Here is a 576,716-nt window from a genome sequence, read left to right on the forward strand (position 1 = left end):
AGCTATTCAGCATGACCATGCTGAGGGTCGTGGGTTCGAATCCCGCTGGTCGAGGATCTTTTCGTGAAGGAACTTTTCTCGATTCCCAGGGCATAGAGTATCTTCGTACCTGCCACACGATATACACATGCAAAAATGGTCAATCGGCAAATAAAGCTCTCAGTTAATAACTGTGGAAGTGCTCATAAGAACACTAATCTGAGAAGCAGGCTTTGTTCCAGTTGGGACGTAATGCCAGAAAAAAAAAATTCTGTGCTTTTTTAACTTTAGTGACTATCAATAGTTACCGACCTGACTTTTCGCTGCAGGTCTTTTTTATGCTGCTATTAAATTCAGTCCAGTTTACAAATTTTCGATGAATTTCTGGTTATTCTTGTACTATCTGGTTCAATTTTTTAAAATGCGTTTGAAATAGACGTAAAAAATAACTTTTGAATCTACTCTCGAAAAATTTAACTAAGAGTCGAGCTACCATCATATGAATTAAAATATCATCAACTGAATATGTGTTCAATGATTTCAAAATTGAGAAATCGAAGCAAAAACAAGCTTTTGTATTGCAAAACAACCTAATTGATTGTAAGATCGATCCATTTTTCGTGAATGACTGAACATGTTTACAACTCATTCCCGATACAATTGATATACAGGAAAATTGAGATATCTGATTGCAATTCAATAGTTTATCCCACAACCCCATCTGTTCCCGTAATGGTTCATTCAGTCCCCCTAGAGACTAACCTCAAATATCCCATTTTCACTTCTCAGTGTGTGCTCCACCATGGAGTCAAATCAATATTTCACCGAGATTTTACTTCCCATTCATGGCTGTGAGAATTGGTTCTACTGATTACTATCCTCACCTCCGTGTTCCACCCTTGACGATATCGGTCTGAATAGAAAAGCAATTATTTTTGACTATTATCGCTTTTCTTCCTCGTTCAGAAGGAGTACCCTGCACATGAACACCATGAACCATTGGTTGGAAGTCAGTATCTAGATTGGGTTTAATTTTCGCAAGTTCGTTCCACTAGAAAACATCGTTCTTCAGGTGCAGGCTGGGTTCAAAGCTGTTCTATTCCCGCGATTCGGAAACTATACCTATGCACTGTATGAGACCAATGCTAGGTTCAGATCTTCTATGTGCAATGGAATAATAGACTGCCTCTGGTTTAAGTGTTGTCCTTTTTGTCTATAAAAAATTTAGAATGTACTAAAATATTGACAATGATGACATTGACTCTACTGAAGATAACATTCATGTTGAATTAAAAACAAAATATAAGACAACAAAAAAACGGTTATATTCCAGTTCTTTAAACTTTGAAAATAAATTTACTAATCTCAAATGAAGAATTCAGCATGAGCATAGATAACCGTACAATTCGTAGTGGCTACTCCGTGATTGCACAAGGAGCCGAACCAGACGAAGCTTGAGAATACCTTACCGTCTTCAGTCTACATTTTGAGAATTACAAACATTATTGAGTCAATAACTGCTCCGGCCACGCCCTTACGGTCATCGGGGGAAGGAAAGGAATGTTAGTATGGTATCCTTCTTCTTCTTCTTTCTTTTCTGGCGTTACGTCCCCACTGGGACAGAGCCTGCTTCTCAGCTTAGTGTTCTTATGAGCACTTCCACAGTTATTAACTGAGAGCTTACTATGCCAATGACCATTTTTGCATGCGTATATCGTGTGGCAGGTACGAAGATACTCTATGCCCTGGGAAGTCGAGAAAATTTCCAACCCGAAAAGATCCTCGATCGGTGGGATTCGAACCCACCACCCTCAGCTTGGTCTTGCTGAATAGCTGCGCGTTTACCGCTACGGCTATCTGGGCCCCAGTATGGTATCCATTGCAACCAAATACCGAGTATATTTCTGCATCTTCATGATTGTCCCGGGAAGGAGCTTTTGTTAGTGGGAAGTTTTATAACCTACACAATCTGGATTCAACTTGGTAGTGATGCGATTCATGTAACCATAATTCAAAATATGATATAGATGAAGGCAGAACATAAAATATACACTATACTTCCGGTGACGTGAAATGGAAATTAAAACACGTTTGTTGCGTCTCTATGTAAGAGCATATAGCACGGTTCATTAGAAACGTAAAGAATGTTAGTGTGATAATCATTATAACTAGATATCGAGTAAACCTCTGCACATCCATTTTAATCACAAGGAAAGCTTTTGTTTGTACTGGGTACATCCCAAAGATTCAATATGAAAAGTAATACATGGAACATTATTCAAAATAGTCGTCTATTAGCCTATGAACAAAGTCAAATAATCCAAATCTTTTTTGAAGATGTGTTAAAAACCATTTGCGTAGCTAGTATTTTTTAAGAGAGAGGGCTTAGAGGGTGCCTAGCAAATTCTAGTTTTACAGAAGTAATGCCGACCGTACTTATCACAATTTTAACAAATTTCGTAGTTTGCATAGATTTTTATTTGTTAGTGACTTTGTCTCATATCGTTGCACATCAGTGATATTTATAAAATGCAATATTCCTTCATGAATGCTTCAAAAGAACTGACGAGGAATTTATTTTGTGATTCTTCCACGAACTTTTCTGGTATTAAGCCAGGTGCTTTATAGAGATTGCTGTGAGAATTCCCACGGGGATTTCTTGATGATTTATTTTCGTATTTTTTTCAGTACTTACTCCAAGAACTTCTCGACCAGTTTTTACTGAGTTGCTCCTGGGATTTATACATAAATTAGTAGCTATTATTCAACAATTTTTTTCCTGAAGTGCATCAAGACTGAAATTATTGTAATCATTTCTCCAGGAAAGTCCTCTACATACTTATTCCATAGAAATCCCTATTGTTAATTGTCATTTTTTTAAATTACTAAGGATTTCCCCTAGAAATATTACAATAAATTCTAGGAATCTCACAGAAATTCAAGATGATCAAGCAAGGTTTCTTTATACAACATTTTTAGCAACCTTGTCTCTGAAGTTCCTCCTAAAACTTCTCTCAGCTTTCTTCAAAAAATCTTTCAGAAAACTTTTCGGAAGTTTTTCAAACATTGCTTAAAAAATCGCAGCAAGAACCATCCAAGATTTCCTGCAAAAATACTTTCTATGATTCTTCTAGGTATTACCCTAGGGATTGCAATTATCCTAATATTCCACAAGATTTTCATGAGCAATTAAACAGGATTTCTCAGAGAAGTGCTCCGCAGATCCGTTTGCCTTTTCTGACAGAAAATTCTCCAAGTGTTTCTTTAGATTTCTCAAACTTAATTTAATTCAAAAAAAAAAAAAAAAAAAATACAAGATTCAAGCACTTACCGTAGAGCATTGAAATGTTTTGCCAATTTTTTTTTGAATATGCACATCATAGAAGAGCTTTAGTAGTTTTTGTAAGATTTACTACAAAAATTCTTGTTCATTTTTCTTAGTGTTTTTTGACGGACAATGAATGGCGATGAATTTTTTGACTGAATGAATTTGTACTGAAGTTATTTGTGTTTAACATCTTAGAAAATGCTGAACCTAGAAGTTTCATAATACTATGGCAAACAGATTGGTGTAGAAACCAATTTTTCCCTACTTGCAGAAATCCCACACATATCTTATTTGGAGGGACTTATGTAGGGAATTACTGTTGTAGAACTGTAGAAGTTGAACGTGAAAATATTGGCGGTATTTTTAAGAACATTGCCAAAGATATCTTAATTCAAAATAAGTAACGTAAGTTGTTACTGAATTCAAACCTTGGGGGAATTTTTTGAACTATTTAAAATATTAGTTGATGAATTACTGATGAATGTTCATAAACCAGCAGCCATACGTATAGGAATTATGCATATTTACAAACCTCCTACATTTAACCTTTCTTCCTTCAGTTTCTGTTGTAGTTGCTTTTTGGAGTATGAATCAATTTTTGTACGAAGCTCCTCTAGAAAGCGTCATGCTAAGGAAGGAGAAATAACAAAATGTTGAAGCAGGTAGAAACAACAGATGAACAACGATAGCTAAATGATTATTAATAACACTGCGGAACACGTTTTGTCTCAAGCACCAAAATACCGCAATTCACCTTATTAAGGATTGCTGAATCCATTGCACTTTTCAAAAATATCATAGCACGTTTAGTTTTTGAGATATTTGTTGCTGAAAAAGCTATAATTTACTATAACAGCCAACTTGCATGCAAGTTTGCCATGGTTCCTGGAGTCATAATCATGCTTCCTCATAAGCGTAACATCCAGAGTGATAACACTGAACGGGGTGCATTGCATCATTTCATTCGTTTTGATCACCCATATTTCAACAAGATCAAGAAGTGGTAGTGTTGTATGACACGGGACTCTCAATCAGAAGGTTCTTGGTTCGAATCTCGCTCTATTTTTTTTTTTATTTATTTTTTCATGTCGATCATAAGCGAATTCACGACTCATAATTTTAGGCATGTGGTTCACGATTTCAAGCAATGCGTTACGGCAATCTGACTCATGATATCATGAGTCAAAATTATTATGTATTTTCATAAGCTGACAACACTCTGAAATCATGATATCATGTGTAAACTTGAAATTATTTCTTTCAATTGTCGCCATGTAAACTTAATAAAAAGACTGCACAGTTCGGTCGTTGGAACCAGAATCATTCTTTATTGTCGGTCTTGACTTAACCTAAGCTATATGTACTGAAGGTACCTGAAGTCATTATGTAAAGACGGACCAATCAGTGATCAATGCACTGATTGAGAGAGAGAGCAAAAGAGAGACCACACAGTCGGCACTGCCGCGCGACGTGTAGCTTAGAAACAGTCGGGTACAGTCATAAATTATTGACCCGGTAAAACGACACTTTCATGAGAAAGTGCTTATGCAAATGCAACGGCCATCGGCTCAATGGGTTGCTGACTTATTGGGTCTCAGCATGACGCAAGAGTTGCGATCTGCTGGAAATGAAGAGGGTTTGCTAACATGTGCGATACACATGTTACACCACCGCCGTTTGGGAAAAAATGATTGAAGATCATTTTTCTTCTGACTTCAAATACCTTTCACAAAATTCTTGAATTACGGATTTATGGTTTGTATTTTAAATTTTGTTTTTCTTAGTTTCTAGCTCATCCTCCCCTTTCGAGAAGAATGGTTTTACATGGTATAATCATTCCTAAATTTTTAATATAATATTGTGTTTGAGCTGAAAAATGTAAATTTATAGTTAAGTATGAATTATATTTTATTTTGAATTATTCGATTTTTATGAACTATTTGTTCATCTTGGTTGATTATATTCCTAATTTTAACGTTTGGATGTATAATTTGTACAATTTCGAATGGACCAGAATAGACTGGGTCCAGTTTTCTCCTATTCTCCTTTTTTAACCAAACTTGATCTCCTATCTCTACTACTATTGGATTTTCTTTTGGTTTGTGGCTTTGATTTCTTATTGATTTTGATTTTTCTAACAATGTTTTTGCTTTGATTGAAGCCTGTTGCATTTTGTATTTAAGTTCGAATAGGTAAGATTCGTGATTATACACTGGATCTATTATTGTTGCATTAGAAAACTCGCTCGGTATGTTTGCTTGTTTTCCGAAAACTAGTTCGAAAGGGCTATAAGAATGGTCTGTGTGTGGTGTAGTATTGTAGCAGAAAGTATAATAGTTAAGCCATGAATCCCAATCATCTTGGTTTTCATTAATGAAGCTTCTAAGGTACTCGTTGAGACAACGATGGTTCCTTTCGAGGCTACCTATTGTCTCGGGGTGATAAGCTGTAGAGAATTTTTGTTGTATTGCTAACAGTTTGCATACGTTTTCGAAAATCTCGTTCTTATACTCGGTACCCAAATCTGATTTGATTGTATTCGGACAACCGTATTTAAGAATGCAATTTTCTACTAGAGCTTTTGCTAACGTGTTTGCTTGTTTATCTGGTAGTGGGGCTGCAATTATGTATTTGGATAGATCACACTGAATTGTTAATGCGTATCTATTTCCATTCCTAGATTTAGTAAAAGGTCCAATCGTATCAACTGATATGAGATCGAAACATTTGGTTGGTGTCGTTGTTTCTACAAACGATTCGTTTGTTTTTGTTTTATGTTTATTTTGGCTACATTTCACACATCGTTTGACAAAGTTTGCTATGGTGTGTTTCATGTTGTGCCAATAATATTTAGATCGTAATCGGTTGAATAATCTGGTTGTACCAATGTGACCTCCCGTAGGTGTGTCATGGTTTTCAGAGATTATTTTGTGTATAATTTCCTCATCATTTATGATTTGAGCTGGGTGGTAGATGATAATTGTCAAATTTTTAAGTACTTCGTTGCATGCTTTTTTAAATATTTGGCGAGGAATCATTGTAAAAATTTTATCATCGTTTTTCATTGCTAGCGTTTTCAAATTCATTTTGGCGGCCATTTTATCAAGTGTCTGCAGACATTCTTGTAAATTAACATTTCCACTTTTGTAGGATAATTGCTCGCGTGCAAGGATCCTTTTCAGGGTTTTAGTCAAAATTCGTAAATTTAGACTATTGTCGTTTACTTCAAATATTACTTTCGGCATGTTAAATGCGTCAAGGTTGTTTACTGATTCATAAGCTTTGAGGTGATCAATCTCAGTAGCAGATGAATTAGTTTGTGTGTCATTATCATTTTGGTTGTTTTTCTGTCTAGTCATGGACCTAGTTTGAATTGGCAGTACGGAGAGATTTTTGAGTTCTTCAGAGTCAATCATTACGCGGGATAGAGCGTCGGCGCCAACGTTCTGTTTTCCGCTGGTATGTTCGACATCAAAGGTAAACTCCTCTAAATCTACTCTCATTCTGGTCAGTTTTGAATTCGGATTTTTCATCGAAAATAGGTAAACAAGTGGGCGGTGATCTGTTTTCACCGTAAAACGTCTGCCATACAAGTATGGTCGGAAATAGTTGATTGCCCAATGAATTGCAGTCAACTCTTGTTCAATGGTGGATTTGTTACTCTCACCTTTTGTAAAAGTTTTGCTAGCATAAGCTACTGGTAATTCTATGTCACCATGAAGTTGAGCTAAAACAGCACCACATGCAATTTTGGAGGCATCTGTGCTAAGAATAAATTTTTCGTTGTAATTTGGAAATTTCAAAATTGTAGGTGACAAAAGCTTTTGTTTTAAATAGTCAAATGCCTTTTTGCAGTTTTCATTCCACTCAAATTTTACATCTTTTCGTAAAAGTTTGTTCAAGGGAGCAGTTATTTCGGAAAAATATGGAATAAACCTTCTGTAATAATTACAGAAAGCAGTAAATCGTCTTACATCATCTGCATTTTTCGGTTCGGGGTAATTAAGGATTGCTGAAAATTTCGCTTTATCGGGTTGAATTCCCTCACTAGATATGTGATGTCCAAGGTAAGTAACATCACTACGAAAAAACATACACTTCGATGGGTTCAACTTAAGATTGAATTCTCGAAGTTTTAGAAAAACTTTTTCAAGGTTTGAGAGATGATGTTTTAGAGTACATCCAACGATAATAATATCGTCTATACCCGAGAAGAAGCGAAGTTCTGACCATCAAATCGAGATATTGATTTGATTGACATAAGAGATAAAAGATCTGAAGATAATATCTAAATTTTATTCCTGGAACTTCTAAGCCATATCAAAATTTGATGTTTGCAGATCAAATGAATAGCTCGCTGATATTGGTTAGATCTTACAAAAGCTAAATATGATATGCTAATGATATTCTAGGAGTAAATTTTAGATATCATTTTCAGATCTTTTATCTCTTATATCTATCAAGTTAATATCACTTTTAGATGTCCATATCAAAATTAGCTATTGCTGAGCTTTTTTCACCTGCTCGGGTATAAAGGAAAGCACATTCCGGAGGAAGACCACTCAACGCGATGGTCATCATCCGTTGAAAACTATTAGGCGAAATATTTAGTCCAAAGGGTAGCCTATTAAATTCATAGTGACCGTTTGAAGTGGAGAAGGCTGTGTAATGTTTTGAAGAATCCTTCAATTCTATCTGGTGAAAACCAGACATTAGGTCTAATGTTGTGAAATACCTTGCTCTTCCCAGTTGATCGAGAATATCGTCGATTCTGGGGAGGGGGAATTTGTCGGCAATAATATTTTTATTCAGTCGCCTGAAATCAACTACAAGTCTCCAATTTTTATTTGTACCTTCGTTTGATTTCTTAAGCACAAGCAATATTGGTGAGTTGTAGGGTGGTATTGAAGGACGAATAATGTTTTCTTTTAATAATTTGTTCACTTGCTCGTCTATTTCTTTACGGTGAACTTCTGGGAGTCGATAATTTTTGGTATATACTGGCGTTTGATCATTTAACAAAATGTCTTGTTGGTAAAAATTATTGCATGTTAATTTATCATCTTGGAGTGCAAAAATGTCACTAAACTTCGCGCATAAACTAGTTAGGCTTTGTTTAGCTTCATTTGGGACTCCATCAAGTTTTAGTTCTGACAAGAGACGTTCTTGTCTATGTTGCGTATTAATTTTGTCAAAAGTAAAAATATCAAAATTTTCCAGCGGTTCGTATGTTCTATGGAAATTTTTGCTAATTGTGATTATTTCTGGATTTGTATTTATAATTTTTATGAGGTGATTTCTGGTGTTTACAATAGCTTTCGCACAAAAAACACCTGGATGGATTTCTGTTGAGTCCAAAAAGAAATTTCCGTGAAGTAAGCCAGAGTCAATAATTCTCAGGACTTCGCATCTGGGTGGTATAACAAAATTTTCACTAAGACTATCCTGAATAGTGAATTCAATTTCGGTATTTTCATGTATTGCTGTGAGTATCCATGTATCGTAATTAATACTGCAGTGGAATTTAGTAAGGAAATCCCTTCCTAAAATTCCGTCAGTTGGTATTGGGAACTCTTCTGAGATTAATTGAAATTTATGAGTAATGAGAACGTTATCGGGACAAATAATGTCTGTTGATATCGTTCCGATAGTTTGTAATTTTTGTTGGGTAATACCTGTAATTGAGCATGTTTCATCAATGTTTACTAGTTCGCTTTGGTTAATTATGTTTGACTTTAATATGGAAATATCTGCTCCAGTGTCCACTAGAAGAGTGCACACTCTGTCGGAGGCAGTTAGTTGGATACTTATGAAATTTGCGTAAGACGTGTTGATGTTAAAACATTTTAACGTCTCACGATATTCGCCAGTGCAACTTGTTGGTTTTGTAAAGGAGCTTGGTTCGGCTGTTGCGCTAATTGTCCCGGATTGCCCATCATGCTTGCCATGCCCCCAACGTTCACTTGTTGGGGGACATGCATGTTTTCCGCTTGCGCATAAAAAACACGGTTTTGTTGGTGGAAATTTCTTCCTCTGAAATTATTTCCACCTCTGTTACCGAACCCATTACGATAACCATATCCACCTCGACCGCGAGATGGATAATAATTTCCCTGATTCGTATTGTGTCTTCCAGGATTTGCATAGCCACCGCGAGGTGTGAGACCTCGAGCATTTCGTCCACGTTGACCACCTCTAGCGTGGCTGTGCGAGTTGCTGTTGCAGAATAAGACAGAGTTCGACGTGGTGTTTTTTTCATTTTCGTTTGCCTTGCCTATCGCTTCGGCAAGGGTGTCAAATTTACCGGCCTTTATTATCAGCTGCGATTCTTTATTACGTAACCCGTTTGCAAGTGCATTCGTGCCCGCTCGAACGGCTAGCCTCGATGCGGTTGCAATGGGTACGTTTTCTGCAATGTAGGCGCTTTCTAATTGCACAGTTAATTTTTCGACTTGCTCCGTGAACTTTAATAATTCAGAAGTTTGTCGCTCGTTGGCCAATTTTGCGAGGATTACCTCAGGTTGGCATGTCACCGCACATCTTGTCTTTAGCCCATCAATGATGGTGTCTAATTCTGGTGGGTTATCGCCCACAGCTGACCTCGCTTTACCGGACAGCTTTGAGAGTACGACCTGGATCGCGGCCGCTTTATTATTGGCATCAGTTAATGTTTTTAGTGCTGTAATGGCAGACACCACTCTGTTTAGGTTTTCGCTGTTTCCATCGTACTCGGGTACGAGCATGGAAGCGGTTTTAATGATTTCCAGAATGGACGTCATTTTAAGTTTTTGTTTCAATCTATTAGTTATTATTATAGCTGTGACAGCACCTTTGAATGATACACGTTCAGAAAGTCGCTTATGTTCGACTAGTTTTTGGATAACTTTGAAAACATTCGAGGCTTTTTCAAGTATGGTTTTGTTTTCGATACTAGGGTCAATTTCTGCTAATTTAATTATATTGTTATATAATGTTTTTGCCGAATTGGCTTGTTTTGTTAAAATTCTATTTGACGATCTTAGGTCTACTTTTGACTTTAAATCGTTATAAATTTGTTTTAGTTTTTCGTATTTTGACTTCATTTAGAGATTATGCACGATATGGTTTAATATTGTATTTTTTTCCGAAATTAATTTTTATATTAAGGTTAAATTTAAAAAAAAAATAATTGAATTAACACGTATCATGAATAAATGCACCATTCTTACTCTAATTTCCACTTACTTCGGTTATTATGAATTTTGCTGCTTTGATACCTCTCGATCCTTGGCCAGGTTGTCTAAAAATCCCGCTTGCCGGTCCTCCGACAAGGGTCTCTCCTGCAGTTGTTGTATTTTATTGTATTATATATTTATTTTTTTTTTTTTTTGCACTAAATGTTGGGGTGGAGGCGGTCTCCTCAACACCCGTCAGCTGCTGCTTACGTATTATTTTTATCGCGTTGCATTCAGAATTTGTTATATTTTTGCTAAGTCCGCCACTGATTTTGCTGCTTTCAGGGCTTGTCTTCTTGTATGTTCTTTATAGAGCCTGAATAGCGTAATTAACAGTTGAATGGTCACTAGCACTAGGATAAGGTTCAACTTGAAGTCATGTTGCGTGTGGAGCTCTTCGTGTATCTCCAGTTGATTCAACACTGCAACCTGGGGGTCTCCAGATATTTGCGCTTTCTTGGATTGAGTTTTCCCCATTTTTATTTGTTTACACCAGTTAATAATTAGTGCATCGGAATTAACACTGAACGATTATCGGTTTACGTTTGGAAAGCCAACAGGGCTTTTCTCGCGCTGGTTTGCCATTCAATTAAGAGCTGATAGTAAAAATATATCACCAGTCCAAGCGCCAGCAGCGTAATTGCACTTTGCATTAGTAGGACTCTCATCGTTTTCACTAGTAATTATTTTTCACTAAATTCACTAAGTTCACTAAGTTCAATTTGGATTAGAACTTAGACTGTCTACGGTTCGCCATGTAAACTTGAAATTATTTCTTTCAATTGTCGCCATGTAAACTTAATAAAAAGACTGCACAGTTCGGTCGTTGGAACCAGAATCATTCTTTATTGTCGGTCTTGACTTAACCTAAGCTATATGTACTGAAGGTACCTGAAGTCATTATGTAAAGACGGACCAATCAGTGATCAATGCACTGATTGAGAGAGAGAGCAAAAGAGAGACCACACAGTCGGCACTGCCGCGCGACGTGTAGCTTAGAAACAGTCGGGTACAGTCATAAATTATTGACCCGGTAAAACGACACTTTCATGAGAAAGTGCTTATGCAAATGCAACGGCCATCGGCTCAATGGGTTGCTGACTTATTGGGTCTCAGCATGACGCAAGAGTTGCGATCTGCTGGAAATGAAGAGGGTTTGCTAACATGTGCGATACACATGTTACACATGACTAATAATGTTGTCAAAATTGAAGGGAATTTATTAAAAATTTATTGCTGTAATAAAAAAATATGGTTTATTCTGTTGAATTTCACTAGGTTTTATTTTTGCAACGTATCGAAATAAACCTTAGTCATGGGGATTTTTTTTTATTTCCGTACGGGTTTGGGCCGAAAGGTTTAAGATTTTCATGAAACTTTTTCCACAGGCAGGGCTCATCAATATATGAATAAAAAAAATTGAGAGAAATTCAGGGTCGCCTATTTTCCCGGAAAACTCAGTTGGAAATTTTTTGTTTTCCCCTGACACTACCTACTTTGAAAAATCATAACGAAGCATCGTAGAAACAAAGTTTTTTATGAAAATGAAAGCAAATTTTCTAAGGAATAGAAAAAAATGTTAACTGGAAAAAGTTTTCCACCGTTGAGAAAATTCGTAAAGAAAAGTACTTTTTTTACGTTTTTGAGTTCTGGCCAATTTTGTAAAAAATGTGCAAATGTGCCATTTTGAGCCTTTTCTTTGAAAAATCATAACTCAAGAAAGAAGCATCCTAGAAACAAAGTTTTTTTTATGAAAATTAAAACAAATTTTCTCAGGAATAAAAAAAAAATTAACTGTTAACAGTTTTCCACAAAATCTAACTGAGTTTTCCGGGAAAATAAGCGACCCAGAATTTTTCTCAATTTTTTTTTATTCATATATTGATGAGCCCTGCCTGTAGAAAAAGTTTCATGAAAATCTGAGACCCTTCGGCCCACTTTGTACGGAAATAAAAAAAATCCCCATGTCTCGAGGAAAATATTCAAGAATTCTAGTGCTTTATCCAAAGATTTCAACTGGAATACTTTCAGGAACTCATACAGGGATCTCTCTAGAAATTTATCTACCTATTCTCCCAGAAATACTTCCATTAATTTTTCAAAGGATGCTCAGAAGATTTTCTCCAGAAAATCCTTGAGCACTCCAACGCAATTACCTCTAGTATGAAATGTCCTCAGGGATTACCTCGATTTTATTTTCGAAGGATATACTAGGAGTTTCTTCAGATATTTTTTTCTAATCTGTCAACCTAATTCTACAGTTGATACTCTAGGACAGTGGTTCTCAACCAGTGGTCCGCGGACCCCTAGGGGTCCGTGACGACATCTCAGGGGGTCCGCGGAAGCATCACAAACATGTTTATTTTTTCTTGATTGATTATCAGATTTCAGTGCTATCTAATTCTATCACGCTTCTACTCTGATAGAATGTTTGAGGAACTTCTGGCTGATTTCTTAGTAAACTCGTGATGAGAATCTTGGTCGATTTTTCGCAATTAAATAATTGCATGAGAGATTTTAAATGTGAAATAAGATTGTTTTCATTGTTCAGCAAGAAGATTTTAACTTGCATATACATAAATGCGATTCACGTAATCCGTAAAACGTATTTGGTTAAAATACTCTATACGCAGAAAATACAAATATATGCACCAAGTACACAAATTCTTAGTAACATATAAAAAAAAACAAATAAAAAAATACTAATCAAATCCAATGAAAATTCATAATGTTGAAGATCGCCACCTAGTTTTTATTATTTTGGTTTTGGTTTGCTGGTAAAATAGTGGCCCAAAGTCACCCAATGGTCTAACGTTACCCCTCACGACGGTACTTGCTGAATTCTCAATGAGATCCTTGGAAAATTCCTGTCAATTTCCTTGTCTCATTCCAGTCTTTTTCCATTAGTGGATTACTTTCAAGATTTCCGAATCATTTTTTATCTCATCTAAATTGTATGGAACATCCTGGAAAAATACTTGCACTAATCCCCGAGAAATTTCTTTGGGGATTCCGAAAAAAATCTTGTGATTTTCTACTTGAATTCATGATCTCTGTAAATTCCAGTAGGTATCATACAAGTCGACCTCATGGTAAGATCTTTGAAGAATTCCTGACAATACCTTGAAAAATTTCTAAGCGGAGATATCATTGATCATAAAGAGTGATAACATTGATTCTTGGAGGGATGTTTAAATATTCCCATGGTCCTCAGCGGACATTTTGCCAATGTGTCTATTCACTATTTTGGCTAATTTTTGGGAAGTGTTTTGACAATATTTTGATGCCATGTCCATTTATTTTGATCTGTATTTTGGGTTTATTAGCCTTGAAAATTGTATTTTAGACATGTCCTACCGTAAGGACGCCATCCACCGCTCATTTAACAGCATTTCTACACATATAATTCTGTCAAAAATCAGTTAAGTATAACAATCATACATGTGTAAGGTGCCATTCACCGCTCATCTTAAGTATGAGGTCCTATATATAGATAACATAGGAATTAATTTACTTCCATTGGCTGATTGAATATTTTGTTCTACTATAAGATAGTATAGGGTGCGGGTGCCAATGGTTGTAATGTACCAGTAGATTGGACTACGGAACAAAACGTACATTTTTCGATAAAAACGACATGTGCTATTTTTGGTGGATAGATCGCCTCTAGTTTAGTTGATTTGCCAAATTTCAGCTTTTAATTTCATCAAAAAGTCATATAAATAATTAAGTTTACGCAAAAAATTTGCTCCCTTGCACCAATAGTTGCCGTCGTGTTCCAGTAGTGGATCAATGGATGGAAGCAGTTTTTAAAAGTGATGTATAAAAATGGAGAAAAGTCCCAGAGATGATCTTTATGCTTCATTCGAAAGATATTAATTGCTGTTCCGAGGGAAAAATGTTAAACCTTTGTAAAAAAATTGCCATTTTGTTTCAAATTCCTTGTATAATTCCCGCAACTACTAGAACACGTGTACCAATAGTGGCTCAAGCGATTTTATGTTAAAAATTTAGTTTTATCACTCTTTTTATATTTTTCCCATATAGTAAAGGTTAAAATCTTTCTGTTGACGCCAAAAGATTTCTGCTAAGGCTTTTCGTTATTTTGTTATGATTTTTTATAGCTTAGGTAGTCCACTAATGGCACCGGCACCCTACTAAGCTATTCTGAGCAAGAAGCATTTTTCGCTTCGCCGTAATAAAACCAATGTTAAACTTAAGTTTACCACGTTAAACAGCGTGAAATTATTTTTACCAGGCAATTAGAAAATGAAATTGAATGAATTCTATTCTAACATAATCCTTGTTGATAGTAGTATACATTTTGGTAACTTTTGTTGCAGAAATTTATTCAGTTTACAAGAAATAATGTCATGAGCGGTGATCCCAAGAAACCACTAGCCCGTTAATTCGCCTTTTTGGGCTTATAGAGCTGTTATACGGCTAATATAGAGCTTTTCAGCCCTATGATAGCCCCATAGCAACACGGAGGGTGAATTAAAGTGCTATCTGGTTACTGGTTACTTGGGAATGGCATCCTTACGGTATATTACGAAAATTATTTTTAACATTATTGAACGGGTCGCGAGACGTTTGAGTAAAGTCAAAGGGGGTCGCGACTCGGAAAAGATTGAGAACCACTGCTCTAGGAGATCTCAAAAAAAATTTTTTTTGAAGGTGTTCTAAACGTAGAGCTATGAATATATATGAAATCGATGGATAATCGGATAAAATACGTGAGGACATGGGACCCTCATGAAAAAACATCTAAAAGAATCTTTATAGAAATTCCTGATGCACTCTCTTGAATAATTTTTTTAGTTTTATTTGGAAAAAATACAGGTTATATTATTGGGATACCAGGAGGAATTTCACGGGAAATAAATCACTTAATGAACTGCAGAAATCTTATAAATAATCTCTGAGTCTTTGGAAAAATATTTGAATTTTGACGAAATTCCTAGAGAAAATCACGAGGAATACATATGAATTGTGTACATCCTAACAAAGATTTTGATATAATTCTGATATTTTAGTAAATAAATCAGTCATATATAATTCCAAGCTCCCATTTGAGGTAAAATTTGCTGCTGTCAGATTAGTTTGCTAACCAACTACTTGTCGACAGATATGCCTTAGAGCTTTCAAGGATCCCAGTACAGAATCCACAAAATCGTTTAAAAGCAAGTTAGAATAAAATAACTGATGAAAATATTCAAAGCTACAATGTCAATAACTGTTATAACATTATAATTCGAAAGAACAGCATAAAATGAAAAAAGAAAAATCATGTGATTGTTTAAGCAGCTATCACTTCTTCTAACGCCAATAATAATCTCAACCGAATAACTATGAAGAACAGCCTTTAATATAAGAAGGGAAAATCTCTGATAAAAACAATAGTACCTAGTTATATGTATACTACACAATACAAAAAGTGAACAGCACATCATGCACAGTACATTTTTCTTCTTCTTTATGTTCTTGGCATTACATTCCATTTGGGACAGATCCTTCTTTCCAGAATGCGTATCCACAGTTGAATGAAAGCTGCTTGCTTTACCAAAGTTTTGCATTCGTATATCGTGTGGAACACACTATTTCAAATACGACAAGATCCTGGACTAGACAAGAGTCAAGCCCAAATACCTTGCTTTTTAGATGCGATAACATCCGCTAAGAGGCTAAGAAAGGCTCTATACATTATTTGAATGAGTTTAATCGTTTTGTCCTCTCGAATGTGATTTTCAGTGGATCCACAACTGTCCCGTATACAAGCATAATGTACGACAGATCAACCCGCAGCAGCTGTCAAATCTACTGTGTTTACTGTGTTGTAAATATTGGTAATATAAAATATGCATGTGAATCGCCTCCATTTGTGTACGTATAAGGCCGTTCCACGACATCTTAACCTTCGGGCTGTCGCGCTGTTGTACTTTGTACAACAGTTGTGATTTATATGCTATCGTTTTGTAACAAAGATATCTATCGACATCAAACCAAAATGTATTCCTCAAGAATCTCCTTAAGAATAATACTTGAAGTTTTTATTCACAGTATGGCCCTTTATAATTCGGTAAAATCAACAAATGTATTTAGAAGTCGCATAATAATGAACGCACTACATGCGGTTCGAGTGAACCACAGTTTGAAATCGGTATATCTCAAAATCCAGATAATATAGAAACTTGGGGTCTTTAGTAAAGTTGTTCTGCAGGTGAAGCGCTAGCTGATGGTAATTCGGAATTTGACTGCTAGGTGGAACTAGTGGGCATGGAAGTTTGACTTTTGTTTTGCAGATATTTTAGGATCCTGACCATTTAGCAGGTTGACGTTCTTGGAAAAGTTGTTTAGTAAGTTAAGGACTATCATTGTTCGAGCCAGTTGATTCGAAATGTTGCCACTAGGTAGCACTAGTGAGCATGAAACTTTTGTTTGTAGAGGAGGACCTCTTAGAAAGATAGTATCTTCGGCGAAGTATTTCAGTAGCTGAATGGCCATCATTTTTTGAACCAAGAAATAGGATATTTTGCCACCAAGCGGCGCTAGTGAGCGTGAAATTTTTGTTTTGCGGATACTGCAAGATCTTGACTTTTTAGGCAGGCACCTTTGGCAAAGTTATTCAGAAGCTCAGGGACTATCATCATTTTACAAAATCTCGAACTTTATGGATTAAACAAAAAAAGAATTTAAGCTACTGAACAACTCTGCCGAAGAAGTCAAGTTTCTAAGTAATCAGGCTCCTGATATATTTGCGAAATAAGTGTTTTATGTTCACTAGCGCCGCCTGGTGGCAAAATTTTGAAACAACTAGCTCAAACAATGATAGTTCTTGAGTTACCGAACCTGCGAGACAAAAATTTCATGCTCACTAGCGCCGCCTAGTGGCAAAATCCCGATTTTTTTTGGCAAAAATAATGATAGCCCTTGAATTACCGAACAAATTTGCCGAAGACGTCATCTTTCTAAGTGGTCGGACCCCTGAGATATTCGCGATACCAAGGGTGTTGTACAAAGTACAACGCGCGACTACTCGTGTTACAAAAATTTGCGCGACGATCGAAAGGTTAAGCATGAAACTTTGCACATCTAAGCATCGCATAACGTAAACGGTGATTCTCTCGTAGGTACGTTCATTCTGGTTTTCCGGGCAGATTTCATATAAAATATGAATATTTGGAATAATTTCAATTGTTACTCATAGAGATAACTGATGAATTTCTCAGCAATGTGATATGTAGTTTTGAAATTAACACCACCAAAACTCCCCCATTTTCATGTAATTTTCCATGCGGAATGGTCTATTGCAAAGTGAAAGCGATTTTCGTATGCAGCGAATGCGCTGCAATGCACAGTGACCCTAATCTGGTCCATTCCCTTCGGTATAGTCATGCCATTGTTGCGAGTTCAATAGAACAAGTGCAGATTTTATTGCCGTTCATTTTGTTTTGTTCCACTTGTTAATACCTCAACGTTTTTCGTTCGTTTGTATTACTCAGAACGAGAGCATCGAGGAGGTTTATGGCGATCCGGATGCTGTTGCTATCGTATATGGTTCTTCAGTGCACTGTAGCCATATGTTTTTAAAGGGAACAAAAGAAAGGAGCGGAAACTTTTGCGGAAAGAGGACAAGCGGAAGGCCACAAAGTTAGAAAGTCTTTGTTCCGTTGCACGGGTAGAAATCAGAATCCAAAAACAAGATTATGACTCATGAAATCATGATTCCAGCGTGTTTTCGTCTTATGAAAATACACCATGATTTGGACTCATGATATCATGAGTCAGATTGCCGTAACGCAACACACGCGTTAGGTTTTTGTAGCTGATTGCTCGGAATCATGATTCAAATTCCAAAAATGCTGAGTCGCGCATCCGTTTATGATCGACAAAATAAAAAAAAAGTTATAAATAGCATACGTTGAGATTCGAGCCAAGAATCTTCCGAATGTGAGGCACGTACTCTACCACTCAACTGCTTCGTCATCTTGAATTAGGAGTGATCGATACGAATGACATGTAGCAAAGTGCGCCGCTTAGTGTTTTCACACTGGATGTTACGCTTATGAGGAATCATGATTATGACTCCAGGAACCATGATTTGTGATCCTGATACTATGACCTAACCAATTTATGAATTTCATGATTTGTAAATCATGGTGTGCGGATCAGATTTTTATCCGTGTGGAAACAGTTTTACTCCGGGGTTGACCTTATATCTGTAGCTTACGGGTAATATACTATCCTACCATCTGTTGAACTTTTAGATGGTGTGCATGGGGATACTTGGATACAATTAATCCAATCCATTTGAGATTACTTGTGGGGGTATTGAAACTCACGATAGCTTTCATTAGTGCACTCTCGATAACAGTGATCAATAATGAACAATCACACGATTTTAAAATTTAAGATACATTTTGTACAGACCTGCATTTGAAAAAAAGGATTAGAAGAAGTTTATGTATTCTGTATAATACCCGCAAAGACATTGGCATAGGCAGCTCGTTTCAAATTGACAAATTTTGAACGCTAACCCGCCCCAGTGCGGATAGGAACAAAATTATCTTGTATTTAAGAATGATTTAAACGATCAAGAGATCTTGAATTAAATAATGTTAACTTTTTTTTTAAACCCGCTACCCTAGGCATGGCCTTGCTGAATAGTTGCACTTCCACCGCTACATCTGATTGAGCTTACGAGGGATAACGGCTTCGAATGAAAGTGATTCAAGCCAATGTCTTTTGATTTGAGATACTCCTAGAAGAGGCAAATATGGTATTGAAAACCCTGAAAGCTCCTCCTTTTCCTCTCCTACGTACCTTACCCGTATGTCGAATGAATCACATATATCTCACAGAATGCACCAAGACTCGCAGTTGACATTGTGATTTATGTGTACAATTTTTCAATTTATGCACGCGCCATCGAGTCGATGCCCTTGCATGCATTTGGACACCGAGAGTCAGCAACAACAATGACGTGGACGGAGCTGAAGCTGCAAGTGGCATCATCATCACTTTTCGCTGTCACTCCGCCACCGGTGTCGATGCTTCGGGATGCAATTGCTCGTATGTACCACTACCAGACGAGGGTGCAATACAGTGTTGCCAGTGTCGTCATCCCGCATTCGGTACATTTATCATGAAGCCCCTGCCGGTGACAAGCAGCCAGCCGTGGAATGTGGCGTCGCTTATATTGTAGGCCTTCGATGAAGCTCTCCTCTGGCTTGAAAGCAGGGAGAGGAGCTTCCCGTTGCTAGAAGTCTCGTTCGCTTTGCGAAACGTCATCTCTCCGGTTGAACGATTCGCCGAAGAGGCGACAAGGTTTGAAAAATTTATCTTCCCTGTCAACTGTCATTGCGATTATATTCTGGTGCTGTGCACCAGAAGCAGCGCTAAAATCATCGACAAACCGTCGCACTGTGGGCCCGTTTTAGAAAAAGACGGTCAAAACCAGTGGGTCGTGCGGTTTGTGTCGTCAAGCGCATCGTTCTATGGAATGAGGGTATGATTCCCGCTTCAGCCGATGAAACTCCTAGGTCAGGTCCGTCCCCCTCGGGTTCAGATTTGATACCACTTCTAGCACTGCATTTGGTCCCTTGGTACTGCAATAGGGGTTCTATCCCGTTACGCCGAATGCCGTTAGGCCGAAAGGGTCATTAGGCTGAAAATGACCGATAGTTCTAATTAACCGTAAGGACAAATGGATAACTAACAGATTAGGATAATTCGCATTACCTAGAAGCCGTCGAATGAAATTTCTGGATTTATTCTACGAGTGGCGTGAGGTGAGAATATTCGGTCTCGTATAGCGAGGTGACAATTGTTGACTCGAGTGGAGTGACTCTCCATTTGGTTTACACAGCGAGTCACCAGCCTAATGGCATTCGGCCCAACGATCTGCACCCCTGCAAAAGGTACCCAAGGTTAATAGATCGCACTTTTTCAATTTTGTCTGAATAGTTGAAATTTTAAGCTTTCATTCCATACAAAAAGATTGGAAATCGGTTAAGCTGATCAAAAGTTATATTTTTTTTTTTGAACATTACAAATCTAATGCGCTGAGACCTACAGTGTGTGCCGATAAAAAATGACTGATTTTTTATTTTCAAAAAAAATATCTCAAAAACTAAAAAACATACATCGCTGAAAATTTGACAGTTTACGTAAAATTTTCTGAACTTTTAAGAAAAAATGAGAACAGCAATAGTACCTTTGGTTCCGAGGCCTTCAAAACACGAAAAAACGGAAACTATTGAGTTTTTTCATGTAAATAACACAACTTTTGTGAAATTTTATATTTTTCCCGAAAAGTCAAAATCTTTAGCCTTCATTTCGTCCAAAAAGATTGAAAATCGGTCAAACGGTTCAAAAGTTATAATTTGTTTTTTAAATAAAAATATTGCAAAATCGCGATTTTTCTGGTTACCCTATTTCGGAAATGGTCACCCTAATCAAAAAATCCAAAAATACGTGTATCCTTATTTCGGATAAGGAACAAAATAGCAAATTTGCACGGAATTCGGAGACCCACTAGATCGGTTTTTCAAGGAATGGCTGTACATACAAATGTAATAAAAGCCTTCCTAAGAAAAAAAAACATGAAGGAAAAGCTGTCGCCTTTTTGCTTTGGGGACGAAACGAAAACTGCCCTCTACTGCCAGTGATCCTCTTCAAATACATAAGAAGTTTTTTCATGAAAAATCATGAAGAAAAAGCTGTCACATGACATGTTTTGATGTGCAAACGAAGAAGTTCACTGTACAGGGTGATTACTATTTCTTGTCAGTAAAATAAGTAATCATAGAAAAAAGATGGTTGTATGAATTTTTATTACCAGTGCATATCCAGTTCGGGACATCTATAACATTTGCCTTCACTATACACAGATAACATATTTATTTTTTTACCCTAATTTCCAGCCACATGCGTTGTTTCAGAAGCATTACAGTTAACACGCACGTTGTTCAGTAGCATATATTTTAATCAAAAAAGATATATTTTTTTCGCTAAAATTTTCAATAATCACTCTTATGCTATTCCCTAGTAAGTCTAAAAGATTGTTGTAACATGCTGTTTCAATCAGGCAAACTTTTCAGCGGAGTTTAGTCAAAAAAACATATATGTGAAAAACATGCATGCCAGGTGCAATGCCTTTAAAACAACATATATGACTAAAAACCAAGGTAAATGCAAAAAGATTTGATCTTTACATTGTCAAAACAAACTTTATAGATGTACAAAACAGGATGTACACTGGAAATCAAAATTCATACATACATCTTTTATCAACGATAAATTACTTTACTGACAGGAATTAGTAATCACCCTGTAATAAGTTCCCTAAGGGCACCCTAATGGTGCCAGGAACGGACAATGTCACCAATGATCGTATTCAAATGCATTGATAGCACACTGTGTAGTTTCTAGTTTAGAATAGAACTACGGATGACCTGTTCCGGTGGTAAGAGTCCACCAAACGGGGGTAACATCAATTCAAGGTGTCAAGCGACTCGTGCCAAGGAATGAGTGGTCGAGGGGGTGAAAAAGATGCTCGATCATTTACGGAGCCTGTGGGGTACCAGGGCACCCCTCACAGTAATTTGTCCCTTACCGCGTTAATGCAGGGCTCTGGCGTGGTAGAACTCTTTTCCCGTGCAACTTGTGGGATTCTAAATGAGTACAAACATAAATCAAAACACAGTAGTATCGTAGGTAGTGGTTGTAGAGAAGTGAACCCCTTCGCAAGAAGTGGGTTAGCTAGGTCTCCGTTGAGGAGAGCGGAAGCAGGAGGAGGCAGTTGCACACGTAGTGCCAGTGTTGGACACCATATTACATCCCCGGCTAACTTATCGGGTGAGGTTATGGATGGGGCGTGGTTGATGAGGGCCATCAATAAATGTAGAGATGGGCTCTCTGCAATGGACGTGGCTGCACAGCAGCTTGACTCCATAATTGACTTTGCGTCCTCGAAGTCTAACATCAGCAAGGACCTCAAGCAGGCCCTGTTCAGACTTCGTAAGTCGATGTTGGCATCCAAGCAGAACCATGCTGAACCCATGGTGACTGTGGCTGTGGCAGAGCCCGTGGAAATGAAGGTGCCGAAGTCTACCCAGGCGGAGGGCTTCGTTTTTGCGGGTAGCCCCAAAAGTGCAGAAGTGAATGCTTACAACAAGCAATCGCAGAAACATGTGAGGCAGCCGTCAGGGGAAGCTACCAGGCGGCGCTCGCAAGGCTAGGCGGATACTAACCCCGAAAGTCGGTAGCAGTGCCGGAAAGTCGGACCCCAGCCAGGCATCCCGGAAAGCTGAGAAGGGTGGGCCCGAAAAGGCTGGCCCCTCATGGATTGATGGGAACAGGGGGTTGCGACCATTGAGAGGTCCTCAAACACCACAGGTTAGGGCGGATCAGGGGAAGGACGCCCCCTGGACAACTGTAGAGCGAAAAAAGAGAAACAAGAAGCACGAAGTGCAGGAGCGTAGGGATACTAGGCCAAAGAAAGGTAGGAGGGTAGGTGCCAAGCGCGAAAAGGGTGATGCGATCATCATCAAGACGGAAGAGTCCAAGTACTCGGAAGTCCTGAAGGCGATGCGCAGTGACGCGAAGCTTGCAGATCTAGGAGCCGACGTACGCAGTGTCAGACGCACTCGTACAGGTGAAATGATCCTCGAGCAAGCGTGACAAGGAGGGCAAGGGCGCCGCCTACAAAAGATTGGCGGAAGAGGTCCTTGGCAAGGGTGTCGAGGTGAGGACTCTAATACAGGCAGTGACTGTGAAGGTGATGAATCTAGACGAGATCACTGACGCAGAAGAGCTCGTCACGGTACTGCGACAACAGTGCGAGGTACAGGTGCCTAACGCAGCCGTTCGGCTACGGAAAGGTCCAGCAGGAACTCAGGTGGCCTTAGTACAGCTACCTGTGGCGGATACTAATAAGTCCGCTAAGGTAGGGAAGATCAAGGTGGGTTGGTCAGTATGCTCATTGACCATACACGAGCAACCGGTGATCTGCTTCAAGTGTAGGGAACCGGGACACAAGTCCTGAGGCTGTAAAGACCCTTATAGGACCAAGTTGTGTAGGCGATGTGGTGAGGAAGGTCATACGGCACTAGGCTGCAAAAATCCTCCCAAGTGTATGATTTGTTCCGCGAAGCCTGTGAACAACAAACATTCAACTTGCCCGACCTTCAAAAGAGCCATAATTGAAAAGTCACAGTGCAAGTAACGCAGCTGAACCTGAACCACTGTGACGCAGCTCAGCAATTACTGTATCAGGCAGTTGCCGACGGGTGGTATTCACTGCTGCCAAAGTCGCGCTGAAGTCCGAGATAAGGGCAAGCAAAAAGGCCTGCTTTGAGGGACTCTGTCAGAGTGCCAATGCGAATCCGTGGGGCGATGCCTACTGGATCGTTATGGTGAAGACAAGAGGTGCAATGGCTCCTACAGAACAATCTCCAGAGATGCTGGAGGAGATCATCGAGGGGCTTTTTCCGCGCCATAACCCTAGTCCTTAGCCTCTTTTCGTAGGACAGCTGGGGACTGGGGCTGTCGATGAGGAGAGGGTAACCGATGAGGAACTTGCAGGGATTGCAAAATCCCTTAGAATAAGGCATCAGGTCCGGACGGAGTTCCAAACTCCCGGGATGTTCAGATCTGCCATGCAGATATGCCTGGACGAGGGAGTTTTTCTAGAGGTGTGGAAGCGGCAGAGCCTGGTACTATTGCCAAAGGCGGGAAAACCACCCGGTGACCCGTCGGCAAATAGACCAACATACCTGATAGACCAACATGCCTGATAGACACGGTGGGAAAGGTGCTTGAGAAGATCATCCTCAACAGACTGTTGAGGTACACCGAGGGTGTAAATGGTCCCTCAAGCAACCAGTTCGGCTTCCGGAAAGGGAGGTCGACCAGATGCTATTCTGACGGTTAACAAACCGCTGAGATAGCACTCCAGCGTAAGAGGACGGGGATTCGCTACTGCGCAGTAGTGACTCTGGATGTAAGGAACGCATTCAATAGTGCTAGTTGGGCGGCTATTGCTGATGCGCTCCTGCGTCTGGGGATACCCGAGTACCTGTACAAGATTCTCGGGAGTTACTTCCAGAATCGGGTATTAGTCTATGACACAGAGGTGGGTCGGAAGTGCTTTCACATAAGCTCAGGAGTCCCGCAAGGTTCCATCCTGGGTCTGGTGTTATGGAATGTCATGTACGGCACGGTGTGTTTCGTAGAACAAGTTTATTACAAAAAAATAGGTAAGTCTGAAACTTCTCCACAATAAAGTCTAGGTTTCTCGCGTTAATTTGCTGCTAAAACCAAAATAATCGGTCGGGGGGTCCAGAGTATTTTTTTTTGTTTGACTTCGAGATATTTGCACATGTGTTTGAATTTGCCTATCTATGTGTTTATGTACATTAGGGCGGTTCAAAATTAAAAAGTGTTTGAAAATTCAATCTCACATATGTTCCTTACTATCCTTACTATAAAAATAGTGTTCTGTGAAATTCGCAGCTTTCTAGGTGGTGATTTAAGGTAGCCCAAAGACAATGTAGGTTTATATGGAAATTACTATGAAGAAATTTTGAGGTATGTTCCAAACACGCTTGTACTGTAATGTAAGTACAAACTTATTATCCCATTGTAAAAGCTCTTTCTTAAAACCATAATAAAGAAATTTGCTGAAGAGAGAAATTCAATTCGACACATAGCAGAATATTCATGAGTTTGTTTGCTATTATTTAGCTTAACCCTTTAGCTTCATTTTTTCAGCACAAAAATATATTTGAATCGCGATAACTTTTTTGTTTCTCTATATTTTTCCACCATTTTTTCACAACTTCTCAAAAAACTCTTCTACTTTTGGAATCTATGTCGGTATTGACCATTGGTCAACTGGGTTTAAACATATTTCGGTGTTCCTTGGGGGACCGACACTTCCCATATGAAATTTCAATATGATGTTTTAAGAAATATTCAAGATATAGTTACGGCTAGAGTGGTACCAAAAATATAAAAGCTCATTGCTCAAAAACAGTTACACAGATTTGTTTAATTTCTTCATAATAGACTTTCATCAAAGTTCAGTTTTGAAAAGTGAATAACCGAATATGAGAAAAAATCTGTAGCCAAAGATAATTACGAGAGTTATGGCTATGCGTCGGTCCCCCAAGGAATTTTGGAAGATCTCCGAATATAGATGACCTATGCTCAAAACTGATACAGATTCTGAAAATAAGAGAGTTTTTTGAAAAGTTGTGGAAATTTTTTTCAAAAATATTGAGAAACAAAAAAGTTATCGCGATTTGAATATTTTGAAAATATGAAGCTGCCGGTAGATGGGTTAATATGGGGTTATAGTACTGCAAATAAGTACGAAAATCCCAAACCCATTTTAGCCTCATGATGTTAGTATCTGATCTTTTCATAAGCACTGTGCCATTAAGAAAATAACATAAAAAATATAAGATTTGAAACTTCTCAAATACTATCCAAATTAGCGTATTTTTCAGCACCATGGGGCAAGTATATTACATGCCTTATAACAAGGTTTATCACATGCGAAGCCCTCTACTAGTTAATTCGAATAACTGAAATTGTGTTGTTTGAAAGGCGAATAAGTCACTTTTGTATCTAGGGGTCATGCACAAATTACGTCACGCTCCAAGGGGGGGGGGGGGGGGGTTAAGCCATGCGTGACAAGCCTTACAAAATTATCGGAGGACTCGAGAAGCAGACAACCGGTAACTCACTGATCACTCGCTGATCGCGACTAATCAATAAAATGTTCAACGCAAAAGATTGTCAGGTTCTCAAGATACAAATCTACAAACAAGCTCTTGAAAATTCGAGGTTTGATATCGATGCATCTTCACCTATTAAAAATATTTCCTAATAACTTCTTACATCATTATGACCAATTTAAGTACGATTTTCAAGGTTTTTCGTGGACAATAACTAAAATGACGTTTGAGACAGTTTTGCAATTATGCGTTTATCATATGTCATATATGCTTATTACAGCTCTTTTGAGCAAGAACAACTTTACGTTCCAAGCCAAGGTGTTCAAATTGTTTGATCTTGCAGTTTGTCCCGTATCTATGTTCCACGCAATGTGTGTCGGTACAAAAACACATATCCATGAATACTTCACACAAAATAAAAAAAAATGTTCTGGACCCCCCGACCGATTATTTTGATTTTGGTCGCAAATGAAAGAGCAAAGTCTAATTGTTTTTAGTTCGAAATTTCAGACTTACCTATTTTTTTGTAATAAAGTTCATCCACACAGACACCGTGACGGGTGTGGTCATCGTTGGCTTTGCCGACGATATTACGCTGGAGGTCTACGGCGAATTGATCGAAGAAGTGGAATTGACTGCCGCTCACTCGATCGCAATTGTGGAGTAGTGGATGAGCTCCAGGAAACTGGAATTGGCTCACCACAAAACTGAGGTGGTTGTTGTTAACAACCGAAAATCGGTGCAGCAAGCGGTGATCAGTGTAGGCGACTGCACGATCACTTCGAAGCGCTCCGTCAAACACTTGGGGTGATGATCGACGATAAGCTTACCATCGGTAGCCATGAGTTGTATAGATGCAATCAGCAAAAGCACGTATTTTGAAAATACCTACAAGTTTAAGAGCAGACTGTTTGGATAGTGATTGAAGCATGGAAGAGTACAAAAAATGATATGGAGATTATGTTTCAAACTGATTTTACCCCATTACCCCGAATTAAATCACCCCAAATGCTATTTCCCCGAATATACAATCTTGACATGATGATATTGATGACATTTTCTTATGCTATTGTATTTCGGGGTAATGTCATTCTGAGTGATGGGTCGTTCGGGGATTTATTTAGAATTCGGGGTAATGACGTTAGCAGGGTGTCTACTCATTTACAGAAATGAAATTCCCTGAGATTTCCAGGTTTTGCAGGTCAAAAAAATGAAGGTTGTATAAATTCTTCAAAGTGCATAAATGATTAACGAATAGTTCAAAATTAACAATATTTTTATTTTCGGTTTATTCTAAACGTGTAAACGGCATCAGAAAAACAAAATTAAAATTCGGTGATTTTTTTTTATTGCCACAAAAAAACAATTATTTTTATCAAATGATCTAAAAATACCTTTAATGATCAAAATCAGACATGAAGAAAATAGTCTATCCGAACTTGAGGGAAAAACCTTTCCCTTGAAATGGGATTTTCAATTATAGACATCAGCGATACACCCACAAAATTTCTCTAGAGGGCGTTTTGTTTTTTTTAAGATTTTGTCTTGAACAATGCAGAACCGACATTGTTGGATTTCTTTCGATGACCTCTTCAGAGAAAACGCACGGGATTTAGTAGCGCTGATTACTTGAAGCTGGAATTCAAATTTATTAATAAATGACCTGATTGAAGCTGACAAACTACTTACAAATTGGTCTTCCTTAAACTGTCGAACAGATTGAAATCCAACTACTGTTTCGGATCTACTCAGGATCCGTTTAACTAACGAATCGAGTTCGTGTTAACCTAATATAATTAACAATTGGTTGAAATACTGTATAAGTTGAAAAGTTCATTGTACAACTTACTGATAGTTAATAACAAATTCAGCTGGAACTAATTCACCGACTCTTCAGTTTTGCATTCGTTATAATAACTCTTAATTGTAAATTAATCTAAATAAATCTTTTACGTTCTTTAGTGACATGTAAACATTGATTCCGATCTTCTTTTGATATTTTGTAACTATCGCCTGACACCTGACTGCTGACAGTTAGTTGATTTGACTGTAGCGCCTGCGGAAATGTTTGCTTGTCACTCACGTACAAATGGGCAGACACGCAACCAGAGGCGTTGTTAGGAAACTTAGAGCAGCGCTGCCAGTATCGGCAACAGACATGAACCAAAAAGAATACAAAACAGACATGAATCATGAATATGAAAAGAAACCCAACATGAAACCACGTCATGAGATTTAAGTTCCTAATTTGAACGGACAGTTCTCTAAGAATGATTTGAAGACTTTTTTTGGAGTCCCTTGAGGTTACGACAAGTTATCCTGCTTGTTTTACTGTGGATTTCTTTTACATCTCACTCCAACAATCTCACGAGTTTTTTTTGTGGTTTTTCAAGAATTTTTAAGAAACTCTTCCAAGAATTTAGTTTTGGATAACGTCAAAAACTCAATCTGCAGCTTTTCTGAGGATAATCATAGAAACTACTTCGGAGAGTCCATCAGGAATCCCTACAAAGACCGAGGAGAAATTTTCAAAGGAAGTCTCAGGTTCTCAAGAAATATATCCATTGATTTCCCTAGGACTTTCTTTAACATTCCCGTTTAGAGCATCTTCAAAATTCAAAATTCATTAAGTAATTCCTGTTATTTTTTTTTTACTTCCCAAAGAAAAAAAAATCTAGTCTGTCTTGCAGAAATTTTACTAGGGAAATGTCAAGGGTTTGATTCAGATTTATTTGGCAGAAATTTTGAGAAAAATCCGCGTGGAATTTCTAAAGAAATTTTTTGTTTGTGTTCTACGTATGCCTTGATGAATTCTTACGAGGATCTCTGAAAATACTACTGTATTCTTAAAAAAATTATTCTTAGGATTATTTGATGCGAAATCTTGAATGATGTTAGGATTAGATTAGGAATATTATTTGAAAAATTGTTAGACAAATGTTTGAACCACAGCAATAATAGTTTGTTGAAATGCTGAGAAAAAGTTCTGGAGGAGCTTAATGAGGAATTCCAGGTCAAATTTTTCAAGGGATTCTTGGAAAAATTCATAAAATATTTCATCGAATAATGTCTGAAATAAGCAATTCTGTGCAATTTCTGAAAGTAATGGTGGCTGAATGTTTTGTAGAATACATATGAAAAATGAAAAAATCGGCGCTACCGAGACTATGGAAAAAAACCTTTGTGGAAGAACTTTATTAGGATATGTGATAAATCTCATAGAAGTAACAACTGAGAAAATCGCTAAATGAATCAGTGGAAAAACATTTGTAAGAAATCCTGGTATAATCACTGTAATTTGTTTTCAGAGTTACTGGAGGTAATAATGTTGCAAATCTCTACAATTTTCTTGACAAAATTTTTGAAAGAATTCATTTGAGCATCCCTTGAAAAATTGCTGATAGCATCCCCTCGAGAAGTTTATAAAGATATTCCAGAAATAATCACTAGAATACCTGAAGCATTCCTGGAAATTTCCTTCAGAACTTGTGGAATAGTCGAAAAACATTTTTGTGAACAAATTAAGATTGTTTTCAAATAAGTTTCATATGCTCATGAACGACACCCAACTGTAAATGGGAACTGTGCTTGCCTTTCCTAACTTTCTAATCTTAAGTTAGGATTAGAGTTAGGTAAGAAGTTAAGATAAGGACTCTATTATCTACGTATGTTTTTTGTCGGATAAATAAAAATCGTTAAAAAAAATATTACCCATTATTGGTCCCATTGTGCAACGGCATCCCACGTGTTTCGCTTCATAAGTGGGAGCTTTCCGGTCCTGGGGGGCTTGAAGGATAAACGCCACATATGCCAAACCATACCATTATTCACTAGTGCAGCATAAATTGGTCGTTTGTTGTTGGGTGCTGTTTTTGCTGTTTGCTGCTACTGACAGAACCATAACGATGCGTATGAGCCTACAAAACGCTGACCTGACAGATTTGGGTCAACGCAAGTGGACCTTGAATATTTATAACTCGACTTGCTTTCCGTCCGACAGGAGATCGATATCAGACGAAATTGAGATTTTTACTCTTGTTTTGTTTCTTGGAACAAAGGTTATTTCAAGGAACAGAGCCTCGTTACCGAAAGCCTTCTTCGAAGAAAAATCAGAAACGGCGTAATGGAAGTGTTTCACTTTTCCAGTTAAGCTCCAAATTGATATCGAATCAGCTGGAAGCAAACAAAAAAGTCAGGCACAAAATCCAGCTAGCTTAGGTACGGAATGAATTGAATCCTTAACGTTATTCGATCCCTCTGGAGCACTTCCACCGACTCATCCTCCCGACAAGATAAACAGATACCTTTGACGATGTCTGTTCCGTTCGTCTATTTCACCCACTCAAGAGAGTTGCAAACGGATCGTCATTTCCATGTTTTTTTTGTTGAATCGATTTAATTCAATATTCAAATCTATCCTTTCTGTCACGCTTCTCTGGGGATCAGATTTACCTTTGAAGACAGACATCACAGCAAAATGAAATCAGATTACTTACGTTGCTTTGCGGAAAATCGGAAAACGGAAGATGGCCAGAAAAGGGGACCATGGGATTGAAGGAATAGTATTTATTTGATACTATAGAGAATTTGAATCGTTTTTGAATGACTGAAAAGACGACTGTAGCGCCCATTGCTCTATCTTGCCGAAATTTGGCGATTTAAATTAAAGAAATAGTTTAAGACTATAGATTTTTTGTATGATATTTAGAAGGGTTCTCGAGTCATGCTCATGTTTCAGGAACAAGATAGAAGAGTATCTTAGCTACTTTTATTTAAATTTCTTTATTGGTATCATTCTAAACATAACATTCATAGCTGTCCAGAATTTGTCAATGTGAGTTGATAGTTGAGCTCAAGATACCTAACTTCATCTGACAAATTTATTGGAACACATCTTATCATGACAACAGGTCTACTTGAGGGTTTCTAATAAAGAGATTTGGGTTAAGTTGGGAATATTATCAGTTGAGTTTTTGGAAGAAATCTTCCATTTTTTCATGTATGAAGAGAAATCTTCCAAACTTTTATGCGCGCAGGCCTGTGTCATCCACAAACAAAGATTTTTAACATCCCTGAGGTAACTCAGATAAGACAGATGTAAAAATATTGTATAATATTGGTCTCAAAAAGCTCCCTTGAGGAACACCAGCTGTTTCAGGACGTCTGCCATGCTTGGAGTTCTGATAATTAATCTAAAGTGTATGATTTGACAGACAACTTTAGATTATTCTAACCATGTATTTTGGAAAATAAACCTCCATGCCAAATTCTGTCGAATGCTTTTTCTATGTCTAGAAGAGCATGACCAATAGAATAGCCTTCAGATTTTTTGGAATCACATTTTTTACACGTTGAGTAGTCGAATGTCCATGGCGGAATCTGAACTGTTCATTGGCAAAATTTGTTTTTTTTTATGTGGAGCATCATTCTGTTCGAAATGACCTTTTCAAAAAGTTTACTGATGGAGGAAAGCAAACTTATTGGACGACAGCTAGAAGCTTCTGCAGGAGTTTTGTCCGGTTTTAAAATTGGTAGAACCTTGGAGTTTTTCAATTTTTCAGGAAAATATACTGAATCCTTCAGCTGATATCATTTAATATTCGAGCTTACAAGCTTGCTACCTATACAAAACGTCAATCCACTTGAATGAGCCTAACTTTAAGCTTCCACAAGTTCAGACACAATTGCAAACCACGAAAACCAACATACAACCAGCCGGCCACTGCCAGACAAAACCACAACTCACGACGATATTGCAGTTTTTTTGCCCATGATTGGAACAACCGCAATGCTGGTTTGAGTATTTATACAACTCAAAATCATTTCGCCAAACCGATCAAACTGACTCACCAACAATCAGCTGTTGTGTATGGAAATACATTATATTTCTGCTGTCGGAAAAACACAATAGTAAAAGACAGAGAACCGCAGGTATCAACCTCACACTTTCGCTTCTACCATATCAAAGTTTGATAGGTTGTATGCAAAAGAGCGCAAAAAATCCTTATCCAAATAACAGTTTTTTTTTATAAACTCGCGTCCTGGTGGACAGACAGTTGGACAGGTTTCCATCACGCTTCCGAAAACTACGGATGGCCCGAGGTTGGGGTAGTAAATCGAAAACGGTGGCTACGTGCTCCATTAGCAAACCGAACGGGATGTAGTTGGCAGGGCTGGTAGCAGGTCTCTTTTCAGACTTAATTACGATTTGAACGCAAGTCTCTATTTTTATTCAGAAGTCTCGAACGTCTCCATTTTATTCGAAATGGTTTCTAAAGTTACATTATTGCTCAATTTCTTCTGTTATACTTTTAGGGATCCAGCAAAAATTCCTCTAGTGATTCCTTCATCAATTCTCCCAGAAATTGTTCCTTAAAAGAATTTCTCCAGAATTTGCTCCAAAAAACCTTCGAGCACTGCAACGCTACTACCAGCAGTAATTTCGATATGGATTAGTTTAAATATTTTCCAAGAGGCTATTCTGGGAATTCCTCCAGATATGTTTACTCTAATTCATCCACTGACTCCTCCAGCAGACTCTAGAAGTTCTTACTGGAAAACCCACAAGGAATTCCAGAGTTTTTGAAGTTATTATTCTAGGGATTTTCCTGGAATCCCTACAAGAGTCAATACGTCAATTTGTACAGTTATTCTTCCAGGCATTTTCATAAGGACGGGGTTGGTGGTCCAATGGCTGACTACCGCTTCATAAGCAGAGGGTCATGGGTTCAATCCCAGGCCTGTCCCTTGTTGCAAGTTCTCCGGTAGCAGGTAGAGCGAATACTACCGAAAAGCGAATCACACATAGACTGGAGGGCCACTGCACCAACTAATCCAAAAAACAGTTCCAAAACTCAATTTAATACATATATTTTGGGTTCACTCACCCATTTCCTCTCTTCTACTTCCTATTTTCCTTCTACTACTACCTTTTCTTTAACCCTTTAGGGCCGGCACGGTCATATATGAACGCAGTACAAAAAAGGCTGTAAAAAAAGAACCAATGAACAAATGTATATACTGTCTTCGGCAAAGTTGTCCCAAATATACTCTTTTATCAGAGAAAAATATGAAGTATATGCCTTTATGACCTAATTGACAACCTAGAACATCCTGAACATCCTGAAGTTTGGAAAATTGAACTATAAGTACATACGAAGCGTGAAATGCTGTTTGTGAACATAAATGATGTTCAGGCTAGATAATACAGAATCAATCTTTTAACGAAAACACTATTTCTCTTACTTTGCTATGTCCTGGGATGTTCTAGGACGTCCAAACTGTCCTGAAGCACACTCTTTGGAATCTACAAACGTAACAGTAATTGTTTGGGTTAAAAACAATAACATTACAAATTCAAATAGAATCTACCGACCTCTGAGAATCTCAAGAGCTATTTCAAGGAACGTTTAGGATATTCCAGGCCCTCCAAATTACCCTGGAGTTCAGAACTTCAGATCTACACTTGTTCCAGTAGTTATTCTCGCTAAACTGAGTGAAGTTATATAATCTACAATGTTTACTGAACCTTGTCACGGATCAAAAGGCTACTTCAAGAAACGTTTGAGGTATTCCAGGCCCTCCAAATTACCCTGGAAATCTGAATTTCATGTCTACATTTATTCCAGTAGTATTTCTTGCTAAACTGGATGAAGTTATATAATCTACCATGTTCACTGAACTTTCGCACGTATCAATAGGATGTTTTAAAGAACGTTTGGAGTATTCCAGGCCCTCCAAATTACCCTGGAGTTCAGAACTTCAGGGCTACACTTATTTCAGAAATTTATCTCGCTATACTGAGTGAATTTATAAAATCTTTCCTGTTCACTAAACCTTCTCATGCATCAATAGGCTGTTTCAAGGAACGTTTGGGATATTATAGGTGCTCCAAATTACCCTGGAGCTCAGAACTTCAGGTCTACACTTATTCCAGTATTTTTTCTTGCTAAACTGAGTAAAGATATATAACTTACCAAGTTTACTGAACCTTGTCACGGCCTAATAGGATAATTCAAGGAACGTTTGGGGTATTCTAGGCCCTCCAAATTACCCTAGTGTTCGTAACTTCAGGTTTACATTTGTTTCAGTAATTTATCTCACTAAACTGAGTGAAGTTATATAATCTAACATGCTCACTAAACCATCTCATGGATCAATAAGCTCTTTCAAGGAACGTTTGGGATATTCCAGGCCCTCCAAATTACACTGGAGTTCAGAACTTCAGGTCTGCACTTGTTCAAGTAATTAATCTCGCTAAACAGAGTGAAGTTATAAAATCTAACATGTTCACTGAATTTTCTCACGGGTCAGTTAGCTATTTCAAGGAACGTTTGGGGTATTCCGAGCCACCCAGATTACCCCGGAGTTCAGAAATTCAGATCTACAATTGTTCTAGTATTTTTTCTTACTAAACGATGAAGTTATTTGATGTTCACTGAGCTTTCTCACGAATCAAAAAGATATTTCAAGGAACGTTTGGAGTATTCCAGGCCCTCCAAATTACCCTAGAGTTCAGAACTACAGGTCTTCCCTTGTTCCAGTAATTTTTCTTTCTAAACTGAGTGAAGTTATATAATCTACTATGTTGACTGAACCTTCTCATGGATCAATATGCTGTTTCAAGGAACGATTGAGGTGTTGCAGATCCTTCAAAATTTCCCCAGGACTTCAGAACTTCAGGTCTACTATTTTTCCAGTAATATTTCCTTCTAAGCTGAGTGAAGTTATATAATCTACCATGTTCAGTGAACCTTCTCACAGACCAATTGGCTATTTCAAGGAACGTTGGTGATATTCCAGGCCCTCCAATTTACCCTGGAGTTCAGAACTTCAGGTCTACCCTTGTTCCAGTAGCTTTTCTCGCTCATTTATGACCGCATTCGGAAAATGGCTGTATAAAAAGAACCAATGAATAAAATTTACTGTCTTCGGAAAAGTCCTTGCAAATATACTTCCCTGTCAGGGAAAAATTTTAGGTGTATGCCTTAATGTCCTACTTGGCAACCTAGAACATCCTGAACATGGAGAAGTCTGACAAATAGAATAATTAGTATAAAAGTAGCTTAAAATGCCTTTTGTAAATACAATTGATGTTCGTACTTGGTAATACATACCTATTATGTCAAGAAAAACGCTGCTTCACATGCCTTTTCATGTCCTGGGATATTCTATGACGTTCAGACTATCCCGAAGCTCAATTCTTGAAATTTACAGCAGTAGTTGCTTGCGCTACACAGCTAAAAATATGTTGCAAATTTAAGTTTATTTTCATGCACATATTTGGAGCATCAAAATAAACCTAAATTTCAACGACCGATCCATTATTTTTCAATCGAATTCACTTTAACTTTACACGATCATGTAATATTCAACCATTTCTAATTGAAAATTGAATGTATATTCATTTAAATTTACATGATGCTGTAACAACACACGAATTTGATTTATTTTTACACTAGACTTCAGTTTACATCACATTGAAAATTAAATATTTTTTTCTGTGTAGAAATAATCAGCGATGCCAGATTTCTTTGGAAATCATTCCGTAGACGAAAAGTGGTAAGTGGGGGGAGAGATCCCCGGCATTGCCATTCCGTAGATTTCCGTTGGAAAAATCCATAAATTACCGTAGAATAATGAGAATTTCCGTAGCTTTCTGTAGAAAATATACATTTTCCGTAGAATCATCTTACGGATCCGTAGAAAGTGCTCAATTCCGTAGATCTACGAAAATTTCCGTAGATCTGGCAACGCTGCAAATAATGATATTTTCAACTCAAACGGAATCTATTGACCTCTGAGAATCTCAAAAGCTTTTCCAAACTATCCTGGAGCTCAGAACTTCAAATCTGCCCTTGTGGCAGTGTTTTTTTCGCTAAATAGAGTTCAGTTATATAATCTACCAGGTTATATAGGGCCCCCATTGCCGAAGCTGTAAAGACGCGGGTATTCATCATGACCATGCTGAGGGTTCCGGGTTCGATTCCCGGTCGGTCCCGGATCTCTTCGTAACGAAAATATTCTTGACTGCCTTGGGCACGTCATCCACGATGAAATTACCACACACAAAATTTATTCGCAAAATTCGAGTTTTCATCCGATTGCCATCAAAACTTCAGGGATAGAGAAATGACTATTAAACTTCATTTTACCATTTTACTCGTATTTTATTTACAGTCCATACGTAAATGCCCGCACCTTGGCCTCAACTCCGGCTATGAGATTCTGCACAACCTGTGAATCAACCGTTTTTTGCAAGTGAACCCATACTTTCTTCAGTTCCTTGACTGTCTTCAAAAAGACATGAAAACATAAGAAACAAAAACATGTTTATCTACTCGTATTTACGGATGCTTTGCAGTTACAGAAAATTTACTGCACAGCCATACAAATCCCAACTGTTTACTTCTTTCTTTCTGACTGGCTTTTTCCAGGCGTGTAAACATTAGTGCATTAGTGACATACCATACGGCCTCATTTGATTCGGCTGGGAAACGGTTTGAAACGAAAAACGCACTACGATGCATTTTCCAGCCGAATAAAATGGAGCCGTTTAGCACCTAAACAAAGCCACCAAGTGCCCTATGGAAGACTCTCAACTAGATTTGGGTGAGAGTGTCGTGAAACTTCTAAAGCCTCTCGGCTATACGGAGCGACGCCGAATGAGAGAAAGAAGTGGAGATAAATAATGTCGTCACTGCGCAAGCTTCCATTGAAGTGTTAGCTTATGCGTGCGGAAAAATTTGCACCCTTGGCAAAGAGTGTACCAAGTGCTTAACTGACAATAAGGCTATCCATGAGACAGCTGTGATCTGCTAAATTTTTTTGTTTACCATGAATTTTTGACAATCATCGCTTGGGGAACAAAGGAGATTGGTAAGCACTGATGACGCTTAACGAAATTTCGGTAAGTTTAGTGTTCACTGTGCTTGCACTTTGAGCTGTCAACCCAATCGCGAAGTGTCCTCATGGGTAGTCTTATAGTCCACACTGCCATCTGTTGCATCTGCGCGAAGCACTGTCTGCCATGATGGATTTTTAGTTGACGTTTGCCTAACACGCACACTACTACACGAATTGCCTGTAAGTTTTGTTCGCATCATTCAGCAACGTGTACACTATTAAAAGTCAAAGCGGTCGAACACTAGCGCCTCTGGTGGAACGATCGCGTCGGTCAAATGAAATTCAAATTCATCGTTAAACGCATGTACCATGAGCTTCTCAAGAGTGTTACGTCTGTTTGTCTGTGACAGTACAGTAGTGACGCCTCTACACGGATAGTCGTGTTGCACGATTGCAAAAAAAGAAGTAGAGCTCGAGATTTGTATGACGATTACCGGATCTTTTCGTAAAGGAAAGAGTCTTGACTTCCTTGGGCACAGAGTATGGGCGCATGCCTGCCACACGATATATCCATGCAAAAAGGTCATTAGCTGAGAAAGATCTCAGGTAATAAATGTGGAAGTGCTAAACTAACACTAAGCTGAGAAGCCAGCTTCCTCCCAGTGGGAACGATATGCCAAAAAAAAAGAAGAAGATTCGTCGACAAACACAAATATTCAAAACGTGTTTCTACTCGTTTACGCATTTAGACTCTACTGACGTTTTCACAAATTGTTCTCAAACAAAAGGTGAAAAGCAGAGGGGTTGTAAATAGTATATTTTTACGTGACATAATTTATGGATGCTTCTCAATAGATGTCGCTAATTATGACTGGAAATTTTGTCGAATACACCATGTTTCGGAAGTGCTTCGTTTCGTGGTTATTAATTTATTACCACTAAATCCTGACTCTCATCGCGTTGTAGATCTTATGTACTGAACATCCCGACAAGTTAGATAATCTAGAACATTCGAAATGATCTGATAATATTTGATGAACACTCAGAAGGTTCAGAATATACGGTAGATTACAGTTCATCACCTTGTATGATGAACAAGGTTATTATTACAAGCATAGACTTCAAGTTATGAACTCAAGAGCAGTTTGGAAGACCTAGCACCTCCCAAAAAAATATTTGTCATCATTTCTTGTTATGTTTAGCATTTTGAGCACCAATACTATTTATTTATTTATTTATTTATTTACCAATACTATCCATCTGACTTCAAGGTCTTAATGAATGAACTAATAACAAAGAAATTACAAAATGGACGAGCGAGTAATCTTGTTTTTAAAACACACAGTTGTTTCAGCGAACTCAAAGAAATCTTCAACCATAGTGAATGAGCGAATCATCGACGACACTGGTTCATTATATCCAAACGTAGTTCGGTGAAATCTGCCTTGTAGCAATGATCGCTGCCGGAGAGGTCGTTGAGCAGCCCGAATATCTAGCTTGGAAAGCAGTCGTGGACAATCAATTTCATTGTTCAGAAGTTTAGCTACATACATCGCTTGTTGAATTTTACGCCTTTTCTCAAGGGTGTCCATGTTGAGTAGCTTGCACCGAGCAGGATATGCAGGAAGATTCAGTGGATCACGCCAGGGTAGATGACGCAGGGCCATCCGAATGAACCGTCGTTGGACACGTTCGATCCTCAATGTCCAGGAAACATCATTTGGCGTCCAAACAATCGAAGCAGTTTCGAGAATTGGCCGTACCAGCGCGCAGTATAGTGATTTCAAACAGTACGGGTCTGTGAAATCTTTGACTATTTTCGATATGAAGCCCAGCTGTCGATTTGCCTTGGCTATTATTGACGCATAGTGATTGTTGAAGGTCAATTTCGAGTCCAACGTCACTCCTAAATCAATCACTTCATCAACCCTACGAAGTCTGGATCCATTCATCCTATAGTCGAACAAAATTGGTCGTTTCGAGCGGTGAAATGTCATTACAGAGCACTTTGGAATGCTGACAATTAACTTGTTCAGTTGGCACCAGTCAATAAATTTGTCTATCAGATTTTGCAGACGATGGCAGTCTTCCACTGATCGAATCACCAGATAAATTTTCATGTCGTCAGCGTAGATGATTTTGCAGTCCACACCTAATGTAGAAGCGACGTCGTTGAAAAACAGTGTAAACAATAGGGGACCCAAATTGCTTCCTTGGGGTACACCCGACGAATTACAGAATGGGGTCGAAACGCAGGAATCGATTTTAACACGTAGCTGCCTTCCGATCAAATAGGAGGCGAGCCATGATGCGAGTTTATTAGTCGCACCAAGGCGAATAAGCTTCGACAATAGAATATTATGATCGATTCGGTCAAAGGCCGCTTTCAAATCGGTGTAGATCACATCAACCTGTGCTTTCTCCTCCATAGCAGTTATACATGTATTAGTAAAGCAAAGCAGATTCGTAGTGACAGATCTTCCAGGCATAAAACCATGCTGATCGAGTGAGACGTAGTGCTTCGACTGACTAAGAATGACTTCACTGACGATAATTTCGAACAGCTTCGATACTGCTGACAAGCTTGTAATTCCTCTGTAATTTCTAACATTTTCCCTATCTCCAACCTTGAAGACCGGAAACATGTACGATTGTTTCCAAATGGCCGGAAATATACCATCATTGAGAGACCGAGTGAAAATTTTCGAAAGCGGATCAGCCAGAACAGCTGCACAGCGACTGAGCAATACTGATGGAACGCCATCGGGTCCGGGGGACAATGAACTCTTCAACTTTCTGGCAGCAGTGATAACCATTGCAGGAGTTACTTCAAAAGTTGTCAGACTAAGGAAATCCAGCGGGACCTCCGAGGAAGCACTCTCAGCTTCCACCGTGGAACTAGCAGTATGATTGAAAACAGAAGCAAAAAAGTTCGCAAATAGCTCACAACACTCAGCAGAGGAGCTTGCCTTCACATGATCATATACCATATTTCTGGGGATGGCCGGATCTTTTCTTTTGCTGTTGACGAATTTCCAAAAACTTTTCGGATTCAAACGAAGATTAGCTTGCACTCTCAGCACATGGGATTTGTACAGCGATGCATTCAAACTACGGTACGCATTACTGGCTCGTTGGAACTTCAACTTACTGTACGCAGTTTGCTCTTTCCGATATTTACGTTGACACGCATTCTTCTCACGTTTCAATTTTCGAAGCAGTGACGTACTCCAGGCAGGCGAGAACGGACGTTTTCGGTGAGGAACGTTATTTTTTAGCCATTGTTGAATGACGAAACAGAAGTTTGAAGCCATATCATCGACACCTCGGCAAGCATTTAGGCATCTCCAATCAAAAGTAGAAAAATAATCCAGAAGTGCGTCGTAGTCAATCCTACTAAAATCAAGAGCCGGTTCGTCAGCAGCAGGTAACCGTTTATCAATCTGCCGTTCACATTGAATGGAAATCTGCATTTCCAGCGGAGGATGATGCAAATCTACTGGCAACAATGCAATCGCAGCTTCACTGATGATTGGAGTACAGTCGTTCGAGCGAAATACAAGGTCCAGTGTTCGATCATGTTGATTGCGATGGGAATTTGCTTGGATCATATTCAAAAAGTCCATACCATCGATCAAAGCAGCACTCGCAGGAGCTAAAGATGAATTTCCAGCAAGTTGTACCTCACCATCAGCGTTCAGTAACCACTGGAGACGAGGCTGATTATAATCTCCGCATATCAAAATCTGGTCATCAAAGGATGCGTGGTCACAAAGTTCTCGAACGGAAGCTATATGTTCTTCAATCAAGTCAACGTCTCGACTACGGTCTGGTGGGATGTAAACTACTCCAATCATGAGATGATTACGGTCAACAGCAACCTCAACAAATACTTGTTCCAGCGTTAAACCGCGACGTATGCGAATTTGTGTACTAGCCAACCGACGGTTAACTGCTATCAGCACACCACCAAAGGTCGTTTTATTGCTATTCATGCAGCTGCGGTCACATCGAAAATTGCAATCCATAGCAGCCAGAAGCAAATCGTCGATTTTTGTTCTAACACCTCGAACATTCTGATAGTAAAGGGTTACATCGGCGGTGTTCGTCTGCAACATAAAACGGTTGAGTGTACGTGGGGGAGATATTGAATACGGATACTCGCCTGTGATGGGAACCCTTGGGTTCCCACCGTCCGAAATAGAGCGCATTATACAGGAGTCTGATTGAAGTCCACAGGTTTGATCGATGGACGATGGGAGTTTTTTGATTGGTCCACGAACTCCCGAAACACCAATCCATCCAGCCATGTTGATGCCAATAACGCTTGATCGCGCGCCGACGGATCGAGACCAACTTTAAATGAAACGAACGACATGTTCGAGACATCTTTGCCTTTCGGAACCAAACGGATTACATCACACGGTGCTGATAGATCCAGACAGCGAGCCACTATTTTCTGCACATCATCGCAAGATATGAGTGGCTGGAATCCGGATAAATACAACCAGAATTTTGGCGGCGTTGGAGTAGGCATAATCGAACCAATCGAAAGATCACTGAGGTCGATGTCTCTTGTACCACGATCGATAGTCAAGGCAGCGGAGTCATATTGTTCCACACGAGGACGTTTGGCTCCTGGTTTGGGCCACGCACGGAAGGAAGGTGTTAGCAATTGCTTAGTTTTACCTCCAGCAACTGTAGTCGAAGCGAGAACATCAACTTTCTTGCTCAGTTTGTCCACCACTCCAGCAAGCAATTGTACTTGGGATGATAAATTATCAGACGCAGTCACACCAGTAGGAGAAATCATTTGTGATTGCATCTTATCCTCCAGGTAGCGTTTCATATGAAAGGCGTTCAAAAAACTGTATAATAGTTCTTGGAAAAAATCAGGCCCCAAAGGATTAAGATATAATTTGGCTGAAATTACACGATAAAATTTAGATAACATCGATTTTTTCAGCATACTCTTAGTCTCAATACAAAATTTTTCGTTTATCTTATATGACAAACTACGAAACTTTTCTAAACCATCAAAAAATAACTTTTGAGCGTAGAAAGTATAATGAGCTTTGTTGAAATGTATTGTTATACACATTAAGTTTGAATACAGTGGCAAATTAAGCAATTAAATTGTCATACAAGCTGTCAAACTTGCATACAAGTTGACTGAATTAGTCGAATTAGTTGACTGAATTAGTCGAATTGGTCGAAGAGCAAAAACGGAGGGACAAAAAAAGGTCGAAAATGTATTTTAAAAGAAGGATTAATTTCCCACCAAGCAAATATTTTTCGACCTTTTGTCCTTTCGACTTTTTGTCTTTCGACCTTTTGTCCTTTCGACCTTTTGTCCTTTCGACCTTTTATCTTTCGATCTTTTGTCCATAAACCGAATTAGTCAAAATTTACATTTATTTTTAACATCTAACATCTCGAAAACCAGACGTGCTATGATATTTATAAAAACGGAAATGGATTCAGCAACCCTAAATTAAGTTAATAGCGGTATTTTGGTGCTTGAGACAAAAACGTGTTTCGCAGTGTTATTAGTTGAGACCAAATTAAAAAAAACCACTTCAATAACTTTTGAAAAAGTAATTGGACTAATATGTTTGGGCTGTATTTTGATAGGGTAAATTAATTTTGAGGAAAGTTTACATGTTCCATTATGTTGTGGGAATTTTTTTTATATCGTCGAAGTGGTGTTTTGCCCACTCACTAAATCACAGTGAGCTGTTGGTTGTGCGACGGATCAATATTATTGCGATCGAAATGACAATGGATACGACGGATAGGGACAACGGAAAGTGATATTTTCATACGAATTAAAATTTATCAAAATCTTATTTCATAATGCGAAAGGCGAATAAAAACGTTCGGCATCGGTATGTAACAGCATCATTCACTGCAAAACGAGGAAAATTGCAGGTTTTTACTGATCAAATACGATGAAAATTTGGGCATCGCCCTATGTATTTTAATAAATTCAATTGAACTGAACAAAACACAATTTGTCTCGACCAGGTGAATAAAGATTTCGAATTTTATTTTACAAAAATTCTCATACACTAGAACAATAACTATTTTCAAGTTCTTAACAGTTGAAGAATCTATTTACTCTTAATGTTGGGGTGCTGAAAAATCTACCTACAATTCACCATACGTAAGCTCTATTGCAGTCGTTCTGGTGATAGGCGGAAGTGTGCCGTCTCTGTCTGAAGAAGCGCTACCTCGTAGACATCAACGAAAACCAGTATTTGCGGATGCAGCTGTTGGAGTGTTTTCCTCACTGTGCCCCGGATGACAGCGAATTGCCGCAATTTGTATGCGGAGAGTGTTATCAACTGATCGACATCACGTACCAATTTTCCGTGAGGACTCGTCGAACGGAGGTCCTACTGCGAACCTACGTCCATATGGGAGGAGATTTCCCCGTACCGGAAACGCTTGAAGCCGAATATCGCCGCAACTCCAAACGATCGGCTTCACCGGATAAGCAGGAGGGCAAACAACAGCCACAAAAGAAGAGACGATCATCGGAAGAATCATCGACGAGCATGGAAAACAAGGAAAGGAAGTCATCGAAGCATAAGGACAGGAAAGAGTCTTCTAAGGATAACGACAAGAAGGATTCTTCGAAGGATAAGAACAGAAAAGAGACTTCGAAGGATAACGACAAGAAGGAGTCTTCGAAGGATAAGAACAGGAAGGAACGAAAGTCTTCGCACCGGAAGGAGAAGGATGAGAGTACCGACAAAAGCAGCAAGCGATCCAGTAAGACAACGACAGATCGTCAAAAGGAGCAGCACTACAGATCGGACGAATACCTATTTGGCGAAGTGGTGGAGTTAGACCCGGTCGAGAAGCGAAACGACTCAATTGAAGAAGCCAACAAGAATGTGCCTGACCGAGTGGAAAGCATTGCGAGTAATTTACCGGGAATGTCTTTGAATATGTCATACAATGAAATGTTGAATGTGTTGAAAACTATTGAAAACATGAAAAATAACCAGTCAGTCAGTGTTTGCATATTAAATAAATAAAATTATGAAATAACAACAAATATCTTTTCTTCAAATTAAATTTAAGCTTAAGGTTTGTAACTATCGCGTCGGGTGTGTATCTTGAGTCGGTTCAGGGTTTGGTTTTTAGGAAAACAATTGCAGTTAAAACAAAACAAATACCATAAATTGAACCTTCAACATATTGACTATAATTTCGCTATTTGTGTCAAAATATTTACCCATTTTTAGTTATAACAGTTTCAAAATTGATTGTCTTATTCGAACTTTCGCCCCTCCGTTGGGGCAAGAGTTCGAATCTAGTGTGGGGCAAAAGTTCGCTGGCTAAAACACAAAATATCGATCCTTTTATGACAGGCATATTTTAAACCAGCCGTGCATTTAAGTTTGACGAAAAATACACACTAAATTTTCATCAAAAAATTGCCCAAAGCCGTGTTAATTGTAATATACTCAAAAATAGCAGGTTTTCGCAAAACTAAGTGAAAATGTAAACATTTGGTGACAGTTTTCAATTGATCAGACAAATTTAACTAAATTTGAAGATAATATGTGGATTTTAGGCAATTTGCAAATTTTTCCGTGATTTTATACATGGGTCGAACTTGGCCCCGTGAGCCAAAAATTGTTTTCAGGCATTTATGCAAAAATTAATACACCTCAAAGCAACCTTATGATAGGCCTAGAAACTCCCTTACATAAAATATTGAAAAAGATTTAATCTTCAATTGGTTCCGTGCAACGAAATTTTGACCAGAAATTACAATATTCACGTCGAAAAACATCAAATAGCCATAAATTTTCCAAATCTCAATCGATTTTTATGATATTTGGATTGAAAGTCTCTTACTCGAATAGCATTCGAACCACCATGACATTTATAAGATTTGTTTTGAATTGAGCTAGAAATCTTAAAAAGAAACTCTTACCCCACTCGAACTTTTGCCCCACTTTACTCTACGGGTTGAATTCGGGTTTGTGAAATGTTAAATCACGTTATAGACTTGCATTACTTACATTTTCCGAGGGTCAACTAAACTTTATCTTGAGTTCAAGCACTTCACAACGCGCAGATGCCTGAAAATTTGTTTGAAGATCAAAAGCTTATTCTTCAGACAAAGTTTAGATATTCAATTAATAAGTGGATTAAGACATTTTATATATATTTATTTATTTTTTATATGTTATATTTTTTTTTTTGCTGGAATAATTTGCTGCAGAAATTTTCCAAAGTATAGGGCAAGAAATGTTCATAGGGCTTAATATTCTAATTATGATTCATTCAGGAATATTTGAATGAATTCTCTCTGATATCCTTGATGAAATTCACGAAGAACCTGGAAAAGCTCTAGCAAAGATATATAAAGAAATTTCCTTAACAATTATCATTTAAAATATTATTGAAGGTAATCTTCTTCCTTAAAGAAATTTGTGGTAGCTTAACAGGATTTCTAAGGAACTCTTTGAGAAAAAACATAGAACATTATCTGAATGAATTCCTGGAGTAATCCCTTAAGAAATGGAAAAAAAATCATGGAATGAATTACTTGAGAAATCTCTGCAGAGATTTTTACATTGATCTTTGGAGTTGAAGACAGAAATGAAGTCCGAATTCCATAATAAAAAAAACCATTGAAGGAATACTTGAAAAAATTTCAAAGACATTGATTCTATATATTTTTTTTCTATTTCATATTTGGTAGTATTGCTAATACATGGAAAGAAAAATCCAAGTAAATTTCAGCGTAAAATCATGCACACGGAAAGGAATGCCAGATATGAGTAATTTTACACGTAACATCGTGTAAAATTACAATAGCACCATGTAAGATTCCGCTATACATTGTGAAATGCAGCATGGGCTCTAGCTGATTACGTGACAGTTCGGATAATTTTCCATGAAGTTGATGTAATTTTAGTCGATGTGTCCAGTGAATTTGTCACAAATCTGGCATTCCCTTTACGCTGGAATTTACATTTATTTTTCTTTTGAGTATGTTTCCAAAATATTTGAGAGGTAAATGAATCTATAAAGAAATTGCTAAGAGAAACCTTTACAAGAGTACAAAGTAAAATTTTTGAAGAAATTCTCGAGAAAATTCTTGGAATAATTTCTAAAGAAAATCTCAGGAATATTTACACGAATGCACTCAGGTGTTGTGGGGTTAGGGTGCACCAACTCTCGACAGCAAACACAGGATTAAGTGGGTTTAGCTTCAAACTACAATGAATTCATTTTATTAGGTTTCTTGCATGTTAGGTTTTCTAAATATGGTGAATTTACTTACAAATTTGGTTACCGCTATCAGTTTCAAGAATGGGTCGTGTTTGAATTATGTGGTAGGTACAGTATCAACCGAACAATCCTGATTTAGACATATCGTTCATTAAACATATTTTTTCGATTTGCAGCAAAGGTATATAGTGTTACTTACAGTTTATCATTAGATATAATTCACGCTAATTTTCTCGAAATAGTGTTTTACTATTAATAAAGATTCTAGTTCACTATAATTCACTTGGATGATAGTCTCCTAGTCACAGGCACAAGATGACGAAGGGTTTTTTCTTCTTCTATCCTCTAATCGCCTGTCATTTCTCTCCCGATATCACTCATCATCTACGCTGTCATCGATCAACGTAGCGTTGTGATTGTTAAGGTTGTCGAAACGAGAGGTCTTTTCGGCACATATCCCCGCCCGTAAACCTTGGTGAGGATCCGGAACTCCCGGAATTCCATTGAGAGGTTTACATTCGTCCAAGACATCTAGAACAGCTAGTTTGACAGCTGCTCTTCGATTGACCCCTGTCAATGTTTGCACCGAAGCCTGCCGTACTCCACCATCCTTCCCAGGATAAACCTCTTCAATACGGCCTCGAATCCACTGGTTCTTGGAATGGCCGTCCACTACTAAGACCAGGTCTCCTACTGCAATGTCCTTGACGTCCTGAAACCATTTACTTCTACGTGTAATGACCGGCAGATATTCTTTCAGCCATCGGTTCCAGAATTCGTTGGTGATGTATCTCGCTAACTTCCAGCTGCTGCGAAGGGTTGAACGGGTGTCCATGGTCTCCGTAGGCATGAATTTGAAACCAGCCGAATTGCCCAACAAAAAATGGTTGGGCGTTAAAGCTTTTTGATCCGCAGACTCTAGCGGAACGTAGGTCAGAGGTCTAGCGTTGATCATTGCCTCCGCCTCGAGTAGAATCGTTTCTAACGTTTCGTCATCTGGTCTACGTGGTGCATCCATTATTGCTCCGATAGCCACCTTGACTGAGCGCACAAGTCTCTCCCACGCTCCACCCATGTGCGATGTAGAAGGTGGGATAAACTTCCAGGCTGTGCGCGGTGAGGTGAACTTTTCAGCCATGGCCATCTGGTTCCTTGGAAACATGTGGCGTTGTCCATCCAGAATTCCCTCGGCAAACCGCGGCGAGAGACGAAGCGTTGAACGGCCATGATACACGACTCCGTGCTCAAAGTATGCACTAGTTCTAGGTGGATAGCTCTGGTGGACAGGCAGGTAAAGAGAGCCACCCACCGCTTGACGTTACTTCGTCCTACCTTAACGAGCACTGGGCCAAAATAGTCCAACCCAGTGAAAGTGAATGGTTGATTAAATGCTGCCAGACGCATTTCAGGTAGCGGAGCCATCGCTGGTGGTTTCGGGGCAGCCTTTGCGATGCGACAAACTACGCAGTTTTTTGCGACTTTATCCACCAATCTCCTTAGTGCCGGAATATCGAAACGTTGGCGGATTTCGTTAACGACGGTCTCGCGGTTTGCATGCCGGAAACGGCGGTGATACCAGTCTACAATCAGAATGGTGATCGCATGTTGCTTTGGAAGAATAACAGGATACCTCGCTTCCACTGCTACGTAGGGTGCAGCTCCAATCCGACCACGACTCCGCAGAGTTCCTCTCTCGTCAATAAAAGGCCATTTAGTGTAGATACCGCTGGAGTTCTCCACCACTAGGTGACGACGATCCGGAGGGCCTTGGGATTTTGTTAGAACGGTGATTTCATCCGGGTAAGTGTCAGCCTGAGCTAGCTTCCACAGCATTTCTTCAGCTCGCCGTGATTCGTTGCTGTCGAGAACGCCAAGCTGCAGAGTGATTCCTTGCTTCTGTCAGCGAATATTGTCGAGGAAACGTAGCACGTATGCTGATGAACGGAGGAGCTTCATCCAACTGCTGAACCGATCGAAGTCCACAATGGGACCAGAATGAACGAAATTGAAGTATGCAGGTCGTAACTCTTCGTTCGTTGAAATAGTCGATCGTTGTTGCGGCCAAGTCTCTTCCGGGTCATGGATGAAGCTCGGCCCTTGGTACCAAGGGTTCTCCATGGTTAACTGTGGACTTGTCCCCCACTTGGTAGCCAAATCGGCGACGTTGAACTTCGTCGGCACCCACCTCCACCCCTGTTGCTCTGTGGAAGTAAGAATTTCGCCGGGAACTCGTGCTGACTTTGAATAGTGTCTAGCAAACGAACGCCGAGTACGGCCGCTTTCAACTCAAGTCTTGGGATCGAGAGTGTTTTTAACGGAGCAACTTTGGTCTTGGCACCGACGAGCGGCACCTGCGTGTCACCGTCTGTCTCCAAGCGAAAGTATACTGTGCAAGCGTATGCTGACTCGCTGGCGTCGACAAAAAGATGAAGTTGGAGATCATCCAGCCTTGTGGGAAAAGGTGAACGGAAATAGCACCGCGGAATACGAAGTTGACTCAACTGATTGAAAAGTTTTGACCACTGCTTCCACCGCTCATTGATATCCTCCGGTATCTGTTCATCCCACTCCGTACCTTTAGCCCAAATGTCTTGTAACAGGATCTTTCCATGTACGAGGAAGAAAGCGATAAACCCGAGAGGGTCGAACAAACTCATCACAATCCTGTCCTCGCTTAGTGGGGATGTGATCTTCGACGAGTATGGACTGCAAATCATCTCTCATTCCGAATGTGTACACGAAGACGTCTTCGGATGGAATCCACTGCATGCCTAGCACTGATTCCAGTTTTCCCCCCGCTCTAGGTCCAGGTTTTTCGGTGCTACTTCACATGCGGCACCGATTCCCTTAAGAACAGGTGCTTCGTTAGACAAGAAATGACGCAGTGTGAATCCAGCCTTGGAGTGGACCAACTTTACCTCGTTGACGACCTCGATCGCTTCCTGGACTGTCATAAAGCTGTCAAGGTAATCGTCCACATAGTGCTTGTTTTGGATAGCTGCTGCTGCTCGGGGGTATTCGTTGGAGAACTCCTCCGCGTTCAGGTTCTTGATGTACTGCGCTGAGGCTGGGGAACAGGTCGAACCAAATGTGGCGACGTCCATCACATACACTCGGGGTGGATCGCACGGGTTGTTGCGGAACAGAAACCGTTGAGATTGGCTGTCCGGTGCGCGGATCTTTATCTGATGGAACATCTCCATAATATCTCCGCACACCGCGACAGGAAACTGCCGAAACTGACGAAGTACTTGAGGAAGAGGGGAAAGCAAGTCCGGCCCCTTGAGCATCTTGGAATTGAAAGAAACTTTGTTCACTTTGGCCGCTGCATCCCAGATTAGTCGCAACTTCCCGGGTTTTCTGGGATTCGTAACAACACCCAGCGGGAGGTACCACACTTGATTAGCTGGTACTGAGGTTAGTTCCACCAGGCTTGCTTTGTGGGCGTAAAGGGGGTAAAGTAGTCACGAAGCTGCTCGTTCAATTCCCGATCCGGATCCGATACAGCTCCGACGTGAAAGCTAACAATTGCAGTTTGAGGCGACTGACCGGGTACGCAACCGTAGATGCTCCACCCTGGTCTACATTTCGCCCGATTGGATCTTTCGGTCCCCCTTCTCGCAGCTTTACTGGAACGCACAATCTAAGATTGTCCAGCCCTATCAATAACTTAGGTTGGACTAATTCGTAGTACTCCAGGGGGAGGCCACGAAGATGAGGAATCCGATTGGCCAGTTCTCCATATTTGAGAGATTGAGAAGGTAGGACAAGTCGGCTTACGGTACGAGCATCGACTAATCTGTGCCGGTTGCCGTTGCCCTTGCCAGCAATTTCAATTTGGACACGGTGGGATTTTGTCTCCTTCTGTTTCACATTTCCAGTCCATTGGAGAGTTAGTGGCTCTAGCTGACCTCTGGCTCCGAGCTGCTTAGCGACTGATTCCTCCAACAGAGTGTAAGAGGAGCCTTCATCGATGAAGGCGAATATTGGTTGAGATGAACTGCCACTGAAGAGAACGACGGGGACAATGCGAAAGAGCTGCCATTTCAGGTCCTCCGATAGCTCGTGACTTGCTGACATCCCTACGTTTACAGGGGAGGAAGAGGAGATGTGTAGGAGAGTGTTATGCTTTTGTCTACATCCTTCGACACCACATCCATTCCAGGAACAGCATGGCCATTTGTCGTGACTGTTCAGGCACGTTCGGCACAAACCCTCCAGCTGGACCAGTTTCCAGCGTTCGTCTAGAGTCGCACCTTTGAACTGATGGCAATCCGCCACTCGATGTCCACTCCGACCGCACGCTGCACACGGCTTGCCCATTTTGACGGGAGCAAAAGAATTCGGCCCACCGTTTGCAACAGATGCTGGCTCTTCGGAAGACGAAAAAGGCATTCGCTCACCAGAATGTGCGTAAATGTTACCGGTTTCTCTGGATTTCTGCTTTTCATCATTCGCTGTTGTCCTTTCACCTGGAAGCTCGAAAGACACCTCACTTGCGGCCGTTACCAGCCCGGCCATGAAGTCCCCGAAGGTTTCGAGGGTCGCCGGAAGGTTTTTGTTTTTGTAGATTGCCCAGTCAATCCGCATGGAACCAGGGAGTTTCTCTACAAGTTCCTGCATCAATGCCGGATTCGAAAGATTATTTAGCTGGCTCGCTGCTTTTAGATGGCCGACCAGATTTTGTACCGAAAGACCGAATTGTATCAGCGTTTCCAAACGATCGTGTCGAGGGGCGGGAACCTGGCGTATCTTCGTCATCCGTGACCGAATGATGAGTTCTGGTCTACCATATAGTGTACGCAGGGTCTTAATAACGTGCGGTACACTAGCAGGCAACAGCAGTCGACTGCGAACCGACTCCAGCGCGTTTCCCTTCAAACATCGTTGAAGCCGGACCAGATTTTCAGCATCTGAGTATCCACAAGTGGCAGTGGACTGCTCGAAATTACTAATAAGGACTGTTCATTTTATAAAGTGGACACCTTGTGCATGCTTTATCTTTCTTATTAATCAATGAAATTTCAATCGGTTTTTTGCACATCGTTCGACTAGTATTGTACAATGTTGTGATAATAAAAATTCTCCAAAATAATTAAATTTCACACGAATATGGAACAATGATTAGATCGGTCGATTTTTTGAGGTTATCAAAATCAATGATTGTAAGAAATTGGCTGGAAAATTCGATTATTTATATTTTCTATTTTCAAAAAAGGCTTGTTCTTCGAAAGCATCATCAATCAGAAGCCTTATGGAAAAAATCAAGTTATTTTTGGAGCAACAATATTACAGATATAATAAAATCAATTTTCCCGTATATTTTTAAAGAATTTTTTTTTAAATTTGATGGAAATTGATATGAGTAGAATTTTTTGTGTGAAAGTACGTCCTGACGGGAGTCCTAATATAGTATTAATATGAAAAATAACTTACGCCTTCATAGAATTACTTAGTAAGTCCCCACGTCACATTCAAAGCACAACAGAAACACAATTGTTTTATTCTTAGAAGACCTATCAAAGTACATTGACAATCATCAAAATTGGCAACACTGCTGTAATAAAATCGATTTTATTTTTCACATATTATTTTCATAATATGTTATTCTGAGATTACCAATTGAAAAATTCGGAGAAAACTGTTTACAATTTGCTGTAGATCGATAAATATGCGTACATGATTTTAAAAGTATGAGACTTTTTAGTAAAACTACCATAAACAGTAAAATTTATACTTAAGACTGTAGTTTAATCTCACGAATTAGCTTTCGTTTATACTAATATAGTTTCTTTAGTAATCCAAACTAGTTTTGAACACGCTTTTTACTTTTCTCTTTTGCTGGGAGTGAAAGGATGGTGTATCAGCAAATTTGGCCATAAATGGGTAAATCACTAAAGTTACCTAGTGTCATAGAATGGTGGAATATAATTGATATTTTTAAAGCTTTACCTTTAGTAGAATAGTAAAGGATACAAACATACAATTTGTTCATAAAAATAAGGATTTTTGTTTTGCGAAAAATAATGTTAAACTTTGACGGACAGCTTTTTTTAAGAGTTTTTGGAAACACTATTTAGCTCTTCAACCAAAAGCATTTTCAAAGATTTCATATTTTCATAGCATTTTAGAATAAAAGGTCAACGATACACAGAAAACCGATTACGATTTTATCGATAAATAAAAAAGATATAGCATAAACAAAGTGTCCACTTTATAAAATGAACAGTCCTTAAAGATCGGCCAGTCTTCTGGGTTCCCGCCGATAGTGGGAAGGTCCTTTCCCAGAACCTGTCGTGCGGCGATTTGCACTTGAGTTAGCGTGTGAACCGGTGGATGAGTGGGAAACGAGTGCGTCAGGGCATTTTGCGTCACATGAGCTAGCGGGTTCGAAGGACGGGGAAGGTCTGACACGACCGTAAGCGCTCTAATATCAGGGTACTCGATTGCTGGGTGTGCGAGATCTTCTAGTGGATCGTGATCGGCAAGTTGTTGATCTCCATTGTCGTCGTCCCCCAGAGATCCCCTTGATCCTTCAGCATTGTTTTGAAAATTCAGCCACTTATTCACTCTTTCGTTCGAATCCTGAATTGAATTACTTCTGCTACTCGTCGACGCCGCCTCCCGGATGAGGGCCTGGCGTTTTTCAAGCGACTCCTTTCTGATCTGCATCTTTTTTCGCTTCAGATCCAGCTCTTCTTATAATTTTCGTTCGCGCATCTTGTTTTCCTCTTCCGCTAGTCGCCGCTTTTCCTCTAGCTGACGTTCCTCTTCGGCTAGCTGCCGCCTTCTTATGTCCTCCTGCTCCTGTAGGGCATCTTCTTGCAGCCGCTGCTCTTCGCGACGAGTTTCAACTCTTCCTCTAACAGCTTGGCGCGGACACTGGAAGTCACACTCTTCGGTGGATCGGGAAGTGTTCTGTCCTTTTTCGAAGCCGTCTTAGAACCTCCCTTCCAAGTTTTCTTCTTATACTTATCGTCGCCGGGCACTTGCAGCGCACCTCCGGCAGAAGGCCCCTGTCTGGCCACGCACTTCTTGCAAACATACCTGACGTCGAGATGTTTAACGTTACCATCTACTCCAGCACAACCGAAGGGCTCTCACAGTTTGCAGACACTGCACTGGACCATCTCGCTCTCCGCCGTATCAGGACGGTCGCATGACTGGCAGTTCCGTGAGGCGTCGGGGTTTTGGGGATCCTGATACTCCATTCTTACTACCACAAATTTCTTGAAGTTTGTGGGGTTAGGGTGCACCAACTCTCGACAGCAAACATAGGATTAAGTGGGTTTAGCTTCAAGCTACAATGAATTCATTTTATTAGGTTTCTGCATGTTAGGTTTTCTAAATAAGGTGAATTTACTTACAAATTTGGTTACCGGTATCAATTTCAAGAATGGGTCGTGTTTGAATTATGTGGTAAGTACAGTATCAACCGAACAATCCTGATTTAGACATATCGTTCATTAAACATATTTTTTCGATTTGCAGCAAAGGTATATAGTGTTACTTACAGTTTATCATTAGATATAATTCACGCTAATTTTCTCGAAATAATGTTTTACTATTAATTAAGATTCTAGTTCACTATAATTCACTTGGATGATAGTCTCCTAGTCACAGGCACAAGATGACGAAGGGTTTTTTCTTCTTCTATCCTCTAATCGCCTGTCATTTATCTCCCGATATCACTCATCATCTACGCTGTCATCGATCAACGTAGCGTTGTGATTGTTAAGGTTGTCGAAACGAGGGGTCTTGTCGGCACAGGTGTGAAGTGTCGTAAATTCAAAATCGATGAATCCAGAAAAACGTTTAGTTTAATCCAGGAAGCAATGTTTGTTCATTGAAAAGTTAATGGAGAAATTTGTAGCAAATTTTTCTGGAGTCTCTTGAGTTTTTTTTAGAACTTGAAAGATTTTTGGAGTCATCCTGGTGCTCTAAAAAAAATTCGTAAAAATTCCTCCAAATAATAAAAAAAAACTTAAATGCTCTCCCAAAAAATCGAGGTTTGGAATCATTGAATAATCTTCGAAGGAATCAGGAATCTAAAGAGGATTTTCTCAAAGGATTAATAGTTTGTTCTTTTTAAAATTCCAGGGAACTCTTGAAGAAAAGCTCTTTGCTATATTTTTAAAGCATTTAACAAGTGCATATATGCATATAAGCATTGATGACCGTACAATTCGTAGTTGCTACTCCGTGATTGACCAGAATAATCGAAATTGCATATAGAACCAACAGATGTGGCTTAGGAGTAGCTCTCCATCTTTAATGTACACTTTCGAAAACTCCAAACATTATAAAGTCAAAACGGCGCCGGCCACGTCCTTACAAGTGACACAGTGACGAACTGTTCATATTTTCCTAAATCAATTCATATTAGTGACATTCCTCCGGCTGTCATGATAAAAATACGTTTCATAATATATTGTACACTTAAAATACAAGCATAAAATGAGCTCACCAATTTGATCGTCAATTTCTAACTGAGAATGCTCATTACACATTAAAAAAAATTACTCCGGCGAGGCGAAAACCCGAGCTTGACTGCTTGGGCCATCAAGAAGCACTCAGAATGCGTGCAAAATAGAACTAAAAAAACTTTTGCGACAACGAAGAATAATGAAACTTTCAAGGCACAGCCCAGTAGAACACGTGCAGAATAAACCGAAAAAAAACTTAGACTCCGACGCAAAAAAAACGAATTTTCTGCTTGGACTTCAACGAAGCATTCCTTCGATATATTTTTAAAGCAATTCATGAAAAATTCATTCTGAAACCAGGAAGCCATTGAAAAACCTTTGGAGGAAACCATTGATAAAATTCCCCATCGAATCTCTTCCGTACCAGATTTACTAGGGAAATATCCATATGAGCTTTTGGAAGAATCTCAGAAGTTATTTCAAGAAGAAATTATTAAGAAATCTTAGGAAAAATCCTGATTGAACCCCAAAATAAATTGACGAAATTCTTTCTAGTATTAATTCATTTTAATTTGCAGAGCTTCTGTCTGAAGACTGCTAAAAACCTGGATGCTTTCCCCACCGAATCCTCGATGGTATGTATGGACGAATTCCTGGAGAAATTATCGAATGGATCGCTGGGGAATTTCCAGGAAGCGTTCCGGAAAATTCTCGGAAAGTTGTCTCTATGAAAACCGTAGAAGAAAACCTGGAGATATTTTCAGAGAATTTCTATAAGATTTCCTATAGAAACTTCGAAATTAATGTTTAAGTACTTTTAGTGCATTTTGCCGGAAAAATATAATCATTTTTCTTCTTGGTAAATAATTATTCGGCATGAAAATCCAAAATCGGCGGCGTGATGCGCAGCGGCACACAGGTCTACTCCAGGGATTAATCAAGGAAATCTTCTCTGTAAAGATTTATCAATATATTGGACCTGTGATATCCTTCAGAAATTTCTCTTGGAACTTCTCCAGCAATAAGTTAAAGCCACTAAAGTTTTTCCAAACATTTTTTGAATATCTCCAGTTATATCTAAATTGACTCTTGTAAAGTTCATTTGAGGTGAAGATGCATTGAAGCCAATTCTCAAGTTTTCATATATTTATTTTATAATAGATCTCGAAAGTTCCTATTTGCTAGCCAGTCGCTACCATCCCTGAGGTGGGAGGTGGTGGTGATGACGTCGGATTGGGGAAAGTTTTTCTTTCACCATTTTCTGTTGTTCTCTTCCCCCGAACTATTGTTTCCGTTCCGTTTCACTTGTGCGGACGAGTTGGACAGTTTGTTATGCACGCGACGTCGAATGAATGAATGGTAGCCGGAACTTTTATTGCAAAATATTTGCGTGGCGTCCGGTGGTTTGTGTGTGTGTGCGCTTGTTTGTTGATACTTTCCGGGGCCTGAAATAGCTCTCAGAAATGAAGTAAATTGAGCTGGGAAGGAGTGATAGTGTCAGCGGTTTTGTTGCATTCGTAATAACTTTACGATATTTTGGTCCGTGTCAATCCCGTGCGTGAAGTCATGATAGATCTTCTATTTCTTTCACATTTAGTCTTCACTGGAATAGGTTCTGCTTCTTAGCTTAGTGTTTCTAATGCACTTTGATAGTTATTAACTGTGAGATTTCTTCAACAGAGTTGACATTATCTTCACATTCAGTAGGGATTTACTTAGGGTAATGGACATTACCACAAGGCCAAGAGACTTTTAAACAGGTGCATCGATATTCGCCACAGTACAGAAAAATGTATGAATTGTAACCTTAAACACTTTTTTTTTACATTTGTTCCAATGTTTCAACATTGGATATTACATAGAATTCATTGGTACTACAGTCAAACCTCCATGAGTCGATATTGAAGGGACCATCGACTCATGGAAATATCGAGTCATGGAACATAATATTGGCATCACTGTTGATGGTTATATCGAAGCTTAACGACAGCTCTTCTGTTTTTTGATATTTTACCTATGAAATCGGTTTTTATTATTGTGACCAATAGTTCTATGTTTTAATGAATATTGTGCTCAAGTTTTTATGTTGTTGATATGAACTATAGTGTGCTATTTGTAGTGATTTTGCGCTGTGATAGTGATTGAAGCATTATTGTTGTTACTGTTTACACCGTCCCCGCATCGTCACCAGAAGTTGTAACTGACAGCAAATAGCTGATTCCATCGCTTTCTTGCAAGTTTGCTTTCAACACATCCATACGGTCTGTGACATAATCGTGCCTACATCTCGGCGTTTCCTGCTCATTGTAATTATGGCTTGTCCTCGTTGCCAAAAACTTACTTCGGATAACGATTACATCATTTGTCGTGGTTATTGCGGAGCTTCTTTCCATACCTTCTGCGCAAAGGTGGATCAACCAGCGCTTGAAACGTTGAAGCAATATGATCAGAATATTTTTTGGATGTGTGACGACTGCGCTAGCTTATTCTCTAACGGACACTTTCGTAATCTGGCTTCGCGTTGTGGTGTTGACCATGCATCTCCCAATACCGATGCAATCAATTCATTGAAAGATGATCTGGAAAAACTTAATCAAGCTGTGAAATCTCTTACGGCCAAAGTCGATTCTCAGCCTAAGACTCCAGCTGGTTCTTTGAAATTCCAGTACAATGACGTCCTTAAAACACCGTTTTCGTCAAAACGCCGACGTATCTCTGAGATTAGTACGCCCCAGGTAGTCACTAGACCTGTTAATAATCGTGGCACCAGCAAAACGTTATGCGAATCAGTTAAAACTGTTCAATTAAAAGACGACTTATTTTGGATCTACCTTTCGGCATTTGACCCGAGTACCACTGATGACGAAATTGTGGAGTTTGTTCGGAAATGTCTCAACATCAGCATTGAACAACCAATTCCAAAGGTGGTGAAGCTGGTGTCTAAAGTCAGGGACGTATCCACTATGCGTTTCGTCTCTTTTAAAGTGGGAGTTGCTAAATCCCTAAGTGAAATCGCACTTTGTGCCGATTCGTGGCCTGAGAATATTTACTTCAGGGAATTCGAAAATCGTCCAAAAAACTATAAGGGTACATCCCTATGGGGTTTTACGAACTGGTGACGTAGGACCACGATGGTTAATTTAACTGAATTTTATGTCGTTCTTGTTGCTCGTTTTGACTTCATACTGTTTTCAGTGCTCGAAACTTTCGTGAATATTTATGTATATAACGATTTGCAGCCAAGTGTACGTTTGATCATGTCCCAAATACACATTATCTTTATCCGATGAGTTCGTCATATTTATCTATGAAAATGTGAAATTTCACTTCAGGTTGTATGATTATTTTGAAATTATATTAGTAACCTGTGTCAAGTAAGTCAAGGAGTGTGGGTTCGATTCCCGCCTCAGCCAGAAAACTTCTCGTCAGAAAACGTATTTCGACTGTGCCACTGGGCGTTGCATGCTAGTCCGTTGTCTAGTGTGGTGCTTCCTTCAAAGGGCAAATCGTCCACTGGAAGCATTACGTGTCGGTGTCTTAAAAAAAAAAAAAAAAAAAAAAAAAAAAAAAAAAAAAAAAAAAAAAAAAAAAAAAAAAAAAAAAAATCTCCTATGAAATATATGTTAGCATTGGAAAGAATAGTAGTGATTGAGGCTTGTTCAGCATGCTGAAGCAAAATCTAAGTAATTCTAATTAAAGAATATTTAATAGCAATGTATCTATAGGAATTTATTCGAGGATTATAATGAAAACTTCAGTCATCGCTTTGTTGATCTTATGGTTTGAGAGAAATATTATTCATTGCTTGGCAATGTGATAAATTAAGTCGGAAATATTACTCTGTTAACTCTCTTACACACATTTGATGGCCCTGAAAAGAGCCAAAGGCTTTGTTAGCTCGGATGCTGTCTTAGATGAATCGCACTACAGGATTTTATCAGTTGATTGCCATGGTTAAACGAAGAATCCCCAACGCAAGTGTAGAAATTTGTATAAGTTCTCTGCTTACAAGACGAACCAGTTGAATGTTTCGTGGTGTGGATGGCACACATCAGCAACAGGTATTAGATCACACGGCTGAAGTCGAAATCTGAAAACGTAGCTTAAGTTTGAAATCTTGAGCGATACCACAAGCTGGACGCTCGATTTGTCTAATAATAGTAGTAATGATGCCTACACACTAAGCTCTTACGGTGATTTTCACCGTAATCTTAACAGCTGAACAGTTCGGTGAAATAAAACACCGTAATTCCGTCGAAATTTTACGGATTCCGGTGATTTTTCACCGAATACTGTAAAAATTGTACGGTAAATTTATTTATTTCACCGAACTGTTCAGCTGTTGAGATTTTTACAGGAATCCGTAAAATAATTTGAGTGTGTAACGGGCTTGATTCTTGACTGCACCACAGATGAGTTTATCACGAGCCGAAATCTCATAAACCAGATGCTGATCAACAGCTCAGCAGGCTACGAGGTGCTCCTCGCTAAGCAGTTTCGGAGGAGCTCTTACCAGCTCGAAAGCGAAAATGGAATGAAACTGAATCCGGCGAAGGAAGCATGCTTTAAACCCTTAGATTAGCAGTTATGCTCCTCCCATTCGTGCTCTTCTCTTCTAGTCGACCAATCTGGAAAATGGGTTTGTGCCAATAATGTGTTGGGCTTAAAATTACTTGAAAATTGCGAAAAATGGTAATGCGTGAGAAATTGATCAAACATGAATAGTTTGAATGCTTGACATTTACAAAATATTATCTAATTAGCTATTGATAATAACTAGTTTTCTTTAGTATGAAGGTGAATTTCTGATTAATGGGTGCCCCCATTAATAGCCATTCTAAATATGTCGCAAATTTGTTAATTTTCATAATCGAAATGCTCCCATGAAATATGGCAAATCAAAGACACTGTTGGAAATGCCACTCTAGTTTACAATCGTTGTGAAATGTTGAGCACTCACCCCGACGGCACAGCAGCAGCGTCCAAGAATAGTATCAAATTGTCGTGCCATCAATTATTCATGACAAATTATATTTTGTACGAAACTGTGAGATTGATTGAGGAATATAAGATGTAATAAGGTCGGAAATATTATTCTTTCAACTCTTTTCCACAAATTTGATGGCCCTGATAAGGGCCGATGGCTTTCTTAGCCTCGATGCGGTCACAGATAAATAGCACTGCGGGATTGATCAGTTGATTGCCATGGTCCGTGGATGGCGCACAACAGCAACGGGTAGTGAATCACCGGGCACAAGGCGAAATCTGGAAACGATTCTCACTCTTGAAATCTTGAGCGATTTCATAAGTCCGACGCTTGATTCGCTGCTCTTTTCGCTTCGGATCAGCTTCTTCCTAACGGGCTTGCTTCTTGACCACCGATCACCAGACGCTGGATCGCTAGCTTGAAGGACGTCGCTGCACAGGATCGGAGGAGCTCTTGCCAGCTCGGAAGTCGAAACGGAATGAAACCGAATCCAAAGAAGGAAGCATGCTATATACCCTTAGATTAGCAGATTATGCTCCTCCCATTCGTGCTCTTCTCTTTCTAGTCGACCAATCTGGAAAATGGGTATGTGCCAATAATGTGTTGGGCTAAGAATTACTTGAAAATTGCGGAAAATGATAACGCGTGAGAAATTGATCGAACATGAATGAAAGGGTTGACAATTACTAAATATTCAATAGTTCGCTATTGATAATCAATAGTTTTCTTCAATATGAAGGTAAATTTCTGATCCATGGTGCCAAAATTATGAAAATTGTTCAATGAGAATTTCTTTTCAAAAGCATTCTAAACATGTCGCAATTTTGTTACATGTGATCATTTTCGTAATCGAAGTGTTCTCATAAAATATGCCAAATCAAAGACACTGTCTGAAATTCCACTCTAGTTTACATTCGTTGTGAAATGTTAAGCACTCACCCCGACGGCACAGCAGCAGCGTCCAAGAATAGTCTCAAATTGTCGTGCCATCAATTATTCATGACAATTTAAATTTTGTAAGAAACTTGAGATTGATTGAGGAATATAAGATGTAATAAGGTAGGAAATATTATTCTTTCAACTCTTTTCCACAAATTTGATGGCCCTGACAAGGGCCGATGGCTTTCTTAGCCTCGATGCGGTCACAGATAAATAGCACTGCGGGATTGATCAGTTGATTGCCATGGTCCGTGAATGGCGCACAACAGCAACGGGTTGTGGATTCCCTGGCACAAGTCGAAATCCGGAAACGATGCTCACTCTTGAAATCTTGAGCGATTTCACCAGTCCGACGCTCGATTAGCAGCATCCTCGGATCAGTAACTCTGAGGGCTTCTGGTTCCTAACGGGCTTGCTCCTTGACCATCGATCACGAGTCGAAATCTGGGAGCGCGGATAAATTTGCGGCGGCGATGACGATGGCTTGGACGCTTCTCCGAGCAGCAGTAGTTTGCCGCTCGGAGAAGCGCCCAAGCCATCGTCATCGCCGCCGCAAATCAATCTTGCGTCTTCCTCTTCCGACGACACAAATTGGACTGTGACGCGGGTGCAAAAGCAAAGCGAGAATGACTCGCCCGACCGTGTTCACAGTCCGACCGCAAAAAGAAGACTGAGGGAAGAAGCAGGGACCCGTTTGCTTTTATAGTGGGAAGCGACACCGTCGAAAAGTGCTCGAACGTGATTGGTTAGATAAGAAAGGGGTCAACATTTATCAAATTTTCAATAGTTTAACAACAAAATTCACTTATCGGATATATTACAAACGATGCGTAGATACATTTCTGATCGAATGATACTAAAATCGTAATAATTGGTTCATAAACAACTGAGTTATTAACGTTCAAAATCTCCCCTAATTTCGTTACATGTCTCATTTTCCGTACTTTTAAAGTGCACCCCAATATAGAAAACAAAGACGTAGTCCTACGTCAAAACGTTCCACCAATAGTAAAGATCAACATGAATCCCAATCCGCCTGCGAAAGATGTCGAAACCACTTCGGCTGTTCCGTTGGATCAGCAAAGTCAACAATGACAACTTTTTATGCATCCTCTGCCGCCGTTACACCATCTACCCCAGGACGCATTGCCTGCAGTACTGAGGGAGATCCTTATCCGCCAAACCCAGTCGTGCCTGTAGCTGATTGTTCCTGTCATCATAGTCGTCCTGGTCCTGTGGTCTTGGTTTGTGATGGGATCTCCCGACAACATCCCTCAGGCAAGTATACGTGCAATAGAACAGTGGCCCTGCCTAATTATACCTCATGTTCCAGCGAACAGCAATATTTTGCTTCACTTCTCTCGAGCGAATCGCAATCTAGCAGCCATACGTCATCACCAGGACGCACAGTGTACAGTACTTTGGAAGCCCCGGAGTCCCTCGACCCAGTCGTGAATGCAGCCGTTCCATGCCATCATAGACGTCCTGGCCCTGTGGTCGGGGATGACGAAGGGGTCTTCCAACCGGTGACAACGGGCAAGTATTGGTCTTCCTGCAAGTTTCTTTCGCCTGATATATCTTCGAGTTGCAGTTCACGTGAACCCGCTTTGGACAGACGATTGGCGCCGGCTTCAGCTTCAAGGGACTTGTCAGCTAAACTACGTATTTATTATCAGAATGTTCGGGGCCTAAGGACAAAAATTGATGACGTTTTCCTTTCTACATCTGATCTGGATTATGACGCTTACGTTTTCACCGAGACATGGTTGGACGATCGTATTCAATCTCGTCAATTGTTTAACAACAACTACATGGTATTCCGTGTTGATCGCTCTTCTACGAGTAGCTCCCGTCGTCGTGGTGGCGGCGTTCTTATCGGCGTACACAAAAAGTTTGGATCATCGCAGGTTGAAATTGCTACAGAAGTTAGGGTTGAACAATTGTGGGTTAAAGTTTCCATTCGAGCAACTGATATCTTTATTGGCGTTTTGTACATCCCTCCTGATAAAAGCCAAGACAGGACGTTTGTACAGTATCATCTTGATTCTGTGTCCAATATTTGCACATTACAAAATGGTTCCAGTTCTATGATCCTGTTCGGCGATTTCAATCAACCTCGCCTATTCTGGAAAACTAACAACCGCTATGCTTTTGTCGATCCACTTCAATCACACATATCTTCGTCGAGCCAAATCCTTCTTGACGGTATGGCTTTTCATGGATTACGACAACGGAATTTGAATCGCAACTGCAGTGAGCGTATTTTGGATCTAGTATTCAGCACTGACTCGATTATGACCAATGGATTTGCCTCGTTGGCAATCGAAAAGGTTGTTCCACTTGATCGCTATCACCCTGCCCTCGAGTTCGCTGTAGCTGCGCTGCCACCAGTATCATTTTATGAAGATATCGATCTATCTGAACGCGATTTTCGTCGAGGTGATTTTAATGTATTGGATCAAATGCTTTTGCAGGCGGATTGGTCCGGAGTGTATCAAAGTAATGATGTGGATGGTGCTGTTGCTTCGTTCAATGCTATCCTTCATAATTGCATCATGCAAACTGTTCCGCTGAAGAGACCACCAAGGAAGCCGGTTTGGTCAAATACATACCTAAGCTTTCTGAAACGCCGTCGCATTAAACTGCTACAACAGTACTGTCGCCGTAGATGTATGAACACAAAGCGTCTATTTCTCGAAGCTAGTCGCATTTACCGTGGGTATAACCGTTTCCTGTATAAACTTTATGTTAAAAGACAGCAAGAAGATCTACGACAGAAACCGAAAAACTTTTGGAATTTTGTCAACACGAAACGAAAAGAAAACGGACTACCTGTAACTATGCATTTAGGTGATATCGAAGCCAGCACTGCTGAAGAAAAGTGTACGCTGTTTGCCCAACAATTTTCCAGTGTTTTTGCCAATCGAGTTGCAACGGCAGCGGAAATCAATGAAGCAGTACGAGCCGTACCACGAGATATGGTTGATCTTGACGTGTTTCATATCAATGAAGGTATGGTTGATATTGCATTTAAGAAACTCAAGATGTCTTATCGTGCTGGACCAGATGGTATCCCATCATGTATATTCAAAAAATGTAGTACATCGTTAATCGCACCGCTGGTTGCCATCTTTAACAAATCGATGCATCTTCAGCAGTTCCCAACCGCTTGGAAAACGTCGCACATGTTGCCAGTGTTCAAAAAGGGTGATAAAACGGATATAGTTAACTACCGCGGGATAACTTCCCTTTCAGCTGGTTCTAAATGCTTAGAAATCGTCGTGAACAATGTCATGTTTAGTTCATGTTGTTCCTACCTCAGTGAAAAACAGCACGGCTTCTACCCAAAGCGTTCAGTTGAAAGTAATCTATGCGATTTCACGTCGACATGCATTTGTGCTATGGACAACGGTGTGCAAGTTGACGCTGTATACACAGACATCAAGGCTGCTTTTGACACCGTTAACCACGATATCCTTCTGGCAAAACTACTTCGGCTTGGTGTATCAGCAAGAATGTGTCAATGGCTCAAATCGTATCTCAGCTATAGAAATCTTTGCGTGAAAATTGGACCAGTTGTATCAAATCCCTTTCATCCAGCATGCGGTGTACCACAGGGGAGTAATTTAGGGCCCCTATTATTTTCGTTATTTTTCAACGATGTGACAATTTTGCTCGCTAATGGAGGATTGTTGATTTACGCAGACGACCTGAAGCTATTTTTAGTAGTGAGAACTGAAGCTGACTGCAGAGAACTTCAAGACCTTTTGGATACCTTCGCACGTTGGTGTTGCCTAAACTTCCTCATAATAAGCGTTCCTAAATGTTGCGTCATCTCGTTCCGTCGAAGCAAATCTCCAATTCTGTACGATTACAGTATAAATGGACAGAAACTGGAACGCGTTGATAAAGTCAAGGATCTTGGGGTGTTGTTAGACTGCCAATTGACGTTTAAATTGCATTATTGCGCCATCGTGGATAAAGCAAACCGACAGTTGGGTTTTGTCTTCAAAATGGCCAAAGATTTTGACGATCCTCTTTGCTTGCGCGCTTTATATTGCTATCTTGTTAGATCTATCTTGGAATTTGCATCTACTGTGTGGTCGCCATATGAAGCCGTGTGGATTGCAAGAATAGAAGCTGTTCAAAGAAAATTCGTGAGGCGTGCTTTGTTAAATCTACCATGGCGACATCCTGAAATGCTACCACCTTATGAGGATCGTTGTGCCTTGCTGGGAATTGAACCGTTACGTGTACGTCGCAGAATCGATAGAGCTGTATATGGAGCGAAAATAATTCGTAGCGAAGAAGATTGTGCAGCTTTGTTGGAGCGTATTCGACTCTATGCCCCTGAGCGTGTTTTACGGTCCAGACAAGTTATTCAGGTTGAATCCAGGAATACTAATTACGGAGCAAATGATCCGGTGAATTCTATTAGTAGATGTTTTGTAGAAGGTCACGAGCTGTTCGATTTTAACTCTTCTGTAGAGTCATTCAGACAGCGATTGTACAGATCTCGTTTATTTAATTAATTATTTTAAGATTTCTTCATTAAGACCCCGATGTCAGATGGAAATAACAACAATAAAGAAACAATAAAGAAACAACAGCTATTCTTTGGAAAGCTGTTTGAAGGGATCATCATAGTAACCATGATTTTATGTTTTTAGTATGGTTCCATGAGTCGATATCGAGTAATGGAACATCGACTCATGGAGGGATGACTGTATACTAGGGATGAAGCTTCAGAATCATTTTCAAAATTTTACTTTGAACCCTCTGTAGAGCTTTCTTCTTGGTATTACAACAGCTAGTCCATATTTGTACAGCATACAACATGGCAGGCCTGAAAATTTGTTTGAATATCAAAAGCTTGTTCTTAAGACAAAGTTTTGATTTTCTATTAATAAGAGGATTAAAACATTTTACATATTTCATACATTTGGCTTGAATGCCAAGTGTTTATGAGGAAGTAGAAAATTTCATCAACGCCTGGGGCTTTCATATTTTCAAATTTAGTTTATTAAATAGTGCTCTTCTTTACTCAGTTTCTTTTTAACTCCTTTATTTTATAGAAATTCCCTAAAATGACTAACCTACATCAATCACCCATCTTCCGAGGAGGAAATTCAAGCTCTCAATCAAACCGTTTGTGGCACTTAGACGCTCAGTAGAATAACATTTTCCTTGCAAATTAATTGCAAACAAAAGACAATTTAAATACCCTCTTCAACTCTTGGTCTTTCACAGTCTACCGGCACCGCAGCAAGGATTTGATGTTGTTTCACTCTCACAAAACATAAATTAGCATTCCCATTTTGCGCCCCACTTGAACCGGCTTGCGGTGAAAAAGAACTCACCTTGCAGAATCCAACCGTTGGGAAATGGAACCTTTCTCATTATTTATAATTGATGTCCAATATGACTTACTAGAACACAAACTTTACAGTAAAAACAAAATCAAAATGCGATTCCCAAACAGGCAGTTATAATCGGATACTCTTCGGCTGATTAGCTCATCAATACCACAAAAGCAAAGCAAAGTTACAAAACATTTCCCGTACTCCTAATGTGTGCACTCAATGCTTCTTTTCATTTCCGGTTTGTGCTTGTGAGTACACACTACTGCAGTGGTTCCCAACCTTTTTGATGCAACGGCCCCCTTTCAAGTTGAAGCAAAAGTTATTGAACTCAACTTTAAGAAAATATAGGATTTGTCCGATTTTTTTACAATCAAAATAAAGATCAAATTAAATTTACTTTAATTACAGAGATAATCCTTAAAGCTTTCTCCAGTAATTCATAAAAGTTCTTATCCGAAGGCATTGAAAAAAAAATATCAAGAAACCTGTATATAATTTTAAATGCACTAAGATTATCTGTATCATTCTACCGAAAATCCAGCTAGGAGTCTACAAAGTAACTTTCTTAGGAGCATCCCAAAATTACACAGAAGTCCCGCCAACGAATCATAAAACAGATTCCCAGGAATTTATGTTGAAGATTTTCAATCCAATCGTTTTAAAAGGTTCTTCAAAATTTAAACAATTTACGAGACAATTTAATGAGACAATGAGAAATTCGAAAAATCGTATTGTCACGAAATTTTAAGATGCTGCCATATCAATCTGTTGATAGTTCACTATGGGGTATTTATTTATTTTTGACTGGGAACTTTTGTCCTACATTACTCGCTAATTTTTGGAGATTTTTTTTAGATTAATTATAAAGATTCTTGGCTTAAGCGCCATTGCTCGAATGTCTGAAATGAAAAGAAAACATTCACATTCCCATTTTGCAACATTGGATGGAAAACACAGGAGCAAAAATAGCCATTTTACTTGGGCAAAAAAAAACAAAATTGAGACTGAGAAAGGAGAATAATGATGCTGTCTTAGATATCTGCAAATATTACCGGTGGAGCTCCGAAGAAATTCCTGAAGCATTTCAATCAATATTTTTTTTTTAAGAGGCACTGACTCGTTAATGCATCCAGTAGATGATTTGTTTTTTCAAGGAAGCACTTCACTAGACAACGGAATAGCAATTTCTAAAGGAAGAAGGAAGGATTTTGGTGAAGAACTCCGGAGAAAATTACGAAGACACTTAGAAAAAATTCGCAAAGGAACTATGGAGGAATTCCCGGTTGAGCCCCGGAGGAACTTGCGAGGAATTGTTGGAGAAACACCGGAAAAATTCCTGGAGGAATTCTTGGATGAGCTACTTGAGACACTCTGATGGATTTCCGGGAGGAAGTTTAGGAAGTCTGAGGAACTTCGGAAAGGATTGCCTGGGAAAACTTCTGAGGAATTGCTTGAGGAATTCCAAAGAAAAGTGTAGAGGAATTCCAAAAATAAATCCTGGACGAACTCGGGAGGAATTCTTGGAGGAACTCTTGAAGATTTCCTGGAAGAAGTCCTTGTGGAATTCTCGGAGGTGCTCCAAAAGAAATTCTGGAGGCATTCTGAAGAAATTCTTATAGGAATTCCCTGAAGAACTCTGGAAGAATAACCGAAAGAGGTGTAGACCATTTCCCGGAGGAAGTCTGAGGGAATTTCCGAAAAAAAAAACTCTGAAAAAAAATTACCGGAGGAGCTTTGAACAAATGCCGCAGCTCTGGAGGAATTTCTAAAGGAATTCAAATTTAATCCAAGAGGAATATCGGTTTCATTGCTGAAGGAACTTCGGATTAATTGCTGGAGCAACTCCTGAAAAATTCCTAGTGGAACTATGGAAATCCCTAGGAATTTCCGGTGTAGCTCAGAAAGAATTTTATGAGAAAATCTGTAAGAATTCTCCAATATATTTTATAGGAGTTCATCTGGAACTCTGAAAAAAAAATCCTGTAGGAACTTCAAAGAATTTCATAGAATAACTTCGGAGTTGCTCCAGGAATTCTTCTGGATTGCTCCAGAAATTGTTTTTTTAAGAAGTCATTCCGACTTGAGGGGCCCAGATAGCCGTAGCGGTAAACGCGCAGCTATTCAGCAAGACCAAGCTGAGGGTCGTGGGTTCGAATCCCACCGGTCGAGGATCTTTTCGGGTTGGAAATTTTCTCGACTTCCCAGGGCATAGAGTATATTCGTACCTGCCACACGATATACGCATGCAAAAATGGTCATTGGCATAGTAAGCTCTCAGTTAATAACTGTGGAAGTGCTCATAAGAACACTAAGCTGAGAAGCAGGCTCTGTCCCAGTAGGGACGTAACGCCAGAAAGAAGAAGAAGAAGTCATTCCGAGTTCCTCCACGAATTCCATCAAGTTTCTCATACAATTCATCCGAAGATGCTCCAGCAATTTCGACGGAGTTCCGCCAGAGACTGCTCGAGAATCCTTTCGTGTATTCCTCCGGAGATTCTTAACAAATTCTTCTGAAAATCATCCGGAAATTCCATTAAAATTCTTCCAGGGATTACTCCGGAGTTCTTCCAGGAATTCCGTTTGAAGTACTTCACGAATTCATCCAGAGTTCCTCAAGAAATTCATTCCCATTTCACTTAGAAATACCGCCGGAGTTCCACCTAGGGTTTAACTGGAGTCTCCAAGAAATCTTATTCATATTCTTTCATAAATTATTACTGAGATCCTCTGGGAGTTCTTCGGAAGCTTCTCCTAGAATTCCTCTAAAATACCCCCGTGAATTACTCCAGAGATATTGAAGAAATTATTCTGGCTTTGCGCCAGGAATTCCTACATATTTCATTCGTGAATTCCACTCTTGGGAGATCCCCCTTGGGTTATTCTGGAATTAACAAAGGAATTTGTTGAAGATCCCCCGGGAATGCGTTCGAAGTTCCTCCTAGTATTCCTACGGATCTCCTCCAAAAATTTCTGCGATTTTCCTTCAGGAACTCCTGCGGATTTTCTCCAGGAATTCTTAAAAATTTCTTCCGGTGTCCTTATAGAGATTTTTTTTTGAGTTTATTCAAGAGTTTTTTTTTTCAAAGATCTTTGGTAATTCTTCTAAATTTCCTGCATGGATTCTCCAGAAATTTGTTCAAAGTCCCTGTTTGACCTCAGGAGTTCCTCCGGAACTGTAGCTGCTCCAGGAATTCATGGGAGTTTTCTTGAGGAAATCCTTTTCTCAGGACTTTTGTTCAAGTGTTTACAGGAACTCTTATGAAGTTTGTCTAGGAATTCCTCCAGAAATTATCCGGGAACTTCTCTGGAACTCCTTCATGATTAACTCCGCAGATCCTCTGGAGGGAATCGCCGAAATAATTCTTGGGTGAAATTCCTGTAGGAAATCCTCGGATTAATTCCTGGTATAAATCTACGGAGGAAATCTGGGGGAAGCTCTGGGATGAATTCCTGTAGGAAATCACCGGCGGAATTCCTGGAGCAAATTTTCGGAGGATTCCTGGGACTAATTTCCAGAGGAAAGCCCCGGAGGAATTCTTGTTGTAAATCCCTGGAGGAAATCCTCTAAATAATTTCAGGAGTAAATCCCCGAAGGGATTCCTGGAGAAAATCTCCGAAGCGATCCCTGGAGGAAATCCATGGAAGAATTTCTAGAGGAAATTTCCAAAGAAATTCTTGCAGGAAATTCATGGAAAAATATCTGCAAAGAAGAAATCTACTGAGGTGTTCCTGGACAATATACTCGGAGGAAATCCTGGAAGAAATCCCCGGCGGAATTCCTTGATGGAGTAATTCCTGAAAGAAAATCTGGAGGACTTCCTAAAGGAAATCTCTTGAGCGATTCTGAGGATACTCGAAGCAATTCCTGGATGGCACCTCGGATGGAATTTTTGTACGAAATCCTCCTCCGAGTGAAGTGAAGTTAGCATAAGAATTTATTAAGGAATTTTTGGAGAAAATTTCTTCTACAATTTCTAGAGGAATTTGTTGAAGAATACCTAAAGGATGTCTTGGATGATTTTCTGAAGAATGTTTAAATTACTTTCTGGAGGCGTTCCAGGGAAAACTACTGGAGAAATAACTAAAGAAACGAGAAATCACTGAAATAAACGTTGGAAAAAATATCTTAAGGAATCCCTGTAGATTCTTGTAGAGTTTTTGAGCGATGGAGTTTCTAAGGTCCTAACAGCAAACACAGTTTTGCGTTTGATTTGCGTGAGCTAAAAGCTATATAATTTTTATTATTATTTTAGTTTTATTTCATGAGGATTGTCCTACGTACATCAGTCTCTTGCTAATCTCCTTATAGCCCAACAATCGAAAACGTTTTATAGTTCTTCAAATAAATCTACTAATTTCTAAAAGAATCTTTGTAGAAATTTTATGAAACTATTCTTGAGCGATTCCCAAAGCAAACTCCAGAGCATTTTATGGAGAAATACCTGGAGTAGTTTCTGGAAAAAGTGGAAATTTTAAAACATCTCTGGAGGATTTTCTGGGGAAATTTCTAAAGGAATCTTTGTAAAAATTCCGTTTTAATCACTGGAAGTAATCCTGCAGGAATTTATGGAGTTCTGTCTGATCTTTCGACCTTGACGCTTGCTCCTACGTGGGCCAGCGACGAGGGCAGGATCAAACATGTCGTACGTCGGTCTAGTAAGTGAAAAAGTGGCGTGATCGGTTAGTTCTTTTTGATCCTTTGACCTTGACGCTTGCTGCTGGGCAGTGCGTCAAGAAAGCCAAGTTTTTTTTTCCTTTTCGGGTCGCGCGCCTTTTTTTTCTGAGTGCTTTTATATAGTCGAGCAAACGAGTGAGGCTGAGAGTGGATTGTGGCTGCACAGTGAAGGATAAAGGATCAATTGGTGAGCTCGTTTCATGCTACTATTTCTAATCTATAAAATATGTATGACTGCACATTTAATCGTTACAATTGTGGGACGTAAATATGAATTTTCAACAAACTATGAATTGTTCGTCACTGTGAGTGTCGACACAAACTCTGATTCATGAATTATTTATGTTTCACTTTTTTTTTTATTTTCAGAACACCCTTTTTTACCTTTATTTTTGTAATTGAAAAAAAAAACTTTGAATGGTTCGACACTACAAGTGTAGACTTGCGAAAAGTTCACTTCATTCCACAAACTTTGGATGGTTCGCCACTGTAAGTGTCGGCATAAGAATAAGAGTGTTCTATGATGTTCCAACCAATCAAGTTTTTTGTTTCTTTTCAAATAAGTAAAATATAATAACACATGCTTTCGTCCTGACAGCTGTAGGAATGTTACATTTAGGTATTTGTTCAACAAACTTTGAATGGTTCGTCACCTCAAGTGTCGGCATAATTTTCCACTACATAGAAATTGTTCATATCAAATGAAAATTTTATATTTACAAATAAGCATGTATATATCTCACAAATCATTATTTATCATGGTCTAATCGCTTATCAAAGTGAATCCTGTGACCCAACGATCCTTCCCATTAACAAACATCCTTCCCAGTAACCTTTGTGGAGATGCAGAGGCAAACACGGTCTCCAAATAGCAAAGGTTACACACTAACATTCCTTCCCCCAATCCCACCTGACTGCAAGGACGTGGCCGGCGCCGTTATTGACCCTGTATAAATAGAGGCACTGAATTATGCACACTGAAGAAGATTATTGCCAATCCCAGCCAAACTTCTAGTTGATTCTTTGTGCATTTTCACTGACTTCGGTCAATCACGGAATAGCAACCATTGATATGTGTAGTCAGTCTAAGCTAAGCTAAGCTAAGGAAGTAATCCTGCAGGAATTTATGGAAGAACCCCTGGAAACACGTTTGGAAATTTCGTGGAATGATTGCTGAATAAATTTCTTATGGAATTTCTAAAAAATTCTTGATTGTTTTTTTGACGAAATTCCATAAGAAATTACTGGAGGAAACTCTTGAGGAAACCTTACAGACACGTTTGGAGGAATCCATGGAAGAATAATTGGGAGAAATTCTTCAATAATAAGAATGAATCCTTGGAAAGATGTCTAAAGGCACTTGGAGAAACTTAAAGAATAATTTCTTAAAAAACCACTGGAGGATTACACGGAGTAATCTCTGCAAATTCTCCTGAAAAAATATCTGGAAGAAAGCCTTAAAAATTTTCCTGAAGTTGTCTCTCAAAGAATCTATGATATATTTTTTTTTAATTCCTTGGAAAATCTATCGTGGAATTTCTGGTTTTTCCAGACGAATGCCTGAACATCTCTGACGGATTTCCTGAAGAAATCCCTTATGGTTTGTTTTTCAATAGAGATTCCTGGATGTTTTTCTGAAATAATATTTTCAGGATTTCTGGAGAAATGTTCAAAGGTAAATTTGGAAGAATTTCACCAACCTGGGGCGAAGTCCATGTTGGTCAAACCGTTTGAGCGTCTGTGGGCTGCAATATCCACACACAATTCCAACGTGTTTTACAATGGCGATATCCATCACTATTAGAACTAGTTTGCCTATCATCACAAGGATTTATTAGAACACGTACGCGTGATATGTTTATATACATATTATTTTTGTCGAGCCAGGTGCCTGAAAGGGTACTTGGTGATACCTAATAAGAATATCGCCATCGAAACCTTCCAATCAAATTTTAGACTTATGGCAAATGAACGTGTTTTACAAATGAAATTAAATTGACGTCAGTCACTGCCCTAACACGTTTGATCAACGCAATTGGTGAAAATCAGCGTTTGAAACACATTAATCGAACATGTGGATTATTTTCAGTGTACGCAATCACTAATGAATCCTTTAGCAAAGTTTTCGATATTTTGTAAAAAAAACGTGTTTTACATTTGGTTTTGAATTGTTGATAAAGACTGGTTTTACACGTCCGATTGACATGTAAAACACGTTGATCAAGCTTCTAGCTTATTTTCAGTGCACTTCGTCACTGGCCGGCGCACTACACGGAGAAAATGGAAAACCCGACTAAGGCTTCATAATAAAATTATATCAGCATATGTTATTATGTTATAAGTTTTTTTTCGAACATAGGTTGTTACAAACTTGATGCAGGATGTTGTTAAAATAACTTAAATTATAACAAAAAGTGTATGAATAGTAACATAAACATAACAAAATGTAGAAAATGTAGTGGATACGAGTAACTGACACTGAAGAAGACTGCAAGTGGTAGTCGAAATAAGCGTATCTGTCAAAGATAAGCATTTAGGAGCGGAATGAAAAGGTACACGGTACTCCATCTACTTTTAAGTTTCTCTATTTGAGATTCTGCTCAGAGGATTCAAACATTCATTAAAGAATAACAAAATGTGTTTTAATTCTATCAAAAACATATCAAACCAAGTTATAATGTTTGATACAAAGTATCAAAATTATAATATTGTATATTATTGAAATGCATATCTATTTATTTTGTTAAAAAGTTGTTAAAAATGAATAAAAAAATATCTTGAAGGAAAATAAAACACATTATGCTTGATTTCTGTTTTATTATGTTCTATGGATAATGGAGCCATAATATGATATGCATATCATATTCTTATAAAATTTTATTATATTTTTATTACAAGCCTCTAGTCGGGAACCCATATTTGAGTTTTTTAACTTACTTTTGAGTTATTTTTCTCTCCCTATTTCATCCGCTCTTTTAATTGTTGTCAGAGAGCGAAGAGAAAAACAACCCAAAAACCGAACCTTAGTGCGTTACCTCAAATTTGAGTATATGGCATAGTACTGGAAGTTGAGTTATTTGAGCTGCCGGTTGAGTGAAAAGAACTTAGCCAGTAGGTATTTTTTCGCAAGGCTGCAAATGAAAACAACTTCTACCCCATCAACTCAATATTAGGTTAACGCAGGAACCCCCGGAATTGAGTGTAATGAACTCACTTTTGAGTAGTTCATTTTCTCCGTGTAGGGTATTCCGATAGGGTGGCCAGTACCCCACAGATTCTATCCAACGAGTTTCAATAAAGGCGGGGGTAGATTGATGATTGCGTCCCTGCGTCAAAATACTGTCGTAAGGCGGTAAAAGGTTGGAAAGGTTGGTCTGAACATTAAACTAAACTGCATACTGAGATCAAAGAAACATTAACCATTTCTTGTAAGAAATTTTCTACACATCGAGATAGGCTTCTGACTTTCTTTTTAGAAGCATAATTTTCAATACGATCCTTCGTTAAATTGGAATGTTTCCCTTAATGCTGAATCTATTAAATGATTTTCGATCCTGCATCAAGCTGGTAAAAACGGTCCCAACAAAACTGAATGTTTAACAATCTTCTCGAAGAATGAAATTTAGTACGTTTATCAGAAAATGAAATTAGGTTTTGTTATTTATCACCTTTTAAGGTTAGGCTAAGAATTTAAAAAGAATACAGATTATAAGAACTTAATTGTAAATCTCACTGAAACTCACAGTGTTAATACGACCTTATAAAATACTGATCCGTAGTTGATCGATAAGTAGTGATGAAATCCAAGAACATACTTGATAAGCCTTAAATTTTGCCGGATCTGGGAGGCTTTTGCCTACCAAACCACCTGATTTGGTCTCATTTCAAACTTCATATATTTAAACAAAAATTCAATTCGATTGATACAAAAACATCGATGCAAAGGATTCGATAAAATCGGTGAATCGGGTCAGCAACATTGATGTTATGGACAAATTTAACTAATTTAATAAAACTAATTAAACTTCCATAAAACATGTGATTGAAATGGCTTAGCGCCCCTCTCCCCCCTGAAAATTGGCTACGGCCCGGGCCTAGAGTCCCACGTACCACCGGTCGGGAAACACTGCACTCCTGCCAGTGTGGCACGATTCATTGTTCCGCTTCGACCCGGAGCCATTCGTAACCCATTCGTAACCCATTCGCCGCGGCAAATGGCTTCCGTTCCGGCTTCGCAACCGGAAAAGCGAAAGAGGCTTTGTTTAAAGCATTTAAATGCATCCATCATTCAATGTGGCGCTGGCGGCCGACGGCGAACAGCTCGACACGACAAGCAATGCAGCCCAGGGTTGCAGTTGGAAATTACCGGAGGCGCGGCATGGCGTCAATTTGTTAACGCGCTGTTGCGCTTTTCAACCTTCTGCCCCGCCACAACCGCCTTCTCTGAAGCGACGGTTTGATGGGACAGAGAAATTTTCCCACAGAGACGAGGTAAAGAGGTGGGATTGCTAAAAGAAACACCAGTTGAGGGACAAGGGAAGCAGTTTTTGTGTGTTTTTGCGACAATTGCATTATTTTTGTTCTTGAGAATGGGCGATTTAAGTTCAAATATAAGCTCATTACCAAACACAGATCCAGTTTCTCAAAAAGATGACAATAACCCAATATTCAAAAATAGTTTTAAATTAAAAAAAAAAACAAAGTCAAACATTTAGCTTCAATATTAGATAGTAGCAAGGATCAATGGTGTGAGGATAGAGAGGTAGGACATGTAGGAAATGTCAGCCATGCTGAAGGTGTCTGCATTCAATTCCCGGTCGGTCCAGGATCTTTTCCTAATGGAATTTTTTTGACTTCCCTGGGCATAGAGTATCGTCGTACTTGCCACACGAGAAACGAAAGCGAAAATGGCAACTTTGACAAAGAAATTCTCAGTTAATAACTGTGTAAGTGCTCATAAGCGCACTAAGCCGTGAAGCAGGGTCTGTCCCAGTGAGGACGTAATACCAAGAAGAAGACAGTCGTTTTAACTTTGTTATTCAACAAAATGAACTAAACATGGAAATTTGTGTTTAACTTTAATATTAAGTATAAAATTGGTTATTCGTCCTTGTTAAAATGTTATAAAGGTAACATCTTACATCATAAAAGCGATTTCTGTTAATGGTTCTTCACTCACGAATTCAACCGTATTCAACAATGCTTAAGTGCGTTCGTTGCGTCCCAAATTCCCTCACCTCTACGAACAAATATTTCCACGCAAGCACTTAGGAAGCAAAGAGCTTTCTCCTGTCAAGAGACTTCCCGAGATCTCACCTCTCCCCCCGGATAGGAATGCATTCGCACTGCAGCGCACTCACACACACTCTGAATGGCAGCAAACACCCAAATTCCTGGAGGGCTCCTCTTGAACCCCACAACCGGCGGCAGCGTCGACAAAAACACCATTTTATCGCCATCGGTTCGCCTCGTTGTCGCCATCATCTGCTTACCGAGTGGGCGAAAGACATGGCAAAGGAGTGATATGCACCACACGCAAGCCCAGGGCTGGTAGCAAGGCTCGTTTTAGAATAATAGGTTCTATTTTATGACAAGTCTCCATCAAGTTTCTGTTTTTAATGTGAGACCTCTAAAATCTCGTTTTTGGGCAACATATTTTTAAAGAAACATTGTTTTTTTATTTTACGATATAATTTTCCTCTGTGTATAAAATTTTGTATGTTATTTTCCACTGAAAATAAAATAATCTCAAATGCATTTTTTAAATTCTGAGCCAAGCATCACAATCAACAAACATGTCAAAACTTCTAGGCAGGACAATTGGTCGGCGTTATGTCATAGAGGTATCGAGTGTCAGAAGGCCGGCTCCAGAGGCACGATCAGCCAAGCGGGAGGTAGAAAATGATAGCTGGCGAGTCGGCTGCCAGGCGATGTTCATGGCACAATTATTGTTTTATTATGTTTTGGAAAACAGATTGGAAATGGGTGCTGTAGAAAAGACAAATTCGGATTACATAGGGCAACTTACGTATTGTCGGCAGCCTAAGCAGCTGAACTTTGAAGAAGGCAATTATACAGAACAATGAAGCACAACAATTAGCAGGAGACACCTGAAATACTTGAGCACTCTTTATTTATTAATTATTATGCACAAAACACTATTTTGTTCTCTAAATCATATATTTTTCCTCACCAAAGTCACGGGGCACTTGTTCTTCTGTCGGCAATGCAATTACTATTGTCGGCAGTTAGATTGTTCTCTTCGGCAATCCAAAACTGTACAAAAACTAGGTTATGTATTGGTAACTTTTCGTATTTGTTGACAATGCCTGAATTTTAACGTCACTCATTATGATCAACTCGATGAAAGGGCCAATGCAGAAAAATACAGACTACACTGAGAACAGCATTGCAGTTATAAATAGAATAGCTGAGAGTCAAATTGGTCTAGGGGGAGGGGGAGTAGGCTTAAACGTTGCGGCTCAAACACATTTTTTTTTTCATACAAAGACCGTTGCGGAGGGTCGAACGCGATTCTCTTCATTTGTTCTTATTGCGTATCAATTCTACACGCGGCGATCTCGACAATATAAGTTCATACATTTTGCCTTAAGAAAGATGGAACGATTATTGCAATATGAAAGCTTTATGTATCATTTTAGCATCACCCCACATCAAAGCGTCGATAGACGAGGGGAGTGCGCACGAGCCTGTAGATCGCAAGGTTCTAGGTTCGATTACAGGTAACCTGGAATCAAAATTATCAGATAGACGATGATACTATCATCTATCTGATAGACAACTGATACTATCAGTTCAGCCAGATGATACTATGACTTCTTGTCTATCGTGATAGTATCACTAAGAGAATGGTTTCTATCAGAGATAGAGAATAGAGTGATAGTATTCCTATCCCAAAACAATCTCTTGATGATACAGTACAACATCTCTCAAATAACAATGATAGAGTTTTTTTTCTTTATCAATTGATAATATTATAGAATAAAAATTGTTGGACCTTGAGTATAGAAAACTAACTAAATTCCATACACCCGATTCTGTTTTTTGCATGGGGGATGCGTACCGTGCAAAAAAAAGTTTTCATTTCAAAAGTCGTGCAAAACAAGTAAGACCAATTCTTGATGTTTAATGCAAAAATAAGGTTTTGACGAAAAAAAATGTATTGAAACTTTTTTTGCACGGCCGTGTAAAAAAATCCGGGCAAAAACAGAATTGGCCGCCATCTTGGATTTCAAAATGGCGTCGGACATCGATTTCCGCCATTCCCTCGTCGTGCCCGTTCCGAAAATATCCATGAGGACATACCTTGAGTTATTTCTATTAGCTTTTCCCCATTATCCACAAGATTTTGGTTTCGGTTTTTGTATCAATGATAGGATAGATAGGGATAGCTATAGAATTTTGCAGATAGTATATTTCTATCTATCTATAATATAGTCTATCTTCTATCCATCATTTCTCAAGAAGTGATAGTTTCCCTATCACTATCCATAGTGATAGTATCAAAAGATAGACGTGATAATGGTCAATGAGAGGGATAAATTTGAAGCCTGTCAGAATACCGTGAAATATATTTTTGTTTTAAAATTTGGTTTTAGAACGTAAATTTATGAATTTCCATCCTTTTTCTTGTGGCGAATTTTCGCAAGGGTTTCCTTTGTTTATCGAAATTTCCTGAGTGTAGTTTATTTTGCCCAATGTCACCTCCTCGAAGGAGTGAATTTGGGCCAATTTTACGTCTCCAATTTAAAAGAAAATAATCAAATTTCAATTATTTGTTCAGAATTTGCAATGTATTCTCATATTCAGCCGAACACATCAAGTCAATTTGCGAAATTTGTTCAAAAATAAATGAGGACTTACGCATTTTTGGCCAAATCTCACTCCCAACGACGGTACTTGCGCAGTAGTTTTCAAATTTCTTTAAATTCGAAAAGTAATTAATTTCACCGTATATACGGTGAAATTACGGTGAGATTTGGCCAAAAATGCGTAAGTCCTCATTTATTTTTGAACAAATTTCGCAAATTGACTTGATGTGTTCGGCTGAATATGAGAATACATTGCAAATTCTGAACAAATAATTGAAATTTGATTATTTTCTTTTAAATTGGAGACGTAAAACTATTCGCTGACACGCTGAATGGCTCGATATGGTTGTGGTCTGTAGGTTGCTGCTCTTCAACGCATCATGAAGTTATTACCGAGAGAATGAATGGTAACACTAAAAAAATCCGATTGCGATGTTCCACGATTTTTTTTTGGTTAATGAATATTGTTCGATCGGCTCATTCGGATCAAAATCCAAACTTTGCCAGTAAAATTTATTTGCGTTTCTATAACTCTCAGTGTAAGAGAAAATCAGAATAGGCCCTTTGCAAATCAATTCACTTATGACTTGACACAAAAACATCATCCTCTGATTGCCTGTAGAACAACAGGAGTGTTGCTAAAATAGTCCAACTATAAAAAGACGTATATTTTATGAGTTTTTCAGTATATTGAAGATTATGTACTACAATCTTCATATAAGAAAGTATTAAAAGGCTCAATTGTTACCAATGCATGCTTTGTTGCCTAATTCCAATAAATTAATTAGTCATGTTAGCTTTTTTTCTGTGAATTTAAATCGAGAATAATGAATACATCGCAATTTCATATGCTTTTGCTTCTGCAAACCTTGAGCGTCTGTACTTCATGTTAGGAGCGGCTCACAACAGCGTCTGTTTTCCATGTCAGGGGCGGCTGATCATCGTCCGAGTGCCAGAGAAGGACTCTAAGCTAAACTGCGCACTATGGTCCTCCGAACATTTAGGGGGAATTGTCCTCCGGAAATCTAAGGGGTTGGTGTCAGGCCCTGCAAGCCAGCCGTAAAAAATTCAAGCAACGAATAATCAACGAGAGAATACGAACCGAGACAATCGGCGAAGACCACAGCGACGTAAAGGGACTAGCGATTGGAAGCTCGGTACGTGGAACTGTGAATCTGTCAACTTCATCGGGAGCACACGCATACTCGCCGACGTGCTGAAGGACCGTGGATTCGGCATCGTAGCGTTGCAGGAAGTGTGTTGGAAGGGATCAATGGTACGAATGTTTAGAGGTAACCATACCATCTACCAGAGCTGCTACTGTACGGCAAATGATATGGACATCGTCGGCCGAACATTTGAAAAGGTGGCAGACCTGTACACCCGACTGAAACGCGAGGCAGCAAAAGTTGGACTGGTGGTGAATGCAGCCAAGACAAAGTACATGCTAGCTGGTGGGGCCGAGCGTGACAGGGCTCGCCTAGGTAGCAGTGTTACGATAGACGGGGATACGTTCGAGGTGGTCGACGAGTTCGTCTACCTTGGATCCTTGCTGACGGCTGACAATAACGTTAGTCGTGAAATACGGAGGCGCATCATCAGTGGAAGTCGGGCCTACTATGGCCTCCAGAAGAAGCTTCGGTCAAAACAGATTCACGCCCGCACCAAATGTACCATGTACAAAACGCTCATAAGGTCGGTAGTCCTCTACGGGCATGAAACGTGGACGATGCTCGAGGAGGACCTGCAAGCACTTGGAGTCTGCGAACGTCGGGTGCTTAGGACGATCTTCGACGGTGTGTAGGAAAACGGTGTGAGGCGGCGAAGGATGAACTACGAGCTCGCCCAACTCTACGGCGAACCCAGTTTCCAGAAGGTGGCCAAAGTTGGAAGGATACGATGGGCAGGGCATGTTGCAAGAATGCTGGACAGCAACCCTGCAAAGATGGTATTCGCTTCGGATCCGGTTGGTACAAGAAGGCGTGGAGCGCAGCGAGCTAGGTGGGCGGATCAAGTGCGTATCGATTTGGCGAGCGTGGGGCAGAACCGAGGATGGAGAGATGCGACCACGATCCGAGTATTGTGGCGTGAAATTGTTGATTCAGTGTTATCTGTGTAGATGTTAACTAAATAAATGAAATAAATGAATACACAAATCAAAAGTTCAATTGTGCATAAGTGATTGGTACGCAGCTTTTGTGAAAAAAATGGCATTGAAGCGGAGAAGTGGACCTTTTAAAGTGGTGATTTTTTTAAGCTGTTCTTGTGTTGTTTTATTCGGCTGCTCACGAATGACGATAATTTCGTAAGCATTTATTTCATTCAATGATAAAACCCATGTTATATAATATTTTTGTGAAAGATGTAATTTACATTGAAGATTGTAGTTCAAGAAGTATGTTGAGTACATTGAAGTTAACTCTTGTTCCGTACATAAATTTTAACAAGGACGATAAGTTAGTGCTTCCGAAAATACCCTCAGGGTGCCGAAGCCATCATTTACCCTAGTTAAGATTCGGATTAAATAGAGTAAGCGTATTTTATAGTTGAAATCGAGTATAATTCCCATTTTCTAGTTTTAGAATACCATGATTGTGCATTTAAACGAAACTCATGGGCGTTGCATGGACTAATTCTATTGCTGCTAATCTGGTGTACACTGTACAATTGATGATTACAGATTGTTTAAGGCATTATGAGGTCATTGTGCTTTACTCGGTTTTATTTTTTATGTATTGAAAACGATGTTTTGAGCTATGGAGAAGGTTACGATTGGAGACTAATTCATATTCCTATTTTCAGATTCTTTATTGCAACGGTAAGAGACAAAATGGAGCACGAAAATCGCGAAATGGTGTCTTATTTTAAACGGTTTTTGAGATTGCTTCAAAAAAAATTTACTATGTATTTCTAGTGTTTTGTGTATTCCCGGAATAGGATATGAATATATTTACTCTTCTAGGAGGTTTTCATTATTGTCTACTGAATTCAATTCTTCCTACTTGCTCACTTAGAACGTATGTCACTGATATTTATAGAACGAATTTAAAAAGAGAATGCTAAAACTGCAGTTGATTGACAGGAGCAAAGCAAAACGGTTTGAGGGGAAACATGTTACTAGGATCTCAAGGCTTACTGGCCTTGTGAAGCATAACAAACCTGCCGGCTGTCATATTGTTTTCCAATATGCTAGAATGCCCTATTTGACACATTGGACTACCTCCCTTTAAAATACCTTGCGAGCGATCAACGCCACATGGGAAATTTGCGGCATCGCCATATATGAGCCTATGGGGCTCTGCACTGTTTTGTACGAGATTTTGACGTTTACTGGCCTTGTTATTTACTAATTTCATGGAAGAGTGAAAGAGAAGGATTGATTGTGGTACAGAACCCCATTTCATTTCACTCGATGGAAGAGGAAAGCAAAGGGAAAGATGGTAGGAAATAGGGCTGGGTTCACTGGAAGAAGGAAAATCGGAAGCGGAATGAGAGCAAGACGGTTGTAGTACAAAAGGTCGAATGGCAAAAGGTCGAAGAACAGAAGGTCGAACGACGTATGGTTGGATGGACAAAAGCAAAATGTCGAATGTTCAGACGGATTGAACTTTAAATGGACAGTAATATTTAATGGATAGACGGATTAGCTATCAGAGAGTGATAGTGATAGTGCTACGTCTCTAAAGACAAGAACAGTGCCACAATGTAACTCAGAGTCTTTCCATGAATTGAAAAAGTACAGGATATTTACATTGGCGTAAAAACAGAATTTTGGATAATGATATGCATACGAAATTAAAATAATAATTTACATGATTCTAATGTGAAGCAAAATCTTTTGAATCAATTGACAAAAAAAATCTTCAGTAATAACGTTCTTCTGTTTTGAACAACAATTGTGGGAAACCCTAGCTTGTTGTTCACAGTATCATTGTGGCGATTTTGACTTCGGTGAAAGATTAACCGTCTGGCTGTCGTTCAATTGGTAACCACTATAAGCTTGTTGATGTGTGCGATACGCGCAATTTTTTCGATATCTTCGTTGAAAAAAAAATACAGTACTTTTAAATAACCAGGATCTTGGAAATGCGGTTCCCGAAATTCTCATATTTTGAATAATGCAAACACTTCTGTTTTAAATGTGTTAGCATAAAGCAGCATATTCACTGCATTATGATTTCCCATATTTTTGGAGGATGCCTTACTCGAGGTATCCCGTGATAATGATTCCTTTTATAAGAATTCACTAAAGAAATCCACATACATAAACTTCGATTGTGCTAGTTTTCCCCGAATATCGTTTCCCTGAATGTCGGTTCCTCGAACGCCAGTTGCCCGAATTACCCGTTTCCCCGAAAAGAGGAGCAGTTCAAATAGGCGCAATAATAGTTTTCAGTTGCAGGATGGTGAATTAGAAAGAACAATAAGCAATCATAAGAAGGAGGTATTTGGACATTCTTGGCTATACACATGTTGCCAAAAATGCTGAGGACGGTAAAACTCGCAAAAACCGCCAATCAAATAAAGAATAGTGCATATCAGATGACCAGTATGTTCACCACCCTGAAATGTATGAAGATATGAGTTCCAAAAACTTTCGGGGAAGTGGTTTTTTTGGGTAAACGGGATACTCGGGGAACTGGCATTCGGGGAACTGGCGTTCGGGGAAACGACATTCGAGGGAAAGTAGCACAACCATAAACTTCATTTCTTATGATGCCCGACAATATTTATTGAAACTATTAGAAAGGACTAGGGAACTACTTAGACAATTTTGTTTGCCAAAAAAAATGGCTTTATTCATAACAAACTTGTTCAAAGAATTTTATCCTGGCTAATTTTCTTAGATAGATAACATGAATTTAACCTGGTGTTGAAAAGTTCAACACAATCAACCAAGATTATAAATTTCAGCAGCAAATTCTTCCTTATGTTTTGCTTAAATTTTTTAAGATTATTTTTATTATCTTTATTAAAGAGATTTGCAGCCTGAGGCTGGCTCATCTCGGGCATTATTTTGAATAATCTCGCATGAATAAACTTATTTTCAAAAAATCTAACACATTTTTGCTTTAAAATATATATTCTTTGGAAACTCAAAAAAAATATTTGACAAATTTCAAACATAATCAAAGTTCTCAATAAATTGCGAAAAGTGGCATCAAAACATTTATAACAAATCTCTTGAATATAATATTGTAAATAAATTGATCCTGAAATATGATAGGATTAAACTCAAAACAACAATTCTATCTTCAAGAAGTTCAAAGTTCGCCCTCGCAATTTTACAAAAAAAATTCACTTATTCTGTTGTATCTTATGCTGAGATATTTTGCTGAAAGTTCCACTAAAAATTCCTTTGTGAATTCCATCAAATTAATTTCTCAAAGAATTTATTATAAATTCTTACGCAAAATTCAGCAAAAGCCCTTCAGAAATATTTTCAAAATACATTACAAATAGCGTCAGAAATTCACGTATGTTTATTTCCTATAAACTTTACTAAAAATCCCGGGATTATATATGAATTGTTTAGGAAAACTAATTTTGGAATGCCTGTTGCATTCGAGTCTTCAGAGCAGATTTGTTCAAAAACCCCAGAAGTACTTTTGCTTCTGAAATTAGTATACCGGTAGAGGAATCTGTGAGAATTTGTTGTTAGGAAAAGAAATGTAAAGAATCTTTCTCAAAACATTTCTTAAGAAACAGTTTTATCACTTATTGGCAGAACCGTATTCTGGAATTTAATTCTTGTACAATTCCAGGGTGAAATCCTTAGAGGCTTTCTGGCAGAATTCTGGGGAATCCAGAAGTCAATAAAGGTATTCTGTTAGATTCCAAGGACAATTGTTGATCGCGCCACGTCTACCTGCAACCTTATTACACCCCTGACTGCACCAAGGGATAAGGCTAGCCACACCGGTGGATCGATGGGGGATCGTCCGTCTAAGGACGGTCACAGTGGAGGTCATAACGAACAATAATGAATTGTACATGCATAAAACAAATGAAGTCGAGTGAAATTGGTTGCTACAAATTCGTTGCTCCTACTAAAAACTAAATTCGATTCTACTTACAATCTAATTTTAGTTATAATGTTTGCCTAAGGGGTAAAAATGATAAATTTTTAGCCTAGTGTGAATTATGCTTAAATTTCTACTATTTATAAATATGAATTGAACTACGAGTTTGAGAACTCTATGCAGTTTACATCAGTGTTTTCCTAAATAATCTGCGAGGTAAGAATAGACTGACACTACACAATGTAAAATTACTAATTATGGATAAATTTATTAAGGTTACTACCCTTTAAATTGGAAAATTACAAACTTCTGAATTGTTGGGTGATAGCGAAAAGTACTGAAGTAGGTATTAGGTAAAGATTTTATTGGTTGGTTTGACTTTATTATCGAGATTTTTAGCCCTGGGCTTTACTTCCATTCCGAAGGAAGTCGTCACTATAACTTTTTACGTCATAAGTGACTATGTCGGGGATGGGATTCGATCCCAGGTCATCGGCGTGAGAGGCGAGTGTTCTAACCACTACACCAGGTCCGTCCCCAAAGATCTTATTAATTTTAAACTAATGTCTTCTTCTTGTGCTCCAGGAATTTTGTAACTGGATTCATAAATAAACCTCCGTTTCACAAAATTGAGATTTCTCGTCTTCTATCGCCAACAACAATTTCTTAATAAGATTATAATGGAGCTTCTTGAGATTTTTTTTTTGATTCATTAGGTTTTGATTATCCTGTAGTCATTCATTTCTAGAAAAAAAAATATAAAAATCACTTGTTTTAAAAAAATAATTTGTTTCAACATTTTGTTGTGTCTCCTTCCTTTGCATGAAGTTTTCTTGATGAAATTCATACAACAAATCTCTAAAATACATAAAAGTGTTGAAAAGGAAATTCTAGGAATTTTTAGAAGTAGCAGATTTCTGACAGTCCATCAGGAGTTCCCCAACAAATTTCCAAAACAGATTTATTACGAACAATATCATAAGATCTTCGGCAATATTCTTGAAAATTATTGCCAATTTTGTCATATTAATCTTCCAAAGTTCTACCACAAAAGATAAAAAAAGTCCCTAAAAAAACTAGGTTTTAAAAAATTCTGCAAGTAAGAAACAAAACTTCGGAGTTCGTGCAAAACATTTTCAAAGATGTTAGATTAAAATACCTTCAGTTAAAATTTCATCTGTTTTAACGTCAATCATTGTCCATTATAAAAGATGAAGAAAAGAGAACAAGATTTTTTGTAGTAAATCCAATCGCGTTTATAAAGATCGAAAAATTTTGTAGTAATTCTACCAAAAGCCACCTAAGTTTTATTGTGAGGTACACACTTAGCTCAAATCACCGAAGTCGGTAATTTATTTACCGAAATCTCAACAGCTGAACGGTCGGTAATCAGTTCGGTAAACGAACCGATTACCGAAATTTCGGTAATTTGAAATTTCGAACGCATTTGTCAAAACTACCGACTGTTCGGTAATTTTTACTGAAGAAAATGTAATCCATGACCGCCGTTATTTTTCCTGTAACTTATCAGTAATATCAAAAACATAGACAAAATCTTACATTATCATATATAATTTTTATTACATCGCATGATTGTACAATACTTGTATATATTCATTCACGTTTGACAACACGGATAGGTCACGAACCAAGCAAGTCTGATGAAGAAGCCGTCGTTGTTTTTGGGGAAAGCTGGCTGCGTCGCTACCAAAACGGGACAGACAAAATTGGAATAAGCTGATGCATGGCGGATTGTAGAAGCCGTACTGCAAATAATTTTTCTTGTTAGTTAATAAATCAATCAAAAACTATCATGCTTACCTTCATCGTAATAGTTCTACACAAAATGTTTGCGACTTCCAAAGGCCCACTAGAAAAAAAACACGACAGCATGATGTTGTCAATTTATGGATTTACCGATTTCGGTAAACTAAAAGGTTGATTACCGAAACATCGGTTGAATATTTCACCGTTGTCGGTAATACTGACGAATCACAGACGCGTCAGTAAAAATGATGGTAGATTCATGTCAATTTACCGAAATTCAGTAGTTTTGCTGTCAAAAACTGCTCGATTTCCGAAACATCTGTAATTTAGTAAATTACAGATCAAGTTCGGTGATTTTATTTACCGAACTCTCACACTCTGTTTGAGTGTGTACATCATCAAGAGTTTCGTCAATGAGTTTCATAAGTTCTAGAGTGAATCCTTGAAATTTCCAACGAGAAATCATAATTTTTTCATAATTAAATTTATGCTGAAATCATACAATTTTTTTGCTACGAAGTTCTTCAATTTTTGTGTATGTTTATAATTATTATTAATTGGATATGGATATGGATATGGATATGACCGGAGAATAATTTATAGAGAAAACTCAAGAAAAAATTATGTAGTAGAGTAGTTCTTCAGTAAAATATAGATAGTGGACAGATTTTTAGATGTTGTGGAAAAATTCCTGGATTATCATTCGGAAAAAAATATGGAGTAATTTTTGAAAATTTTCATTTATGCTTATATACAGCCATTCCATGAAAAACCGATCTAGTAAGTCACCGAATTCCGTGAAAATTTGCTATTTTGTTCCTTATCCGAAATAAGGATACACGTATTTTTGGATTTTTTGATTAGGGTGACCATTTCCGAAATAGGGTAACCAGAAAAATCGCGATTTTGCAAATTTTTTATTTTTAAAAAAATTATAACTTTTGAACCGTTCGACCAATTTTCAATCTTTTTCGACGAAATGAAGGCTTAAAATTTTGACTTTTCAGTAAAAATATAAAATTTCACAAAAGTTGTGTTTTTTACATGAAAAAACTCAATAGTTTCCGTTTTTTCGTGTTTTGAAGGCCTCGGGACCAAAGGAGCTATTTCTGTTCTCATTTTTTCTTAAAAGTTCAGAAAATTTTACGTTTATTGTAAAATTTTCAGCGATGTATGTTTTTTAGTTTTTGAGATATAATTTTTTGAAAATAAAAAATCAGTTATTTTTCATCGGCACACACTGTAGATCTCAGCGCATTGGATTTTTAATGTTAAAAAAAAAACATAACTTTTGAACAGCTGAACCGATTTCCAATCTTTTTTTATGGAATGAAAGCTTAAAATTTCAACTTTCCAAATAAAATAGAAAAATAGAAAATTTTGAAAAACAAAATTTTTACATTAAAATGTATGAAAATAAAAAAAAAACTAGAAATTTCTATACTTTTTCACGTTTTAACATATTTTTATCAGATTTTTCAATTTTGTCTGAAAAGTTGAAATTTTAAGCTTTCATTCCATAAAAAAGATTGGAAATCGGTTAAGCTGTTCAAAAGTTATGATTTTTTTTATGAAAAATCTAATGCGCTGAGGCCTACAGTGTGTGCCGATGAAAAATGACTGACTTTTTATTTTCAAAAAATTATATCTATAAAACTATTGAGTTTTTTCATGTGAAAAACACAATTTTTGTGAAATATTATATTTTTCCTGAAAAGTCAAAATCTTTAGCCTTCATTTCGTCCAAAAAAATTGAAAATCGGTCGAACGGTTCAAAAGTTATAATTTTTTTTAAAATAAAAAATTTGCAAAATCGCGATTTTTCTGGTCACCCTATTTCGGAAATGGTCACCCTAATCAAAAAATCCAAAAATACGTGTATCCTTATTTCGGATAAGGAACAAAATAGCAAATTTTCACGGAATTCGGTGACCCACTAGATCGGTTTTTCATGGAATGGCTGTATAATAAGCGCTTATTGATAAAATACGTGATGGAATTGCTGGATTTTTTTTTTGAGAACCTCAAAAATGAATTGCATAATCTTTTTGCAAATCTTTTGAAAAATGTGTTTTGAAAATCCCCAAAATAATCACTAATGCTGATTAAAGTAAAAAATCTCTGGTAAAATACTTGGATGGGTCTCTGGTGATTTTTTTGGAAGAATCCTAGGCAGACATCCCCGGTGAAAAAATATAAGATTCTCTGGAAAAATCCCTGAACAAATTTCTCAAAATATCTTTGAGAATTTTTGCGGAAGGATTTTTGAAAAAACAGTTGAACGTATTTCGCTAGAAACTTCATAGGAACGATAGAAGTTTTTAAAATTTCCATACGTAGACATTTTAATTTATTATTTCCGAGAGAGAATTTTGAAGGAATGCAGAGACCAATCTATATAAATAAAAATGGAGTGGTGTTTGTATGTCACGAAATAACATGAGAACGGATCAACGGATTGAGGTAAGTTCTTCACTGTTAGACTTAACAAGGGATGCGACGTGTTCGTGCAAGAAAAAAGTATAGAAAAGTCTCCGGTATAATCGGGAAAACGGGAGAAAACTAAGGTGTCATTTTGTATGGGGGATTACATGACGTTTTGCAACAGCCTACTTGATGGCAAGACGAAGTTTGCCGGGACCACTAGTAACAAATAGATATTTAGATAATTAAAAAAAAACATAAGAGGGGAACTTTTTTAAAAAATTGCTAAGGAAACTTTCCCTATTGAATCCTGTTCAATTGTTCAAGAAAATCTTGTGGAATACTAGGAGGAATTCTTAGGGTATCTTGGAAGAATCATTTAATTTTTTCTACAGGAAGTCCTGAACCATTTTTGCTGCAAGTTTTACAAGCAATCCTTGAAGAATTTCCAAGAGATTTTTTGAAAGATTTGTTGAAGGAATCTGAAGATAAACCGGAGGAAGAATCTGAAACACAAAGTTGAAGATTGTTTGGAAAAATCTCTGCTTGGTGATCTTGAAGATAATTTTGGTGAGTCTCCTTGGAGAAATCGTCAGTGAACTACTGGATTATAGTGTCAACTAACAATTTGAATTTATGTGTAATAAGAACGTAAAAGATTTTCATGAAGAAATGTTCAAAACTGTTTAAGAAAAACGATAGCGTTCTCTGGCGGAATTCTCAAGAGATTATTTTCCGTGGTCAAATTTGAAATTAACAATTATCCCTGATGTAAAGCAATATGAGAGAAAATCAGAAACAAATAAATTTACAATTTACTACAAGCGTACTTTTTACTACAAAATTTGTGAAAATCGTGTCTATTGCGACCGACATTAATTTGGTGGACCAAGAATTAGCTAGGCCCTCCTCCAGAAAAAAATATGCACTTTGTTCACCAAATAATGGTGTATATGACAGCCAGTTTTTTTTTTAATGCGATGAAAGTAATTGCTTTTTTCATCAGAGATTTACCCTCTTTTTAATGTTAATACATAATTTTCAAACTTATGAATTATGTATTGTTCAGTTCGCTATATGTATTAATGTGGTTTTGAATTTTGAGTGTGGATTCGACACATTTTTAGTTTTTTTCTGCATGAGTTTTGCTCTTCTGGCCTTTATCCCTACGTCATTTTTGTCCATTTGACCTTTTTTCCTTCGATTATGTGTCATTCAACCTTTAGTCATATAAAAAGGGCACTGCAAAACGCATGAGCGTAAAAAGAGCCTATAGCTTATTACCACAGTAGGATATGAATTACAGAATCTGGTTCAGGCTTCTGAAATCAGTTTCACTTAATAAGTGTTTACCAAGTAATCGGAAAACGCAATGCTTAGAATAAAACCACCTGGAAGAGGGTCACGAATAGAATTTTAGAAATACCCTCTGGGAAGTGTGAGGAAGTGATTAGTTTATTCTTGAGGAATCTTTAAAAAAAATTCTTATGAAATTACTTTTTTACTCATTTTGTTCATATCTTTGGCCTCTTTCTGGTCTTCTTTTTCAAGCAAGTGATCTCTAAAGTCCCCATTTTAAGATATTCAAGTGCTACCAGCCCTGACGCAAGCCGATCCAGAGTCCAGGACGACATCACCGACAAAACGGCTCATGAACTTTTACGATTTCCTGTCCGTCGTCGGTCCTTATCCCCGAGGGGGTTTGCAGCTAGATGGAAAGCGGGTCAAGCGGTCTGCCCACGCTCGGGAGGAACGAATGTCGACATCGACGATATGCGAATGTGGGTTTTCCGAGTGGGTGCGCTTGCGGGTGTCAGCTTGTTCTCAACGAGGATGAGCTTCACCGAAAAAAAAAAAGATCTAGGAGAGTTAGAATAGAAGACCGTCATCGCACTCACATGTGCGAGCGACTGGTCGGTTTGTCGTTAGCACTTTTCCATGTTTTTGTGGTTTGTCGGGGGAATTCATCTTCAACTTTGGTATATTGCAGGCGGCGAAGGTCGTGGACGATGGGGTGATAAGTGAGAGTGTCTTTGAAGAGGTTCCAAGAAGATTGATAGTAGTTTTCGCAGCAGCATCAATGTCCCGAGAAGCACACACACTGTATCGATGGATTATAAATTGCTTGCCGTATCATGATTGTGTCACGTACGCAAACTATTTCTCAATGACATATTTATCTATCGCATACCTATAGTCATGAGGTGGCGACAGAGTTCGTCTCAATATTGTTGCAGTCTTGATTGGATTGAAAGGTACGGCCTCCAGATAGACTACGAACAAACATAAATTCTAGTGATAGAAACGAGCTTCGTAGAGTGATGTGCTATTTTCACATAGGAAGGAGACATCTCCAATCATCTCATTGGCTCATTTGCATGTGTGATTTTCACAACAGTTTCCGGTTGTCTTCTCGAACGTTTTGATGTCTTGATGGCTAGTTTGTATGAGATGATTGCTAGTTGGCAAGTTGTCAAATACGTTTTCTTGTGTAGTGAAATTTGAAAACCTTCAGTATTTTTGGACTGGAAGTGATTGGAGGTCTTAAAAATAGGAACATTAGATGCATCATGCTCCAAAAAAGACCGGAAAAGGTAGTAACAACAAAAGTAATCCAATCAGGAACCAGGAGGTAATAGTTTCACATTTTTTTTTCAAATATTCTGGTCAGACAAATCTTGATGGCTACAGCGCCGCGTCATGCCATTGCACATTGGTCCCAAAGCCATATCTAGGAAGACAAAAATGATTGCGCATAAACCGTCAATTTTAGATATAAGGTGTCTTCGGCAAAGTTTCTCCATATTTTTCAGACATTTTTTTCAAAGATGTGAAATTAGGGTGGCCCACATGGTTTACGAGATCAGCACATAAACTTTTTTGCTGACGCACTTAGGACTACACAATGTTCTACAATGTTTTAGAACAACCGATTTGGAGCAACTTTGCCGAAGAACCCAAATTTCTATCTCCTATGGTTCGCGAGTTATGATTTTTTTTAACAAAAAAGTTAGGGTGGTACTGAAAAATCAGTTTTTTCTTGATAACTTTTTATACGATAATTTCTCGCAAAAACTTTGTTCCGAGCACTTTTAGAACTTTTGATTGCGCAACTTGCCGAAGAAACTACTGTTCTATCTCTTATGGTTACAGAGTTATCAGAAATTTTCTTCGACAAAATGGTTGTTTTCAAATGCCGATATCTCCGAAAGGCGCAAACGGATTTTCAATCTTTTGTCAGCATTAGAAAGATTATATTTTGCTCTGTTTATGGTGAAAAAACTGTGAGGACGTTTTTTGTTTGAAACGATTGACAACATTTTGAAAATAATATGTTTTTTAACCGAAAATTGTCCATAACTTGAAAAATATTCGAGATAGCTCTTTGGTGTCTTCAGCAAAAATGTGCAAAATTGAAAGTTCTGAAAGTGCTTCATACAAACTATTCATAAAAAATCAACGCTTTAAGATATATTCACCATAAACCGAATTTTATATGATAAAAAAAGCGAAAAAAGAGACATTTGCTGGAACAACCGGAATAACTGTAGGTATGTAAAATCATTTAAAATTGAAAATATATGTAATGAAATAAGATCAATCTTAGGAGTTAGGGAAAGTTAGTTGCTGAAGCAGTTTTAAGGGGGCAGGATCCGTCATTGATTTCAGAATTTTCAAAAGCAGTTTTTTCGTTCAAAATCAAGAAATTTTATAGGAAAATGTGTTCACTGTATTCTATTCTCCAATCGAAACACAGTGAACACATTTTCAAATAATTTTTGTTTTCGAACAGAAAAATTGCTTTTGAAGTTTCAATGATGACGATGATTACGATGACGGCGCGTTGAACGTTAACAGTGATCCAAGGAACATTAGTCCATAAACGAAGTCTTGTTATTTCTCGCGACATAATGTTTGTCCCGCTAACTTATGCCGTGGTTGGTTATAAATTGCTACCGCTTCGGCTTACTAAGCGGAAGGTCATGCGTTCAATACCGGTCCCGTTTATTATATTATCAACCCTAAACGATAACAAAACGTATACTTTGAAGAATTCCTTCAAATTACCAAAACCTTACTTCCCGTGATATCCTCCCATAGCAATATAGAAGTATTTGCAATTGTTCTATCTGGGCATCCAACTTATCCCATTCAATTCAATCAAATCCAATAAATCTGCCACAACGAATTAGTCAGGGCAGCATTCGCTTGTTGAAGAATGCATGAAGCTTGAATTTGAACCAGATATAAATCCCAAATACTTGTCTAAGGTAAAAAACCAGAAGGTGGGTCTTGATCACTCGAAAACTGCTTCAGCAAATAATTTTTCTTTTTCAACTTCTCAGATTCCGCTTACTATGATCGATATCAATACATGATAATTCAATTTTAAATGACTTTACATACAGTTATTTCAATTGTTCTAGCAAATATCTCTTTTTTCGCTGTCTTCACCATATAAAATTCGGTTTATGGTGAATATATCTTAGAGCGTTGATTTGTTATGAATATTTTATATGAAGCACTTTCAGAACTTTTAATTTTGCACATTTTTGCTGAAGGCACCAAAGAGCTATCTCGAATATTTTTCAAGTTATGGACAATTTTTGGTTAAAAAACATATTATTTTCAAAATTTTGTCAATCTTTTCAAACAAAAAACGTCCTCACAGTTTTTTCACCATAAACAGAGCAAAATATAATCTTTCTAATGCTTACAAAAGATTGAAAATCCGTTTGCGCCTTTCGGAGATATCGGCATTTGAAAACAACCATTTTGTCGAAGAAAATTTCTGATAACTCTGTAACCATAAGAGATAGAACAGTAGTTTCTTCGGCAAAAAGTTGCGCAATCAAAAGTTCTAAAAGTGCTCGGAACAAAGTTTTTGCGAGAAATTATCGTATAAAAAGTTATTAAGAAAAAACTGATTTTTCAGTACCACCCTAACTTTTTTGATAAAAAATATCATAACTCACGGGCCATAAGAGATAGAAATTTGGGTTCTTCGGCAAAGTTGCTCCAAATCGGTTGTTCTAAAACATTGTAGAACATTGTGTAGTTCTAAATGCGTCAGCAAAAAAGTTTATGTGCTGATCTCGTAAACCATGTGGGCCACCCTAATTTCACATCTTTGAAAAAAATGTCTGAAAAATATGGAGAAACTTTGCCGAAGACACCATATATCTAAAATTGACGGTTTAGGCACAATCATTTTTGTCTTCCTAGATATGGCTCTGGGACCAATGTGCATTGCTGGGCGTATTGTAGAGCTCCATCTTCGTCGGTCTTAGGCAATACTGCTTCAGTTACCCCGAACGTTTAGGGTCGCCAGGACCTCTTCCACTGCGTACAGCCTGCGTATTCGTTGTCTTCCACGAAGTCGCCTACCTCTACCTGGTTCCCAGCTGAATATCATTTTCGCCATTCTTTCTTCCAACATTCGCACTAAGTGACCTACCCTCTGAAGTCTGCCATGATTCATGAGTTTGCGTCACACACCATTTTTCCTAGTTTCTCACTGAGTATTGTACGCAGCACTTTCCGCTCGAAAACATCGAAGGCTTTTTGGTTTCAACGTCCACGTTTCATGCCCGTAGAGAGCCACCGGAAGAATCAATGTTTTATGCAGAGCGAATTCTCTTTCGGTTTGCAAGTTGCGTTGCAAGTGTTCGTTCCGTGTACACACTTAAACGGTTTCGCCGAGAACCCAACAGCTGATATCTCGGTAATAATTTGACGATTCTCGGTAAAACTTTTACCGAGATCTCGGTAAACATTTACCGAATCTCGGTAACGTTCGCCGAGATCTCGGCAAAAAATTCGGATTGCCGAAATCTCGGTAAAATAAGTACCGAGATTCGGTGTTAAAAATTACCGAATTCTCAGCTGTTGGGTTCTCGGCGAAAAATTTTACTGAGGTCGGTGGAATAATTTAAGTGTGTAGGTATTGTCGGATTGATCAGTTTTAAAACATTTTTTTATATCTGGAAGTGAAATTATAGTTTTGGTGAAATTTATCGTATTATTAGAGTATTATCAATGGTTTCCTCAAAGCAAACCTTCGAGGGTTCCATCAAGCATTCATCTAACAATACCACAAATAACACATTTATGAATTTCTCTAGAGGTCCATCAACAAATAATATAAAATCATACTACCCAAATTCATTGAAGGAATACCACTTAAACAATGAAGGGTCATTTTGATAAATTCTTATTAAATCCACGTTTATAAAAACAATGCAACAATAAATTGTTCTTGAGATTTCTTTAATATTTCTTCAAAATGTTTTTTTATCTAAGGTATTACTTCAAGGATTCCTGATAAAAGGCATTGAAAATTTCCATAAAAAATTCGTCTACATAATAACAGCTACATTTTAGACGATTCGTCGAGTTTCTTCAGAATTCTTTCTAGAAAACTTCAATGAAGCTGACATAAGTTGAGGTATAATAAATTCTTTAAAAAATCTTCCCGTAATTTGCATTTTTTGATATCTTTATGAATTATTTCAGATATTTTCTCTAGATTTTTTTTAATAAACTCTGTGGACCTACTAATGCAATATTTGAAGTTACTTTTGAAGTATTTATCTTTATAGTACTAATTGATGAAAAAATGAAATTTTTCTACTAGAAGAAAATTTGTAGTATTCCTGGAGTAATTATCGAAATCTTTCTAGATTGTTTTCTGAAATGAATTCTGGACTGAAGAAATTTTACGACAATTCAAAGAATTATCTGGATAAATTTCACCCATCGTTTGTATGGAATAGCGTATTACAACGCTTATACTATTATTATGATCATACTATAGTGATCCATGATGAAATGTATGCATATTTAATACCTGAGTTTGGCAAGGAACCTTAAAAGTTTGTAGAAAATTAATACCTGTTTTTTTTTCAATTCTTACAGTAATTTAAGGCAGAAGCTTTTTTTTTTGGTATAGAGCCAGTATTGGATGAACTTGGTGTATTTTTAGTTGGATCAATTCTGAAAAAATGAATGCAGTTATGGAAGAATTTTTGTAAGAATTGAAAGACAATGTCTTGAAAACATGAGGTGAAAATGATGGACAAACTTTTGAATTATTTCGCAAAGTAATTTTTGTGGTAATCCAGGACACAATTGAGGTGATTATTAGAGGAATACTTGAACACGTCCATGTGGAATCCCCAAAACAAATGTAGAGGTGTAATTAGAGGAATCTTACGTCAAAATCTAAGATTATTTTGGAAGACATATTTTGACAAAATATCTGAAACACAGAATTTTTTTTTCAATTTTTAAAAGTTGTTATAGATCATTATGAAATTCCTTGAAAAATTCTTTCAGGAATTTATAATGGGATTCAATTCAGAGATTCCCTAACAAATTCCTACAGAAATCCTTATGGGAAATTCTCTGAGTATCCTTTAAGAAATCCGTCGAGGAATTTCTTCAGGGTTTTTTTTTCTTTTTTTTTAATATTCTTGGTGCACTCCTTCGTGATTTTCGACAGGAAATTCGGCTAGAATTCATTCAAAGATTGCTAAGGGAATCCTTCAAGTATTCCTCTGAGAATTCTTCTACGGATTCCTACGAAAAAAGGAGATTCCTCCGGGAAATGCCTGTAGCGAAACACCTGAAAAATTTCTCTGGGGATTTCTCGAGAATACTATTTTTAGGGATTTTACCAGGAATTGAGTCCCTTCAGGTATTCGTCCAGAGTTTTATCCAGGGATTCCTCCAGAACTTCTTCCAGGGATTTCTCAAGAATTTCTTCCATGAAATTCTCCAGAATTCACCAGTAAATCCTCCCGAGGATTTTTACAGAATTACTTCGGGGATTCCTCTAGGAATTTATCCAGTGACTCCTTCAGGGGTTCGTCTATTAACTCTTTCAAAAAATCCTTCTAGAATTCTTCATGAAATTTCATAATTTGCTATAGGTGTTCTTCCAAGGATTCAGGATTTTTTGCAGTAATTCAGTATTTCGTCCCAGTAGTCTTGTTGAAATTTCTTTAAAAATTATCCAGGATACTCTCCAGAGACTCCTATAGCATACTTTTCATGGATCTCCTCCTTCAGGGATTCCTCCAGAATATGCTAGAATTACTCAAGGTATTTCTCCAAGCATTAACCCAGGGTTCCATATCGAAATTTTTCCAGTGAAAACTTTTCCCTGTGTTAGTTTTTTTTTAATCCCTCCATTCATGAGTTCTTCCAAGAATTCATCAAAGAGTATCTTCAGAAGTTCCTCCGGGAATTCCTCTTGGGGATTCTAGTAATTCAACTGGGGATTTTTCTACTTATTTATTCAGGGATTATACCAATTATTCCTCCAGGGATTCTTCCGAAAATTTCTCAGGGAATTCCTCCAGATTTTGCTCCTGGAATGTAAAAATTTCCATCAAGAAATCATCCAAGAAACCTTACAAAAATTTCTGAAAAGTTGTCTGAAGTATTTCTTAGTGAACTACTTGGAAGAATTCATTGTGGAGTTTCCTGAGAAATAACTTGCGGAATGTGCAGATGAATACTCTTAAAGTCGCTGGAAGTCCTCCAAGACTTCAAGGATTTCTACAGGAATTTATTCAGGATTTTCTGGAAGAAATATTGAAGAAATTTCAAGAGAAGTTCCCAAAGAAATATCTAGTGGAACTCTTGCGGAATTTGCTCTAGAGTTTTCCTCGTCTAGGATATTTTAGGATTAATAAAGAGATTCCTCAAAGCATTCATCCACGTTGTCCTAGGAAAGTGCTTCCAATGATTACTACAGGATTTTTTTACGATATTACAGGGTTTGTAGGATTTTACAGGATTTTTACAGAAATTTCATCATGATTTGTTTTTTTTTCAGAATTTCTTCCAGGGACTTCTTCATGAATCTTTCCATATTCTACACCCATTCATCTACGGGTTTTTCCGTAATTTGTCTGAGGATTTTCCGTTTAGTCTTCTGGCATTTTCAGGAAATTTCTCCAGAAATGTCTATATCCCTGTTTGATTCACTGAAAGGATTTTTTCGAGAATTTTCATGGGGGTTTCTTCAGGGATTCCTCCAGGATTTTCCGGAAGAATTCTCGAAAAAATTCCTGAAAAGATTCCCTGATGGAATAGATTTCCTTGATGGAATAGATTTCCTGATGGAACATTTAAAAGAATCCCTTAGAGAACTCCTAGAGAAATCCATGAAAGAACTTGTTGAGGAATCTCTGAAGGCACTCGTAGAGGAATCCATGAGAAAAATCCTGGTGATATACTTGAAGGAGCTCGTGGAGGAATCTCTGGAAGAGCTTTTGGGAGAAAGCTAGTAGGAAACTCTGAAGGTATCATTAGTGCACTCCTGGATATTTTCCAGGAATTTTCCGGAAGAACTCTTGAAGGAATTCCTGAAAAGGTTCCCTAAGGATTTCCTGGTGGAACTTTTGATGGAATCCCTGAACGGACTTGTTGTGGAATCTTTGAAAGAACTCGTGGAGGAATCCAAGAAGGAAATCCCGGTGATATGCCTGAAGGACTACCAGGGGAAATCTCAGGAGGGGCTCTTGGAAGAATACTAGTGGGAAACCCTGAAGGAATCGTGATGGAACTCCTGGATATATTCCTAAAGAAAGTCCTGGTGCTTCTGCATGAACTCCTGAAGGAACCCATAGAGAAACATATGGAGGAATCTGTTTGGGTCGAACCGAACATTGACAAGAGGAAGTGTGTTATGGTGCTTTCGGATTTCAAGGACCGACTCACATGAGATGAAGCTAAGAACTAACTTTATTTCTTACCTAAGGTCTTATATACTACAATTTTCTGCCTGGGTCTTACTGTGCCATGACGCACTTGCATCTGTACCCGGCAATTTTACTTTCTCAGTCTGCTTATCGCAATTCTATTTTCTTAACTATCAACGACTCACCGTCGCCAAGATTTACGACCGCATCTTTGGGTCGCTCTATTATTATCGATTTTGGGTCTTTATTTTCTTAATGATTATTCGTGTCTGCTTACTTACTTTTTACGTACCCTTACTGTAGGGATGATAAACTAAACATAAAGTGACAAGAAAATGCCATGCGGCGCGCTGATAGTAGTTTTCAAAAGCCCAATGACGCACAAATGATTCATGTACATAATGATTGCTAATTCCGTCTACTGTAACTACATTGATTGATTTAATTAACAGCGCGTTCGTATCATTCCGCGCCCCGTAAACCTACTGGATTTACATAACAAAAGTCGATAAGCGATGTTTTAACTTGTAATTTCGTCTGAGCTTTATGCTTATTATAATTATTCTTCCTTATTTTAAGCTGCTGAATCAAATTTTGGATAAATTCTTCCTCGATAATCACTTAATTCTGTGACTTCAGTGGTATTTTGATCATTTTGTGGAACCTGATTTTCATTTGAACACCTATTATTTTCGTCTCTCTTTACATTCAAGGTTTCTTTTCGTATATTTTTGTGTGACAATAAATTCGTTAAAGAGTCCCAAAACGAAGCAATCAAATGCCAGCTGAACCCGTAAATATCATACAATATTTGTGCATGTATAATTGTATCAATCGTAAATTTCAATGCTCTGATGATTATGTAAACGCCAATAGCTGTTGACGTAATATTACCCAACCACGTCGACCAAGATAACAATTTTTTCCAATATTTATTTATTGCACCATCAATTATCTTTTCCGAAACTAATGCGTCAAATCTAAAACCTTGAGTATTAGGATGTTGGCCAGCTAATACTTTATAGACAACAGAAGACGCCACACGTCTTTCACCTTGTTCGTATATCATGTTTCTCATTTTGTCTAGACTGCTAGAATCATAAACTCCACTTTCCATCAAGTTTGGTAATGGTGTATATGTCCAGCTGGTTACAATATCAGTTGATAATTTAGTCGGAGCAGTGGTTTCTCGTAATCTTCCATCTGTTGTATACCATCTATTTCCAAACTTAAATTTTGCAGGCAGTAACGGTGTACAATCTATTTCAGTTCCCATTGTTTGTAAAACGCGTGTAACCGGTGCCAAAAACATGGTCGCATTGTTGTAGTAGACGGGTATCTCTTGATAGCATTGATCAGTAAATCGTGGTGTAATGTAAACAGGCTTGCACTCCAAAACGTGCAAAACTTCACCAGCGACCACTGCTGTGTAACCATTTCTTTTCATTATACTAGTTACAAATTCATTTGGGTTCAATCTGGCTAAAGTTAACTTAGTCTCCAGTATAACCTTATCCAACTTACACATTTCAGCCATTACCATATTATAAATATCATTTAAAGATTATCCAATATAACTTTCAACAAGAGTTATTTTCGAGTTGAAATACGTAAATAAATCTAATTTTTTTCCTGTGGATGCCTTTCTCGTAAATGGTGATCTAATAGTGTCGGTTTCAATAATTAAAATTCTCGGATGGTCGGTAGTAAATCCATTGTATCCACAAATACGAGTCTCTTCTCGGGTTTTTATCGAAAATACTTGCGTATCTGATATAGTGCTATAAACTACTGAATGGGTTTGCTTTATGTTACCATCCAAACTTATGGTCTTGTTCACAACTCCTTCATAAATGACCTTAAATTCAGTAGTTTCACAGGCTTGGTTAAGATCTACGTCCCAGGTCAGATAACCCTCTTCGGAATCTAGACATGTTCCAATTGAATAAGTACACATTAAGCCATTTTTCAGAAATATCTGATCATTTTCAAGGTCAATACTTGCAATATAATCGTATAGTGCAATCTCGTACTCATAGTAAACTAGAGCACCTGTCCATGTATAAAAGGGTGTACTGTAAGTACCTCCACTACAAGAATTTCCAGTAACACTTCCTACAATAAGCGTTTCACCTCGTGTTGTGGTATTTAATTTTAGCTCATTAATTTGTCCATCATGAGTAAGTGATACAATTCCTAAAGCATGTACTTTCCTACATTCTTCGGAATTAAATTCCTTAACTATATAGGAGTATCCGTATTGGTAATCTGAGGTATGCGAAAATGTACCACAATGCCGTATAGATCTTCGAATTATAACTTTACATTGTAGAACCTTAGTTAGACTTCTAACGTTTCGCTGCAGGACTTGTATGGATATCACTGATGAGGTCAGATTAGTTTTTTGGAGAACACAGGAAGCAACATCAAGAAGAGAATAGCTTGTCATATTCACTTCAGGATTGGCGCAGTCATACGCTATCAAACCTTTAGTTTCAAAACCAAAAATCATTGAAAACATGTATACAAAAACCATAATCGATATAAAATTACAAGGGTTTTTATTTCGCAAAGTTCTTTTGTGGGGTGTTCTGCGCTCATCTTTATCATTATTCTGTTGACCCTGGACATTGGCAGTACTCAAATTCTTATCATTTGAGAGTTGCATCGTGTCTTGAAAGGTTTGACCTTGCTGACCAGTTTCACTATTTATTTTCGGAAGGGAATCTGGCTTGTTAATTTTTCGAATATCTAGGACAGCTATCTTAACTGCTGGTCGTTCATAAATTCCTTTAGAAGTTTTAATCTCAGCAGACCTGACTTGTCCATCTTTTGCTGTTCTCACACTAATTACACGACCTTTCAACCATGATCCAGGTGGAGCTTTGTCATCGGTTATTATGACAATGTCATCAACTTTAATAGGTTCAACTTTATTGGTCCACTTATTTCGTTTTAATAACATTGGGAGGTATTCTTTAGTCCAACGGTCCCAAAAATATTTGCCATAATTTTGAACTTTTTTCCAATGATATTTTTCTAAATGTACCGCTGTCGAATCATAAGGTGGTACATATTCTCCTGCTCTTCCAATAAGAATATGAAATGGAGTCATTACTTCATCGTCAAAATCTTCTACAGGAACGTGGGTTAACGGACGAGAATTCAAAATAAATTCTGCTTGAATTAATGCAGATCTCAAAATTGCTGGACGTGGTAATCGATCACCATATTGCTTAAGCATTTTGTAGAGAGATAGCTTAATCGTTTTAATGAGTCTCTCCCACACACCACCGAAATGTGATGCTGCTGGTGGATTGAAAGTCCATTTTATGGCTAATGCTGCAGCATCACCATTTCTCATTCTTTTATCGATATCCATGACTAACCCTTTCAATTCGTTATCAGCTCCGACAAAGTTAGTGCCGTTATCGCTAAAAAGATGTTTGATTTTTCCTCTTCTATTTTGGAAATTTCGCAAGCAAACAATAAACGAATCGGTATCTAATTTCTCAGCCATTTCAATATGGACTGCTCTACTTGACATGCAAGTAAAAATCACACCCCAACGTTTCTCTCTCGAACGATTTACTGCGACTTCAAAAGGTCCAAAATAATCCACTCCTGTGTTGGTGAATGGATACAAAAATGGTTCTGTTCGAAAATCTGGCAAGGGTGCCATCATGGGTGGCATACACACCAAATTTTTATTGCTGTAAACCAGCAAATTTTTGCTGATTTTTTTTGTGCTGTAAATTCAGCAATCGATCCAGCAAAATGAAATTTGCTGGATCATTCAGCAAATCAAATTCTCATAAAAATGACAGCTGGTTTACTGATCATCCAGCAAAATACATTTTAATTTGCTGAATAATCAGCACTCGGTTATTTGTTACTCTTTTAGGATTTCTTGCTTTTTTAAAACAATTTCAGGCCGCCATGTTCTGATTGATGCTAAATGTATGTAAAGTTCGTAAAAAATACATAAAAAATGCTATTCCGTTACATGCAATAAGCATTTATTTTCACAATAAAAAATAATCCAAAATTGTCTGCGCTTTGGGAGGTAAGAGTGAAGCCCCGTTGGCCGTTCCGGTATTGTTATCTAGAAAGAAACCCTTAAGATATTTATCAGTAATTAATATTTCATCAAATATTGTACTTACTCAGATATTCTGAAAGATATATAAAAAAAGTGCGACCAAAAGATTTTTCTCACAAATCTCCATGCTGATTTGCAAATGAAAGTGGGAGAAATTTCTTTCTCTTTTTTAAGTTTCTCGGTTGACAAGTACAATTGTTGCTGGAGTTCAGTAATTATTTTTACTGGTTAACGGCAAAATTTCTAATCGATTGCTGGTTATCAATCATCTGTCAAATAAATTACTGAAAATCAGTAAACCTGATGGTGTTGACAATTATTCAGCAAGTTAAATTGCTCAGATTTAGAATTAGTCAGATCATAAACAAATCCGGTTCGATTTTAAAGCTGGATCAGAAATAACAGAAAGCTATAGAAACCCGAAGAAAACCAATTGGGATCTCTATCGTTTTCATTTAACGAATAAGAATTCGTATAACGGTGAACAGTTCACGACTGTTTCACAACTGGAAAATGCCTCTGATGGGATCATTGACCAAATGGTCTCATCTTATCATGCTAGCTGTCCTATTCAACAAAGGTCATCTAACAGGGATGTGCCTTGGTGGAATGACAAGCTGGCAGGATTGAGGAAGAAATCCAGGCGGTTGTTCAATAGAGCAAAGATCACTTTAGATTGGGTTGAATACAAAAAAGCCCTAACAGAATACAACAGAGAACTAAGGCACGCCAAACGTAAGGACTGGAGACGGGTATGTGAAACCATCAACAACGCTCCTGCAGCTGCAAGGCTGCACAAAGTCCTTTCAAAAGACCATTCAAATGGTCTAGGTTGCCTTAAAAAAGAAGACGGCAGTTATACTGTTGACTCTTCTGAAACACTGGAAGTAATGATGAGAACTCATTTCCCTGAATCGATCCCATATTCGGATGAAGAACAGGTCTCAGATGAGGCAAGACATGTATGGTCGATAAATGCCTATCAGAAAGCTTGTAAAATCTTCACGCCTTCGAGGGTCGAATGGGCATTGAGTTCTTTTCAGCCTTTCAAATCTGCCGGGAAAGACGATATTTTCCCAGCCTTACTGCAACAAGGAAAAGAGACGCTTTGTCCGCTCTTAACCGAAATATTCAAAGCAAGTGTTGCGCTTTCATATATTCCAAAAGCGTGGCAAAAGGTTCGAGTTGTCTTCATCCCAAAAGCTGGAAGAAAGGATAAAACAACTCCCAAAGCCTTTAGACCTATAAGCCTTTCCTCTGTTCTTTTAAAGACAATGGAAAAAATAATTGATGACTTCATCAAGTCAACAAGTTTAATAGAAATGCCTCTTTGTAAATACCAATTTGCGTATCAATCAGGTAAATCTACCATTACGGCGCTGCAGTCGCTGGTAAATAAAATCGAGAAATCTCTTGAAGCCAAAGAAATAGCCGTGGTTGCTTTTCTCGATATTGAAGGAGCATTCGATAATGCATCCTATAGCTCTATGAGTTCAGCCATGGAAGCAAGGGGCTTGGATAAAAGTGTTATCGAATGGGTTATGACCATGCTCAAGGGTCGCACAATTTCTGCTGATCTAGGAGGTGCGCAAATATCTATAAGATCTACGAAGGGATGTCCTCAAGGAGGAGTGTTATCGCCCTTACTGTGGTCTCTTGTAGTAGACGAACTCCTCAGAAATTTAATAGATCAAGGTTTTGAGGTAATTGGATATGCCGACGATGTGGCCATCTTAGTTCGTGGAAAGTTTGATAACACGATTTCCGATCGGTTGCAAACTGCGTTAAACATTACTCTCAAATGGTGTAGGAAAGAGGGGTTAAACGTAAACCCTTCAAAAACTACTATCGTGCCTTTTACCAGAAGGAAAAAGGTAAAGCTTATACAGCCTTCTTTGAATGGAGTTCAAATTCAATTTTCGGAAGAAGTTAAACACCTTGGTGTAACTTTGGATAAGAAATTGAACTGGAACTCTCATCTGAGCAAGGTCATAAGTAAGGGTACTAATGCCCTATGGGTCTGCAATAAAGCCCTAGGAAAAACTTGGGGACTGCGACCTAATATGGTAAACTGGATTTATTCAGCAATAGTCCGACCAAAAATTAGTTATGCTTCACTGGTATGGTGGCCCAAGACAAATGAGGTAACCGCTCAGAAGAAGCTGGCTAAGTTGCAGAGACTTGCTTGTATATCAATGACAGGGGCAATGAAAAGTACACCATCGGTTGCCTTGGATGCCCTTCTTAATATACTGCCTTTGCATCAATTCATTAAACTGCAAGCTGCAAAAAATGCCTTGCAGTTTATTCGTTATAATAAAATACTAGATGGTGATTTGATTGGTCACATGAAAATCATCAAGGAATTCGATTTGAATTCAGATAACAAAACAATAGAAGATTGGATGACAACGAAGACCAACTATGATGTTCCCTTTAAAGTGGTTAAACCAAGCCGCTATACTTGGGATTCTGGTGGGCCAAGTTTACGTGCAGGTTCTATTGTGTTTTATACCGACGGGTCAATGATGGGCGACAATACCGGAGCTGGAGTTTTCGGCCCTGGTATCAGCAAGGTAATCGCTATGGGGCGCAGTCCCACTGTGTTCCAAGCTGAAATACAAGCCATCATTGACTGTACAAATGTTTGTCTCAAAAGAAACTATAGGTTTGCAAAGATCTGTATTTTCTCAGACAGTCAAGCAGCTTTGAATGCTCTAAAGGCATTCACATGTAGATCAAAGTTAGTGTGGGAATGCATTCTTTCTTTGAAGCAATTGGCCAGTAGGAACGAAGTTACATTGTACTGGGTGCCCGGCCATTGTGGAATTGAGGGGAATGAAATCGCCGACAATCTAGCAAGACAGGGTGCAGCTTCGAGCTTTGTCGGCCCTGAACCGTTCTGTGGTATTCCTGAGTGCACTCTCAGGATGAAACTGAAAAATTGGGAAATGTCCATGGTAGAATCCAATTGGAACGCCACGGATACGTCCAAGCAAGCGAAAAGATTCATAAAACCCAGTCTAGCTAAAGCCCGGGCTATACTGAATCTTAATAAAGAAAATCTTAGGGTAATAACTGGCCTGATGACCGGTCACTGCCCAAGTAGGTATCATCTTAAAAATATAGGAAAAATACAATCCTCTGAGTGTCGTTTTTGTCAAGCTGAAGACGAAACTGCTGAGCATTTACTCTGCAACTGCGGAGCATTGCTTAATCAAAGAACGTTAACATTTGGAAAAGGGTTGTTGGAGCCCTTGGAAATTTGGCAAGGTAGTCCTAATAGGGTAATAGACTTTATAAAACGAGTTGTGCCCAGTTGGGACAGTGTGACACATCAACCAATGTCTATCACATCTCAATTGTGAAAGGATATTTGATGAGCACCAAATAAAATATGGGTCATACCACAATATTCCTAAATAATGGAAGCAGTGGTTAAAAGGCTCTACAGATGAGGAAGAAAAAAAAAAAAAAAGTTAAATTGCTGAATTCCAGTAAACAATTTCAGAAGTGCTGTATATCAGTAAAATGGTGTATTGCTGAATTGGTTTCAGCAAACAAAATTGCTGGAAGACTGGTCGAAAATTTGGTGTGTAGGTTTAGATTTGGCAATGACACATTCTTGGCAATACTTTTTAACCTTTTTTAGTAATGCTCTCAATTTAACAATCCAAAATTTTTGATGAATAGCTGCTATTACAACATTGTCGTTTTGATGCAAATATCTTTCATGATACGATTTGACAATCAAAAAAGATATATGATGTTCATACGGTAATATAATAGGCGTTCTTGCTGATTTAGGTAAGCTCATTGCAGATTCCAATCGACCTCTTGCTCTGAGTACACCGTATTCATAAAGTGCAGGATTTAACTGTCGTAAATTGCTCGACTGATTAATCGCTTGCCCTGTCCTTAGGGATAACACTTCCTCTACATAACAATCCCACTGAGCCTTTCTGAATATAGCATCTTCAACCAATTTTAAATCTTCATAATCAATACTTCGGTTGAAATCGGATTTGTTTCTAATCCAATCAGTAAACTTCTTTATTATATTGGTTTGCTTTACCAATCGCCACCAATCTGAGAAATAATCATCCTTAATAAATGAATAAGGATGGATGTCTTGATGAATGTTTACATAATTTCGTAATTCCTCATCAGTTTTCATTTTAATTTGGGTTTCAGGCCAAAATTCTTCAGGATCAAGTAAAAATGAAGGTCCATGTTGCCATATTGATGTTCTATCAATAATTTTTGTACCTTCGTCAGCGGGGTTTTGAGCAGATTTGACATATTTCCACTGATCAGCTGTAGTTGTTTCCAGAATCTCAGCAACTCGATGAGCTACAAAAATCTTGTATCGCCTATGTTGACTGTTTATCCAAGCTAGAACAATTTCACTGTCTGTCCACATGAAACATTTAGTAATTTTAATGCGTAATTCCTTCTTTACTGTCTCCAATAATCTTGTTCCCAATACCGCTGCTTGCAATTCTAAGCGTGGTATAGTTAACATTTTAATTGGGGCAACTCTTGCCTTGGCTGAAACTAAATCAACATTAACCTTATCTTCAGACACGCTTCTCAAATATATAACTGCTGCGAATGCGTCTTCAGAAGCATCCACAAAGGTATGCAATTCATAAATCAATGCATTTTTCAACGACATACATCTTGGAACCTGTGTGTTCGAAGCAATATTAAGAGCCTTTATCCATGAATCCCATAAAGCAGATAATTCCTCTGGCAAGTGACTATCCCAATCAGAGGATTGTTTATGCCATCTTTGCAAAATAATCCTACCATGAACTGTAAAATTAGAAATTAATCCCAATGGATCATACATGCTCATCACGAAAGAAAGAACTTCTCTCTTCGTCATTGTTTTTTCCAATACGTCAAGTTTCAGTTGAAATACAATTAAATCCATTTTAGTATTCCAATAGATCCCCAAAACTTTATCAGTTGGAATTTCTTTATTTTCTAATAACTTAATTTCCGAATCTTGTAGCCTTTCTGAAGGAATAGTTTTGGCAAGCTCGTGTGAGTTTGTGATAAAATTTCTCAGATGGAATCCAGCATGCTGTTGTATGTTTATAACTCCCTGAACGACTTCAGCTGCTTCTTCCACCTCATTGAAGCTGTCCAAGTAATCGTCTACATAGAAATTATCTTCTGAGGCCTCAGAAGCCTTTGGAAAATCCTTTTTAAAAAGCCGTGCATTATGATTTTTAACAGCTTGCGCACAAGCAGGTGAACATGTGGAACCGAAAATCATAGATTCCATAACATATACATCTGGAGATCTGTCAATCTCACATTGTCTCCAAAGATATCTTTGTGCATGCTGATCTTTCTTAATTATTTTCACTTGTTGAAACATCTCTTGAATGTCTCCAGTGACAGCAATTGTATTCTCACGGAATCTCAATAAAACACCGAATAAAGGTTTTACTGTATCCGAACCCGCAAGCAAAGCGGAATTAAAAGAAACTCCTTGAATCGCAGCTGCTGCATCAAAAACGATTCGGGATTTCGGCGGGATTTTATTTTTGTTTGTCACAATGAAATGAGGTAAATAATAGGTGTTCGGATGATTTTCTAACACTTCTTCTAAGCTAAGTTTTCGGGCGTATCCTTTTTTAATAAATCCATCGAATGAATTTAGTGCCCACATTTTAACATCTGCGTTCTTACTTAACTTTTTTTCCAACATCTCTAAACGTTTAAGGGCATTATTATAACTTGGGGGAAAATTGACAGTGTCGGTTTTCCACAACAAACCTATCGAGTAGTGCCCATTTTCATAATTGATTGTTTCTTTTATTATGGCATCAGCCCTCTCATCTGCAAGCGATTTAGGTAATTTTTCTACTGCCCTAACACCAAAGTCTTCCGTTGAACTAAATTTTTCAAAAAATGATTTTAAATCGCTACTCTCTCGTTCTCTAATGCAAAAGGAATATGATGGCTCACCTCTGTATACCTTGCCGAAAATCAGCCAACCCAGTTTCGTCTTTGCTGCCATCGGGGAGTCCTCGTCGCCAATCCTTCTCTCAGTTGTCAATAACAGGTGGGCGTGTTCCATACCAATTAAAATCAACGGCTTGGCGTTGACGTAGCTCTGTACTGGAACATCTGCTAGATACTGGAACTCCCGCTTCATGCGCTGTACGTCTAGCGTTTGTTTTGGCAGCTCGATGTCTTCAATAGTCCTGACGTCCTTCATTGAATATGGTTTTCCTTTGTGACCGCTTATCCATAGCTGCACTCTTTGACTTGGCGTTTCCTTCGACACGTTTTGTGTCCACGTCATCTCCAAGGGCTCCGAACGTCCTTGAAGGCCAAGTTTATCCGCGGCTGATTTGTCCAGTAGAGTCAACGAAGATCCGGGATCAAGGAAAGCAAATGTTTCCAGAACTTGCTTTCCATTTTGCAAGGTGACGGGTAAAATCTGATATAATACTGTTGATTTTTTACTGCTATGATGATTAGATTTTTTCAGCGGCAGCATCTTGATTTTCCTTCGGCTTTTCTCCTTTGTGTAGCAGACGATTGTGTGTTCCTCTACAACCGTTAATCTTGCATTCACGTTTGTTCCGGCAGAACTTACTGCCATGCCCTTTATTCAGACACGAATAACATAATCCCAATTGTTGAACGCGTTGTTGTCTTTGTTCAACATTGAGATTTTTTAATACATTGCATTTGTAAGTTTGGTGATCGTTCTTACAAATGTTGCATTGTATTTTGGGCGAATTGTTATGAACATTGATCCTTGTTTTATGTTCCTTTCGCGTGGGAGCTGCTAACAATCGCATTGTCTTAGCGTGTGCTTGCAGCCATTTGTTCAAATCCTGCAAAGTTGGTTGCGAAGTGTTTCTTTGCAGTGCTTCCGTCCATGTTATTTGCAGGTTGAACGGAAGCTTTGTCACGATATCGGTTATCAATCGATAATCGCGTAAGAACTCCGGTTTATTCAATGTTTCCATTGTCGTAACTAGATCGTCCAATGCTTTTGCTATATCAACTATATGTACCTTTGCATAGTTTAAAGTCTTGATCAACTCATGCAATAATTGTTGATAAATAGTCTCCGGCCTTCCAAAAACATCCTCAAGACGTTTCAATATTTTAGGTACATTTGCAGCCCCAATCATTAAATTTGACACGCTCTTGGCTGCGTCGCCATACAGAGCTTCTTCTAATCTTGATAAGTTTTCAATATTTGTGAATTGGCCCTCGGCGGTAGTATCGTTGAAAATACTAATAAATTTGGGCCAATCACGAGCTGCGCCATTGAATTTTGGAAGCTTAATTAACGCCTGCCTTCTTGCACTTAGATTGATCTCTCCTTCACGGTGGTTTGCTACATCCTGCTGAAGCTTCAGCGACTCATTCAGTTGATTTGCTATATCAAACTTCTTCTTGAAATTCAATAAGCCCACTCTTTCGTTTTCCAGATACTCACACTTTCGACAAAGAAATTTCTCCTCCTCCGTTGGCCTTCTTAAGAGGTTCACACATGACAGGTAAAACCACCTATCACAATCGTCGCAGGATACCATGTTGTCTTTCTTATCAGTCTCCTCACACAAACGGCAATTTCCTTTTTTATTGTCCACAAATCTAAACACTTTTGCTTCTGCCATTATTTACTTTGTCTTTAAATCACTGTTTCTGATTTAACAACTAGCACTATATTTCGCTTGGGCACTCTGGATTGTTCCTTACTTCTCACTGATTTATTATTATGACTCTGCGACACGGCGTCTTAAGAAGTAAATTTTTTTTTTTTATCACGTTTCAGAACTCTTCTCAGTTCTCACTTCTTGCAACCATCTGCGGCTCAGCGACTTATGAGGTTTCTCACTTTTACTTTTCACTTTATAACGACAGATTTACTGCCGGAGTTCTAATTTCACTCACGATAAATCCCGTACACTTGTCGATCTTTGGGCGCCGACAACACCATCAACGTCGCGACACTTCCGATAATGAGTTAACTAGTTTTCCTCTCTGGAGCCACCAAAATGTTTGGGTCGAACCGAACATTGACAAGAGGAAGTGTGTTATGGTGCTTTCGGATTTCAAGGACCGACTCACATGAGATGAAGCTAAGAACTAACTTTATTTCTTACCTAAGGTCTTATATACTACAATTTTCTGCCTGGGTCTTACTGTGCCATGACGCACTTGCATCTGTACCCGGCAATTTTACTTTCTCAGTCTGCTTATCGCAATTCTATTTTCTTAACTATCAACGACTCACCGTCGCCAAGATTTACGACCGCATCTTTGGGTCGCTCTATTATTATCGATTTTGGGTCTTTATTTTCTTAATGATTATTCGTGTCTGCTTACTTACTTTGTACGTACCCTTACTGTAGGGATGATAAACTAAACATAAAGTGACAAGAAAATGCCATGCGGCGCGCTGATAGTAGTTTTCAAAAGCCCAATGACGCACAAATGATTCATGTACATAATGATTGCTAATTCCGTCTACTGTAACTACATTGATTGATTTAATTAACAGCGCGTTCGTATCAGAATCCATAGAGGAACTTCTTAGAGAATCCTTGGAGGAGCTTATGGAGAAATCCCTGACAAAATACCAGGAAGAGCTCCTGGAGAAAATCCTAGAAGAACTCCTTATGAATTTCTAGAGGAATCTCTCGAGGAATAACTGGAAAAAACTCTTGGGGGAATCCATGGAAGAACTCTCGGAGAATCCCTGGAAGAAAATTAGGGACGAAGGTGTCCTGAAGAAATTCCTGAGGCAATTCTTTGAAAAAATCCTGAAAATATTTCTGAAGAAGCTCCTGGAATACTTCCTCAAGAAATGCCAGGAGGAATCCTAGAAGAAACTCCTGGATGAACTCCTGGAGGAATTCGCGAAGGAACTTCTTAAAAAATCCCTTGAGGTGCTCGTGAAGGAATCTCTAAAGGGATACCAGGGGGAACTTCTAGAAGAACTTCTTAGGCATCTTCATTAGAGTTTAGAGGAATCCTCTTGGGCGAATCGTGGAGAAACTCCTGAAAGAAGAATTCCTGAAGAAACTCCTATAGGCATTCCTGATGGAAAACCTGGACGAATTCGTTAAGAAACTCTTGGAGGAATTCCTGAAAGAACTCCTGAGGGAGTTCCTGAAGGAGCTCCTGAGGGAATTCCTGAAAGAACTCTTGGTGGATTTTTAAGGAATTCCTGGAGTTCTCACAAGATATAATCCAGGAATTAATTCAGGGTTTCGTCTAGAAGTTTCTCTATAGGATTCTTTCATAAATTTCCCTACAAGGAGGAGGAGTTTCTTGAGAGTTTCCTCTAGGTATTCTTCAACGATTTTTTTTTTCGCAGAAGATTCCTTTAGGGATTTCTTTAAGAGTTTGTTGCAAAGATTCCTTCTGTAGTTCCTGCTGATTTCCCCACAAATTCCTCCAATAGTTCTTTTAAGAGTTTCTTTAAGGATTCCTCTGGAATGTTGGTTCTCTTGAGGTTGTTCTGGAATGTTTTGTAAATCTGAGAAAAGTGAATTTTTAGAGAAATATCTGGAAGAAATCTTTAAAAACTCATAAGTAAAATTAATTAAGAAATACCTGCAGGAATTGTTGAAGACTGTCTAAAAGATTTGTTTGAAATATCTTTGAATAATTTTTTGATGAAATCAATAATTAAATTCCATTAAAATCCTCAGAGGAATTCCTAAACGAGTCATTTGAGCAAATCCTGCAATTCCGAGAGAATTCTGAAAAATTGTTTAAATTGGTGAATCTGGGAAGAAGTTCTACACGAATTTTTGCAAATGCAAATAAAGGAAATAAATTTTCAAGGAGATAAAAACACTGTTAAGCTTAATATCCTAAGTCAGAATCTTTACAAAAATCATCTGAGATAAAAAAAGTCCAACAAATTCAAACCATTTTCAGACTTGATGACCCCGCCACTTTACTTCATTCGTCTTATCAAAAAAATTACCAGACCTTCTTTTTTAACGCACCAAAACATTCAAATAAACAATAATTATTTATCAGGGAATTGTTCTGAGAATTCCCAGGTAATTTCTTACTATTCACACATCACCAAAACAACCTCCAAAGGCACGGTGTCTCTGCGACTACTGCGACTACTCGGCCGAATTCCATTTGGTTGAACGGGTCGTTTGGCCGAATTACGAACAAAAAAATACAAATAATCAAATTGCTTCAAGGCTAGGGGTTCATAAGTGTGGCCCAATAACTGATCAGCTAATTTTTTATTTTTATGATAAGGCCGAACGCCATGTTTGTCGCTTATTTGTCATGTTATTAGTGCTCCAAGAGAACAATTAAAACGATCAGTTAATTCAGAATAAAGTTGTGAACTCGCGTCAAGACTCATTAATTTAAAAAAAATAAAAGACTTTAAGCTAATGGTTGACACGTTTCTGGGTAACCCTCGATATGCTATGGTTTTAAGTGATTTTTATCAGAAATTTTTCCTCTTTTTAAACATAGGCTATTCTTTCGATTTAAGCTTAATTTTAATTGGGAATTTTACCTTCTTTAAATCATCGGCAATTATTTGTAGTTATACTGGTATAATAATTATTTGCACTACACTCGCTTAAATTTTTATAAGAGATTTTTCCTTCTTTTGATCATAGGCTGTTTTTCATGTTTTAATATTTTTCGTAGTTTATTGGAATTATGTACAGTCGAAGCTTGTTATAACGACATCGCAAGGGACCGTCGTAATATGGAATTGTCACTACAGAGAATAGTTATAACATCAACATATTTTTCAAGGGACTGAAAAATGTCGCTATAGAGAGCTTTTGTCGCTATAAAAGTTGTCGTTATAACGAGCTACGACTGTATTATAATACGCTCATAAAGAGTCTTATTGATTTTTTTTAGCGCAAGTGTTAACTTAGCAGAGATGTTATTCTCCTCCAAGATTAACTCTCACTGTTTTGCCTTTGTGAAAAGAAGAAGTTTAAACTCGTGGTTGATAGAACTATTTTCTTAGTACGATTCGAAGCATCAAAGCAAACCGATGCTTCATGGGAACGAATAAGTCGTAAACCATTTTAGTTACTGCCAAAGACTGACTACAAATGCAATGCGAAAACCTCTGCTGGCAGCTATGACCACTAGCAAAGAAGTGGAATAATTGCTTACATATAGGATTTACTTCTTTCAGCATTGACAGCAGGCTAACTGTAGTTCAATCTTGTTTTCAATTTGGGCCAAACGGCATTCGGCTGAATAGCTTTCGGCCAAATCACCCTCTCGGCCAAATGGCGTTCGGCCAAATGCCGAGGTCGATCCTGCGACTCCGGTGGTGAGAAGCTTCCGTTTCGGGAATTACTCAGCAGACCCCGGCGGTGGACACAGCCCACTCCGATTCGACGTTGGTCGGCCAAATGCCAGGGTCGGTTCCGCAATGCCGGTTTGAGGATGACTTCTACTTCGCCTACTTATTACCGATACTACGCTATGCCCGCTCTACTCGATCTAGTCTCCGACGGAGGATCTGGCTTACTCCAATCGCGTCTGGTCTTCACACCATCTTCTTTGCATGATGCAGATGAGAATCAATCCGGCGATAACACTGCCTCCGATGATATAGTGCAGTAGGCACTCGCCACCCATATAGCCATGAGCCGGATTGTACCTGCCAGCTTCTCTCGGTTACGTTTGGCTACCAACGCTGCAGCAAAAGCTGGAACTCCGTATCTCTATATGGACAATGGTATGGTCGTCAGAAGACGCCTCGTACTGCTTCTTGGTCCTCCAATGTTGGACGTGATCCTGACTACAGTGTTAGCTGCTTTTGCTGCCTTTTCGCAGGCATAGTCTACGTGGCTGTTGAAGTTTAGGCTGTCGTTGACCATTGCTCCAAGGTGCTTTAGAAAGCGCTTCGATGAGATTGCGTGTTCTCCGGCGTTGATCTCAAACTGCTGACCTGCCTTGCAGTTGCTAATGTCAGCAGTTGCTGACCAACACCACCTACGCTTTGTGATGAGCCAACTGCAGCTTGACTCCAGTCATCCACGATTCAACGATGTCTAGCGATTCCGCCGTCAGCATCTCCATCTCCTCCGCAGTCTCGCCAGTTATCACAAGAACGAAGTCATTTGCGAACCTCGACTCCATTCGACAATTTCAAGGTTAGCACTCCATCGTACATAATATTCCACAGTGTAGGATCAAGTATGGATCCATGTGGAACTCCGTTACGCTGTCCCTGGTTTGTGTCGTGAACCAGTACCTGGTTCTGAAAGTAGTTTTGCAGAGCTTTGGACAGTAATTCACATTCTGTGTAAGGCTGTCCAACGTCGAAGTCTTTTTGCGGAATCCGAACTGCACTCATCATGCAAATGTCTCCAGGGATACCTCCACAGTATTCCACAAGGAAATCCTTCAGGGATTTCTCAAGGACTTCTCTAGGGAAATTTCGCCACGAAATAATTCAGAGTTTCTTCTCCGAAAACTTCTCGAAGGATTTCAGTAATTCTTTCAAAGATTTCACTCAGACATATTTCAGCTATTTTCCAGAAATTTCTCAACGGTTTCTTCAAGAGACTCCTCCAAAAATATCTCCGAGAATTCTTCAGGAGTTCCTCCAAAGATTCCTCCAAGAATTTAATCTGAAATTTCTTTATTTTGCAATTGCCCTGTAGAATTTCTCAAACGGATTCCTCCAGGAATTTGTCCAAGGATTCCCTCAGGAATTTCTCCAAGAGCTCCTTCAGAGATTTTTAAAACGAATTTTTCTAGGAACATTTCCCAGATTTTAATTCGAAATCTTCTACAGGAATAACAGTACTTTCTCTAAGGATTTTCCAAAGATCTGTCAAAGAAATATTTCAGATATTTATCAGAAATTTCTCTACACAAACCTGCAGTATTTTTTCCGAAGATTTCTTCGAAGAATTCTCAAAGGGATTCCTCCACAGATCTGTTTCAAAAACTCCTACAGGGATTTCTAGAAAAAAAATCAGGAATTACTTATTCCTTCGAAGTGTTCACCTAGACAGATACCGGAATTCAATTTCTAGAAATTTTATCAAGGGTTCCTCCAGAGAATTCTCCATGGTATTTCTTCAGAGCTTCACAAAAGATTCCTCCAGGAGTTCTTTCTGAATTTTTTTCTAAGGATTCCTCCAGAATATCTTTAAAGAATTTGTTCTAGGATTTGCTCATGAATTACTCCAAAAAGCTCTTTCAAGGAGTTCTCAACGAATTTCTTTAGGAGCATTTCAACAGAAAATAATTCAATTATTTTTTCGAAAATTCGTCCAGAGAATTTCTTCAAAAATTTCACCGTGAAATATTTTAGATATTTTCGAAAAGGGTACATCTGAGATTTTTCTAGGAATTCTCCATGGATTCTTCCAAGAAATCCCGAAGAGACCCCCTTTATTCCAATTTTTTTCAGGGATTCCGCCACAGTATTCCTTTAACTCCTTCAGGAATTTCTTAAAAAATTGCTCAAGGGAAATTTACCCGCTCAATAATTATCAGATTTTTTTTCGAAAACTGCGGTATGGATTCCAGTAATTCCTCCATAAATTTCACCATGACATTTTTCAGAAATTTCTTCTGGGATTCCTCCGAGAATACTCTGGAATATTTACAAGGACTCCCTCAAATATTTGTCCTTAAGCTACTTAATGTATTTCTCATGGAATTTCGCTAAGACGATTTCGACAAGAGATATTTTCGAGAACTTTTACATGGATTCTAGATTTCTTTCATAGATTTCTTTCATAGATTTCTTTCATAGATTTCTTCATAGATTCAAAGAAAGAAATTCAGGTATTTTCCAGAAATTCCTCTAGGAATACTTCCGGAGACTCCTCAGAAAATTATTCCCAGAACTTCATCAGTGATTCCGCGAGGGTTTCAGTCAACATTCCGCAACTTCTCCAGAAAATACCTTCAACGATTCCTCTAGAGATCGGTCTTCCTCAGAGTTTATCAATGGATTTTCTCAAGAATTCTTCTAGGGCTTCCTCCAAGAATTTCTCCAAGGATTCTACCAAATATTCTTTCTGGAATCCTATTTGAATCTTGCCATTGAATTCCGCTGAAAATTGTATGAACCGTGACCTTTTGCCAAACCCACCAGTGATAACTTCAATTATTCCACCAATAGCCTCATGAACTTCCTTAGCCGAGTGGTTAGAGTCCGCGGCTACTAAGCAAAGCCATGCTGAAGGTGTCTGGGTTCAATTCCCGGTCGGTCCAGGATCTTTTCGTAATGGAAACTTCCTTGACTTCCCTGGGCATAGAGTATCATCGTACCTGCCACACGATATACGAATGCGAAAATGGCAATTTTGGCAAAGAAAGCTCTCAGTTAAAAACTGTGGAAGTGCTCATAAGAACACTAAGCTGAGTATCCGGCTCTGTCCCAGTGGGGACGTTAATGCCAAGAAGAAGAAGAAGCCTCAGGAACTCCAACAGAAATTTCCCAGCAGTTTCATCAGAATTTAAGAATTAACTTCCGGAAGTAACATTTGGGGTTCCACCAGCAATATCTCCATTATTTATGTCAGTAATCCCTTCAGGAATTTCGCCAGTAATTTTTCCAGGAATTTCGCCAAAAACTCCTTTAGAAGTTCCTGCAGATATTCCTGCAAAAATTCTACCAGGCATTTCTCTTAAAATTCCATCAGCGATTTCATAAGATATTTTCCAGGAAATTCGCTAAGGTTTCCTTCAGTAATTCTGAATTGGGATTGCTGCAAGAAATCCGTCAGTGATTTTTTTTTATTCTTCGCTAGTTTTCTCAGGAATTCCACCAGTGATTCCAACAGGATTTTTTCATGAATTCTTTTGAGAATCCTACCAGGTGCTTCGGGAATAGCACCAGGGAATCTCCCAGGAATGCAACCAGTGATTCCTTCAGCAATTTTACCAAACATTTTTCGAGAGGTTTCTACAGAATTTGTCTAATAAGTTTTTTTTTAGTAATTTACCCCCTGCAGGTACTGCTCCTGGATATTGTATATGGTCTTATTAAAAAAAATTGTCTTTGTATCCTCTAGTATTTTTCACAGAAACTTCTCCACAAATTCTTTCAGTAATACTTCCAAGAATACCTTCAGAACGACTATCTGAACTCCCTTCAGAGATTTTTACATTATTTTCAATGAAATTTCTCCAGGCAATATTCAGTGGATTCTATCAGGATTTACTCCAAACAATTCTCCATAAATTTCTCAAGATATTGTAGATTCTTTCAGAAAACGTCCTACCGTAAAATCGGGTGTAATTGATCAGAAGGGTGAAATTGATTATCGTATCACACGATTTTATTTATCCGTAATGGAGCACAAAAATCAATGTAAGCTGCAGTAAATGAACGTTACTTGTCGTAACTATTGTCGAATTGTGTGTTGTGAAGTTGTTTTGCGTTAAAAAATGTTTATTACTATAAAAATAATGTAAAATTTCAAAATCATGCACGGTGCAGTATTGACAAACACCTATGAACTTCTATTTCTAAGCAAGGATTTGAATATGGTACAAACCTGAAAGTTTGTGAGGATGCTTGAGATAATTCCTAAACCAGACTTCATTACCAAAACTCGTACCAAATAGCTCATATTGTTGAAATAATTGAATTTATGTTAGATATCATTGAATTCCTTAGGAAATTGCATACATTTAGGCGTTTTCCGCGTAATTATTGAAATTTAACTGTTCGTTATTTATATAAATATTGCATTGTTAAGAATTTGACAAGCATATTCGGATACAAAGAGCTCAAATTTATCATGTGGAGTTGTTTTGAAAACTAACAATAATGGCATTGACAAGTGATCAATTTCACCCCGAAATGAGATCCCCTGATTTTTTATTTTAGAGATATTTGTTAACACTAAAATGACATTTGTTAGGAAATTTCGCTACATGAGTCGGTGAGGCTCACCTTCGTACTTGTTTTTCAGCATTTAGTTGTTTGGCATTATTAACATTATAGAAAACAGACTAGAAAAACCGTGAAAAATGATCAATTTCACCCAAAATTACGGTATGTGTCCTTCCAAGGACTTCTCAAGTTATTGCTCCAGGGTTTTTTTTAAGAAATCCATCCAGTTTCCTACAAGCAATCCATCAGAATTTCTTTAAAAGATTCTTAAATTACAGATTACATACACGAGCCCGTTTTTTAGTATATTTTTACCATATCACAGTCTCGGCTTTTAATCTTAAATTACCGTTTAGAACCCGATACCCTAACAGATGTTCCATTTAAAAGACTCTGCCTTCAGAAGCTTCTGAGCTCCTGAGATTCCATCAAAAGTACCGTAAACTGGGGGGAAGTTGATCACTTTTGAGCGATTCTGTGCTATAATTCCTAGCGGGATGCATGTATTATCATCTAAATATTTTTAAAACCTGTACTGGTTGAATGTTTAACGAATTATACAAACGAAATTTTGACGAATTATTATCATAATAACGAAAACATTTTTTAGATATCAAAAAGTGATGTTTTTGATTCCGGGGTGAAGTTGATCAATTACTGCGATAGGTTTCCTAAAATAAAGAAATATGCTATTCACTAAATTTGGGGTCTCTGAATCTGAATCAAGACTCAAAAATCTTACAACTTATTGATAAATCGGTTATTTTTTTAATTGAAAGTTGTGGATTACAGATTACACCACATTAAACGCCTAAAGGTAGGCAATTTTCTTTGAAATTAGCAACCCTCTTGCAAAAAGATCATTTTTTCTCTAAAAAAAAGAATTTGCATCCTCAATACAAATTCAAAACTGGGTACACAAAACATATCTGGAATGTATGAAACAGTTTATTAAAATTGTAGCTTTGTATAGTCGTGGAAATAGTCGATTGTTTGCAGAAGAACCCTTCAACAGTTCATCAGACATTTCTTAAAAAATCTGTTTTTCCATGAAACAATTACCCTGAATACCAAACCGAATTTATGAAAATCAAGAGTAGCTATCAGGTAATGCCACAACTCAGAAATTGTGATAATTGAAATCGGGTCATAGCTCTTATAACAATCTATACATGTGGGTACAGGAATGATCAACTTCTCCCCGCTGATCAACTACACCCCGAATTACGGTACCTTCTAAGATTTCTCCAAGAACCACTTTTGAAATTCCCACAGTATTTCCTCTGGGTATTGTAGTATCCGGAACCATTTAAACACTAACTTTCGGCTGGATCCGCCATCGGCCGAATAAGTGCATGCTGGGTACAAATCAGCACAACCGTTCGCCACAAAATCCTTCACTAAACTCACTTCTCGACCCCGCGATGAAGTTCAAATCAGTTTTCGCGCTCATTCTCGTTCGAGCTGTCAATTGAGGAGAACACGCTCAAAAGATTCTTACCAGATGAAATATATTATACACTGATAAACGAATATTACACACTGAAATAAATGCATGACGAAATAAAATCTTGACTGACATAAATTATTCAACTCTAGCAACCACAGGCAATTCTTCGGGAGTTTCTCAAGTAATTGTATTTGTTCAGGAAGTCTTCAAGAAATTTGTCCAGGAATTCCTCCTGGGTTTTATACAGTTCCACCTCGCGGGATTTCTCTAGGAAATCTGTCAGGAGTTCTTTAAAAATGTCTTCTGAGATTCTTTTAAGAATTTTTCAGCGATTTCTCTAGACATAACTTTATGATTTCTTCCAGGTATTCTTCCATGGTAGAATTTTTGCCATTAGGAATATTATTCAGAATTTCAAGGTATTCCGACAATGTTTTCAAATATTTTTGAATGATTATTTCTAGGATTTTTTTCTAGTTTCAATGACAACGTATTCTGAGAGACTAGTCAGAAAACGCTTCCAGAAATTCGTGCATATATTTTTTGCAATAAATTCGCTTGAAACTCTGTTAGAAATTGCTCCAAAATATTCGATCGCAATCGCATTCAATCTGAAGTTGCGAACCTCGTCACAAAATTCACTTTTTTCGAAATCGGTTGACCGTTTCCAGTCGTCAGGACAACCCCCTCTGGGATCGAATGTTAATAAAATGAAATGTACATTATGTTCGGAAAACGAGCTCAAAATGTTGGCATTGATCCTATTGTGTATGCTGCAGTCATGGTGGTGCTTCGACTGACATTAGGAATTCGGTCGGAAATTGTGAAACCAAGCGAGAAAAATGGTTTCCTCTAAAAGGTGGGCGGTTGAATCCCTACATATTGTAACGGATCTTCTGGATGGGTCAACTTCGTGCCATTCTCCGCACGTAGCATCAATTTTATTTTATTTCATTGTTTTATTCTACCCATGCTCTATGACTAGCAGCAGTAGAAAGACGCGCACTTTTTTGCGCTTTTCCCGAATTGTCTCCTGCCCGAGGAAACGAATTCAAGTTACGTGAATGAATTGTACAATTTCCCGGTTCTTTAAAGAGGCGGCTTTCACCATTCGAGTGAATTTAGTACCCATTTGACAGTGTAACAATTGCACCATTCAAGTCAAGGCAGCAACAATTCGGGAGAACGTATGGTTGCGCCTAAATGTAGACAAGCAGCGAGCCTGAATGTTGGCAGTCGTTTCACAACAGGCGCACAAATGTGCTGATAAAATCTACCGCAAACAAGTTTTTCACATTGAGGAGGACGAACAACGGTACAAACGCTTTTTGGCAGCGAGTCAAGTAGAAGGAAAATAATCGGCATACGAGATTATGGGGCATGCATAGAAATGTGCATCGTTTCAGCAGGCATTTTCATAGGCAGTCAAACTTTGAGCATCTGAGGAAATGCGGTTCAGCCTTTTTATACGCTTGCTAATGTTCGATATTTCCTCATAAAACGAGATCTTTTGTACCGGTATGGAGCGAAGTTTTCTTGCAAATTGGGCGCTCGTTCAGTCGGAATATGAAGCACAAGCTCGTGGAGGCGAATAAAAATAAGGAACACTCGTTTCCGTTTTCCTCCAGCAGTCAGTGGATTGCTTCTTTCGAAGCTAAGAAAGCAATAGAGCTTGCCATTCTCGATTCACCAAACAGGATTCCGATGAGGGTAAGAACAGTTGATGATGGCGATGTGGTTGCGGTGTTATATCTCTCTATTCATGCTGTCTATAACGACTACCGCAGTGGATTAAACTTAACGAGCGGATAATACCTATGGTCTGTAATTGGCTCCGGTCATCCAATTTTGAGGGATATTCTCGGTTTGATGGAGAACTGAATGAAGTTGTTCGGTTAAAGAGCGATGAGAATTGGAAAATGGCTCTTTAGAAATGATACAAGAAGGGCTCAATACAAATAGTCTAGGTTAAAATCTAGAAAATCCTCGTTTGAATTATTTTACACAATTATTGTGTATTTCCTTTTAGGTACTTCTTTTACTGCGACCAGTTATTGTAACAGATCTAATTTTAATGGTTATGTCGTAAACGGGGAAATTTGGTACTGTTTTGAGAGATCTTATCATTTACAATTTTTTATATCAAAACTAATTTTATGAAATGATCAATCTTATTTGATAAAAATAATCAATTACATAAACTGATAGAGAACAATGAAGTACAGTCAGCCCACAGTTATGGATAGCACACAGATATGGACCAGAGTTGGATTAAAAGGGGAATATCTCATTAAATAGAGTTGCGATTACGCAGAACACATTTTACGTACTAGAACCATAAATCTGTACAGCATTGCAATCAATTATAATAAGCTTTAGCATATTTTTTCCGTCCGTAGGAAATAAAATTTCAACCGTATTCCCAGAAGCGTTGATTCATAACTCCCACAAACGCCAAAACGTACACTGAAACAAGCGTTGAAGTAATGAGAACCATGTACAAGTTTTTAAATTTACTATTTCAATCACAATTGAGCTATAAAGAAAACTTTTTGTTTGCGTTTTGCTCCCTCTCGATCCAACCGCATCGATAGTCGAGCGGTAAGCGTCCGCGCTTGACAATTACAAGATCCTCGGTTCGATTCTGGCCTGCTGCAAGTATTCAACTATGATATAGTAATTTTTACTGTCGAAATGGTGCAATGGTAAAATTGAATGCACTAAATATTTGTAATAAATGCAAATTTAGTCTGCACAAATCAAGTGGCGTTGTGTATTTAATTTAACCCTCTAATATAGTAATTTCAACTGCAACGCTGTTCTCAGTGTATGCTTTCACTAGCACACCATTCGTTTACCTCGCAGAAACATTGCTGTTATAGTGTTTTGATCCATAATATGGACAGCGTTGCCAACTTTCCAGATTTGTCTGGAATATTCCAGATTTTTGATGCCCCATTCTACAATAATCTGGAAGATCCAGATAAAATTTGAAACGAATTTGTAGGGTTTTGTAAATAATTTGTAAAATTCTTCATATACGAGGTAAGCGATCCAGAATTTTCCAAACAAGTTTTCAAAATCTTTCAGGTTTTTGGAAAACTGACTAGGCTTCCCTGCATATTAGTCGATTTGATATATAATACGGAGTCTCCTTTCTTACTGATCCATATCTGTGGGATGGACAAAGTTTGAAAATTCGATAGAAATCGACATTTTATGGTACATAATCGTGAGTTTTGAAGTGTTTTCCCGGAAAACAACTATATTGTGAAGATCTTGATCATTGATCTTGATCTTCCAGGTGGAAACATATTCAGCAAAAAAGGCATCGTTGAAGCTTGTTTGATATTTCGGTAGGCATCCTCACTTTAACGGCTATTGCGGTGTCGTCTACGAACAAAAAGAACACACAGCCATCGCCAGGGGGAGGATTATCAGATGTACAAATGCTATAGAGCAATGGATCAAGCAGGCTACCTTGTGGTACTCCGGTTACTCAATAGAAATATTAGTAATAGAACGCTAATGGCGCTGTTATCACAAAACTAATTTTAATTTTTTATACCTTCAGTTATGTGTTTTCACTGTTTGTTAAATGCCAATGATTTGTTTTGGTTGTTAAAATTGATTTGACACTTTGAGGCCCGGTACTCAGGCTGTCAGCGCGTGGCAATCTAGATGTTGGTAACACGAACAGTAGCGACATTAGCATTCTTAGGTTAATGCTTCTACTGGTTACTCTGAAGAACCTCTGCTGAAGGCAGCTTCGAACAATTTTGAGTTATGGTAGCCAGCCACCGCAGCAAAGCATGCAAGCTCAGCTGGTGCTCGGGGTCATTGACCCCATGGAGTCAATGACCCCAAGTTCTAGCTGTGACGGTGTTACCTGTACTAGGTGCACATAAACCATGTTCTTAAAACACTCTTAGAGGCTTACCTTGTCCAACGTTGAGATGTCAGCTTACTGTTTCCTCCGTTGTAGACCTTAGAGACCGAGAGTACATAGGTCACTGAACGCCCGCCATGTAGGAAAACTACTGCTCCGTAGGAGTTAGAAACTCAGGAATAGACGCACTGGTATCCAAAACAACATTTTTTGTGAGTAACTTCAACAACTAAACTCAATAGCCCATAGTAGGTCAGTTCAGTTCCACATTTCCACCTATAGGCAAAATATCACTTTGTCATGCGAGATAAGCATTTTTTTTAAATTTATTTCACGTTTTTTCACTAATTTATATCCAACCTTGACAAATTCTTCACCATGTCGTGAAGATCTTCACGAAAAACGCTAGAAAACACTAATATAAAACTTCCCAATTTTCACTTCGTCTCAGCAACAAAATTTGTAAAATGCCAGCAACCAAGTTTCAAACTATTTTTTTCTTTCTCACTCTCAGCAATTTCATAACAAATTTTGTTAGATTTCCCCATGGAGTCAATGACCCCGAGCACCAGCTGAGCTTGCATGCTTTGCTGCGGTGGCTGGCTACCATAACTCCAGTTTCCATTCCGTTCCACTGAAAAAATAAAACCAAATCAGCCTAACATATTTAACGACACATTCATTATTTCATTACCTTCTGGAGCTGAAATTCCTCTGAAAGAATAGTAGATTAGCCTTAGCACTTCACTAGCTCACGTAAATTATAATTAAGTAGCATAAATACCCCGTAAGTTGCACTTTTTCAAATTTTCGCGACGAACCGCGAGCATTTTCATCCGCGACCGATAGAATGACTGACTGACAGCACTAAGAGAAGTCGAGGATAGGCAAGTGAGAGTAAAGAGTAACAACTCATAGTGAGAAAAAGGCTGTCAGTAGGAAGTAAATTGATTGTCAGTAGGAGTAAATTGATTGTACAGGTAGTTTTTTTTTTCAGATAGTTATCTGAAACAGAGAACAAAGTGTTCCAGTTCGGTAGGATTCGCCGCGATGTCTAGTCGAGTGGAAACTTGACGAAAGGGAGCTTTGACCCCTATTATTCGGTTGATCAATTGTAGCGGATGGTAATCTGCATGTATCCTCCAAGTAGGATGTGTTTTTTTGTTGATAGAAGATGGCAAAATCTAGAATGTGAGTGATCCGCAACGAAAAAAAAAATTGGTTCCGTGAACAATTGAAAAGTGATACAAATTAAATTAATATAGATATAAAATCCTTTGAATACTTATCATTAAGTATCAAATTTGTTACTAAGTGTATAATAAACTAGTGATGAATTATTATTAGAGTTAGAAGGATATATGTAGCCTTCAACTTGTTCGAAATATTGGAACAAGGAGTACAGAAGGCACAAATAAAAGAAAAAGGTAAGCTTTTTTTTGTTTTTACTTTTGGGTTGCATACAAAATTAAATAACAAATTTCAAAAAAAAAAATTTCGAAGTAAATATATTTTTTAGTTGGAGTAGGAGGTAATGTAACGTGGTTTCAAGAACTAGTCCATAATTTTAGTTAATAATAATTCAGTTCCACCATACAAGTATCTTCAGAAATCTACGCAATGGACAAGCAAGGGTTATTATAGCATCTCTTTATCGACACGAGCGCCCTAGTGGTGGGTGATGGAACCATCAAATTTAAAATCTCACGTGTGGCAACAATTTTGTTTACTCCTCATCACCTAAAGCGATTATCAGTGAATCATCGGTTAAAAAAACAAGTGATGAGCCGTTAATCGCTGAAACCAAAGATTTAGCTTCGGTACGACAATGCATAGCGTCGGGGTATCGTGGTCAAACTCATTCCAATTCTGATCGGCAAGCTAGAAATTTAAAAAAAACATTAGTGGAGGCAGAAATAATACCCAGTATACCTAAAAAAAAGAGTTATAGTAGTAGTTAAGGTAAAGATAAAACAAGAAAAAAACAAGTGATGTGAAAATAATTTATTGTTAAATTTTAGCTCAAAAAATTATTAGTGTATTGAACTTAAACTAAAGGCCTTTGCGATAGTGTCTATTTTAAAAATGTGAGTATGTAGAAGAAGTAAACGCGATAAAATGTGCTAACTAGTTGACTTCCAGACCATAGCCTAGGTGAACAGACACTAGAAAATTAAAGTTGTTCAAATAATAACTTGTGCAGTATTCCCTCGGAGTCAAAGGTAAATTTTGTGACCTGATCCTACGTGCTAACAGGTGCAGTGAACGAATTGTAATGCGAACGATTTCTATTGTGTTTCATTCCTTGAAGGACACCATAATCCTTCAAGCGAAGGTGTCAGGGTGTAGGGGTCAGCAACCAGCCTAGCTACCCTAGGGACGGATCCGAAGCCCGGCGGCTTGTAGGCCCCTTCCTCGTCGTCGAGCCAGCATCCGACCCTCGCGCACTCTAGGGCCAGCACGGAGGACTCCCACTCCTCTGCTGACATCGAAGGGAATCTTCTGGGTGGACAGATTCACGTGAATGCACGGTACGCACGATCACCACGTGAGGGGTGAACTTACCGTAAATTCGGGTGAAATTGATCAGTAGGGTGAAATTGATCACTGTGTCACTCGATTTTATTTCTTCCTAATGGAGCACAAATATCAATGTAACCTGCAGTGAATGAACGTTGTTTGTCGTAAGTATGTCCAAATTGTGTGTTGTGAAGTTTTTTGCGTTCAAAAATGTTTATTTATATGAAAATAATGTAAAATTTCAAAATCTTGTACAATGCAGTGATGACAAACATCAATAAACTTCTAGTTCTAGATAAGGATTTGGACATGGTATAATCCTGAAAGTTTGTGAGGATACTTAAGATATATTCCCAAACTAGATTTCATGACCAAAACTCGTACCAATTCGTTGATTTCATTGAAATAATTGAATTTCTGTAATATATCAAGAAATTCCTTAGGAAATTGCATACATTTAGGCGTTTTCTGCGTTATTCTTGAAATTTAAACATTCATTATTTCTATAAATATTGTATTGTTAAGAATTTGGCAAGCATATTCAAATTCAGGGAGCTCAAATTTATTATGTAAAGTTGTTTTGAAAACTAACAATAATGACATTGATAAGTGATCAATTTCACCCCGAAATGAGATCTCCCGATTTTTTATTTTAAACATATTTTTTAGCACTAAAATTAAATTTATTAGAAAATTTCGGAACTTGAGTCAATGAGGTTCACCTTCATACTTGTTTTCCTGCATTCAGTTGTTTGGCATTGTCTACATTATAGAAATCAGACAAGAAAAACCTTGAAAAGCGATCAATTTCACCCGAAATTACGGTATTCCACCCTCTACCACTCTACTACCACACGCATGCGGATACGAGCGTGTAACCGCTCCCCACACCATCAAGCCTCGTGCTGTGAGTGCCCACCAGTACCGACGGCACTGCAATCAGCGTCGTGCGCAGGACCTTCGTTGGCTAAGGCGTTTCGTCACTACTCAAGCCAGCATCCAGTGATGCCACATACACAGATTTATCTGTAATTACACAGATTTTTTCTTCTTCTTGCCTACAGATATCTGTGATCACAGATCACAGATTTTTTAGATAAAAAAGATTTTTAAGATTTTAGGATATTTAACGAATTATGGACACGGTTTGGGAAGATTTAAATCAGAAATGGTATGACACTGTTTAGTTTTCCTTAAAACTTTAGTACTTTAAATTTTTAGAAACAATTGAGCATCTTAATTTTACATCTACAAAAAAAAGGTCAAATTTAAAATTGTTGACTTGCCAAGAACAATTTGCAAAGGTTCTTCTTGATCTAAAAACATATAAAAAAAGATTTTTTTGCAACACAGATTTCTACCAAGATTTTTGGAGCTTGACTTAAGATAAAAAAGATTTTTTCAGCCAAAAACACAGATGAGAGTTGGAAAAAAATGTGGCAACACTGCCAGCATCATCGGGTGTGAGCAATTGACACCATCACCATATACACCACGGTAAGGTCTCCAACCGGATATTACCAGCGGCCCCAGCCGCCCGAGTGGCCAGGGAAGGCCCAAAGCAGGTCAGAACATTAGATGTAAGGCTGATAATAATCGTTCGCATAAAACACTATTCAAATAGAAATTAAGAAGCACATGAGCGTAGGCATTTCGAAATTCAAGACTGCACATTCAGGGATCTAATAACATTGGAATATACGGTTTTTTTATGAACTACCTAGATTTCTGCTGTTGATCTATTGAACCCTAGAGGCCCTGTCAAGTGTCGAGAAAGTTTAAATGAGTTTGACTATGACGCGGGTTTTCAGTTGATCTTATTTTAGGTTGGGTTGTTAGCGTGTATAAGGTTTGAAAGGTAAGTTGCGATACGTTTGGTTCGGAAATCAGTTTAATTTGAAAACGACTCGCCTTGAGGAGTCTCACCGGGTAAAAGCCTTGCTGGTCCACATGCAAGTAGATTTCGCCTACTTGCTTGGCGCGTAAGTGGATTTAGTTTTTCCTGATATTCTGGCCAAGGGACCGTGGCAACCGTTACATTTTATGGAGCTGGAAAATTGAAGTAACAGAGCTTATCTACAAGCCCGTCATGCTATACATTATTGAACACCTCCTCGACGTCTTACAAAGCCATGACTGTGGACTTGGATACAACTTTGTTACTTCTGATGGTGTTCATCACACTCACAAGATGTTTAGTTGTGGAATGTCCCTTCTTAAGCCCAAACTGTTCCGACAGGACAATGTTCCTGATAGGCCTATAGCTCGACGGTAGAGTTGGATCCGTCCCGGGTTTGAAAATCGGTATGGCAATCTTCCAGGAACTTTGAAAGGCAGTGCAATTCCAAGCATCTGTTGAAGATGGTGCTCAGAAGTTCTTGATGTTCAAATGTTTGAGGATGAGGTTGAAGATACCATCAAATTCGAGGGCCTTCATGTTTTTGGTTTGCTTCAGCGCTGAGTAGATTTGTTCAGAGGTGATCATGTTTCTTTTGGGACTGCGCATAGACGCATTGTGCAACCTGATCTTCCATCGGACCGTGCGATCCAAGCAGATGGAATGAAGCAATGTGCTCACCGATCGGAGACTACAGCACGCAGCTGTTCTGACCGGGTCCTGCAGGAACGCTTGATGGGTTATCACCAGGGAAGTCGTGGGTGAAGAATTCCACGTTCGACTCCTTCAGGATGGAACACACCCTGTCGTATTCCGGCATGGAGTACACCATCACCTTGATGTCGATCCTGGTAAGCTCCGCGGAGACGCGCAGAGCGGAAATGATTCTACCCCATTACCTTGAATGCTGTCCCCCGAATGCCATTACCCTGAATTAAATCACTTCGAATGCTAACTACCCGAATTTATAATTATCTCGACATGATAACATTGATGCGACGACGGCCCATGTTGTCGACGATTCGCTCCAACTACTACTTAACTTTACTTAGCTATTACAATTATTCACGCTCGAGATGTAGACAGCAACTTTTCGTATTCTTCGTTTTCTAATCTGAAAAATAGGCTGTATAAAACTGATGTCTTGGCAAGGGATGTACACGATAAGCATAATGCTGTTATTGCATCCTGACGGCACTGCAATAGCATCCTCGAAATCATCCTTAAATCTCCGTATTGTCATTGGTTCATAACAAGTCAGATATTGTATGATGCTACGAGATGAATTAAGAGATTATAGAAAGTATGTGATAACCACATTAGGAAATATTACACAATTAACTCTTTAGTACATATTTGTTGGCCCTGAAAAGGGCCGATTTAACTGCTAGATTCGAGTATCACGAACACACATTTTGACGACACTGAAATTTGACGGCGCACAAGTTAAAATCCACCTCGCCCGATTAGGTTTGCGGTGGCGATGACGATGGGCGCTTCTACGAGCGACTTGAAATCCTCGCCCGATGAGATTTCACAATGATAATAGCGGCTCTTCTCCGAGCGCCGAGCTGATCTCCTTCAAGGCTCTAAACGAATCTTGCATCCTCCGCTTTGGACGTCTCTTGGCAAGGAGATTGCAGTACGCACAAACTGGTTTAAATTCAAACACCACCACGAAAAAATAATGAGAATTGTTTAAACGGGGCGTTCCGAGATTACACCTCAAATGGAAGCCCATGATTTGCCCTACAAAACGTCAAATTTGGTTTTTTGTCCAAGTTCAGCTGGCAAAAAAGTCGATTTGAAAATCACTAAATGTTTTATGAAAAACTAGTTTTTCTCGATTTGAAGCACTTTCAAAATCCATATAACATGCTTATCTTAAAATGTATAAAACAAACAGTAATCATGCCAAATTTCAACCTAATCCTAGCATTTTTACTATAGTTATATCATGTTCTTGCATGTTCTGTGACAAGAAATCATTGGGAATCATTTTGTCCCATTTTACCCTAATATAAAAACCTTAAAGTTTTGAAAAACATCTTCTTTTATATAGAAGAACAATCCCTGAAAATGTCAGTCTGATCGGCGAACATAAATAGAACTTCCCTTGACTTGACTTCTCGCAAACTGGCTCTTAGGCCGTAAGCTACGTTTATAGCTAAACTAGGTTTAAGGCTTAAGCGGTGGTAAAGAAACCGCTTAGATTTTGCTTGAAATTCATTTTTTCTAGCCCCAATAAATAATTCTATTCATATATTGGTGTGATATTATACTCATTGGTAACAACATAAAATCATTTTTTTTTTTTGGCTGATGTGGTTTTATTGCCCGTAACTGTATTTACAGATTTTTTTTAATCTGTTAGAATCATGTATTCACTTACTCACGGAGTACACTGGGGCAGATCGCTGTTTTCGTTGGCCAAAACCTCTAGTACTCTGGATATGCACCCTAGAGGTTTGGTGTCTTCGACAAAGTATTTTGGAATAATTTGTACTACATTTGGACACATTCAGATTTGATCTAGATAAGTGAAAACTGATCTAGATCAGTTTTATCTTTTTATCTTTTGATAGGAGCATCCTAGCAAAAAACTTTCTTCTGCAAAGTTGTTCATTGAGGCATTTTTGACATTTCTTTCGAAGACACTTACACTATATCACTGACGTGGATAAAAATATATGACAATTTAGTAAAAACTTTGTAAAAAAATATTTTGTCATCAAATATTAGAAGCTTAACTACAACAAAGTAAATTCACATCATTTACTAGATTTTTTTTAGATTTAATTATATTTTTAGTATTTATTTAGTATTTTAGTATTTACTATTTTATAAAATAATATTTTACAAAATCCAGGATAACTCATAAAGCGGCAGATGACGGCAGCTAATTTTTTGTATAAGATTAGTCAAGAACATAAGTTTCATTGTCCCGAATAAATAAAAGTGGGGCCACGTGGGGCTTTTTTTGTTGTGGTGGTGAATTTGATGTAAATATGTTAAAAAATGCTTATATTTGAGAAACTTTTCATGAAATTATATTTTTCAAATCTGTTTCTGAAACATATTGCATGTTGACGAAGTGTTTTGAAGAAGTCATCTCTAAACTGGTATCGTATACAGTGGATCCACAATTAAGAATCATCCACAATTTATGAATCAGCTGACTTTAAATGACAAAATAACAACAAAAATCAACACAAAACATCACGTAAACAATTTTACTCAAAATAAATTATAAGCGAAAATGTTTCCGTGATGTTTTGTGCTATTTTTTACTGTTATTTTGTCTTTTAAAGGCAGCTGATTCATAAATTATGGGTGATTCTTAATTGTGGATTCACTGTAATATGGCTTTTATTAAGCACAATACTATTACTCTAATAAAAATCGAAGGATAAATTGATAGGTAGGTACAAATATGGGACAAAATATCTTGGATTCCATTTAAATGTTTATTGGAACACCAGTTTAGAGATAAATTCTTCAAAACACTTCGTCAACATGCAATTTGTTTCAAAAATACATTTGAAAAATATAAATTCATGAAAAGTTTCTCAAATATAAGCATTTTTTAACATTTTCATCAAATGTTCAAACCACCACAACAAAAAAGCCCCACGTGGCCCCACTTTTCTTTCTTCGCGATAATGAAACTTATGTTCTTGACTAGTCATATACAAAAAATTAGCTGCCGCCATTTGCCGCTTCATGAGTTATCCTGGATTTTGTAAAACACTATTTTTAGACTGTTTTTAAATCTGAAAATTTTGCTAGTAAATTACATCATTTACTTTGTTATAGTTAAGCTTTTAATACTTGATGACAAAATATTTTTTAACAATTTTTTTTTATGAAAAAATGGTCAAAATTATTTTTTTTATTGTTTTTACTAAATTGTCATATATCGTAATCCACGACAGTGATAGAGTGTAAGTGTTTTCCGGAGAAATGTCAAAAATGCCCCAATGAACAACATTGCAGAAGAAAGTTTTTTGCTAGGATGCTCCTATCGAAAGATAAAACCGATCTAGATCAGTTTTCACTTATCTAGATCAAATCTGAATGTGTCAAAATATAGTACAAGTTATTCCAAAATACTTTGTCGAAGACACCAAACCTCTAGGATGCATATCCAGAGTACTAGAGGTTTTGGCCGTCGAAAACAGCGATCTGCCCCAGTGTGCGGAGTCCCGACAGACCGTTATTAGGCGAAGTATGCACTTCAACAGAAAAGTAATCGCCTATCTCGATGCGTGGGAAATTTCTTGTAAGAAATGCTCAATAAAAAACATTTTTCTTTGTTCGCAGTACGCAGTTGAAAAGAAATGTCAATTCAAATGCAGCCCACTGTAGGAAATTTCTTAACCAATTCTTGGGCAGAAAATTTTACTTTTCTTGAGCGGAACAGCATACCTAGCTTTATGAAAAAAAAATCCATCAAATTTGGGCACAGGGCTCGATTCCTGCGGTCATTCTGGACATCTAGACCAATTTAAAAAAAAAAACCCTAGGAAGAATCTCGAGAAATTTTGATTTTTAGTTTTTGATTAAAAATTTACAATAGCACTGAAATAACCTACAAAAACGCTCAAAAAGTTGACCAAATTGTTCTCAACTAGTAAAACATTGTTACCTTTGTTATAATTAGAAATATTTATAACTGATTTAACTTACCGGAGTGGCTTTTAAGTATGTATTTTTTTCCAAAGTTTACCGGTTTAAATTTAATTGATTATTGTTTTCCATAATGAACCGATTGAAACTTAAAATAAATCAATTAACAATGTAGGGGAACTTACGTATTCTCGGCAGTCTAAGCCGAAGCCGCGCTTTTTTTGTAATTTTCTCGGACATCAGCATACAAATTACGTGTTCGTTTGTTTACATTTATGCGCTGCTCAATCCTCTATCGATTCACACCGACAGACTTGTTAAAATCTTTCTGGAAACGTTTTTGCAACGCTGCGAACATCTCTTGTCAGTGTGACTATTGTCGGCAGCCTCATTGTCTTCGGCAACTTTCCGAAGGCGAATCTGTTCGGCAGCTCCAAATCAGTAGCATTTTGAGGCGTGTTCATTTGATTTGATGATATCTCTGGCGAAATTGTTTTTGTCGCCTCGGAAATCTCGTCAGCGTGAAGCTGACAGAACAAAGAATCATCTGAATGTTTTCATTGGTGTGTTTTGATAGAAAAATACTGTGTATTTGGCGTTTAAAATTTGGTTGACGATAATAGTCGCATGGTGCCGAAGCCGTAAGTCTCCCTAGTTATTAAAAAAAAAAAGAATTTGAGAATAAATGAAGCACAATAATAGTAAGAAGATAAGCCATGAGAATACTTTTCTAGTCGATAAGAGCTAGTTTCAACCCTTTTTTTTCACGGCAGACTTTGGTGGGCTGGTCACTTAGTATTTGAATCGAAAAATAAGCTGTTAATTAATAATATTAAACTTAGCTTACTGGTTTAAGCCATGTAAAAACATACTTAAGCCACTCTGGTAAATTAAGCCAGTTGTAAATATTTCTATTTATAACAGCGGTAACAGTTATATAGAGGGCTTTGCGAAGGCCCAAGGCTGTCCGATTCAGTTTTCACGCGCTCGGAGTGATTTTTTTTTATCAGTTAGCACTTCATTCGCGCGCCATCGGAGTGATTATGTATCCCTGCTTAGGCGTGTTGACGCTGAGATTGTGACTGTTTAGTCGAGGATGGATTACCAACTTAGCTCGTTTCATGCTTGTAATAACATATTTGTACCATGACATGTATTTTATTATGTATTTATTGAATAAACTATGGATGATTCGACACATAAAGTGTTGACATATTCACGTTTTATAAAATTTATTCATGTTTTATCCAGCTTTTTACGCTAACTATAAAACTGCAGGGGGTGATTTGATTTTGGCACTTATTGTCTACAGATTTTATGGTTTGATCTTAGTAGGCAGTGATCTTAGATTGTTTATTGAAATGTCAAAAATTTTCACTGTATTTATTATCGGCCACCATTTCTACCAGCTGGCAATTTATTAAAAACTTATCAGTAAATAATTCTTATATTATCGTTTTAGGCACCGTAGGACCAAAAATCTATAAATGGGAAAATTTGCTACACCAAACCAATAGAAATAGGAACAAAATTGAAAGAAATAAGATCGGCTGTTCTGAATTTTCGATTACGACCAGAAAAGGCGGGCCGCCAAAATTTTGTAATCCATGCAAATTGTCTGTACCGAGATGTTCAAGGAGTTTTTCTTGTCCTTGTCTACGCCACTAATGTCCAGCGTAATTAATACATCACGCATTATGCTTAAACATTCAAAACATTCAAACATAAGTGGCTTTGTCCTACATTTTTTGGGTGACATATTTTGGGATGGGTCATAGTTGATTTTCTCGTTCTGTTGGTACGATTTGGTGAGAACAGAGCAAAATTCATAATACTTTGACCGTGTAAGTGTAACCGCCATGGCCGTTCCTTGAGCTGTTTTTGAAGATCCTCCAAATTTTTAAGTTAGTTTACTGGCACACGTAGTGTTCGGTCACACCGCAACGACATCTCCCATTCACTGTATGCTAGGCGCATTTAGCTTCCGTAGCAGCGCGGCAGTGTATTTAATTTCGCTGCTTTCTCCCCCAGCTAGCAGCAAGCAGCCCAAATGCTTCGAAGCTCTCTCTGGTATAGATCTATAGAGAAATCATTTCCAAATTTATTTTAACTTCACAACACTGTTGGTAATGCCAATTTTTCTCTCCAACAACCATCCGAACCATTAACTCTGCCACTTATGTTTTTCAACCTGAAATAATCAAAGCATTAGTATCAAATAGTAAATAAAAAGTTTATAGATATCCATTTTCTAAAATCAGAACTGCAAATTTTTGACATTTCTTTATTGTCAACAGAAAAATTTCAACTTTAAAAAAGCTTGCTTAGATCCAACAATAAAAATTATAGTGTTGCCAAGATATGTCAGAAAGGGGTAATTCAAAGTTTATAGTAAGCCAGCGTAAAAAGCTGGATAAAATTTCGAGATTCAGACCTTTGAATAGTTCAATGTTTAAGATGTCGATGCATTGATAGATAGCTTTTTAAACAGAGGTTACATGAATCGCATCACTTACCAAGGTGAACCCTGATCATGTCCCTCCCACTAACAAATCTCCTTCCCGTGACAACCATGAAGATGCAGAGGTATACTCGGCCGATAACCGTAAGGACGTGGACGGCTCCGTTATTGAAATTACTTATTTCAGAGTCCTCGAGAATGTACATTGAAGATGGTATGCTACTCCCAAGCTACATCTGTTGGTTCCCTGTACAATTTCGATTATTCTGGTCAATCACAGAGTAGCAATTACGAATTGTACGGTCATCATGCTCATGCTCATAACAACGGTAACAGTTATATACTGTTTGTGAACAGTTTGGTCAACTTTTTGGGCGTTTTTGTAGGTTTTTAAGTGCTATTGCAAAATTTTAATATGGATTATATTGAACAGTCGAAAACTTCATATCAAGATTTGTTGTGATTGATTCCTCCTTAGGGATTTTTTTAAATTCGCCCAAAGGTGCAAAATGACCTCAGGCATCGAGCCCTGTGCTCAGATTTGATGGACAATTTATTTTTCATAATAACGGTCTGTCGGGGCACCGTGTTACTTTCAAATTATAACTATTCAGTTATTGATTTCTAAGGCAACTATACGAATAAACAAATCAAAATGGGAAAAAAATCGTTTAAATTTTATTGAATCAGAAATCTTTAAACAATTAAGGTATAAAATATTATCAGTTATTAGGAATTAGAATATGTAGGTATCAAATTGTAATCTACAAGCAAAAAAAACTTTCAAGTTAATCTGTGTCTTAGATATGAAACAACTGAATGAGATGTTTTGAATAGTCACATTGAGGGTTTGATTGTGTTAGATATTCTTTAATAGGTATATTATTTTAAACAATCTTTCTATTTAATTAATTTGTAAAAAGAGTTTTGTGAACTATGTTTATAAGTTTTGTTTTATTGTAGTTGTGATAAATCAATTCAGTAAAGTTCGTTGTCAGTACCTACTTAATACAATTTTCCATGTTCCAAGAGACACCGGATTCATATCATAAAATTAGGGCAAACCGTTCCTCGTCGCCTACTAAATGAACTTGTTTGCTTAACTTAATCCCTCATTCACGCTGTCCGGAAGCAGACACCACCGTTGTTGAACTTTTATTTAACTTTCATCAACTTTGTCATCGTAGTGCAAATTAGCTTGTTTGACTCTTCCAGTGCTGCGCTCCGAGGCGGAAGAAGTTGCTCCACAACATTGGCAACGGCATAATCAAAAAGACTTCCGCCACTATTCGGCTTTTGACTTTTGCCCCAACGACACGACGAAACGGCCAGGACTTCGAGGACGGCATGATGAACCGAGCCAGAGAGGTCATTAAAGTCAAGTGACCCCTTGGGAATAGTTTAGCATGAGAGCCGGCCCAAGTGCTCAAGTGGGAGGACGACAAGCGGAGACAACAACTCCCCCCAAAAATGGGCTAATGATGGCAGTCTAATCATGCCAAATTTCAACCTAATCCTAGCATTTTTACTATAGTTATATCATGTTCTTGCATGTTCTGTGACAAGAAATCATTGGGAATCATTTTGTCCCATTTTACCCTAATATAAAAACCTTAAAGTTTTGAAAAACATCTTCTTTTATATAGAAGAACAATCCCTGAAAATGTCAGTCTGATCGGCGAACATAAATAGAACTTCCCTTGACTTGACTTCTCGCAAACTGGCTCTTAGGCCGTAAGCTACGTTTATAGCTAAACTAGGTTTAAGGCTTAAGCGGTGGTAAAGAAACCGCTTAGATTTTGCTTGAAATTCATTTTTTCTAGCCCCAATAAATAATTCTATTCATATATTGGTGTGATATTATACTCATTGGTAACAACATAAAATCATTTTTTTTTTTTGGCTGATGTGGTTTTATTGCCCGTAACTGTATTTACAGATTTTTTTTAATCTGTTAGAATCATGTATTCACTTACTCACGGAGTACACTGGGGCAGATCGCTGTTTTCGTTGGCCAAAACCTCTAGTACTCTGGATATGCACCCTAGAGGTTTGGTGTCTTCGACAAAGTATTTTGGAATAATTTGTACTACATTTGGACACATTCAGATTTGATCTAGATAAGTGAAAACTGATCTAGATCAGTTTTATCTTTTTATCTTTTGATAGGAGCATCCTAGCAAAAAACTTTCTTCTGCAAAGTTGTTCATTGAGGCATTTTTGACATTTCTTTCGAAGACACTTACACTATATCACTGACGTGGATAAAAATATATGACAATTTAGTAAAAACTTTGTAAAAAAATATTTTGTCATCAAATATTAGAAGCTTAACTACAACAAAGTAAATTCACATCATTTACTAGATTTTTTTTAGATTTAATTATATTTTTAGTATTTATTTAGTATTTTAGTATTTACTATTTTATAAAATAATATTTTACAAAATCCAGGATAACTCATAAAGCGGCAGATGACGGCAGCTAATTTTTTGTATAAGATTAGTCAAGAACATAAGTTTCATTGTCCCGAATAAATAAAAGTGGGGCCACGTGGGGCTTTTTTTGTTGTGGTGGTGAATTTGATGTAAATATGTTAAAAAATGCTTATATTTGAGAAACTTTTCATGAAATTATATTTTTCAAATCTGTTTCTGAAACATATTGCATGTTGACGAAGTGTTTTGAAGAAGTCATCTCTAAACTGGTATCGTATACAGTGGATCCACAATTAAGAATCATCCACAATTTATGAATCAGCTGACTTTAAATGACAAAATAACAACAAAAATCAACACAAAACATCACGTAAACAATTTTACTCAAAATAAATTATAAGCGAAAATGTTTCCGTGATGTTTTGTGCTATTTTTTACTGTTATTTTGTCTTTTAAAGGCAGCTGATTCATAAATTATGGGTGATTCTTAATTGTGGATTCACTGTAATATGGCTTTTATTAAGCACAATACTATTACTCTAATAAAAATCGAAGGATAAATTGATAGGTAGGTACAAATATGGGACAAAATATCTTGGATTCCATTTAAATGTTTATTGGAACACCAGTTTAGAGATAAATTCTTCAAAACACTTCGTCAACATGCAATTTGTTTCAAAAATACATTTGAAAAATATAAATTCATGAAAAGTTTCTCAAATATAAGCATTTTTTAACATTTTCATCAAATGTTCAAACCACCACAACAAAAAAGCCCCAAGTGGCCCCACTTTTCTTTCTTCGCGATAATGAAACTTATGTTCTTGACTAGTCATATACAAAAAATTAGCTGCCGCCATTTGCCGCTTCATGAGTTATCCTGGATTTTGTAAAACACTATTTTTAGACTGTTTTTAAATCTGAAAATTTTGCTAGTAAATTACATCATTTACTTTGTTATAGTTAAGCTTTTAATACTTGATGACAAAATATTTTTTAACAATTTTTTTTTATGAAAAAATGGTCAAAATTATTTTTTTTATTGTTTTTACTAAATTGTCATATATCGTAATCCACGACAGTGATAGAGTGTAAGTGTTTTCCGGAGAAATGTCAAAAATGCCCCAATGAACAACATTGCAGAAGAAAGTTTTTTGCTAGGATGCTCCTATCGAAAGATAAAACCGATCTAGATCAGTTTTCACTTATCTAGATCAAATCTGAATGTGTCAAAATATAGTACAAGTTATTCCAAAATACTTTGTCGAAGACACCAAACCTCTAGGATGCATATCCAGAGTACTAGAGGTTTTGGCCGTCGAAAACAGCGATCTGCCCCAGTGTGCGGAGTCCCGACAGACCGTTATTAGGCGAAGTATGCACTTCAACAGAAAAGTAATCGCCTATCTCGATGCGTGGGAAATTTCTTGTAAGAAATGCTCAATAAAAAACATTTTTCTTTGTTCGCAGTACGCAGTTGAAAAGAAATGTCAATTCAAATGCAGCCCACTGTAGGAAATTTCTTAACCAATTCTTGGGCAGAAAATTTTACTTTTCTTGAGCGGAACAGCATACCTAGCTTTATGAAAAAAAAATCCATCAAATTTGGGCACAGGGCTCGATTCCTGCGGTCATTCTGGACATCTAGACCAATTTAAAAAAAAAAACCCTAGGAAGAATCTCGAGAAATTTTGATTTTTAGTTTTTGATTAAAAATTTACAATAGCACTGAAATAACCTACAAAAACGCTCAAAAAGTTGACCAAATTGTTCTCAACTAGTAAAACATTGTTACCTTTGTTATAATTAGAAATATTTATAACTGATTTAACTTACCGGAGTGGCTTTTAAGTATGTATTTTTTTCCAAAGTTTACCGGTTTAAATTTAATTGATTATTGTTTTCCATAATGAACCGATTGAAACTTAAAATAAATCAATTAACAATGTAGGGGAACTTACGTATTCTCGGCAGTCTAAGCCGAAGCCGCGCTTTTTTTGTAATTTTCTCGGACATCAGCATACAAATTACGTGTTCGTTTGTTTACATTTATGCGCTGCTCAATCCTCTATCGATTCACACCGACAGACTTGTTAAAATCTTTCTGGAAACGTTTTTGCAACGCTGCGAACATCTCTTGTCAGTGTGACTATTGTCGGCAGCCTCATTGTCTTCGGCAACTTTCCGAAGGCGAATCTGTTCGGCAGCTCCAAATCAGTAGCATTTTGAGGCGTGTTCATTTGATTTGATGATATCTCTGGCGAAATTGTTTTTGTCGCCTCGGAAATCTCGTCAGCGTGAAGCTGACAGAACAAAGAATCATCTGAATGTTTTCATTGGTGTGTTTTGATAGAAAAATACTGTGTATTTGGCGTTTAAAATTTGGTTGACGATAATAGTCGCATGGTGCCGAAGCCGTAAGTCTCCCTAGTTATTAAAAAAAAAAAGAATTTGAGAATAAATGAAGCACAATAATAGTAAGAAGATAAGCCATGAGAATACTTTTCTAGTCGATAAGAGCTAGTTTCAACCCTTTTTTTTCACGGCAGACTTTGGTGGGCTGGTCACTTAGTATTTGAATCGAAAAATAAGCTGTTAATTAATAATATTAAACTTAGCTTACTGGTTTAAGCCATGTAAAAACATACTTAAGCCACTCTGGTAAATTAAGCCAGTTGTAAATATTTCTATTTATAACAGCGGTAACAGTTATATAGAGGGCTTTGCGAAGGCCCAAGGCTGTCCGATTCAGTTTTCACGCGCTCGGAGTGATTTTTTTTTATCAGTTAGCACTTCATTCGCGCGCCATCGGAGTGATTATGTATCCCTGCTTAGGCGTGTTGACGCTGAGATTGTGACTGTTTAGTCGAGGATGGATTACCAACTTAGCTCGTTTCATGCTTGTAATAACATATTTGTACCATGACATGTATTTTATTATGTATTTATTGAATAAACTATGGATGATTCGACACATAAAGTGTTGACATATTCACGTTTTATAAAATTTATTCATGTTTTATCCAGCTTTTTACGCTAACTATAAAACTGCAGGGGGTGATTTGATTTTGGCACTTATTGTCTACAGATTTTATGGTTTGATCTTAGTAGGCAGTGATCTTAGATTGTTTATTGAAATGTCAAAAATTTTCACTGTATTTATTATCGGCCACCATTTCTACCAGCTGGCAATTTATTAAAAACTTATCAGTAAATAATTCTTATATTATCGTTTTAGGCACCGTAGGACCAAAAATCTATAAATGGGAAAATTTGCTACACCAAACCAATAGAAATAGGAACAAAATTGAAAGAAATAAGATCGGCTGTTCTGAATTTTCGATTACGACCAGAAAAGGCGGGCCGCCAAAATTTTGTAATCCATGCAAATTGTCTGTACCGAGATGTTCAAGGAGTTTTTCTTGTCCTTGTCTACGCCACTAATGTCCAGCGTAATTAATACATCACGCATTATGCTTAAACATTCAAAACATTCAAACATAAGTGGCTTTGTCCTACATTTTTTGGGTGACATATTTTGGGATGGGTCATAGTTGATTTTCTCGTTCTGTTGGTACGATTTGGTGAGAACAGAGCAAAATTCATAATACTTTGACCGTGTAAGTGTAACCGCCATGGCCGTTCCTTGAGCTGTTTTTGAAGATCCTCCAAATTTTTAAGTTAGTTTACTGGCACACGTAGTGTTCGGTCACACCGCAACGACATCTCCCATTCACTGTATGCTAGGCGCATTTAGCTTCCGTAGCAGCGCGGCAGTGTATTTAATTTCGCTGCTTTCTCCCCCAGCTAGCAGCAAGCAGCCCAAATGCTTCGAAGCTCTCTCTGGTATAGATCTATAGAGAAATCATTTCCAAATTTATTTTAACTTCACAACACTGTTGGTAATGCCAATTTTTCTCTCCAACAACCATCCGAACCATTAACTCTGCCACTTATGTTTTTCAACCTGAAATAATCAAAGCATTAGTATCAAATAGTAAATAAAAAGTTTATAGATATCCATTTTCTAAAATCAGAACTGCAAATTTTTGACATTTCTTTATTGTCAACAGAAAAATTTCAACTTTAAAAAAGCTTGCTTAGATCCAACAATAAAAATTATAGTGTTGCCAAGATATGTCAGAAAGGGGTAATTCAAAGTTTATAGTAAGCCAGCGTAAAAAGCTGGATAAAATTTCGAGATTCAGACCTTTGAATAGTTCAATGTTTAAGATGTCGATGCATTGATAGATAGCTTTTTAAACAGAGGTTACATGAATCGCATCACTTACCAAGGTGAACCCTGATCATGTCCCTCCCACTAACAAATCTCCTTCCCGTGACAACCATGAAGATGCAGAGGTATACTCGGCCGATAACCGTAAGGACGTGGACGGCTCCGTTATTGAAATTACTTATTTCAGAGTCCTCGAGAATGTACATTGAAGATGGTATGCTACTCCCAAGCTACATCTGTTGGTTCCCTGTACAATTTCGATTATTCTGGTCAATCACAGAGTAGCAATTACGAATTGTACGGTCATCATGCTCATGCTCATAACAACGGTAACAGTTATATACTGTTTGTGAACAGTTTGGTCAACTTTTTGGGCGTTTTTGTAGGTTTTTAAGTGCTATTGCAAAATTTTAATATGGATTATATTGAACAGTCGAAAACTTCATATCAAGATTTGTTGTGATTGATTCCTCCTTAGGGATTTTTTTAAATTCGCCCAAAGGTGCAAAATGACCTCAGGCATCGAGCCCTGTGCTCAGATTTGATGGACAATTTATTTTTCATAATAACGGTCTGTCGGGGCACCGTGTTACTTTCAAATTATAACTATTCAGTTATTGATTTCTAAGGCAACTATACGAATAAACAAATCAAAATGGGAAAAAAATCGTTTAAATTTTATTGAATCAGAAATCTTTAAACAATTAAGGTATAAAATATTATCAGTTATTAGGAATTAGAATATGTAGGTATCAAATTGTAATCTACAAGCAAAAAAAACTTTCAAGTTAATCTGTGTCTTAGATATGAAACAACTGAATGAGATGTTTTGAATAGTCACATTGAGGGTTTGATTGTGTTAGATATTCTTTAATAGGTATATTATTTTAAACAATCTTTCTATTTAATTAATTTGTAAAAAGAGTTTTGTGAACTATGTTTATAAGTTTTGTTTTATTGTAGTTGTGATAAATCAATTCAGTAAAGTTCGTTGTCAGTACCTACTTAATACAATTTTCCATGTTCCAAGAGACACCGGATTCATATCATAAAATTAGGGCAAACCGTTCCTCGTCGCCTACTAAATGAACTTGTTTGCTTAACTTAATCCCTCATTCACGCTGTCCGGAAGCAGACACCACCGTTGTTGAACTTTTATTTAACTTTCATCAACTTTGTCATCGTAGTGCAAATTAGCTTGTTTGACTCTTCCAGTGCTGCGCTCCGAGGCGGAAGAAGTTGCTCCACAACATTGGCAACGGCATAATCAAAAAGACTTCCGCCACTATTCGGCTTTTGACTTTTGCCCCAACGACACGACGAAACGGCCAGGACTTCGAGGACGGCATGATGAACCGAGCCAGAGAGGTCATTAAAGTCAAGTGACCCCTTGGGAATAGTTTAGCATGAGAGCCGGCCCAAGTGCTCAAGTGGGAGGACGACAAGCGGAGACAACAACTCCCCCCAAAAATGGGCTAATGATGGCAGTCTAACGATGATTATGGTGTTGAGCCAATCGTCACAGGGAAATTATGGTGGATTTTGCAGTTTGTTTTGGGGAGTAAAATTTTAACGTCTCTGGAAAGTGAGAACAAAGTCTGTTTAACTGTTCCGCATATATCATTTTTAATGGGAAACGATGTTGGCATAGCTGGGGAAATTGAGAAAACAAAAGCATTCAGTGCGATCATAAAAATATGAACGGCTCTAAGATAAAATGCACCGCATATAAATAAGTGGGATGTACAATAAAAACAGGCGAGAAAAGAATAGAGGGCGTAGCTAGGTTTAGACAAGGATGATAAAGGATAAGTATCCGTAAACAACCTGAGTTTCTTACATTATGCGACTGTGTAACAAGTTCAGTTCCAGAAAATTTTCTCTAAAGAGCTTTTGAAAAAGTGCTTGGGGGATTTCCTGGCAGAATGTTTAAAAGTTTTTCTGGGGTAGGTAATCCATGTTCACATGCTCCGACTCACAAAATGATGATTTTTTCTGCACGAGTTGTACATTTATCCAATGAGGCTTTCCTTATCCAACTCGGCATACAACGAGTGCTGAAAAAATCAAGTTTTGCAACGAGTTACATACAACATTTTTTGCTATTTCAAAAAATTCCGTTTGAGCAGGATTAACTCTAAAAGCACAAACAAACATTTCAAGAGGATCAATATGTGCATACAGTCATGCGTGGAACTACGCATTCAGTATTTTTCAATCACGTAGGCTGTGATACAGTAGTAGCCATGAATGTCACAAATTTTCTCGCTCCTGCATCGGTATCATGCAGTTCTACACGGAGAAATGGAAACAACCTAATGATAGGTGTATATCAGTTAAACCAAATTTGGGTAATCCCACGGAAGAGCCGAATTGCATCAAAAGAAGTCAATGGTGGGGTAATTTGCGGCTCCATGTATATTACTAATTGGAGGGAAGAACAGGTAAGACAGCACATACAGAAGCTGACTTCAAATGCTGGACGATCCGATCTCACATCAGAATCGCCAACCTGTGTCGGAACCAGATCGCACAACCGATATAGACTCGAGTGAAGTGACTCGCCGTGTAAACTAAATGGAAAGTCACGTCACACGAGTCAATAATTGTAACCTAGCTACTCGACACCGACAATTCTCACCTCAGGCCAGTCGTAGAATAAACCCAAGAGTTTGATACAATTGTACTTATTCTGTGCGGCATGCAAGGCGAGACAAATCGGTGAGGGGTCGACTCGCTTCCATTTGATTAATCGCCACACGTCACCCGTATCAAGTATCAAGTATCAGAAGGCCGGCTCCAAAGGCACGTTCCCCACCAGTTGGGAGATTTGTGCCATCGCCATATTTGAGCCTATTTCAACATCTACCCGATGGGAGAGGAAAGGGAAGGGAAAGATGGGAGGAAATAGAGCATGTAGCTCCATACCACAATGGGTTCGAACAGTGCCCTAAAAAAGGCACTGCAAAACGCATGAGCGTAGAGAGCCTATAGCTCATTACCACAGCGGGTTAAGAATAACAGAATGTCCTGAAGATTCAGTCTTCTGAATTCAGTTTCACTTAATAAGTGTTTACCAAGTAATTGGAATCGCATTTGCGCAAAAACTGGACAGTTACATATCAGGTGATATGAAGTTCCATAATCGGAGTCACAACTATCACACACAAATGAGTCAGCACGCTGAATATTTGCCATGTGATAGTTGAGTCGGCAGTGGCCTGTCAACGCTCTGACCAAGAGACTGCAATTCTGCTTTGACAGATTTGTTAAATACTTTGCCACCCTTGGAGATGGCTCAGTAATGTACAATTTTGTTTGACGACATGACTCCAAACTATTCCAATATTGTTTGTGCTGAGTTGCCGCCCAAGAGTTTATCTGAAGCTTCACCCAGCACTTCGAAATTGGAATAGCCGGCTCAGGGCCAATAAAGTCATGCGATGCTCCATCGCGAGCTAGCTCATCAGCCAATTCATTTCCAGCGATGGAAGAATGGCCTGGTACCAATACAAGGTTTACAGAGTTGACTGAATTCAGTTCCTCAATTTGAGTTCGGCATGCGATCAGAGTTGCTTGCTGTCACTATCAACGCTCGAAATTTGCTGATTTGTACAGGCCGACTTCGATACAATTCGGATCATTTCATATCACATCAATATCATGCTGTCTACTCCATCACCAGTGCATTGATGGCGATAGACTATGGATATCACTGATGGGCCAAGTTTAGCTTTAAATTAAGCAAATAAAATGGCAATTCATCAGTACGATATTCTTGATAGTGATACAGACGAATTGAAACTATGTGTTGGTAACTGTAAAACATTAATAGCGTGGGGAATTACCACGTGATCACTCATTCTGCAGTGATTGTGATCTAGAGTGCGATGTCGCATCACCGCTGTTGGTTGTCAGATCAAAGTGATATTGATAGTTCGCAACTGATATTGATAATTTAAGTCCATCAGCCATCAGCTGATATGACCGATATTATGCAACTCTGCATGCGATAACAAGCTTCGACCTTGAGTTGGCCGAAGCGAGAGCTTTTATAGCAGCCTGACTATCTGAACAGAAGTATATGACTTTACTCATTACGCGCTGTTGAAGTGCTGATTGCACTCCACACAGAAGAGCAAATATTTCCGCCTGAAAAACGGTGCAGTTTCTACCAAGTGAGTAAAACTGATTCAGCCTTAGCTCACGAGAATATACTCCTGCACCAGCTCTACCCTCAAGAAGGGAGCCATCAGTGTAACATACTATATTGTTTAATATACTTCTTTCCAAATAGTAAGACGTCCACTCTTCTCGTGAAGGGAATTGTGTGGTAAATGTCCTGTAAGAAAAGTGACAAGCAATTGTGAGATCACTTGGAGCAAGGACAATTTTGTCCCAATTCACCAAAAGTGGAAACAACGAAGTGTGTGTAGATCTACGATTCACTGGATTTTCCTCCAGTAGATCCAGTACGGTAAGAGCAAGAAAGTGCTTCTTGTTTAAGATATATGTGTAGTGGCGCAACGTCGAAAATGGCCTCAAGCGCTGCTGTGGGAGTTGTAGAGAACGCACCAGACATCGCCATCAAGCACATCCTCTGGAGATGGCCCAATTTTGATTGAATTGTTCTCACTTCGCCCTTTTGCCACCACACAAGACATCCATATGCCAATATTGGTCGAACAACTGTTGTGTAAATCCATTTGATATATTTGGGTTTGAGGCCCCAAGTTTAACCAAAGGTTCGCCGGCATTGACCGAAGGCCATACAAGCTTTTTTGACTCTGAAATCAATGTGAGCTGTCCATTAAAGTTTGGAATCTAGAATGACTCCGACATACTTTACTTGATCAGTCACATTAATCTCAGTGCCAAAAAGACGTAAAGGTCGGATTCCATCGCGGTTTCGTCTTTCCGTAAAAAGAACAATAGATGTTTTATTCGGGTTAACCGAAAGGCCATATTGGCGACACCAACTCTCGACTACCTGAAGAGCACTTTGCATCAGGTCGAATAGGGTGCTTATGCACATACCAACGTCGGCAAATCCATAAGTTGGAAAACCGCCATTATTGAGTTGCCTCAATAGCGTATCTGCTACGAGATTCCACAAAAGTGGTGACAAGACTCCCCCTTGGGGGCATCCGCAAACACTCAATTTTCGAATCGCTGCTTGACGCAATGTCGAGAAGAGATGTCGGTTTTTGAGCATTTGATGAATCCAATTGGTAATCATTGTAGGTAGCCCATGATTTCGTGCGGCCTCCAATATGGCATCGAAAGACACGTTATCAAAGGCACCCTCAATATCCAAGAAAACACCCAAGCACGATTGCTTCTGAGCGAATGCTTTCTCGATATCGTATACAACTTTGTGTAAAAGAGTCACTGTGGACTTTCCAGATTGGTAAGCATGTTGATTCACATGAAGAGGCATGTTTGCCAAATAAACATCACGGATGTGATGATCGATAATGCGTTCCAGACATTTCAGAAGAAAAGAAGTCAGACTGATTGGTCTAAAACTCTTCGCTTCCTCATACGACGCACGTCCTCCTTTTGGGATAAACTTTACAGTAATATCACGCCAGGATTTGGGAATGTACCCGGTAGCAAAACTGCTTACAAGTAGCTTTTTCAAAACATGTTTGATAGACTCAAATCCCTTTTGGAGCAGAACAGGATAAATCCCATCCGCTCCTGGAGATTTGAAAGGAGCAAAACTATTAAGTGCCCATTGAATCGATTCAGTAGTTACGATACTGCGAGCCGAGGCCAGAGACTCGTAACTACATGAAAAGACATTTGGTTCATCCGTAGATGCTATGTCCACACATCCGGGGAAGTGTGTATTGAATAAACATTCTAAAACTTCTTCATCGGAAGAAGTAAAGTCACCATTAGGTAAGCGAATTTCGTTCACTTGGAAATCCTTAGACTTTGCAAGAATTTTGTTCAGCCGACTGACTTCACTCAAACTGGAAACATTTGTACAAAGGTTTTTCCAGCCGGATCGTTCAGCAGAACGAAGAGCCTTCTTGTAAGCCTTGCGAGCCGACTTGAACGACTCTGATCCAGCTGAACGGCGTCTGTTCCAACTCCTTTTACATTGTTTCCTGAGTCTAGTCAGATCGGAATTCCACCATGGGGTCCCTCTTGTAGTCTTTACAGACCGCAGAGGACATGCTTCTTCAAAAGCTTCCATAATGTAGGATGTTGTAGTATCAACGGCATCATCCAGATCACTTGGATTTTCAATGGACGGAGAATATCCATGAAATTTGGTCGCAACCAATTCAATATAGAGTTCCCAGTTTGTTGATCGGGGATTCCTAAAACGCAAAGTCTGCGCAGTTACATTTGAATGTTCAAAGAAGATGTAGCGATGATCAGATAATGATTCCTCATCTGATACATGCCAATTCGTCAACTCGTGACTGATTCTATTCGAGCAGAGCGTTATGTCTAACACTTCTTCTCTATTAGAAACCATGAAGGTTGGGCGATTGCCTATGTTAAGTAATCCAAGGTCTGTACTACTTAAGTATTCCATCAGACTGGAGCCTCTCAAATTGATATCCGAGCTGCCCCAGATGATGTGATGAGCATTGGCATCACTGCCCACAATCAGCGGAAGGCCTTTTGTTACGCAGTGTACGACAACTCGTTTGAAGTCATCCGTTGGGGATGGTTCATCATGTGGTAAATATACCGAACAATAGACGTACTTCCTGTTGAGGTCACCAACAGAAACATCGATTGTGACAGCACATACATCTCTGGTAGTTAACTCAGAAATGAGTGTAGCAACGATTGCTTTATTAACGAGCACGCATGCGCGGGGCATGGAGCGCGAGTTTGCCGTTTCAAGTTTGCTGAAAATAGCAAAAACTGGGTCCACAAGGTTACCTAGATAGAAGTTCCCTCTACGAAAGTAGGGTTCTTGAGCTAGCGCCACTTGGGCTGCAACATTTTGCATGAGTCTGCAAAGATTGATCGTTGCTGTTCTTTTATGCTGAAGATTGATCTGAGCTAACCTAACCGTAGCCACTACCCAAACTAGGCAGGATTAAGCTTTTTGCAATCTCAGCACGAAAAAGACCAGCAACGAAAAAACCAGATCGGTATCTATTTAAAGTCGCCAAAGGCGAAAGAGCACAGAATACACTGTGTAAAACGCATAATGCGAATCCATATAGGTGATAATTTAAATTAAATGTCAACATATTCATAATCCCACCCTTATTAAGCCTCAGGATAGAGACTGAAGAAGGGCAGCCGATTATCTCGGAGAAACACAAGGTCACCTGCACCATTGCTCCGGGTAGCACAGGAAGGACTCAATACTGTGGAGGGCGCCCTGGTACCCCACAGGCTCCGTTTGCGGTTAGGTTTTATTAGACCCCCCTAACCATTCATTCTTAGGCACGGTACGCATCACACCATAAATTAGGGGTCACCTGTGAGGTGGACTTTTACCACCGGAACAGGCAGTCCGTAGTGTTAATTCTTAGCCAGTTGAAACAACCACTACCGACACTACGCGGCTATCTAGGCTGCTCGGGAAAAGGAGGTTAATATTGATGATTAACTCCTGACGTGCCCAAGCAGCCTCCAACCTGTGTCGGAACCAGATCGCACAACCGATATAGACTCGAGTGAAGTGACTCGCCGTGTAAACAAAATGGAAAGTCACGTCACTCGAGTCAATAATTGTAACCTAGCTACTCGACACCGACAATTCTCACCTCAGGCCAGTCGTAGAATAAACCCAAGAGTTTGATACAATTGTACTTATTCTGTGCGGCATGCAAGGCGAGACAAATCGGTGAGGGGTTGACTCGCTTCCATTTGATTAATCGCCACACGTCACCCGTGGTGAGAACGACTCACACGCCGCGCAGAATAAGCACAAATGACATGAAGAGATTGAGTTATTCGGTTCACACCCACCAAAACAGTACTGAAAAGTGCTACTTTTCAGCACCGAAAAGCATGCTGAAAGTAGCACTTTTTAGCACTGTTTGTTTCGGTATCAACTTGGCAATGAAAACCCTGGATAACAACTGAATTTCAGTTTGCTTAGGTATGACTTATTTTGCAATTTCTCATCGTAATAGGCTGATTCTCATCATGTCAATCTGTCATGAAACGGCCTACTTTCCTGCACTGAAGTATGCAGTGCGGGAATAGTCATTACGCATCTAAAATCAGTGCTGTAATGATTCATTACGCAACGCTTTCTCATTACGCAACTATTTTGAGTTGCGTAATGAATCATTACACAACAATTTTTCAGAAATTGTAAAATGATGGTGAATGGATTCCGATATTATTTCTGATATCCTCAAGTGGTCTTCTACGAAATTGCAAAAAATGTTGTACGTAGCTCGTTGCAGAACTAGATTTTTACAGCACTCGTCGTAATTATCCTACTCGGCAAGCCTCGTGCCGTAAAAATCATCATTCTGCAACTTGTTCCGTAAACTACTAATTCGGTGTCTATGAATGGAGAGTTGCGCAAAGGAAACAGACATCAAGTTCCCCAATAACAAATCATTTATACATTCTGGCCACCTATTTCACTGTGTGTGCTATCAAGTGATTTCACTCAAATGCACTCTCACTTCGAATGTTTGTTTTCAAAGTCACAAAAAATAAAATTGAAAGTGATCTTTGGTTTTGTAATGATAAAGTTAACCCAATGAAATATTTAGTAGATAATTGCAACAAAAATTGTAAATTTCAATTTTCACTACTAAAAATATTCTTTTTTTGTCTAATCGAGCATACTTATTATACATAAATTAATATTGAGTTGAAAATGTCATCCAGTTGTTAATTAATAATTTGTTGAGAATTTTCTAGAACTACTAAGGACTTCTCCAATAAATAGTACAATAAGTACTAGGGGGTCATGCACAAATTACGTCACGCTCCAAGGGTGGGGGTCAAGCCAAACGTGACAAGCCTTACAAAATATTCGAAGGACTCATACAAATAACGTGACAAAGGGAGGGGGAGGGGGTCGAAAAAGTCGAAATTTAGCGTGACATAATTTGTGTATCATTCCTAGGAGTTTCACCAATATTGTCTTCAAAATAACCTACCAGAGTGTGCACTAACAGTAAAAATTATCCAGCACTTTCTGAAAAAAAAGCATCAAATGATTCTTTCAGGACTCCTCCTAATTTTCTACAAGATTTTCATAAAAAATAAAACGAGATTCAGTTGGGAAGATGTTCTTAACTATCGACGTTTTTTTTACAGAAAATTCACAGAAAGTGTTTCCTTAAATTTAACTAAATATCTATTTGATATTGATGTTCCTTAAAAATTCACTCCATATATAGATTTTTCCAAAAATGCCTGACTAATTTCATTTCGAATTCAACCATTCCAAAGTTTTTTTTTGCGAAATACGTTCAGCTAGTCTTTTATAAGCTCTTCCGCGAAAATACTAAAACATTTCCCGAAAAATTTGTGCAGAGCTTTCTTCAGAGAATTGTATTATTTTTTCCCCTGGACTGTCGTCCTAGGATCATTCCGAAAAAATCACCAGAGATCCACCCAAGCATTTTTCAGAATAAAATACTTTACACAGCATTATCGACTTTCCAGGGGATGTTTAAAAGAATTTTTTGAACAAATTTATCAAAGAATTTTACAATGCATTAATCAAAATAATATATTCCAGAAATTCCATCAGGTATTTTTTAAGGTTCTGAAAATAACTCATATTTCTTTCCGGATGTGAATTCCGGGATTCTTCTATACTGCCGTTCTACGCATATTTGTTCCACAGTTCAAATGGTTTACAAAGACCATGGGACAAGTAGGCGTAGAAGAGCAGCATAAAGAATATCAAGAAATCTATCCAGTCTGCATATTTGACTCAAAAACTACTCCAGAAATACCTCAACATTTATTTTTTGAGATTTCTTCACAAATGACTCTACAAATTACTCCATAGACTTCTTTTTTTTATTATATAAATGTTAATACAATTTGGAACAAAATATTGAATTGAAAAAAATCTCAAAGAGCTCCATTAGAATCCTCTCTAGAAATTATTCTTGAAATCTAGCAGAATTCCTTCTTTCACATCTGGTGTCCCCAGAGTTCTGCCAAAAAGCCTCTAGGAATTCCGCTTTGGAAATGCTCAAAGGTTCAATTCCAAAATAAGGATATTTTTCAGAATTGATCAATGATGGAAATCTAGTGATCATGACAAAATCCACGATGCATCGCGGTTGTTCTTTATCGTGCGATCATAGCAACAACGATTAACCTTTTGTCGCTAAGATATCACAACAAACTACGCTCCGCGAATAATGCATCGTACTGCATGTGTGCTAGCGATTAAGTGTTCGCGAGTCGGTAAATTGCGCGCATGGTAATGTGCTCAAATCATGCTGCTTCAAGAGCGGCGGCCTTCTTCGACCGTTCAAATACCGTGTTGTTTGTCGCTAGAGACGATTTTTTCCATCCTTGGAATTGATGAAACTATTTCAAAAGATATTATTTGAGAAGATACTTACCAATATCTTAATGCATTTCTCAATAAATCCCTGCCTACTAATTTTGCAATATGTTTTTCTACAGATTCCGTAGAGCAGTTAATCTGCTAATTTCGAAAGCAAGAGTTTGCCTGGAGTTTTTCAATAAAGGGCGAATATGAAATTATTGCGACACATTCAACAGAGCATAACTTTTCTACCATTGGGTAAAAATCAACCAAATTTTGCACACGTTCTCATTGATTTGTATTGTTTACATGCTGTCAAAATCAAAGTCGTGTTTTTCGATTCAACGAAAATGGAGGTGAACCAACGCGAGTCGAGAGAACAAATTCTTTCCAAACACCTGGAATTCCCTGACCTGTCGCATCGGCAGTTGGGAAAAATGTTGAAAATTCACCACTCAACCGTTTCCAGATTGACGTTGGACCACAGAAAAGGAGCTGGAAGAAAACCGGGACCGGAGAACAAAAAGACGGAGGGAAAGGTGAAACGGATGATTAAAGCAAATCCCAACGTCTCAAGCCGTGATTTGGCTAAAAAGATCGGCATGTCGCAGAGCTACGTCCAGAACGCAAAGAAGATAGCTGGACTACATACATACTAGGTACAGAACTTCCCAAACCGCGATGAGCGGCAACAATCGACGGCAAAATCCGGGGTTGGAGTTTTTCACCGGCAAGAGCAAGTTCGATGTGGACGACAAATTTAAGAAGAAGAAAATGTCGAAGTTCGCCTCCGAATATCTCATTTGGCAGGCCATTTGCTCTTGCAGACTGAGGAGTGAGCCTTTCGCGACAAAGGGCACAGTAAATGGCGAGATCTACAAATCTGAGTGCCTCGAGAAGCGCCTGTTACCGTTCTTGCAGCAGCACGACGAATCTTCGCTATTTTGGCCAGATTTTGCATCATGCCACTATTCTAAAAGTGTCCTGGAGTGGTATGAGGCCAATTCTGTCCATTTTGTTCCAAAAGACATGAATCCGCCAAACTGTCCGGAGCTGCGCCCGGTGGAGCAGTACTGGGCAATAATGAAGCGGGAACTTAGGAAGAGCAAGAAGACAGTTAAAGACGAGAAGGACATGTGTGGAAATGGAAAAAAAAAACTGAGAAACTGGTACCGGATGACACTGTAAAGACTTTAATGGAGGGCATCAAGCGAAAATGTCTTCAATTTTACACCCAAGCCTCCATCGATTAACATTTCTTCTGATTTTTAAAGTAAATATTTTCATAAAACTACGCTAAAATTTTGGTTTGATTTTAAGCATTATAAGAGAATTGGCATGACATTTTCAGTGTCGCAATAATTTCATGTTCGCTCTTTAAATTTCCTCTGAAAATCCGAAAGCAAAAGACATTCCAAAAATACTTTTCGTAGATAATTCCTGAATAATTCGAGGATTTGAAGGAAAATTTACAGGAAAAAAACATAGGAGAATTTTTGACGCGATTTATGATGTATTTCGAAAATATATCTGAAGGACTTTCAATGAGATTTGCGAAAAACTTATTTAATAACTTTAAAAACTTTTAAAGCAATTTGACAGAATAAATGAGTTTTTGGAAAGAAAAATGCTAAGGAAAATTTAAATTCTTCATTATTCAAGATAATGAAGAAATCTCACAATATTATTTGACTAATTTCTGAGAAATTTGTAGAGGAAGGTATTGAGCCACTCTTCGATATTTCTTGGCGAATTGATTGGACAAAAAATCTTTTTTTTTCCCTTGGTAAAACGGAGTTAAGTGTTTAAAAAATAAATTCATTCATGCGGAATTATTTAAACATAATTAAAGCGGAAATAAAACCTGAACATATATTGCTGGAATAAAAAGCTATGGCCGATTTTTTTTGCCTGTTCCTAGATGCCTTTGCCAGGTTGAAATTCCTTGAAGAGATGTGTTATGAAAAAGGCCTTATTTTTTGCCAACAGTTCCAGCTTTGTTTTGTCCAAGAAGTATCTTTGTTGTTGCAGAAATTATTGCTAGATTTGATTTTTTTTTTTGAAATTTCTTCAAATAATCGTTCTACATTTTTTTCTGGTGTTTCTTAGGAATTTCTAAGAATTTGTACTAGATTTCACGCAGCGATTTTTCGAAAGTTATTTTCAGGCATTCCTTAACAAATATCTAAAGGGCTTAGTCTAGATACTTCTAGATACTGTGGTGGAACTTTGTGGTTGTTTTTTTTTTGTAACGTCTTCAAAGATATCTTCAGAGTTTCATCCAACGATGCTTTTATCATGAATTATCCAAAATTTTCTACAACAGTTTCGGTAATAAACAATTCGAGAAACATACTAGAGTTATTTTTTTCTAAAAAATTCTTACACGATTTTGAATGCATTAAGTCGAAAATCGTTTGAGATTTTTTAGCAGATTCCTTAAACTATTGGTATGGAAGGGAAAGTTGTTTCTGGTCAAAAGTGCTACAATTGGCATTAATGACATATGATATATGCATAATAGCAAAACTGTCCCAAGTGCCAATTTCATTCTTTTCCAAGAAAAACCTTGAAATTTGTACTTGTATTGCCCATAATGATGTAAGAAGTCATTTGCAAATATGTCTCTCCTCACTCGTAGCTGCAAGAGTGACTTATACGCCTTTATGCAAAAAACGCATTTTTTTGAATTTTTAAGTTTTTAATATAAAATTTGGATAAAATCTTGATAACTTCAATTCAAATATATTACTTTAAGCATAAACTTGCTCTAGTGTAATGTCTGGTTGAGCCGAGATCACATAGCGAATTTTTTATCAGAAACAACTCATTTTCATATTTGTGCTAGTTAAGTAGTATACCTAAAAATAGTTGAAAATCTTCAAAAGTTGCAGGGAGTGGCAGCTGTGTCTTTCAGACCCCTTAGAGGACACTCTAAGGAACAAGTCTGTGCGTGATTTAGGGCGGAATTCGGTGGAACTTTTTATGAATCGATAATCAAAGTTTATTTATTGTACTACGTCTTCAGTTAAAAAAAAAACTCTACAGACTGATGCTTAAAACTATAAAACATTACGGATGCAACATTTAAAAACATTTTTGGATATACCAAATTCATGTAGATGAGCTATTTCATTGAATTTGCGACAACAGCGATCTATCGGATTATTCTCGCCGAAATTTGTGCGATGCCTGGGCAGCCACAGTGCAGAATGTCTACGGAGCGAACGTGACGGAACGGAAAAATTAATCCTTTGGAGAAGTTCTGGGCAATCCAAATTGCCAGACAGCACGTCGAATACGAACATTCGCTCAGAAAGTGTCCTTCTCGAAGCAAGCGTCTCCAGGGAGATAAGTTGGCATCTCTGCTCATACGGTGGTAGACGCAACGGGTCATTCCACGGCAGCCTCCTGAGTGCAAATCGCAAGAACTTCTTCTGGACTCGTTCAATCCTGTTTGCTTGGATGGCATGATAGGGAGACCAGACTTGGACCGCGTACTCCAAAATGCTGCGTACTAACGAACAATATAGAGCTTTTAGCGTATAAACATCTTCGAAGTCAGCAGCGTTACGCCGCACAAATCCGAGTACGATGAAAGCTTTGGCGATTGTTGCTGAAATGTGTTCAGAAAAGCGTAGTTTGTTGTCCACAATCAGACCTAGGTCCCGTATTGATGTGACCTTCTCTAGAGTCTTGTCCATCAGCTTGTAGTTAAAGACTATATCGGATCGGGTTCTGTTGAATCGAATTATTTTACATTTGCTGGCATTCACTTCCATGCCGTTCAAGCTGCACCATTCTTCTAACCGCTGTACATCTGATTGGAGAGCGACGCAATCTAACACAGAGGTTACTATTCTGTACAGTTTTAGGTCGTCAGCATACATAAGTTTGCACGACTCTAGATAAGTGCACAGGTCATTGACAAAAATTATGAAAATCAGTGGCCCTAGGTGACTGAGGCACGCCGATGTCGTGCGAAACGATTCTGACTTGTGGCATCCTATTTTCACGAACGATGTTCTTTCCGATAGATAAGAGCGAAGCCATTGTACAATCCATACCGGAAATCCTAGACGATCAAGTTTCTTCAATGCTAATTCATGCGGAACCTTGTCGAAGGCTTTCGAGAAATCGATATAGATCGAGTCGATTTGTAACCGCTTTTCCAAGCTACTATTCAGCGTGCTTATATATGAAAGCAGATTCGTCACCGTCGAACGTTTTTTCACGAAACCGTGCTGGAATTCTGAGAGTATTGGTTGAGCAGCTGCATACAGTTTATCCCTTTCGGGACGGACCATATTTGAGTGATTATTTCAAAATTTACCTTATAAACTCATCATCTCGTAGAACAAAACATTCTTTATTTTGGCTATTCTATCACTCCATGAACTTTTTAGGGTTAAATTCAGACCAGCACAATTGTGCTGGTCCGTCCCCAAGGCGGTCGATGTACGAAAATTTTTTTTTTTTATTTTCTTCGAAAGTTGTTCAAGTCATGCCTTTTTAACAAATTTTGGACCCGTATTTTTTTATTTCGTCATTAGGGTGCTCTTTCGTGAGATAGGGTGACCCAAAAATTCAGAAATAATTATGTTATTTTTAATGCGCATTGAAATTTAAAAAAATAATGTACTTTAATTAATATGATTTTTTTTATAAATGGAACGAGAACAATGTACGAGAGATAAAAATACTTCATATTCTCTCTAAGATTCAAAGCATCACGTGACGATGACGTTTATCGTGATTATCCAAGAACTAGTCTAAGTCATATAAAAATGGGTAAACATACATGTGTGAATAACTTGAAAACTAATTGGCTCAATAAAATCGTCTTTGTTTTGCTATGTTTGTTTATGTCCTCCTAAATTATGTAGGATTTTTACTCAAAAATTATTATGCAATAAAAATTGAAATTGAAAATAATAATAAACCTTCGAATTGTTTAGTGGAATACCTATAAATAAATGAAAACCGAATTGAGAACTATGTCATTTTATTCCACTACCGTTTGTATCCTTTGACAGTTACGCATAATTTGACCTCGACTATAAGGCCGTTGTCAGAGTCGTGTACTAGACTCGAAAATTAAATTATTTTTTTAGAGACTCCCTCCAACCTCTTTCACTCACTTTACCTAACATATACACTATCACTTTTGAAATCACATATCCCTCCTTCAAATGATGCTTGAACGATGTTTTTGTTAAGGTTGGTAACATGAAACTTATTTATTTGAAATAACTGGAATCATTCATTTTATTCCTAGAGCTAAAATGGAAACGTCAAAATATTCAGTCTGTGTAAGTAGCTTTCCTAAAAATTCATGTAAATTTACGTCATATGTGCCCGACAACTTGGACGTTTTTTAGTGCAAATAATTACCATAAAATTTCTTTTTCTTCTTTCTGACGCTAAAGAAGCCTGCTTCTCAACTTCTCATGAGCACTTCCACAGATATTAACTAACAGCTCTCTTTGTCAATCGACCAATGTTGCATGTGTATATCGTGTGACAGGTATGATCATACTCTACGCTCAGAGAAGTCGAGAAAATTCCCTTTACGAAAAGATGCTCGATCAGCTGGACTCTAACCTACGACCCTCAGCATGATCTTGCTTAGTATCTGCGTGTATACCGTTATGCCTATCTGGCTGCCAATATCAAATTTACTTTATTTTATTTTTTACATCGAGTCTATTTGCTTGAAATGGAATTTAAGTCATTGTAATACAGTAGAGACTCGATTTTGTCAGCCCCCCGATGAATTTACGCTGACAAAATGGGGAACCTGACAAAATCGGGACATTTTGTTTCTGTTTTTCAAATTTTAACGTGTTAATATTTGCTTATGAACTACGTTTACGACCTACATAGCTTTTAAAGGGGACGAGGGACATGGGCGTAGTCAGTTTTTTTTTTGTTTATCAGGGGGAGAAAAGCGGCCCTCACAATTTAATTCTCAAATTTCACGCCAAAGGATCCCTTTGATCGGCAATTTTGCTCTGGCCTGTAAGACAACCGGCATCAATCTGAATTTTAGTTCTACCTAACCGTTGAATTACCTGATACCTTTTTCTTATGACACATTTTTAGGATAGCATTTTTCTTAGGACACCGCAATTCCTAAGAAAAATCAAACGAAGGTTGCCAAGTAACGAAGCACGATTTACTGATACTCGAGAATGTATGTAATTCGTTTGTCGACTACTCAGCTGTGCATATCTCCATTGCGGACTGTTGATAAAACCTTCGAACAATTTCTGGCAAGATGTTTTCAAAAAGTCGGATGTTTGGTAGACTTTTTAAGTTTTATAATCTACCATGACGTAACTACTGCATAAATACGAGTGCTGGAGACAATCTTTGAAGAATTCAAACACAAGATTAATTCTCATAGTTTCACTCTCAATTGTACAGAGGGAAGGAGGATTGCCATTGCCCCCTCTGGCTACGCCCATGCATGCATGACATCGAACATCGTCATCAGTATTAATGTAAATGGGTACTACATGACGAAGACAATTTTTGGATATATTCAAGATAGGCTGAAAAAATTGGGTCAAAAAGCTGACATAATCGGGGGCAGACAAAATCGGGTCAGTACTGTATTAGTTTTTAGTAGTGTGTAGGATTGAAAGAACTATGACGGATAACTTACATATAACAGGGAATTCAAAAATCCATTTAAAAAGGATTGACAAAATCAGGTCAATAACCATATTAAAGAATGAATTTGATTTTTGAAATTGTTACATACATATATTCCAGCTAATTTAAAAATTACATAGAACAATAAATTTTTTTAATGTATTTAAATATTTGGAAAATTCCAGATTTGAAAATATAGACACCGACAATGATTCTAATAAGACAATACAGAAGACAGCTGCAAACAGTAGACTTTTTGATTTTCCATGAGCTTTTAAAGTTTCGCAATCGGTGTGACCGTTAGATTACTAAGGAAAATGTAAAGCTCGACCATACTCGTAAGTTTTGTTTTCCCTTTCGTTTCGGTTGCATGTACATTTTTAGCTGTCAATCCTACCGTGGAAAGTTTCCTGGAAAGCATTATGTACGATTATGGCCTTTAAAGGGAGCAATACACGAATCAACGGACTAGCATGCAACGCCAAATGGCACAATCGTAATACGTATCTGACGAAAAAAATACTTCAGCGGGAATTGATCCTAAACTTTTTTGATCGATACTGCTAGTTACTTTGCAACACTATACGCACGGCAATTAAGTGCAGATTTTTATATTTAACTAGTGGTCCCGGCAAACTTCGTCTTGCCATCAAGTAGGCTGTTGAAAACCGCTATGAATCGTCCCATACAAAATGACAGTTCCGTTCAGTCCCGTTTTTCCTACTTTCCCGGTGAACATCCTGGAAATTTTATACACACAAACACGTCGGAACCCTTGACGAACAAAACGGAAAAATGATTATTCAAATCGGTTGACGCGTTCGGAAGCCATTTCGTGACATACAAACACCACTCCATTTTTCAAAATTCCAGATTTAGACAATATATTTTTAAACGTAAAAGGAATGAAACGATATTTTTTATATGAGCGGATAATCTAGACTCCATAACTTCATACATTGTTTAATGGTTAAGTAGAGTATTTCAAACGCATTTCATACATCATAAACAACATATTTGCGAGTAATACCAGCAGGGGCCTTCCTTAGCCGAGTGGTTAGAGTCCACGACTAAAAAGCAAAGCCATGCTGAAGGTGTCTGGCTTCGATTCCCGGTCAGTCCAGGATCTTTTCGTAATGGAAATTTCTTTGACTTCCCTGGGCATAGAGTTTCATCGTACTTGTCACATAATATACGAATGTGAAAATGGCAACTTTGGCAATGCAAGCTCAAAGGTAATAACTATGGAAGTGCTCATTGAACACTAAGCTGAGAAGCAGGCTCTGTCCCAGTGAGGATGTAATGCCAAGAAGAAGAAGAAGAAGAAGAAGAAGAAGACTAGCATGGGTTGCATACATCAATAGTATGCCATTTAAAGGACTCTGTGGTTCGGAAGCAAATAGTAAGTAAAGGTTTTCAGCTTCAGTTGTCAAATTTCATATATATTATGGCAGATATTGAACCGGCATACATTGTAGAACACCAAAATGGATTATCGCGTCAACATGGTATTGATCGATTATCAAAGCAAGGGGAAATTCAAAAATTACGTCCATTGTTTTTAAGTCAATCTAAATCCTCCCCATGTCCACCATCACGCTTTTTCTCACATGCACTGTCGCACTTTCATACACCTCTACTCCCCTAAATGATTGACGTAATTTTTGAACGTTCCCCTAAACTTTTACTTTGTCTTAAACTTTGCTAAAGGAGATTTAAAACATTAAATGTGATTCCCAATCTATTTCAAATATGGACGTATAAAAAATAAAAGTTTTTAAACCAAGGCTATGGGTTTCTGTTACATAGTTTTCGAACGGTACATCATCCTTATGATTTGTATGAAATCACTCATTCATGTTTTAATGCAATATTATGCACTATTGTGGACATTAGAACCAGATTCAGCCACTTAATTCGATCAAAATACTGAAAATGAAAATTGGTAGTCTACAACGAACATCGACCGGGTAAGTGCCGGCTCCAGCACAATTGTGCTGGTCCCACTTTGTCCCTCCAGAAATATTTGCTGTGTGAATCAATTCTCATTTGGTCTTCACCATTTCAAAGAATTACTCTTTCACTCTCGATTCGTATCTGTACATACCTAGAAATAACGAATAGTTGAAAAGTTGCGACAGATAAAACTTTTTCAATTCTTACGGTGTTTGTTTACTTTTTGTTTACCCTGAGCTGGTGTTTTCTAAACACGATGTAAACAAAAGCTGTTGTGCTTGATTACAAGTATCAATGATAATTCAATAATCGAAATCGAAAAAGTTTAGTAAAACAATGATTTATTGACTGAAATAGTCATTCGATGTCAAGGGTGCCGAACAGCACAATTGTGCTGGTTCGTCCCGAAAGGGTTATCGTAGATAATCGATTCCAGAACTTTCGATAAATGACACAGAATGGAAATCCCTCTGTAATTTTCCGCAGAATGGATGCTTCCTGTCTTGTGGATCGGTGTAACGGCGGCAGATTTCCATGCCCTAGGGAAAGTTCCCTCCGCGATGAACTTGTTGAAAATGAGCGAAACAGGTGTTGCTAATTGAACGGCGCAACGTGTTAGAAAAACTGGTGGCAAACCGTCAGGGCCAGGGCCTTTCTTGGGGTCCAATCTTTTCAATGAGGCGAGTGCGTCGTTACTAGTCACGGATATCGGAGGAAGATGAATATTGTATGACGGTAAACTCTGAAGGTAGTCATCGGATATGGTACTGATAGGAGAACTGTATACAGTTTTGAAAAATTCAGCGAATAATTCGGTGGCTTCAACTGTCGAGTGCGAACTTTGTCCATGGTATGTAATGTTGGAAGGAATGGTATTGGCGCAACGTTTATTTTTGATGAATCTCCAAAAGTTGGATGGGTTCACCTTTAGGTCATCCTGCAAATTTCCTAAATACATTCGGTATTGCAAGTCCGTTTTAATCTTCAGTTCATCCTCCAGACGTCTAACTGATAGTCCATTTTGAACAGTTTTGTTTCGAAAAAAGCGTTTCCGTGCCTTGCGAAGAACGTTTTTCAGATGTTGAAGTTCCGAGTTCCACCAGGGTTTCCGGTTTGTGCGGGTTGTATGACGACGAGCGAGCGGAGCAAATCGTCGAAGAAGGTCGTGGATCGTATCGTAAAAACGCGATACGGCTTCATCCGTGGTCAAGCCAAGTAGCATGACATTCCAATCATACTGAGAAGGAGCATCAATTAATGCATCGTAATCACAGCGGTTAAAATCGAAAATATCGTCGGACGGTGAGGGTGGGGGTTCAGACTCATCATTGTGCTGAACGTCAATTCTCAAAACAAATGGCGTATGATGCCTGTCCACGCGTAGAATAGCAGATGGAGGTTCAATGCATTCTACATAGGCAACAGTATTCACAAATGCCAAGTCCAGTAATCTTCCGTTTTCATTTGTAACGTCGCAAATCTGTTTAAGTCCAGATGCAAGTATATTTTCGGTGAGCGTGATTTCTTGTTCAGAAGAAGCGCTAATAGGCAATTAGCAATCAACTTCGTCATCAAAGTGCCATTTTAAGCGGGGTAGGTTGTAATCACCAACGACAACAACGGAATCATCGGTGTTAGCCATGTCAAGAATTTGGCAAATAGATGAAGAGTGCGTAGAATATATGGTTGGATCACTGTTCGGACGAATGTAAATAGCGCAAACGTAAACATACTGATGTGGTAGTTTGATGGATACGGCTACTTGTTCTAGATGCTCGCTATCATGGAGGTGTACGGATGAGCATGGCAAAGTTTTTCTTACAGCGATCAAAACCCCTCCGCCACGAGTAAAGTTGCTAGATGCTGAATTGCGATCACAGCGATAAATCGTATATTCCTCAGTCAGCTCTGAGTTGCGTATCCCGTCATACAGCCATGTTTCGGTAAAAACGATGACATCATAGTCAAGTGAAACAGAGGTTAGAAAAAATGAACGAATTTTGCTACGCATACCGCCAACGTTCTGGTAGTACACGGATATTTTCGCTTTGGCGAGTGTGGAGGAAAGATGCGAAGTTGGAAACATTACTGAATGATCGTCGCTGGAGTTGGACCTGTGTCTGCTGTTGTGATCGACGGTTTCCAAAAACCCCGACGATTGTCACCTGTGTCGTCGACGAACTCACGAAAAACGAGGCCCCTAGGCCAAGACGACGCTGTCATAGCTTTTTCTTTCAAGCTGGGGTGGAGACCTACCTTGAAAGATATGAAACTTAACGTGCTCATGTCTTTTCTTCTCGGGACGAGCTTCGTAACGATGGAATCAGTAGTTTCAAGAGCGCTGGAAACGAGGCTGGATACTGCATCATCAGTCACCTCAGGAGAAATTCCTGACAAATACAGCCAAAACCGGTCTTCTTCGTGGATGGTTGGACCACCGTCAGTAGTAGTCATTCCTGATGAAGCTGCAACACCAGTCCCTCGGAAAAGTTTCTGCGGACGTGTTCTTGTCTGATCGATGTCATCTTCTCGGTTGCGCTTGCTTCTTGTTGATACTTGCACCAACGAACGAAGTATTCCGATAAGAGTTACCGGCATATTGTCAGCAAAATTTTTGAAAATAAGCCTTATTTCCGTTTTGATTTCTCCCAACACATAATCACGAACTTCTGCTTTTAATTCATCAATCGTTGTGTGGTTGACATCATTCACAGATACCATGGCGTTGCGAAACCTGCTCTTTTTCATTAAGTCCGTACATGCATTGCAGGCTCAGAACAGATTTTGAGAGCTATTCACAGCGCGTAGTATCTCATCAGGCATTCTCGAGCATCGCTGGGAGAACTTCGACGAACAAAATGCGTTACATTTTACAACGATTTGATCAGTCAGCTCATGAGCACAACTTTCGCACACATCAACCATAATGAAAGCTGCACACCTCTGATACGTAATCCGTGGTTTTCTATGCAGACTGACAAACAGATGGCGCTGATCGAAATTGGCAATCGACGAACCCCTTTCGAAGTACGGGTCGTGTGCGTACGATTCACTGATAGAAACGTTGACGTTGTATCGACTCTCACTATTAGACAAACTTACTTGTAGCTGGAGGATGATGAGCGAGGCGAATGGGTTGACGAGAAAGCAGGTACGTTGTTTGTTTACTCGATGAATGTGCGAAACAATGCAGACTAATGTTGTTGTGGGTCTTTCGGATTAACGGTGGATTGATAACACAGCAGCAAAGGGCGATGTTTATTGCGAACGGTGTTTCGAAGATACAGCTCTTTGGCAGAACGACGCAATTATTAAGTGCAAGTAGCTGGAGCAGATACGGACTTGCAATTATTTTGGTGACAGAAGTGGCAGGTTGCAATTATTGGTGGATGGGTTGATGAGGCTTGAGTGGCGGCGGTAGCGGTGGGCGGTGGCGGTGGGTGGTGGAGTTTGGCGAGGCAGCGAGGCGAGGTAGAACAATTGCTGGGTGTACACAGCTAAGCACTCTCGAGCCTACTTTTGGAGGCGAGTTTTTGGGTCCTACCTTTGCTTGACGGATAAAACTGTGGCTGATTGTGGCGTGGGTGGATGCAATGAGCGGTATAATGCAGACTGTATATTATTTGGGCGATTGAAACAGCATAAACAACTCAAAAATAAGCGGAGCACAAAACAAACAATAACAGCTTGACTTGACAGTTTGACAGTTGTGTTACATGTAAGTATTTCATAAGTTTGATTTCATAGCAACTCAACGTGCCGATTCCTCATATTCAAAGTAAAAATTGATGTGTTTGTCACATCAAATATACTTTACAAACCTTCAGCCATGTTCTCTTTTAGATTTTGATTGAATGTGTAGATTGGTTTCAACATTCTCCGTGCTGGTTGAGAGGATTGCTGAAAACATGCGATAAAATTTAGTTTTTCTGCCACTCCAACAACTGTCACTTTCGTCGCTTGTTGTAGTAGTTTTAGTGCTTTGTATAGCGTTTGATTACCGTAATCCGGGGTAACATTGATCAGCGGGGTAACATTGATTGGTATGACCCTGCTCGTAAAAAGTTCGAATCATCATTTATTGATGGATCATTTTCAAAGCATAAATGGTGCTTCTCTTTCTCACATTCATAAGCTAATAAAAATTGAGGTTTTTTTCGAAAATTGCGTTAAGTTTATGCGTAAATTTGTCATGTTTTTGAAACAACAATTTTAATGTTTTTTTTTTCTTTCCTTGTGGGGACATGATACCACTGCGACCATTAAGTTGATCTATTGTGGTGTTATCCTCTTTGTTTTCGCCGTACTGTAGAAATATGTTACTATATGAAGTAACTATCTCCACAGCTATTGGCGTGCATCCCAATCAGGTACTACGTTTCGGATAAAATGTAGTACCTGTTTTGGATGATAGTACTGAATTTCATTAGGTTCTAGCAAGCCTTTATCTAAATATCTACAACGCTTGTGGTATAGTGTTCAAATGTTCAATGCTTTCGCTTTCTAATTTGCAGAAACGACACATATCTTCTGGCAATTTACCTATAATTTTAAGGTAACGTTTGCTGGGGCAGTGGCCTGTCAATAAGCCAGTAAAAGTACTTAGACGTGTTAATTGAGGTTTAACAACCTCAGCGTTTGATAGGCGTCTGGTTCGATGAATCGTTTGGACTGACGAGAGTCAATTGCGTTCTTCCAGTTTAGTTAAATTTTTGCCTTCATCCAGCTCTTTAATTGCATTTTCAGAGCACAAGAGCCCATTCCGAATAACGGTTGAGGCCCTATAAATTGCATGGAAGATCCTTGTTTTGCTAACTGATCAGCTTTTTCATTTCCTTATATTCCGCAATGGCCAGGAACCCAATATAGATTAATCTTATTACGGTAGGACAACTGCTGCAGTAGCTTGGCACACTCCCAAACAAGTCTTGATGTGTAAGTTCTAGACTTCAAAGCGTTTAATGGTTATGAATAACACTACCGAAGATTCATGTCTCACATGAGTTCTACCAATGGTATGAGCAAGGAAAATGTGGTTGTTACTAAAAATGGCATCGCCAAAAACGATTCCGTTGTCAAAACTTTCATAAGTTTATTCATATAAGCAACTTAAAACAAACTTCTATTAAGAATGCTGAATTTCCTTAAGAAATTGCCTATCGTTAGGCGTATTCCGCTGTTCGAGGTGTTTTTATTTTTGAAATAACTCGAAAAGTAAATTACTTGTAAGAGTTTGGTCTTCATAATCGGCTTCAGGAGCCATGATTTAAGTAAGTAACGACATTTTCATTACTACCGAACGTTGTTTACATGGGTGATCAATGTTACCCCATATCGAATAAATCAAAAAATCACTTAAAACATTAATGAAAACATACTCAAATCATATGAAACCCTAAATACAGTATATAGTCACGAGCGGTGGGTGCCAGTACTTGTTTTAAGAGTATAGAACTTGCAACATTTGCATTTCTAAATGAGAAATTTAGGAAATATCGGAAAAAATGATCAATGTTACCCCCGATTACGGTACTTGTTTCATTAACGGATGTTGTCTATAAACACTTGTGGATACTTATTATCGCCGGATAAAATAACTCAAAATTTGATTTTTGTCTATGGAGCAACGTACTATGTGGCGTTTGAAGCAAAGTTCACTTTGCAAATATTTGGTTTAGGTTCAGGTTCGAGCGTTTCGGGTTGCACACGAGAACAGAGTACAAGGAGAGTACAAAACCGCCTGAACCAAAGTGTTCGGTGTTCGTTGGGGAAGACTGGCGTGAAATTGTTGATTCAGTGTTATTTGTTTAGATGTTAACCAATAAATTAATGAACTGTACACACTTGATACAATTCATGGCTAGTCTATGTCCTAGGAGTCGAGAAAAAAATCATTTCGAAAAGATCCTTGACCAATAAGATTCGAACCCCCGACCCTCAGCTTGGTCTTGCTGGATAGCTTCACGTTTACCGTTATGGCTATCTTGGCCCCTTGGAATTCTAAAGAAATTTATGATTTGCAAGAACTTTCCAAGAAGTTTACTGTGACATAATCGTTTAATTAATATAAATTCTGGAAACGATATTTGAGAGAAATAAATAAAGAAATATTTCGTAATGTAGTAGTTGATTAGTTAAGCCAAATATTTGAGTAAACGCAATACCGAATTTAGTACTATACTATTTAATTCCGCTAGAGTTTGTATCCTTTGACATATACGCGTACTTCAACCTCAACTGTAAGGCCGTCTTCAGTGTCGTGTACTAGACCCGACTTATACACGACACTGAAGACGGTCTTACAGTGGAAGTCAAAATACGCGTATCTGTCAAAGAATACAAACTCTAGTGGAATTAAATTGTATAGTACTAAATTCGGTTTTGCATTTACTTATAGATATTCCACTAAACAGTTCAAAGATTTCTTACCAAATATTTGATTTCTCAGGGTGCAGGCATGGAATTCCTTTGACCCCCCACCCCCTCTAACTACGCCAAAGGAGATGGCATTATGAAAAGCCATCATATCGTTTCTATTCCACTCTTTTTTCGCAGCAACCGTTCAAACTCTAATGGCATAGCGGAACGACTCAATTCCTTCACCAATCCAGGAGATAACGATAAAAAATGTCGTCGTGCGACTTGGCCTGGGCCAAGTGCCTCTTCGTTGCAGCAGAAATATTACAAGCCCATTAGGCCGGACCAAGAGGGAACCATTTGACAAAAAACAATATCGGAGCGAACCCATTTGGACAGATTTTCCACTTTCTCGGTTCTTGAATTGTTACAACCGAACCGGTAAAACTCCAGGGAGACCTTGAGAGCACCGGAATCCAAAGTGCGATTCGGAAAAGTTGCCTCCGAAAAACGAATCGCCGACCATTAGATGACAATGGGAATCGATTTCGATTGCTTCAACGCACTGTGGGCCAGAAATGGAAATTTCGTGACAAAATCCAAAGCATTTTCATAATGAACTAAATGCCCTTTCCTGCTGTAAAACTTCACAGAAGAAAGTATGATTGGAAGTATATAAAACTGTTTCTGAGATATATGCGTTTACGTTACAAAATTTCGCTAGTTTTCTAAATTTGTCTAGAACAACTCATCTCCCCGATGAGCCATCCCATCATTTTAATTTTCTTATGTTTTTAAGTAAAACACAATTACATATTCTTTAATAGTATTCCGAAAAATCAAAAATTCCGCAAAGTTAGCGCGATTTGGATTTGGGGACAAGGCACAGACAACGTAACTTTTTTTTTCAGACAGAATGTTAAAAAAAGTGTTTTTGATTTTTGTCGCGAAATTTTGATTTCTAGCCCATAGTGCACCGTACCCCGGAAGGAGAAGGTGAAATCTTCGCCATTTTTCACCGTTGCCCGCCCATCTGTATATGAATATGGATGCGCTAGCGAGGAGACCTTTGCCCTCGATTGTTCCGGTCGGTGCAGCTGCACATTGGACCAAGATATCGCAGCCATTGTTTGATTTTATTGTCCAACATTACTTTAATGCTTGTTTTAATTATGAATCGTGGTTTACGGCCAACCAGCCGAGTGGAAGTTTAACAACTACCGAAAAGCTAAACATTACATATAATTTGCAATTGGATTAGATGGACAAATTGATGTGAAGATTTGCGAAAAAGTTACACGTCTTCTCAGTGAGAATCGAACTCACGACTCCCCGATCTCTAGTTGGGGCGCGTTAACCACTACGCCATGAGAGGACTCATGAACGCAGAAGTTAACCTGAATTCGATTTCAGCTCAATAATCACGTGGTCCTCTTTCGCAAAGTGCACCTCTTTCGGAAGAATTAGATGCCCATCCAAACACAACGCTTTCTATATATATCCAATGCCTAGCCCGAGAGCGCATTGTTTTTTAGGTATAGGAATAGCACACTACACTAGCCAGCAACTGCGCTGGCTGAGGTTTCTATTGTGTGGGCTTCCAATGGGTCGCGACGTTCTCAAACGACCGGTTACGGAACATGAGTCCGTTGCTCGATAAATACTTGTTTTAATTATGAATCGTGGTTTACGTGATTATTGAGCTGAAATCGAATTCAGGTTAACTTCTGCGTTCATGAGTCCTCTCATGGCGTAGTGGTTAACGCGCCCCAACTAGAGATCGGGGAGTCGTGAGTTCGATTCTCACTGAGAAGACGTGTAACTTTTTCGCAAATCTTCACATCAATTTGTCCATCTAATCCAATTGCAAATTATATGTAATGTTTAGCTTTTCGGTAGTTGTTAAACTTCCACTCGGCTGGTTGGCCGTAAACCACGATTCATAATTAAAACAAGTATTTATCGAGCAACGGACTCATGTTCCGTAACCGGTCGTTTGAGAACGTCGCGACCCATTGGAAGCCCACACAATAGAAACCTCAGCCAGCGCAGTTGCTGGCTAGTGTAGTGTGCTATTCCTATACCTAAAAAACAATGCGCTCTCGGGCTAGGCATTGGATATATATAGAAAGCGTTGTGTTTGGATGGGCATCTAATTCTTCCGAAAGAGGTGCACTTTGCGAAAGAGGACCACGTGATTATTGAGCTGAAATCGAATTCAGGTTAACTTCTGCGTTCATGAGTCCTCTCATGGCGTAGTGGTTAACGCGCCCCAACTAGAGATCGGGGAGTCGTGAGTTCGATTCTCACTGAGAAGACGTGTAACTTTTTCGCAAATCTTCACATCAATTTGTCCATCTAATCCAATTGCAAATTATATGTAATGTTTAGCTTTTCGGTAGTTGTTATTACTTTAATGGTTGCTGGATCCATTACGGGAAAATGATGCCATTTGGATTTGCGCCTCGTCCGAATGAGAGACTTGGATGGCTTGATTTGATGCTCGTTCTGAGGAGAAATTTTTCATCCAACAAATCGGACGAGGTGATTTCCATTTCTTGATGTAAATGATAATTTCGGCGCAAATATTTCGCCCACAAGCTGATACCATTCGACGAACAACTCTCGCACAGAATGTTGTCCATGTTCTGAATAATGCATAATCGGTGGGTGTGAAGTGTGAAGTGCGATGTCCGACGCAGCTTGTGTTTCGCTTCTGTGCTGTGATTTATCATGCTCGCTCCGGGAATGGTATAATCAGCCATCGGAGATGTTATCATTACCATTTCAATCTTCTTTTGCCGAACTAATAAGAATGAATGGATTCTCTTGGAAATAAATTGATCTGAGAAGCAGCGGCATGAACTTTGATTGCTGTTCTGTTATATTTTTTTTACTTTTCTTAACTAGTATTTTTCATTTTTTTCTCGCGTAGGGTTCAGTGGGGATAATTATCATTATTAATTATATTATAGTGGGGATTATTATTATTATTATTTTATTCTTCAATTAACTCAATATATTTTTCAGAAATATCCTCTCAAAAACTTTTACAAACATTCATTGAGATTTTTTTCTAGAAATTTCTCCAGAGATCTCTCTACGAATTCCTCCAAATTTTCAAATATTTCATTGTTATGAAATTTTTTAGAGGCTTTTTTATGAGTTTTTGAGATGTTCATCGAATTTTGCATTGTTTAGTAATTCTCAAAAAAAAATCCTGTGATTTCATTTTTGACTAGTTGACCCGGCACAACCGTATTTCCTCGACCAGTTCCAATAGAGCTCCATTCCATTACTTCAGGGATTTCTCTAGATACCGTCGTTGGGGGTGACAATGGGTCAAAAAGGGATATGTGCGATTTATTTTTTGAATAACTATCGCAATTTAACTCCAATAAATTTCAAATTTGGTGTGTATGTACTTTGATGGTACATTAACAACTGTTCAAAAAATTAAAGACAAATATTTATTCACAGCGGCACCACAAGTGAATGAAAAATGACCCAATCTCACCCCATTGAGGGGGTGACATTGGGTCACTATAATTGAAATAACTTGTTTTTGAGAATATGATTTCAAAACCATTCACAACTGAAAAATATTGATAAAAAACGATGCAAACAAGACAAAAAGATATCTAAGATGTTTCACAAGTATGATAAACCCACTTAAAAGAAAGATTATACTGAAAAGTGAAGAGCTATGAGAAAAAATATGTAAACCCAACATTTATCGTCAAGTTTACATAAATTTTATTGGTTTTTCCCTCAAATTGTCTTCAAAGTCTCATCCCCATTGCTATGAGGCCCATTCAGTTTCTCCAAAGGTGCACTGAAACAGTGATTATTTTAAACCTTTGCAAATAGTTAAATTCCGGTGCGACATTCTACGATCAATAAATTTCAGGCAGAAGTTGACGTCATAATCCCAGTATTTCATCGATCCAACTCATTTGTACTTCCGTGAGATGTTTCTATAATATGAAAACAGTGATAAATAATCAAATTATGAAAAAAAATACCCTTTTGATAAAAATTTACGATGTTGCTATGCACGAAACACAGTTGCTGGTTTGAGAAGTTGTCAAAATGCGTTGTATTGTTATTCAATGCACGGAATACTCAAGTAGACTTGTTTGATGTTTCAGAGATGCTGTATTTAGGAAGAATAAACACATCTTAATGAAAAACGAAAACACCCTACACCGTAAAATGTCAAAAAAGTGGACTTGGAATTTAATTTACTATCGTTCTTGCTTGACCCAATCTCACCCCCATTTTCAATGTTTTAGACATCGTACCGAAAAAAAAAATTTTTTTTTGTGGGAAAATCAAACAGATTCCGGAAAATACCTGTGATGTGTAATGAAAAGACTTTCAACATTCTACTAATCCAACGATAGAGGATAGAGTACATGCGTGATACTTTGTACAGGTGAAATTTAATGTTGTAAATTTTATCTAGTTTCAACATGCAAGTTTATTGATGTAGTAAACAAAAATTACTATTTCTAAAAATGTATATTGTTATGAATTATGTGTAATAATATGTTCTCTAACATATGAATTATTAATTTTAGTAATATCAGCGTTATTAGCTGAAATATTTCACAAAACATATTTTTCCGTTTTGACCCAATCTCACCCCCTAGACCCATTGTCACCCCCATCGACGGTAGTATACATATGACTCTAGATATGTCTCCAAGAATACCTTCACAAATTAATACAGATAATCCTTCCGAGATTTTTTCAGCAGTTGTTTCAGGAATTTCTTCAAAGATTACTTCAGAAAACCCAGATTCTATCACAAGTTGATCTAGAGGTTATTTTTCCAGAAATTTCTCCAGAGATTTTCCCTCCCCTAGAAACTCCGCAACCAGTGCTTCCTTCAAGAATTCTCACAGAATTTCCATCAGGGATACCTTGAAAAAATCCCTGGAAGAATTTTTGGGATTATTTCTGATAAAATTCCTAGATGATGAAATTTCTGGATAAAATTCTAGAGTAATTCTTGGAAAAATCCCTTAAGGTAGTTTTCGAAGCCCAGAACAATTCTCGTGATAATTTTTTAGGTACACTGATAGGCAAAATAAAGTGCCCACCTTACCAGTTTTCGAATTTCTCTCATTGATTTGGTTCAAATTAAAGTTAACACACTTAAATCTTTTTTGATATTTTATTTTTGATATTCTCTTAAAGTTGCACTTACGAAATTTTGATAAAAAAAAGAATTTCACTCAAAGAAAAAGAAGTTCAATTTGTATTGAAAAATAAATAGTGACAAAATAAAGTGCCCACTTCCTTCTTGGCCCCAGAAAAGATGATTTAAGAAAAATAAAAAGCAATTTAATAGTTAATGTGTCCTCCTTTAGCCTTAAGGACTTGCTGGAGGTGCTTCGGCATGCTTTTCACCAGGTTTTGTAGGTGTTGTGGTTCTAGTTCTTCCCAGGCGCGCTCCAAGGCCTCAAAATAATTATTTTTGTTGGTAACACCAGTTTTGTCAACCCTGGCATCGAGAATATCTTACAAATTCTCGATGGGGTTGAGGTCTGAGCCTTGTGGAGGCCATTCCAGCGGTTTAATACGACAAGACCGGAAGAAAGACTTGGTCTTCTTGGCAGTATGCTTCGGGTCGTTGTTCTAGAGAAATATGAATTTCTCTTCAAGGCCCGTCTGGATCAGCGAAACCTCCAGATTTTCCCGCAAGATGTTGATGTAGGAATCTGTCGTCATTATTCCGTCGGTTTTCACGGGGCTTCCTACTCCACTCCATGAAAAACACCCCAAGACCATCACATGTCATCACATCACACCTCCATGCGTCACCGTTCCTTGGATGTAGCGCTCCTGTAGCTCGAGCTGTTTAACGGAAAGCGGCGGGCTCGTGTGTGGTGCAGAGCGCCACATCCAAGGAACGGTGAAGCATGGAGAAATGTGATGGTCTGGGGGTGTTTTTCATGGAGTGGAGTAGGAAGCCTCGTGAAAATCGACGGAATAATGACGGCAGATTCCTACATCAACATCTTGCGGGAAAATCTGGAAATTTCGCTGATCCAGACGGGCCTTGAAGAGAAATTCATATTTCTCTAGAACAACGACCCGAAGCATACTGCCAAGAAAACCAAGTCTTTCTTCCGATCTTGTCGGATTAAACCGCTGGAATGGCCTCCACAAAGCCCAGACCTCAACCCCATCGAGAATTTGTAAGATATTCTCGATGCCAGGGTTGACAAAACTGGTGTTACCAACAAAAATAATTATTTTGAAGCCTTGGAGCGCGCCTGGGAAGAACTAGAACCACAACACCTACAAAACCTGGTGAAAAGCATGCCGAAGCACCTCCAGCAAGTCCTTAAGGCTAAAGGAGGACACATTAACTATTAAATTGCTTTTTATTTTTCTTAAATCATCTTTTCTGGGGCCAAGAAGGAAGTGGGCACTTTATTTTGTCACTATTTATTTTTCAATACAAATTGATTTACTTTTTCTTTGAGTGAAATTCTTTTTTTTTATCAAAATTTCGTAAGTGCAACTTTAAAAGCATATCAAAAATAAAATAGCAAAAAAGATTTAAGTGTGTTAACTTTAATTTGAACCAAATCAATGAGAGAAATTCGAAAACTGGTGAGGTGGGCACTTTATTTTGCCTATCAGTGTAAGTCCCTGGAGGATATGTATTTTTGTGTAGTTTTAAAAATTCTCCAAGTATTTCCTATAGCAATTTTGTTGAAGCTATCTCTAGGAGAATTGCCGGAGAAAACTCTTGATACCGCATCTTAAGCCACTGGTGAGGCATCCGCGATCATTCGTGTCCCCAATGAGTTATCATGAAATGACAGCGTTTGTATATTGGATATAAATCCTTTTCAATGCTCAAAACCTTTCGGATGTTCTTGCGTCCAAACATTTTTTTTTATTTATATTTCTCCAGACATTCCATCGTGAATTCCTCCAAGGTTACTTGCAGAGTCTTCCCTAGGTAGTACTATCGAAGTTGCTTCAGGAATAATTCCGGAGATTTCTTCATGGATGTATGCAGGGATTTATCTTAGGATTATACAAGTAATTATTACACGAATTCCTCAAGAGGGTTCTATCCCGTTAGACCAAATGCCGTTAGGCCGAAAGGGTTGTTAGGCCGAAAGGGTCATTAGGCCGAAAATGGCCTATAGTTTTAAAGGGCCGTAAGGTCGAGTGAGTAACTAACAGGAATAGGTCAGGATGATTTGCATTACGTACAAGCCGTCCAATGAATTTTCAGGTCGAATGGATTGTTAGTTGTTAGATCAGGATAATTTGCATTGCTTAGAAGTCCACAATATCCGATGTGAAATATAACGTAGAAAGAACAGCCTTTGATTAAATGAAGGAAAAAACACTAATGCATGTGTTAGCCATTTGAAATAGTAATAAATGATCAAATGTTGTTTCAGCCTAACGACCCTTTCGGCCTAACGGCATTCGGCCTAATAACTCTCGGCCTAACGGCTTTCGGTCAAACGACCTGCACCTCTTGAAGGATTCCTCCAGGTTTTTACCGTAATCTGGGGTAACATTGATCAATTTTTAGGATATTTCTTAAATATCCCATTCAAAAATGCAAATGTTGCGAGTTTTATTTTTTTAAACAAGTACTGCTACCAATAACTCGTAACTACATGCTGTATTTTGTTTTTTGAAAGGTTTAAGCATGTTTAAAAATATGTATTATGCGATTTTTTGATTTAGCTGATATGGGGTAACATTGATCACCCATATAATCAACATTCGGTAATATTGAAAATGTCCTTACTTTTTTAAATCATGGCCTCTGAAGCCGAAAATGAAGAGCAAACGCTTACAAGTAATTTACTTTTTGAGTTATTTTAAAATTAAAAACATCTCGAACCGCGGAACACGCCTAAATGTAGGTAATTTCCTAAGGAAATTCTACATTCTCAACAGTAATTCGTTAATGTTGCCTAATTGAAGTAATCTTATACAAGTTTTGTCAACGGAATCGTTTTCGGCGATGCCATTTTTAGTGAAAACCACATTTACCTTGCTCATATCGCTTGCAGAACTTATGTGAGACATTAATCTTCGGTAGTGTCATCCTTAACCGTTGAAATCTTTGTTTCGAAAAGTTTATAAAATTACACATAAAGTAAATGCAATTTTCGCAAAAATCCTAATTTTCGTTAGCTTATGATTATAAGAAGGAGAAGCGCAATTCATGCTTTGGAATTGTTCCATCAATAAATGGTGATATCAACTTATTACGAGATGAGTCATTCCGATCAATGTTACCCCGCTGATCAATCATATCCCAAATTACGGAACACAGATTTTTTTTTCTGGAAAATTGTTTTGAATATCCAAATTTTTCCGAGATTTCCTCTGAGACTGGCATTAGAAATTTCTTCAGAGATTTCCCCATGAATTCCTCTAATATTCACATCCGAAATAATCTGAAGGATTCATCCAGGCATTCATCTACGATTTTCTGCAGACACTTCTTTTCTGAAACTTTTTCTTCGGAGGGATACCTCGAAAAAATTCTGAAGAAAAGCCTGGATGAATTTCTGTAAAAGTAACTGAATGGATTTCTGAAGAAATCCCTGCCTAGAGAAACCTCTAGAAAAACAGGAGAAATCTCTGTAGGAGAAGAAAATCCTAGATGACTCCTTAGAACTTCAGGGAGAATCTCGGGTTAAATATTGCTGTTTGCATTTGAGATGCAAATTTTGACTAAACGTCTTCTAAATGCGGTTACACAAAACAATCAAAGGACACCTAGCAACGATTATACAAATCACTGCCGCCCTAGCAAGAAAAATCAATCTTTGACATCGCATTTCTTGTGAAAAAACTTACCGCGTTTGGTGTTCCCGCATTTCATATTTGCATTTCAAACGCACACAGCAATATCTGAAAGAAGCACTGGAAAAAAATCCGAAATTTGTGGAAGATTACCCGGGGAAGTCTCTTTAGGAATTCTTGAAAAAAATCTGGAACTATATTTAGAGAAATCCATAAAGAGAGTTTTCTGGAGTAATCTCTGAAGTAATTTCTGAAAAAAATGCCTTAGAAATCTCAGGAGGAATCCTTGTACAGATTTAATTAGAAAAATCCCTAGAGGATCCTCTAAAAAAATGTGGGGGTCTTTGAAGGATTTCCTGGATAAATTGTTGCAAGAATCCTTACAGGAATCAGCGAGGAATTCCTGAGGAATTCCTTCACTGTCATTCGTCTCTATGCTAGAGGCATCCCTGGAGAAATCCCAGGAATAATCGATGGAGAAATTGTTAAATATCTAGAGAAACGTTTGTAAAAATCTGGAAGAATTCCTGTAGAAAGTATTCTGGAGAAATATCCGAGCCTCTGGAAAAAAATCCTGGAGAAATCGTTGATGGAATCCCTGGAGGCATGTCTAGAGAAATTCCCGGTTTAATGGAATGGAGTTCTATCAGAACCGCCCTTAAAATGCAGCTGTGATCGAAAGTGCTTTTTAAAGAAATTCTTGAAGAAATTACTGGAATAATTCTATGAGGAATATGAGATATCGCTACTTAAGAGGTTTAGAGGAATTTATGGAAAAACTCCTGAAGGAATCTATGAATAAATCTCTGGAGACATTATTAGGATATTTCTGAAGGAATCTTTACACTTTTTAATGCATTGCATGCACGACGTTTTTGAGTTGTTTGGTTGAATGGAATACTTGAAGAAAACCCTGATGGTATTTTGAATTTTTTTTAAGAATTTCAGAAAGTGTTGAAAAATGAATTGCCTTCTTGATGGCAAGACAACGTTTGCTGGAACCACTAGTCTTCTATATAAATAAAAATAGAAAGTTGTTTGTATGTCACGAAATGGCATTCAGACGGGTCAACGGATTTGCACAATTCTTTCACTGTTGTATTCATCTAGGGCTGCGAAGTGTTTTTGTGAGAAAAATGTTTAGAAAAGATTCCGGAATTGTAGAAAAAACGGGAGATAACTTTTCTATCAATTTGAATGGGATAGTACATTTTTCAACAGCTACTTGATAGCAGGACGAAGTTTGCCATGACCACTAATTTTAAATATTTCTTAACCCCGCCTTTAGACGGGGAACTCTTTGGAATTTTGTGTATTTTTTTTCGTAGCTCGGAAATCAAAATTTTTGGTTTAAACCTTGATTCCTAATACGCATATAAGAAAAGTTTTTATGGCTTTTGAAACGTTTTTGTATATTTGAAAATTGTTCGAAAAATTGTATTCTTTTACAACCTACAAATGCCCGGGGTTCATTTAACGTGTAATATAGAAAAATGTACCTTCTTTATTTTCCTACAATCGCAGAAGAATCAAAAGAAGAGCTTGGTGGTATTAAAACAATTTCAAACCTTTTTTCTGTAAATTACACGGAAAATAAAAACAAATCCAGAAAAATTAAAGAATTTATTATTTTTAAAAGTACAGTAAAAACTTGAATATTTATTATTGCTAAAAATCAGTAACTAGAAAGTTTTATTAGAGGATTACATTGGCCTAATGATTTGAAAGGAATTTTTCCAAATTTCAAGGAATTCCTCAAGGCTTCTATCTAGATTTACTTTAGGAATTTCACTTAAAATCACATTCGGGATTTTTCTTCAATTCTATTAGTAATACATCCAAGCGTTGTTCAGAAGTTCTACCGGAATGTATCCCCAGTTTTCCTCAAACAAAAATCCTACTATAATTTATTTATTATAGTCCCTTTCGAGTGTTCTTTCACCCCTGATTTCGTATGGAAATTGTTTCAGTAATTCTCAAAAACCATGACATCCCCCAGACAACCAGAATGTACATATAATGAAATCACCTTTTACGTTATGCGATGCTTATAAGTGCAAAGTTTCACGTATAAGATGTCGCGAAAAGGCCTTATGCGTACAAAAGTGGAGGCGATATATGTGCATATTTTATATGATGAAAAATAGCATGCAATGCGAGTGTGTAGACTTTATTGCGAACTAATCTGGACTATTATGCGACTTAATTTGTGATAAAGTTGATTTGACAGCTGCTACTGATTGACCCGACTTACTTTGTACGAGTTTACGGGACGAAACAAAATGCACTGATGAACTCAGAAAATAGCGTTTTATGCGAAGAAACTTGTCATTCAAACGATTTGTGTTATCGTTTTGTGCGAAAATGATGTTGTTTGTACAAGTAAACGAGTTTTTGCGTTAATTCTTATGCGACTTCTGGTTGTCTGGGCCCAGCTGAGATAGAGCCCGATTGTGCTATATATTTTCAAACATTTCTCCCAGAACTAATCCAGGTATACAAGCACCTCACCTATAAAATTCTCCGAACAATGTAAGTTGAAATCCTTGAAAAATCCAGTGAAAATGTCCTGGGATTACTAATTCACTAAAGGCAAATGCCAGGATTTTAAATACCGTAATCTGAATAAACTAAATAAACTGAATAAACTAAATAAAGTTCAAATAAACATTTATTGATGAAACATTTTGTAGCGGTATTCCGAAATTAATTAAATTAATTAGTATTATTGCATAATATAATAACGAATAGTAATATGATTCAGTCACTGTTGAAAAAGAACAATCCAATAAGTTGATAATCTTGCATACAAAAATGAATCCATATAGCTTGTAAGTAAATCCTGCATAAAAGTTCACTCATTTTAAGGTCGGTTCACTCACTTGGTGCGCAAATTACTCATCTCACGAAACATGCGTTCGGATCCGTTGGTTTGAGATTTATCTCCCAACTGGAGCACTTATCGTTGTAAGAATAAGAAATTACATAATCGAAAAATGATTTGAACGGGCTAGCTAGATGCGAAAAGTTTGGAAGGGAAAAGGACAAAACAACTGATCGGCTCATAAGGTAATCGGGACTCGTCTTTGATAAGATCGGTCCATGATTTCCGGAACGAAGACCAAAACCCATCTTGCGACCTATCTGAGGATCTACCAAAGTCTATCTCGTCCACTTTAATCTGACCCGTGGAAGAGGCAGCAGCGTGAAGTCTTTCTTTTAGTTTCGCGGTGTGTGTTCTATGGTTTGTAAAACGTGAGAAGTGTCCCAAGTCAGTGTAATAAGTGTTAGTTTCTTCCTTTCCGATAGGTATAGTGCTAATTTAGCTAATTAGTAATTAGCCAGTGCGGTACTGTGCGTGATCTGGAGAATTCGATAAAAGGTAAAATTCAGTGCTATCGATTTATAATATGTAGCTAACCGATCCGAACAGCCGTTCGACGACTTTTATTGTCAGCTTTTGTTCGTCCGCTTTACCTCACGCTCCACACCCCGCGCCTATCGACCAGCCTCCCACGTCATTCTACCACACTGCTGACCCCACGCGCCAGCATTAAAGGTCCCAACTACCGGCCGGAGTTGGAAGGGAGTTGCTCCGTCAACCAAGCACTCCGGAAAGAGCTTATTTCCCGCCAAAGCTCATTACGCGCCGACGGCGGATTTGCCAATTCAGCAGCAAAGCGAGTGAGATATTCATCGTCAGAGCCGTAGCGTGGTGCCGTGGCGCCCTTGGCGAACTACCATTTAGGCGCCCCTAAGTCAAAGCTCATCTGTTTTATAACATTTTACAAGTTTGCATGAAACATTTAAGAAAAACATCCACGATACTTTTAAAATTCCGTGGTAAATCCGTGATCAACCTAAGGAATTAACTATAATTTATAATTCATTGAATCATTTGTAAGACTTTGCAAAAAAAGTATACTGAATGTTATTTGGAGTGGAGATAAAGCAAAGCTACTCAAAGCTTTAACAGCACAAATTTAGACAACCAAATAGCGGTTCAAGCTAAAAGTTTAATCGATCGGTCACCCCTACCAGGGAGTAACTTATAGATCAGATATTGAGTTTGAATGGCTGTCTGATTAGGTCTAGCGTGGTGCTCTTGTAGATATGAGGTGTGGCGTCGATTTATCTTCAGCCGAACTGTCTGAGAGTCAGTCAGTCTGGAGGTCATCTAGAAGATTCGTTAAGAAGAAAATGAATCGAAACCACAACTCAACTTTTCAAGCGCATAAATCTACAGAATCAGGCAATCGCTCGGACTGAAAACTTGATCGATAGATCAATCGTTGAATCAAATTTTCAGCTCGAAACCCTATCTGGTTCTTTAGATTTGTGCTCTAGAAATTTTGACGTATGGCTTCGATACATCTTCACCTTGAACAAATAGTTTATAAAATTACTGTATATTCGTAGAAACTACAGGATTTATCAACTTTAACCTTCAACTTCAGTGAAATTCATATTATTAAATGAACTATTGTGAATATTGCTAAACCATCTTTTCATAATATTTTAATACATTTTCAGAAAATCTTTTACTGCAATGTATTAGCTATATTGTCGACCTAATCCAGAAATTTCCTTCCGAATTCGACTTCGGAGGGTTTTTTAACTTCTTACGCAAATCTTTCAATATTTTTTTTTAATATTTTTCCATGAATCAAAAATTTACTTCCACAATTTTTATAAAAGTAACTCAAGAAAATGTGTGTAAAAATTAAAGAAGAAGTTTTATACATACTCAAAGAGATTAAAAAAGAATTGTGATCTGAAGAAATTTTGTCAAGATATCCTCTAAAACACTATATTCTAACCGTCTAACATGATCACGGGGAAACAGTGCTCTGAATGGTGGTCCTTTCAGCAAGATTAATTAGGAATGAGGGTCCACGTACCCCCGATTAGGAATCGTGACTCTAGTTGCATTAAAAATGGCAGCACAGAATAAAATCGAAAATGCTGTCACTAAACACAAACCTTTCTTGAAATGTTGAGAGTTCTGTACGGATTTTCAAGGATTTTTTTCTAGAAACAAACAAGTATTACTCTTATTAGGAACAATAGCCTATTTTATGTTCTAATTTCAATGTTATACATACAATTCTCTGAAAGTCCCGTTCGCCAATAATTGGTTTCCGCTGTTAAGCCTTCAATTTTCAAAGTATTAATATTCGTTTGGTGTCTATTTTCAAGATATCCACGGATTTTCTAAAATATTTTCTGCCACAACTGATTTGCAAATTATTGTCATTAAGAACTATTTGAAATAATATTCAAAAAATATGAAAATAATAAAAAGACATCTAAAAAAATACAATTGACGAATATTCAACATCTTGTGGTATGCTTTCAAAATATTTTGCTTGAATCGTTCCAGATAGTGTTTAACAGTTCTTATTTTTAACAAAAACATTTTTCTCGAAATTTTTCTAAAAATTTGACAAAAAGCGTAACGCATTTTGGCGCCCCCTGAAGGTTTGCGCCCTTGGCGGTCGCCAACCTGGCCAACCGCACGCTACGGCACTGTTCATCGTGTTCACTTGGGTGAATCAGCACCGGCGACGCGACGCAGCAGACAGGGGGACGTCGGTAAAGCAGAAGACAAAGTGAGTAGAAGCCTGATAATTGTTTGCATGCATGCAGAGCTTTAGAGAGTGAAAAGTTTGATAGCATGAAGGAAAAGTAGGTAGAATAGAAATCCGCACAGTTGAGTTCAGGAGAGAAGAGAAGAAAGCTTGGTGAAACAGGAAAGGAAGTAGGATACCCGAGTAAAATGTGATGGCAATATATGTATGTTTAAAATTGAAGAATGTGTTGATAGTTTTCATGTAGTTGAATGTGGTCTCAATAAGTTCTCCCGTTGGTTGTTACACTGCACTATGGTCCAGGAATCAGTTTTACGCGGAAAGATGCATTCTGAGCTTTAGAATGAAACATTAGACAAAAACGGTCTTCTACAAAGTTGTTTGTATTAGTTGAGCCCTTTGTTTGGTTTTATAAAAAATTAGGGTGGACCACATTTTCATAGAAATGATTAAACTAAGTTTCTTATTTGTAGAAATTATATTATACATGCTTCAGCATAGTTGTAGACCATTCAATTTCAAGCAACTTTGCCAAAAAAAAGTTTTTTTGTATCTCTTAAATTGACCGATTTAGAGCTTTTTTCCTACGGTGACATAGGGTGGTCCGAACAAAACTGGTTTTCTGGCTCTAGAGTTTTCAATTCAAATTTCTCATCAAAGTAGTCTATGAAACACTTTTGGAACTTTAAAAAATGCGTAATTTGGTGAGTGAAGAAACTCGCTATCGCCTTCCGTTTAGGAGTTATTGTTGTTTTTCTTGACGAGAAAATAATATTTTAAAAACTAGAGTTAAAAAACTTATTTTTGTTGGACCACCCTGCGATGATTAGGAAAAAATGCTCTAGATTGGTCAAATTTTGAGCTACAGAATAACTTTTTTTGGCAAAGTTGATCAAAATTTCAAGTTCTACCGCTTTGCCTAAGAGCATATACCAGTATTTTTGCAAATAAAAAAGTTAATTATATGATATGTGTGATATTGTGGACCACCCTAGTTTCAAATGACACAGTATGAAAGCTTACACTTTTAGAAACAATTTTGTAGAAGATCATTTTTGTCTAAAATTTCACTTTCATGCTCAAAATGTAAAATAATAAAGAAATACATACCATGAAAATCTTCAAAATAGTTTTAGAGCCCTATCTTTCTTATTTAAGATTTCTCGTCAAAGCGATCTATGAACGACTTTAAGAACTTAACAAAACGCAATTTTTCATGCAAAAATATTGATGATATCTATTTTAGTTCAAAAGTTATTAAAGTTTTTCTGCTTAAAAACCTTTGTTTTTCAAGGCATTTTATTAGAGTTACAAAAATAACACATCTGTAATTTTTTGATATAATATACAATTTTATTTTGTTTTTTGAATGCCGTCAAAAGATATTTTTTATGTTTGCCCCAATCAGAGATATTCACAATCAAAGTAGGCATATTTTTTTTAGAGAAAAACAACAATAACTCCTAAACGAAAGGAGATAGCGAGTTTCTTCACTCACCAAATTACGCATTAAAGCTCTAAAAGTGTTCCATAGACTACTTTGATGAGAAATTTGAATTGAAAACTCTAGAGCCAGAAAACCAGTTTTGTTCGGACCACCCTATGTCACTGCAGGAAAAAAGCTCTAAATCGGTTAATTTAAGAGATACAAAAAAACTTTTTTTTGGCAAAGTTGCTTGAAATTGAATGGTCTATAACTTTGCTGAAGCATGTATAATATAATTTCTACAAATAAGAAAGTTAGTTACACAATTTCTATGAAAATGTGGTCCACCCTAATTTTCAATAAAACCAAACAAAGGGCTTAACTAATACAAACAACTTTGTAGAAGACCGTTTTTGTCTAATGTTTCATTCTAAAGCTCAAAATGCATCTTTCCGCGTAAAACTGATTCCTGGACCACTGTGCACTGGTCTGAAGAGTCTTCTCACGTTTCGGTCGTTTTGTTGTAAGGTCTAGTAGTGTTGTACTCCAAGTGTGGACTGCTTGGGAATCTCAGTCCCTCGTTGTTGCTTGTGAAACGTGTAGATTGATGTTTTCGAGATAGTTTGGCCTGTGATGAGAACTAGTCGCCCTTGTGTCATCGTTCGGTAGGAAGTCGGGTTCTTGATTACCTTTGCGTTGGTTACGAGTAGCGTTCTGATTACTTGAAGAACTTTGAGCATCTACTAGAACGTTCGGGTAGTTGAGGAAAATTGAACTCGCCCTGGGGTTTGTGTTTTGCCGGGCAATTAAACGACAAGTGGTCCTCTTAGGAGGTGGCGCGTAAGCCATTTGTTATTCAATATTTCGAACGCCCTAGTAGATCGGATGCTCAGCCTCTCTGGCCGGCTACAATTTTCGAATTATGAATGGTGCCTCTCTTTATTATATTCATGAGCTAATAGAAATAAGGGTTCTTGCTAAAATTGCGTTTAGCTCGTGCGTAAATTTATCAACTTTTTGAAACAATGATTTCAATCATTTTCACTGACACTACCAAAAATACATGTCTCACATGAGTTCTGCCGACGATGTGATCAAGAAAAATGCGGTTGTTACTAAATATGGCATCGCCGAAAACGATTCCGTTGTCAAATATTTTATAAGTTTGTTTCAATTAGGCAACCTAACTAATAATTATTAAGAATGTAGAATTCCCTTAGGAAATCGCCTACTTTAAGGCGTATTCCGCGGTTCAAGATGTTTTTAATCTTGAAATAACTCTAAAAGTAAATGACTTGTAAGAGTTTGGTGTTGATATTCGCATTAAGGGGCCATGATTTTAGTAAGTAACGACATTCTCAATATTACCGAACGTTGTTTACTTGGTTGATCAATGTTACCCCATATCAGCTGAATCAAAAATCACTTAAAAGATTAATTTAATTGCGTTTAAAAATTTCGAAAAACAAAATAAACTATACAGTTAGGAACTTTGGGTGACAGTACTTGTTTTAAAAATATGAACCTTGTAACAACAGTTCATGTATAGATCCTTGGTGAAATGTTTGGAAAAATTCATCTGATATCAGCCAATAAACCTTTAGGAATCTCGAGAAACTATTGAAAAATCTCCAACGCATGCATGGAACAATTGATTAAGGAATTGCTGGAAGTTGTTATTTAATACGGAATTTCTTTAGGCTTCCAGTAAACAATAAACCCACTATTGTTTCCGTGAAAATATATGTTGTTAAATTCATGTAGTTTTTTTTTTTGAATCAGAAGAAAAACTTTAGGAGTTCGTAAAGAAGTGCTTTGTGGAAGTTGTTTTTTATGAACTTTGTAATCCGTTAATGTTCAAGAGCCCACCATCATTATAAGCATAAGCATAAGCATAGATGACCAATTCGTAGTTGCTACTCCGTGATTGACCAGAACAATCGAAGTTGCACAGGGAATTAATGAATGGGGCTTGGAATAAGCTTCAGTGTGCACAAATCGAGAGCTCAAATTTTAAAAATCAATAACGGTGCCGGCCACGTCCTTACGGTCATCGGGTAAGGGAAGGAATGTTAGTTCGAAACCGTTGTTACTAGAGACCGAGATCACCTCTGCATCTCCACAGTTGTCATGGAAAGGATATAAGGTTAGTGGGATGAGGTAGAGATCTGGGGGTCACCAATGTTTGGTGATGCGATCCATGATATAATCACGCCTAATCGGATTCGCGCAATAATTCAATAACCGCATTGTACACCGAAAAAGTATTCGTCACTCGCACACGCAGGAGCAAGCGACACGATCGATAGATCACGGACTATCACTACTAACGGACCGCGCACTTTTTCACTACTTTACTACCGACGTGCGATATGTTTGATCCTGCCCTCATCGCCAGCCCCGCAGGAGCAAGCGTCAAGGTCGAAGGATCAAACACTACTTGTTCAAAAGCCCACCATCGTTATGATAAAAAATTCAAAAGCGGTTTCTTTGCTTAAGGGGGCAGGATCCGTCATCGATTTCGGAATTGTCAAAAGCAGTTCTTTCGTTCAAAATCAAGAAAATTTACAGGTAAAAGTGTTCACTGTATTCTATTCTCCAACCGAAACACAGTGAACACATTTTCATCGAATAATTTTTAGTTTTGAACAGAAAAACTGCTTTTGAAGTTTCGATTATGACGATGATTACGATGACGGAGCGTTGAGCGTTAAAACTGAAATTTGTTCGCTGAAAATATGTTCATTATGTTTCGGTTGAAGAGAATAGAATACAGTGAAAACATTTTCATGTCGATAAACGTTGCCGATTTCGAACGAAAACAAAAACTGCTTGTGAAAATTCTAGAACGTTGATGACGGATTCTGACCCACAATATTTAAAAAAATTACACCAAGGTTCGAATGTATCGAACAATTTTTCGATTTATTAGGAGAATGTTTTCCTTGAATTAATTCGTAATTGTAGAATGGTTAATCGTAGAAGAATCTTTTGAAAAATATTGTGGGGCTACTCAATGATTGAAATGTTCAGCGTCCACCGGCTAGCGAATAAGAAAGGCCTACGACTGATTGATTTTGCCACCTCCAAGAACAAGGCCATTCGTAGCACCTACTGTCAGCACAGTCTCCCGTATCGGTACACCTCGAGATCACAATAGCAGACGGAATCACAAATCGACCATGTTTTGATCGATGGACATCAGTGTTGACCAGACTCATTTCCCCGAAATTCGAATTGTGAAGCCATGAACTGTTATAACTGTGCGTTGCATTCCTGAGATGGAGGGGGAGGTGGTTGGGCTTGAGTGTTGCACATGGGATCCGACAGTTTCGATCTCGGTGGGCAGCAATTCAAGTTTCGGTGAAATGATTCGCACTCACTCACTCACTCATTTCATTTCACCGAAACTTGAATTGTGGCTCTCTGGGATCAAAATTGATCGATTTTGTGTGCAGTACTCAAGCATCTGCTTTTCTATCTTAGGAGGATAGAGCATGGTTGTAGTAGTTCGTGGCTTCGTAGTTCGGAAAATGTTATTTTCGGGGAAATGAGTCTGAACAACACTGATGGACTTTATCGACGTCAGAACCTATTGTGGCACTAACATTGACTCTGATCACTATCTAGCGATGGTGAAACTGCGCTCGAAACTATCCGTCATCAACAATGTATGTATGTAGCGCGACTAGCCCAACCGAACGTCGCCACCGCATACGCGCATCATATCATATCGTTGCCGGAAAAGGGCGAGCTTGGCTGAGAAAGTTGAGGACTGCTGCAGCACCATAAAAGCAGCCATTGAAAACGCAGCCGAGAACATCGTCGGGTACTTGGAAATAAATGTGTAACGATTGGTTTGACGAGGAATGCAGGCAGGCTTTGGAGGAGAAGGATGCAGCCCGGGTTGCAATGTTGCAGTAAGGAACACGACAAAACGTGGAGCGATATAAAAGAAAATGAAAGCAGCAAACTCGCCTATTCTGGACCAAAAAGCGCCACCTGAATGAAGCGGAATGCGAAGAAATGGAGCAACTGAATCGTTCACAAGAAACGCGAAAATTCAACGAGACGCTTAACACATCCCGAAAAGGATTTGTACCGCGAGCCGAAATGTGTAGGGATAAAGACGGAAGCATCTTGACGGACGGCCGTCGGGTGATAGAAAGGTGGAAGCAGCACTACGACGAACACCCGAATGGCATGGAGAACACGGGCATAGACCAGAGTTGCCCGTTGTCACTATCAAGGCTTCAAATTTTCTGATATCTACTGGCCGACTGCGATACAACTAATATCATTCTGTATACCAAAAATATCATGCAGGTTATTCCATCACCAGTGTACTGATGGTGGATATGGATATCACTGAAAGGTTAAGTTGAATCTTAAATAGAGTTAATAAAACGGCAACTTATCAGTACGATATTTTTGACGATACTATGGATGGATGGAATCTATTTTTTTATTACCGAAAAGCATTAATAGCTTGGATAATTACCACGTGATCACTCTGCAGTAATTATGATCTAGAGGGCGGTGTCGCTTCACTGCTGTTAACTGTCAAATCAAAATGATATTGATAGTTCTAGAGTGATATTGATAGATTTAGTCCATTAGCCATAAGTTGATAAACTGATATTGTGCAACTCTGGTCACGAAAGTGAAGGAAATGACTACGTCAGCACGGCGGATGAGGGAAACCAACCTGCTCCCCCATTAAGGGAAGTTAAGGATGCCATCAACCAGCTTAAAAACAACAAGGTAGCGATGGTTTTGGAGTTGAACTCATTAAAATGGGCTCGGAGAGAATCTGAGGAAATGTGAAAACTGTCATGCGATTTATATCCTGAATGCCGCCTACATCCCAGCGTCATCCCAGATTATATTCCGTCGTTTATCTGCTGGTTTTATTCACGGCCGCTCGACGACGGACCAAATCTTCACTGTATCGCAAATCCTCCAGATATGAATACCAACTCTCAACGCACCAACTGTTCATCGATTGTAAAGCGGCTTATGATACCATCGACGCAAAGAGCTATGAAAAACCATGGACGAGTACAGCTTCCCGGGAAGCTCACAAGACCAATAAGAGCAACGATGGACGGTGAGCAGAATACTGTTGGAAATGGCGGTTCTAAACAATCCGCTGGTGCTAAAGCTACATGCAAACTTTGAGTGTTTAAAATGTTGTGTTAGCTCAAGTGTGAACTACTGAGGTTATTTTTGAAATCGTAAAGCATAACAAGTAAAGTTTTTTATTCATAAAACCGTTTATTCTCGAATAACGTATTTATTTCAAGGGAAATTGACTACATTTAGGCGTATTATGCAGATGTACAAAGTTTGGTTTTGCCATAAAATAATGATACAACCCGTGTATGTAAGAATTTTAACATCATTTTTAGATTCAGGAAACCCAAATTTAGTAGATAGGGAATATTTTTATTTAAAACATGCTTCATTATATAGTGAACAATTTCGTCCCAGTATGTAATTTTCAATTTACAGTCGAAGCTTGTTTTAACGACATCGCAAGGGACCGTCGTAATAGAGAAACATCACTATAGAGATCAGTTATAACATCAAAATATTTATCAGGGGCTGAAAAATGTCGCTATAGAGAGCTATTGTCGCAATAAAAGTTGTCGTTATAACGAGCTTCGACTGTACGATATTAAAACTAATTTTACGAAATGTTAAATGTTATTTGAAAAAATCCATTACATAAACTGATAAAGATGTGATCCAGAAAAATTTGGTTCTCACCTAAAAAGGCATTGCCGGAAACGGTTCCGTAGTCAAAACTTTCATAAGTTTGTTCAGTTAGGCCACATTAACGAATTACTGTTAAGAATGTAGAATTTCCTTAAGAAATAGACTACATTTAGGTGTATTCCGAGGTTGAGGAGTTTTTAATTTTAAAATAACTCAAATAGTAAATGACTTGTAAGCATTTGGCCTTCATATTCGGCTTCAGAAGCGTAACGACATTCTCAATATCACTGAATGTTGTTTACATAAGTGATCAATGTTACCCCATATCAGCTTAATAAAAAATAGCCAGACACATTTTTTTTTTTGAACGTGCTTTAATCCTTCAAAAACAAAATACAGTATGTAGTCACAAGCTATGGATGGCAATACTTATTTTAAAAATATAAAACTCAGATCATTTACATTTTAAAATTAAATATTTGAACAATATCCAAAAAAAACTTATCAATGTTACCCCAGATTACGGTACATGCTGATAGGCGGAGCCTAGCGTGACAGAGCACGCCTAGGAAGCAGTGTTACGGCAGACGGGGATACTTTTGTTTTGGGATAGTTTTGAGTTCGTCTACCTCGGATCCTTGTGAACGGATGATAACAACGTTTGTCGTGAAATACGGAGACGCATCATCAGTGGAAGACCCAAACACAGACAATAGGTTAAAATGAACAGTTGACCATGGTAACAGTGTAATACTATTATTCTTGAATTTACGGGAGACGAAGTTATTTGAATTAGCTAGGAAGAAATGATTGGGAAATATTTCACTAACTTTAGAAAAATGAACGTGATCCAATTAACAACTTATGAGAGTGTGATTATTACACCTCACGTTATTATTCTAATCGAAAACACCAAGTCTTAAGTCTGAGTCAAGAATCACGCACTTTCGAAAACTTACAGTAGCGATAAAACCTAATCCTTTCCAACCAAACGTGACAGAAGTTTTCTCTAATTGTCTTTGTCGTACAGTTTCCAACTGAAACCATTACAGTTGGTTTCGGCCCATAAGGAACACAAATCCCCCTCCAAAAGAGACTAACAACCACTTCAAGCTAGGGCACAACTTCAAACAAATGCCTGCATCTTCAAAAGTTTCCGGAGAAATGTACGAAACGTGCTCGCTAAAGCCGTCGTTACCGTAACTCTTTCGCTCGAACCTGCTCCGAAATCCCTCTACTAATTCCACTCGATTCCACTGGATTCCATTCGTATGCACTGTCATGTAGAAGGCTCCCCGAAGAATAGAGATCTTGATTGGAATCCCAGAGGAATAAAATAGTGCAGCCAACAACTTATCACTTGCGGAACCGAAAAGGTGCAACAATAACTCTGCGTCATATCTTGATTGTGTGGTACCATTTTGGGGGACCACCCCTTGCCTATCAACATTGCATTACACCCCAGCAAACTGTTCGGAAAGTGTTTATCTTCTTTACAGTGAGGAAAAACCGAACGGGGATGAGAGGGCGCACTGATTTACATACGTGCCTGCTTAACAGTTTGGGAAAATTTTCTTTCTTTGTGTGTTCTGTGTCGGAACTGCCCCCGGATGGAAAAACGGAAAGCAGCCAGTAGTGGTGCAATTGCAGTAAAGAACCAACTTTGCAAACCCCTTTTATTCGAGAGTTACACCCGCCTGGATCGAGGGCGATACGAGATGTATCGGATGTTGGCAGCTTTGAAATGTGGCAAAAGATAAACTTTTCCGGGGAAAATCTCCTTTTAAATCTGATAACCACACTGCTGGATGGAGTACAGGAAAAGGGAGGCTATGTGTCGATATGTGTCTTGCCTTGCCTTACGAGTTGCCAGAGAATGCAAAGCTCTCTTTGAGACCGACACAAAGTGCTGCTGGCTCAGCTGGACCAATATTTGAATTTCGATTACAACCAGGAAGTGTTTTTCTTTTATACTTTTTATTGAGTCCACTCTGTTGAATCACCACAAAGAGTATATTTACATGTAACATTAAATTCCTTCTTTACCACTCACAGTTTTCATTGACTAATCTCGAATGATTGTTACATTGGAATCTGATAAAATGTTTGGTATCACATCAAAAAAGAGATGTAGTTCTTGAGACACATTTAGTTTGAAGCAAATTGCATCTCTTCAGAACTTGGTTCTGACATCACTTGAGCCCGGAATTCTGGATCCACCCGTTTAGTGTTTAGTGAAACTACGAGAAGGAATGCTTCGAGCACATTGAAACCAACGCCAGTATGGCCTTAATTATGTATACTTGCAGCGCACGACTAAGGAGAAGTAACGGTATATGTACTGGATAATATGCGTTGAGGCTGACAGCGGTGACATTCTATTCCTTTAGTAGAGTCGGGTAACACTGGCCTGAAACGGTGAGTGTGCTAAGTGTTTCACAGGCAACGCGAATATAACTGATGATATTATTCGATACGCGATGCGAAAAGGGGACCTTCCGGGGATGAATACGTGTCAAAAAGACGTATGGTTGCTAAGGGAAAAGTGACCTACGTGGCCGTCCTCTAGGGCATAAAAGCTAGCACGAGCCAAGCTCCGCGATCAAGATGAGGCAGTGCATTCACAGGAACCACGAGCGCAAGGCAAGAGCAACCCGTGGATACGAGTTGGAAATAAAAAAAAAACAGAGGAAACTGAAAATGGAGCCCAAGGAGAGCGCTAAATCGAAAACAGCGAAACGTAGGAATTATGGCGAAGCCCTCGTTATCAGAGGAAGCGTTACGGAGGAAGCGAAATGCGCCGATGTTCTGAAGGCGATGCGAAGCACGGAGAAGTTATCGCCATTGGGTGCAGATGTGCGGAACATAAGGCGGACTAGGATTAGTGAAATAATCCTAGTCTTAAGGAAGGACGCCAAGGAAAAGGGTGCAGTCTATAAGCAAGCACAAGAAGTACTTGGCGACGTACTCCCACTGATCCACATCTGTGGGATGGACAACGTTTGAAATTTTGATAGAAATCGACATTTTTTCGTAGATAGTCGCAAATTTTGAGGTGTATTCCCCAAAACAACTATATTGTGCAGTGTCAAGAAGGTAAATGTATTTTGTGCAGCGTCACCATGGTTTTTAATCAAATTTTATTCTTGAAATTGACCCTTAGTTGATCCATAGCCGTGGGTTGACTGTACGTTCACTGACAAGGCATGTGAGACGTGGTGCACGCGTCCAAGGAGAACGTGACGAGAGAAAGATCGTTGGTCGCAAAACCATGTAGCAATTTGGAGCTGTGGCATCAACGTCTGGAGTTTCTCAACGTCGACAGTGTCAAGCGGATGACTACGATGGTGGATTGGATGGTTGGTGGATTCAGGGCTCGAAAAACGATTCTGGACAAAGGCTGCATCCACGGCACTAGGGCAGTGTACCTAGCGAACTAATCTCCGACAAAGGGCAGTCCAGCAACACGGCAAGAAATGGAGGAGGAAGGGGAGGAGGAGGAGTTTTAGTCAGTCGAGTTATTATCGTACTGTCGGAGGCTAGCCAGGACCAAGACGTTGAAGTTGAAGAAGGGCTGACACCATTGTGGTTGTTGGCAGCAATGAAGAGGACGAGCCAGAACTGAATGTTGCAGTTGATACGGAGGAAGACACTGTTCCGAATGTGGAGTTGGAACCGTAAGCAGAAGAAGAACAAGAGGCTGACCATCTAGAGGCAAAGAAAGTTCGACCGTCCGCGCTCCCTCCGCATCTTATCCGAGACAGTGTTCATCCTACTCCGAGGCGCAGCGAGAGGGAGCGCCATCGCCCAGACAAGTTTTCTGATTTTAGGGTCACATACAGTGTCCTTCCTCAGAAACTTGTTTCTTCACAGGATTGTGGCAACCAACCGGGACGATGCAACTCAGCTGGAAACAGCATCGCGCTCCCGTCACATTACAAAGGAGATGTTCGTCTGCAAACGATTTCAGAACACAGTGACTGGAAGCGCTCAGTCAGAGGTAAGTATATCTCAGCTTCCATTAGAAACAGTGAATCTTCGGAGTCGAATTGTCCCCAGAGCCAAGATGATTCAGAAACCGTCCTGGAAGTATTGAGGCGCGGCGGTCCGATTGAGATCGTTGGAACGAAGCGATGGAGAACAAGATGAGTGTGTTGAGCAAGAACGCCACATGTCGCTTGGACGATCTTCTACCAGGGCGGAATGCGTTGAAGAATATATGGGTCTTCGAGGTCAAGACGAACGTGAATGGCTCCAGTACGAGGCGCAACTTGCGATCAAGGTTTGTTCGCAAGTAAAAGGCGTGGAATATCAGGACGCCACGCAACGGTGCGTTACCTCCTTGCGTTGGCGGCGAAATTGGATCTGGTGATGCATCAAATGGATGCGGTGACCGCTTTCCTGCAGGGTGATTTGGACGATGAAGAGATCTTCATGGAACAGCCAGAAAAATTCAAGGACGATGATGCATCGAGGAAAGTTTGCAGGCTTCAGAAGGCGCTGTGCGGCCTGAAACAGACCAGCAGAGTATAGAACCGGAAGCTGGACACGAAGATCAAGCAAATAGGTTTCAAGCGATCCACATATGACACGTGCGTCTACATACTATCGAGTGGCAATCGATCAAGAACAGTACATCGACAAGCTGTAGGCAACATTCAATATGGTTGACTGCAATGCTGCTCCAACTCCCCTTGATGTGAATCAGCTACTCACAAAGGAAATGTGCCCTTTGCAGCAAGCTTGGACCAGCTCATTTGATGGTAGCCTAGAGGATAACTACGGAAAGTGAGGGGTAGGAAGCACTAAAAGCTAACGTACATGCGGACCGAATAGATAGTTTTCCACGGCTACAGCGACGCAGATTGGGGTAATGATCCCGATACACGGCGGTCTGTGAACGGATATGCTTTCCTGTAGAGTGCTGGCCTTGTTAGCTGGAAGAGGCAATCTACTATTGCACTTCCGACAACTGAAGCGGAGCACATGGCTCTGTCAACAGCGACACAAGAGTTCATGTGGTGGTGAGGATTTCTGCGCGAGCTTCACAGGACGAACGGTGAAGTTGGCTACTCGGCACGTAGCAAGCATATAGACATCAGGTATTACTACGTACGATAGCAACTTGAAGCCAAAACCATCAAGTTGGTCTATGTGGCATCCGAATTTCAATCGGCGGACATTCTAATCAAAGTGTTACCAGGTCCGAAGCATACTGAAGATAGGAAGAAACTTGGGGTTTTATAACTTTACGCTTAAGGGAGGTTGTAAGCATAGTAAGCGTTGCGTTTTATAATTTGAAATAAATTCATTATTGTGTAAGCTCTCTACCACGGCATACTTCAGCGGGCTAGGGATGTTGCTCGCATGCAGTATAGAAGGATTTAAGGTCGTTTAACGCTCAGGGCGGTTAAGAGTGATTAGCTCAGGACCGGGTTTAATGGTGAAGGCTGCTTTATTCAACGCAACAGCAAGAATTGTTGCCCATCAAGTAATATGTACCTACTTTTCTTGAGTTTCAAAAAGAGGTATAGAGTAAGGTGGGGCAAAAGTTCGACCTTAGTGGTATAATCAAAGTTCCAGGGAAACAATAGCAGTTAAAACAAAACAAATACCATACAGTGAAGCGTCAATATATTGGCTATAATTTTGCTCAACAAACTTGTGTCAAAATATTTACCCATTTTTAGTTATAAAAGTTTCAAAATTAATTGTCTTATTCGAACTTTTGCCCCACCGGTGGGGCAAGAGTTCGAATCTAGTGTGGGGCAAAAGTTCGCTGGCTAAAACACAAAATATCGCCGTAAACTTAAGTTTGACGAAAAATACACACTAAATTTTCATCAAAAAATTGCCCAAAACCGGGTTAATTGTAATATACTCAAAAATAGCAGTTTTTCACAAAACTATGTGGAAATGTAAAATTTTGGTGACAATTTTCACACGATCAGACAAATTTAACTAAATTTGAAGATATATGTGGATTTTAGGCAATTTGCAAATTTTTACGTGATTTTATACATGGGTCGAACTTTTGCCCCGCTGATTCGAACTTTTGCCCCACTATGGGCCAAAAATTGTTTTCAAGCATTTATGCAAAAACTAATACACCTCAAAGCAGCCTTATGATAGGCCTAGAAACGCCCTTACATAAAATATTGAAAAATATTTCATCTTCAATTCGTTCCATGCAACGAAAGTATGACCAAAAATTACAATATTCACGTCGAAAAACAACAAATAGCCATAACTTTTCCAAATCTCAATCGATTTTTATGATATTTGGATTGAAAGTCTCTTACTTGAATAGCATTCGAACCACCATGACATTTATAAGATTTGTTTTGAATTGAGCTGGAAATCTTAAAAAGAAACTCTTACCCCACTCGAACTTTTGCCCCACTTTACTCTATATAGCGAACCATCAAAATCTCATATTTCAACCCTACATACATCTTACCAATCCTCGAGCAATTCTGCCCGAACAGCACTATACCGCCACAGTCACAACTCCGACTGGCCACCACCTGTATGTGGAACGAGCATGCACGAGTGGACGCATGCGCCTACATTCACTCCGACACGCGAAAGCTACACGCTCCATCTGTCAAATGTCGGCTCCCCTACGCGTAAACCCACAGTGTTCGCCTCGATACAGGCTTGGCTGTTGCATACATTGCGGGGTTGGTTCAGTTCCCGTCGGACGCGGTTCCTCTTCGGTTCGATTTCGGTAGTCAGTCAGGACTCCGTGTTTGCGTGTTGCTCACGGTTTGTGACGGTTTCGTGGTGTGCCACCGATCGCAAGGCTGAACGCAGGCCTTTTGGCACAATAATGGGATAGTTCGTTGAAATGTTTCGCAGAAGCACATGGCGCACGTTGTGGAGTTCAACCCTCGGGAGCTACGACAACGACGTTGGTTGATGACGATTGTACGAGGGTGGATGATTGCTTCGGTTCGACAGTGGTAGTGTTGCATCCTGTTTCCGTGATGATGGTGTTGGTGGCATGGGAGTGTGTAACTACTTAACTAGCAATTATTGGGGCAGTTGTTGGCGGCGTAGAGGGCGGAAGGGTCGGCGAGAGGTTTGTAGACGACATTTAGGTGCGAGGGTGGGCTATGAATGGTGCCAGTAGTAGCCAGCAGCAGCAGTGGAGAGCTTCCGTTCGCGGGCAACGGGCAGGAGGGAAGCGTGGCATGGTTCGTTCGTTGAGTTACAAAAACAGACGTGCTTCGAAGGAATCCGACTAGTTTCGCGTCTGCATCCGAACGGTTCACTTGTGGAATTTTCACGGAAATTTCTCGGAACATCGTTGTTTTCGTTCGAATGTTTCGGAGAAGCACTGCTGGCGCCCGAGGGTGGAGTTGTTGTTTTTTCTTTGCTTGAAAATTAACAATCGTCATTCGTTTTAATGCAGTGAAATTTATACGAAGATGAAAAATTACAACATTCAATGAAAACACATTCAAGCTTTTTTTCTCTACTCAGCTTCGAATCCAGCCTGTGGACTATTGTGCTTACTCGTCGACTGGAATGGTGGCTGGCTTTGCCTTGACGGGCCGGAAAAACAACATCGCTTTTGTGCGTTTCACCCCGCCTAAAAGTATGCCATAAATCATAATGTAATAAATTTGTAACAAATTTCTTCGGTCACGCTGGGATGCTTTTTTCCCCCCGGACGATCCGAACAGTGCCAACGACGAAGGAAGCAAAACTGAAACGAGTGGTGAATAGATGATTTTGTTTGGAATACAAATTTGCCCTCATCCCAAATCCAATTGTGCTGGTTCAGAGATTTCTCCCACTTGGTAGGAAGGACATCGAGAAAAAAGAAAACAAAGTGATGATTCGGGCGTGAAGAAATCCGCAAAACAAAAGGCGCCCAAATATATACTGCTTCGTCACACATTAAATGCGGCATTGAGGCTGAAAAAAAGCCCAAAAGCTCATCGGTGCGGTCGAAGGGAGATAGTGCAGTGTGGAAGAGCAGTGGCAGTTCGATTCAGCCGGCAAAACGGTTTTCCATTAATGTGATTAATGATGTGCGAAAGCGATTAGTGAAATTAGGCAATCTAGGTACCCATCCAGAGAAGCTCAGAAGGGAAAAAGAGCCGGTAGAGCTTACAGAGCTAAAGCTGCTTCGAGTCTAGTGGAGCGTGAAGTTTTTCTTCTTTCTTCCTACTTCGCCTAAATTCCTACTCTAGGGAATATCGTTCCTAGCCGCCAAAGAAGACGACGACACGACGATTGATGAAATGGTGCGTTTGATGGAAAGTCGGGTGCCGAAAAGTGCTGAGTGATATGAACGGTCCTGGATAGGGTATCTTCTTCTTTTCGGTCAGGAGTGAAGGAAGGTTATAAGCTATAGCGAAAAAGTCATCTCGGTGATGGAAGAATGTGTTGTTTTTCCTTCAGCTGCCTAGTTTGGTGAAAGTGAGAAGCTAGGAAGATAGCAAAACCGGAAGAAGACAAAACTGTGCTGGTAGTTTGCGGAAGTGTGAGGAGATCAGGAAAGCTGCCTGGCGTGTAGAAATCGGTGAGTTGTGATGTGTTGATATTGTAAACGTCTTTCATAGTCTTAAGAACAAATATTGAGAGTATCGATATTACTTTTACAATGGATAACATTTATACTGGAAACACTTGATATACTGCTTCTAAAAATAAAGGTTGGGTGCTGCCGTCTGCAGAGAAGTTTTCTCACATTTTAAGATAATCATAATTTGACAAAATATTTATTGATGATTGTTAAAACATACCAGTGAGTAGCTTAATGTGCGTGTAGAGTTATTTTTGTTTAAATATTTTAAATACAATAGCCTCTACATGCTTCTATACATTACACTGATTATTAAGCAATTGAAAAATTTAAGTGAAGGTCTTCAATAGTTCCGTTAGAGCCGAGTAGGGTTTGTAGTTTAATTATTTTTAAGATAATTACAAGTTAACACTTTCAGTGGACGGTTATGTCCTATTAAGGAAGTATCATCTAGACAACGGACGAGCATGCAACGCCCAATGGCACAGCCAAAATGTAGCAGGAATCGATGCCACTTAACATTAACCGCACGGCTACGATGCCCACAAAGTTGTTTATGAATCACTGTAACTTGATCTCGTCCTGATAGAATCTTTGGTTTTATTATCAGTGTTTAAAACGTAAAGGGCTTCTCAGTTTCAATCCATTTCCGATGGCATTGATTTAATCTGCAGAGTTTTTCGAATGGATTAAATCTCGAAGTAGATGCTTGTCGAAATTTTAAAATGAACCCTGGTAGAAAAGTTTTATGACATTATTTTATATACACACTGATTAAATATTTGACAGAATGCAAATCTTAAACTATATAACTGTGAAATTTAACAGAGAGTACTATCGGACTTTCAAAAAATTTAATTCTTAAAATGAATAAATAGATGCCTAAAAGGCAGCGTCTATTTATTACGTAACGATAAAATTGGAAATTTTAGACCCCCTCTCCCCCTTCGTAACGCTTTTTGTACGATAAATTTCAAATTTTTGTCTGGGCCGTAACGGAGTATCTCCCCCCCCCCCCGTAATTTGTGGATGCCGTCAAAAAGATTTCCGTTGCAGTTTTCGCCATTAAAAGTTGTATGATTATTATTATTATTATTATTATTATTATCTTTATTAAGGAGATTTTCAGCCCTATGGCTGGTTCATCTCCGTTTGTATGATTATGTTCATTTCGTTGAAATCACAATTTTCTGCAAAACACTTCAAATTATAGTAGTTTATTGCCTACATTTTTGCGGGTTGCGAGATATTGTTGAAAATGGATGATTGAATATTTTCGAATAGCCTTAATAGTAGAGATGGTCGGGTTTCAAATTTTTCAAACCCGAACCCGACCCGTACCCGACCCGTACCCGACTTATTTTATTTCTTTAAACCCGGACCCGACCCAAACCCGAGACAATAATCGAAAGGCTAACCCGGACCCGACTCGAACCCGAAAATATTTCGTTGTTCAAACCCAAACCCGACCCGAAACCCGAAATTTTTTTGTAAGAAAAACCCGAATAAAACCCGAGTTTTGAAAGATGATAAATTCAACGTTTCTGATGCATAGGGAAGCTTTCAGGATGCTACTCTGTTTGTAATTCTCACCAAACCCTACCCAAACCCGATTCAACACGATTGTTTTCAAGCCCGAACCCAACCCGTACCCGATAATTTTGTAGCCTTCGAACCCGACCCGAACCCGAACCTGAAAAATTTCAAATTTTCAAACCCGAAACCGTAGGGTTCGGTATACGCCTCCAATCGCGAAACGCAACATACTGTTAGCCATCTATACTTTGGTAGCGCAACTAGTCAGATGATGAGAGATTTGATTTTTCACGCATCCATCATATGCCGCTGTGGGGAAAAATGTTTCATTTTCCTGATATAAGACGGTTCACAGTGAAACAGTTAGGCGGAAAAGGTAGGAATATCCATTCTCTATGTTCTACATACGTTTGTTTTTTGTATTATTGCACTACTTTCATAAAAATTGAGATCCGGCTGGTAGGAGCACAAGTTTGAGGTTGGAAAACCAGGATATGTTTCGCCTGAGGGATTTTTGCGCTTGAATAAAACACGCTTCGGGACATTCTCCGCTGCCCCTAAAAATACTATTGGGTAGATAAATGAATTCTCTACCATTGGATCTCATTCAATTTCATACATAAGTTGAGTCCTTTCACTGCGCGAACATGTTTGTTCTTGCCCTCATTGCCCATCTACATGGGATAGGCAAAATGATTGAGATAGGCAAAATTTTGCCCAAATTCAAATGCTTATAACTTTATGAAAAATGGATGAAATTGGATGCATCTGGAAGCAGTCGACGGCAAATTTGGTCCAGTTTTAGGAACTTCCTTGGCCATGCATATTGGCCACTGGACACCGGAGATGTTCCGGATTTTCTAAGGTCATGTACAAATGTCATTTTTTCTGTCGCTTGTATTTTTGTGTGATGTAAAGTTAGATAGATGTTTGCAATTTTCCTAGAAATTAGAACTAATAGGAAGTTGAATGCCACCGGACGCATTAAGATTGGTTGGAAATCTTCAGAAATATGACCATTTCCGTAAAACTGGTTCCGGAAAGCATGGTCAGTCATGTTTGTATTTCCAATCATGTAAATATTATCCGGAGCTATATCCAAGCGGACACCAACCTTAAAAATGTTGTTTTCTGCAGCGTATCCAGAACCATTAGATGCACAGACCACTCTATAGAAGGTTCCAGGTACCCTGAGGGAAGTGGTCAATTAGGAACATATCCGGAACCATATCAATATGGGCATCAAACTTCATTATTTTCAAAGGTTATGCTTTCCGAAGCATTTCCAGCATCACCGGCTGCCATAACCACTTTATAGTAGGTTCCAGGTGCCCCGGGGGATGTGGCCAATTCGGAACATGTCCGTTCATCTGTTTAGAATCACATTCTACCATAAACAGTAAGATCCATGTGACATGGAAAATGGCGAGCATTTTCAGAACCACAAGATATAATAATCACTCTATAGTATATTCCAGGCCCAAGTAGCAAAGTTAATTTTATGCTATTCTTGTAGTATTCTCTTACACCAATTCTGTAAAACTAGAAATAAAACCAGTAATTCTATAAACCTACGCTAACCCAATGATAAACCTCTCATAAGACTAAAGTGGCCCACACTAGAGACGGTGTTGGAGAGCAACTGCCAAGTATCTCTTAAAACTTGTAATCATCACTTATGACAATCCTCAACACATCAATAAACCTTCCACAAGTAGTTCTCAAGACAAGTTAAAATCACAATATTTTTATCATGTTGATTTGGCTAACGAATTTATAAATACTTCTTAATAAAATTATCAACTAATAATAAAACACCATCCGAATTAAAACATCTGTGATGATCCGCTTTTTTTCGATATCTACCTGTGTTTCGTTTGTCACGCTTATTACATCGTGAATATCATGCATGAAACACCCGAAACGCACAATGCGCCTCGACAATATCGCAGTTTCAGAAAAACAAATTCATCAATTTGTTGCCCGAAAATGTTGAACAATCCAGCATACATGGATTCTCCCATCATGGCTCCCTTGCTAAAGCATCGATAATTACAATCATGGCGGTAGTTTTACTCAACACCATCATAGAACCGTGATAAATTTTGCTGAACTCGGGCAGGCGTAACAAATATCACTTGAGAGTTCTTATGCTTAAGGCGATCTTGATGAAGTTAAACTAATCTTCTTGAAGAACGTGATAAGATTCGTTCGTTTTATTCGAGAGGAGCACATTTGGACGTTTGTTTATTTACACTTTTAGTTTTTGGAGAAAAAAAGTTCATGCTAGATTTTGTTACGGCATGAAATTTAAAGCTAGAAAACGACTAAAGGTAAGTATTACCAGCTGTGGATAACTTCTTAATAAGGCCCAGATGTTGAGCAGGGAAAGCAATCGGACATTTAACCACATCCAGAAGTCCACCTTGCAAGGAGGTGTCCAGTGGTCCAGTTCCGCTTCTATATCATGGCCAAGGGGAGGAAGACCACTGGAACTGGTTGTTTGCGTTATTAGTAAGTTGTGCGCCGTGAGTTCAACAACGACTTCCGTGAAGAACAGATCGAAAATCCACGCAAGGATTCATAATACTACAATCATTAATGTACATACTAGTGCGTGGATTGATGGGGGAGAAATTTATGATGTTATCGGCCAAGAGTTCTTACTCTCGCTCGAGTGCGTTCTTACAGATAAGTACAAGAGTTTCATAAAACTGTTGCCAAGGTCACTTGTTCTTATTGAAAATGAAGTTTTATGTGATGCATCCGAAGTGTTCTTGAAGAAGTATTTAAAACCAAAAACGGTTCAAGATCATTTCTACTGGGTGAAAATCACTATAAAACCTAGAGGAATATGCAAATCTACGATAAAACTATCATAAAAATAAATAAAGCCAAATAGAATCTAAATTGTTACTTGGGGGGGCTCCTAGAGATGTGGCCAACTCGAAACATGACCTCATCCCCCAGGGCCCATGGAACCTACTATACAGTGGTCGTATAAATAAGTTGCGCTGTAAATACTTCTATTAGCATCACCTTCAAAAATCTTGATGTTTTTACCCATATTTATGTGTTTTCGGGCATGTTTTGAATTGGCCACATCCCCGGGGCACCTGGAATCTACTATAAAGTGGTCATGGCAGCCGGTGGTGCTGGAAATGCTTCGGAAAGCATAACCTTTGAAAATCATGAAGTTTGATGCCCATATTGATATGGTTCCAGATATGTTCCTAATTGACCACTTCCCCCAGGGCACCTGGAACCTTCTATAGAGTGGTCTGTGCATCTAATGGTTCTGAATACGCTGCAGGAAACATCATTTTTAAGGTTGATGTCCACTTGTATATAGCTCCGGATAATATTTACATGATTGGAAATACAAACATGACTGACCATGCTTTCCGGAACCAGTTTTACGGAAATGGTCATATTTCTGAAGATTTCCAACCAATCTTAATGCGTCCGGTGGCATTCAATTTCCTATTATTTCTAGTTTCTAGGAAAATTGCAAACATCTATCTAACTTTACACCACACAAAAATACAAGCGACAGAAAAAATGACATTTGGACATGACCTCAGAAAATCCGGAACATCTCCGGTGTCCAGTGGCCAATATGCATGGCCAAGGAAGTTCCTAAAACTGGACCAAATTTTCCGTCGACTGCTTCCAGATGCATCCAATTTCATTCATTTTTCATAAAGTTATAAGCATTTGAATTTGGGCACAATTTTGCCTATCTCAATCATTTTGCCTATCCCATGTACCGTAAAACGGGGTAACTTTGATAGTTTTTTCGAAGAAAACTTGAATATTTATGCATTCTTGTTCAAAGAATTAAAATTTATTTTTTTTTAAACAAGTACTGGCATCCTAGCTATCGATTGCAGTCGATAAATTGCAAAAAGATTTATTTTGAATGGATGTATAATTTTTCATATAATCGAAAGTTGGTTTTCTGTTTCGGGGTAACTTTGATAATGGAGTATGAATCGAACAAAAATCAATGAATAACGAACATTTGTAGGGCATTGCATACCTCTAGGCGTTTAACGTTATATGGAAATTTCTGACTTAGATTACAAAATTGGTCCCAGTTTGTGAAAATGCTTTTCGCTAAAAGATTTGAGACCGTATTCAAGTTCTATGATAACCAGGCTATCAAATTTAAGTGGCCAACTATTCAAAACTTCATCAAATAGTGATCGTAGAACAGATTGTTTATAAGCGTTTCGAAAATGCTAAAATTGTGTCAATTTTTAATACTCGTATAAAAGCCTCAAATGTTGTTGATTCAAATGAAAACCGCTCTTACATAAAGTGTCATACTAATATTCTTTAGTTTTGCATTCGTTTTGCTTAACTAATTAACAGAAATTATGATATTTCGTTTAGTATGTGGTGTGTTACGCACTATCAAAGTTACCCGCATTATCAAAGATACCCCGTTTTACGGTATTTGTTATATTTTTTTCGCAGAAGTTCTCCCTGAAATATTTTTTTTTAATCTTTTTGAATTGAACAAAATCTTGTAATTTGAAAACAATACGAGAAAATGTTGTTGAAAAATCTACCAACATATTTTTTTCTAAATCGTCAATAAAAAGCATGGTGAACAATGTAGTTGATCTTTCAACGTATCTTCTCTAAAATATCGAAAATTATTTCAATCATGTATTCTAAAGACCCTATAGAATTTTTTATATATAGCCTTCAAAAAACATATTTTGACAACAACAAAGCATCGTTTTGGTCAAAAACTTTGATATTTTCATTCAATTTCATATGTTATGTTCAACCTTAATCAGATAATTTATCAATATTATTGAACTAGAATCTCCTGCAAACGCAAACCGTTTTATTTTAACTGCTAAATATTTCATAGTTATTAATCCAATTTGGAAACTATCAATACATCGTAAAATTGTCTTGAAATGATTTTTATACTTACACTACCCGTCATAAATACGGACTAACTAAAATAAGTATTGCAACACTCAGCTGAATATTGAATCACCCTGAAAAGTTTAGCATCACCTCAAAACAGGTAAATTCACATTGCTATATCTCGAGATCCTTACGACTTGCAAAGAAGCGATCTTCAGCAAAGTTGTTCAGGGGATCAAGGACATCCCGAAAACAAATAGTTTGGTGCGCGATTTTGCCGCTTGGTGGCGCAAGTGAGCATGTAAAATTAAGCATGTTAAATTAGTTCTAGCTTGTGATCCACAAAAGATAGAAAGTTCGGGTCTTCGGCAAAGTTGTTCAGAAGGTCGAGGACATCCGGAAGACAAACAGTTTGGTTCGCAATTTGGCCACTAGGTGGCACAAGTGAGCATGTAAAATTGAGCATTTCAAACTAGTACTGGCTTATGAATCACAAGTGATAGAAAGTTCGAGTCTTCAGCAAAGTTGTTCAGGGGATCAAGGACTTCCGGAGAGCAAATAGTTTAGTTCGCGGTTTTGCCGCTAGTTGGCGTAAAATGTAAAATTGAGCATTTCAAACTAGTTTTACATTAAGTGAGTCAGTCCTGAATCACTTGAATATTAGGTGAATTAAACCTCAATCTCTTGAATATGAAATGAATCAGACATGAACAGCACGCTAAGCCTGCTCAACGCAGCGCATGTGTTAAAACTACACACGCTAAACTTGTCACGCTCAGAAATGAGTGCCGAGTACACAAAATCAGCGTCTCTTCATGCAGCACAGATTCTGTGCAAAGGGGGCTGTACACAGTTTTGAGGAAACGGTGGTAAATAAACCGAATGAGTGAAATGCGCACAGAGGAGGAACGCTTGGAATGCGGAATTCGCTTCCATTTTTGTTTTGCTTCTGAAAACATTGAAAAAAAACATTCAAATTTTCAAGTTTTCAGAGATTTTTTCATTCGAATAGCCGAAGCGGAAGTAAATGGGGAAAAAACATCACACGATACGTGATATTTGTCTTCCTTTTGAGGTTATACCCTAAGAAAATCACGGTTTTATAATCTAATGTTGTGAAACGACAATCATTAGATTTTTTTCCAAATATGTGAACCACTACGTCTATCCTTTTGGTGTCGTAAAACAGGGTGCAAAATGATCATTTATTACAACTTTTTTTTCAATATTATTATGAATATAGATATTGTAAAACTAATTTCGACAACATTGATTTACAGTCAATGGCAAAAGCTAGCAATCAACTGCTGTTTTTCCATACAAAATGCACAAATTTGAGGGTCTGTATCTTAGCTTTTGGTTATCCGATTTGGCTGAAATTTGCATGACGAACTACAAACAACTTGAAGTTCTGTCTGTAGTGAATTCAATACATTGCAGTTATTTTCCAAAGAGTTTCAGAGGGTTGTCAAAGGTAAGTACACAAGAGACTTTAAAATTTATATAAAAAACGATAAGTTTTGGGTGGTTGGTTTGTTGGGCAAAGTTGTTTACTTTCAGAAGTTACACAATTTATCAGAACACACCAATCACCCACAACTGATCGTTTTTTAATTAAATTTTGAAGTCTCTCGGTAGTTCGATACTGAAATTTCAGCTTAATCGGACTACCAAAAGCTGAGATACAAAGCCTCAAATATGAGCACTGTGCATAGAAAAATAGCACTTGATAACCAACTTTTGTCACTGACTGTATGTAAGTTAACAAAATTGATTTTTATAAAATATTTATCAAATTATAGAAAAAAAAACTTAAGAAATTCAAAATTTGAAATGACAGCCAGGGGTGAAACTGTTTCCATGCTCTAACACATTTCAAAGATTGAACATCTGCCCTATACACTAAATGTTGGTCCCCTGAAACTGGAAAACTTTAAACTACTTCTTACGACTATGAAATGATAACATTTAATTGCAAGAATAAACTTTGAAATCCTACTTCATTTGCCTGGATTTTCAAATGAATGTGTGGTATATTGTACGTTTTTTGTAAATCATTATCACATTTCAATTAATATTTTCGAAATATGATAGAAGCCGACTGATCGAATCCGGGACGTTTTCCGGGACGCTCGATGATGCGGGACAGATGTCTTGAATCCGGGACTGTCCCGCACAATCCGGGACGTCTGGTCACTTTACAGTGTAGTTTTAACACATGGGCTGCGTTGAGCAGGCTAAGCGTGCACAGAATGAGGCAACCAATGCAGGACTCTCTGGCTGAGTGAAAATTCTGTGTAAGTCGCACTCATGCTATGTGTAACCGATGTGTTGGTCATTAGCTGTGCGCGGATCGATGGAAATGAAACTGTCAATCTCTCCCGCGCGGCAGCAAACAGTTGGCCGTTGGTAAGATGGGGAGTTTTCTGTCATTTTTTCAGACGAAAAGCCGGAAGATGGTCGCAAATGTGGAAGTTTTTTCCCCATTTGCTTCCACTTCGGCTATTCGAATGAAAAAATCTCTGAAAACTTGAAAATTTGAATGTTTTTTTTTAATGTTTTCAGAAGCAAAACAAACATGGAACCGAATTCCGCATTCCAAACGTTCCTCCTCTGTGCGCATTTCACTCATTCGGTTTGTTTACCACCGTTTGCTCAAAACTGTGTACAGCCTCCTTTGCACAGAATCTGTGCTGCATGAAGAGATGCTGATTTTGTGTACTCGGCACTCATTTCTGAGCGTGACAAGTTTAGCGTGAAGGGGGCTGTACACAGTTTTGAGCAAACGGTGGTAAATAAACCGAATGAGTAAAATGCGCACAGAGGAGGAACGCTTGGAATGCGGAATTCGCTTCCATTTTTGTTTTGCTTCTGAAAACATTGAAAAAAAAAACATTCAAATTTTCAAGTTTTCAGAGATTTTTTCATTCGAATAGCCGAAGCGGAAGTAAATGGTTAAGTGTAGAACTAGCCCTCGTGCGTTAAAATACACTCTAATAAAGAAAAAAAAAAAAAAAAAAAAAGGAAGTAAATGGGGAAAAAACTTCCACATTTCCAACCATCTTCCGGCTCTTCGCCTGAAAAAATCATAGGAAACTCCCCATCTTACCAACGGCCAACTGTTTGCTGCCGCGCGGGAGAGATTGACAGTTCCATTTCCATCGATCCCCGCACAGCCGAAGGCCAACACGTCGGCTACACACAGCATGAGTGCGACTTACACAGAATTTTCACTCAGCCAGAGAGTCCTGCATTGGTTGCCTCATTCTGTGTAGTTTTAACACATGGGCTGCGTTGAGCAGGCTAAGCGTGAACGCCTGGACATGAACCACGTTCAAATGAGTAAATAAGCTCTGACGTACTGAGACGTGAATTAAAATAAAGAGTGCTGGGAATGGTAATAGTATTGTAAATTTTGCACCTTATCGGACGCGACGACTTGTAATCGTCGCCGGTGAAACCGTCGCCAAAATCATCGCCAGCCAACCAGCAGCAGCGAATTTGACGTTTTATCAGTCTTACCAACATAACGGCAAATCACCTCCTTTGATTCGTTTACTGGCGACGATTTTGTCGGACTGTTGGAAAGTTGGCGGCGCGTTTTTTTGTCAATGAAACAGACAATAGTAGGCATGAATTTCGCGAAAATCACGTGGCTTTCCCAGTACAGTAGTTCAAAAACGTGAATCTCATCAAGTAGCCTATGTTGGGTGCATGAATTTTCTAAATCATTAGTGTCATTGAAGGCACTTAATGCGGGAAATGCAGCGGGAAATAGAACAATTTTCTACAGTAATTTTGGGTTGCCCTTAGCAACATGTTTTTTGCTATTTCCAAGGCTCTTTGCCTACAGCAGCGATTGGCGTGAGTTTCACTGGCTTCGCTGACTGCGATTGGCTTTGTTTGGCTAATCTAGAATGAATTTCAGATTTTTTCCCAACCCTGAAAATAAACCTTAATAATTGGATAACGAGGCGAAACAAACCGAAATAACTGTAGTTTAAGTGTATGACACCTAATTCAATTAAATATGCAGTAACTCAGACACGATTCACTTGAATATGAAGATGAATTACGATATCAGATGAGTCGATATGGAACTAATTGTCTCTGAAACTAGATCTAAAACCCTTGATATGAATGAACTGATAGATGTGAATCACTTGAATATGAGCTTATCCAAACTGAAACATTTGAAAACGAAGTGAATCGGACCTGATTCATTTGAATATAAAATGAATCAGTACTGCGTTCTTCAAAAATGAAGTATCACATGACTTGAATCATTTGGATATAAATATCTGAATAAATTGAACAAGAAGTAAATCGGTTCTGAATTACTTGTATATGAAGTGAATATAACCTTAAATACTTGACTATGAAGTGAATCAGACATGATTCACATGAAGTGAATCTCACCTGAAACACTTCAATATGAAATGAATTGGACATGAGTCTCTTGGATATGGAGCTAATCAAATCTGAAACACTTGAATTTAAAGTGAATGAGACCTGAATGCCTTAAATTAACTTCAAAAATCAAACTTCAATCACTTGGATATTGAACTAATCAAACCTGAAACACGTACATATAGTGATTCAAGCATGAATCACTTGAGAATGCAGTGAATCAGCCATAACCTGCTTGAACATGATGTCACACCTGAAAAAGTGAAAAATTCTAGATGAATCAAACCTGAACCACTTGAATATCAAGTAATTCGTACCTGGAGCACTTGAATATAAAGCGAATCAAACCTGAATCACTTGAATATGGAGCGAATCCGACATGAATCACTTGGATATGAAGCATATAAAACATAAATCACTGGAAATTAATCCTAAATTTCTTGAATATGAAATCTATCAGACCTGAATCACTTGTACATAAAGTGAATCAAACTTGAAACATTTGAAAATGAAGTGAATCAAGCATGAATCACTTGAAATCATTTGAACATTAAGTGAATCAAAACTGAAACAGTCGAATATTAGTGAATCAGATAAGAATCACTAGGATATGGAGCGAACTGAATCACTTAAATTTAAAATGAATCAATTCTGATAATAATCTAATAATGAAGTAAATCTGACGTGAAACACTTGCGGGTATGGAGAGAAAAAAACTTGTATCTTTTGAATATAAAATGAACCAATCCTGAGTCACTTGAACGTGGAGTGAATTTGACATGATTTCGTTTCTTACTCCATATTCAAGGCAAACCTGAATTACTTGAATATAGAGTGAATCAAACTCGAAAAAATATAAAGAGAATTAGACATCAATCACTTGGATATGAAGTCAATCAAACTTGACCCACTTGTATATGAAGAAACTCTGATTTGAATAATTTGAATATGATGGATATGAGGCCTGACTGAGTCACTCGCACATGGAGTAAGTCATACCAGAATCACTAGAATATGAATCAGATATGATACAATTGAATATAAAAGTGATCAGACCTAAATCACTTTAATTTAATATGATTCCGTCTCTAATCACTCCAAATATCAAAGGCTTTCCGAACAGCATTCTGGAAATTCTTTCAAATTCACATTGTTTAGGTACAGTCATCCCTCCAGACCCAGAGTAAACTGCCCAGACAACCAGAAGTCGCATTAAAGTCCATGTAATAACTCGTTTATTCATGCAAACTACATCTAAATCGCAAAACACGGTGGATAAAATTGTTATGCAGCCCACAGACGCTCAGACGGTTTGACCAACATTGACTCCGCCCCCCAGGTTGATGCTCATGTTGGTGCTATGTTTGACCGTGTGTGATGCTGCTTGACGAACCAATTTGACAGTTTGTGAAACCGATTTGACGGTTGACGAATTGGTCGGCCAAAATCAAACGAGTATGATTTTGCTCAAACCACCGGTGGGCGGAGCCAAATGTTTGACGAACCGATCGTACCGTCTGTAGGGATGTTGCACGAACATCGACGCCATCATGTCAAATTGAAGCTTCGACGTCCCATGAACTACCGATGCAGATGGGTGGAAAGTCAAAATGCGTGAATTTACGCAGCGTCGGTGCCATAGTGATCTATCAAATGCGCGCTCTTGAGTTGTTTCTATATAGATAGTAAAATATCGTTTCCAACTATCTCTAACCGTTTTTTTTAGCAAATTCATCAAGGAATCTTTAATTATTCCTGAACCAATTTCTCCAGAAATATCTTCAGAGAATCCATCAGCAGTTTTACCTGTGTTTCAAAAAAATCCATCCATGGATTGTATTTGGATTTGTACTACAGAGATTCCATCAAGAATTTTACCAGGAATTTCTCCAGGTAATTCTCTTGTAATATCTCTAGGAATTCTTCCAAAACTCCTTCATGATTCCACCAGGTGTTCCTCCAGAAATCCAATCAAGATTTTGTCTAACGATTTAACAAGAAATTTTTGTTAGAATTCCTATATAAATTTCTACCGAAAGTTTAACTGAAATTCCTCATGGGATTCTATCAGGAGTTCCTATAAAGATTCCATCAGTGATTCCTCTGAGAATGATGAGTTCTTCTTCTTCTTGGCGTTACGTCTTCACTGAGACAGAGCCTGTTTCTCAACTTAGAGTTCTACTCTTGAGTTTATACAATTTTTAACTGAGAGCTTCCTTTGCCAAAGTTGTCATTTGCGCATTCATATATCGTGTGGCAGGTGCGATGATACTCTATGTCCAGGAAATTTCCATTACGAAAAGATTCTGGACCGACCGGAAATTTAACCCAGAAACCTTCAGCATGGTTTTGCTTTGTAGCCGCGGACTCTGACCACTCGTCTAAGGAAAGCCTCTAGAATCAGGAGTTATTCTAGGGAATTAAACACAATTTCATCCAGGCATTCCATCAGGAGAACTTCTAAAGATTCAATCATAAATTTCACGAAGGTTTCATTTAGCAGTTCCTTCAGGGTTTTTATCAGGACAAGCTCTAGGGATTCTAGATCCTCTAGGAATACCATCAAGAATTCTTCTGGGGGTATCATCAGCTGTTCGGCTAGGGATTCCACCAGGAATTCTTTCAGGGATTCCATCTGGGGCTTTAGGACATTTGGTCGAAAGACATTTGGTCGAATGACGTTTGGTCGAATGACGTTTAGTCGAAAGTACATTTGGTCGAAGGGACATTTGGTCGAATGGACGTTTGGTCGAATTACCTTAAAACATTATTTTGTACGAAATATCGTTTGGTTCAACAGATATATTTTGGCCAATGAATGATTTTATGTCTATTTTGGGCAAACATACTTTTCATCAGAAGCCAATGACGAATATTTCTATATTTTTGCCCACGGTTTAATGTGTGGTTAGCATGCATATATTAGTGTCTGTATAGGATTGATTATTCTTGTACATGTACTAATTCTTCATTCAATTTTGAATAAGAAGATGGGACGTTTTATTTTACAAAATTTGGCAGAAGTTCAAAGGTAATTGTTTCTGGTACTCATTGTTCAAAGTTGGAAACATAAGTCTTTATTCTATCAAAATGTCATCATTATCTGCAAAAATTTCTCCTTAATATCTTCGTTGCTCAGTTATTGTAATATTAAACATTGTTAAATCTATTATTCTTTAAAAATGTAATCGTTCTTTATATATATTTGTTGATCTCTATCCTATGACAACTTCGAGTGCGAGTGCGTTGAATTATCTGCTTATAAAGCACTTTCATACGTAGAATAAGAGGGCGAGTTTTGATGGCCATGGCTTTTAGGAAACGATTTTGACGGAATCTATTGGAAGTTCCGCCTGTAGTAAACGTTTTCTACTCATGGTGAATTATCGTTATGATTGTTACTTCCAGCTAAATCACATTCCTTGGGTAAACATGTGGGTTTGATAGCGAAGTTGATGACTTCTATCTAAATAAGCTGATTTTTAATTAAATCGAAAGTAATCAAACAAGATAACTGTGATTATCCCATGTATCGCGTGAGTTAGACGAGTCTACTTTGGTGATGAAAGTTCACTTGCTCCTATTTGAGATCAGCTCGTCGTGGTTCATCCGACTCGCAGAATAAACCTAAATGAGAAAAATTACATCAAGTAACGTCAACAATGTCGTTTTTTGGGAGTCTGAAAGATCAACTGGAATCCCAAATTATCACTCGTCGCTTATTAAAAGCTTGAAGTTTATTCAGTAAATACCAGCAAATCAATGCAGATTTCTTGCCCTCCATCATGTTGTTCTTGCATCTGCAACCTTACATAATATCTCTAGCTCCTACCATACATGCTTTCCGCTCTTTCAATCTCAATCACTATGTATTAATGTCAAAATATCACTCTGTAAAATAATCTGAAATATTCGACCAAATTTTCGACTAAATGTCCTTTGGACCAAATATCATATGCTTCTTGAAGCAATTAAATTCTGTTCGACCAAATGTCCATTCGACGAAATGTCCATTTGACCAAATGTACTTTCGACTAAATGTCATTCGACGAAATGTCATAGATTCTCCATCTGGAATTCCTCCAGAGATTCGATCAGGGATTCTTTCAGGGATTGCACCTAGAACTCAACATGGGAGTTCATCAGCAGTTTCTCCAGGGATTCTATCAGGAGATATTTTAGAGATTCCACCTGGAATTCCTCCATGGACTCTGTCCGTTGTTTCTCTAGTTCTAGGAGTTCTTCTCGGGATTTCAACAGGAATTCCTTAAATGATTCCATACAGATTTCCTTCAAGAATATCTTTACAAATTCTTCCAAGGATTTCTTCAGGAGTTCCCCCAGGGATTTCATCAGGGGCTCTTGTATCTATATTATCTGTATTTATGTATCTGGATTCTATCGGGAGTACCTTTAGGGCTTTCATCAGAGATTTTCTGGAGATTTCATCAAGAGTTCCTCCAGGGATTCCATCAAGAGTTTCTTCTGAGATTCCACCTGGAATTTTTCAAAAGATTAAATCAAATGTTTTTCGAGGAATTCCATCAATGTTTCTTCTAGAAATATTATGAGGAGTTCCTCTAGAGATTCTATCAGGAGTTCTATCTGGAAGCTTATCAGGTTTTCTACTAGGGATTTTATCAGGAGATCTTAAAGGGATTCCATCAGAAGTCCCTCCAATGATTAGGAGTTTTTTCAAGAATATCTATAGATAGGAGTTCTTCCAAGGATTCCATCAGGAGTTCCTATAGGGATAGTATCTGGAATACCTCTAGGGCTTCCATCAGAGTTCTTCTGGGAATTGCATCAGGAGTTCCTCCAGAGTTCTTTCAGAGATTCCACCTGAATTGCCTCCAAACATTCAATCAGGATTTCCTACAGAGATTATATCAGGAATTCCTTGTTCCATCAGGACTCCTTCTAGGGATATCATAAAGAATTTTTCTAGATTCTTACAGGAGTTTCATCAGAAATTTCTTCAGGGATTCCATCAGGAGTTCCTCCAGCGATTGCAACTGGAACTTCTCCAGGGATTCCATCAGGAATATATCTAGCAATTCCATTAGAAGTTTCTCCCGCAATTCCATCAGCAGTTCCTTCAGAGATTCCACCTGGAATTCTTCCAGAGATTCTATCAGGGGTTCCTCTAGGGATGCCATCACTAGTTAATCTACGAATTTCATCAGAAATTCCTTCATCAGGAGCTCCTCCAATAATATATTTAGGATTTCCTCCAAAAAATTCCTCCAGGATTTCACCCGGAATTCCTCAAGAGATTCTATCAGGAGTTCCTCTATAGATTCTATCAGAAGTTAATTCAGGAAACTTATCATGAATTCCTCCAGAAATTTCATGTGGAGTTCATCTAGAGATTTCATCGGGACTCCTGATTCTATCAGGAGTTCTTCTTACAATATCTTTATGTTCCTTCCAGTAACGGTTCCCTTACCTCAAATCTACCTGTCCCACGAATATAAATTCTAGAATTTCAGCAATAAATTTGCATGCAATGAGCAGAGATTTGTTGGAAAGGACGATTTCAATAAATTACTCTTTGATTACTTTTTGATTTATATTCTAAATATGTCAAAATAGTAATTTTTAGAATCAGAGAACAGGTAGAAAATGAGGTTACGATTCGCGATACGATATCAGGAATTCCTCCAGGGATTTCATCAGGAGTTCCTATAGTGATTCCATAGGGAATTCTTCAAGGGATTTCATCAGGAGTTCCTCCTATGATTTCATCTGGAGTTCCTGCAAAAATTCTTCTTCTTCTTGGCATTAACGTCCCCACTGGGACAGAGCCGGCTTCTCAGCTTACTGTTCTTATGAGCACTTCCACAGTTATTAACTAAGAGCTTTCTTTGCCAAAGTTGCCATTTTCGCATTCGTATATCGTGTTGCAGGTACGATTATACTATATGCCCAGAGAAGTCAAGGAAATTTCCTTTACGAAAAGATCCTGGACCGACCGGGAATCGAACCCAGACACCTTAAGCATGGCGTTACTTTGTAGCCGCGGACTCTAATCACCCGGATGGGATGCCTCCAAAAATTCTTCAAGGAATAAATATCTCCAAGGATTCTCAAAGGTTATCAGGAATTCCTCCTAAGATTTTTCCGGAAATGTCTCAGGATTTTATCACCGGAATAACTCTACAGATTCCATCGGAAATTTCTCAAGGAATTTCTCACAAAATATCTTCAGAGATTCTTGGGGGTTTTCAGAAATTAATTCAGCAATTTTACCAAAAATTTCTTATAAAGATTTCACAAGTAATTAGGGAATCCATCAGTATATCCTCAAGTGACTCTGTGAGGAATTCCTCCTAGAATTCAAAAAAGGAATTCCTTCAGCGATTCCTCTGAGAATTCGTTCATTGAATCCAACAGGAATTGCTTCGAAAATTCCGCTAGGATTTTCTCTAGGCATTTAAACTAAAAACCCTCCAGGAATTTCTCTAAGGATTCCACCAGAGGTTCATCCATGGATTGGATCTGAAATTCGCTCAGATAATTTTCCATGATTTCCATCAGGAAAATCTTCAAGACATGAGCTGAAATTCTCATAGGGGTTCCACTAAAAATTCTTTTAGAAGCTTCACCAATATTTTTCCGTTGATTTCACCGGAAATTTAAGAAAATCTTCTGAAAGTTCTTCTTAAACATTCTGGAAAAAATCCTTCGGTTTCTTCAGAGATTTCACCAGTATTTAATCTAACTATTTCTTTCGGAATGGTGTTTTTTAAGAAATTTCGCCATGAGTTCTTCCAGGGTTAAGAATATCAATAGAGTTTCGCTAGATATTTTTTATCAGAAAAATCTAATACAGCTTCGCCAGAAGTTCTACCAGAAAATACTTCAATGATTTGACTAGCATTTTCCTTTTTCAAATTATTCAGGATTATCAGAAATTCCTCCAGGGTATCTAAAAAAAAACACAAGTTCAAATGACTATTTTTTTCTGGAAAACCGCAAGAGAATCGACCAGCAATTCCACGAAGGGTTGAACTTCAAGTTGAATTCCTTGAATGATTTTTTGGAAAATTTCTGGAAAAAATCATGGAATTATTTATACTGAAATCATTGGAGGATTCACCAAAGAAAACACTGGAGAAATTCACTGGGTAAATTCCTTAATATATCTCCGTAAGAACTTTTAAAGCAATCCCTGAAGGAGTTTCTACAGGATTCTCTAAGGCAATTCCTGGTGGATTCCTTGGAAAAAATCCTCCAAGATATACTGGAAGGAATTGATGGATAAATTGCTTTAGGAATCCTTGGAGAAATATCCGGTAGATTCTTGAAATAATTCCTTCAAAAATTCGAGGTAGAAAGCCTCGTAGGTTCCCTTAAGGGATACAAAGAAAAATCTTTTAAGGAAACACTAGATTAATTCATAAAATAATTTATTGAAGATTCCCTAGAAGAATACCCTGAACGTAATCTGGGGGAACCTCTCGAAAAATTGCGAGCGGAATTTCTAAAGGAATTCTTGGTGAAATCCCGTGTGTGAAATTTTTTTTTGAATTATTTTGCAGTATTTCTTGCTTAGGAAGCTTCCTGGTGGAATCTCAAGAGGAATTCCTTAATGAATCCTTGGAGAAATTTTCGGTGGAATCACTGTAAGGGTTCCTGAAGTGAATCTCTACATGTATTTCTGTAGGAGTTTTTGTAGAATTTCTAGCGAAAATCGCGTAGGAATCTCTGGAAGAATGTTTAGGTTAGTCACTGAAGGATTTTTTGGAGGTATTTCTAAGGAAAGGTTTTGATGCATAGGAGAAATTGCTGGTGGAATTATTGATGGAATTCCTGTTATAATTTCTTGAGCAATCTCTATAAAAATTTCTTGAGGAATTCCTAGTAAAAGCGCAGGAAAAAAAATCCTTTTATAATCTGTATAGAATTTCTTGAAGTTTCGATGGAGGAATTCCTAAATACATCTGTGGAGGATATTTTGGAGGAATTCTTGAAGGAAGCATTGAATGAATAAATCCCTCGGAAGTTTTTGGGTAAATCTCTGGAGGACTCTGTAGAGAAAATTACAAGAAAGAATCGCTGAAGAAATACCTTTTGGTTGAATTTAAGGAGGAGTCCTAGGAGAAGCCCTGAAAAAAGTTCTGGTGAAATCCTTATGGGAATTTCTGGTTATAAATTTATTGTTAAGTATCTGAAATAATTCGTTATGTGATTCCTGAATAATGATATAACTTTTAGAGGAAATAAAGGAATCTTTGAAAAATTGTGGTAGCAATCTCCGGAAGAATTCTTGAAGTCAGCCTTGAAGTTAACTCTGAAAAATTACTGAAGAAATCACTTGAGGATTTTTTTGATTTTTGAAGGAATCAGTAGAGGAAACCCTGAATAATTAGCAGAGGAATCTTTGAAGGAACCTCTGGAAGAAAGCCAGCCTGAAAAAATTTCCTCGGAGGAATTTCTGGGTAAATCTGTGGATAAATTTCTAGAAGAATTGTTGATGAAATTCCTGATAGAATCCCAGGAAGACTTTCTGGAAGAATCCCTAGTATAATCAATGGTTCTGGAAAGACTTCATAGTAGAATAACTAGAGGAAACCGCTAAAGACTCCGGATACAAACTTTGAAGAAATTACCCTAGTCATTCTCATATCGATGACTGCTCAGAATAATCCCCGATAGAGATCCCTCATAATTTTAGAGTTCTGCCGGAATACTTCGTGCAAATTGTAATTGATATTCCTCCTCAATATCCATTTCTTCCGGTATTTAAATTCTGAAAGTTCTGCTCTTTCTCACAACGATTATTGCCATAGAAATATTCACCCCCACAGCCACAGAAATCGAAAAAAATAACAATCACATATTCACTACGCTTGCCGAGAGCATGCAAAACATGCGAAGAAATATGGTGTTGCTACAACAAACATTGACAGTCGGTCAAACGGTTGCAGCAACATAAATCGGTTTGACTAACTTGGGGGCGGAGTCAATGTTGGTCAAACCGTCTGAGCGTCTGTGGGCTGCATTAGACTGATGAGTTTCCTCACATTTTTCCGTGTTCATTTGTACATTTTGTTTCGTCCCGTACACTCGTACAAAGTAAGTCGAATCAATCCGTAGCAGCTGTCAAATCAACTTTCATTATCATATGACAAGTCGCATAAGATCACAGTTTAGTTCGGTTGAAAATTTACACTCTCGCATTGTATGCTATCTTTCATCACTTAATATATGCATGTATATCGCCTCCACTTTTTGTACGTAGAAGGCCTTTTCGCGACATCTTATAAGAGTAATTTTGCACATTCAAAGCCTCCACGTGATTTCGTTATACGTACATTTTGGTTGTCTGGGTGCTTCCTGGACGCCCTTGACTTCCTAAACAACTTTGCCGAAGACTCAAACTTTCTATTCTTATGGATCACAAGCTAGAATTAGTTGAAAATGCTCAATTTTACATGCTCACTAGCGCCACCAAGCGGCAAAATCGCGAACTAAACTACTTTAATGGTAGGCTTACGGCAATGCAGTTGCTTTATATAAGCAATGATATGATGCTCCATGGTTATTTGGGTATGGTTTTGCCGTCAATTTCTAACGACAAATCTGAAAATGGTATAATATAAATACCCATCAAAACCCCAATTACGACGGCGGATATCAAATATTGGTGGAAATAAAAATATTAAGTATAAAATGTGTGAACACAATGGATTTCTAAATTTTAGTCTAGTACACGACCCTGAAGACTGTAAAGCCGCCTTGAGGTCGAAATATGTGTTTCTGTGATTTTGTATCCTCTAGGTGGAACTGAAAGGTATAGTACCTTGCTGCTTCGAATATCCGGACGCTTTAAAAGCTGGTCATCTGCATTTTTAACGGAATGTTTGTACTTAATTTCGATTTTTTCGATTAGAATGCATGATTCTGACGTCTCTTACATTGTTCAATCATAAAAGATGACGAATGAACAATTTTTGAGTAAATTAAGGCCGGAGTCCGGGATTCGAAGCGTCAGGGTGTTTAGAATCAACAGGGTACTAAATAAGATTTTCTGCAATAGCAGATTTTTTTATGGCTTACTGGTTTCAGTGCTTGTTGCACTTCAGAATTTTAACTGAGGCCAGCTTGATAAAATAGCTAGGAAATTGTTTCTTTGCACATCTTGCGGCAGTGAGCTCCAGTTCAACCACTGTTATTTGACGTAGTACAGTTGCCAAACACTAACTATTGTGGTCACATGGGTGTGTAGCATCTCCCCTTTTCCAGCGGTCGTAGATGAGGGCGTATAGAGCAAACAATAACATCAACAGGACGTTTATGATTCCGTCCGTGAACACATTAGAGAACACGGTGGCATATGGGCGAGTCTGTTCACTCACGCAAACAACCACCCCCGAGAAAGGGGAGAGCGGATGACGACTACTGAAGAAACTGGAGGCAGTAGTGAAAACTAATCCCTGTTTGTGTTTTGTAAACAAACAGTTAATACAGGAGCGGCCATCGCCGTCCGTGTTTTGCGCTAGGGGTAGCAAACCACGTGAGCGCCAACCTTAAAGGCAGCAGCGAGAATTCGGGTTAGTTGTTATTCGGTGTGTTTAACCCCTTACTAAAGGTAGGAAATGCAGAGCAGTGCGAAAAAGATATAATCTTAACAACATAATTTAGCAGTAGATACTGAACACCAAAAATTTTATTTTGATTCCTTCTTCTTTTTCTTGGCATTGCGCCCCCACTGGGACCGAGCCTGCTTCTCAGCTTAGTGTTCTTATGAGTACTTCCACAGACATCCTTGAGGTAACTCAGGTAAGTTGTGAAAATATTGAAGAATATTGGTCCTGAAATGCTGCCTTGAGGAGCACCAGCTTTTGCAGGAAGTCTTTCAGACTTGAAGTTCTGATAATTAACCTGAAGTGTACGATTTGGCAGATAACAATGCATGTTGGAAAGTTAGAGGTTTATTAACTTTACGATCAAAGCCTTCATCCCAAACATTGCGAATGCTTTTTCTAGAAGACCAGTAGAATAGCCTTCAGATTTGTTGGAACGAATCAAATTTGTTACAGTTAAAAGTTGATGAGTGATCGAATATCAAATAGGGCTGTTGCTAATCTCAACTGGCCGTTTCTTTGGTGAGTTGAGATGCGATGTCACGCTATACGATAAGTTGTTCATCTGCAACAACCAGACAGCTCACCAATCCATCCCGAGGTGGATCGTGCTGAGTTGTTGTTGTTGTGAAGGAGAGCGAAAGCAAAAAGGCGCACAAAAGTTTGTTGATACAATATAATTCAAGTATTTATCATTGAATAACAAGTTTATGTAAAATCCTTAATGAGATAGAATTTTTCTTTACAGTTCAATCATTTATTTAGGATGTGCAAAAATTCAATTTATAGATTTAATGCAATATTGATGCTACGAGTAGCCTCTACAGTGAAATCCAATGCTACACAAGAAATTGATTCAAATCAAAATATGGTTGTACATATTATTAGAAAAAATCTTCAACTTGTCATGAGAAAAAATTTCAAGAATCTATTGGGAAATTCTTCTGGGATTTTTACTCTAGTTCCTCTTGAATTTCACCTAATCCTCTTTGCGATTGTTCTGAAAATCTTGGGACTATTTCTGATACTTCTCTAAATTATTCTTGAAACCCCAGTATACTTGAAGATATTACACTTAAATTCTTCCAAACAATTTTATAGAATCCTTCCGGTATTACTTCTTGGATTCTTCTAAATATCTCTCTGTGATTCTTCTGAACGGTGGTAGGTCATTTGGCATAAAGTCGTTTGGTATAAAGCCGTTTGGCATAAGGTCGTTTGGCATAATGGTCATTTGGCATAAAGTCGTTTGGCATAATGGTCGTTTGGCATAATGGTCGTTTGGCATAATGGTCGTTTGGCATAATAGTTGTTTGGCATAATGAGTCTGAAACCAAGAATTTCTTAAGATGACATTCGATTTTACGATTCTATTGAATCTTTCTGAAGATAACAGGTTTGTTGTGGAGTCAATTGATACAAAATGTCACTTTATTCAGCAATCATATGCTCTTGAGTAAACTGAAACATATTAGGAAAGTTATAGCCAATAGTATTTTATTATTTATCCAGAAGTTACCCTTCTTCCAAATATTATTTTTTCTGTAGAGTTCCGCTATTGGAATAAATTGAACTAAAAATATTGATTTGTAGCACAAATTAAATCCTTCTTTCAAACATTCTGTTTTTTTTATATTTTTTAAACATCATAACCGTTATTATAGGTGTAAAACTGTTGATTAGAAATTTAAATGAATTTCATCTTCTCTTATACATAGGCTGTTCTTTGAAGCTATAATTTTTAGATATTTTTTTGTTTCCAACTGACAAAAGAGTGGCAATCGATAACATTGATCTGCTCAAGTTATCAGCGAAAAGAGAAATCGATTACTGCAGTTACTTTGATGGGTTGTGCCACTTTTCCCCCAGTGTCGGTTCCACGAATGTTATCCCGAACTGGTCATCTGATATGTACCCTTCTTTATTTATTTGGCGGTTCTTTCGAGTTTTGCCGTATAGCCGAGAATGACTGAATACCTCCTTCTTTTGATTGCTTATCGTTCTTTCTCGTTCACGATCCAGCCACTGAAGACTATTATAGCACCTATTTAAACTGCACCACTTTTCGGGGAAACAGGTCATTTAGGGAAACCGGTCATTCGGGGATCTGGCATTCGGGGAACTGGCATTCGAAGAAACGACATTCGGGGAAAAGTAGCACAATCACTTCGTTGATTCTGAACGCGATTTTTGATGTCTTTTCGTTTTATTATGCCGTAATAATTTTTGGCGTCCAATCTTTTATTGGTTTTATCATAAATTATGCATTTTGTTCCATTTTTTTATTTTGCTGTTTTAAAAATTCTTGCAAGACGTGCTGTTAGAATAATAATTACTTTGAACCTGCCAATATGCAAAATATCGTTTTGGAAAACACATGATCTCCTTTCGAGATATGCTGGAAAAAAATATTATTTTAATCACACATTTTCCCTTCTTTCGATAATAGACAGTGTTTTTGATGTAAACTTCCAAAATTGAAATTTATATTGAATCGTTCAAAAGTTTTGCCACAATTTTTTTCTTCAAAAATGTGTTGTTTATTTGAGTTATGCTGTGAGAAATTTTTTTGCGTTAGAGCTTTAAACTTTTTAAACGAAAAATAATCGGCTCTCGTATGTAGGTATTTTTTGTATTTTTCTGTAATAATAGATCTCTGATGCTTTTAATGTTTTGCAAATAAATTCTCCCTTCTTTTACCAATTATTTTCATCAAATGTTACGTCCAAACTGGCACAGAGCTTGATCTGCAGCGAAATGTTCTATGAGCGTTCCCTTTATTAATAACTGCGAACTTTCTTTGTAAATTTACTATTTCCAAATATGTATATCGCAACAAGCTCAGAGATGCTCTGTTCTGGGATGTGGAGAAAATTATTATTCCGAAAAGATTTTCTATAAGATCCGTCCCAAGTTTCATTTAGTTATGCTCTCGAATGTCACTACAATTTTTGACATTCATAGCTTGGAATATCTATGAACAACCACCACGCTTATTGAGAACCTACGAAAAATTTATGCTGGTGTTGATCTCGGTAAAATCTTCGAAAATGCCAATATTCGTTCTAAGTCAATAATTATGCCAAACGGCCATTATGCCCAACGACCATTATGCCAAACGGTCATTATACCAAACGACTATTATGCCAAACGACTTTATGCCAAACGGCTTTATGCCACACGGGGTACAATCTTCTGAACTTAGGTTTGGATTTTTTGCAAAATTCCTTCTGTGATATTCGTGTGTATCGCTTCACGAATTCTTTTGAAATCCTGGAAATTAATTTCTTAGAATCGGAAATATTACGGAAGCTTCTACTGTAAATCCTGATGCCGAATAATTCTGCCGGATATTCTTAAAGAATTCTTCCAAAGATTTCCTAGGGCTCCTATAGACATTCTTCTGGAATTTCTCAGAACTCTGAGATTCTTCCGAAAATTGTACTAAGATTATTCCGGTAATACTCACGGGATTCCTACGAAAATGCTTCTGGATTCTAACAAAAACTATCAGAGACGTTTTCGGAAATCCTTTCAGAATCGGATATCTTTCGAGGGTATTCTCGAAAATCCATCTGGAATTATTCAAAGTGCCTCTAATTTTTCTTCAATATCGTCCAAAAATCCTGTTGGAATTCTTCCGAATATATTGGAATGAATCTTTCAGGAAACCTTATCAGATTCTTTCGGAAATCTTTCTGAGGATCCTCTGAATACTTCCTACTAGATGTTTTTCGAAGATTCATTCTTAAGGCGAAGATGAATCGAAGCCAAACCTCAAAATTTCAATGGCACAAATCTGGAGATCCGAACACCCGTTTGAGCTGAAAACTTAATCGATTGGTCACCACCAGCTAGTGGCCAATAGATTAAGTTTTCAGCTTAAACGGATGTTCGGTTCTCCAGATCCATGCTCTTGAATATTTGAGGTTTGGCTTCGTTTCATCTTCACTTTAAGTTCTTCCAAGATTACTTCCAGGATGCTTCTGGGCATTCCTCCTGGATTTCACCAGAAATCTCCGTGTGATTATTCGAGAGAGTACCTCCCTAGGATTCTTTCGAAAATTCCTTTGGAATACTTCTGGATTTCTTCCGGAAATCTTACTGGAAGGCTGAATAATATCATTATCTTTATCCGGATTTTTTTTCGGGAATGATTACTGCTCTTCTGCAAAGCTTCTGAGATTCATCCGGAAAGACCATATCATTCAAGGATGCTGACGGAAGTTTTCCTGGGATTATACCGTGAATCGTTCTGTCATTCCATCGGAAATAGCATTGGGATTCATTCCGAGTCACAGAGAGATTTCTGAATGAGTTTTGGGGGGATAACTGGAAGAATTACTCAAGGATTTCCGTAAAAATCTGAAATAGTCTCATGAGGATTTGTGGAAGAATTACAAATGGATTTTTGGATGAATTTCAAAGTGATATCCAAAAGAATCCCAGAGGTTATTCCAGAAGAATCCCTGTAAGATTTAAAATAAAATCCAGGGTTTTTGGAAAAAATCACTGAGACCTCCGGAAGAATTCTTTTCTTTTTGGAAAAATTCCAAAGCGATATCCGGAAGAATTAAAAAAAGATTACCTGAAGAATTTTAAACGGAATTTCCAGAGCTATTTCAGAGTAACTTTTATAAGAGTATTAGAAAGATTTCCTAATGAATCTTTGTGGCATTTTTTAGGAGACTCAGAGAGCTGTCCGGAAGTTTTCTTAAGGGGTTTTCAATTAAATTTAAGAGTGATTTTCTGAAGATTAATTATTAAATCAAAAATATAAATAAATTAAAAAATCAAAATATCAAGAACATTTTCCTATGAATCACACGTAGACTGTATCAGAATATCTTAATTCCATACGTATGTTCGAAATTTTTCCTGAAATATTTCTGGAAAAAACTCAACCAGGCTTTCCGTTGGAATTGAAGAAGGAAAATGGCATGGAGGATTTCCAATCAATTTCTTAAGAGTTTTTGGATGGGTTTTTGAAGAAATTTTTAAAAGAAATCCTAATAGTAATTTTGTTTTGTTTTTGAATTTCCATAAAAAAGATTGTCCCAAGTGATGTCTGGAAGAATTTCAACATGATTCCCGGAAAATTCCCATGAATTTGAACAGAATAATCTGACAGCGAAAGAATAGATATTTTAGTATAGTTCCAGACGGAGTTCTGGGAGAATCCCAGTAGAATCGTAATAATCCTGAGAGAATCTAAGAAAATCCCAGGGACATTAACGAAAGAATTACTGATGGATTTCTGAAAAAAAACTTCAAAAGATATTCAGAAGAATCCCATATCTTTTTAAAAAAATCCCTCAGAAAAGCAATCATAGAAAAATTTTCGGCAAAATTCCAAGGAAATTTTCCGGAAAAAAATCCGGAAAGATTCCTGTAAAAGTCCAAGAGGAATTTCCAAGATAATCCAAAAGAAGGAAGATTTTCGGATCACAAAGCGTTCGGAGAGATGACGATAATAGTTTCAGACGGATTTCCGAAAGAAACTAGGAGGAATTTCCGAGAGATTTTTGGAAGAATCCCTGAAGGAGTTTTCGGAAGAATCTCATAGGAATTCTCGGAAGATTCTCTGAAATATTATCTGTACTATCATAAAAAAAATTGCAGGAGGAATTCCAGAAGCGTCACCCGAATAATCTAGAAAGGATTTTTGTAAGGATCAGCGCGAGATAGGTTTATGAATGAGCAACAGAGGGACTTCCTGCTTAATTTCCGAAGTATTTCATGAAAAGATGATGAGCGGTTTCAGGGAGAATATTAGTGAGATTTTCCGAAGAATCTTAGAAAGCTGTAGAATTTCTTGAAGTGATTCAATTTATAATCTCAGATGAACTTTCGAAAAAATCCCGAAAGAATAGAAAATAATCATTTATGCATAATCTTATTGTTATTTTTTTTCCGTGCACGCGTTCGAGAAATGAATCAGGCCATGATGCAACAACCGCGCTTCATTCGATGAATCACATGCAACAAAAATTGTCGGCGCTATCCTTTAAAATTCGCTCATCAAAACCTTTTTGGTGAATATAAAAAAACAGCTAATGACGGAATCCGTACTGTTCATTGTCAAAAAATGACATTTTGACAATAAGAACCATCATTCTCATCAAAATGACCTTTTCAAAATGTTTACTGATGAGGGAAAGCAAAGTGATTGGTGTCATGTCTACCTATCTCAAGTGATAGTCATTATCCTACCCTATGCTTCTGGTACCTTTTAATTGTTCGTACCTACGGGTTTTCTGAGTTATAAATACTGTCTGCTGTACACACAGAAAAGGGAGACTTCACGAACTGTGGATTGATTTACATATTATTTTATTCTTTATTTGCAGGATATATAAACTGGATGATATCTAAAAGCTTCTGCAGGATTTTTGTCTAGTTTTAAAATTGGTACAACCTTTTCTTTTTTCATTTGTCAGGAAAATATCCCTACTGAAAACATTTGTTAAATATATCAAACAATCTAATGATATGCTACTCTCTGGAAGTTTCTTGATGAGGATGTAGTAAATTCCATTTTCGCCAAGGGTTTTTATAGTTTCAACTATTTTAATAACAATTCTCACTTCTTCCAAATCAATCGCCTAGGAAGTTTCGAAAACGTTATCTTTACTGAGAATGCTTTCGAAATTCTGAGTAACCTGATTTTCAATTGGACTAGTGAGTCTTAAATAGCAATTGTGAACGCTTTCAAAATGCATTGAATGATTTTGAGCTGTTTTCGCAATCAATCAGTAATAATTTCATTCCCTTATTCAATATCAAAATTGGCTTCAAATATTTTTTTTTTTAATTTAAGATATTTTCTAAGCGGGTTCAAAGCCAGGTTCCAATGAAGAAATTTTATTTTCAAAGTTTGTGTTCCTTCCATTGAGTAACGTTTAATGATTTCTTTTTGCAGATGCCTGCCAGATAAATTTCATAGCTGGACTGCAAGTGCGTTGAAATAGCTTTCTCTTCACGTTTTTAAGACGGATTAAGAGTTTGAGATTATCGTTTAAAACCACAGATTCGAATTCTACTTCACATTTTGGTATCGCAATGATTACTGTCGATGTATGTTTCATATTTATTCCAGTCAGCTCGTAAATAATTGTATGTGGCGCTGATAGGATTAAAATTGCTTCATGGGATATTTGGAATATAACAGAGACATGATAGACATGATCAGCGTGGGTAATCAGTTGGCTTCAAAAGTGACTAGAGTCGGTTAAGACCAAATCAAACGTATAAGGGTTTCTTAAAGAGGAAAAACAAGTAAGGCTATCAGGGTATTGAATTGAGAAATATCCTGAGCACTCATCGAATGAAATTCTGCCGTAGGAATTGCTTTGCGAATTATTCCATGAGCGCTGTTTTCAATTGACAAAAAAATTCCTTATTGCGAGTTATTTGCCGCAAGTCATTTTGATGCATATTATATTGCTGTCCAAAACATTGAAAAGGCAAATAGGCAGTTATGAAAGTATAATCATCAAGCTGTGTTTCAACAGAAATACCCAAAGTTTCAAAATTATTGGTTTCAAATTGATATTAAACGCCAATGAATGATGGTAGCAACTCCACCACATGCTCCATCCAGTCGAGCATTACAATAAACAAAAACATTAAGATCTCTTTTAAGTTTGGATCCAGGTCATCATGGGAAAGAATTAAACAACATTAACATGAGGACATTACATTTTGGTATCACCAAAAAACAATTTCATTATTAGTAATAAATTTTGTTGAATTAACTATCAAATTTTGTCGCTCCTTTGCTTGATACAAACCGTGCTCATCCAGTTTTTCGGGGGACAACCGACAAGATTAAGCTCAAAATACCATAAATTCCATGCTGACTTGCGAAATGACTCCGGGACACAAACCATCAGCCAGAAGTAGCAACACCACAACCACTCTATCAACCCATGTCAGATGGAAATAGCATTCGAAACAACGCCCCCCTCCTTCCGGATTTCACCCAAGTGGAAACAATTTTGTCATCAGAAGAACAAAGGCAAGTCCTCCCACCCATGAAACGATTCAGGACAGTTCTGCTCGCACTTCTTCTCGATGCGATAACTGGAGGGCAATGCTAAAGATTTGCCAGATCCTCATCAACCGAACGAGTGACAATAGACAACAGCCGCAGATATTGGGTCGTTGTAGGAAGCATAGCTACTCCCCAAGAATCCCCCCTCCATCGAAGTGCTTAAAAAACAACCATCTCCCCCATGTGCGTTATCCAAAACGCTCGAAGATTGTGAACCCCTTTCGTTTCGAGATCCTGAGACAAAGGCAGAGAAAAAAACACAAGAGAACGCCTATAAACAATTCAGATAAATATCCCAAGTGCCATCTCGTTGGCGTTGAAAAGCGAAGGACCAGAGATGGGTGCCACGACCAGCCATTCAGTCAGTCAGTCAGTCAGTGTCAGAGCATCTCCCGGTTTCTCGGTAGGGTGGCCCATAATGATAGGTGGAGAGCTGGAAGGGTACGATGGGTAGGGCATGTTGCAAGAGAGCCGGACAAAAGAAAGACATGAAGCACGGCAAGGTGGATCAAGAGCTCAACGATTTGGCGAGCGTGGGACAGAACTGAAGATATTGAGTTGTTAACTAAATAAACGAAATCAACCTACTATTTGTACAGTTATATTTGTTTCATATAAAAATGGACTACCTTATAGTCACATATAGTTGAGAGAAGATGATAAGAAGGATAAAGTGTGCGGTAAAGTGTTTGCCTTCCGAGTTGACTGACGACGACTACAGTGATGCTGGTGACGTGAACGCGACGTTCTTCTCAAAGAGATAGTTATCCCGCGCTGAGAAGGCACTGAGCTGACAGCGAGGAACCACTTCGGTATTGCAAACCAGAGTTGTTCAACTAGTTTGTGCCGTTTTCAGATTTACCGAGTTGCTTGAAATGAGTTATCCGTCGTGGCTACAGGTACCTATTGGGGGAATGTTTGCCAATGTGACTCTTGAAGCAATCTGGCGTCGTTTTCGGTACTGGGTGATGCCAGTACTGGAAAGGGAAGTGGTACGAAACCAAATATGTATCCGTACCATCTATTCCTATTCGTACCTATTAGCAAACTCCAGCACAAGGGAAGGATATTTTGGAATAAATTACTCTGGTAGGAAAATATTTGCGGATATATTCAGTCATTCGCATTGGGTGGTGAAATTGTATGCCAGAAAGAGAAAATCGTTTCGTGGAACATAACCTATATAAGTCGACAATGTAGTGTTTCTTAGCTTTAGAAGAAAGTTCTCAAAGAGGATCATATGTCTATCAAAACTTAAAATGTTACTTGGGCAACATTGTTTAAATCTATTTAGTAAACATCTAAACAGATAACATTGAACCAACAATCTCCATCGGATTTAACGGCTACGCAATCTTTTTAATACTAAAACGTTTTATCCCCGAAAAGACTGTGTAGCCGTTAAATCCGAACGAGATAGTGTTACAGTCGAACCCCCGCCAGATTGAATCAACAATTTTATGCCACAAAATACTCGGTTTGTGGCCGCATCTCTCTGCCCCACGCTCGCCACCGATACGCACTTGATCCGCCCACCCAGCTCGCTGCGCTCCACGCCTTCTTGTACCAACCGGATCCGAAGCGAACACCATCTTTGCAGGGTTACTGTCCGGCATTCTTGCAACATGCCCTGCCCATCGTATCCTTCCAGCTTTGGCCACCTTCTGGATACTGGGTTCGCCGTAGAGATGGGCGAGCTCGTGGTTCATCCTTCGCCGTCACACGCCGTTCTCCTGCACACCGCCGAAGATCGTCCTAAGCACCCGACGTTCGAAGACTCCAAGTGCTTGCAGGTCCTCCTCGAGCATCGTCCACGTTTCATGCCTGTAGAGAACTACGGTACATGGTACATTTGGTGCGGGCGTGAATCTTTTTTGACCGCAGCTTCTTGTGGAGGCCATAGTAGGCCCGACTTCCACTGATGATGCGCCTCCGTATTTCACGGCTAACGTTATTGTCAGCCGACAGCAAGGATCCAAGGTAGACGAACTCATCGACCACCACGAACGTATCCGCGTCTATCGTAATACTGCTACCTAGGCGAGCCTTGTCGCGCTCGGCCCCACCAGCTAGCATGTACTTTGTCTTGGTCGCATTCACCACCAGTCCAACTTTTGCTGCCTCGCGTTTCTGGCGGGTGTACCGGTCTGCTACCTTTTCAAATGTTCGGCCGACGATGTCCATATCATCCGCGAAGCTAACAAATTGACTGGATCTCGTAAAAATCTTACCCCGGCTGTTAAGCCCGTCTCTCCGCATAACACCTTCTAGCGCAATATTGAACAACAGGCACGAAAGTCCATCACCTTGTCGCAGTCCCCGGTGGGATCCAAACGAACTGGAGTGTTCGCCTGAAACCTTCACACAATTTAGCACACCTTCCATCGTCGCTCTTATCAGTCTCGGGAGCTTCCCGGGAAAGCTGTTCTCGTCCATGATTTTCCATAGCTCTACGCGGTCGATACTGTCGTATGCCGCCTTGAAATCGATGAAAAGGTGATGCGTTGGGATCTGGTATTCACGACATTTTTGGAGGATTTGCCATACAGTAGAGATCTGGTCCGTTGTCGATCGGCCGTCAACGAAGCCGGCTTGATAACTTCCCACGAACTCGTTTACTACAGATGACAGACGACGGAAGATGATCTGGGATAATACTTTGTAGGCCGCATTCAGATTGGTGATCGCTCGAAAGTTCTCACAATCTAACTTGTCGCCTTTCTTGTAGATGGGGCATATTACCCCTTCCTTCCACTCCTCCGGTAGCTGTTCTGTTTCCCAGATTGTGCCGATCAGCCGGTGCAGACAACTGGCCAGCCTCTCCGGACCCATCTTTATAAGTTCAGCTCCAACACCATCCTTACCAGCAGCTTTATTGTTCTTGAGCTGGTGAATGGCATCCTTAACCTCCGTTGTCCCGTCTTTCATTGCCTGTGCTCTCAGCGCAATTCAGGTGCTCGTCGAAGTGCTGCTTCCACCTTTCGATCACCTCACGCTCGTCCGTCAGAATGCTCCCATCCTTATCCCTGCACATCTCAGCTCGCGGCACGAAGCCGTTGCGGGATGCGTTGAGCTTCTGATAGAACCTACGCGTTTCCTGAGACCGGCACAGCTGTTCCATCTCCACGCACTCCGTCTCCTCCAGGCGGCGTTTTTTCTCCCGAAAGAGGCGGGTCTGCTGTTGCCGTTTCCGTTTATAGCGTTCCACGTTCTGCCGGGTTCCTTGCTGCAGCATGACTGCCCGCGCTGCATTCTTCTCCTTCAAAACCTCCTGGCACTCCTCGTCGAACCAATCGTTCCGTCGACTCCGTCCCACGTACCCGACGTTGCTCTCAGCTGCATCGTTGATGGCTGCTTTTACTGTTCTCCAGCAGTCCTCAAGAGGGAATTTATCCAGCTCACCGTCTTCCGGTAATGCAGCCTCGAGGTGCTGCGCGTATTCCGCTGTGACATCCGGTTGCTTGAGCCACTCTAGGTCATACCGGGGCGGCCGTCGGTACCGTACGTTGTTAACGACGGATAGTTTTGAGCGCAGTTTCACCATCACCAGATAGTGGTCAGAGACGATGTTACCGCCACGATAGGTCCTGACGTCGATAATGCCGGAGAAGTGCCGACCATCAATCAGAACGTGGTCGATTTGCGATTCTGTCTGCTGTGGTGATCTCCAGGTGTATCGGTATGGAAGGCTGTGCTGGAAGTAGGTGCTACGAATGGCCGCATTCTTGGAGGCGGCAAAATCAATTAGTCGTAGGCCGTTTTCGTTCGTCAGCCGGTGGGCGTTGAACTTTCCAATAGTCGGTCTGAACTCCTCCTCCTGGCCAACCTGAGCGTTTAGATGTCCTATGATGATCTTGACGTCATGGCTTGGGCAGCTGTCGTACTCGCGTTCGAGCTGCGCGTGCAAAGCGTCTTTATCATCATCAGTGCTTCCGGAGTGAGGCCTGTGCACGTTTATTGTTCTGAAGTTGAAGAACCGGCCTTTGATCCTCAACTTGCACATTCTATCATTGATCGGCCACCACCCGATCACGCGCCTCTGCATATCACCCATCACTATAAAAGCTGTTCCCAGCTCATTGATCCCTTCCAACACACTTCCTGCAGCGCAATGATGCCGAAACCGCGGATCTTCAGTACATCGGAGAGTATGCGTGTGCTTCCGATGAAGTTGAGAGATTTGCAGTTCCACGTACCGTAAAATGGGGTGAAGTTGATCACTTTAGAGCGATTCTGTTCTATAACTCCTAGTAGAATTCATGTATCATTATCCAAATATTTTTTAAAACATGTACTGGTTGGATATCTGTCGAATTATACAAACGAAATTTTGACGAAATGTTCACTTAATTACAAAAAACATTAGTTGATCAATTATTGCGATAAGTTTCCTTAAATAAAGAGATATGCTATTAACTAAATTTGGGGTCACTGAATCTGGAACAAGTCCTAAAAATCTTAGAACTTAATGTTATATCGGTCAATTTTGAATTTGAATGTTGGAAATTTCAGAACACATCACATTAAACGCCTAAAAGTATGCAATTTTCCTTGAAATAAGCAACTCACGCACAAAAAATACATTTTTACTCAGAAAATGATTGTTTATCCACAATGCAAATTTAAAACTGGATTTACAGAACATATCTGCAATGTAAGAAATAGTTTATTTAAATGGTGTCTTTATATAGCCTTGTCAATAGTCGATTGTTTGTTTCAACAGTTCATCAAACATTTTATAAAAAATCTGTTTTCCCATGGTATAATTATCATTAATGTCAAACCGAACTTAGGAACATCAAGAGCAGGCATCGGGTAATACGACGTCACAGGAATTGTGCTAATTGAAATTAAATCATAGCTCTATTGACAGTTTATACATGTGGGTACGTGAATGATCAGCTTCTCCCCACTGATCAACTACACCCTGAATTACGGTATCGAGTTTCCAATCGCTAGTCCATTTCCGTCGTTGCTGATTGTTCCGGTCCGTATTCTCTCGTTGACGTTCTTGTGCTGATGTGTTTTTCCGGTTGGCTTTCAGGGCCTGACACCAACCCCCTAGATTTCCGGAGGACCATTCACCCTAAATGTTCGGAGGCCCATAGGGCGCAGTTTAGCTTAGAGTTCTTCTCTGGCACTCGGTCGATGATCAGCCGCCCCTGGAATGGGGAAAAGCCGCTGTTGTGAGCTGCTCCTAACATGGAGTACAGGTTGCAGAAGCAAACAACCCACCACCCCCCCCCCCCCCCCTCCCAGTTAACATACGACCAAAGCTCCCACCGGGGTTGGTTATACGATCTTTCCTAAGGTTACTCATGCCCCGGCCAGTTTCATGAGGAGTTAGGGATAGGAGTTGCTGGGTAAGAGGCAAAGAACCACACAAAGGGGCCTATTTTATTACTGCAGGTATGGGAGGCGGGGGTGGTACATTTCGCATAAAGACGTTTCGCATACGGACGTTTGGCATAATGAGAACTATATGTCTTCTTCAAAATGCTACCTGTTCTTATATGAAACTGCTTTATGCGAAACGTCCTTATGCGAAACGTCTTCATGCGAAATGGGTCACCCCCATGCGAGGCACCAATGGCACGCCATGCCCAGCCAGTTACCGTCCCGATTATTTGCCAATATTAATGAATTTTTTTCTATATAGCGCTACTTGCTTCATTCTGCTGTCGTCTGTATTCAAGATTGATATACGATATGTCAGTTTATACAATTTCGCACGATCTAAAGTATTTTATTGTCGACAATGACTCATACAGAGACGAATGCCCCGTCAGGGCAAAGTCTCTTAAAAAAGAGAAAAATAAAATCATAGTGGAAAATTATCTACAATTTGGGTTAACATTTATTCTTTTCGTGTTGGCATATTGTGCGATTCGGATTTTAGATGTACAAATATGTGATTTTTGTCTACGATACGTGGTTCGCTGGGTCGTATTAGAATAAAGTGCAGATGAAGTGCAATTATAAGCCTCCTCGGCTTAAGTCTGAACGATGAACCCATTATACTCTCGTAGCTTTCTCATTACAACCAACAAAACCAATATTATTTACGCTTAACCTACCCAATGAATGACGGAATCCTACAACATTTTCATTTGTCTTTCATTCCTGTTAAATTTATTCTTTGTTATATTGGAAAACTTGATTTTTGTTGTTATTTGGTTTATTTTTGAATCTCAAACATATTTTTTTTTTTTTTTCATTTTCCTTACTCTCTCTTTAACTTTGTGAGAAATGATAGACAGAGTTATGATATAAAACATCTGGTTATAATTTTCTATTATTACAAATAATATATAACATTTGGAGAGTTATGCTTTTGACACTTTAAAATGATTATTGCTTTGTTCGTAACAAACCAGTTTTTCTTGTGTTGAGTTCAGCAAAAGTTAGGTGAATTCATTCAAGCTTATATTTTTCCATAACCATTGGCTTCCCAAGTAACCATGGAGCATTATATCATTGCATATATAATGCAGCTGCATTGCCGTAAGCCTACCATTAAAGTAGTTTAAAAATGGAAAAGGGCCCTTTTACAGTTGCACTAATGCTAAAACGACGATAAAGCAATGAAGCAATTTATAAAGTAACATTAGTGCAGCAGTGCAATTTATAAAGTGATATTAGTGCATTGATACATTTGTAATGTAGAGTTAATGCTTTATTGCTTGACAACTCTTGGAATATGTCGAATAAAAGCAATGTTACATCAATGTTGTTGATATGCAGTAGAATACGTGCAATGTTATAATGCTTGTGGTTACTTGGGTTATTTTTAACTCAGAATACTGATAAACGACATACATTTCATTGAAACCAAACTACATTTTCCAACTATCTCAGTTAAGCTCAGTTAAGTTGAAAAAAAAAAACAAAAAAACAAATCCAGTGAAAACCATATGGCGAAACGTATAAATCCCCAGAGTTTCAGAAAAACTCTTTTCCAGGACACCAATTAATCTCCTGCACCTGATGAACTCGTTGTTTTCTTCTTTCTACCCTTAATTTTACACAGTCTAATATTGTGTCACAATGATCGTCGTCGTCGTCGTCATCGTTGTTGTTGGCTTTCAGTTCACACCACCGTTTTTATTTTTGTTTCCCTGGAGCCACAAATTTCACGACTCATCATGAGCAGCCCGTTTGCCCCGACTCACTCCTACGCAGCATCATGACGTACCAACCTATCTTCAAAACAGGACTTCAAACCGACTTGCATTCGCAGTTTTATTTTCTGTCCAGTCAGGTCCAATTCCAGTGCCGTGTCCTTCCTTTGCGAACGCGATGGCGACAGCTGGATATCTACAGTTCGAGTGGGTGGTGAAGAATGTGGAATGGGGCCCACAGTGTGAGCGCAATTAGATTTTGTTTTACCAACCAGCACGTCATCGCCACACAAAGGCGTGCATCGTCCTGCTAGAGATAGACCGGGGGTGCTCAAACTGCGGCCCACGCCATCCATATATGTGGCATGTGCACACTTTAAATTATTTCATCGACCTCGTCGAGAAGCCGATTTTCGCATTGAAGTCTGTGATTGAGCACCACTGAGCTAGACATGCCAGACCTGCTAGGTACATGATGCCGAGGACGACCGCAACACCGATGATGATGGTGATATTACGTGATTTGTCCCTCGGTCTTCGGGACTGATGCCAAATCATGGTCCATGTTCGCGCGTCGAAATGCGGGATGCTGGTCAGAGACGATGTAGGTGTGCCTATTTAGCTGTGTGTGTGTTCCGTTTGCACTTGTTCCACTTCCGACGGGCGCACGTCGCTATTTATATACTCCTCCGTCGAAAGCTAATACCGGAGAACATTTTTCTTCGCTCGACTTGACTTCCTTCCAGGTTTCCCGACCAGCATCCTTCTTTTCTCAGTGTTTTAAAATTAGTTCCCTCCGTTGCTCTGTCTCTGTGCCGTCTCCGCGCAAGGTGTTGTTGTGAGTTCCTAAAACGGTCTCACGACCAGCAAACACCATCTGGAAGGTATTTTTATCGAAATACTTTCAGTTTCAAACCCACCGTGATAGGTCAGCCGCCAAGTTCGACCAAGATGAGAACCATTTCCCGTTCGCATTCCCGGCCATCGTCGGGCGGCTGTTTTTGATGGGATTCTGTTTACCGTCCACAGGCAGTATGGGCTCAGTCTGTTTCAGCGAAAAACGCACAGTGGGCAAAAGCATCCCACCAGATTTTATTGCACAGAATAGCTCAAAAGTGATCAACTTCACCCCATTTTACGGTACAATTTTTCGTTTCGCTAATCGCAAATGAGCCAAATCGCTATCTCCACTCAATAGCAACACGATGTTTAGAATTGTTTGCTGATTTTGGTCAGTGTTTGCCCACTATGCAACGCTTCGAGATATAGGTATTCTTTCACGTGCCTCGACCCAATCTTCGCTTCGCTGGTTTCCATGACAGTGGTCGTAGTCGTCGTCGTCGTCGTCAGACAACTCCCGTTTCGTCCCGGTATCATCTTCAGGTCGTATTTTTCCTCAGATCCGCAATTTTCTCTTGGAGCCACTCCAAAAACAAATGCCCCAACTTGAACGGCTGTTACCTAGTCGACCCAACAACAACAGCAACAGCAAAAACATCCCCAACAGAAACGCGGCCGGAAAGGGAAAATTGGGAAGCTTATTGACTTTGTTCCTCCGAAATGAAGGTTGTTTTAAAGGGGATCACCCCAAATCGTCTGGCAACTTATTTTACTTCCACTACTGGGGGTTCCTTTCTTTGGAATGATGGTTGCTCTCCGCAGGGAACCGGATTATATTGCCCTGAACGAGTGATCCCTGGAGGTTAGGATTGCAAAATGATGTGTTTGTCTTTGTCGGCGGAATGTTGCTATAGAAGTTGCCACTCAAACGGGGGAAGGGAGATTGTGCCTCCGGCCGTTTTCTCTGTTGTCGGTTATGCTCCGTTGCACCACAGATTGAGGCAAGAAGAGGAGACCATTCGTGGGAGCAGGATTGATGCTTTAAAGCCATTTGTTTGTTTGCACAATGGAATGGAGGCACTTTTTCACGACGACGACGATAACAACGGCTTGATGGCTCTGGATGATTCAGTTAATCGCTCAATAACAGATCGGGATTTTCAGCGAGATAAGTTCAGCCTCTCGGGTGACGCGTTCTTTTCTGCCGGGCCAACAATAGATGACACCTGTTACCTTCAATGTGGATAAAGTATTTGTAGTTCAATACTTTATTTAATAGTTTTTTACTAATTTGATGTGGAAACAGTATCCTGTACGAATATGAAATTGGGCCACTGTATATGTTTATCTAAAACCCAAATTTTCTATAAAGAGCCCAAGGAGTCAAGTCACAAGAACCATTTTATTCCTCTGTTTGGCCTTATTAACCCATTAACGCCCAGCGTCCTATTTTGAGGACAGTGATTTGCGCAAATAACTTCAAACGACACAGAATATAATTATATTATGTTTGGACAGCTTGTTCACAGATCTGACGTCTTCCACTCAGTGGACATTTCGTTTCGAAATTCACTCGCCAGGTGGCGCATCTACCTAATGTTTTTGGAGCATTTTGGAAAATACATTCAATGATAAAACATGACATTTGGTTTTCCGACATGGAAGTTATTGTAGAAGTGTAGTGAAATCGTTTTATCAGAAATAGAGATGTTTAGTTACATTCAAAATTTCTTTTACTAAAAAATAATAATAAATACTCGTTATTTGATACTGTTTGCTTATAAAACGAAATCCAATGCGATGACATGTAGTTTCATTGACATCAATTTAGCTAAAATAGCCCTGTGAATTTGTTTGAGTAGAAATATAAATTATTGATAACACTCAAAATTTGTTTTACTCAAAAAACTAAGATACACTTTTGTTTTCAATCTGGTGGCATGTAAATCAAAATTTATATCGATGATATCTAGCTTTTTCAGTATAAATTTGCTTGTACATGTCCAGCGAACACATCTGAGCAGACATAGTTATTTTGGATTACACATAATTTTTTTTTACCAAAAACTTACGAGAAAGACCTCTTTAGACCTTTTTGTCTAAAAATCAATATATACATGTTTAGGGTAAACAGTAGCGTAGCTAGGGGGGTGCGGTGGATGCGGTCCGTCATAGCATTAAGTTCAGTGGCGTTGCTAGGGTCTTTGGGGCCCGGTGCGGGGCCCCTCCCCGAAGGAGGTTTGCAAAATTGTTTTATTACTGAACTCACACGTACTTTCAACATTTTTTCGAAAACGTTCAATACACAAATTAACTAACTCATTACGCGTGGTGAAGATGGATGAATTATGAGTGACATCACGAAAAACTCATGAGCTCAGATGAGATTCAGACCCACGACTCTTGTATGCCAGACGAGTGCTTTACCAACTATGCTACCGAGCCACTTGGCGATTCAATAACTCAGAAGGTTACATGTTTTAAATTCAAACCCAATGTTTGTACAAAAAAATCGTGATTAAATGGTCAAAATAATCTCTGCCAATGAAAAATCACCCATACCAGGGCGTAACTAGAGTTTCGTTCAGGAAATACAGTCGACTCTCCACAACTCGATATTTTATAACTCGATATACTCTATAACTCGATGGATTTCCATACATCGCGCTCTCCATAAGTCTATATTTCTATAACTCTATATCTCCACTAGTCGATGTCACGTGAGAGGTAAATTTCTCTCCATAACTCGATATGTATTTTAAAGTCATTCTTATTTGTGAAAACTTGGTCTAATTCATGTTTGGAGGTGAATAAATACGTGCAAGTTGTAATAAAAGTTGAAAAACATGAAAATAATGTTAGTAAAATTAAGGTGATTTTTCGACCATTTCGAAAAAAAGTCTTCAAATAATAGTTTGTAAAATACTATCAACAAAATAATATTGTTTTCTTACAGAAGTGATCATATATGTATTGGAAATATAGAAATTTATTTCTTCGATTTTGTGATTTTTTATGTTGGTATATTCTATAACTCGATAATTCTAAAAGTCGATGGTCCCTTGAATATCGAGTTATGGAGAGTCAACTGTAGTTTTTATTGCTACGTCTTGTGGAATTAAAAAAGTTTATATGTGAAACGGTTGCCTTATAAGTTTGTATATGTTTCTGTTTAAAATGATTTTTAGAGACATTCTCGGATAACTTTCTGTATATTTTACGGTATTAAGTAGTATTGTGCAAATCACTGATAAATTCTTTATTGGGGTTTTTTATGCAGATTTAATAGTCTATGCTATGTTATTTTATGAGGAATTCCCAGCGAAACTCATAGAGAAAATTGTCCAATTCTATGAAAAATAAAACATGCACAGATTATTTTGCAGTAAAAATCTGGAACTTCTTAAACTCTATCGAAATTCCTTGCATTCTTAAATTTTTCGAAACTTTTTGTAAACGTGACTTCGTTAAAAAAAAGAAGAAATTTTGCAAGCATATTTGAAAGAATGCTTGAAAAACAGGTACAACCACTAAGGTGTTTCTGGGAAAATTTCTGCTTTAACCACTTGAAGAACTCCTTGTAGTAATGAACGAATTCAAAAAGAGCTCACTGGAGAAAAATGAAGGACAAATCCCAAAAGATTTCCATTTATCTGAGGAATTCTCACAAATATGTAAGATAAATACCAGAAAAAAAATCTCAGTAAATAAATGAGGGGTATATTCGAAATAAGTAAAATAATTCGTAGAAGAATCCTTGGAGTTAATGGTTAAGAAATACATGCGAAAACCACGGGCTTGGCCAAAGGTACGCCAAGAAATCCATTCAGTGGATTTCAGGGGAAAATGCTCAAAGGTCGCCTTAATGAAATTCTCGGTTGAAATCTTGATGAATTCCTAGAATGATTCCTGTAGGCAGTCTTGAATAATCCTTTAAAAAGAAATAAAATAGACCTATTCGGAATCCCTGTGCCATTTGTTTAAATCCCTTAATGAATTGACGTCCATACAGGAACGCCAGATAGATTATTACTAGCTTTATCAAAGTGATTTAATACCCGGATTAATTCTTCAGAAATTAATAGAAAAAATCCTGATAGCATTGCTCAAAACATTCTCTAGAGTTTCTACAAGAAAGCACTGGAAAAGGTTTCCTAGATTTATGGTTAATCTTAATTCTGCAGAAATCATGTTAGGATTTCTGCAAACATTCCTGAAAGAATTCTTAGCGAACTATTGAACGAATTTACTCGTATTTTTAACGAAATTTCTCGAAACGTTTAACAAAAAATAAATGTTGGTAAAATTCATGGCAAAATTTTGTATAAATTACCAGGAGAAATTTTTAAAGAAATATCCTTACGAATTATTTAAGGTCAACCGACAACATACAAAACATAATACCAGAAGAAATTTCGATCAACAGTAAATTTTATGGAGCAGGGGGGGATTGGGGGTTGCTCAGTATAAGTGATTATTGTAAGAATAATCAAAATACTTCCGAAAACAATTTCAACAAGTCATTGGTATACTTTATAGCAGACACCACCCTGGGAAAATATCTGTAATAACTCAGAAGGATTGATTTTGAGATAAGGCTGATACATTTTTTTTTCTTTCGCCACCGCTTCCTTAAAAAAATCGATAATTTTGAAGACGAGACCAAAAGAGATTCATTGCTCTGTTCAACCCTATCAGGGTATTGACGTTTTTAATTTCAAATAACCCCATAAAACAACGACCCCAAGGACAACCTTGAAATACGAAGAGCGTATTGTTCTGTCACATTTCAAGAAAAAAATGAAATTAAAATTCGTTAACATTACCCTTTTTATGTATTTTATTTGTTTGCACCCCAGTTTGTACCCTGAATATTTTTCCCAGCCTTGGGCCTTCCAAGTGGTCTCCAACATGAAAGAAAACTATTATTTGCATCAGTCTAAATAGTTAAAAAAATCAAAATCTTTGGCTTACACATTTTACAAAATTCATTATTTTGAAAATATTTTGAAATCTAAAAATCTGTACACTCTTAGGCCTTTACTCATTCATCATATTGAGAAGGTATCTGCATCATTTCTGAAATGAAACACAATAATAATGGTTCAGATCGTAAGAAATAGGTACATGCTCAAAGCTCACCAATGCTTTTAAATTTTGGAGGCCTACAAACTAAGATAGATTTGATTGGAAATAAGAATTCATGAAATAAATATTTATAAATTCAAAGACTTAATTAGACTCAACATTTTAAAAATATTTGGTATTTGAGCCTACTGAAGTATCTACAGGAGGTAAAGCCAAAAGCGGCCCTCATCGAAGGCTCTTCTTTTTTTTTGTGTAGGCCCCTACTGTAGGGGCCCAAAGCCATGGTCCCTCGGGCCCCTCGACCCACTCTAAACTTAGCTCTAAAGTATTAAAAAAAGGGATAATCATGGGGCCCCTGTACACCGCTGATCCTTCTTCTTCTTCTTCTTCTTTCTGGCATTACGTCCGCATTGGGACAGAGCCTGCTTCTCAGCTTAGTGTTCTTATGAGCACTTCCACAGTTATTAACTGAGAGCTTACTGTGCCAATGACCATTTTTGCATGCGTATATCGTGTGGCAGGTACGAAGATACTCTATGCCCTGGGAAGTCGAGAAAATTTCCAACCCGAAAAGATCCTCGACCGGTGGGATTCGAACCCACGACCCTCAGCTTGGTCTTGCTGAATAGCTGCGCGTTTACCGCTACGGCTATCTGGGTCCCCCCGCTGATCCTAGTCTTCTCCAAAAATTATGATTGTCATATTCATTATCTGTTTAGGATCTTACAAATTGTCAGTATCCAACAAGATATGTAGAACTTTTAATGTTATGAGAACTCCGCCCTGCGATTTTGGGGCCCCCAGGAGCTCGGGGCCCGGTGCGGACCGCACCCACCGCACCTCCCTAGCTACACTGATTAAGTTCGTCCTAGCTTGAAGGAAACTGACAATTTGTATGATCCCAAACTAAAAAAATAGCATGATAAGCATAGGTTTTGTTCAGGGGCCCCTTGAGTATAAGTGATTTAATACTTTAGGACTAGATTTTGAGTAAGCAGAGGGGCCAATGGGGACCGTTGCATTGGGCTCCCACATTTTAGGGACCTCCACAAATATTTGTTTTGTAAGTTATTTTCCTTGTTGTTCAATCGATTGGATACCTATTTCGAAAATGTCGAGTCTAATTACGGCCTTGGGTTACTTTAATTCATGAATTTTAATTTTGATTATTTAATGATATTTTTGTCAAAAATTCTCCTGGTAAATTATAAAAAATTATGCCATGAATTTAGTAACTTATTTTGTTAAACGTATTTAGAGATTCTTCCAAGGTTACATTGAAAAAAGCGGAAAATTCTTCCATGAATTCGTTGAGAAATTCTTTCAGCAGATTTCTTTTTGAATAGTAATAAACATATCTTGTAAAACTATAGATTTCTATGAGAGAGTGGACAAGCTATAAATTGTTCTAATTGTAACTTGGTTACCTAATTAATGGTTCATTTTGCCATATTTCCGTGTCGTGTGAGGCAACAGCCTACAAAGAGGGTCAGTTTGTCTCAGTCACCATCTGATACTGTCGGAGAATGGATGTGATTCCCCAATACACGGTCCTTCGTGTGGCGTCTTCTGGTGACTGGACGGAGTTTTTTGTGAGGGAGGATTGGGAATCGAACCCATGACCTTCCGATTACGACGCGAAAACGTAACCTCGAGGCTACGGCACCCCCCTACGCGTAACTTTTTACAAAAAATAAAACACTAAAATCACTAGTAAGGCGAGCAAATGAGCATGAGCATGAGCATGAGCATGATTGACCGCCCGCAGTTGCTACTCCATTATTGCAAGAACAGCTGTATTTACACAGGGAACCAACAGATGCTACTCAGGATCAGTAGCATCTTCAATGTGTAAGTACTGGTGCTCTCATTATTATAACAAACAATACCGGCGCCGGCTGCGTCCGAATGCAGGTCAATTTGAGAATGGGATGGAAATGTTGACGTGTTACTTGCTTTATGGAAGCCGAGAAGTCCTCTGCACTTCCACAAGAAAACACTGGGAGTTTGGATATGGGAAAGGATTCGCTTTGGTAAACGATAAAGATATATTTTTAAATGAATACCTGAACATAAACACGAATGATCGATACCGATAGTGCGGTTACTATGCGAACCGGACACGATCCGGATTTCGTCGCTCACCCACAAAGGAGCATGCAACAGATTCATCGGATCAAACACTACTGACGCGTCGATTTTTTTTTTCACTCGGACACTTTATTTTCGTTTTTTTTTCTTTCGAAAAACGCGAACCGGACACAATTGATCCGGATTCCACCGCCCACCCTCAAAGGAGCATGCAACAGATTCAATTTTTAAGTTCATAGAACGTAAAGTAAACATGCAAAATTTCATACAAATTTCGTGCATTTTTTCTATAGCTATAAGCAGTTGAATTGATTTTGTATTTAAAAATAATGAATCATTAGTGGTTATTTTATACCACTTGCCCCTTATATAAAAATCAGAAGTTTTGCGAAATATCTGCTTTTATATAAGAAAACAACTCCTGTAAATTTCAGCTCGATTGTAGAACATCAATACAACCTCTCTAGGCAAGGGCTCACAAAATGGCTCAAGTTCAAGACACTACCCATTTTTTCTAATTTTTGACACGGCATGTCTGGATTACACCTCACATAAAAGCCGATGAGTTGCTTTACAAAACGTCATATCTAGTGTTTTGACCTAGTTCGGTTGGTAAGAAAAAATCGATTTGAAAATCACTAAAATTTTTATGAAAAACTTGTTTTTCTCGATTTGAAGTACTTTCAAAATTCATATACCATGCTTATCTTAAAGTTTATATAGCGTAGAGTAATCATGCCAAATTTTAACATAATCCGTGCACTTTTACTAAAGTTATATCAGTTGTTGTGATTTTGCATGCTTAGTGACATAAAATCATTGAGAGTCATTTTGTCCCACTTCCCCCTAATATAAAAATCTAATATTTTGCAAAACATCTTCTTTTATATGGAAAAACGATCCCTGAAAAACTCAGGGACAGTCCAACACCTTTGACTCGGATTTTGCAAATATTTGACATCAGAAGTTGGTCAAATTTGTTGTTTAAGAATATAATATTAAACAATGTAGGAATGCTCATTTTTTCATCTCGGTTGCATAGAGGCATGCCTTAAAATTGTGTACGGACACCCTGTACAAGGAGTTCTTCAAGTGATAAAAGCAAAAATTTCCCCAGGAACTTCTGCCTTTTTTCAAGATTTTTTTTGAAATATTCTTGCAAAATTTCTTTTAAGACTTCTTTTACAAGAAGATTTTTTAATTCAAGAATTTAGGGTACCTCTATGAGTTTTGCTGGGAGTTCCTCATAAAATAACATCGAAAATGAAATCATGCACATTATCTTGATTGCCTACTAGATCTGCATAGAAAACCGCAACAAACAGTGTTTGGATTTTGATCCGTTTGATACGTGGCACGAGAGCGTTTAAGAGCAGCAACTCTCACAGACTACAAAAGTATCGAGCCATTCGGGTGATTTATGTTTTGCATATAATTGGTAATAACTTTCATATTTTCTGGTGATGCAGACTTTAACAACCTAATTAAAATCTATTGGATCATTGAACACTCCTTTGGTTGCAAACGTAGAACAAAAAATGGAAAATATTCGCTTCTGTTTCGTGATCAGAATGAGAGTGGGTCAGCGAATGTTGAAAGTGTTGATACACAGTGATCGGCGCCAAACAGTGGGTGGTGTGTGTCTGTCTTGTTTTCGTTCATGGCTCGTTATCTTCTACGAACGATAAATATTATGCGTGTTGTATGAATGCAGGTGGATAAATGGGATGATATTATGGCTCGTGTGTTCGTTGTTCGTGTGATCGTTAAATTATCCAAAGCCAGACAACAAAGAATTTTTCAGTGGTTTGCGCAATACTAGAATTTGTCCAAAGATTTCATCAAATATTTACCTATGAATAGTTCCAAATTGTTTCACAGATTTTCAAAGAAATCTAATAGGAATAACCATACTCTAAAATACCGTACAACATACAGGAAGGTATTCAAGAATATATTCAAAGATCTTTTTAAACAGAAACATATAGAAGCTTCTAGAGCAATCGCCGTCCTCAGCAAAACGAATCACCGAGAATCCAACAACTGAGAAAGTGTGTATATATTTAGACGTTTTAACAACAACTATTTCTTTACCAAAATTGTATTTTTTTACATGCAGATTATTTTTTAACTATTATGTTTTTTTTTTACAAATATTAAACGTTTTCTAAAAACTATGGGAGGTACATGTGAATTCGCTAATAAAAGACATATTTTGCAAACATTTTTTCGAGGGCCCCCCAAATCTACCTCCGCACCGGCCCCCCTAAACTCTAGCTACGCCACTGGGCGTAAAATAAACGTTTTAGATTACACTCAAAACTTATTTTGCTTAAAAATAGAAGAGACCCTCATTGTTTTTAATAATTTGCTAGTTCTTCCAAACTAGAGGCGATAACATTCAATTTTTTGACATAAATTCCATTTAAGGATTTAAGAAAATATGTATGAGCAGTAACATAAATATTGGAACATACTCAAAATTTATTTTACCTAAACACTACTTAAAATCATTTCTTTAAACTCTTTGCCTGTAAATAAAAATTCATGGTAATTACATGTATTTTGTACGGAAATGCGTTGATTGTAGAACTCTGGTCAACGCGTCAGGGCAGAAATGAAGCTTCTTATTAAGACTTATTTTTAACCTAAAGAACTATTAAAAACTCAAGGGTTCAGCTTGTTAGTCTGTGAATCAAAATGCAAAGCAATGATACGTTTTTTTTCATAATAATTTGCCTTTAGATGTCTAGTGGACATGTTTGAGCAAGAATTAAACTTAAGATAACACTCAATATTTATTTTACATGAAAAACTAGAAAACATCCAACTGTTTAATCTCTTTTCACCTTAAACCAAAGTTCGAAGCCATTACACTTTTTCTTTGACCTAAGTTTGTTTGCATAAGCTATTGGGATAGAAAAAAAAAAGAATTGACAAGTCATTTAATTTAATTTTGGTTTAAAACAAATACAGTCGACTTTCCACATCTTGATATCAAAGGGGCCAACGAAATAGAGAGAGATCGAGACATAGATTCCGTTACCAGGAAAATTAAAAACAAACAAACGTAATGTAGTGTTTGCTTATTGTTTTGAATCCCTAAATACTAGTCAAATAACCTTTGATAATGAGAATATTGACATATGGACAGAAAATCGGGAATGAAAATCACATCGAGATAGGGAGATATCGAGACCAAGAGAATATCGAGATATGGAGAGTAGGCCGTGTCGATTTTGGCAAATTTCCGAAATCGAAAAACCGCATAGTCACAAATGGTAGCAAATGGGTCCAAATGAAAACCTGTAAAATTTAAAAATTCTAAAAAAATGATTAGCTACTCGGTAAGCGACTTGAAGTTTAGTTTGGGGAAATTCTTTATTTAGTATAGGGAAACGGAGTCTTTCAAAATTAAATAGAAAAAAGGTATTTAAAGGATGTACTAAAAATCCTCTCTCTAGCTGATAATTTAGGGCATGAATCGGTGTACATTTCGTTCGAACACAACTTTCTAGTCGCTCTTTAACTCTCCAGTCACCCAGCACCTTGATGTGGAAGGCTTTAAAGAGTAGGACCGACCAACACTACAACAAAAATGCATGAATATAATTTTCCTGATGGTTTTAACTTTTAAGCAAGCGATTGTAAACTGAAAAATGAGAATTGTTGGAGTTTCGGCCTGGGGAACTCCAGCTACGAAAAACGTTGCCGTTCATCTGCCTGGTACGAGCCTCAACGATTCATCTACGCCAGTGTTTCCCAAACTTTTCTGACTTTCGCCCCCTTGAGACCAATATATTTTGGAATCGCCCTCCTATTGATCAATATTTCATCACAAGTATACAGAAAATTGATCAAATTTAAATGGTGTAGCAGTCAATCATAATGTTTCACTCAAAATACCCCAAAATAAGTATATCCTAAACTAAAACTAAAGAGTCATGCAATATCTATCATATGCATCAACTGGTTTTGTATCAACAAATCTATTTTCCTGGCTAATGTGCGATCATCAAAAGAGTTTCGGCTCACTTAATGCTTTCTTGTCTTCGTTTTGGTGTTATATTGTTGAAATACATTTACGAAGTTTTGAGTGGCTGTTCTGTAAATAGTCCATTTTACATTCAAAACATAAAAAATATCAGTAAACACAGACTTTTTATCTCTTCATCACTACAACGAAATGCAACGTTCAATTTTTTGATTTTTTTTTTTCAGCTTTTATACATGCAATTTTATGTCGCGCAGGCCTATTTTTAAGTAGGGTGATTTAAGTATATGACATTCAGCGATTTTATCATTGGAACCCGATTTTCGTCCACCAAAGTCACATAAATTTATTAATGAAATGATTTGTTCTATAAAAACCGATTAGTATGCGTGTATGAGTACTTTTTGCTTTACTTTGGAAATATGTTTCAAACATAGCCAAAAGATCTTAAATTTTTTTTCTGCTTTCAAAATGCATCCAATATTATTTTTGGCAAAAACCATTCAGGTCTCAATGACAATCGTCAAATTTGTCTATCATTATTTAAAAACGAGCGCGTTTAGAGGTAAACAACCGAAGAAATAGTTAGATGTCAAGTAAATTCTTTGTAAGATGTATATGCTATCATTAATATATTACTGCTTCTTCCAAACTATTATATATCAATGAACCTATTTTTGTTTTTCAGTTGCTCTCACTTTCGCCCCCTTTCTAGCATTTTCTCCCCCTTCGACCTGAAAATCGCTGATTCGGGAATCACTGATCTACGCGAAGGGTAATCCCAAAAGTAAGTCATATGGTTGCCCCGAAATTTGCACATACAATTCATTTGGTATCTTACTTCACAGGGCATACGTCCTTGACGTGAGAAAAACCTTCGCATTTAGCATCCATGCGTCAATGTTTAGTACCATGACCCCACTTTTGCACCGACGGCACTGAGTGGAGTTTTGAAATTTTTTTCCAGGTTTCAAGAATTTTTCCCATGTCATACGTACATCGAACATAAATCTTGCTTTTTCTAAAGCTCTAATGTGATTTAGATCACTTTTGTTAAAGTGAACTAAATAATATTCTCGAGAAAGCCCTTTCCAACAAATGCCAGATTGGGTTCTCTTTTTCGTAATGACTACTTGGAGAAAATCCTTGTAAATTATTTGTTCCATTTTTGATCTCTTCAAAAATGTAACAAATAATTTGACGACTTTGGACAAACATTCAGTTTTGTCTTTATAAGTAAAAAATGTGTTTCTTCTCTTAGAGATGTCTGAGCAGAATTTTGCGATCAAGTGTTTCCGACGAAACGGGACAGTCTTCTTTCTTTGCGATTAGGAATGAAGCCTTGATTCCCCTAATAAAGTTCAAGATCTCCTATCTCAATCCTCCAAATTCGTAACAACTGATCACGATAGGCTGCACTCTCTCTTAAATCAAAGAGCTTGGGCTAGAGGCTGCTTCGATTTGGTGTTCGGAAAATTTGTCTAGAGCATCGAACTGATTGCTTATTTCGATGCAATTATCAACATTAACCATTTCAGCCTTGGAAAAAAGCGCGCATTTCGGAGAAATATCTTTTTTTCACGATTCCGTTGTTTATCCAATTCTTATACAATTGTTTAGGGGTGGACCCTCATCGAATTTGCGCGATTAGCTTAATGCTAATGCAAATCACTAATTCACTAATTCATTAATCGTCTAATGATTGATTCATCTCAATGTACAAATTTATGTGACTCCATAATCTACCGGTCATTCCAATTTCCTTCAGCCACTCCTGAAACATATTAATATCGCTTCGTGATCGAATCAAATCATACACAAGTACCTCCGTAAAATCATCACTGCCTTCATACGTGCCTGTTGAACATCCTGGCAATCACGTTTCCTGCCACGAAAAAAAAAAGTTCTGTTCCACCCATATGGAAAGTCCCATATCATCATAAAAACTGTACCCTCCAATCATCTTCCTTCCTCTTGCCCAACCCCATCCTCGACCGGAAACAATGTGAACATTACAGCCCGGTAAGTTCTTTATGGGAATGTCTTCTCCCTTTGCGGTAGATTCGTCCCTTTCAAACGCTCTATCAAACGATATTAGACATTTTCGCTTCAACACAACGTTTATTTGATATTAATATTCGTTCAATGGGGAATGTTTTACCACCCAGTTCGTTCGATCATATCCTTGGGGTAACCAACTAACCAACCAACCAACATTCATTGTGTTTGCAACCATAAATGTACTACTTCTGAACAGAATCGGGTCCTGCCTTCAACAGAATAGGCCATGCCCTCCCGCTTAAAATGTGCTCTCCTGGTCGTGGAGGCTTCATACACCAACACCCTCCACCGCTTTCAAAACGAATACCGATTCCTTCTCTTCTTTCCTTTTCTGGCGTTACATCCCGACTGAGACAGAGCATGTTTCAGAGTATTCTTATGGGCCCTTTCGCAGTTATTAACTGAAAGCTTTCTGTGTCAATTGACCATTTTTGTATGTATATATTGTGTGGCAGGTATGGCCCTGGGAACAAAGAAAATGTCGTTTACGAAAAGATCCTCGACCAGTAGAATTTGAACCCACGACCCTCAGCGTGGTCTTGCTGAATAGTTGCGCGTTTACCGTTACGATTATCTGGGCCCCAAATACTGATCCCATCACAGCCATTAACAGCACGTTCGTAGAACAGCCATCAAATTTTCGGTTTCATAATTCTGGGACGGTTTCCGGTTTCTCTTTTGCTCGGGTAGGTATAGAGTTCAATCGACCTCAACTCAACCCAACGCGGGTGCGATGATACGATGCAGTAGCACTAGGCTCGGGGGTACGACGGCAATGTGATGATGATTCGAACAAAGAAGAGAAGCTTACTCATGGTTGTGCTCTGCAGAGTACACTGGAGCCTCAATTTACGAACTTATTGGGGTTTTGTAAACTGAGTCAGTTCGTAAAACGAGGTTTTTCTCTTTAGATACTACAAGAAATTCATCTTTATGAAATAGTGTGTGGTCTTCTGATTCGGTTCTATGCTCCTGTTGGATGAGCGACGGAATCAAGATCAATCGTGATTGCCAAATGGTGAGATTGTTTCGTGTTTATGATTACAATTTTCTATCGTGGGAATGTTACGTTTATATGATTTTCAAACAAAATATGTACGATTCGTCACTACAAATGTCGTCATAAATCCTTATATTTGTTCCATGATAAATGTCAACATACTTGTTTAATCGTTTAACCAATATGTACAAACATCTTTCACCCTTCAGTGTTATTTATTTTATTTATTTATTTATTTATTTCGTCAATCATTTGTAGACTACATATTTACATAGTTTCTTATATTCTAAGATTTCCTAGTGAGCTAAAATATGATTTCAATTTGGTCCGGAGCATACTTAGATCAATCATTTCACAGTGCTCATTGTAAACAGACATCATTTGATTTAGAGGACTAAATTTGGCGTAGTTTGTACGACACATGGACAAAGTCTCAAAAGTCGGGTAAACAAATCGAATTCTTCGGGAAAATGCGGAAAGTTTTTCCTCCCCCACGTAAAGGGGTTCTGAGGCTAAAGACACTTAAGTCGTGTGCATGTGGGCCATTCAAAAACCCAGCGGGTATTTTTTTCGAGTGTTTTGTGTTCCTGTAAGCCGCTGTTTTTGGGTAGGTTAGGGTTGATGGCACGTTTACCAACGCGATCCTCCCGTCATACATGGACCCGGAAGGAATGTATGGCGAACTAAATTTGCTCAAGATTTCCGGTGTCAACGGACCGCTTCCGAACAGAACATTTCAAATAAGGCGGTCAGTTGAAAAGTTTGACGGCGGTAAAATCTAAGGAGCCTTTCCCGAGGTAAACAAAGCAACCTACGAAACAAATGATAATTCGATCAGCTGCTCTCCATGGAAAAATTGAATGACGGAACAGCTATCACGATCACGGAACATCCAACCCTCAATTCGATTAGGGGTTTTGTTTGCTGTAGGGATGTCATCAACATGTCCGATGATGAGCTTCTTGAAAAGCTGAAGGAACAAGGAGTAAAGGAGTCTGGAGAATCACCAAGAAAAAATGGACAATCACGAGAGAATACGCTGGCGATCGTACTTACCTGCCAAGGCAAAATTCGACCGGGTGTCATGGTATTCGGTTAAATTCGATGTCAGATCTTTAGCATATGGTAGCCGATTTCATCGAGGCCGGCGGTTTTGCCACTACTTCGGCTCAAGGCATGCTGAAGTTCTCTTGCTGAAAAAGGTAGGTTGATGGGGAGCTGCAAGTTGCTCGCAGGCACGTTAAAATTTACTATGTCGCCGGCGGTAGCCCCGGAACATCGCACAAATTCCGGGTTGTAGCAAAGGCAGCCAGGCTGGCAAAATATTTGCCTAGGCCGTTCGCAATAACAGTCGGGTCCGCTGTGTTGTCTCCGTCAAAAAGAAGAGTAGGCGGGGTGGTGGATCGTTTGCCGCTAAAGGCGTTGACCTTGGCTCATAGGTCAGTTATTGATTATGAAGCATTGATGTTGTCGAGTCTTCCCAACAAGCTCGTTTAGCATCACGAATGGCTTGACGGCATTCGTTGCGCTGAGATCGGCATCTGTCCAAAGCCGCTGATCGGTTTGGATGATTGAGGTCCAATCACTTAACGGCTCAGAGAGCCTTTCTACGCGTTTTGATAGCTTTCTTAATCTCCGGGGACCACCAATGGAGAGCCTTACGGCCAGGTGTGTTGCTTGTCTTGGGAATTGATACGATTGCCGCTTGGGTTAGGATAGCCGAAAACTCGGATATGCTACTTGGTTGATGATTTCTAATTGATGCGCAGATGTTGTTGGTAAAGGCGGCCCAATCCGCCTGGTCATACAACCAGCGGGGTCGTCTAGTAGTGGCAGGAGCCTCGGCGACTACTGAGATTAGCAAGGGGTGATGATCGCTTTCGCACGGATCCGAGTTGACATTCCAGTGAAAACACCGGGTCACTGACCGGGTAACAGCTGAAAAGTCAACTGCTGTTGAGTAGTAGCCCTTTAAAAATGTTGGAGAGCCATAATTAAGAATAGTGAGATCACTGTCCTCGAAAAAGATCAAGCAACATTATGCCTCTTGCGTCTGAGCGGAAACCGCCCCATGCCGGATGGTGTGCTTTAAGGTCCCCGACTATCATTCTTGGTTCTGGAAGCTGACGGATGACGTTCTCTACGGTTCCACGTAGGCCAGGAATGTTTGCGCATGGTAGGTACAGGCAAGCTACGGATATTGTAATACTCCCATAAAGCTTAACACCAAAAACTAGGCCATGTGTCTTCACCATTCTGTCCTGAGTGTATGGAGATTGAAGAAACGCCAGAACATGTTGTCTTCGACTGCCCGAGGTTCAACATAGAACGAAACACGGTAGCGACTGCTTTTGGTGAGTACTTCAGCGTAGAAGGTGTGGTCCAGGGAATGATAAGAGATCCCGATATTTGGAATATGATGACCAACATAGTGGTGCAAATAATGTCTGGCTTACAGCGCAACTGGCGAAAAGAGCAGCGAAACGAGACGCAGAGAGCAGCGCTTGTCGTTGGGACGTCGGGGCGCTGATGAACCGGAAGCCAAGCTCCCACCGGAATTGTTGGACTAACCTCGGCACTCGATAAGTTAGTCTGTTGAAGAGAGAAGACCATCGGGCGCGATCGGAGTAGGCTAGATCCTCCGTCGGGGACTAGACCGAGTAGAACGAGCGTAACGTAGTATCGGTAATAAGTCGTCGAGGCGCCTGTGAACCAGAAGTCACCCTCCAACCGGAATTGCAGAACTGACCCTGACACTTGGCCGACCACCATCGAGTCGGAGTAGGCTAGATCCTCCACCGGGGACTAGATGAGTAGATAACGAAAGAGCACCGGCAAATGATCGTCGGGGCGCCTGTGAACCGGAAGTTTCCCTCCACCGGAATCACAGGATCGACTTTGGCATCTGCCCGGAAAGCATCGGTTTGGAAGATCTTCCGCCACCGGGGAAATCGCAAAACCGACCTCGGCATCCAACCGGTCCGCCCGTAGAGCATGACGAGCAGAAAAATGGAGTCAAGCGCACCAAGAAAACACAACAGCATCCATCGAAAAATTCTCACATGGCCCAGGCGTGTGGTCGGTCCCAAAATGTGAGTTACGTTAAAGTGACAAATTGTAGCCAGATCGAATAGAGCAAGAGGTGACGCAAAGGCGTAGAGGCATCAACAAGCTCTCTGCCTCCTGAAGTAATACCATGAGGTAGTTCCAGGAGGACATCGGACTTGTAGCTCAAGTCATAGAAAAGTAACATGGTACAGAGTTGTTTTTCCCTTTTTTTCTCTGTTAGGGATGGTACACAAATTATGTCACGCTAAATTTCAACTTTTTCGACCCACTCCCCCCACTTTGTCACACTTCTTGTATGAGTCCTCCGAAAATGTTGTAAGGCTTGTCACGCTTGGCTCAACCCTCTCGCCCCTTGGAGCGTGACGTAATTTGTGCATGACTCCTTACCGCACTCGAGACGTGCATCCGCAGTAGACCGTAATAGACCGTAATAGATTGTTAAGTGATCGATGTTCAGACAGACCGGACTTGATGATATTTTGGCGTTCTAAAGATACGTAAAGGACTCCCTCAATTTTGATTCTGAGTGAGAACCACAGAGTCTAAATCTCCTGTACTCCCCAGATAACCGGATTAGGTAAAAAAACACCGCATATATAACTTTTCTACCATTGGGTAAAAATCAACCAAATTTTGCACACCTTCTCATTGATGTGTATTGTTTACATACTGTTAAACTCGAACCAACGCGAGACGAGAGAACAAATTCTTTCCTGACCTGTCGTACCGGCTGTTGGGAAAAATGTTGAACATTCACCATTCAACCGTTTCCAGAGTGTTGAAGCGGTTCCAGGAACGGTTGACGTTGGACCACGAGAAAGGAGTTACAAGAAAACCGGGACCGGAAAACAAAAAGACGGAGAGAAAGGTGAAGCGGATGATTAAAGCAAATCCCATCGTCTCAAGCCGTGATTTGGCTGAAAAGATCGGCAAGTCGCAGAGCTACGTCCAGAATGCAGAGAAGAGAGCTGGACTACATACATACAAGGTACATAACTTCCCAAACCGCGATGAGCGGCAACAATCGACGGTTAAAACTCGGGCACGGAAGCTCTACGAGAAGATGCTGACATAATATGGCTGCTGTGTGATGGACGACGTTAAAAAAAAAAGCCGATTTTAAGCAAACTCCGGGGTTGTAGTTTTTCACCGGCAAGAGCAAGTTCGATGTGGACGACAAATTTAAGAAGAAGAAAATGTCGAAGTTCACCTCCAAATACAGTGTCTTACCGATTTTGGCAACAAGGCTTGATTTTTATGTTGCCAAAATTGGGATGTTGCCAAATTCGGGAATTTTGAAATGCTTGTGTTTTTATCATTCTTATCTCTAAAAGTATCAGAAAATGCATGGCAATTACTACGAATGATGTGAAAAATGTCTGGGAGCCTTCTTCAGTTCAGCTTTTGATTTAAAAGCAGAAACATGTACTGATTATATGCGCCATCTGAAAAGCACACTTGTTCTACTTAGTACAAGCGTGGTATTATTTTCAGTGGCCATTTGCGACTGTTCTAGAGCGCAAATGTGCTTTAAAACCAGACCATATCAAAAGTAGCAGATTATGAATACAGGTTCGGTTGAGGATCCTTTCTGGTGGGTTTATTTTTGCGATTTCTTGAACATAGAGCGCAATTTTGGTGACCACACGTCTTAATAGTGAAGAAGGTTCTAATTGGAAGTTTTTTCTAAATAACTTCTTACTATCAATGTTATCACGGTTGAAATGTGATGTCAACTTTTTTGTCAAGACTGGCACCGCCATGCACCCAGAAATAGAGTTAATGACGAGTTTTTATCAAGCATTATGCTCATTTGCTGAGATTCGGGAAAAATCAAGCTGAGAGTTGTAAAATTAATTATCAGAGGGGCTTTCCTGAGTCGAGTGGTTAGAGTCCGCAGCTACAAAGCAAAGCCATGCTGAAGGCATGGGTTCGATTCCCGATCGGTAAAGATTTTCTTGACTTCCCTGGGCGTACTTGCCTACGATATACGCATGCAAAAATGGCAACTTTTGGCGTAGAAACTTCTTAGTTAATAACTGTGGAAGTGCTCATTGAAACTAAGCTGAGAAGCAGGCCCTGTCTCAGTGAGGACGTAATGTCAAGAAGAAGAAGAAGGATTGGAAGATATTTCTTGAAACAAAAAATCATGCTATAGAAGAAATAATGTGTGAAGAGCAACGCGATGAGTTATGTTCAAACTTGAAAATTGTTGAAAATTTTGCTGGCGATTTTATTTATAAGATTTTTTTTACGAAGTCGTCAAGAAACTGCTTGCAAAATCTCTATTGTGCATATGAATTTACTTAAGGATTTCACCATTTGATGCTTCTGGTAGAAATACAATCGCTACATGTTTCCCCAATGTTTTGATTTGATTTCTGTAAGATTCTGTAACATCCGTATACAGTTGGATTCCGTTTTTGGCATGCTCCGTTTTTGGCACCCCCCGATTTTGGCAACAAAATGGATCCGTTTGTGGCAACATTTTTCAATACCGTCGATGGGGGTGACAATGGGTCTAGGGGGTGAGATTGGGTCCAAACGGAAAAATATGTTTTGTGAAATATTTCAGCTAATAACGCTGATATCATTAAAATTAATAATTCATATGATAGGGAACATATTATTGCACATAATTAATAACAATATACATTTTTAGAAATAGTAGTTTTTGTTTACTACATCAATAAACTTGCATGTTGAAACTGAATAAAATTTACAACATAAAATTTCTCCTGTACAAAGTATCACGCATGTACTCTAGCCTCTATCGTTGTATTAGTAGAATGTTGAAAGTCTTTTCATTACACATCACAGGTATTTTTCGGAATCTGTTTGATTTTCCCACAAAAAAATCATTTTTTTCGGTACGATGTCTAAAACATTGAAAATGGGGGTGAGATTGGGTCAAGCAAGAACGATAGTAAATGAAATTCCAAGTCCACTTTTTTGACATTTTACGGTGCCGGGTGCTCTCTTTTTTCATTAAGATGTATTTATTCTTTCTATATACAGCATCTCTGAAACATCAAACAAGTCTACTTGAATATTCCGTGCATTGAATAACAATATAACGCATTTTGACAACTTCTCAAACCAGCAACTGTGTTTCGTGCGCAGCAACATCGTAAATTTTTATCAAAAGGGTTTTTTTTTTCTAAATTTGATTATTTATCAGTGTTTTCATATTATAGAAACATCTCACGGAAGTACAAATGAGTTGGATCGCTGAAATACTGGGATTATGACGTCAACTTCTGCCTGAAATTTATTGATCGTGGAATGTCGCACCGAAATTTAACTATTTGCGAAGGTTTAAAATAATCACTGTTTCAGAACACCTTTGGGGAAACTGAATGGGCTTTACAGCAAGGGGGATGAGACTTTGAAGACAATTTGAGGGAAAAACCAAGAAAATTTATATGAACTTGACGATAAATGTTGGGTTTACATATTTTTTCTCATAGCTCTTCAATTTTCTGTATAATCATTCTCTTAAGTGGGTTTATCATACTTGTGAAACATCTTAGATATTTGTTAGTCTTGTTTGCATCGTTTTTTATCAACATTTTTCAGTTGTGAATGGTTTTGAAATCATATTCTCAAAAACAAGTTTTTTTAATTACAGTGACCCAATGTCACCCCCTCTATGGGGTGAAATTGGGTCATTTTTCATTCACTTGTGGTGCCGTTGTGAATAAATATTTGTCTTCAATTTTTTGAACAGTTGTTAATGTACCATCAAAGTACATACACACCAAATTTGAAGTTTATTGGAGTTAAATTGCGATAGTTATTCAAAAAATAAATCGCACATATCCCTTTTTGACCCATTGTCACCCCCAACGACGGTATCTTAAAAATTTGTATTTTTGGAAATGTCATTGCGTCTTTTGTTTGAGTCATTTGAAAAGCAAGCCAGCTTCACGCTTACTACATTCCAGAGCTCAATTTTCGCTGATATTCCTCCAAATCTCACCAATTTCTAGAAATACCGTATTCGATGGCCGTGTGGTCGGAACGTTTCATAAAGTCATCAATCTCTATGAGTACCTCAAATAGAATTCCAACATCTTTTCTCAGGCATTCACGCTTCATGACCAGCCCACTTGAGTATGGCGGAAGGTGATGCAGTTAATAAAAGTCAGTTTTCTTCAGATTTGGAACAGCTCGTTTTAACAAAGCAACATTGACACAAGAGGAACCAAATGTCTATAACTTACACAGAGTTTATATTTGAAATTTCGTCTTGCCCCTTCAGCTCACTTTTTTTTATTGTTGAATTACATTCATTGCGTATGTAGAAACATACCATAGCAATAGAATCAAGCCAAGCAAAAAGTCGCGTTCTTCATTTTTTATGGAATTTCATAAAATAAATTGAGTATTTGAATTAAATTCGTATCAAAGAAATTTGATTCAAGTATAACTGCCCCAAGGAATTATCAAAATGTTCCTTACGTAATCCTGATGACCCCTAGTTGGGACTAGGAGTTCTCTAACTGGTTTCTGCAGAATCCGTTAAAATAGGCTTCTCAGAGTTTTCATTTTCAGTGAATTCCTGAAAATACTGAGTGAAATCTGGGTATTCCTATCGGATATTAGGTATTTCTTGATACTGTGCGAAATCTGTCGATTCCTTGTGACCTCATATGATTCATAAAGTGGCCTGCTGAATATTTCTGGCAAGATCTTGATTGTCTCCCCAGAATTTTCAAATTCTAAGCAATATTCTCAAAATTGCTAGCAAGCTTTTGGGTAGATGTCAAATCTTATCTGACTCCTTAACAAGATTCTATGGATTCCTTGCGAACTACTTCAGAGTTCTAACGGGTTTCTGTAGATTCTCAACGGACACCTGGAGATTTTTATCGGGCACTTGTTACATAGCGGAGTCCTGCGAATTTCTTTTGTATTCATACCCAATCTCAATTTCTAAAACACAATTAAAACTCATTCTAAATTAAAGTTATGATAAACTTATTCCAAATGATGGGCTAGAGTCATGGATCTTATAACACCCTATAGGGTGCCGCATGTGGAGCATCACTGTTCTATACCATTTTGTAATAATTTCTAGGGGAATTTTCATTCATATTTAAGAGACAATTCACACTGTCTTCAGTCAAACGCTGCAAATTAACATTACTTATATTATATAACGGACACTTGGAACTATTATTGGACCATTGAAGATTTTTTTGTTTGACGCAAAGATTCCTCCGACAGGGGTGGGAATCGAATCCACACTCCGAAGTATGATATCTCTAAACGGCTGACGCTGCTAAGCGCACGGCTATGAAGCCCACATTTCTATGGAAAATCCTATTGAACGCTTTGTCAATATTATATTCCAAAAATAGTTGGTGTACAGTAATTTATTTCAGCTTTTCCTGTGTGCCCTTTGACTGTAGGCAATCATTTGATATGAGATGCCTTACTATGAAAGAAATATGATTCAAAAGAGTTTCTTCAAATTATCGAATATTATCAAATTTGACACTTAAACTTAAAAGATGAACATTTTTTTATGTTTTTTGAGCTAAATTCATTCAGTTTTGTTACACTTAGAACTTTTTTTGCAAATACGTTTTCAATTAATTTTCTGTATTTTAACACTATTCTGATAAATTTTTCTGTTCTTGAATAAAGTTCACTTATGGGATTATTGTTTTACATGACCTATGTATACAAATAGTATACATAAAACTTTTAAAAACCATTGAAGATATTTCAGCAATAAAAAGTGTGTAGAACGCCTGTCACAATTTATATAACTGGTCTTGAGATTTATAACACAGTCCTATCTTACGGAAATTATGGACCGTACTTCAAAATGGACCGTTCGGAAGTCTGTACATCATTTAGTTCCATAATGATGATGGAATCAAGTCTAAATTAAATTTTCGAAATAAAAAAAATGGATTCCGATTTTGGCACGGTTCCGTTTTTGGCAACTGAAAATTTCGACTTTGTTGCCAAAAACGGAATCCCACTGTAAATGTTAACAATGTCCAAAGAATTTTGAGCATGGTCTTTTTACTCACTCTTAGAATTCTTCTAAAGAAGTTATTCAATGACTACTTCAAAACCCATTCTCAACAATTTGCCCAAATTGTCAACTAGTGTTATGAACAAACTTTCTCGATGTTTTCCTCAATAACTGTTACTGAAATTCCTACAGAAATACCCAACAGAAATCATTCATCAATTATTCAATAAAATCTTCTACGGGTTAACTAATCAATGATCACGAGATAATTTGAAAACATTTTGAGGATCTTCAAACCGCCACACATAATCCGATTTGTACGTTAATTACAAGCACAACAATAACAAAACATTAACGATCAACACAGTAAAGCTAATCATCTTAACATTTGATGCTTTATTACACTTGTTTTTACTGTTGATTACTATCATATTCCACTGAATTATTATGCCTTTTAAACAATGTAGCCTTTATTTTTACAGCTTGCCTGCTTTATGTCAATTCCCCTATGAAATATGCGCGTTTTACTTATAAGTACATTCAACATTAGCTTTCTAAGCTCGCAATGGTCACCAACATTTTCATTTTGACTTATTTTTACTTTGTTTTAACTCACAATATTAGGTTTCAGTGCTTAATTATCAATTGAAAATATTTTTTCATGTGTTGCCAAAATCGGGAAGAAAATGTTGCCAAAAACGGGTGTTGCCAAAATCGGAGGTAGACAAAAGCGGGTGTTGCCAAAATCGGGAAGGCACTGTATCTCATTTGGCAGGACCATTTCCTCGCTGGGACAGAGCCTGCTTCTCACCTTAGTGTTCTTATGAGCACTTCCACAGTTATTAACTGAGAGCTTTCTTTGCCAAAGTTGCCATTATCGCATTCGTTTATCGTGTGGCAGGTACCACGATGCCCAGGGAAGTCAAGGAAATTCCCATTACGAAATGATCCTGGATCGATCGGGAATCTAACCCAAACACCTTCAGCATGGCTTTGCTTTGTAGTCGCGGACTCTAACCACTCAGTTAATGAAGGCCCCATATTTTATTGCACGAGGCAGTTTAAAAAACTTTTGAGAGCAGAAAGAATTTATGTGCGCACATCACGAAGCTACTACGCCCACTGATCCACAAAACCAATCAAGCAGCACGCGTTCAAGGATTCTGAGTTTCCATCATTTTCTCACAGAAGCTTAATTGTAAAATGATACACCATTTTTTTCAAATGCTATTCACTCTAGTAGTGTTTAGTTTCGACTCTTGATTAAGTCACTTTATTTTTCCATTTAACAAAGCGATGATAGTAGTGGATTGGTTGCGAAAGTTGAAAATCTTACACCGTTTTCCGATTTCGAAAATTAAACGTCTAGATAGTATTTACTTCAAGTTGGTTCAGAGAAGTGAACGTGTAGAAGTTCGTCTGCGAAACACGTAGGATCGATAAACTAAGTTTGCATGATTTTCTTACTTAAGCCTGTTTGAATATGTTTTCGTAAAACGAAGTTTAAGTGTAGAACCCCTAAAAAAGAAGGCCTGAACCTGCTGTCCATGAAAGGGAGGAGAAGGCATGTGAGCCAACTGGTTCTTCATGTTTCTATCAAAGACCCACCACAGGACAGCTGGCTAGTGGATATGAATAAATGTGCGCCCCAAAAAGGGTTCAATTCGGACGAGAAGCAAAATGGACCCGTTGGGCTGCTCTTCTGGATCGCTCGTTCACCCACTGGGACCAGTTACAATGACTGGGTGAGCATACGGACGGAAAGACCTCTCCAGTTGGCCTACATTTGCCTGGTCTCGAAATGTGGTATCATTCACGTGCAACGTTCATTCCATATGTGTTATCGGTTCGTTGTTCGTTCTTCATAAGAGGGGATAGATACCCATCAACATCACAGTTTTGGGCAGGTTAGAATCCCATTGCGAATCGAGTAATGGTAGTAGGAGTTGATGCCAATCTATGCAAGAGTGAAATGCAAATAAAATCATTAGATGGGAGGGAAGACGATGGGTTGAGAGGCGAGAGGCCTTCATATTTGTGCTTCATTTGGCAAAATGTGCAGCCGAGTCAGAAGTCCATTTCCATTAGGAATAAATGGAAATTGATTTAGTTTCATTTTGCAAAGAAAACTCAAGTGTGGAAACAGAGTTGTTCGGATGGTAGAATTGCACTAATGGGTTCCATAAAAAAGTCCCAGGGAACATATGTGCTAGAAGGAGCTTGAAGTTTTACAAGTGATGGAGTGGATTTTGTGCTGATGTAAGAGAAAACATGAATCTGACATGATAATTGAATCATACGATGAACTCCAGATTGAAGATAGAGTTGAAGCTGCATTAACAGTGGTTTGATGACATTATTAATATTGATCTACGTATAATGGACATGGATGCTGTACAATAGAGTTGGTTTTTCGGAACTGTTTCCCTCCGGGAGCACAAATTGCTGAAACATTTGAGTAGAACAGCATGGCTTGCCGAATATTTACCCATTATGTGGCGGTTGACAACAAGAATTGTGTTTGATCTTTCGATCTTGACGCTTGCTCCTGCGTGGGTGAGTGACGAACACTTGTTCGGCGTACAATACGATTATTGAATTATTTCACGATACCGATAAGGCGTAATTATATAATGCAGCGGTGTTCATATCGTGCTCCGTGGAGCACTTAGCGCTCCATGAAGCCTTGGCAAGTGCTCCAGGTAAGATTCGAAAAATTTGTACCAATAGTTTGAAATATCTCAACTTTTTGATATCAAACCAAGCCATACCTAAAAATATCACCTGTACAATTTTAGATTACAAAACAACCGACCGAATTTTAATTTAAGACCACTCTTTTCCCTCTAATTCGTGCTCTTGAAAATTTAGAGGTGTTTTTAATTCATTTTCACCATATGTTGCTTTGACATTAAATTTAGTGGATGACATAAGTAAAACAGTTTTCAAGAATCTTTTATGTACATACGGTGTCAAAATATCGTTCATTATCGAACTTCCATGTACCTCGGATATTTCTACGAAAACGTTGAACATCTGAGATTTTTTCATTGGATTGTTGAAAACCTTTTGTTTGGAAAAAAAATCCCAAAATACAAAACAATTTAAAATGCAAAAATGGGTTTCATTGAATTTATTTTGGAAAACAACTCTTAAATTTGAAAAAAAAAACAATTTATCGACCGAATATTTTGAAACTTTCTGAGTGTGAAAGTTTTGCCGAGACATTTATTCTCATTGGAAAAATATTTAAATAATATTGAAATTTCAACAAATTACATACAAAACTAAAAATATTTTGCGAGTTTTATCAAAATTATAAATATTTCCGTGAGTGTTTAACTTGTGGTTCATCTATTCATACACATAATTATGAAATTAAAAAAAGGCAGTGCACAAGTTATTCGACCGAAGAACTAAAGTTCGAAAATTACTACAATTCAAAAGACTGAAGCAGAATTTTTAAATAGTTGATGAAAAGCTAAATAAAGCTTCATTATCACAGTTTAAGCCTCATGTAAAAACAAAATCTAGTCGAGTCTAGTACACGACACTGAAGACGGCCTTACAGTTGAGGTCGAAATACGCGTATCTGTCAAAGGATACAAACTCTAGTGGCATTAAATGGTATAGTACTAAATTCAGTTTTTTCATCTACTTATAGGTATTCTACTAAACAGCTCGAAGATTTATTATCAAATATTTTTATATTCGAATTAGAAGTTTTAAAAAAATCTAAGTTAATTAAGGTGAAGATGAATCAAAGCCAAACCTCACATTTTTTTTCGAGCACAAATCTAGAGAACAAAGCACTCGTTTGAGCTGAAAACTGAGCTGAAAGTGACCAATCGATCAAGTTTTCAGGGTTGACTTCTATTGATCTTCACCTTTATGAAAGTTTGGCCAACATAAGTAGTGTTCCACGCACCAATTTTATTTCAAAAAGTGCTCCGTGAGCCAAAAAGGCTGAAAATTCCGGATATAATGCATCACATCACCAACCATTGGTGACTCCCAGATCTTTACCTCATCCCACTAAACCAAAATGCTTTCCATGACTACTGTGGAGATGCAGAGGTATACTCGGTCTCTAGTAACAACGGTTGTCTAACTAATTTTTCTTCCTTTCCTCGATGACCGTGAGGACGTGGCCGGCGCCGTTCTTGACTTTTAAATTTTGAACTCTCGATTTGTGCACATTGAAGAATGGTAAGCTAATGCCAAGCCCCATTCATTAATTCCCTGTGCAACTTCGATTGTTCACGTCAATCACGGAGTAGTAACTACGAATTATACAGTCATCTATGCTCTACGCAACATACAGTCAGTGGCAAGAGTAAATCCTTCTTAAATCAGTATCATTTCAAGCACTAAATTCGTTTCTTAAGTTTACATGTTCTGTGTTAGGCAACACTAATTTTCCTTACAGGTGAATTCACTTACTTATAATAAAGAGAAAGCTGTTGAGTAAACCTAACCTAACTAACCCTAATTATTGAAAGCATTTATCGTGGTAGTTGCATACAGCAACGATTATTTCTGAAATATTTGATAATTTTATTCTTCGTTTGTTCCAATGTTTCATCATAAGGTAATTTATGTACACGACTGATCCGAGGCGATCGGTTAATTTGAAGCATGGGTTTCGTGAGAGGCAAAATAAAGTGCCCACCTTACCAGTTTTCGAATTTCTCTCATTGATTTGGTTCAAATTAAAGTTAACACACCTAAATCTTTTGTGATATTTTATTTTTGATGTTCTTTTAAAGTTGCACTTACGAAATTTTGATTAAAAAAAGAATTTTACTTAAAGAAAAAGAAAATCAATTTGTATTGAAAAAAAAGTAGTGACAAAAATAAGTGCCCACTTCCTTCTTGGCCCCAGAAAAGATGATTTAAGAAAAATAAAAAGCAATTTAATAGTTAATGTGTCCTCCTTTGGCCTTAAGGACTTGCTGGAGGCTCTTCGGCATGCTTTTCACCAGGTTTTGTAGGTGTTGTGGATCTAGTTCTTCCCAGGCGCGCTCCAAGGCTTCAAAATAATTATTTTTGTTGGTAACACCAGTTTTTTCAACCCTGGCATCGAGAATCGCCCACAAATTCTCGATGGGGTTGAGGTCTGGGCTTTGTGGAGGCCATTCCAGCGGTTTAATCCGACAAGACCGGAAGAAAGACTTGGTCTTCTTTCCAGTATGCTTCGGGTCGTTGTTCTAGAGAAATATGAATTTCTCTTCAAGGCCCGTCTGGATCAGCGAAACCTCCAGATTTTCCAGCAAGATGTTAATGTAGGAATCTGCCGTCATTATTCCGTCGATTTTCACGACGCTTCCTACTCCACTCCATGAAAAACACCCCCAGACCATCACATTTCATCACATCACACTTCCATGCGTCACCGTTCCTTGGATGTGGCGCTCCTGAAGCTCGAGCTGTCTAACCGAGAGCGGCGGGCTCGTGTGTGATGCAGAGCACCACATCCAAGGAACGGTGAAGCATGGAGGAGGAAATGTGATGGTCTGGGGGTGTTTTTCATGGAGTGGAGTAGAAAACCTCGTGAAAATCGACGGAATAATGATGGCAGATTCCTACATTAACATCTTGCTGGAAAATCTGGAGGTTTCGCTGATCCAGACGGGCCTTGAAGAGAAATTCATATTTCTCTAGAACAACGACCCGAAGCATACTGGAAAGAAGACCAAGTCTTTTTTCCGGTCTTGTCGGATTAAACCGCTGGAATGGCCTCCACAAAGCCCAGACCTCAACCCCATCGAGAATTTGTGGGCGATTCTCGATGCCAGGGTTGAAAAAACTGGTGTTACCAACAAAAATAATTATTTTGAAGCCTTGGAGCGCGCCTGGGAAGAACTAGATCCACAACACCTACAAAACCTGGTGAAAAGCATGCCGAAGAGCCTCCAGCAAGTCCTTAAGGCCAAAGGAGGACACATTAACTATTAAATTGCTTTTTATTTTTCTTAAATCATCTTTTCTGGGGCCAAGAAGGAAGTGGGCACTTATTTTTGTCACTACTTTTTTTTCAATACAAATTGATTTTCTTTTTCTTTAAGTAAAATTCTTTTTTTTATCAAAATTTCGTAAGTGCAACTTTAAAAGAACATCAAAAATAAAATATCACAAAAGATTTAGGTGTGTTAACTTTAATTTGAACCAAATCAATGAGAGAAATTCGAAAACTGGTAAGGTGGGCACTTTATTTTGCCTCTCACTGTATATCGTGTGCAACGGTGATAAAATTCACCTGAATTTACGGTTGGCCGAGAAAAAATTCCCATGCCATAGTGAATCATGGAAGCGCCCAAGTGGTTCTGCATTTGATTCGCAATTCAAAAAAGTTTGAAAATCCAATCTCCCATATCTTTCTTATCGTCTTTACCATAAAAATAGAGTTCTGTGAAATTTACAGCTTTTTCGGTGGTGATTTAAATGTGGCCCATAGACACTGTAGGTTTATATGGAAATTACTATGGAGAAATGTCGAAAAATGTTCCAATGTAATGTTAGTACAAACGTTGCATCTCTAGTGAAAACTCATACTTCAAATCATAACAAAGAATGGTGCTGAAGCAACAAATCTCTTCTGAGCTTATTTAGCTTGGGATTTCGGTAGATGTTTGCAGGACCATAATCCAATATGAAGCTAAATAATGGCAAACAAAATCATGAATATATTTTTTCCTATCCGTCTGATTGAATTTCTCTCTTCAGCAAATTTATTTATTATGGTTGAAGAATGAGTTTTATTTATGGAATGATAAGTTTGTACATAAATCCCATTACTAGCGTGTTTGGGACATTTTTCAAGATTTCTCCATGGTAATTTCCATATAAACCAACATTGTCTTTGGGCCACCTTTAAATCATCACCGAAAAAGCTAAAATTTTCACAGAACATTTTTTTAATGGTAAGGATGGTAAGAAAGATTTGGGAGATTGGATTTTTAAACTTTTTTGAATTTTGAACCCTATTACAGTTTTTTTGAAAAGTATTCAATTATGTGACAAACAAGCAAATAAATTGCCATGCAAGCTGGTAAACTTGCATGCGAGATTATTGAATTCGACAAATTCTGCATGTTGTTGCCTATTCTTCTAAAACTTGACGTGCTATGATATTTGCAAAACCGACAATACAATCAGCTGTACTAAATTATTTAAATAGCAAAATTTTTGATGCTAGAGACAAAAATTTGTTCCACAGTGTTATGTATGCCAGATTGATTGGGGGATGGATGAGTGTGAGCTTCGGCGGCAGCAAAAGATGATGGGTTGGACAGTTTCTGTGACGCCGACCTCCTGTGTAGTAGGTACAAGGAACTTTGTTTTATGTGGTCCAACCGGAGTGGTTTGTCTATGCAAATTCCTCACTCTCCGTTAAGGGTAAGTGTTATGATTTTTTTCATGTTGACACGAAACAAAATAATACACGGAATTCCGAGCATCGTTAATGACGAAACGAAATGAAATATGACAATGTTTCATGAAACTTGACACCTGCCTTGATACCATGTAGTGTCACTACTCCAGCTGTCCCGATTGTTTATCGGAAAGTTGTACGTATCAGCCTAATTAGTTTTGCAGGAAAACCATGTTCAGACATGGTCGACTATAGCTTATTTCTTTTCTGCAAGTGTCTTCAGAAATAGTCCGTTGTCGAGCGGTCCTCACAAGAACCAATCTGGTATTCACCGACAAATGACTCATCGAGCTGTCTCAGTCTGTTAAACAGGATGCTCGATAATACTTAGTACGCCGATTTAAGTTTCAGTGACCCATTTATTATTATTATTATTATTATTATTATTATTATTATTATTATTATATTTATTAACGAGATTTGCAGCCCAAGGCAGTGACCCATTTCCCGCCAACTCGAACAGATGTGGGCAGCACCTTGTCAGATTTCAATGAAACTTTCTAGATTGGTAGACCTTGACTTAATAAGTTATATGCAATAGTGTTTCGAGAGACTAAACATTTTACACGATTTTTTTTTTCATATGAATGTAATCGAAAAACCGCTTCAAAAAATGTGTTGCATGGATGACTTGTAGATAGTTGTACAAATTTTCAAATAAAAATACCTAAAAAAATCTCATTTGTTGCCTAAACCAAAAAACTATATTTTCAAAATATAAAAACGATATAAAAAATTGTCATTTTTTATTTCATTGATATTTTGTCTTAAAATAGGTTCACTACCAACCGTCCATATATCGCGAGATGCACTCTTCGAAGGAGAAAAAGTTTTTCTAACAAAATGTTTTCTTGTCTTAAATGAATGTTATAAGCGTTTAATTTTCAAACAAAACTAAACGAGTGAAAGTCACAATTTCAGAATTTAATGAAGCTCAATAAGCTAGTCAATTTTATCCTATCAGTTTACTCAAAATTATCGAGAATTCCATATAAAAGTTGTCTCATTTGAGCCCACACTGAAAAAGAAAAACAAAATTTAAATTCAATTTTGAATAAATATCCATTTGGATGATTTTTTTAACAGGCAAACAATTGTGTCTACTACCAATCGCCCATATATCGCGAAATCTGCCCTTCTTAGAAAAACAAAATTTCTAATGATTTCTCTAAAGAGTAATTAAGGGAATCAATTTATGAATTTTTGGAGGAATTCCTGAAAAAAATATGTTCAGAGAGTTTCCTTATAAATTGCTATGAAAATTATTGAAATGATAATTGCTGGATAATATTTAGCAAGACTTTTTGAAGAAATTCCTTGAAAAACGTTACACGGAATTTCTGAAAAATATGTCTGGGAAACATTGAAGAAATAACTGAGATAATTGCTATTGTATATGCTGTAGTAAAACTTTAAGCCTGATTTGCTGCTGAAAAGGAATCACTAAAAATATTTCTTGTCGATTTCTTGCAGAAATTTCCAACAGCGACTTCCGTTTGAACTGACATTTCATTTCAAATGCGTACTGCGATCAGAAAAAAACCGCTTTCTTGATCGATTACTTGCAGGATTTCACCATGCATCAAGACAGGCCGAGAAATTATTCTTCAACAGGAAACCAGGCTTTAAAATAAATTTTCACTCCATAGTTTTTTTTCTTAAGAAATATATGAAACAAAAACCTTGAGTAGTCGATAAAATGCTGGAGAAATTTTTACAAAAAAATCTGAAAGAACTAAATGAGGAATCCCTTGTCGAATTTATTTAAGAGCATTCCAAATAACTTATTTGGAATAATCCCTGGAAGATTTTTTGAGTTGCTTTCCGAGCGAATAACTGCTAAAACCGGCGTGGGAGATCCTCAAAAAAATCCGTCAAACGAGTTTTTTTTTTAAATTATGGAACAAAGCTTGGACGATAAGCGTCGAATAACTTCTATTTGAATCCAAGGAGAACTTAGTTCAAAATTAAGTAGGAAAGGCTCTGGGGTAAATTTTAGAATATTCTCAGGGAAAATTTTCAGCGTAATACCTGTGGAAATGACAGAAGAAAGTTGCGTTGGATTTCCTGGAGCAAAGTCTGGAGAGCTTCCTCTAAGCATCCCTTGAAAACTTTCTGACCGAATTCTTTCAAGAATTTGTGTGAAAACTAATAAATAAATTGTGGAGGGTTGCCTTGAGGTGTCCCCGAAAGATTTCAAAAGAAATCTTTGAAGGGAGCACGAGTATGAACCGTTTCCTCGTGAAATCTCAGAATAAATCAACGAAGCACCCATGTAATGAAAATTGTCTTTAGAGACTATTCCGGATAAAAAGAGACTTCGGAGACCTGCGATTTAAAATCCAGATTTTATATAGACTTGGGCCTTCCATAGCCGAGTGGTTAGGGTCCGAGGACGTTCTTCTTTCTGGCGTTACGTCCTCACTGGGACAGAGCCTGCTTCTCAGCTTAGTGTTCAATGAGCACTTCGACAGTTATTAACTGAGAGTTTACTATGCCAATGACCATTTTTGCATGTGTGTATCGTGTGGCAGGTACGAAGATACTCTATGCCCTGGGAAGTCGAGAAAATTTCCAACCCGAAAAGATCCTCGGCCGGTGGGATTCGAACCCACGACCCTCAGCTTTGTCTTGCTGAATAGCTGCGCGTTTACCGCTACGGCTATCTGGGCCCCCGAGGACGTTATGTCAGGAAAAAGAAGAAAAGAAGAAGATAATTGCATTGAAATAAATACCAACAAGGCGATTTGTTGGATTGAATTGGCGATTGGTTGAAAAAAAAAAGTGGTGTCAAGAATTATTCTAATGTAGTCGCATCGGCGCGTAGCGTACTCTACTTTTATCTCTATTTTTAACTATTTTGTCCGCACTATTTTTGCAGCACGATTAATTTCAGCGTTTTCCAAGTCAGTCAGTACTGTTTGTTAACCTTTACGTTACCGGCTTCCGACAAGGCATTTCCAAATAGCTGCCATTTCGTCAATTTCCATTCGATTTTTTTGAAACCACCGTCAGTTTACTTTAAAAAGGTTTCAGTTATGTGTCATAAAAGGAGAATGCTGAATACGGAACCATGCCGGAGATATTCCGGATTGTACTGGGGTCACGAGGGTGCCAAATTTAGGAAACGTGATTATTTTTTTTGTTTTTATCAGTTACAACACTGAAGTTTTTGTGTAAAACGTGAGATAATGATCGATAAAGAAGAATAAAAAAGAAAAGAATAAAAACACCGGTACAAACAGATGTGGCCACTCCTGATCTCCTGGCACAGGTTCCACGAGGGCCTCTTTGGGGACATTTCCATTTTATATCCAAAATATACTGTGCGATGTCTCAATCTTCTTGAATTGTCTTGGAAAGTACATTGGGTTAATGGGTGTTTCCGGGCCCATCGCTCGCTCCAGCTGGAGCAAGCAGCTCCAGCTGGAGCAAGCAATACAATCGATGGACTAAACATTTATGACTGGATTACACCACTTTTTCTTCGCACTGCGCGAACCGGAGACGTCTGATTTCTATTGCATCGCTCTCCCCCGTAGGGGCAAGCGACACAATCGATGGACCGAACAATCTGTAGGAAAATCCTTTGCGGGTAATAGATGGAATCTCGAATGGGTTCCAAATTAGATAATTGCTGGCTAGATTATTGTTTAGTTTCTGATGAAATCCTTAACATATTCAAAGCAATTTTTTTATTCTGTTGCACGTGGAATTCCTGCATTCATGTAAAAGCGGTACGATTGACGGAATCGACGTTTGGTCGAGTTTACGTTTCTTTAAACGGGTTGTTCTTTTTTTATACTGTTAAAACAATTATTGGCAGTAAATATTCCAAAGGTCAGTAAGCCAAAGGGATTTCATAAATCATAAGACTGTTTTTATGGTGTATTCATGAGGAGTTCCAAAGCGAATTCCTTTTAAGTTTGTATCAACAAATTTATTGAGAACCCTGAGTAACTAATAGAAAATTTTCTTCGAAGTTTACAATAGATTCCTGGTAAAAATCTAACCAAAACCTTTTTAGGATTATTGTTGGATTTCTGATGATGTTCGAAACAAAGTTCTGGTAGATTCCTTGATAGTCCTCTTATCAGCTTTCAGCTGAGTTGTAACTAGTTGCACAGTGCATTCCTGGCGTATTCATGAAGATCTGCATAACAGATTTTTCGAAAATCATGGAAAACATCTGTTCAGAAAGATCCTGCCTAAGACTGCATTAGTGAAGAGAAGCCACATCAGTTTGTATGTATTTTATTCTAGATTTATTTGAATACTTTTCAGAATTTTCATTATGCTTTACATTACTTTACATTATTTATGCTTTTAAAATTTTCAAAAAAGGTCTTTGGCGAAACCTATTCCTTGTGCTCTTGAGTAGCCAGATCTGTTGGTAGCGAGGTCATTCTTCATTTATTGACATATTTTTTCCTTCAAATAACGGTAATGTCATAAAATAGGCCTTTCTGGAACCTGTACGTGATGCTCAGGAGTGAAAACACAGGGTCTAATCCTCAATAATTGACATGTTCTGTCGAATTCATGAAGATTGAAACGTTGGACATAAAACTGAAATTTCCCCTAAAAGGCCTGTGCTTGGAGCTATGGAGTGGCCATATCAGTTGATAATAAGTTAATTATTTTTCTATTGATATGTACTTTACAATTCACAAAAATTGATACGTCACACGCTATGTTTTGGACAATAAGCAGAAATGTCCTCAAAGAGGTCCACGTTGAACCTGTGCCAGTAGCTCTTAAGTGGCCAAATCTTCAATTTCCGTGTTTATTTTTCATGTATTGACAAGTTTTTCAGAATTCATGAAGATTGAGATGTCACACAGTATGTTTTTAGACATAAAACGGAAATGTCCCCAAAGAGGCCCTCGTGGAACCTGTGCCAGGGTCTGGAGTGGCCACATCTGTTTGTATCTGAGTTTTTCTTCTTTTATTGACATGTTCTCTCGAATTCACGAAGATTGATACGTCGCACGGTATGTTTTGGACATGAAACGGACATGTCCCCAAGCTGGATCGTAGTGTGCTGTGCGCGTGTACGGACGCATTTTTTCAGCTTGCGTGCTTTTTCTTCGTTCCGCGTAGGGGAAGGGGTGGTAAAATTAACACCTTAAGGAAATCATCTTGTTTCTGATAGAAAAACGAGGAATGTGTATAGTTCTATCACACAACATCAAAAATAGGGATGTAACCTATAGCAGCAACATGGATCCAGACTAAAATAGCTAAATTTTCACATATTTTCATCGCTATCAAAAAGCGATGCAAATGTTCATTTTACCTGCACTATGTGGGTAAAATGAACAGCGGTTGGTGGTAAAATGAACACCACGCAAAAAACGTGAGCAAAACAAATATTTCTGAAAATTGTCATTGCCCCACCGAAAATACATCCCTTAATGATTGTAACCCATTCAAAAAGAATTCTAAAGGTACCAGATTTGACATCATATAATAACGGTATTCAACTCACTGAAAAACCTCAAGTTTTCCGAGCTAGAAGTTACGTCAGTTCTAATTTTCAAACGTGGTTTACCAAAATCTTAGTTTTTGTAGATATTTTTGCTTCAATTGACCTACGTATTAACTCGAACACGCAGATTTGTGCTCTAAATCGTCCGTGCGTGATAAAAATTCATCGAAATTTGTTTTTTCTCGGTAAAAGGCACGGTGATCATTTTACCACCCCTGTTCATTTTACCACCACTTCCCCTATCGTGATCCACAGTCAGCCGAATTTCGGCTGGTCATTCATTCTAACCGCGAACGGTGGAAAATCTCCCAATGGACCGATGCACGAATTTACTAATTTGACGTTTGGGCGGTGCCAAATTCACTAGTTTCCAAGGTGACATGAACCCCTGCATAGGTCCATGATTTTAGTGAATTTAGTGTTTTACCATTGGCCACATTGGTGTATGTTGCCTGATATTCAGTGGAAGCAAGTAAAATGTAGTTGGAAATTCATCCGAAATTGATGGTCGACGCGTATGTTGCACTACGAAATATCTCAACGAAATATCGGTTGAGTTAACAATCAATTGGGGAAAAATAAAGTGAAACAAGGCACATCTTAAGATTGAAGAAACATTGAGTTACAATGAACTGTTAGAGAAAGCCTTGGCAAACGAAAAGGTTTCCCGCTGCCAGCCAGAAGGGGAAAAATTGATGCACACCATGTGTTACCAAGGTGATGGTTTGTTGGTTGACACAAAGAGGAATGCACCTTATATTCAAATGCGATGGGCTGCTTTGATAAGTTTACGATTTTGAGTAAATTATGAGTATATGATACTTAATATTATGTGTGACAAGAAGACACAGATGGGGGTTTTGTGAAAATAAGTTCGAAGTGATTAAGTTTGTTATGCGTGTACGCTAAAAGATTTATTCAAGCATGAATTTGTCAACATTCTGTTGTGAGTTAGCTGATGAATTACGCTAATGCTGTGGCATACGTATTGGAGCCGAGCTGCTACCTTTGTGAGAGATTTCCAATTTATCCTTATCCTTTCAACATTGCAGTAAATTTGGGGATTTTACATACGTTTATCTTAAATGGTTGAATAATGGAAGAGGGTTTAGAAAAAGTTTTCTTTTCGTTTCAGAGAGCGAGTAATGGCGCTTAAGCTAAGGCTTTCGAGCCAGGGCATACGAAAGAAATATCTGTGTCCCATCCCAAGGCGAGAATATCAAACAGCAATGAAGTGTGCATCAATTATCTTAGCTACGCCACTTCCAACGATTACCTATCCCCCTCAATGAAACGGTTGGTATGGTTGTCCCCGTTTCCTCTCTTGTAAAATTGAAAAGTTTTCGCTCATCATGTTATTCATTCGTGAATAATCTGATGGTCGTGAATTTTTTAATTATCTTCAAACCCAAGTCTGCACAGTAGGCCTGGCCATTTTAATGTTTGTGTCATATTATCGATATGCTGCAAATATTAATGTCGACAAGAAAATACAAGAATTATTTTTAGTATTTCCAGGATGCTTTTCAATACTGGCTGTGCAAGCGCTTAGAATGGAATAGAATAGAATAGAAACGGACATGTCCCCAAGCTGGCCTTGGCGGAACCGGCTACCATGTTCCGGAACGCTCCACTTATTCAAATTATGTTGAAATGATGACAATCGACCATTGTCTCACGTTTTACATAAAAACTTTAGTGTTGTAGCTGAAATAAATAAAATAATAATCACATTTCCCGAGTTTAGCACGCTCGTGACCCCAGTACAACCCGGAATATGTCCGGCATGGTTCCGAATACAGAATTGTCCATTTATGACAAATAATTGAAACCTTTTTAAAGTAAACTGAGGGTTGTTTCAAAAAAATCGAATGGAAATTGACGAAATGGCAGTTTATTGAAAATGTCTTGTCGGAGGCCGGTAACGTAAAGGTTAACAAAACGGCCAATCATGTTAAAGATGGCCAGGTTAGACTACCTTACTCCGGCTACAGAGTACAAAGGTCTGCTACCAGTTCTGGTCCTGAGTATTTGATGGGATCATTAAAAATATCGCATACCCTTACCCTCCGTACGACTCACGAGCTGACCAATATCAAACATGAGGTTGGAAAAAGGATGTCAAGCTGTGCTTGGATAGTTCATTTCGGGAGCAGTAGCAAACATGTGCGCCTTCTGGCCGAGCCATGGTTAGCACTCTGAAAAACTGTTTGGACCATGGAAAGCGCTGATAGTAGCTAAACTTTGTACGATATTCAATTAAATGGACCCCGGCCTTTGTGAAGCTATAGACTGTGGTGCCTTTTCTACTTAGCAGCCGCTTCAATCCTTTCTTGTAGGAACAAAGTGGCATCACGAGGCCTACCCGGTTTCAAAATGTCGGTTGTTGGCTAACCGATTCGACCACGCGGTGGGCTTTTCCACTAACCCGAGTGGTAGAGAATTGCAAATCAATACAATATCAAAATATTGAAATTCATATACCAGTAGACCGTATTATGTTCTTCATAAGATAGTAATGTGAGGCAAAAAACAAAAAATTCAATACCATAAATGAAACTGAAGTATTCTAATACTGAATGTATATAAAAAAACTTTATGCATGTACCATTTCGAGGGGCTCAAAAAGTTTTTGAGCAGTTAGGTGTGTAACAAATTTATAGCAAATAATGATATTATGATGGTACTCAAACAATGCTTACCAAATTTACACTCTGAATCATATTTTAAAATGATAAATTAAAATAATAGAAGCTTAATCTAGTTAATTATGTTATGATAGCTAAATTTGGCGTTCATGCTTATGCATTTTAAAGGAAATCGAAAATTAGTCAATGTATTTTAGCTCAAATTGGCTTGCTTTTTTCTTCCGAACGGGTAGCAGTGCAAAATGCGAACCGACAACGACGACAACTTGCATGTTTTATTTATAGGAAAACTTTGCCGTAGTGCATGCAATGATAAAGCGTGGAACCTTTTCGGACGGACTTGCCACTTTATACGGCCTATGGGTAGATGCAAAGTGCCACGAGAGCAATGAGACGGATGGAAATGGTAATTGACGTGGTTTGGTGGAATTTCATCGGTTTAAACATTCAGTAGAGCTATGTCAGCTATATGCTAACTTGCCTTAGTGTTCTAGGTCAGTTAACTTCATCTGACCAATCTGTTGGAACCCCTCTCACCGTTACAGCATGTCTACTCGAAGGTTTCAAATGAAGAGCTTTTGATTTATGTGGGAATAGTTTGGAGTTTAGTTGAGTTTTGGAAGTATTAGGATTGACATTTTACAAATGTTAGAAAAAATATTCAAACTTTCAATGCAATCTACTACAGATAACACGCAGGCTTCGTCCTTTGACGGAGAGGCCTGTGTCATCCGCAAACAAAGATTTTTGATATCCCTGAGGTAACTCAGGTAAGTAAGGTGTGAAAATTCAGATTTGTTGGAACGAATCAAATTCATTACACGTAAAAGTTTATGAGTGGTCGAATGTCCATGGAATCCGAACTGTTCAATGACAAAAACTGATTTTTCTTTGATGTGGACCATCATTCTGTTCAATATGACCTTTTCAAAAAGTTTACTGATGGAGCAAAGCAAACTGATTGGACGATAGCTAGAAGCTTCTGCAGGATTTTTGTCTGGTATCAAAATTGGCACAACCTTAGCAATTTTCTATTTGTCAGGAAAATATGCTAATTGAAAACATTTGTTAAATATATCAACTAAAAATGATAAGCTACTTTCTGGATGTTTCTTGATGAGGATGTAGAAAATTTCATCATCGCCAGGAGCATTCATATTTTTGATTTTTTCGATAATAGATCTTACTTCTTCCAAATTAGTCTCACAGGCATTTTCGAAAACGTTCTCTTGATTGAGAGTATTTTCGAACTCCTGAGTAACTTGATTTTCAATTGGACTAGTAAGTCCTTAATTAAAATTGTGCGCACTTTCAAACTGCATAGCAAGTTTTTGAGCTTTTTCGCAATTAGTTAGTTATACTTCTGAGGTTTTTTCAAAATTTTAGATAATTTTCCAAAGGGCTTAGAGCCAGGGTCCAATTGAGAAATTTTATTTTCAAAATTTTTGTTTATTTATTGTGAAAATCATTTTTTTCTGGAAATCCTGCCATACAATTTTTATAGCAGGATCGCGAGTGTGTTGAAATTGCATTCTCCTCACGTTTTTTAGACGGATCAAGAGCTTAAGACCATCGTTCTTAATTACAGATTCAAATATAACTCCACATTTTGGAATTGCAATGCCCCTGGCTTCAACAATGTAAGTTTCAAGAGCATTGTCAATATCAAGTTTTGATTGAAAAGAATGTTAACATCAAGATTACTATCGATATATGTTTCATATGTATTCCAATCGGCGCGGAAATAATTGAAATTGGAACTGATAGGATTGAGAATCGCTTCATGGGATATTTGAAATGTAACAGGGACATGATCAGAATCAAAATCAGCATGAGTAACCAGTTGGCTACAAAGATGACTAAAGTCGTTTGAGATCAAATCAATCGTAGAAGGGTATACAGTATCGGACATATAAAATGCACCAAAGCTGATTTCCCATACAAAATGGGCAAATGCACCAACACACTAATTGATGTAGCAGAACAATTACGCGTCATAGGTGTATTCAGCGCACTTGTTCATTGAGTGATAAGAACCAAATGTGTTGAAGACACCGAAAGGATACGATGCATAATATGTCTGATACATCACTTTTCGTCTTGGTGCATTTTTCATGTTTTTTATTTTAAATTCAACCTATCTGTATTTTTATACCAATAGTTTTTACACAACTATTTCAAAAGTTATCAAAAATTGAGGAAGTTTGTAGCTCGTCACAGAGAAAAAGAGAAGAATCCGTTGAGAAATGACGGAGATATAGCTCTCTGAAGTTGACCATTTTATATGGGAAAACGGCTCTGGTGCATTTTATATGTCCGATACTGTACATTTTCTAGAAGAGGGAAAACATGTAGGGCTATCAGTGTATTGAATTGAGAAATATCCTAAAGAGCACTCATCAAATAAAATTCTGCTGTTGGAATTACACAGAAAGAAAAATCCAGGTAAATTTCAGCGTGAAATCATGCACATAAAGGGAATGCCAGATTTGTGGTTAATTTACATGACGCATCTTGTAAAATGTCAATTTATGCGAATTATCGCGTAATCGGTTAGAATCCATGCTAGATTACACGATGTATAGCGGAAACTTACATGATATATTTTGTAATTTTACACGATGTGACGTGTAAATTTACGACATGGCTGGCATTCCCTTCATGTGCATGATTTCACGCTAAACTTAACATGGATTTTTCTTTCTTTACTTTGAGAATTATTCCATGACCGATGTTTGGCGTTAAAGTCACCAATGGCAAACAAATTAGACTTATTGCGTCTGAATTTTCGCAAGTCAGTTTGGAGCAATTTAACTTGCTGTCCCGAGCAATGAAAAGGCAAATAGGCAATTATGAAAGTATATTTACCAAGCTGTGTTTCAACAGAAACATCTAAAACTTCAAAAACTTTAGTTTCAAATGACAAAAACACGGCACGGTAACAGCATTATATGCACATATAGGGTAATCATTTGATGCATGACAGTTTTATATGCGCATATAATGCTGTTATAATGCCAGAAAAGGCGAAATAGCGTGCCACTATAATGCCAAGATATAACCGAGCTTCTCTGCATCACTTATGCAAGAAAGTGAGAAAAGTCAGTTGTTTTCGCCAGTTCTTCAGGGCGAATATCTTGTGCTTTCGCGTACGCAGCCAGAGAGCTTTCACGTATGCGGCCAAGCAGCTGGTACACGAGGTAAATAAATGAATGAATGAAAATGTATACCTCGAATAGTATGCAAAAATAAATTAAAATGATTCGGATAGTACTTCTCTGTATCAGACTTATTCATTTTGGTGGTTTTTATCCTTTTGAGGGTTTACCATTGCCACATTTTGATCCTTGTTTTATGATGATGAAAATTCCTTATTTTGCGTCTCAAACCTGCGACACCCTTATTGTTGAGTTGTTGAAATCCTGCTTCTTTGCTCCTTCGGCCACATAAGATAAATATTATTGGGAAGAAAAATGACCAATTTAAACCATCACTTTACCCCGTCATAAAACATGCGATTGTAGTAGTGAGAAGATTCATTTTTGACTCCCTCTTACCACTATATGCAAATACAAAGCACATGGTATATTTGTCAAAACACTGGAGGATATTTAAACATGCCTTATATGCGAATAAAGAACCAATATAGTGCTTATTTAATGCCTGTATGCATCAGTCTTAGATGCATTAATGATGCACACACTTAAATTATTTTACGGATTCCTGTAAAATCTCAACATCTGAACAGTTCGGATAAATAAATTAACGGATTACAGTAAATTTTTACAGTATTCGGTGAAACCGAACTGTTCAGCTGTTGAGATTACGGTGAAATTCACCGTATGAGCTTAGTGTGCAATAATAGGGTTTCTATTCAGTAGAAGTGATGTTATTAGGCGTGTAAGCATTTGTAGTGCTATTATAAAGCATGTATGCATCTGTGATGCTGATTTAAGGCTTATTATTGATGCTTATGGTTAGTTGGGGATTGCAATTCCCCCACATGCCCAATCAAGTCGATCACTACGATAAACAAAAAAATTAGGATCTATTTTTAGTTTGAATCCAGGTTTTAAATACGTTACAGTAATAACTGCTATATGCACGTTATTAGCTGTAAGAAAATTGAACAACTCGTCCTCTTTACCATTCAAGGAACGAGCATTCCAATTTAAAATATTTAAATTATTATTTGGATCCAATAACCCAATAACAATTTGATTTGTAGATTTTATAGCTACTTGGACTGCTTCAGTCATAGTGTTTGTTGAAGCCAAAATCAATCAACCACTGTTGCCCGACCGACGGGAATCGTGAGTGATCAAATGTGATCCACATCTACCGTAGGTAGAGTGGTCTTTTTCTGCTGCACGCATCTGGTCAGTCCGTCCCTCTTGTTCGTGTACTGTTTCTGTGTCTTTATGTAAATTTCTCTCCGATCGCTTCTCGATCGCCAGCCAGCCAGCAATCAGCTGGCAGTTGTAAATAATCCGTCGCGATCTACACATCGCCGTGTGGCCGTAATAAACGGTAATAAATTACAGTTTTGTGTTCGCGTTGCAATAAAGTGCTGTGTAGTTTTTCCGTCTTAATAAACTGTATTTAATGTAAAGACGATTTTTGATACTGTGTCCGAAAGTCCGTATAAAGTGCACGCGAACAGTGGTAGCTTTGAACATTGCATCAATCATTAGATTCAATTGTTCAGTTAGAAAATTAAAATCAGAGGCAGACATATCACTTGAAGTGGGTACATTATCTGATGTTTTTCCGTTAGAATTTTCGGTAGACGAAGAGGCAGAGTAGATGTTACCTGTTGCGGCAGGGTTTTTTTTTTCATTTGATTTGAAACAATTCGAACGGGTATTCGTTGTATGAAAAAAGGAGGAGTTCAAATTACCTGCTACGATATCGGCAAAGGATTTTCCTTGGGTAGATACATTTGAAATTAAATGATTCGAACGGCTACCCGACGAATAAAAATTAGTTTGTGAATGAGCATGATTATAATCTTTCTGATTCGATAATCTACCAAGGAAATTCCGGAAACGAACGTTAACATAACGGCCATTACCGTTCATCTGTCTGGCACGAGCCTCGAGGACTCGTCTACGCGAAGAGCATGCCCAAAAATTTGACTTATGATTGCCCCCGCAATTGGCGCATATGAACTTATCGGTATCTTCTTTCAATGGACACTGGACGTGAGAAGAACCTCCGAAAATCATGCATTAAGCATCCATGCGGCAATTTTTTGTACCTCAATTTTTGGCAGCGACGGCACTAAGTGGGGTTCTGGGCATTTCCTCTAAGTTTCTGGAAATGTCACACGGACATCGAACATAAATATAGCATTTCCTAAAGCTTTAATATTATTTAGATCTTTTAACCAACCATCTAATTAAAGTGAACTAAATAATATTCCTGAGAGAGCCCTTTCCGAACAATGCCAGATTGGGTTCTCTTTTTCATAATGATTACTTGGACTGGAGAAAATCAAAGTAAATCATTTATTCCATTTTTGATATCTTCAGATGACTTATATTCACTTGTGAGACCTTTCAAGACGACTTTGAACAAATGTTCAGTTTCGTCGTCATAAGTTAAAAAAATGTGCTTTTTCTCTTCAAGATGTTTGAGACGAAGTTCGCGATCTTTAAGAGTTCCCGGCAAAACGCGACAGTCTCCTTTCTTTGCTATTTGGAAGGAAACCTTGATTCCCATAATAGAGTTCAAGATCTCCTGCCTAAATCCCGTAAATTCGAAACAACTGACCATGATTGACGGTACTATTTGCTCCCTCACTTGAATCAACGGCCTGAGCTAGAGGCTGCTTCGATTTGGTGTTCGAAAAATTTGTCTAGAGCATCAAACTGATTGCTCATTTCGATACAATTATTCATTTCACCCATGGAAGAAACTTCGCATTCCATTCTTGCCACGTTTAGTGACAGTTTTAAAACCCACTTTTTTGGAAGGAAGTAGTGAATTCAGAGATTCACCCTTCCTTTTGTTAGTTGTTGATACCATGTTTAGTTAATAAACGAGAAAGACGTGACCTTCGAGAGGTTTTTTCCCTAGACGGTGTCCAAGAAGGATTACCGCCGCTAGCTTTCGCCAACAGGTCCAACGAAAAATCGAAGGCACGGGTCCAAACAAGGATCGTAAAGGGATCAATTGTAGAAAAAATAGTACTGAAAAGTACTGTTTAAGTAGCACTGAAAAGTACCGTTTTGAATTTTAGCACTGAGAGTACTGTTTTATTGCTTTAGGTAGTTTTTAAGAAAACTTCCAAGAGCAGAGCGAATTCGTGTACGCACAGCACGAAGGTACGATGCGCACTGAAAAACGACCGTTATCGTAACGTTCATCTGCCTGGCACGAGCCTCGACGACTTGCCTAAGCGAAGGGCAAGCCCAAAAATTTGATTTATGATTGCCCCCGCAATTGGCGCATATGAACTTATCACTGGACAGCGCTTTGGCGTGAGAAGAACCTCTGCAAATCATGCATTTAGCATCCATGCGGCAATTTTTGACGTAGAACTACGTCTTTCTTCTCTATACAGGAGTGAAATTGGAATTTCAAAACCAAGAGCGTTACGTTGGCATGAAATATTTTAAACGTTTATAACTTTTCGCTGGCTTAACGAAATTTCTTGATTAGCACCTCAATCGAAAGACAAGACATCAAAGCTTCATGTCGTTTACTTACTGAATCCCAAATACCTGTTCAAATAGTTTAATAACTGTTTTAAAAGAGAACATTGATTTCAAGCAAATCTATAAATAGGGGTGGCTAGAGAAAATTTGACGTCATTTGCTTTTCACTCTCCGATTGGCTCGCATCTCAGCAAGCGACAGATCTGACCCGGGCGTGCTTCTCAGGCACAGACATCGATAGCGAAGGACGCCCCCGTTTGTCTTGCTTCGCTCAAATCAAACTGTTGAGCGAGCGAGAGAAGATGCCGTCCGAAGCTAAAGCCATCACCGCTGCCACCGCCAAGAAGAAGAAGAGGAAGCAGTCCGCAGGAGAATTTGCGGTCGAACTGTGAACACGGTCGGGCGAGCCATTCTCGCTTTGTGGTTCACCGCTTGTTTGCGTTCACCCAGCCATCGTCATCGCCGCCGCAAATTTCATCGGTCAAGGAGCTGTTGACCCGCGCTTCAAGATTTCGACTCGTGATAAAATCAGCATTGGTGGTCAAGAAGCAATCCCGTTAGGAACAAATACCAGAAGCCCCCTGAGTTGCTGGTCCGAGGAGCTGCTAATCGAGCGTCGGACTAATGTAATCGCTCTAGATTTCATGAGTGAGCAACGTTTCCAGCAACGAAACATTCAGCTGGTTCATCGTATAAGCAAATTACTTGCTCAAATTTAGCTAACAAAGCCATCGGCCCTTTTCAGGGCCATCAAATTTGTGGAAAAGAGTTAAAAGAAAAATATTTCCGACTTTATTTACGACTTCTTATATTCCTAAATGAATTTCACAGCTTCATTCAAAATTTCATTTGTCATGGATAATTTATGACTCAACAATTTGAGATTGTACTCGCGGACGCTGCTGCAGTGCCGTCGGGGTGAGTGCTTAACATTTCACAACGATTGTAAAATAGAGTGGCATTTCCAACAGCGCCTTTTATGTTCCATATTTTATGGGAACACTTTGATTAGGAAAAAATTATCACATGTAACAAAATTGCGACATATTTAGAATGCTTTTGAAAAGACATTCTCATTGAACAATTGTAATAATTTTGGCACCCATGGATCAGAAATTTACCTTCATAATAAAGAAAACTATTGATTATCAATAGCTTGTATTGAATATTTAGGGAATGTCAATCATTCCAACAATTCATGTTCGACCAAATTCTCACATATTAGCATTCTCCGCAATTTTCAAGTAATTCCAAGCCCAACACATTATTGGCACATACCCATTTCCCAGAGTGGTCGATCAGAAAGCGAAGAGCACAAAAGGGAGGAGCATCATCTGCTATTCTAAGGTTATAAAACATGCTGCCTTCGTCGAATTCAGTTTCATTCCATTTCCGCTTTCGAGCTGGTAAGAGCTCCTCCGAACTTGCTTAGTGAGAAGTACCTCGCTTCTAGAATCCTGCTGAGCTGTTAATCCAGAATCTGGTTTGTGAAATCGCTCAAGATTTCAAGATTGAGCTACGTTTCCAGATTTCAACTAAATCCCTGTGATCCGCTACCCTGTTGCTGTTGTGCACCCATGAAATATTCAGCTGGTTTGTCGAATAAACAGAGAACTTATTCACGTCTTCTTATTATTTTTCTTCTTCTTCTTGGCATTAACGTCCTCACTGGGACAGAGCCTGCTTCTCAACTTAGTGTTCTCATGACACTTCCACAGTTATTAACTGAGAGCTTTCTTTGCCAAAGTTTCAAGAAAATTTCCATTACGAAAAGATCTTGGACCGACCGGGAATCGAACCCAGACACCTTCAGCATGGCTTTGCTTTGTAGCCGCGGACTCTAACCATTCGGCTAAGGAAGGCCCCAACTTATTCACATGCATTTGCAACTTTTTCGATTTTCCATACAAAATGACCAACATTGGTAAGTTAAATCTCAGTTATTTATGGACCGATTCGAATGAAACTTTCACAGAGCATCAGCTATATCTTGAATTTTAACATATATTTTTGAATAATTTTTCCAATCACGAGTTTATAAGTAATAACGGTATGACTAAAGTGTAATTTTCGACGAAAAATTCAAAACTTTTTATCTCAAAATCTGATAGCCCTACACAAAAACTGTTTTCAGCAAACTTATTCATCTCGTCAAAATCTACAACTTTGCTGAAGATACCATGAAGCTATTCCTTCAATATGTTTAGTTATGTCAATTATAAAAAAAAACGTCAAAAAATTCATTTTAGTCAAACCGTTACTGCTTTTCAACGTGTGATTGGAAAAATCACTCAAAAATATATGTTAAAATTAAAGTTATGTCTGATATTCTGTGATAATTTCATTCAAATCGATCCATAAATAACTGAGATATAATTTATCAAAGTTGGTCATTTTGCATGAAAAATAAAAAAAAAACCAAGAGCGTTACGTTGGCATGAAGTATTTTGAACGTTTATAACTTTTTGCTGGATCAACGAAATACCTTGATTAGCACCTCAATCGAAAGACAAAACATCGAAGGTTCATTTCGTTTACTTACTGAATCCCACATACATGTTCAAATAGTTTAATAACTGTTTTAAAAGAGAACGTTGATTTCAACCAAATCCATAAATATGGGATGCTAGAGAAAATGTTGTTGTTGTTGTTGTTGTTGTTTGAGAGGGATTTTAACCCGAAGGTCATTCGTCCCTACGCTGCTAGAGAAAAGATGACGCCATTTGCTTTTCCCTCTTCGCTTGGATCGCATCTCAGTAGGCAGCAGGTCGGCTTGCTCAGACCGGGCGTGCTTCTCAGGCACAGACATCGATAGCGAAGGACCTCCCCGTTTGTCTTGCTTCGCTCAAATCAAACTGTCGAGCGAGCGAGAGAAGATGCCGTCCAAAGCCAAAGTCATCACCGCTGCCGCCGCCAAGAAGAAGAAGAAGAGGAAGCAGTCCACAGGAGAATTTGCGGTCGAACTGTGAACACGGTCGGGCGAATCATTCTCGCTTTGTGGTGCACCGCTTGTTTGCGTTCACCCAGCCATCATCATCGCCGCCATCTTCAGATTTCGACTTAAGCCCGGTGTTACTGTTGTGTGCCATCCACGTCACGAAACTTTCGGTTCGTCGTATAAGCAAATAACTTGCTCAAATTTATACATTTGAGTTGAGGATTCCCCGTTTGACCACGGCAATCTACTGATAACATCCCGCAGAGTTATTTATCTGTAAAAGCATCAAAGCTAACAAAGCCATCGGCCCTTTTCAGGGCCATCAAACTAGTGGAAAAGAGTTGAAAGAGAAATATTTCCGACTTTATTTATGACTTCTTATATTCCTAAATCAATTTCACAGCTTCCTACAAAATTTAATTTGTCATGAATAATTTATGACTCAACAATTTGAGACTGTAATCGCGGGCGCTGCTGCAGTGCCAACGATTGTAAAATAGAGTGGCATTTCCAACAGCGTCTTTGATGTTCCATATTTTATGGGAACACTTTGATTAGCAAAATTATCACATGTAGGAGAACTTACGTATTCTCGGCAACTTAAGCAGATGCCGTGCTTCTTTTGGAATTTTCTCGGACATCAGCAGACAAATTCCGTGTTTGTCTATTTACATTTATGCGTTGCTCAATCCTCTATCGATTAACACCGACAGACTTGTCAAAATGCTTTTGGAAACGTTTTTACAACTCTGCGAACATACCTTGTCGGTGTGACTATTGTCGGCAGCCCCACTCTCTTCGGCAACTTTCCCATAACAACTGCTGGTGAATCTATTCGGCAGCTCCAAATCAGTCGCATTTTGAGGCGTGCTCATTTGAATTTTTGACATCTCCGGCGATATCGTTTGTTTAGTCTCGGAAATCTCGCCAGCGGGAAGCGGGCAGACTGAATGTTTCCACTGATGTGTTTTGATAGAAAAATACTGTGTATTTGGCGTTTGAAATTTGGTTGCCGATAATAGTCGAATGGTGCCGAAGCCGTAAGTCTCCCTAATAAAATTGCGACATATTAAGAATGCTTTTGAAAAGACATTCTCATTGAACAATTGTAATAATTTTGGCACCCATGGATCAGAAATTTACCTTCATAATAAAGAAAACTATTGATTATGAATAGCTCGTATTGAATATTTAGTTAATGTCTACCCTTCCAGCAATTCATGTTCGACCAATTTCTCACGCATTAGCATTCCCCGCAATTTTCAAGTAATTCTAAGTCCAACACATTATTGGCACATACCCATTTCCCAGATTGGTCGATCAGAGAGCGAAGAGCACAAAAGGGAGCAGCATCCTCTGTTATTCTAAGGTTATAAAACATGCTTCCTTCGTCGGATTCAGTTTCATTCCAATTACGCTTTCGAGCTGGTAAGAGCTCTTCCGAACTTGCTTAGCGAGAAGTATTTCGCTGCTAGAAACCTGCTGAGCTGTTAATCTTCAAGCTGCCAATCCAGCATCTGGTTTGTGAAATCGCTCAAGATTTCTAGGTTGACCGATCCGCGCTTCTAGATTTCGACTCGCGGTAAACTCAGCATCGGTAGTGCAGTCAAGAAACAAGCCCGCTATGCACCAATACCAGAGCCCCCTGAGTGGCTGATCCGAGGAGCTGCTTATCGAGCGTCTGGCTTGTGAAATCGCTCAAGATTTCAAGATTGAGCTACGTTTCCAGATTTCAACCAAATCCCTGTGATCCGCTACCCTGTTGCTGTTGTGCACCCATGAAATATTCAGCTGGTTTGTCGTATAAGCAGAGTACTAGTTTAGATATATTCTTTCGTTGATGATTCTCCGTTTTATCATGGCAACCAACTGATAACATCCCGTAGTGCTATTCATCTGTGACAGCATCCAAGCTCAATCGGCCCTTTTCAGCGCCAACATACGTTCATAAAAGGGTTTATTGGATGATATTTACTGATTTATCTATAATGATCTAAATATCGCGGTATTCTACAAAACTTGATTTGGTTCACATAATTTACCCCACATAATTACATGAATTTGAGAATTTACCGCTGCAGCGCCGTCAGACCGTAATAACATCATAGTGCTTAGCATTGTATGGTATTTCCAACAGCGTCGTTGATTTATCATAATGGAGGAACACTTCCTAAATTCTCGAGTACGGGAATTGGAAAATGTATTAAAATTGTGACAGATTTTAAATACTGTTCAATAAACTGTTTCTTGACCAATTGTAATGAGCAACTATTGATCTGAAATTTTTCTACATGTTAGTCTATTGAAAATGTAGTATATAAATCAGAACACATTGAACATTGATCAGAAATATTTAAAATTTGCACGAAAGCAAAACATGCGTGATTTTAATTTATTGTAAGCTATCAAATAATGTTGATATTTTTACTGTCCATACGAACGCGCATGTGAATTTTCCACGATATGTAAATCCCTAACCAAGACATCAACTTCATGTACCTTATCCTAGATTGGTCAATCAGAAGAAGGCTAAAAATACGAAAGGGAGGAGCATCGTCTGCAATTCAAATTATGTAAAACATACTATCTTCGACAGATTCGGTTCATTTAAGTGACGAATGACCTTCGGGTTAAAATCCCTCCGTAACAACAACAGGATTCGATTCATTTTATTTACACTTTCGAGCTAGTAAGAACTTCTCGTGATAAACACAGTATAGCTAGTAATATTTCCTAATGTGCTTACCACATACTTGCTAAAATCTCTTAATTCATCTCGTAGCATCATACAATATCTGATCACGAATAATCTACAATACGACAATTTGAGGATGTTCTGAGAACGCTGCTGCAGTGCCGTCGGGATGCAATAAGGCGGCATCCACAAATTACGTAACGCTCTAGGGGGAGGGGGGGAGTAGGCTCAAGCGTTACGGCTCATACAAAAATTTAAAATTATTCATACAAAAAGCGTTACGGAGGGGTCGGGGAGGGGGTCGAAAATTTCCAATTTTAGCGTTACGTAATAAATGGACGCCGCCTAACAGCATAATGCTCATTTTGTATATCCCTTGCCAAGACATCAATTTCATATAGCCTATTTTCCAGATCAATACAATAGACAACATGTAGAAAAATCAATTCAGATCAATAGTTGCTTATTACAATTGGTCAAGAAACAGTTTATTGAACAGTATTTTAATACATTTTCCAATTTCCGTACTTGAGAATTTAGGAAGTGTTCCTCCATTATGATAAATCAACGACGATATTGGAAATACCATACAATGCTAAGCACTATGGTGTTATTACGGTCTGAAGGCGCTGTAGCAGCGTACACGGGTAAATTCTCAAATTCATGTGATTATGTAGGGTAAATTATGTGAACCAATTCAGGTTTGGTATTATACCGGGAGATTTAGATCATTATAGATAAATAAGGAAATATTATTCAATAAACTGTTTTATGAACGTATGTTGGCGCTGAAAAGGGCCGATTGAGCTTGGATGCTGTTACAGATGAATAGCACTACGGGATGTTATCAGTTGGTTCCCATGATACGGAGAATCACCAACGAAAGTGTATATCTGAACAAGTACTCTGCAGATTATGTCGAAATGTCCGATTGTCGCCGGTAGTGGCCGCGGGAGCCGTAGTGCTCGGGATGGATTGTCCTCCATGACTGGTCCTGGCCAGAAATATTCTTGGGGAGAAACTCGACCCTTTGCTGCAGGAATTTCATTAACAACTCTTTGGTAAAGCAGAAATTTTCCGAAGAAAATTCTGCTAAAAGTGAACTTTTTCAAAACAACTCTTATTAATTGGAATATTTTTCAACAACTCTTTGTTAAGTGAAATCATTCTTAACAACTCTTTGCTTTGTTCGCTACTCGCACACTGCTGTGGCTTTCACGCGCTCTTCCTTGCTGCTCCAGATGATCTGTCCGTGACGCCGTTCGTTTTGTGAATGAGCTGAGAGCAGAACAACCACTGGTTTTATTTGCTCCAGTTTCATTCACCGCTGGCGAGTGGTGGGGTTCTCGCTTTGTTGCCTCGTCGCTCCGTATGATACTCGCACGCGATTGGTTAATGCTTTCGCGCTATTTTCGATTGCGTGTTTTGTCGCTGTTTGAACGTTCCGTCCGTTTTGACGTTCGATTGACGCATATTTTCAATAGTTTATTGTCGATAATCAACAGAGGGAGGGTCTTCAGACACTATTTGACATGAACAAAAGAGAGGACTTTTCCTCATTCATTGTACAATTGTGATTCGTCTGCCAAGCGGTGGAAAGTAGTTCTGTGCGTTCTTCTGAAAAGTCTACGGTGCCAGTTGTTGGCGTGAGTGTGAGAAGAGAAAAGTGTCAGTGTCGATTGAACAGATTTTCGTCGAAAAGATGTCGCAGTATATGCGTGCGAAACATCTTGTGGAATTCCGCAAACGGAAGCGTGAGGAGAGGGAGGAGGAAGAAGCGGAAGAATCTCCCCGGCCTTTACTAACTAATGCTGAGCGCATGAAGCAGTACAGGTTGAGGAAGAAGCAGGCAAAAGAGACCCACGGGGTCGTCAGCGAGCTGGTCGCCAGCGTCATTCCAGTTGCGGAGGATAACAACGAACCGGCGGTGAGTTTTGTTTTGGAGCCTATGCCGGGCAGAAGCACCGATCCAGTACGGTTTCGGATGGTTCCGGTTGGTGGTATCGCTCAGGATGCTGCACTATCGAGTGACGGTGAGTTGACAAGAATTTTGCTTTCCTTACAAACGAAATGTTTTGCTCCATTCGTGGGTAATGTGGGTTTAATGGGCTATGAATATGCAGTTTGATGATCATGCATTTTTCTTAGCTGCTGGCCATCGATTGGAAATCGACTTGCGTAAGATTTATTGTGCGTTGGTGTTGGTAGTCGTGGCAGTTTGCTTGTACCCTATTATTTCTTTATTATGTAAATTGAAATCACAACATTATTTTTTTTTATAAATTGACAATATATGTTGGTGTTCATTCAAGGGAGAATACAGCTCCAATTTGAGCAAATGTTTGATTGAAGATGTGCTCAGATTTCCTAAGATTAACTCACATTTACTCAAAAGTGCTGCCTGATACCAACGAAAAAGTTTAAACAATTGCCTGATGTAAGTGGTCTCAGAGGTGAAAACATCGAAGTCTGACAGAAAACAAGGATGAAAATATTGAATTTCAACAAAAACATTAACTCAGGATTGCTCAGAGTTACTCTCGATTGTTCACTTTCTTGCCCCTTGTGTTGATTATTGAAAATTAAATCATTTGGAAATTTTAGGGATTCACGTTTTAATTGACTATTGTTTAACATTGCAGAAATTGTTCCACCTCATTCCATGGAGAATGAGCCTTTTCAAACTCCTGATCTTATTAGCCAGCGTGAGTAGTCAGAAAATCTAAAATTATCAATATTATATTTTGAACAGTGATCGATATGACAGAGGTTGGTCCATCTAGCCCTACATCAGATGATCCTAATTTGGAAAGAGCCGATCGAGAATATTGCAAACGATTCATCGATAATCAATTCGGGTTTGCATGCAGTGTTTGCGATAGGCTTTGGTTTCTGAACGATCTGAAACTAATCACCGAAGCTGCAGGTAAAGTGTTGCTGGATGCTGGTCATTTTGATTCTGTTACGGGATTTAAAGTATGCCAAACGTGTCGAAGTAGCTTGCAACGGAATTCTGTGCCGAATCTGTCTACATCGAACGGCTTTAAGTATCCACCTTTTCCGCCGGGTCTGCCACCATTGGACCCAATCACTGAGAGGCTGATCTCACCACGTTTGCCTTTCATGCAAATTCGTCGCCTGCGCCGCGCGCAAGGTCTGTTAATACATCGTAATATTGTGAGTTTGTTTAACATTATCCGAAATTTTAGGCAGTTACACGATCATCGGTCAAGTGATCAATGTCCCAGTAGATGTAGATGAGATGGTTACGGTGCTTCCTCGTGAGTTAGAAGATGATTATGCGTTTAATGTGTGCATCAAAAAGCACCTAATACATAAATCAAATTACTTGTCTGGATTCGTCAAAAAGTCTGTTGTTAAAGCTTGGCTTGAATATTTAATAACTACCCCATTGTATCGTCGGGAGGGTATCATTTTCAATCAGGAGCGATTGAGAGCTTTCATCAATGGGCCTCAATCTGCCACGTCGGGAGGGGAGGAAATGATCCAGCTAGAGCTCATTGATGTTAACAATGATGCAGAATTGCTCGCTGGTCAACAACAAACGGTTATGTGGAATGAGGATAAGTGTCTGGAGCTTGCCCCAGCCCAAAACCGGCAACCAGTCTCAATTGTCTACGATGACAACGCCGAGGAGCTTTCTTTTCCGGATATTTATCTTGGATATCCGAGGACTTTCAGAGCTGGCACTCGTGTGACGCCGTACATGAAAGCCACTAGTGAACTGCGACGAAGTGACAGGCGTGGAACAAAGCCAAACCACTTGTTGTATATGGCTATGAAAATTCTAAGACTTCGAGTTGCGGAGGGATTGCAGAACGTCTTCAAGAACATAGGAACAGTTGGTATAACACGAGGCCAGATCAGCGACCGAAGATTCGTGGATGAACTAATGGAACGAAACCTATCGTTCATGAAGTCAATCCCAAACTCGGTCCAGTATTGGTATCTAAGGAAGCAGGACCTTTTCGCCATGATACGGCAGCTGGGCAAGCCAACAATGTTCCTGACGTTAAGTGCCAGTGAAACGCAATGGCCATTATTGTTGAAGCAACTACACAAGCTCTCCAGTGAGTATAACGGCATCGATTTGTCTGATCCGTTGCAAGAGTTGAACGCCCAACAACGAGCAACGCTGGTCAATGACGATGCTGTTACGTGTTGCTTATATTTCAACAAACTCGTTGATGTGCTGATGAGCATTCTTTCTTCGCCGAGATTCAGTCCATTCGGAAAGCACTATGTTGTTGACTTCTTCAAGCGCATCGAGTTTCAACACCGCGGAAGTCCACATGCCCACATTATGCTTTGGCTGGCAAATGATCCTAATGAAACGGTTTCCGAGAATATGCCTGCTACAATGGAGCTTATCAGGAAAGTTTGCTCCATTAGCGCAATTCATTTATCGGAAACGATCGATAAGCAGATTCATAGCCATACATTCACCTGCTACAAACGGAATGAAAAGCGTTGTCGGTTTAATATTCCATACTGGCCAATGAACGAGGAGCGAACATTGGTACCTCTCTCCGCCGACGACAGTCGACGTGATCGATTGAGGAAACGTGCCTCGGAAATGCGGAACATTTTAGAAACCAAGGCATTTGACACGCTAGAGGAGTTTCTTGCCGATTGTAGGTGCACTTACGAGTACTATCTCGATGTACTTCGTTCCTCGATCCAGCGACCAACGATCTTCCTAAAACGATCGATGAATGAGATGTGGACGAATCCTTTCAACCCGTGGATCGCAGAGAAGCTTCGTTCCAACATGGATCTGCAGTTCATTCTTGACGTGTACTCATGTGCATGTTATTTGGCTGGATACGTGAACAAGTCGAACCGAGGCGTCAGCGGATTACATCGTGAGCTCATCAATTTGCAGCAGCAATACCCCGACCAGGACTATGCAGCTTTGTTGAAGAAGGTCAGCTTAAAGATGCTGAATTCTGTAGAGATGTGTGCCCAAGAAGCTGCATGGGTACTTCTTCGACTACCAATGTCGGAAACCAGCAGGAAAGTGAAATTTGTGCCAACCATGTGGCCTCAAGAACGCGTTCGATCTCGGAAGCAGTTCAAACAGATGGACGAAGAAGAAATTGATGAGGATTCGACCGACATATGGACAAAGAACATCATCCAGAAGTACGAAGAGCGTGAAGATATGGATGATATTTGTTTAGCTGATTTTGTAGCTTGGTATACTCCATGCAGAGGGGCCAATAGCTACAAACGCCGGAGCGTACCACGAATACTAAAGTGGCGAGGTTATAGTATGAACGAGTTAGAAGAGTACAAGCGTGAATCGGTACTCTTATTTCTACCGTTCAGAAATGAACATTGCGATATTCTGGATGGTACAAAGTTTCTTCAGCTGTATGAAATAAATGAAGCGGACATCTTAAGGAAACGGAAGGAATATGATCGCGATCTCAATTTGGAGCAGACTGTCGAGGAGTACCTTCGTACTTGTGAGAACGAAGTAGATGGAGAGCACGAGAATGCTGCCACCAAGAAGCATGACGAGTTTGTTCGAACGATTTCCATGATTCCAAACGATGATGACATCGAATATTTGCCAACAGGAGCGCTAAACGCAGTCATCAGGAAGCGCACCAACGTCATGTCAAAAGAGGATTACTGCGCTATGGTACGGGCTACCAATGTGGAGCAGCGTGACTTGATCTTGCATGTAATCGATGGACTACATAGTTTTAACGAGATCAATAAGCCATTGCAAACTTTCTTCACAGGTCCTGCAGGATGCGGCAAAACTTTTACGCTGCGCATCCTGATGGAGACAATCAACCGCTTCAGTCAGGCTCACAACGCTCAAAAGAACGCGTATGTCGCATGTGCTTCCACAGGAAAGGCAGCTGTTGCTATTGGAGGAACAACAGTGCACTCTGCTTTCCGGATCACAATGTCAAGACAAAAGAACTCGAAGCTTAGTTTTGAAATGCTTCAAATGTACCGGAATGCTTTTTCAAATATAAAAGCTGTTATCATCGACGAGGTCAGCATGATCGGAGCGGATGTGCTGAATACTATACATACGCGTCTGCAAGATATTACCGGAAATTATGACGAACCGTTCGGTGGAATCACCATCATTTTCTGCGGTGACTTACGGCAACTACCACCCGTAAATGCAAGAGCCGTTTACAAGCCAACTGGAAACTCTTTCCATGGTGCTGTTCTTTGGCAAGTGCTTAATTTCTTCCCGCTTGTCGAAGTTATGAGGCAGTCTGATGTTGAATTTTCCAGTATACTTACCAAGATTGGTAACGGCCAGAAAATGACTGCCGATGAAACTAAATTGATCGAAAGTCGATTCCGTACTGTCGAATGGTGCAAGCAGAATGTGCCAGGAGCAATAAGACTGTACCATCGGAACATGGATGTCGAACAGTACAATGAGGCGCTAACTGATCAGGATACACTGGAGTGCACCGCCGATGACGTATTTGCGGGATATAGGGATGCCGCCCAGTTGGCAAGTTCTCGCATCAAGCTCTACAAGATGAGCGTCGTTGAAACCGGTGGATTACCGTATTTGCTACGACTGTCCGTTGGTATGCCATACATGATCACTACCAACGTTGATGTTGAAGATGGCATAGTAAATGGTGCAATCGGTGAGCTGAAGTACATTGAAAAGGATGAAGACGACTGCATCGTGAAACTCTGGTTCAAATTTGAGAATGAGGTGATTGGTGCTGCATTGAGAATCAAATCGAGGCCAGCTGTTTACTCGAGACCCGGTATTCTGCAGACCGATTGGACACCCATCTCAAAACGATCGGCTAGTATCAAACTAAGTGGCATAATCAAATGTAAACGCATTCAGTTTCCGGTGGTTAGTGCCTGTGCTTTGACTATTCATAAGTCGCAAGGTGGCACTTTCCCCGAGGTCGTGTACGACTACGACAAAAGCCAGGATCAGCAATTGGTATATGTTGGTTTGTCACGGGTTATTTCACTGCAAGGACTATTTTTGACAAACTCTACCAATTCTTTCAAGTTCCATCACGCCAAAGGCAGCAATTCTCCCAAGATGGTTGACTTGAGGAACGAGCTGCAGCGCTTGGGCAATCATCGATTACGGACGCTTGGAGACGAACTGCGTGAAATACTGGATCACAGCGGCCCTGCCTGCACATTGATGAGTATCAATGTACAGAGCCTAAATGCTCATGCAATGGATATTGCTACAGACCAAATTCTGACCAGTGTAGAATTCCTTGCACTGAGTGAGACTTGGCTAGATGATCACTCATCCGTCGACATTGCTGGCTACAGCTGCATCAACCAGTTCAAACGCCCAGGCGTGAGAGCTGGAGGTGTGGCGATTTACCAGAAGGATACGGCCTTCAACGTAGCTGTTCCTCACACAATTCAAAAGATTAGTGAGGAGTATGATGCAATGCTTGGCGTAGCAGATCAGGTTGGAGACATTTGTGCGGCATCGATTATGGTTATGGACATTAAAGTACTTCTAATAACAGTGTACATTTCTCCAGGTACTACTGTGCAAGATACGAAAATGTTCCTGATCCGTAATTTATTCAATTATGTAAAACAAGATACTCCTATTGTAGTCACCGGTGACTTTAATATTGACGTTTCCAAACAAGAAAATATTAAATTTGTCGACTTCATGATAAAACATTTCAATTTAAAGTTGGCAAACCGTCTAAATGAAGCGACCACATTAGGTGGTTCATGTATTGATTTAACGTTTATTAAAAATATAAGTGTAGAGTGCAGTCGATATTGTTCATACTTTTCTTACCATAGACCGATTCTATCGATTCTAACGATCGAAGCACCCGAGCTATCTAACATTTAATCTACTGGAGAAGTTTGACGAACTACAGCTGGAGCCAGGACCGGAACCGATCATCCAACCAAACAACGCAAGCAAGCGACGACGAAACAAACAAACTCAATCATCTGGAACATCACTGGATCATTCCTGGAACACCAAACACTGGTTCTCGGAACCACAGAACGACAAACGGTCCTTTTCAGGATCACCAAAATGAACGACAAACGGTCCTTTTCAGGACCACCAAAATGAGTCCATAAAGAGTTAATTACCGTAATCCGGGGTATCATTGATCAGCGGGGTAACATTGGTCGGAATGATCCATCCCATAAAAAGTTCGCATTATCATTTATTGATGGAATATTTCCAAATCATGAATGGTGCTTCTCTTTCTTATATTCACCAGCTGATAAAAGTGAAGATTTTTGCGAAAATTGCGTTTACCTTATGCGTAAATTTGACAACTTTTCGAAACAATGATTTCAATGGTTAAGGATGACACTACCAAACATTCATGTCTCACATAAGTTCTGCAAGTGATATGAGCAAGGAAAATGCGGTTCTTACTTAAAACGACATCGCCGAAAACGATTCCGTTGTCAAAACTTTCATAAGTATGTTCAATTAGGCAACATTACCGAATTACTGTTAAGAATGTAACTTTCCCTTAGGAAATTGCCTACCTTTAGGCGTATTCCGTGGTTCGAGATGTTTTTAATTTCAAAATAACTCAAAAAGTAAATGACTTGTAAGCATTTGGCCTTCATATTCGGCTTCAGGGGCCATGATTTTAGTAAGTAACGACATTTTCAATATTACCGAACGTTGTTTATATAGGTGATCAATGTTACCCCATATCAGCTAAATAAAAATATCACTTAAAACATTTTTTTTAACATGCTTAAACCTATCAAAAAACAAAATACAGTATATAGTCACGAGCTATGGGTGACAGTACTTGTTTTAAAAATATAAAATTTGCAACTATTGCATTTTCGAACCAAATATTTAAGAAATATTCAAAAAAAATGATCAATGTTACCCCGGATTACGGTACTGAAAAATTTCATCCGATCAATAAACATACAAGACTAGTACACTTGCAAATTCATACACATGACAAATTATTAATAATCTTTCACTACACTCATACTCGAACTTCACTCTCATTCAAACATCATAATCAACTCAAATCCTTTTTAAAGTATTTTACTTTGAAATCCGAAACTCTGAAAAAGCTTCCAAACCAAATGACAGATCCCCCTTAAACCATAACGTAATTGAATATTCACAATCACAGCACCTATCATCTATCATAAAACATTATATTTATCATCTGCAAAAAGCTACCGCACTGTTGTAAGAGTCTGACCCATAATTGATCGAAGTTGTGTCCATAGTAGTTCTACGTGAACCCCGCGGTAATGTAACAGACATTACCCACCCCCATTTTTTTGTACCGTGTTTCACCCCACTGATAGGTTTTCTTCTACGGTAAATCAGACAGAGCACGCAACGCAAAGTTTTCATTATTCTATTTTCAATCCTCTTCATTCTAAATTACATTCACAGTAACTGAAATCCACTTTTCGTTCGTTCTGCAAACCTTAAGTCTATCCAACGCCAATTGTATTAGCCAACTCTTCTGTTTTATAATCCAACCCCGCTGAAAGACGCTATCTCTCGAAAGCCATCGCTGAAGCAGCTACCAACTCTGATTAAATTGTAATTTATTCCATCTTTTTACTTTTTTTCTCCCGGGTAATCTTTCTCATCTCATTTGCTTTGGTGTATTTCAATTTTGGAATTACTGCCCTACCCCTAACCTAGCGCGGAGTTCTCCGACATTTGCTTCTATCTATCTCCCAAGAAGAGTGACTTCATTTGGACCACGTCTTCATTTCGGAACACGAGCGTCTTTCGGGAGTTTATATTTAATTCAAAGTGGTTGAGTTATTCCGCTGCTGCTGCTACTGCTTTTCATATCTTGATGGGAAAGTTGGACTTTGCATTGGCGGCGCACACCGCAGTTCGAGGATTACGGTTCGGTACTTACGGCGCTTTTGAAGACTTCGCAAAGCCTCTCCCGTCTGCAGCTTTTAGCGTCTTGTCGTCTCGGTTCGGGAAACGAAGACAGAGAAAACCGTCCTTCCACGTGCTATCATTATCAAAAACGTCTTATTATAATCTGCGCTCAGAAGTTCATCATCAGCATCATCATCATTCCCGTCGGAAGTGTGCTCTATGGTTGGCAGCTTCATCTAGTGGTCTAGCATGCATACATGGGTAATTTGGGTGAATTACGGTCAAATTTGAGTTCTGCTCACAATGATGTATGATTGCCTTTATATCGACTTAAAAATGGCTTTTGCATTATAAGGATTAATTTCGAACCGTTGCACAGGGGCAAAAAAGACCCAAAAATCACCTTTTTCTCGAATCGACGTAAATAACTTTCAAACGGTTTTGGAAAATTGAATTAAGAAGTATCGCAACCTAAACTGATTTTAATAAATCCTCTTTTTATCATTTTTTTGCCGTGTACATCGTATAAATTATGCATGCAATCAGTTCAAAAACTAAGGAGTTTCTACTATTTCGCACAAAATCAAAATGATACATCGTTTTATTCAATTACTACGACGTTTGAGTACTAGTGTAAAATCGACTCAAGTAGTGTTTTGTTTCGATTCGTAGTTAAGGCACTCTCTACATAACAGTGCGGTGAAGGTAGTGGAATACGATGAATCGATAATGTTTGGAGATAAAACTGTTTGAATCATTTTTCGAGAATTCTGAAAAATAAATTCTCGAAAATGTTCATATCCCATGAAAAAATAAAACATACAGGAGTCGAATGATGAATGTTTCATTCATCGGAATCACATGGGGATGCAAATTCGTGTTGTCCTATTTTACCCTAAATGTATAATTTAAATGGAATACAGGACAGTTATAACTGATAGCGGCTAAATTTGAAATAGAGTAAGATGGGACAAAAGTTTGACGTAAATGGAATAATTAATATTAAAAAAAACTATAACAGTTACCCACGATGCTCCTCAGACCGTTATTATCAATAGAAAATCTCCATCAAATCTTTACTCACCAGTGGTTTTCAATGGCTTAACAGCATGTCTGGGTAAAATTTAAAAATGAAAGGTAGGGACGTTTTGAGGTGACGCCTAGTTGTAAGTATATTCAAAGGAAATCGGTGCTATACAAACGGTTTTTCATTTGCCGTGATCATCGGAAGACATATACCATCAAAACTTGATTAAAGTAGGTTTGTATAGTGATTTGTAAACTCTTGGTAGAGTTCCAAATCAGAAGATCGATCAAATTTCGAGTTACGCTTCATTTAGGCGATAACATTAGTATTTAATTTTAAAACAATTAAAGAGGCATTCCAATACTGTGATTCATGTTTCAACTTAGTCCATGTTAAATTACAACAACACGCCGTAGAAGTTTCTCAAAATTCACTAAGTGTTTGTAGGTTCAAGTGCTTTCAGACATTGCGGAGCCAGTATGGTAATAGAACTAAATTATTTTATGTAGCTCGATATTCGGGTGATCCCTTGTACTTACGTTTCAATATAATTCACATACAGCACACTGTAACAAGTTATACATTTAACAATGCGCAAGCATAGCTCAAAGAATATTTTTATGTATTTAGTTTTTAGTTGTGAGTGTGGTTATCTTATTAAATTTTTCCTTTCCCGTTTTGATTTTGTAATCACTACTAATCGAAATTGTTACTATTGAAAAATCAGTGTAGCGTGTTAAATAGAAGAAAATTACCGACTTGAAAAGTTGCAGTTCAAAATAGAAGCAAATGATAATAAATGTAAAGCACCCGTTTTATTTTGTTACATTGAGTTCAACATAATTGTAAATCTTAATTTGAAATAAATGTCTCAACTTATCGTATAAATTTAAACAACCCGAATAGATCTTCAACTTTAACACAAGTTAATTAACTAAGAAGTAGCGAGTTCAATATAAAACAGCTTGGAAAAAAATGTATAGCCCAAACAGGGTAATTGGTTTTTATTCTAATTGACCGGTTAAAACGGCAGGTGTTCTTAGCTTGACAGGCACGGAAGGTGACTAATTGAAATGAAAGCGTACGAAGACATATTCGGCTTGTATGGGGTTCCAGCTTACGGTGGGCCAGCATAATAACCATATATGCCACAGTACAATTAACGATTTTTCGAGAACCTAACTTAAAAGTTGCACAGAATTCATTAAAATTATTCCAAATTTTCTCCAAATCTTATTCAACCCAGTTAAAGTGCTTATGAATATGCTTTTTTTTTTTTAAACAAAAATTAAAACTTGATTGCTTTTCAAAAAAGTTGAAAAATACAAAAAACGGGGCTGACAAAATCGGTCCATCTCTGTATTAGGATGCCTCTTTAATCTAATTTAATTTTTTTGGTAGAGTAAGGTGGGGCAAAATTTCGACCTTAGTGGTATAATCAAAGATTCCAGAAAAACAATAGTAGTTGAAACAAAATAAATACCATACAGTGAATCTTCAACATATTGGCTATAAATTTGCTGCAAAAACTTTTGTCAACATATTTACCCATTTTAGTTATAGTAATTTCAAAATTGTTTGTCTTATACGAACTTTTGCCCCACCGGTGAAGCAAGAATTCGAATCTAGTGTGGGGTAAAAGTTCGCTGGCTTAAACACAAAATATTGATACTTTAATGATAGGCATACTTTATACCAGCCGTAATCTTATGTTTTATAATACACACTAAATTTTCATCTAAAGAATAGCTCAAAACAGGGTTAATTACCCAAAAATAACAGTTTTTTTTTTGCAGAACTTATTGAAAATGTAGAATTTGAGTGACATTTTTCGCGGGATCAGGCAAATTTCGCAAGAATTTGAAGATAATATGTGTATTTCAGGCAATTTTCCGAGAGTTTATACATGGGTCGAACTTTTGCCTCACTATGGGCCAAAAATTGTTTCCAAGCATTTGTGCAAAAAGTAATGCACTTCAAAGCATTCTTATGATAGGCCTAGATACAGCATTACATAAAATATTTATTTTATTTTATGTTCCGGAACCAGACCGGATTAGGGGTGTTACTTTCACGCACTACAACGGACACGGCAAACCGAATCCTGGAGTATTATCCTCTACTTATTCAGGGGGAACTTGTCCCGTAGATGGGCTACATCGCGCCCGAAACCGGTCGACAGAAAGGTAATTTTAAAAACTTTTTGACGATAGTAAGAACTATAAGTGTTATGTCTTGTCTCGCGTCGCGTTTCGTGAATGTCGTGTTGTTCTTACGTTAGCACAAATCACACAAGTTGATAGGGAACTTGGGGGTTTTCTTTTCTCTGCGAAAAGAAGACTTGTTCGTTTGAGGTGTAAAAACTGAAGAGAGCCTCTTTGGGCTTGTTTATTGTAAATATAAGTTCGACAGCAGTGTTGCCAGTTTCTGCTGACTAGTTTATGGTGTGCTGAATACACTCATAAATGTTTTCACACAAAGAAAATACATTAATATTGAAAAATATTTTATCTTTATTTGGTTCCATGCATCGAAAGTTTTACCAAATATTGCAATATTCATGTCAAAAAACAACTAATAGCCATAAATTGACACTTATATTGAGCTGTTCGGTAATCCAGTCCGCATGATTATTAAATTAATTAACTCATTACGCGTGGTAAAGATGGACAAATTATGAGTGAAATTATGAAAAAAATCCACGTGCTCGGCTGGGATTTGAACTTGTATGCTAGACGAGCGCTTTACCAACTAAGCTACCGAGCCACTTGGTGACCCAATAACTGAGTTGGTTACAAGTTTAGAATTTAAATCCCTACAGACCACGCGGACCCCTTTTATTTCAGTTATTGGGTCACCAAGTGGCTCGGTAGCTTAGTTGGTACAGCGCTCGTCTAGCATACAAGAGTCCTGGGTTTAAATCCCAGATGAGCAGGTGGATTTTTTTCATAATTTCACCCATAATTTGTCCATCTTTATCAAGCGTAATGAGTTAATTTATTTAATAGCCATAACTTTTCCAAATCTCAATCGTTTTTGGGATATTTGGATTGAAAATCTCTTACTTGAAACGCATTCGAACCATCATGACATTCATTAGTTTTGCTTTGAATTCAGCTTGAAATCTCAAAAAGAAACTCTCGCCCACTCGAACTTTTGCCCTACTTTTCTCTAATTCTGGATTATGCCTCAATGAAGGGTATAGTTTTGGTTGATCTTGTGATTAAAAACTCCAGTGAGAGGTTTAAAATCACTAGACAAACTGATTTGGTATATCTATTATGGTAATCACGGTAAAGAAAAAATATGTTTGATAATCACTAATATCCTTTGAATTTGTAGAATTACAACTTCAAAAGGGCGTTGCTCAAAAACGGACCCTACGTTTTTTTTTAAATATTGCTGAGACATGCAGCTTAACGATAGAAAACGATTGGTGAGCTCGTATTTGATGGAGATTTTTTTCTGATGATAACGGTCTGGGGAGTGGTTGTGCTATTTTTCCCTCGAACGCCATTTCCCCGAATATCTCATTTCTACAAATAGCCCGCTTCCCCGAAAAGTATTTGGCACTTAGAATTGTCAAAAATTTATACATTTTAGGGTGGTGAACGTACTGGTCTTCTGATATGCACCCTTCTTTATCCTTGGAGTTTCCCCGTCCTCAGCATTTTTTGCAAGGTGTGTATAGTTGAAAATGACCAAATACATCCTTCTTTTGATTGCTCACCGTTCTTTATAGCTTACCATCTTGCCACTAAAACTATTATAGTATCTGTTTGAACTATATCACTTTTCGGGGGAACAGGTCATTCGGACAAAATTTTGTTGACTGACCCCATATAAAATGATAATTGAATAAAATACACACCAAATTTTGGTCAGAAATTACCCCAAAAGCTACCCCATAGAAAAGCTCAATAAAAACTTTCTTTTACAAAAATAAAGTACAGGCAAACATACATGAGTCCTTATCTAAAGGGACCATCGACTCAAGGAAATATCGAGTAATGGAACAGAAAAGCTTTGGAAAGCTGTTTGAAGGGACCATCATAGTAGGCATGAAATTTTGTCTTTAGTATGGTTCCATGAGCCGATATCGAGTCATAGAACATCGACTCATGGAGGGTTCACTGTAAAACGTTCAATTTTGATGTCTTTATTCACACAATTAGGCATATTTAGCTAAATTTAACGGTACTATGTAAAACTTATGCCATTTATAATTGTATTCATGACATAGTATAGGGCTCACATTTTTGCCCCACTCCATGTTGCACAATTTCTTTTGAATTCTGTGGCGCATCTTGCATTTCTTATTTCGACTGGTAATTCATTAAAAATCCTTATTCCATTGTAATAGATTCATCTTTGGGTACTGAAAGCTTATCAACATCGAAAATGAGATAATCAGTTTCATATTTTGAGTTTTCTATGAATAAGGATTTGTACAAGAAGAATAAGGATTTGAAATGATTTCAATATCAATCACCAGGGCCGTATTTACAGGACGTCCAGGAAGGCCATGGCTCCCGGGACCCCACAGTTAAGGGTACTCACAAAATACGACTAAAATAATTATTATTGAACATTTGAGAATTAGCAAAAATTTATGGAATGGTGCCTACTTTTTGAATCGAATCGAAGATTTTGAAAATTTTACGTTTCCAATTTAAAATAAGTGTGTAATTCTTTGGCTTAAGGTGAAGATGATTCGAAGCCAAAGTTCAAATTAACAAGGGCACGGATCTAGAGAACCAAACATCCGATTGAGCTGAAAACTCAATCGATTGGTCACTAGCTAGTGGTGACCAATCGATTAGGTTTTCAGTTCAAACGGATGTTTGGTTCTCCAGATCCGTGTTCTTGAAAATTTGAACTTTGGCTTCGATTCACTCTCACCTTAAAGTCTTAATGATTTTTAAGCTTTTCTGTAGTTTTCATTACATCTTACCTATTGATTTGTATCTGAGTGCTTCAGTTTTTTTTATTATTACGAAGAGTCTTGTTTGATACCCTTTGACATAATTCTGAAAATGAAAAAAAAAAGAAGTATTAATGGACCAGGATATAAAAAATTTGCTTGAACAACGAATCAAGTGTGTCATTCAAGACAAAAACAGGGCTATTTTAGCAACTTCTAGAAATCAAAACAATTTGATAACAAAATGTTTTTTTTTCGTATAAATTTTGAACTCATTTTAGAGATTATCGTATATTATGATTTTTGTTTGAACGTTGATTGATAAAAAATACTTAGAAAATTGTGAAGCCCGAAAGAGTATTATTATACCTATATAACATATTTCAGCAAAACATACTATTCATGGTTTTTAGTTTGCAGTATGAAACTTCAAGTTTACTTCCTTTCAAATGAATGTTGTTACTGGGGATTTTTTTTTATTATCGGACAATTTGGGCCGGAGGTTCTCCGATTTGCATGAAATTTTCACCAGAGGTAGAGCTCGTGGATACATGACCAAAAGTGAAATTCAAAAAAATTATAGTGGCCTATTTTCCCGGAAAACTCTAGATGAATTTTCACGATTTCTCTATATACCCCAATCTTTGAAAATTCATATCTTCTGAACTATGCATCGTAGAACAAAAGTTTTTTATTGAAATCGAAAGGAAATTTTCTCAGCAACCTATTAAAAATATAAAAAGAAAAACATTTCTCGGAAAATTTTTCACCATGGAGAAAATTGTCGGAAAAATAGCTAAAAAACTATCGTCTGTATCATGAAAAATTTTCAAAAAAATATTTTTTGTTTCATCAATCCATACTCTAACTTTCGTCCATAGACGCCAAAGTGGTATCTTTTACCGTTTAGGCGACAGAACTGAAAAACCGATGACCACCCGCACGCTTCCCATAGGAAAATGTGTGCTATTGTAGGCCTCATAACCGTGCGCTAACGGCGACAGTAATTTACACGCATTGTAAGTGTAACGCAGTAAACCATCCTTTCCTTTCCAGTCAGAAGAAGCTTTTCGTCAATCGGACCACTCTCCTTTGGTCTGTTGGTCCTTTATTCGTAACCTATAGGTACTATTGAGACCAACATTTAATTATATACAGTGGCTCAATTTCATTTTCGTACGGGGCACTGTTTTCATATCAAGTTGGTATAAAACTATTAAATGGTGCATGGACTTCGATATACTTTATCAATAATGAAGGTTATAGGTGTCATCTATTGTTTGGCAATGACAAACTGTATTCATTTGCTTAAATCTTTGGAATAATGGAAAAGTATTGAGATTGTGTCTATAATTGACCCAATTCCATATTCGTACACCTAACAAAAAAGAAATATACAGCATTCAAAACTTATTTTTAATGGACTAGATGACTACTTAAGCACTTCGTTGTGTTGTTCAGATGCAATAGAATACATTTGGAAAATTTATAAACGGATATATTTGAAACTTAAGTAAATTTAAGGAAAATACCAGTTTTCCCATGTTTTATGCTAAAATATTCGGTAAGTCGAACAATAAATTGCATTTTTTTTCAACATCACTTCCTTAAGAATGATGACTGCGAATATTGCACAAGTTTCAAAAAATTATAATCAGTTTTAGAGTAGCTAAGAGTGGATATCGACAACTTATACTTTTGAATCTTAGGTAATATAATATTTATAACAAATCCAAAACCAAAAATTTTAGTCAATTCCTTTATGTTTGGCTCCTAAATGTATATACATAATCCATAGTTAATGTTCCTATCAAAACATTGCGTAGTTATCATTTTAATTTACATTTTACTACCAAACATGATTATAGAGATTTATAGAATAAATATTATTGCCATAACCGCAAAACAAACGTGTTTTTAAAATGATGAAAACAACAGGATATATTCTATTAAATAGTGTATCAATGCTCTCTGCTCATTCAAGTAATTTTGTATTTTTCTTATAAAATCAATAAATTGCAAAATAGAATGCTATTTTGAATATAATTTAAATATTATTTCAAAGATAATTGAATATTACGATGACATCAATTATGTGGAGGTATGTACAGCGTAGTTTAGGGTACTTTATTGTAAAACGAAGTTCGTAGTTCAAATTATTTTTACAGACAAATTCAAAATTATCATTTACCTATTGTTTAGAATGAAAATTTGGTTTACATTGATTAAAAATATCATTTTAGAAGAGTTTTGAACTTATGGCACAACAATTTTCTGAACTCAAAAGGGATAAAAACTGTTTATGATTTCTGTAAAGTATATATATTTTAACTAAATTTCTATCAGAGCTTACGAGTATAATCTATAGATTGGATCCAATGACAAAAATAAACGATATTGTTCGAATTATTGGATTTTATAGCAAAAATCATTGGAAAACTGGCATTTATCATAATTTTACCTAAATTTTATATATGTCCTCTAATAAATTGTCCAAATGTATTTCACTACATCTGAACATCATAATAAAGCCCTTCAGTAATTAAATAGAGCTTCTAAATTTAGTTTTGAACGTTGTGCGTTTGAATTTTGGTAGGTGTACGAATATGGAATTGGGTGAATTTTAGACATCAATTCAATACTTTTTTATTAACCCAATATGAATGTAAATGGAAACATTTTGTGATTGGCAAACAATAGATGACACCTATTACCTTCAATATGGATAAAGTATTTGTAGCTCAATACTTCATTTAATAGTTTTTTACTAACTTGATGTGGAATCAGTATCCTGTACGAATATGAAATTGGGCCACTGTAGGTAATAGGAACTGACCCTCAGCAAGCATGGGAAAATTCACTCACTCACCCGAATGCCTCCGATGAAAAATAGCAAAAAATCTGCTGCTATCGAACATTCAGTGATAGCTGAACCGTCCTAGGCGGAGTGTAGCATGAAAGCGTCGAAACCGATTGTGTAAAAGCGACAGTCGGAAGGAACGCGAAGAGAAGTGAATACCAATTAGGCAATCCATGAGACAGCTGCGATCAGCTGTTTTTTTTTTGTTTACCATGTGCTTTTGACGTTTCGCGATCGGAGTGATTTTTGATTACAAAGGAAAATGTAAAGCTCCGATAACACTCGCATCATTTGTTTACTCTTTCATTTCGGTTGCATTCACACTTTTAGCTGTCAGTCCTATCACGAAAAGTCCTCATGGATAGCCTTATACACTTGTATCTGCGAGGCACGAGTTAATGCACTTAGCATCCATTCGCCGAATGCATTGAACTTACTGAGAGGATTCCTACTCACTGAATTATTCCGTGATGTGGACTGCCAGTCAGTGAACGCTCATTAGCACTAAAACCCGAATGCCATCCGAACGGAATCAGAATGTAAACAATCATTCCTGGACAAACATTTCAAAAGGGCATAATCGACATTGGTAAACATTGGCTTTGCAAGCCGCTGTTGAACCCAATTCAACTCGATCACGCTCACCAATACCACTATCAGGAAGAGCTAAAACCAATCTTTCAGATAGTGGAGTTAGTTTGCGTGGGCGGGCTAAAAAGGGCTCAACAGCAACGTTTCTGAAAAAAAGCTCAAGACCTTTTCAAATGTTTGTCCTTTGTCCGAATTTTGGTATTGTGTTCGACTGATCAGATGCCGTTTTTTTTGTTTCGCTTAGTGCTCGCCGAAGAAGCAGAATGGGCACTGGAAATTGAAACGTTCGGCTTGGTTAAAAAACGGCAAAAAGGATAATTATTAGAGTGGTTCAAAAAATCGTTTTTGCTCCACACCGCTCATTCGATTCTAGATCAAATTCTGAGTGTCCTCCCAAAATTTGAGCTCATTTGGATGAAAACTGAGACTGCACAAGTCCTTTAAAGTTTATATGGGAATAACTATGGGAAAAGCAAGCAATTCATTCAATCGGTCATAGTGTTATCCCATGTGCTCTTGGGGATTAGAGCTACGTTGATACTGTGAGATACATTCATCAGCTACAACTTTGCCGAAGACCGTTTTTAAATCGGACGCCCCGGTAATTAGTTATTGATTTTTGAATGAGTTGTAAAACTTTGGCTATAATTATTGGGCTGTTCTGCAGGCATCACTGGATATATGCAGTAAAACATAGTAGCCATGATTTGTGCGTGCTATCTTTCGCGCCAAGTGCAGCAATGTTGCCTGTTCAGAAGTTAAATGAGCACTGCCGAAGAATTTGTGACTGGATATACATCAATAACTAATTACTGAGGCGTCCGATTTAAAAACGGTCTTCGGCAAAGTTGTAGCTGATGAATGTATCTCACAGTATCAACGTAGCTCTAATCCCCAAGAGCACATGGGATAACACTATGACCGATTGAATGAATTGCTTGCTTTTCCCATAGTTATTCCCATATAAACTTTGAAGGGCTTGTGCAGTCTCAGTTTTCATCCAAATGAGCTCAAATTTTGGGAGGACACTCAGAATTTGATCTAGAATCGAATGAGCGGTGTGGAGCAAAAACGATTTTTTGAACCACTCTAATAATTATGCATACATAAAGTGCTATTTGTAATTTTCTTGCCTTTTTCAAATTTTGTTCAATTTATCAAATGATTAGATAATTAACTAAAAACGCGCAAATAAATTTTCAGTTTTGTTTTCTATACAAAGTGATATATTTGATATAAATTCTGATTGTTCTTTGGAAGAATATAGTATAGTATTTGCATGTATATAATATCAATAAACTGTATAACACTCAGGGACGCTATCTATTGTTCTGTGGAATATTCCACTGCCAGTCAGCGTGCAGCCTCTACAGTTGGCGCCAATCCAACAGCGCGCCACTGTATTGAAAAGCGTACGCGCGTAATGAATAATTATTGTATGTTTTGTCTGGCCGAATCGTGCGCTTATATAAGGCGCACCCATTGAATTTGTAAGAATGTAGTTTCTTTCGTTTCTCCACTGAGTAGGCATGCTGCCTCTCAGTGGTAATAAATATGTTAAAGAGAAGCCGTTCGCTTGATTTGCTGTCCGTTGTATCGTAAAAAACACAACGTAGGACTGATATTAACAATATATTCATAAGTTTTCAAAGAAAGTGGATCTTGAGATTTGATCCTTCAAACGTTACCATAATGATTGATTGTAACAAGAACTTCCCGTGCGGCTTTCATAGAGGCTGTTAGCTTTAATACTAAATAACGTTGCTGATGAAGGGCACACAAAACACCCAACTGACAAATGGAGAGTGGTCCGATTGACGAAAAGCTTCTTCTGACTGGAAAGGAAAGGATGGTTTACTGTGTTATACTTACAATGCGTGTAAATTACTGCCGCCGTTAGCGCACGGTTATGAGGCCCACAATAGAACACATTTTCCTATGGGAAGCGTGCGGGTGGTCATCGGTTTTTCAGTTCTGTCGCCAAACGGTAAAAGATACCACTTTGGCGTCTATGGACGAAAGTTAGGGTATGGATTGATGAAACAAAAAATATTTTTTTGAAAATTTTTCATGATACAGACGATAGTTTTTTCGCTATTTTTCCGACAATTTTCTCCATGGTGGAAAATTTTCCGAGAAATGTTTTTCTTTTTATATTTTTAATAGATTGCTGAGAAAATTTCCTTTCGATTTCACTAAAAAACTTTTGTTCTACGATGTATAGTTCAGGAGATATGAATTTTCAAAGATTGCGGTATATAGAGAAATCGTGAAAATTCATCTAGAGTTTTCCGGGAAAATAGGCCACTATAATTTTTTTGAATTTCACTTTTGGTCATGTATCCACGAGCTCTACCTCTGGTGAAAATTTCATGCAAATCGGAGAACCTCCGGCCCAAACCTGTCTTCTTCTTCCTGGCATTTACGTCCCAACTGGGACAGAGCCGGCTTCTCAGCTTAGTGTTCTTATGAGCACTTCCACAGTTATTAACTGAGAGCTTTCTTTGCCAAATGACCATTTTTGCATGTGTATATCGTGTGGCAGGCACGAAGATACTTTATGCCCTGGGAATCGAGAAAATTTACAACCCGAAAAGATCCTCGACTGGTGGGATTCGAACCCACGACCCTCAGCTTGGTCATGCTGAATAGCTGCGCGTTTACCGCTACGGCTATCTGGACCCCTACGGCCCAAACCTGTCCGATAATTTAAAAAAATGCCCTACTATCAAGGGCTTCGATGATTAATTAGTTCTGATTCTTAATGGTTAACGTTTGTTATGGTTCCTAATGTTATATGAACGATATGTAGAAGGATCTCATTAAATCTTAGCGTTAGCGTTAGCGTAGTTACGGTATACTTCGTAGATTGGATACTAGCAACATTCATGTTTCTTTTTAATAACCTCATCCTGACTACTTTCAAGAACAAGGCAGGGGAGTATACCTTGTTCAAATCGTAAACAAGAATACTAAAAGCATGAATATCGCTATTCCCGGCCACGCCCATCTTTACCGTAACTTGGGATAGGGGAAGGAAATGTTGATGTAGCGCTTACTTAATGAGAGGCCACCGACTCAGCGACATCCTCATAAGTGCTACGGAGTTGGAGGTTGGGGAAGGTATATTGTCAGGATTCGCCTAGAAAGCTGGCGATAGACCATACATATTTGTTGTTTAAGCGTTTTCAAATTAATCTTTTGAAAGTCGGCAATCAAAAGAGAAATGCTTGTCGATTGTGCAGTTATATTTTTGCTCAATAACCAGTAAAAAGCAAAACCGATCCCTCCAGGGTCATCGGATTGTATAAAATAACGATACGCGTAAAAAAAAAAAAATCACGCCTATTGAAAAACTGTACTGTGCCCATTGAAAAACTGTACTGGGTTGTACTGTAGTTTTAGATAATCGAAAAACGAAAGGAAGCGCGTTCGAACTAAACACCCTAGGATAACACAATCGGTTTTTCTGCTCAAAATTATACGAAAAGCAGAATCGATCCCTCCAGGGTCATCGAACGGTTAAAAAGCATCCACAACCGATTGTTAGTTGCGTAACACCCGCCCGGACAGAATGCGCAATCTGAACATAAGTATCAAACTCCGAAAATAACAGAAGTTCCACGACGCGGACAAAAACGATCCGGAAGGCTCACAAAAGAAAAAGTATCATACTGGAACAAACTCACCGGATTGATTCTCTAAATTTATGTGCTGCCTGTCACTTCCGGATGGTTCGGTGAACTTAGGGCAGCCAAAAACCAACAGTACTGAGGACACAAATCAAACAAATCACTTTTTCATTTTTCACTTTTCACTATTCCATTTCTGAATGTAAAAACTGTCCTGCTTGGGCTTCACGAAGCACTACCCAACAAGACGCTCCAAAACAGGAAAAAAAAATCTCCGGCGACGAAAACATGCGCGAAACCGTGAGCCTAATCTATCGTATGACGCAAAACCGAACTGTCCTGCTTGGGCTTTACGAAGCACTACTCTAGAAGGATCTCATTAAATCTTGTTACTAAAAGTAATTCTTCCAACATTTTGTAACATTTTGATGAATATTAACTAAATGAAGATACAAATTAGTTACATTGTTTCTTTTGGGAAGAAAATCAAAGCATTCACAAAATGTTACGATCATCATTTATTTTTTGACTAATTGCAAGTGATTAAGGCCGCACGGGACGTCATCATAATCACCCTATCCATTTCAAGAAGCAAATCCCAAGAACCACTCCATATATCGATGCGAAAATGTATCACTATGATTCTATATATGTAGTGCACAACCCGATATATTTTCAGCATCATCGGTTCACTAAAACTCGAGATTTGCTTCCACAAAGTTTTGATGATTATTGTTAGAGTGAGACGAAAGATAGGGAAAATAACACGGTCTCCCGTGTCCCCTTAAAGATTAACTCGTTGCGACAAAAATCCAATTTTTGATTCCTTGTTCAACATCAAATCATACATTGTACTGTTAATTGCACCACGGATCATGCTTTGTTTGAATTGTCATATAATTTATCAAAAAGCTTGTAACTGGATGAGGTGCCCCGTGTAATAGACAGTATTATCGTTTCCACTTTATTGGTGTTTTTCGGTGACGGGTAATGATTTCCGATACAGAAATTTTTCGTTTCAACCTACTTTATTTCGGTCATCTTCAGAAAAAATTCCGCCGGCCGTTCGTCCGTCTCGGCGGTATATAATTTTGATACATTGTATCAAACATTATAACTTGTTTTGATATGTTTTTGATAGAATTAAAACACATTTTGTTTTGTTTATCTTACTATTCATACACTTTTTGTTATAATTTTATTTATTTTAACAACATCCTGCATCAACTTTGTAGCAGCCTATGTTTGTTCGCAAAAAACTTTATAACATAATAACATGTGCAGATATAATTTTGTTATGTACTCTTACGTAGTTCATTGAATTTAGTTCCAAAATCGATTGATTTATGTCGAATTCTATGTGAAAACATGGGAACCAATCAATAACAGTTAAAAAAAATAATTTAATGCGAAATATGTTGTATAATAATAATGTTTTACATATTTGTTTCAACCTAAAATAATTGTATATATAGCTTTTTCGATAAATTTTGTATTTTAATAATGAAAATGTATTCTACGTTCTTTATTACGATTCTTCATTTCAGTTCCATCTGCAACGATATCAAACAGTGGTTTATTATATTATCTAGTTTACTTGTGAATTTCTATGTATTTACATACTCATTATCAAAGTTACCCTAAAACATTAAGCCAGCTTTCGATAATATGAAAAATTATAGATGCATAGAAAATAAATCTTCATGTATTCTATGATAGAATTTTTATCAGCTGCAATCGATATCTAAGAGACAAGTACTTGTTTCACATATATATAATAGCAGAAACAGAATGCAAAAAAACAGATTGTCCTCCAAGAAGCTTTTGTGATACGGTATTTAATGAGAGTAAATAACAAAAATCTAGAAAATATACACATTTCAACACTGTCATTACATTTTTCAATGTTGTTTGCATTTTTTTTCAATTGCGCTCATGAAATGCGACTTATTATAAGCTATTATAATCGGGATCAAATATTTCAACTTTTTAAACTTAAAAATTTGACCATGAATTACTTCGCGTGACTCCTCTGTGTGGCGCTCGGAATTGGGGAATGCAAAGTGTGAAGAAGATTTTTTTCCTTGCAACCATCTGCCCAGAATGAAGAAACTTGTGTGACGTACCCAAAGGTTCTCCACTAACGGACGGTTGGTGAAATGAAAATTTTCATCAGAGCAGTTCTGCATTTTTTCACTTCCAGCTGTTTTCTACCATCATCGCACAGCGTACTCACCAGCACACGCACACACTCCCGTACAAATGTTTGGGTTCATAATAATATTATAATATAATATAATATAATATAATATAATATAATATAATATAATATAATATAATATAATATAATATAATATAATATAATATAATATAATATAATATAATAATAATAATATTATTATAATATTATATAATATTATTATATTTAATTATTATATTCATTAATATCATAATCTACAAAAATAACTTGCTTAATTTTGACGGAAAAATCTGAAAAATATCTCAAAGTAATAAAATAGTAATTCAAGTCATCATGCAAAAGTTTGAGTGCCCCCTCAGTATGATGTATAATCTTGCAAAACTTTGGGATCACCTGTAACGCATGCAAATCACTTTTGTCATTATCACTGAAACTTTTCAATCAGTTTCAAAAGTATATAGATTGTTTGAACGTAAATTTTGGGGCGTTTGTAATTGGTATAAGATTGTACTGAAGTTTCGTGTTTAAGGCAAATTCTACTGATCCCAAACTTATGCACGATGCACTTGAACAACTTAAAAATTTCAAATGATTTTCAATAGTTTTCATATTATTTCAACAATTCGTCTAATTCCGGAGACATGCCCAAAACACTTTTGTATGTTTTTAAGCGGTTAACCCAATCTTTTTTACGGGAGTATAGAAATCAGAGTAACACCAGAGAAGATTTTTTTTCTGTTTCCTGCGCTGCACTTCACAGTTATCTGGGAGGCACCTGAGAGAAAGTTCCATCGGGTAGGGAATCGCTAAGCTGACGACGATGTGCCGTAAGGCCGAAGCTGGAAAGTTTTTCGATTAAACATTGTCAAAGTTTTGGTGCACTTTCTCTGGAGCGATGCTCTCCGGCTGGGCTCATAAGTACCTCGGTTGGATGAACAGAGCCGAGATGAGTTTTCGAAAGTTTTGGCGGAGTTCTGGCTCTTCGGGCTGTGAAGCACGCGGTGAGTTTACTGTGCGAATGGGATGATAGCAGTACTTTTTCGACAAAATCGAATCCTTGGGAAAATTTCTGGAAATTATTGAAAGGATTTCATTTCAATTGCAATTGAATCTAATTGATGAAATCGGTATAGCTTCTTCTGTTTCCTTATGATGTCACGTTTCTACTGAGACAATACCTGCTTCTCAACTTAGTGTTCTTATGAGCACTTCCACAGTTATTAACTGAGAGCTTACTTAGGCCTTCTTAAGCCGAGTAGTTAGAATCCACGGCTACAAAGCAAAGCCATGCTGGAGGTGTCTGGGTTCGATTCCCGGTTGGTCCAGGATCTTTTCGTAATGGAAATTTCCTTGACTTTCATGGGCATAGAGTTCATCGTACCTCCCAAACGATATACGAATGCGAAAATGGCAACTTTGGCAAAGAAAGCTCTTAGTTAATAACAGTGGAAATTATCACAAGAACACTAAGCTGAGAAGCAGGTTTTGTCCCAGTGAGGACGTAATGCCAAAAGAAGAAGAAGAAGTTAAAATAACTACGTCTATTTTCATACTGGAACGACGTATACTGGGTGTATGCCCTCTAGGCACGTGCAGAATATGATAATAATTATTACTCACCCAAAGTCTACCCATTTATCCTTAAGAAGTGATGACTACAATAGATGCATACCACAGGAAACATTCCTGGCAAATGTGTTGCATTGAAACCTTATCCGTTACGAAGGGTTTCCAAACAGGTGCGAAATATTTCCCTCCCTCTTGCTGGCGGTTTCGACATTCATCACTTTGGAAAATCAATCCCAGTGCTAATGCGGTTGTTCAACATACGTTGATTTGCTCCAGGATAAAGATATCTTCATCCGAATCTGCCAACATATTCTCTTCTCAAGTATTGAAAACGCTTCTAAAAACTTACATTATAAGCACTCAAACAGTTTCAGAATCATGAAGAGATGGACCTTAATATCGATGGTATTTTATGTCTATCATTTTATGCCAAACGTACAATTTCCCCACATTATCATAGACACACACTAACCTTAAAGTTTTGCCATTTCCATCAAAGCTATTCTATCTGCGTTCCTACGAATGTTTGTGCAAAACCGGAAGGATATCATCAAAACTCGACATGCAACATAATCATCGCTACCATCATCACCCTCGTCGCATTCCCCATGGGACAATCATCGTCGTCATCCTCATCCTATCCACTTCTCTTCTACAGTTCGATTGAAACTCGTTGCGTTGTGGTCCGTGTTGAAGTTTTCATCAAACGGGCGGGGATTAAGATCAAAGCGAGGAAAGTGTGATTTCGCCAACGCTGACAAAATCAAGTCAGGTTCACCTCTAGACGACATCCTACCATTGATTGACTGAACTGCTGCCCGAAATTGGATGTCGAACAAACGAACGCGCCGTCCCTTCCGGGACTTGTTACCGACATTGATGGTAGAGATGGCTTTTGACATTTGTAATACTCGGTGTTCGATGGGCATGTGATGACCGGTGTCCTCCCTGAACGGCCGGGAATCGATATAATTGAATTATTTCCGGGATCTGGGACCGTTTTGTCAGAAGATGATGGTTCTGGCACATTCTGGCTACGACGGGTCGACGATGTGTTCGTCAGTCGACAAAAACCGACCTTCAATAATCCTCTCTTTGGAAGTCGGACTTCTTCCTGGCGCTACGTCCCTTCTGGGACAAATCCTGTTTCTCAGCTTAGTGTTCTTATGAGCACTTCCACATTTATTAACTGAGAGCTTTCTTTGCCAATAGAGTAATGACTGTTTATTTCAACTCTTACTTAACTCTATGAAGTCGAAAAAAAAAATCCAATACGAAAACATCTTCGATCGGTGAGATTCGAGCCCATGACCCTCAGCTTGGTCTTGCTGAATAGCTGCGTGTTTGCCGCAACGGCTATCAGGGCCCCAAATGGGGATGTGGACTGCGGCTGGAAAAAAATCGTTATTTCCCATGCCAACCTGCCGACCAATATCGTTGTAGATGTTGTTTGTTCAAATGGCGTTTGAGGTTCAATCAGGTAAAAGTGCCATCAAGGACTTTGACGCGTGAATGTTTGGCGTAGACGTAAGCGTTATTGTGTCGTGAAACAATGTGCGGCGAGAAATGGTCCGACGAGAGATGGAGATATGTATGGAACCAGAACGTAAGCGGTAGATGTATTTTGTGTTTATAGTCAGCTGACAAAGCAAGGGGTATAGACATTGAAAAAAATCCATGTGCGTAAGAGTCCGTGGACCTGTGCTACCTCATCCAGTTTTTTAATGTATTTCAACACGCTGCCCGAACAATATAGCCAGCCCTGTCGTCTTGCTTATTCGACGACTAAGAAGCTTTTCTTTGATTTTTTAAATAAAAGTTTCACCCGAAATCGTGAAAAAAATGTAGGTAATGTGATAGAGCTTTGCAACAACAATCTAACGCCCCATATGACATCAATCGAAATTTCTAACCTGTACCAACGCTCTGGAGTAATTTTACTTTATTCCACGTTGATCAGGTGCATATCAACGCCCTGTATGATATCAATTGTAATTGTCAAGCTATTTCAACGCCATGGAGTAATTTGACCTTGTTCAATGTAGAAAAGCTGCATCTTAACACCCTGTTGTCCTTATTAGTCAATTGAATATTATAAGCTTTATCGACGCCTTGTAGTGATTTGAACTTATTCCATGTAAATCAGGTACAACTTAAAGCCCTGTGGAACATCAAAAGTAATTGGCAAGATGTATAAACGCCTCAGACAAATATGACCTTGTCTTACGTAGATCAGGTAGAAAATCATTAAAACATTTCAATCTACGTCATTAAAAAAGTTCATCCTAAGTCAATCTTGTGCATCTTTACGCCCAATAAATCTTCTAAGCTCTATGCACGTCCTGGAGTAATTTGAACTAATATTCTGTCATTAGGTGCATATTAATCAATTGAAAATTCCAAGCTGTATCAACGCCCTGGAGTAATTTTACGTTTTCCCATGTAGATCCGTTGCATCTTAACGCCCTGTAAGGCACGCCTCGTAGGACATCAACTGCACATTATGAGCCATACCAACGCCCTGTAGTAATTTGAACTTATTCTATGTAGATCAGGTACATCTCAACGCCCTGTAGAACATCAATTGGTCTAGTGTTCCGACAGACCGGACTAGATGATATTTTGGCGTTCTAAGGATACGTTAAGAATTCCGTCAATTCTGATTTTTACTTTGCTATTTTGATACAGATGTATTTTCAAATATGTAAATATGTTCCATTATTATAGCAATTAATGCAAATATTTTGATATTTTGAATGCTTGGGATACGTTTTTCTGAAACCAGCAAAAAAAAATACTTGGTTCAGTCTGTCTGAAAGCCGCCCAATTGGAAATTACAAGCTTTATAAACACTCACAGTCATTGAATTTGTCTCTGTTAAAAAATCAATCGAAATTTTTAATCTAACGCCCTGGAGTATTATTATTATTAGCTTTATTTACGAGACTTTCAGCCAGTGTCTGGTTCGTTTCGGGCCCTGGAGCAATTAAACCTGGTCATGTAGATCAGGTGCATCTTAACGCCCTGTAGAAAACCAATCTTTTTTTTGCTCTCTGACATTAATAATTGTAAATCAAGTGATGAGTGATGTTTGGCCCTTTAATTTGGTCATATGCGCTTGCGGGAATGAGCGATGTAATCAAGATCAATTGTGATTAGCATATTGTGTGTGCCAATCAATATATTTATTACAAGGGACTGTCAGATTGTGATGCTTCCGTAGCCAGCACCAAAACTATGCACTCAGGCAAATGGGCTATTTTTTTTAACACATTTATTGGAACTTTATTTAACTAGACGTATACACATTTTACATTTCCAAACAATTTAAAACAAATTCTATCGCTTGTACAGAGAGATCGTTGTTGGCATCTAAAACAAAATTTACGTAACCGATAAATAGCTTCAGCACCCGATATTTCCTGTCGCTGGCTACGTTTCCCAGCTCTGGTAACCGAAGATCGTTGAATCCTATCCTCATAGCTAGGGTTGCTTCCAACCGTGATTGAAGATAATTCCACAATGCATTCGTTCGTAGGCAAGTAGTGAATTTATGTTCTAGATCTTCTACGCTGTTTGGACACTGATGACACATAGGACTTTGTACACGGTTTTGTCGGTATAGAAGTTCAGCATGTGGAATCATTCCATTCACTAGTAGGTAGTACGTAGATTGTTCCAGAGATGTGAGCCCTTTTATTCGTATAGTTCTCCAAATTCTCTTCCAGTTTGCTCTTGCGTATTCCTCAACTACTTTTGGCCTCCTTAATTTCTCACGGTAATAGTTGTGTAGGGCAGATGTCGAAGGATTTTCTCTAAGTTGTCCAGACACGTAAGGGAGTTCCTTGGCGATGCTCGTCAAGCAGGAATAGAGAGCGGGGATCGCTGCTACATTTGGTGGATTTTTAAGGCAGTAATTGAAGGATCTAGCAAACGGTGTGTGTTGTTGATCTTTGAGAAATCTCGTGATCAGCAAAGCCTTGCACTTATGCATTGGGAGATGTAATTTCAGACCACCCATAATTTTAGGCAGGGTGAGCTGTTCAATAGGAATCCTGAGAGAATATCGTTCCCAGATGAAGTTTCCTATGAGTGAAGTAATGCGTGCTATGGCTTGATTCGGAATGCTGAACACAGATGCTAGAAACTATAGCTTCGATGTGACGAAAGTGTTAAGCACCAAAACCTTCTGCTGTAAGGTGAGATTTCTTGGCTTGAACAACCACATCAACCGAGACGTATTCCTTATGACTTCGCCCCAGTTGAAATCAATTTTTTGCTTTTGCGAATTGAAGAATGTTACTCCTAGTATCTTGATAGATTCACACACCCGTGGCCAAACAGCGTCATTGTTATGTTGGGTCCCGATGTTAACAGCAAAAGATTTGTCGAAATTCAGGAGCGATCCTGAACACCGTCCGAAGTCCAGAAAAGTTTGCTTAATGAGGTTCAATTTGCGCATGTCGGTTATCACGATCGATATGTCGTCAGCATACGCTACTATCAAATCTAGCGGATGATTGCATATGGTGCGTAACTTAATCAGGAGGGGATGGAGGTAAAGGACAAAAAGATGCATACTCAAAGGGTCTCCTTGCCGGATGCTAAAACGATACATAAAGCTATCGTATTGCAATAACCGTTCCACCTTGCATAAGGCAAAATGTATGCATTTCGATAGTCTAGTTCACAGCGTGTGCAACACTGCATTAAGGTTGGCTGTCAGCTTGGGCCTTTGGCTGGGGCCTTGTAATGCTGGCTACGGAAACATTGTGTTGGTTGGTAAAGTGCTGGACGGATTTCACGCCAACTCGACAAAGGAATTGGCAACACCCCTTCAGAATTTAATGAAACTTTCTGGGTGTGGTGATTATGTGAAACTAAGATATTTTACATACTTTGTTTTTTCAAAATCGATCTAGACTAACATTTGGAAAGGGTCAATGTATTTTTTTTTACTTTTTTTATAAACCCGTATAACTCGAAAATGGTAAGACCTACAAAAAAGTGTTGTATGGGGGACTGTCGTGAAATTTCCTGAAGTTTTAGAATAAAATATTAAAAAAAAAACATTTTCTATACTGAAAAAAAAAATGATTCAAAACTTTAGAGTCTATTTAAAAAAACGGGCATTTCAGATTTTGATCATTCTTAAGCAAACAGTTTCGTAATTAAATTTACTAAAAGTCGTCCATATATTGCAAATTGGGCATATTTTAGAGAAAAACAGTTTTTCAAACATCGAATTTTTTAAGTCCAAAATAATTTTTTATTTTTATTTCGCTTTAAAAGTCTAGTATGATCATGTTTTCAAGTGATAAATGAGTTTTAATCACAAAATAGATTATATTTGTTTTATCGGGAGATCGAAGTGGGCATGGAATTAGTGAAACAGATAAACAGGTTGTTACTGATTTCTTTGATAGTGATGATATTAGTATGCCTAAGCCAGGAGCCAATGACTTCGTTTCTGAGTATCGAAATGGTAGTAAAGTACAAGTTCAAAGGCGCTATGCTGAGGCCTAAACATTGTAGGCTTCTCGATAGCACAGGAATTCACATAGAAGGTGTGTGCACATACCACGAAAATGTGAAATTAATGCTTAACAGTTTAGGAATTGTCTCTCAGGCAGAAATTATTGAAAAACTGTTATGCGATGTTTTAGTAAGAACGACTGATTGTTTTTTTCGAGAATGTGAAAATTGTAATTCCAAAGAAAATATTACAGGAGAACTAATCTCGCTTTTAGAGCAAAGCGACAAAGAAGATGTAGTTTTTCAGCAATGGCTCACCACCGATCGCTGTAACTTGGAAACTATAATAAAGCCTGTTGAAGAATTTGTTACGTAATTTGTGGAGAAAATTGATAAACTCATAACTCATGATTTTATTTGCAAAGAACAGTCTTCTTTTCTACGAAACAAAATGAACTCCTTTTTTTTTTTTTTTTTAATTTCTTTATTAGTATCATTCCAAACATTACATTCATTTCTTATATCTAGGTGATCTGTGTTATTTGACAACACTATCATCCTAATTTGGTAAAACAAATTTAAGATTTAATTAACATTTTGTTAACAACATATTACATTTCATTTGCCGTAGCAGTTCAGTTTTTTTTTACAGGTGAGTTGATGTCACCTGCTTATAAGAGAAAAAAAAAAGTTTTTAATATACTTAACCTAATTTAACCTAAACATATAACGCATTAATCGTGGCAATAGAAGATTGTAACGATTTTTGCCTGAAATTATTAATGATTGTATTTGACATTTGTTCCAATGCTTCAACATTGGATATTCTATGTAACTCATTGGTACTATACCAGGGAGGAAGCCTCAGAATCATTTTCAAAATTTTATTTTGAATTCTCTGCAGAGCTTTCTTCCTGGTATTACAACAGCTAGTCCATATTGGTACAGCATACAACATGGCTGGCCTGAAAATTTGTTTGAATATCAATAGCTTGTTCTTAAGACAAAGTTTTGATTTTCTATTAATAAGGGGATAGAGACATTTTACATATTTATTACATTTGGCTTGAATGCCCTCAATGTGATTTTTGAAAGTTAAATTCTTATCTAGTATGAGCCCTAGATACTTAACTTCATCTGACCAATTTATTGGAACCCCTCTCATCGTGACAACATGTCTACTTGAAGGTTTCAAATAAAGAGCTTTTGGTTTATGTGGGAATATTATTAGTTGAGTTTTGGAAGCATTAGGAGAAATCTTCCATTTTTGCAAGTATGAAGAAAAAATATCCAAACTTTTTTGCAATCGACTACAGATGACACGCAGGCTTCGTCCTTTGGCGGAGAGGCCTGTGTCATCCGCAAACAAAGATTTTTGACATCCCTGAGGTAGCTCAGGTAAGTCAGATGTGAAAATATTGTATAATATTGGTCCCAAAATGCTGCCTTGAGGAACACCAGCTCTTACAGGAAGTCTTTCAGATCTGGAGTTCTGATAATTAACCTGAAGTGTACGATTTGACAGATAACTTTGAATTATTCTAACAATGTATGTTGGAAAATTAAAGTTTTTTAATTTTACAATTAAACCTTCATGCCAAACACTGTCGAATGCTTTTTCTATGTCTAGAAGAGCAAGACCAGTAGAATAGCCTTCAGATTTGTAGGAACGGATCAAATTTGTTACACGTAAGAGTTGATGAGTGGTCGAATGTCCATGGCAGAATCCGAACTGTTCATTGGCAAAAATTGAATTTTCGTTGATGTGGGCCATCATTCTGTTCAAAATAACCTTTTCAAAAAGTTTACTGATGGAGGAAAGCAAACTGATTGGACGATAGCTAGAAGCTTCTGCAGGATTTTTGTCTGGTTTTAAAATTGAAACAACCTTAGCATTTTTCCATTTGTCAGGAAAATATGCTAATTGAAAACATTTGTTAAATATATCAACTAAAAATGATAAGCTACTTTCTGGAAGTTTCTTGATGAGGATGTAGAAAATTCCATCATCGCCAGGAGCTTTCATGTTTTTGATTTTTTTAATAATAGTTCTCACTTCTTCCAAATCAGTCTCCCAGGCATTTTCGAAAACGTTCTCTTGATTGAGAATATTTTCGAACTCCTGAGTAACTTCATTTTCAATTGGACTAGTAAGTCCTAAATTAAAATTGTGCGCACTTTCAAACTGCATAGCAAGTTTTTGAGCTTTTTCGCTATTAGTTAGTAATAATTTGTTTTCCTCTTTCAATGCCGGTATTGGCTTCTGAGGTTTTTTCAAGATTTTCGATAATTTCCAAAAGGGCTTAGAGCCAGGGTCCAATTGAGAAATTTTATTTTCAAAATTTTTGTTTCTTAATTAAGCAAAACGTTTCTTGATTTCTTTCTGCAAATCCAGCCATATAATTTTCATAGCAGGATCGCGAGTGCGTTGAAATTGCCTTCTCCTCACGTTTTTAAGACGGATCAAGAGTTTAAGATCATCGTCTATAATCACGGATTCAAATTTTATTTCACATTTTGGAATTGCAATGCTCCGGGCTTCAACAATGGAATTTGTTAAGGTTTCAAGAGCATTGTCAATATCAAGTTTAGTTTCTAAAGAAATGTTAACATCAAGATTGGAGTCAACATACGTTTTATATATATTCCAGTCGGCTCGTAAATAATTGAAAGTGGAGCTGATAGGATTGAGAATCGCTTCTTGGGATATTTGAAATGTAACAGGGACATGATCAGATTCAAAATCAGCATGAGTAATCAGTTGGCTACAAAGATGACTAGAGTCGGTTAAGACCAAATCAATCGTAGATGGATTTCTAGAAGAGGAAAAACATGTGGGGCTATCAGGGTATTGAATTGAGAAATATCCTGAAGAACACTCATCAAATAAAATTCTGCCGTTGGAATTACTTTGAGAATTATTCCATGACCGATGTTTGGCATTAAAGTCACCAATGACAAAAAATTTTGACTTATTGCGAGTCAATTTACGCAAGTCAGTTTGGAGCAAATTAACTTGCTGCCCAGAGCATTGAAAAGGCAAATAGGCAGCTATGAAAGTATATTTACCAAACTGTGTTTCAACAGAAACACCTAAAGTTTCAAAAACTTTAGTTTCAAATGATGAAAACAGTTGATGTTTTATACGCCTATGAATGATGATTGCAACTCCCCCACATGCCCCATCAAGTCGATCATTACGATAAACAAAAAAGTTAGGATCTCTTTTGAGTTTAGATCCAGGTTTTAAATACGTTTCGGTAATAACTGCTATATGCACGTTATTAACCGTAAGAAAATTAAACAGCTCGTCCTCTTTACCATTCAGAGAACGAGCATTCCAATTTAAAATATTTAAATTATTATTTGGATCCATTAGAAAAACGTAATCCAATAACAATTTGATTTGTAAATTTTACACCTACTTGGACTGCTTCAGTCATAGTGGTGGCTTTGAACATTGCATCAATCATTAGATTCAATTGTTCAGTTAGAAAATTAAAATCAGAGGCAGACATGTCATGTGATTTCCCATTGGAATTTCCGGTAGACGAAGAAGCGGAGTTACCTGTGGCAGTAAAGTTTTTTTCATTTGATTTGAAACAAGAAGAATGGGTACCCATGGATCGAACAGGGGAGAAGTTCGAATTTCCTGCTACGATATCGGCAAAGGATTTACCGTGGGTAGATACATTCGAAATAGAAAGATTCGAACGGCTACCCGCCGGATTAAAATTTGTTTGTGAATGAGCATGATTATGATCTTCCTGATGGGTATGATTCATGATCAAGCGATCGTTAACTGAAAAATGAGCATTGTTCGATATCCTACCAGGCAAATTCCGGAAACGACCGTTATCGTAACGGATATTATCTTTCATCTGCCTGGCACGAGCCTCAATGACCTTTTTGCGTGAAGGACAATTCCAAAAATTGGACTTATGGTTAGCCCCGCAATTACAACATATGAATTTGGTGGTATCTTCCTTCACTGGACAGACGTCTTTGGCGTGAGAAGAACCTCCGCAAATCATGCATTTAGCATCCATGCGACAATTTTTTGTACCATGACCCCACTTTTGGCACCGACGGCACTGAGTGGGGTTCTGGTAATTTCCTCCAGGTTTCTGGAAATGTTCCCATGTCACACGGACATCAAACAAAAGTTTTGCTTTTTCTAAAGCTTTAATATTATTTAGTTCTTTTTTGTTAAAGTGAACTAAATAAAATTCTTGAGAAATCCCTTTCCGAACAATGCCAGATTTGGTTCTCTTTTTCATAATAATTACTTGGACTGGGGAAAATCCAAGTAAATCAATTATTCCATTTTTGATCTCTTCAGGTGATTTATAGTCACTTGAGAGACCTTTCAAGACAACTTTGATCAAACGTTCAGTTTTGTCGTCATAAGTAAAAAATTTGTGCTTCTTCTCTTCAAGATGTTTGAGAAGAAGCTCACGATCTTTAAGAGTTTCCGGCAAAACGCGACAGTCTCCTTTCTTTGCGATTTGGAAGGAAACCTTGATTCCCCTAATGGAGTTCAAGATCTCCTGCCTAAATCCCCCAAATTCGGAACAACTGACCACGATAGGCGGCACTCTTTGCTTCCTTACTTGAATCAAAGAGCCTGGGCTAGAGGCTGCTTCGATTTGGTGTTCGGAAAATTTGTCTAGAGCATCGAACTGATTGCTCATTTCGATACAATTATTCATTTCACCCTTGGAAGAAACTTCGCATTCCGGGGAAGCGTTTTTTCTTCCATTCTTGACACGTGTAGTGACAGTTTTAAAACCCACTTTTTTGGAAGGAAGTAGTGAATTCAGAGATTCACCTTTCCTTTTGTTTGTTGTTGATACCATGTTTAGTTAATAAACGAAAGAAGACGTGACCTTCGAAAGGTTTTTTCCCAAGACGGTGTCCAAGAAGGATTACCACCGCTAGCTTTCGCCAACGGGTCCAACGAAAAATCGAAGGCACGGGTCCAAACAAGGATCGTAAAGGGATCAATAGTAGAAAAAATAGTACTGAAAAGTACTGTTTTAGTAGCACTGAAAAGTACCGTTTTTAATTTTAGCACTGAAAAGTACTGTTTTTGTAGCACTGAAAAGTACTGTTTTATTGCTTTAGGTAGTTTTTAAGAAAACTTCCAAGAGCAGAGAGAATTCGTGTACGCACAGCACGAAGGTACGATGCGCACTCAAATGAACTCCTTTAAATAAGGTGAAATACTGGTTGGTTGGTTTGACTTTATTAACGAGATTTTTAGCCCTAGGCTATTTCATCTCGGGACCAACGGCTTTACTTCCCTTCCGAAGGAAGTCGTCACTATAACTTTTTACGTCATAAGTGACTATGTCGGGGATGGGATTCGATCCCAGGTCCTCGGCGTGAGAGGCGAGTGTTCTAACCACTACACCAGGTCCGTCCCCCAGGTGAAATACTGATAATTAGCGACTTTTCTGAAAATTATAGTTTTACCATACGAAACGCTGCTCAAGGATATCATTGGAAAAATTCCCAAGCAACGATACATCTATTCGAGAATTACTATAAAAATGAAAATAAATTGGAAAATGCTAGTTTCATTATAATATCAGAAGTGTTGTCCCATGACACAGTAGTAGTTCAGCTATTTATTGTAAAATTGATACATTTTGTTAAACAAAAAATAACTTTCTCAAAAGTTATTTTTATGTTAGATGGAGCTGCAGCTCATTATAAAAACAAAAAAAAATTGCCAGCTTATGTAATTTCAAGAAAATACATGGATTGGAAGCAGAGTTACACTTTTTTGTCACATCCCACGGCAAAGGCCCCTGTGACGCTATTGGTGGCACTCTCAAGCGAATGGCAAAAAGAGCAAGTCTTGCAAAAGACTATGGACAAATTCCATCCAGAATGAGTCTACTTTTGGTCGATTTTTAAAATTTTGATTTTTGGTCAAAATAAATACGTTCTGATGATACAGTAAGCATCTTGAAATGATTCTTAGACATGATGATTATATGAATAATTTCTCAAGAAGTAGCCATTTTCGAATTATATCGAGTGCAAACAATATTATTTAAATATTAAAATAGGCCATTTTCATTAGCTTTTCCCGATTCTCCATTAATGAAAATAAGTATGTGGAAAGAAATATGGTCTTTACTCTTGAAAACGTATTATTATTAATGAAGAAACACGAATAACTTATGAAAATGGCCTATTTTAATATTCAAACAATATTCTTTGCATTAAACTTGATATAATTCGAAAATGGCTACTTCTAGAGAAATTATTCACATAGAGATTATGTCTTAGAATCATTTCAAGATGCTTACTGTATCATCAGAACGCATTTATTTTGACAATAAATCAATATTTTTAAAATCGACCAAAAGTTGTTCCTAGAAAAACTTTTTTATTAAAAATTTCTCCATCATGAAACTTTGTCCCAAACATCTTGTGACTATCAAGATTCTATGGTGAAAATTTGAAAAAAATAGAAAAATTGGGTTTTTGTGTAATTTAAAATTTAAGTTTTATTTTTGATTTTTTTTAATGAAAATAAATAAAATATTTTTTCAGTGTATATTTTTCTCTTATATTCCAAACGGTTCACTACAACTTCTTCATAGAACATTTTTCTCTAAAATCAACAGTTTCGGAGTTAGATTTCAATTCAGAGGATGAACCAAAAATATTCAATGTATTCAGTAAATCCCAAAAATAATGTAAATATTCATGTACAGATACTAAGTTTTAAGATATATAGCAATAATAAAAATAATAATGCATAATAAAAACAAACCACGACTATTTTTCCATAAGCATAATATTGATTCTTTCCAGACACCTGTTGAGATTGGATTTTACCAAATTAGAAATGAAATATTTTTGTGATATCTTTCCAACCATTAAAAAAACCCATCGGATTGTTAGACGGAGTTGATTTTCTCATAAGCGGTTTGGTGCGAGATCAATTGTATTTAAAAAATAAAAAAAAAAAACTCTGTATAATTCCGTTTTATTTCTTTTAACTACTCCCAATAAAACAAATAAAATCTATTTTGTGATTAAAACTCATTTATCACTTGAAAATATGATCATACTAGACTATTTAAAGCTAAATAAAAATAAAATAAAAAAAAAACATTTCGGACTTAAAAAATTCGATGTTAGAAAAACTTTTTTCCCTAAAATATGCCTAATTTGCAATGTATGGGCGACTTTTAGTAAATTTATTTACGAAACTTTTTTCTCAAGAATGATCAAAATCTGAAATGGCCGTTTTTTTTAAACCGACTTTAAAGTTTTGAATCATATGTTTTTTCAGTGTAGAAAATGTTTCCTTTTTTTTCCAAATTTTTTTCTAAAACTTCAGAAAATTTCACGACAGTCCCCCATACAAAACTTTTTTGTATGTCTTACCGTTTTCGAGTAATACGGGTTTACAAAAAAGTAAAAAAAATGACCCTTTCCAAATGTTAGTCTAGAAAGATTTTGAAAATACAAAATATGCAAAGTATCTAAGTTTCACATATTTTTGACATCCAGAAAGTTTCATTGAATTCTGAAGGGGTGCTGCCAATCGCGTGTCGAGTTGGCGTGAAATCCGTCAATGCTGAGCTCGTTCCGGTTGAAGTGAGTCGGATGAAAACATCAAATCCGTTTTTGAGTATAAGAGAATGAAAGTTATAACCTCTAGAACATTTATGATGACATTTATGTCATTTTCGATCATTTTTCCAGCCAAGTTTCTCCAGAATTGACACTTTTTGGCAGGCATACTTAGTATATTTCTTTAAGACTTTGACACGGCTTCTAGTGGACGATTTGTCCTTTGAAGGAAACACCACACTAGACAACGGCCGAAATACATTTCCGACGAAAACTTTTCAGGACTGAAGTGGAAATCGAACCCACACTTCCTGGCTCGATGCGGCTACATGCTTTGTAACACTAAACGCACAGCCACGAAGCCTACAATTTCTTCATTATATCAGCAAAAGCTTCATGGCAATAGAATAATCGGGTCTCACAGGGCACATCAATTTCAACCAACTAGCTTAGTATTTTGACCTTGAATAGTTTTTTTTTGACATTTTGTATGCTCACAATGCAATTAATGAACATGGGATATTCTGCTATTTATTATACCCTAAAACTAAATAACTATGTTGAAGTATTTTATATTCCATCATAAAACAGTGGTTTTTCAATTTAAACCGCTTTTGAGAATTTACTTGGTAGGTTTCAAGCAATTTCGGTCAGTTCACTTCTGCAGGTAAAACAACTTAATGCTTGATACATGAGAGGAATGTAAATGTAAATAGCATGACACCGCTAAAACGTCAACGAGGGAACTCGTGCATTGGTCCATTGTGACCTAAGTCAAACTATCGTCGACTACAACGATTTTTACACAATCCATACCAGTAAAAAAATTAATCATTGACTTCGCCTTTCTTGTGAAAATTCCTACCGCGTTTAGTGTTACCACATAAGTATTTAATTTGCGTTACAAACGAACACAGGAATAATTAGAGATATCTACGTGGATTATGGTTACGCGTCAATCAGAGCAATTTCAAAACAACTCCGGAACAAGAAGATCAATGTTTAAAATAGACACATATTCTAAAAATAGAAAATATTTTCGAGAACTTGTAAAATGGTAAAACGATATCGAAATCCAAACAAAAATATCGAAATTTAAACAATTTTTTTGTGGAAAAATATGCTGCAGGTGGAGGATTAGATTTAAATGAGTCAAATTTCAAAAGAATGCAAAAACCCCGTTGAGAAAAAAAAACCAGTCACTCATGCTTGTAAATGATGAAGTCATGAAAACTTCAGTGATCAACGTAATGATATTTGAATTTGAAAAATGTTTAGAAATGCGAATCATCGCACTATCACTTTAACCATATTTAATTTTTCATTTAGTAAAACGCCAAGTGTTGTTAAAATTTTTCATACAATTAGCTTATGTTTAACAAATTAAAGCTTATGTTTAACAAATTAAAGCAGCGACAATAATATCAGTTAACACCGGTCAGGTAGCAACCTTTTGAAAGGCCAAAAAGTTATAAATTATTATTAAAATTCATTGGCTTTTTTCGGTGAATACAATATCTATACTCAGAGTGAAAGGGAGTAACGAAAGTCATGCGGTGATTAAACCTTATAAATGTAAAAAGTTATAAAGCGTCGATTACATTGATTTTTTTTTTTCAATAAATAGCATTTCACAATTGTTCCTTTGTAATTAAAAGATAAAAACTTGGTTCTATCCTTGTCCTTGTAGAAACGATACGCCATAAGAAAAAAGATCGTACAGGCTTTTTATTTTCTGTGGGATGAATCTAAACAATTTTATATTTTCTTATATGAACATTTAAATTTATATTTAAAATCACTCTCGATAGTGCCAAATTATTTTAAACTGAATGCGAACCGAAAGGGAAATGAGCATGTTCTTATTTAGAACGTTAACATACACACTCAGTTGAGCTTGACTAATTTACATTCTTCAACCGAGATCCGCACAGCTGAGCGGCCAGCAACTGAATTTTAACTGATATGTCAGCAAAAAATCAAGTTTGTTTGTGTGCCCGGATAAAAAGGACTATTCAGTGAATGGGTTAAACCATTAATGTACAATATAACGCATTGGATACAATATAGCGTATTGTAATTAAATGTCGAAGCAACATTATACTTGCTTGAACATACAACTCAAAAACAGTTCAATATATTGTAACAGAACACTGTATTGTTTTTTTTTATTGCTTTTATACCTTACAATTTTGGTCAAATTCCTATTTTCGTGAAAAACAACTGTTGCTTTTTTCTATGCAACTTGACTGAAAGATATAAACAAAACAAGTTCAGAAAGCAAAAAATGTTGGGTGAAATATGTGTAAATTGTAAAAATAAATAGTTTTGTAGAAGACACTTGACGGTAGCTATGATTTTTCAAAGGACGAATGCAACCATGATAAATATCTTTACTTCTATAGGGTTAACATTCTTTTGCTACTGTTGGCATGAATATCCGGTAAGTTGGAGGACAATCTATGCTAAATACAAACTCTATACATTTCACCAGCAATTTAAATGCAGTTCATTGAATTGTTTGTGTATTGTACAACAATACACAAATTGGCATTCAAAACAATACATTAACAATACATCGTATTGTATTTTCAGAATTTATATATGAGAAAATGTCAATATTTGTATTGTTACGATACTTAACTTAATATTGGAAAAACTTCAAATACCATATAGTGAACTGTTCAAAACAATATATTGTACTGTAATTTTATTGTCATTTTACAATATACTGTATTGTATTTCCAATCTCCTGAATGGTACTGTTACAATACGTTATATTGTTTTTTAATGCATTTTTTATCCGGGCATGCCGCTGACATCAAACGTCACACAATTGGGCAGATCGCTGTTTTCGACGGCCAAAACCTCTAGTACTCTAGTTATGCACCCTAGAGGTTTGGTGTCTTCGACAAAGTGTTTTGGAAAAACTTGTACTATATTTTGACAAATTCATATTTGATCTAGATAAGTGAAAACTGATCTAGATCAGTTTTATCTTTTGATAAGAGCGTCATAGCAAAAAACTTTCTTCTGCAAAGTTGTTCACTGAGGCATTTTTGACATTTCTTCGGAAGACACTTACACTCTATCATTGACGTGGATTACGATATATGACAATTTAGTAACAACAGTCAAAAAATCGATTTTGACCATTTTTTCATACAAAAAAAAAATGTTAAAAATATTTTGTCATCAAGTATTAGATGCTTAACTATAACAAAGTAAATTTACACCATTTACTAGCAAAATTTTCAGATTTAATTATGTTTTTGATAAAAACAGTCTAAAAATAGTGTTCTACAAAATCCAGGATAACTCATGAAGCGGCAGATGGCGGCAGCTAATTTTTTGTATACGACTAGTCAAGAACATAAGTTTCATTGTCCCGAAGAAAGAAAAGTGGGGCTACGTGGGGCTTTTTTGTTGTGGTGGTTTGAAAACTTGATGAAAATATGTTAAAAAATGTTTATATCTGAGAAACTTTTCATGAATTTATATTTTTCAAATGTATTTCTGAAACATATTGCATGTTGACGAAGTGATTTGAAAAATTCATCACCAGCTGAGACAGCTGAGATCGGCATTCTGATTTAAGTGTGTAATAGACAGTGAAGTCCCGAGACGGTGCTTGTTCTGTCCTTAGTGCAGTTCACAAAGCGTTTTCATTGAACCTCTTACCTGGGGAATAATTCTATGATTTCTACTAAATTAAATAGAATAATAAACTTAATAACTTCTTCTGAATTTTAGCTTCTATATAACATTGACACATGCAAAGAAGTCGTACAAGTTATGCTAAATTTACAGACCACATTCATATTGGTTTTCATTTGTTTGGGATGTACATATATTAAAGTATTTGCGATATTTCTGATTTCTGTGTATTGAAATATTTGCGATATTACTTATGAAAAGACATCATTAACGCCTGGGGTTAGAAACGCTCTCTGTTATATCAACGCCTTAAACCCCCCCCCCCCCCCCTCAAAAAGAGACGACTAAGAAGCTCAAATTTTACGACGACAGGGCTGAATATATCCAAATTACTAACACATTACACATAAAGAATTCAAAATAAAATCGACTCCGTAAAGCAAAATAACACATGAGCCATTAAAAAAATATACTCGAAAAATAATTCTGCTCTGTTTCTGTTCTGCTCTGTTTACACTTTACCTAATACTTCCCCGAAAATCGGGGTATCCTTCGTGAACCTTTCAACCCCTTGTTGAAACCTTTATCTGCCTACGTCCACATACCACTGCAGTAGAAGCAAATCAAGAAAACGGAAAATTTCGATCCCAACAACTTCCGCATCTCCCACATGAGGAACGTGCTCGAAAAGAAAGGCACTGACTGGAATGACTTTCTCTTCTTGAGCTCCCGCAGCTTCCCTCCAGAAAGACCAATCCCACGGACGACAGGCACTTTCTTGATCCGTCCGTACAGTACTGATCGACCGGGTTGCAGTCATGCTGTGCGGACTGGATAACTTATTTATATGCAAATTTTTCTTGACGATGCACACATGGTGGAAGTACGTCGTTTGTACATTTTCCGCAACCTACTGGCAGATGAAAGAGAGAGCATGGCCCCCCTTTCTTCTGCTGAAGGCCCTAGAGTACCATACATCAAGCCTTGTCTAGCCATAAACGAAAGTAGGCATTAGAGTGTTCCAAAATTTCCAAAATTTTCGGAATGAAAATTTTCTTGATTTCCTTGGGTATCTTCGTGCGTTCACGATATACGAATGCAAAAATGATCAATTGGATTAGAAAGCTCTCAGTTAATTAATGTGGAAGTGCTCTTAAGAACACCAATCTGAGAAGCAGGCTCTGTTCTAGTTGAAACATAACGCCAGAAAGGAGAAGAAAAAATGTCGACAGCAAGATTTTTTGTTACGAAATTAACATTTTTTCACATTATACTAGAGTTAAGTTCGATACCCAATTTTGATTATTTAAAACAAGCATGTAGATTGGAATGTTAGGGATTCGCAAAAAAATGTAGAACTAATGGGTATCACGGAAATTTGCTAAAACATAAGCATTTTTGGGACACCCTAGTGTGTATGTAGGTTAGTATGTACGTTCATTGCGAATTGCTGTTTTGGCAATGTTGCTCTTTTATGTGGCCTTCCTTTTCGTCTTCGTTGCTCTGCTGATGTTTTGCACCAGTTTCCGGGGTAGAACATTTCAGATTAGCTGACCGAAAATGGGAAGCGTAAAAAAGGGGGGCAAACAGCAATGCGAAACATCACATTGATGCTGATATGTGGAACTATGTTGAGCTATGCATGAAAAGGGAACTGTGTCAGTCAGATGAACGTTGAACGAGTGAGATGAGGATCAAAGTTGATTTGGCCGTTTCCGGGAATACAAACTTGCACAACCAAGTACAGTCGAAGTTCATGCTGCACTGCAAATTTTAGGTTTTCATATGATTTTTCTCACCGTGAAGTAGGAGACTTGATTGTAAGGCAGGAGAAATAAGGTCAGATTGAAGAGAAAAGTCGGTTGATTTTATGTTCTGTTCTAATGTAGCATCGTTTATCGGGCTGAATGATAAATGCAATATAAGCTACATCCACGTTGAGTTATTATGAAAGGCAGTACAAAGGATTATTTCAATCAGTCGACAAATATTCGAAATTCTCCTCATACCACATTCCACTATCGGCATTCCCCACGATCTCCCTCGGGATTTGACAGCAATCGTCTCCTATCGAAGTCGCATTATCCCGCAATATAAACCATTCTTTCCCCTTCTCGTGCTATTTCAGGGGGAGCATCGCAGCACCGTAGACAATGGAATTCAAACCCATGGCCACCATCGCGACGATAGACAAAGGGAATCCCCCGCTTCCGGCCGCCTTGCTGCACCATCCACCTGCCTCTCCCACAAATGTCGGCTGCTGTGCGATAGGGCGCCGAACTCCCCCGAGGCCACCGTCGGAGATCTACTTCGAAAGCCGGGGCAAGTGCTGCAAGAAGCTGCTCCGCTACAACGGCTATCCGAATAAGGTAAGAAAGGGGGAGCGCTGCCAAAGGGGGAGGGGTCAAAGGCGGGAGCTACTCTGACAGGAAACACAACAACGGAAGATTGCGGAGCGAAGCAATTTTCTTATGTATATTTATTTTTTCTCGTAGATTTTCAGCTTTTTCAGCCTTTGTGGGGCGAGGTTTCATGCTGTGATGTTTTGAAGAAACGAGATGGAATATTATTTTCAAGTTCACGATATTCATAGATATTCTGATTCAAAACTTCCCAGAATATATGTCTTAGAGTCTACAAACATATTCACTAGTTTCTCTATATTTTTGTTAATTATAAATGTAGTAGATTTACCAGAGAAATGAGCCTATTCAAAGGACGATTTAAATAATCAACCAACACCCTGTCATTAGATCCATGAGCTGAATCAGGACTTGTTAAAGCATTACATTAGCAGGAAATCAAGAGACAGATACGCATAAATTGAGATAAGTTTCCACATATTTTTTAAAAGTTTTCGGAATTTTCAAGCGATTCGAAGAAGTTCACAGCGATTCTCAACGATGTCATCGATTAACACCCTTTTGGAAATTATCTAAAATTTTGAAAAAAAAAACTCAAAATATGCCAATACCGGCATTGAAAGAGGAAAACAAATTATTACTAACTTATTGCGAAAAATCTCAAAAACTTGCTTTGCAGTTTGAAAGCGCGCACAATTTTAATTTAGGGCTTACTAGTCCAAATGAAAATCAAGTTACTCAGGACTTCCAAAATATTATAAATCAAGAGAACGTTTTCGAACTGGGAGACTGATTTGGAAAAAGTGAGAACTATTATTAAAAAAATCAAAAATATGAAAGCTCCTGGCGATGATGGAATTTTCTACATGCTCATCAATAAACTTCCAGAAAGTAGCTTATCATTTTAAGTTGATATATTCAACAAATGTTTTAAATTAGCATATTTTCCTGACAAATGGAAAATTGCTAAGGTTGTGGCAATTTTGATACCAGACAAAAATCCTGCAGAAGCTTCTAGCTATCGTCCAATCAGTTTGCTTTCCTCCATCAGTAAACTTTTTGAAAAGGTCATTTTGAACAGAATGATGGCCCACATCAACGAAAATTCAATGTTTGCCAATTAACAGTTCGGATTCCGCCATGGACATTCGACCACTCATCAACTTTTACGTGTAACAAATTTGATCCATTCCAACAAATCTGAAGGTTATTCTACTGGTCTTGCTCTTCTAGACACAGAAAAAGCATTCGACAGTGGCATGAAGGTTTGATCGTTAAATTAAAAAACTTTCATTTTTCAATATACATTGTTAGAATAATTCAAAGTTATCTGTCAAATCGTACACTTCAGGTTAATTATCAGCACTCCAGATCTGAAAGACTTCCTGTAAGAGCTGGTGTTGTTCTCCAAGGCAGCATTTTGGGACCAATATTATACAATATTTTCACATCTGACTTACCTGAGTTACCTCAGGGATGTTAAAAATCTTTGTTTGCGGATGACACAGGCCTCTCCGCCAAAGGACAAAGTCTGCGTGTCATCTGTACTGCCCATAAATGCATAACAGTCCCACGTGACTTTTTGTCATTTTTTAGTTAATTACGGGAAACGTCATTAAATTTAATGTACTTTGATTGTATTATAAGAAAATAATACGTTTGTTCTAGAAATGTTAAAAACAATATCGAACTTGGTCTGTCTCACGTTACTAATAAACGCATGTCAGTCTCGCGACTTGTGTGATAAGGACTTGCGACAAATTGTGTTGCTGAGTAAGCCAAGTAAAGGAATATATACTTATCCACAATTGTTGCCGTAACCCCGAGTGGTCAGAAAAAATCTACGACACACTTAAACGGAAGAATCGTTTGATTCAGCCAGATGAAATACAAAGCTATTGGATTTCCTTGGATCGTCTTCCTCGTACTTGTACTGACGCCGTCTTTGAACATCCACTCGTTCCCCTCGTTCCACGCAGTGGCGTATATAGCTGGTTTGCTCTCGTGAATCCAATGCCTAGAGCAACGTGTTAAGACGAATACGGGGTTTCGGTATTTTAAGCTCGTAGTTCATTATAAACCCACAAGTGACAAGCTTTACTTGATGCGATAATCGACGCTTATTGGCGTTGTGTGTCGCTTTCATTTTGTTGTTCTCTTGCGTTTTTGGCAAATTCATCAACGGCTTTTTGACTTCCGTCTGAGTCCATTTCATCAGTCCCCGTCACATATATAGTGTCCTCCAAGGATTTTAAATAGCTTACCCAATGCTACGTCTTCAGTGGAAACTGAAATATGCCGTCGCCACCAGCATTCCCGTCCTTATCGTCGAAGCCAGCGAACTTGTCTTAAGAGCCCGCGTCATTGTCCAACGGGACACCATCGGCCAAATTCCTGCACTCATCCTCGGAACTATCAGAAGTACCATAACTTTTCAAATAATCGAGAGCAAACATTTTCGCGACTTTGAATGCGGACACTAAACTGTCAAAACAACAATAATACACATGTGAAGACCGATGCATCATAGTAAGCACTGATACTGTATGCGTTTATTCTCGTACATTCAAGAGCAAATAAACGCATATCAGTCACGCGTACATTTTTCCGTATATTAACTAAATATTTGAGAAAATTAATAAACAAAATGTATGTAATACTGTAATCAATAGTTCATTGCACCATTTGAGTTCAAATTTGGGTGCGAAAACATCGCATTTTCAATATAATTAGAGTAAAGAAAGCATGCAGGTGTTCACGACTTCTATCGCGTTTTTCTTAGGTGCGCTGTTTTGTTAGTGTGACTGGTATGCATTTATGGGTAGTGTAGTCGATTGCAAAAAAGTTTGGATATTTTTTCTTCATACTTGCAAAAATGGAAGATTTCTCCTAATGCTTCCAAAACTCAACTAATAATATTCCCACATAAACCAAAAGCTCTTCAAGTAGACATGTTGTCACGATGAGAGGGGTTCCAATAAATTGGTCAGATGAAGTTAAGTATCTAGGGCTCATGCTAGATAAGAATTTAACTTTCAAAAATCACATTGAGGGCATTCAAGCCAAATGTAATAAATATGTAAAATGTCTATATCCCCTTATTAATAGAAAATCAAAACTTTGTCTTAAGAACAAGCTTTTGATATTCAAAATAAAAAAAATAAAAAAAATCCGGGGTGTCAAATACAGGTACATCTTCTCTATTTGTGAGATACTTACACTCCCGTGCAAAAGTTTGGAATCATCTATATCTCTGTGATTACACATCCAATTGAAACTCTCTATGGTGTATTTGGAAGACAATGAGTTGTGTTAACTTCGTAAATATTTTTCCAAAAACATTTTTTGAATTTGGTACACTAAATTTTTACTTAAAGCTAAGTATGCTGTTCCGCTCAAGAAAAGTAAAAATTTCTGCCCAAGAAATGGTCAAGAAATTTCGTACAGTTAGCTCCATTTGAATTGACATTTCTTTTCAAATGCGTACTGCGATCAAAGAAAAATGCTTTTCTTGAGCATTTCTTGCAAGAAATTTCCCACGCATCGAGATAGGCGATTACTTTTCTGTTGAAGTGCATACTTCGCTTAAAGTTGTTAAATTTTCTGAAGAAAAAACACACCGAAATTTTAAAACTATGTGTTCTTAGAATCGTAATTTTATATACATTGAAGCGCTTACGAAATTGTAGCAAAAAAATTCTGAAAACTAATCAAAATCAATGTCAAAGTCATTGGAGCCATCGTGCAAAAGTTTGGGTTCACCCCTTAGTATGTTGCTGGCATGGTGCAAAAGTTTGGAATCATCTGCGCCGCACGAAAATTATATTTTTGTCAATATCTCTGTTTTAAGTAAGTTTAGGTGAACGCAAACTTTTGATTTCGAATGGATATCAGATTTTTCCGCCAACATTTTGGAATTCTCTTCAAAGGCTCTGAGATAACGATTCTATTGACACATTGTTTTGAAATTTTTGTCGATCCAATGCTGAGGAAATTAGCCATGTTTTTTCAGTGTTATTTATTAGGTATTGAAAGACCATACACTATTCGCCAACGACGGGCTGGTCGATATTTGATTATTGAGTTTAAATAGAATTAAGGATTCATTTCTGAGTCCATGAGTCCTCTGGTGGTATAGGGGCAACGTGCCTTATCTATTGAGTTCTGAGAAGGGTAACTTTTCCGCGAATTTCACATCAATTTGTCCATCTAATCCAATTGCAAAATATATGTAATGTTTAGTTTTTCGGTAATTATTTTTTCCAGTATTGATTTTCTATGAGTAAACTATAATAGCGTTGTGCAATTTTTTCCAGAACATCGATGTTACTGAATCGATTCTAATTCGATATGTAGAATCAATTCACCGATTTAATCGAATCATTTGAATCGATGTTCTTGAATCCATTGAATTTTCAAGCTCATTTGAAAATTTATAAAAACAAGCTCTCCAAATAAGACAAAGTTCAATTATTAAACTCCATCAATGTTATAAAGTTTGAAAAAAGAAGCAATATTTTGAACACTTCAAGGCCAGTTCAAAGCTAGGTTCATGGTTGATCAACTCATTAATAATTCTAATCAATTTCATTCTATTGAATCGAAAGGAAAAATCGAAGGAAATTGATTCACTCGATTTTGAGTGAGCTTAACATCGATTCAAAAATTCGATTAATCTGAACGAAAAAATCGATATTAAGAACATTGATTTAAAATCGCCCAACGCTAGACTAGAATCATCTGGGATTCTCTCGGGATTTATTCATGGCTTGCTCTAGAACCTAGAAGTTGATTTAAGATCCGATGGATTATTGAAGAAATGCCTTACAGATTATATCTTATATATGATTCCTTCTTTGATGGAATCAGATGATTTTTTTATCTGACATCAAGTATCTATATACCAAAATACATTAGAAACCTTCCTCATTCTGAGTTCAAAGTTCGTGGTATTAACTTAATTGCCTAGGTTTTCCTTCAGTCGATTTGTGATGAATCATTGTAGCTTCCTACATATTTCAAAGGAAATCACAATCGAGTTCAGCAGCAAAACTTTTCCACCATTAATCTCCACCGACTCAGCTCATCGAGTTGACTGAAAACGAACGCACTTACTGACAAAGCATCCAGCACTCAATTCTTCGTGACAGTGACAGTGATTGAGTCAAATGTTTGTGACACAACTTTCGTTTTTCTTCGCTTATCTTGTCGACAGTTGTTGATCGTCAACACTTTGCTTTCCATCACCATCGATATGCGCGCGATTCCGCCTTCTGGGGGAATGGGGTGAAATACACTTTCCCGTGCCAACATCGCGCACTTCACTTCCCGTTTCCTGTTTCGGGTAGGCGTACGTGGGGAGTTTCCGCAGCTTGATTGCTCTGAATATTTTATTAGCAAAGCAATCAAAAATTGATACTCCCTGGCGAAAATGGATGGATGCGAAGTTGTTTGCCGAGAGTGTGGGGATTGTTTCTTTATTATCTCTTCTGCTGCTTTTCTTTTCTTCCTTTTTTCTCCGGCACCTGAGGTGCCAAAGTTGTGTTCATATTTCAGGATTCGATCTGCTCGACATTCGATCCTTGGGGAGGGCAAAAATGCAAAACAGCAACGCCAGTGGAGAGGGGTTTCTCGTGTCGATTTCAGACTTCAGTATGTATGAAGGGGATGCTTGGCTCGGTTCTGGCATGGAAATGGGGATGAATCGGTGTGTGGTTAATCAAACAGCAGCTGCTTTGGTGCAGTCTTTGGAGAAGAGATATGCCATTTGGGGATTTGTTTATGTTTTATTATGAACTGGAAATCGAGTTATGGCTTTGCGGTGAGCTTCATACTGGTTTATAAGCGAAAGAAAGCAGGGAACATGCACGATAACAAACCATGGGGTAGAATGGCTCAAAGTGGGTAATCTTCATCTTCTTCTTGGCAAAACGCCCTCACTGAGACAGAACCTGCTTCTCAGCTTATTATTATGAGCATTTTCACAGTTAATAACCGAGAGTTTTCTTTGACAAAGTTGCCATTTTCGCATTCGTAAATCGTGTGGCCGGTACGATTGTACTCTATGCCCAGAGAAGTCAAGGAAATTTCCATTACGAAAAGATCCTTGACCGACCGGGAATCGAACCCAGACACCTTCAGCATGGCTTTATAGCCGCGGACTCTAACCACTCGGCTAAGGAAGGCTTTTCATACCTGCAGTTATGATAATTAACCTGAAGTGTACGATTTTACAGATAACTTTAGATTATTCTAACAATGTATGTTGGAAAATTAAAGTTTTTTCTTAATATTACGATTAAGCCTCCATGCCAAACACTGTCGAATTCTCTATGTCTAGAAGGGTAAATTATTTGGTCAGCGACTTACCCACTTCTTCAGTGTCGATTGCTCGACTACTTGTCGTCCTACTGATTGACTCCTCTCGTAATTGTAGTATTGAACACTATTCACATCATTATCATCCAACTAATCTTAATAATCCTTTTGATTACAGGTCCTTCTCTACCCCGAAGAGGGATGGGCACGCAGTGCAGCATCTAGCTATTGGACAATCTCTCCATGTCGATGGCTGAGAAATCGCTGCATAGTGGAAGAGGTGGCCGGATCAAGAAAGTGAGTATACTCCACCCCTCATTTCGATTCTCTCTCTACCCCCGAAACATAATCATTCACAACGTGCCAAAACCGAAAACGTGACCCAAAATATCTCTGCATCCAGCTGGTGGTGGGACCTCTCCTCTTGAAGTTGACGCAACGCTTTGGCAACGCACACGTCTGCACACCCAATTCACAAACGCAATTTACTCAAACGAAACTCGTCGTGAATAAGTTCTTTCCGAGAGAGGGACGTGATTTCGGCACTTTCCGGCCAAGGCAAAACAAAATAAGCATCAACTCAAATTCATCGCATCGTGTGCGAATGGTCGTCACACTTTTGCGCCATTCTTTAGGAGAGGGGAGGGCATAGTCCTAAATTCCTGGGAAAAATCGTTCTCTTGTGAATCCCACCTGCCACTGAGAAACTCCGAAAATCGAGTCAGGACTTTGGCTGAACCAAACATTAAATCATCGTTTATTGTTCTTGATAAAAGTGATCTCCACGATGTATTCGTTCGTTCTGCGAACCAATCAGATACACATTAGTATGCGTCGTTGCACAACAAATAATTTAGCAATGCTGCTCCCCAGCAGGTCACTATGGGCGATTCGGGGTCAAAAGTCTTAAAAATAATCTTCTTTCAAGATATTACTGTAATATCTGAACAAGATCTTCTTCCGAACAATACCGTTTGTTTTCCCAGCTGGTAGCAATAACTTAAAGAGATCTATTGACTGTAAGAATCTTGAAAATATACCGTATTATTCGGAACTTAAAAAGCGCAGGAGGTGAAAAAGAAAAAAAACTAAGACTGGGACACGGATGCCCTGATCTATTTCGGCTTAATCTATATATATCTATATAGTCCACAGACGTGTGTGATGCTGCTTGACGAACCAATTTGACGGTTGGCGAGTTGGTCGGTCAAAATTAAATGAGTTTGATTTAGCTTAAACCACTGGTGGGCGGAGCCAAATATTTGACGAACTGATCGTACTGTCTGTTGGAATGTTGTACGAACATCGACGTCAGCATGTCGAATTGAAGCTTCGACGTCCCATGAACTGCCAATGCAGATGGGTGCCAAGTAAAAATACGTGATTTTACGAAGCGTCGACGCCATGGTGTCCTGGCAAATGTGCGCTCTAGAATTGTTTCTATATATTGCACTAGCGTTTTCCCAAAATCTTTATCCTATTTCTGTAACACATCCACCAACAGTTCTACCAGTGATTCCATCAAAAATTCAACAAGAAATTTCTCCCGGAATTAAACCAGGAATTCCTCTAGATAATGCAGCAGAAATTCTGCCAAATTTCATTGGTAATTACTTCATGATTGCACCAGGTTTCCTTCCATTGTTTCTCGAGAAATTTTATCAAGAGTTTATTCAGTGATTTAACTAACAATTTCTGTAAGAATTCCTTTAGTAATTCCTTCCGAAAGTTCACCTGAAATTCCTCACGAGATTCCTTTAAAACTTTTTCCAGGGAATCCATCAGAAGAACTTCAAAAGGTTTCATCAGAAGTTATTGTAAGGATCCCACCAGGAATTGCTTCAGAGACTCCGCCAGGAACTCCATTTAAACTTGCTCCAGGTGTTCCATCAAGAGTTCCTACAGGGATCATGAGGTATTCTAATGATTTTAACACGAGTTTGCCCAGGAATTCTATCAGGAGTACTCCTAACGTTTCTATTATGAATTCCTCGTAAGATTCCATCAGGAGCTTCTTTAGGATTACTTCTAGGGATGCCATCGGAAGTTTCTCTAGGGATTCTATCAAGATTTCTTCTGGGGATATCATCAGAAGTTCTGCTAGGGAGTCCATGAGGAGCTCCTTCAGGGATTTCATCTAGAATTCCTCCCAGGATTCTATCAGAAGTTTCTTCAAGACCTCCACATGGAGCTCCTCCAAGGATCGGGATTTCCTCTAGGCATTTCATCAGAAGTTCTATCAGGGATTCCACCTAGAATTTCCCCAGGGATTCTATCAGGAGATCTTCTATGGATTACATAAGGAGTTGCTCCAATGATTCCATCAGGTGTTTCTTCAAGAATTTCTTTAGGAGTTCTTCCAAGGATTCCATCAGGAGTTCCTACAGAAATTGTTTCAGAAGCTCCTATAGGTTTTCTATCAGGAGTACTTTTAGAACTTCCATCAGAGTTTTTCTGGGTTTTAAACAAGGAATTCCTCCAGGGATTCCATCACGAGATCTTTAGAATCTTTTTTAGTTTTCAATGTCTAAACGTGATTTTAGAAGGATGGTATGTTCTAAAGAGTTGCAGGATATCGCTCAAACTTTATTTTGAAAAAAAAAAATAATTGCGATCTATCCACCTAGCAGTGCAGTGTTAGAATTTTTTTTTCTCTATTTACTCAAATCGAGTAGCAGTCTTCAGCAAAGTTGTAGATAATGGTAATTGATAATTTTTCTTCTAAGACACCAACTTTGTATAAACGTTTGTTCAAGAGTTACAGAGCTTTTTGAATAAAATACTCGTAAAACAAGATTTTTTTAAATAAAATTTTCCAAAGCGGTTTTAGCAAAAATGTTTATTCTAGAAGTCGTCAACAATCGAGAAATCATTGATTTCATTTCATTGATCATTTGAAAAACCACCAATATTTCCGTGAGCGAATCTACCACGAAAAATGTGAAGGATTGCACTAAGAACTCTTCCCTTCTCTACTCTATGTATTTCATCATGAAGCTTCTACAAAATTCCAAAAAATTGATCATCCAGGGATTCAACTGATATTTACTTAGAGGAATAAACAAAGCATTTCTTTGAAATTTCTTAACATATCTCTGGAAGATCTTTCGAAAACAATCCCTGAAGTAGTTCCTAAATGATTCTCCAAGATAATTCAAGAAATACTGGAAGGAATTGAAGGATATTTCTTTTAGGAATCTTCAAAGAAATTTCTGGTAGATTCTTGAAGAAATCCTAGGACTAACGCCTCGTAGGCACCTTTCATGAGTACCAGCAAAAATCTTTGAAGGGAACACTGGAGGAATTTATTGAAAATGTCATTTGGGGTGATGGGTCGATCGGGGTTTTGGAATTTAGGGCAATAGCGTTCGGGTTAATGGCATTCGGGGTAATGGGCTAGAATCGAATCACTGGAAGATTTTTGATAGGGAGAATTCCTGGTAGAAGTTTTGATGGAATCCCTGTATCAATCTGTTGGTAGGGATGCGTACAGGGATTGCTTTGGAAATTCCACTAGCGATTCTACTATAAGTTCTACAACAAATCCTCACAGAAATGCTTTTCAAGATTTATTCATTTAATCTCATACACAGGATTCCTCTAGAAAATCCTACAGATACTCCTCTACGATTCTTCCATAAAGTGCTCCACAGATTTTGCAGTAATTTATTTAAAAATTCATCCAGCAATTCCCCTAGAAATTCAAACAGTAGTTAGTTCCTCTAGAACATCTATAACGAATTCCTTCGGGATGGTTCCCATGAAATATTCTACAATTTGTTTCAGGAATTTGTGTAGGAATTGCTGCAAGGGTTTTTACAAGTATTTCACCAGGGATTCTGTCTAGAAATATTCGCAAAAGGGGCTTTAGAAACTCCTCCAGAGATTGCTTATGATTTTTTACAATCTTTCCTCTTGAAATTACTTCTTAGCTTCCACCAAAAGTTTCCAGGAATTTTCCCAGAAGTTCATTAAGGAGATTCCTTCCAAATATTCGGCCAGATATTTCTAGAATTCTTAAAAATATTCCTTCACAAATTTTTCTAATAAATCACACAGAAATTGCTCAAGAATATCTACATGAATTCCCATGTAACATTAGTAGTTGAACAATAGTTTATTTAACTGAAATAAGCTAAAGGACCTTCCTTAGCCGAGTGGTTTGAGTCCGCGGCTACAAAGCAAAGCCATGCTGAAGGTGGTTCGATTCCCAGTCGGTCCAGGATTTTTTCGTAATGGAAATTTTTTTGACTTCCCTGGCCATAGAGAGTATCATCGTACCTGCCGCACGATATACGAATGCAAACATGGCAACTAAGGCAAAAAAAGCTCTCAGTTATTAACTTTGGAAGTGCTCATAAGGACACTAAGCTGAGAAGCAAGATCTGTCCTAGTGGGGATGTTTATGCCATTAAGAAGAAGAAGAAGCCAAGAGCCATTTGTTCAGTTCATATTAACCAAAATTTTTCATTGTGCTGCTTCCTCTCAATATTTCTCCAGGTAATAATCCAGGAATTTATCCATGATTTTTTGCAGAAATTTTCCCAACTATTACTCCGAAATTATCCAGAGATTCTTCCTGGAATTCCTCTGTAGATACGCCCAGAGTTCCCTCTTGAATTTCTTCCAACGATTCCTCCAGGTATTCCATCGTCAGGAATGTTTGCAAAGATTTCTCCAGGTGTTTCTAGCAGTATTTCTCCAGAAATACCTCCAGGAATTTCTTTCGAAACTCTCCAAAAGATGTATGGAGGAATTACTTCAGAGATTCTTGCAGTAATTCCTCATCTCAATTTTCTTTATATAGAATCTTTCAAATATTCCTCCATATGCTTCTCCTGTTTTTTGACGTTAACTACGTCTTACGGCAATATACTGGATGTCAATTTAAAATTTAAAATGTTGCGACCGTCACGATATTATGTTAGAGTTTGAACTAAAAAAAGGCTGCAACTTTGACAATCGACTAAAATTCAAATGCAGAAAATCACTTAACGTAGTTAGTTTCTCCGGAAGTATGAGTAAAATTTTGTTCTGGTTTTTGTTCAGGTATTTCAAGTATTTCTTCAGGAATTTCTCATGATTTCTTTTCGTGAATTCCACAGATTATCTATTCATCAATTTCTCAGTTATTCCTTCATGGTTTCAACAAGGAAATCTTCAGTAGATTTTCCAGATAATCCTGCAGTAATTCCACCAGATAGTCCGCCAGTATATTTGCATAATTTTGTTCATGTATTTTTTTCAGGTATTCTTTCAAAAGAAGTAGTATCTTCCCAAGAGATTCTTCCAGGTATAGCACCGCCAAGAAATCATCAGGTATTCCTTAGGTATTGCGCCAAGTATTTTTTATTGAATTCTTACAGTGATAATTCAAAGAAATGTCTGGAGGAATTTCTAAAGGATTTCCTGGAGGAATACGTAGATGAATAGCTGAAGGACTGTTGTTCAAATTTCTGAAGTAATTTCTGGAACGATCTCTGAAGGAATTTCTTGAGGAATCATACTATCCTTAGAGGTATACTTGAATGAACTTCCGCAGATATTTTAGGATTACCTAAAAGGCTATTTCCTCCACAGCCACATAATTCAGCAAAATAACAATCACATATCCACTAGACTTTCCGAGAGAATTCAAAACTGCCAAGACAGTTGGTCAAACGGTCGCATCTACATAAATCGATTTAAGTAACTTGAGGGGCGGATTCAATGTTGGTCAATCCGTCTGAGCGTCTGTGGGCTGCATAAAGCTTGTTCATGTTTCTTCTTATTCAATGTTCCTGTCGAAAATTGGGGGCGTCGTCCGAATGAATACAAGATTCCTTACAACACATTGGAAACTCAATCGGAACAAACAATCGAAAGCTTGATATTGCACTTTTGTTGCATGGGTAAAGGAATTCAGAGTGATTTCACAAACGTTGAAGAGAGAAAACATCGAAAGAAAAAAATGACGAAATGAATAAATTGAAGGGTTTGTAAATTTGTTGGAAGTATTATTTTCTTAATATGATGTACCAAACGTTATTCAGAGCAAATCCAAACCAATTGCAAGTTGACTTGTTTTGACGATTTTTTCCTCTTTGACTTTTTGATATTTAGGCATTCGACGTTTTGAATTTCGATGTTTTTTTTACATTTTGTCTCCAAATTGGCCTAAAGTCATCACTAGTAAAAATTCATTATTTTATTATAGGCCTTATTCAAAAGCCAGTCTCACAAATTTTGTCACCAAAACTGATATTTTGGAAATATAACATCAAGTTTGTATCCTAATCACAAAATTCATAAACATAAGACGGCAAAACATATTTTTGGTCACCAGTTGGTGTGAAAACTGCCCACAGTGCAGCCTGCCGAGTGAAAATTGATTTAAATAAACATGCTTCAGTGGCGGCACCTGGGAGAAGCAAAACCGAGTCCTCGCAAGAAACGGTGCCCAGTGGCAGTCAAGTTTGCCAGATGCAATCAGACGAAATTTATTCAATCTTGAGGGATTCAATTTACGACTTCCAAATCGGATAGGATCGAATTCGAATTCGAATTTGCTGCAGCCAAGGAGTGGGTGGTGGAGTGGTGAGGAAAAATCAATTTCCATAAAAACGATTCCAAACGAGGGTGCGCCACGCAAATTACATAACATCAATTTGTATCGAAGATATTTATTTCCGCTACGGAGGTCGCTTCTTTTTGGTGGTTGCGGCAAAGATTGAAAAAAAAAAATGCAAAAGTTCTTCATCATTTCCGGTTGGTAAGTAAGATAAATTGCATACACATATATAGGAGGTCAGAATTTCGAATACCTTTGACACAAATAATCTTAGGAAGGAATAATGATAATAAATCAACGAGCTGTTAAGTGTTGTACCTTTAGGTAAATGAAAATCAAATTTGGTACTATATCATTTATTAAAAAATTACAAAAAATGAGGGTGGCAAATTTCCTTCAATGAAGATTTTGTCGTTAAACACACAGAGAACTTCATCTCTATGTGGTTTCCTCTCTGGCAAGGATTGTCCCCAACTAAACCATCTTCGATTGCAAATCAGGACAGAAACGACCAAATGACAAATCGTTTGAATTTGCATATTTATAACATCCCATTGCATCCCCCCCCCTTTCAACTCAACCCTCCATTAAACTTCATTTTCGATACAAATTTCACACGAGCCAAAGGCGAAACACTCGATGGACAAATTCCTGCACCAGCTGTGCGGTTAGGGCCGGTCTGAGCCATGGTTTCCCCGCCCACCAGGTTGAGGTCAAAATCAGGACAAATTTGATACAAGCGGTTTTGCTTCTTCCCCCCCCCCCCCCTTCCAGCCACCAACGAACGATGAGGATGTACGATGGGTGCATAGTTTCCTTTCTCGACTGGCGACTTGGCTACACGGAACATCGATTGATTGAGTGTGGTTTGGCTGATCCTGACGACCTGAACTACATCACTCTGAACCAAGCGGAAGGATCCTTGGTTCTGAGATTTCCGAGCTCCGGGTTCGTGTCAAGTTCGATTATGATGATGGTGATGATGATGATGATGTGGGTGGTATTGGTTAGCACTGATAGTAAGTTATTGATGCGATGGACTTAATGAATCAAAGTGGATGTGACAAGAAATTTATCAAACTGAGCTAATAATACTACGGTTGAGTGATTATGTGGATTGTGTCTTGTTTAAAGTAGTGACATATGGCAGTTTTGAAAGGTTAGAACTTGAACTTTCAATAGTTTCAAACGTAAGACTTAGAATAAAAGTGAATTAGGAGTCCTGTTAAGAAATTTTGTATTTTTTCTTGAATGTATAAAATTTGGAGTCGAGTCTAAGAGCTTTGATGTTTGAACGTATATGCAACTAAACTATGTCGATTGAAGGCTATTCATTGAACCAATGAAACCTGAACTATAGTTTTACAATGATGTAACAAAATTAATTGAAAACTCAAGAAGCAAACACTGAAGTCATTATTACCACTGTTTCAATTTCAACAACTGTTCCTACGAAAAACCAACAGCATTAAACGCTTTTTTTTATTTCGTCAGTCGAAGGAAAAGAACAAACATATTCTTTCCCGAGCGCCACTTCAACTTCTTTCATCGCTTCTTCCCATAGAAACCACTTTTTCCGCAGTTGCAAGCTCACTTGTCTACTGTATTTGCACTATCACTTCTCCATGGTCTCAGATGTCGTTCTGGCTTTGGCATCTGCGTTTACTCCAAATGATGTTGCCTGCAAGTCTTCCGTCCGTCGCACCGCGTGAAATAAGCCATAAGTCAAGAAGCAAACACCGTTGTCAGCGTGGAGCACCAGAGTCGGCTCTGGTTCTGTGCGAGATAAAGTGAAAATTTTATGATTTTGAATAAAACTAACATTTTGCTCATAACAAAATGAACTAACTCTTATTCCAGCAACAATTCAAGTGACTTGGATGTTGCTGCTGTTACATACCGCAACGGTTAAGGTGAAACATCCTGGAATCCAAAGATGGCTGCAACAATGGATAGTCAGTCGGATGAACAAAATCCGCGCGAAATTAAACGAATTTCACTTGCTCAATTACGTGTGATGAAGAAGTGTTCAAAAAAGTTTAATTAAATACACACTTCCCCGGATGTGTGGGCATAGCTTCTACTGTAACAGTGGTAGTCCTCAGCCTAACTGGTTATGCGGGCCACCACTTTGCTCTTAAATCACGACGCGGGTCACAATATGGAAGGAATATCTATTTCATAAGCCCAATCTGACTCGAATAGAATTATTGTCGACCAAAAAACTCGCTCGTCATGACTCAGTCAGACGAGTTTTTGGACAGTTGTTACTCAACTCGACTGGGTAACTATTGAAGTCGACAGGTGGCCTCTGAAATATGCATGCCTATTGTGTTCGATATTTACTACTTTTAATAATCTTTCCTAATAATACCCTTGTCCTTGGATTTTCTCTTTCGTACTAAGATAAATGTCAAGAACTATGAGATTCCCGGAAGTGAAACATCATGGTCACAAGCAATCTACTACCAATTCGAGAGATTGAACGTGGGGATTTTTTTCCCAAAGATTAAGCAAGCTACACAGCTAAAAGATATGTTGTAAATTTCAGTTTATTTTCATGCACATATTTGGACGAAAAATCTCTCATTTTTCAATCGTATGCACTTTAAATTTACACGATCATGTAACATTCTGGAAAATTTAGTTAAAAATTAAACGTGATGTTGTAACAATACTTTAATTTGGTTTATTTTAACTATATTCTGCTGTTCACACTACATTGGAATTTAAATATGTTTATCTGTGTACTGAACTTCTAATATTTTCAACATTTTTACAGAATAATTTCAATACTTGTATAATAAGGACTGTTCATTTTATAAAGTGGACACTTTCTGCATGTTGTATCTCTTAAATTTATCAATGAAATTTCAATCGATTTTCTGCACATCGTTCGACTAGTATTGTACAATATTGTAATAATAAAAATTCTCCTTAATAATTAAATTTCACACGAATATGGAACAACGATTAAAACGGTCGAGTTTGGAGGTGATCAAAATCAATGATTGTTAGGCTGGAAAATTCGACAATTTATATTTTTTATTTTCAGAAAAGGCTTGTTCTTCGAAAGCATCATCAATCAGAAGCCTAGTGGAAAAAATCAAGTTATTTTTGGAACAACAATTTTACAGATATAATAAAATCATTTCCCCCTCTATTTTTTAGAGAAAACTATATTAAATTTGAAGATAACTGACATGAGTAGAATATTTTGGTTAAAAGTACGTCCTGACGAAAGTCCTAATATAGCATTAATATGAAAAGTAAGTTATGCCTGCATAGAGTTACTTATTAAGTGCCCAGATATTCGCCATCCGCCAGGTGTTGCAGAAATGCCGCGAATACAATGTACCCACCCGGTTTCCCGGACAAACTGATAAGATTGATCAAGGCGACGATGGAGCGAGTGATGTGCGTAGTCCGAGTATCAGGGACACTCTCGAGTCCCTTCGAATCTCGCAGAGGGTTACGGCAAGGTGATGGCCTTTCGTGTTTACTGTTCAACATTGCTTTAGAGGGTTTGATAAGAAGAGCGGGGATAGACACGAGTGGCACGATTTTCAGAAAGTCCGTTCAGTTACTTGGTTTCGCCGACGACATTGATATTGTTGCACGCAACTTTGAGACGATGGCGGACACGTACATCCGACTAAGGGCTGAAGCTAGGCGAATCGGACTGAACATCAATGTGTCAAAGACGAAGTACATGATAGCGAGGGGCTCAAGAGAAGACACGGCACGCCCCCCACCTCGAGTTCATATTGACGGTGATGAAATCGAGGTTGTCGAAGAATTCGTGTACTTGAGCTCACTGGTGACCGCCGAAAACGACACCAGCAGAGAAATCCAGAGACGCATCGTTGCTGGAAATCGTGCCTACTTTGGACTCCGCAGAACGCTCCGATCGAGCAAAGTTCGCCATCGCACGAAGTTGGCCATCTACAAGACGCTGATTAGACCGGTACTCCTCTATGGGCTCGAAACATGGACCCTACGTGCAGAGGATCAACGCGCCCTTGGTGTTTTCGAACGGAAGGTGTTGCGGACCATCTACGGCGGAGTGCAGATGGAAGACAGAACGTGGAGAAGGCGGATCAACCATGAATTGCACCAGCTGCTGGGAGAACCAACCATTGTTCACCTCGCAAAAATTGGGAGGCTGCGGTGGGCCGGGCATGTCATCAGAATGTCGGATACCAACCCGGTGAAAATGGTTCTCGAAAACAATCCGACCGGCACAAGACGACGTGGTGCGCAGCGGTGGGTCGATCAAGTTGAGGACGATCTGCGGACCCTTCGCAGAATGCGTGGCTGGCGACGGGCAGCCATGGACCGAGTCGAATGGTGACGTCTCCTACGTACAGCAGAGGCCACCCAGGTCTTAGCCTGACTGGTAAGGTAAGTTATTAAGTGCCCACGTCACATTTAAAGCACAATAGAAACACAATTGCTTTATTCTTGGAAGACCTTTCAAAGTACATTGGCAATCATAAGAATTGGCAACACTGCTGTAATAAAATCGACTTTATTTTTCACATATTATTTTTTATAATATGTGATTCTGAGATTACCAATTGAAATATTCGGAGAAAACCATTTACAATTTGCTGTAGATCGATAAATATGCGTACACGGTTTTAGAAGTATGAGACTTTTCAGTAAAACTACCATAAACAGTAAAATTTGTACTTAGGACTGTGGTTTAAACGCACGATTTAGCTCTCGTTTATTTGTACAAACGTAAATTAGTAAACTAAACTAGTTTTGAACACGGTTTTTACTTTTCTTTTTTGCTGGGAGTGAAAGGATGGAGTATCAGCAAATTTGACCATAAATGGGTAAATCACTAAAGCTACCTAATGTCAGAGAATGGTGTTACATAATTGATTTTTTTAAAACTATACCTTTAGTAGGATAGTAAAGGATACAAACATACAATTTGTTAATAAAAATTAGGATTTTTGTTTTTCGAAAAATAATATTAAACTTTGACGAATAGCTTTTCTTAGGAGTTTTTGGAAAAACTATTTAGCTCTTCAACCAAAAGCATTTTCTAAGATCTTATATTTTAATAGCATTGCAGAATAATAGTCGAACGATGTACAGAAAACCGATTATGATTTTATCAATAAATAAAAACGATATAGCATACACAAAGTGTCCACTTTATAAAATGAACAGTCCTTAGTGGTTGGCAAAGTAGGGCTTTAGATATTAAGTAGTTACGTAAAGTATTATAAAACACACACACTCAACACTTAGAAGCATCACTGCTCAAGCAGCTGAGCACAGTTCAAGAACTTTTTCAGTAAAGAAAAAAAAGGGGAAATGCGATAACACGGAGAAGTAAGATAATCGAGAAACTACTGCAGTAACATTTTTTTTTAAATTTTATCTCGAGATCTTGATGAGCTAGAAAGTAGATGACTTTTGCAATGTTGCTCAACAGATCAAAAACGATTTAGCAGTAAAGCATCCGGTTGAAAATTCATCCGCTAGGAGCTTCTAGTAACATTTTTTCTTCAATTTTCTATATATCGAAATCCTAATTAATTAGAAAGTTGATATCCTTGTAATATCTCCGGAGATTCCTGCTGAAATACTTACGAACCCGTCCAGGGATGCTACCAGCGATTTTTCAATGTATGCTTAGAAGACTTTTTTCAGAATTTGGTCTAGAAAATCATAGAGCACTCCAACGCTACTACCTTCGGCTCCCGTAACTTTCACATAGATTACTCAGAAAAATTCTCCGTATGCATTGCCACTGATTCTTCTACCGTTTTCTCCATTTGTTCACAGTTTCAATAACAAAAATTGATTTGAAATTTTTGAAAGAAACCGTACAATAATTAATATGCGAAATCGTAGTGTGCTGCGCGCGTGTACGGACGCATTTTTTCAACTTGCGTGCTTTTTCTTCGTTTCGCGTATGGACCTATGCACGGGTTCATTATTTGACGTATTAGCGGTGCCATGTTATTTATGTGACCATGGAAACCAGTGAATTCGGCACCGCTCAAACGTCAAATTAGTGAACTCGTGCATCGGTCCATTGCGATCCACAGTCAGCCGAATTTTGGGCTGGTCATTCAATCTAACCACGGACGGCGGAAAATCTTCCTTTGAATTTAGTGAATTTAGCGTTTTACCATTGGTGTGTATGACCTGATATTCAGTAGAAGCAAGTCAAATTGAGTAAAAAAAATCATCCGAAAGTGTTGGTCGACGCGTGTGTCGCAGTACGAAATATCTTTCCAGTTTAGTGTAGTTATCACATGGGAAATAAATTAAAGTGAAACTAGGGAACATCTTAAGATTGAAGAAACATTGAGTTACAATCAGTAATGTTTAGTCTAAATGAACAGTTAGAGGAAGACTTTGCAAACGAAAAGGTTTCCCACTGCAAGCCGGAAGGGGAAAAATGATGCAGACTACGTGTTACCAAGGTGATGGTATGTTGATTGACACAAAGAGGAACCTTATATTTAAATGCGATGGGCTGCTTTGATAAGTTTACGGTTTTGAGTAAATAATGAGTACAGTCACCCCACAGTTATGGATAGCACACAGATATGGATTAAAGTTGGCTTAAACGGAGAATATCTCATCAAATAGAGTTGCAATTACGCAGAACACATTTTATCTACGTGAACCATAAATCTGTACAGCATTGAAATCATTCATAACATCTTCCAGCATATTTCATAAGTCCGTATGAAATACAGTCGACTCTCCACATCTCGATGTTCTACATCTCGATATCTCTCCCTATGTCGATGATTTCTTAGGTCCCTTCATTCAGCATACATTTTTTCTCTCCACGTCTCGATATCCTCCTTATCTCGATATCTCCGTATCTCGATGTGTTCCTGTTGATTGTTCGTTCTCACTTTTCTCTCTGTATGTCGATATGACCAATATCGTAGGTTACTAGACCAAATATTTGGGATTGAATTATTTATTATTTTCTTGGTAACGGAGTGATTTTCAATCTAGTTTCATTAAAAATTCGTTCTTTGTCTCGATGTCTTCCTATCTCGATGGTCCCTTCGATATCGAGATGTGGAGAGGCGACTGTAAAATGTTATCCGTATTCATAGAATCGTTGATTCATAACTGTGGGGCATTGAAACCCGTACCACAGTTATGAATCAACGATAAGACGATTCCGAAAGAAACGCCGAAACGTATACTTCAACTAACACACCATTCGTTTACTTCACAGAAAAATTGCTTTTATAGTGTTCTGATCCATAATATGAGTCGATTTTATCCATAATAAGGACCCTCCTGTTCCACTGATCCACATCTGTGGGATGGACAACGTTTGAAATTTCTATCGGAATCGACACTATTTCGTAAATAACCGCGATTTTTAATCTGTATTCTCGAAAACAATTATATTCGGCATTGCCAGGCGGGTTATTTTGTTTGTACAAGGTCACCATGATTTGTAATCATATTTTATTCTAAAAAATGACCCTTAGCTGATCCATAACTGTGGGGTGCCTGCAAATGACACTTAAATAGAGATAGAAAACTTTTATTTAGTTTATTACCTTTATTGACACTTAAGCAGAATGAAAATAAGTTTGAAGTGATTAAGTTCGTTATGTGAAAAATTGAATGCGGGTCGCCAAAAGACCCATTCAAGCATGAATTTGTCAACATTCGGTTGTGAGTTTGCTGATGAATTACGCTACTGCTGTGGCATACGGATTGAAGCTGAGCTGCAACTTTGGTGAGAGATTTCCAATTTATCCTTATCTTTTGAACATTCTAGTAAACTTGGGAATTTTACATACGTCCATCTTAAATAGATGAATGATGGGAGAGGGATCAGATAGCTTTCTTTTCGTTTCAGAGAGCGAGTAATGGCGCTTTAACCAAGGCTTTCGAGCCAGGGCATACGAAAGATATATCTGTGTTCCATCCCAAGGAGAGAATAAAAAACAGCAATGGAGTGTGTATTAATTATCTTAGCTACGCCACTTCCAACGATTATCTATTCCCCCTCAATGAAACGGTTGGTACGGTTGTCCCCGTTTCCTCTCTTGTATAATTGAAAAGTTTTCGCTCATCATGTTATTCATTCGTGAATAACCTGATGGTCGTGAATTTTTTAATTATCTTCAAACCCAAGTCTGCACAGTAGGCCTGGCCATTTTAACATTTGTATCATATTATCGATATGCTGCAAATATTAATGTCGACAAGAAAATACAAGAATTATTTCTAGTATTTCCAGGATGCTTTTCAATACTCGCTGTGCAAGCGCTTAGATAGATAGATAGAAACCGTACAATAATTAATATGCCAATTTTTCATTTATTCCAAAGTTAAGTACAAACATTATTAGTTTAATATTTGGCTCCTTCTGAGCATCCCTAGACGGCAGCATAATTTCTCCCAACCACATTTACTCTCTCGAGAAGCTTAACGCTATCAGTTGTGGTGCGCATATATACATACCGTAATCCGGGGTAACATTGATCAGTTTTTGGGATATTTCTCAAATTTTTCATTTAAAAATGCAAATGTCACTGGTTTTATATTTTTAAAACAAGTACTGGCACCTACCGCTAGTGACTATATACTGTACTTTGGTTTTAAACAGATATAAGTATGTTTAAATAAATGTTTTAAGTGATTTTTTTATTAAGCTGATATGGGGTAACATTGATCACCCTTGTAAAAAAAGGTTCGGTAATATTGAAAATGTCGTTGCTTACTTAAATCATGGCCCCTGAAGCCGAATAAAAAGACCAAATTCTTATAAGTCATTTACTTTTTGAGTTATGTCAAAAATAAGATCGCATTGAACCGTGGAATACGCCTAAAGGTAGGCAATTCTCTAAGGAAATTCTGCATTCTTAAAAGTAGTTCGTTATTGTTGTTTAATTGAATAAACATATGAAAAATTTGACAACGGAATCGTTTTCAGCGATGCCATTTTTAGTTACCATCGCATTTTCCTTGCTCATACCATATGCAGAACTTATGTGAGACATGAATCTTCGGCAGTGTCATCCATAATGATAAAAATCATTGATTCAAAATGTCGACAAATTCACGCATGAACGAAAACCAATTTTCGCAAACACCTCAACATTCGTTAGCTTATGGATGTAAGAAAGAGAGGCACCGTTCATACTTTGAAACTATTTCATCAATAAATGATGATTCGAACTTTTTACGAGAAGGATCATACCGATCAATCTTACCCCGCTGATCAATGTTACCCCGGATTACGGTACGCGTGTTCTGTGTTACCTGAAAAGAAGATATACTTATCTGATCCTTGTTGAACCTAGAAAAGAAGAAATTGCTAAACAAGAAAGACTAACTGGAATAGGAAAGAACGGATTTTTTTTGGCGCATAAAGTGGGCTAAGTGTCCAAATATGGTTAAGGGTCCGAATACCAAGCATATTTATACTTTCAAGAATTTTTCGGCTCAAAAATCCTTCTGCTATTATTAGAGGAAATCTGTTATAAACTTTTCCAAGATTTCCTCGATAAATTCCACCAAATAAATTTGGAGGAATTCCTGAAGAATTTATTAATTCTTGAAGAAAAGAAAGTATTTTTTCATTTTTAGGAAACTGGAATGTTGGAGAAAAATAAAGGGATAAATTTCTGGATAACTTGGGACTTTCTTGAAAAATGTCTGTAACAATCATTGGAGGCATTTCTAATGGAATTTTCGAAGTAATTTCTGTGGATATCCTTTAAAAAAATTAAAACTGAATTCAGAAAAGTATCTATAAAATTGAGTTTAGAATTCCTTAGGAAGAATTACTTAGAAAGTTTGTGAAAAATCACGGAAATCTTTGAAGTGATATGTAAAAGAAATCTATAGTTAAAAGAGCAGTCATACTTGTCGTCATGTGACGAGGAGTTCAAAAAAAAATCTTAGTAAAAGAATCTTATGTTGTTTACACAAACAGATGAAATATATATTTTGTATTGAAGTGAAAAATGCTTTGAAATTTATCGTCAGATATTTTTGTTTGAGTGTTTCGAAGCCAAATCAACTACAACATGCCAAACCAAGAAAAAACCTAGAAAAATCAGGGAATTTTAATTCTGTAAATGAGTAGACACTTTGTGTAAGTGTCGACATAGACTCTTGTACACCCCTCTACCGACAGCTTCATTTTAAACCGCCAAAAAATTCAAATCACGCTAAGTTTTTAATTTAGTGTTCCTTGGGGGACTGACGTTCTTCATATAAAATGTCTTTGGCTGGCGTACTGTTTTACGTCAATTTATCCAAAAAAAAAAAAAAAAATTGGGCTACATAAAATCAGGTAATAAGAAACTTCTCTAAAAAAAAAGCATTCAAATCGGTTAAGTGTTGCAGAGTTATCTGAATATTACTACACGATGTTTTTTGAAGTTCTCCAGATCTTTATTTAGCCAGCATGGTTTCAGACACATTAATGCTCATTACTCAAAAACGGCTGCACCAAATCGCTCCATTTTTTCACAACAGACTTTCATCAATTTACTGTTCTGAAAAGTGAATATCCGAATACGAAAAAAAAACAGTAGCCTGAGATATTTACGTGGGTTATGGCTACGCGTCAGTCCTACAAGGAATTTCGGAATATCTCCGGATCCGGATGATCAATTATCAATATCGATACATATTCAAGAACTAGAAAAGTTTTTTTGAGAAATTTTGCAAACTGGTGCAAAAATATCGAGAAACAAAAAAGTTATCGCGATTTGAATATTTTTGACAGTAAAAAATGAGGATGCCGGTAGAGGGGTTAAGGTGAAGATGAATCGAAACCAAAGTTCAAATTTTCAAGAGCACGGATCTGGGGAACCAAGCATCCATTTAAGCTAAAAACTTAATCGATTGGTCACTATCTGGTGGTGACAAATCGATTTGGTTTTCAGCTCAAACGGGTGTTTGGTTCTCCAGATCCGTGCTCTTGAAAATTTGAACTTTGGCTTCGATTCATCTTCACCTTAACATTAAAAAGTTGAAAGGTGCGGGACCTTTCCATGTATCTAATTTTTACGATTATTATTTAACCTTTGAACGGTTCGACGCTAGATTAGTCGACTAACCGTAAGCTAACGTTGTTTTTATAGTACTGATAGTTATTTTTAAGTGACATTCCTTAGCCGAGTGGTTAGAGTTCGCGGCTACAAAGCAAAGCCAAGCAGAAGGTGTCTGGGTTAGATTCCCGGTTTGTCCAGGATCTTTTCGTAATGGGAATTTCCTTGACTTCCCTGGCCATAGAGTATCATCGTACCTGCTACACGATATACGAATGCGAAAATAGCAACTTTGGCAAAGAAAGCTCTCAGTTAATAACTGTGGAATTGCTCATAAAGAACACTAAGCTGAGTAGCCGGCTCTGTCCCAGTGGGGACGTTAATACCAAGAAGAAGAAGAATGTTATTTTTAAAACTGAGGTTGCATGAATCGCATCACTTACCAAGGTGAATCCTGGGTTTATGGACAAAAAATCGAAGGACATAACGTCGAAAGGGCAAAAGGTCGAAAGGACAAAAGGTCTAAAATGATTTGCTTGGTGTGAAATTTTTCCTTCTTTGAAAAACTTTTTTCGACCTTTTGTCATTTATTTTTTGTTCTTCGTCATTTTGTCCTTTCGACCTTTTGTCATAGATTCGGAGATGGAGATGCAGAGGTGATGCCTTCTCTTCCCTGATGACCATAAGGACGTGGCCGGCACCGTTATTGACTTTTTAATGTTTGAAATTCTTGAAAATGTACATTGAAGATGGAAAGCTACTCCCAAGCTGCATCTCTTGGTTCCTTGTGCAATTTTGATTATTATGGCCAATCACGGAGTAGCAACTACGAATTATATGGTCATCAATGCTTATGCTTATGCTTATTACATACGCAAATACAAGCAATTAGAGAATCTACTAGCAATATCCGAAAAGTTTATTTACAAATTAATGTGCAATCCTCAATCCTTAGTGCTGCTCTTCTATTCCATCACACCTGAATTTACAAAAATGGCTAATAGCTTCCCTCCAACGTATGATGGTATGTCGGTAGATCGTGGTTCACCTTCTTCCATCTTCCATCCCGAGCAATAGAAGTGAGTCAGGCGAAAACGTTCCATTTAGCGCTGTTTCATGGCCATTTCGGAGCTTAATTCATGACTTTGTACTCTGTCGTGTCACCCCGTCGTCGCTTCTTTGGAGAATGAAGAGGTGTCTTTACCAGAGGAAAAAGTTAGGTGACTTTCGTGTTCTTCGCCAATTCACCAGGTATAGGTCGCACAACAAAGTAAAAGCTACACAATGGCAGAAAAGAACATGACTGTCGTCGACTGTCTACCACTTTGAACGAAAGAATCTTGCTCGATGGGGGAGAAAGTACACAAGAAGTGAACAAAAACGGAAAGTTTTTAATTACCGACCCAAATTAATTACCAACGGAATCCTTTCATTAATTCTAACCAACGAAGAAAGGTGGTACTTTGGGGGTATGGAGTCTAATTGCAGAACAAAGTAAGAAAGCTTCAAGTCGCAAACTTGACGATTGATCTGACAGGTAACCAAACAATTTGTGACCACTTCGTTTTCACGGACTCTGTCTGCTACTAGGTCATTGCAACTTTAAATGGCATCGGATGAAAACATCAAAGGAAACTTGCTCATCCTATGGATAGGATATATCAACGAGCATAAATTCAAATAGCACTGAACCGGTTCCTTCATCGTTCGCCGCACAGCAGATCATTGCTCTCGCCCCATTCAATGACCCAGCTCGCATATTGAATTAAATCGGCACTGTCCACCGTCATCAACGGAATGAGCAGTCCTGCAGTCCAATAGGTACATTGGCTTCTCTATTGGCACAGTATGGTCACTAGGATACGATATATTTTTCGAAAGTTATCAAAACCAAAAGTTTGTAATTCCATGACGAATAGATTCTGGGCATTTGATTACATTATAATTAATTGCATATTCCAATGGTTTCACCTGTATCCAAATGTCATAATACAGTTATCTCTCCCTTACTCGATATTGAAGGGACCATCGAGTTAGGGAGGTATCGAGTTACAAAACACAAAACCAGTGCAACTGCGATCTAAGGGACCATCGAGTTAGCCATGAAAACCAACTTTCACCATGGTTCTCTAACTCGATATCGAGATACGGAATATCGAGTAAAGGAGAGTTAACTGCATGACAATTCTCATCAAAAATAGATAAATTTTCAAAATTAATCTGACGGAACCTCTAAATGATTTTTCTAGGGATTTTTAGTTTAGCAAAACTTCTATAAATAATATGCTATAAACTTTCATTCTAGGTTGTTTTCGAATTTTTTTTTCTGGGCCACCCTCTATCGATGGTATTTATGCGCCCGGGAACGCGGACAGCGCAAAGTGATGAAAGTATTGACCAAAGCTATTTTTTTCATCCCGTTCATCCTTCTAGGGTTTCAATTCCCTGAGTGCGCTGTTTTGTGATGCCAGTGTCCTTATTTTTTGCCTCATATCATCGCAACGCCCAACAACCGACGATGACGACGACGAAGTAGAGTTCTTCCCCATGGGAATGTGGGGCGCTACCGAAAAATGCCAGTGGCTTACTGCCAGCATGTGTTGAGGATGTGGTGAGGACTCGGAACGATGTGAATAACGTTTATGTTGCTTCGGCATCTAGTCTCCATCGGTTATGAGCTGGATCTGGTGGCCCACAGGGAAATGGATATTTTTTTGTTCCCATACAGAACTGTTGCTACAAGTCCTTTGTCTTGTACTCTCGAAAAAAAGACCTACATTAAAGCTTCCCAGGCGTAATTTATTTTGTACCGGTATTCTTTTTCGTTTAAATATTACTGTGTCCTAGTATAGAAATAACTATAGTATTCCTAGCTAATAAATAATGGAATGCAATAATAGGTCAGTTCTTAAGAGGTTTCAAAAGATTCCTAGTAACTTATTAAAGTCTTCGTACTTAAACGTTCATAATAGTTCCGACTTGAAAGAAGTTCACAATAATTCCTAACAGATTTGCAAGGATTCTATGATATTCAGTAGTTTCTTGAAACTATTAGAGTTTTTAAGGTCGTTTCAGAGGTTCTGAAGGTTTCTAAGTAGTATTAGAGTTTTCTAAAGCAAATCCCAGGGATTATGAAGTTCCCAGCGATTGTCTTAAGGTCCAAAACTCAGTTATTTATCGAGAGTACTCGGTGTTTTAGAAAAGTTTTGTAGAAATTCACAAGGGTTTGAGCCACTGGAATAACTTTTGGGGACACTTGGTGTACCTTTGTAATTCCCAGAGATCCCTGAGGGCCTCTTAAAAACCTACCTGAAGGTAATCCTGAAGAAATTTGCGTTACGATCTTTATATATATCTGGGGATATTTCCAGTAGTATTCCTGGAGGTAACGTTAGAGAAGCAGCAACAGCTTTTCTATCATTTATTGAGAAAATTTCTGGTGAAAGCTCTGATGAAATCCAATAGAACTTCGAAGGAGATCTGCCGAAGAAATGTCTAGAGGAAACTGTAGTAACCGAACTTCAATGAACCCTACGCTCATCCCACGCAAAAGGACTGAACGATCACTACTCACAAAATTACTTTTATGACTCAATGTCTAGTCCAACTCTCGACCGCAAGCCAACCCGATAAACTCCTTTCTCTTTCTCGCACCTATCATTTGGATTCTCTTTCATTCCATCTACCATTCCCTCATGTCGTTCTCGGGCATCATTCGTATGCAGAACGATATGTTAACACACACAACCATAGTCCCTCATCGTCATCCTTCATTTCATTCCTGTCGAAGAGCTTTTCTGACACTCCTGTAAACTTTCGACTACCAAACTGTTCACGCTCAATGAATTTCAACAACTTATACAGCTCATTCACTGAAAATAGTACGGTAAATCCCCAAAAAATCTCTGACAGTATTTGTTATAAGACTCTAATTTTCGGCCCCGGAACCTTTCGGTGCCAGAAGGGAACCGGATCAAACCCAAGACAGCTGGTCTAAGCCACGGCCGTCTGCTGGGTGGGTGTGCAAGACCTCTTTTGGTTCCGGGTCTCAGGGCGTTTTGGCGAGGGGAGATTTCGAAACGTGAACAACCTATAACTCTTTGAAATTACGGATGAATAAGGTTTAATGGCAATTATGTACAGGTGGGTGGTAACTTACAGTGAAGCCGGGACTGAGTTGGTGGGCCACGAGGAGCAGGAGAGCCTTTAGTGGTGCTTGGTGGTTCAACAGGAGCGCCGATGGGGATTACAGTGGTGATTAGAGCTGGTGGATCACAATGCGCCGAAGGGTCTTGGGCCTGCCGCCGTTGACCGGCAATCGAACCGGCGAAGAAGACGTGGTGGTTGTGAGCGAGCGCGCCCCGGAGAGGGTGGTGTTGAATGGCCGTTTGGTGCTTTGTTGGCGGGACGTGATAACGATGGTCGTTAAGGTAGCTGGATTCGGCTTCGCTGGTGGGCACCCAACGGGGATGCTCGATATCACCCCTACAGACCACGGCAGAGCTTAGACGTGGTACAGGGAAGGCGATCTGGGTCACTTGTAGTGGCCCCAAGTCGGGTTTACGTTTGGGCGTTTACCGAAATCGTCGGATAAACGAGACCGAAAATCGTGGATACACAGACGACCGAAACTGTAGTTGTCGAATCTCGTTGCCGATTTCCACGCGGTGGCGAAGCAGAACTTCCAATTAATTCCGTGTCAGCAACCGTTCACTCCCTCAGCTCAAGAAAAACTGCCCTTCGTGCTGCTGTTCGATGGTTCTCACCCATCACCGGGCGCTCAGCCACCCACGGCAGACGCGCGTTTTAAACTTCCTCCCAATCGCGCTACCTGCTTGATGGGACATTTCACTGTGGTTGCCCACCGCCAGCTTTGCGTTGCAAAAGCCACCCACCGCCGATTTAAATTCACCGTTGGTCAAGCTAAACTTTACAATCATGGTCCCTACTTGTTCACGTTTGTTTAAGAGCAAAATGTTACTCGACGGTAACATTGTGTAGAAATTTCCGGTAAAGACTGTTCATTTTATAAAGTGGACACTGTGTTTCTACTATATATTTTTTATTTAATGATAAAATCGTAATCGTTTTTTTTTCTTTTCGTCGTTCAACTTTTATTCTATAATGTTATGAAAATATAAGATCTTACAAAATGCTTTTTGTTGGAGAACTAAAAAGTTTTTTTTTTTCAAAAACTCCTGAGAAAAGCTATTTGTCAAAATCAAACATTATTTTTCTCAAAACATGTTTATCATTTTTTACGAAAAAAAATGTATGTTGGTATCCTTAATTGAGTTGTGTTTGATCTTTCGACCTTGACGCTTGCTCCTACGGGAGAGGGCGATGGGGGCAGGATCAAACATGTCGCGCGTCGGTCGAGTAATGTGTAAAAGTGCCGCGTTCGATTAGTAGTGTTTGATCCTTCGACCTTGACGCTTGCTCCTGACCAGTGCATCAAAAAAGCCCAAGCAGTCGTCAGCTTTTTTCCCTCTCGGGTCTCGCGCCTATTTTGCCTGAGTGCTTTTATATAGCCGAGCAAATCAAGGATGAAGGATCAATTGGTGAGCTCGTTTCATGCTACTATTTCTAATCTATTTCTGCACATTTAATCGTTATAACGCGGTGGGACGTAAAGATGATTTTTCATCAAACTATGAATGGTTCGTCACTGTGAGTGTCGACATAAACTCTGATTCATGAATTATTCATGTTTAACCATTTTTTTCAAACACCCCTTTCCTTTTATCTTTATTTTTGTAATTAAAAAAAAAAACTTTGAATTGTTCGACACTACAAGTGTAGACCTGTGAAAGGTTCACTTTATTCAACAAACTTTGGATGGTTCGCCACTGTAAGTGTCGGCATAAGAATAAGAGTGTTCTATGATGTTCCAGCCAATCGAGTTTTATGTTTCTTTTCAAATAATTAAAATATAATAACACATGCATTCGTCCTGACAGCTGTAGGAATATTACATTTAGGTATTTTTTCTACAAACTTTGAATGGTTCGTCACCTTAAGTGTCGGCATAATTTTCCTCTTCATAGAAAATGTTCATATCAAACGAAAATATTATATTTACATATAAGCATGTTTATATCTCACAAATAATTATTTATCATGGTCTAATCGCTTATCAAAGTGAATCCTGTGACCCAACGATCCTCTCCATTAACAAACATTCCTCCCAGTAACCTTTGTGGAGATGCAGAGGCAAACACGGTCTCCAAGTAGCAAAGGTTACTCACTAACATTCCTTCCCCCAATCCCACCTGACTGCAAGGACATGCCGGCGGCGTTATTGACCCTGTATAAACAGAGGCAATGAATTATGCACACTGAAGAAGATTATGGTCAATCCCAGCCGTACTTCTAGTTTATTCTTTGTGCATTTTCACTGACTTCGGTCAATCACGGAATAGCAACCATTGATATGTGTAGTCAGTCTAAGCCAAGCTAAGCTAACATGTATAGTACTGGACAGAATAAAGTACGCATTGGCCGTTTTTCCATACAAAATGATCAAGTTTGGAGTCGTAAATCTCGGTTTCTAGTTGTCCGATTGACCTGAAATTTTCACCGCAGCTTGAAAGTAACCTCAAATTCATAGTTTTTCATTAACGAACTTTTAAGTTATCGCAAATCTCAAATTTTGATAAAAATGACAAAATTTTAAAGTAAAAATATTTTTATATGAAAATATTTAGAGCAATATGTCCTTCTGCAAAAATGTACAATTTGATAAGGCACACAAATTTGCAGAACATCATTTTTCGGTAAAACTGATTGTTTTCAAAATATTTTCAAAATTAAATTTTGCATTTTTTTGCAAATTGAGAGGTTTTCAATAATTTAAAAGATTGTGTTTCAAAGGCAGTGAAATTTTAATTGAGTAAAACCTATGTTATATCTAGGCTGTGGTGAAAATTTCAGATCAATCGGAACACTAAAAGCTGAGATTCAGATCTCCAAACTTGACCATTTTGTATGGGAAAACGGCCCAGGCGTACTTTATTCTGTCCAGTACTGTATGTTGGTATCCTTTATTATTCTACTAAAGGTATAACTATAACAAAAATCAACGATATCCACCGTTTTCTGGCATGAGGTAACTTTAGTGATTTATCCATTCATGACCAAATTTGTTGATACACATTCCTTTCACTCACAGCGAAAAAGAAAAGTAAAAAGCGTTATGATTAGTTAAGTTAAGATTACTAAAAAAAACTATATCTGTATAAACGAGAGCTATATCGTTAAATTTAATCGCAGTCTTAAGTATAAATTTTACTCTTTATGGTCGTTTTACTAAAATGTCTCATACTTTTAAAATCATGTACGCATATTTATCGAACACATCTCAGAACAACATATTTTGAAAATAATACATGTAAAATAAAATCGATTTCATTACAGCAGTATTGCCAATTTTGACGATTGTCTTAAGGTCCAAAATTTTTTTGCAAATTGAGAGGTTTTCAATAATTTAAAAGATTGTGTTTCAAAGGCAGTGAAATTTTAATTGAGTAAAACCTATGTTATATCTAGGCTGTGGTGAAAATTTCAGATCAATCGGAACACTAAAAGCTGAGATTCAGATCTCCAAACTTGACCATTTTGTATGGGAAAACGGCCCAGGCGTACTTTATTCTGTCCAGTACTGTATGTTGGTATCCTTTATTATTCTACTAAAGGTATAACTATAACAAAAATCAACGATATCCACCGTTTTCTGGCATGAGGTAACTTTAGTGATTTATCCATTCATGACCAAATTTGTTGATAGACATTCCTTTCACTCACAGCGAAAAAGAAAAGTAAAAAGCGTTATGATTAGTTAAGTTAAGATTACTAAAAAAAACTATATCTGTATAAACGAGAGCTATATCGTTAAATTTAATCGCAGTCTTAAGTATAAATTTTACTCTTTATGGTCGTTTTACTAAAATGTCTCATACTTTTAAAATCATGTACGCATATTTATCGAACACATCTCAGAACAACATATTTTGAAAATAATACATGTAAAATAAAATCGATTTCATTACAGCAGTATTGCCAATTTTGACGATTGTCTTAAGGTCCAAAATTTTTTTGCAAATTGAGAGGTTTTCAATAATTTAAAAGATTGTGTTTCAAAGGCAGTGAAATTTTAATTGAGTAAAACCTATGTTATATCTAGGCTGTGGTGAAAATTTCAGATCAATCGGAACACTAAAAGCTGAGATTCAGATCTCCAAACTTGACCATTTTGTATGGGAAAACGGCCCAGGCGTACTTTATTCTGTCCAGTACTGTATGTTGGTATCCTTTATTATTCTACTAAAGGTATAACTATAACAAAAATCAACGATATCCACCGTTTTCTGGCATGAGGTAACTTTAGTGATTTATCCATTCATGACCAAATTTGTTGATACACATTCCTTTCACTCACAGCGAAAAAGAAAAGTAAAAAGCGTTATGATTAGTTAAGTTAAGATTACTAAAAAAAACTATATCTGTATAAACGAGAGCTATATCGTTAAATTTAATCGCAGTCTTAAGTATAAATTTTACTCTTTATGGTCGTTTTACTAAAATGTCTCATACTTTTAAAATCATGTACGCATATTTATCGAACACATCTCAGAACAACATATTTTGAAAATAATACATGTAAAATAAAATCGATTTCATTACAGCAGTATTGCCAATTTTGACGATTGTCTTAAGGTCCAAAATTTTTTTGCAAATTGAGAGGTTTTCAATAATTTAAAAGATTGTGTTTCAAAGGCAGTGAAATTTTAATTGAGTAAAACCTATGTTATATCTAGGCTGTGGTGAAAATTTCAGATCAATCGGAACACTAAAAGCTGAGATTCAGATCTCCAAACTTGACCATTTTGTATGGGAAAACGGCCCAGGCGTACTTTATTCTGTCCAGTACTGTATGTTGGTATCCTTTATTATTCTACTAAAGGTATAACTATAACAAAAATCAACGATATCCACCGTTTTCTGGCATGAGGTAACTTTAGTGATTTATCCATTCATGACCAAATTTGTTGATACACATTCCTTTCACTCACAGCGAAAAAGAAAAGTAAAAAGCGTTATGATTAGTTAAGTTAAGATTACTAAAAAAAACTATATCTGTATAAACGAGAGCTATATCGTTAAATTTAATCGCAGTCTTAAGTATAAATTTTACTCTTTATGGTCGTTTTACTAAAATGTCTCATACTTTTAAAATCATGTACGCATATTTATCGAACACATCTCAGAACAACATATTTTGAAAATAATACATGTAAAATAAAATCGATTTCATTACAGCAGTATTGCCAATTTTGACGATTGTCATTTTGCTTTGTGAGATCTTCTAAAAATAAAGCATTTGTTTTTCTATTATGCTTCAAATGTGACGTGGGAACTAAATAAGCAACTCCATGAAAGTGTAGGTTATATTTCATGTTAATACTATATTGGCACTTCCGTTACGACACATTTGAAACCAAAAAATTCTACTCATATCAGATCCATTGAATAAAAATCGATGAAAAATAATCTTATGATATCTGTAATAATGTTGCTTCAACTTGATACTATTCAGCAGGCTTCTGATTGACAATGTTTCCGAAGAACAAGCCTTTTTTGAAAATAAAAAATTTTTTTTTTTAATTTTCCAGCTAATTTCTTTGCATAACTTCCAAAAATCGACCGTTCTAAAATTTGTTCCCTATTAGTGTAAAAGACAATATTGAAAACAATCTTATGACATACAATAATGATTGATTTTATAAGTAACTCCTGGAGGAAAAGTTTGAAAGAATTCCTAAGGGAAATTATTTGAGGGAAGTTTTTGAAGCTCGATCCTAGGGAGTTTGAAGGGGCTCATGGCAGGTTTCGAAGACATCGCAAGAGCTTGAAAGGCCTATAGATGTTCCTAGTATTCAGAAATCTTTAGTGGTTCAAACAAGTTTTCTAAAAATTTCAAGAGGTTCTTAGTTGGGCAGTAAAAAATCTCAAGAGTTTCGTAAAGGTTCTTTAGAGCGTTCTAGTTGTTTCTAGAATTCTTAGGAACGTCAGTGAATTTTTGAAAACACTTTGAAAATTATTAATAACTGTTGAAAACAGTTCGTAGAATCTTGGGAATTTTTGTCTATCAAACGAAATGATGCTGCTAGTAGAGGGGTTAATGAAAGAAAAAATGCGTAGCAAAGTGAGCGTTAGCTCAAATCTGGAGCGTAAGAAAACAGTACTTTTTTCAAATAAAAAGTGTAAAAACCCCAAGGAGTTCTACACATAAGTACTAGGTATTTAAAAATTAATCTCCACAAATATGTTTACAGAAGTCAGTGAACTCCATATAATTCTATATAGAAGTCTCCTGAGCTATCTCCATATAAGTCTCAAAACAGATCTCCATAGAGCTTTGCATATAATTCTTCAAAGAATAATTTATTAGAATGGTGAACTTGTGTCGGCCTTGTAAAACTTATAGTTTACAGTTCATTTTACAGTTTACAGTCTCGTTACTTTCTGCATTGAAGTATCAAGTGTCTCACATCGAGTTCTGTTTGATCCTTCGACCTTGACGCTTGCTCCTGTGGGGGTTGACGATGAGGGCAGGATCAAACATGTCGCGCGTGGTTCGCGTAGTACGGTGGAATAGTATCGCGGATCGCTTTAGTAGTGTTTTATCCTTTGATCTTGTCGCTTGCTCTTGTAGGACGAGTGGCGAACACTTGTTCGGCAATCAATGCTTTTATCGAGTAATATCGCGAATCCTGTTATGTGCAATCATTTGAAGTCATACATTTATCGTTCACCAAAACGAATCCAAAATGACACTTTATTCAACAATTATTTGCCAGTTGTATTTTATTATTTATTCCAAAATTACCCTTCTTTCAAATATTAATTCTTCTTTTGAGTTTCGCTATTGGAACAAATTTTTGCACTGAAGATGTTTATATGTTTAGCACATATTTACCCTTCTTTCGATCTTTCGAGGTCAGGCCAACTAGATCCGATCAATTTACTGGTGAGCAATGGATCAATGCACGAGTTCACTATTTGACTTTTGAGCGGTGCCGTGTTATTTACGTGACCATGGCAACGAGTGATTAGTCAAATTAGTGAACTCGTGCTTTGATCCATTCTCGCTGAAACCAGGCCGCCATCGACACCCATTGTTAGAATTCCAATTTTATGTCACTGATCGCTAGTTTTCCATTAAAATTCCTTTCGGTTTCTCAAATAAAACCTCCTTTCGGTTTTCTCAAATTGGTGGACCCCTCGTAGGCCAGCCAGCTAAACAGTTTGCGAAAAAGTCCATTTCTTCACGTAATATGTCTCATATTTCGCTTGGAACACATAGAAACCTTAGTGGCATCGTAAAGAGAAAGGATATAACTTTTATTTAAAATTAAAAAAAATCTTATTTAAAGTTAAAAATCGTTATCTTGAATTTGGTTTTAAATTTTGAGTTTTTAATTCTGAGATCACCATTAGAAAGCTGGGGAAAAAATGCGTAAGATAGGCTACAACAACAAGGTAAGCAATGGTATTTACTCTATGAAATGAACGATTTTCTAAATCATGTTCTACGATTTTGACGTATGTATATGGCGAGTGCAATCAAAACAAACATCATTTTTTTGTACAACAAAGAAACAATTTTTCAATCGTTGGTGTTTTATTCGAGTCGAGTGAAGAATAAGAGTATTATTTTGAGTAATAAAAAATGGATTTTGACGCCATCTTGATTTTAAGAAGCAAAATGAATTTTTCACCTTGATAGCACTCATATGTGTCATGTTTTTAATAAAAAAATGACATATCAATATGTTTATCAAATTACCCAACAGTTGACAGTTCCGTCTTGAATAAGGGAATTAAAATTTTCTAAAATATCAGCTAATTCATGAATTTGAGATGCATTCAAGGTCCATGTTTGCCTACAGTGTTTGGAATATAATTAAAAAGGGTGGTGATATAAAACAAACTCGAAAACATAACTAAATTTCCTGTTTTGATCCTGTTTGTATTTAAATCATAAATTTCCTGTTATTCCTGAAATTACAGGCCGTGCTGCTATCACCACTGAAACAAACACCCACCTGAACCCAGAAAAACCTTCCCACTTACAACACACGAGCTACGGAAGCAACAGAATCGGTTAGAAGCGGAACAAACATAATTATGTTGGACAGTTGACCGAGCTTGCCGTGCTATAACTACAACTTCATACACTTTCAGGATGTAATTCAACAGCATGTTGGGTAACATTGCTTGCTCATTTCTGCCATTTTAGACCCGGTACTGGTACTACACCTCGGTGCAACGATGCCACGCAGCGAAAAACAGTATTATGAAGCAAACAAACTTTCCAACTATGGAACGAGCTCGTTGTTTTTCAGGGCAGCTCTCTCATCCAGCTTAGACCCGTTGGTCGTTGGGAACTAGCCGTAAACAAGGTTAAATTTAATAATGTTATTATCCCTGTTTGTTCCGAAACTAGTGCACACGGACGAGTTTTTCACGGCGGGGATAACATTTTCGAAACATCAACCAGTCAGGAGAGCGAGCGCGGTTCGTGTCATCATCATCCGCTCGTTTGCAGTTTTGCAGGCAGGAAGCGATTATCCGAATGGTTGACCGTAACCGTATATCCTCGTTCCGTGAGTGCCTTTATGGCCGGGTGAATTACTGGGGGAACCTTGGGATGAAGGATAGTGATGGCGGAATAGGTTTTAGCTGAATACCTATCAGATGAACCCACCCATGATAAAAGGTATCGGTGTATCGACTATTTCATTACTTATCTCATTTTATTTTGTAGGCTCGGGTCCCATAGGGCATGACATTTGTTGTGCATTTTGTTTGAAGAAAATAAATTCATGATCTTAATTTCTTCAAAGATTCCTCCAGGAATTCCTCATGAAGTTAGTTGCAAAGATTCCATCACGCATTGCCCAAGAATCACATCACGAATTCATTTATATACTACTCAAGGCATTCCTCATGAAATTCATCGACAGAAATTCCCCCTAGAATTTCATCAGAACTTTTTTCAGGATTTCCTCCTTAAATTTCACCAGCTTCACAAATTCCAAAAGCGATTCATTCTAGAAATTTTTCTACTAGGATACATTAAAAAACTTCCCAAAGGTTTTCTCCAGTGATTCATCCAATGCTTCCTGTTGAAGAGCCACAGCGCAGCAGCATTCAGTAACGTTTGGTGAGTTCACACCACAAATCTCCCAACTGGTGGGGAACGTGCCTTTGGAGCCGGCCTTCTGATGTGGTGGGTTACGCACTATCAAAGTCACCCGCATTATCAAAGATACCCTGTTTACGGTACTTGAAGTTGTAAAATTGTTCAAAAATTACACCTAAATTACAAGACAAATTTTCACAGCATTGGATCTGCCAACATTGTTCACCGGAAAACTATCCAAAATAATTAGAACAGTTATTCAAGTCATCGTGCAAAAGTTTGGGCTCATCCCTCAGGTCTCTTATCAAAGATTCCGGCTATGAATCAAATAATAATCCAAATCGATAAACCAATAAGGATTTTGGAAATGTTCATCACCTGTTTGGCTATCCAGATAGAGTGAACAGTCCTTCCTTGCAACCGCCTGGAACATGTGCTAGATGGTTTGACTTACATCCCACAGTCTGACACAACCTCTTTCAATACCCACATAATCTCGTCAGTTTTGCCAAATCAGAGAGAATCCGGAGAACTGGGTAAAACGGCGACGAACCGAGAGTTCGTTTCGCATGAATTATTCAGACCATAAAATCATCGCATGCACAATGGATTGGGATCCGTCTAGAGTTTTTTCCTCACCCATTCCGTGTTGTGTCGGGTGGAGTGGTGATGATACCCATCCCTTGCACAATGGTTCAGTTTTCTGGAAAAAATGTCAAAAAACCAATGTCTGAAAATGTTATCAGTTGAAAAGCTAAACATTCATCTACAATATCAGATATCTTTTTTAATTATTATTGAGAACCTCAAAATGTATGAAAAACAGCATATCAAAATCATATATACAGTGCTGTTCTGAATAATAGCAGCGCATGTCGATTTTCATACAAAATGCTCAACTTTGACATGCTGTAGTTTTGTTCCCTTTCAAGCAATCGAGTTGAAATTTTTTCCACAGAACTACAAATATGCCCAATTTTGTAAACACAAAATTTCAAAATCTTCTAAGCCCCTGCCGGAAAGTGAGATACTAGGTGAAATTGTTCAAAAAAATAGCAGTTTTAAAAATTTGAATTTCGGCTTGATATTATAGTTTTAAATTGTTTATCACTTACCATTGGAACAATCTCCTCCTACTTATCAAACCTACACCTAAACCGAAAATGTTTAAAATATTTGTAGAAGAAAAAAATTAAAATGGAAAACTGCTATTTTTTCGAAAAATTTCACCTAGTGTCTCACTTTTCGGCAGGGACTCAGAAAAAACTGAAATTTTGTAGTTACAAAATTGATCATATTTGTAGTTCTGTGGAGAAAATTTCAGCTCAATTGCTTGAAAGGGAACAAAACTACAGCATGTCAAAGTTGAGCATTTTGTATGAAAATCGACATGCGCTGCTATTATTCAGAACAGCACTGTATATACAGCAAAAACAGAAAAACAGCAGCAGATACAAACTGTATGAAAACCAATATATGGTAACTATGCTCAAAACAGGTTCTGCAACCCTAACACTCGTTCCTGAGAAAAACTTGTAAAATATTTTCCCTGCCTAGTTTTTGCCTCGTTTAATACAAATCTGGTCCACTGCATCCCAGTGGTTTCACACCATATCCAAGAAGTCAGTCACATTAAAGAGGAGACGCCGAGCAGAGCACAAAAATACTGACGTCCGTTTTGGATTTACCATCCTCATGATTTTCATCGTCGTAATCGTAATCGTCATTACTAACGTCGGCATCGAAGCCCATCTTCATGACTATCACCGATATTATCATCATCCTCATCATCATCGGAGCGCAGATATCATCATAAACATAGTCGTTCGTTGTTGGCATAATGGATGCTTTTTTTGTGCTAGGAAACGGAAGTCCGAATGCAATAAAAACTGATAGCGAACAGCAGATGAAGCCACAACATTTAACGACCCACAAAAGATTGTGTAAATAAGCGAATCGCACTCAGTTATATTCCGTCATAATGTTAAAGCTCTGATGTTTAGCGAGTGAATTACAAGAATTGATAGTTACTGGAACGAGGGCTCAAAATATGACCACACACCGATTGTAAGCAAAACAGCGCGCGAAAACGGGTCACAAGGCGGACGAACTACCGGCAAAACTTTTGGGAATCCGGCACGGAACAGGGCTGCCATATATACAGATTTATCTGTATTAGACAGATTTTTTATTCTGACACAGATTCAATTTGTATTGAACACAGATTTTTTTGTGTGGAACACAGATTCTCTATCAAATCATCTGGCAGCTCTGGTACGGAATCAACCCGGGTAGAGGAGAATTGCAAAAGAATAACAAAACTTACCATTAAAATAGAATGTTTGAATAGCAATATTTGTTCTTTGTTTGTTTGAAATAAGAGATAAAATAACAAAAATAATAACTAAGTTTATATGGCATTAAAACTAAATAATATCATATTTTGCCATTGTAATAACAAAATAATAGCAAAAATATAGGCAACCGTAAATAACAAAATATGTTATTATTTAGATATTGATAACAAAATAATAACTAAATAAGCTATTCACGACTAGATCGAAATAATGGTAATTTTAGTTTCTAAAATTAACGGCTTTTCAGTCTTACGGATGAATCAAAACGCTACGTTTTTTTAAAATCCAACGTTTCGGCCATTGGACTTGGCCTTCTTCAGGGATCTACAAATTTATTGGACGATTGTTATAATAATTTATGAGCGAAAACATTTTAGTAAAAAAAAAACTCACATAAAGGTGTACCGTTTTTCGTAACACGCTCAAAGCTTTGCGATCGGTTGTCGCTTTTATGGGGTTCTCTTCCTGGTTGCCTACATTAAACATTATCATTAGTGGCGCAAAGCTTAAGCCTACCTTCTGATATATTACCGTATCATTTATACGGTTGCGTTGGTGGATAGTCACTATTTTTATCTGTCACTATCTGTTTTACCACCTACTCTACACCAATATGGAAACTGAAGTATTTGAGACAGAGATATGGATATGATAGTATAGTGTACATGGAGCTATTTTTGCGTGTATGGAGAGGGAGAGGAATTGTGTAGCTCGCTATTGCTTTGGGACATTTGTGTTGGCTGTGAGAAAGCTACACGATGGGTCGATGGATATTCCGTTGGTTGTTGTACTGTTGGGGCTAGAGATGATGGTGGCGAATCGAAAGTAGTGGGCATCGGTGGTAGCGGTGGAGGTGGTGGAGGTGGTGGAGGAGCTGGATGCTGTAATGATGGGCTTGTTTTGGCTGTTTTTCTGGATCTCGTAGCAATCGTGTGGAGGAGTCCTGTGTAGGTCGCACTAATACCATCTACATCTGTCCTATAGTTGACTGTGTCTAGGGTACTGTGGATGTGAAAACATTCAAGCATTGGAAGTCGGTTTGCAGTGAACGTTTGATCTACGATTTTCGTTTGATCTAATCCGAAACGGTGTTGATATTGTATGCAGTGATCAACAAGGGCTGTTTTGTTGGTAATTTCCAATATTGCATGGTCATTGTATGTGTGACCGGCCTCTAAAAGTCGCTCTAGTTTGTTGACGTTCGACTTGTGACCACTGATCCGAGTTTTTAATTTGTTGGTGGTCATTCCTATATAGCATCCACTGCAATTTTTACAGGAGATCTTATAGATTACGTTGTGGTGCAACATCGATTCTATTGGATCCTTTCGATGTTGATCTCTAGCCCCAACAGTACAACAACCAACGGAATATCCATCGACCCATCGTATAGCTTTCTCACAGCCAACACAAATGTCCCAAAGCAATAGCGAGCTACACAATTCCTCTCCCTCTCCATACACGCAAAAATAGCTCCATGTACACTATACTATCATATCCATATCTCTGTCTCAAATACTTCAGTTTCCATATTGGTGTAGAGTAGGTGGTAAAACAGATAGTGACAGATAAAAATAGTGACTATCCACCAACGCAACCGTATAAATGATACGGTAATATATCAGAAGGTAGGCTTAAGCTTTGCGCCACTAATGATAATGTTTAATGTAGGCAACCAGGAAGAGAACCCCATAAAAGCGACAACCGATCGCAAAGCTTTGAGCGTGTTACGAAAAACGGTACACCTTCATGTGAGTTTTTTTTTTACTAAAATGTTCTCGCTCATAAATTATTATAACAATCGTCCAATAAATTTGTAGATCCCTGAAGAAGGCCAAGTCCAATGGCCGAAACGTTGGATTTAAAAAAAACGTAGCGTTTTGATTCATCCGTAAGACTGAAAAGCCGTTAATTTTAGAAGTTACACAACAGTCGTATTCTAATAAATGGTAATTTTAGTTCTTTGACTTTAATATCTAAATTTAGCATGATTGAAAAATAAACTTTTTGCAATCCTGCAGAAAACATTTGCTTTTTAAATCTTCAATGAATATCATACAAATTGTGAAATGAGCTATTATGGCAAAATTTGATGTTGGTTTGTTCTCGTGAATTATTAAAATAAAGTTTTCAAATATCAAAATAATGTCATATTTTACTGTAATGGCAATGTTTGTTATTCTTTAGATATTTAATGTTTTTTTTAGTATGTTCGCACAAATCACTTTTTACCATGATAGTCTATTTTGTTATTGATTAGTTATTACATGACTTTCAATGATAACATACCAATGACAAATTTTGTTATGATTGTATGTTTTGCTATTGATGAGATATTTACGTATAATATATTAATAACATAATAATGGTTAAACCAGATATGATTGCAAAATTTGTTCTTTTTTTACCATTATTTTGTTATTCACCTCTACCCGGGAAACAACGCGTGTGGCTATTATAAATTCAACTGATACCTACCTACTGTATTTCGCTTCTGATGTTGGGCGTTTATATCATTCGGCAATTCAATAGGCAGAAGGCCCAGAAAGGATGACAAAGGAGAATTTAAGAAAAGGGGAAGATACAGAAATTTTGGATGCTGCTTTCAATTGCTTGGTGGTAGCAGCCGCCCGTGCAGGGAAAGTTAGTTGGATCGCTTGCTGCTGCTACGAGTAGGGTAGCGGTCCCCATTCTTGCGCCAATACCGATGTATAGCAAAGTGTTTTTAGGTTGGTAATAGTCATGTCGTAGTCATAATATGCTATACTGTGATTGCAAATTATTGATGTTTTATAACTCCATAACATGCTCCATCCAGCCAATCATTTCGAGAAACGAAGAAGTGGGGATCTCTTTCGAGTTTGGCTCCAGGTTGCAAAAATGTTTACCAGAAGGAGTGAACAACTTTAACAACTGCTATATGTACGTATGTTATAAAAAGTTAGAAAATTAAACTGCTCGTTCTCTTTACAATTCAAAGAACGATTATTCCATTTAAGAGTGTACAAAATTGTATTCGGGTCTATTAGATAAACGAAATTCAATCAAATACAGTGTTAGGCATGATATCAGAAATAGGTACATTTTGGGGATTTTCTTATTGGGCTTGGTTGTTCAAACGATCGTCAAACGAAGGATGATGGTTTTTGGAAATTCTACAACTACAAGATAACTAGAGATGGTCGGGTTTCACATTTTTTAAACCCGGACCCGACCTGAACCCGAAAAATTTTCGCTGTTCAAACCCGAACCCGACCCGAAACCCGAAAAAGTATTTTGAGAAAAACCCGTATAAAACCCGAGTTTGAAAAGATGATAAATTCATCGTTTTTGATGCATAGGAATGCTTTCAGGTTCAAAATTCTCGCCAAACCCGACCCATACCCGACTAAACCCGACTTTTTTCAAGCCCGAATCCGACCCGTACCCGAAAATTTGGTAGCCTTCAAACCCGACCCGAACCCGAACCCGAAAATTTTAAATTTTCAAACCCGAACCCGACCCGAATCCGTCGGGTTCGGCTTCGGGTCGGGTTCGGGTTCGGATTGGGTTTCGGGTTTGAAAATCCGAGACCCGACCATCTCTAAAGATAACGAAGACGGGGTTGGTGGTCTAATGGCTACCGCTTCTGCTTCATAAGCAGAGGGTCATGGGTTCAATCCCAGGCCCGTTCCTTTCCTCTTACTTTGTAGTTGTGTCTTTCACTTGCTTTTATCATCCACTCTTAATATATATCACAGTTCATAGCATTTGCTAGAACCCGAGGCGGACATAAAAAACCGTTTCCATACGCTTCCATTCTTCCATCATTATAGCACGCTTTTTTTTTCGCCTGATACATAGGCAGTCTGCTAACCAAACAGCAACCCTCTCTGCCATAAAAATTATACCAGCCCTACACTTTCCCGCATGGACTGACGTAGACGTATCTACCACTAATACGGTCTACTGTGGGAGCCAGTTCAATGCATCATCAATGGGTGTCTGTTAATCCCAAGCAGTCATCTGGTTGATTCCTTGTGTAAGTGCAGCTGATCTGGCGTTACTGGAGTAGCAACCACGGGCGACCAATCAAGCTCAAGCTCTAGCTCAAGCTCATTCTACAACTAGAAAATTACGAGTACGATAAACGTTACCATTCAACTGCTTGGTACGAGACTCCACAACATGTTCTTGAAGGGCAACCCTCTAACGACATGGAATCGTCAAATCGGTCAGTCACAGAACTCGACCATCTTCGATTTGGATTAAATTTTGCACATGATTTTGGTATGGTAGAATAAGTGTTTTCCATAGAAAAATTGATCATTTTGACTCAAGTATAAATTTTGAAAATGGCCTATAAATTTTTGCATGCAACTTATTTGAAAAATTCTAACTCCGAAACTGTTGGTTTTAGAGAAAAATGTTCTATGGAGAAGTTATAGTGAACCATTTAGACTATAAGAAAAAAATATACACTGAAAATTTATTTTATTTATTTCCATAGAAGAATCAAAAATAAAACCTGAATTTTAAATTACACAAAAAACCCATTTTTAATATTTTTCAATTTTCACCATAGAATCTTGATAGCAAAAAGATGTTTGGGACAAAGTTTCATGATGGAGAAATTTTCAATAAAAAAGTTTTTCTAAGAACAACTTTTTATCGATTTTCATAATTTTGATTTTTTTGTCAAAATAAATACGTTCTGATGATACAGTAAGCATCTTGAAATGATTCTAAGCCATAATGATTATATGAATAATTTCTCTAGAAGTAGCCATTTTCAAATTATATCAAGTTTAATGCAAAAAATATTGTTTAAATATTAAAATAGGCCATGCTAGCTGTATCATAAGAACGTATTTAATTTGGCAAATAATCTATATTTTGAAAATCGACCAAAAGTTGTTCTTAGAAAAATTTTTCTATTAAAAATTTCTCCATCATGAAACTTTGTCCCAAACATCTGTTTACTATCAAGATTCTATGATAAAAATTTAATATATATTAAAAATGGGGTTTTTGAGTACTTTAATATTTAAATTTAATTTTAGAATTTTTTTGAAAATAAATATAATATTTTTTCAGTGTATATTTTTTTCTCATAGTCCAAACGGTTCACTACAACTTCTCCATAGAACATTTTTCTCTAAAATCAACATTTTTGGGGTTCGAATTTTTCAAATAAGTTGCATGTAAAAATTTAAAGGCCATTCTCAAAAGTTACACTTGAGTCAAAATGATCAACTTTTCTATGGAAAACATTTATTCTACCATACCAAAAAAATGTGCAAAATTTAATCCAAATCGAAGACTATCGAGCACGATTTTTATTTTTTTTTCTACTCATTCTGGATGGAATTTGTCTAACTAACTCTCCACAATTCGCACAAACATAGAATAAGCTCAACTTTGGTGGAATAAACAATATTTCAAGAAAAACAACAACAGTTGAAAAGAAATAAACATCACTCAGAGTAGCTTCAACATTTTGGCTAAAATTTTGCTGAACATAGAAAAATGGATTTTATCATCGCTTTCAATTTAGGGCTCTCGTTTGCTGCTCTTATTTATCAAATTGTTACAACTGGCGATACATTGTCGATCATGGACCGCTAAAGATGGGATGTTTTTCTTGGCTTGCTTTGATCGTTCTTCAAAAGAAATTAAAAACGAATTCTGCAATGCCTGGGTGTAGTTAAATGCTGTTATTAGGCTTGTCAGTATTTGTAGAGCTATTATAATACTTGTTTGCAAGTATGATGCTAATTTAGGGCTTATTATTAGTGCTTAGGGTTACTTGGGTAGAGACAACGGTAAGCACTAAAAACATACGCCAGTTTCGACTAAAACACATTGCCAAAAATGTCGAGATCAGTGTAACTCGAAAGAACCATCAACCAAAAAAGAAGAGTGCATATCAGAAGACGGATTTGTTCATCATCTTGATATGTATAAAAATATGACAATTAAGGTTGCCAACAAATTCTTAGTGATATGGGTTATTCTGGGAAAAAGAGGATTCGGGGGATTGGCATTTGGGAACTTGCATTCAGGGAAACAACATGCAGAGCAATATGGCCGTTTAATTTGTCATATAACTTGATAAGCCTAGTGAAATGTCGTATAAATATGTAGAATATTTGAACAATATCGGCTGTTTTGCGACATCCTCGCATTTTACTTTTTCGTTGATGTTTCTACACAAAAATCTTAAATCTCTTTAAACAAATCCGCTGGAAATCGACGAAAATTTGTTCTGTTCAATAACATCAGCTTTTTATGACGCCTCCGTTCATGTCACGTTCAGTCAACCGATCAGACAGACCAGTCAATTGGAAGATGCTTCCCATAAGCGCCTCTTGGCGTCAGGTTTACCTCGCGTGGCTTAACTTTTCTCTTTTGCTCCAAACAGTCCGCGTTCATTCGCTTTTTCTTTTTTACCTTCTGGAGGTCTAAGCCACTACCGCTGGACTTGCGATACCTGCATCGAAACTTTAACTCCAACAAAGGTCACATTCCCGGCCCTGAGTCAAAATTGAGTTGGGCGAGAAATGAGATGAAAACCCATCAGGAATCCACCGAAGAGCTTTCATTCGGCGAAAATGAAAAAGAAACAACTTCTGCGATGGGGGTGGGAATCGTTGAGCTGTAAGCTGTTTAGAAAAGTCCGCTCGTTTATTTGACTCGAGGGGACTTTTTTTTCTCTTGGACTTACTTCAAGGGACCTGTTTTCCACTTATAGCTCGCAGGAGCGGAATTCGTTTCTTTTGTTGATGACAACAACTGGAACAAGCTGGAAAACGATTTTTGGGCAGCCAGCAGTGTGTTTGAATTTTGTCAAGTGGTGCTAGAATATCGAGCCAGATGCTGACAAAGCGGTCGTCCTATGATTGAAACTTGAAATTGTAAGTTCCGCGGATATATGCACGTATCCAGGATTTCGAGCGGTTAGCGGCTTTGGACGGAAAAAGTTTAAGAATTGATCGGAAGAATCATTAAGAGATATTCCGCCAGCATTCCATCCAGTAGTATCTCCAGATTATAGCAGTAGGTATACTTGGCAGTGTATTTTTGGTAGCAAATCAGTTTATATTGAATTTATATTTCTGCCCGCTTTGGCTACGCCGATGCGCGGATATATTTCCCGAAAAGCAAAGATTTATGTTCAACATTATCGATTTGGAATAACTGAAGCTTGGCGCATACCGATAGCAACAATACCGAAAATCCGTAATATTGAAAAGCCATAATCATTATGCGAAAATATTCACGAGATGCCGGAGTGCCAGGAAAACGAAGTGACCGACAACGAGTTCGAGCTTTTGAGTAAACTGAGTTTGCCACTGAGGAAGTCCTCCATTCATACGGATTTGTACGTGCAGCTGCAGTCGTTTTCCACTGATCCTGATAGGAATGTCGGGAAGTAGCAGACACTAGTAGTAGGTACAACATATTCAAAATCGATTCAGTTCGCTTATTTTGCATGCATCCGGCATCGTCATCATGGTGGGGATCATCACCATCATCGTCGTCGTCTCACTCTAAAATAGAGTTACACAACATTGGACTTCTCTGGACGAGCACATATAGGATTGATGTACCAGTATTCGCCATCCTAAGGTAAACTTTTTTTTACCAATCGAGAGATTTTTGAATACTTTCAATATCCTCTTCTTCTTGGCATTAACGTCCCCACTGGGACAGAGCCGGCTACTCTGCTTAGTGTTCTTATGAGCACTTCCACAGTTACTGAGAGCTTTCTTTGCCAATGTTACCATTTTCGCATTCGTATATCATGTGGCAGGTATGATCATACTCAGGAAAGTCAAGGTAATTTCCATTACGAATATATCCTGGACCGACTGGGAATCGAATCCAGACACCTTCAGCATGGCTTTGCTTTGTAGCCGCGGACTCTAACCACTCGATTAAGGAAGGCCTCACTTTCAATATAAATAATACTTTTATTACTTTTAATGTAAATTAGTCAGAAATTATCCCAGGATTAGGTTTTTCAGCATCCGATTAAAAGGACATACCCAATTTGTTGGTCCAGAAGAGCTCGATTTTAAGCGAATCGCACTAAACTGTGTGTTACTTCGTTTAAGCGTGGTCGTCCTCAATTGGGTCCTAAAATTTTTAATGAAATCTTGTTTTTATTCAATAACAAGAAAGAGCATCTTACTGCAACTACTTTAACAATATTTCCCGTTCAAATAACGGCTATATCATGTTTAAACTTTAATTTAAAAATTGGGTCCATAAATGAACCTTGACACTTAAAATCATGTTTGACGTTCGCTTAGTCGACAAAAACACCACAGGGCTTTTAGTTTTACCACTGGGGTTGTTCCTATCTGACATTTCGGAAGGGACACGGAAAACAAAATACACCCAAAATTTGAGTTAAAGCCAAGGAGTGTAACAAAATCTACAAAAATTTTTTTTGGACTCAAACCAACGGAAAACATTAGAAAATTGAGTAAACATGTGTTACTGGCCTAAACTTAAGCGCTTGGCACTAAAATTGGGACAGGGCTTTAGGACCCCATTTGGGCCTGGTCACGTCCTGCCGCAATTCTGCACCGTCTGCATGAAATGAACCGTCGTCCGTCGTCAGAAGAGACTCCGGTGGCCTCGTTTCTCATCCTTCGGGGAATCGGTATATGTGACATGACACAAAACGCGGAGACTTGTGCGATGGATTACCTGAAAACACGCTCATAGACCGGGTCAAACATTTCATTTTCAGTGTGTCGTCATTACCGGTTGGTGAAGCTGTGTGCTGTACGACAAGCAGAAGAGTGGCAATTTCCGGTTTACGGTTCAGCTTTAAAGGCGAGAAATGCAGCTGCAAATATGTGTTTCAATATTTCAATGTTAACTTGCCCTCGTGCTAGGGCAGCCGAAGATTCTGTGAAATAGCATAATAATAAGTCTTTGGGAAAACTTTGGATAGCAGTTTAGTTGACCATGTGATACATTGAAGTTCTAAATGTGTTTCTGTGATTTGTTAATGTGTGTGATTACTGTTGAATCCAAATGCGATCCACAACTACCAACAACTCCAATTTGTATTGACCTAGTGACCCGTAAAGTGAAGGTTTCCGACGTTCACTGAACTAACGTAGACATTTTCCTCCGTTGTGCAAGCAATAATAGACCTTCATGCGCTCTCAACATCATTCAGGTGTTTATCGATGTGCCATTTTCACCTTTCAATCACCGCACATTCATTCGTCAAGATGTAGGGTGCCGGTACCTATGGTTGTAATGTACCTGTAGATTGGGCTACGGAATGAAACGTATAATTTTTTGATAAAAACGACATGCGCTATGTTTGTTGGTAGATAAATCGCCTTTAGTTTAGTCGATTTGCAAAACTACAGCTTTTTATCTTATCGATAAGTCTTATAAATAATTCAGTTTTTGCATAAAAAATAGCTCCCTTGCACCAGTTGTTGCCGTCGTGTTCCAGTAGTGGATCAACTGATAGCAGAAGTTTTAAAATAGATGTAGAAAAATAAGAGAAGTCTAAGGATGATCTTTATGCTTAATTAACCCGTAACGCGGGTAGATCACCTTTTCGTGATGCGTTACGGGGTAAGATCTACCAAATTGAACCCTAGTCTCATCTTGTTTTCGGGCTAGGGTAATATGTTCTGGTAATTCAAGGATTCGCGGTACAAAGTCCTTGTTACTGGCAACAGTTTCTGAAAATTAATCTATTTTACCTAGCAGATGGTTAAAGACTCGGAGTTGGTCAGTCCCGAGACTACACTTGAAGCCAGGATAACAATCATGAGTATTAACTCAACAAGGACTGTAAGTACTGGTAATTCAAGGACTCACGTGAATTCTGATTACTAAACACATTTTCTACCTTGATTCGGTTTTGCTGCTAGCATAAAGCCCTTTTTTTCTAGTATTTTTCTGGGACTAAACTAAAAGTGAAACAAGGATGGGACTAGAGTTCCGTTGCATGGTCAAATATCAGTAGTACCGATTTGATTTCTCAGAAATTTAATCGATTATGTTTGCTAAGGGGCACGCCTTCGCTGAGATGTAAATTTCTATGAAGGGTGTAAATAGCGGGACCTTTTCATCATAGTCGATTTGTATCAATATCTGAGGAATCAAAACAAGTACTGTACAGAAATCGATGCTTCATTACCTATCAATGGAAATGGGGTAATGCGACATGCACTATACACTAAGGATACGGGTAATGCCACAATAGATCTAAATACTGGTCGCAGTGGCGCATCCGAACAGAGAGAAAAAAAAATGCTTCATTAAAAAGTTTTCAGTTGCTGCTCTAAGGGAAACATGGTAAGCTTATATATAAATCAACAATTATGTTTAAAATTCCTTGCATCTTTACCGAATGGCTACTTCCACGGTTCTATACCATTTTGTGGAAAGACATTTCCCGGCAACTTTTTTCTGGATACATCCTTTCCCGAAAAGATATTCAATAATAAATAAAATTGTCACAGCTTAAAAAAAGCTTCAAACAAATGTTGTACCGTTTGGAAAATCTATGCTTATTGCCATATTTATTTTTTATGTTGAATTTGAATATTTAACAAATTATCAAATCAGCAACATGTTACGTGATTGGTTCTCCGACATTACCCGGAAAACCATTACCCGGAATGCAATTTACCGGAAGACCATTACCCGGAAAACCATTTACCGGAATGAACCATTTACCGGAAGACCATTACCCGGAAGGACCATTTTCCGGAAAATTAGTTTTCTATTTCTCGCCTTTTTCATTAACGTCCTTTTAACCGTTTTACGGTACTCCAGGTCAGTATTTTGACTTGAAATATTTTAAATGATCACCAACGATAATGAACAGGGGATGTTCTTCCTTCAAAAAACATAAGCATTGAAGAGCAGTCTAATCTACTTCGTACTTGATCATGTTGATATGCACCATCTTCATATATTTGCATTTCATAGATGATTCACCCTTCTTTTAAAAAAAAGCTGTTCTTTCAGCTTGTCTTGGCTGAACTGTCTAAATTTGGCTACAACTATGTAACTTTACTTTCGACATTCGACCGTCTAGAAGGTTCTCCAAGTGTCCAAATGTTAATAAATAAGCAATGGTTAGAATTTTTTACACGATTGGTTGTGCTACTTTTCGCCGAGTGTCAATTCACCGAATGTTGTTTCTGTAAACGTCAATCAACCAAATGCAAATCCTTTGTATATCCCTTATTCTAGAATAACCCATTTCGGGTCATCTGATATTCACCCTTCTTTATTTGGTTGGCGGTTCTTTCGAGTTCCACCGATCTCGGCATTTTTGGCAAAATGTGTTTAGTAAAAATGACCAAATACCTTCTTCTTATAATTGTTTACTATTCTTTCTAGTATATTTTTCTGGATTCGGGATACAGACATTCAGATTTATGACATTCTTAGAAAAATAGCACAATCCAGGAAATTCAAAGGAAATATAGATCTATTGAGGTTCAATATCTCGGAATCCAGAGATGGACGTTACAATGGCGTAAAGTGTCCCTACTCTCGATCACCAAGGCACTCTTAGTTTCGTCTTGATTTTTTAGATTTCCTTAAACCTAAAGACTCCCTTAAATCAAGGCGTTTTTTTTTACGACGACAGGGACATACGCTGCATGTACAGTTTGATAAGCGTGTCTAACCCACAGCGACGCAATTTCGCAGCGATTTTCGTCGTGTCAGTCTAGATGGTTCCATGTAAGAGTGCTTGCAACGACTCAACAACGAAATCACGTCGATTTTTTTTCGAATTCGCTTAAAAAATCGTGTTCAAAACTGTTTTAACTGAAGGGGATAGAAAACTATCAAAATCCAAACATTCGCAAATGCTGGGATGTTTTATTTACTCCAATGCACCCTACCTTAATTGATAGGCGATTTTTTCGATTTATATTGACCTCGTTAATATTTGACATCATATATATATATAACACAAAAAAATTTTTCATTATTTTTATCCTTGCCTGTAATGTTGAGTTTTATAGCCCAAATTTGAAGGTATAGTTTTTCGATCTATAGGGAGCCGGATCCTATTCTTGACATTTTTGATTCACTTCGGCAGTGGGGTTTTTCGAAAGGGTTTTTTTTTTTGCGGCAAGGTGAGGCTATTTAGAAAGATCAAGCTGAGGTTGGTAGTATTGAATACCGCCGGTTCAAACTTATTTCTGGTTGGCAAACTTGACGACGTTTCAGAGCTGGAGTACTTACATACTTGTCAAACTATGAACGAATGTGAAAGGGGTCGATTGACATAGGCTCTCAGTTATTAACTGTAGAAATGCTACTAGAATAGTTTTGTCCTAGTTGAGTCGTAACGCCGGCATAAAGAAAAACATATTTGGTCCATAGCTGTTTGAAGATGACTTTTGAAAAAGTATTTATGGAAACCGAGGCAAGAATGTCCATGGTTAGCGTGACATAATTTGTGCTCAGGATCAATGAAAGAGAATACATATTGTACACAATGTAGACAATGTACTGAAAAAGGTCGTCGAAAATGGGAAATTTGGCTCTCCGGGTAATGGCGCATTCCGGTAAATGGTACATTCCGGTAAATGGTTTTTCCGGGTAATGGTACATTCCGGCAAGTGGTATTCCGGTAAATTGCATTCCGGGTAATGGTATTCCGGGTAATGGTATAGAATCACGTGATTTTATCTTTTTGTTTTCCGTAAGCTATTTTAAAACGTTTATATAACACTAGATGTTACGAGTTATACGACAAGATCTGCTATCTGTTATCCAAAAAAATGTTTTCGGTATTACTTGGGCTTTGGAAGGTTTCCCAACTTTAGACTTTCATTTAGACTAAATATTCTCAAGACATTTAAGACTTCTGTACTATATTTCTTCGTTTTTTGGGGAACCTTTCAGCCGATCAATTTTAGTATTATTCTGGTGGAGATATTATTGTCCAGTCTATAATCGGGGATGAACCAGCCTCGGGCTAAATTTCCCCTTAATAAAGAGTCAATCCATCCATCCAGTCTATAATATCATTGGAAAACTGCCCTTCTCTCATACGTAGGCTTCGAATTATGCAATTTAAACGAGTCATAATGTTCAAATTCATCAACTTAAATTTTAATTGTAGCTGCTGCCATTTCTTTTGAATTTTGCTATTCTTCCGAATTACAAACTGATTCAAAAATTTTGGCGAGAAGGCTGCCAATATTATTCATCACAAATTATCCCTTCTTTAAAACAAAAGTTATTCTGTTGAGTTATGTGTATAATCCACAGATCATGACATTTTAACTTATTTGATTACCTTCCCCCCTTGTCAATTTTGTAAGACTTGTGACGCTTCTCCCAACTCTTTCACCACCTTTAGAGCGAGACATATATAGCGGTACTAATTAATTAATTAATTAATGATTCCTTCAGCATTGGCCCGACCAAAAATCCTAAATTAATGTTTTATTAGAATCGTAATCTTATATTCTTTGAGAACACTCTCGAAATTTTGGCGAAAAATCTGAAAACTATTTAATATCAATGCAACAGTCATTCAAGTCATCGTGCGAAAGTTTGGGATCACCTGAGCCACACGCAAATCATTTTTGTCAATATTTCTGCAATTTTCAACCGATTTTAATAGTTCATAGCTTTTTTAAACGCAAATAATGTCATGTACATGACTGGTTTAAGATTTTACAGCATATTCATTTTTCAAGAAAGTTCAGGTGAATCCAAACTTTTGCACGATAACTTGAATGACTGTTTCTTTGATTTTGAATAGTTTTCAAATTTTTCCGCCAAAATTTCGTGAGTGATTTTTAAAGAATTTAAGATTACAATCAAAATGACACACTGATTTTAAATTTTTATCGATCCAAAGCTGAGAATATAAACCATGTTTCTTCAGTGTGTTTTTTGAAAAATATTTCAGCTTCAAGTTAAAATTTTGCATACAAAATTCAAAAAATAATTTCGTAAAAATTCATACAAATTAAAAATAACCAATTTTTTTTTTTTTTTTGAATACGCCGTAGACAGTTTCAATTAGACGTGTAATCACAGAGATCTGGACAAAACACTTTTTGGGGTGAACCACACACGGGACACAGGAGTGTATTTCCATTTAAAACAACACGGTACAATAATATACTAACAGACAGAGTGGATGATATTGTGGTAAAAACCTTGACTAGAATTGATCTTGGTTTCCCCTCAATGATTAACTACCCATCAGATTATTGTCCCACAAAATCCACTAAACCAAAGAAGCCGTAAACGGCATTTTTTTTCACCGGAAACACTCGTTCATCCCGAACCCACATGAATAAGCCAGTCAAAAGCTGAACCCAACCTAATCACGTTTTTCCCAGGTGTTCAACGAACCAATTTCCGTCCTCCAGTTGACAGGACCTTTTTGTTCGCTAAAAAGCCAATTTCCAGCTTCAACCGTCCCGTTCTTCAGCCATAGGCAATAAAGCTCTACCGAGATGAGATTAACTTGTGCTGCCCTTTATTCGATTCCCGTTGTAACACCCAGATGAAGTTGAGAAGCACACACGTGTGTGGCCTCCGTTGTTAAGCTTTGACCCCGGATTGGAGCGAGAACTTTTACTGCACACACTGAGAGGAGGATGAATTCCATATCGAATCGTTCAGACGCAGAACTCGACCAGCTTCGATTTGAAGTAAATCTAGGATTTCGAGAGTAAAGGTCACATTTCTCTCTTCAGAAAAATCGCGGACAATCAATTAAAATGGTCTATTTTAGTATTAATAAAATAAATTTTGCATTCAACTCGAAGAAACTCGAAAATGGTCACTTCTACGGAAATGATCATGATAATCATTATGGTTCAGAATAATTTCATGATTCTTATTGTAACATCACGACGAATTTATTTTAACAAAAAAAAAACAATTTGTTAGAAATCGTTGAAGAATCATTCTTAGAAAATCTTTTCTATTAAAAAAGTCTCCATCATGAAATTTGGTTTCAAATATTTATTTAATATCAAGATGAAAAATAAAAAAACATTGAAAGTGGAGTTATTGTGTAGTATAAAATTATTTTTGTTTATAATTATTCAAGGTAAAAATCAAAGGTTTTTTCATTATGTATATTTTTGTAGCCCAAATGGTGCACTACAATCTCTCCGAAGAATGCTTTTCTCTAAAATCAACAGTTTCTAAGCACGAAAAAAAATTGCGTGCATACTTGAAAGAATCAAAATCGAAGATTTCCGGACACGATTTCCAATAATTTCGACCAATTCTGGATGGAATTCGCCAGAGGTGTTATTGTTGTGGCGAGAAACTTTTGACTTATTGTAAGTTCACCGGTTTTGTATTAGTATGGTACCGATCCCAGTACCCTAACAAGGGTACCGAACAAAAATGAGGAAAAACGACCAGAAAGGGATTAATTGAGTGGTTTTGTTAAACGCTAACGGGGAGACCCGTGTGTAAGCTGCCAAGTTGTGGCTCTTTATTTGAGGGTCGGACTAATGTGTGGCAGTTTGTCGGGAAAGTTACCCCGGAATTGGAAAGTGGTTTTTACGTTGCGGTTGCAGTGCTGAAGCAGCGTTTTTTTTTTCTTAGGTGAAAGAAACAATATGCCGTTGCTACAATATGTCACAATAAAAGGAGAAAGGTTAAAAGGATGCCTTCCGGGAAGTGGGAACCGTCGTTTCCCATAATGAAGCTATTAGGGGATTATCTGAATTTGTTGGGAACCGTTTTTGAACGAAATTGAGTTGTTTACCTAAATTGGATTTGAAGTAATCGGAATATGAGGCTTTATTTCAATTTGCTTTGCAAATATCATTTCAAGCATTACATTCATTTCTAATGTCTAGGTGTTATGTGTTAGAAAACATTTAAATCCTTATCTGGTAAAACTTAATTAGGCTTTAATTAACATTTCATTCATGCAACGATTTTTATCTAAAATTTAAAATAATTTTATAGGACATTTGTTCCAATGTTTCAAGATAGGACATTCTATGTAACTTATTAGAACTATACCAGGGAGGGAGCTTCAGAATCATGATCAGAATTTTATTTTGAATCCTTTGCAGAGCTTTCTGCCTAGTATTATGACAGCTAGTACATTGGTACAGCATACAACATGGCTGGCGTGAAAATTTGTTTGAATATTAAAAGCTTGTTCTTCAGACAAAGTTTCGAATTTCTGTTAATAAATGGATATAGATATTTTATATATTTGTTACATTTGGCTTGAATGCCCTCAATGTGATTTTTAAAAGTTTAATTCTTGTCTAGCATGAGCTCTAGACACTTAACTTCATCTGTCCAATCTATTGGACCTACTCTCATCGTGACAACATGTCTACTTGAAGGTTTCAAATAAAGAGCTTTTGGTTTATGTGGGAATATTATTAGTTGAGTTTTGGAAGCATTAGGAGAAGTCTTCCATTTTTGCAAGTATGAAGAAAAAATATCCAAATTTTTTTGCAATCGACTACAGATGATACGCAAGCTTTGTCCTTTGGCGGAGAGGCCTGTGTCATCCGCAAACAAAGATTTTTTACATCCCTGAGGTAACTCAGGTAAGCCAGATGTGAAAATATTGTATAATGTTGGTCCCAAAATGCTGCCTTGGGGAACACCAGCTCTTACAGGAAGTCTTTCAGATCTGGAGTTCTGATAATTAACCTGAAGTGTACAATTTGATAGATAACTTTGAATTATTCTAACAATGTACGTTGGAACACTAAAGTTTTTTTAATTTTACAATCAAGCCTTCATGCCAAACACTGTCGAATGCTTATTCTACGTCTAGAAGAGCAAGACCAGTAGAATAGTCTTCAGATTTGTCGGAACGAATCATATTTGTTATACGTAAAAGTTGATGAGTGGTCGAATGTCCATGGCGGAATCCGAACTGTTCATTGGCAAAAATTGAATTTTCGTTGATGTGGGCCATCATTCTGTTCAAAATGACCTTTTCAAAAAGTTTACAGATGGAGGAAAGCAAACTGATTGGACGATAGCTAGAAGCTTCTGCAGGATTTTTGTCTGGTTTTAAAATTGGAACAACCTTAGCATATTTCCATTTGTCAGGAAAATATGCTAATTGAAAACATTTGTTGAATATATCAACTAAAAATAATAAGCTACTTTCTGGAAGTTTCTTGATGAGGATGTAGAAAATTCCATCATCGCCAGGAGCTTTCATATTTTTGAATTTTTTTAATAATAGTTCTCACTTCTTCCAAATCAGTCTCCCAGACATTTTCGAAAACGTTCTCTTGATTGAGAATATTTTCGAAGTCTTGATTAACTTAATTTTTAATTGGACTAGTAAGTCCTAAATTAAAATTGTGCGCGCTTCCAAACTGCAGAGCAAGTTTTTGAGCTTTTCGGAATTAGTTTGTAATGATTTGTTTTCCTCTTTCATTTCCAGAATTGGCTTCTAAGGTTTTTTTATTTTTTCAAAATTTTAGATAATTTCCGAAAGGGCTTAGAGCCAGAGTCCAATTGAGAAATTTTATTTTAAAATGTTTGTTTCCTTATTGAGAAAACCGGTTTTGATTTCTATTTGCAGATCTTGCCACATAATTTCATAGCAGCATCGCGAGTGCGTTGAAATTGTCTTCTCCTCACGTTTTTAACACGGATGGGGTTTTCAGTTGATGAAGAGACGGATTCAAAATTACCTATGGCAACATAAGTGTGGGTATTTCCATTTGAATTGAAACCCGAAGGAAGGAAATTTGAAGGGGAGGAATGACCTACGGCATAGGAATTTCCTTGGGTGTTTCCAATCATATTTTATAGATCTGAATGGTTATCTGTCGGAAGAAATTTGGCTTGTAAATGAGCGTATGTGTCATGCCTCTGTACTGGAATTAACCTTGCGCTAATAGAATATCGCACATGCCTATCTTTTACTCACTACCTTTCTTTCTAGAAACCGTGCGAGGGACTTAGTCCTTGCACTCAAGAGTAAACAGAGAATAATTGTATGAATTCGAGTTCTTTTAATCACGCGTCCAGTTCGGTTTGCGGATTTTGGTCAAGATTTGCCCCGGATATAACAATATGATTATAATTTGCTCGATGAGTATGATTACTAAGCAAGCGTTCATTAATTAACAATTAGAATTGCTGAAGATTCTTCCTGGAGGATTCCTGCTACGAAAAACGTTATCTGCCTGGTGTGACTCTCAACGATTCTTTGTACGAAAGGCAATCCCAAAAGTAAGACTTATGGTTGTCCCTGCAATTTGCACATACAAACTTTGTGGTACCTTCCTTCACAGGACAGACGTCCTTAGCGCGAGAATCATGCGTTAAGCATCCATACGGCAATGTTTGGTACCATTTCCCTGTAGTGTCCGGAGGGAGGAACCAACACATTCAAAACTAATGGCTCGATCAGCCGCATAGCAACAGGAGCAATTCCAGCGCAATTTTGTCATTTGTCTCTTCTCGTTTGCTTAGTTTTTCATTGTTACTGGAACTATATGCTCTGCTGTATATTTATAGTACCCCTCTCAATCCCTACATTCTCATTCTCGTTCTGATCTACTTTTATAATTGTAAGACTGTTTCATCTGTTATATTTAAACGAAAAAATAAATTCATATTATCTCTCATTCATTCCATGTTGTCCTTGAGTCCTTTCATACTAAAGATAACGACAAAAATGTTTCAACACCATCATCATCATCATCAGCACCATAATCATTCCTCATTCCTCATTCCTCACTCTTCATTCCCCATTTATCATCCCTCACTCTTTATTTCTCACTCACCACTCTTTATTCCTCATACTTCACTCCTATCTCCTCACTTCTCTTTTCTCTCTCCTCACTTTTCATTCCACATCATCATTATTTCTCATTCAATATTTCGCATTTCTCACTCCTCATTCCTTTTTCCTCACTCCTCTCTCCACATTTTTCATTCCTCACTCGATCGTAACACCTCACCCCTTATTCCTCACTTCTCATTCCTCGTCCTTTACTCGTCACTCCTCATTCCTCAATTCTAATTCCTCATTTCTTACTACTCACTCCTTTTTTCACATTTCATTCGTCAATTCTCACCCGTCATTCCTCAATTCTCATTCTGCATTTCTTACTCCTCATTTCTTATTCCACAATCCTCACTTTTCACTTCTCAATCCTTACCCCTCAATTTTCACTTCTCGCTCCACATTCCTTTTTTTCACTCTCCATTCCTTATTCCTCACTCCTCACTGCTTACTGTTCATTTCTCGTTCCTGAATGCTTATATCTCATTTCTTATTCCTCACTTCTTATTTCGTCGTTCCTCATTCCTCATTTCTCATAATTGACTACTCCTTCCTCAATCCTTATTCCTCATTTCCCATTCCTTACTTCTCATTCCTTATTCCTCATTTCTCATTCCTCACTCTTTAGTCGTTACTCATCATTCCCCATACCTCATTTTGCATTCTCCTCACATCTCATTCCTTATTCCTCAGTTCCCTTTTTTTTTTATTTCTCACTCATTTTTTATTCTTCATTTCTCGTTCTTCACGTCTCACCCCTCATTCCTCATTCCTTATTCCTCATTGCTCATTCCTCACTTCTCATTCATTTCACCTCATTCCTCTCGGAGAATTGATTTACCCTCTCGGGGGAATTACTTTACAATCTCGGGTGAGCTATTGCATTGCCTCGATGTATTTGCAGCCCTGTCGTCGTAACATTTGAGGTACTTAGTCGTCACTTATTTTGAGGGGCGTTTTTATAATAAAGAGGGCGCTTCCTTTCTTTGGCGTTAATGAGGGCGCATCAAAAGAAAAATGACACAAATAGGTTATTAAAGAAAAATAGCACGTGAACAAGAGTTTTCAGCTGAAGAACTTTTCTTGCCTATCGAAGTAACATTTCCAGGGATCATATATGTGCTGTAAACAAAGAAATATAGTCATTATCGACATATTTTCTGTTAACGATCAACGCTCCGTCCTCGAAACTTCAAAAGCAGTTTTTCTTTTCAAAACTAAAAATTATTCGATGAAAATGTGTTCACTGTGTTTCGATTGGAGAATAGAACACAGTGAACGCATTTTCCTGTAAACTTTCTTGATTTTGAACAAGAAAACTGCTTTTGAAAATTCCGAAATCAATGACGGATCCTGCCCCCTTAACATAGCTTGGATTTATTTTCTGGAAGGTGCCAAAGTATGTTCTGGTAAAAAGGATGTAATGTGAGCGATTTTTATCTTTTGAACTTTTTGATGGTTGCAGTAGATCTTATAGTGATCAAATACCTACTTGAATTTAAGAAAATTCTAATCTATTAAAATTATGAAGAACGAACCAACACCAGGCATTTCCTGGAGTTGAAACACATATTTCCTTCATCAAAGGTAATAAGTGTATCTAAATACCATAATTTGATATTTTCATTGTTTTCAAGCACAATTATCCATATTAAGGTTCCTTCGAAGCACCCGATGATCACTAGTCAAAAGTGGCTACTATAGTCAAATATGCTCTTCGAGCCAACAGTTGCCCTATTAATGACAAGGCATGAAGAATGAGACGTCACACGATATGTTTTGGCGTTAAAACACAATTGTTCCTTAAGGTACTCCTCGGGAATTTCCGGTGTTCCCATTAATGGCCAAAAATATGCATTTTCAGATTATAATTAACCTATTCATGGCAATGCATGAAGAATGAGCCGTCGCATGTTAAAATCACAGGTTCCCTCGCGGTCATCCCATGGTCCCAAAAGAGCCCATTATTGCTAATTATTCAATGTGAGACTGCAGTTGCCCTATTCACGACAATACATGAAGAATGAGCCGTCGCATGACATAAGGACTGTTTATTTTATATAATGTGCATGCAATATCTTTTTTTATTTATTAATGAAATCGCAATCTGTTTTCTGTACATTGTTCGGCTAATGTTAAACAATATTACGATAATAAAAAAGCGATGAAAATAATTAAATTTCGCACGAATAAGGCACAACGTTAAAAATGGTCAATTTTTGGAGGTTATCAATATCAATGGTTATTAGAAAAATTCTGAAAAATTCGACGATCTATATTTTTTATTTTCGAAAAAGGCTTGTTCTTAGGAAGCATCAACAATCAAAAACCTGCTGCAAAATATCAAGTTATTTTTGGAGCAACAATTTACCAGATAGGGAAAGTGTACCAGTTATGGCCATAGTGGTTCCCTATTTAGTCATATTTGAGATTTTGATAACTTTCAAATTTTAAATCTTTTTCAATGCTTTAACATCAAGATATATCTTGAATCTAACTACTACACCACACATTTTTTTTTTTCAAAATTTGAAGACATTAAAATTATCAGGTATGGCGAAATAGGGAACCACTATGTCCATAACTGGTACACCTACCCTATCATGAAATCATTTATTCACCGATTTTTCTGAAGAAAAATATTTTGAATTTAAAGTTAACTGATATGAATATAATTGTTAGGTTCTAAGTACGGAAGTGCAAATATAGTAATAATATGATAATAATAATAGTAATAATTCCTTCAAAGAGTTGCTTATTTAGTCCCCACCTCACATTTAAAGTATCTTAAAAAAAAATCAGAAGACTTTTCAAAGCACAATGACAGCAACCAAAATTTGCATTGTGCTGTTGTGATGAAATCGAATTTATTTTCTACATTTTATTTTCATAATATGTTATTATGAGATTTCTTATCAAAATATTTGAAGAAAAACGTCTATAATTTGCTGTAGATCGATAAGTATGCGTAAATTATTTTAAAAGTATGAGATTTTTCAATGAAACGACATAAAGAGTAAAATTTATATAAAGAACGCGATTACAACTCACGATTTGTCTCTTATTTATACTAATATATTCTTCAGTAATCTAAACCAATTTTAAACACGCTTTCTTCTTTACTTTTCTTCTGGGAGTAAAAGGATGGTGTGTAAAACCGGATACGATTTTATCAATAAACAAAAAAGATAAAGCATAAACAAGCTGTCCACTCTATAAAATGGACAGTCCTTATGTTGGAGTTCAATTTCGATTATCCCCAACCACAGGTTTCCTCAGGGATATCCGGTTGCCTAAAAGCGGCCACAATAGTTTGATGTACGTCTACAGTTGCGCTATTCACGACAAGAAATAAAAAACTAAGCCGTCGCATGATATGTTTCGATGTGAAAAAAATGTCCCCAATGACAGGTTCTTCCTGGAACTTCCGGTAAATATGTGTAAATATCCATATTCAGTCTATATTTAACTTATTCATAACAAGATTTAAGAAATGAGCCATCTCACAGTATTGGAGTTCGATTACAATTGTCCTCTAGCTCTGGTTCCCTCAGGGACATCCGGCAGCCCAAAAGTGGCCTCTGTTGTCAAATATGCACTTTGCGTCTACAGTTACCCTACTTACGACAAAACATGACTCATTCTGTCCAGGTAAACAACAAACAAAATTTGATTGAAGTTATATTAGGTTCCGGTTCATTCTGATATCTTATCATACTAATTTTTATGATTTCATCCCTTACAAGCATGATCAAGATAATAAAAAGAACCGAAAAAAAATCTAAACAAGGCTTGTGCAGAGTTTTTTCAAGAAAATTTCTGTACAAAAGGCAATGCCAAACGGTATCGCAACGTAATGCTCTTATTCATGTTTTCATGATGAAAGAACTTGCATTTGTCAATAAAATAAAATGAAAATTGTGCCTTCGGCATGTTGATTTCCTTCAGCTTGTAAAATGTTTAGTATCTGAAAATTATGCCATCTGAATTATTTTTTCAATACATTTCTATGATAGTACCTATATAGAGAGAAACGGATTTAATTTTATTTCAATCACAAGAGCTGCCCAAACATACCAAGAATAGCAAAAATATAATTGTTATCATCAGGCGCTTTACTCCCGCAAAAATAAAGAAATGTAACAGTTTTAGAGGTAAAACACTTAAAATTGTCATTCCTCGTATCAGTTCAACAGCCAATTTCAGCAGGCACTGAAACTTTCAACACTATATGGACAATATTTTACTTGAACAATATTGCTATAAAACTGAGATGGAAACTATCAATTATCATTCCAGTTTAGTTGTTTAGCGATTTTTTAAAGATATCGTATGTATCGTATCCCCAAAACCCCTTTGTAAATGTCATACCGTTATAGTTTTTGAACGCCTTTATTTAAGTTTGGTAAAATGCATATCTACTTCAAGGAGGCTCCCGATTTCCTGACACATTCTGCAAATTAATTCTGTTTAATTTACGTCAATACAGTACTGAATTAATTTCCACAATTTGATAAAAAATCAAACCAGATATAAGAGCATCCTACTCAGGAGTTTATTGTTTTCTGCGTTCTTGTACGAATTTGGGTCGCCTTCAATTGTATACAATTGTCACCGTCGTGGACTTATCAGGATTGACCCAGAAAATCTCTTTGATGTCCTACAAAGCAGTTCTGACCATAAACCACGATTTGGATTTTGTCCACACATTTTTCAACCGTAGTCTTAATGACTACGTGATTTTTCTATAATTGAATTCTAATTGAACCATAAATTTATTAAATGATTATGATAAATTCAAGGGATCAGGTGCGTTCTGTTGTCCAACAAACAATAATATATTCAGCTATATCAGCGCACTAGAATAATATTTCCTTATCTTACGTAGAACTGTGCAAAATCGGATGAAATAATTAAATTTAGGAATATATTAGGGCGTTTGCATGCTCATGACCTCGAGAAGATCTATGTGAAGTAATATTTAATTAGTCAGAGACATTGATACAGCTTAACAGCATCTACATGAGCTACGAGAGATACGGCCAAATTACTTCAGGGCGTGGATTCTTCTTCTTTCTGGCGTTAAGTCCCCACTGGGACAGAGCCTGCTTCTCAGCTTAGTGTTCTTATGAGCACTTCCACAGTTATTAACTGAGACTGTATTACTGTATTACTCCATTGTTGAAACAACTTGATCTATTTAAGATAAATTACTCATAGGCGTTGATACAGCTTTCATTTTTCTATTAATGTCCTTAGGGGGTTAAGATGCATCTGATCTACATGAGTCGAAGTAAAATTACTCCAGCGCGTTGATACAGCTTTGAAATTTTGATAGATGTCATACAGGGCGTTAAGTACTCTTGGCCTTTGTGGAATAAGGTCAAATTACTTCAGGACGTTGATACAACTTATAATGTTCAAGTGATGTTCTACAGGGCGTAAAGTTACTTGTGATCTACAAAGGATAAAACCAAATGACTCAAGGGCGTTGAGGTGCATCTGATCTACGTGATATCTGGTCAAATTACTCCATAGCTGATGTCTTACAGGGCGTTAGGATGCATCTGGTCTACGTAGAATAAAATTAAATTACTTCAGGGCGCAGAGATATCACATACTTTAAATTTGACGTCCTACAGGGCGTCAAGATGCAGGGTTGTTGTCCAGCATTCTTGCAACATGCCCTGCCCAGCGTATCCTTCCAGCTTTAGCTACCTTCACGATACTGGGTTCGCCGTAGAGTTGAGCGAGCTCATGGTTCATCCTTCGCCGCCACATGCCGTTCTCCTGCACGCCGCCGAAGAACGTCCTTAGCACTCGGCGTTCGAAAACCCCAAGAGCTTGCAAGTCCTCCTCGAGCATAGTCCACGCCTCATGCCCATATAGGACTACCGGTCTTATGAGCGTTTTGTACATCGTGCATTTGGTGCGGGGGTGAATCTTTCTTGACCGCAGTTTTTTCTGGATCCCATAGTAGGCACGACTTCCGCTGATGAAGCACCTAATATTGTTGTCAGCCGTCAACAAGGATCCGAGGTAGACGAACTCATCCACCACCTCGAAGGTATCCCCGTCTATCGTAACGCTGCTTCCTAGGCGGGACCTGTCGCGCTCAGTTCCGCCAACCAGCATGTACTTTGTTTTCGACGCATTCACCATTAGCCCGACTCTTGTTGCTTCGCGTTTCAGGCGGGTGAACAAATCTGCCACCGTTTCAAATTTTCTCCCAATAATATCCATGTCGTCCGCAAAGCAAACAAATTGTCCGGATCTCGTGAAAATCGTGCCTCGGCTGTTAAGTCCGGCTCTTCGCATAACACCTTCAAGCGCAATATTGAACAACATGCACGAAAGTCCGTCGCCCTATCGTGTCCCCGTCGAGACTCGAACGAACTGGAGGGTTCGCCCGAGATCTTCATGCAGTTTTGCACACCGTCCATCGTTGCTCTGATCAATCATGTGAGCTTCCCGGGAAAGCTCCCGGCGCGGTAAATGGCTGAGCATGGCGTACCATTGGTACCTCGCGTACCTGCAGGAATAAAATAGACCCCTTTGTGCGGTCCTTAGCCTCTTGCCCAGCAACTCCTATCCCTACCTCCTCGTGGTACTGGCCGGGGTACGAGTAACCTTGGGGAAGATCGGGTAACCAACCCCCGGTGAGAACTTTGATCGTATGCTGACAGGGAAGGGGGGGTTTGCTTTTGCTTCTGCTTCTGCAAACCTTGAGCGTCTGTACTCCATGTTAGGAGCGGATCACTACAGCGTCTGTTCCCCATGTCAGGGGCGGCTGATCATCGTCTGAGTGCCAGAGAAGGACTCTAAGCTAAACTGCGCACTATGGCCCTCCGAACATTTAGTCCTCCGGAAATCTAGGGGGTTGGTGTCAGGCCCTGCAAGCCAACCGTAAAACACATCAGCACAGGAACGTCAACGAGAGAATACGCAATGATTTATCACTCTTCCTATATTTTTCATGAATCAGGGCGAAAATTGTAAAAAAAATCTGAGAAAGGCTTCTTAGTCGTCTACTAAGCGCGATTAAGCAGGACGACAGGGCTGTGTATTTGACCTTATAACAAATCATTTAGCATGACACAATAAAGTCAGGTTTGTTTGAAGGATTCGCGCTATATTAATTTCCGATTGTGTTCCAAGCTAATTATTTACATTACACTGAATAATCAATTATAAATATAAAATAACATGATAATAATTCTTCGAGCTGTTTAGTCGAGTCTAGTATACGACACTGAAGACGGCCTTACAGTTGAGGTCGAAATGCACGTATCTGTCAAAAGGATACAAACTTTAGTGGAATTAAATGGTATAGTACTCAATTCGGTTTTTCAACTACTTATAAAATAACATAATTTCTTATTCAACATTTAAGGTGAAGATAAAACGGAGCCGAACCTCAAATTTTTAAGAGCGCAAATCTGGAAAACCATACATCCGTTTGAGCTGAAAACTTAATCGATTGGTCACTAGCTAGTGGTGACCAATCAATTAAATTTTCAGCTCAAACGGGTGTTCGGTTCTCCAGATTTGTACTCTTGAAAGTTTGAAGTTCGGCTTCGATTCATCTTCACCTTAAATACACTACAAGCAACAAGAAAAACATATCTCAAAAATACATGAATCGCGACCTCTGAACTCCGTCAAATCAATCCTGCATAAAATCAATAATAGTTTTAACATACAAACAAACAATTTAACAAACCCTTTTCAAATGTTTGTCTAGAACTAATGGCTCGATCAGCCGAATTGCAGCGCAACTTTATCGCTCGATACACTTTACAAGACTGACATGTCATTCGTCTCTTCTCGTTTGCTTAGTTTTTCATTGTTACTGGATCTATATGCCCGGCTGCTTATTTGATGTCTTCTATAGTACCCCCCTCGATCCCCACAGTCCCCACTTGTAGCATTGAATGGGATTCTGGAAATTTCCTCCAGATTTCTGGAGCAATTTTCCCATGTCACACGGATTTCGAATACAGGTCTTGCTTTTTCATAAGGTTCAATATTATTTAAAGTGAACTAAATAATATTCTTGAGAGAACCCTTTCCGATAAATGCCAGATTGGGTTCTCCTTTTTTGTAAAGATTAGAGTAAGGTGGGCAAAAAATCGACCTTAGTGGTATAATCAAAGTTACTAGAAAAATAATAGCAGTTGAAACAAAACTAATACCATACAGTGAAACTACAACCTACCCAAGTAACACAAATGTTATAATTCAGGCATAACAACTGATATATGACTAGATCTTGTCATATAATAGTTATTTTGCTTCCAATATAACATGTGTGCTACTTGGGTATTGGCTGTAGTTTTGCTGAACAAACTTGTTTCAAGATATTTACAAATTTTTGGTTATAACAGTTTTGAAATTGATTGACTTAAACGAACTTTTGCCCCACCGGTGGGACAAGAGTTCAAATCTAGTGTGGGGCAAAACTTCGCTGGCTAAAATACAAAATATTGATACTCTTTTGACAGGTCTACTTTAAACCAGCCGTAAACTTCTGTTTGCCCAAAAATACACACTAAATTTCAATCAAAAATTTTCCAAAACAGGGTTAAAAATAAAGTGAAAATGTAAAATTTTGGGGACATTTCTCGCACAATCAGGCAAATTTTGCTAAATTTGAAGATACTATGTGGATTTTAGGCAATATAAAAAAAAAATCCATGAGTTTATACATGGGACGAACTTTTGCCCCGCTATGAACCAAAAATTATTTCCAAGCATTTATGCAAAAACTTATACACCTCAAATCATCCTTGTGATAGGCCTTCACACAAAAAAAAAAAAAAAAAAAAAAAAAAAAAAAAAAAAAAAAAAAAAAAAAAAAAAAAAAAAAAAAAAAATTGAAAGGGGACGGACCTGGTGTAGTGGTTAGAACACTCGCCTCTCACGCCGAGGACCTGGGATCGAATCCCATCCCCGACATAGTCACTTATGACGTAAAAAGTTATAGTGACGACTTCCTTCGGAAGGGAAGTAAAGCCGTTGGTCCCGAGATGAACTAGCCCAGGGCTAAAAATCTCGTTAATAAAGTCAAATCAAATCAAATCAATCAACAAAATTTGAAAAAGATTTTATCTTTATTTTGTTACATGCAACGAAAGTTTGACCAAAACCTACAATATTCACGTCGAAAAACTATTTGCTATTTGTTAGCCATAACTTTTCCAAATCTCAATAGATTTTTATGATATTTTTAGTTAAAGTCTCTTATTTGAATACCTTTCGAACCACCATGACATTTAAAAGTTTTGTTTTGAATTGAGCTAGAAATCTTAAGAAGAAACTCCTGCCCCACATGAACTTTTTCCCCACTTTACTCTACTTGGACCGGGGAAAATCCAAGTAAATCATTCAATCTGTTTTTGATATCTTCAGGAGACTTATGCTTTGATTACACAGTTCGTGCAATGCACGAACATTTGTGCAAGTTGCACGAATGTTTGCGCGAACTGTGTAATCAGTGCATGAACTACTAGCAAACATTTTGCAGGAACGTATTCGTACATTCAAACATGTTAGTTCGTCGAACTTGCGTTGCAAAGTTGTGTAGTAAGGAAACCAAATTATTCATTCGTAATGGTCAGATTGATATTTAAAACATTGGTGTTGGAAGAAAATTTCCACAGCTCCATTTCTACCAGAGATTACTCCAAGATTATTTTTTTTAAGATTCCTTCTGGGATTTTACCACAAATTTATTCAAGATAATCACTGCAGTGATCCATACAACGATTTCGACAGAGTTTCCTTTACGAAGGAGTTTCGATCGCAACCGGATTGTTGAAAAAGTGTTAGAAAGCTCAGAAGCACCTTCAGCAATTCCTTCGGAAATTCTGCCTGGAATTCCGCTATGGATTCTTCCAAGGAATATTACAGCAATTCCTCTAGAGATTTTGCAACAAGTTTTTAACGTTCAACGCTCTGTAATCGCAATCAATTTTAAGAAGCAGTTTTTCTGTTTAAAACTCAACATTATTCGATGAAAATGTGTTCACTGTGTTTCGGATGGAGAATAAAATACAGTAAACACATTTTCCTGTAAATTTTCTCGAATTTTTACGAAAAAACCGCTTTCGGAAATTCCGTAACCAATGACGGATCCTGCCCCCATTAATAGTTGTAACACGAATACTTACAGTGGTTTCTTCGGTAATATTTTTAATAAAATTCCTCCAGGATAATTCTTAGAATTCCTCCATGATCTTTTTCAGAGATTTCCCCAGAAAAGACTTCTCCAAGCTCCAAGAAAAGACTTCCTTTAGAAAAATATCTACTGGAATTCTTGCAGAGATGTCTCCAAGGATTTCGCCAGGGGTTACACTAGGACAACGTCTTTTCTCCAGAAATTCTACTATAGATTAGCCTTAGCAAAATCACTAAAGGCAGTAGTTTTTTACAACTATTTCAACAAATCCTCCAGGGATTTACCTAGAAGTTTATCTAGAGAAATGTTCTGAGCCTCAAGGTATTTTTTTTCAGAGATTTTTACAAGAACTCGTCTAGAAATTCTTCCAGAGATTCCATCAGGAATTTCATCAGAAATAATCCCAAGAATTCCTTCATGAATTTTTGCAAAAATTCCTCCCATGATTTTTTTTTTCGAGAAATTCGAATACCCGGGAAAATTTCTGGAGGAATTCCTAAAGAAACCCCCTAGGACAACTTTTGGAGGAACCATAAAATGGGTTTTTGGAGTAATCTCTAGAGAAATTCATGAAGAAATTGCTGAAAAAATCTCAGTAGGATTACTTGGGATTACCTGGAGAAAATTCCTGGAGTATCCTTGGAAAAAATCCGAAAGAATTACTGTGCAGATTTTGCTAATGAAATATCTGTCTTTTTTTTTCTGGAAAAATCCTTGGACGAATTGCCAAGTTTATGGACAATCACCTGCAAAAATCTCTGGAATTCTTCTTGGAGGAATTACCTGTGGACTCTCTGGAAGAACTCTCTAGACATCCCTTTATTAATGGAATGGAGATTTATCGGAACTGGTCTAGAAAATATGCTTGTGATTGAAAGTTCTTCTCAAGAAAATCCCTAAAGATATTTTTTTAATTTCTTGCAAAATTATTTGAAGAATTCCTGGATAAATAGATACTATAAATATTTGGAGAAAAATATGAAATTATGAATAATAAAACGACCTCATGGGTGGCAATACAACGTTAGCCGGGTCAACTAGTTGAAAACGAAATCCTGGAAGGTTTTTTTGTGAAAGTCCTCAATAAATTTCTGGAGACATTTTCTTTCCAATGTCCAATGGCTGAAAGAGTTCCTGAAAAAGTCCCTGCAGGAATTATTAACCTTCCTAATGCATTAAGAAAAAGTTACACGTTATGCATTAAGGGTCAAAAATAACCCACGACTGGGAAACGCTCTCAAAAATCCATTATTGATCCGATATTCGTTCTTTTAGCTTTATATGAAATATATGGATCCCTAGAAAAAAAAAACTCTGAACAGTTTTTGTGAGCATAGTCAATCTGAGCACAATGACACAAGGACACCAAGAACCTGTTTCAGAAGGAAATGGTACAATAATATCAGTTTATACGCTTGTATGGTACGACGGTTCAAATTTCATGCTTTTTCATTTAGATTTACAAGAGCATAAAGACGACCAACAATTAGATTTGGCCGGATTTGATCGGAGTATTCCGGAACTGGTTCTGGTAGGGTGTGGCGTAGACATTTTCGGACCATCATATAGTTCCATCATGCGACAGCTCAAAATTCACGATTTTTCATCTACATCTTAAGGTGATTATAAAACGAAGCCAAACTTCGAATTTTCAAGTGCACAAGACTGGAGAATCTGACAACCGTTCGCATTGAAAATCAATCAAACTACTTGCTTGCTGGTGGTGACCAATGGGATAAATTTTCAACGCGGAGCGCTGTTTGGTACTCAAGTCTTGTGCTCTTGAAAATTTGAGGTGTGGCTTCGTTCTATAATCACCTTAAAAGATCCACGCCAAATTCGAACAATTCTCTTTCTTGTTTCTGGCTTTACGTCCCAACCGGCTTATTGCTCTTATGAGAACCTCTACACTTATTTATTGAGAAGGTTTATGGACAAAAGGTTGAAAGACAAAACTCCGAAAAAAGGTCGAAAGACAAAAGGTCGAAAATGATTTGCATGGTGGGAAATTTTTCCTTCTTTGAAAAACAGATTTTCGACCTTTTGTCTCTTATTTTTTTGTTTTTTGACCTTTTGTCTGTCGACCTTTTGTCTTTTCGACCTTTTGTCATAGATTCTATGGAGAGTTTCCTTTGCTGATTGACCATTTTTGCATATGTATATCGTATGACAGGTACAAAGATACTCTATGCTCTGGTAAGTCGACAACATTTCCAATTCAATCGGTGGGATTCGACCTTGAACCTTCAAGTTTCTTGTCATAAGTAAAAAAATGTGCCTCTTCTCTTCAAGATGTTTGAGAAGTGGTTTACGATCTTCAAGGGTTTCCAGCAAAACGCGGCAGTCTCTTTTCTTCGCGATTTAGAAAGAAATCTTGATTTCTCTTATAGCGTTCAAGATCTCCTGTCCTAACCAGGCCCGGATTTGGGGGAGTGCCAATGATGCAAATGCCCCGGGCCCCCCGATCAAGGGGGCCCCCCGAGAAGTAAAAATAAATGAACACAATTCAATGAATTATTGTTTTACATTAATGATTTTAAAATTAAAATGTTTTTTTCTACAGTTTGAATGAAAAACCATCAATGTGAAATAAAAAACTTTAAAACTCTTTTCGGGATAATATACAGCAAATTGTAGCTTTATGGAAAGAAACTGTCAAGATAACAGTGCTCTATTCTCTATCCTGAAATGATCACGAATAGACAAAAATTCTCGGTAATGGATCATTGAAGGTAGTTTTTGTAAGTGCTCACCGCATCAAAACAAAGGCGCCACTGTATATGGGATTTAACATTGTGACAGCATTGCTGTTCTGTCAAACGCACAAGGCTACGGTGGCGCTATCTATGCTTTCCATAGCGGCCGTTTTGGTTATTTTAATGATCCATTAATACATGTTCTTGATTTTACTATCAGAGTACTGAATCTACCATTCAATCAAATCTGTCTGGAATTCTACCGGAAATTCAATAGTTCCATATTCTACTCTAGACCTTTTCATTTGTACTAGATATTTAAAATTTTGTGTAAATATTGTTATGGTTTTGTTAATAATTTGCAATTTATACTAAAAGCTTGGAACTAACTATAAATTTTACCCAAATTCCTGGAATTTGTTCAAATATTGCATTTTCTACAAAGAGCTTAGAATTTACCAGGATCATTTTTCAAACTTTAAAAGTAGGAAACTAGAGATGTTCCACACAATAAAATAAAACAGTTAAACGATTTGCTTATTGCTTCAATAACAACTGTGGTTCAAGTTCGTTAAAATGAAGTATCAAGCAAAATAAAAAAATATAATCTTTGCTATAGGCCAGGAGAAGTGGATGAACTTGTCATTCATTTTTCTGTCAAATCTCATACAAAATCTACTTTTTCTTTGACAGAAATTCACTCTAGGTGAACCACTTCCCCTGGCCTATTGTTCAATATCATATATGACTCAGTGTTGATAGACTCACACTCAAATCTCAATCAATATGCTCTCCCGTGAGAGCAAACTCATTAGAGATCTGCTTCACAAATCTCACGCTTGAGATTTTGATGCAAAATCACTCAATCAACTCAACCGGTAAAAAAATGATTCAGTCGCAAAACCCGTCGAAAACTCGTGAAACCCGAATGTTGTTGTTTACGTTAGAAAGGATTACTATAATTTTACCAGACTAACAAGAAACTATTGCAGTGTTTAAGTAAACTGTGGAAATACGAGACAATGAGTCAAAAAGGTGGGCCAACTCATCCAGGATTTTTTGACTGCTGAGTTGCGTGATTGACAACTCACGCATGAAAAATCTCAAGCGTGAGTTATGAGAAATTGAGTTTTTCACAACACTGATATGACTTTCAAATGATTTCATATAGATGCTTTATTATACGCAAAATTCACGAAGTCATGGGGGTATAATCAAATTCGAATGATATTACGATTTTTGGGGCTTTCCGGGTATTTTATTTTTATAATACTAAACTTTTATATGCTTTGCGTTTCCCGCTCATTTTGTACCAAGGGCCCCCGTCAAGAGATTTGACCCGGGCCCCCCGAAGGCCAAATCCGGCACGGGTCCTAACCCACCAATTTCGGAAACACTGGCCACGATGGACATCATCCTTCATTTCCCCATTTTCTAGAAGGAATCCAGAAATTTACCATATTCAGTGAATATTCGGGAATGACTGTTAAAAATACTGTTTCTATTCATAGCAAGGCTCTGTCGGACAAGAGAAGACGACCTCCATTCGACGGTCTGAGTGCCCTCCATTAAGTGAACAAATCCGTTGTAACGTGCCACCGCCGGAAGCGCAAAGTATCAGTCACTTAGAACAAGTTGTTATGGTTTTCAAGTGCCATTTAATTAATTTTGCCACTTTTTATTCTGCTCCATCGGTTGGGGAGGCTTTTCATAGCGATAGTTAGCATAACGGCAGCCGCTCTCTACTACGGACGAAGGAAGAGTTTGCTGCATTTTGCTATATGGCGATGGGCTCTATGCTAACATTCTTCCAGCGTTGTTGGCGCTTGCACTGAGAACATCGCCGTCGTCGTGGTCGTCGTCATCGTTAGTGATGCTGCTGCTGGGTGGGTTATTTAACTCAACGGGACACTTATGGTCGATGGAGTACAACCACTGACTGCTGCTTCCCGCCCACTGAATAATATTAATAACAAGAGGATGAAAAACCACCACTTCGAGGGGTGTCTGAGTGGAACGTGATTTTTTCATAATTTCGATGGTCACTGAGCGGTTTGGTGGCTGCAGGGTGGGAACCATCGTCATGTCGTTCACCAAGAGGCTTATGACGGTGTTAACCGCATGCATAAATGCACGTGCCTTTTTGGCCATAGTGTTCAGTCGGTTGAATGACCGAGGCTGATAATAATGCAAATCTGCTCGATGTGTGTGTGTGTGTGTGTGTGTGTGTGTGTGTGATCCAACTAAGACCCACTGTCCGGCAGTGATATTACGGAAAAAATCTTTCTGCAATGTTTTTGGATGCTCTTGCAGAAAGCTTTAGTCCAGGAGTTAGAAGGTGATAGCTCTATTGCAGATCCAGTGACCCATTTCAGAATGGCTGGAGAGGCACGTCCATTCAGAAGTCACCTTCACTAACAATAAGCCCCGCATGCATGCATTACCGTTATCAAATGAATAATTGTAATGCAAACACACTTCCAGTTTTAAAGATGTTTTCTTTAAAACTGGCACGTATTTAGTTTATTTAGTAAGAATCATAATCAGAACAATCTCACCGAAAACCATCAAAGGCGGCATTGCCGTCACCATGGTAACCTTCGACTAAACCAGCTCTGGTATCGTCTTTCTTCTCTTTTCGCCTTTGCCACCTATTCGTTCGTCTGTACACCACACAAAAACCATTTTTTCAACGTCTAGTATTGCACTACGTTTTTTTTTTTCGATTCACATCAACGCATTTTTCTCTAACAAACCAAATCACTGAACGCGGCTTTTGTTTCTTCTAATTTGCTCCATTTGGCGGTAGAACCATATTCACAATTTCGTACACATTTTTCGCAGGAACAAATTCACTATCTCGTTGCAAAAGGCCGAGAAACGGTACATTATAACGTGAAACTCCTTGGGCTTTCTATAATTCACTCTCAACATAAAATCCGGATGGCATAGCGCCAGCCAGTTTCGGCGGAATCGCGAAAAACGGGAGCACAAATAAAAGCACGCGGAGCAAAATAAAACACGACCGTTCGCGGCAAAGCCTGCTGCGTCTCCTCAATGCAAATCTGCTCGATGTTGGATTTAAACATGGAAGAATAATATTTGCATTGAACGTTGAAAATCAGTTGTTCAGTGCAACATCAATTTACCAACTTGATCGGAGGATCGTTTAATGAATTGTTTCGTAAATTTTATCAGTTTGTAAAACAAGCTTATTCCCTTTAAGGTCAGTTTTTAATAAAAAATGTTTCAATATTTCAAGCAACTATGCCTCTTGAATATATTTCTTACGCAAATTGTTTATTTTTCATGAATCTAAAACAGAATAATCCTTCTGTAATTGACACTCTCCAGTATGTATCCTTTCTTGTATATTGGGCGTAAGAGGCCATCCAGCAAGCCGATAGACATTTCTTCATCCTCAGAGGCGGCATCCACAAATTACGTAACGCTCTAGGGGGAGGGGGGGGAGTAAGCTCAAGCGTTACGGCTCATACAAAAATTTGAAATTTTTTTATACCAAAAGCGTTACGGAGGGGGGGGGAGGGGGTCAAAAATTTCCAATTTTAGCGTTACATAATAAATGGACGCTGCCATATACCTTTAGAAGTACTTGGTGGAACAACTGGTAATCTGGTAGCCGACACCGGCTTAACAGTCAGTTCACGATCATTGCACATGGCGAGAACGGTACGGTATTGTGCCGCATACCGTCCTGGTGTATACTATCTAAAAAAATAGATAGCACGAAGAAATTTTTGAAACAGTAGACAACAATTTCTTCGTGCCATCTTTTCTTTCGCCTTCTTCTGCTATCCTGTTCCGCTCTCTGTTCTTCCATTCGGCTTCTGGCAACATTCTTCACGTCGATCACTATCTGGCACTCTTCATCAAACCAGCCGTTTGGCCTTCGTCATTGACCAGGGTCAATCACGTCGTTCCGCACAATGTGGTCACAGTTTCGTGGAGATGGTCGTACAGGCCTGTGCAGGCTGTTGATATCTCCAGAAATATTGTTTTTTCCAACTACTAGTCTAGCTACCCAGACAACCAAAATGTACGTATAACGAAATCACTGACGAGTTTATCCACGGTGTTTTGCCGGTTTGATGTAATTAGTATGAATAAACGAGTTGTAACGTGAACTTTCATGCGATTTCTGGTTGTCTGGGTACTGGCGGTACTGTGCAGCTACTCATTAGTGACAAACGTTGGATATTGAAGCGCAACGTTCTAATAGTTCTGGAACTCGTGGCGCTGGATAACCTCGCCCTAATTTTTGCTACAATGAGATAATTATCCGAGTCGATATTGTTGGAGAGTAGGTACATCAAACTCCCTACAGTGGAGATGTCGTTGGTTAAGAATTGTAGAGGTAGTGCTTTGAGGAGAAGATTGTAAGATAAGATACCCAGACATTGAATAAAAGAGAGGTGCTGATGTGGTAGCAATATCAGTCAGTACCCTACGATGGAACGGTAACCTGGTTGTTTAGTGTAGTAGTTTCATTTCGACAGATTTTGGAGCCTCGAAAGGTTCTGATATCTACGACGTATGATAAATGTCGCCCATTAACCCACGCATCCGTATTCAAGTATGCTTCGAACTAAAGCATATAGTGATTAGTGATAGTGATTTGAATACTACACGTCATCGAAGTGCGATGTGTTCCGGCGCAGGAAACCAAGCATCGCGTTGACTTTAGCTTTTGCCACCGAGATGTGTTCGATCAAAGCTTGCTATCAAGGGTTACTCCTAGGTCCTTGATCAATCGAACTTTTTCAAGCAACGTGTTATCCAGAAAGTAATAGAACGAGATATTAGACTGACGGCGGGTGAATGTAATCACCTTACACTTCGAAATGTTCATCTGCATTCCATTTACTTCACAGTGTATAAATCGATAATACAATAAAAGTTCACACCAAAGAGATACGGTTCTGATATCGGTTTGCAAAGCACAGCAATCCAAAAGCGATTTAATGACACGGAACAGCTTCAAGTCATCGGCGTACAATACCTGATAGAGAGCCGGATCCTATTCTTGGCACTTTTGATTCACTTCGGCAGTGGGGTTTTTGAAAGCTGCGAAGCTCATATTTGGCCACAATATGCGTCGTATTGAAGCGCTTCCTCTTGCAAAGTTTCAGAAAATTCGGCTGAGAAAAACCTCCGATGCCAAAGTGAATCATGGAAGTGCCCAAGTTGCTCTGCACCCTGCCTGATAGACTTATGAATCTCACACAGATCATTAATATACAGGATGAAAATATGGGCCCAAAATGGCTGCCCTATGGAACTCGAGAAGGGATATCAAAAACATTTGATCTTGCGTCGTTCATTTTGACGAAAACTGCGATGACAGGTAGGACCTCAGCCATCGAATCACTCAAAATGGCAGACCAAGCCTGTTCAGCTTTTCAATAGCTAGGACATGCGGCACTTTGTCGAATGCTTTAGCAAAGTCAATGTAATTGGCGTCGACCTGATAGCTCTATTGGTAAGCGCGTGGAGTTGACAATGCAGAGATCGTTTGTTCGATTCCAGACGTGTTTTGTTTTTGTTTTTTTTTTCAAAAGATGCTCATAATCTGTCGAAGACACGGTTCATATTTTAATCGACTCATTGCTCCCAAACGAAGATTAGCCCATAACGAAGGAATCGTATATGAATCTATGACAAAATGCCGAAAGACAAAAGGTCGAAAGGACAAAAGGTCGAAAGGACAAAAGGTCGAAAAGACAAAAGGTCGAAAGACAAAAGGTCGAAAGGACAAAAGGTCGAAGAACAAAAAAGAAGGGACCAAAGGTCGAAAATCTTTTTTCAAAGAAGGAAGAATTTCCCTCCATGCAAATCGTTTTCGACGTTTTGTCCTTTCGACCTTTTGTTTTTCGACCATTTGTCCTTTCGACCTTTTGTCTTTCGACCTTTTGTCCATAAACCGAGTATATGGCATAAGGTTTGTCGTCGTTGATCGTTTTCTGACAAAGCCGTTGATATTCAGATATCGCGTGCTGTACAACTGGATACAATATGTAGTGCAAAGGTTCCCAAACTTGCCGGTCAGCGTCTTCTTCGTGACCCACCATAGAAAAATGCGCCCCAACTATTTTTAACTGAAACATTCAAAATTGCTCGTTTGTTTTTCAGTATAGGATATTAACCAAGCCCTTTAAGAATTAAAAGTTTGCGATGCTTGCAACAAAAATGTGAAAGTTAAAAACGTTAGAATATTATCATTCACCATCTGATTGATTATTTATTGAAAGAGAAACAAGGTCGAAATTGTAGTTTCATCAACCTTTATCGTAACGATCTGGAACATTCAAACTTTGATCAATGATTTTTGAACTGCTCTATTTAAATAAGTCGAAAAGAGAGATTTTGGGCAAAAATTAATCAAAATTTTATTAGCTAAATAGCTTAAAACAAAATTATTGTCACAAGACATTTGATTTTTTTTTTTTTTGGAAAAATGTAAGTATTATGCTATTTAGACTTGACAGAAAATAAGAAAACAAAATTTAATGTTTAAGAAAAATTTAAGAAAAAGTAGCACAAATGTTTTTTTCTTCGATAGCCCTTGGATGTTCTATGTACAGAAGAAGAATAACGAATAAGCATTTCCATGTCACAGCACAAACTCATGGAGACGCTTGGTTGCTGACTCTTCGTTCTCCATACTAAATGGCATTCTACCCCATCCATTTTGAACCATCCCTAATCGACACGATTGCGTAAAAAAGCTCAAATTAGGGAAATGCTTACAAGGTCGTAGCTAGTAAAATATTGTAAAGTTTCTGTTAAGCATTGAAATATGAATAAACGATTTGATAAAACGACACAAATCTCAAAGTTGCATAATTGTACCCTATATTATTATGCAAGCATCATTTCATGGCTGTTCAAAAGTATTACATTCAGAAAAGACTCAATGGTTTGCATTTCTATTAACGTACTTTTGCCCTCACTATTTCTGACAGTTTGCCCCACTGGTTGGAAAAATGGATAAACAATGTGATTCTGGCAAAAGTAAGCAAACTTAAAATCAATATATTAAATGTCCACTGTGTGGTATATACCCTTAAACGCTCGTAGAGCATCATAAATGTTTACGAATTCGACATAAATCAATTCAGTTTAATATTGTAAAACAGTTATTGGCAAAATCCAAGGAATGATTTTGATGGTCCATAGGAGTGCTCAAACAGTTCGTGTTTGAGGAGGAGGAGAGTGTTGTTTTTGGCATGGACCAAATTACTTGAGGCCAAAAAATGTCATCACGGTTCTTTGTTCAAAGTGCATCTTGTGACTTAGTCTTAATTAATAGAACTCACAAAAATCCCCCACTCCAAAGTGAATTAGGAGAAATGCTCAAGTAGTGATTTGCGTCTGTATTCCTTTTTCTATGCTGCATATGAAAGTGTTTGGTAAAGCTTGAAAAAAAAAAATCACAATTAAACTCCGATCCTCCAGATCCGAAGTCGAAAAGCTAAACGTCAGGGCTATATCACATATGTAATTACTTGGCACCAAATGTGAATGTTGTTCGAAGCACGACTGCATTGATGACATTTGCTAGATGTTTGCTTCAATCATCATCCATCATTTAAAAAGCATAGCTATTATGGACCAATGCACAAGTTCACTAATTTGACTTTTGAGCGGTGCCGAATTCACTAGTTGCCATGTTCACATATATAATACGGCACCGCTCAAACGTCAAATAATGAACGCGTGCATTGATCCATGTTCAATTTTGTAGCACGTCAGCGATTGCGTCATTTGACAGCAGCTCCAAATGGCAGGAAATGAGGAATGCCGAAGATTTTTTACAATTTATCTGTAATTCGGATACGAAAATGATGTACTACAAAAATGTTCAGAAAAGGCAAAGCAATGATACTACGGTTGAGTTTTTATGATTAGGCATGAGGTTAAAAATCTCATAGAACAAAAACTGTAGAGAAATGTATGTTTTACATGCACTTTATTGCACAGAAATCAATTCTATGAGATCAAAACCATCTCTGATTGGCATACAGTGTTCACAAAAGTTGTGAAGTACTAAAAATACGTTCAATTAATGGTATTTATTTTGATTTTCGTTTTTCCAAATTCTTGATAGAATGTTTGGAATGTAAAATATAACTAAAAAACACAAATTCTACTTGAGGCACCTTCTAATCTTCTCCGAATTGGATGAAAATTTGTCTGGTATTGCAATTAGGACTAGGGGGTGACTGGATGAATCCCAGAGATTACGAGAGTCTAATACTCCAGCCATTTCATGAAAAACCGATCTAGTGAGTCACTGAGTTCCGTGAAAATTTGCTAATTATTTTTTTAAAAAAAATGTAACTTTTGAACCGTTTGACCGATTTTCAATCATTTTAGACGAAATAAAAGCTAAAGATTTTGACTTTTCCGGAAAACTATAAAATTTTATAAAAATTGTGTTTTTTTTTACATGAAAAAAATCAATAATTTCCGCTTTTACGTGTTTTGAAGGCCTCGGGATCAAAGGGGCTATTGCTGTTCTCATTTTTTCTAGAAAGTTCAAAAAATTTTACGTTTACTGTCAAATTTTTAAGCGATGTATGTTTTTTAGTTTTTTAGATATATTTTTTTGAAAATAAAAAATCAGTCATTTTTCATCGGCACACACTGTAGGTCTCAGCGCATTAGATTTTTTATTTAAAAAAAAATCGTAACTTTCGAACAGCTCAACCGATTTCCAATCTTTTTTTATGGAATAAAAGCTTAAGATTTCAACTTTTCAGAAAAAAATATTTGTTTTAGCTCAAATTAAATGAAAACTTCTTTAAAAAACTAGTGTTTTTAATATTTTTTCTAGTATTTTTTTTTCATATTTTTAAATTTTGTCTTAAAAGTTGAAACCTTAAGCTTTTATTCCATGAAAATTTAATGCGCTGAGACCTTCAGTGTGTGCCGATGAAAAATGACTGATTTTTATTTAAAAAAAAATATACTTCTTTTGACATTATTTCCACATTCTTTAACTTTGAGGATTTGTTACTCTTAGAATTATGGATAGATGTTGATAATTTTTGCCTATATTTATGTTGTATATGTACGTAACAAATGCGCAAAATATGAGGTAAATCCATCAAGAAATAACAAAAATACTTGAATAGCGAAAAAAGTGTGTCCTTCAAGACAAAAAAGGGGCTACTTTGGACATTTTCACAATTTTCTAATGAAATGATTTTTCCTTATAACTTTCAAACTGATTCAAAAGATTGTCGTCCACTGTGATGTTATGGAACGTTTTTCATTGATAAACTTAATGTAGAAAATTTCAAAGCTAGAATCAATTACACATATATAACAAATTTCAACGAAACATGCCATTCACTATTCTCAGTTTGCAGTAAAAAACTTAAATTTTCAACTTCCTCTTAAATGGAACTATCGGTTAAGAATTCTCAATTTTCAAGTTGACATAAACGAACGACGTAACTACTAGGTACTGCGATGATAAATGAGTTATGTACAAAAAATCTTTTTTTTTCTATTCTTACTGTTATATGAACGATATGTTGAAGGGTCACATTAATACCGATAACTAATTTAATACCAGTAAGTAATTTTCATTAAAAACGCAATCTATGAAGTAAAGTTTAACAAGATCGTTAACAATTAGGTTTGCTTTTGTGATATGCTTTTAGCTTCTTAGCAGTTTAGAGCTGGCTTAAGAGTAGTTTAATTTAAGCATTTGAAGGATGCAACTGTTCTGTACTACAAATTCATGTAAAATATGACGAAAAATAGTTTTTTAGAGATTATGTTGTGAATTTGACATTGGTACGTATTGAAATATGTGTGTTTTATGTCTATTCACTTTTACAAACATTTATTTTATTTTTTTTTATGTTGTAAAATACACAAACCAAAACATTATAATAAAATAAAAGTCGCAAAAATAAGACCATTGATCAATTATTTAAAAAAAACAACAATTTTAAGCAAAACAAATCACAAGATTTTCATGAAACATGAGGATTCGATAGTTTTGTGATGCTCCCAATAAGTTTCCACGATATGGGTAAAATTCAAACAATGTTTGTATAGCCAATGTTTTATACCTTGTGTATATTTATTCGGGCTTTTTTGAAATGTTTTCTTGTTTATCCTGTTATTGTTGATGTTGTTCCAAGAAAAAAACATGCCTAGTGGTAGAGCATACATTGGTTAATAAAAGTGCTGAAGACACAAAATAGCTCAGATTAATATTTACGCTGCTAATAAATACAAAAGGTGAGTGTCCAAAGTAGCCCCTGGAATCAAAAGTAGCCCCGTCCGACGGTATCTCAAAAACTCAAAAACAAGTATCGCTGAAAATTTGACAGTAAACATAAAATTTTCCGAATTTTCTAGAAAAAATTAGAACAGCAATAGCCCCTTTGGTCCCGAGGCCTTAAAAACACGCAGAAACGTAAATTATTGTTTTTTTTTTCATGTAAATAAACATTTTTTGTGATTTTTTTTTTAAAGTCAAAATCTTTAGCTTTCATTTTGTTCGAAAAGATTGGAAATCGGTCGAACGGTTCAAAAGTTATAATTTTCTTTAGATTTTGCAAAATCGCGATTTTTCTGGTCACTCTATATCGGAAATGGTCACCCTAATCAAAAAAATCCAAAAAACACGTGTATCCTTATTTCGGATTAGGAACAAAATAGCAAATTTCCACGGAATTAGATGACCCACTAGATCGGTTTTTCATGGAATGGCTGACTCATTTTACTGCTATGAATAGATAAAGGCCTGTCCCACATCGAAAAAACATCAAAGGATCGCTATATACGCCAGTAAATTGCAGATATTTATTCCAGGAAGTTTTTAAATGAACTAAAACACCTGTAACTCACTTAGTACAATTCTTCAAAACATAACAATCCTCTAGGATCCAGTATTGATATTCTTCTACATATAAATGATAAATCAATCTCCATTAACTCATGTAGAATCATATGCCCAAACTTCGAAGAATTCTTGGAAGACCTTACCTTGCACACATTCTAACCTGATTAAGAACCAAATATATCAACAATATGTTAATGACAATAAAACAACATAATATCTTTTTCATAATTTTCAAAATAAAAAATACTCGAGGAGTTTTTATGAATTTTCAACAGAAATTTGTCTATGGATTTTTCCAATGATACCTCGAATGGAACTGAGATTACCCAAAAATTTTCTACAGAGATTCTTTCAGAAAATGTTCCTGAAATTTGTCCATATTTTTTCCCTGAATTCCCTACAAGCATTTACTTTCTATTCAGTTTATTTAGTATTCTTTCCGAGGCAATAGGGTCCAAACAATGTTGATAAAAATTTGCTTTTATGCCACGATGGAGCGTGCTGTTACTACTAGAGACAGTGCTTACAAGGTAGGGTCACGATCACGCCCCCAGGGTATTTCAACCGGTCTATTTTTGTTGGATTCTAGATGTCAAAATACGGAAAAATCCATAGCCTTTCGGGTGATGGGCCAGTGGGGTAGCCAGGAGGAACTCTTAAAGGTGCAAATTTTTGCAGGTCGAATATTATTGTAAAATTTTCTTATTCAGCTAAAACTACAATTTTAATTCTGATAGTAGTAGTTACAGACAGAATGTATCATTATCTATATTAAAAAAACATATTTATCATACCAGAGGCGTAATCAGGTTGAAAACTCGTGGGTACAATTTTATAAAAAGCTACATGTTGTTGATGTTAATTTCCGACCACTTGACGCTATTCCCACCTTTACTAGTTTCTCCTGTTGTGTAGACAGGAAGGGCAAACATAAGGGCAATTTTAACAATGTATGAGATGAGAAAATACTGTTTGTTCTGGCCAAAGAAGTGTTTTTCAAAACTACACTTCCCAAAATATGGGGTCATCCATAAATACAACATAACATATTGGCAAGAAAAGGGGGGGGGGGGGGGTGATTCTACCAAAAGAGCAGAGTTCATAAATATTTTATTCTTTTAAGGACAATAGACCACAAGAGGAAAAAGGGGTCTGAAGATCGGAAAAAATGATCACGTGATTTATGGACAGTCCCGTAGAATGTGTATATTTCAATCAATATGGATATTTACATAAAAATATTATAAAGAAGATGAATTTATAATTTTTCATCAAATCAAGGCAATTGCTTGGAAGATAAAAAGTTCTCTATTGGTCGGCTCTAATGAAAATAATGTCCTTTATAAATAGACAGTCCTTAAAACGTTAAATTCATCATGAGATAGATTCTGGCTATCTGGTATCGTGCAACTACCCATTGTGTTCTTTTCCCGTTCATATAAATACTTTTTCTGGTTTCTAACAGATACACTACTGATAGCTAAAACAACATCAATATATGGCACAATACTATGTTCTTCGAGTTCAATCTTTTCAACCCAATCAATTTACTTCCAAACGATTTGAAAACCTCATATGTTTTGACGTTCTTCAAGTGCGATTATATTACAAATCATCCGGAACCTTTCCATACGTTAATACTAGTTTATGGTTAATGTTTTGCGAATTGGCAGACAGCGAAATGTAAAATATATATTCAGTCAAATCTCGATATAATGCACACTCGATGTAATACAACTAGACATTAACATACATTCATGAGCCTTTTGAAGTTGTTTTCGATTATTTTTCACTTGTACCTTATGTACCGATTTTTACTTTTAAATCCATTCGAATGGAAAGATATGCTTGGTGTCAATTTTAAAACTATCCATATGCTTCACACAAAATCGTGATTTTCCTCTTTTCCTACACATTCCGAAAAAATCATGTAATTTTACGTCTTTTGGATACACATAAAAGAAGCGAGCCGAATGACGTGAATTTATGTCACATTTTAAATACCATACCGTCTGATTCGGGAAATGCCGATCATAGTGACATCATTTTGGTGTCCTTTAACGTGTAAAATTGCATTTATTGTTCAATACATCTTCAAGCACGCATTTTTGTGTCGTTTTATCATTTACATCATGTGTCATTCAGTCATACTATGAATTACGTCCACAGTAATTTCCATTATTTTTAAGAGTGTATGTTCAATATTTAACATATATTTTTATTAGTGATTCGATAGAATGTTTAACAGAAAAAAAAAAAGTTTCATGGTATGCAACTCATATAGCTTGGTATAGTTTTGAATTAACTAACAATGTGTTTATATCTATTGTTTTTTAATGGATACCTACACTGGCAACACTTTCGATTCATATAGAAACAAACTAATGCTCTTTCATATTTTGTGTAGTTCAAAAAATAGCCAATAAAATCACCCATAAGCCATATCGTTTTCTTCCCCCATCAGCAGAAACAGTATTTCCTCTTATTCTACATTGTTAAAATTGCCCTTCCTATCTACACGACTGGAGAAAATATGTGGCTTTTCTCCATTTTCGTGGTAAAGGTGGTAATAGCGTCAAGCGGTCGGAAATCAAAAAAATCTAGATTATTCTAAAACTATACCCACGAGTTTTCATCCTGGTAACGCCACTGGTATAATAAATGTACATTTTTAATATGAATAATTATACATTCCGTCTGTAACTACTGCAATCAGCATTGAAATTAGTTGAATAAGAAAATTTTACGATTATATTCGATATGCAAAAATTTGCACCTTTAAAAGCCCCTCCTGGCTACACCACTGGCCCATCACCCGAAAGGCTTTGGATTTTTCCATATTTTGACATATAGAATCCAACAAAAATAGTCCGGTTGAAATCCCCGGGGGGCGTGATCGTGACCCTCCCTTGTTAGTTAATTAATTGACTCTTTATTTTGGGGAAATTCAGCCCGGGGATGGTTCATCCCCGAGAGACAGTGCTTTAGAACCCTATTTTATGATCTGAGATGGCTTCTCTATTCTACTATCAATTTGTGAATTTGTTTGCTATTTCCATTCAATTATCACGTTTAGGTTCAAATGAGTGGTTTATTCGGTATTTTCAATTGTAATCGTTATACAGAGTGCTAATTAAAAATCGACGTTCGAACTTAACCATGCCGCTGACTCCAAGTAAGTAGGTTTTCAGTTACGTGGACGACTACAACAACTCGAAAGAGCTGATAAATACTTACACTCCCGTGCAATAATTTGGGATAGCCTTTTAAAAAACATATAATTGTGTTTTGTCCATGACTGTGTAATTACATGCATAAATGACACACTTTAGAACTCATTCAAAAGCAGTGCGTTGATTCTACTTTGTAGATATTTCAACAAGGTTTTTTTCAATTTTGTTTATAAACCTTTACTTGAATATGAGACATTTTTCAAAAATTACACTGAAAAACTTTAGCACGATACATATACCTCACTGAGGGGTGAACCCTAACTTTCTGATGATGATTTGAATGACTGTCATTCTTCTTTCTGGCATTACGTCCCAACTGGGACATAGCCTGTTTCTCAGTGCTTTTATAAGCATCTGCATAGTTATTAACTGACCATGTTTATTTTGCATCAGTATACCGTGGAGCCGGTACGAAGATACTCTTTGCTCGTGAATTTGAGAAAATTTCCTTTACTTAAAGATCCTTAACCAGCAAGATTCTAACCAACAACGCTCTGCTGAATAGCTACGCACAGGCTTCTTCCTTGCTCTTGACTTATCCTCTTTCTCCCCCTTTTAATGATCAACTACAAAAGAGAAGCGATTTTACCCACACACAAACTGAGCGTACGAGCTCTGCGGGATGAAGAGTTCACACGTTTGTGTTTTGTTATTTTCATTCCCACAGTGGTGAAGGGCTTATTTTGACAATCTCAGTGCTTAAAAGAGAAGGAGATTATTTTCTCCCTTTCTCAGTTAGGGGGAGAGCATGTTTTGCCATTTCTCAGTTCGGGGAAGAGCATTTCCAGACAGCTCTTCGTTGTCTCTTTGTAGCTCTTTGCCCAAAAGAGCAAAGAGGACAGCGAAATCATGCTCTTGTGTTGACGGAGAAACCAACCTCAGTTCATCCCAAAAGCAATGATGATGTGTTTGCAGAGCCTCGCAGTAAGCTAGAGCTGTCAAATGGAAGATGTGCGTTTGGATAGAGCCAACGTTTCTCTCCACTCTCTCAGCCACGGATTATTCAACCAACAGCGAATGCTGGTTCATAATTGTTGTGAGCGTACGAGGTCGCTTCATCTATCAGATCAAGATGAGCAGAATAAAGCCTGGCTACGCATTTACCGCTACGGCTATATGAACCCCCAATGACGATTTTTATTAGTCTTCAGAATTTATCGCTGATGTTTTTTCAAGTGATCTTCAAAGAATGCCTAATGCCGCATAGAATTGGAAATTATGATGACCGATCCTATGCTAAGAAAACTAACAATGTTTTTCAGTGTAATTTTTGGAAAATATCGCAACACATTTGTATGTTTTCAGGGAGTGATCTCAAACTTTTGCTCGGAAGTGTACTCCAAAGTGAATAGGATCCAACCACCACGCGAAAAGCCACTTACAATTTTGAAAAGTAATATTTCAGCCTAATTAATTTAATGTATCGAAATTAATTTCATTTCACAATTTGGCTTCGCAGGCTTCGGGCAACGCAACGGCGGCGTGCGCCGTGATTACCATTAGCGCCTTCGGGCAAAATGTGAAATAATAACATTTTTCATCCCTTTCCAATTGCAGTGCCATTTGGGAGCACCAATTTCGGTGACAGCAACGGGAAGGGATGCCAGGACACATAAAATCTTTTCTGATTTGATAACATTTGTTTTGAACCCGATTAGTTGATCACACCAAAATTATATCACATTAATATCATATTTTGTTTAAGATAGGATTGGGCGATCCTTAGCCAAATGGTCCGCGGCAACAAATCAAAGCTATGTTAAGGTGGCTGGGTTCGATTCCTGGTTGGACAATAATCTTTTCGTAAAAGAAAATTTTCTTGACTTCCCTTGGCACAGAGAATCATCGTACTTGCCACATGATATACGAATGCGAAAATGGCAGCTTTGGTAAAGAAGTTTAATCTCCGAGATTTAATCTCAATTATATTTTTCCAGTATTTTATATTGCATTCTAGGTATGAGCGCTTTGAAATTTCTGAATGGATCGATACGTCTCTCTTTACTTCTGCTCTACCTCCTAAGAGGGAGACTTAATTTATGGACGACCCCATGTATGTTTTTAAGTAAGACCATGATAATTTGTTTTTAAAATTTGCACGGTGCTGATCATGTTTAATCTGGCATCACTGACAACGCAGGCCAATACAGGACCCAGGGGTAGGAAGCCTACGAAATCCTACGCGCGCGCCAGGCGCTTATGAATGGAAATGAGAAAATAATGTAATTAACCCATACTAATTAGGCTTAATGTCTTTTGTGTGCGCCTTTTGTCGCCAATGGCTGCTGCTGGCTGGTTGGTATCTTCCAGTAGCGCGCGAGATGAGGACACTTTTTCCACTGAATTTCGATGTGCGACACTTGAAAACAGCTTTTTTCGTCATCGGAGCAGCTGTAGAAAGCCAGACAGAGGAGGCATTTCCGCGAACGTGGGGTCACATTTAACGACGACATTACCGGCAGTTAACTTTTATGCTCTCTGAAAGCTGCACTTTCATGGTTTGACTTTTCAGCGCCTTTTTTTGCATGTAGGTAGAGTATGAGAACGGGTCAGTTCCGGTTCAAACTTAGTTCCGGTTAGTTGCGTTCCAATTAGGATTTATGTCTGTTTTAAGTGCAGTGTTCATTATTGAAGTTCGTAATATAACTAGACACCTGGGTATATAGCTTTTTACTGGGAATAGCTCGTTATACTGAAAAATGTCATTTAAACTACTGAAACACCTTCTAGATTTCCTAGAAAAGAACCGTACAAATCTACTTCCCATTTTTCAACACAATCCGCTTTTCATTGTTTGCATCCACAATGGAGTCACCTTTTCAATGAGTTTCGTTTTCAACAGAACCGTTTCCCAAGCGCACACACCTGTGCGAATTCGAAATAAAACGAAAACAGTCGTAAATCTCACGCAAACGATTTAGCTTTGGGGCGAAGCAATCTACATCTTCTCGTTCCACATTTTTTGTAGTCGTCGTCACCAACTGAGGAAAACAAAATCATGGCACAACATTTCATTCAATTCGAGGGTGAACTTTTCAAATTTAACTTTTTCTGCACACTGTGACAGTTTTGCTTTCGCCATTCTTTTCCGGGAGTTCAATTTCTGCTGGTGTCGTTTTCCGGTGGGCCACAATGACCAACGAAATACGGGTACACAGCGTTGTCCTGATTTTGGCAATCTTTTTCTTGGTCACTCAGCGAACACTTGACGGATTTCAATCATTTGTTGCCAGTATACACATATCTAGTTTATGAAAGTGGTCAAAGGATCTCGAGAATTTTCCTTTGGTTGGAATTTTTTCGGAGGGTCCCTGGGTCAGGTCAGGGTTTACTGCCTTTCTGCCCCTGGAAGTAGCTGCGTTTGATTATCCGATTTGTTTTTACTTCGTATAATCGAATCAAAGAAAAATTTAAATCTGCGGTAAAAGAACTTGATTATTATCTTTTTTCGTTATTTTATTTATATGATGCAGTGGCGTAGCCAGGTATTATTTCTAGGAACATTAGGGGTCTTTGACCAGTAAACACAAAAAACCTACCTACGTCCAAAACTGCTGAACCATTCATATTCTATATTGTAATACTAAATTATCTCAAATTTATGCATGAAAACTGAAAAACAAGAATTTCAAAAAACATACTCCGAATGATTGTGTCTAAAATTTCGAATAATCGAATCCCGGATAATAGATTCTCCGGATAATCGAGTCTAACCTATATTGGAAATTACTTGATATGGCACCTTGATTTACTTTTCTGCAGAAACTTTCTCCTGATGTTCATAAGGAATTTTAACAAGATTCAATCCAAAAGTCATCTGTTGTTGCTGCCATATCCAGGATGCCACTGTTAAAAAAATGAGTGCGAATTCCCTATCTCTGACCGGAGAAGTGCCTTTGAGTTGAGGTCACTTTGTCGGTGAAACGTAGATAAATGTACTTTTTTGATTGTTGATTCTGCTCTGAACGTGGGTAGGCGTCACGAGAAGTCATGAGCAGGCAGACATAAATAATAACACTTACCCCTCATTTCGAAGAAACTTCCTAGGAGACGCAAAAGAAAATGAACCAACGATTCTATGACACTACCCCGAACGCCACTACCCCGAATGCCACTACCCCGAACGCCATTACCCCGAAAGCCATTACCCCGAATGGGTCATTACCCCGAACGCCACTACCCCGAATGGGTCACTACCCCGAACGCCATTACCCCGAATGCATAACATTTTGGGACTTATTCTAGTTAGAGAGTGGGGAGATAGTTGTACGATTCCTTATGAGTATTTAACGAGTTTGGCTCAACAATGTATTTTTAAAATATTAGAAGATAGATTAGCAGCTAGTTTTTCAGCAAATCATTTTTACATACTATGTTTTGTTTGGATTTGTCCTTTAATTTTGGTGAGATTCACACAGCCACATTGCAATGCTCTGAAGAACAGCCTACTTCTAAAAGAAGGGTGAATTTATTGTGGAAAGCATAGCTATATTATGCACTAAATTAGGATATAGTAAAATCTCTTATTGGACGTCGGTACCCACTTCCTTTACTCATTTTTGTAAGTGTCGGACTACTAGCATTAAGGCCTTCTTAAAGATTTTGTTTCGTAAACGATGGTTATGGAAGATCACCCTGAGATAGTCGCTGCAAGTATTGTTCTATGGAACCCGCTTAAAGACCAACCTGATAGACAACCGTTCCACTATAGCAAGAAAACGTTAATACACTTGTACATGTTAGAAAAACGGCAGCCTTCGATTGCCACTACAGAAAAACTTTCGTTGGTTTGTGGGATCATCCATGAGATAACCATAAACATTTTTTTTTATTATTCAAGATAATGAAGAAATTATTATGGCAGAAAAGTAGTGAGAAAATCCATAAGATACCTGTCTGTTTTAATACAAGAAGATAAAAGAAAGGGAAAATTTCTGATAAGAATTATAGCAGGATTAACTTTAGTAAATGTCTTCCGGATATATTTTTTTGAAAAAAAATCTGTTCTATATGGAAATATTAGTGACTAGCTTATCCAACGACAATTTAAAGAACAGCCTATTTAAGAAAGAAGGGCAAATTTCTGTTGAAATTTTAAAAGCTATGACGTAAATAATCACTGTAACAACGTGATGCTATGGCACAACCTATATTCATAAGAAAGGAAAATATTTGTTCAAAACAAAATTGAAATATGAACACCACCAAGAAGTCATAATACCGGTGATCACACAGGTGTTCAGTAAGACCATATTGATGGTTATGGGTTCGAACACCTCCAGTGGCGGATCTTATGTATTGAACATTTCCTTGGTGTCCCTGGGCATAGAGGCTCATGGTACAAGAATGGTAAACTGACAAAGAAAGCTACCAGTCAATTAGAAGCCCATTCACAAATTTTGTAACGCTGAAGGGGGCAAAAAACGTTGTGGGTGGTTGTCCTCAAAATGTTACAGCCCATACACAATATGTAGAATTTTCATACAATAAATGGTACGATAGGGTGGGTAGGTGTCAAAAATGGCAATTTTTGTCGTTATGAAATTTGTGTATGAACCCTTGAACTGCGAAAGTGCCCACTGAGCTGATAAACAGGCACTGTCTCAGAAAGAATGAGATGAAGATATTTCGAAAGAATAGCTGACATAAAAAAGAAGGGAAAATATATGATTAACCTAATCTGGCGGGGGTTTGACTGTAATATTATCTCGTTCGGATTTAACGGCTACGCAGTGTTTTCGGGAATAAAACGAGGTTTATTCATTGCCCAACGTTTCGACACGGGGTTGGTGTCCCCTGAAGAAGACACCAACCCCGTGTCGAAACGTTGGGCAAGTAATAAACCTCGTTTTATTCCCGAAAAGACTGCGTAGCCGTTGAATCCGAACGATATATGATGAACATTTTACCGACGAATTTTACGCGTCATTAATTACCAGTTCTCATTAGGACGCGTTTTTACCCGCAAAACGCACTGTGTCTCATACTATTCGGGGTAATGGCTCATTCGGGGTAGTGGCGTTCGGGGTAATGACCCATTCGGGGTAATGGCGTTCGGGGTAGTGGCGTTCGGGGTAATGGCGTTCGGGGTAATGGGATGGAGCCGAACCAACAGCTTGCGTGAGTTGTGATGAGAAAATACTCTGGAAGAAAGACAATGAAGATGGGGGAGGCCCATTTCTTATTCCGGTCATGTGTCGCGTAGTCAGCCGGCGAGAAAAAGATAAACGCGAGGATAATGATCATGATTTGACACTACGGCTGTGGTTTGACTGCTCGGACTATGGGGTGACACTATACTAGAGGTGTAACGTTGGGGAGACATAGACAGATTGGGTGGAAATGTCTGACGCGAATTTATGACAAAGTCGTGATTTTCACACCAGTTTCGTGTGCGGAGCCAGACCTTGCAATTCGATTTATTGCCAGTGCCTTTTCTTTGATTTCTAAAGACTCAAGACTTAATATATGCCTTTTTTCAGTGTTTTCAACAAACACTTCAGTATTCCATTTGTTTTGCATTTTAACCCGGTATTTTCTTACAGGAACACTTCCAAAAAAATTTAAGAGTTACAGTATTAGACAATACTTTCTTAACATTTTCAATTTTCCATACCCAATAATTCGGTTTGATTTGATTTGCATGAAATTTTTACAGCATATAAAATGTAGCATGAATTTAAACATACATGTTTGAGTATTTTTTCCAATAACGTGTTCAAAAATAAAAACAATTTGACTGAAGTGAAATTTTTGTCGAAAAATTTTAGATGGTTTATCTGAAAATATGCACACACTATAAAATAATAAGTTTACACGTCATGCAGTTTTAGTGTCAATCGTGTAAAGCCGTTAGTAGCGAATTATTCCATGATAAATCGTTTAAGCGCACCTATTTCATCCAACATTGTTAGCAAAAACACTTTGAATTTTGAAAATTCATGCACCCAAAATTAGAGCTACTGTGCACGTGCTGTAGCATATGTGCAGGAGTCTCATTGCTTGAAGGCGCACGTTTGCGCTGTACATTGTTAGACCTTTATTTATTTTTAAAGTGACGACACAATTTTTCAATCGATGTTGTAACTCTCGGATCGCGAGAATTCGACCATATCAAGTAGACCATTTAGTCACCAGCATGGTGATGCGCGCTATCAGATTTAAGCTAAGTATGCTGTTTCGCTCAAGAAAAATAAAGATATTCCTTGACTAAATGGGTCACGAAATTTTCTACAGAGAGCCTCATTTGATATGACATTTCTTCTCAACTGCGTACTGCGAACAGAACTATTTTCTGGACCACTTCGGGGAAGAAATTTTCCACGCATCCAGATAGCCGATTCCTTTTCTTGTCAGTAGCAAATCCTTTATTGTGAGACTCTGGCTAGCGCAGCACACTAGGATTCCGATTAGCTGAGAGACCGTTTGGTTGGATACTCGTCTGTACATTTATGTGCTTCTGAGAAATCTGTAACTCTACTCAAAGTAGGTTTCTTGATGAGATTCGCACTTTTAAACTACACGTGAATTTTGGGAAATTCAAGCCTACTACTATTACCATTCCCAGCCCTGATCCCAACAGTGAGCCATCACGGTTGCTAAATGGAATCAAACTGAGTGGCATTGTTCACTCCGGGGTTGCTTTGATTGTGCAAAGTTAATGCTAATTACGCTCGCTCACGTCTTCATTGCATATCTATAAGCAGAGCCGTAGCGTAGTGTCATGGCGCCCTTGGCGAACTACAATTTGAGCGCCCCTAAGTCAAAGCTCAGCTATTTTATAACATTTTACAAGTTTACATAAAACATATAAGAAAAACACAGACAATTACAAGATAAATTCATGATAAAGCTTTGGAATTCATTGAAACATTTGTAAGACTCGGCAAAAAAGAATACTAAATGTTTCAACGTTTATTTAGAGCGGAAATGAATCGAAGCTACTCCTCAAATCTTATTGAATTTAGACAACCAAATAGCGGTTCAAGCAGAAAACTTAACCAATCGGTCACCATTAGTGAGTAACTGATAAATCAGATATTGAGTTTGAATGGCTGTCTGATTAGCTAGCTTTGTGGTGTTGTAGATTTGAGGTGTGGCTTCGATTAATCTTCAGCCGAACTATCTGTGAATCAGTTAGTCCGGAGCTTATCAAGAAGATTTTGTAAGATGAAGATGAATCGAAGCCACACCTCAACTCTTCAAGCGCAGAAATCTACAGAATCGGACAATCGTTTGAACTGAAAGTTTGATCGATAGATCAATCGTGGAATCAAATTTTCAGCTCGAAACCCTGTCTGGTTCTTCAGATGTGTGCTCTATAAATGTTAAGGTATGGCTGCGATACATCTTCACAATGAACAAATAGTTTATAAAATTACTGTTTATGGTCAGATATGAACTCTCGCTAAACATTACAAAAGGACCTATGTTCAAATGAGAGATTATCTCCTTCTCGCTCTCTTTCGATTATAACAGTGCAATACTAAAACTTTTGAGAAGTTTTTCACTATAGATCGAAAGGCAATTTCCTTGACTAGCGTTACATACAAAAAAGCAACAGAAGAGGTTAATGCGACTCAGTTATTGACTAAAGAGAAAGTAAACAAAGAGATTAGATAGGTGTGCAAATTATTCTCAGAAAGTACTGGATTTATTAACTTAAACCTTCAACCTCAGTAATATTCATATTATTAAATGAACTATTGTAAATATTGCTGAGCCATTTTTGCATAGTTTTTTAGTACATTTGTTTAGTATTGCAAACGAATCTGTTATTGCAATCTCTGTATTAGCTACATATTGTCGACCTAATCCAAAAATTTTCTTGCAAATTCGACCTCCGTGGGTTTTTAAACTTTCCTATGTGTCCTCTTTTCTTAGGCAACTCTTTCAATAAACATTTATTTTATATTTTTGCTTGAATCAAAAATTTACTTCCAGTATTCTTGTAAGAGTAGCTCAAGAAAATTCGTGTAAAAAATTTAAGAAATTTTATACATAAAGAAATACTCAGAGAGATCAAAAATTCTGCCTTGAAGCAGTTTTGTCAAGATATCCTCTAAAACACTGTATTCTAATCTTGGTGTTCACGGGGAAACTGTTCGCTGAATGGTGATCTTTTAAGCGAGATTATTATAAAAACTAGGGTCCACGTATTCTCGATTAGGACTCGCGACGACTCTAGTTGCATTAAGGTGAAGATGAATCGAAGTCAAACTTCAAATTTTCAAGAGCACAAATCTGGAGAACTGAACATCCGTTTAAGCTGAAAACTTAATCGATTAGTCACCACCAGCTAGTGACCAATCGATTAAGTTTTCAGCTTAAACGGATGTTTGGTTTTCCAGATTTGTGCTCTTGAAAATTTGAGGTTTGGCTTCGATTCATAGAACCGTAGCGTAGAATCAAGATGGATTGGTCGACATCCAACAACTTTCTGGCAGGGCTGGCATCAACTCCTACAATGCGCACAATTTAAAAACAGCACAAAAAGCAGACAGAGGCGCACAAAGTGTAAAATCTCAGAGAGTGCGCGCAGTAGGAAAGAGAGTATATGCGTTAACGCAAAGAGTGATGCTGACCAAGATATCTAGAAGGGACGTGGTTCATATATGAAATCCCTCATTCAGCCACCTTGGAAACGCAGATTAGCATGCCATGAAATATAACTAATTGTTTGGCAATAGGTTTCAAACACATCCAATCAAACCACCCAACGGTCTAAATTTAAAAATCATTGGATATTGATTTCAGATAATTTCTATGAGTTATCTTCAATTATTTTACCTGTAGAATTGCTCATTTTTGTTTACAACTCATATACAATGCAGATGGTTTGGTACGCTTCCCAACGTATCCGCTAGAGTTTCTTCGAAAATACGCTAAGAGTGCACGTTCCTAATCAGTTGATAACTTGTTGAAAACAAGGTTGAGAGCCTTTCTTTATAACGGCAACACAAATCTTGAGGTAATCCAGAATAATTCTGATGAAACGTTATTGCAAGCCTTCCAATTGACGAAAAACGCACTGGGAACATCAATAATCAGCTAGAAAAAGTTCTGAAATATAAGCAAATTTCAATGTTACATAAATTATATGATAAATACTTTGAGGAAATCACTTCTCTAGTCAGTTAAACTTTTCACGCAACTTTAAACTCTTTATGTTTTCCTGTTTGTACTAAAGTGACGCCAGCCCTGCTCTTTGGAACATATTATCTTAAATGTACAAGCATAATTTGCCATTATTGAGAAACGACCAATCCATTACATGCTCAAAAGGGTCTCCATTAAGATCTCCCCATTAGTATCCAAAGAAGTCTCCGTAGATGGCACCTCGAAGGTTTCCCAAATAGTCTCCGACTTTGCGAATCTTTGCCGACCTTCACGGATTAACACGTATTTTTGCAGAATTTCGCATCCTTAACAGACCTTGTCAGGCCTTCGCCAAGCTCGTGGGATTCAACGAATTTCTCGCGAACTTTTGCAGACTTCCATGAAATTTCGCAAACCTTTGTAGACTTTCGTATCTTTTGGAACATTTTGTCGACGTAAGCCTCCTTTGAATACTTGAGGACTTTCGACTGATTTTTTCTCTAGATTTGTGGTTTTGAAAATTTAGAAGTGGTTTTAAAACATCTTGACCTTATGATGTGTTCGACGTTTTGATTCTATACTATTATCTCAGTTCTACATGGGTCATCTGTGGAACCGGTCCCACAAAGTTCGATTTTATTTTTCTTCATAACCAGCAAATTTGGGTGCTAAACTACACCATTTTGAAGAACCAAACCAACCATAATTTTAATTTTAAGATAATTTTAAGGTTCATTGGCCTTCAAGAAATAGAAAAAGAGTTGCCAAGTTTCAAATTTCGGTATCATGTAAAAAAAAACACATTTGGTTCACATTCAACTCACTAAACCTGTCATATAGGTGGCTGAAGTCCTTCAAAAGATTTCCCACGATCATATTTGAATAAGCCTTCAAAAATGAAGAATTCCAAAACCTAAACTGAACAGTTTATCAGAAAATCATGGAACAGTTCTAAGGCAGTCCCATAAATGAGCAAAAATCCAAGGCCAAAGCTGATCTTAGAGCCTAATTTAGTTTTTACACGATGTCTGTTGTCGAAATTATAAAACAAGTTAATGTGGAGTCAGATTTATACAAATCAATCTGATGAAAATTGATTAAAAAGGATGTTAGAGTCATTTTTATCCGATCTGACCCAGTGACCCACCGCAATGACTCAAAGCGAGTGGAAATTTTCAAAAAATCCTAAGGAACTAGACATGCAGACGATTCCATTCGAGCTAAAACTAAGGTTATCCGTAAAGAATTGTCGAAATGGTTGTAATTTGAACTTCTATTTGCTTCCATTTGTCATTCAAATCTCAATATGATATAGAGAAAACATTATATACCTATATTGAGGTACCAGAGCTCAAAACACGTTCCACAAATTTTTACTCGTTCCAATTCCATATTGAAACGAGTGAATATTTGGGAAACGTGTTTTGAGCTCTGTAATCTCAATAAACCTCAATATAGGTACACTAACCGCCATAAGTATGGAATCGCATCATCTAGTATTGCAACACCTCAATTGAATATTGCAGCACAACACCCCCCTCCCAAAAAAGTTTAGCATCACCCGTAAACTATTACACTAATGACGCAATATCTTGGAAATATATTCTAGCAGGCTCTAGCCCATGAATCTGACTACTTAGAATGTTCGTGTCTTCAGCAAAGTTGGTCAGAAGCTTAAAAGCAATCTCATACAGCACTGATTGGTTAGCCGCTACGTGGCGCTAGGTGCATGTCATTTGATCATATTCTAGCAGGCTCTAGCTCATGAACCTGACCACTTAGAATATTCTAATCTAGAATCTATGAAATTCTAGAAAGTAAGGTTTTCAAGATATTGCGTTATTAGTGTTATAGTTTACGGGTGATGCTAAACTTTTCGGGGTGCTGCAATATTCAACTGGGGTGTTGCAATACTGAGTTATGCGATTCCATACTTATGGTGGGTAGTGTATATAATGTTTTCTCTGTTCTCACTCGTAATATAAAAGTTATCACAACATCCTTATTCAACGCATTGTGTAACGTTTAGCACAAGTCCAACAAGTTTCACTCGATTCGTAATCGAACAATATCGAACCGATATCCATTCCGGCAAAAGTTTCCGCTTTCACTGAAGTTCTGCTGCAATAAAATCGATTTTCATCACGCGCACCAAAACTTCAACCAGACTTTCCCATCCGGAGCAATAATCGTTGTTGCTCCCCGCAGCAGATGTCAGAAGAATCAAACTTCACAGTCGCTTCCTTCCTCCCGCGGTCTTCGTTCGTCTGCCATCTTGCGGATATCGCCGCAATACACGGCATGAATGTGCGGTCTGCATATGCGAGGAGGAGCAGAGTGACAGTGCAGTGGTGTCGTATCATCCAAAGTTTGACAACCCGCAGTAATAAATTTATAATTTAGCCATTCCTCAACTTGGCGCAAGGACATGAAGGAGGAGGGATCGGGGATGGGGTGTGCCAACATTCTGTGCCTCACCAACCCGGGGCCCATCACGGTTTATGACGGAAAGTTATTTCCATCATCATGTCGTTTGTTCCTTCGAGACGCATCACCGCACTGACAGACAGTAAGTTAGCGTGGCAGACGCTTATTTTAAGGCTTGTCTTATCACACAAAATGGAGATCATCATCATGATGACTTTGTCGATGGGGAACTTGAGTTTTTGACAGTAGTGGAAGAGAGGTGTACACGCAATAAGTTACTTTATTTGAATTGCGCATGGAGACATTTGAAAGATAAACTACTTTGTCAAACAAATGTGTTTAACAGAACAATTGTCTGGTAATCATCTTAAACGGAAACAAGTTCAGCATCGCAGGTTTTGTTTGTTGGTTAACTTTTTTTGTTCGAGTTTTATACAAGAAAAGGTACCGTAAAACGTAGACTTTGATAATTTGTTTTGAAAGACAATCTGTTGCTGGTACTGGTATTTTCGTTATCATTATCGCTATATATGGAAACTTCTGAATTAGATCACGAAAATGGCTCCGGTTTTAAAAATTCTTTCCGTAAAAAAATGTAACTGAATACAATTTCTATTATAACTAGGCTGTCAATAATAGGTGACGAGCTGTTTATAACATCGTCAAATAGTAATCGTAGAACAGATTGTTTGTAAGCGTTTCTAAAATGCTGAAACCCACAAATTTTCAATGTTCGAATAAAAATGTCTCAAATGTTTTCAATTTAAACGAAAATTGCTCGAACATGAAGTGTCATAATAATACAACTTACTTTTGTATTCTTTTTGCTTAACCGATCAACAGAAATTATGTTAATTTGTTAAGTATGTTGTTGATCCAATATTATCAAAGTTTTACGGTACTATAAAAAAAAAAACAAAATTCTTCTGAAACTTATTTGATATGATTTGTAACAGTTACAACCACCATCACATTCAAAACAAATTCAGCCAATATTCTTATCAATTCCCATATTCTTTTCCCTTTACAGACAATCAACCCAGGGTCGAATGATCGTCGTAGGCGATGGAGCACTGCTGATAGTCGGCACGTTCAAAAGACGAGTTCCGGATCCTGATTTCAAGGTGAGAAACACTTGCTGCATCCATAAACATCCATTCCGAGTAGGTACCGGGTCGTTACTATTCCTTACCCCCCGTTAGTAGCAACCGAAAGCATTCCTCTCTGCCACCTGAATTGCACACCGCAGCAGAGCATAAACTGAAATTCAATTTACCTGTCAACCACCCGCCGGATTATTTTTAACAAAATTCACAAGAAAATTCCAGTCTCCGGAGTCCGTTTGCCTTGTTCGTTCCGGCGGAGGTGACTTTCAATTCCGAGCGCATAACAGGAAACAAAATTGAATTTTTCCACCACTGTTGATGGTCTCTTGCAGTTCTGTCACCGCACCACCCGGAATATCTTTGTGCAAAAGATGGGCACCCCCTTGCCTCTTCACCCTCTCAGTGTAGTTGACCGACCTTCAGCATACGTCACAAGCGATGATCCTCACCGCAGTTTTGCACGTAGTCATTCGTGTCCAGGGTTGGTTCTGGGGAAATCATTTGAATTATTTTTAAAATTGAAATCGTTGAACAATCTTTTCCACTTCATTGGTATTTTTCGGTGACGGGTAATGATTTCTGATATAGAAATTTTACGTTTCAACCTACTTTATTTCGGTCATCTTCAGAAAAAATTCCGCCGACCGTTCGTCCGTCTCGGCGGTATACTTAAATTAAGTATACCGCCGAGACGGACGAACGGTCGGCGGAATTTTTTCTGAAGATGACCGAAATAAAGTAGGTTGAAACGTAAAATTTCTATATCAGAAATCATTACCCGTCACCGAAAAATACCAATGAAGTGGAAAAGATTAAGAGAACGGTGATCAAAACCACAGCAAGAATCGTTGAACAATAAAATTAATGCATTTATGTAACAATTGTAGACTGAAACCATCATCCACGTAATGGTTCTGAAGTACGTAATAAGATATTTGCGTAAAGGGAACCAGTGAGCAAATGAAATTCCCATCCTGAAATAAAGTTTGTACTAAATTTCGTAGATTGTTATCGTGTATGGTCTAATCCACCGGTGTACTAAATTCACTCGGACTGAGAATTGTGACACTTGAGCGGGGCACGCTCCCGTATGATCCCCACGTGATCTGGACCCGCTCTAGTGTCAAAATTCTTCGACCGAGTTAGTTTAGTACACCAGTGGATAAGACCATAGCTATGTCAGCCATTTTTCTTCTTGGCATTACGTCCTCACTGGGACAGAGCCTGCTTCTCAGTTAAGTGTTCAATGAACAATTCCACAGTTTTTAACTGAGAGCTTTCTTTGCTTTTTGTCCAGGGAAGTCAAGGAAATTTCCATTACGAAAAGATCCTGGACCGACCGGGATTCGAACCCATACACTTTCAGCATGGCTTTGCTTAATAGCCGCGGCCTTAATGGCTACTTTGATGTCACACTGCTCTTTGAGAGCAGCCGACTGTTGGAAATTAAAAAATGATACAATTTGTCTTGGTATGTACCTGAGAAATAGACATAAAGATTAGACCGCTATTGTCGCTGCTAATGCTAGTCTGAGAGAGGGGAGACAGCTGGCTTAGATTGCGAGCTCCCAAAAGTCAAGGAAACCTGTCATCAACTGTCACTGGAAAACCGCACATTCGAAGGGCAGAGCGTGAAAAACCGTAAAAAATTGGCCAAACTAAAACTGGATGTAATTGAAAATTCAGGTTGTTTTCCTATACTCTTGCATGTAAAATCGTTGATTATTTAATTATTGTCGATTGGACACAAATTGCTATTGAATTTTCTTAATTTTGTGATCTTTTTGATAACAAATGGGATGTGAAAATAGTTTTGACCCAGCTTGTGCTCTCCGAACCATTGTGCACAACCCAAACATGAGGAGAAGAAATCAAAGAAGCCAAGAAAACAAGCCAGTTGTCAGTGAGCTGTCTCCTCTCTCTCAGATGCTAGTATGTGGTTTTTGGATATGGTACTCAAAGTGTCACTTTTTTTCAATTTCACCATAGCAACCTGCTTTTAGAACCAAAACATTTACCCCGTCCGGTTTTCTTGCCTTCGCGCGCCTTTCGTGGCTTGTTGAAACAAATAGTTTTTCGTGTGTCCTGAAAATTATATTTTACCTACAGAAGATACTCTCGATTAGGTGTGCTGTTGCACAGGTGATTATTGTGTTAGATGGATGATCAGTCAAACATACGACTGAAATATTAAAATGCTTGTTCACTATTCTAGGTCGCTCGTAGATTTAGCCCTCACAAGGTATGATGCGTATCGCTTGCGTTCGTGAGATACACGAAAGCTTCCATGTAATTCAAATTGCGGCCAATGGAGTACTTCAAACTGCGACTCAAAAGACTTCTTATCGTGTGAGTTTTCCATCCGTAGTTGTTCCGGAGACAGAGGTCATTTAACCTCTCTTCCCGCGCCAACACATAAGTTAAAAACAAAACAATCAATTTGACACTTTGCGTACCGTCGGATCGCACCAATAGAGCTTAGTGACATTTGAACACACGTAGACTAGCATACGCTCGTCATACACAGTTTGTTTTTGTTTTCATCAAAGAAACTTGCACACGCTTTCCAGACTCATCAAAATGCATATGGAAATATTACCCAATTTGAAAGATTTACACCCGGATTCTGGGTGTTTTTCGAGACAGAGAGCATATTGTTTTCCTCTAAGGTTCACAACTACTTCTACACTAGGGCACCCATACCATTGGGCGTGATAACCACTATAAAAATCAAGGCTACTGTGGTTGATTCATCACCATCACAGCCACAGTATGGGACCCGTAACGCAGGTAGATCACCTTTTCGAGGTGCGTTACGGGGTAAGATCTACCAAATTGTGCTCTTGTTGTATCTGTTCTAGTGAATACTTTTAAGATAGGGTCGGAAGAGTACACTAGGACCCACCTATTTGTCCTAGATGATGAGGAGGTCGAAGTGGAAAAATGGCTCAATCAGCATCTGAGGTTGGTTTCAACGCATGAGACAATTTCTTTCCGAGTTCAAGAGTTTATCTTTCGATATCTAGGAGGGAAACGATTCCGAAACAGTGGAGTAGCAGACCTCTTAACTTCTAAAATAAGCTTTTGTTTCAAGGAATCTAAATGTCTCATGCGATGAAACTTGTTCACAGTTTCAAAAAACGACTTTGAACCTTATGAGTAGAAGCAATAATTTGATACGATAGAGTACCGATGCATGGTCAAAATCAGTATCATTCAACCAGCTTAGTGGCCGAACCTGATTAAGGGGCGCGCTTTTGAGAGTTTAATGGTGACAAACTGTTTTCTCAAAAATGTATAAATAGCGGTATCTTTTTCTAAAGAGGCTCTATGCAAAATGGTAAAGAATGATATTTGTATAAAAAACGACTACTTCATTATTTCTCAATAGTAATGGAGTAGAACGACATGCACTAAATAAAGGACACGGGTATACCACAAAAGATCAAAGAAAACTGGTCGCAGTGGTTCATTCCGAACAGAAACAGAAAAAAAAAATGGGACACACAGCGCCTCTAGCGTTCTAAATCTAATATTTCTATTACCTGAGACGAGACTCGCGGAGACGGTCTTCTTTTTCTGCGATTGCTGAGTTTTTTTTCTTATTCCACTCAGTGTTTATATCAATCTTGCGCAAGCCGTTCAAACTTTCACATGACCATCTCAGCAAAAAATTATTGCGCTTGCATCACACCGAAGCATTAATGGCATTTTGAGTGAAAGTTCATGCCAGCAAACGTAGCAGATATTATTAATAACTAGTCTTGTGTCTAGAATCATCAGCATCTATGGAAAATCTGCTCCGCTAACTGAGCACAGCAAAAAATTCTCAAATTTACATGGAACGTATTTTTTTATGATAATCATGTAAAGCGAGTTGCAACTGAACATTCAACGAAAATAAATGTAAACTGTCTCATTGCATTCGATAATGCTTGCAAACTTGAGTGAAACTGAAACATTTCATGATCTTCCATCCAATATTCGCGAATGTTGCATGCTTTCTTGCATCTTGAAAGTGAAATTGCAAACAAGAATTCTCGGTTTACATGATTCTACGCTGAATATTCTGTCAAAAATAATGCACATGGATGGATCGACGGCTTGTCATTCCGTGTGCATTATTTATGATTGAATTTTCAGCGTGAAAATCATGTAAACCGTGCCGTTTTGCATGCAACATTCTTCGAGAGAAGACGTTTCGCGTTCAATATTAAGAATTTTGGTAACAATGTTATAATAGATGTGTTTATAGGATTTATCATTGAATAATACATGAGAAATAGCTTTGCATGATTGAGGCTAATACTACGTTACGTGTAAATCTAAGATTTTTTTGGTGTGAGGTTTTAAATAGTACTTTATTTTGAATACAATACTTTTCACTTTTTCAGTCATAAAAACGATGGGCTGCATTTAACGTTTCGTGACAGCGGGATCTGGGCTGCATATGACATTGATATTTTTTCTCTTCGCGAGTCTCTCTCAGGTATGTACTAACTTCAAGTTGGTAAAACATTCAACGGTCCATATATGAGACGAATCTTCAAACTCTTCGCGGGCCGCCCAAAATTAAGCCTCAGGCTGAATGCGGCCCGCGGGCCGTACGTTGGGCAGCTCTGCTCTGTACCCAGGAAAGTTAAAAACAATCCTCGACCGATGGGATTCGAACCCTCCGCTTGCCTTGTTGAATAACTGCACAATTACCGCTACGCTGACCATTTAGGATCAACCTGGTCTAACTGGACAGATATCAGGTAATTTCAGGGAAGCAATCATTTTCATATTTTTCGTTCTCAAAAAAATAAGTCTAAATGATCATTACAAAGACTAAAGACCAATCAAGATTAACCTGGTGACACTGGAGTGACGCATTTTTTTTTAAATCTTGCCTTCCCTATGCTTAAACGATTTTTATTATGATAAATAGCATTTTCCCAAAGTTTAAAGTGATTTGTAAAAAAAATTGACTATGCATACGTCATTTGAAGTTACAGTCGACTATCCACATCTCGATATCTCTCCCAATGGCGATGATTTCTTCGGTCTAGAGTGTCCATTTTATTTCTGACATCCCGGGGATCCCGGGATTCCCGAAATATACGTAGAATTTGATAAAAACCACTAAATTTCAATGAGAAACAATGACATTTTTTCTCACTATCAACCTTATTTGATAAAGCAGAAAAGCATAATAAAAATGAGAATAAACTAGTATTTATTTTGATGAGAAGATCAACTAACCAAGTAAAAAACACATATAATTTTGTTTAGTTGGGAATTTGTAATGCTTGTCTTTTCAACATTAGCCGTTTTCATGAGCCTATGCTTAGATAGCAAATATGAAAGTACACCTGGCGCGTATAGCTGAAAGTGGCGCAAACCGCAAGCCAGTACCATCTGTAAAAATTAGGCATTGAGAAAATTGACTGAGAAGTTTCAAATCTTGTTTTCCATACAAATATTCAAAAAATTGCAGGAGATTGAAACATGTTTCGATCTTAACGAAACTTTCATTATTTACATTTCACTCTGTTATCTTTCCGAGAAAAATATAAAGATGACCAAATAACGATTCATTTTTGTGTCACACGATGCTAAATTCTGCAGTGGAACTGTCATGCGTTTACTTTTCATTATGGTACAATTCGACTTGGTATTTTTTCCTAATTTTACTGAACAAAAGTGATTTCTCGTTAGTGCAGATGAAAGATCGTTAGAAGATGTAATGAAAACCGATATCAATTCAATTTTGACCAAAATGCAGATGGGACTGACTTGCGATTTACGGCAATAAACTTCAGTCATTAATTTTCAGTAATTAACTTTAAGCATGATCTACAATACCTACAATGATTTTTAATCGCTTCTTTTGTTCTAAAGCTTTAATAACTTTTCAAATGATCGGAGCAAATTGCTTTAAAATTATGACTTAAGTTTTTATCATAATTTCTTTCATAAGTGTTATAGAGAATTTAAAAAAAAATCCAAAGCAAACCCGTAATTAGTCAAATTAAGTTTTGATTTTTGTTAGGTTATTTTTTTTAAAAGTTACATTACCTGTTCGTTTCATTGAAAAAAAAATTGTATTGTTAAATTTGTACTTCCATTTCAACCAAAATGCTAGTTTTATTGAAAATTTGATAAATCCCGGGATTTCCCGGGACAAGCTTAGATTTTTGTCCCGAATCCCTGGACGAGCAAAATGGTCGGGAAATGGACACTCTACTTCGGTCCCTTCATTCTGCATACAATTACTCTCTCCATATCTCTATATTTTGATGTGTTTTTGTTGATTTTTCGTTCCCAACTTTCTCTACGTATGCCGATATGACCATTATCGCGGGTTACTAGACCAAATTTTAGGGATTCCAAACAAATAAGGTACGCGACTTGACATCTGATTGTTTATTATTTTCTTGGTAACGGAGTGGTTTTCAATCTAGTATTCATTAAAAACTTGTTCTTTGTCTCGATCTCTCCCTATCACGATGGTCCCTTCGATATCGAGATGTGGAGAGGCGACTGTAATATGGTGATTACAATAGAAAACGCTAAACTTTAGATATCAGCCCTCTATCTCTTCGTCATGATATTTTATAGAAAAGTGAACAAACTCTTCGCATGTGAAATCCTTTCAGCTACAACTTTGCCGAAGACCACACTATATTAGGTGATATATTCCGAAAACTGACAGCTACTAGACGACGTCAGTCCTATCCACCTCGAACAAATCTGCGAAAAAAATGATCTAGTTGTCCGGAAGGTATATGGTACGATAGGAGTGACGTCACATGTTTACAATCAAACTTGATATTTACATCAGTAAGCCTGCCTTGTTAATTTTTATGCCGTGAAACGCAACTAGGGTTTTGTTCTACTTCGTCGTAAGCGCTTTTATTAGTCGTATCAAACTTTAAAAGTTCCACTACGGCGGATATTCAAACTTACCTGCAGCATAGATTCATTATCCAAGTGAAATTTTGTGTGTTATGTGTGTGATATGGTTTATACAATTGTACACCAAAAATGCAATTAAACTACTGTATTTCGGTAAATAGCTTCAGTTCAATTATCCACTTTGCACTTTTTCATCGAAATTGCATGGACGAACAAGATTTGAGAGAAATGCTTAGCGATCGACTGAGCCACACCACTTTCCAGCACAAGTTTCTTCCCGCCCCCGTGGGTGACTTACTTCGCCGGGCACTTATTTTCACTATGGAAAACCTTCATACTTCTTCACTGAAGGATTTCATTCCAATCACACGCCGTAAAACTTCAATAAATCACCAAATTTTACGAAATTTCCCCAACTGCCGCGTATAATTGAGAATGTAAACAAAGCTCGATCCGTCGTACTGAGAAAAAAATGCTTGTGCGCATCAGGTGTGTACGACGCTCAACGTAAAAATACGGTTCCTTTGATTGTGTTGTTTTCGCTGTACTGTGAGCAAATGCCATAATTGTACGGTCAAAAGTAATTGTGTTCATAGGTTCGGGCTGAATTTTAATGACAAACAATTGATTTTAAAGGAAATTAGTATATTCCATCAGTGTGCATCGGATTTTTTCTTGCTACAGATCAGTGGTTGGTCCATATTTTGATAGTCGTGGGGTTTTAATGTGATCTATCGGTGAATTTTTTTTCCATACATTTTATTTTGTACGGGCTGAAGTGCGCCGAAAAACGAGGTTTTCATGGGTTTTAGTATGAAAAATAGCTGAAAAGTGAAAAAAATCAAAATTCCACCGATAGAATATTTTGAAACCTTCCGATTGTGGAAATGTGGATCGGTTTCTGGTCTCTGGCGGGAGGGAGTCCGATGTACTTTCTATTATTGTAGTCGTCTGGTTCAGACATAGCGTGTATCAGTGCTTGGTTCTTACCTACCATTCTACATACCTAAAACGATAAATAATTAATAAAGTTTTGTTTTGCAGTTCATTTTATGCCTATATACCATAACAACATTTTATTGTTGTCGTTTCATACAAGGGACTAGTGTGTAATGTTATTTATGTTATATTGTGTAGCGTTATACTATATCTACTGTTCATAGATAATAAAAAGGTATACAAATAATTTCTTTGGCTCATAAAATAACAGATAATTTTTATTCATTATAGCTACTAGTCCAGTGGTGGTGCACGAATTACTTATATATAATTGGTTGTTACACTAATTCATTGACATAATTTCCAGAAGCATCATGGAGTCATCGGAGATACTAACATAATCACTGCTATTAATATTTCAGCCGTTCTATTCCGGAAATTGTAATTCGTCCTTATTTTGGAGACTACCTAACGAGGTTCAATTCGTCACAATTAAAGAATGGAAATTCTGAAACATCTATATTCATATCATATACAACTATAAATTCCATTTTATATATTTACTATAATTATTTCATTTATTATATGCTGGGTATTGAGAGGGTGCATTAGGGCATCAGAAAAGTCACAGATGGACGATGTAGTAGGGTGTCAGCCGGAATCTAGGAGAATGTGCCGTAACATCCTTGCACTACATGTTGCTACTTATAAATGACTTTAATGTAATTGTCTTTGTTAACTACAGTAGGCTACAGCGAATGAAACGAAGCGGCGGATGTAATACTATTTTGTTTGTCCTCCCTAAACATATGGAAGCTGGAATTTTGTTTTTGATGTATCCGGAAACTTTATTAACAAATCGGTGATTTTTTATTTTTATTTAAATTAATTGTTTATTTTTATCATTCTTCTCTCGACCAGCACAATATCATCAGTAGCACAAATATTCAAAAGAAAAATATATGTCGGCCGATATAATACTGCATGCTGTTTCACTGCGTCATATTTTATTGTTACTTTCATTTTATTTTCATATTTTATTATCATATTATTATATATATTATAATCTTATCTTATATAGTAGATATCACTATAATTGAATTTCTCATGTTTTGTGGGAGGGAGGGAGCATCAGGGCATCATTGAATTTACAACTGGACAATGAAGTGGAGTGCCAATCGGAGTCAGGAGGAAAAGTGTTAGTCGTTCGCGTCTAGTACTTCTCTCTCCAACAGTTGTGAAAGATTTGACGCGCCCTTCTTCTAACAAACCTTTCCGTGGAAAGCTCGACAAGTATTGCAAATTCTAATACTCAATCTGTTGGATCATATGGCTGGAAGGAGATTCTTTATTTCCCGCGGGTTTCGCGTAAGTGTTTCTACTTACGGGTCCGCCACCCCCCTTTTGGCCCTTCATACAGCGATATGTTGAATGCAGATTGGTAATAAAATTTGACCTTACTGTTGAGTGGAGCCGCATGCAGAGCAAGACTCAAGCAAGGATTGGTGGCTACCTACATACATACATACATACATTAGTATATTCCATCATGCTGAAAGAATGGAGGGAGATGCCCGTAGATCTATATTAGACTGGCCCAGCTCAGTATGGGAGAAAAATAAAGTTGTATGATTCCACGGAGCACCCCCAGGATTATTTCTTGGGGTTAGAAGAAGCCTTTCTGAAAAATTCAGCTCATTTGGTCGTTCCATGAGCTGGCGCATTTGAATTGAAGTTAATATGAGATTCTCAGCTCAAACATATGAGCAACAGCACATAATCTACTGTTTGGTTCAGGAAAATTGATGATCGCGTTTAATTGGATCCAGAATATCAAAAACACTACTTGATATAATAGCGAAGAATATTGTAGAAGATTGTACCACGATCAAAATTATTAAAGTTGGTGTTTTAACTATCTGAAGTATATCATGCAATACTGCTTGTATTTCTTCAACATAGCTTGGAGGTAACCACTAAGCGCATCATAGCCACCTATGACGCTGGGCGAGCTGAGGCACATGTCGCATGCATATAAGTGACTGTACGGGAGTGCTGATCTAAGCCTAACTTTCAACAACTGAAAGAGTAATGAAAATGAGATCAAATCTAGATACAACCTTCTACAATTATGTTCATAAGGGTATCAATTAGTGTATTTGTCATTCTGGGCTTATTTGAACGCGAACAATTAGTATACGGAACGAAACAGTGACATAGGGTCAATTTTCAATATATTTGAAACGAATATCCCATACAAACTTCATAACGATTGCGCCAGCTGGTGGAGCAACCAATTGAGTTGACTTTTTGAGAAAGCGTTTTTCTTACCCTAAGGCTCATATCTAGGGGGTGCCCCGTTGAGTTTTACAACTGTTTTGTTTAAGGGCCAGTATAATCTATATATATATATACTAGTAAAACATTTCATTATAGCGTTCATATGTTGTGTTTTAACCACTCAATACATTACAGTGAGCCGTAAGTTGTGAGGGAATCTGGAAACTGATTGCGACGGAGTTGAAAACGATACGACGGATTGAGAATACGGTAAGATGCATTTTCTTTGCATTGTTTCCAAAAAGAGATCAAGATTTATCAAAATGTTATTGTACAATACTAAAGCCGTTTTGAGAAAGAATTGTTTGGCATCGGTTGTATCAGCATCATTCACTGCAATACTGGGAAAATTACAGTTCTCACTGATCAATGCTTAATACGATGGATACTAGCACATCACCCTAACCTCAAAGTAACCCAGGCTACTATGTTCTACAGCAAAAAAGCAGTGTTGTTCTGAAAGTAATTGAATGATCATCTCAGCATGATTTAGACTTTGTTTTCAACAAACTTATATCAGAATTCCGATTTCAGCTGTGCAAATCTAGGTAAAAGTTTTTTTGCTGACATCTCAGCAATAGTGACGTTTGATGCCAGCGGCTTGGTTGTGCGGATCTCGGCAAAAGAATGAAAATTAGCTCAACTGAGTGTAAATAATAATAATTTATCCTTACGTCCTATCAAAATGTGTTTTTCAACAAAGTTGTAGCTGAACGGATTTCACATGAGAAGAGTTTGTTCACTTTTCCATAAAATATCATGACGAAGAGATAGAAGGCTGAACACAAAAAGTTGGCGTTCTCCATATTACTTCAAAGGGCATGTGCACAGCCAAATTTCTTCCAAATTACTCCAAATGATGGGAGAATAATTTCCATCGTAATTGACACCGTTTAACTGTTTGTTGAAAAAAGAAAGGAAATAGGGTGTCAATGCTAGTAATGGACCCCTTAGTAGCTGAAATTCATTCTCGACGCCTTTCCGCAATTATATATCAGGCAGACATACGTTTTGTAGAGTCTAATAACAAGTTCAATGTCTTTACTTCACAGTACACCCATGCAACATACAAAATCATACGATTTTCCCAGAGAAATATACATATGAAAAACTGTTGTCCGAATGCCTATTATGGACCCTCCCGGGGTCCATAATAGGATTGTTTACAAATTTGACGTTGCGTATTATGGACCCTCCATTTGATTCCCTTGTAATCCGGCTCGCTGCCGGCGAGCCTATTATGGACCCACCTGGAAATGCGTATTATGGACCCTCTTGTGTGGTTTCATTTACAAAACTGTTCAAATATCTGTATTTATGCGCCTCAAACCAAATATTTTGCCTGAAACTGCTGACTAACAATGCAATCGAAGTTCTCCCGGTGGATTTTAATAGGAATAAAGTTGCTTTGAGTGTTAATTTTATGTTTTTCTGTAGGGGGTCCATAATACGCAAAGGGTCCATAACCGGCATCGACTCCCTAAATACCCTGAGCTCGATGAATTACGTATCTATGGAATGCAATTTACGATTTCACGTAAATAGAATTTGATGGAGGTATCAGTGTACTTTTTCCCGAAAGAGGCAATATCAAAGACCACTCGAATTTCGGTTGTACAAAGTGAGCCAACTCTGCCCCTGCTTAGTTCACTAAAATAAACAGCAAACCAGATTCGAACAGCATCCGAGCAAAAATGCAACAGTTTGTGGCGCACCATTTCTCCTCCGCTGGCTGCAACAACAAACATACCAATGCAATTCCACCAAGTTTATGTGCGGTATGTTTTCTGCGCTGCAGCCTCCCCATTCCTACCCTGGGCCCTACGGTACCTTTATTGGCAGCCAGCTGACATCCTGTTTCTCAACCGGAATCGACAGTCGATTTTGTAAGGGAAGACGGGGTAATATGTGCCCCCTACTGAAATACTGAATTGAAACTGTGAATTTAATTGAAAACACTATTTTAATTGAGTTTACAAGGAAATCACATAAACAAGCATGCAAAGGTTGATAACTGTTATTGTCTTGAAAAAATCATATCCAATAAATTTACTTCAAAAGAAATGAATCCATATTCAACGATTTTCAAAACAGTGGTGTAAGTATAACGCGCCACCCAGTTAAAAACGGATTTTTGGTGCACAATGCAGATATTTTCTAAATCCTTATGTATGCTGCAGATGCTATACAGTTTTATTTCTCCTTTGAGCTTAAATTTATGCGGCATAATTTAAATTTCATCGATGCTTTCCGGGCAACCAATATTATGACGAATTTACTCCAAAGGTTCTCAGAATAGTTTTTGAATTTTGTGTTATTGTTGTAGAAATTGTGAAATGTTTCTCCGTAAGAGTTGTTGAAACTGATAGAGCTTTCATATGACATACTCTAATTTGAATAAAATATCTCTTAACATAGATAAATAGAGGTGGCACCTACGGGGTAATGAAAGCGCAATTTACACCGAGTTCCCCCACACGCGAAGAACTGCATGAGCAGAAAGAACAACACAACCGGCGACGATGACGGTGGCTGACTGCGGTATTTCTGCTGCTGTTGCTGAAGCTGTCGAGAAGATGAAAGGAAGTTGGACTTCCTCGGAAAAGGATATTGGAAGCATTTCATTTCCGTCGTCCCACAAACGGATGAACGAAGGCGACGACGACGTTTGGGGGTGGGCGACGAAATGACGACATAGCGCTGCTGGCTTTTGGCTATACCACCATAAAACAACTTTAGATGGCCTTTGTACGAAACAGATGCGGTAAATTGAGCAGGGATTGGATTGTCACTGTTGATTTAGTTTTTGATTTTCATCATGGATGGTGGTTTTTAACAGATTTAAACAGAAATTGGGCTGCTTGTTGGTTGGGCATTAGGCGGCATCCACAAATTATCTAACGCTGTAGGGGGAGGGGGGAGTAGGCTCAAGCGTTACGACTCATACAAAAATTTGAAATTTTTCATACAAAAAGCGTTACGGAGGGGGGGGAGGGGGTCAAGAATTTTCAATTTTAGCGTTACGTAATAAATGGACGCTGCTTTATGAGCTATAAAGAATTGAAGGTGAAAAAAGGTACGAAGATACTCTATGCCCTGGGAAGTCGAGAAAATTTCCAACCCGAAAAGATCCTCGACCGGTGGGATTCGAACCCACGACCCTCAGCTTGGTCATGCTGAATAGCTGCGCGTTTACCGCTACGGCTATCTGGGCCCCTGGATGCTGGAGGTGTCTGGGTTCGATTCCGGGTCGGTCCAGGATCTTTTCGTAATGTAAATTTCCTTGACTTCCCTGGGCATAGAGCATCTTCGTACCTGCCACACGATATACGAATACGAAAATGGCAACTTAGGCAAAGAAAGTTTACAAGGAAATCACATAAACAAGCATGCAAAGGTTGATAACTGTTATTGTCTTGAAAAAATCATATCCAATAAATTTACTTCAAAAGAAATGAATCCATATTCAACGATTTTCAAAACAGTGGTGTAAGTATAACGCGCCACCCAGTTAAAAACGGATTTTTGGTGCACAATGCAGATATTTTCTAAATCCTTATGTATGCTGCAGATGCTATACAGTTTTATTTCTCCTTTGAGCTTAAATTTATGCGGCATAATTTAAATTTCATCGATGCTTTCCGGGCAACCAATATTATGACGAATTTTCTCCAAAGGTTCTCAGATTAGTTTTTGAATTTTGTGTTATTGTTGTAGAAATTGTGAAATGTTTCTCCGTAAGAGTTGTTGAAACTGATAGAGCTTTCATATGACATACTCTAATTTGAATAAAATATCTCTTAACATAGATAAATAGAGGTGGCACCTACGGGGTAATGAAAGCGCAATTTACACCGAGTTCCCCCACACGCGAAGAACTTCATGAGCAGAAAGAACAACACAACCGGCGACGATGACGGTGGCTGACTGCGGTATTTCTGCTGCTGTTGCTGAAGCTGTCGAGAAGATGAAAGGAAGTTGGACTTCCTCGGAAAAGGATATTGGAAGCATTTCATTTCCGTCGTCCCACAAACGGATGAACGAAGGCGACGACGACGTTTGGGGGTGGGCGACGAAATGACGACATAGCGCTGCTGGCTTTTGGCTATACCACCATAAAACAACTTTAGATGGCCTTTGTACGAAACAGATGCGGTAAATTGAGCAGGGATTGGATTGTCACTGTTGATTTAGTTTTTGATTTTCATCATGGATGGTGGTTTTTAACAGATTTAAACAGAAATTGGGCTGCTTGTTGGTTGGGCATTAGGCGGCATCCACAAATTATCTAACGCTGTAGGGGGAGGGGGGAGTAGGCTCAAGCGTTACGACTCATACAAAAATTTGAAATTTTTCATACAAAAAGCGTTACGGAGGGGGGGGAGGGGGTCAAGAATTTTCAATTTTAGCGTTACGTAATAAATGGACGCTGCTTTATGAGCTATAAAGAATTGAAGGTGAAAAAAGGTACGAAGATACTCTATGCCCTGGGAAGTCGAGAAAATTTCCAACCCGAAAAGATCCTCGACCGGTGGGATTCGAACCCACGACCCTCAGCTTGGTCATGCTGAATAGCTGCGCGTTTACCGCTACGGCTATCTGGGCCCCTGGATGCTGGAGGTGTCTGGGTTCGATTCCGGGTCGGTCCAGGATCTTTTCGTAATGTAAATTTCCTTGACTTCCCTGGGCATAGAGCATCTTCGTACCTGCCACACGATATACGAATACGAAAATGGCAACTTAGGCAAAGAAAGCTCTCAGTTAACAACTGTGGAAGTGCTCATTAGAACACTAAGCTGAGAGCCGGCTCTGTCCCAGTGGGGACGTTAATGCCAAGAAGAAGAAGAAGAATAAGAAGAAGAAGAAGAAGAAGAATGACTACTAAGTCACCAAATCAAAGCCTCTTAAATGTGTTTAGTGTATTCTATTCTCCAACCGAAACGCAATGAACACATTTTCATCGAATAATTTTTAGTTTTGAAATGAAAAACTGCTTTTGAAGTTTCGATGATGACGATGATTACGATGACAAAGCGTTGAACGTTAAAATAAATCTTTTTTTTCCAAAATTATCAAGAAATGTTACCTTATCAAAAGTAGTTCTAGAAATTACACAAAATACCCTTTTATAAATTTTTACAGAGTTCTTTAAAAATTATCTTCAGACTACAGAGGTCCCTCATATGATTGGTATCTAAATTATATACGGTGTTCCTGTAACAACACTTCCCTGAATTTCTTCAAGAATTCTGTTAAATATGCATCCAGAAATTGCTAAAGAATATCTTACAGGAACTTATCTTTGTATTCTTTGAGTTAATGCATCAGTTTCAGAATATGTTTCGGTATTTCTTTCATGAATAACCCTATGCAGAAATTCATCTATAGAATCTAAGACAAATGATTGAAAGACAAAACGTTGAAGGGACAGAAAGTCGAAAGACACAAGGTTGAAATGATAAAAGCTTGAAGAGGAACCGAGAAGGGACAAAAGGTCTAACATATTTTTTCCAAGGAAAGAAAATTTTCCATCATGTAAATTACTATCGGCCTTTTTTCCTTTCAACCTTTTGTCTTTCAACCTTTCGTTCCTAAACTGATTCCTGGAATTCGTTCAGAGATTCTATCTTTATCCTTCAGGCATTCCTCCTGCAAAAATCTACAAAAATGCTGTTACATAACATGTCAAACATCATTCATTATCAGGACATAGAATCTTCTCCATGCATTCGCTCAGAATCCCTACAATACACTGTGTTTTATTTTCTCGATTTCATGCGCTTTTTGAATAGCGCCCAAACCGTTGATTTTAGCGATATAGTTTGTTCGGAGAAGTTTTTTGGTTTATGAAAGCGCAACTTTTGACGAAAAAAGTTTTATGATCAATCCTCCTAGCAGTGAGATAGAAAAACTATTTTTTCAAAACATTTAGATAGACATATAGTGTCTTCGGCAAAGTTGTAGAATTGGTCATTTGAAACAACTTTGTCGAAGACACGATTTTTCTATCTCTTATACTTTTTGACAAAAAATGTTAAAATCTTGGAAAAATGTTATAATAAAAAGTATGATTTTTAGGGGCCATTCACATACAACGGCCTACATCTCAAAAAGTATAAGAGATAGAAAAATCGTGTCTTCGACAAAGTTGTTTCAAATGACCAATTCTACAACTTTGCCGAAGACACTATATGTCTATCTAAATGTTTTGAAAAAATAGTTTTTCTATCTCACTGCTAGGAGGATTGATCATAAAACTTTTTTCGTCAAAAGTTGCGCTTTAATATACCAAGAAACTTCTCCGAACAAACTATATCGCTAAAATCAACGGTTTGGGCGCTATTCAAAAAGCGCATGAAATCGAGAAAATAAAACACAGTGCAATAGTTCACTCACGGTATTAGCAGCAGTTCTTTCAAAAATATTAAATTTCATAAACTCTTTCAAGAATCAGGCCAAACATTTTTTCCTAAATTTCAATTATAACCACATAACTTTCTCAATCCACTCCTTCTTCTTCTTCTTTCTGGCGTTACGTACAACTGGGACAAAGCCTGCTTCTCAGCTTGTTCTTATGAGCACTCCCACAGTTATTAACTGAGAGCTTTCTATGCAAATTGACCATTTTTGCATGTGTATATCGTGTGGCAGGTACGAAGACACTCTATGCCCTGGGAAGTCGAGAAAACTTCCAACCCGAAAAGATCCTCGACCGTTGGGATTCGAACCCACGACCCTCAGCTTGGTCTTGCTGAAAAGCTGCGCGTTTACCGCTACGGCTATCTGGGCCCCATCAATCCACTCCTATTTTCAGTAAATCAATCACGTTTTCATCATGCAAGATTCCTTAGAATGTATTTCAAATCTCACTTTCGATTGCTCATCCTGATATTTCTCCGAGAAATTAAAGGGGAATTATTTTGGATTCTCTTGAAGATTCCTCAAGAAATATTCCCAAAAACTCATGCAAAACCATTAACCCTACGGTGAATTCCATCCATGTTTTTGCTCTGTATTATTGTCTGCCTTATCTTTTATCTTTGTCCAGAATTTCTCGAAATCTTCTTTGCAACCTTGCCTATTGCTCTATGGGCTGAAGCCTTTTCTTTCTTTCACTACTGGAATTTTAAATAAAAATAAACAGTGACCAAATACTTACTGTAAAAGATTTCATCTCCAGAAATGTTGTCATATATGCTCTAAAGTGTACAAAAGTTTTATTTTTCAGAAATTTATTTATTTAATTTTTGAACGTTTCAACAACTGTTCCAGAAATTCATTCAGAAAACTAACTAGAAATTTTTTCGACAATTTCTCCACAAATCCCTTCAGTTTTTCAATTCTACAAATCTTTTAATAATTGATTTGCTATTACAACATAGAATACTAGTAAATGAAAACTTAATTTAGTACTCGATCCTATCAGCTTTGAAAGTGCTACTCCGAATTTCACTTTTTCACGGACGAATGACGAAAATTTCCGACTTATACGAAACTTGCACTAACATCCCAGGCGTATATGAATAATCTCTTATCACACCAAAAACGAGCCATAGTTCAGTGCAGGAAAGTAGGCCGTTTCATGACTAACTGGCGTGATGAAAAACAGCCTATTACGATGAGAAATTGCAAAATAGTAGTTTACGGAACAAGTTGCAGAATGATGATTTTTACAGCACGAGTCGTAAATTTATCCTACGAGGCTTGCCGAGTAGGATACTTGCGACGAGTGCTGTAAAAATCGAGTTTTGCAATGAGTTACGTACAACATTTTTTGCAATTTCGTAGAAGACCACTTGATGGTATCAGAAATTATATCGGAATGCATTAACCATCATTTTACAACTTCTGAAAAATGGTTGTGTAATGATTCATTACGCAACTCAAAACAGTTGCGTAATGAGAAAGCGTTGCGTAATGAATATCACAGCACTGGTTTCAGTTGCGTAATGACTATTCCCCCACTGCATACTTCAGTGCAGGAAAGTAGGCCGTTTCATGACAGATTGGCGTGATGAAAATCAGCCTATTACGATGAGAAATTGCAAAAAAAAATTACCTACGTAAATTTAAATTCCAAATGGTTAATGGATTTGAAGTATTTTTAACGTTATAAAATAATTCGACTCTGGTTATGAAAACCTTATAAAAACAGTACAAACATTTGGTCTATGCTAAAGTATCAAAATGTTTTTTTTTTCTTTTCGGGGAAAAGAACCCCTAGGGTAAAATCACCGGTTTTGGCCAGCCTAAGAAAAAATGTCAATAAAAATTAAATGGGAAGCCGTATTTATACTACAAATATGTCAAATGCAAGCTTTCAATCCGTATTATGTGTGAAAAATATCAAAACTGAGCTAAAACCATTTTTTCGCTTTGAAAATCCCGTTGGTCAATATAGGCCAATGGAACCAGTTTCGGCCATATATTTAACTTCGGTTCCTAAATTGGTCAATTGCATTGATTTCTCATGAGAGTGGCCATATTAGGAGTGCCCTGGCCAAATTAGGTGTATGAGAGTTAAAATTATAAGGAAAATTAATTGTTTTTCTTATGTTTCGAATCTATTTGGACGAGTAAATGAATGTAGCTCTATCATATGAATGTGATCTACTGAACACAAAAAGTTTCATGCTGATTGGCTGTGTATAACGGTGTATAAACAACTATGGCTACAACTGGCGTATGGCCAAAACCGGTGCTTCTACCCTACAAGATAATGGCCCCGAGCCCCTTCATTGCCAAAAAGAATTCCCAGAACAAAATCTGGGGAATCCTAGAACAAATATCAGTAAAAAATCGTGGAAACACTTGTAAAAGTTTCTCAAGGAGCTCTTTAGATTCCATCATTGATTTTTTATGAAATTTCCTGACAAACTTTTTGTATGCGATATTCCTGTAAGAATAAGTGGTGGAATTCTTATTCTTCTGATTGTCGACACTATGTTTCCGTTGTTCGAATTATTGATCAGTGTGAAAACAGAAGAAAAACGGTGGCATCGCGGAGGTCTAAGCCAAGGTGATAACATTTTACGAAAGCAAGTGTCTTCGATCTTCTGTTTAAAAGTAAAATACTTTCTTTTCAACTGACTTATTTTTGCTATGTACAGGATTTATCATATGAATTCTATATACCAAGAGCTTTCCAACATCCTTTTCGGCTATAATTTTATGTAACGATTTTGCTAAGAATTTGTGAATTAAGTTCCTCCCATGAAACTGCTTACCTAACAAATTTGATTCCTCTTAAACGCAATGCGTAAAGCACATTGCTGATGAAGCATCCTCCCATCTCGTTCATCCCAAGAAAATAAAACGTTCTCGGAAAAAAAAAATCCGGCGCGACGGAAGCTCCTTTTGAACAACATAATACGGTTTCTATAGCATTTTCAGCTCATCTATTGAAATAGGAACCAAGTACCATGTATTATATTGCTCATGCATAGGAGGAAATTTTCTGAAAGAAGACCACAACCCAGCCCCACCTCTACTAAGGGAAGCCTGAAGGTTAGGGTGTCCCACAGGAAAATCAATGTTCGAAAAGTCAAACCTAGAATGAATTATATGTTTATTTTTAGCATTTTTACAGAACAAATGAACCTTCTAAAATTGTTAAGAGGTTCCGCAAGATCAACTTATGGAAAATCGTAATTTTCCAAGAACAATTTCATATTTTGAAGTTTTGCGAAAAAGATTTCAAGGCCTAGTATGTGCATATGCTTTTTTTTCGTGACTATTTTTAGACGTTTGATTAAAAAATACATGGTTGATTGTAAACATTGCTTTATAAAAACATTAAAAATCAATTTTTAGGTCATATTTTGGTTATATTCAATCTATTAAATATAGAGCAATTCTCGCTGAAACCAGGCCGCCATCGGCACCCAGCGTTAGAATTCCAATTTTATGTCTCTGATCGCTAGCTTTCGATAAAACTTAAGGGTGGTCCTTTTTGTTTTCTCAAATTGGTGGACCCCTCGTACGCCAGCTAGCTAAACAGTTTGCAAAAAAACCCATTTTTTGATAAATCTTGGGTATTTCTTCACGTGATATGTCTCATATTTCCCTTGGAACACATACCAAACTTAATGGCATCGTATAGAGAAAGGATATAGCTTTCATTTGAAGTTAAAAAAAATCCGGCGGCCATTTTGAATTTGGCCGCCATCTTGAATTTTGTTAGAAAAATCGTTTTTTCACCATTAGCGCACCGCTCGTTTTGAATTCTGAGATCACCATCAGAAAGCTGAGGAAAAATTGCGTAAGATAGGCTACAGAAACTAGGTGTGCAATGGTATTTACCCTATGAAATGAACGATTTTCTAAAACATGTTCCACGATTTTGACGTATATGGCGAGTGCAATCAATGCAAACATCATTTTTGGTACAACAAAGATACAAGTTTTCAATAGTTGGTGTATTTTTCGAGTCAGATGAAGAATAGGAGTATTATTTAGAGTGATAAAATCGGGCGGCCATCTTGGATTTTGACGCCATCTTGATTTTGACTAGTAGAATGAATTTTTCACCTTGATAGCACTCAACATGTTGAATTTTAATGCCACCGTTACACCTACTATTCTTCTTGTTCTTCTTTTTCCTGACGTTACGTCCCTACTGGAATAGAGCCAGCCCCTAAGCTTGAAAAAACGATTTTTCTAACAAAATTCAAAATGGCGGCCAAATTCAAAATGCCCGCCGGATATTTTTTAACTTCAAATGAAAGCTATATCCTTTCTCTATACGATGCCATTAAGTTTGGTATGTGTTCCAAGGGAAATATGAGACATATCACGTGAAGAAATACCCAAGATTTATCAAAAAATGGGTTTTTTTGCAAACTGTTTAGCTAGCTGGCGTATGAGGGGTCCACCAATTTGAGAAAACAAAAAGGACCACCCTTAAGTTTTATCGAAAGCTAGCGATCAGTGACATAAAATTGGAATTCTAACGATGTGTGCCGATGGCGGCCTGGTTTCAGCGAGAATTGCTCTATAGTAATAAATATTGTTTTCTAGATTTAAATCTTCTACCAAATTGCAAGATTAAGATATATCGTATTGGAATATTGGAAATTAAGGACGAGCAATATTGAAAAAACTTCTATATATAACAACTTTCATTAAAAAATAATTATTTACATAAATCGTTCTGGTAGAAATTCTAAACGATTTTCTAGAAAGCTGATTTGTTCTACAAAAATTCAAAACATAATCTTTCATTTCATTTTTTCTTTTCAACATTTTTTTTGGGACACCCTAACGAAGATACCCAATCCATCCGAAGCATCTTCCGAACATTGAAGGATGATATTAGAGATTTTATTAAAGCGCACTCGCTTCAGCGCATCAGAAGCCAGCATGGATTGGATTGTGAAGCTCTAGGAAGGTACCTTCCTGCGTGTAAGTTGATCGAGGGGGGGGGGTCTGATTTGAGAGCCGCTTACATCACTGACTGGCTGATATCAAAGCAAATCTGGGATCCACTCGCTTTGGGTGCTGCGGTTCAATTCACAATTTGGTCTGCATACTTTGAATGGTGCGCTCAATTCAATGCGGGAAAAAAAGCGCTGACTTTTTGATCGGGGTTTCCTTCCGATTGATGTAATGGTTCGGTGGAAGCTCTCTGTGACGAATCGAACCCGAACATCAAACGGATTTCTCCGCCGGTGATTGCTTTGTGTGATTTTTAATAGCATTTCAAATATATTCCATGCTCTGTGCTCTTTTTGAAGCTCGTTTGAAAATTTATCAAAAGTCGAAAAACACTTGCAGGAGCAATTTCAAAAAGGTATCTAATAAATCCTGAATAAAATTTCAAGAGGAATCCTAATTTTGTTTTGATTTGAGTATCGTAATATATGCAGTACTGGACAGAATAAAGTACGTATTGGCCATTTTATTGATCTGAATTTCGGCTTCTAGTGGCCCAGCTCAGATATAACATGCATTTCTCTAAACTAAAAAATCACAACATTTGAAACAAAAACTTGAAAAATTCATTTTGTAGAAAATGGAATAATTATTCTGAAAATACTTTGAAAACAAACAGTTTTACATTAATGTGTTATTCTACGAAATTGTGTATCTTATCAAATTGCACTATTTTGCAAAAGGGCATTGCTCTAAGTATATTCATTTAAGAGTTATTTCTAATTCGAACTTTTGACGTTTTTGTCAAAATAAGAGAATTGCGATAATTCAAAAGTTTGTTTATGAAATGCTCCATATTTGTTGTAACTTTGATGCTGTGATAAAAATTTCAGATCAATCGGAGATCGAGGTCTCCCAACTTTACTATTTTGTTTGAAAAAACGCCCAATGCGTACTTTATTCTGTAGATTAATGTAGCTTTCAATCCGACATAACCCGCATTTCTAGTTGAGTAAGTCAAGATTCTGATTTTTATACTGGTTAGAATTCGACTGTATCTTCAATGATTAAAAGAATATCGGCAACGACAAAGAATATCACAGAGAAAATCATTGAAATTGTTTTGATCATTCTCACAGCATTCAATAGCGATAACCTTCGAAAATGTCTGCAGAATATTTTCCACAATTTTTATTACAAATTTTCCTTTGAAGATTGTTTCAGTTATTCTTTAAAGAAATCAAAAAGAAATTCTTCCTAGGTACAAAAAGCAAAAATTATTCAAAGAATTCCCAGATTCCTTCATGGTAACATATATGTTCAAGATATTTTCTGAAATTACAAAATTACTCTCCCTGAAATGTAATCAGAAGATCTAGAAGCTATTTTAAAAAAAATCCTTCAAATTGCTTTAGGAATTATCTCAAACACAAATTATTTAATTTCCAGGAATTCATTGAGGATTTAGGTGAAAATGAATCGAAGCCACTTCTCAAAATAATAAGTGCACAAATCTAGAGAACCTGTTGAAGCTGAAAATATAATCGATTGGTTACTCGCCTGTGGTGACCAATCCATCAGGTTTTCAGTTAAAACCGCTCTATAAAAAAATGATCCAGAGATTCCAAGAAAGCTATAGAGTTCAGACTGTAAACCCTTTATAAACCCTTTTAAAATCGTTTTGGAAACCACTATGAAAATCTCTAGGAACCACCTGGAACACATTGTTGCAATCGCGCAATAGTGCATCACGTTGTCATAGTCCGGACTAGTCCCCGTAGCGTTCGCCTGATTTTTTTTTACGAAATTTTAAACACCATTCATCGTCGCTCTTATCAGTCCAGTAAGCTTCCTAATAAAGACGTTCTCGTCCATGGTTTCCCATAGTTCTTTGCAGTCGATCCTATCGTATTCTATTTTCAAATTGACTAAAAATAGGTATGCAGAGACCTATAGATCACGACATTTATGAAGAATATAACAGTGTAACACGTTTACTATAGAAGTAAGACGACGGAAGATTATTAGGAATGACGCTGTGTATATCGAATCCAGAATACTGACCGCTTGAAAGTTCTCACGCTCCAAATTGTCGCCCTTCTTGAAGATATGGTATTTGTTTGTCGGATAACAAAGTAATAGTAAATTATGTTATCACTGAGTTCAAGTTGATAACTACACAGCAAAAAAAATCTTAAATTTACATGGCACGTTAGCTTCTATAATAACCATGTTAAACGAGTTATAAATGAATATTCAACGATAATTAATGTAAACTGCCTCATTGCATTCGAAAATGCTTGCAATCTTGAGTGAAACTGAAACATTTCATGAACTTACATCCAACATTCGCCTATATTGCATGCTTTCTTGCATCTTGAAAGTGAAATTGAAAACAAGATCGCTCAGTTTGCATGATTCCACGCTGAATATTTTGCCAAAAATAATACACATGGATGGATCGACGGGTTGTAATTCCATGTGCATTATTTATGATTGAATTTTCAGCGGGAAAATCATGAAAACCGAGCCGTTTTGCAAGCAATATTTTTTGAGAGAAGACGTTTCGCGTTCAATATTAAGGAATTCAGTAACAATGTTGGATATAATAGATGTGTTTATAAGTTTTATCATTGAAGAATACATGAGAGACGGCTTTGCATGACTGAAACTAAAATAACGTTACGTGTAAATCTAAGATTTTTTTGGTGTGTAAATTTACAACATCATATTTTTTTTTGAATTGTATGGTCATAAATCACTGCGAAATGAGTATAATAATTTTACGAAAATTTGTATGACGAATAGTCAACTTTGTTTATCAACACACACTATATAAAATTGTTATGGGAAAGATGTGTGATAACATATTTTGTTATCAATAATGTTTGTCATGGATACAATAATAACCAATTTTGTTATCATTCGATTATCATTAATAACAGAATATCAAATTGATAACAGTGATAATGAAAGTTGTTATCATTTTGATATTATCCAGTTATCCGCCTTTGCTCGGGAAGCCGTCGATCCATCCATGTGCATTATTTTTGACAGAATATTCAGCGTAGAACCATGTAAACCGAGTATTCTTGTTTGCAATTTCACTTTCAAGATGCAAGAAAGCATGCAACATTAGCGAATGTTGGATGGAAGATCATAAAATGTTTCAGTTTCACGCAAGATTGCAAGCACTTTCAAATGTAATGAGACAGTTTATGGTATACTGGCTGCATACGTACCCGGACTGAATCTCGGAATTCTATGTTGTAACTTGACGCAACAGAGCTGACAGCCATACTATTCCACTACCCTAGTAAGAATGGATGGCACCGCTCTGAAACGGCGAGTGGGGTGGGTAATGGTATGGTTGTTCCCGTAAAAACCTTGGCAGTTCTCCAAATACGTTCAAAACGCGCCATTTCAGTCGGTGGAAGAGCCTACTAGATGCAAATTCCTGACTAGCTCCGATCCGGCTTTGAACGTGGTACCCGATAAGGGACCTTGTCAACCCTAGCATGGCCTCACTGCTTCCATAGACAACCATGGGATCACGAGTACAACTACTTATCACGGGTAGAGATAGCGGTTCGGAGGTGGAACCCTACAGCATGGTATCAGAAGGCCGGCTCCAAAGGCACGTTCCCCACCAGTTGGGAGATTTGTGCCATCGCCATATTTGAGCCTATTTCATCATCTACCCGATGGGAGAGGAAAGGGAAGGGAAAGATGGGAGGAAATAGGAGTGGAACTCACTTACACTTATCTCCAATTTTTTCAGATATTTTCTAAAATCCTAATCTTATTCAAAACATGAATTTCTCAGTTGCCATCAAGTATTTAGAATAATTCAATGAATTGCACTAAACACTCAAGTATTCCGAAGTCAATGAAAAAACACTCATAATGCATACAATTTTCAGAATTTCTATGAGTGGAAACCTCATTTCTACTTTCATTATCTATCTTTATTAAAGAGACTTTCAGTCGTTGGTAGGCTCGTCTCTATCTCATTTTTTTTATATATAAATCAATTCAAAATTTCATTTAGAAATCCTTATCGTATATAAGTATCATTCACGAGAAACTTATCTCATTTATATATCTTGTATTCTAAAATTTTCTAGAATCCTCATCTCATTAAAATATTTGCCAGAAGTTCTCAATTGGCATCAAAAATTTAGAAATATTCAAAGTTTTCATAAATAACTGAAATATTCCGGAGTCATTTAAAAGATTCTCGTCTCAGTCATATTTAGCGGAGATTCTAAAAAAAGTACTTATATTCTACTTGTTTTACTTGATTCATAAAAGCGTGGTTTACGGCTAACCAGCCGAGTGGAAGTTTAACAACTACTGAAAAGCTAAACATTACATATAATTTGCAATTGGATTAGATGGACACATTGATGTGAAGATTTGCGAAAAAGTTACACGTTATCTTACATTGTTTGAATATCATTCACGAGATTAATTTTATTCATATAGTATCAAAACATTTTGTAGAATTATTTTTAAATTAAATGAAACAAAAAATACTTATCTCATGATTGCATTCTTCAAAACTTCTTATCAAACACTTCATTTATGCATAAAATAGAAGTTTTATAATATCCTAATATCATTCAAACATATGTCAGAATTTCTCAATTGGCATCAAGTATTCGGAACACTTGAAAGAATTTCATAAAACACTCAAGTATTCCAGAGTCATTGAAAAAATTCTCATCTCATTCATGTATTTTTCAGGATTTCTTTAGGAAACCATTATGTAATTCAAATTACAAGACACGCATTTCATTTATATGTTATTCAGATATATTTTGGAATCCTCATCTTATTCAAATGCTTGTAAGAAATTCTCAATTGCTATCAAGATCGGATTTTTCAACAAATTCCATTACATTTCAATTAAATATTACAGTCAATTAAAAATACTCATCTCATTCATACATTCATCAGAATTTCATCACGAAACCCTTATCGTATATAAATAACATTCACGAGAAATTTCACTAATATATTTTTTTCTGAAATTATCTGGAATCCTCATCTTATTAAAATATTTATCAGAAGTACTGAATAGGCATCGAGTATTCGGAAATATTCAAAGTTTTCATAAATTACTAAAATATTGCGGAGTCAATTTAAAGATTCTCATTTCAGTCACACATTCAGCGGAAGTTATTTAACACTTATATTGTTTGAATATCATTCACAAGATGTTCATGTTATTCATATGTTATATGGATATTTTCTAGTATCCTCGTCTTATTTAGAATTGATTTATAAAAATACTCTACTTATCTCTCTCTACTATGCTTTCTTCAAAAATGTCTTTGAAATCACTCCTTTTATGCAAATATCGCTGACGAGATACTCCAATTTTTTTTCAGAAATTGTCTAATATTCTATTCAAATATATGCCAGAAATTCTCAATCACCATCAAGTATTCAGAATAATTTAAAGAATTTCACAAAAGTTACTGAAAAAATACTCAGCGCATTTACACATTTCTCAGAATTTCTTCAAGAAAACTTTCTATAATTTTAATATCATTTACAGATTCCCATCACATTTATATATTTTTCAGAAATATTTTGGAATCCTCTTCTCATTAAAATATTTGTCAGAAATTCTCGAATGGCATGATGGCATCGATAATTCGTGACTGTTCAAAGTATTTCATAAATTATTCGAGTATTCCGGAGTAATTAAAAAATTACTCATCTTAGTCATACATTTAGCGGAATTCCTGTAAAAAGCATATTACTCAATTGTCATTCATGAGATACTCACCTTATTCATATATTATTAAGAAATTTTTTGACACTCATATTATTTGAAATTATATTGAGAAAATATCTATCCCATTCTCGTCAGAATTTCTTTTGAAACACTTCTTTATATGCAAATATTACTTTCGAGATGTTTATCTCCTATTATTCAGAAATTTTATTATATTCTTATCTTATTGAAAAAGTTGGCAGAATCTTTGAAATTCGCAGATATTCGAAAATATGCGGAAGATTCCAGAGATCATTCAAATAGTCGAGAGTTATTTAGAAAACACTCGTATCATTCATGCAAGATACCGTATTTATTTTAGAAATTCAGTCTTATTCGAATGTTGTTTACGAGATACTTATCGCATTCTTATATTTCTCAGAATTTTCGTAAAAATCCTCATCTCATTAAAATATTTGTCAGAAATTTTATATTTCCATCGATAATTCGGATTTTTTTCCAAAGAACTCCATAATATTTTAAATATTGAAGTGAAATAAAAATACTCATCTTATTCATACATTTATCAAAATTTCATTCAGAAACCATATATGCATATTATTCACGAGAAACTCATTTCATTTAAATATTTTGTTGTACTTAAATTTTTCAAAATCCTCATCGCATTAAAATATTTGGCAGAAGTTCTTAAATAACATCGAATATTCAGAAATATTCAAAATTTTCATAAATAACTGAATTATTCCGGAATCATTTAAAATATTCTCATCTCAGTCAAACATTCAGTGGTAATTTTTTAAAAAGGAGCATATATTGTTTAAATAATTTATTTAATTTTATCCATATAATATTGAGACGTCTTATTTAAAATTGCATTAAAAAATACTTATCTCAATCATACATACTTCAGAATTTCTTTTAAAACATTCCTCTTATGCAAATATCACTGACGAGAAACTCTATTTTTTCGGAAATTTTCTAATATTCTAATCTCATTCAAATATAAGTCAGAAATTCTCAATCGCCATCAAATATTCAAAATAATTTAAAGAATTCCACAAAACACAAGTATTTCTAAGTTGCTGAAAAAATACTCAGCAACTTCTATTATTAAAAAAAAAAATCTTATACCCTAATCTCATTAATAAAATGTTGTCGGAATCTTTTGAAATGCCCAGGTATTCGAAAATATGCGAATGTTTCGAGAGAGCATTTTTAGAAACCCTTATTTCATTTGAATGTAATGTATTAATCAAAATTTTGGTTAAGCTCCTCATCTCATTCAAATATTTGTCTGGAATGCCCATTTGTCATCAGGTTTTCGGAAATATTCAAATTATTCCATAAAAATCTCAAATATTGTTAGGATTTATTTTGAGAAACCTACATGTCATACAAATAGTGTTTTTGTCATAGCTTTGTTTGTTTTCAACTCGATGTATTTCAAAATATTGTATACTTTATCAAAGACTTTTTAAGCAATCATCTTTTCATATTGCAGTCTTTTTCAGTGTCTACCAGTAATTGGAAAATATTCAACAAATTCCCAATAATCACATTCAAATTGTCTGTCCAAAATTCTCAGCTACAAACAATTAGAATATTTTCAATGAATTTCGAGCATCCCACTTAGAAAGCCTTGAGACAAATATTTACTTGGAATTTCCAATGCCAATTGTAATTTGAAATATTTAATTCAAGATCAGTTGCATCGTATACTTAGTACATTCCGCACAAGCACGCTCGCTTGATACATACAGCACGAGCATGTTGATCGCCAGGAGCAAGCTGAGAACCGATCGCTCTGAAATTAAAAATGACTTATGACGTATTATTTAATAATTTAGAAATCTCTAATCCCCCAATATATTTTATTCAACAAAATTAGGAAGATTTGTTCAGAACAATTTGCAATTTTCGTATTTCTACTTCCCACGGCCCGCTGCTGTTGCAGCGGAAATCATTTGCGCATGAAATGGAAATTGAAAAAGTATGCTATGAATTTTATTTTTTAGCCTTATAATTAGCACCAATAGATTGCAAATTTTCTCAGCAATTCATTGGTATATAAAAAAATGTATGCTTTCATATTAGAAAACCAAATAATCTTGGGGCAAACAACTGCATGTCTTACGAGCGCACGCACCATCCATGCTAATACCATCCTTTGCCACGTTCAAAGAGTAACGGTTCATTTCTTCAGCGGCTAGGGTGGGCATGCGAATTTTCATATAATTTCAACATTGCAATTGGAGCAGTCAAATTTATTTCAGAAAAGCATCAGTTAGATAGGTAGTTTACTCATCATTTTCAAATAACCATGGAACATAACAACACTTCCTTATCAGGTTTTAGCAAACATATTTTTATATTTTGTTGACATCTATTCCCTTGTGATAATATTGCTAATATGGGAGTTCATACCCGGAGGACAGCGAGATCTCTCTGTCTCTGGAAGTTGGTATTGAACTGTGGTGGTCGTGCATCAATTTTGTATTCGTTGGCAATTTGCAATTGAATTATTTACTGAATATTTTTGACGGGATATTTGAATCCTTGTAATGCAATTATGAAGTGGCATTATCCTATATGTGCATTCGTTATATGATAAACCTTCCGTCAGTCGCTCAAAAAAAAGTTAAACCAGCGGTCGCATCGTGTACTGAGTACACGCGGAGCAATTTTGATTGTACATCCAAAGCTAGGCAAGATAGAATGTGGATGTCTTCGACAAATTTCTTCAGTCCAACGGTACCAATTGGTCAGTGGACAGAAAACACTTTGGAAACATCCTCATCTTCCTGTGGCCATCGGATTGTGCCCCGGGGGAACCGATGTAGTGGACATTTCGCAATGCAACATCTCGTACACAAATATCTCAGGATCAAGATTTTTTAGCAAGATGGTGTCTTCGGCAAAGTTGTTCAGTAGGTCAAGGACTAACATTTGATAGGCTGCTTGTTTCGAAATTCTGCCACCAGATGGTGCTAGTGAGCATTTAATTTTTCAAACACCGATATCTCAAGATCCTGATTACTTAGAAAGATGATGTCTTCGACAAAGTTGTTTAGTAGGTCAAGGACTAACATAAGATAAGCTACCTAACAAGAAAAACTGCCACAAGATGGCGCTAGTGAGCATGCAATATTTCAATCACGAATATCTCAGGATCCCGATTTTTTAGAAAGATGGTGCTTTCAGCAAAATTGTTCAGTAGTTCAAGGGCTTGTGATGATCTTCTAGATTCGGAATTCTTTCAATAGATGGCGCTAGTGAGCATGATATTTTGCGAACACAGATATCTCAGGATCCAGGCTACCTATAAAGTTGACGTCTTCGACAAAAGTGTTGAATAGGTCAAGGTCTAGTATGTAATATGCCATCCAGCTTGAAATTCTACCACCATATGGCACTAGTGATCATGCTGTATTTTGATCGCGAATATCTGAAGCATATTTTAGCAAGATGGTCTTTTCAGCAAAGATGTTTAGTAGGTCAAGGACTAAACATGTGATATGTTTGATTTGATTCAGAATTCTTCCACAAAACGAAATTTTCGAATTGAATTATTTCAGGATCCTGGTTAGGAAAATAAAATTAGATTACAAAGATGGTGTCTTTGGTGAAGTTGTTCTGTATATCATGGACCAACTTGTTAAGTGTCAAATATACCTACTCAAAATTCTTCCGCATTCAATTCAAAATGCAATGGGCCGTTAGATTTCAAATAATTCCATCAGGCTAGAGAAAGAGCTCCTGGTTTATTTTTTTCAAATACAGAATCTCAAGTTCCCGATTATTTTAAAACTTGACGTCTTCATCAAATTTATTAGGTAAAGAAAGTGCACACATGTTATTGGCAATTATATTTTGAGTAATCCTGCGCCAGTGATCATTTAATTTGCTGAACATCTTATGATGCTGATCATTTGGGCTCATCAATACACGTTTTGTCAAATGTTAAAACATTTCGCTACCAGTAAATTAATAGATAAGCACAAAAAAAAATTAAACATATAGGGTTCATTCTACTTCAAATTCTAGATTCAAATTGAACAATATTATTTTTATGTTTAGTAGAAAAGTAGGACGCAAACTTCTCGTTGCTGGTGATAATCTAAATTCGTTGCTGCACATCTCGTGAGAGCACACTCTCGCAGTACTGGTCGGGTTTGATATTATGGCACGTCTTTTTCCTCCGGAAAATCAGCTTGAGAGATAGGCTTATGATTATCGCCGTGACCGATAATTTCACTTACTGGTTGTTTACAAATAAATTCAAAGTGCTCTTTGTGCTAGTATAAACATAATATGGTTATACTAGCACAAAGAGCACTTTGAATTGATTTGTAAACAACACAGGCAATATCTATCACATTCGAGGTGATTCGAACAATGTTGTAGTGTGCGTGCCATCCCGTGAGTCGTTATGAGAGACCGAGTTTCTCATATCACTTTGCACTAACACATCCATCTTTGTTTTGTGCAACAGCTTTCTGCCACCCATGAGCCTCTGTACGTGCCATAAATTCTTTTGTTCTTTTAACTCATGAGCCTATGCATGCTATAAAACGTTTGACTTTTACTGTGCGCTCTGTTTTCAAGTTGCCCGTGAAAGAGAGCGAGACAGCACCAACACACGGCGCACAGTAAAAGTCATGAGAACAAAAGAATTTATGGCACGTACAAAGGCTCATTAGATATTTGATAGGCCTTTTCATTTTTTTTTTTTCAAATGGAAGTGAAAATGAAAAGCATCGTGTACTAAGTCTAGCACCAGTTTTAAGGCTATTATTCGCATTATTTAAACCAATCAATGTGCTTGAAATATACTGTTTGATAGCAGAAAAATATCACGTGCTACTGCAGTATGGTATTGATAATTTTATCAGAAAATTCAGTTGAATTCACAGAATAGATGTTTTCTAGAAAACCGATTACGCATTCATAATTATTTGATCATTATTTTGTATTATTGTTTACCTTTTAGAACCACCGACACGTTCGGCATTTGTATAGAAGAACTGTCAAAGACCTTCCGAATCAGCTGATTTGAGACGTCTCGTGAAAAGGCCTATTGCTCAAATGTAACCACCATTGACAGTTCTTTGATTTAAGCACAGACAAAAAGGCGTCACACTCTCATAGGTGTCCATCGATCATTTTTTTAACGACCGACTCGTATATATGCGACCAACTGCAGGCTGCAATGATTTTGATTGTCATATTTTTAAATATAGTCAAACCTGTATTAGTCGATGTTCCATAGTTCGATATTGACTCATGAAACCATACTTAAAACAAAAAAATCATAATTACTATAATGCTCCCTTTTAACAGCTTTCTAAAGAATATCTGTTCCATGAGTCGATGATCTTTTGAGTATCGACTGGAAATTTGACTGTCCATGAAATTCTGAAGTATATTCTGATGGGATTTTCATGCTGAAGAGCACCGTTTTCGAATCACACGGTTTATTACATGGTAAACATGCATCAGTCTTGGACAGAATAAACAACTTAGTTGAAGACGTCATTTTCATGATTAAGCAATCACGATCCTAGATATTTGGGTTGAAAATTTAGCATACTCAGTGGCACCATCTAGTGGAAGAATTCCCAAACAAGTGTGGCCCATCACAAGTTTGTACTTGACTTACTGAACTTTTGAGCCGAGAAGTTTATATTTGGATGTAATCGGGATCCTCAGATATTAGCAATCAAAATATGCGTGCTTAATAGCGCCACCAGTTCAAAGAATTTTAAAACTTGAGGTTCCTTGCATTTAGGCCTTCATCTTAGAACAACCTTGCCGAAGGGTTAATATTTATTAGTAATGAAAATATCTCAGGATCATTTTTCTAAGCGATCAGGATCTAAATATATCTGCGTTCGAAAAATTGCATCTTCAGCATCGTTTTGTGGAAGAAATCCGAATCAAACGGCACATCACACGTTTAGTCCTTAATCTGCTAAACATCTTTACCGAAAACACCATCTTGCTAAAATATCGTTATCCTGAGATATTCGCGATCAAAATACGCCATCTGTTGGTAGAATTTCAAGTTGGGTGGCTTATTACATGCTAGACCTTGACCTATTCAACACTTTTGTCGAAGACGTCAACTTTATAGGTAACCAGGATCCTGAGATATCTGTGTTCGCAAAATATCATGCTCACTAGCGCCATCTATTGAAAGAATTCCGAATCAAGAAGATCATCACATGGTAGCCTTTGAACTACTGAACAATTTTGCTGAATACACCATCTTTCTAAAAAATCGGGATCCTGAGATATTCGTGATTGAAATATTGCATGCTCACTAGCGCCATCTTGTGGCAGTTTTTCTTGTTAAGTAGCTTATCTTATGTTAGTCCTTGACCTACTAAACAACTTTGTCGAAGACATCATCTTTCTAGGTAATCAGGATCTTGAGATATCGGTGTTTGAAAAATTAAATGCTCACTAGCACCATCTGGTGGCAGAATTTCTAAACAAGCAGCCTATCAAATATTAGCCCTTGACCTACTGAACAACTTTGTCGAAGACACCATCTTGCTAAAAAATCTAGATCCTGAGATATTTGTGTACGAGATGTTGCATTGCGAAATGTCCACTACATCGGTTCCCCCGAGGCACAATCCGATGGCCACAGGAAGATAAGGATGTTTCCAAAGTGTTTTCTGCCCTTGACAAATTGGTACCGTTGGACTGAAGAAATTTGTCGAAGACATCCATATTCTATCTTGCCTAGCTTTGGATGTACAATCAAAATTGCTCCGCGTGTACTCAGTACACGATGCGACCGCTCGTGTGACGGGCCTGGTAAAAAAAAGTTACACGAGCGGTCGCACTGGTGTACTGAGAACACGCCTAAAAACTTAGGTTAAAAACACGATGTTTTCGAATACTTTTCGTTGATTTTTTCGAAAAATTTCTTCTCTACAAGCAAGAAGAAGAGTAGATCTTGGAATAGGACCAACACCCGGATCAATTTGAACGGATTTTCAACGTGTTTTTCGACTTTTCGCAAAGTGCGTGTACTCAGTACACTAGGGCGACCGACGGTGGGTAAACCATGTCATGCATGATGACTTGGATTGCTATATAGAGGGGTTATAAATAACGAAAAGTTTATTATTTTTAAAGCTAAGTGGTACTGGTAGATTTTTAAATATTGTGGATAAACATTCATAAGGCTGATACAAATATTATTTTTCTTTTATGTCACCCCCCCCCCTTCAAAAATCCGAAAATTTTGAAGGGGAGAAAAAAAAAGATTCATCATATTTTTGACATCAGTTAGGTTTTTTCAATTTACAAAGTAAAAAACAAGTAAAATAATAAACCAGAAGACGATCAAAAACAATTTAACAACTGTCATTGAAAATAAAAAAATCAGAAAAATAACTTTTTTTTCATTTTTATTTATTTGTTCCTTATTTATTTTTATCCCCCCCCTCGTGCCTTCCAAGTGGTCTCGGACATAAAAGAAATTTAATATTTGTATCAGCCTAATATTATCGCATTTTCTCATGTGGAGGATAACAATACTTTTTCCGGTAGAGAAATATTCCCTTGCGCATGTGGTAGTGATTAGTTCATTTCGGTAAAGATGTTCATTCGATAAATTTCAAATTGTCGGTTGATTCCAGATCCTCCACTGACTGGGCCTTAAACAATGCAGCTAAAGACTGTAGAATGCCACCACACGGCGTAACTCGTTGAAGCGGGAGTATCGAGAGAACAAATCAGGGGAAATGTCATCAGCAGGATTGTCGCAGGCAGCGATATGCCTCCAGTGGTTGATGCACGTAGTTTTCTGGAACTTAGACACCCGATTAGCGACGAATGTCTCCCAGCGGGTTGGTGATGAGCGCAGCCACTGTAGCACGGTACTGGAGTGCGACCAAAAACAGACGATGGAGTTGATTTTCAACGATGCTTCAACCTTCTTGAAGAGTTGCGTTGCCGAATGCGCGACGCAGAGTTCTAGTCTGGCGATGGAATGGTGTGTAGACTGTAAGGCTATCTTTGACTTTGACGTCAACAGGCGAACTCCTTCCACTGAATTTGTGCGGACAAAGCAACAGGCACCGTACGCAACGGATGACGGGTCGGCGTAATGTAATGTAGTGTGGGATTGTTTCCACTCTTGTTGAAGTTTATCTAGAAATGGAGAATCCCACTCGCAGGAAACACCGTCCTGCTTCAACGCCCACAGACGCTGCATAAACAGTTTTGCCTTTGCGATAACTGAACCTAGCAAGCCCAAAGTTTTGGAAATCTGAGCGATGTACGACATCACTTTGCGTTTGGTAAGAATGGCAGCAGGGAGAGATATTTCTACCTTAAATCGAAGATTGTCGGCCTTCGGATGATAGGTCGGACAGACTGCTGCGATGACGAATACGGAGGAATGGAAGATCATAGGGATGGTGCAACACTTGCCTGTACATCTTTTCGACGTCTGCTACAACAGCGACAATTAGCGTCCGGAACCTCAGGTAGATGGAGTAGAGGTCTTGCTGGAAAACCTGTCCAACGAGAATCGTGTCGCTCAAAGAATAACCGAACTAGGTCTTGCATGACGCGTCAAAGACTACCCGGACCTTCCTGGTCGTGCTGGATTTCTTGAAAACGACGTGGTGAGGAATGTAGCAGTGTGGAATAGTGGCTTTTGCACCTTCTCCATGTGGCCGAGTTGCAGATACTCATCCATTAGCCGATTATATGAGTCCTTGGTTGCTGGATAACTTTCAAGTCGGCGTTCCAGGATCAAAAAGCGACGATCGGCTAATGATCTGGATGCTCCCAAAAGCTTTTTAGGGTCTCATCAGTTCGCGGCAGGCGTACGACGTATCGTCCAGTTGCATCACGCGCCGTCGTTGCAGTGTACAGCTCTTCACAACGGCTTTCTTCGGTGAATCGAACTGGACACAATGGAATGGTTTCCATGTTCCACAATTTGCGTAAAGCGGATTCCGGTCAATCTTCGGCAGTAGAAAGATAGCAGAACCGTAGAATGCAGGTAGCCGAGCGAGAAGCGGGACCAGACACCGCTCAACCAAATGGAGTTTCGACTACCCACGGAAGACCTTTGCCCAGAGCAATCTTCCGTCCTGTATGTAATGGAGCGGAAATTTGTGCAGAAGCGAATGGTGCTTCTCACGGTACGTTCGACAGGTGAATTTGGAACCACACTTCTTGAATTGATGACCGAAACTCCAATTTTCAACACAGTCGTTTTTGGGAAACCAATTCTCAACGTTGGATAACGTTTTTCCCGAGAAATTCCGGGCAAATCCAGAGCGAATGGCTGTCCGAACAGGAAAGCGGACACGACTAGCTTGGAAACGAAGAGGTTGCTGCGTTGGATGACACTTTCTGCTCGAAACTCTTCTGTGGATGAAAAAATGAAGCAATTTGGTGCAGCCGTCTTTGAGTAATCACAATTTAGGTTACTGGTACCACGCTGGCTGAATAAAGATCTTGAAAACTTCAATAAACTGTTATCTTAATTTTCAGATATCTCTATGAATACTTTACCGATTTGTATGATTTTTTTTTTTCAGAGTAGCACCTTCTTACCTGGCATTATACAGTCCACATTTTTTTTTATTAAATTGAGCGAAAACAAAATGGCCACCGAAGACATTTTAAATGAAGCAACATCGGAATACCTTCAAAACTAGATCACCAATAATTATTATTGACAAGGATTCTTAAATATTACCATCCCATAATATTCAGGCAGTACTACAACTAACCATAATAAATTATAGCACGTAATGTAAATTTGAATTTCAAATATGAGTCGCAGTAAGCATGGTTTGCTGCGGTATCCATAGTAACAGATTTTTCACTCCATTTGTACAGTTAGTAATGAGCACGAAATAAAACTAGACGCTTTTGTAAAATTAAATAGAAGAGTTTTTTGATATCTTGTGAACAAAATGGTGCAAAAATATTAAGAAAAAAAAAGTTATCGCGATTTAGATTTTTTATGCGGTAAAAACAAAGAAGCCGGTAGAGGAATTAACCTTAATTTCAGATATTATTTGTTCGAAATTACACGATTACATTTAGATTAAATAGATTTTTACAACATGCTTGCAGTCTTCATACACAATTCTTCGTCTCTCTTATATGGTAAAATACAATACTTTTCAAAAGCATCATTAAATAACTTTTGAGCATTTAAAGTAATAGTATATTTGTTGATAATAATGGTTATACACATGAAGTTTGAATTCTGTGGCAAATTTGGCGAATAAATGGCTATACAAGCTGACAAACTTGCATGCAAGTTGGACGAAAGAGTTAAACTTTGCATTTCCAACAGTCAATATCTCAATAACTAGTCGAGTTATAATATTTTTGAAAGTGGCTATGGATTCAGCAACCCTGAATTAAGTAAAAAGTGGTATTTTGGCGTTAAAAAAAGGTTTTTCGCAATGTTATCTGGTATTAAATTCCTTAGTTTGATATTCTGCACTAATTTTCTTCTGCTCGGGTGTAGTTTCCAACCCCCTGAAGGTAGCGCTAGTTCTTGAAGCCGCAACCATCTGTGTGGCGCTAGTGCTGAGTAAACAAATTTCAGGCTTTGCCCTCATCAAATCCCGCGCGGAAGCGACAAATGTCGTATGAGAATAAAATTATACTATTGGTAATTGTTTATTATTGTGCCTAATAAAATGTGGTTAAATTATCTAGCAGTTACAGATAATTAGATGAAGTACTACGCACTTATTACCAGAATGTTAAGTAAAATATGAATGTCGCATTCCAAAACTAGTGTGTCTCGTGCCTAAAACAGTATTTTTGGACGAGCTGTCAAATCAGCACCTTCTTCAGCACCAAATTTTTGGCTTCACTCCAGTTGTTCGTGGATGACAGCCGTTTCAGTCCTGTGGTAGTTTCACATGCCAGAAAATCACAATACGAGTTCTTCAATGGTTAAGCTATTCATGAATTAACTAAACATGTTACCATAATCCAATCTAAAGTTAATCAAGTGCATTCTTTCCGCCTTTCCCAATTTCAGCTGTACCTGTCCTCCAACATCACCCTGGCCGACTACAACATGGGCTACTGCCTGACAGGGACCCTCGAGAGGGGCGACCAACGCTCGAATCAATTCCAAACCACACACTTTGCGGTGATCCGACGGTGTTGGCCAGCGAACGAGCCGGACTCTACTTCCGGTGGCCACAAAACCCAACACACGTACATCGATTTCCTCTTCAACCGATGATAGTGCGGAACTTTCGGTGCCATGCTAGCCAAAGCCAAGGCGCGCGCGTGGGCGAAACTCAAACATATGACAAATACGTAAACGTGTAAAGTATCGGTGGTGCTAGGAACACACGACAAGAACACGACACACACGATGGATGGGGATGATTATTGTTTGTTGCGAGTAGATATACACTACTGGTCAAATGTACGGACCAGCTTGAAAAAGTATTACAATATATAAACTGAATATTGAATCACCTTGAAAAGTTATTATTACTGAGATACATTCATGATGCTACCTATATGTTTTTTTTTATTCAAAACTAAATTAAGTTTTTATAAACGTTTTGTTAACAAAATATTACATATCATTTGCTGGAGCTGTTCTGAATTTTTACAGGTCAGTTGATTTCATCTGCTTATAAGAACAAAAAAAACTTTCAATCAACTTAACCTTACTTAAAGTAGATACATAACGCATTAATCGTGGCTAGAGTGTCCATTTCCCGGCCATTTTACTTGTCTCGAGATTCGGGACAAACATTGATGCTTGCCTCGGGAAATCCCGGGATCCCGGGATTTTTCAAATTTTCAATAAAACTAGTTGGTTTTTGTTGAAATGGAAGTAAATTTCAACAATGCAATGATTCTACAATGAAATAAAAAAAAGTAATATACTAAGATAAAAAGTTGATAAAAACATATTATACTTTTTGCATGCATTTGTTCTTTCATTCTGATGAAGTAACTTAAAGTAAACTCATACCTTATCTAATTAATTTCAAATTAATTTTTTTTTTTTCAAAATCTCTTTAATATAAATAAAAGTATGCTAAACAATTAAGTCGTGATCTCAAAACGGTTTGCTTAAAAAAAGTCTTGATGAACAAAAGAACTATTTTAAGATCATTCGAGGCATTGTAGGGAACGCCATAAACAGCCTTTGCAACTGAACAGATAATCATATTTTATATTTGTTTGCTTATTTGGTCTATGCTTTTCTATTTTTTCGAATAAAGTTTGAATTTAAGAATAAATATTATTATTTTGCGTTAAAATTTAGTAGTTTTCATCAAATTTTATGATCATTTCGGGAATCCCGGGATTCCCGGGATGTCAGAACTTATTTCCCGGGAAACGGGAAATCCCGACATTTCTTGAATCCCGGGATTTTTATCCCGGGATGTCCCGGGATGGACACTCTAATCGTGGCAATAGAAAATTCCAACGGTTTTTGTCTAATATTAGTAATAATTTTATTCGACCCTTGTCCTAATGTTTTAAAATTGGATACCGTCAAACGGGGTAACTTGCAACACTTTTCAAGTTCAAAGCTATGTAGAGGAAAAATTTATGGATGCAGATGAGACAAAAACCATGTGGTACCCTAATCGCCACATAAAGAATACCACGCGGTATTAAATTCATCAGCATTTGGTTTTCTGGGATCATGAGAGTCGAAAAATATATATTTTTCATGCTATCCCTGATGTGGGGTAAAATGCAACACACAGAGCTACCAAAAGCTCACTTATAAAAACTTAACCAATATCGTGTTATTATGAATCTATATAAATAAAAATGGAATGGTGTTTGTATGTCACGAAATGGCTTCCGAACGGGTCAACCGATTTGAATGATTATTTTTCCGTTTTGTTCGTCAAGTGTTCCGACTTGTTTGTGTGTATAAGAATCCCAGGATATTCACCGGGAAAGTCAGAAAAACGAGCGTTAACCGAACTGTCATTTTGTATGGGACCATTCATAGCGTTTTTCAACAGCCTACTTGATGGCAAGACGAAGTTTGCCGGGCCCACTAGTATTCAATAATTCTCTACAGTAAAAGTATGACAATATTCAAAAACCGAATAACCTACTCTTAGTAAACTAATTATTTTTGATTGAATTACACAGCGCAACAAAAATGACATTTTTGCGTGTCTCAAGGATCAAATTATGTGTCTCTAGTAGATTTTGGGTTACTGAATCTGATGCCGTTCTCAGAAATTTCCCAGCACGTCACAATTTTTAGCTACAGGTCGCCAAAGTTGTATAAAACATTGGTTTTATTGATGTTTACCGCAAATTTGAAGTATATTTTATCAAACTTTTTTGTGATCTTATCTACCAAGCACGCAAAAAAGGACTTAAACTTTCGTTTTAGATATATTTTGGTTGAAATTTCACTATTAAATTAAGATTAAATCGATTTTTTCAACATGCTTGCAGTCTCCAGACAAAATTCTTCGTTTCTCTTGTATGGCAAAATACAATACTTTTCTAAAGCATAAAAAAATAACTTTTCCGCATCAAAAGTTTTATAAACTTTGATGATAAGTATTGTTACACACATAAAGTTTGAATTCTGTGGCAAATTAAGCAAATAAATTGCCTTGCAAGCTGGCAAACTTGCATGCAAGTTAGCTGAAATAGTCAATTTTTGCATTTTCAACAACTAATATCTCAAAAACTAGACGTGCTATGATATTTCTGTAAACGGCAATGGATTCAGCAACCCTTAATTGAGTAAATAGAGGTATTTTGATGCTAGAGACAAAAACGTGTTCCGCAGTGTTATGAGTATTTAACCAATCCGATTGAAAACTCCATATGGGGTGTTTACCCGGGGGAATTCTAGCATATCATAAGTCTCTACAGTTATTGGAAAGTCATTATAACGTTTAATGCAACTTTTCTGGAAATATAATGGTATTTTAAGTTATACTTCACATAACATATTTTTTATACATATTTCAATCAAAGCGACGTATCACATATTGATATGTTTAAAGGTATCTGTTGGTGTTTTGACATAACTATCACCGAATTTCATGCAGAAAATTCCTAATGACAGATTTGCTAGTTAATTTTAATACCGATTTCCAATTTGTTTTATCATTTTCATGAAGAGAGTAAAATTAATTCTAATTAAAATACCGTGCATGTAAATTTTATAATATGTTGTACCAAACATGTATTGATTTGATTGAGGAAAAACAATTAGTGTTATTGAACAAATATATGTTCAATTTTGGCCTTTCAATTGTTTTTGATTACATGCGGCAAGAAATATCGAACAATTGAGTTTAAAATTGCTGTTGCAAGTTACCCCACAAGGGTAGACAAAAACGTTTTTGAATTTGTATAGTGTTTAAGCACTAAATTATCCAAACTTTTATATTGTCAATTTATACACTACTAAGTACTGTATCTGTTAGCAAATGCCTCGAATGACATAATTCTGCCGTTTGTGTAGCACGAGTAACGATTTTCAGCATTATTTTCATACAATCCAACGTGTAATATGATTTCCACCTCCAGCAAATCAATCAAAATAGAAACAATACCCAAACAATCATCAAACCCTTATGTTTTATACTTAAGGTCAGTAAACGACGAAATAAATAAAAATAATTAAACTTTATGCTAAACCAAACGTTAATTCGGTTACATGTCGAAGTGTTGCAAGTTTCACCCTTTTTGCAAGTTACCCCGTTTGACGGTATTCTAAATAAGTACACAGCATTATACCAGAAGGGGAGCTCCAGAATCATATTCGATTGATTGTTGTTATTAATATTCAAGAAAGTCAGGTCATATTTACTTCATATTCAAAAAAACAGCTCTGAAACACATCTCATTCAAGTTTTCCAGATCTGAATAACTGTGGAAGTGCACAAAATTGGAACACTAACCTGAGATCCAGGTTCTGTCCCAGTAGGGATATAATTCCAAAAAGAAGAATAAGCAAATTCCCAAGTTTTTATGCTCACTAGTGTCATCTAGCGGAAATATTTCCAAAGGTGCAAAGCAATCTGATTGCCTTCAAGATGTCCCTGACCTGCCGAACAACTTGCTGAAGTCTGCTTCTTTTGCAAATAATAAAGATTTCAAGATATAGCTATGTGTCCGTACTTACGAAGGGTAGTGTAGATATGTGCTGTGTATATAGGGGCAGTGGTTTATGCATTGCGAAACGATGACACAATTATCCATGCACGAATTATCAACCAAATGAGCGCGTTCGCATCGGTATCGATTATTGGGATGCAAACATTCTCGATTAAAATGTGAAAATCAAACAAACAAGGTATATGAACGTTGATGTACAGTAGATGCTAGCGAGGAAAAAAACTGTTTTTATATATATTTGATGGTAATATCTCGCGTAAAAATCAAAATGACATTAAACAGGAAAGACAAACATAAACCAAACCACACAAACAAAAACAGAAATCAAAATTGACGATGCAGAAGGAAATATTTTTGTAATAATCGTTTTGTAAATAGTCACATGATATCCATATTGCATTGTCACGACAAATAATAGGAAAAAAAATGAACCCATGAAAAAAAACAGAAAAAAATTAAAACGGTCATTAAACAGCGCGAAAAATCAAAAACACATCCAATGGGTTGCTGATAAATTAATACAGGCTTTACCACTTACCGCGTTCAGAAAGGCATTAAAACTTCATCTCGCATATGCAAACACAAAAACCCACACGCGTGAGCTTCGGATAGCCTCTGGAAACTATATGTTAGGTGGTAGGAGAGGAAGGGGTGCTTGGCGGTAAAAAAAATCTGATTTCGATGGAGATAATTTTATCGGTCATTGTTACTGTCAGCTTCAGTGGACGTTACATTCATTGGATTACAATTTGTTTGATTCTTGACATTGCGTGGGTGCTGGAAAGTACCGGATATGAAAGTTGCGTTAAATTTGCGTAATATTGCGCGATCAAGTTCAGAGAGGATAGAGTTTTCCATTTCATTTCTATGTTTTGTCAAATGATGTCAGATGTCAACTGTGCTATGTCTTTATTATAGTCCAAATTGTACTTTATTTGCAGTTTTTCGTATATTAAGTCTGTTTTCTTAGGTTTTACCAATTTGACCGACTTCAATGCCGGATAGTAAATAAAACCATTAACCTAATGAAGTCGGATACTGTTTTAAGCTAAAATCTTTGAAACTGTGCAAAGGACAAACTCTAAGTTGAGTTTCTTACGAAAACGGCCATGAACAGTAGACTGATGCAAATTTTGAAGTTTTTGCTCCCCTATGCTTAAACGATGTCAATTATGATGAAAATGATCCTCCCAAAATTTGAAGTGATTCGGAAGAAATTTGACTGTGCACACGCCATTTGAAGTTTATATGGACATTACTATGGAAAATGCCAATCTTTTGTGTTCAGCCTTCTATCTCTTCGTCATAATATTTTATGGAAAAGTGAACACATTTATCTCATGTGAAAACTTCTCAGCTACAACTTTGCTGAAGACCGCATTTTGATGGGACGTAAGGATAATTTGTTATTTTTGATAACAAAGTCTATATCATACTGAGATGATCTTTCAATTACTTCAATAGCAACAGTGCTTTTTTGCTGTAGAACATAGTAGCCTGGATTACTTTGATCTATTCTTCCCGCCAGGAGCACCATTGTTGCCTGCCGAACAGTTGGTGAAGCATGCTACATGCAAACCAACTTTATGATGATGAATAACAATTTATCCTGACGTCCAATCAAAAAGTGGTCTTCGGCAAAGTTGTAGCTGGGAAGTTTTCACATGAGATGAGTGTGTTCACTTTTCCATAAAATATTATGACGATGAGATAGAGGGCTGAACACAAAAGGTTGGCGCTTTCCATAGTAATCTCCATATAAACTTCAAATGGCGTGTGCACAGTCAAATTTCTTCCGAATCACTTCAAACTTTAGGAGGATGCTATTTACTATAATTAAAATCGTTTAAGCATAGGGGAGCTAAAATTTCAAAATTTGCATCACTCTAATGAACAGTTTAATCAGTAGATTCATCGTGTACTTCTGAAGGTATGAGAGCGTCGATATATACCCACAGCTTTGCTGAATGTCATCTTAGGATTTCGATCTACTTCGTCGTAAGCGCTATTATTCGTCGTATCAAACTTGAAATATTCCACTTCGACGAATATTCGAATTTACCAACAATACAGATTCATCTTCCAAGTTAATTTTGTGAAAGCTGATATGGTTCGTCAAATTGTACACCCCGCAGAAGCAAGCGTCAAGGTTGAAAGGTCAAAAAAAAACTTCAATGTATTTGGCTATGGGATAAACGCCTTTAATTCAATTCTGACGAAGATTTTCAAATTATGAAATTACCGGTTCAAATGGACATCAGTAAGTGGCATCTGACATCATAAAAAGCTCTAGAACATTTTACCACCGATGATTGGCTTGTAGTAAAATTCATCGACATCTCCCTTTTCTAAAACAAACCTGTAGTCCTAGATCGATTTCATAACGAACTGTACTGTAGCTATTAGAGAGAGAAAATCAATTTAATTTCAATTTCTATAAAAATCAAAACTTTTCCTAGACAAAACATACAAAGCACGCTCACTCGTCGGTGCAAAAGCGGGGGTTGGTCAAATACCGTCTTGAGGATTTGAGTTCCTTTCCCCGCGATAACGGCACCACGGTGACTGCATGAATGATATTTATGTCCTGCCAGTATTTAACGTCCATGATGATAGTTGTTTACATGAAACAGAAGAAAAAAACCACAAAACAATGAACAAAATTCTTCAACGTAGATTACAAAACGAAAGAAAAGAGAAATCAAACTCCAACTGAACTTAGTGTGATCAGAGTCAAGAATAAGAGAAAAGTATTACTTGTTGCTGCTTGTGTTTTATTTTGTAGGGTAGCATCGAAAAATTTGTAAAAGAGAAAAATTGCTTCAGGCGCTTGCAGTAACACTTAGAGCTACGCAAATCTAATAAAATCAAGAATTGAAAACAAAAAACAAATGACAAAAATGTACACAAACATAGCTACGCTGATTGCCTAATTGATAGAAATTTACAGAAAACAGTAATACAAAACAGCAAAACGAGGAACTTTTTCGAGAACGCAAACCAAAGACAACCGCAGAGCAGAATAGTAGCAAACATGAAACAAATTAACATATACTTTACAAACTAGTAGTTCGGAAAAGAAGCAGTGGTCAAATTTTGAAACAACTTAAACGTAGAGCAACCAGAATCCTTCCATGTGTTTATATTTCTACGCCGGCAGCAAACTTCAATGCAGAACTTAGAATAAATGAGCTATGAGCAAAGTAACATTGAAAAATAGCAGCTTACAGCAAAAAAAAGTTAGATAATAAGTGGCTACAAAGTGCTAAAACTATTTTTTTCTAACCAACCCAACCCAGTAGCATTTGTATCGATGTGAATAGTCAGATTAATAACCCCCCACAAGAAAAGTTAGTAGTCATCCCCTGCTGTTGAATGGCATTTTTATCGATGAGCTGGTCAATTCAATACAAAATAATAGTTTGAAATCAGTATTAAACCAGGTAAAAATGCCGAAATGAAGCCCTCACATAACGCGATTAATAATGTAATGACAAAATACACGTAAGACGCAAAACTAAAATGTGCAATTTGAGACGAAATTATACATGTAGAAATGCTACGGAATATCCGGCGGCGAGATTCGTGCGGATCGATGTGAACGTAAGTGTAGTTATCTATATATATTTGAATGTAAGAAGCTAACGTAGGTCGAAGAGGTACATTTTCGAGAAAACAGAAATCAAAATATATGTTGTTATAATTAAATGAGTCGTGTTCGTGGTTATTTGATGTATCACATTCCATGAGATTATATCTTTCCGGTACTGGATGCCTTCGTTTTCTCAGACCTACAAACTACTAGCATGTAATTTGTTTAAAATGCAGTCACCACAAGTCCGGCTTCTGCCGACAAATCTACCACTATTTCAAAAACGTAAGATTAACATATATCTGAGAAGCAAACAAATTGACTGGTTCTGTTAAAACATGTTCCTAGGCTGTTAAGCTTGGCTCACTGTATAAAACCTTCTAGCGCAATATTGAACAATAGATACGAGAGTCCATCATCTTATCGTTATTCTCGGTGGGAGTTTTACAACTTGGAGTGTATCTTGAAATTACCATACAGTTTTGCTCGTCATCCATTGTCGCTTTAATCAGTCATAGCAAATTACCGGGAAAGCTGTAACGCATTCAGCAAATTTACTGGAGATACATAATTTGATCTTTTGATTTAAGCTGCTTTTACAATACTCCTGTAATCCTTGAGAGAGGTTCTATCAGGTTAAACCTTATTTGGTAATGAAATTTCGAGCTCCCACGCGTATAGTAATTTTCAAACATTTTCATCCACTGATAATCATTCCTAACGCATATTAAACCTCCGTTCTAATTAAATTCAGCATGCACCTGACAGTAAATTGATAACAACATTAGCCTTCAATTTCTTATTGATACAGCTTTTCGATAATCTCGTTAGCGGTGAACCATTCAAATTGTTTTCCGCGCCAATCAGGGTCCCAACCCAAACCCTTTAGTAAACTTCCATCGAACTCGGCCCATCACATCCCGAATGCCACATGAAAATAGTCCGAGGCCGGCCGCATAGGCCCAGAATATTGCGGTTTAACCACACAAACCCAATCTGGTGGCGTTGGGAAAACATGCCAAACGAACCTAAACCCCTCGCCATGCTGCACCACGAATCCGCGCTTCTCCAACCAAGTGCAGGCCTTGTTTAGTTGATGGATTATATTGGATTTTATGTAGAAGCGGATTCGTGCCACGACCAGCAATGAATTTAATTGAACATGTAGCCGATTTATAAATCCAAGGTTTCTCAATTTAAATATAAATACAAGGTAACTTAATTTTCTAACCCTAGCTCGAGTAATCAAATTTTGTAACTTCATGACTTTTACAAAAACTAAAACAGGATATATGAGATATGTGAAAATGTGGTTTTAGATTGAAAAACTAGTTTCCCGAATTAAAACTGCCTTTTTCAGCACTGAGTGGCGGTAACAGTAAACTGAACACTGCTGATTATCACTATCTACAAGGGTGTAGTCAGGATATTCGTCAGATGGATTATTCAAGCCACACGAGGCCGCATTTATAGGGGGCGAGGAAGCCATGGCCCCCCGGGTCCCCACACTTTAGGGGCTCCCACAAACTTTACTTCACCATAAAATTATTAGTAATAACTCTTTTGAAAGTAAATAAAAACCGAATTTAGTACTATACCATTAAATTCCACTAGAGTTTGTATCTTTTGAAACATAACTTGAAACCAATAAGCAATACCAACTTTTCAAAATCATAAATGTTAAATATTCAAGGTGGTTCCACAACGTCTTTATGAAATTTTGAGTTACGACTTGGAATATATTTTTTATTTTTTATTTTATTTTATTTTTTTTTTTTTTCAAGAACTCTATCAGAGATCCCTTCAAAAATTCCTCTAATTCTCTTTCTGAAATTCTTACAGAATGCTAAGGTTATCAATCATTTCTAAATGAATCATCTTATGAGTTTTTCAAGAATTATACCAGGAATTTCAGGATCCCCAAGAATTTTTAATCAGAGTATTTTCCGCTTTGTTCTTATTGAATTCCGCTATGAAATAATCCAGCACTTCTTCGAACAATTTACCAAAAGCAATTATAAGAGTCAATCCGATGAAATTCGCCAGGAATTCTTTCTCGGTCAACCCAGAAATAAGCCCGCTTCTTGCAATCAGTTTGTGATATACCTACGATAATTGAGAATTTCTTCTGAATATATCCTCGCGCGATTCCTCTCAGATTATACTTGATATTTCATCAGGCATTACAAAATAAATCCTACATGGATTACTGCATAAATGAATTTCACTGGAGATTTTTCCAAGAAATTATCGTAGATCTTGCACAAGTACAAATACTAAAAAAAAGAGCACCGAGATCTAGGTAAACGATTTGGTAGCAGTAGAGCGGCTCCACGCCAAATCGGTAAACGATGAAACTCGACTATCTTGGATTCAAATGGAATTTTGCACATAGTTTCGATATAATAGAATAAGTTTTTTCCACTAGTGGAGAGACCATTTAAAATCTAGAGTAACTTCTGATAAGGGCGTAAGTATTTTTAGCATCACCATTTAAAAAAAATGTACCTCGGAAATCAGGGTCTGTTATAGAGAAAAAGTGTCTGAGGAGGGATGGTAGACAATCAAATAGGCTTTGTAAAAAAATATACACTGAAAAAAAAAATACTTTTATTTTCATGAAAAAATCGAAATTAAACTTTAAAACACAAATTGCAAAAAATAGGTATCTTCGATTTTTTTCAAATTTTTTCTGTAAAATTTCAATGTAAAACCAGATGTTTTAAGCACAGTTTCAACATGGTGCAATCTAAAATAAAAAAGTTTTTCTAAGAGCAACTTTTGGTGTATTTCTGAAAATTCAATTTCTGGTTATAGAAAAGGCGTTTTGATGCTGCAATATGATTCTTTATCCAAAAACAATTCAAAATTCTAATATCAATGATCTTCTTATAAGTAACCGCTTCAAGATATTTGGAATTGAATTACATTAATATCATAAAACTTAAGAAAATACGCCCGTTTCTTGCATTATTCCAGATGCTCCATCAACAATGTTACGTTAATCTCTTCCCACATTATTGGGTATTTCGTTCACCACTGGACTGCGCAGTCAGTTTTCATAAGTGCGAGAATGTAAATAAAAGTGCGATCCTGCATCAAATCTTGTTGGTGTCTTCAGCGCACTTATTCTACGATTTATAATGAATGAGTGCGCTGAAGACATCAACAAGATTGGATGCAGAATCGCACTTTTATTTTCCTTCCCTCACTTATAAAATCTAACTGCGGAGTCCAGTGGTGAATGAAATGCGCAATAATATCCCATCAACTTTATCTTTGACACTTACACAAATAAACGAATTATTGAGAAGTAACAATACAATATGTAACAATATTATTAGCCGCCACCAATCCCTCCAAAATGATCCGTCAAACAAACCAAGACAAATACGGAGGCAATGAAATCAATAGTTGATCAAGCGCTCGGCTCGCTCGGGGCACATTCTCTGTTTCGCTCGAAACACTAGCGGGTACATAGCGATACATACATACTTCAACGAATTCTTTGTTCTCTTAGTGCTTGAACTAGATTTTTTATATGCGTTTGCTATCTAGGTGTCGTGACCGTACGTCACATCTCGACCACAATCTACACAAGAATGCCCAGATCCTGATCGTTACCTGCCTTTTATAGTGGATTCTATCGAACTTTTCTATCTACCCACTCTCAATTTTCTCTTACTCGATTCGAGGGCAATGGAAATTTATCCAGTGTTACGTCTGTTTGTCTGTGGTAATACTTATATTAATTCTCAACAATATTCCAACAATCATCCTGTATCTTTCGAACAGTTCATCCAACCGTCTAAATGTCAAAGAAGAAGTAGATGGGATATTAATGTGGGAAGAGATTAACGTAACATTGTTGATGGAGCATCTGGAATAATGTAAGAAACGGGCGTATTTCCTTAAGTTTTATGATATTAATATCATTCAATCCCAAATATCTTGAAGCGGTAACTTATAGGAAGATCATTGATATTAGAAATTTAAATTGTTTTTGGATAAAAAATCATATTGCAGCATCAAAACACCTTTTCTATAACCAGAAATTGAATTTTCAGAAATACACCAAAAGTTGCCCTTAGAAAAAAAAATATTTTAAATTGCACCATGTTGAAACTGCCCTTAAAACATGGGATATTAATGTGGAAAGAGATAAACGTAACATTGTTGGTGGAGCATCTGGAGTAACATATGAAACGGGCGTATTTTCTTAAGTTTTATGATATTAATATAATTGAATCCTAAATATCTATAAAACGGCTAGTTTTAGGAAGATAATTGTTATTAGCATTTTGAATTGTTTTTGGATGAAGAATCATATTACAGCATCGAAACGTCTTTTCTACGGCCAGAAATTGAATTTTCAGAAATGCACCAAAAGTTGCTCTTAGACAAACTTTTTCATTTTAGATTGCACCATGTTGAAACTGTACTTAAAACATCTGGTTTTACATTGAAATTGCAATTTGTGTTTTAAGGTTTAATTTCGATTTTTTCATGAAAATAAAAGTATTTTTTTTAAGTGTATATTTTTTTTAACAAAGCCTATTTGATTGTCTACCATCCCTCCTCAGACACTATTTCTCTATAACAAACGGTTTCCGAGGTACAATTTTTTTTAAATGGTGGTGCCAAAAATACATACGCCCTTATCAGAAGTTACTCTCGATTCTAAACGATCCCCAATTATATGAGATAATTTTCGTCTCATACACTTAATACATCTGCGCAGTTTCATCCAAATCGGAATGGTACATGTCAGATTTCAGCATTTTATGGAAGATTTCGCGTGGAACCGCTCAGTAGCATTCACCAAGATCTCGATAAAAATTGGAACTACCGAAATTTCGGTACCGTCAGACAGGGCTACTTTTGATTCCGGAGGCTACTTTGGACACTCACGTTTTGGATTTATTTGCAGCATAAATATTAATTTGAGCCAATCTGTGGATTCAGCCATTTTTTTACCACAATATACTCTACAACCAGGCATGAACATTTTTGAAACATTAAGAATCAGAACGAATGTTTTTTTTTTTACAAAACTAATTATTCATCGCATTGTTTGTTAGTTAAATCATTGATTAGTATCAACTTAAACAATCAAGCATCCGTAACTGACAGGTCCATCCAAAAGGAAGTAAACTTGTAATTGTTATCTTAAAATTATGAATAGCGTCTTTTGCTTTAAAGTGCTATGTATGGGTAATTTTTTCAAGCTTTACAAATTTCTTAATTATGTTAATCGATGGAAAAACGTTCAAAAACATCACAATGGACAATAATCTATAGAATTAGTCTGAAATTTATGAGAAAGCATCATTTTATCATCAAACTGTATTGATTTCTAAAAGTGTCCAAAGTAATCCCTTTTTCGTTCCAAAAGACATTTTTTTAGCTATTTGAACATTTTTTTGTTTCTTTATGGATTTACCTCATATTTTGCACAGTTGTTACCCACATATGCAACTTATATATGCTAGAATTATCGAAATCCATCCATAATTCGTAGAGTACAAATTCTCAGAGTTGAAGAATGTGGAAATAATGGCAAAAGAAGCCCCGTTTGACGGTAATCCAAGTACCGGGAATTGATATTGAATAGTACCGTAGTGTATGCCAGAAATTATAGCAAACTGTATCAAAAACAAGGCCGAAGGCGGCCTTCCTTAGCATGCTGAAGGTGTCTGGGTTCGAATCCCGGTCGGTTCAGGATCTTTTCGTAATGGGAATTTCCTTGACTTCCCTGGGCATAGAGTATCATCGTACTTGCCACACGATATACAAATGCGGAAATGGCAACTTTGGCAAAGAGAGCTGGAAGTGCTCATAAGAACACTACGCTGAGAAGCAGGCTCTGTCCCAGTGAGGACGTAAATAAAAGAAGAAGAAGAAGATCAAAAACAAAATTGAGAACGATTCGCACAAGATCAAGCTCTTCTGGACCAACACATCATGTGAGTATATTCAAACACTTTACTAAGAAGCTGATATCTTCTTTTGTCGGAATGTATAGGACACATAAAGAAGCTTCACAATATTAGGCATCTCAAAATTAAGCACAAAATCGATTTTGCATGTTGTATCAAAATTACACAAAGTTATGTTGGCCCAGAAGAGTCAGATTTTGCGTACCGTAAAACGGAGTGTCTTTGATAGTGCGGGACCCACCACATACTAAACCAAATATCATTATTTATGTTAGTCGGTTGAAGAAAACGAATGCAAAATTAAAGAATATTAGTATGACACTTCATGTAAGAGCTGTTTTCATTTGAATCGAGAGAATTTGAGGCGTTATATACGCATATTATAAATTGATACGATTTTAGCATTATCAAAACGCATACAAACAATCTTTTCTATAATCACTATTTGAAGTAGTTTTGAATAGTTCGTCACTTATCTTTGACAGCCTAGTTATCATAGAACTTGAATATGGTTTTAAATCTCTTAGCGAAAAGCATTTTTACAAACTGGGACCAATTTTGTAATCTAATTAATAGATTTCCATATAACGTCAAACGCCTAGAGGTATGCAATGCCCTATAAATGTTACGTAATTCATTCTATTTTGTTCGATTTATACTCCATTAGTTACACCAAAATATAAAGCCGACTTTGGATTATATGAAAAATTATATATCCTTTAAAAATAAATCTTCTGGCAATCTAATAACTGCAATCGATAGTTAGGATGCCAGTACTTGTTTCAAAAATAAAAACTTTAATTCTTTGAACCAGCATGCATGAATATTCAAGTTTTCTTCGAAAAACTAATGTTACCCCATTTTACGGTACTTTTATTCTAAAGAATAAGAAGTTTTATAGGCTTTAAAGAGACATTAAATCAACTTTTTAAGTAATTCTTGGATGCATTTTATTTAAAATCTGCAAATAAATTACACATAAAAGAGATTAATAGAGAAATTTTTGACAGAATTTAGAAAATATTTATAGTAGAATTCTTATCTTCTTCTTATCTTAATAATAACACGAGATAAAGAGCAGTTTTTTTTTTCAATCTCCCTTGTATAGAAATCCTGACTACTTCCATGGGAAGAAGCGGAACTCAAAGCGCATAAACTTGTATTATTAAATTTTGATGAGATTGAGGCCTTCCTTAGCCGAGTGGTTAGAGTCGGCGGCTACAAAGCAAAGCCATGCTGAAGGTGTCTGGGTTCAATCCCGGTCGGTGCAGGATCTTTTCGTAAAGGATAATTCCTTGACTTCCCTGCACAGTACGAACGAAACCTGTAAAATTATAGCGAGTCGAATGTAACAAAAGGACTCCATCATATATGATAGATATTTATGTGCGATCTTAAAATTACATTGCTGCTGGTTTGAAAATGAACTATAATTAGCTACCAAACTAGATGAATATATAAAAAAGTTCTAAGCGCGATTTGAACTCGCGACCTCTGGAGCGTAAGCTCCACGCCCGAGCTCTCTCGGCTGTCTTACCACCTTAGTAATGGGCTGACGAAAGTTGAACACTTTCTGCGTAAAATGAGTGTATCACAGAATCGCTTCGACGGTTAGCGGTTTCATCGAGAAGTGATTGAAAGAGCAGTCAACAATGCGGAGCGTTCTCTCGGTCGCGTGATTGTTGAGCGTGGCTGGGTTTGTTTTGTTTCAGATTCATGTAAAATTCTAGCGGATTTAACTGAAATATAGTTGGAAGGGCCCGGCTTGGTTGACAGATGGTCTTATTTGCTTCAGCTGTTGGCTAACGCTTGTAATTTTCAAATGCCTGCCATAATTTTCCGTCGATTTCCAAATTGCGTGCGGCTTAAGATTCACAAATTTTTGCTGTGTGGACATAGAGTATCATCGTACCTGCCACACGATATACGAATGCGAAAATGGCAACTTTGGTAAAGAAAGCTCTCAGTTAATAACTGTGGAAGTGCTCATAAGAACACTAAGCCTAGAAGCAGGTTCTGTCCCAGTGAGGACGTTGATGCCAAGAAGAAGAAGAAGAAGAAAAAGAATGAGATCTCAAAACGGAATTCTATCGCTTTCCGAACAGAAGCATCGCTACGATTTGAGCTTCCTAGTTGGGCAGGATTCAATCCTAAAATTTCATCGGTATCCGTTTCTGTGACGAACCATAAGCCTTTGGTTCCATAAATGATGACCACGACCAGCTTTTTTGGGTAAGTTCATCCCGCACTCTTGTCGCATTATCCGGATTCTATCGCTGGAATGGCAAGAATTCCTCGCACTCAACGGAAGTGAGTTTATAGGCTACGGATTCCATCCCATGGAGAGCACTTTGGGCCAGAAGTCAAAATATCGTAACAAACTGCACTTTTATGATGAAAAAAAATTAAACGAAATGTAATTTAAACTCATATATACATGCAAAAAGCCGAAAAGTATGATCACACTTGGTCTAATGGGTCATTCACATACGACTTTTTCGTATAAAATATAAAATTTCCAATATTTCAAATTTTAAACAATAGAATATTTTGAAGCAAGGATTTTTGAAAAGGTTGGGCCATAAACTTGAAAACTGCTAAGCGAAATTTTGAGTTAATTTAAGTTTGATTATATCGTTAACGCTAAACGTACGGCCACGAAACAAATGTTGATTTCTGGCCCATAGTGCAATGGTTCGGTACATCGATTGGGATTTTTTGTGCGGATCGACTGATGAGGGCGTGAACATAGTTGCTGATGAGCCCCTCTCCCCGCATACTTTTATTGCTGCTACCGTTGACGTCGGCGACGGAAGTCGCCATCATCAGCCGATTCATATAGCGTCAAAACGACGTGATAAGGTATAGAAGAGAATCCGGAAAATGGGCGGCAGGGCTGCGGCGAGGTGAGAATTTTCCAACATCCTCTGGTGGAAATACTATTAGCGCACAGGAGGGGGAGTGAAATTGATTTCCTTATAAGCATCGAAATTGCTGATAGGTAATTGCACGGAGCGAGCTGGTGAGGTTGAAGGACGGAGGTGTTGATAGGATCGGACGGACTTTTTCAGCCAACCATTTTTGCAACCATCCGGTCCATATCACAACGGTGGAAGGCAAATGGCCTATTACACGCGGGCTTCCCGAGGGATTAATCGCGGAATTATGCACAGTCTGCTGATCGGCTTTGGCTGATAAAGCGATGAAGTGGGGCGTGTTCAATTAAATTGAGAGATTTTGTGCGATTGGTGCGGCCTTTGACCCTCAACTTGTTTTATATTTAAGATAAGCTGCTACTTGGATTGTGAAAACATCTGAGCGTTTACCATTCTAATATGCTAAATATAGTATTTTCAGATCGTCTTCCATCTTCTGCCACTTATGGTAAACGAGTTTGAAGAAAGTTATCAAGCCAGCTTCGGAAGCGGACATTCAATTTTGTTTAAATTACACCGGGGACTTCAACAAGCTGACAAAGGACTTTCTAACCTGTTGTTCAATATTATGCTAGAAGGTGTTATCCGTGAGTGTCGGGTTTACTAGCCGGGGTACAATTTGCATCAGATCCAGTCAGTTTATTTGCTTCGAGGATAATAAGGACATTGTCGGCAGACCATTTGAGAAGGTGACTTCACACCAAAATGGTACATTCACATAAAAAACTAAGTGTATGTAAAATGAAATACCTACAAGTAAATGCACAAATAAAATTAAGTTATCAACTGACATTTTGCATCAGCTAACTTAATTCCCTATTACAATGTGTTCCCCTGTTGTTTTTCCTCTTGTTGCAACACGCTACTCATAAAAATGCTCTAAGATCGCACCACTTGGCAGCAAAGTATCCCGGTTTCCATAAAGTTAATCCGGCAAAAACTGGAAGCTGCTGAGCGCATTCAACAGCTGATGCACAAATTTAAGTAGGTAATCGCTTTCTGTACATCGAAACCGCCAGCCAAACCTCATAATAAGCCAACTGTGAGAGCGCTGAGCAAGGGAGAAAATAAACGACGAGTTCCGTAGCCAAAGAAAAATTCTTAAATGGGGCAACAGGAACAACGGTAGCAACAGAGTAGTAGAGTTTATTCCCACAGAGGAAGTAGAAGGCACGAAAAAAAGCATCATGTGCCATAAAGCAGCTCTAATGAGCCAGTGGCCACACTCTTACTAGGAAAAGTCAAACAAAAGAACGCTTCTCTCGAGCGGGGGAAATGTAATGGAAGTGACAGGACAGGGGTATGAGAGGGGATCCACGCGATAAATTTCTATTTTTAAGTTAGTTTTCTCGAAGACAACGGAAGCACCTCGCCAATAGCCATGGACGTAGCCAGAGGCAAGGTAAAAGGAAGCAAGGTATTATACTCCGAAAAATGACATTTGGCAGTGACGTCATTCCTATCGCAAACTCGAACGAGTGCAAAAGAAAGCAAGGCCTGCTCTCCTTTACTATCCCCAAGGCCTCATTCTTGACGATAGGAATGACGACACATGTTTCGATGGAAAATCGTTGTTTACACGTGGGAATAGCCTACCTTGTTGTGTATACCGTGGCCATAGGGTGGACATGGTGCCCTTTACACCCCCGTCCCTCTCTGGCCGACGAAAAACAACAAAATCAAATGGTTTGCTACGACCCACAGTGGCGCATGAGTCAAAATTTCATTTTATTTTTTCATTATAATTTATCAATTTCATCATTCAAATTTATATAATGTGTTATAACTCGTTTGAAATTCTACTAAAATTACTAACAGGAAGTTAAATGTTAATCTCTAGTTCAGGTTTAAGGCAGGTTTGCTACTGACAAGAAAAGGAATCGCCTATCTCGATGCGTGGAAAATTTCTTCCAAGAAATGGTCAAGAAAATCTAATTTTTCTGATCGCAGTACGCAGTTGAGAAGAAACGTCACTTCAAAGGGGGCTCTCTGTAGGAAATTTCTTGACCCATTCAGTCAAGGAATTTCTTTACTTTTCTTGAGCGAAACAGCATACTTAGCTTTATGCACAAATTTCTGCATAACAACACATATTTTTGTAAAAATAGCCTTTTCATTGGATTAGATGAAAAACTTAATTAGGTCAAATTTAACCAGAAAATCGAATTTCCAATTTGACATTTATTTCCAAACGGATGATATCAGTTATCCAAGATAGTTAACAGATTACCATTATAAAGCGATTTGGGACGTGATTGAGTTTTTGTCCAACCTTTATATGAAGGCCCGCCACTGTGCAACCACGATAAAAGATTGGAGTCCAACTAACATCAGACTTCTCAACAAAAAAAGGAGCCGGATTCCGATGGTCCAAGAACGTGTGGATTAATGTGGAAATAGACAGTCTTCAATCGCTGAAAATCATCACGCCAGTGGACTGCCCATAACTGCATATTTGTAACATTCGACAAAAGTAGGCATTGAGTAAATGGGATACCAAGTTTGCATTTTATTGCTGTATGGATCAATGCACGAGTTCACTAATTTGACGTTTGAGCGGTGCCGAATTCACTCGTTGCCATGGACCGATGCACGGGTTCACTAATTTGACGTTTGAGCGGTGCCGAATTCACGGGTTGCTATGGACACATAAATAACACGGCACCGCTAAAACGTCAAATAGTGAACTCGTGCATTGATCCACACGCTAACTTTGAAGTACCCATTAAATGGGTTTCTAGTACCCATTTTTATTGTTAGTACTGAGTTGTCAGAAAAAGGGTATTATTTTTTGACATTAAAAAGGGTACTTTTTACGCTTCTTGAAGAATGTGTCCCGTCAATAATAATGGGTAAAAAAGCCACTTGTCGTTACTTGGAGCAAAATATTGAAACTTTTTGCAGTGAATTTTATTTCCTTAATTAATTGAAAAAAATCATGGTAAGTAGCTACTTTTTTCTCAAATCGTGTATATCTTTGACTAACTTAACGTTCTTCTAAAGCAGAACCCTCGAAGAAGCATGAAAAGCAGCAATTTTGGAGAGATTATTCATCCGGAGCTGGAGCAGGAAGATACGGAACAAGTTACGGATACAGAAGAACTGAAGAGAAAGTCAACGTTCCAATTAGCACTTTATGTAAAAGTATGATTCAATAAAATGATTTTTTATTAGATTGTATGTGTTGTGTCGCCTGAATTATTTGAAATCTTAATTTGAAACCGTTTCTCGTTGGTGCCGGCAAGAGGGGGGTATTTTTTACCCATTTTTATGAAATCCATGAGGAGTAAATTTTACCCATTTTCTGAAGTTTGTGGCAAATACTCTTTAATGAGTAAATGGCCAATACCCATTAAATGAGTTAAACCACTTTACTTTGAAATGGGTACGAAAGTACTCATTAATGGGTACTTCAAAGTTAGCGTGCATGGTCCCGTAAATAACACGGCACCGCTCATACGTCAAATAGTGAACTCGTGCATCGGTCCATAGGAGCAAACTTAAATTTCAAAAAATCACTGAGAATTCAAAAGTGCTTATTTGAGGCTGAAATTTTGTACAACTTATACCGCATATAGGGTGAGTAGCCAGGAAATAATTCCGATAGAAGTTTCGTTGCTACTGCACTTTAAGGCTCATGTGTAATCTCAATGTGACTGTTATGCGGTTACAATTGCCAATGTGACAAAACAGTTAGGTATTTTTTTCGATTTTTCTAGAACAATCTCACAGCTTTCAATAAGTTGATCGAAAGTATTTATCATTTGACGACTCTCCATGGTATTAACTCCAATTTGTCAAAAATGTCGAATGTGACTGTTATGCAGTTATGGGCAGAGAAGTCAGGAGGTTGTAGAGACACCAAAACACGTCTGATTAGAGTGGTGTTCTTAATAACAATCCTTTATTCCAAACCTCTTATGTCACTCTCCAACATCCATGGCCTACTCTTATCAGTACGATACTACATCTCTCCTTTTTTCTATAATTTCAAAATGATGAAGTCTAAAGTATAAACTTGAGATAATAATCTAGAGAATAAGGTGAACTTTTTTCTTTGATATAAAAACTTGATTCTATACCATTACCCGGAATACCATTACCCGGAATACCATTACCCGGAATGCAATTTAACGGAAGACCATTTACCGGAATGTACCATTACCCGGAAAACCCATTTACCGGAATGTACCATTTACCGGAATGCACCATTACCCGGAAAGCCAAATCTTCCATTTTCGACGATCTTTCATTGATGCACAGCACAAATTATGTCACGCTAACCATGGACATTCTCGACTCCCTCGGTTTCCATAAACACTATTTCAAAAGACATCTCCAAACAGCTATGGGCCAAATATGTTGTTCTACTTGCTAGCGTTACGACTCAACTGGGACAAAACCTGCTTCTCAGCTGTTCTATCTAGGAGCATTTCTACAGTTAATAGCTGAGAGCCTATGTCAACCGACCATTTTTGCATTCGTTCATAGTTTGGCAAGTATTTAAGTACTCTAGCTCTGAAACGTTGTCAAATTTGTCATCCAGAAATAATTTTGAACCGGCGGTATTCAATTCTACCAACCTCAGCTTGATCTTACTGAATAACTTCAGTTTGCCGCACTTTGCCACCTTAAATTATGAACGAATATCAGAAATTTTGTATTGGTTTCTCCCTCCCAGGTTTGGGGAAAGCTAAAAAATCAAGACAAAAACTAAGAGTGCCTTGGTGATTGAGAGTAAGGACACTATTCTGCCCATAACTGCATATTTGTAACATTCGACAAAAGTAGGCACTGAGTAAATAGAGTAGCAAGTGTGGATTTCTCGTCAGTATGGGAAGGCCCTAAAATTTCAAAAAATACCGAGAACTCAAAAATGCTTATATGAAGCTGAAATTTTGTACAGTTCATCTCACATATTGGTTGAATAGTCAGAAAATAATTCTGATATAAATTTATTTGCCACAACATTACGAGGCCTATGTATAATCTCAATGCGACTGTTATGCGGTTATGTTGAGCAATGTGACAAAACAACTTGGTTTTTTTCCGATCTTTCTAGAACAATCTCACAGATTTTATCAAATTAGTCGAAAGTATTGATGATTTGATGATGTTCCACGGTATTACCTCGAAATCGTCAAAAATATCGAATGAGACAAATATGCAGTTATGGGCAGTATTGGCCATTGTAACGTCCATCTTTGTAACCTCAATAGATCTACTTTTTCTTTGAATTTGATTGCTATTTTTCTCCGAATGTTATAACTCTGAATGTCTGTACCCCGAATTCAAGCCAGTGTAATAAACAAGAAAGAACAATTAGCAATTAAAATAATAAGATATTTGGTCATTTTCGACTAAGCACATTTTGCCAAAAATGCCAAGATCGGTGGAACTCGAAAGAACCGCTAACCAAAAAAAGAAGGGTGAATATCAGATGACCCGAAATGGGTCATTCTAGAAAAAGGAATATACCGGGGATTTACAATCGGTTGAATGACTTTTGCGGAAATGCCATTCGGCGAATTGACACTCGATGAAAAGTATTAAAAATTCTAATCGTTGCTTATATATTAACATTTGGACATCGACGGTCGAATATTAAACGTAAAGTTACATAGTTGTAGCCAAATAAAGCCAGTTCAGCCAAGACAAGATGAAAAGATAAGTTGAAAGAACAGCTTATTTTAAAAGAAGGGTGAATCATTTATGAAATGCAAATATATGAAGATGGTGCATAGTGACATGATCAAGTATAAAGATATCTTAGACTCCTTTCTGGTGCATTTTTAAATAAGAACCTTATCCTTGGTAGTCATTTTAAATATTTTTAAGTCAACATACTGACATTAATGACCATAAAACGGTTTAAAGGATGTTAATGAAAAAAGTCGAGAAATGAAGATATATTTTTTTCCGGTAAATGGTCCTTCCGGGTAATGGTTTTCCGGTAAATGGTTCATTCCGGTAAATGGTTTTCCGGGTAATGGTTTTCCGGTAAACTGCATTCCGGGTAATGGTTTTCCGGGTAATGTCGGAGAACCTAAAAACTTATTACGGATGTTTCATGGTACGACCGTATTGAGCAAATCATCCACGAAGTCTTCATTCTTGTATTGTTGTTGTCCGCGCTATTGTAAGTATCCCGCCACACGATCTCTTGTCTCTAAATAAAAGGAAATCAATTAGTAAAAACATATCATCAATATTTACAGTATCGATATGTCATCATTTATACTTAGCTTCATTCAGATACCTCTGTCTCCTCTTTAATCACTAAATGATGTGCCCTTTTTTCAAATCATTACCGATTGTACTTTTGTTTCCATTGAAATAAACGTTTTTCTTGCCCATTTTTTTCATTCTTGGAAATCGTTTGTCGTATAACAGTGTTTTCAAAAATGTATTCAAATATTTCGTGCCGCACCTAGACTACGAGAAATGTATAGAATATATAAAATTAAAGTTTAAACGCATTTTATGTGAAGTTCTCTTTTGCATAAGTGGAAAGGATCAAATTTAATACCAATGAACTTTGACTACCAGTTATCCTACAACTGGATTTTTTTAGAATGGAAAGTTTAGATGTACTTATCGCACATTTTATTTCTCCTCATGAACCACAGGACAACCAGAAGGACTGAGATGAATCTCCTACATCTGGTTTGCAGACTGAAACTTTGTATTTCCTTTGCATAGCTTTACAAATTTCTATTTTTCCAAGAAATTGACCAAACGATACGTTTTCAAGTTCTTTTCCAGAAATGGACCAGAATCTTCATTTCTTAAGGAGAAGTAGACCAGAATCATTAAAAATGTTCTCTTTACTCTCTGCTAGTTGACAAATAGTGAATAGGAAATTTGGTATTATTCTTTTTTTTATATTATTATGACTATTTCGAATCGTTTCACCTCTATGTTTCTTTCACAGAAACGGACCAGGATATTTCTCCTCTTCGTTTCATATGGAGAAGTTTTCCATGTTCTCTCAGACATTTTTTTCAAGAAACGGACCGGATGATATGTGTTATTCCTACTGTATAGATTTTAACAGGACCGAATTTTCACATTCTCCCTACGTTCTTTTTCCAGAAATGGACCAGGATTATCTCTTCCTCTTCATTTCTTATGGAGAAGTAGACCAGAATCATTCAAGATGTTCTCTTTACTCTCTACATATTGACTAAGAGCGGGCCGGACGATTTATGTTATTTCTTCATTTCTTTCTAGAAATGGACCGAATTTCCATAAACTCCCTACGTTCTTGTTACAGAAACGGACCAGGTTTTCTATCCTCTTCGTTTCTTTTGGAGAAGTAGACCGGAATTACTTTTAGTATTCCCTTTACTCTCTACTATATATTAACAATCTGGAAATCCTTTCATTTCACACTAGAAATGGACAGAATTGTTTCATCTGCCTGCCTCTCATTTGCAGATACTAAAAAGGGCTCCAGTACCTTTGAAGACCGCGATTACTTTAAGAGTTCTTTTCATCTATTTTTGATTTATTTTAATTTTCAATGTATATTCGCACCTGTACTAGCTTCAAGTTATTTTTTTAAAACGATTATGATTAACATATCTTTTAGCTTTGAGTTGTTTTCTTCTTTAGCTTTGTATAAACATACATTTTATCACCTGTTTTCAAAAAAATAATTCAATCTTTGGAATCCTGCTTCAAAATTAAAATACCATTTATGTTTTCTGCGTATGCTAACAATTAAATAAATTGTCTATTACTGCATCGAAAATTGTGAGTCTGATCTATAAAACACAAATTATAGGAAGTTTTGTACCAATCAAAGTTTTAAATGGGAGTTAAAACAATGAATATGACAATTCTTAAATATCAAGAAACATAGGCAATTTCTACGACTTAGGCTAAAAACTATTGACTGGAGTGGGAATCGAACTGAAATCTATATTACGCCTCGAAGACTAAAATGACACAAATTTAAATATGAATGAAAAACTCACATGATCTAACTCAAAATTTAATTTAATGTTGTGATTGCTCTATCTTTTCCAGTTTTTATAATTATGCGGCAATATACACTTATGGTAGAATTCTTAAATTCATTTAATATTTCAATCAGAAATATATGTAATTTTTTTTACTACAGTTTGGTTAATGTATACAACATGTGATGAAAAATAGTGTGTTCAATGTTGGAAATACGGCTTCACTATTCTTCACTAACAGCCGTAAAATGATTGCAATTACAGTTACGTAAATTTTAATATAAGAGTAGTATCTGTTATTTACTGTTATTTTGCACCTTCATATTAAAATCATGGAAAGCTAGCTATTTTTTTATTGACTCATTGAGAAGTTCTTCAAATAGTATCAACGAGAATTCAATGCGTTTAATCGTTCATTCCAATTCATTCCCGTTTATTTGTACGGGCCGGAACATGGTTGTCACTTGTCTTAATTTCAAAGTATCGATTGAATGACTTCTAACAAAAGCTTTAATTGTTTTTTTTTTTTCCTTTTTTTTCTATTTGAATTATATGGAGCATTGAAGCAATCTTAATAATGTTCTTTTCTGACAGTTCAGTGTAGTTATTTTTTAGAGTTAAGAATTTTGCGAAAATAAAACTGAATTAGTAAACTCCGGTTGAAAATGATACTTGCTAGAAAACATTATTGATAATATTCAATACCCACTTGCAAACAATCTTTCAATAACCATTTTATAGTACAATCAATCGAAAACCAGTTTTGAGAATTCTTCGTCAAACTGAATCTTTGCAAACAATTCCTATGGACACACTACCTTCATTACGTCATCTTGTAGAGTATATCCAAAGTATTTTCATATTTACCATTCCAAATCGTGTCTTTCATCCAACTTGGTTCCTGTCTGATGCGCCTTGCCGGTACTGTGAAAAATTTGAACCTGACTCCACGTTGCATTTGTTTCCGGCTTTCATGTCTCCATAACTTCGAGCCAAATATTCAATACAGAGTCTTTACAGGGCAGATCTAACTGTTCTTTTCCTTCTTTTTGATACAATTTTACTCTCGTCGCCAATGTAGAGACACCAAAACACGTCTGATTAGAGTGGTGTTCTCAATAACAATCCTTTATTCCAAACCTCTTATGTCACTCCCCAACATCCATGGCCTACTCTTATCAGTACGATACTACAGAGGTAAACTTCGAATCTGTGCAGACTATTCAACCGGCCTGTATGCTGCCCTTGATCCCAACCACTACTCGCGACAGATTCCTGATTCACCAAGCTCAATCAACACTCATCGAGGGCTATTCCATTTCAACCGGCTCGCACCAGGAGTAGAATCTGCTCGCGGGGCCTTCCAGCGATTGATGGACATCCAAGATGGAAGCCATTGTCAAGATTCCACCGCCCAAAAATGTCACTACTATACGTTCGCTCCTTGGTGCGCTGGTATTTCCCGTAACGAAATTTCATCGCATGCTGCTAGGATGCAAGCTCACCCTCTAGACGGACCATCAGCCACTCCTGCAGCTATTCGGACAGAAAAAAAGGAATTCCGGTTCACATGGCCAACAAAATCCGACGTTCAATTTCGACATCGAGTACGTGTCCACCACGCTGTTTGGATACGCCGACATGCTGTCCCGCGTCATCGACAGTTACGTCAAACCGGAGGAGGATTTCATCTTCACCTTGATTCAGCTGGAAGTCAACATCGAGATTCCATTCCGGGAAGCCATCAGTTCGCTGTCAGTAACATTCAAGTCAGTGCGCGACGCTATTCTCCAGTGTCCAATTCTCCAACAAGTTATCCAGTACAACCAGCGTTGATGATCCTCCAAAGTCAATGACATTACTTATCCTGAAGTTCAGCCGTTCTCCACTCACCGAGACGCACTATCGGTAGTGATGTCCAACCGTTTGGTGATCCTGGACAGAAGTCGTCAGCGGCTTCTCGAGCAACTCCACCCAGGACTTCCGGGAATGAAGCGGATGAAAGCTATTGCACGTAGCCACGTGTATTGGCCAAGGATCGATGACAACATTGCTGATTTCATCAAGGAATGTGAAAGCTATGGCCACTCGCTCACCTCCCTGATTTGACATTACGTTCGCACTAGGACAAAGCCTGCTTCTCAGCTTAGTGTTCTTTTTGCGCACTTCCACAGTTATTAACTGAGAGCTTTCTTTGCCAAAATTGCCATGTTCACATTCGTATATCGTGTGGCAGATACTATGGTACTCTATTCTCAGGGAAGTCAAGGAATTTTCCATTACGAAAAGATCCTGGACCGACCGGTAATCGAACCCAGACACCTTCAGCATGAATTTGTTTTGTAGCCGCGGACTCTAACCACTCGGCTAAGGGGGTCCCCCTGGGAGCGTATTGAAATCGATTTCGTTGGCCCAATCAACGGACAGCACTTCGATCCCCGACAACATCAGCCCGCTTTGACGTTCCCAAGATCAGTTCACATCGGAACAGTTTGCGGCTTTGTGCAGGAAGAATGAAATTCAACATTTCCAAACATTGTCGTACCAATTGCAGGCCAGGCGAAGAGATTTGTAGACACCTTCAAGAGGTCGTTGAGCAAAATCAACGAGGGGGAAAGCATTCCAGAAGCACTTCAGATGTTTCTTCAGGTTTATCGAACCACTCCCAGTCGTGTTCTGAATTGCAGGATTCCATCACAGTTAAGGCGAAGAAGGCCTTCATTGAAATTTGTACGCGTCGATGATGATTGTAGTCAAGTCACCTCACAATTTCGAAGTGAAGAAAATCAATTGGATTTGCACTGATTTAGCTGAAAAAGTATCAGTATACTTTTCACATGTGAGCATGTATACTGATACTTTTTCGAATCAATATTTATCATATGAACTGAGTTTTTTATTTCAATTTGAAATTTCCAGCTGCAATGTCAACATGGCTGCCAAAACAAATAAAGGACTACTTAGCCTTAATGCTTGGTCGCAACATGAAGACGGTGCTCGATCTCCATCACGACCAACCCAAGCCAGTGGTCCTCAATCACCACCAGAACGAACAGTTAAACCGGAAGCATGGCACAACTCCTCGTAACTTCCGAAAAGCGACAGCAACACCAAGTGGCAGGTGGCTTCGGGTGTAATCATCAATGTCATCGGTAGAGTCAACGGCAATGTGCAGCTGGACGATTGGCATGGACGGAAGAAGCTTATCAGATCGCAATCCAATCAGCTCAAGTATCGTTCCAGTGAAGCAACAACCGGCGTACAGACTGTACGCCACTGGGTATTCTGGTGGATATGTTTGGACTTCATTCTCTGAGACAATCTGTACAGCACGCCGCTCAACAAGGTTAAGCCGAGCAGGAATTACTTCCTGTTTTCGTTCAACCACGAATCGAAGTGCAAGTGGTGCCAGCAGTTCCCCACCAGGAAGTCGAAGCAGGTCCCAGTCAACTCTAAGATGTTCCCGAACTCGGTCGCATCCAGACCAATTTACCAAAATCATAGCATGACGAATAAAAACAGGCACCAGCAGATCCTGTTCCAGAAGCACCATCAATCCAGCCACAGCTAGTGATCCGGATGCCATCCAGATTTGAGCCGAAACAAGGGGGTGGTCACTCTACGCAGTGTGCCTTGCGCAGTTATGGCACATTTCGGCGCACTGATTGGCACAGCTTTCCAAAATGGGTTGCTATAAAAATCACAGTGAACTGAAATTCCCATCTCAGCAAACATTGAGTTTTCTGAGTGGTTTACCATCTATCAAATATGAAGAAAAAAATTCACATTGGCTTCGGCTTCAGGAGGACCTCGTAACAATATTCAGTACCTATATTTATTTTAAATTTATGAACCTTATTTTTATTCCAGAGCGAAGCTTCAGAGCCCATCGACCCGAACTGAAGGCGATGTAAACGGTTTTGTTGAAGTCTTAAACTAAATAGATGTTGAATAAAAAGTAATATGAAAATGATAAAAACAAAAAAAAACGTCAGTGGCCATCAACTCATAGCAAATTATAAAGGCGGGAAAATTGGTGAAAAATGTATCTAGGAAAATCTGGGAAAAAAGAATCAATGGCTCTCATTACTCGAGCTGGTAAACCAAAAAATGATTGGGCAAAAAGTTTCAATGCATATTCTAAACAAAAGCGTTAATTCATGCGGTTCATCATATTAGGTTAAAGGCCCCGAAGCACCGACAGCAGAATGTCTGTACCCCCCTCTTCATTGGATATTCTCTAGTTCAGAAAATTCCCAAAATTGTACTCCATGGTGTTCAAAAACCCACACTACGGCGAATACCAAAATATGACTCACATCTTCTTGGGATGTTCTTTCTTGTCTCTCTTCAAGCTCAACATAGTGTTGACACTCCATAGCGCAATTGTCTTGGAATTAGTGTGGGTCATTCCATTCCCGTGTTCCCCTGAAATAATGTAAAACGCATCATCAAATAAATACCACCGCTCAATTAGAAGCACATCCTGACAAAAATAATACAAAATTCAGTCCATCTCAAACAAGAAGCAAACAATAAGTCAGTTATTGAAAATTAAATAAAATGTCAATGCTTGCTGAAAAAGTTTTTCCAAAATTTCAATTCATTGAATTTTTATGGCAAAGTATTATAGCACGTTTGGCGCACTTGGCGCACGTTGGCGCTTTGAAGGCGCAGCTGTGCCGAATGAAGTGCGTAGAGTGACCACCCCCTTGAGCCGAACATGTTCTGGAAATAAGAAGGGAGGAAAATTAGTCACTAATATAGTAGTCGATGGCTACCTCTTGGGAGGGAGGCACAGATACTACACACGAAATATAGAACAACGTTTAACTGAACTGCAAGATAAATCCAGCTTGCCAACAACAATGAACGTAGGCTTGGGGAAAGTCACTAGTTTTCTTTTGTTGTGTACTTTCGATCTTTCCTGACAAACATGGAAAAAGGGCCACAGATTTCTATGCACTAAATATTCGTTTTCATTGGAAAAAGTAAAACAATACTTTTTTCAATGCTTTCAATCAAATTGAAAGGTGAGCACGTGACATTACTTGCATTGTGTGCATTGTGTGCATGAATTGATTTTCAATCGATTTTTGTCACTTTTGATGAAATGCGAAAATGTGTTTTAATCAGTTACGCGCTTTTTCCATGTTAGTCCAATGTTAGAGATCTGGGCTCACAGTGACAGTTCGTGACAGCGGAATCCCGGCTCACTATGACGTACCGAAATTTAGTATGGGGCTCTGCACTGTTTTGATTTTGCATGGGATTTTGACGTTTACTGGCCTTGTTGTTTACAAATTTTGTGAAGGGGTGAAAGAGAGAGAAAGATTATTGTGTAGAGCCCCATTGGTTTCTCCCTCCCAGGCTACCTCCAGCCGTGACCTTAGCGACTAGTTTTTACCTTAGCAACCTGATTGTTATAAGAAATCAACAACTATGAAAAAACTATCAGTATGTACCCAACCATCCTGAAATAAAGATCATTTAGAAGTACAATAGACAGTAACTCGCATTGGAGAGTTTCAGATATTTTTGCGAACTATAGTCCTCAAATTGCCGTAACATAATTCCCTCAGACCAAGTAGAAGGATCAAGCGCTTTATTCTTCAATGCTGAATCGAGACAAACTGGTGATGATTGACATATTGCCAAGGTATATCGCATATTGCTGGTGTCAGCGCCTCTGGTCACGAGCTTCACGACGTCAGGATCAGATTCCAATCCTAAGACCTGTCAGATCAAAGTGCAAAAATGAAACCAATTGCCTGTCAAAAAAGATCACTTCTAATTGGTCGTTTAGACAAAGGCCTACTTTCACATCGTTGAATTGAATTGCAACCAGGCAACTTTTTGGTAGACCGATCGTGTTACTAGTTCATGAATTGCAGTTTTTACAAAAAGTTTCAATATTCTTCATGAAACCATTTCATTTCAAATCTACTTTTATTTGTAGATGGTTGTCCTGATGAGTTCTTACAATGCTGGATATGTGATTGGGAGCATTATGATTAAAATTGTGCTCATTTCCTCTGAAAATATTGATCATGTTGAATATAAATCTGATTCCTAAAACAGCTTGCATCTTATAGTGCAATAATTGAATAAAAGGTGCTATTAGAACAGCAAATTATGAGTCTCCAAATTTGAATATATTCACTGCACGATGTCAGAGTAGTCGGGTGACAAAAACAAACGGGACAGAACCAGAGATGAATAGAGAGGTACCGTTATTTCGGGTGGTGAAATTGATCATTTTTCACCGTTTTTCTGATCTGTGCTCTGTAATGTTGTCAATGTCAATCAACTAAATGCAGGAAAACAAGTACGACGGTGAGCCTTATTGGTTCATGTAACGATTTTTTCTAACAAATGTGATTTTGATGCGCTAAAAATTATCTTTCAAATAAAAAATCAGGGAATCCCATTTCGGGTTGAAATTGATCACTTATCAATGCAATTATTGTTAGTTTCGAAAACAACTCTACTTACTTAATTTGGGCTCCCTGAATCCAAGTATGCTTGCTAAATTCTTAACAATATAACACCTGAATGTAGGCAATTTCCAAAGGAATTTTAAACTAACTTACAAAAATTCTATTATTTTGACCAAAGGAACGAATTGATTGATTTTCATGATAAAATCTGTTTTGGGGAAATATTTTAAGCATCTTCAAAAACTTATACGCTGACATGTTCTGACCATGGGGGGGTTTGAAAGAGTTTAAAGTTTGTACCAAGAAAATTAACAAAATATATGGGGAAAACGCTTCCTGTTACATGATCGTCCATAGATTACACTGTAGTCAATAAATTTAGCTCATTATTGAATCTTAAATTCTATTATAGAAGACATTGTAACAAACCGGAAACACGGTGCTCCCCTGACCGTTATTATCAGAAAAATTTCTCCATCAAATCTGTGCTCACCAGTCGTTTTCTATAGCTAAACTGCATGTCTAGGCGAAATTTCAAAAAAAAAAACGTAGGACCCGTTTTGAAGTTACGCCCTTTGATTGTATAAGTCCACAAATTAAAAGGAAATCTGAGATACTTCAACGGACTTTTATTGGCCGTGATTATCAGAAGAAATAAACCATTGAAATTTGGTTCTAGGTAGGTGCTTTTAGTTATTTATAACCTCTGGGCGAAGTTTTGAATGAGAAAATCGAAGTTTTGAGTTACGCCCTTTTTGAAGTGCAACTATTAAAATCACCAATTTCATACAGATTAATCAGGCATTCTAATACCGGTCAGCAAGTTCACGTGTTTTCAATGACACATTGCACTTACATGGCGTCAAAGTCTTTCACAATTGACTGATTTTTCTAGGCTCAAGCGATATAAGACATTACGGAGCCAATTTTATCATGTAATGTTTCTATTCATCAATATTCTAGATAGTTTGGTGAAGCAATGAACTCGCGATTCAGATTATTTAATATGCAATTCATGTTGTATATCGAAGCGCAATTTGACGTCAAAGAATACTTTCGGACTTGAGTTTTCGGTTATGAGTAGCAGAATATGGAATAAAATTAAATTACCGATGTAGACGAACGATACAAAATGGAAAAACAACAATGCAAAGTGTAGAATATCCGTTATTATAATGGAATTTATTGAAATATAGTAGTACCGTATATCTTAGTACTTCCAGAGCTTAATTTTGAATGTTTTGTCACATATGAAAGGTTTGTTTAGTAAAGTATGATTTATTTTCGTTTGTCTTCACTAATTATAGCAGCGGGTGGGTCTTTACTTCACAGGCATAGTTTGGAAAATAATGAAAGTTTACAGATAAATCATCAATTTGTGTCATATTCAAACTCTGTTATGGTAGATAGATTAGCAGGTAACCAACACGGCTACAGAACAATTAAAGATTTTCCGGAAACAACAACTGGAGGTTAAGTCTTCTTTTAATTATACCCCTCTGATTTTCATTACCCCGTATACCATGAACCTAAAGAGCATAACCTCGAGTTCCAGTCCATAGAATGGCATTACTTCGAATTCCATTATCACGGGGCAATGTCATTCAAGGTGAATATAAATTCGGGACAACAGCATTCAGCATAATGGTGCGTTTATGGTGATGACTCTCGGGTTAATGACATTCGGGGAAATGAAACTCGGGGTTATGGGGTGGAATCTTTTCAAGAGAGGTTTGATTTGAGCATTGATTTTAACGGAAGACATGTGAAATAAAGCTCTGCAAGTTTTATGATTTTAGAATCAATGAATCCAAACAATACCGAATATTTTATCTTTTCTTAAACGCATTTCAAGTATTGATGCTTACTCTTCACGATTTGGCTTAATAATGGGTTGATTGATTTATACAATTCTTTCACTATTGTATTCTAGGATCCAGGACTCTTACTTGTTTGTGAGATCGAAAACACCGGGTATTTAAAGATTTGTGAAAAATCTAAATGTTGTAATGTATGCTACAAATTATCACAAAGTATTGATAGTGGTCTAGAGTGCCATAGTTTGGCTAATAGTGCATTACTCAGCAATTGAGATTTATGTTCTGGAGCAGTACAAAGTTAGCCAGAACAGCGGAGGGCAGCTAGTTGGGTTATAACAATATTTTATGACTAATAACAACAATACAAAATTGGCTCCGTAATGCCTTATATCGCTTGAGCCTTTGAAAAATCGGTCAATTCTGAATGACTTTGACGGCATGTGAGTGCAATGTGTCATTGAAAATATTTGAACATGCTTATCGTTATTAGAATGCCTAATTAAAGTATTTGAAATTGGTGATTTTAATAGTTGCACTTCAAAAAGGGCGTAACTCAAAATTTCGACGATCTTCTTATTTAAAACTTCGCCCAGATGTTTCAAATATCTAAAAACACTTACTTTGAACCAAATTTTGCATAGTTTATTTCTTCTGATAATCACGGCCAATAAAAATCCGTTGAAATATCTCAGATTTCCTTTGAATTTGTGGACTTATACATTCAAAAGGGCGTAACTTCAAAACGGGCCCTACGATTTTTTTGAAATTTTTCATGCAGCTTAGCTATAGAAAACGACTGGTGAGCATAGATTTGATGGAGATTATTTTCTGATAATAACGGTCAGAGGAGCACCGTGCGGAAGACTTTGGGATAAGAAACAAAGAAGGTATTCAACGGGCAGACAAATACAGTTTAGGACACGTTCATGCCAAAAAAAAAACGGGTCCAATATTGTTTATAACTGATTCCACTCCACTTGTGGCATCATGGCCGAGCGGTTAGTGTCGTCTGGCAGTGAGCGCATCGTGTCATGGGGTGTGGGTTCGATTCCCGCCTCAGCCATTGAAACTTTTCGTCAGAAATGTGTCGCGGGCTGTGCCACTGGAGCATGCTTGTCCGTTGTCTAGTGTTAAGTTTACAGTCTGTGCAGCTAAATGGCTGAAGACGGTGTCCGTGTCTTTTTAAAAATTTGAACGAAATCCGAGCCCTTTTGAAAGATAATTTGAATAATTTGAAAGGTATTTTCACGGAAGAATCCCGTATGTTAGTATCGCTAGTTATAACGCTTTTGTTTATCAACAGGAAAGGATTTATTGACTACAGCGCCATCTATGGTCCAAAATGTAATTGTAACCATTTTTCCCTTACAAACTTCATGCTCGTTTAGCCCCTGGCTCAAATTCTCACAGTTGCTTTTTGGGCTCCAAATGTACAAAATTAAGGGGTATAACTTAAGCTTTTTGAAATTCGAACATTATGGGCCATCCTAATGAATATCCATCATGGCTTACTCTGCCCATAAAAGCATAACTGTCCCATATCGATTTTCGACCCAACACCTATTTACGTTGCAACATCCTTGTTTTAATGTATCTTTTACCATGCATATAAACATTAACACACATTTTTTGAAAATGTAGTGGAAAAATATGAAGTCGATGCAGTTCCATATTAAAAAATAAAGGCCTTACAGTCTCTATATGAATTTTCAAACCAAATAACAACTGCAAAACGTGAATTGTGTTCAAGCTAATATTTTTTCGCTTATCAATAGAAGCAAAATGAGTTGTCTGTGCAATTGTGTTAAATGAATATAGTATGTAGAAATGTATTAGTAAAGTATGAATATTTGTATGAGAAGGTAAACTTCAACCTTTGAGTGTCATTTTCTCATTGCCTACTTTTTCCATATGGGAAGTCGCTCGCACTCACCCCATCATTGGAAACCTGGCCACGCTCATGCCACAAGCGCTGCTATTTTTCCTCCAGGAATGGGGAAGAAAGTTCCTTTCTACTCGATGTTCGTTATCTGTTATATGGCCCCATTCAGGGCGATATCGATTACTGGAGAGGGTATTTGAGCTTCTGGTGCTTCACATTCCTTAAGCGTTCGATTTTGTTGACCATCACCCAACACGTCTGATTGCACCGAAAGCCGGAATTTATAGCCTTGTGGAAATGGCGAAATCAGCGGTCGAAGTCCAAACCTTCATCAGCGAAGATATGTGGACAACGTGGAATTGAAATTTACAGACAAAAAGACGCTTCCTTATCGCACTCAATAACTTCCTTCCGTTTTTTTTCTGGAACAAAGATAATCGCACAAACGATCCCTTTTCCACTCGACATCACACAAGAACCGGTCGTAAAAGTGGAATCAGATAATCCCTTTTTCTTCAAGCAAGATTTTTTCCGTGTTTTCTTTACTTTTCCGCCGACTTTAGCCCACTTTAAAGAGCGCCTTACCTTTCGCCCAATTATCCTTTATTGTTTCACCTTTTTTCATCGAACGAACAAATGACTATTTGTAGAAGTGGCTTTCGGAAGACCCTCTCCCACCTTCGAAATGGAATATTTCACCCTGCGCTTAAGGAAAAAAAACGAAGGTTCTGCGACAAAACTTTCTTGACCGGCCTCCTTCCAATGCCGACTTTTCTCAACCGGTTACGACAATTTACGACCATCATCGGGGGGCGAATGAAGACAACAGGACCAGGAGATAGGGCCGCTCTGTCCGGCAATGAGTGATTGACGGGTTACAACTTTTTCGCATTGCTTTGAAGACTACAAAATGAGGGTCGTCATCTGTACCGAACTTTTTTCTCCGATGTCCGAACATCTATCATTTCCTTTCGGTAACTGATCCGATGACTTTTTCTTTTTTTTTTTTTGGTAGACCGAAATTGTGCTGATTGGGCTGGCATAGATGACGGAAGTGTTGGATGAAAATGGGACAGCTCCCATCAAGGTCTATTCCAATAACGTATTCTCTTATAACATTTTTCTCGATGGCCTCTAAACTTTATGGGGACATATAGCATGTGGGATTTGACTGAATGGATAACATCGGGCCCAAATAGTGGTAAACGCTATTCAGCATGACCATGCTTAGGGTGGCGGTTACGAATCCTGTTGGGCATGCATTTTTTTTAGATGGAAATTTTCTCATGCATTTTTATGAATAACAGACATTTTGTTAACAACATATTAAATTTCTTTTGCCGCAGCAGTTCAGATTTTTTACAGCTGAGTTGATTTCAGCTGCTTATAAGCACTCAGACAACCAGAAATCGCATGAAAGTTCACGTTACAACTCGTTTATTCATACTAATTACATCAAACTCGCAAAACACCGTGGATGAACTCGTCAGTTTGATGAGTTTCCTCGCATAAAACACTTCTTTTTTGAGTTCATTTATACATTTTGTTTCGTCTCGTACACTCGTACAAAGTAAGTCGCATCAATCCGTAGCAGCTGTCAAATCAACATTTGTTATCATAAGTTAAGTCGCATAAGATCACAGGTTGGTTCGGTAGAATATTTATACACTCGCATTGTATGTTATTATTAATCACATAATATATGCACGCATATCGCCTCCACTTTTGTACGTAGAAGGCCTTTTCGCGACATCTTATAAGTGAAATTTTGCACCTATAAAGCCTCCAGGTGATTTCGTTATACGTACATTTTGGTTGTCTGGGCAGTGTCGTAGCGTGCGGTTGGCCAGGTTGGCGACCGCCTAGGGCGCAAGCCTTCAAGGGGCGCCAAATGCGTGACGCCCCCAGAAAAGTAAAAGTAAAAACACCTCTTAAATCAAAGTATCAATCACAAAAATCGTTGACTGAAACATGAGTAATTAAAACAGTTTCTCAATCGATTCGTACAAAACAAGATGTTGAAGGATACATTCATTGAAAATTATTTAAAAAAGTTTTTATTATTATTTAAATTTTTATTTATGATTATTGTCTTTCAGCTTGATGCTGGCTCATCAATAAAGTTTTTTTTAAATAGTTCTTCATGGAAATAATTTTCATATCAATTGTAACAGGAAATATTGTAGGTATCTTGAAAATAGACACCAAACAAATGTTCCTACTCTAAAAGTTGCAGGTAAAATAGCAGAAAAAAAGAGAATTATTGGCGAACGAGATTTTCAGAGAATTTAATATTGAAATTGGTTATCACATATTCGTAACAACAGCATTTTTTTTTTGTTTTTCCAGAAGAAATGGTTCATAAAAAACCATGCTGTACTCTCCTACATTTCAAGAAAAGCAATTTTGATTAATAACAGCATTTTCTATTTGTATGCCATGCTGATATTTTCAATGCAGCTTCTAGAGCCTGGTTCAGCAATGTCTACAAAAGTTCATTTAAGAATATGAATTTTACTAATATTTAAATGAAGGATTAAGAAAACCAGTCGTTTCTGCGAATTCATCTCTTACCATGCAAACAGTAATAATTGGTTATAAAATTCATATAAGGTGATGATGTATAGAAGCCATACTTCAAAGCTTCTAGAGTACACATCTAAAGAATCAGACAGGATTTCAAGCTGAAAACTTGATCCAGCCATTGACCAATAGATCAACTTTTCAGCTCGAACGATTGTCTCTTACTCTGTAGATTTGTGCTCTTCAAGAGTAGAATTGTGGTTTCTTCTAGATAACCTCCAAACTATCAGACAGTTCAACTGTAGATAAATCGGAGCCACACCTCAAATTTAAATGAGCACGAATCTAGAGAAGCAGACTGCCATTCATGCTTAAAACTTGATCGATCAGCTGGCACCTCTGTTTGTTTGTTAAGATTTTGCTGTTAAATATTTGAGGAATGGCTTCGATTAACCCCCACCTTAAAAGAGTTTTGAACCATTTAATATGTCTTCTTGCAAAGTCTTACAAATAATTCAATGAATTCCTATTTTTGTTATATCATAAACTCTATCATGAATTTACCAAATCATCGTTGATGTTTTTTTCATGTAAACTTGTACAATGTTAAAAAACAGTTAAGCTTTGAGTAACGGGCGCCCGAATGGCAGTTCGCCAAGGGCGTCGTGTGACCACGCTACGGCTCTGCTTATAAGAGAAAAAAACGCTTTCAATTTACTTAACGTAACTTGATCTACACATATAACGCATTAACCGTGGCGTTAAAAGATTGCGACAATTTTGTCTAAAACTATTATTACTTTTATTCATCATTTGTTCAAATGTTTTAACATTAGATATTCTATGTAACGCACCAGGGCGAACTCTTCAGTATGCAGCTCTTGCTGCATTATGGCAGGGTAATGATACAGTTGACCTTTATTTCCCTAGCGACTCGTGGGACCAATAAAATGAATACCAGTGTTAGCAAACCAATCAAAGGTGACTCACACAGTCGGAAAAGATGGAAGTGGAGAACTCACTAAGCAAGCTTGGGCTTACAGAAGACCAGCTACTGTGCAGTTCACAAGAGGAGATGGAATTTGGCGGCATCCATTTATTACGTAACGCTAAAATTGGAAATTTACGACCCCCTCCCCCCCCTCCGTAACGCTTTTTGTATGGAAATTTTAAAATTTTTGTATAGGTCGTAACGCTCGAGCATACCCCCCCCCCCCCCCCTTCGAGCGTTACGTAATTTGTGGATGCCGCCTTTACTCCGTCCCAGAAACCCAACGCTCCGGGCAAATCCAGCGCGGGACATTCAGAACATCCTGGTATCCCCTCGTCGATTGAATCGGTGAACACGGACGACGACAAGGATGATGGAATCAAGGTCGTTATCAACACCCCTAAACCTGTACCAGGTCCGTCCCACTCGGGCTGAAATTGGGTACCACTTCTAGTACTGCATTTGGTCCCTCGGCAGTGTAAAAGGTACCCAAGCTTGACAGATCGCAGTACACTTTTCACGGCATTCTAGATTACCTTATGGGCCATAAAATTTTGAGCAAATGCAAGGGACATGGAGGTCTTTAATTTGTCTTTGCCTGTACCATCCAAAAAAGGACCCAAAATGGACGATCCTATGGATGGTGAGGAAGATGAAGGCAATGAAACTCCCAGAAAAAAACCTAACGCGCTCACAAAGGAAGCAGCTCAAAGCTCTCCGGGAGAGCGGACTAAGCCGAAACGAGGCTTTATCCAAAATCCTGGCAAAAGAGGGTACTGTGCTTGCTTCTTCTAAGCGAACGAGAAACGACCTTGATAAATCTGCTACGGTTGAAGAGGATTCAAAGCCGAAGAAGATGAAACACCTGTTAGATCCCCGAGAGCGCGCTGAAAAATCCTCAAGCTCAGTGCCACAAAAAGGTGGGTCCAAAAGACAAGCCACTGGTCAGAGCTACAGCGATATGACCAAGCGTGTGAAGGTCGGGATAATACCCAAAGACTTTCCAACCGCTCAGCTCACGACGGCTCAACTAGACGTTCTACAGGATGCTCTGTTGCTTAAAGTGGAACAACAGCGTGATGAGCCACTGAAACCCAAATTCTGTAACCTTGTCTACAAATCTGGCTACATGGTTCTAATTTGCAAGGATCAAGAGACAGCTAACACCTTCAATATATACCTGGGAAGGTGCTGAGTTGGTTGCACTGAACGAGGAAGAAATTCCCCGCCAAGAGCTTCTTCGAGCATTCTTCCCTCAAAGCTCAACCTTCGCGGACGAACGCATTAAGGCTCTCATAGAGAGCCAGAACGGGTTGAAAACAACGAATTGGCGTATCGTGAAAAGGTCCATCCTCAATGACATCCATGTCGAATAGATCTTTACGGTAGATGGATCGTCAATGGACATGCTGTCGAAATCCAAGTTCATCCTCAACTACCGATTTGGAGAAATCCAGTTGAGGAAAATTAAGAGGACACCCTCCGTGTCCAACCACAAGCCGAATAAGGAGCTGGCCCAAGAAAATTCTGAGGAAGCCCCTTATTCAAACAGTGGTAAAAGGAACGCAATTTCTCGCCCATAGACCACCATGAAGGCTAGCGTGTCCGCTCCTAAAGGAAAAGTTCCGAGCTCAGCTTCAATGCCCTGCTCAAGTGGTACCAACCCAAAGGTATCTAAAACTAGCAGTGGAAAAGAAATGAGTGAAGTCTTGACCACAGGGACGAAACTCGCAGGCCTGGATGTGATGGGTGGGAAAAACAAAGTTCTGAAACCTAACCCGAAACAAAACCGTGATGATCCGCAACATCCAAAGAAGCGCGATGCTCGCCTGGATAAAAGCGGAACTATTAAATATGGCGCTTAAGGCATTTAAGGTGAATCTCCACCACGCACAGAGTGCAACAGATGTACTCTGTCGGAGATTCACAAAAGAAAAATTGACGGTGGCGCTTATTCAGGAGCCGTGGGTCAATAAAATCAGGATACTAGGTATTCAAATAAACTCATGTAAGTTGGTATATGATGATAGCCAGCTATCTCCAAGAGCGGCTATCTTAATACGCAATAACACTAAATGTTTTTCTATTACAGAATTCATTAAAAAGGACATCGTGGCAGTCAGGATGGAGGTGTCCACCGCTAGGGGAAAATCTGAGATCCTCATGGTTTCAGCGTATTTTCCTGGCGATGCGGAGGATATTCCTCCACCAGAGATAGCTGCGATTGTCAATTACAGCCGTATCCACAACATCCCGTTCGTCATTGGTTGCGACGCAAACGCGCATCACACCGTATAGCGAAGAACAGATATCAACACCAGAGGTGAGTATCTTTTACAGTTTCTTTCCTCCAAAAACATCAATATATGCAATGTTGGCGACAAGCCTACATTTTCAAACTCCATTCGACAGGAAGTGTTGGATTTGACTTTATGTAGTCCATCTATTTCTGACAAAATAAAAAATTGGCATGTTTCTGATGAAACATCAATGTCTGACCACAAACACATAATATTCAACTGGGAAGGGGGTCTAAAGTATGATTATGTGGATCAGCAATTCTCCAATCTGAATCATACATAATTGAAAATAATATTAAATCCATAATGCAGTTGGAATCGGCGTCCGCCTGCATTAAAAACAAAATTCTTAATGCTTATCAAGAGAGTTGCCCGACTAGAACAACTAGTTCGAGTAGAGATGTTCCATGGTGGAACAAAACTCTAGATAAGCTCAGAAAAACAGCGCGTAGAGAATTTAACCGCGCTAAGCGTACTTCTGATTGGAGCCTATACAAAAAAGCTCTAACAGACTATAATAAGGAGCTAAGGCGTTCAAAACGGAAATCATGGGTTAGTATGTGCGAGAACATAGAGATGACCCCCGTGGTAGCCAGGCTTCAAAAAACACTCTCAAAAGAACACTCCAATGGTCTGGGTAGTATCCGTAGAGTCGACGGTTCATTCACTGTAGAGCCAAGCGAAACAGGGAGTGAAATGTTAAGAATTCACTTCCCTGACACAATTCCTCAATCAAGAATAAGTGACGAAGGTACTGAGATTGCTGTTTTAGTTCCACAAGAGACCACATCTTTGGTTTCTGGGACAAAAAGAGACGCAATTAATTGCGTCATAAATGCGAATACATAAATTCTAAATTTATGAAAGCAATGCCTCTTTCACAACACCAATTTGCGTATCAGAGTGGCAAATCCACGATCTCAGCACTACATTCGTTAGTCAATAAGATCGAAAAAACTCTACAAGCTAAAGAAATCGCTCTTGTAGCATTTCTTGACATTGAGGGTGCATTCGATAATGCTCCTTATTCGTCTATAGGATCGGCAATGTTGAGGAGGAATTTCGACCCATGCATTGCTACCTGGGTACATGCTATGCTAGCCAATCGACAGATCTCCTCTGAGCTAAGTGGTTCGTGCGTCACTGTAAAGGCTACAAGGGGGTGCCCACAAGGTGGGGTACTTTCACCGTTGCTTTGGTCACTGGTGGACGAGCTTCTAGATAGCTTAGAAAGGAGAGGCTTCGAAGTGGTAGGATATGCAGATGACGTGGTCATTATTGTACGAGGCAAATTTGAAGACGTTATATTCGAAAGGATGCAGCTAGCTCTTGATCATACCTTTTCCTGGTGTCAACGAGAGCAACTAGGAATAAATCCTTCCAAAACCACCATCGTACTTTTCACAAAACGTAGGAAGGTACAATTGAGAACCCTTCTCCTAAACGAAACACAACTGACTTGCTCAAAGAAAGCCAAATATCTTGGTGTCATACTTGACTACAAGCTAAATTGGAATTCACATCTTCAAACAGTGGTGCAAAAAGGCCTCAATTCACTCTGGGTATGCTCCAGAGCACTTGGTAAGAAATGGGGCCTGAAACCAAGTATGATTATGTGGATCTATAAAACCATTGTTCGTCCTAGAACAACTTATGCTTCTCTTATCTGGTGGCCTAAAACAAAAGAGGCTACGGCAAGGGCAAAGTTAAACAAAATCCAACGTATTGCCTGTATAGCAATTACTGGTGCAGCACGCAGTACACCCACCTCTGCCTTAGACGCGATGCTTAATCTGCCCCGGCTGGATCAATTCATAAAGCTGGACGCTGAGAAAAGTGCGTTGAGGCTGAAACGAACAAAAACCCTACTATCAGGTGATCTTACGGGCAGAGCCGTAGCGTGGCCTCATGGCGCCCTTGGCGAACCAACATTTGGGCGCCCCTTTAAAGCTCAGTTTTTTTTTTTCATTATACTGCATTATATTATAATTTTTTAAGTAGTTTCTCTTTGGTAATTTTAAGTTTCATGCTTAATGTTCTGAATAAAGTTTCAATTACCAGAAGTTAGGTTTGAACCGATTTAAAAACCATCAGAAGCGCAAGTTAGGATCAATGGATGTAAGTGACCAAAACTTGCTTTCCAAGAAATCACTTTTAAAGTTTTTCAGAAATATTTTGCTTTGTACAAATTGTATGAGATCTGTAAAAAACAAGTCAATCTTCTACGATTTATGATATATTTTGAGATGGAAATACCACTCAAAATTACTGTTGGAAAGCTTGAAAAAAGTACAATATTTAACTACACCTAACATAAAATCTATCAAAATGTAACTTTCACTTACATTGGACTCCTCAATTGTAATTCAATGTTATTTATTTTATATATGTATATATCAAATAAATGTTGGATTTCCTTACTTTTTGACGTACAGTTGTGTTCAGAATAATAGTAGTGAAAGCCGATTTTCATACAAAATGCTCAACTTTGGCATGCTGTAATTTTGTTTCCATATGAGCAATCAGCATGTTGAACTACAAATATACTCAATTTCGGTATCACAAAATTTGAAAATTTTCACACTATCGGCTAAAAAGTTAAGAACCAGGTGAAATCGTTCAAAATAATATTAGTTTTTCTTTTGTAAATTTTTGTTCAGCAAAAATTTTGTAAAAAGATGGCTTGTTTACACGTTTATAGCTTGGGTGAAAATGGTTGAAACGATGAGTAAAGAAAAATTCAAAAACTCAAAATACAGCAGATATTCAAATTATTAAAACTACTATTATTTTGAGCGATTTCACCTGGTGCTTAACTTTTTTTTTTTGAGCCGGTAGTGTGAAAAATTTCAAATATTGTGATAATGAAATTGAGTATATTTGTAGTTCACTGCCAAAATTTCATGCCGTTTGCTCATACGAAAACAAAGTTACAGCATGCCAAAGTTGAGCATTTTGTATGAAAATCGGCTTTCACTACTATTATTCTGAACACAACTGTACGTACCCCCGCTAATTTGAACGATACCTCTTGCAAACCGTCGGGCTTTATTTTCAATTTGAACTTCTAGTCACCTTGCGAACAGTAGAAAAATGTGTTTCTGATTACTTTTTAGCCTAGTTTGTTTCGATTCTGAGTTTTATTTCATAACGTTACATTATGTTTTACTTCGTTCCACGAGCTGAATGACGTTTGAACCATTTTTAATTTGTTCAGACTAGCGGAGTTCAAATGAAAAAGTGTTCAAATTAAAAGTGGTCAAACCACTTGCCCTGTACCTGTTCTCTACAATTCAAGAAATGGATTACCACAGTGATCCAACATCATTTTTAATTTACATTTATTTTTAGATACATTTAAAAAAAGTACCAGACAAATGAGCATGAGCATGAGCATGATTGACCGCCTGCAGATGCTAATCCGTTATTGCAAGAACAGCTGTACTTACACAGGGAACCAACAGACGCTACTCGGGATCAGTAGCATCATCAATGTGTAGGTACTGGTGCTCTCATTATTATAATAAACAATAACGTCACCGGCTGCGTCCGAATGCAGGTCAATTTGGGGATAGGAGGGAAATATTGACGTGTTACTTGCTTTATGAAAGCCGAGGAGTCCTCTGCACTTCCATAAGTAAACACTGGGAGTTTTTATATGGGGGAGGGATTCGTTTTGGTAAACGATAAACGAATTGAACGCCAAATAAGTGTTCGTCACTCGCCCTCATAGGAGCAAGCGACAAGATCAAAAGATCAAACACTACTAACGCGTTCCGCGACCCGCGATACTATTCCACAGTGCCACGCGAAAGACGCGCAACACGATTAATTCTGCCCTCATGACCCGCTTCCGAAAAAGCAAGCGTCAAGGTCGAAGGATCAAACAGAACTCCATTTAAAAAAAGTACCAGACAAATCTATTAGAAACAAACAAAAACTGAAACTTAGATCCAAAACCAAATTAGTCAAGATAATAAAATGAATTTGAATTCCATCTAATTGGGTCCTAAAATGTTTAATGAATTCTTGTTTTTATTCAATGACACGAAAGAGCATGTTACTGCAACTATTTTAACAATTTTTCCCGCTCAAATAACGGCTACATCATATTTAAACTTTAATTTAAAAATTGGGTCCATAAATGAACCTCGACACTTTTGATCATGTTTGACGTTCGCTTAATCGACAAAAATACCACAAGGCTTTTAGTTTTAACACTGGGGTTGTTCCTATCTGACATTTCGGAAGGGACACGGAATGTAAAACACACCCAAAATTTGAGTTTAAGCCAAGGAGTGTGACAAAAGAAAAACATTAAAAAATTGAGTAAACATGTGTTTTTGGCCTAAACTTCAGCGTTTGGCATTAAAATTGGGATGGGCCTTTAGGACCCTATTGTAGAAATAAATAAGGAGAAGTCCTTACTCTACATGTATTAAAGCAAATAAATAAATAAATAAATAAATAAATAAATAAATAAATAAATAATTAATAAATAAATAAATAAATAAATAAATAAATAAATAATTAAATAAATAAATAAATAAATAAATAAATAAATAAATACATATTTAAATAAATAAATAAATAAAACAATAGGGCAAATGTACTGCCCACTACAGACAAGCCCAAAAGTCATTAAGATTGAAAGTCAAAGGATTAGACTCTAATTTAAAATCAGAAACTTTGAAATTTTCAAATTTTTCGATGTGATTCAATATATAGGCACCATTCATCGCTTTCTATAGTTATTCTTGAATGTTCAATAATTATATTGTATTTTCTAAAACATTTCCTGTTTATATGACCAGAGATGAATCTGCAGAACCTACTGGAAGCTATCAATCTTTTTTAAATTTTAAAGTAGTGCCTTTTTTTAAACAAAAGCTAGACAATTGTTTAGATTTTTAAATATATGCCATCAATACAATGAATAAGCCATATTTTGCTAATTAAAAAATGCGAGAACACCTGCTGATAGCTTTAAAGAATATGTCAACTATTCCTTCCAAAAAATTAAATTTTTAATTAAAATATACTCTAAGCTGATCCACCTAAACTTCGAACTGCTGATGCTTTATCTTTGTGATTTCTAAATAATGATGAAGTATTCTACAAATCATTGCAAGTATTGAATAGTTTTTAATTATGCATGGTGATAAGTCTGAGATTTCTCACTGGAGATTTAAATTACCGAACTAATTTTTCAGTATCTTTCAAGATATTGTGTTGCAAACAATTCAGTGGTGAATCGAGAAAATTTCCAACCCAAAATGTTTCTCGATCGGCGGGTTTTGAACCTACGACCCTCGTTATACTCTTGCTGAATAGTTGCGCATTTACGGCTTTGACTATCTAGAGCCCACAATTATGATTATTATATTTAGGTTTTTTTCAGGAGCACCATTTTTATATATGTATCTTCTAGAATTTTACCAAGCATGTCACGCATTTTGGCGCCCCCTGAAGGCTGGCGCCCTTGGCGGGTGCCAACCTGGCCAACCGCACGCTACGGCACTGCTTACGAGTCACCTCAGTACCGTCGTGCGGGGTGACATTGGGCCATAAGGGTGACTTTGGGCCAAGATTTTTACAGCTAACTAAAAACGGAATAATGAAAACAATGTGGCAAACTTCAAGAATACGTTACAAATAGCCACTGGATGATCATGGATTTGTTTTTTGACTCCCGTACTTGTCATGAGATGCATCAAAAAGGGCGGTCAAAGTCACCCCCTAGGCCCTATGTCACCCCGCACGGCGGTATATTAAATGAATTTTCTATAAATCCAATTGTAGAAAAGTGTAGTTACAGGATGGAAATGGTAGTCAACTATGACATACCCTATAAGGTGATCATGCCTTCCCGTCAAGAATGGGGAGAAGGTGGACCCAACATCCCTCCAGGGTCTATTAAATTCTACACAGATGATTCCAAAATGAATAATCTGGCAGGTTCTGGAGTCTACGGACCCCGAACAAAAACCTCAATTCAGTGGTCTACAGTATTTTAGGAAGAAATATATGCTATCTTAGAATGTGCGTTACTATGCCTGAAGAGGAAATACAGACACGCAAGTATATGTATTCTCTCCGACAGCCAAGCGGCTCTTCAGGCGCTTAGCACTTACACGTGTAACTCAAAACTAGTATGGGAATGCATTCTAGCTTTGAAAAAACTAGCTCTCTGCAATCGAGTTAACCTATATTGGATCCCAGGGCATGCGGGTCTAGAGGGAAACAAAATTGCTGATGAGCTGGCCAGAAACGGATCTGGTAATAGGTTCACTGGCCCCGAGCCATTCTTCGGAATATCAGACAGTTTCTTAAAAATGGAACTGAACAACTGGCTGGTTACCCAGACCTCATCAAACTGGGATGCATCTCCTAATACGAGTCAGTCAAAAAGGCTTGTAAATATAAACCCAAAGAAAACCCAACAACTATTAGGTCTCAGCAAAAGGGATCTCAGTTTATACACTGGTCTAGTAACAGGACACTGCCCCAGCAGATACCATTTACAAAAGATCGGTGTTGTTCAAAACTCCAACTGTCGCTTCTGTGACGATGAGCGAGAAACATCAGAACACCTCATCTGCTATTGCAGTGCACAAATCCATTGTAGGTCCAGGATATTTGGTAAGCCCTTCTTAGAGCCTGCCGATATAAGGATCGCAACCCCCAGCAATGTTATAGGCTTTATTAAGCTAATTGCACCAGACTGGGGGAATTTTCACAATGCAGCTTAGGACCATTATTTCTTAATAATAAGGTGTTCATGGGCTCAGAAGTACATAGATCATTTAGTGACATACATGTCACTGGATGATGTATGTACTATACATACAGTAAAAGGGGATATCACAATAGTTCATGTTAATTGGACGCAGTGATTCAACACCCGACAAAGAAGGAGAGGATGTAACTCATTAGTACTATACCAGAGAGTAAGCTTCAGAATCATTTTCAAAATTTTATTTGGAATCCTCTGCAGAGCTTTCTACCTGGCTTTAGGACATTTCGTCAAATGACGTTTGGTCGAATGACGTTTGGTCGAATGACATTTGGTCGAAACTACATTTGGTCGAAAGGACATTTGGTCGAATGTCTTAAGAACACTTATTTTCGTCGAATAATGTTTAGTTGCACGGAAGTTTGGATGAAAGCTTATTTTGAAATGGTTTATTGGAAGATCATTTGGTAAAATTGATATTTGTTTTGCAAAGTTGATAAGATAACGTATTTGTTTGAGTAATCTGAATCATTAACTTTTGTTGAATAAGAAATGGGACATTTGCTATAGTCTTATTTTCAAATTTGATACACCTTTTTAATTGTAATTTGAAGTTATGCCAAAATCAAAAATTTCAATGATTATCCAAATGAACTATTTAACAGTTTTTTGTAATTAACTGAAATACTGAGCTCTAGTGAATTTATTATTCTTCTAAAATATCATCATTCTTTTAAAAACTGCTCAACACGTTATTTTATTACTCAATGATGTGCACATAATATTTTCTTTATTTATTATTCTTTTGAAATATCATCGTTCTTCGTCATGAAGATCAGCTCATCTGATGGAAGCATTCGGAGAGAGAGCTCGGGATCTTTCTTTGCATTCCGGGTCATGCAGCTCTATGGACGTGGGTAAGATTTTTGAATGCGGAAATCAGAATTAAAACGGCAGGAAAAACTTGCTTTGAAGAAAACCTTTATGGCGAAGTGAATGTTAGGTGTCGGTAACAGCATAGGTAGAGCTCAATTAGCTTATTGTGACTTCCAGCTTAATAACATTCCTCAAGCAAATATATGGTTTTGCTGACAAAGTTAATGACCTCGAGTGAATAACAGAGTTTGCAGTAGAAGATTTGGATTATTGAAAATGAAAAAAAGTGCTGATTCTTTGTACCGTGTGTTTTTTTTAATCTTTATTAACGAGATTTTTAGCCCTGGGCTAGTTCATCTCGGGACCAACGGCTTCATAAATAACATCTAAGATCAAAAAGCACTGAAATTGTTACTTGGATAGTAAGTCCTAAATTAAAATTGTGCGCACTTTCAAACTGCATAGCAAGTTTTTGGGCTTTTTCGCAATTAGTGTGGGCTTCGTAGCCGTGCGGTTAGTGTCACCAGGCATTTAGCCGCATCGTGCTAGGGAGTGTGGGTTCGATTCCCGCCTCAGGCTGGTAAACTTTTCGTGAGGAATGTTTTCCGACTGTGCCACTGGGCGTTGCATGCTAGTCCGTTGTCTAGTGTGGTGCTTCCTTCAAAGGGCATAAATGCCCACTGGAAGCATTAACGTGTCAGTGTCTAGTTAGTAATAATTTGTTTTCCTCTTTCAATGTCGGTATTGACTTCTGAGGTTTTTTCAAAATTTTAGAAAATTTCCAAGAGGGCTTAGAGCCAGTATAATTGAGAAATCTTATTTTCAAAATTTTTGTTTCTTAATTGTGCAAAACGTTTCTTGATTTCTTTCTGCAAATCTTGCCATATAATTTTCATAGCAGGTTCGCGAGTGCGTTGAAATTGCCTTCTCCACACGTTTTTAAGACGGATCAAGAGTTTAAGATCATCGTCAATAATCACGGATTCAAATTTTACTTCACATTTTGGTATTGCAATGCTCCTGGTTATCCGGTTTAATTTGTAATGATATTGTTGACATCAAGATTAGAGTCAATATACGTTTCATATATATTCCAGTCGGCTCGAAAATAGTGGAGCTGATAGGATTGAGAATCGCTTCATGGAATATTTGAAATGTAACAGGGACATGATCAGAATCAAAATCAGCATGAGTAACTAATTGGCTACAAAGATGACTAGAGTCAGTTAAGGCCAAGTCAATCGTAGATGGATTTCTAGAAGAGAAAAAACATGTAGGGCTATCAGGGTATTGAATTGAGAAATATCCTGAAGAGCACACATCAAATAAAATTCTGCCGTTGGAATTACTTTGAGAATTATTCCATGACCGATGTTTGGCTTTAAAGTCACCAATAACAAAAAAAATGACTTATTGCGAGTCAATTTTCGCAAGTCAGTTTGGAGCAAATTAACTTGCTGTCCAGAGCATTGAAAATGCAAATTGGCGGTTATGAAAATATATTTACCAAACTGTGTTTCAACCAGTGTTGTAAGCAATCACGGTAGTCGACACGTTCTCGCTGATATTCGGCAGCGCTTCCCTTAAACATTCACAACACGAGCGATCAAACGAATGTCGAAAGGAAAAATGTCAATTGAATGCCACTGACCACGATAGCTTCGCTAGGAAGCGTGATGGTTTTATTTGCTTCTGTTCTGCTTTCACTGTATTTGTGTTACATTCGACATAACAGACAAGATCTAACTATACATGTTGTTTATGATCTGATGTCTGAATTATTTGCAAAACTTATGATTTATGCAAATTTCGTCGTATCGAACGACATTCAATTGACACTTTTTCGTGTTTGTCGACGTTCATTCTATCGCTCGTGCTGTGACTGCTGACCATGGCAACGAAACGAACGTCGCGCAAAGTGTCGAATGTTTACAGCACTGGTTTCAACAGAAACACCTAACGTTTCAAAAACTTTAGTTTCAAATGACGAAAACAGTTGATGTTGTATACGCCTATGAATGATGATTGCAACTCCCCCACTTGCCCCATCAAGTCGATCATTACGATGAACAAAAAAGTTAGGATCCAGGTTTCAAATACGTTTCAGTAATAACTGCTATATGCACGTTATTAGCTGTAAGAAAATTAAACAGTTCGTCCTCTTTACCATTCAGAGAACGAGCATTCCAATTTAAAACATTTTAATTATGTTTTGGATCCATTAGAAAAGCGTAATCCAAAAACAATTTTATTCGTAAATTTTATACCACCTTGGGCTGCTTCAGTCATAGTGGTGGCTTTGAACATTGCATCAATCATTAGATTCAATTGTTCAGTTAGAAAATTAAAATCAGAGGCAGACATAACACTTGAAGTGGGTTATGTTCTTTGTCTAATAAAACACACTAGACTTTGGGTTAGTACTTCTTTATTACGTAGCGAACTGTACTCACTCCCGCTCTAAACACTTCTGGCCCCACACGGGACAGTCAGGTAGAAAAATAATTAATGAATGAATGGATGAATTCTTAAGGGATGTACATACATAGGGGTGTGCTAATAATGCAACATCCTCCCTGTTTCAATGAAATTAATCAAAGTCCACAACATAATCCTTCAACTTTTCTGGAATGCGAATAGTGCGCTTGGGACGACCTCCAGTTATTGGTGCTTCTGTAGTTGCTGGTGACTGACACAACGATGGCGCTCTTATCGGTGAGGAAGAAACTGGTACCACTGCCTGAGAGAGCGACGGCTGCTGATTGGGAACTCGCTGGGAATGAGAACCCAATGTTGTCAAACAAGAAGCGTTGTTTTCATCCTCCGGTGTCGGCACAGTACTGATGGGAGTGGATACAATTTCCTCCGAACTTTCCTTGCGAGGTTTCAAATGGACCAAATCCCGACGATAATTACCACCACGTACGTTCACTGTGTAGGACCTTTCGCTTAGACGGTTTGTGACGATACCGGGAGTCCATTGCTTGGAGACTTCAGGATCCACTTGCACATATACCGGAGACCCGGTCTGCAATTCGGGTAAGTTTCTTGCCTTCCGATCGTAATTCAGTTTCGCCTTTCGCCTGTTCTCTTCGATTGCTGCTGGAACACGTTCCACCACCTTCGGCATCAGATTAATTCCAGATGTAGGAATTCCACAGCGGGTGGCGCGAGAAAACAACCGCGCGACGGGACTAGATCCTATTTTATTAGGAATGTTCCTCCAGTGCAAAAGCGCGTACCAGAAATCTGTTCCGGTTTCTTCAGCCTTTTTGAGTAAGCGTTTTGCTATCTTTACAGCTGCCTCAGATTTACCATTGGCCTGTTGATGATGAGGAGCTGACGTGATGTGCTCGATGTCCCATTCCATAGTGAACATTTTCATTTTTTGATTAATGAAATTTGTTCCGTTATCGGTTAACATGGTCTGGGGTATTCCATGACGTGCGAAGTTTTTTTTACATACATCAATCACCGATTCTGGCGTTAGATCTTTCAAGATATCTACCTCGAAGAAATCTGAATAGTGGTCGACTGTAACCAGGAACCGTTGATTTCGACCTCGAAACTCACTGAAGAAAACATCCATCGAGACAAATTGAAAAGGATGTACTGGTATTTGGTGGCTCAACATCGGTGGATTTGGCTGTGACGAAGCAAATTTCGCGCACGTAGGACAACTTTGGACCGCATCTTTAATTTGATTACTCATTCCTGGCCAAAACAGGTTTGCTCTGGCCAACTTCAACGTTGCTTCGGTTCCGTTGTGACTAACGTGACACTTATCGATCAGCCGCCTTCGCAAAGCATGAGGAACCAGAATGCGATCTTTTCTGAACACGATGCCATCTTGAAAGGAAAGTTCATCTCGAAAACCGAAGTATATCCGTACTCCATCAGGAACACGATCTGATGAACCAGGCCAACCTCGTTGAATTAGAGTGATAATGTTCTGCATTGTGACATCACTTCTCGTTTCTTTCACGATCTCGTTCAGACAGCTGCTCGATATGTTGAGAAACTTGGATAGTTTCAGATCTTCGACTTGTCCAAAAACTTTGTAGATCTGCAGCTTGCTATATTCGTCATTAACTGCCTTGTCATCGAAAGGAGCACGTGAGAGGGTATCCGCTACAACATTGTCCTTCCCGGTTACAAATTCAATCACCAGGTTATAACGTTGCAGATTCAGGAGCATATGCTGGAGTCTCTTTGGCGCAGATAATAGAGGCTTTTGGAAGATATTGATGAGAGGTTTGTGATCCGTCTTTACTATTGTTTTAGGATTTCCCACTACGAGCTGATCGAAACGAACACATCCGAACAGAATCGCCAACAATTCCTTCTCAATCTGCGCATAGTTTCGTTCCGTTGCCGATAACGTTCTTGATGCATAACCAATTACTCCTTCATTCTGGTAAACTGCGACTCCTAATCCGAAGCAACTTGCATCACATTCCATAGTCAATGATTCCCTGGGATTGTAGTATTTCAGAGTTTCCACATCGGCAACCATAGCTTTCACTCGATTGAACTCCGCTTCCTCGATGTTTGTCCATAGCCATGGAACCGATTCCGAAATTAACTTTCGCAGGTTTGTAAAGTTGCAGCTTAGATTTGGGAGGAAACGGCTCAAATAGTTAACCATTCCAATGAAACGGTGCACTTCCTTTCGGTTGAGTGGTGTGGGAAAGTTTTGAATCGTAGCAACCTTTGATTTGTCCGGCTGAAGACCTTCACTTGACAGCACGTGTCCAAAAAATTTCACGGAGGTTTGGCAAAGCTTGAGTTTTGTCCTGTTCAGTTTTACGTTTTGAGATTCCAGCCGAACAAGTAAATTTGTCAAGCACTTGTTGTGGTTGATGAGTGCGTCCTCCATTGTTTCGCCGACTCCAAACACCAAAATATCATCGGCCAAACACTCCACACCTTCGAGACCCTGAATAACCTCTTGCAGCTTCATCTGAAAAATTTCCGGAGCCGAAGATATTCCGAACGGTAACCTTGTCCAACGGTATCTGCCAAAGGGCGTCCAAAATGTCGTGAGCTTGCTGCTAGCTTCATCGAGCTCTACGTGCCAAAATCCTTTCTTCACGTCGACGGTGGAAAACACTTTAGCTCTGCCCAACTCCGGTAGTATTTCGTCAAGGGTGGCAAATTGTAGGTTTGGTCTCTTCAACGCTTTGTTTAGTGGAATGGGATCAAGACAGATTCTAATGCTATTAGATTCTGGATCACCTCGTTGTACTAGTACCAAGTTGCTGACCCACTCAGTGTGCATCACTTCGCGGATAATTATACCCTCCTTCTCTAACAGTTCCAATTCTGTTTTCAGCTTGCTTCTCATGGATATCGGAACTCGTCGTGGAGATTGGATTGATGGTGAAATGGAACTATCGACTTCCAACGAAACTTTCCCATCGAATTTTCCATAGCCCACAAAAATCTGCTTGTGATCCTCGATGATTTTTTCGGCAGACATCCTGTGCACACGCAGTACACTATCCGATTCGTTAGCTTCAGATCTCCCAAACTTAACTGCCTTGCAGAACTTGATGAATCCCAACACACGTGAAGCCTTTGCCGAAAGGAGCGGGCAATGACTAACGTCCACAACCTGGAGAACCAAACGGTATCGCCGCTTCCTACGCCTGCACGGAATCTTCACTTCTCCCAGCACTTTGATCGGGTTTCCTCCAAAGCTTTGCAAACGGTATGTAGACGGCAGTAACTGTGGATTCTCTTCGCCGGTCAGTTTGACTAACCAATCGTAACCGATTAGACTTGTATTAGCTCCTGTGTCCAACTCACAGCTAACTGCCTCCCATTTTTTGGAAAACTTAAGCTCCAACTCAGCCAATACGCTGCCTCCTTTGGCCGAGTTATCGATTATTTTGCCGATCTCGTATTCGTCCTCGCTTTCCTCCGAAGATTCTTCATTGGAAGACGATGTAGATTCCTCAGGATCACTGTTCTCGTCCTTAATTTCCTTCACCTTGCTTGACTTCTTGCGCTTGTCCTTGTTTAGTTTACACACTCTTTCAAAATGATTTCTTCTTTTACATTTATGGCACTTTTTTCCGAACGCAGGACATGAACCACGCGAAAAGTCGTGATAATCACCACAGAACTTACACTTTTGCACTTGAGATTTGTAATTTTGGCGATATTTAGCTTTTGCTATCTTGTTCACTTCCCCTTCCGGATTCGGTATCGACAACTCATGGAAACGTTTCGCAGTAATTTCCTCTGCTCTGCACATGTCCACCGCCTTCGACAATGTTATATCAGTAACGGTCAACATTTTGGATCGCAGACTTGGCCACTTGTTCGACGTGACCACTTTATAGGCGATCAACTCTTCTTGCAAATCTCCGAGCTTAGCCATCTTTGCTAGGGTCTTCAATCGAGAAACAAATTCATCGATAGACTCTCGAGTCTGCTGCATCGACGAAAAAAAATCAAGTCGGTCCACAATAATGTTCCTCTTAGCTACCACCTTTTCCCTTATGGCAGCCAATGCAGTATCTGGATCAACACTTTGCTCAGCTGTCAACTCAAAGTTGAAGTATTTCTTTCTCGCCGGCTCCCCTATGACGGAGAGCAAAAAACTCACTTTCTGACCATTTTCATCCTGTGGTCACCGATCCATTCCAATAGCCTTAGCGTAATCTTTCCAACTCTTCTCAAAGAAATCCATATTTTCGTCCATATCGCCTTCCAAAACAAGGGGCGATGGCTGCGGAACTTGCACGTTTGACGAACTGGGCTTCGGCGCTATTGCCTCTTGATTATGCGACCGCATCTGCACTCCTTCCATTATCTTGGAAAACATGTACATTTGCTGTTCCATCAGCGCTTTAAACTGGGCTGTATCCATTTTAATGAGGATAAATACTTCACAGTAAATTTCAAAGAAAATTTCAATGCCACTACGCGACACTCGCGAGAAAATTCCAAAATGGCCGCCGACGCTTCGCGACTCTTAAACTAATTTCTTCAATTTTCGTGTATCACAAATGATTTACTAATCGCGATTTCGATGACGCGATAATACACTTTAAAACCATTCGTTCACTTCTGACACCATGTTCTTTGTCTAATAAAACACACTAGACTTTGGGTTAGTACTTCTTTATTACGTAGCGAACTGTACTCACTCCCGCTCTAAACACTTCTGGCCCCACACGGGACAGTCAGGTAGAAAAATAATTAATGAATGAATGGATGAATTCTTAAGGGATGTACATACATAGGGGTGTGCTAATAATGCAACAGGTTACATCTGATGATTTCCCATTGGAATTTTCGGTAGACGAAGAAGCGGAGTATGAGTTACCTGTGGCGGTAGGGTTTTTTGCCATTTGATTTGAAACAAGTAGAATGGAGGGTACTCATAGTACGAACAGGGGAGGAGTTCAAATTACCTGCTACGATATCGGCAAAGGATTTTCCGTGGGTAGATACATTCGAAATTGAAAGATTCGAACGGCTACCCAACGAATTAAAATTAGTTTGTGAATGACCATGATTATGATCTTCCTGATGGGTATGATTCCTAATCAAGCGATCGTTAACTGAAAAATGAGTATTGTTCGATACTCTACCAGGCAAATTTCGGAAACGACCGTTATCTTTCATCTGCCTGGCACGAGCCTCAACGACTCTTTTGCGTGAAGGACAATCCCAAAAATTTGACTTATAATTTGCCCCGCAATTAGAGCATATGAACTTGGTGGTATCTTCCTTCACTGGACAGGCGTCCTTGGCGTGAGAAGAACCTCCGAAAATCATGCATTTAGCATCCATGCGACAATTTTTTGTACCATGACCCCACTTTTGGCACCGACGGCACTGAGTGGGGTTCTGGTAATTTCCTCCAGGTTTCAGGAAATGTTCCCACGTCACACGGACATCGAACAAAAGTTTTGCTTTTTCTAAAGCTTTAATATTATTTAGTTCTTTTTTTGTTAAAGTGAACTAAATAATATTCTTGAGAAAGCCCTTCCCGAACAATGCCAAATTGGGTTCTCTTTTTCATAATGATTACTTGGACTGGGGAAAATCCAAGTAAATCATTTATTCCGTTTTTGATCTCTTCAGGTGAATTATAGTCACTTGAGAGACCTTTCAAGACGACTTTGAACAAACGTTCAGTTTTGTCGTCATAAGTAAAAAATGTGTGCTTCTTCTCTTCAAGATGTCTGAGAAGATGTTCGCGATCTTTAAGAGTTTCCGGCAAAACGTGACAGTCTGCTTTCTTATCGATTTGGAGGGAAACCTTGATTCCCCTGATGGAGTTCAAGATCTCCTGCCTAAATCCCCCAAATTCAGAACAACTGACCACGATAGGCGGTACTCTTTGCTTCCTCACTTTAATCAAAGAGCTAGGGCTAAAGGCTGCTTCGATTTGGTGTTCGGAAAATTTGTCTAGAGCATCGAACTGATTGCTCATTTCGATACAATTATCAACATTATTCATTTCACCCTTGGAAGAAAGTTCGCATTCCGGAGAAACGTCCTTTCTTGCCACGTTTAGTGACAGTTTTAAATCCCACTTTTTTGGAAGGAAGTTGTGAATTCAGAGATTCACCCTTCCTTTAATTTGTAGTTGCAACCATGTTTAGAAAGAATACGTGACCTCCTAAGAGATTTTTTCCCAAGACGGTGTCCAAGAAAGATAACCACCGCTAGCTTTCGCCAACGGGTCCAACGAAAAATCGAAGGCACGGGTCCAAACAAGGATCGTAAAGGGATCAATAGTAGAAAAAATAGTACTGAAAAGTACTGTTGTAGTAGCACTGAAAAGTACCGTTTTTAATTTTAGCACTGAGAAGTACTGTTTTTGTAACACTGAAAAGTACTGTTTTATTGCTTTAAGTAGTTTAAAAAAAAAACATCCAAGAGCAGAGAGAATTCGTGTACGCACAGCACGAAGGTACGATGCGCACTGCCCGCGGTGGCGATGATGATTGGCCCTTAAAAAAGCGTTCCGTTGGCGCACCGATTCCTGCAGGGCCAATTCTGGAAGCGCGAGTCAATCTAAAAATCTTGAGCGATTTCACAATCCGGACGCTGGATTTGCATCAGCTTGATGATCAAGAACTCTGCGGCACAGGTAACGAGGAGCTGATCAGTGACCAGCTACGTATTTATTGGACCGCCCCTAAGCTGCAAAAAAATATACGGCATTATCGTCATGATCAGCTGATCGGTTTGTTTATACCTTTTTCGTGACAACAAACACATACTACGAACCGGACCTGTTCTATATGATATTGCCTACAAGTTGCCGAACTCGTTTCACGGTTATATTTTGTATTACACGGTGCGGAAATAGTGGGACTGATATGCGATTACTTTTCATTACGGGACAATTTGACTAGGTGATTTTCCTATTTTTTCCGAATAAATTGAGCTCTTTTTAATGTATTCGAATCCTCTGAGCAGAATCTCAATAAAGAAACTAAAAAGTAGATTGGAGTACCTTGTACCTTTCATTTCCACCCTAAATGCTTATTTTTGACAGATACCATCCGGTGGATACGAGTAACTGACACTGAAGAAGTGGTAGGGTGCCGGTTCCAATGGTTGTAATGTACCAGTAGATTGGACTATGGCATAAAACGAACATTTTTCGATAATAACTACATGTGCTATTTTTGGTGGATTGATCGTCTCTAGTTTAGTCGATTTGCCAAATTTCAGCTTTTTATTTTATCAAAAAGTCATATAAATAATCAAGTTTATGCAAAAAATTTGCTCCCTTGCACCAGTAGTTGCCGTCGTGTTCCAGTAGTGGATCAACGGATGGAAGCAGTTTTTAAAATGGATGTACAAAAATGAAGAACAGCCCTAGAGATGATCTTCATGCTTCATTCGAAACATATTAATTGATGTTCCGAGGGAAAAATGTTAAACCTATGTAAAAATTTACCATTTTGTTTAAAATTCCTTGTATCATTCCCGAACGTCTACTACTGGAGCACTAGCGCAACTACTGGAACACGTGTACCAATAGTGGCTCAAGCGATTTTATGTTAAAAAAATAGTTTTATCACTCTTTTTATATTTTTCCCATAAAGTACAGGTTGAAATCTATCTGTTGACGCCAAAAGATCTCTGTTAAGGCTTTTCGTTATTTTGTATAGATTTTTTATAGCTTGGGTAGTGCACTAATGGCACCGGCACCCTAGTCGAATCAAATTCGTGAATGAGGGTCCAAATATAATCCACAGCTGAAACAAAACTTCAAGATATTTTGTATTATGTCATCGGAAAAAAAACATTTTCGCTTAAATATAAAGGACGATGATCTTGAACCGCTGAACAGTAGTCTAGATAAAACAAAAATGACTAAAATTAGGCCTTCTTATTGATTCTTATTGCTCCCAGGAGCACATCGAGAGAAAAAATAAAGTGTAACAAGTATCGCATGAGATTTTTGAAATGATACGGTGAGTAAAAATACCATGAAAAGTGAATTTTAGAACGGGCACCGAAAAGCCATCAAACAACAACACGGTGCGTGAAGAAGAAGTGATTCGGTAGTGAGTAGTATTTTAAAACACAAATCACAGCAATAATTATGTATTTGCAATCAAAAAGTGAAAAATTGTGAAAATCACATTATGGAATGCTTTAAGTAAAAAAAAATCCACCCCTCTACGGTAAGGTTAGTAACTGATCGCTTTAGAAAACACTGCTAGAAGTGTGGGAGGAGGAAGCGGAAAGTGAAGGGGAAGTAAGGTTCCATATAAGAGGTCATTTTGGTACTCAAGCAAATATGTCCTTAAATACCTCGAGTAAAAATAGTAGTAAACGCGCAGCTATTCTGTATGACCATGCTGATGGTGGTGAAAACGAATCCCGTTGGGATCTTTTCCAGCTGAAAATTTTCTCGATTCTCCAGGGCACAGAGTATCTTCATGCCAACCATACGATATATAAATTCAAAATAGGCAATAAGGCCAATTATTACCTATTTTGAATGTATAAGCTTTAAGTGAACAACTGGGAATTCAATTCAATAGGATTTCAAAATTTAATTATCTCTAGGTTTTTCAACAGACCTTTTGCCTTTCATACACATACGGTGTAATGAATTGTACGGATATTGGTGGTCCTACCAGTCCCAGGACTACATCGATTATAGACTATTGCCAAAATATACGTTTCCCTAAGTTTACATACTTCCACCATTACAGCACGCTTTTCCTTACGCCTGATACATAGGCAATCTGCTAACCAAAAGTAAGCCTCTCTGCCATAAAATTACCTTACCTTACCTTCCCGCATAACTGACATAGATGCAGAGGTATGTCCGGTCTACTGTGGGCCAGTTTTAAATGCATCATCAATTCGTCGCCCTTCTCTTCATTGGTCTGCATTCTGACGTGGCAGGCGCCATTGTTGCCTAAAAATAGAAGATCACCGGCAGTAATACACTGTTAGTCCCAAGGTTTCTTGTGTACGTGCAGCTGATCTGGCGATACTGGAATAGCAACCAAGAGCGGCCAATGAAGCTCAAGCTCAAGCTAAAATTTAATTAAATCAAAAAGAAAATTGTTTCACAAAATTTCATACAATACGATATGTTGGCTTGAAAGTTTTCCATTTTTTATATGTTTCATGATGAACCTTATGAAAATCTTATTGCAAACATATGGCTCATTTTCAAAAGGCAGCTCTATGGATTTTAAGATCAATCACCTGAGTATAGGATTAAAGATAGTCGTATATTACAAATAGTTTTTAATAATACACAATGCCTCCCACTGGCCTAGTTTATAATCATGCTCACCATAGGAATTGACATTCTCACGGCAAATCCCGCAATCATGCAGCTAATCCCGCATCGAATCGTAAATTGACACACATATAACAACCAAGCCACTATTTCAAACCGATAATCCCTCTCGCCACTACTGGAGTGAATAATGATGCCGGTCACTCTGTGTATTCTATTGTACCCAAGTACTCGGTGCGGGGAGTGGGTGCAAATCTACGACCGGCCCCCTACCGAAGATATGCTGCGTTATTCGAGCCAATATCCGCACTCCAAACTAATTACTGATCCGATAATATTAATTGTCGCTCGGTGGTGCCACGAAACAAAACAACCTCGCCAGCTTCATTGATTTTATATGCATAATTGTCCTATGTTACTCTTTGTCAGTTTTGTTTTTTGCCACCATATGGATTTAATCATGTAAAGCCGTTTCTATTTTTGACTCAAGTACAACTTTTGAAAATGGCCTATAAATTCTTGCATGCAACTTATTTGAAAAATTCTTACTCCGAAACTGTTGATTTTAAAGAAAAATGTTCTATGAAGAAGTTGTAGAGAACCGTTTGGACTATAAGTAAAATATATACACTGAAAAAATATTCTATTCATTTTCATAGAAAATTTCAAAATGAAATTTGAATTTTCAATTACACAAAAACCTTATTTTAATTTTTTTTTTAAATTCTCACCATAGAATCTTGATAGCAAAAAGATGTTTGGGACAAAGTTTCATGATGGAGAAGTTTTTAATGAAAAAGTTTTTCTAAGAACAACTTTTGGTCGATTTTCAAAATTTTGATATTTTGTCAAAATAAAAACGTTTTAATGATACAGTAAGCATCTTGAAATGATTCTAAGCCATAATCATTATATGAATAATTTCTCTAGAAGAAGCCATTTTCGAATTATATAAAGTTTAATGCAAAAAAATATTGTTTAAATATTAAAATAGGCCATATTCATAAGTTATTCGCGTTTCTCCATAATCAATAATACGTTTTCAAAAGTAAAGACCATATTTCTTTCCACTTACTTATTTTCCTTAATGGAGAAACGCGAATTACTAATAAAAATGTCCTAATTTAATATTTAAATAATATTTTTTGCGTTAAACTCGATATAATTCGAAAATGACTACTTCTAGAGAAATTGGTTAAAAATTATCATGGCTAAGAATCATTTCAAGATGCTCACTGTATCACCAGAACGTATTTATTTTGACAAGACATCAAAATTTTGAAAATCGACCGAAAGTTGTTCTTAGAAAATTGTTTTTTATAAACCTTTCTCCATCATGCAACTTTGTCCCAAACATCTGTTTACTATCAACATTCTATGGTGAAAATTTTAAAAATATTATAAATGGGGTTTTTGTGTAATTTTAAATTTAAGTTTTATTTTTGAATTTTTTACGAAAATAAATAAAATATGTTTTCAGTGTATATTTTTTTTCTCATAGTCCAAATGGTTTACTACAACTTCTTCATGAAACATTTTTTCCTAAAATCAACAGTTTTGGAGCAAGAATTTTTCAATAAGTTGCATGCAAAAATTTATAGGCCATTTTCAAAAGCTACACTTGAGTCAAAATGATCAATTTTTCTATGGAAAACACTTATTCTACCATACCCAAAACATGTGCAAAATATAATCCAAATCGAAGACTATCGAGCACGATTTTTATTATTTTCGACTCATTCTGATCCCATCCAGATCGTCTGCTAATAACTAAATAAGGCCTATCCCCCAGCTCTTGATTTTTAAGACCACCCTATTATTCATATTATTGCAACAAATTTATTTCAATTTCTAACAAACTTTGGCAATACAAGGCACAAATGTGTTAAAATGTGAAAAACGCATTTCTCTTAGAGCATGGGTCATTTATGCGTAGAACGGCAGTCAGGAGGACCTGGTGCCAGATCGGGGACCACCGCATAGAGTGAAACCAGAGTAGGCGGGTACGTAAATACACATCCATTACTCAGCTCAAATATCCGCATTCGGCTCACGCCCGCCACGAGGCTTAGGTATGGGCGGGCAGTCACATTTCTCACCATCATCCGGGATCCGGACCAATTCAGGGCCAACGAATAAATCGAGGTTAATCCAGTCAGCTCGCCTACCTGGTGACACAAATTTATGTAGTTTGAAATTAATCTACTCGTACAGCGAAGTGCGGTGGTAATATGGGAAAGCGTTGCGTGGAGCCCACCTTTTGCCGGTTGATTTGGCACCATTTGCGATTATCTTTGGACAGGTCGGTCGATGCGGACAGCCGATTGGGAAATCCACCCAAAACTAAATTTATTCGACCATAAATCCGCCAATGTTCGACAGCAAGCACATTGCCGGATTGGCGATCGGAGAATAAAGTTTGATAGAACAATTATTGAGTTGAGAATGCTCTTTCGTTTGAATATTTTAATATTCAACTGGATTTAATCGGAGATTTCTTTGTATTTTATGAAGTTTCTGATAAAACTAAAATTGAACGATAAATCAAAATTTGCAAACAGATTGTGAGTTTTGAAATTGCTAAAATTATTTCTGATAATGAAGTTCAACAACTCTTGCCTAAACCCAGCGAATTGAAAAAAATCTCCCTGAGTGAGTTAGTGATGACTGGATTGCTACCAAAACCAACTTCCATTACCCATCGAACCGTAAAAAATCGCCGCAAATCATTTCTCATCATTCATTCATGGAACCACTCAAATTACAAACCACACAGGATTGCATCAATTTATAACAAGCAAATTAACCGATGCGAAAAATCACTTCACCATCGCCATTTAACAAATGATGTTGACAGTATGCCTATACATCGAAAATCCATCAATCGAGGTTTGATGAGCGGTCACTATTTAACCATACGTTTCGACCAGGTTGCGTGGTAAATGACATCGCGGTCGAAAGTCGCACATTCATTGCACTGCAGCAAATCAAATGGTTATGACTACCACTGCACAGTGTTTTAATTCATCGATAACACGATCAAAATAAAAAAAAAATCGAGCATTCTTGTTTGAAATTTCACTTTTAAGATGCTAAGGACTGTTCATTTTATAAAGTGGACACCTTGAGCATGCTGTATTTTTTTAATTTATTAATGAAAATTCAATCGGTTTTCTGCACATCGTTCGACTAGTATTGTATATTGTTGTGATGATAAAAATTCTCCAAAATAATTAAATTTCACAAGAATATGGAACAATGATTAGAACGGTCGATTTTTGGAGATTATCAAAATCAATGATTGTTAGAAATTGGCTGAAAAATTCGACAATTTATATTTTTTATTTTCAAAAAAAGCTTGTTATTCAAAAGCATTATCAATCAGAAGCCTGATGGAAAAAATCCAGTTATTTTTGGAACAACAGTTTTACAGATATAATAAAATCATTTTCTACTATATTTTCCATAGAAAACTACTTTAAATTTGAAGGAAACTGATATGAGTAGAATTTTTTGGTTTAAAGTACGTCCTAATGGAAGTCCTAATATAGTATTAATATGAAACATAACTTACCCCTTCATAGAGTTACTTATTAAGTCTCCACGTCACATTTAAAGCGCAATGGAAAAACAATTGCTTTGTTTTTAGAAGACCTCTTGTAATCATCAAAGTTGGCAACACTGCTGTAATAAAATCGATTTTATTTTCCACATATTATTTTCATAATATGTTATTCTGAGATTACCAATTGAAATATTCGGAGAAAACCATTTACAATTTGCTGTAGATCGATAAATATTCGTACACGATTTTAAAAGTATGAGACTTTTTAGTAAAACTACCATAAACAGTAAAATGTGTACTTAAGACTATGGTTTAAACGCACGATTTAGCTCTCGTTTGTAAAAATATAGTTTCTTTAGTAAACCAAACCTGTTTTGAACACGCTTTTTACTTTTCTTTTTTGCTGTGAGTAAAAGGATGGTGTATTAGCAAATTTAGCCATAAATGGGTAAATCACTAAAGTTACCTAATGACAGAGAATGGTGGAATATAATTGATTTGTTTTAAGCTATACCTTCAGTAGAATAGTAAAGAATACAAGCATACAATTTGTTCATAAAAATTAGGATTTTTGTTTTGCGAAAAATAATGTTAAACTTTGACAAACAGCTTTTCTTGGGAGTTTTTGTAAAAACTATTTAGCTCTTAAACCAAAAGCATTTTCTAAGATCTTATATTTTCATAGCATTGTAGAATAATAGTTTAACGATGCACAGAAAACCGATTCCGAGTTTATCAGTATATAAAAAAAAATATACCATAAACAAAGTGTCCACTTTATAAAATGAACAGTCCTTAGAAAGCATAAAACATTGGCGAATGAGGGATGCAAGATCATGAAATGTTTCATTTTCACTCAAGATTGCAAGCATTTTTGAATGCAATTAAATAGTTTACATTGTTTATCGTCTCATATACATTTACGCGCCATGTAAATTTCAGAATATTTTGCTGTGTAGTTTTTTGTCCATAACTTTTGAATTCATTTTTTTTTCCTTTTTTTTTTGTACTTTTCCCGAAATTGTTTGGAATGAAAAAGTACACAACAATCTGTATCACTCATCATTTAGAATTTACAGTCGACTCTCCATAACTTGATATTGGAGGAACCATCGAGTTAAGGAGGTACAGAGTTATAGAACACTCTTTCTCGCCGCATTGCCAATTCATAATGTCCCCAGGGAAATCGAATTTATGATGAGCAGTGAAAAACTGGAGCCCCGCAAGCTGCCGGAAGTCTGCTTTCCATAACATGACAATATGGTTTCGTCAACATCTGGGTGTAAAACTTCCGTGCACGTGTTTTACCTATGGTACACACTGAGCTCATTTTACCGGAAATCGGTGAATTTCACCGTAATCTAAACAGCTGAACAGTTCGGCGAAATAAAACACCATAATTTCGTCGGAATTTCACGGATTCCAGTAAATTTTTACCGAATACTGTAAAAATTTACCGTACTTCATTAATTTATTTTGCCGCACTGTTCAGCTGTTGAGATTCCACAGAAATTCGTAAAATAATTTAAGTGTGCATTCTGCCGTTCATCGCGATTAGGCTCCTTTTGGACTTTGTACGTACACTCCCGTGCAAAAGTTTGGGTTCACCCTCCTCAAAAACATACAAAAGTGTTCAGCCCATATCTCTGTGATTACAAGTCCAATTGAAACTTTCTAAGCCGCATTCGAAAGACAAAGAGTTATTCTTACTTCGTATGTATTTTTCCAAAAACATGTTTTGAGTTTGGTATACTAAATTTTTACTAAAAGTTGTGACAATTTTCAAAAACACACTGAAAAAACATGGCTTGTTTCCTCAACCAAATTTTAAAACAAGATGTCATTAAAATAGTAATCTTGTAGTCTTTGAAGAGCACACATGATTTTTTTGCGGAAAAGTCTAAAAACTAGTCAAATTCAATGAAACAGTCATTCAAGTCATCGTGCAAAAGTTTGAATTCACCTGAACTTACTTGAAAAACGAATATTCTATGAAATCTCACACCAATCATGTACGCGTCATTATTTGCGTTTGGAAAAGCTATGAATTATTAAAATTAAAATGGCAGAGATATTGACAGAAGTGATTTGCGTGTGGCTCAGGTGAACCCCAACTTTTGCACGATGACTTGAATGACTGTTTCTTTGATTTTGAGTAGTTTTTAGATTTTTTTCGCAAAAACTTCGTGAGTGCATTCCAAAGAATATAAGATTACGATTCTAATAACACCTTATTTTAAAATTTTGGTCGATCCAATGCTAAGGATATTAGCTATGTTTTTTCAGTGTGTATTTTGAAAAATGTCACAACTTTATGTAAAAATCGACGACTTACCATGGATAATAACAAACAACTCGTTGATCAATAGATTCCGTTCCATTTCGCAGTGGAAGTCTATTCCGAGATCTAGTTGTTTTGCTGGAAAACGGCTGGCTTTCATTACGAAATTCTTTTTAGCGTCATCTCATACGTCAAGATCGTCGCAATCTATCACCAAGCTGAAGCTGTAGAAGTTGGAGAAAGAGCGGATTCTTAATTCGAAGAAGTTGGAACGCCTCTACTTGGAGGAGGAATATAAACTTCTGGAACAGATGGCTAGTGAAAGCGGATCAGATGTGCACAGCCAGTCAGACGTCGTAAGCAGATGGCTCCCTAGAGCAGAATCGAGTCATCGTTCACAGGCGGCATGTCAGCGGTCGTTTGTTCCTGAACCCTTCCACCTCGCTGCTAATTCCGTTGTCAACCTTCGACCCAGAGCAGGCGAAGAAGCGCTCCGTAGCGCGCAGCGTAAATTACCGCAGTATCAGCCTGCTGCCAATCGAGCCTTCGAAGACGAACACCGTAGTGGCGTCCGAGAAGTTACGCAGCATGCTAGTGGCCAGTCGGAGTATGATGAAGATCGCTGTCCGTTAACCAAGAAGCAGCTAGCGGTGGCCGTTTCCAAGGATCTGCCCCCGTTTCCGGGGCAACCCCGAGGACTTGCCTTTATTCATAGCGACATTCAATAACACGACAGAGATGTGCGGATTCACAAACGACGAGAACATCTTCCGATTGCAGAAAAGTCTGAAAGGACGTACCTTCGAAGCAGTGAAGAGCCGATTAGTTCATCCTGCCAACGTTCCCGGCGTGCTGAAGACTTTGAAGATGATGTTCGGGCAGCCAGAAGCCATTGTTCATACGCTGATTGAGAAAATACACGCTTTGCCGGCCATTAGAGAAGACAGACTGGAAACTCTGGTGGACTTCGCCGTCAGTATCGAGAACTTCTGCGCGACTGTGGACGCCTGCGGCTTGGATGAATACCTGTACAACTCTACTCTCCTGCATCAGCTAGTTGGAAAGCAACCACCAACTATCAAGCTGAATTGGGCGCAGTACAGGATTTCACTTCCGGGAGTCAATTTAGCGCCGTTTAGCACTTGGATATACTCCCTCGCTGAAGCTGCTAGTGCAGTTACAAACCAAAACATAGTAAACTCCAGACCAATTCGGAGCGAGAGTCTCACAACAAAGGAGGGAAATGCCTTCGTGAACGCTCATTCCGAAAACGTCTCTTCAGAATCTCGTTCACCAAATCCTTCGAGTGGGAAGCGCTCGAACGCCAACGGAGAATGTCTCGTCTGCAAAGAAGCCTGCAAGACGGTCGACAAGTGCAAGCGTTTTCTAGAGTTTTCCCGCGATTCGCGCTGGTCCACAGTACGAGAATTCGGACTCTGTCGTCGATGTCTCAGCTGACATAACGGCGAGTGTCAGGCCAAACTTTGCGGAAAAGATGGTTGCCAGTTCAAACACCACGCATTGCTGCACAAAAAACAAAAGCAACAATCTCCCTCTTCACCAACAACGCAGTCATCTCCTGCATCAGTTCCATCGACGGCGGTACGGAGCCTTTTAAGGCAGGAGCCAGTCCTTCGACGCATAGTTGCCACGCACATCAGACTAAATTGAGCGACATACTGTTTCGCTATCTTCCGGTTATGCTACACGGCAAGTATAGATCGATCCGTACACACGCTTTCCTCGACGACGGTTCGGATCTCACGCTACTCGACGAAGAGTTAGCCGATGATCTAGAGCTAGATGGAGAAGTTTGATCGCTTTGTCTTCACTGGACCTGTGGCACGCAACGTCAAAAGAAAAAGTCTCGGATCGTCAAACTCGAGATAGCTGGTGTACACAAAGGAGCTAAGAGTTTCACAATCAACGGTGCACGTACTGTGAACGAACTTATGCTTCCGCACCAGACGATGGACACCGAAGAACTCGAATCGCTTTACCCTCACCTAATGGGACTGCCGATCGAATCATACCACAGCGTTAGGCCACGTATCCTCATTGGCCTTAAGAACCAGCATCTCAGCCTTGCTCTCAAGTGCCGCGAAGGTAAACCGAACGATCCCGTCGCTATCAAGACCCGTCTAGGATGGATAGTTTGTGGAGGAAGATCCACAGATGTAACCACCCCAGTGCACTCTGTTTATCATTCTATCATCGATTCTTGCGAGGATCAGTACGAAGCGGATGAAGATCTACACCAAGTTGTCAAAGACTACTTTGCGTTGGATAGCTTGGGGATCATGAAGCCTTCTAAAGCACCTCTCTCCATCGAGGATCAATGAGCGCAGTCCCTACTCCAGCCGCTAACTAAGTTCACAGGAGAACGCTATGAAACCGGCCTGCTCTGGCGATACGACACTGTTTGCCTGCCGGACAGTCGAGCGATGGCCCAGCGACGTTTCCAGTGCCTTGAAAAACGCATGATAAAGGAGGAAACACTGGCTAAAACGTTGAAGGATAAAATGACCGACTACCTGAGGAAAGGCTACATACGAAGGTTATCCGACGAAGAATTGTGGCAGCCATCACAGCGCGTTCAGTACCTCCCAGTGTTTCCAGTGACAAACCCAAAGAAAACAGGGAAAGTAAGGATCGTATGGGACGCTGCGGCCAAAGCATTCTCTGAATTCTGTCTTGCTGAAAGGTCCCGATCATCTTTCGTTGTTGTTCACTGTGTTGATCCATTTCCGCAAACGTCCCATAGCCCTGACTGGTGACATACGGGAAATGTTCCACCAGGTACGGATCCGGCCAGAAGACCAGCAGTGTCAACGTTTTTACTGGAGGGACGATGATGGAAACGTAGCGGTCTACGTGATGTGCGTCATGACATTCGGCGCCTGTTGTTCTCCCAGCAGTGCCCAATATGTGATGAACCTCAATGCTCAGCGCTTCGCCCAGAAATACCCTGCAGCGGTGGAGGTTATCGAGAAAAAGCACTACGTCGACGATATGCTGGTAAGCGTCGACACAGAGGAGGCGGTCGAACTTGCCAAAGAAGTGAGGTACGTCCACTCACAGGGCGGGTTCGAAATACGTAATTGGACCAGCAACTCTCAACGCGTCCTGGAAGCCACGTGGAAGCAAAACGGAAGAGAAGAATCTTGACCTTTCACCGGAATTGGGAACGGAAAAGGTGCTCGGGATGCTTCAGACGTGTTCACCTACAAAGTCGGCTGGAACCGTTATGACAGTGATCTGTAGAAAGGTCGCCGCCAGCCCACGAAAAGAGAAGTTCAACGGGTACTGATGAAGATCTTCGACCCCCTTGGACTCATCGCGCCATTCCTCATGTTCCTCAAGATCTTACTTCAAGAAATCTGGCGCAGTGGAATTCAATGGGACGACAAGATCGATGACAATGCCTTTGCCAAATAGTGCAGCTGGCTGCGAGTGCTGCCTCAAGTCGAACATGTTCAGATCAGGGTTGCCACATTTAAATCTGTATTTTTCTTTCATTTATCTGTATTTTTGTATCCTAGAACAAAAAACTACATTGAGCAATTGTTACATCATAGGTTAAATCGTATAATTTTCAAAAATAAAAAATTTCGTTTCACTCAAAAATCTGTACAAATCTGTATAATTTTGGCCAATTTCTGTATACAGAATCTGTATATCTGTATTTTAACAAAGAATCTGTAATCTGTATTTACAGATTCTTGGTCACAAAATATTCGAGAAATCTGTAAAATACAGATAAATCTGTATATGTGGCAACCCTGGTTCAGATACCACGATGCTTTTGCTCCCAAGCGTCTTCGGAGTACGACGACGTTCAGCTACACACATTCGTAGATGCGAGCGAAAACGCTATGGCTGCCGCATGCTACCTACGATTTGAGCGAAATGGATTCGTTTGGTGCCGTTTAGTTGCCGCCAAAACAAGAGTAGCACCCTTGAGATACCATTCTATCCCGCGACTTGAGCTAATGGCAGCTGTCATCGGTACACGACTCTCCCAGAAGGACACCGGATCGCTGTCAATCACTCCAAGTAAGCAGTTCTTCCACTCGGACTCCAGGGATGTGATCTGCTGGATAAACTCGGACCATCGTCGTTATACACCCTTCGTTGCCAGCCGCGTTGGCGAGATCATGGAAGCTACGGACCAGAAACAATGGTTGTGGGTCCTGACAAAGCTAAACGTAGCTGACGAAGGCACGAAGTGGGAGAAATTTCCGGACATGACACCAGAGTCCAGGTGGTTCATCGGGTCAGAGTTTTTACAGCATTCAGAAGCAGTGTCAATCAACGAAAGATAGTAAGACATCAACAGAACTCCGTCTTTCTCTGCTAACTCACTACACCGCACCAGATACACCAATCAACGTCTCCAGCTGGAAGTGGATGATCAAGGTAGCCGCACTCGTACACCGTTTCGTTACAAACTGTCGTCTGAAGGTCCAGAAGAAGTCCACCATTCATGGGCCTCCTTCCACGGAGGAAAAGCAGATCGCCGAACGCTACGTGATTCGTCAAGCTCAACGAGTACACGGCGTGTATATGGGAAAGGTTTATCACAAAAGGCATCGCTAAATCTTTCACCATTCGAAAATATAGGTTTTTAGCTTTCATTTGACGTGTTCCCCAAAAAAAATCCACCGAGGGATCCCGAACATTTTTTTTTTTATTTAAAATGTTTGTTCTTTAGAGTACATTATTTTTAAATGTAATCATTGCAAAAGACAGCTTCGTTGGATAAAAGTTTTATTTCCAAATAAAAGTTCATAAAATAAATATATATACATATCTATTGAGTTTCATTTTGTAAAAAACAAAGCTGTCCTATGTGATTTTGAGGATTTATTGAGCTATAGGACACTTATTCGATTAGATATGTTGTAAGTTCGACTGTTCACTTATTCATACTGTGGAAGTATATATCAAACCGAGCACTGTTTCTTTTCATGGTTAGAATACATTAAATTTATTCTTCTTATGTCTGGCATTACACCTCTGCTGAGACATAGCCTGCTTCCCAGCTTAGAGTTCGTTGAGTACTTAGTTATTCATTGAGAATTTTCTTTGCCAATCAACCGTTAGAGATTAAAAGTAGAATGGATCAACATTACAACGCCCCAACGCCCTACGAAAGTAAATGGAATATGCTTAAACGCCCTGTTACCCAAGCCTTAGCAAAAAGCTTAAAAAATCCTCATTAAGAATATTATCCAGGCACCCGGAGTAAATGACACTACACAGACTTTTTTAATAGTATTGAAGTTATTTTGATGTTTTTAGCTTGGAATTTCAAAATTTAATAAGAATATAGTGGAAGATATTTCCTGTTAAATCAAATCATAAAAATAATTCCACCGTGAAAGTGGTTTTCTGACAAGCAGAACAACAATAATACAATTTTCACAATTACTGCAGTAATTAAAACACGTAAGTAGCTTACAAACAAGAAAGTTTTACCATTTTATACTCCTTTTAGATTGATATCATATTCATACAATATATGTTTTTAACATGAAATATGGTTAATTATGTGATTATTGGCAACGGTAAGTTTTAAGAGGAAGAATAAAAAGTTAAACTTCATATGCCTACTTGCCCCGTAGAGTTGAGTAACTGCAACTTACAGTAGATTTTTATGACTTTATTCTAAGGGTTTCAATATCTCGAAAAGATACCTTCCCATTCGTGCGGACATCAGTGAATTCGGGGTGCAACTTTTGCAATTTGTTGGGCTATTTCATGAAAGCAACATCAATCAAGTGGCTGCATTTATTGGTCGCAGCAAAATGAGCTCCATACAGCATGCATTTTACATTACCTTTTGGAGCTTTTTGGGGGGTTTTCCGATGATAGCGACTCAAGAGTCTGCCTTGAGCTCTGCCTCTGTTTTTACAGTAGCTCCATAAACTTTTCTCCTTTGACTCCTCCTCAAATTAGGATCTCCAAATTCAAATCATGTGTCCCTTTTTTATGTCAGATGTCCATGGAATTTCCGTTGCAGAGACATAATGAACAAACTTCCAAAGATATCGAATTTATCGACTGTTTTGTACTGTTTGAAAAAAAAATGACTCAATGATTCTTTTGGTCTGGTCCAAACTGTTAGTACTTACTTGGTCATGGAATGGCGTTTCTTGAATCTTGAATAGATTTTCTGTTCCTCAAATTTGAAATTTTTGCTTATTTATGAAGCCAGATTGTGCCTGTTGACCACGATATTTTCAAGGATATAACAGTTGAGTTAACACAACTGCAAGACTTTTTTCAATTCAAAGAGACACTATTTTGGCATGTTGTTTTTTTTATATCATATTAATTGTGGAAAGTATGACAATATTAACCCAGCAGCAAGTGATATTGATTTGTAAAAATGGTTCAAAAGAGCTCTATTTCGTATCAATCGTTTGGCAGCGTCCATTTATTACGTAACGCTAAAATCGGAAATTTTTGACCACCTCACTCCATCCCCCTCCGTAACGTTTTTTGTATGGAAAAATCAAACGCTGACATATCAGTAAAAATTAATTTGCTTACCGCTCAGCTGTGCGGATCTTGGTAAAAGAATGAAAATTATTTGAACTCAACTGAGTGTGTCCTCCACTGTACGAGTAAGTGTCGTATTCCCAAGATCACATAGGACAGTTATGTCTATTACAATATGTTATCTTATATATCTATGAGCATGAGAGCATGAGCATATATGACCAATATGTTATCTTATATATCTATGTTATATTAACTTTCATTTGAAGTTTGGGCTACCATCGAGCTTGAGAGAAAAAAAACTGTCTTTTACCATGATTATATTTGAAAATATTGTACTTCAAGGAACAAAAATTTTAAATAAAAAAAAAATGTTCGGGATCCCTCGGTGGATTTTTTTGGGGAACCCGTCAAATGATAGCTAAAAACCTATATTTTCGAATGCTGAAAGATTTAGCGATGCCTATTTTTTTGTGATAATATTGTTCTACCAGACACGCCGTGAGTAGCCTACCCAGACGAAATAGCAATTCTGCAAAAGCCGTCGAGAAAACAAAAACCCATTCCCAAAACATGACTACGCGTGCAATCCACATCGAAGTGGTGCACACTTTGAGTACCGACTCGTGCATCATGGGTCTTCGCAACTTTGCAGCACGTCGAGGCACACCCAAAACGATCTACAGTGATCGCGGCACTTGCTTCATCGGCGCGAGCAATGAATTAATGAACGTTGCGGCTGGGTTCAACCAGGACGATCTGATGAAGGAGTTTAGTGGGACCGAAACAACCTGGAAATTCAACCCCCCAGCCTCACCGCACATGGGCGGCAGCTGGGAACGCCTAATAGGCATCGTGAAGCGAAACCTGATGGCGATTCGGCCGTCTCACAAGCCTAACGATGAAGTGCTACGGAACCTTCTAGCCGAGATCGAAAACACCGTCAACTCTCGGCCACTAACGCACGTCCCAGTAGACGATGAATCCGCATCCGCGCTCACCCCTAATCACTTCCTCTTGGGGCCATCGGATGGTACTAAGCCACTATGCACTTTGGACGACAGCGGAGCAACCCTACGACGGACCTGGCGAATGTCTCAACAGCTAGCGAACAAATACTGGATAGGTTGGCTGAGTGACTATCTGCCGGAGATCACTCGCCGAACGAAGTGGTACACCGATACGAAGCCTGTTGCTATCGACGACATAGTGGTCGTCGTCGATCCAAAGCTTCCCAGGAACTGCTGGCCCAAAGGTAAGGTCATCGGCACTAGCATCAGCCAGAAGGACAACAAGATCAGGGAGGCTACCGGAGGGAAGCGTTGTTGGAGTAGATTCGTAGAAAGATTTCCAATCGATTGGTGCAAGAATCTTGAAAATCTATCCGGGCGTTAGTAAGTTATTAACAGTAAAAATCTAACCTTTTTTCGTGACGCGAGCGATTTTTCGTTTTTCGAAATTGTACCCCAGTATGTTGCCGTAAGACGTTATCCAACGTCAAAAAAATGTTATTGTCAAGTATTCTTTTCAAAATTATATTTTCGTATATCCGATGGAAATGCAAAAATCATTCCAAAAATTCTTATAAAATTCCAACGAAAAAAAAAACAACGAAAGTTCTTAGAGGAAGTCTGCCAAGATCTTACCAATAATTGTTCACACATCTTGCACTGCATGATATTCAGATTTAGGTCTGAAACTCTCCAAAGTTCTCACAAAAACATGTATATCACTATTAGAGGATCCAACCATTTATCTTGGTTGTGATTCACTGAAATGTTTCCGGAAAAACGGACCCAAATTATGCCAAAACAATTATAAAAAATACATGAATCTATAAAGTAAATGGAAAAAATCCAATAAGAAACTCAAAGAGATTTTCTGAAGTAACCCTTACCATCAGATCGTCATTCATTGATTCTTTGATAACCTTCATTTGAGCAGTTCTAATTAAATTCAGTTTGCTTGAATATATCAATTACCAAGATTCGGTGATTTTGTTAAATTGGTAGCTATCTTTTATAATTTTAATCAACATCAAAGTTATTCATTTTAATTGCAATGCCTTCGTGGACCCCAGGTTGAGAAACGATGTTGTAGAAAGTGCAAAGAAATAGAAAAAGATAACTAGGGTAAATTATGGCTTCGGCACCCTGAGGGTATTTTCGGCAGCACTAACTTATCGTCCTTGTTTAAATTTATCTACGGAACAAGAGTTAACTTTACTATACTCAACATATTCCTTGAACTATAATCTTCCATGTAAATCACATCTTTCACAAAAATATAATATAACATGGGTTTTATCGTTAAATGAAATAAATGAAAACGAAATCATCGTCATTCGTGAGCTGCCGAATAAAACAACACAAGAACAGCTTACAAAAACTCATCACTTTAAAAGGTCCAATTCTTCGCTCCAATGCTCATATTTTTTCACAACAGCTACAAACCGATCACTTATGCACTATTGAACATTTGATTTTTATATAAAGCACTCGAAAATACTTAATTTTTATGCTTTAAATCACAAATTAAAATTAATGCACTTTGATTTCCTTGGCAATCACTTTTTATTACGGGAACGGGTTGCCAGAAAACCATATTCAATTGCGGTGTATTTATTATTCACGATTAAAATTCACAGAAAGAAACGAACATGACTAAATAATTTATTGGAATTAGGCGACAAAGCATGCGTTGGTAACAATTGAGCCTTTTAATACTTTCTTATTTGAAGATTGTAGTGCATAATCTTCAATATACTAAGAATCATATAAAATATACGTCTTTTAATAGTTGAACTATTTTGGCAACACTCCTGTTGTTCTACATGCAATCAGAGCATGATGTTTTTGTGTCAAGTCATTAGTGAATTGATTTGCAAAGGGCCTATTCTGATTTTCTCATACACTGAGAATAATAGGAACGCAAATAAATTTTACTGGTAAAGTTTGGATTTTGATCTGAATCCGAAAAAAATCGTGGAACATCGCAATCGGATTTTTTTTTTATGTTACCATACATTCTCCTGGTAATAACTTGATGATAGAGCTTTCAAGAGTAGCAACCTTCACAGGCCACAATCATTCAGCGGACCACAGCGTGTCAGTTCAATTAACGGTGAAATTATTCGAATTCAAAGAAATTTGAAAACAAATGTACAAGTACCGTCGTTGGGGGTGAGATTAGGCCAAAAATGCGTAAGTCCTCATTTATTTTTGAACAAATTTCGCAATTTGACTTGATGTGTTCGGCTAAATATGAGAATTCATTTCAAATTCTGAACAAATTATTGAAATCTGCTTATTTCCCTTTAAATTGGAGACTTAAAATTGGCCCAAATCAACCCCTTTGAGGGGGTGACAGTGGGTCAAACAAAATACACACAGGAAATTGAACTATCGATAAACATAGGAAACCCTTATGAAAATTTCTGGATACGCCACTACATCATTCAAATATAAAGTGACCAGACGTCCCGCGTTTCGCGGGACAGCGCAATTGTCAAGAAGATATAACTGCGTCATATCTAATTGTTTGATTGAACTGAGCATTTAGGTCATGATTTAGGCCTAAAATGAGTGTAGAATACACATTCAATTCGAAAAATGTTCGATTGGAACCGAGATCTGACAGGCCGTCCCGCGTTTCGCGGGACATATATGGTCGCTTTATTCAAATATAATAACGAAAAAATAAAATATTTAAGTTCTTTTATCGTTCTAGTGAATCGATTATCCGGAGGATTCGATTATACGGAGTGAAAAAAAAATCGATACTCCGGATAATCGAGTCCGACCTGTATAGGAATTAATACGAACGTTACAAGTGATAAATACTACCATAATGTCGAAAATTCAACCATGAGGCATTTGAAAAACTTAAGGCTTGCTTCAAAATAAGTCTTTAGGTTACTTTCTAAACAAACCAAAAATTTAAAATTTTCAAAATTGTTGTGTTGATAAAAACAGAATAAATTGTGAAAGAAATTGGAACGTGACAAAAACGGAACATACCTGTATTGCATGAGTTTTAAATGATTCTACCATACCGGAGGCCGCCATCTTGGATTTCAAAACAGCGTTGTACATCTATTTCCGTCATCCCCTCGTTGCGTTCCGAAAATACCCATATTGCATGGGATTTGAACAATTTTCCTTGACCAGAGGCCGCCATCTTCGATTTTAAAATAGCGTCGGATGTCGATGTTCGTCATCCCCTTGTCGTGCTCGTTCCGAAAATACCCATATATTGCATGGGTTTCCAACAATTATTCTTACACTCCTGAAGCCGCCACCTTGGATTGCTAAATATGGAATTTAGCTAATTTTCTATACCCATCGTACAACAATTTTTATTCTATAATATTATCAATTGATAAAGATAGAACCTCTATCATTGCTATTTGAGAGGTGTTGTACTGATAGTATCATCATGAAATTGTAGAACGTGTAGAATTGATACGCAATAAGAACATATCGAGAGAATCGTATTCGACCATTCCCCCCTCCGCAACGGTCTTTGTATGAAAAAAATGTATTTGAGCCGCAACGTTTGAGCCTACTCCCCCTCCCCCTAGAGCGTTACGTAATTTGTGGACGGCGCCTTACTCTGCACAAATTTAGTGGCGTTGTGTTTTCAATATGACTCTCAGCTATTCTATTTATAACTGCAATGCTGTTCTCAGTGTAGTCTGCATTTTTCTGCATTGGCCCTTTCAACGAGTAGAACATAATGAGTGACGTTTAAATTCAGGCATTGTCAACAAATACGACAAGTTACCAATACATAACCTAGTTTTTGTACAGTATTGGATTGCCGAAGAGAACAATTTAGCTGCCGACAATAGTAATTGCATTGCCGATAAAAGAACAAGTGCCTCGTGACTTTGGCGAGGAAAAATAGATGATTTAGAGAACAAAATAGTGTTTCGTGCATAATAATAACTATATAAAGAGTGCTCAAGTGTAGTCCAGGTGCTTCCTGCTAATTGTTGTGCTTCATTGTTCTGTATAATTGCCTTCTTCAAAGTTCAGCTGCTTAGGCTGCCGACAATACGTAAGTTCCCCTGTTTATAGGAATTTCGAAGAAAATCGTAATATAAATGAAGAAATTTCGTGTCTAGATCGTGAAATCGACCAATTGAAACACTGTTGTTGCGGGGGCAGAAAGGGAAGGATACGTCACCGGGTCTTCAGCAGCATCAACACGGTTCATGGCGTTTAGTGCAGCTTTAAACTGCAATTAGGGTTTTATTAATTTCATTACAACAACAAATTTTAAACTAAAGTTCTTACACTTTCGCTGTTCCTTTACAGTTCAATCTGCCGTTAGTAGCGCAACAGACTACTCAACTCATTAATTCAATGGCAACCATTGTTCTATTCATTTTAGGCACTATTTTGGATTAGATATACTGTGAACAAATAATCGCTAATTATTTTCATTTAAATATACACTTGTAAGGATATCACTCACGATTTGCATGGATTAGGTTATACACTTTAGGAAGAAATCGATTTTATAATTAATAATACGTTAGAAACCCTTATTATAACCGTTCTACACATTTTGGTGTCTATCTGGCTAATTTGCACGTTTTGCTATTGTCTCTGAGTTTATCTCCTTAGTCTGATCAATTGTCACTTTGCTTTTCGCAGTACAACAAGCGGGGGCAGTGTGCCCAGAGCCAACAACTGTGCTCTGTCAAATAATGGCGAACCCATCCATTTATGGATGGAAGTTGAAACATAAATTTATATTTCCAAGTAGTGAAAACTTACGAATAATAACTTTAAATATCGAACAACTTTCTGAGAGCCTCACTCAGCTCAACTATAAATTGCTGTGAAGATAAATTTAATCCACGCGTCATGTTTTCAAGAGCACTAATTTGGAAATCCAGACAGTTATTAGCGTTAATAATCTGATCAATTGGTCACCACCAACAACTGATCAATCAATGAAGATTTCAGCTACAAAGGGTGTCTAGTAGGGAGGTTCAAAATTTAAAAAAAGTTTGAAAATTCAATCTCCCATATGTTGCTTACCATCCTAACTATGAAAATAGTGTTCTGTGAAATTTTCAGCTTTCTGAGTGGTGATTTAGAGATGGCCCAAAGACGACATAGGTTCATATGGGAATAACCATTGAAAAATTTTGAAAAATGTTCCAAACACGTTAGTTAGTTAGTTGAAATGTAAATGCAAACGAATCATCTCATTATGAAAACTCATTCTTCATACCATAATAAAGAAATATGCTGAAGAGAGCAGTTCGACCCGACGGATATTAGAAGATATATTCATGAGTTTGTTTGCTATTAATTAGCTTCATATGGGAATTCAGGCCCATAAACATCTACAAAAATCCTAAATAAAACTAACGCAAAAAGGATTTGTTTCTTCAGCAACATGATTCATTAAGGCTTGAGGAATGAGTTTTCACTATGGGATGATAAGTTTGTACTAACATTACAGTACTAACATGTTTGGAACATTTTTGAAAGTTTTTTCTTAGTAATTTCCATATAAACCTACATTGTCTTTGGGCCACCTTTAAATCCCCACCTAGAAAAGCTGAAAATTTCATAGAACACTATTTTTATTGTAAGGACAGTAAGGAAGATATGGGAGATTGGATTTTCAAGCATTTTTAAATTTTGAATCGCCCTAGTGTCTAGTTCTTCAGATTTGTGCTCTTGAAGATTTGTACTGAGATTTCGATTCATCTTCACCTAAATCTATAAGACCATAGCCTCAAATTTAAACAACAATTTAAAAAAAAAACTTGAAGTCCATAGACACAAATGTCAATTTGGACAGATTGATATGCAAAATTATGAAAAATAATGGAATCGTTCTGGGGGGCTCTGATCCCACGACTCCATATTGCCTTGACAAATTGTCCAAATTGACATTTGTGTCTATGAACAGATTTTTTTTCTACCAATCGGCTGGAAAGCCATAACGGCGACAACAACCCTAATTGTGTAACAATGAAGAATGTTTTTTTTATCCAATTCACAAAACATTGTTTCATTGTACAGATGCAAACGTTTACCTAAATTATATTAATCCATAACAAACTTAGTTTTGACGGTAGATGAATTATTTGTTTTTGGCAATATGCACTCTTTCACCAAAAAAAGGTTTAAAGTCAAATTTTAAGCAATTACTTAGTTTAATCGAAATCCCTCATCCAATCGTAGCTGACCTGCATCGTTTAATACTGTGGGCTATCCCTGTGGTATCCGGTTGGGAGTCAACACGAACCGTTTTGGAACTTTTGGACTGGATACCCCGAACCACACGTACCTACACGATTCGTGCGAAAATACAATTTAATTATCCGTTTAATTGAAAATAAATAATTTATCAATTAACATTTCACATTTAATTGACTATTTTGTGCACACAAAGTAAAACGGGCTCAATGGGCAGTGCCGTGATGTTTGCTTGCTATGTTGGTCGATCGGTGGGGTGATTCCAGCATTACAATGCATTGACTGAATGTGGAAGGTAAATTATCATGCTGAATAAGCCAACGGCATATGCACAATTTTTATGCACTTTTCTATGGAAAATAAACAGCATTATGTTTATTTTTAGAATCAACTTTTCGCAAATATGACATTAAAATTATGTTTTCCAACTAAATTTTGTTTGGTTTTCTACTAGGGATGTCTGAACTTCCCCCTTTCTCGTCAATATTAAAAGTTATAGAAGCAACGAAATGTTTTAAAATTTATGTTGTGAGTATTGAGTTTTATGTGTATCCTCCTACACCCAACGGCTCAATTAATTACTTTCGATTTGTTGTTCATTATTTGTCCAGTAAAACAAACAGTATCCCAAAACCGTTCGGCTTTAAGACAATCGTCGTCTATCCAATGACGTCGGAAGCCAGCAATGGAAGCTATGAAAATCCAGCGCCAGGAGAAATTCCTCTCGATCGGCTTCCATACCGCTTCATCGGGAATTCAATGCCATAGCAGCAGAGCTAGAAACCACCATCCGATACCATCGCTCTCGGGACGAGAATTCCCTCGTCGTTATCCCGGACAGATAACCATAGACGTTCGTTCGGTTTCCTTCCCAATCCGATGCTGCCTGGCTCGTTTCGAAGATATGAAAATTCAATGAAGCCATAAATCATATCTCAAAGGCATATCCCAACGCATTCCTCCGTCAGAGAAACACGCTGTGCCTAAGTAGAGGTATTGCTGTTATTACGGAAACGTTCTCTAGACGGACCTGCTCTGCTTTTACGATCGCCCGCGGGTTTCAGTTGCTTGAGAAAAATGGCCTTCGCCCAAACGATTGCCCTATCTGTGCTTGCCGGTAGTCCTTGAGTACTCTCTGGATCTCTGGGTTGGAAGATGAATATAGGTGAAAACATATCCCAGTATTAGTTATGGATCCCCTTATCGGCAGGAGGTGCTTCAGAGGTGGGGTGCCAGCAAAACAGGGAAAGCAATTTGGAGTCTTCATCATATTTATGATGTTTTTCCGGGTGTGCTCCACCTTTAGCCAACAGTAGCTCTATGGTCTCTCTATCTCTATACCAAGTGACTCGCGAAGGTGTACCAAAAGATAGCAAACGGTACACCTATCCGCCGGGGAAAAGCAATATGTAAGAATCTGCACACGTCAAACATAAATTTCAAGGGGTTTCTCCTGCTCGGCCAAGAAGACGCGGGGAGTGGTGGCGTTGCCCTTGAATCTCCACCGAGAAAACGGTGTTTCTTGCCACTTCGCTCATAGTTACGGTGCTTTCAACGTTCATATTCAGTACCCAGGAGCGATTTGCTGGAAATGAAAAAATAACGTAATAAATGTAAAGTGAAATGAATAATGTATGAAATGTTTACGTTTTACCTCATTCTCAGCAGAAGTACGGGCTTTGCACATCCCCGAGACTAGTGGTAGAAGGGTTACGCTTTGCTCAAGAAAAAGTTAGTCATCGTTACCGACGATACATGGTTGCCAAAGATATCCTCGCATCCTCATGTGTGGATGTGTGTGGCCAAAGGAAGCAGCTGTAAGATAAAGCAGAACATTTTTCCTTGCAAATGCCCTCGAGGGTACTTGCTCACCCTTTCCATTGACTGCACTGCCATACATTTCCGGAAACAAGTTCATATCTGCCGAGGTGCAGTTCTTCCTGAAGCGAAAGGCAACATTTGTAATGCCAAGCCGGACTCATCAGCGATGCACTGTGCAGTAGTGTAACTTTTGTGTACGGTTGATGAGCGGTACAATTGCATATATGTATGCTCCTCTCGGCACAAGCAAACGGATGGTGTGGAAAACTTTTCTTTTGTACGAACTCTTACAAGCTTGCAGCATGCATCGTTGATTGGACCATAGAAGTTGATATGAATTACTCAATTATCTCATGTAGAGTTTCCTTTTAAAATTTTCTGCTCTTGAGACGATTCGTAATAAGTCCATTTGATTCTATAACATTTGCAGACACCCAACAGTTATGGATAACCCATAGATATGAATCAGTGCTGGATTGAACTCAAAATTTCTCATCAAATAGATTTACAATCACGCAAAAATCATTTTACTTACGTGAACTATTTGAATCAATGGTTATATGTTTTACGCATTTTTCCTGTTCCTGGGATATAAAATGTCAGCCATATTCCTAAAAGCGTTGATTCACAATTGTTGGGTATTGAGAACCATACCACAGTAATATACTGATTCTGAAAAAAAAAACGTATTCTTTCACTGACACACCATTCGTCTTCTTATTCTTCTTCTTCTTTCTGGCGTTACGTCCCCACTGGGACAGAGCCTGCTTTTCAGCTTAGTGTTCTTATGAGCACTTCCACAGTTAATAACTGAGAGCTTACTATGCCAATGACCATTTTTGCATGCGTATATCGTGTGGCAGGTACGATAATACTTTATGCCCAGGGAAATCGAGAAAATTTCCAACCCGAAAAGAACCTCGACCGGTGGGATTCGAACCCAGACCCTCAGCTTGGTCTTCCTGAATAGCTGCGCGTTTACCGCTACGGCTATCTGAGCCCCATTCATTTGCCTCGCAGATAAATTGCTGTTGTAGTGTTCTGATCCGGTGGTAGGTCATTTAGCATAAAGCCGTTAGGCATAATGAGTCTGAAACCAAGTATTTCTTAAGATGACATTCGTTTATACGTTTCTATTGAATCTTTCTGATGACATCAGGCTTTTTTTTGGAGTCAACTGATACAAAATGGCACTTTATTCAATATTCATATACTCTTGAATAAACTGAAGCATTTAATAAAAGTTATTGCCAATAGTATTTTATTATTAATCCAGAAACTACCGTTCATCCAAATATTAATTCTTCTTTTGAGTTCCGCTATTGGAATAAACTTTACACTGAAGATTTTACAGTTAACTCTCCCTTACTTGATATTTCGTATCTCGATATCGAGTTAGAGAACCATAGTAAAAGTTGGTTTTCATGGCTACCTCGATGGTCCCTTAAATCGCATTTGCACTGCTTTTGTATTCTATAACTCGATACCTCCCTAACTCGATGGTCCCTTCAATATCGAGTTAGGGAGAGTTGACTGTAATATATTTAGCACAAACTTACCCTTCTTTTAAGCGTTCTATGATTTTTTTTCTAAATATGATGTAAACATAATTAAAGATATAAAAACTGTTGATTTAAAATTAAAATAAATTTCATTTTCTTTTATACATGGGCTATTCTTTGGAGCTATATATTTAAGATATATTTTTTGTTTCCAATCGACAAAACGGCGTAATCTGTTCAAGTTATTAGCGAAAAAAGATTTCGATTACTGCAGTTACTTTGATGGGTTGTGCTACTTTTCCCCGAATGTAGTTTCACCGAACGCCAGTTTTCCGAATGCAAGTTCCCAGAATATCCCGTTTCCCCAAGAAGCCCACTTCCCCAAAAAGTTTTTGGCACTCATAATTGTCGTAGCTTTACAAATTTCAGGGTCTTGAACGAATTGGCCATCTAATATGCACCCTTCTTTATTTAATTGGTGATTCTATCGAGTTTTACCGTCCTCAGCATTTTTGCCAACATGTGTATAGCCGAGAATGACAGAATACCTCCTTCTTCCGAATGCTTATCGTTCTTTCTCGTTCACCACCCAGCCACTGAAGACTATTATAGCACCTATTTAGACTGCACCACTTTTCGTGGAAACGGTTCATTCGAGGAAATGTTTTTCAGGAAAAAGGGTCAATTGGAGAACCGGCATTCGAAAAAACGACATTCGGGGAAAAGTAGCACAATCATGTCGATGATTCTGAACGCAATGGTTGATGTCTTTTCGTTTTATTATGCCGCAATAATTTTTGGCGTCCAATCTTTTATTGGTATAACCATAAATTTTGCCTTCTTTTAAAAATAGGCTGTTCTTTATATTTTTACTGTTTTAAATTTTATTATTTAGTAAAGCTAAATGTTAACCATTTCTATATTTTGCTGTTTTATCAATTCTTGAAAGACGTGCTATTAGAATCCGTGTTGCATTTGAACGCGTTCAGTTTCCGTTCCAGTTCAAACCTTTTAACGAGGGATCAAGTAGGCTTGAACATTGAGCAGTTCAAAAAATTTGAACCCGTGCGAGCTGAAAATTGAATTGGAAATGAAAACTGTCGTAATGGAAAATACACGACATATTTCAATGCGGAAGTTTTGCAGAGATGTTAAGATACATTTAAATTTTCATAAATTTGTAATTATATGAATCCAATATGTTCTGATGTACCTAATTATGACGTTAACTACGTCTTACGGCAGTATACTGGGTGTCAATTGAAATGTTGCGACCGTCACGAAATTATGTAAGATTTTAAATACTAATAACTCAGCCATTAATCGGTAGATTTTCAATATTTTCCCAACAATCGGTCGGAAATTTATACAACATTTTACTCAAATGGAGAAAACTTTTGATTTATGACGATAGACTGTCGAAAACTGGGAAAATGTCGACCCCTTTCTTACGCAACCAAACTTGTTCATATTGTCTTCCACGATTTTTTTTTGGGTTAGAAAGCGCACTATCAAAGCAGACCAATTTCTGCTTCTTCGCTCATTTTTCTTTTGATGTTAACTACGTTTTACGAAAATCACTTGTCTTGTACACAAACCCCTCTGATTTTTTGAATTTCAAGTCGTTCCATACCAATAATTGATTCCTAATTTTTTGGCTCTGGAGGGGGGGGGGGGGCGCACACTGGGGCAGAATCGAAAAAACGCGGAAACAACCTTTAATTCTTCGGAATGAAGAGATAGACGTTTGATGTCTTCAGCGAAAATGGTCCTTTCAATGAGACCGATTTTTTGACATAAAGTCATATAGTTTTGTATTATTCGCATAAATGGCTCACATGCCATTTCGGTCAAATGGCATTTTAGGTGTATGGTTTCTTCGGCAAAGTTGTTCATTGTTTTATGCTGAAAATTATTGCTGAAGACGTCAAATTTCCAAGGCCTACTGTTTTTAAAATATAGACATTTTTTCTGAAAATGGTGCTAAAAAACCGTAATATTTGAGTTTGTATTTTTTCACATAAAATGCCATATACCACCTATGACTATGAAATGTATTGGCATAAAGCAGGTCTGGTACAAATTTGATAGTAAAAATAAAATTTTGTTTGATTTTTCAAAGAATATTTGCAAAAAACAGAAATATTGCGAATAGGTCATTCTTGCGATCGGGCAATTTCGGGCAGGTGTTTTCATCGCCATCCACTTACGAAAGGTCAGAGCATTAATGTCTATTATTTTCTAGGATATGATATTCGATATATTTTTTCTAAGCCAGTGGTTTTCATATCGTGCTCCGCGGAGCACTTGGTGCTCCGCGAGGCCTCGTCAGGTGCTCCGCGACAGTTTTAAAAATTTGTACCAATACTTTGAAATTGACATTAATTCTTCATAAGGGCTTTTCTGCATTGATCGATTTCTCTTCATCAATGATCTCTGTGCATTATTGCAGAAAACTGATTCACTTTTCGTAACATAGTTTTGTGCTGTAAGATAAAGAATCACTACATCTTATTTCACAAACAAAAAAAATTAAATTCCTTCAATTTGGTGAAGTTATTAGCGATAAAAAGAGGATCGAAGAAAAGAAATCGATCATGTCATGCCAGTAAGCCCTTATGAAGGAGCAGACTTGAAATATCTCCATTTTTTGCTTTGAAATATGCTGTCTAGAATTGTGCCCTTGAAAGTTCAAAGGTGGTTTTGATAAATCTTTACCAAATAATGGTTTCGACGTTATGGTGGATCAAGAAACACAGTTTTTACGAGTCTCATACAAGCAGTGTTAAAATATCGATAATTATTGAACTTTTATGTACTTCGAATATTTTACGAAATCGTTTAGCATTTGGGCTGAGGTTTTGTAATTGGAAGGTTAAAAATATTCTATACATGGAGATTTTCACTGACATTTAGTATTTGACTAAATTTTTTTTTTAATTTTATTTGGTGAAGAATCTTAAAGTTGAATAAATACAATTTTCTCCGATAGAATATCTTGAAAATTTCAGGATGTGAAAGTTTCCCCCACATTGTTTATCTTTGTATAAAAAAATGAGGTACATGAAACTTTGATATAAATATAAAATTTTTACAACGTGATACAAAATTAGAAATATTTCATGAGTTTTATCAATATTATGAATATTTCAAAGAGTGCTGAACTTGTTCCTAACCAGGCATTGCAGAATTCGCTTTAATTTGAGTATGAAGCACGATCAAAGAAAGCAAAGAAAAACATCCCATCTGTTGCGGTCCACGATCGTCATTGTATCGCAAGGTGTAACAAGTCTGATAAATAGAAGCAGCGAGCGAGAGCCCCAAAGAGAGAGCGATGATAAAATCCATTTTTCTCGCTTGTTTACCGTTTGGAGATAGGTGTTTTTTTTAAGTGGCACGATAAACAATCCACGAACTTCCAATAGCAATAGTGTCCCCCAGGCTTGGAGCATGTTTAGAGAGGTTTTATCATGCACTACTATCCCCCCAATCTGATCAAAGTTGTAGCAGTTTACGATAAACAGTCTCTCATAATGTGCAGCATGTTATGATAGTTACAGAGAGCGATACGTGAGAGATTCTCTCAATTTTCTCAGGATTTAGTCCCTGTTCCTAACCCATTTGGACAGAGCCCTAAAAAATATTTCGCCAACAAAACTCGCTCAGTTGTTCAAACCAACAGCAAAAGCCGAAAAAATTAGAAAAATCGAATAAATCCATTTTTTTAAATAAAAATAATGAAACGACAGAAGAATAGCAAACATAAATCGTACTTCACGATTTTCGTAGAAATTATGGGATCAATTTGACTGTGCAAAAAAATCCAGATTCAAAACGGAGTGATAATTAAGAACAGGTGCTCCGCGCAACAATTTTGTTTCAAAAAGTGCTCCGCCTACCAAAAAGGCTGAAAACCTCTGTTCTAAGCGATCTGGAAGTATGCTTAGCTTATAAAAAGTTTCAAAATTATTATAGCAGTTTGCCAATGAAAACAAAAGTTCATAATAATAATTAACATCTTTGCGAATTACTGGTGGTTACATTTACTTGAATATTTATTACATACATTGATTATGTATTTTCTATTCGCAAAAATGCCAAAGGCGCCAGATTCATTATGTCAAACAATATCGTTCTATTCGATATATAGGTAGCTATTTTTTTTCTGAAAAGTTTATCGTTATTTTATCCTGAAAATAATTGCTAAAGATGTCAAATTTCCGAAGCCTACTATTTTTGACAAACAGACAAAATTTTAAGAAATATTGTACAAAATATTTTTTGTTTTGCTTGTAATTTTTCAGTTTTAATACCATATATCATCTAGGCCTATGTCATTTCTTGGCATGAAATAGAGCTGTTTGTTTGTTTGATTTTACGGAAGTTTCAATAAAAAAACAGGGTCATTGTGTATAGGCTATTCTTGCGATCAGTCAAGTTCGGGCCGGTGTTTTTATCGCTATCCACTTATCCATTTTTGCCACGGGCATAATGTTTAATATATTTTTTCAATGCTATCTGGATGTTGACTAAGCTATAAACATACTTGAAGTGTTGAAGTAGAAGTATTCCAATTAAAAAAGCTTCAAATAATGATGAATATTCTTGCGGTTAACTATGTCAAACCTTGCACAGCTGTTCTATGTTGGACAGTTATTCATACCGCGTACATGAAGTACTCGTAGCATATTGGATTTCAGCCAATGATTCCAAAACGAAAACTTATCGCAATTCACAGATGCATTCACTCTAATTTAAGACGAAATAAAGACGATCATTTCGCTTCCATTTGCCTAAAATTTGATGGCAGGTTAGGTAATATACAAACATATAAAGTACTGAGAGTGTAACAAACAAACGAGTGCAAGTGTAACACAAGTTTGCCAAACTTCGGTACTGAGCGTAGTACGGAGAAACCAAATATAGTACTCAAAACAATTTTATCAGTTTTTCAAAAATAGTGGGCTTTGAAAATTTTACATCTTTAGCAATTAATGTCATAAAATAACGATCAAATTTGCCGAAGAAACCATACACATCCCTTAATTGTCATTCGACCGAAATGGTTTGATATGAGTTTGGCGCTTAGGTCATTTTTGCGAATAGAGCAATGTAAAGGCAATATATATAACACATATTTGAGTGAATTTAGCTACCAGTGAACCGCAAGAATGTTAATTATTATTTTGAAATTTTGTTTTCATTGGTAAACTGCTTCATTGTGATGTAGAATAATTTTTAACCTTTTTATAAGCTTAGCATACTTTCAGATCGCATAGAAAAAATATATTAAATTTCGTATCCTAGAAATTAAAAGACAATAATGCTCTGACCTTTCGTAAGTGGATGACGATGAAAATAACTGCCCGAACTTGCCCGATCGCAAGAATGGCCTATACGCAATATCCCTGTTTTTTGGAAATATTCTTTGAAAAATCAAACAAAATTTTATTTTTAACATCCAATTTTTACCAGACCTGCTTTATGCCAATAAATGACATAGTCATAGGCGATATATGGCATTTTAATTGAAAAAATACATGCAAAACTCAAATATTACGTTTTTTGGGCACCATTTTCTCAAAAATTGTCTATATTTTAAAAACAGTAGGCCTTGGAAATTTGACGTCTTCAGCAATAATTTTCAGCATAAAACAATGAACAACTTTGCCGAAGAAACCATACACCTTAAATATCATTTGGCCGAAATGGCATATGAGCTATTTATGCGAATGATACAAAAATATATGACTTTAGGTCAAAAAATCAGTCTCATTGAAAGGACCATTTTCGCGGAAGACACCAAACCTCTATCTCTTCATTCCGAAGAACAACAGGTTGTTTCCGCGTTTTTTCAATTCTGCCCCAGTGTGGGGCGGTTTAAACATAAACTAAAATTAGATAATCTCATGAACCCCCGAAATTGAGTGGAACGAACTCACTTATGAGTACATCATTTTCTCCGTGTAGAATCCACGCGTTTCTCAAGAACGGGACAGCAGCTCCATCTCTTCGCACTACAACTCGGTCATGTGTAGGCTTACCAGATGGTATCCCTTGGGAGGACATGTCCTCCTTTTTCATCATATGCCCTCCCGTCCTCCTTTGGACTGGAAATGTCCTCCTTTTTCAAAGTAATCGAAAATTTGAATTGAGTGCCACTTATCAGTTACAATGTTTTGAATGAGGATAAAGAAGATTAAACTTCAATCTCAATGTTGAGTTTTGCAGATTTTTACCATTTTTTTTTTTTTTCTACAAGTTTCGTTTCTAATAAGCCCTGAGAAAGTATCCTTCGTTTCCTCGGTTTAGTCATTTTGTTAAACAGCGACATTTTAAATGATGTCTGGAGATTATAAGAGGGTTGAAATGCTTCGAATTTTTCGAAAATATATTTTTTTTTTCAGTAGTTGGAAAACATTTTGTTCGTCAATTTTTCAAGGGATTAAAAAAAAATCATCAATAAAACTAACACCCTTCATTTTATCTCGAAACAATCGATATTAAAAAATGTTCACGCATTCAAAACTTCTTTTCAGCATTGTTGTTTTCTGGAAAATTCGACTCTATTTATTTGTTGAAATAAAAGTTCCTTATCAAAATTTACTTTTATCAGAACAAAAAAGTCTAAAAATGACCTTATCCAATTGAGGAAAAATAAACACGCCAATCAAAATTGATTGCACTTCTTGTAGCAAAACCTTTTTTCCTTAATATTAAATACGAAAATTATCTCAAAAGTCTAAGATTATGCCCAACTTCAATTTTGCCAAAGAAAGTACCTAGGTATAAAAGTTTGTCAGGTATTATTATTATCTTCACTAAAGTAGCATTTCGTCCAAGGTGAATATTTGTACACTTTTTGTTAAGGTTTAGTAATTAATAAATTATCAGTATTTCCGAATATTTTTTTCTTTTTATCAAAAATTCATTATTTTTTCTGTCGTCGAAAAACTTTGAAATGTCCTCCTTTTTCAAAACCATTAATTCAAAATGTCCTCCTTTCTGAAAAATTGTTCTGGTAAGCCTAGTCATGTGGCGTTTTTTATTCCGTAACCGGTAGGATTGCTGCCTTCGCTTCTGTTAATATCGTTCCACATTTTGACGGGTCCCTTGCTGCAGTATTATCGCCCGCACTGCATTCTTTATTTTATTTATTTATTTATATATTTCGTCAATCAATAGTAGACTGCTTGCTTCATTCTATGTTGTATTATATCTTAAGGAATTAAAATATTGGCTTAGCTTTGTTCGCGACATGGTCAGATCAATTTCTGTGCAATGCTGATTATAAAGAGACATCATTCGATTCATTGGGCCGAATTTTGCATAGTTAGTTCGATGATTATTTGATGCAAACAAATTCCGATTTCTTAACTGTCTAGCGGGCGTGTAGAAATTCAAACATGATAAAAGATTGGTGGAATCAATACGCTGCGATACAATATCATTGACAAATGAAATCATGGCTATTTCGCGACGCTCATTTAAGGTTTGAATATCGATAAGCATGCATCGAGCCTCGTATGATGGCAGTGGAAACGTTGTCCAGCCTAATTTGCGTAAGGCATATAAAAGAAATTGCTTCTGTACTGATTCGATTCTATCACCATGTGTTTTTATATGCGGAGACCACACAATACTACAATATTCTAGAACTGATCTTACATAAGCCATGTACAAGGTTTTAATCGTATATGGATCCCGAAAATTGTAGCTAAAACGCTTAATAAAGCTCAACATATTGGTTGCTTTATGGATAATCGTATTATAATGATCAGTAGAGGTAAGTTTAGAATCTAATATGACACCTAAATCTCTAATATTATCGCACTTTTGAACAATTTGATTTCCTAAAGAGACAGTAATCTGTGGTGTATTCCGTTTTCTGCTATATGTGATTAAATTACATTTTTTTGACGTTTAATTGAAGTAAGCTTTTGCTACACTATTTATCAAATATACTTATTTCATTCAGATAAATGTCGCTATCTTTGTTGCTATTGATTTCCATATAAAGTTTCATATCGTCGGCATAAATCAGAATTTTAAGATGTTTAAGCACATATGAAATATCGTTAACAAATAATATAAATAACAATGGACCTAAATGCGAACCTTGGGGAACTCCTGATGTAACGTGAACAGGTTTAGACATTTTTCCCTCAAATCTAACTATTTTTTGGCGATCTGTTAAATAAGATTCAATCTAGTTGAGGAGTCTCATCGCAATTCCCATTTTATTGAGCTTGAAAAACAACATAGGAATGTCTAGTCTGTCAAATGCCTTACTAAAATCGGTGTAAAGTGCTACGACGTGGTTACCTCTATCCATTGCATTCAAAGTGCAATTTACATATTCCAAAAGGTTTGTTGTACTAGAACGACCTTTATAGAAACCATGTTGTGTATTCGTTATTCTATGTTTTATTTGGCTAAGCACATTTTTATTTATAATTGATTCAAATAGTTTTGGAATGGATGAAATAATAGCAATTCCACGATAATTTCGAACATCAGATTTTCTACCAGACTTGTAAATGGGTATGAGATACAATCTTTTCCATTGTTTTGGAAATCTGCTCATTTCAAGTGACTTGTTGAATAGCCAAAATAATGGTGCTGTAAATTCATTAGCTAAGTTTTTCAGTGAATAGGTGGGATTCCATCTGGCCCTGATCCTTTGGTGGAATTTAAATTCTTCAGTCCTGTTAAAATGTCATGTACCAGTATTTGACTTACACCGATATCGCTTGTAAAATCAGGAAAACTAGAAAAAAATTCAAAGTCGCGATCTTTATCCGAAAAGTTAGTAAAAGTCTCTTGAAAATAAGTAGCAAAAAGATTGCACATACCATCAGGATTATCAGCTGCTCTATCATCCAATGTCATTTTAGATGTAAAATTGTTAGACTTCATCTTCGATTTAACATAATTGAAGAAATTCCTAGGGCAAGATTTTAAATCATTTTCTATTTTTGTGTTGTACTCTTCAAGTGCAGCGGATATGGCTTGATTAAGTTGGTTGACAATATACAAAAAAATTTCTAAACTATCTCGAGATTTTTGTTGCCTGTAAATTTTATGAGCCTTTTGCTTACGATTTCTTAAATTAGTTATTTGCTTATTAATCCAAACAGGGTTTTTTGACCCATTTCTACGGCGTCTTCGCAATAAAGGAACTTCCATCTGAATAATTTCCGACAAAATTGAATAAAAATCCGTCACTGCACTTTCTAAATCTCCTTGGTTTTTCAAAACGGATTGCCAATCTATTCTATTTAATTTTTGTTTAATTCCGTCATAATTAGCGTTTTTATAATCAAAGAAATTCTCAAAGTCACAGTTGTCCGAATTGTGATTATTGTGAACAAAAATTGAGTACTCAATAGCTGTGTGAAATGCTTCATTTTTCCATAGTGGAGAAACAGATTCATTCACACAGAAATCTTCCATAATGTTTGAGAATAAGAAGTCCAAATAACAGTTTTGCCGGTTTTTCACATGATTTATTTGATTTAAACCTAAAAATGCAGCTTTTTCAAAAATAAATTGTAATGATTCATTTTCACCGACAACCGGAAGCAGAATGCTTTCGTTTTCGGAATCACGAATAAAATCAGCATTACGCTGATTAAAGTCGCCATAGATATGCACTTTGAATTCTGGAGATAACTGGGATACAATTTCATCAGCAGTTTGAAAGAAAATTTCATATGATGATTTGCAAGCTTGGTCTGGCGGAAAATACACAGAAGCAAATATATGTGTTTCTCCGGCGATGTGTGCTTTCACCCACACATGTTCAAATTCTTTATGTTTTGATGAAATAATTAATTCTGAATTGAATTTAGTAGATATTGCGATGAGAACTCCACCACCAGACATTCTTTGGATAAGTACCAAATCTCGGTCATCTCTGAATACATTAAAACTATTACCAAAAACTTCTTCACTTTTAATTTTTTCATTCCAACTAGTTTCAGTGCCCATAACAACTGAGAAGGATGAAGTTAGAATTCTTTTATAAATTTCGTTCATTTTAGATGCACTCTTCATGCGATTAAAATTTTGGCAATATACTAAAATTTCGGTAGCATCCCAAGTAACCACAAGCATTATAACATTGCACGTATTCTACTGCATATCAACACCATTGATGCAACATTGCTGTTATTCAACAAATTTCAAGAGCTGTCAAGCAATAAAGCATTAACGCTACATTACAAATGTATCAATGCACTAATATCACTTTACAAATTGTACTGCTGCATTAATATTACCGTAATCCGGGGTAACATTGATCATTTTTTCGAATATTTCTTAAACATTTCGTTTGAAAATGCAAATGTTGTGAATTTTATATTTTTAAAACAAGTACTGCCAGCCATAGCTCGTGACTACATTCTGCATTTTGTTTTTTGAAAGATTTAAGCATGTTTTAAAAAATGTTTTAAGTGTTTTTTTGATTATGCTGATATGGGGTAACATTGATCACCTATGTAAACAACATTCGGTAATATTGAAAATGTCGTAACTTACTTAAATCATGGCGCCTGAAGCCGAATATGAAGACCAAACGCTTACAAGTCATTTACTTTTTGAGTTATTTTAACCTTCCAGTCGTCGCGCGGTTTGCCACCGTCAGAACCATCGCGCTGCTGTTGTGGACGAAAAGCGAGGTTTTTTCAGCGGTGTTGTACAAAATACAACAGCGCGACGACTGAAGTGTTAAAAATAAAAACACCCCGAACCACGGAATACGCCTAAAGGTAGGCAATTTCCTAAGGGAATTCTATATTCTTAGAATTCTTTCTTTACTTTCTTGCCTAATTGAGCATACTTATAAAAGTTTTGACAATGAAATCGTTTTCGGCGATGCCATTTTTAGTAAGAACCGCATTTTCCTTGCTCATATCGTTTGCAGAACTTATGTGAGACATGAATCTTCGGTAGTGTCATCCTTACCCTTTGGAATCATTGTTTCAAAAAGTTGACAAATTTACGCATAAGGTAAACGCAATTTTCGCAAAAATCTTCACTTTCATTAGCTTATGAATATAAGAAAGAGAAGCACCATTCATGGTTTAGAAATGTTCCATCAATAAATGATGATACGAACTTTTTACGAAATGAGTCATTCCGATCAATGTTACCCCGCTGATCAATGATACCCCGAATTACGGTACTTTATAAGTTGCTTCATTGCTTTATCGTCCTTTTTGCATTAATTTAACTGTAAAAGTGCCCTTTTCCACTTTTAAACTACTTTAATGGTAGGCTTACTGCAATGCAGCTGCATTATATATGCAATTATATAATGCTCCATGGTTACTTGGGATTTGCTTCTGAAGAAGTTGATGGTAGGGGTTCCTGGGGTTATATGCACCACTTAAGGAAAATGTGCCAAAATGACCACTAAACAACATGTATGTAGTGTTTTAATATACGAATCTAATTGGTTTAGGTTCACCCTACATGGTGTCGAGCGAATTTTCATCATAATTACATTAGATTGTTGGAAAATTAAAGTTTTTTTAAACACTTCTTTTGCGTGAATTAAGATTGATGCGGGGCACGATGCACCGCTTTTTGGGGCAGAACGCACCACAACATTGAGGCAAGACGCACCTCAACAAAGGGGCATGATGCACCACAACATTGAGGCAAGATGCACCATCGTGTTTTGAACGTAATTTTAATTATCGTAAAAACGCTAGTTTTGGTTGATTTTCGTCTACAAGATGATACAATTGTGCATAAATACGTTAGTAAAGACTTCAAATGACCTAACTTTTATGATTGTAGTTTACTTTGGAATGGATCGTGCTGCCCCGACCAATGGAGTGCATGTTGCCCCAACCGGACGCTTAGCAGAAAATGTTATGGAAAATAGAAATCATTGTGTTATTTCGTCAAATCATGTCATCAACAACTTATCCAGTCTCTAATCATCTGTTTTATGGTTAAAGGTTGTAAAAATTCTCAATTCATCGCTTTCAGAACAACAAGTGAAATGATCGGGAAAGTTACATCAGAATCGTGATTTTCAAATTTATTGTTATATCTCCCTGTTAAGTTTTTCAAAATGTTTCAAATTCTCAGGGTGTCAACAATTTGCAACGTTTCATCAATCTGCATGGTGTTTTTCTCTCAAAACTCGTTTATTTCAGAGAAATTGACAAGATGCGTTTCGCCCCGGCAGTGCATATTACCCCAGGAGCCCCTAATACATCCCTATGCATAACATTATTTGAAAGTTCAGATCTATTATTAGATACATTGTCATTATTTAAAATATTACCAACTGGTTGTTCATCAGCCACGATTGGATCGTCAGGGTCTACGTCTGAAGACTGCGTCAAGTTGATCGAAAACACGTTTTTTCACAGGAGCACGAGGAGCAATGCTGCGAAAAGGAGTTTCTTAAGGCAGGACCAAACAACCAGTTCGAACTAGAGGTTGAGCACGAAGGGAATGCATCATCGACAGGATACGGATTCAAAATTTCGCCTCTCTGAAATTTGAACCCACGTTGCTTAACTGGAGGCTTGGAAAAAGTCAGCTTTTCTGCTGCGAGTAAATCCTTATCCGAGGGAAGACCATTAGAAACCGCTCCATTGCTTCTGCGCTTCATGTTGCTATCGTTGTAGTTGAACCATTTTTTGTGAAGTATTGTTTTTCATATTTTCGCGTTCATTTTTACTTCTGGTGTGCTTGGAGGGAGTTTGTGAAAAAATGTAATTTGTTTTTCGATTGGTACTGTTGTTATGGCCTCTGTGTTCAGTGCCGTAGCGTGCGGTTGGCCAGGTTGGCACCCGCCAAGGGCGCCAGCCTAAAGGGGGCGCCAAAATGCGTGAATCACTCGGTAAAATTCTCAAAGGTGCATATTAGATTTGGGCTTATTATTAGTAACAATTCAAAAAAAAAAAAAAAAATAGGACATAATAAAGAAACATACAAAACAGGTTTTGAAAGGCTTTAACAAAATATGCAATAACTATTTCAAAAGATATTGTTCATTCCTATAAATATATTTTTAAAGTTTGAAGTTCAAATAAAAACACATAAATTAAGTTTGTTAATGAGAAGAAACAAGGATTTGTATCATTCAGATTTGTATGTATGCTAAAAGTTAGACTGTATGTTTCGATCACTCGTTTTTTTTTAGTAAAATTACAAAAAATATTTTCACAGAATACTGAACATGAATCTAAGATTATCTTGAGTGGGATCCACGAAATTATGGACAGATTTTCAACAGAAAATTGGGCAAGATTCTCACAGAATCAATTACAAGATTCTCAGCAGCAGGCTCTTGCTTTATCTTGATCTGTCTTTCACATAATTCTAGGCGTCATTCTGATATAATGTTCCGTATTTTTTTCATAACTCTAATCATTTTGTAAACTGCTCTATACCTAGACGAAAATTCTCACACCAGACATAATTCTAGAATTTGTAATATATTTTTAACTAGTGTTCCCAGCAAACTTCGTCTTACCATCAAGTCTGTTGAAAAACGCTATGGATCGTCCCCATCAAAATGACAGTTCCGTGCACTCTCGTTTTTTCAACGTTCCCGGTGAATATCCTGGGATTTTTATACACACAAACTCGTTGGAACCCTTGACGAACAAAACGAAGAAAAAATCATTCAAATCCGTTGACCCGTTCGTAAGCCATTTCGTGACATACAAACACCAATTCTTTTTTATTTATATAGATAACCGTAAACATGTTCTACATTAGCTGAAACTCGTTTGGTTTAAAAAAAAAATGCGGTGGAAAAGTTGAATGTAACTATTTAGACTTCTTCATTATCATTATTGTTAAAATTTGCTCACCTTTCAAGAAGTTTGCATGATTGACATTTGCCATATTCACCTTCTCTTCCACCGTAAAGGCTCTTGGAAAACAACTTTAGATTTTTTTGTGAATATTTCCATTTTTCTATATCTTACTGTGAAGAATGCTTTCAATTTGAATGGTAATAGCAATTCCTTGAAAGTAAATTGAAAACTCTTCAATATATTACAAATATTTTTTTATTGATTTACAAACAGCAGTTTTGCAATGAAGCTTTCAAATAATGTCTTGACAAAATCTACGCAAAATTTCAAATAAAAATATTCCCTTTCAAATCCTAGAGAATTTTCTATGCTTTCTCTATGAATTTCCTGAAAATTTATATTTCTATAAATGTCCAAAGAATCTAAACCATCCTATCATATCTCAGAAAATATAACAATTTTTTTCTTTACAATTACTATTATCAGGTTGGTTAAGAATTGTTTAAGAATCATAATTTTGTAAAGGATTGCTATGGCTTTCGAGTTGTATTTCTGGCATAAGCTCTAAAATTCTGCTTATAAGCAAATAGTCCGACATGAACAGGAGAATTTTTTAAAAAATTTGCATTTCACCAAAATTTACAAATTTTGTTTGAAACATCTAGTAGAAACTGTACATTTGTTCTTAGCTATATAAACTCTATATTTCTTCGGAATTTGTCAATGCATCTTTCAGATATTATTCAAAAGTACTCAGAAAATTTTCATTAAAAAATAAAAGAATACTCATTTTTCTTGCAGGAGATTTAGTCAATAATTTATCTCAAGGAAATAATATAACCTTTTATGACGCTTTTGACGGTTTTCATAAAAATTCTCGTAGAAATCGCTCAGACTTTATTTTTTTTTTTGCTGAGCTTTGATTAAGGGGCGATGAAATGCAGGTTTGCCAAGAGCGCCATGAAGCCACGCTACGGCTCTGTCTGTGTTTATTCATTTTCTTCCGTTTTTGGGCCTTTTCCTTAGTTTTTGCTGTGATGCACGACGCTGCTGACGATTGTCATATTCTGTCCAATCAGAGCGCCAAACCTTTTTTGTTCCTAGCAAACGCCAACCTGCAGTGCCATTCGAATTACGGCCCGGGTTCAAATTAACAGTTTCGATTCCTCGATCAGCCAACTCATCTAAAAGGCTAGGGGGTGACTCATCTTCCACGAATCGAACAGCGCCAATGTTGGTTTGTGGTGAGTTAACAGTATCGATTAAAACTATAACTTCACTCAAAATTTCATTGCCGATCGATTGCATTTCAACTATCGCATCCGTTGTCATGTGTGGCTGACTGGCATTATGATCGTTGCAATGAGCAGCCATCTCAATGGTTAGACTGCTCAGTGACTGGACTTCAGAACAGATCTTTTTTAGTTCGCCGGTTAGATCTGTAGTCAACGTTTCAACAAAATCTTCAATGTTCTGTTTTGAAGATTTCATTGATATGTCCAAAAGCCCGGTCAAATGATTTTTTATTGCAAGTAAATCACTGTTGGGCGTATCATTTTTTATTGTTGAGTTTTTTTCAGCCACACGCGATAATGCCGACACAGCATTTGAAACGATCGACGATGTGCTGTTGTTAATACTCAGCACCGATTCCTTTAGTTGAAGCACAATTTGGTCAAATAAATCCCCCATTGCACTGAGCTTTTTTAGATCGGCGGCTACTCGAAGATTGGCGTCAGTTTGTGCCCTAATTGAATCGATTAGCTGCTGCTGTTGATGGAGCACTTTGCGGGTGTTAATTCCAGTTTTCAAATTATGCTGGCAATCGCCGCAGAGAGGTACCGTAAAACGGGGTGTCTTTGATAATGCGGGTAACTTTGATAGTGCGTAACCCACCACATACTAAACGAAATAACATAATTTCTGTTAATCAGTTAAGCAAAACGAATGCAAAACTAAAGAAAATTGGTATGACACTTCATGTAAGAGCGGTTTTTATTTGAATCAAGAACATTTGAGGCTTTTTATACGAATATTAAAAATTGACACAATTTTCGCATTTTCGAAACGCTAACAAACAATCTGTTCTACGATCACTATTTGATGTAGTTTTGATTAGTTGGACACTTATTTTTGATAGCCTAGTTATCATAGAGCTTAAATACGGTCTCAAATCTTTTAGTGAAAAGCATTTTCACAAACTGGGACCATTTTTGTAATCTAAGTCAGAAATTTCCATATAACGTTAAACGCCTAGAGGTATGCAATGCCCTACAAATGTACATTATTCATTCAATTTTGTTCGATTCATACTCCATTATCATAGTTACCCCAGAACAGAAAACCTACTTTCGATCATATGAAAAATTATATATCCATTCAGAATAAATCTTTTGGCAATCTATCGACTGCAATCGATAGCTAGGATGCCAGTACTGGTTTTAAAAATATAAATTATAATTCTTTGAAACAGCATGCATAAATATTCAAGTTTTCTTCGAAAAAACTATCAAAGTTACCCCGTTTTACGGTACCATAAATGATAAAATAAAACTCTCCTGATGGCGTTGCACACCAATGCATGCCGCGTGGTAATATTTAAAGCAGAACTCGCACTTCCATAGGAAGCGATCGTCACTGATATTGCATGATTCAACACTACACTGCATTTTTACCGGTCGCGCGCGATGTGTGTAAACAGCAAAAAAAATATTAAAATAACTACGGAGCGCTTAAAAATGCGTCTACACCCGACGACTGACTCAACTAATTCTTCTCAGCTTTAACTGTCTAACACTCCTCGACCTAGCAACCGTTCCGTCGATTTCCTTCCACAAACCCAATGGCACCTCCTGCAGCGTTATTATTGGTTGTTTTAACACTACTCCACCAGTTCTCAAGAGAGTCTACGATGAGCTCTCCCTCATCCGGCATCGCTGCATCAAGGCTTTGCGAGCAATCAGTTGCAGCTTCGGGTAACTTGTACTGTGGCGGGCGTCGATACCGAATGTTGTTCACTACGGAAAGTCTTTGGTGCACTTTAACCGTCACATGATAATGCTCCGAATCGATGATTTTGCCATTATATCCCATCTTCTGCCCCAGTTGCTTCGCAGCTTAGTGTACTTGTGAGCAGTTATTAATCGAGAGATTTCTTTGGCAATATTGAACATTTTTGCACGTTTAGATTGTTTGGAAAGCACGAAGATACTCTGCGTAATGCCGTAAAGAAGAATCTTATTAAACTGCTTTCAATCAAATTCTTCTATTTCTCACACATCTTTTGTCATCATCATAAAATTCATCAAATCCTAACTACACCAAAATCGTTCAATCCAACTGAACCCCGAGTAACCGAAATAAGACTTTCAATCAATTTTTATTACTCTCGAATGGCTCCTGAATGCGCCCGGCAGTAGATTCTGATTTACGGTAGTAAAACTTTTATTGGGTTGTTTTATTTACACGGTCGATAAGAGGAAAAGGACATTCCCGCAGCAAATTGCGTCCATTCCGATGTCCACGACGAGACGGCGGACCAAAAGCCGAACCAACTCGTGCATTTCATTTCCATTTATTTGAACCGCTGCGGTATGGTCCGTTGCGCGCGCGCTTTTCCTCGACGATGGCCGGAGTGGCACTTTTATAAGACAATTCTCCTGTCCAAGATAGGACATTCAATTTCACTTTGAGTGAAATCTATCCGAAACAAAGGACTCGAGAAAAGCCAACATAATAAAAATTTAATGAATCTTTCATTGCTTTCGGTTCCCGGGCCGCCTCTTTCCGACAGATCTACAACGTCGAAGACGGTATTGTTGCCTTCCTTCTGCTTTTGTTTTTCTTGATGACGTTGCTACCGGGGCGATCCGGTGCGACTTAATTGCTGCTCTGAATTTTCTTTCCCAAGCACGACGGTATAGATGGTTTGGTAGCGAATTTCCACGAAGCTTTGGCACGTGGCTTGGGAGTGGCGTTGTTTTCCCGTAAATCTAAATTTGGCAGAAATTAAACACGAAATGAATTTTGTGTCCTCTTGGCAGTAAGTGTGGCCAATCTTGAGTGGGATAAGGGGAAAAGCCTTCGAGGGTTGTTTTGTGGAAAACAAACGCAAAAGTGGACACTCAAGGGTGGCGATTTAATGAATTCTTCAATAATTCAGCAGAGCTTTTGGTTTTGGTGAGTGCCTTCTTGCCGGTAGACGGGCATCTGTAATTAGATTGGCTTTTTCTATTTGTTTTTTGGGCGAAATGTGTTCTGAGAGATAATAATTTACGATAGCTACTTTTTTTTTTGAAATACGTGCTTAACACACCGTACTAATCTTATAGCCTTCTCCGCATAGTAAATAATGTCGAGAATGTAACAATTGTTTTGCTAGACTATTGTAATCCAATCATTTTGTTAGTTTAATTAAAAAAAAACGCAAACAAATTTCTCAGCTTAGAATCATAGATATCATGCACAAATTATGTCACACTCCTGGGAGGGAGTCCTGGGAAACCTTACAAAATTTTCAGAAGATCCATACAATAAGCGTGACATAGGAGGCAGGGGACCAAATTTTCTCAAAACTTGAAACATGTTGCATGTTTCCTGAAGGTAATAAAAACTGGATGCATGGGGTTACCTAGATACTTTGCTATTATTTTATACTGTATATTGATCCTTACAGTAGTCACTACTCCCAAGTAGGCAAGATGAAGCGCTTTGTAAGCGCAGCACGAAAAACAACAGTTTCTTATCTATTGAGAGACGACAAAGGCGATAAAGCTCAGAATACACTGTGAAAGGTGCATAATTCGAAACTATACCGAGAAACCGACTCTATAAACAGTACAGTACACCAGAAGCAAAAGAAGAAGGTTGTTGTCACCCAAAAAACGACACAACGAGGAAACATATTCAAAAATATTCCTCCAACGATACTAAATTTACATACGAAATGAATTGCATTACACCATTTTAAACTCACAGCTCATCGACTTTCTCTTTAATCAATTTATGCATTCAAATTATATTTACGTAGGCATCAGCAGCGCACTGGCAGACGCTGGGGAAGGAGGGTATCCCACACTCTCAATTTGGTCGGCCTGATCTGGTGCGTTTGCCAGGATTGTTGTGTATAACATGACCCGGCTCATAGGAGAATCCCTTTTTGCGCATACACGGCTTTACCATCACCTGGGCTTGCAACACGCCCAAGTTTCATCAGCACCCGAGCAGAAACGAATAACTTGCATCTATCTATACATACCATGTTTAGGTATCATACCATAATAAGTTATTGGACAGTTGTTCAGTAGACAGTTTCACAAAAATCAAAATTTCTGGGATTCAACCAGTCACCCCCTAGTCCTAGTTGCAATACTAAAACATGCTACCAGACAAATGTTCATCCAATTTGGAGAAGATTAGGAGGTGCCTCAAGTCGAATTTGTGTTTTTTGGCTATTTTTTACATTAAAAAAATTCTAACGAGAATTGGAAAAACGAAAATCAAAATAAATACCACTAGTTGAACATATTATTAGTACTTTACAACTTTTCAGAACACTGTATGCCGATTAGAGATGGTTTTGATCTCATAAAATGGATTTCTGTTCATTAAAATACTTGTAAAACATACATTTCTCTACAGTTTTTGTTCTACGAGATTCTTAACCGCATGCCTAATCATAAAAGTTCAATCGTAGTATCATACCTTTGTCATTTCTGAACATTAATGTAGTGCATCATTTTTGTATCCGAATTACATATAAATTGTAAAAAATCGTCGGAAATACGACATTCCTCATTCCCCTGCATTTAGAGCTGCTGAAAAATGGCGCAATTGCTGACATGTTACAAAATTGAACATAGTAGCTTTGCTTTTTCAATGATGGATGATGATTGAAGAAAACAGCTATCAAATGTCATCAACGCAATCGTGTTTCAAACAACAGGCATGAGGTTAAGAATCTCGTAGAACAAAAACTGTAGAGAAATGTATGTTTTACAAGTATTTTAATGAACAGAAATCCATTTTATGAGATCAAAACCATCTCTAATCGGCATACAGTGTTCTGAAAAGTTGTAAAGTACTAATAATATGTTCAACTAGTGGTATTTATTTTGATTTTCGTTTTTCCAAATTCTCGTTAGAATTTTTTTAATGTAAAAAATAGCCAAAAAATACAAATTCGACTTGAGGCACCTTCTAATCTTCTCCAAATTGGATGAAAATTTGTCTGGTAGCTTGTTTTAATATTGCAACTAGGACTAGGGGGTGACTGGTTGAATCCCAGATATTTTGATTTTTGTGAAACTGTCTATTGTTCAGGTAATGTCGCATCTCGATTTGCTATTCTATTGTTTAAAACTGCTTAAGGTATTGAACTATAATAAGGTCCTAAAATATTTAATAGAATTTTGTTTGTCTTAAAAACACAATGGAGCGTGTTCTTGCTACACAGCAAAAAATTATCAAATTTACATGGCATGTAATTTTTTATGATAATCATGTAAAAGGATTTGCAACTGAACATTCAACGATAATTAATGTTAACTGTCTCATTGCAATCGAAAATGCATGCAATTTTGAGTGAAACTGAAACATTTCATGATCTTACATTCAACATTCGCCAATATTGCATGCCTTCTTGCATCTTGAAAGTGAAATTGCGAACAAGAATGCTCGGTTTACATGATTCTACTACGCTGAATATTCTGTCAAAAATAATGCACATGGATGGATCGACGGCTTGTCATGTCATGTGCATTATCTATGATTGAATTTTCAGCGTGAAAATCATGTAAACCGAGCCGTTTTGCAAGCAACATTCTTTGAGAGAAGACGTTTCGCGTTCAATATTAAGGACTTTGGTGACAATGTTGTAAATAATAGATGTGTTTATAGGTTTTATCATTGAATAATACATGAAAAATGGCTTTGCATGATTGAGGCTAAAATTACGTTACGTGTAAATCTAAAATTTTTTTGGTGTTTTTTTTTGGCAAATTTCTCCGGTCAAATAATGGCTAAATCATATTTGAACTTCAATTTGAAAGATAGGTTGAAATTTCATCCTTAACTTTTTTGATCATGTTTGAAGTTCACTTAGTCGACTAAAACGTCACAGGAGTTTTGCTTTTTAACACTGGGGTTATTCCTATCTGACATTTTGGAAGGCACACAGGAAAAAGTGGGATTATTAATACGTTGTAATTTAGTTTAAATTTTCACCTTTATGATTTAGCATGATGCGTTTTGCATAGTGTATTTTATGCTTTTCTCCTTTAGCGACTTTTAAGTAATACCGATCTGTTTTTTCGCTGCTGGTCTTTTTCGTGCTGAGATTGCATAAAGCTCAATCGAGCCTAGTTTGGGAAGTGGCTACGGTTAGGATAGCTAGGATCAATCTTCAGCATAAAATATCTGCTACAATCAATTTTTGTAGACTCATGCACAATGGTACTGCACAAGTGACGCTAGTTCAAACACCTTACTATCGTAAGGGGAACTTTTATCTAGGTATGTGGACCCAGTTTTTGCTACTTTCATAAACTTGGAATGGCAAACTCGTGTGCCAAGCCTCGTGCATGCGTGCTCGTAAATAGCGTTATCGTTGCTACACTCATTTCTGAGTTAACAACCAGAGATGTGTGTGCTGTCACAATTGATATTTCTGTTGGTGACCTCCATAGGAAAGCCGTTTTTCGTTTTGTGGTGTATTTACCACATGATGAACCATCCCCAACGGATGATTTCAACCGAGTTGTCGTACACTGCTTATGAAAAGGCCTTCTGCTGATTGTGCGCAGTGATGCTGCTACTCATCCCATCATCTGGAGTAGCTCAGATATCAGTTTGAGAAACTTCAGTCTGATAGAATACTTAAGTAGTTCAAATCTTGGAATACTTATTATAGGAAATCGCCCAATCATTATGGTATCTGCTAAAGAAGATGTGTTAGACATAACGCTCTGCTCAAAAAAAATCAGTCACGAGTTGGCGAATTGGCATGTATCAGATGATGAATCATTAAGTGATCATCGCTACATCTTCTATGAGCATATGAATGTAACTGCGCAGACTTTTTTATACTCCAAAAACTGGGAATTGGTTGTGACCAAATTCCTTGGATTCTCTCCGTCCATTGGAAATCCTAGTGATGTTTCCACTTCTGGTGAATTGGGACAAAATTGTTCTTGCTCCAAGTGATCTCACAATTGCTTGTCACTTTCCTTACAGCAAATATTTTACACAACTTCCTACACGGGAAGAGTGCACGTCTGGCTATTTGTAAAGAAATGTGTCAGATAGTGTGACTGCTTCAAAAGCTCATGCTTCTGCCAATTCTAAGCTTATTATCGCAAGTCGAATTCAATTTGAGACACTGAATTCAGTGAACTTTGTAAACCTTGTATATGTACTGGCTATTCTTCCATTGCTAGAAATAAATTGGCTGATGAGCTAGCTCGCGATGGAGCATCGCATGACTTCATTGGCCCTGAGCCAGCTATTCCAATTTCGAAGTGCTGGGTGAAGCTGCAGATAAATTCTTGGCCGGCCACTTAGCACAAGCAATATTGTAATAATTTTGAGTCATGTCGTCAAACAAAGTTGTACATTACTGAGTGTCGGAATAAGGGCGTAAGTCGCAGGATCGATTTCTCTTCATCGATCCTCTCTTCTGCAAATAAAGGTGACAAGGTGAACATTTTTAAGCAGCTTTTCACTTCAAGATGCTAGGCAGCGATGCAACTTGCATCTTAATTTTTTTGGCAGTGCCAAACCAGCAGCAGGAAGTGAGAAACCAAGGGGGTCCCACCACTTTCCTACTGTTACTTACTTACCAATACCTTTTCCGTGTCCTCTAGGACCTTCCGGGTGACTCTGCTCGGACTTCACGGTTCGGACGTTGCTAAAGAAAATAAGCCAACTAGTAAACTTCGAATAAATGGCCTTCTGCCTTCTTTATTCAAGTTCACAAGCCGGGTTGCTGAGCGAAAACTAGTAGAACTGAACTGGTCAAGTGACCGAACTACCCTACTCTGCTACATTCTACTCTAGCGATGTCTAACCTAACTACTGACACTGTTGCCGTTTTTGTTCTTGCTATTGCTGATGCATGGGAGGTTCCGGGTCATTTGGCCGAATGCCATTTGGCCGAATGCCGTTTGGCCGAACGCCATTTGGCCGAAAGGGTCATTTGGCCGAATGCCGTTTGGCCGAAATTGAAAACAAAAGTGAACTACAGTTAGCATGGATTTATTATGAATTTCAAAGAACTTATTCAGCTTATTCATAAAAATAGGAAATATCATCATTGATATACATAAGCTTTTTAGTGTTAGTTGAACAAACAGTCAGAGCTGAAAGAAGAACATCCTAAATGTAAGCAGTTGTTTAATGCTATGCTAGTGGTAATAGCTACCAGCAGATGTTTTGGCATCACGTTTGTAGTTAACTTTTGACAGTAACTGAAACAGTTTAAAACTTATTCGTCCTTCTGCTGGATCGGCTTGATTCGATCCCTCGAATCGTACTAAGTAATATATGTCCTAGTTCTGACATCAACAAGTCTTGGCTTCTTCTTTTCACAACGGATAAACAGTGTACTTCTTTGACGTAAGTGTTCACCGAGTCGTTTATTGCTATATTCAAGAAACGGTGCAGTGTTCAGTTCTCAAGTTGTAATTTTAATCTTGGAGGAGAATGACATCTCATCTACACTCTTTAAAATAATGAAAATCACTCCGGACGTAATTCACATTATGATTGAATGGCATATTATGTAAGTGATGAAATGACGTAAAAATGGGTTCTGAGAGATGTATTGAAAGAAAAATGTAATTTTACATGATGAAGGACATGAAAACGATGCCGCTTTGATTGACATTTCCCAAATCAGACACCATCGTATTTAAAATGAGACACAAATTCACGTCATTTGGCTCGCTTCTTTTATGTGCATCCAAAAGACGTAAAATCGTATGATTTTTTCGGAGTGTGTAAGTTAACCCTTGAGCTAAAAAATATGTTTTGAAAGGACGTATTTTAAGCTTTAATTAAATTAATTATGAAAAATATTTCCCTCTTGAAAGAACAGCCTATGAACAAAAGAAGGATAAATCTCTTATGAAAATTAAAACAAGTGCAATGCATATAATAATTTAATTCGCCAGTACAACAACAAAGAACTGCCGATGATTTAAAGAAGGAAAAATTCACAATTAAAATATAAGGTCAATCATTGCCGATAGTAATAGAACCAGTATAACTAGAATGAATAGCCTATGTTTAAAAGAAGGAAAAATTTCTGATGAAATCATTAAAAGCACTTGAAACCTTATTACACCATTGGTAATTCAGTGGCGAATCAATCATCACCTCAGAGTCTTAACGTGAAGTGTGGAGTTCACAACTTCGTCCTGAATAAAAGGGTCGATGTTATCATTCTCTTGAAGCTCTTATATAGTACTAAACATGACGTCCCGTCACATCATAAAAATCAACTAATTAATTAGCTTATCAGTTATTGGGTCACACTTATGAATCCTACACATCAGCGTTGTAGCAATTTTTATTTTTTTGTTCATGATTCGGCCAAACGGCATTCGGCCAAATGACCCTTTCGGCCAAATGGCATTCGGCCAAATGGCGTTCGGCCAAACGGCATTCGACCAAACGGCGTTCGGCCAAATGGCCGGACACCGCATGGGATGTTGTCCTCGTATATGGTGAACGGTTGAAAAACGATCCCGATCTCCTGCAACAGGCTGGATATCCAAACTCCTTCTCTGACGGCCTCGCATAGAGAAACCAACTCTGCTTCCGTTGACGACAATGTTACGATGTTCTGCCGCTTACTCTTCCAGGACACGATGTTGCCGAACACCACGAATGCGTTTCCAGAATTCGACTTTCGCCTTTCAACGTCGTTCGCAAAGTCTGCGTCCGCATATACCTTGAGTGCCTTCTCTCGGTAGTAGATCAAACGTCGTGTTTTCGTTCTTTGGAGGTAGCGCAGGATTCTC

General features: G+C 37.8%; 2 protein-coding genes across 3 annotated transcripts; both read left to right on the forward strand.

The window, feature by feature from the left end:
* Positions 1-19,499: 19,499 nt before the first annotated feature.
* On the forward strand, positions 19,500-44,209 carry LOC5566085 (mediator of RNA polymerase II transcription subunit 19a). The gene is made up of 3 exons (XM_021850799.1): positions 19,500-19,655; positions 43,310-44,042; positions 44,205-44,209. The coding sequence occupies exons 1-3, from the start codon at positions 19,500-19,502 to the stop codon at positions 44,207-44,209; spliced, it is 894 nt and encodes a 297-aa protein (XP_021706491.1).
* Positions 44,210-195,679: 151,470 nt separating this feature from the next.
* LOC110678439 lies at positions 195,680-469,588 on the forward strand. 2 transcript variants are annotated; one of them, XM_021851329.1, is made up of 6 exons: positions 195,680-197,544; positions 218,384-218,386; positions 331,702-331,942; positions 338,433-338,551; positions 430,717-430,810; positions 469,141-469,588. In XM_021851329.1, the coding sequence occupies exons 3-6, from the start codon at positions 331,727-331,729 to the stop codon at positions 469,348-469,350; spliced, it is 639 nt and encodes a 212-aa protein (XP_021707021.1). In that variant the 5' UTR covers positions 195,680-197,544; positions 218,384-218,386; positions 331,702-331,726; the 3' UTR covers positions 469,351-469,588. The 2 variants fall into 2 exon arrangements, with proteins under 2 accessions (XP_021707021.1, XP_021707020.1); XM_021851328.1 differs by lacking the exon at positions 218,384-218,386.
* Positions 469,589-576,716: the final 107,128 nt, after the last annotated feature.

The sequence above is a fragment of the Aedes aegypti genome, chromosome 3 (genome assembly GCF_002204515.2).
Source record: "Aedes aegypti strain LVP_AGWG chromosome 3, AaegL5.0 Primary Assembly, whole genome shotgun sequence".
Lineage (NCBI taxonomy): Eukaryota > Metazoa > Arthropoda > Insecta > Diptera > Culicidae > Aedes > Aedes aegypti.

Bases quoted from the DNA above. Each gene is read 5' to 3' on its own strand.
- LOC5566085 (XM_021850799.1), top strand. From the start codon at position 19,500: ATGACGTGGACGGAGCTGAAGCTGCAAGTGGCATCATCATCACTTTTC. The intron at 19,656-43,309 runs GTACATTTATCA...TTCTGGTGATAG, and splicing joins GTGTCGTCATCCCGCATTCG to GCGGAAGTGTGCCGTCTCTG.
- LOC110678439 (XM_021851329.1), top strand. From the start codon at position 331,727: ATGGAATTCAAACCCATGGCCACCATCGCGACGATAGACAAAGGGAAT. The intron at 331,943-338,432 runs GTAAGAAAGGGG...TTTTGATTACAG, and splicing joins ACAACGGCTATCCGAATAAG to GTCCTTCTCTACCCCGAAGA. The intron at 430,811-469,140 runs GTGAGAAACACT...TCCCAATTTCAG, and splicing joins TTCCGGATCCTGATTTCAAG to CTGTACCTGTCCTCCAACAT.